At 47.1% G+C, this 545,961-nt stretch overlaps 5 protein-coding genes across 5 annotated transcripts; 4 read left to right on the top strand and 1 right to left on the bottom strand.

Annotated features, from left to right (window-relative positions):
- Positions 1-137,145: 137,145 nt before the first annotated feature.
- Positions 137,146-267,735, bottom strand: PLEKHO2 (pleckstrin homology domain containing O2). The gene is made up of 8 exons (XM_060260373.1): positions 267,230-267,735; positions 178,293-178,643; positions 176,738-176,789; positions 164,396-164,548; positions 157,432-157,548; positions 148,083-148,187; positions 141,961-142,059; positions 137,146-138,336 (listed from the first exon to the last, which is right to left on the bottom strand). The coding sequence occupies exons 1-8, from the start codon at positions 267,733-267,735 to the stop codon at positions 137,146-137,148; spliced, it is 2,574 nt and encodes an 857-aa protein (XP_060116356.1).
- PCSK6 (proprotein convertase subtilisin/kexin type 6) lies at positions 267,722-450,731 on the top strand. The gene is made up of 21 exons (XM_060259949.1): positions 267,722-267,898; positions 314,883-314,987; positions 339,946-340,056; positions 341,201-341,344; positions 345,953-346,029; positions 347,027-347,115; positions 362,917-363,089; positions 364,020-364,232; positions 366,338-366,438; positions 372,483-372,586; positions 378,859-378,976; positions 392,421-392,609; positions 399,276-399,412; positions 406,832-407,011; positions 410,856-410,958; positions 412,206-412,402; positions 413,783-413,870; positions 433,632-433,735; positions 445,060-445,189; positions 447,223-447,335; positions 448,901-450,731. The coding sequence occupies exons 1-21, from the start codon at positions 267,734-267,736 to the stop codon at positions 448,996-448,998; spliced, it is 2,739 nt and encodes a 912-aa protein (XP_060115932.1). The 5' UTR covers positions 267,722-267,733; the 3' UTR covers positions 448,999-450,731.
- A 19,822-nt stretch (positions 450,732-470,553) lies between these two features.
- LOC132587566 (zinc finger protein OZF-like) lies at positions 470,554-484,485 on the top strand. Its single transcript, XM_060259858.1, has 4 exons — positions 470,554-470,773; positions 475,766-475,880; positions 481,845-481,973; positions 482,605-484,485. The coding sequence occupies exons 2-4, from the start codon at positions 475,766-475,768 to the stop codon at positions 483,909-483,911; spliced, it is 1,551 nt and encodes a 516-aa protein (XP_060115841.1). The 5' UTR covers positions 470,554-470,773; the 3' UTR covers positions 483,912-484,485.
- A 3,633-nt stretch (positions 484,486-488,118) lies between these two features.
- On the top strand, positions 488,119-505,243 carry SNRPA1 (small nuclear ribonucleoprotein polypeptide A'). Its single transcript, XM_060259861.1, has 9 exons — positions 488,119-488,390; positions 490,468-490,615; positions 491,378-491,456; positions 498,573-498,619; positions 500,840-500,942; positions 502,447-502,526; positions 503,014-503,089; positions 503,782-503,875; positions 504,979-505,243. Exons 1-9 carry the CDS (start codon positions 488,309-488,311, stop codon positions 505,035-505,037), a joined length of 768 nt encoding a protein of 255 aa, XP_060115844.1. The 5' UTR covers positions 488,119-488,308; the 3' UTR covers positions 505,038-505,243.
- A 7,316-nt stretch (positions 505,244-512,559) lies between these two features.
- On the top strand, positions 512,560-525,497 carry SELENOS (selenoprotein S). The gene is made up of 6 exons (XM_060260416.1): positions 512,560-512,725; positions 515,513-515,632; positions 519,454-519,560; positions 522,207-522,311; positions 522,409-522,487; positions 524,327-525,497. The coding sequence occupies exons 1-6, from the start codon at positions 512,671-512,673 to the stop codon at positions 524,404-524,406; spliced, it is 546 nt and encodes a 181-aa protein (XP_060116399.1). The 5' UTR covers positions 512,560-512,670; the 3' UTR covers positions 524,407-525,497.
- The last annotated feature ends 20,464 nt before the right edge of the window (positions 525,498-545,961 follow it).

The following is a 545,961-nucleotide window of genomic DNA, read 5'->3' as shown; positions in this document are numbered from 1 at the left end:
TAACCACTACACCAAACTGGTGGGGAGAAACAGGGTGTTAACTAAATACAAACAAAATCAGGAGTTTGGGATGTTTGGAATCATGGATAACCAGTGGTCACTTTGTAGAAAAATAGGTGGTGGAGCTCATCCAGGGATTGTTATGCAGCAGCACATACTATTCAATGGATGAGGTGGAACTCTCAGAAGGAGAAGGTGGAACTCTCAGAAAGGTTCAGGAGCTGTGCTCCTGTGAGCTTCCACTGAATCCGAGGCCTGTGGATAACCATTCTCTGTGATGCTTAACCAAGAGCAACTGGGGTGAGGGAAAAAATCCATCAGCAGTTCTTTTAAAATCTCCCCAAAAGGAAGCAAGTTCCCACTGCAGACAAAATTATTCCAAGAGACCTGCAGCTACATACGTGGAGCTTCACATATACACACAAACACCACCTTGTAACTTTGTCCCCTGGTGACCCAAAATCTGCACCAAAACCACCCCCACATTGTCATATTAAGCATACTTGCAGAATTTATTCTACAGTTTCGACTGCTTTGCATCACTGGCATGCCTTCTGGTAGACATGGGCATGTTTTAAGGAGTTAACGGCATAGCACCAAAACCTCACCCCCAGCCTATAGGCCGGAAGGCCCTCCTCATATCCTTACACACCCATAAGGGGTCTTGAACCTTGCATTTTTAAAAATGCAAGCTAACCTTCCTAGGAAGCTGCATTCTACACCTAACACCACACACATAATCAATCCTGCAGTGAGGTTAACAGGTTATTCTTCTACAAGAACCAAAATTCTACACAAAAGCAGCATCTACCTTTAGAAAGGCCAATCACTCCACATCCCACCCTGCAAGCAGCAGTTCGGCATTTAAATCTCCTAATGATTATTTATAAAGACAGTTAAGAAATCACTCCACACTTCAGAAAGCAAAGCAAAAACTGCAACTGGGGTTTACAGGTTAGGGCAATCTGACTCTCTAGAGGGAGCAGAATTAAGTCCCTAAAGGTGCCCTTTACTTCCTCACCAAAAGTAAAAGGCTCCTGTTCTTTTCTACAAGGATGTAGAGCTCAAGGTTAAAGCTCACCTGCTGTGTCAAGGTGAACCCTATATCCTCCAGTCCTATCTCTGGAATGCCAAGTCCTCCCAGAATCCAACACATTGCCCAGGTGGGTCTATTGGGGAGGCCTTTGTTCCTATATACCATCATAGTAGGGATTGAGCTATGTTCAGATAAAGACCAATAGAACACCTCTTACCACTGGGGAGAAAGAGAAACACATGGCGTGCATCTCATTTTGCTCCCCGTCTCTCCGCTGAAACAAAATGTTGCAGCCTGTATTCCAAAAGGGCAGAGCCGGCTGGATGCCCTTTTTCCAATGTCTCCTACACATTAAAATTGTAGCACCTGTGCCACCCAGTACATGCATTCCCATCTTTCTCCCTTCTGTATGTAGAGGCACTTTAGATGGTTTAAAAGTCAAGCTTTAAGAAAAGGCCCACCCTGCAAGCAGCAGTTTTTAAAGACAGTTGAGAAATAAAATTTTAAAATTATGAGTTTTTTTCTTCCATTGTTTGCTCTTGGTGGCATTTAAAGCTCCCAATGATATTTTTTTAATACAGTCAAGAAACAAATATTTTAAAATATGAGCATTATTTCCATTGTTTGCTCCCGGTGACACTTAAAGCTCCCAATGTTTTTTTTTTTTAAATATAGCTAAGAAATAAATCTAAACAATTATGAGCATTTTCTTCCATCGTTTGCTGTTGGAAAGGGAAGGAGCGCTGACTTACCCAACAGAAAGGGACAAGAGACCAGAATACTTTCTCCCTGTTAGTCCAGAAACAGGTAGATGAACACACACACACACACACACACACAAAGCCAGCAGCAATGGCAAACTACCACGTGAGCCATTCCCCCCTCCCATTTTATGGGTCCCTGCTACCTAAGTAACCGATCTCTTGGGAAGTTCAGATGGAGAACAAGCAGCGGGAGCAGATTAAATCCTAAGCAACAAGGATCCTGTTTTCATGTAAATGTCCTGCACAATTAGGAGAAAGTCGTGAAAAAAGCACATGGCACAAAGGAACAGCGGAGCGGAGCGAAGGCAAGACTTCTGTTGAAGGGTAAAAAGAAAAGGAGCTTTAAAAAGCATCATTTCAACTAACAGATTTTCGAGGCCAGGAGAAACAAATATGGTCACCGCTCTTCCCCCTCGCTGTTTAGACTTTTAACATCCATCATTAAAACACAATTTTGCAGCACCCGCAAAATGCCACCCGAAGGCTCTTAGGATTTCCACCAAGATCAAGGAGTAGAAACTGACTTTTAATTCCCCTGAAGAAAGAGAAGGGGAGAAACTGAGGCCATTAGATCACCAGAATGAAAAACAAACATGACTGAATGGGATGAAAAGCTTCTATTCCCAACAATCGTCATTCAGGTGGGTGGCCATCTTGGTCTGAAGCAGCAGAACAAAATTTGAGTCCAATGCAGGGCTGCAACTAGGTGGGGGGAGTAGCAGCATGCCCTCCCAAATCTGCCAGACACACCCTCTGCAGCTCCCCCAACCTCCCTCTCCTCTTCTTTATGCTTCATTAACTAAATTAGTGGCACCCCCTCCAGAAAGAAATCCTGGATATGGGCCCAGTGCCTTTAAGGCCAACGAAGTTTTATTCAAGGTATAAGCTTTGTATATGAAAGTTTATACTTTGAGAAAACATTGTTGGTCTTAAAGGTGCCACTGGACTCAAACGTTATTCTGCAATAGATCCAGGTGGGCAGCCATGTTGGTCTGAAGCAGTAGAACAAAGCAGGAGTCAAGTATCACCTTTAAGACCAACAAGCTTTTATTCAGAATGTAAGCTTTCGTGTGCATGCACACTTCTTCAGACGAGGAATGAGGTACAGTAAGGAGAACTACACATAGTTGGTGGGGTTTGGGATGCAAAGTGGTACAAAGTTAAAATCCCATAGCAGAATAGTAAAATTAACAAATTCAGAAAACCTTTGATCTGGGTTACATTAGTGTGGGAAACCAATAAAACAGTAACATGTCAGAATGTGAGAATGTCTGTTAACTATTATATTGCTAATAAGCCTGGGTCAAATTGAGGGCATTTCTTTCCCAGAAGTCTTTCATGTCCAATTAATTTATCTTTTAACATGTAACATAAATATATACATCATTCTAGTTTGCCATTAGAAAAAAATACATTAAAATACAGTGGAAGATGGGTTTAATATATGTAATGAGATAAACAGCCAAAATCCCTTGTCTGAGTATGTCAGTACAAAAACATTATTCTGATACACTATCCTAAAAGAGAAATACATTGGAATACTGTGGCTATACAGCTATACTTGGTGAAAGTGGGTTTAGCATATGTAATGAGATTTAAAAAAAAAAAAACAATATCCCTGTTCAGTCCTGGGGAGGTGTTTGTTCCAAGTTTCCCAATAATTTGTAATTCAGCAATTTCCCTCTCCATTCTGTTCTTGAAGTTCCTTTGCAGTAAAACAGCAACTTTGAGGTCACCCAATGAATGTTCTGGAAGGTTGAAGTGTTCCCCCACAGGTTTCTCAGTTTTGTGGTTCCTGATGTCAGATTTGTGTCCATTTATCCTTTGGCATAGGGTTTGTCCTGTTTGCCCTATGTAGAGAACCGAAGGGCATAGTTGGCATTTAATGGCATATATAATGTTGGAAGATGAACAAGTGAATGAGCCTGAGATGGTGTAATTAATGTTGTTAGGTACCGTGATAGTGTTGTCTGGTTGTATGTGTATTCCTTTTTTTAGCTGAATAAAAGTTTGTCAGTCTTAAAAGGCACTATTTGACTCCTGCTTTGTTCTATTATTCTGCAATGATGCGGTGCCGCCTTCCTCCCCATCCCCTTCCTTTCCAGAATGAAACTGCTCAGGAAACTCACCTGAAAGTTAGCAAGGCCAAACCAGGCTTGCAAAGAACCATACATAGCTAGCTAATGTTGAAACATTCCCTGCAAACAGGGCACAGCTGACACACTGAATGCAGCAGCAACGTTGCTGAAGATAATACCCTGGAGAACAGCTGCCAGTGAGAGCAGATCAGAGTTCCCCGCGGGCACCATGGTGACCCCCAATAATTTTCTTGGTGCCTGCCAAGTTTTTCAGAAAGTGGGATGAGCCATTCGTAAGACAAGGCTTGTTACTGGCTGCCCTCCTTCCAATGAAAGAATTCTCCACCGGAGCATGAGGACGACTGGTAAGCATCTGGGCTTTCTTTAGTCTGTGTGCTATTTCCTTTCCTTTCAAGATTTGCTTATTCCCAGGAGACAGCAATGTTCCCTCTAAGCTGCAGAGTCTTGTGAGAAAAAATTCTACTTCATGAACTACTGGCATTAAAGTTGTGAGCTACTGCATAAATCAGTGTGCTCTGGGGTCATCCTTCCTGAGCTAAGACAGAAATGTGTGAGTTGGAGGCTAAAAATCTGTGAGCTAGCTCACACTAATTCAGGTTAGAGGGAACACTGGTAAGGAGGGAGGAATTCCATCTGGTTCTGACTCCTGGGGTAGTCATTGGGTGGGGGCACCCTCTCAAAATTCCAAAAAGTGCCCACAGGCTCAGAAAGGTTGAGTACTCCTGGATTAGACAATTACTGACCTTGAGGGACCAAGGGTTCAACTCAGTAGACAGCAGCTTCGTGTGTTCAATCACATGCCAGGACTGGTGAACAGTATGAGCAGGGCTTTTTTGGGTAGAAAAAGCCCAGCACAGACTCATTTGCATATCAGGCCACACCCCCTGATGTCACCATTGTTTTGCACAGGAACTCTCTATATTAGGCCACACCCCCTGACACCAAGCCAGCCGGAACTGCGTTCCTGTTCATTCCTGCTCCGAAAAAGCCCTGAGCATGAAGCTCTGGTCAGTTGCCTATGTTTCTAGCATTTATTTCTGGAGACCTCACACAACCTAGCAGGCCACCATTCCCCATGTGAGCCTATACACCAACTAAGGCTATCGGGTTCTTCACTTTCAGGAGATTCACTCATCAATAGCCTGTGCACACTTTGTTTCCAATGGCTACGCTACGCCGATTCTTTGAAACGGTCTGCCAGATATAGTACAGAAAGCTTCAGGGGCGTAGCTAGGATTTTTGAGGTCGGGGGGGCATTTTTTAAAGCTGGGGGGCACTCCTACTATGACCACCTCTCACCTTCTCAGTTGAGCGGGAGGAAGAGAGACAGGGTCTCCCCGGGCCAGGTGCTTGTGCTGCAAGAGAATGAAGACTCACCATGGCTGCCACCTCTCACCCTCCCCTCCTGCTTGGAGGAGGGCACAAATGGCAGCTTTCCTGGGCTGGGTCTTCCTGCTTTTCCAGCCAGCTTTGAAGTCAGCTACAAGAAGCACAATGACCTGCCACCTCTCGCCCACCTATCCTACTCAGCTGAGCAGGAGAGCAGAAAGAGGTGAGGCTGGCAAGCCAGGCCAGTCAGCTTTCAAAGCCATGGCCGCCTCTTGCCCTCTCTTCCTTCTCTGCTGGGTCATGAGGGCCTCCTCAGGAAGTCAGGGGAAGGGCTCCCAGAGGCTCCCCACTCTCGGCTAAGGGTCTGGGAAGCTCCCACTCTCTTTCCCTTGCATGAAAGGTGAAAAGCAAATTTATTTCAATGCACACTTGACAGAACTAATCAGTGACTCTGATTGGCAGCTGGTGGTGATATTTGTTGCCAAAGTTGCAGTTTTAATTTCACATACATTTACTGGTTTGGGGTTCATTCTTACACACAGACACAGAGAGAGAGACAGACAGACAGAGACAGAGAATAATGCATTTCCAATCCACTTCTATGCACTTTGCAACTGGATTTTACAATGCGAAACTGCAAAATCCACTTGTAAATGATAGCTAAAGTGCATTGAAAGTGGACTGAAAGTGTATTACTCAGTGTATGTGAGAAAGTATACATTTACATTTTGTAAACCAGCTTAGGGCATTGTGGAAAGGAGGGAAAGAATACATAATGAAGATCCTGTGAATTTAGGGGGAGGTATTTGTGAGTTTCCTGCTTTGTGCAGGGGGTTGGACTAGATGACCCTGGAGGTCCCTTCCAACTCTATGATTTTATGACTCTCTCTATATATGTCAATCACAGAAGGCAATGTTGCATCCTTCTATGCATTTCCATGACCGTCAAATTTCAACTCTTGCCCAGTTTTTATATTTACCAAGTCAGAAATTCTCATTATATGACTAAGGAGCTTGCAAAGACGCTTCCCAGAACTGATAAAACGCAAGTGGCCCCAACCAACACCAAAACCAATGGACATTTTGCAGCAAGCAAGAGATTCGAGTCCAGCCCAAAGAATGCCCATGATGGTTCTACAAAATGCTCCAAGAACACAGACACACCCCGTAACAGAATCCACCATCTCAGTCAAAGTAACTCTCCTCTTGATCCAGGCAAGTCGCTTAGTTATTCTGAAGTCAATGCATCATTCGATGTGCGGGACACAGACCTGCCCTAAACCAGTTAGCAGACGACTTGCAAACAAAACTCCCTTAGACAGCGGGCACATTTCTATTGGGAACAACAACACGTCTTCAAAACGACCACTTGCTCCTCAAACTACGGAAATGAAACACTAAACACTTTAAAACAAATTGAGTCAGGCCTTAAGATAACAACAAGCAGGAAATCACAGCTCAGATCTGCCTTGTCACATTTTCTTTTCCTTTCCATTCAAAATATCCTTTGAAAACCCCAAGAATACTATAGCCAGAGAGAATGGGGTGAGCCTGAGTTTTGGAGTGGGAGTTCCGCCCTCGGTGGCTTTAAGCCAGCCACGCACAACATTGCCTCTGTCCCCAGCCAGTGTAGCATAGCAACAACACAGTACTGCCTTACAGGGCTGTTGTCATTATTATTAAAATAGCATAGGAAAAGAATTTTGAACACTCAAAAATGCATGAGAGTGCACCAGTGGGCCAGACTCCCAGTGGGACCTGGAGATCCCCTGGAATTACAGTTCATCTCCAGGCTGCAGAGATCAGTTCCCCTGGAGAAAATGAATGCTTTGGAGGGTGGACTCTAGGGCATTGTGCCCCACTGAGGTTCCTGTCCTCCTCAGGCTCCACCCCCAAATCTCCAGGAGTTTCCTAATCTAGAGCCAGTTTGGTGTAGTGGTTAAGTGCATGGACTCTTATCTAGGAGAACCAGGTTTAATTCCCCACTCTTCCACTTGTACCTGCTGGAATGGCCTTGGGTCAGTCATAGCTCTCATAGGAGTTGTTCTTGAAAGGGCAACTTGTGGGAGAGCTCTCTTAGCCCCCCCCTATCTCACAGAGTGTTTGTTGTGGGGGAGGAACAATAGAATCATAGAGTTGGAAGGGACCTCCAGGGTCATCTAGTCCACCCCCCTGCACAATGCAGGAAACTCACAAACACTTCCCCCTAAATTCACAGGATCTTCATTGCTGTCAGATGGCCATCTAGCCTGTTTAAAAAACTCCAAGGAAGGAGAGCCCACCACCTCCAAATGAGGAAGCCTGTTCCACTGAAGACTCGCTCTAACGATCAGGAAGTTCTTCCTGATGTTGAGTCGGAAACTCTTTTGATTTAATTTCAACCCATCGGTTCTGGTCCTACCTTCCGGCACCACAGAAAACAATTCCACACCATCCTCTCTATGGCAGCCCTTCAAGTACTTGAAGATGGTGATCGTATCACCTCTCAGCCACCTCCTCTCCAGGCTAAACATCCCCAGCTCCTTCAACCTTTCCTCATAGGCCTTGGTCTCCAGACCCCTCACCAAATTAAGAGGAAGATTAAGGAGATTGTGAGCAGCTCTGAGACTCTGAGTGGAGGGCGGAATACAAATCCAATGTCTTCTTCTAGATCTGGTAACCCTACCCCCTCATCTCCTGCCAATGGCCAGGTGGGACCTAGCAGCCCTATGGTGCAGTGATTCTAAGTGTCAGACTAAAATCTAGGTGTCCAATATTCGAATCCCCATTTTGCCATGGAAGCTTGATGGGTGATTTTGGGCTAGCCTCACAGTCTCAACTTAACCTACCTTCCAACTCTATGGGTGATGACAGATGGGCAGTTTGGTGCAGTTGGGAGGCATCCCGAATTGGGCCAGCTCAAAAAGAGCCATCCCCAAGCCTCCACACGCTCCCCAGCGAAGCGCCTGCATCCCATCTGCCAGACACAGAGGCGCCGCAGAAGCCGGACCGCTTCCCCCAACAAGTTAAGCGCTCAAGCGCTCCCAACGGTTTTTAAGGGGGGGGGAGGCAGAAGTGGCTTGGGGCAGCTTGGCACTTTCACACGGTCAAGCCTCGCATCTGCCCTGCTGCTTCCAGAAGCCAACAGGGTGACTAGCTGTCAGCTCAGAAATCTGCTACCACTTCGGAAGTGGTAGCTTTTCGAGCCGGCCTGCGGAGGCCAGAGGACGGGGTAAGTGCAAGACAGGGTCGAGCAGCAGATGTTTGTGTGTGGAAGGATTTTTTTGGTCAATTTCAGAGCTATCTCTGAGTTGCCCCAAAGTGCCGGCTCTGTAATCACTCTATGATTCTATGATTCCATACCACACAGGAGGAAAGAACAGAGGGGAGAAGTGGGGTTGCCAGCCCCCAGGTCTCAGTGGGGGTTCCCCTGCTTTTGGGGACACTGGCCCACAACCAGCCAGCTGGCCGATGGGAAAACCTCACCCTCAAACAGCGACATCGTCATGGAACATCCACAACCTGATGACATCACTTCCAATGCTAGCAACATCACACGGTGACACTCTGGTTTTTGGGCAAACTCTATGGTTCTGAAGCTAAAAAAAAAAAAGCATAGCTCCAAAACTGCCAGAGTGCTGCCTCTGATGTCACTGACACAATGACTTCACTTCTGGGTGGTGTCGTTGTGTCAAGGATGTCATGCATGGAAACACCCCCCACATCTCTCCACCCTGATGAAGAGGGGACCTGGCAACCCTAGGGAGAAAAATGGCATACACCATTTTTGGTCTTCATTAAGGAGAAAAGGTGGAGTATAAATGAGTAAAGAAGTTATAAGAACCATTATTTGCTGAGCCAAGTAAAGTTGCAACCATACTGCAACAATTTTTGGCCCTCCTCCCATTGTCACTGTTAATCCAACACTGTCCCCTCCACATTGTAGACAGCAAGGAGGAAGGTTAGGGAGGAGAAGAGGCAGCTTTGAGATACTGACCAAAACTGCCTAACATTTTATAAAAGATTAATTAGGTGGGGGGAAATTAATAAATCACAACCTACAGGTCTAAGATCTTACTTATCAGTGGGTTTAGACTGGAGTACTCTGCATAGGATTGGCATTTTTTCTAAGACTCCTTCCTCTGTAGATTTATCAAGGTCAATTTTCTGGCAGTGGAAAGGAAAGGGGAATATTTTCTTCCCACTTACCAAGAAAATGTGGGAAAGGGAAAAGGCTGCACTACTATGGCACATCTACATGCTCACATTTCACCTTGGGAATTGTAGGCAAAAAAACATCTGGAGCCACCCTTGGCCACCCCTGCTATAGGGTATAAATGGAGAATTGATCTGCGGATATCTGGGGCTCGGGGGGTGCGCTGTTTTTTGAGGTAGAGGCACCAAATTTGCAGCATAGGATCCAGAGTGTCGCCCCAAAATACCTTCCAAGCTTCAAAAAGATTGGAACAGTAGGTCCAATTCTATGAGCCCCAAAAGAAAGTGTCCCTATCCATTATTTTCAATGGAGGGAAGGCACTTTAAAGGTGTGCGGTCCCTTTAAACATGATGGCCTTTGGAGTTCAATGATGTTTGTCACAACCTTGCTCCTGACTCCACCCCAAGGTCTCCTGACTCCACCCCCAAAGTCCCCAGATCTTTCTTGAACTAGACCTGGCAACCCTAGAATTAAGGTACAACTGAAGTTTAAAAAAAATAGTTAACAAAGTAAACTATTATTAAGTAGGTTGTTTCATTCACGCACACTGAATGGGAGGAAATCATGGTGCTCCCAACTCTGGCCAGCTCAAAGTCCCAGCCCTCCGGCTCAGTCCTATTCCCGGTCCTCTCCAGCCAGACTCCCATAGCAACGGCACAAGCAACCGATTAGAACAGAACATTACTATTTGTTCAGTGGCTTATAAAGTGCCGGTCCGAGGCCTGGTCATAAAAGCAGACATTCTTCGGCATGAAATATTTTTAAAGTGCAACCAAAGGTTGGAGTGGGTTTTTTAAAAAAGAAAGAAAATGTTATTAGTATTTTTTTTCTTTCCATCTTTTAACTCTCTTTAGTATTTCAAACAAACCCTTCTGGAGATAAAACAGAACATCAACAATAAACCTGTTGGGAAGAGTATCACGACACACACATACACACACCCCTTAGATTCCCACTGGAACCAAAGCGGCAGGCCTCTAGTATCATCCCATTCCTCAAAAATACAGAAATACCTGCTGAGCTGATGCTGGATTTAGTCATGCACTTTCAGGGAAAAACATTTTTGCTTATCTCTGCTGTGGTATTACCTGAAAGCTAAGGCTGAAGTATGTCAAAGAGCAAGAGAACACTGAGTTATTGTAGACAATTAATCACATTTTAAATCTCTGCTTTCCTCCTAGAAGTTCAGGGCAGACCCGTTATCTCCCACAGTCTTCACAACCACCCTGTAAGGTTAATTCAAGGCTGTTATCTCATTATCGGAGCTGTAATGAAGAAACACCTTGTGACAGAGAGAGTGCACTAAATGGGCACCGCAGACAGCTGCCAAACAAAGCTGCACTCAGATTCCGCCAATAGGAGCCGAACTGGGAAAAGTTAATGCTTCAGGTTGAGCCAACATTCAGGTTGGACAGTTAGCCTAACAGGAGCCCAAAGACCTGTGAGGATATCAGAGTTGTGGTTAAGTTTCCTTGAAGATGGAATTAAGTGTACTGAAGCGTCGCAGAAGTTTCACATGATTTTGCTGGGCCTAGGTCCTCACTAGACTAGACCAGCATCCCTGAGTTTGCTGGGGGGGGGGGCACCATTTTAAAAAGTGAATCCCTGCCAGCAGACTCCTCTAAATTATGCCATGGGGACATGATTCTGATAGGGACCTCTGGTGGGGAGAAGGGTGAAAGGCTTTCCTTCCAGCACCATTTTCAATTTAAAAGGGTCCCTTAGAGCTACCATCGGCACCCATAGAAATTATGTGTACTGGTTTCACATCCCCAAAAGACAGCTTCCCAGGAACCTATCAGATTGAAGGGGAAAACAGAACCCTGCATCATTTCCCATGCCATTTTTTCCGACCCAAACATCACCAGCAAGGCATTATTTGCCCATACGGCCTCCTGGAACCATTTCAGATTGGAAAAATGGGGGGGGGTAGAGTTCCATCCTCCTCCTACGCCACAGTAATAACAACTGAAATGGAGCCCTTAAAGAGCAGTTCAAAGGGTTCCCATGTTGGGTCTCTCTCTTTAAATGGAGGCATGTTCCCAGAGCACTATCTAGTTTGGCCCTTAGTGGCAGCAGAGTGCTGAAATGATCTACACCTACCTGAGAGAGTGTTTCCCTGAGGCATTTACAAAGTAAAACCTAACAACACATATCTCCTGCTTCAGTGTTAGCGTTCACCTCAGTCTGTGTGTGTGTTTTAAAAAACAAACATTATTCTTCCCACTTTACACAAGCCATCTTGGGGCTATCAATTTTACCTCAGCAATTGTTTCAGACTTCAGTGGGTTCAGGCCCAGATCCTAACTCTCAAAGCCAGTTTGTAGGCTTTTTAAATTCCTGTCAGGAATTCCAGTACAGTATGTTAGCCAAGAAAATGAAATTGTGATAAGTCCGGAAACATTCCCCAACATGTCCATCACATTCCCCCTTATAACTACTGGGGTGGGTCTGTTTTTAACTACAGCCATGTTGTTGATGACTAAGCAGACAGGCTGCATTCCATGCCCCTTCATTTCACAAAGTCAATCTCAAAGGATTCCCACACGGGTCTAAGTTAGACACGAGTTTGATGCCAAGAGCTCCCAGGTTGAAGTCAAAACCAGGTGCACAAGACCTTGATTTGGATTGGAAATGCAGGACAAGGGTGAAAGGATTTCCTTCCTGCACCATTTTCCATCTAAAAGAGTCCATAGAAATTATGTGTACTGGTTTCATATCCCCAAAAGACAGCATCCCAGGGACACATCAGACTGAGAAAATTGCACTGAGGGGATTTAACTTCCCATCTCCTCCTGCTGTAGTCCCACTCAAAAATGTGGGCCTCACCCACCTGTTTAGCTGCTTTAAAATTGCTGGGCGCTCCTGATAAAGAACGCCTAGTGTATTCTCTGGTTATACCCTCAGAGAAGTGCTTCCTTCTAGGAATAAGAGTAGGCCAAAAAAAACCCACCATGTACAAACAGCAGCACACCAGACCTTTTGCCTTGACATCCATAAAAAGTCAGTACTCAGATCAAACTGCAAGCAATAAACCTCTCATGCAAGCCTCAACAACTAAGCACAACATGACAGTTGTTGTTATCACGTGAGTCACATTCTCTGCTGCAATGGCAGGTGCCCACCAAAGCACAACAAAAATACTATCAAATGCCATCTCCCCATTGCCCAGTCCTGCAGAACAACCATTTCAAGAAGAAGAAGAAGAAGAAGAAGATATTGGATTTATATCCCACCCTCCACTCCGAAGAGTCTCAGAGCGGCTCACAATCTCCTTTACCTTCCTCCCCCACAACAGTCACCCTGTGAGGTGGGTGGGGCTGGAGAGGGCTCTCACAGCAGCTGCCCTTTCAAGGACAACCTCTGCCAGAGCTATGGCTGACCCAAGGCCATGCTAGCAGGTGCAAGTGGAGGAGTGGGGAATCAAACCCGGTTCTCCCAGATAAGAGTCTGCACACTTAACCACTACACCAAACCGGCTCTCAAGAGTTTATTCAGTAATGTATTTCTCTCTGCAGGTTGCACATGCATTGATTGAGGGGGAAAGACACTGATTGTGCATTCTGCCGAACAATTGATCAAACAAAGGGTCAGGGAGTCACAAGGGTCAGGTCTGATTCACATATGAAGTTGGCTGCCGGGCAATACCCCTTGGCCAAAGCTTTGCTGGGTGCCAGCCATCTGTGCTACCAAGTCCCCACCTTCAACCTCCAAAGCCAGTTCTTAACAACCCAAGGAAACCCCACAAGCAGCAAGCAGTGAGTATGAACCAACGCCAGAACCTTATCCTTTGCAAAAAGATTAAAAGGCCACAGTGCTCGTGGCCCCTCAGAACGATCAATCCATGCTGCCTTCAAGAGCCAGCATGGATCGGCTGCTAGACGAGAGCGTGGGAGCAGTCGGGACGATAGCCTAAACAAGAGTGTCGGAGCTCTCCTTTTTATCCCCGTGATCAAGCCTATTCCCACGCTATATCATGTTGTCTTCTACAAAGGCATCCAGTGGTCCAGAGCCAAGCAAGGAAAGGGGGAGAGTGAGAGATAAATTATTGAAGCAATGACTGCAAACCATTTGAGGAGGGGGGGGGGATCGCAAGGATAGAGAGGTGAATGAAAGCCAAGGGAAAAGGGGCAGAAGATCTTTGCAGAGCCAGCAACAAACTTTCTATCCTAGCTGCAAAGCACAAGCAAAGAATCTACCCTGGGAAGAGGAGAGAAGGAAAAATCAAAAGAAACAAAAAATATAAATGAAATGCTACTTCTCCATTTTCTTCTACCAAGGTGGGGGGCAGGGGATCCTCCGGTTTGGAAACCCTCCGCCCGCTTCAGGCTAAAGAAATGTCTTCTGGGCACTCCATTATTCCCTATGGAGACCGATTCCCATAGGGTGTAATGGATAATTGATCTGCAGGTATCTGGGGCTCTGGGAGGACTATTTGTTGAAGTAGAGGAACCACATTTTCAGCATAGCATCCAGCGCCTCGCCTCAAAACACCCCCCAGGTTTCAAAAGGATTGGACCAGGGGATCCAATTCTATGAGCCTCAAAAGAAGGTGCCCCTATCCTTCATTATTTCCAATGGAGGGAAGGCATTAAAATGTGATGGCCAGAACTCTCTTCAGAGTTCAGTTATGCTTGCCACAACCTTGCTCCTGGCTCCACCCTCAAAGTCCCCAGATATTTCTTGAATTGGACCTGGCAACCCTACACCAAAGGGAAGCACTAAGTACAAATATGGTAGAAAATTTTGCAATAAAAGTGTTCCACTCACAAACTGTTATTTTTGTGCCAAGGGCCCATCTAGCTCATGATTCTCTTTCCTACAATGGCCAACCCATTACCTCTGGGTAGTGCCAAACTCAGGCATGAAGGCAAGAAGCCTTTTGCGGTTGACCTTCCCAGCAACTGGCATGCAGAGATATACTGAACACACAGGTAGCTGCCTTAGACTCAGTCAGACCCTCAGTCCTTGTAGTTCAGCACAGTCTACTTTAACTGGCAAGAGGCTCTTCAGGGTCTCCAGTGCCTCCATCACAACATGTTTCAGCTGGAGATGCCAGGATCTGATGCCTGCCAAGCAGATGCTCAGCTACTGAAATATAAGGCTAACAGCCATCCCTCTATAAATATGAGTCCTTTAATAAGAACATACCACATTCTGTCAAAATGGGATGGGCTTTGGCTCAGTAGAAGAGCCTCTTCTTTGCATGCAGAAAGTTCCTGGTTCAATCCCTGATATCTCTGGTTTAAAAGGACCATGTACAGGGTAATATGAAAGCCCTCTGCCTGAGACCCTGGAGAGCTGCTGCCAGTATGAGCAGACAGTACTAACCTTGATGGGCAGACTGATGATCTAATTCAATATAAGGCAGTTCCATGTGTGCACAGATCTTCTCTACTTTCTCTTCCACCTTGCCATCCTCTCCAGCCCCTGGAAAGTCTGTCTATGAGGTTGTGGACCTATTGTGGTTAATGAGATTGTGGACCTCCTCACGGCAGCCACAGGTGTAATTCCTCCTTACAAGGCCCACAAATAAACTCTTCAGGAGTCAGAAATGACTGCTGGTGGAGGGAGGGAAGTTTGGAAGATTCATCATGCGTGCCCCGGATTCAGCCCACAGTATTTATTTATTTATTTATTTATCTGGGATTTATATCCCGCCCTTCCCACCGAGTGGCTCAGGGCGGCTTACAACATCTCTACAACATCTCTACAACATCTCTACATCTACAACATCTCTACAACAGTAGAGATCTACATCTACAACATCTACTACATCTACAACATCTCTACAACAGTAGAGATCTAGCCTGTAATGCGAAGAAGAAGAAGAAGAAGAAGAAGAAGAAGAAGAAGAAGAAGAAGAAGAAGAAGAAGAAGAAGATGATGATGATGATGATGATGATGATATTGGATTTATATCCCGCCCTCCACTCCGAAGAGTCTCAGAGCGGCTCACAATCTCCTTTACCTTCCTCCCCCACAACAGACACCCTGTGAGGTGGGTGGAGCTGGAGAGGGCTCTCACAGCAGCCGCTCTTTCAAGGGCAACCTCTGCCAGAGCTATGGCTGACCCAAGGCCATGCTAGCAGGTGCAAGTGGAGGAGTGGGGAATCAAACCTGGTTCTCCCAGATAAGAGTCCGCACACTTAACCACTACACCAAACTGGCTCTATGAAGTCACTGCTGCAAGCACTACCCTACACATAGACAGCAACTGCCTTGAAACAGAAAGGCAGACAGGCATCATCCCAATGTACTGACCCAGCACTGCCAGAAATGAGAATTACTCTTTACACACCCGCCAAATAGCGAGGCCTCATGCAAGCTACAAAATGGATAGTCCAGTATTTCAGAAGACCACACCAGTTGCTGGCTGTAACAAAACAATTCAGAAAGATGCTGGGATAAAGAGTTTGGGTGTACAGTTTGTACTGTCTGTTGTTGTAAGTTGGCTCCTCTCATGTAAATTTTATATTGCTCGACACATCACATTAATACTTATAGATCAAGATGGGTAGCCATTTTAGTCTGTCTGTAGCAGTAGAAAAGAGCAAGAGCCCAGTAGCACCTGAAAGACTAACAAAAATTAGTGGTGGGGGAGAAGCTTTCGTGAGTCACTGCTCGCTTCTTCAGAGAGAACTAGAAGGTAAGTCCATCTGTGTTTATAACTGGAGCCTACTTAGAGTGTTTTCAGATGCCAAATAACAATAGGAGATGAATGAAAATAGCATGCATGGTTGGATTAGGTAAGATATGCAGACGGTTAAGCAGGCGTGGCACTGGTAATGATGAGACAGGAAACCAAAGTCTCAGTTCAGTCCAGGAGGATACACTGTCTTGAACTTCATTATCAGATGCAATTCAGCAGCCTCTCTTTCTAATCTCCCTTTGAAATTCCTTTGTAAGACAACTGTTTATTCTTAGATCAGCAGCTGCATGTCTTGGAAGGTTAACATGTCCCCCCACTGGTTTTTCAATGGCGTGGTTTCTAATGTCAGACTTATGTCCATTTATTCTTTGTTGTAGGGACTGGCCTGTTTGTCCAGTGTAGAAGATGGAAGGCAGTGCTGACACATGACGGCATAAATCGCATTAGAGGATGAGCAGGAGTATGAACCTGAGATGGTACAGCTGATGTTGCTGGGCCCAGTGATGGTGTTGCTAGGATCTAGATGGGAAAAAAAGCTGACATCTTGGTTTGTCGCAGACCTGGGTACCAGAGTCCTGCTAGTTTATCTTTACAGGTGAGAAGTTGTTTTAGGTTAGTGGGCTGTCTATGTCCCCCAGTGCCTGGATGAGAGAAATATAACTATCCAGCATGGGCCGTGGTCGGTAATAATATGTTGTACTGGGTTGAGCTGTAGGTTGTATGTGACCCCCAGTGGTGATTTCTTGTCATTTTCTTTGGGCTTGTCTTGTAGCAAGCTGTCCCTGGATATAATTCTGGACTTTCCCATCATCTTTCTCACCATATCAGGAGGATATTGTAGTTGCAAGAATGCCTGCTGCAAATCCTTCAAGTGAGTATCTTTGAGGGGATAGAGCAGATGCAACTATAATGTAGGGCTTGGATAGAAACAATGGATTGTTTGATGTGGTTGGGGTGGTAGCTGGAGGCAAGTAGACATGTTTGCCAATTTCTCGGTTTCCGGTATAATGTGGTACTTATGTGTCCCTTATATATCCATACTATGGTTTTCAGGAAGTTTCTTTCTTCTGTAGAGTAATTCATGGTTAGATTGATTGGGAAGGGGGAGTTGTGGAAAGCCTGCTGAAATCTTTGGAGGGCTTTTTTGCCACGGTCCAGACCAGGGGTGGCAAAACTTGCTTAACGTAGGAGCCACGTAGAATAAACATCAGACGTTTGAGAGCCACAAGGCATGAACATCAAATGACTGAGAGCCAGAAGGAAGGCAGAAAGGAAGGCAAATAGCTGGAAGGGGGAGGGGGAAAGAAAGTAACTTGTGTTGAAAACCAGTAGGCCATTCTGGTCAACACTGGCATTTCTCTAAAGTGGAACTTGAGGCCTAATCCAGATGTGGCATTTGGTGTCCAAAGCAGCCTTTAGACTAGGAGTCCTCAACCTTTTTGAGCGTGCAGGTCCCTTTGGATTTCTGACATAGTGTGGTCCATGCAGACCCAAAATGGCTACTGCCAGAGACGGAGTCACAACTTACCTTCAGTTGCACACTGAAGATCCTTGGACTGTGGTGACAGTTGCTGGCAAAGCAACATTTTTTTGAAAAAAAAAAATCTGTACAGCCTGTCAGGTCTGTGATGACCAATCAGAGAGTGCTGAGGTCAGCTGGAAAGAACCAGTTGAATATCCCTGGGCCAAAGGAGGCCAGATTGAAGACCACCCGGGAACAGGCCTTCTCTGTCACAGCTCCACTACTGTGGAACCAACTCCCGGAGGAAGCCCGGGCCCTGCGATGCTTGGACCAGTTCCGCAGGGCCTGCAAGACCATTCTATTTAAATTGGCCTTCACTAATGCTGAGATAAGATAGATACGCTGAAGATGTTATTAGCCACTGAATTTCATAAGATCTATGTTATAGCACCTTAATGTCAATTTAATATAAGCTGTTTTAAATGATGGTTTTATCTAAAGCCAGTTTGGTGTAGTGGTTAAGTCTGCGGACTCTTATCTGGGAGAACCGGGTTTGATTCCCCACTCCTCCACTTGCACCTGCTAGCATGGCCTTGGGTCAGCCATAGCTCTGGCAGAGGTTGTCCTTGAAAGGGCAGCTGCTATGAGAGCCCTCTCCAGCCCCACCCACCTCAGAGGGTGTCTGTTGTGGGGGAGGAAGGGAAAGGAGATTGTGAGCCGCTCTGAGACTCTTCGGAGTGGAGGGCGGGATATAAATCCAATATCTTCTTCTTCTTCTAAATGTAGTATTATGTATTATGGTTTTATTGTACATTGCATTTATGTGTTGTAAGCCGCCCTGAGCCTGCTATGCGGGGAGGGCGGGATATAAATAAAAAGTTATTATTATTATTATTATTAACTTTAACTTTAAATCCATTTTCCAAGCTGCTGGCTGGCATGGCTTGGAGAAGTGATTTAAAGAGGGAAATGCCTTCTCCAAACTAACTGATGGGGCGGTGGGGGCTCCGAGAGCCACACAATATGTGAGAAAGAGACACATGCGGCTCCTGAACCACAGTGTGGCCACCCCTGGTCCAGATAATGAAAATGTCATCAATGAATCTCAAGTGATGGAGAAGCGTCAATGAGCAGCAGTTCAGAAAACGCTCTTCTATGCCATGAAAACTGTGGTATACTGTGGAGTCCTAGCCCTACAGGTGTCCATGGCTGTACCACTGATTTGAAGATATGAGTCCTCACCAAACCTGAAGTGGTTATGGGTCAGAACAAACATACAGAGTTCATTGGCAAGATCTGTGCTGGTGTTGTCAGGGATGATGTTTCTAACGACTTGCAGTCCCTCTTTACGAGGGATGTTGGTGTACAGAGACTCAGCATCCAAGGATTTTAAAATCTTAATGTGGATTTTAGTCTACTACATACGGCAATCATAAATTACAAGAGGAGAACATCTAGAAGACAGCACCTGTAAATGTTAGTTTTTAACTTTTGATGGTTTTAATTACAATGGTTTCAAATAGCAACTACTATGAATTATATATTGTATTGATATAATGTTTATAGTGTAACTATGTATCTATTATATGTCGTGAGCCGCCCTGAGCCTGCTGCGGCGGGGAGGGCGGGATATAAATAAAATATTATTATTATTATTCATGCTGTTTGCTGGGAGATGGTTGACGGAGTGCAGTTTCCTCAAGAAGTCTGTGGTATTATGGAAATAGCTGGGGGTATTAATAACATATGATCTCAGGATGGAGTCAATGGGACATCCAGGGTTTCCAGATTGATGTAACTTTGGCAGGAGGTAGAAAGTGTTAAGTTGAGGTTCTCAGGGTGCATCTATATAAATTTGTTCCCATATGTGTGTTGGGAATTTCTTCATGATTTTGTGGAGTTCTGGCTAGTATTTCAGCAGATTGTAGAAACATGTTTGAGAGTTGCCACTCAGTTTCTTGTGTATAGTTTATTGACACTTATGGTTTGCTTCCATTCTGCTTATATTTCTGATTGGTTCCAGGCAGGGGTGGAATTCTAGCAGGAGCTCCTTTGCATATTAGGCCACACACCCCTGATGTAGCCAATCCTCCAAGAGCTTACAAAAAAGAGCCTTGTAAGCTCTTGGAGGATTGGGTACTTCAGGGGGTGTGGCCTAATATGCAAAGGAGCTCCTGCTAGAATTCCACCCCTGGTTCCATGTCTCATCCTGTCTTGATTGTACTGACTCTATGCAACCATTTTTGAGTCCCAGTGAGAAAGGCAGACTACAAATAATGCAAATAAATTATAAGAATAAACAAAGGCATGAAGAAAGGGGGACTTGTAGTGTGGCCTAACTTGAAAGCCCATGTTCTCACTTTAAAATAAATAAATAAGGCATGAACTGCAAAGAACATAAGAACATAAGAACATAAGAGAAGCCATGTTAGATCAGGCCAATGGCCCATCCAGTCCAACATTCTGTGTCACACAGCGGCCAAATATATATATATATATATATATATATACACACACACACACACACACTGTGGCTAATAGCCACTGATGGACCTCTGCTCCATATTTTTATCTAACCCCTTCTTGAAGGTGGCTATGCTTGTGGACGCCACCACCTCCTGTGGCAGTGAATTCCACATGTTAATCACCCTTTGGGTGAAGAAGTACTTCCTTTTATCCGTTTTAACCTGTCTGCTCAGCAATTTCATCGAATGCCCACGAGTTCTTGTATTGTGAGAAAGGGAGAAAAGTACTTCTTTCTCTACTTTCTCCATCCCATGCATTATCTTGTAAACTTCTATCATGTCACCCCTCAGTCGACGTTTCTCCAAGCTAAAGAGCCCTAAGCGTTTCAACCTTTCTTCATAGGGAAGGTGTTCCAGCCCTTTAATCATTTTAGTTGCCCTTTTCTGAACTTTCTCCAATGCTATAATATCCTTTTTGAGGTGCGGCGACCAGAACTGCACACAGTACTCCAAATGAGACCGCACCATTGATTTATACAGAGGCATTATGATACTGGCTGATTTGTTTTCAATTCCCTTCCTAATAATTCCCAGCATGGCGTTGGCCTTTTTTATTGCAAACGCACACTGTCTTGACATTTTCAGTGAATTATCTACCATGACCCCAAGATCTCTCTCTTGGGGTCATGGTAGATAATTCACTGAAAATTATAAAGATAGGTCCTCCTCCTCTTTGGGGTGCTTTGATCAGAACAACACTAGCTAGTGGAAAGGTGTTCCACTCTCCTGGTCCCAGTAGGGTTGCCAAGTCCAATTCAAGAAATATCTGGGGACTTTGGGGGGTGGAGCCAGGAGACATTAGGGGTGGAGCCAAGATCAAGGCTGTGACAAGCATAATTGAACTCCAAAGGGAGTTCTGGACATCACATTTAAAGGGATGGAACGCCTTTTCAATTCCTTCCTTCCATAGGAAATAATGGATAGGGGCACCTTCTTTGGGGGCTCATAGAATTGGACCCCCTGGTCCAATCTTTTTGAAACTTGGGGGGTATTTTGGGGAGAGGCATTAGATGCTATACTGAAAATTTGGTGCCTCTACCCCAAAAAACAGCCCTCCCAGAGCCCCAGATACCCATGGATCAATTCTCCATGCTTTTCTATGGGAATAAATCTCCATAGGGAATAACAGAGTTCCCAGCAGACATTTCCCTCCCCTCCCTGCGCTTTCTGACGACCTTGAAGCTGGGGAGGGCCTCCAAACCGGGGGATCCCCTGCCCCCACCTGGGGATTGGCAACCCTAGGTCCCAGCCAGTATTTGGAGAGAAAGACCACGCTTTGTGCTCAGCTAAATGGCACCCTCACTCCAGGAGTACCCCAAAGGCAAAGAGATGCTGATGGAAGGATGAGGCCCAGGAAAGGAGAGAGGCACATCAGCGATTCCTCCAAAGAACAAGAGAAACTAAGACAGACTTAACAGCTGTGAGTTCTGATTTTTTTTTTAAAAAAAATGTTTTAAAAGGGTGAAAAATAAGGGCTCAACAAACAGTTGCATAGGAAATCAGCAGTTGGATCTCCTGAGCATCCTTTTGAAGTTTCTTAATTATATATTAAAAAGATATAAACATTATTCAGATGCTGCAACACAAACATACAAAATGTCAATACTTGCACACATACCAAGTGAAATGTTCAAGGGTACTGAAATGCAAAAGATGTCATGCCAGATCAGTATTTCTACAAGTAAAAAAAAGAGAACGTCAACTCCATTCTGTTTTCCATTATTTGTTTTAGCTTCTTATATGGAGAAGATGTAGTGGAAATGACAAGAATGCTAGGAAAAGTTGAAGATGGCAGGAAAAGAGATGATTGGCTCCATCAAGGAAGTTCCAGCCCTCAATGTGGAAGACCACAGCAAGGCTGGTAGGACTGGGTTGCTATAAATCAGCAGTGATCTGATGGCACTTAATATCACCACCCTAACACACACACACCCTGCATTTCTCTGGATGGTCTTGAGCTAGACACTCTCCTTCAACCTATCCTATGCTGCGAAAAAAGGAAGAAGATTGTAGATTTATATCCTACCCTTTTCTCTGAATTAGAGACTCAATGGCTTACAATCTCGTATATTTTCTCCCCCCACAACAGACACCTTGTGAGGTGGGTAGGGCTGAGAGGGCTCTCACAGCAGCTGTCTTTTCAAGGATGACAACTGCAAGAGCTATGGCTGACCCAAGGCCATTCCAGCAGCTGAAAGCAGAGGAGTGGGGAATAAAAACATAAGACCATGTTGGATCAGGCCAATGGCCTATCCAGTCCAACGCTATGTCACACAGTGGCCAATAAACCCAAGTGCCATCAAGAGGTCCACCAGTGGGGCTAGAAGCCCTCCCACTGTGCCCCCCAAACACCAAGAATACAGAGCATCACTGCCCCAGACAGAGAGTTCCAACAATAAGCTGTGGCTAGTAGCCACTGATGGACCTCTGCTCCATATGCTTATCCATTCCCCTCTTGAAGCTGGCTATGCTTGTAGCCGCCGCCACCTCCTGTGGCAGTGAATTCCACACGTTAATCACCCTTTGGGTGAAGAAGGACTTCCTTTTATCCGTTCTAACCCAACTGCTCAGCAATTCCACTGAATGCCCACGAGTTCTTGTATTGTGAGAAAAGAAGAAAAGTAGGTACTTCTTTCTCTACCTTCTCTATCCTGTGCATCATCTTGTAAACCTCTATCATGTCAAACCCGGTTCTCCCAGATAAGAGTCTGCACACTTAACTCAATACACCGAACTGGCTCTCAAACTGGAACAGAGAAGAGCAACGTTGCAAGCCACTTGTGGGTCTCCCGTGGGGGAGAAAAGCAAGGCATGTGCATATGTGTGGATTCCAATGCACTTAGAACAACGTGTCTAGAAAGAGTTAAAGAAGGAAGCCCAATAAATGCAACAGAGGACGGAGCACTAGTTAAGAAAGCGAGAAGTAAAAAATCTGCACCTGTTAACTTTGGAACACACAAGTAGAAACAACACAGGACCTGAACTTACGCAACCCAGCCAGGTCAGAACAAAACGCTCGCCAGGTTAAAACCACACAACAGGTGCACATGCCAGGCTGGGAAAAACGGGCAAAACCTTCTGGGAGAGATCACGGCCTCTCTTCCCCACGGCACAGAGCTGCTCTGCCTTGCCTGAAGCTCACAAGAGAACAGAAATGGAAATGAGATTCGGAAAGGTCATGTCAAGGCAAGCCCAGAGAGTGTTTGCCTTATAACTGCAGGGCCAAGCAAGAGATTCACCACGGAAGCCCTCAACTGCTTCCCGTAACACCTGCATGCACATGGAAAAACAGCAAGTGAGGAGGCGGTATGAGACACATCTCTAAAACTATGCATGGTATAGCAAAAGCAGGCAGAAGCTTTTCTCCCTCTCCCATAAGGGGAGGCAACCAGAAAGCAGAGTGGCTAGAGAGTCCCGGTTTCAAATCCCCATCCTACCACAGAAGTTTGTTGGGTGACCATGGGCCTGTCTCAGCCAGGGCTTTTTCTATAGCAGGAACTTCTTTGCATATTAGGCTACAGCCCCCTGATGTAGTCAATCCTCCAAGAGCTTACAGGGCTCTTAGTACAGGGCCTACTGTAAGCTCCAGGAGGATTGGCTGCATCAGGGGTGTGTGGCCTAATAGACAAAGGAGGTCCTGCTAGAATTCCTTACAGGGCTCTTTGTACAGGGCCTACTGTAAGCTCCAGGAGGACTGGCTACATCAGGGGGTGTGGCCTAATATGCAAAGGAGGTCCTGCTAGAATTCCTTACAGGGCTCTTTGTACAGGGCCTACTGTAAGCTCCAGGAGGATTGGCTGCATCAGGGGTGTGTGGCCTAATATGCAAAGGAGGTCCTGCTAGAATTCCTTACAGGGCTCTTTGTACAGGGCCTACTGTAAGCTCCAGGAGGATCGGCTACATCAGGGGTGTGTGGCCTAATATGCAAAGGAGGTCCTGCTAGAATTCCTTACAGGGCTCTTCGTACAGGGCCTACTGTAAGCTCCAGGAGGATTGGCTACATCAGGGGTGTGTGGCCTAATATGCAAAGGAATTCCTGCTACAATCCCTCCCCGCCCCCGTCTCAGCCTAGGAAGGTGGTGAGCTCTCCTTCATTGGCAGTCTTCAAAACGTGGCTGGATGATTCTTTGTCGGAGATGCTTTAGGCTGATTCTGCATGGAGCAGGGAGTTAAGACTAGATGGTCTGTAGGGCCCCTTCCAACTCTATGAATCTAACCTACCTCACATGGTTGTTGTGAAAACAGGATTGGAGGAAGAGAGAATACTGTGTTAATGATGAAGCCCTCATTGGGGGAAATGATTATGTATAAATAATGTAAATAAATGGATGTATTTTTCAGCAACAGCCTCCCATTTCTCACAACAGAGAATTTTACTAAGAAATTCACAAGTTATTCTGGCTCAGCACTTGGATCTCACTCTGCCTACCGGATGGCTAGCAAAGGATTGGAAAACCACCCTCCTCAAGTCTGAGCAAGGTGTTCTGAATGAGCTCTGTGTGTCTGTTCCTTTACTTTGGGAAAACAAAACTACACATGCCTAGACACACACACACACACACATGCACACACACACAAAGAGAGAGCCAAGGCTACAGACTTATGCCAAGATGCTCAACAGCTTTTAGAAAGATTATCTCTGAAAGCTGAAAACGATCAGGAACTACAGGGACGGAAGAAAACCCAGCCTGACTAACCGCAAGTTCAGCAACAGCCTTTGGATGCCAAATCCTCTTTCTGAAGAAGCCCGTCACAGGGCGATAACCACCTTTGTGTCAGGACTGTTAGCACTGCATTCCTCAGTGCGCACGGCTCGTTCTACCAAAATGCCAGCTGACCCAACACAATTCTAGCAAGCAAGCGCTGAGCGTAAGCAAAAGGCATCAGGAAAGGAGAGTTGGCTGGGAGACTTCACAGGAATCCGAGGAAAAGCACGCACGCACGCACGCACACTCACACACAACGGCAGCTTGCTACAGCCTCCGTTCTAAACTCACCAGAGCCTGAGTTTTCTGCAGAGTCCCAGAAGCGCACCTTCTCGCAATACACTCTGCCAAATCTGCAAGCCTGCTTTAAAAGGGTATATTTATATTACGATCATTGCACTTTTGTGAGACATCGACCGAAGCCATCAGCATATCTGGAAACGATGAGAAACCATGAAGAACGATGGGGCCCCATCTATCCATTTATTTTATACATTACGTATCAGCAGATATAACACCAAAGAAGATAATTTTATATAATATGGTTTTAACAATTGCTTAATGTTTTATATTAACACTGTTTTATAATGGATTGTTGTATTTTATGAAGTTAATATGCTAGCCACCCTGAGCCTGTTCGCAGGGAGGGCGGGATACAAATAGAAATAAATAAAATAAAAGACTATGAACATATGAAGCTGCCTTATACTGAATCAGACCCTTGGTCCATCATGTCCGTATTGTCTTCTCAGACTGGCAGCGGCTCTCCAGGGTCTCAAGCTGAGGTTTTTCACACCTATTTGCCTGGACCCTTTTTTGGAGATGCCGGGGATTGAACCTGGGACCTTCTGCTTCCCAAGCAGATGCTCTACCACTGAGCCACCGTCCCTCCCAAGAAACCAACATTCATCTGGCCGCCTGGGGCAAGGTCAGAATCATCCTGAGATGACTGTACAAGTGAGCGGCAATCGCCAATGCCCCCCAGCCCTCCACGGTCTTGAAGCTGATAATTCACTCTGCAATTGTTTCAAGTTGTTCCTGGGTTGCTAATGATCCATGAAGGGGTTCTGCTGAAGTGAGCTCTGACCCTAGAGGGTCACACTTGTCTACTCTGACTGGCAGCAGCACTCCCAGGGTTTTCACATCACCTCCTTTGAACTGGAGATGCAGTTCACATCACCTCCTTTGAACTGAAGATTGAACCTGAGACCTTCTGCATGCCAAGCAGATGTTCTGAGCCGCAGTCCTTTCCCAGAACCATACATATGAAGCTGCCATACACTGAATTAGTGGTAAACAATGGAAAACTGTGTAGCACAATAATACTATGTCAGTAAGGAACAATTATGACGACAATTTCTGTATCCAACCTCTAACATATTATAGTAAAGAATATAAATGTAGCTGTACAAATAGGCACTGTCCATAAGATTAAACAAATAATATCCATAAACAATATCAGTGCACAGTGACCAGTCCAAGTATTATCCAAAATTGCCCTGAAGTGGATCACAAATTTGAAGGATAACAAAGGAATGGACGCTGCAGCCAAATCAAGAAGTTCAGGACCGGTTTTCGGTGAAGACGCCTTCCTTCAACTTTTAGGCTCCACCTGCAGCCATTACAATCATGAATACGTGTTGGCTATGGAATCTCCAGCCTGTATTCATTCAAGTAAACATATGCACTAAGTAGACTTAGTGCAAACGCTTTGTAGCTGGAATTGCTTCTCCCACTGAAGAAGCTACTGAATTAGGCCATTGGCCCATCTAGGATTGAAGAGCCCCCCGTGGTGCAGAGTGGTAAAGCTGCAGTACTGCGGTCTGAACTCTCTGCTCACGACCTGAGTTCGATTCCGGTTTTTCAGGTAGCCGGCTCGAGCTTGACTTAGCCTTCCATCCTTCCGAGGTTGGTAAAATGAGTACCCATTTTGCTGGGGGGAAAGTGTAGATGACTGGGGAAGGCAATGGCAAACCACCTCATAAAAGTCTGCCGTTGAAACGTCGTGATGCCGTTGAAAACGACTGGTGCTTGCGCAGGGGACCTTTCCTTTCTTTTCCATCTAGGTTACTCTTGTCTATACTCAGCTCTCCAGGGTCTCAGGCAGGGGTCTCTCTCATCACCTACTACGCAGCCATCTTAACTGGAGATGCTGGGGATTGAACCTGGGACCTTCTGCTTACCAAGCAGGTCCTCTACCACTGTGCCATAGCCTCTCCCCAAACACTGAATACACTTGAAGCTGCCTTTTATTGGGTTACATCATGTACTACTGCTTGGAGATGCCAGGGATTGAACCAGGGAGTGACTTCTGCATGCCAAGCTGGGGACCACCTCTGAGTCATGCTCCACCCGCAACTCTTCCAGACCTGGATGCACTTTTTCCCTCATGGGGTAACGAGGGATTCTCTGAACAGCAAAGGTACATGATGCGAAAGGAAAAGTGGGAGGCCAGAGCTACAAAGTCACCAGTGATGAGGCCAAGACCGAGAGCGGCGAATCAAGAGACCCAACAACCGGGATCAGAATGCTGAGTGGCTCTTTCAGCTCATAGGCAGGGCATGTGGCACTCACAAGGTCTTTCCAATAAGCCAGTTTGGTGTAGTGGTTTAGTGCGCGGCATAGTGGTTGAGTGCGCGGACTCTTATCTGGGAGAACCGGGTTTGATTCCCCACTCCTCCACTTGCACCCTCTGGAATGGCCTCGGGTCAGCCATAGCTCTGGCAGAGGTTGTCCTTGAAAGGGCAGCTGCTGTGAGAGCCCTCTCCAGCCCCACCCACCTCACAGGGTGTCTGTTGTGGGGGGGGGGAGGAAATGGAGATTGTGACTGCTCTGAGATTCAGAGTATAGGGCGGGATATAAATCCAATAAGCAGCAGCTTTTCACTCCCCCCCAAAAAAGTGTTCAGTAGGAGCTTCAACCCAACAGATGGAGCTCCATGATCCCCCTGGGGGTCCCAAGACCCAACCAGTGGGGTCAAAGACCACCAATGTAAGTTCTCTGGAGGCAGATGACTACGGAACATTTCTGGGCTTATTTAAGATTCCACTGAATGCATCCCTTTTGCTACAACCAATGGATGCAGTTCTTCTTCTGGACTGAATTGTAAAGGCTGGCATGTATCAAACCATACATCTCCTCCAATGGTGTGGTATTTCCATCTCCCACTGCAGACCTCTACTTTGCCCCCCCCCCATGCTGTTCTTAAGGGTCTGCTGAGCCCAGGAAAAGTTTCAGAGCAATTAGGGATCTGCAGCAGGAGAAGACAGCAGGTGAAAGCCACTCCATGAAATCCACAGAGAGCTAGGACACACGGTTCTCTACAAAGAGGCCTTGGCAGTGAGCATATCAGTGGCCCACACAACCCTCAACCACGTCTAAAAGGCTTTGTGGCATCCAAGACCAACATGCCTTCAGGTAGGTGCTACAAATGCAACTGGGTCCACTTTAAAAAGGGTTAACAACCACAGGGTGGAATGATTCACACTTAGGAGAAGGACAGCAAAAGCCTGAAGTTCATTCTTACCCTCCATATCAAGCGCACAGATCAGAACTATGTGGAAACCAGCCTCAAGGGACACAGATACTATGACCTCACCACTATTACACCCGAACACCAGTCTTGAACAACCTGGCCCAATCACCAGCTTCATCTTGTCAGATATCGAAAGATAAGCAGGGTCTGCCCTGGTTAGTGCTTGGATGGGAGACCACCAAGGAATACCAGGATTGTGATGCAGAAGCAGGCAACAGCAGGTCACCTCTGTTCACCTCTCGCCTTGAAAACCCTACGGCAGGGGTGTCAAACATGTGACCCGGGGGCCGCATCAGGCTTGTCATCCGCTTCCTTCTCCCTCTCCTGCTTCCTTCTGCATAACAGCTTGCTTTTCAAGGCTTGCTCAATCACACAAGAGCTACAAAAAATAGCCTCTATTTTCTCCCTTGGTTGAGAATCCTCCCTTGGGAAGGAAGGGAGTGGAGGCAGAGCTTGCTTTACCAGCCTGTCTCAATTGCACAGCAGAGCTACTGAGCCAAGCCTCTCTTCCTTCTATTGGCTGAGGCTCCTCTCCCTTGTGGTCCCCTGGGGAAGAAAAGAAAGAGCCAGAGCTTCCCTTGCCCAGTTCCATGGGAGAAATACAAAGAAAGCACCTTTAAGACCAACAAGTTCTAATGTTTCAAGCATATTTTTAAGTTTTTGGGTTTTTTTTTTTTTAATCTTTAATTGTGTCTGAGTCCTTTATAAAGTTTATATCTCTGTTACCTAATCTTAAATAGGTACACACATGGCCTGGACTGACGTGGTGCAGACTGGCCCAACAAGATCTCATTTATGTCAGATCCGGCCCTCATAGCAAATGAGTTCAACACCTCTGCCATAAAGGATCTCCATAAACTGCCTTGACTGCACTTTCCACCAACAACAACCGCAAGGTAATGCCGTACCCTTCAAAATGTGTTTCATCAAACCAGCACACTGTCAAGGAAGACAAGCAGAGGCTGTGACCCCAAACAGATCCTCTTTGTCCCTCAACAAGCTCAGACTCTGGGCCAAGCAGTAACCCAGCTCCATATCCCCTTTCAGTTAGTTCAAAGCCCAGCTGACATAAGCAGCCCGATCAAATTCCTCATGTTATCCATGCCTGAACGAAAGGCTCAGCAGAGAACCAGTGAAATTATATGATCCTTTGACCTGCTTTATGTGGAAAAGGATAGACTGATCAAAGGCTGGGCTCAACTAAGAGTTAAAGTCTCCCAATAGCAAAAAGCACCTGCAGTCGAAATTTTTTCCAGCCTGGAAGAAAGTAGTTCTGGCGTGCCCTGTTACACCAGAGAATCTTTGTAACAGAGGACACTGTTGAATCCACCTCTGCTGACTAGGTATGTGTCATGATTCAAAAATCTTTCCCTATATTAGACAGAAAAGAGAAAGCCAGGAAACACTGGAAATCAGCCCCCAACATTATCTGTTTGCCAGCAAAAGAATATTTTGTCTTCTAATAGCCAAAGAGGTTCCGTGTTTCAAGTTTTTTCAGTCCCTGTTCACCAGCATCTTATACAGGCTGTTATGAAACTTGTAAAGAAGTGTCTTTGAATCACAATTACTTTATGCTTCCAGGTGGGAAATTATGCAGTGTTTGAGTCTCTGCTACCAAAATACAGGTTTCCTAGCAAAATAAGGAAGGAAAGCCAACTCTATCATGTACAGCAGATGTGGAATGCCTGTGCGTGTTCCATGGATATCTCTGAACTCCCCTCTTTATAGAAGAAGAAGAAGACGACAACGAAGAAGACGAAGAAGGAGATGATATTGGATTTATATTCCGCCCTCCACTCAAGAGTCTCAGAGCAGCTCACAATCTCCTTTATCTTCCTCCCCCACAACAGACACCCTGTGAGGTGAGAGGGGCTGAGAGGGCTCTCACAGCAGCTGCCCTTTCAAGGATAACCTCTGCCAGAGCTATGGCTGGCTGACCCAAGGCCATTCCAGCAGGTGCAAGTGGAGGAGTGTGTAATCAAACCCGGTTCTCCCAGATAACAGTCCGCACACTTAACCACTACACCAAACTGGCTCTCTTTTATATCATAAAAGGGAAGAAAAAGCAACTCTCTGAAGACATTAACATTAAATATGGAATCCCACCTCAGTTTTATAGACCCATCTCTACAGAGTTAAAATTTGCAATCCCAAAACATAAACTGCATGCATAATTAGTGTGTTTTCTTTTTTAAAAAAGTTTTTAAAAGTTTTTTTTAATTAAATAAAGGTTTTACAAGGGAATTGAAAGGGCACTATGGAATATAAGAAGCTGGGAATACAATGCTGCTAATGCTTCAGGCTTTTTTTAAAAAAACTTCCTTCTCTGCAGAGCATTAGGTTAGAACAAAAATTCCTTTTTAAAAAAGTCAATGTATTTATTTTCCACATTTCCCAATAAGCAGCTTACAATATTAATGAACACAATGAAAACACAACATATAAGCAATACACAATTTAAATGAAACAAAGTAACCAAGTAGAGCCAGTCATACTCTCAAGATAATTAGTAAGGCAAAACTGTAAATGTAACTTCTTTGGAAAGCCAAACTTGCAAATAGCCACTAGCATGTTCACTGCTGGTTAGAGTTGCCAGGGTCAATTCAAGAAAAATCTGGGGACTTTGCGGGTGGAGCCAGCAGACTTTGGGGGTGGAGCCAATACCAAGGTTATGACAAGCATACTCTAAAGGGAGTTCCAGCCATCACATTCAAAGGGACCGCACACTGTTTAAATGCCTTCCCTCCATTGGAAATAATGAAGGATAGGGGCACCTTCTTTTGGGGCTCATAGAATTAGACCCCCTGGTCCAATCTTTTTGAAATTTGGAGGTTGTTTTGAGGAGAGACATCGAATGCTATACTGCAAATTCGGTGCCTCTACCTCAAAAAACAACCCCCCCCCCAGAGCCCCAGATACCCACAGATCAATTCTCCATTATACCCTATGGGAATTGGTCTCCACAGGGAATAATGGAGTGCCCACCAGACAGTTCCCTTCCTCCCCACCCACCCATTCACCCGCTTTCTGATTAACCTAAGAACATAAGAGAACCCATGTTGGATCAGGTCAATGGCCCATCCAGTCCAACGCACACACACACACTGTGGCTAATAGCCACTGACGGACCTCTGCTCCATATTTTTATTCAATCCCCTCTTGAAGCTGGCTATGCTTGTAGCCGCCGCCACCTCCTGTAGCAGTGAATTCCACATGTTAATCACCCGTTGGGTGAAGTGGGGGCAGGGCCCCTAAACCAGGGGATCCCCTGCCCTCACCTGTGGATTGGCAACCCTACTGCTGGTACGAAAGATACTACTGTCAGGTGATCAGAAAGAATGAATGGGACAGCAAGACTGATTCCCCCCCCCCCCACACACACACACAACTCCCCTTGTGTCTCAAAATAATTCATAGGTAGTTGCAGACAGGCAAACTTGTAAAAAGTTCTGCACCGCTAAGTTCCATAAGGCTTTTCCCATCAAGCAGCTAGAGAGCTCTGGATTCTTTCAAGTTCTTTTGCCAAGTGGGTCAGACAGAGGAAACGTCTCAGCACTCTTGTGTGCCAGAACAGATGGGGAACCGAATGAATGAACACTCGGGAAGCAACTGAAAGGGAAGACGGCCTCTCTCCAGCCCTGCTTGCTTTGAAAGCAGTTCAGCTTTCCATATCCTGTTACCAGTCAAGAAAGGGGAAGGTTCAGGCCATGGCACAAACTTAAAGCAAAGCTCGGGTAGATAAAAAGAAAGGGCGGGGGGGGGGGGGGGGGATGGCTAATTTTTACACCGAATTTTCACATCAACTCATGTTATTTTGTACATGCTTTAGTTGTAGCCTCCGCTCAAATCCTAAGCAGAGTTACACTCTTCTAAGCCCACTGAAGTCAACAGAATTGGAAGAGTGTAACGTTGCTTAGAGGTGCACTGTAAATATGAACACATTTGAAAGTCCACCTTTACTTCATGGGCTTCTCACAAACCTATATCGTTAAAAGCTGACTCTTTTAATGAGACAAAATCCAGAAGATGCCATTCCTAGGCCTACCTTAGTGATCTTACATGCTTGCTTTATGCCTTCTCGGGGGTGGGGGAGTTGCTTGTAGAAAAAGCCCAGCAGGAACTCGTTTGCATAGTAGGTCACACCTCCTGACATTGCAATTGTTTCTCACAGAGCTTTTAAATAGAAAGAGTCCAGCCAGAACTTATCTGCATATTAGGCCACACCCCCTGACACCAAGCAAGCCGGAACTGCGTTCCTGGTTAAAAAAAAAAAAAAAGCCCTGTGCCTTCTAAATAGCAGAGTTCTTCAGTGTGCATTCCCAAATGACAAATGTAATCACCACCACAGCTTGCACTTATGTGACACTTCTGCTGTCCAAAGCACAGCAGCTCTGTAAGGTTGGCTAGCTGTATCACCCCATATAACAGGAGAGGGGTTACACACTTGTTCAAGGAAACCAACTTTAATAAAGGCTTTCAGATCTTCAGAACAGTCCAGCTGTTCTCATACCTTCTAGAACACAGAACCACAACTAGAAATGATATAAAACTGACCCAAACACTTTGATGTGAAATAGTAGCCACTGGTAGCCATTAGATACCCTTTCCAGATCAGGGGGGGCGGGGGGGGAGACAGCTTTCTTGCCTTTGTGGCCCCAGAATTCTCCACCAGCAATAACTCTGTAGTACTCAAGTCTCAAGTCTGGCCCTGCTGGTAGACCTCCTGATGGCCTCTGGTTTTTTGCCACTGTGTGACAGAGTGTTGGACTGGGTGGGCCATTGGCCTGATCCAACATGACTTCTCTTATGTTCTTATGTGACACAGAGTGTTGGACTGGATGGGCCACTGGACTGATCCAGCATGACTTCTCTTATGTTCTTATGTGACACAGAGTGTTGGACTGGGTGGGCCATTGGCCTGATCCAACATGGCTTCTCTTATGTTCTTCTGTGACACAGAGTGTTGGACTGGAGGGGCCATTGTCCTGATCCAACATGACTTCTCTTATGTTCTTATGTGACACAGAGTGTTGGACTGGATGGGCCATTGGCCTGATCCAACATGGCTTCTCTTATGTTCTTCTGTGACACAGAGTGTTGGACTGGAGGGGCCATTGTCCTGATCCAACATGACTTCTCTTATGTTCTTATGTGACACAGAGTGTTGGACTGGGTGGGCCATTGGCCTGATCCAACATGGCTTCTCTTATGTTCTTCTGTGACACAGAGTGTTGGACTGGAGGGGCCATTGTCCTGATCCAACATGACTTCTCTTATGTTCTTATGTGACACAGAGTGTTGGACTGGATGGGCCATTGGCCTGATCCAACATGGCTTCTCTTATGTTCTTCTGTGACACAGAGTGTTGGACTGGAGGGGCCATTGTCCTGATCCAACATGACTTCTCTTATGTTCTTATGTGACACAGAGTGTTGGACTGGGTGGGCCATTGGCCTGATCCAACATGACTTCTCTTATGTTCTTAAACCTTGGTTTAAAAAGTGGTCACTCCCCCCCCCCCCCCACAGCTAGATGACCAGAGAATTACCACAAAGCAAAGCCATAGATGTGGCCTTTTTTGACACCTTCCTACAGTTCAACTGAAAGTCTCTGTCTTTTAAAACTGTTTTTATGGTCTACTTCTTACCTGAGGGCTGTTTTAACAGATATCATTTTGTCTGGTGATTATTATTTTATGCCCCTGGCTTGTTTATTAGTGATCAGACTGTTTTATGTCTTTGTTTCATTTTTATTTCACAAACCGCCTCAAGCAGATCCTAGATAAATGTACTATGTATGAATATGTGGAATTTAGCTTCCTTCCTTGGAAATATTAAGGAACAAGCTTGAACAATCTATTCAACTGTAAGTCTTTCATGAGACTTAATAAGGCCTACTTGCAAGAAAGTGCCCTTAGGGTCAAAGCTAGGGTTCCCAACATTGCACTGGCAAATGCCAGGAGATTTGGAGGGTAGGCCCCAGGGAGGGAGAAGTTTCAGCAGGAAGTGATGCCACTTCCAGGTGACACTCTAGGAACTTCCGTGAATCCCTTTGATAAAGACCTTAGAGACTAGGGGAAGTTCTAGAGAGTCATCATTGATGTGCCCATTTTTTTCTACCACTCCTCAAATTAGGATGAGGTTCTGAGAACCACCAGTGGGAAAAATGCATAACTGCAGCTTAACACTATCCTCCTAATCAGAGTTACAGCCATCTGAGTTCATTCTGCTAAGGCTAGCTCTGTTGAAAACTTATTTTCAAGAGAAGAAGATATTGGAAGAAGATATTGGATTTATATCCCACCCTATACTCTGAATCTCAGTAGCTCACAATCTCCTTTACCTTCCTCCCCCACAACAGACACCCTGTGTGGTAGATGGGGCTGAGATAACTCTTACAGCAGCTGCCCTTTCAAGGACAACTCCTACAAGAGCTATGGCTGACCCAAGGCCATTCCAGCAGGTGCAAGTGGAGGAGCGGGGAATCAAACCCGGTTCTCCCCGATAAAAGTCTGTGCACTTAAACCACTACATCCAACTGGCTCCAAAAAGAGTTATGTTGGTCCAGCAGAAAAAAAAATCCAAACAGAACACATACATTAGTGTAATGCTTTTATTATTATCAGGAACAGCTAAATTTCTGCAATAATACAGATATGAACTCCATCATGTTGGGACGTTCAGAACAATCACCTACAGAGCTGATGGCAGAAAGTGCCATCTAGTTGCAGCTGACTTTTCAAGACGAGATAAACAGAGGTGGGTTGCCATTGCCTGTCGCTGCATAGCAGCCCCGTGGACTTCCTTGGTGGTCTCCCATCCAAGTACTAACCAGGGCTGATCCTGCTTAGCGTCATAGATCTTATGAGAATGGGCTAGCCTGGGTCATCCAGGTCAAAGCCCAACCCATTTATCTCAATAGGCTTAGACCAGAGTAATTCTGCAGAGGACTGCACCACAAGCAACATTTCCGAATGCCTGCAAGTTACATGAGTCCCATACCATGAGTTTATCTTGAGAAACCAGCTCAAAAATCTTTGTATCAAGAAGGAAGAGAAGACTAATCAGGGGTGTTGAACTCATTGCTATGAGGGCCAGATCTGATATAAATGTGGCCTTACTGGGCTGGGCCATGTGTGTCATAAAATGCAATGCCAGGGAGGGGAGATATAAACTTTATAAAGGACACAGACACACACACTCAGCCTAATCCATCTCACTGGCTCGTTGAGCTTCAGCCAACAGAAGGAAGAGAGGCATGGCTTAGTAGCTCTGATGTGCAACTGAGAGAGCCTGGCAAAGCAAGCTCTCCCTCCCCCACTTCCTCCCCAGGGAGAAACTTTGCTCTCTTGCTCCTGTGCAATTGAGCAAGCCTGGCAAAACAAGCTGTGATGCAGAGGAAGCAAGAGACAGAGAAGGAAGCAGACGACACTGAGTTGCTCGCTGGCCTGAAAGGAGCCCTCCGAGGGCCTGATTTGGCCCCCAGGCCACATGTTTGACACCTCTGCTCTAAAATATTCACCCTGCGCAGGAAGGAGAGATCGTGGCACACACATTCTGCAGAGAGAACCCAGAACACTGCTGAGGCCCAAAGAGAGCGCAACAAGTGAAGGAAAATTCCAGTCTTCCAAAGGGGGAAAAAACCACTCCAGAGAAAGCAGAAGCCTTCAGAGAGCTTTCTTATGAAAGCATGCATGGTGCTATTGCTGTTGTCCTTTCTAAAATATATATATATTGTTGTTGTTGCTATTGTTATTATTAATTGCATTTCTAAACTGCCCTCCCTTGAAGGGCTAAGAGAGGTGTACATCATATATAACAAGCAATTTAGTTTAAAAATATCACAGTAAATAAGTTTACTTGTATAAAAACCAATCAATCAATCACCATTCCAAATGTGGGTGCCCTGCAAAGTCTTCTTGCTAACTTAATAATAATAATAATAATAATAATAAATTTTATTTGTACCCCGCCCTCCCCCGCCAAAGCAGGCTCAGGGCGGCTAACAATACGGTGACCAATGGTGCACCAACAATAAAACAGTTACACTAGAAACATTAAATTAACATTAAACTAACCTTAAACGCCTGAATTAAAACAATTAACTAAAACATTTTATGACGCTATCCTTGACACTCTTCTAGTTGATGCTGATGGCGGATTTTCAGTTATTCATAAGCTAATTTAAAAAGGGTGGTCTTGCAGGCCCTGCGGAACTGATCAAGGTTCCGCAGGGCCCGCACCTCCTCTGGGAGTTGTTTCCAGAGATGTGGGGCTGCGGCCGAAAAGGCCCGAGAGCGAGTATTCTGTAGTTTAATTTGTCTTGGCCCAGGGGTAGTCAGTCTGTTCTTTCCTACTGACCTCAGTGCTCTCTGGGGTTCATACGGGGAGAGACGGTCCTTCAGGTAGGCTGGTCCTCGGCCATATAGGGCTTTAAAGGTGATAACCAGCACTTTGTACTGGACCCGGTATACAATCGGTAACCAGTGCAGTTCGCGTAGCCCCGGCCGTACATGTTCCCATCTTGGGAGACCAAGTAACAGCCTGGCCGCCGCGTTCTGCACTAGCTGTAACTTCCGGGTCCGGCACAGAGGCAGCCCCATGTAGAGGGCGTTACAGTAGTCCAATCGTGAGGTGGCCGTCGCATGGATCACCGTTGCTAGGTCCCGACGCTCCAGGAAAGGGGCCAACTGCTTTGCCCGCCTCAGATGGAAGAAAGCTGACTTGGCAGTGGCTGTTATCTGGGCCTCCATTGATAATGAAGGCTCCAGTAAAACACCCAGACTCTTCACCTGCTGCGCCGCCTTTAGCTGCACACCATCGAAGGTCGGGAGGGATATTTCCCTCCCTGGAGCGCCGCGACCCACACAGAGAACCTCTGTCTTTGCCGGATTCAGTTTCAGCCCACTCAGTCTAAGCCACGTTGCGATAGCCTGTAACGCCCGATCCAGGTCTTCCGGGGGGGGAGGCGGGCCGGCCGTCCATTAGCAGATAGAGCTGGGTGTCATCCGCATATTGGTGGCAGCCCAGCCCAAACCTCCTGGCAATCTGGGCAAGGGGGCGCATATAGATGTTAAATAACATTGGGGAGAGGACTGCTCCCTGAGGCACCCCACAATCTAGTGTGCGCCTCTGGGATCGTTCACCCCCGATCGCCACCCTTTGTCCCCGACCCATGAGGAAAGAGGAGAGCCATTGTAAAGCAGACCCCTTAACCCCAATGTCGGCGAGGCGGTGGATCAGTAGCCGATGGTCGACCGTATCAAATGCAGCCGACAGATCTAATAACATCAGCACTGCTACACCGCCTCGATCCAGTTGCCGTTGGAGGTCATCTGCCAAGGCGACCAAGACCGTCTCCGTCCCGTGGCCCGGTCGGAAGCCAGACTGGCACGGGTCTAGGACAGAAGCGTCATCTAGAAATCTCTGTAGCTGCAACGCCACTGCCCTCTCGATGATTTTACCTAAAAATGGTAAGTTAGACACCGGTCGATAGTTCGCCAATTCGGCCGGGTCTGCTGTTGATTTTTTCAAGAGGGGGCGGACCAAGGCCTCTTTCAGAGGCGTTGGAAAACGCCCCTCTAAGAGGGATCTATTTATGATGTCCCGTAGAGGACATCTAAGCTCCCTCTGGCAAGATTTAATCAGCCAGGAGGGGCAAGGGTCCAGATCACATGTTGTTGGGCGAGCAGCGGAGAGAATTCCATCAACTTCTTCCAGGCTGAGTGGGTCGAAGTGGTCCAGCAGTAAATCCGAAGACAGGCGCGGAGCCTCAGTCTGACTTACTGTATCTAATGTGATAGGTAGGTCTTGGCGGAGTGATGAGATTTTATCTGCAAAATATTTCGCAAATGCCTCACAGCCTATCTCCAATTCTCTAACGTTTGGTTTGCCTTGTGGCAGTGTTATAAGATCGCCAATTACCCTAAACAATTGTGCTGGGCGCGAATTTGCAGATGCAATCTTGGCTGCAAAGTATTGTTTCTTTGCAGCCTTGACTGCCATCTCATATGACTTCATAAACGTTCTATAGGATGTTCTCGTCACTTCGTCCCGAGTATGCCTCCACCGCCTCTCTAGTCGTCTGAGCCCTTGCTTCAGCTGGCGTAGCTCCAAGGTATACCATGGAGCCAGCTTCATACGAGGGCGCAGAGGGCGCCGGGGTGCGATTTCGTCGATGACCCTGGATAGCTGATCTTGCCAGACTTCCACCAGGTCATCGAGGGAATCGCCAGTGGGCCAAGGGTCCCTCAGGGCCGTTTGGAACCGTTCCGGGTCCATCAGGCCCCGAGGGCGAGCCAAAATAGGCTCTCCGCCCATACAGGGTTGGGGCGGCATCTCCATACGGGCCTTAAGGGCTAGGTGATCCGACCATGGGACCGCTTCATCTGCGATATCGTTCACCAAAATCCCAGACGCAAAGATCAAGTCTAGTGTGTGTCCGGCCTGATGCGTGGGTGTTGTAACAAATTGAGAGAGTCCTAGTGTCGCCATGGAAGACACTAGGTCCATCGCCTGAGTGGAGGCCGTGTCGTCGACATGGACATTGAAGTCACCCAGGACCATAAGTCCCGGGCTCTCCAATGCCCAGCCCGCCACTGCCTCCAATAGTGATGGTAAGGCGCTGGCTGGTGCGTTAGGCAGATGGTACACCAGCCAGATCGCCAACCCCTCCCCAACATCCCACCACAGACCGACACACTCGATGCCATCGATCTTTGGGGCCGGGAGAGCCCTAAAGGAGTAAGCCTCCCGTATGAGCAATGCCACCCCTCCCCCCCGCCCGTTACTCCGTGACTGGTGAAAGACCGAGTAACCTGGGGGGGTCATCTGGGAGAGAGCTACTGTCTCTCCTTCCCGCACCCAGGTCTCGGTCACGCAAGCCAGGTCCACGTCCTGCCTAAGCAGGAACTCCTTAAGGGTTGAGGTCTTGTTATTGATGGACCTGGCGTTGCATAACACCAGTGACGGAGACGAGCATTTCCTCTTAGGCCCACTACCTGCCACCGTTGGGATGGGCAATAGACTGGAAGGTGGCCGAGCACTGGTTTGTCTCTGTCTCCTTCCCTTATATAATTGTCTATTCCCACCGTCATATCTTCCCCTCCCCAGGAGCACTGGAATCCCCTGGGCCAACATCTACACTCACTTGGAGTGGGCTCGCAGTATACTCCTCACAGTTGTTCCCAATTATCCTCACCTGGCTTTCACTCTATCCTCCCCTGTCTGTTCTTCCAATACTTGCTGCCAGTTAACCAATTATCATAAGTAATTAATTTAGTAGTCCACTCAATTTCCCTTCCAATTAACTAGTATAATATTAAATTGATCAATTTCAGCACCATTAATAAACAGACCATCCCTCCCCCTTACCAATTGATGTGCTGAAATTATAAATATAATTACATATAAATTGATATATATAAAACACCAAGGGCATGGCTCAGTGGCAGAGCATTGACTTGGAATGCAAAAAGGGCCTAGGTTCAATCCCCAACATCTCCAGTTAAAGGATTTGGCAGTAGGTGATGGGAAAGACCTCTGCCTGAGGCCCTGGAGAGCCATTGGCAGCCTGAGTCGACAAGACTGACTTTGACAGCCCAGTTCAGTACAACGCAGCTTCATGTGTTCACTGCTTGGGCTGGGTCTCATCACACCTTCACTCTGGGGAACAAACTTTTGCGGAGACACAATTTCAGAAGATGATAGAATGAATATGAACTGGGATGCCCCCTCCCCCCAAAGTGTGGCAAGCAAGTCCCATGTCTCTACCCATACGTGCCATTTCCTTTCAGGTGGAAAACTCACATGGTATGGTATCCTTCAAGGGTCTAGATCCCACCTGAGGGCCATCAGTTGCTGATTATAGATGCTCTTCTTCTACTGCAGTGATCCTCAACCTTTTTGGCACCAGGGACCGGTTTTGTGGAAGACAATTTTTCCACGGACTGGGGGGGGGGGGGGGGGGATGGTTTTGAGATGATATAATTGTGCACTTTATTTTTATCGGTTTGGTGTGGTGGTTAAGTGTGTGGACTCTTATCTAGGAGAACTAGGTTTGACTTCCCACACCTCCACTTGCAGCTGCTGGAATGGTCTTGGGTCAGCCATAGCTCTTGCAGAGCTGTCCTTGAAAGGGCAGCTTCTGGGGAGAGCCCTCTCAGCCCCACCCACCTCACAGGGTGTCTGTTGTGGGAGAAGAAGGTAAAAGAGATTGTGAGCCACTCTGACTGAAATTCGGACTGGAGGGCAGGATATAAATCCAATGTATAATAATAATAATTACTATTACTACTACACTGTAGTATGTAATGAAATAATTATACAACTCACAGCCCGGTTGCTAACAGGCCACGGACCGGTACCAATCCACAGCCCAGGGGTTGGGAACCCCTGTTCTACTGAGTAGAGTGGGGCCCGACTCTCAAGAGTGGTTGCCATATCAGCAGCATGGCATAGTGGCTCAAACCCACACTCTGCCATGGCATCTCACTGGATGACCATGAGCCAATCCTTCTCTCGACCGAACCTATGACTTTCAGAGCTGTTGTAAAGATAAAATGCCAGGCAGATAATAATGTCACACACTGGCCCCCAAATGCTGAGAAGTGTGGGACATACTCAAACAAAAGCACAAGTAATGCCTACAGACAGATTTTCCCAAAGATCTTCAGAATTTTCAGCTCCTCTTCTAGAGTTGAGGTTTTTATTTGGTTCCTCAGTTGAACTCAGCAAAAACAGAAGTAACACAAAAATTCTAAAGACTGTTCCTTAGATATATTACATAATAGAAAATCCCAGGGGACACTCAGCATTAAGTCACAGTCAATCCCCATCCAATATGAACAAACATGTACTAAGAAACGTTTTTCAATCTACACCCCACCCAGTATATGTAATAGGCAAGGCAGGGCTGAACTGGAATCCTAGCCCACAATGATTTTTCTGCAAAGGGTAAGTTCAGGCAGTAACCTCCCTAACAAATGAAAGCCCCCTTGGACACAGGAAACCTTCATTTCTTTATGCCAGGATAGATGCAAATACTGCCTAACTTGCCAGGTGTAGACATCAACACCCAGATTATGCAGTGCTAAGAATGTCAAATTGGGAATCTGGGAAATTCAGACCTGAATCTGGGAAATTAAGGTTCTAATTCGCATTCTGCCACAGGTGACCTTGGGCTGGTCACATTCCCTCAGCCTAACCAACCTCACAGGGTTGTTGTGGGGATAAAATTGAGGAGAGGAGAACAAGGAACACTGCTTTGGGTCCTTTGGGCAGAAAGGTAGGGTATAAATGAAGTAAATCTAAAAAAAAAATGGCCATCTCTGTGTCCACAGAGAAATAAGGGGCTGAACAGGTAAATTCAGATACCACAATCAACTCAGTACAAAATGCGGGTTTTAAACCATGTGCTCTAGTCTCAAGCCCCAGTTTGCTGCCAACCCACCAACTCTGGTCTGTTGAACCATCTGAATTTGAGTGTCACAGCCATGCGAACGACACCATTTTTTCAGCAATGCCAATGCACATATTACCAAATGAGTAGAAGAAGTTGAAAGACAGTGGCTTGCCAGTTTAAAAATGTAAGTCGTGGCCAAGGTGTGATCGGAAATGAAGCAGGGAAAAGAACTTCCGCTCACATTTTTAACGACTGAACTACACCAGCTCAAAGCTGCAGAAAGATTGCTATCCAGGGGGGGGGGGGCAGAGAGAGAGAGAGAGAGAGAGAGAGAGAGAGAGAGAGCTCATAAAATCTGAAGGTTGCCAACCCCCAGGTGGGGCCTGGAGATCTTCCATAATTACAACTTATTTCCAGAGTACAGAGATCTGTTCTCCTGCAGAAAATGACTGCTTCAAAGGGAAGATGGTAAGGTATCTCATCCCTGATAAACTCATTCCCCTCCCTGAAACCCACCCCCAAATCTCCTGGTATGTCCTAACCTGGAGTTGGCAACCTGAGGCAATCTGAATATTTTTTTTTTTACAATTTGCATTATTTGTTTTTATACAGACTAAACAGGGGTGTCGAACATGCAGCCAAGGGGACAAATCAGGCCCCCAGAGGGCTCCTATCAGGCCCCCGAGCAACTGGCTGTTATCTGCTTCCTTCTTCCTCTTTCTTGCTTCCTTCTGCATCTCAACTTGCTTTGCAAGGCTTGCTCAAGATCACACAGGAGCCACAGACCACAAGCTCAATTTTCTCCATTGGTTGAGGCTTTTTCCCCTCCCGGTCCCCTGTGGAGGGAGGGAAAAAGCCAGCTTCCTTTGCCCAGTTCCCTGGATCCCATGGGAGAGATGCAAAGAAAGCACCTGTAAGACCAACAAGTGCTAATGTTTTAAGCATGTTTTATTTTAAGTTTTTTTTAAAAAAAAATTAGTCATGTTTGTCTGTGTCCTTTAAAAAGTTTATATTTCTGCTACCTAATCTTAAATAGGTACACATATGGCCCGGTCCAACACAGCCTGGACCAGCCCAACAAGGTCTCAATTCTGTCAGACCCGGCCCTCATAACAAATGAGTTTGACAGCCCTGGACTAATAAGTATCATGTCATATTATACGATCGTTTTCATGAAGGCCAAAACAAAGTAGAGCAGTAGTAATAATTATACTAAGGATAAAGGTCATCTACATAATCAACTATTGGGGTCTTTTTCTAGCAACTGATTCATAAAACCAAAGAACATCACACTAGAATGTTCACCCTGTTAGGCCTGAGCAGGAACTCACACAGACACACAACAGGCAGAGATGAATGTTTCTGCAGTTTCTCTACATAAAGGATAAGTAAATTATTCAAAATACACCCACTGCCAACTTAGCAGAGTTTCCCTACATTATGTGTGCGTGTGGGGGGGGGGGTTCAATCAAAGGCAAAGCTGAAGCACTGACTCATGCAGAGATGCAGCATTCAGTTTCTTTTGTGGATGAGTACATACAACCACCCTTTACTTGATTTCTTTTCTTACTGAACACTAAGCATTCTTTTCAAAACACAATGGTGCTGGATAAATTCTGGAAATGAGCTTATGTACTAATGGTCATGTACATGTGGGCACATCCAGAAGGCTATCCAGGTGTGTGCGATAGATTTATGCTCTTGGGAAACATTTAAGATTTAAGGAAGAAGAAGAAGACAACTGCAGATTTATACCCCACCCTTCTCTCTGAATCAGAGACTCAGAGCAGCTTACAATTTCCTATATCTTCTCCCCCCACAACAGACACCCTGGGAGGTGGGTGGGGCTGAGAGAGCTCTCACAGCAGCTGCCCTTTCAAGGACAACCCTGTGAGAGCTCTGGCTGACCCAAGGCCATTCCAGCAGCTGTAAGTGGAGGAGTGGGGAATCAAACCCGGTTCTCCCAGATAAGAGTCTGTACACTTAACCACTACACCAAATTGGCCACCTCACCCTCCAAATTAAGCAACGCTTTATTGGGACATTACATTGACTAATTATAAATCTGCTGGCAAAAAGGGAGCATTTTTTTTTCATCTGCAAGTATTAATGGATGGCTGCTCTGGTACATTTCACAGAGACAATTTTCGCCCCCTCCCTCCCCAGTGTTAAAACAGCCTGCCCCTCCCTCTGCTTTTTTCGTGCACAGACAGCCCATTATCAGAAGTTCCTGCTATTCAGGCTGCTTCCTCTTTGGCAGTGAAAGACCTTTTTGATATCGGACCCCCCCCCCCCCCCAAGGCTGTTAAGACCACGGGAAGGCTTTACGATAGAGCAGATAAAGAACTTAAGACTGATTCAGCAGGAAGGGATGGTTACGCTGAATAGTTGCAGCTAGAAAAATAAAGCCTCAGAGGAGGACGATAAGGAACTGAACGTTTTCTTATTTTGCCCCTGCATTTGTGCCAAGAGGGCTGGAATGAGAACGGCAGATGTGGTGTAACTGATCACAGTCATGTTCCTACAGATCTTTCCAGCTGCTGGCTAAAATCACAAGTTAAGCAGCATGTGAATCTGCTTCATAGGAGACCGTTTCGGCCACACTTGAGACCCACAAAGCTATCTTTCTCCAAATTAGAATCAAAAGCACATTTCTCTTGTTCCTAAAAAAAAAAGCCTTTTAGACTACCTGAGAACAGAACAGCTCTTCTCCTCTATCTCCATCATCGCCACTTGCTTCTGCAACAGGCACAGATTCCAAACATGCCTCTTGGTTAGAAAGCTGGTGTAAATAAAGTTCTATTATAATGAAATGAACAGCCTACAACAGTGGGCATACATTCATACAGTATAAATAGAAATAGAAAACAACAGTCTCAAAACAATATTCCAAGGAGGACCCCACACAGTCACAGAGTTTTCAAAATGAGTACAATGACTCAAAAATAAAGTTCCACAGGAGTCCCTCCGTTGTTTGTTGACTTCTGAAGGACAAATTCTAGCCTTCACGCAAACCCCGGATTTGATTGCGTTCCGCTGCTCCTGCAGCTTCCTCGTAAGTCAACTGTAAACAACAAAAGTGACCGATAAAAACCACCCTAAACCCAAGTGATTTTAACAAAAACATACAGATACAGTAGGTAAAACAACCTGAAAAATCCAGCCAAGTTCTTTCTCAAACGCCCATTTTGATATCTTAATTTGCAGCTTGGGCTGCCAGAGCCCACGGCTTTTTTTAAAGGGACGGACACAGCTGTTGTTGTTTAACCATTTAAAAGAGACCACACCACACTCTCCAACGTACCCAAGAAACACCAAACATTATATATAACAAGAGAAATCATTGTGTTGGTTAAGGCCAGAGGGTTCAATGGTGTTTAAACGATGTATCCACCGTGCCTCTTTTTGTAACATGGTCCTTTGTAAATCACCACCTCTACTGTCACCAATTTTCTGAATCACAAAGAATTTTAAGGCTTCTAAGTTATGATCAGTCTCAGTAAAATGTTGAAGGAGAGGAACACCAGGAACTTGATGGCGAACCCTTGAGATGTGTTCCAGAACACGTGTCTTAATAGCCCTACGGGAACATCCTATGTACATTTTAGAGCAATCTCCACAGACCAGGGCATAGATGACCCCTTTAGAGTCACAATTAGTGAAACCTGTCAATTTAATGGTTGTTTGGGATCTAGGATCCACATACTCTTTTATTTGTAGAGAGTACTTGCACGCTTTGCAACTGAGACTGATCATACAAAGGACCATGTTACAAAAAGAGGCACGGTGGATACATCGTTTAAACACCATTGAACCCTCTGGCCTTAACCAACACAATGATTTCTCTTGTTATATATAATATATATGATTTCTCTTGTTATATATAATGTTTGGTGTTTCTTGGGTACGTTGGAGAGTGTGGTGTGGTCTCTTTTAAATGGTTAAACAACAACAGCTGTGTCCGTCCCTTTAAAAAAAGCCGTGGGCTCTGGCAGCCCAAGCTGCAAATTAAGATATCAAAATGGGCGTTTGAGAAAGAACTTGGCTGGATTTTTCAGGTTGTTTTACCTACTGTATCTGTATGTTTTTGTTAAAATCACTTGGGTTTAGGGTGGTTTTTATCGGTCACTTTTGTTGTTTACAGTTGACTTACGAGGAAGCTGCAGGAGCAGCGGAACGCAATCAAATCCGGGGTTTGCGTGAAGGCTAGAATTTGTCCTTCAGAAGTCAACAAACAACGGAGGGACTCCTGTGGAACTTTATTTTTGAGTCATTGTACTCATTTTGAAAACTCTGTGACTGTGTGGGGTCCTCCTTGGAATATTGTTTTGAGACTGTTGTTTTCTATTTCTATTTATACTGTATGAATGTATGCCCACTGTTGTAGGCTGTTCATTTCATTATAATAGAACTTTATTTACACCAGTTAAGAGTATTTGTGCACAATATTTTGTATTTTTGTATTTTTGTATTTCATATATTGTGCTGCCACTGTTCTTTTGCATCTTGGTTAGAAAGCGGCAGGCCACACAGATTAGAGCTCACAGAGAGATCCAACGGGAAGCCTCCTCTGAAGACGGCTACTTCTGCTTTAACTTTGTGAAGGAACCAAACACATCCAGTGCATAACAGAAGTGTTTATCCCCAGGCAGAAAAAGAAACCAGGACAGAGCAGTGTATCACGCAGAGGCACAGCAGAAAACCTCTGAGGGCATCACACTGTTGAGGAATTTTTTGCTGAAAGAGTGTAAGAAGCTGCCTTATTGTAGTCAAGAGCAACATTCTGTTTACTGTGTTGGGCAGCTGCACAATCCGGCCTGAAAAACAGCTCTTCCCTAAACCAAAGACCACTGGGACCTACATGCTGCAACAAATAGTTACAGCTACAAAGTAGCTACACTGAGTAGACAATACTGACTTTGATGGACCGAGGGTCTGATTCAGTATAAGGCAGCTTCATATATGATCAATAGGTCTCCAATTTACCCACTCAGGGTGGGGAAAGAAAGAGTAAAAGGGGAAAAAAAATGACACCCACATAGTTAAGCTGTAGGAATTTCCCCTAGTCTCTATGGTAAAGGCTATAGAGACTAGAGAAGACAGCCTAAATCATCTACCACTGGAAGTGACATCACACAAGAAGTAGTGTGTTCAGTTTTAGGCACCGCACTTTAAGAAGGATATAGACAAGCTAGAACGAGTCCAGAGGAGGGCAACAAAGATGGTGAGGGGTCTGGAGACCAAGTCCTATGAGGAAAGGTTGAAGGAGCTGGGGATGTTTAGCCTGGAGAGGAGGCAGCTGACAGGTGATATGATCACCATCTTCAAGTAACTTGAAGGGCTGTCATATAGAGGATGGGGTGGAATTATTTTCTGTAGCCCCGGAAGGTAGGACCAGAACCAATGGGTTGAAATTAAATCAAAAGAGTTTCCGACTCAACATCAGGAAGAACTTCCTGACCGTTAGAGCGATTCTTCAGTGGAACAGGCTTCCTCGGGAGGTGGTGGGCTCTCCTTCCTTGGAGGTTTTTAAACAGAGGCTAGATGGCCATCTGACAGCAATGAAGATCCTGTGAATTTAGGGGGGAGGTGTTTGTGAGTTTCCTGCATTGTGCAGGGGGTTGGACTAGATGACTCTAGAGGTCCCTTCCAACTCTATGAATCTATGATCCTCACCAAACTTGACCCTTCTGGGCACTGCCCCTCAAATCTCCTGGAATTTGCAGAGACAGTGTTGGCAACCCTACATACAAAACGTGTTCTCTGCTACAGAATCCTACTAAGTTTCTCTACCAAGTAGAGAGCCAGTTTGGTGTAGTGGTTAAGTGTGTGGATTCTCATCTGGGGGAACATTCACAGCTTGTGGATCTCAAACATCTGATGTTTATTCTATGTGGTTCTTATGTTAAGTAAGTTTTATATCCTGTTCTTCACTATCCAAAGGAATTGCAGAGTGGCTCACAGTCACCTTCCCTTCCTCTCCCAACAACAGACACTTTGTGAGGTAGGTGGGGCTGACAGAGCTCTGAGAGAACTGTAACTGGACGAAGGTCACCCAGCGGGCTTCATGAGGAAGGATGGGGAATCAAACCCAGTTCTCCAAATTTGAGTCCGCCGCTCTTAACCACAACACCAAGCTGGCTATCGGGGACAATGGGTAGCTCTAGAAGGGACAACGGGTAGCTCTAGGAATTGCCAGAAACTCTGAGGTAACACCAGGAAGTGATGTGTCAGAACAAAGGACACTGGGTTCTCCCCCCACCCCAAGGCCTTGCAACCCTCGTGTGTGTGACTGGGGCTGAAGGGTGGTTTGGGGTGCTGTAGATTTCAAAGCAATCCAGACACCATCTTTGAACGGAGAAGCCCTCATGCCAGTTGCCTCATGGCCATTACTGTCCACATTCTCACAGGCTAACTGAGGCGATGGATCTTTACGGGAAACAGGGGCACAATCTACCACCACGTGCCTGGAAAAATACTTGTCAGCTTTGGAGGGACATAAAAAGCCTCCAGCCATCTGGAAACTCAATTTATAGAAGAAGAAAAAGGATTCTGAAAAGCTGTTCCTCTCCAATGGAGTACAACCAGATGGACTTGGGGGTGTTTTAGTGCACCGTTATTTTGTTGAGTTTTTTAAAATAAAATTTAAAACTAAAACACCCAAAGACCTCCATCTAAAACAGCTAGAGAGAGTGTAACAGGATGTTGAGACATAAAGGACTTTGGAGTTTTTGAATGGGGAAGGAGACCGGAGGGGGGTTGGAAGGGGAAGGAAGCAGGATTTCCTAATTACAGAAAAATCTGTAACACTAAGACACCAGACATTCCGCTCCAGTCATGATTTTGCCTCCACTCAATCCACGGACCCTGAATCTGTTCATTTGAAGAAGCCAGTTAAAGTGCAGAAGGCAGAAACTGCCCACGTGTGCCAATCCAAGATGACAATCGGGGCAGAATTCTAGCAGGAGCTCCTTTGCATATTAGGCCACACACCCCTGATGTAGCCAATCCTCCAAGAGCTTACAAAAAAGAGCCTTGTAAGCTCTTGGAGGATTGGCTACATCAGAGGGGTGTGGCCTAATATGCAAAGGAGCTCCTGTTAGAATTCCACCCCTGATGACAACCATTATAAATACCACAGCTTTAGTGCTGCAGATGAAGAGACAGCACTAACCTGGACTGCATGGGCGCACTTGTGGATAGGGACTCACAGGTACACATACAACGAGACCACAGGAAAGCCGCGTAATTTTGAGCCAGCTGCAAATTTCATCTGACTACTTTCATTTTTGAAAGTTCTAGGCCTCGTGGATTTATTCCGTGTCCAGAAACGACCTTGGAGTGCATCCTAAATGGAGCGGGAAGTATAAACATTTTAAATACATTTACTGTCATAAAAATAAGTTGTATTTCCGTATCATGTGCGGCAGGCTGATCAAGAATCACGTCATCAGAGCCGTCAAGCTTTTTCTAACACTATGTTAATAAATCCTGGCTAAATTCTGAACCAACGGATGGAGAGGCAAAGGTGAGATATTAAAATGTACTTATTTCATTTCTACACCAATCTTCTCCCCAGAAGGGACCGAAAGTGGCTCAGATGATTCTCCTCTCCTCCTTTCCATCCTCACAACCCTGCACGGTAGGAAAAGCTGAGAGCACGGGTGGTCAAACTTGCTTAACATAAGAGCCACATAGAATAAACATCAGTTGTTTGAGAGCCACAAGAGATGAATGTCAGAGGAAGGAAGGAAGGAAGGAAGGAAGGAAGGAAGGAAGGAAGGAAGGAAGGAAGGAAGGAAGGAAGGAAGGAAGGAAGGAAGGAAGGAAGGAAGGAAGGAAGGAAGGAAGGAAGGAAGGGAGGGAGGGAGGGAGGGAGGGAGGGAGGGAGGGAGGGAGGGAGGAAGGGAGGAAGGAAGGAAGGAAGGAAGGAAGGAAGGAAGGAAGGAAGGAAGGAAGGAAGGAAGGAAGGAAGGAAGGAAGGAAGGAAGGAAGGGAGGGAGGGAGGGAGGGAGGGAGGGAGAGGTAGAAAGAGCACAACTTTAAATGAATTATCCAAGCTGCTAGCTGGCTTGGAGAAATGATTTAAAGAAACAAATGCCTTCTCCAAGTCAGTCAAAGGGCAGTGGGAGCTTCAAGAGTCACACAATATGTGTGAAAGAGCCCCAGTTTGGCCACCCCTGGTTAAGAGCTTGTGACTGGCCCAAGGACATCTCTTGAGCTTCCATGGCAGAGTAGGGATTCAAACCTGGATTGTCCACAACCTCACCCAACCACCGCACCAGGCAGGCTCTTAATCAACCAGCCCCCAATTATACACCCACACATTAAGCAATTTCGTGATTTAGTTGGGCCCTGCTGATTATATAACGCATTATGTAATCACAGGCATGTAGGGGGCAAACTAAAGCTCACCCACTTGGGAGCCAAACTGGTTTTCAAGCATCTGCCAGCCCAACCTGTACGTGAAAGTCTAAATGAACTGCCCATGATCCTCACTACGGCATGATCCAAAAACACAATTTCCCATCCCTTAGGATAGGAAAGAAATCTTTCTCAGCATTTTCAGGGAATCATCACCATAACAGAAGCAACAGGGAAGACAGGGGTAAAACGAGTGTTTTTCCAAGGTGTGCGTTTTTTGGGGGGGGGAGGTCGAGCTGCAGTGCCAGTCAGCCTGCTCCCCCTCCCCCCGCCCTTCATGTGTTTGTGATACCATTTACAAGGAAGCTGACGCACAACATAGGTGTTCCTTCTCTCTGGGTGTGGGCATGGATATATTTTAGGTTCAATAGAAACAAAAGCACACCCCATTGGGTGTTGCCTAGATTTCCAAACGTTGCAACGTTTTTGCCGGACAGAGCCGGCTTAATCGGCACCTTTTGCAAGGCAGCTGGTTCTCCCAAACTCTGCCAGCCTGCCCTACCTCACAGGGTGGTTGTCATGAGGAGTCAATGGTGGAGAGACCTGTTTGGGTTGCCTAGAGGAGGAGGAGGAGGAGGAGGAGGAGGAGGAGGAGGAGAAGAAGAAGAAGAAGAAGAAGAAGAAGAAGAAGAAGAAGAAGAAGAAGAAGAAGAAGAAGAAGAAGAAGAAGAAGAAGAAGAAGAAGAAGAAGAAGAAGAAGAAGAAGAAGAAGAAGAAGAAGAAGAAGAAGAAGAAGATGATGATGATATTGGATTTTTATCCCGCCCTCCACTCCGAAGAGTCTCAGAGCGGCTCACAATCTCCTTTCCCTTCCTCCCCCACAACAGACACCCTGTGAGGTGGGTGGGGCTGAGAGGGCTCTCACAGCAGCTGCCCTTTCAAGGACAACTTCTGCCAGAGCTATGGCTGACCCAAGGCCATGCCAGCAGGTGCAAGTGGAGGAGTGGGGGATCAAACCCAGTTCTCCCAGATTAGAGTTCGCACACTTAACCACTACACCAAACTGGCTCCTAGTGGGCAGTAAAGAAGGGTAGAAGAAGAGATTGGACTTATACCCCGCCCTTCACTTGGGAGTCTCAGCACAGCTTACAATCTCCTTGCCTTCCCCTCCTCACAACAGATACACTGTGAGGTAGGTGGGGTTGAGAGAGCTCTTTTGAGAACTGTGACTGGCCCAAGGTCACTCAGCTGGCTGCATGTGGAGGAGGAATGAGGAATCAAACCAAGTCCTCCCAGATAAGACTCCACGCTCTTAACCACTAAACCAAACTGGTTCTCCTACGCCAAACTGATGCACAGATTAATGTTCACTAGGCAGTTCATGCCAACCTGTAGGTGGATTACAGCTCATTTTCAGGTTACAGAGATCTGTTCCCCTGAGGAAGTGGATGCTTTCAAGGGCGGAGTCTATGGCATTGTACCCCAATGAGGTCCCTGTCTTTCCCAGACTCCACCACTAAATGTCCAGCAGTTGTCCAATCTGGAGACAGTAACTCTAACCCACCACCAAATGGCTGGGGGGGGGGGGTAGTCTTTCTTTATAAGGCCTCTCTTTCAGCTGACTACCCATGTTTGGGTCTTGTGCAACTAGGAGCACTGTAGTTCCTATTTCCAGAAGAGATCCATGTGCCATAAATGATTAAAAGGTAAAGGTAGTCCCCTGTGCAAGCACCAATCGTTTCCAACTCTGGGGTGACGTTGCTTTCACAACGTTTTCACGGCAGACTTTTTACGGGGTGGTTTGCCATTGCCTTCCCCAGTCATCTACACTTTCCCCCCAGCAAGCTGGATACCCATTTGACTGACCTCGGAAGGATGGAAGGCTGAGTCAACCTTGAGCCGGCTACCTGATCCCAGCTTCCGCCGGGATCGAACTCAGGTCGTGAGCAGAGAGCTTGGACCCATAAATGATTAGTGTGTATCAAAAGGTCGGCTACAGGCTGAGGACAGGTAAACTGCATGGGCTCACCTGCCAAGCTGATGCACAAACTCTGATCCCATGAAAGTCAGAATGGTATTTCACCGTAGCATTGCCAAATTCATGGTGTTCAGAAAAATCCTTTCAGGAAGATATCTGATTCCATATGTGTCTTTCTAGGAGGCTCCTAACAAATTTGTGTCAGAATCAGAACTTAAATCTCAAGCTGCCTTAATTTTAACCATCTTCCATATACTTGTCAAAATAAGTAATATACTTCCGTATTACTTGTCAAAATAAGCCTACATGTAAAACACAGCAAGTGTTAATAATACAACTGATAAGAGCATTCCGTTTCCTGCCGGAGGAATACCAGCACTGACAAAACTTGAGCCATGCCGAAGTTCAGCTGAGGTTTGGGAAAAATAGAGTTCTCTCAGGGACTTAGTAACTGCATTAATTAAAAGCGGATCAAGCCAAGAACTGATAAGGTGGTGCCTCGGGGACACACACACACACACACACACACACACACACACACCATGATCCAGAGATGCACAAAACAAGGCATTGGCTTGCAAGCCCCTACATTGTGAGCTGATTTTTAATATTAACTTTTTAAATGGCCAAACTAGCCCAGCCTGCCTTTCCTTGGCAGCACCCAATCAGAAAACCAAAGGGCGGTATAACATTATTCATCACGTTTCCCTTTGTGTTTCAGCAGAAAACTGGCTCCCAAAACAGACTGTGAGACTCTAAAACATATGCGCACGCACAAAACAATGCTGAGATATAAATGTTAGAAGTGAAACAAAACAAGACAGCCAGAGAGGTATGGCAGTTAGAGTGCTGGTCTACAATCTGGGAGACCCAGGTTCGAAGTTCCACTGTCGTAGAAGCTGTGTGTTAACTCAAATGGTCAATACAGCAAGCTGAGTGCTGTATTAACCATTTGGGTTGATGTGCATTTTCTCCCATTGCGTTTCTAACCTCCAAGGACCTCATAGCATCTCCCCACCCATTTCATCCTCACAACAACCCTGCAAGGTAGGCTGAGAGACAGTGGGCTAGATCCTGTGGGCTTTCCTATGGGTGAAAAAGGGAGACAGGATGCCCTTCAATCACAGAAGACGCTCTGCTGGGAATCATAAAACCCACATGGGCAAAAAAGCCCAGTGGGGCAGGAATTGACCAACACTTAGCATAAAAACTGGTAGGATCTGTCCTAATGACGGGTCTAGAGCCATACTTCTGCCAATGTTGGGACCAGGGGGTTTTTTGAGCAGGAAAACACACGAAAGCAGTTCCGGATGGCTTGGTGTTAGTGAGTGTGGCCTGTTAGATGAGTTCCTGATGGGGACAAATCTACCACAAGCTTCTGCCCTGCCTTCCAACAATAAAGAGACGGCTGAATTTATAGGTACACAAAAGGGATTATCTGCCTCCCTGTACCTCAAGGTTAATCCACTTGTTATGATTACTATTCTTAATTAATTACGGTTGTTTCTTTTTATTGGGCAAGTTTTTGTCCTATGCCTTGTCTGGATCGTCCGTTTGAAAGTCAAATCCCCATGAAAGGTCACTGGTAGCCCTTGGGCCACTTGCCCCCTCTCAGCCTCTCCTACCTCACAGGGTTGTTGAGAGGATAAGAAGGAGGAGAGGAAGAAGATATTGGATTTATAAACCCCCCCTCCACTCCGAAGAGTCTCAGAGCGGCTCACAATCTCCTTTCCCTTCCTCCCCCACAACAGACACCCTGCGAGGTGGGTGGGGCTGGAGAGGGCTCTCCCAGCAGCTGCCCTTTCAAGGACAGAGTCTCAGAGCGGCTCCAAATCTCCTTTACCTTCCTTCCTCACAACAGACACCCTGTGAGGTAGATGAAGATATTGGATTTATATCCCGCCCTCCACTCCAAAGAGTCTCAGAGCAGCTCACAATCTCCTTTCCCTTCCTCCCCCACAACAGACACCTGTGAGGTGGGTGGGGCTGGAGAGGGCTCTCACAGCTGCTGCCCTTTCAAGGACAACCTCTGCCAGAGCTATGGCTGACCCAAGGACATTTCAGCAGGTACAAGTGGAGGAGTGGGGAATCAAACCCGGTTCTTCCAGATAACAGTCCTCACACTTAACCACTACACTTAACCACTACACCACTACACACTTAACCACTACACCAAACTGGTTCTCTAGGTCCCCACTGGGGAGGAAAGCAGAGTAGAAATGAAGGAAATAAATCAATACAATTCTAACACCGACACCACATATGCATAAATTGCAAAAAACAAGTCTAAAACACGCGACAGTGTATTTGAAATATGAGGCTATCCTGCAGACATGAATTCATTTCTATAACCAGTAACATCTCCCACACCCTCGAAAAGCGGACTCCTTGAAAAAAAGTACAAGTTCTTCAGAGATGAAAAAGGGAGCAGACAGAGAACAGACACGTTACCCTTTCCTGTTTGTTTCTCTCAACCTGCTCGCTCTGCTCCTGACAGACTTTCCACCACTTCCTTCCTTGTGATACACATTTCTACAAGGCAGTTTCTACTGGCAGAAGCCAAGCAGATCTGGCCGTGGAAATATCAGGAATGAGTGCCGCTCCCCAGAACACTGTTATGTCTTGAACACCATCCACACTTTCCAAAATGGTGCCTCAGCACTCAACCACCAAGCTGTTGGAAATGGGACAAGTGGTTGGCAGAACTAGACCCAAGAAGACGACAGCATTTTGGAGGCAAAAACATGCAGCTGTTTGATTGGGAGGAGGGGCTAAATTTGATTTTCATAATCTGATTTACATATCAAGTTCTGAGCCTTCCAGAGTGGGGAAACCAGGTATGCTGCTTCAGCGAAAGACCTTCCCCACCCTCTGTCCTTCACCTGGGTAGAGGAGGGGGAAAGTATCCAGGGACAATAATGCAGGGGTCAGCATTGCTTGACTTCCAGTACAACCCAGAAGTGATGTCATTGCATTGGCCAATGTTCTAGCACAGGGGTGTCAAACTCATTTGTTATGAGGGCCGGATCTGACATAAACGAGACTTTGTTGGGCCGGGCCATGTCAGGTTGGGCCGAGACATGTTAGGCTGGGCCATGCGTGTACTTATTTAAGATTAGGTAGCAGAGATGTAAATTTTATAAAGAACACAGACAAACGCAAATATATTTTTTTAAAAACTTAAAACATGCTTAAAATGTTTAGCACATTACTCTTAAAGGTGCTTTCTTTGTATTTCTCCCCGGGGATCCAGGGAACTGGGCAAAGCTCTGGCTCTTTCCTTCTTTCCCCAGGGGACTAGGAGGGGGAGGAGCCTCAGCCAATAGAAGGAAGAGAGGCTTGGCTCAATAGCTCTGCTATACAATTGAGAAAGTCTGGCAAAGCAAGCTGTTTCACAGAAGGAAACAAGATACAGGGAGAAGGAAGCAGATGACAGCCAGTTGCTCGGGGGCCTGATAGGAGCCCTCCGGGGGCCTGATTCGGCCCCTGAACTACATGTTTGACACTCATGTTCTAGCATTTGCCCCAAACTTTATGGTAAACAATAGAGTTTGGGGCTAATCAGACGTCATTTTGTAGAAAAATAGGTGGTGGAGCTCATCCAGGGATTGTTAGACACCTGCACCTACTATTCAATGGAACTCTCAGAAAGGTTCAGGAGCTGTGCTCCTGTGAGCTCCCACTGAATCTGAGGCCTGCAGCTAATACTAGAGTGTTGCTGGTGACATGATGTTGTTACTTGCATCATGACATGGGAGTGACATCACCACGTCATCGGTGAGACCCTGCCCCCAAAAACTCTCTCACCACTTGCCAGACGATGCTAGCAAGCTTCTCTTTCTGAATCTGATCATTTTGCTCAGTTAATAGACAATAACACATACACAGACTCCCCAGGATTGCTCTCAAATTGTAGGACTGCCTACGTCTGGAAATTCTGTCAAAGTCTGAGAACAAAATGCAAGAATCCTTCTAGGTTAGTAGAACAGATTACGGTAAAGGCATCTACAATCCCAATGTAGCATGAGCTAGATGACATTCCAAGAAGTCATCTCCAACCTCCACTACGTATCATTCATAAAACTTTTACTTCTACTAATGGCCAGATTGCATTTAAAAAAGAACCCTTGAGAACCTTGAGAGCCAGTTTGGTGTAGTGCTTAAGTGTGCGGACTCTTATCTGGGAGAACCGGGTTTGATTCCCCACTCCTCCACTTGCACCTGCTGGAATGGCCTTGGGTCAGACAGATCTGGCAGAGGTTGTCCTTGAAAGGGCAGCTGCTGTGAGAGTCCTCTCAGCCCCACCCACATCACAGGGTGTCTGTTGCAGGGGAGGAAGATAAAGGAGATTGTGAGCCCCTCTGAGACTCTGAGATTCAGAGTGGAGGGCGGGATGTAAATCCAATATCATCATCATCATCATCATCATCATCAACTAGGATTCCCGACCTCCAGGAGACCCCTGTGATCTCCTGCTATTACAGTCTCTCTCCAGACAATCAAGATCAGTTCCCCCAGATGAAATGGCTGCTCTGGAGGGTGGACTCTATGGCATTATCCCCTGCCAACGTCCCTCCCTTCTGCAAACCCCGCCCTCCTCAGACTCCACCCCCTAAATCGTCAGATATTTCCCAACCCAGAGCTGGCAACCCTAGTAGAGTCCTCCTAACTAGAGAGGGCAAGGTCCTCATTAGCTAGAATACAGCAGAGTCCACTGTCCAAAGCAGCCAGTCTGGTGTAGTGGTTAAGTGCGCAGAGTCTTATCTGAGAGAACTGGGTATGACTCCCCACTCCTCTACTTGTACCTGCTGGAATGGCCTTTGGTCAGCCATAGCTCTCGTAGGAATTGTTCTTGAAAAGGCAGCTGCTGTAAGAGTCTCTCAGCCCCACCCACCTCACAGGGTGTCTGTTGTGTGTGTGTGGGGGGAAGGTAAAGGAGATTGTGACTGTTCTGAGATTCAGAGTATAGGGCGGGACATAAATCCAATATCATCATCATCATCAGCCACTTTTCCCAAGGGAACTACAATTCCAGATCTCCACGCTCCATCGGAAGGTTACAACCACAGGACAAAGCGCAGTGTTTAGAGTACAACTGAACAAGAGAAAAGAAGATGATGATGATATTGGATTTATATCCCGTCCTCCACTCCGAAGAGTCTCAGAGCGGTTCACAATCTCCTTTCCCTTCCTCCCCCACAACAGACACCCTGTGAGGTAGATGAAGATATTGGATTTATATCCCGCCCTCCACTCCGAAGAGTCTCAGAGCGGCTCACAATCTCCTTTCCCTTCCTCCCCCACAACAGACACCCTGTGAGGTGGGTGGGGCTGGAGAGGGCTCTCACAGCAGCTGCCCTTTCAAGGACAACCTCTGCCAGAGCTATGGCTGACCCAAGGCCATCTCAGCAGGTGCAAGTGGAGGAGTGGGGAATCAAACCTGGTTCTCCCAGATAAGAGTCTGCATACTTAACCACTACTCCAAACTGGAAAGGAAAGGTCCCCTGTGCAAGCACCAGTTGTTTCCGACTCTGGGGTGACGTTGCTTTCACAACGTTTTCACGGCAGACTTTTCACAGGGTGGTTTGCCATTGCCTTCCCCAGTCTTTTACACTTCCCCCCCAGCAAGCTGGGTACTCATTTTACCGACCTCGGAAGGATGGAAGGCTGAGTCAACCTTGGGCCAGCTACCTGAATCCAGCTTTCGCCGCAATCGAACTCAGGTCGTGAGCAGAGAGTTCAGACCACAGTACTGCAGTACTGCTGCTTTACCAGTCTGCGCCACGGGGCCGCCGAACAAGAGAAAAACAACTGCATATATAAAAGCTCTTACATAAATGTTACACTTTCCCTTGAATCATAAAACCAATATACTTGAAAAGCACTATGTGTGGGCAATGCTTGCTGTTTCCGAAGTGCATGCAATATGCAATGCTTGTTAGCAGATGCAGCCGCCGGATGACTTCACAAGTTCAGAAATAACCATAACTACAAAATCATAAGTATTCATCCACAAAGTCCAAAAGTTCAATATCCAATAAGAACAAACTTGATCACCTGAAACGGCCGCTGTCCTTCCCTTTTCAATAAGGACCTTCCTCAGCTCTCACAACAAGTCGATGTACATATGAGTGCCTGCGTCGTCACAGACTACAATCAGCCATAACAAGCAGAGGTTTACGTTATGTATTTTTCAAGGGCAGGGCTTTTTTTGTAGCAGGAACTCCTTTGCATATTAGGCCACACAACCCTGATGTAGCCAATCTTCCAAGAGCTTACAGTAGGGCCTGTAAGAAGAGCCCTGTAAGCTCTTGGAGGATTGGCTACATAAGAGGGGTGTGGCCTAATATGCAAAGGAGTTCCTGCTACAAAAAGAGCCCTGTCAAGGTCAATTTGATCCAAACCTAACAAATGAAGAGACAAGACTTCAACGTTTGTTCTTTGCTGGCAAAGATTCTAACACAACCTACTTTACAGGGCTGCTGTGCGGAAGGAGAGAATGAGGAAAGTCACTTTCTCCCCAGCAGAGAGCCAAAAATGGGGTACAAATGAAGTCGGTTCGTTTTTACACCCTTGCCTAACCATCCAGTTGTTTCAAAATGAGGACATGTGCTTCAACTCTGCAGCAAGGACAATGATTTTCTAATTTAAAACACACCAGTTTTTTGTCTTTTAGACCTGCTGATTGTTCTCAACATCTGCAGGGGAACAGAAGGAGTCAGCAGCCCCTGACGCTTCGTAAGGCACCAAGAGTCCTTCCAAATCCTCTGCTGTTTGCAAAGACGCAACCACTCAACACAGCCAGGGAGGAGACAGACAGATGTTTCCGTTCAAGACAGCAGCCAGGCGGTCCTGAACACATAGCTCTCGGTTGCTGTCTCATTGTTGAGCTGCATTTCTCAATGTCCACTCACAGCCCTGCCAAAACCTGATCAAATCTGGGAGGGGAACTTTTTTCTTTAAGGAATAAAAATGGACTTCATTCCTTATTACCCCCTTCAAGCTCATGGTTGGCTCACAGTGTTGCCAACCTCTAGGTGGAGCCTGGAGATCTCCCAGCATTACAGCTGATCACCAGACTACACTTCATAGAATCACAGAGTTGGAAGGGACCTCCAGGGTCATCTAGTCCAACCCCCTGCATAATGCAGGAAACTCACAAACACCTCCCCCTAAATTCACAGGATCTTCATTGCTGTCAGATGGCCATCTAGCCTCTGTTTAAAAACCTCCAAAGAAGGAGAGCCCACCACCTCCTGAGGAAGCCTGTTCCATTGAGGAACCGCTCTAACAGTCAGGAAGTTCTTCCTAATGTTGAGTCGGAAACTCTTGATTTAATTTCAACCCACTGGTTCTGGTCCTGCCTTCTGGAGCCACAGAAAACAATTCCACCCCATCCTCTAGATGACAGCCCTTCAAGTACATGAAGATGGTGATCATATCACCTCTCAGCCGCCTCCTCTCCAGGCTAAACATGCCCAGCTCCTTCAACCTTTCCTCAGAGGACTTGGTCTCCAGACCCCTCACCATCTTCATCGCTCTCCTCTGGACCAGTTCCAGCTTGTCTATATCCTTCTTAAAATGTGGTGCCCAAAACTGAACACAATACTCCAGGTGAGTTCCTCTGGAGGAAAAGCCTGCTTTGGAGGGTGGGCTGTATGACATCATATCCTACTGAGGCCCCTCTCCCTAAGCCCCAAGGATTCCAAAACCCCGGGAATTTCCCAACTCTGAGCTGTGGATCTGTTGACATGATGGGTAGGCTGAGTCCCTGTTATAATCCTTCTGGGCATGTGCCATTTTTTATTCACACCTGTAGCTGGATGTCATGAGGCCCAGAAACTGGCTTCTGCCCATCCACACATTCTCTGGTCCACATTCACCTCTCCCATATGTTCCTGTTCTCTCCTCCTTTATTACTTCCCAACGTATTAGAGAGATGATGTCTCCAGGAACCTTGGAAGCTCTTTTTGCTTCTGTTAGTCTTGAGACCCCTCCAAGGCTAGGAACTGGGAGACCCTGGTTCAAATCTCCACTCTGCCAAGGAAGCTCACCGGATGGCCTTGCGGCAGTCATAACAATCTCCGCCTCATCTATCCTCACAAGGCTGTTGCCATGAGAATAAAATGAGGAGAAGAGAAAGACGTGAGCAGCTCTGGGTCCTCAAAGAGATAACAGGCACACCACAAATGAAGTACGTGAAATAAAGGAGAAAAATATGAGACATTCAAACAGTGATGCCATAAATACAAAAGTTACACAGAAAATGGAGACTAGATCCAACCCTGTTAAAAGAAGGGGGCAATTTTGCTGATCCTCCCTCCCAAAACACATTCTGCAACATCCTTCTTTACTTTCTTGAAAGTCTCCCGCCCCTTCCAAGAACAGCAAGTCAGGAAAATAAAATGTTCCGTTCTGCTCATGGAAGTACCTTTTTGTGTTTTATTATTGTGTCTTTTATGGTTATTTCATTGCTTCAAGTTTTTGTTTGAAAACACCAACTGATCTGCAACAACGAAAACAGCCAAGGAACAGGGACTATGTTGATACAGTGACAAAGAAGACAAAGAGATATTCAAAAGCATAAAGGAGTAAAATGGAATAACCACATAAAGAAGAACACAACTGAAAACCTGGGACGGTTTGCACCCAGATTGCACTCCCTCACACACATACATCTCTCTCGCACATACACATGAAACTGCTTCAATACTGAATCAGACAACTGGTCTATCAAAGCCACTACTGTCCGATCCACTTAACTGGAGATGCCAGGGATTGAACCTGGGACCTTCTGCATGCCAGGCTCTGCCACTAAGCCATAGCTCTCCCCCCATCTGGGAAAAAGAATTTTAGAAAAAGGCCTCATACCTTTGGTGGCTGGCCACATTACCTCAACAGATAAACGATAGGGGAAACTGTGAAATAGCACGCTCTACAGGGCCCAGATCTCCAGTGGGAGCTGGTTCCATCAGGTAGGGGCCAGGTGGGGCTGCCAAGTTCCTGGGGGTGGTTCTCCCATTTTGGGGGTCCTCAACCCGCCAGGGGGATCCCCGTGCGACGTCGCCAGCATGACATCACCCAGACATGATGTCATCACACCGGCGATGTCATGCACCGGCTGCTCTGGGCGCTTCCGGGAAAACTCTATGGTTTTCTCAGATGATCTAACAATTTGGGAGGAAAACTCTATGGTACCATAGAGTTTTCCTCCCAAATTGCTAGAGTGTTCAGGAAAACCATAGAGTTTTCTCGGAAACACCCAGAGTGGCTGGCGCGCAATGTCACCGGCATGATGATGTCACTTCCAGGTGACATCACAGCTCCACGCGCACATAGCACACGTGAAAAAAGTCCCCCACCAGAAGCCGTGGGGGACTTGGCAACCCTAGGGCCAGGATGGAGAAGGCCCTAGCTGAGGCTAAGCAGACATCCTTTGGGCCAGGGACAACCTGAAGATGTTGCTGAGCAAAGCACAGAGCAAAGAGCACAGAGCAAAGCACAGAGAGGCAGTCCCCTGAGGCCCCACACAGAATCACAACTCTCAGGGCTGCCCTGCTTTGGGATGAATTTCTTTCCCCTCCGCCCACTGGTCTCAAAAGCTGTATGCCCCACCCCGCCAACAAAAGTTGCTTCTTTCTGAAAACAGAAAATACAGAGCATGTTCTTCAACTCCTGCTCTGAACCACAGCTTTCTGCCACTAGCCTCCAAGCAGAAAAACATCCCGAGACGTTTATCTTTTAAGCATCAGGCAGTTTCACAAAGGCAATATTGAAAAGACAGAAGCCAAGGCATTTGCATAGGTGTGTCCTGCCCCCCACTATCGGCAGCCTGGACTATTTAGGCACTACATCGAAAGCTGCCGCATGTCCAAGTTGTTATTCATCAGCAGGAGGGTCCAGCTTCTTTATTCCAAGGAAGGAACTACAAAGCTGGAGCATCAAGGGAAAGAGCACCGCTTATTCATTTGGGAACAGTCAGGATGACTCAGGGAAGGCTGAGATGCCCCACAAGAGTCAGGCATGCCAAGCAGGAAGCAGTAAAACTCAAGGGCCATCCTTGGTGCTCGCAAGCGGTTCGTCATAACGAGAAACCAAGCTGCAGCCATTCAGAGTATCTGGAAGAAAATAAAAGGATGGCTCCACCCATCACAATCACCCCAATGAAGAGCTATTTTATTGTTAAAAAGTGTTTGCTCACAGCCCACTGCAGAAGAGATAATCTGAGAGACGCAGGTTCAAATACCCACTCTGCACGGGAAGCTGGCTGAGTGACCCTCGACTGATCTGACACTCTCAGCCTTACCTACCTCGCAAGGTTGTTGTGAGAACAAAATGTAACTCAATAGGAACTCAATACCACTGTTGGTGGCAGTGCCCAGTGGTCCAATCTTTTTGGAAATTAGTCCAAAGAACAATTTTTTCACATTTTACATATTTGTATTCCTTTCCAATTTGAGAATCTTGTCATGAACCTATGGACGAATCGAATTCCAAACTTTCACAATGATGAGCTACTAGAAAATTTCTGCACAGCCATGCACCTAGAAATAGCATCTAAGCGGAAATCCCTAAGACTTATCTATCTCAAACTGGCATATAAAACTACAAGAACTCTGCATGTTCGATAAAATCACAGATTCACTTAACAGAATTCAGATTTGTATGAATCAACTTTCTTTTTTTTTTTTGGCATAATAGTTTTTTATTTTCTTTGTATCAATATCAATAATACACCCACTTCCTCAACTTACAGTCACATAATATATACACGTTGTTAACATAAGTAAAGTTGATTAAGCTTCCTTGAGGAGGAAGTCAACGGCTTCTATCTTAACAAAAAATATTTAACTTTGAGTCATTACAAAACATTACAAATACATAACTTTTTATCTGCTCTCTAAAATTGAAAACAAATTATAGGTACAACAAATCATTTTTAGATAATTTTTAAATAATCATTATTTTTAAATTTTTTCAGTTTTTTCAGTTTTGCCAGTGATAGAAATACTTTCTTTTTTCTGATACCATTCATAAAACTTGCCCCAGTTTCTGACAGCGTCATCTTTAAACTCTCCTTTTAGCATATTTGAAAGTACATCCATCTCGGCGGCATCCAAGACTTTTTCGATAACTTCACTCAGGTTCGGACCCCTCTCCTGACGCCAATATTTAGCATACACTATCCTTGCCGCAGTTATAATATAAATCACCATATGTTCATCTTCTTGTGGAACTGTATTCTTAATAAATGATAATAACATCACTTCTGGTTCAAAAACAAAATCTCTAGTTAAAATTTCCTTTATCATACAGTGTATCTTTTTCCAGAAAGTTTTAGCCACTTTGCAGTTCCACCACATATGATAAAATGAACCAATATCTACTTTGCACTTCCAACATACAGGTGACATTGCGTTATTAAATTTAGCTATCTGTACCGGGGTGAGGTACCATCTGTGAAATAGTTTAAAAAAAATTTCCCTATAATTAATTGGCTTTATCACTTTATAGTTCTTTTTCCAAAAATTGGACCATTGTTCTAGACTAATATTACGTTGTAAATTTTGCGCCCATTTCACCATAGAGTTTTTAACCACTTCGTCTTCTAATTTGATTTGCAGAATATAATTATAAACTTTCTTAATTATTTTCTCCTCTTCTCTTAATAACAGTTTGTCAAAATCAAAATTTGCTTTTGTAAATCCTTTCGCCTTGTCTGAATTATATTTAGTTATTACTTGATTTCTGGTCCACCAATCCATGCTTATCCCCCTGGAATCTAGGTCTTCTTTTTCTCTTAAATTATCTTTATCATCCAAAATATCCTGATACCTAATTATCTTTTTGAAGTTATACAGTTGAGGCAGAATTGACGCCTCTTCAGGGGATATCCATCTTGGTGTCTTAGCATAGATCAATCTTCTAATTTTTAACCAAACTTCATAAATGGTTTTGCGAATCAAATGATTTTTAAAATATTTCTGCCCTTTTTGCACATACCATAGGTTAGCATGCCATCCCGCTTGTAAATCTGAGCCTTCTAAGGCTAGTATGCGCGTATTCTCCAACCGAATCCATTCTTTTAGCCAGAGTGTGACGCACGCAACATAGTATGTTTCCCAATCTGGGAGTCCCAATCCGCCCATATCTTTTTTGTCTTTTAAAATTTTCCATTTTATCCTAGGTCGGTTACCTTGCCAAATAAAGGCTCTTACTAATTGGTCTATTTTAGTAAAGAAGGGTTTCCTTATCCCAAAACTAATCATCTGAAACAGAAACATGACTTTAGGAAGAACCATCATCTTAATTAGCGCTATCCTTCCCATAAAAGATAATTTCATGTTCGCCCATTTTTTTAAAGAAAAATCAATTTCCTTTAACAGCGGTACATAATTGTTATCGTATAAATTGCTACACTTATTGGAGAAAGTTATCCCCAAATATTTTATTTTTGTTTCATTACTGAATCCGGTTAATCTTTCAAGCTCTCTCACCTCTTGAGGAGAGATATTTTTGTTAAGCATCTTAGATTTTTGTTTATTTATTCTTAGACCCGCAACTTGACCATAATCTTCTAATTCTTTTAAAATCTCAACCACGGACTCTCTGTTATTTTGTGATATCAATACCAAGTCATCGGCATATGCTAAGATCTTATACGACTCTTTCTTAATTTCCAGTCCTTTAATTTTGCTGTTAGCCCTGATTAAGTTATTTAAGATTTCCAATAGTAAAATAAAGAGCAGCGGAGAGAGTGGGCATCCTTGTCTTGTACCTTTATGTATCTTTACCTCTTCTGTTAAGTCTCCATTAATGATAAATCTAGCAACTTGTTCTGTATACAAGGCTTGTATGCTCTTAATAAAAATCTCACCAAAACTTATCTCCCCTAATGCTCTGATCATAAAATCCCAATTAACATTATCGAAAGCCTTCTCGGCATCGATAAACAAAAGAATCATTTGTTTTTCTCTATGTAAGTCGTAATATTCTAATATATTAGATATAATCCTGATGTTTGTTCGCATATATCTTTTCGGGAGGAATCCGGCCTGATCAGAATGAATTATATTTGCCAGAATTTTTTTAAGTCTGTTCGCTAAAATAGACGTATAAATCTTGTAGTCTATGTTTAATAGAGAGATCGGGCGGTAGTTCTTAATATCCTCTAGATCTTTTGATGTTTTGGGAATGAGTGATACATTTGCCCTTTTCCAAGACTCCGGAATTAGCTGGGTTTCCCAAATCTCCTCAATCAGATTTTTGTATTGGATTATAATATCTTCTTTAAAACATATGTAATATTCGGCTGGCAGCCCGTCCGGTCCCGCTGCCTTGTTCTTTTTTAATCTAGCCCATACTTCTTCAATTTCACCAATTGTAATTGGACTAGCTAAGCTAGTCCTTTGTTCTTCCGTTAATTTCTGTATCATTTTTTTCTCTTTGAAATAAGCTTCTATCTTGTCGGAATTTACCTCCTCTTTACTATATAATTGAGAATAGAAATCCCATATTATTTTTTTCTTATCTTCTGCTGCTGCTTTCTGACTACCATCTTTATCTTTCAAGACCCTTATTATTTTCTTTTCTTTTTCTTTTCTTATCTTGTATGACAGCCATTTACCTGGCTTATTTGCATTTTCAAAAAATTGAGATCTGGTATATTGAATCTTCTTTTTCATCTCATCCAAGAATATTAAATGTATCTTATGTTGCACTAACTTCATTTCAGCTTTAATTTGTTGAACCGAAGGTTTCTCTTTTAGGCAACTCTCTTTCTGCCTAAGCAATTCAGTTAAGTTTGTTAAAGTTTTATTCTCTTCTCGTTTTTTAAAAGTGTTAAAGCTTATTGCTAACCCTCTCATATACGCTTTACTAGTCTCCCACAGTAATCTGTGGGAAGTCTCTCTCTGCGAATTAATCTGAAAAAAAACCTTCATCTCCTCCTTAATAAATTTCACAAACTGTTTGTCATCTAAAAGCTTTATATTAAACCTCCATCCTGGTCTTTTCTTAACATCTTTTATAGATATCATAATCGGATTATGGTCCGCTATTGTGCATGGTAGTATTTCTGCATCTTCCAGTATCTTAATTATTCCAGCTGTCACCCAGATCATATCGATACGCGACCAGGAATTATGTCTGCCTGAAAAAAATGTAAAATCACTTTTGTTTGGATACATGACTCGCCAGGGGTCTACCAGGGTAAACTCATCTACCATCCTGAAAAAATTATCTGGTAGTGTATTACTACCTAGTTTTTTCCTACCTTTTTTATGATTTATAGAATTTCTATCTTGCATGGGACAAGTGACCGCATTAAAGTCTCCTAATAGACAAATCTCATCATAGTTGTATGCACTGATCTTTATATATAAATCTCTATAAAATTGGGTCTGTTTAACATTAGGTGCGTAAATATTAACTAACAAAAATTTTACTTTTTCCATAATTATCTCTATACCTTGCATCCTTGCATCCTCTGTTTGAAAAATCAATTTGGCTTGCAGTCGCTCATTAACATAGGTCACCAAACCCCTTTTTTTTTTCTCCAATTCTGAGGTCACAAACATATTACCTAGCTTCTTATTAAAAAGATATGCCTCATCCCGTTTTCTTAAGTGAGTCTCCTGCAAGCATATAATATCCAAATTTAATTTCTTTAATTGCTGAAAAACACGTTTCCTTTTTTGAGGCGAGTTCAGACCATTTACATTCTGAGACAAAATCTTTAAACTATTCATCATTTAGGAATCTAAACAATATCTTAATCTTCCTTAAAAATTCTTCTTTTTCTTTTGAGCTCTTGTCTCTCTCTGTCCTCGCTCTTGCGCTTGATCAGTTTCAGTTTCAGTCTTTTCTTCTTGTGAACGATAATCTGGAACCTCAACTGGGTCTGATTGCCTTCCTGGACTCCAATTTCCTTTAGAGATCCTTCTATCCGTTTTCTTCTCCCACGTTCTAGCCTGATTAAGTATAAAATCCTCTACCTTCTCTAGGGAGTCAATCTTGTATCTTACACCACCATATGTAAACAACACCCCTTCCGGGATCATCCATCTGTAAATTATCCCTCGGTCTTGCAGCATACCCACTAAATTAGTATAGTTTCTCCTCTTATGCCTTATTATCCACGGGATCTCTCTCATAGCTCTAATTTTTGTACCTTTAATCGTGAGAGATTGATCTCTTAACTCACGCCACACACGTTCTTTCATACACCTACGAACAAACTTTATGTGAACCTCTCTTGGTAAATCGTTCTTTTTCGCGTATTGGGTACCAACTCTATGTATAAAATCAATCTCTTTTATTATATCCTCCTTCTCTATTTTTATGACTTCAGTCAATGCCTCAGCTACTATATCCAAAAGATTCTCCAATTTCTCCTCTGGGATATTTAGTAACCTAATAATATAGTCCGCTTGGACCATCTCTAACTTAGCTAGCTTAATCTCATGTTCTTCCTGTTTTATCTCTAGTTCTTCTATTCTGTCCTCTGTTTTACTAAACTTCTCTTCTATTGACTTTGTAATATTTTTTATCTCATTAATGTCTTCCTTAGTATCTCTATAATTCGCCTCTAAAATCTCAAATTTTTTTGTTAGAGCTTCTGTCTGCTTGCTTAGTTCTATTTGAACTTGTTTCAAGGCCTCTAAGAAAGTCTGTTGGGTCTCTTTAATCTGTTGGATCTCTTTAAGAGAGTCTTGAGCTATGGAATCTGCCACCGTTTTGGGTTGACCCGGGGAACCTTTAAACTTAGCCTGTTGCGACATTTTATCTCAGCCAACCTCTGTTCTCCCACTAATAACCAGTAACTAACTAACAGTGGTGTACAGCTTAAAAAATTACCAATTAACAGATATCTTAAAGGTAATCAATAATTAGCACACAAGCAAAGTGATTCAAACAAAAGTCCACCTTTCTTCTTTTCTCCACCACTTCCAATTACACAGTCTTGGTCTCCTTTGACCTCCTTAAATCACCTCTTAAATAAAGTGTTCGGATAGTTCCGGGTTTGGCAGAGCGAGGCGGTCGCGTCTCGGAGGAGCTCCGAAGAGACGAGCCGAACTTGGCTTCGCAGAGGGACGTTCTGTCCGTACAGACCCCTGTTGGGGGGGCCAGTACACTGAGGGGGCTAGGGGAAGCGTCTGGAGGAGTTTTGTCTCGAAGACGTTTCTCTCCTCCCTGTCTTGAAGCCAAGCGCGCCTAATGGCGACTTAGCTCCGACCTCCGGAAAGAGGAGGAGAAGCCGCGGCAAGGCGATTTGCTGCACAATGAAATGCTGAAGGCTCAGCTGTATACTTTCAAACCAGGATAGTGGAGAAGTTGCTGTTTATTTGCGGTTCCTCAGACTTGGAAAGGGAAAAAAAAAAAGGAAGGCGGATACGTTTGTTTCTGTTCCCTTTGGAGGTGAGAACGCAGGACCGACCACTCCCAGGAGCGGTAGGACGGATAGAACAAAGAGGCTTAACAAAACTTTGTATATTCTTCTCTTCACGGACGGATAAGCGCTCTAGTGACAGTGTTGATGGTGATTTACTATCGTGCCTGGCGGTCGGGACTAACAAGGCTGACAAGATAAATCACGGAGAAGAAAAAGTGGAGGGTGACGCCCTGCTAATCAGCGGCTGTAGGAAACTTTGGATGAATCAACTTTCTTGAGTGTTTGGTTCCCTTACTTAGAATACCTTGCCTCAAATAAACAATATTCCTCTAAATTGGAAGTAATTAATGCAATCTACTAATAGTTATAGAGTGATTTGAACTCTTTACAGCACAGTCACTGGGAAAATATTTTTTTTTTACCTTTTCTCTTTCTTTTAACTGCATATATACTACTAGATACCATCCTATTCAGATTTAGTTTTTTCGATTTTTTTTGTCTACTATCTGTATTGATGAAGCTTTTATGTATTTTCATAAATATAAATAAAGGTTGTATTCTTGGTTAAAAAAAAGAAGAAGAAGAACAATTTGGAGGAGAATTATACAAGCCACTTTGGGAACCCGCTGGTGAGAAAGTCAAGGTATAAATAAAATTAGTAATATTGTTTTGAAATAGTGGAATGTGTGTGTTCCAAAACAAAGCTAGGGGCTGTCCCGACAGGTATCAGTTCATGCACGCACACAAAAGACCATGGTCTGGTGGCAGATCATCTTCCTGCTTGGCAAGCAGAAGGCCCCAGGTTCAATCCCCAGCATCTCCATTTAAAAGGCTCAGACGGTAGGTGATTTGAAAGACCTCTGCCTGAAACCCTCAAAGGCCGCTGCCAGTCTTAGGTGATGCTGACTTTAATGGTTTGATTCAGTGATTTCTCTCCGAAAGACACTGAAATAGTAGTCAAATTCATTTTTCTGGCCACCATGATATGCCAAAGGACTTTGTAACTATAGTTTTAACTGGTAATAATAATAATAATAATAATAATAATAATAATAATAATAATAATAATAATAAACTTTTATTTATATCCCGCCCTCCCCGCTGAGGCAGGCTCAGGGCGGCTCACAAGATGTTTCTAAATTTTAACTGTATCTTTTGTATTTTATGGGTAATTTTTATTCTGTATAATTTGGTAATCTTCTTACTCTGTATAACTCATTTCTTTTATGCCAATAAAGGATGCTGATGATGATTCAGTGGAAGGCAGCTAGATGTGCTCACACGCATAAGCCATGGGTGATAACACACCAGGCCCATTAGAAAAGGCACAAATTCATGAACAAAAATGGTGGACAATCTGAAGAGGGATCACTCACACCTTTCAGCCAAGGGCGCTTCACGGGCATGCCAAGCGTCAGAAAGAGGTGTCAGCCACAAAATACTTTTGCTCTTTTGCGTCAGAGGAACCCAGCCACAAAAGCATACTTCGAACCCATTCAGTTCTTGAGACCAGATAAGCCAGAGTCTGTGTGTTTGTTTTTCAATAGGAACTCCTTGACAACTAGGGTTTTTGCACTGCTCAACAGCCAGGTTGCAGATCCACTGGCTCAATTCAGGCTCTTCGGTTTACTTAGCAACCGCTGGATTTGCTTTCACGGAGGACTTTAATTATGCATCCTTCTCCCACCGTGCACTTCGGAGGGCTTTGTTTTGTTCTCGTTGTTTGCAACAACAAAAAGGTTCCAGCAGAAAGCTAACCTGCTACATAGGAGTTGATATGAGTGTAACCAACACTAACTGTGCCAGCAATTATAATAATTTAAAAAATACACACACACATATCTATACACACACATAAACTTACACAAACACACACCACTGCTGGTATTTGCATGGTGCTTCTGCATGCCTTTGCATCATTTTTGGAACCAGCACTCATGCTATAACACACAGTTCCAGAATTAAATGCACACTTGCTTTGCAAAATGAAACTTCTGGTGCTCAAAAGTATAAGTCGGGACTTCTGGTTGTGTGTCCCAGCTGCTTTCTGCTCCATACTCTCTCTTTTTGCTGACCCCCACCAAAACAGGTCACTCCCTTTCCTGAAAGAACAACCAGCAGGTTTGGAACGGAACAGTCCTGAACTAGGGGACCACCCCATAGTTAACAAACAGTCAATGAGAGACATAATTTGCATTCTTTATATTATACTTGCCCCACTTCTAGATGCGAAATCAGGCTGTAATTTCAGCTTTGCTCCTACACAGAGGCACACTAGAGCCTAGCCACTAGGCAACCAAGCGTTTGGGGGGCAGGGTGGAATCTGTAGGCTAGCTCCTTGCCTTTACATACAACACCTAATAAGAGCCAGGTACGTAGAGCCAATAGCCCCGTGGCGCAGAGTGGTAAAGCTGCAGTACCGCAGTCTCAGCTCGCTGCTCACAACCTGAGTTCGATCCTGGCGGAAGCTGGGTTCAGGTAGCCGCCTCAAGGTTGACTCAGCCTTCCATCCTTCCAAGGTCAGTCAAATGAGTATCCAGCTTGCTTTGGGGGAAGTGCAGATGACTGGGGAAGGCAATGGCAAACCACCCCATAAAAAGTCTGCTGTGAAAACATGAAAACAACGTGACCCCAGAGTCGGAAATGACTGATGCATGCACAGGGGACTACCTTTACCTTTTTAGGTAAAGCCATGTTGGTCTAAAACAACTGCCTATTTAGTTTGCCATTACCTAATTTTTGTTGTTGTTCAGTCACACAGTCGAGTCCGACTCTTTGCGACCCCATGGACCAAGTCACGCCAGGCCCTCCTGTCTTCCACCATCCTCCAAAGTCTGTTCAAATTTGTGTTTGTTAGATCAGTAACACTGTCCAGTCATCTCATCTTTTGCCATCCCCTTCTTCTTTTGCCTTCTGTCTTTCCTACCATCAGGATCTTCTCCAGCGAGTGCTCCCTTCTCATTCGGTGGCCAAAGTATTTGAGCTTCAGCTTCAACATCTGACCTTCCAGTGAACAGTCTGGGTTGATTTCCCTTAGAACTGACTGATTTGATCTTCTTGCAGTCCAAGAGACTCTCAAGAGTCTTCTCCAGCACCACATCTCAAAAGCATCTATTCTTCTGCACTCGGCCTTCCTTATGGTCCAGGTCTCACAGCCATACATTACTACTGGGAATACCATCGCTTTGACTATATGGACTTTTGTTGGCAGGGTGATGTCTCTACTTTTTATTATACTGCCCAGGTTCGCCATAGCTGTCCTCCCAAGGAGCAAACATCTTTTAATTTCATGGCTACAGTCACCATCTGCAGTGATCTTGGATCCCAGAAATGTGAAGTCTGTCACTAGTTCCATGTCTTCTCCTTCTATATGCCAAGGTGTGATGGGGCCAGATGCCATGATCTTAGTTTTTTTGATGTTGAGTTTCAAGCCTACTTTTGTGCTCTCCTCTTTCACCCTCAACAAGAGGTTCTTTAGGTCCTCCTCACTTTCTGCCATTAGAGTCGTGTCATCTGCATATCTGAGGTTGTTGATGTTTTTCCCGGCAATCTTAATTCCGGCTTGTGCTTCTTCCAGGCCAGCATTCCGCATGATGTACTATGCATATAAATTAAATTACCTAATTAGGTATTACCTAACCAGGAAATTATGCGACACAGGATTCCTAATAGTGGTTGCTTTCAGTTTGCAAAACAGCATTTGAAGGAAATACCCAAAATAAGTTTTAAGGTTGCCAAATCTGGGTTGGCAAGTCCCTGGAGATTTGTGGGTACAGTCTGGGGAGGGCGGGGTTTGGGGAGGGACCTCAGGGGGGCACAACACCATCGAATCCACCATCTGGAGCAGCCATTTTCTTCAGAGGAGCTGATTTCAGCTGTCTAGAGAGCAGTCAAAATTCTGGGAGAGCTCCAGGCCCCACCTGGAGGCTGGCAGCCCAACGTTTTCACAGAAGCAGCAAACAGCTGGTTTTTCAGAAAACCAGAAAATGGCAAGATTACGATGAGGGAACAGAAGCCCTTCCCCGCAAACCGCCTCATGAGGTTTACATGACTTCTGAAGCAAGCCAAACTGTCTACTAGAGGTCTAGAGATTCAATCTTATGTGAGATGTTCAGTGTGCAGAGTTCAAACTATCTGAACTGTAAGAGACAGTCTCTAAAACAACAGTATTTAAGGGGGAAATGCAAATGAAATGCTGTCTCAAGATTCAATCACATAACGATCTGATAAGGCAGGCCAGTGTTACCAAGAAGAAGACTGCAGATTTAGACCCCACTCTTCTCTCTGAATCAGAGACTCAGAGTGGCTTACAATCGCCTACATCTTCTCCCCCCACAACAGACACCCTGTGAGGTGGGTGGGGCTGAGAGGGCTCTCACAGCAGCTTCCCTTTCAAGCACAACTCCTGCGAGAGCTATGACTGATCCAAGGCCATTCCAGCAGCTGCAAGTGGAGGAGTGGGGAATCAAACCCAGTTCTCCAGATAAGAGTCCGCACACTTAACCACTACACCTAACTGGCTACCACCCCTGTAAGACACAGCGAAGAGTGGGTGGAGGCTGAACAAGAGAGATACTTGCCTTACGGAGCTTGTGCCAGAGCCAAGATGGGAATCAGCTCATTGTCTTCACTAGACAACATTATCTCTCGAAGAAGGCAGTTGTCAGAACAAGGATGCACTGGGACATTGAAGCACACTCTGGAGTAGGTGGAGCTAAGAAGACAGGGATTTGGGAGGGAGAGTCTCAACACCCCTTTTCCTCATGGTCAAAATCCAGCCCAAGCTCCCATCTGGACCCATGCCCCTCCTGGCTAATTCAAGCTTGCCAGAGGGAGCATAGATGTCTTATACAGGACACTGTGGTCCACCCTCTCCTGAAAAAAGCTACATCAGATACGGCCAAATTGGCACATTATCGGCCAGTCTTAAATTTATTCTTTTTGGGTAAAATTATTGTGAGGGCAGTAGCGTTACAGTTACAGAGTTTTCTGGATGATGCTTCCGTTTTAGATCCCCACCAGTCTGGTTTTCGTCCAGGTTATGGGACAGAGACAGTGCTGGTCGCCCTGGTAGATGACCTCCAACAGCGTCTGGATCGAGGTGGCTCAGCGGTGCTGATGATGTTAGACCTGTCGGCTGCATTCGATACGGTCGACCATCAGTTACTGACCCACCATCTCGCCGACACGGGGATTCAGGGGTTGGTTTTGCAATGGCTTTCCTCTTTCCTTGATGGTCGGGGACAAAGGGTGGCGATTGGGGGTGAACTGTCCCAGAGGCACCCACTTAATTGTGGGGTGCCACAGTGGGCGGTGCTCTCTCCAATATTATTCAACATCTACATGCGCCCCCTTGCCCAGATTGCCCAGAGGTATGGGTTGAGTTGTCACCAATATGCTGATGACACCCAACTCTATCTACTGATGGACAGCTGGCCTGACTGTGTCCCAGAAAATTTGGACCTGGCGTTGCAAGCTGTGGCAGCATGGCTCAGGCTGAGTAGGTTGAAGTTGAACCCAGCGAAGACAGAGGTCCTTTGCCTGAGTCGCGGAGGTCTGGGCAGGGAAATCCCCCTACCAGCATTTGACGGTGCGCCATTGAAAACGGCGCGCAAAGTCAAGAGCTTGGGGGTGCTACTGGAGCCTGCCCTGTCAATGGACGCCCAGATAGCAGCCACTGCTAAATCCACTTTTTTTCACCTTAGGCGGGTGAGGCAGCTGGTCCCCTTCCTAGAGCGCAGCGACCTGGCAACAGTGATCCACACAATGGTCACCTCGAGGCTGGACTACTGTAATGCCCTCTACATGGGGATGCCCCTGTGCCAAACCCGGAAACTACAGCTAGTGCAGAACGCAGCAGCCAGGCTGTTATTGGGGCTCCCTAGATGGGAGCACATACAGCCAGGGCTGCGGGAACTACACTGGCTGCCAATAGTGTACCGAATTCGTTACAAGGTGCTGGTTATCACCTTTAAAGCCCTATATGGCCAAGGACCTGCCTACCTTAGGGACCGTCTCTCCCCATATATTCCCCAGAGGGTACTGCGATCTGATGCTCAAAATCTATTGGTGATCCCCGGGCCGAGGGAGGCCAAACAAAGTCACCAGAGAAAGGGCCTTCTCAATTGTAGCCCCCCACTGGTGGAACCAATTGCCAGAGGAGGTGCAGGCCTTACGGAGCCTTGCCTAGTTCCCCAGGGCCTGCAAGACCACTCTTTTTCAGCTGACTTTTACTTAAGAAGGAATTTACTGTAGAAGGAATATCATCGCCACAGAAAAACTGTAAGCTGCGTAACATCAAGATTTTAGCACCAAATCAACTTAGATGGTTTTAACGTATGATTTATAATATTTGATTTATAATGTATGATTTATAATATGAAGGCATGATTTATAATATGTAGGCATGATTTATAATATGCATTGTTTTAATTGTTGAAGTTTTTATGTTGTGAGCCGCCCTGAGCCTGCTTCGGTGGGGAGGGCGTGATATAAATTTATTATTATTATTATGTCAAGCAGGCATTGTATCTGGCTGCTAGTAATATTCTTGGTCAATGATGATGTTATCGGATTTATATCCCACCCTACAGGGGTGGCCGACGGTAGCTCTCCAGATGTTTTTTGCCTACAACTCCCATCAGCCCCAGCCATTGGCCATACTGGCCGGGGCTGATGGGAGTTGTAGGCAAAAACATCTGGAGTGCTTCCGTTGGTCACCCCTGCCGCCCTATACTCTGAATCTCAGAGTGGTCACAATCTCCTCCACCTTCCCCCACCCACAACAGACACCCTGTGGGGTAGGTGGGGCTGCGAGGGCTCTCACAGCAGCTGCCCTTTCAAGGACAACTCCTGCGAGAGCTATGGCTGACCCAAGGCCATTCCACCAGGTGCAAGTGGAGGAGTGGGGAATCAAACCCGGTTCTCCCAGATAAGAGTCTACCCATTTAACCACTACACCAAACTGGCTCTTGCTACACCAATGGCCTGACAGGAACTCTCCCAGTAAGCTAAAGGTCCCCTACCTCACCACAGGTGGTATTATATGCAACCATACAGACCAATGAAAGTCAGTGGCTAAGAAACTTACCCACCAGTCCATACCTACCAGTTTTAGCCTTTTGACCAGCAGCACAAAAGAGTGAAGGGAGGACCCCTCCCCTGCAAATTGACAGAAATATCTATGCCTGGTCACCTGGATTTGATTCTCACTCACCACAGATGACCACAGACTTGGCTATTCATACAGCTCAATTATGAACTTGTGAGCTACACAGAAGAATTCCCACATCCACAGCATAAAGCAACAAAAAGAGCTGCTCAGCATGACAGAAAATCCACCAGCAAGCCAGCCCATCTTCAAAACCAGGTGCACGGCCTTTCCAAACACAACCTGGCACGACACAGCAGTATCTCTTACCTCCCAAGAGTTTTATTATGTCAGAACAGGAACCCTGGAAGGAAGAGAAACGGCACCTCCAACGCAGAAGCAGAGACAGCCGTTTGAGCTGAGATAGACACAGCCAAAAAGTACCCAGCAGGTGTGGAAAACGATTACAGACGCAGTGTTCGTGAGATGAGCCGGGAGCGAATTATGCTGGCGTGTGCAAAAAGCAGAGCTGGAAGAACTGAGAAATGCACTCAACCCACAGGGCAAACTCTGGGTCTCACCGCTATTGAGAAATGGCAAAATGGTCCCCCAAACAGTCCGCCTTGTTCCTGACCCACCCATGGGGCTGTGAGATATAAACTTTATAAAGGACACAAACACAATTAAAGTTTTTTTAAAAAACAAAAACTTAAAACATTAGCGCTCGTTGGCCTTAATGTTGCTTTCTTTTTATTTCTCCAGTGTGATCCAGGGAACTGGACAAAAGAAGCTCTGGTTCTTTCCTTCCCTCCCCAAGGGACTAGAAGGAGCCTCAGCTAACAGAAGGAAGAGAGGCTTGGCTCAGTAGCTGTGCTGTGCAATTGAGAGAACCTGGCAAAGCAAGCTCTCCCTTACAGGGTGTCTGTTGTGGGGAGGGGGGGAAGGTAAAGAAGATTGTGATCACTCTGAGATTCAGAGTATAGGGCGGGATATAAATCCAATATCTTCTTTGGATAGACACATAGTGTGTGTGTTTGGGGAGGATTAAAATGACTGAAACTGCAGTAGCTCATACTTTTGGTGGTGGCGGGGTGGTAACTGTGAGGGCTTCTACTGTCCTGGCCCCACTGATGGACCTCCTGGTGGCACCTGGGTTTTTTGGCCACTGTGTGTACAGAGTGTTGGACTGGATGGGCCATTGGCCTGATCCAACATGGCTTCTCTTATGTTCTTATGTTCCCCTCCTTCCTCCTCAAGGGAGGAATCTCAGCCAGTGGAGAAAATAGAGGCTTTGTTCTGTAGCTCCTGTGCGATTGAACAAACCTTGCAAAGCAAGCTGTTACACAGAAGCAAGCAAGAGAGAGGGAGAAGGAAGCAGATGACAGCCAGTCACTCGGGGGCCTGATAGGAACCCTCCGGGGCCCTATTCAGCCCCCAGGCTGCATATTTGACACCCCTGATCTATAACACGTAGTAACAACACTCATTTGACCATTATTCACATCCATACAATAATAAAACACAGTCCCATGAGAAATCCTCACTTCCTCTTCTTGAAAAGTCCCTTCTCTCTTAATTTTCCATGTTGGAGCTTTTAGCACCCACTTTCTTGCTCCCACAGTGAACTTTTTCAAGCCATCAAACAGCCCATAAGAACTGATAATATCCATTCAACAGGGAAGTCACTTCCACAAGACTGAAACCTACAGCAAAAAAAACAAACGGATACGCCTTCCAGTAACAGGTGGTTTCGGTACAACTTTCTCAACGTTTTATAATTACTTGAATCCTTATTCGGAGCCATAGGAGTAAATTTTACATGGATCTACGCTGTGTCTTGCTATCTGTTTCTTCTTTCCAGTCCTCATGGAACCGTGTTTTATTATTGGGTGGATATGTTAAAAAGATAAAGGTAGTCCCCTGTGCAAGCACCAGTCGTTTCCGACTCTGGGGTGACGTCGCATCACGACGTTTTCACGGCAGACTTTTTATGGGGTGGTTTGCCATTTCCTTCCCCAGTCATTTACACTTTCCCCCCAGCAAGCTCATTTGACCTCAGAAGGATGGAAGGCTGAGTCAACCTCGAGCTGGCTACCTGAACCCAGCTTCCACCAGGATCGAACTCAGGTCATGAGCAGACAGCTTGAACTGCAGCACTGTAGCTTTACCACCCTGCATCACAGGGCTCTTTTTATGGATATGTTTATCAGTCTCAATTGATGCTCAATAGATTACCTATTTTATACTGGTGGGGCATGGAGATCTCCCAGAATCATAACTATTCTCCACACTACAGATACCAGTTCCACTGGAAAAAATGGTTGTTTTGGAGGACAGACTCTACAATATGATACTCTGCTGAGGGCTCTCCCCTTCTCAAACCCCATCTTCCCTAGGTTCTACCCTCTCCCACCCACCCACCCCCAATACATATTTCCCAATCAAGATTTGGCAACCTCATCCTTTGAGAACATTTGAGAGAAAGGGAAAGGCCTCGTTTGTCAGCCCTCCGGGGCAACATATTTGCCCCTGGAAGAGACTGTGAGTGAGAATGGACTGTGGCTCAGTACCTCCTTGATATGCAGAAGGTCCCAGGTTCGATCCCCCGCATCTCCAGTGAAAAAGATCAGGTAGTGAGTGATGTTAAAAAAACCCTCAATCTGAGGCCTAGGAGAGCCGCCGCCAGTCTGAGTAGTCCAGGGGTATCAAACATGTGGCCCAGGGGCCGAATCAGGCCCTCAGAGAGCTCCTATCAGGCCTATAAGCAAGTCTGCTTCCTTCTCTCTCTTGCTTCCTTCAGTTATCAGAGACCGTTAAAATATTCCAAGAGTGCTAAATTTTAAGCATGTTTTATTTAAAGCTTCTTTTTTAAAAAACTTTAATAGTGTTTCTGTCTTTTATAAAGTTTTTGTCTCCATTACCTGGCCCTACATTTTATGACAAAGATGGCCTCATTTATGTCAGATCCAGCCCTCATAATAAATTGAGTTCGACACCCCTGGAGTAGACAATATTGACAGGGACAGACCAAGTGTCTTATTCAGGTTAAGACTAGATCAACCCCCAGCCTGACACGGCAGGGTTCTTCTTAACAAAGCAAAAAGCCGAGAATAAATTTCAATAGGTTTGGTTCTTTGACCTTGAGGAAACGACCTCTCCACATTCAAGCAGATTCCGCTTCAGCTGGAAAGCTCAAGTAAACATTAACCCAGGTAAGGACGGTTGCTAAGCGCTTGTTCTCAAAACCTTGGCAAAGGGCACCAAGGAGGGTGATGAATTAGTCACCTGGCGGCTTCCAACTGAAGAGAAGTATTTTGAGAACAAAAAGGAAGCCTGGAGTCACTTCTGGGGTGAGGGGACTTTATTAACCAAGGTCCCTACTGCCGTCAAAGAGGAAGAAGCAGATAGGCCTACATAACAGAAGGCAGAGGCTTCAAGATCCAGTCAAGTTCTTTCATTGGCTTCTGGGTGAACAGGATGCTGGAGCAAATGGACCGCTGGTCTGATCCGGCAAGGCTCTGCTAACATTTAACACCACCAATCAATACTGAAAGATGTCACTGCTCTGCAAAGGTGGAGAAACGTTGACTGAGGAGTGACATGATAGAGGCTTACAAGATTGTGCATGGGACAGAGAAGGTAGAGAAAGAAGTACTTTTTTCCCTTTCTCACAATACGAGAACTCGTGGACCTTCAATGAAATTGCTGAGTAGTCGGGTTAGAACAGATAAAATGAAGGACTTCTTCACCCAAAGGGTGATGAACACATGCAATTCACTGCCACAGGAGGTGGTGGCAGCTGCAAGCATAGACAGCTTCAAGAGAGCCAGTTTGGTGTAGTGGTTAAGTGTGCAGACTCTTATCTGGGAGAACCGGGTTTGATTCCCCACTCCTCCACTTGCAGCAGCTAGAATGGCCTTGGGTTAGCCATAGCTATCGTAGGACGTTTCCTTGAAAGGGCAGCTACTGTGAGAGCCCTCTCAGCCCCACCTACCTCACAGGGTGTCTGTTGTTTGGGGAGAAGACATAGGAGACTGTAAGCCACCCTGAGTTTCTGATTCAGGGAGAAGGGCAGGGCATCAATCTGCAATTCTTCTTCTTCTGAAGAGGGGATTGGATAAACATCTGGAGCAGAGGCCCATCAGTGACTATTAGCCACAGCGTATTCTTGGAACTCTCTGTCTGGGGCAGTGATGCTCTGTATTCTGGGTGCTGGGGGGTGGACAGTGGGAGGGCTTCTAGTGTTCTGGCCTCACTGATGGACCTCTTGATGGTACCTGGATTTTTTGGCCACACAGAGCATTGGACTTATGTTCTTAAAGATGCTGGCAAAAAATACACCTTGGGTGCAGAATCCAGTTTCCTGAACAAAATTTCACCTTTCACTACAATCAAGCAAATTTCGAGCTCTCGCGAAAGCAATGATATGCTTGCAAATACGCAGGTGCTGCCTGATAAATCTCATGAGCCAGAGGAGTTGCCAAATAAGCTTTCTCAGGGTTCATCGCCTTCCACAGCTCCTTGCCCTTCCCCGTAGCTCACAAAGACAATAAATAAAGATTGCAAAATGCTTTTATACAAGACAATCTAGCTTGCCTAACTGATCTTTAAATTGCATGATCAATCCAAGTCATGGAGTTCAGCTGCCTCCAATGCAGAAATTGGATTGCCAGCTCTCAGAATACTTATTTCTCAGCAAATAGGCTCAAGGCCCACTCCAACACAGATCACACCATATTGTTTCAAAAATATTTTTGAACAAAAATAAAGAGGGGAGGGAAAAGAAGATAAAACCATCAAATGAGGTCAGAAAGAAACAGATCAAGGGTTAATTTTAGCCACCTTTCTCCCCAATGCACACCCAAAAAGGTTTACACCGTTCTCCTGTCCTGTTTTACCTTCACTGTAAGGTAGTTTAGGGTGAGTATGTGTGACTGGCCCAAGGTCACCCAGCGAGTTTCCATGGCAATGTGAGGATTTGAATCCGAGGCTCCCAGTTCCTAGCCCAACACTCTAACCATGTGGGAGGGACCAAGGCAGTTGCTAGATTCAAAAGAGTTCGCTGCCACAGGCTACAAATAGCCCCAAACACATCTCATTTTCCTGAAAGGAAGTCCAGGGTTTTATCCCCTACATGTGCCAGTTTGGTGAAGTGGTTAAGTGTGTGGACTCTTATCCAGCAGAAACAGGTTTGATTCCCCACTCCTCCACTTGCAGCTGCTGGAATGGCCTTGGGTCAGCCATAGCTCTCGCAGAGATGTGCTTGAAAGGGCAGCTTCTGTGAGAGCTCTCTCAGCCCCACCTACCTCACAGGGTCTCTGTTGTGGGGGAAGAAGATAAAAGGAGACTGTCAGCTGCTCTGAGACTCTGATTCAGAGAGAAGGGCGGGGTATAAATCTACGGTCTTCTGCTGCTGACTGGGGTGACTTAAATCAGTGCACAATTTGTAGATATGTAAAACAATGTGGGGGAATCTTCCAAGAATAACCTTTTGTAGGGGATATGTCTCATATGTTCCTTGCACAGAAATATAGTACTTTAGCTGGAAGCTCTCGGCAAAAAGAACACAGTTTCTCATACAATTCCTACTCCTATTACCATTTCTCTGGCAAAGGGATGCGGTGCTTTAGCTTCACTCATTGCAAAGAAAGTGCTCAGAGGTTTGTGTTTTTAGCAGGGAGTTCTCTCCTCCGGGCAGCACTGGCGCTCCAGCACCAACTTCTTCCTTAACAAACTTGTTTGTACGGGAACTCAGCCAGAACTGTTCTTATCACTAACTAAAGGAACACTCGTGTGGTCTTTACAGCCTCCTAAAGCAACATAAAGGTTAACTGCAGGGGAGCAACACAGCTAAGGAAAAAAGGTATTAACTTTATTAACGTTGTCCTACTCAAAAGAGCAGGAGTTGAAGTTCAGGGAGGCTGTTAAGGAGACTTTTACCTGCTAAGTGCAGAAAGTTCCGATTAAAATTAAAGCAGTGGGCATAGCTTGACTTCTGTCCACCAGAGAAAACAAGAGTTGAGTGGGAAGTCCGATATCACCTGGGATTCTCTCAAAACTGGCATCCACACTGCTTAAGGCAGGGGTGCCAAACATGTGGCCCGGGGGGTGAATCAGGCCCTCGGAGGGCTCCTATCAGGCTCCTGAGAAACTGGCTGTCATCTGCTTCCTTCTCCCTCTCTCTTGCTTCCTTCTGCATAGCAGCTTGCTTTGCCAGGCTTGCTCAATTGCACAGGAGCTACAGAGCAAAACCTCTATTTTCTCCATTGGCTGAGGCTCCTTCCCCTCCTGGTCCCTGGAAGGAAAGAGCCAGAGCTTCCTTTTCAAGTTCTCTAGATCCCATGGGAGAGACACAAAAAAACACCTTTAAGACCAATAAATGCGAATGTTTTAAGCATGTTTTATTTTAAGGGTTATTTTTTAAAAAAATCTTTGTGTTTGTCTGTGTCCTTTATTAAGTTTATATCTCAGCTACCTAATCTTAAATAGGTTCACACACAGCCCAGCCCGACATGGCTCAGCCCAACAAGGTCTCATTTATATCAGATCCAGCCCTCATAACGAGTTCGACACCCCTGGCTTAAGGTTTCCAGCAGACCCTCATACTCCAGGTCAGGGGCCCACCATCTTGTTCATCCTGCAAGGCCTTCTGGGAATTTTAAAGGATAGGAGGTCGGCACCACGACAAAACAGCTGCCTAATGGTCTGGGCCAAAAACCAAAATGCAGAAAGGTGCCAAAAACCCAGTAGCGAAGGGCTGTGGTTCTGTAACAGAACATCTCCTTCCTTGGAGGTTTTGAAACAGAGGCTAGATGGCCATCTGACAGCAATGAGGATCTTGTGAATTTAGGAGGAGGTATTTGTGAATTTCCTGCATTGTGCAGGTGGTTGGACTAGATGACCCTGGAGGTCCCTTCCAACTCTATGATTCTATGACCTGCTCTGCTTGATGATGGTCCCAGGTTCAATCCCCAGCACCTCCAGTTACAAAGAACCAGGCAGTGGGTGATGTGAAAGACCTCTGATTATGACCCTGGAGACTAGTGGACCAAGTATATGATTTAGCATAAGGCAGCTTCATGTGTTGATTTGCATTCATCCTCCCTATGACACAGGCCCGCATTTCTGAACAGGAATTTTCTGCAGACCCAAAGAAGATGCTGTCCCAAAGGACCTCCACAGCTGAGGGGGAGGGAAAACCAGAACTATCTCTTTGCTTTGCGGAGGAAAGGAAGTCGCCAATGGAAGTTGGCAAAAGTAAAGCAAACTACCTTATTTCCTGCCCTTCCCACTTTATTATGCATTTTGGACATCGATCTATTCACTTTGTTCCATATCTGGGCTTTTATCATCCACTTACAACTGGGAATTTCAAGCTAGGTTACCAATTTTTCTGGTTATACAACACCTGTTACCTAAAGCATTACAGCTTGGTTTTCCTTTTTTCAAAAGGAAAAGGGAAGAGGGGACGGGAAAAACTAATTACAAAATTACACACCTCGAAGAATGTAATCTTTTGACCTATCTTATAAGGAATTCCATATTAAAGGAATAAAATGTGTTCTGGCTCAAAATTGAAAATTAGACTTTGCATCCCATGCCAGATTCTTTAAACACAATTCCAAATGTGTGCGGACTTTTATCTGGGAGAACCGGGTTTGATTCCCCACTCCTCCACTTGCTCTCACAGGAGTTGTCCTTGAAAGGGCAGCTGCTGTGAGAGCCCTCTCAGCCCCACCCACCTCACAGGGTGTCTGTTGTGGAGGGAGAAGATATAGGAGATTGTAAGCCGCTCTGAGTCTCTGAGATTCGGAGTGGAGGGTGGGGTATAAATCTGCAGTCGTCTTCTTCTAACCTAACTCTTGCTGAGACAACTCGAGATGGTTCTTACAACTTTATTTAGAAATTATCCTCTATTTCCCACACACACACAATGGAGTCTTGGACCGATTCCCCACTAACCTTATGCCGCTCTCACTCTCCTCTTCTCCACGGGGCTTCTGTCAGATTTCACACTATCTGCCCCAGGGCTGCCTCTTTTGCACAGCAAACAGGATCCTCTAAAAACCAGTTTCTGTTTGCCGCAGAAAAAGGGCAAAACTAGTTGCAGCCCCAGGGCAGATAGTGTGAAATCCGACGGAAGCCCCCCGTTGAGAAGAGGAGCGTGAGAGCGGCATAAAGTTAGTGGGAAATCGGTCCTGATGTCTTTTGCTCCTCCGTGTTATCTTAACAACAAACCACCTTGGGCCCCATTGTGTGGGGGGAAATGGGGTAGATTTCTAAAAAAAAAGTGGCACGCACCATCTCCCAATGTCCAGGGCAAGGCATCTTTAAAGAACCCTATTCTTTCCTTCTCGCCCACAAACCTTCTCCTTTTAGGCACCAAGCAATTGACACAGGTACATCTAAGCAGGCAGGCTAATAAAACACTTTGGTGGTGGAAAGTGCTGTCATATTGCAGCCAAGTTATCTAATAATTTCAGTGAACTTAGGCCTGGTTTAAACATGACTCCAGGTGTGTTAAAAATAAATTTACCTGCCTGAGGTTCCACCTATACAAACCAGATTGTTCCCACGCTAACCTTACAGGCCAAGAACTGACCCGCAGTGTATACCTGCTGCTGAGCAGGTCGAACCTTGCACAGATGGTTTATAAAACACACACACCCCAAATAAAGTTGCACTCACACACACAAAAAACTGCTGTACGCTGTCCCAGAGCTGGTGCCAAAATCAATTAAGCACCATTTTGGGCTTAGCTAGACAAAGACCCAGAAGTGCAGGAAGATACTTTTTAATCCCTCAAAATGCCGCTGGTTCTTCAAGGTTTTCTTGCAGCAGAAACTCTGCACGCTGAGTGACTTTTTTTCAATACTCCATGGCCAGCGAGCAACAGGAAGAGGTGTTTAAGAGATGGGACAGCTGTTGCCACCTGGTTCAGAGAAGCCCGCCTCCCCCAGCAGAATGTTGCTAAGCAACAGGGGAGGGAGGTCAGAGGAGGTCTGGGATGTGGAGCCGGGCAGAGGCGAAGGAGGGGAAATGCTGGGTCAGCTGACAGGTTCACGTCCCTTCAGTTTCGAGACAGGTTGCATCCGGGAGTGAATCACCCAGCGGTTCTCCTTCCCCAGACACAATAAAACTTGGCTGGGAACAGAGTATGGGAGTTGGTTGTGAGGCATGGCCAAGGGGAGCCAACTACCTAGAACCTGCAAGCACTGCGGAGATTTCGACAAAGGGTAGCTGGCGCTGCCACAAAACGGATGCCAAAGGGGCAGAGCTGATCACAAAAGCTCGAAGCAGTCCCCAAAACATTTGGAGGTTTTAAGTCAAACAGACTTCCTATAACAAAGTTAAAGTCCCATAGCACCTTTAAGACCAACAAAGTTTTATTCAAAGTAGGAGTCAAGTTGGCCTTTAAGGCCAACCAAGTTTTATCCAGAATGTAAGCTTTCGTGTGTGCATGCACACTTCTTCAAATGAGGGATCACATACAGTGAGCAGAGCCACATATGCAAAATGGTACCAATTTAATAATAATAAATAATAATAGTAATAAATTTATTTTTATATCCCGCCCTCCCCTGCCGGAGGCAGGCTCAGGGCGGCTCACAGGACATGGTGTATACCATGATTACAGTAAAATACAATCATTACTATAAAAACAGATTAAAATATAGTTGAATTACATTCATAAATTAAGTTAAAAGTTAGATAAAACAGTTAAACCATTGTAGATTATTCATTAAGGTGCTACAATTCAGAATATGTATAGGATGGCTAGATGTCAATTAACCGGATTCCATCTTAAAAGCGAGCTGAAAGAGGGCGGTTTTGCAAGCCCTGCGAAACTGATTCAGGTCTCGCAGGGCTCGCACCTCCTCTGGTAGTTGATTCTACCATTGGGGAGCCATTGTTGAGAAGGCTTGCTCCCTCGTTGTTTTCAGTCTAGCCTCCCTTGGCTCAGGGATTTTTAAAAGATTTTGGGAACTAGATCTCAGTGCTCTCTGAGGAATTTAAGGCTATAAGCTTTCCTGTGCATGTCTGACAAAGTGTGCATGCACGTGAAAGCTCAAAGCCTGGATAAAACTTTGTTGATCTTAAAGGTGCTAAAGGACTCTAACATCGTCACATCGCATCAGACCAACAGAGCTGTCCACTTGGACTTTCCTGTACATGTAACAAAGTGAGCTGCTTCTAAGTGGACACTACCTACAAAGGCCTCCAGAGGTCTTCTGAAGCAATTCTACTCCAAGAAGATGGAGTGAAAGTCTGGGTCTTTCATCAGGAAGCAGCTGTCCAGTTTCAGTTTCCAAAACCTGGGACATTTTACTCCCTCGGGGGGGGGGGGGGTCACAGGGAGTTGTTGCAGAGCCCCAGGACATAATGGAGTCCGTGAGTACAGCCAAGCTGAAGGGGCACGGCACCTATTCAGAAGACGCTCAGCCCTCTGCTAGTCAGTAAGCAGCATCCAAAAGCTCTCCATTTTTTTCTTGTTCCATTTAAGACTCTTAGGGTTTTGTCCCCAAGGCCCCTGGCAAGTTGGTGCCAGAAAATATAATGGCAGTGTGAACTTATTAAGCAAAGCAAGCAGGAATCTAGGGCTACAGCTGTAGGAGTCAAAAGTCCTCTCTGTGGCTTACCATCCTTGCTAAAATTAGCCGCTTTGGAGAATTCCAGAAGACTATAAGGGCGATAGGGAAAAGAAAGATACATCATAATCTTGTTGGTGGCTGAAAGAGCCTGCAAACTGCGTATGATTTATGATGACCCTGCAGGGTTTTCAAGACAAGAGATGAGCTTTCAACTTTCCAAAACATTCAACGGACCTGAAAGTAGCAGCTTTATTGCAAAGTTCAAGAACAGACCAGAAAGGGAAATTGCTGAGTTGCAAGTTATTTACAACACTCAGAACAATGTAATCCCCAGGACTTAACAGGGATATTGGTTTCCTATCTCACTACATACACTAACCTCATTCAGCCCTTACATCCATATTCTCACCAATCCCCCCAGAAAGGCCATTGTATTTTATCTCTTATTTGGAATAAGAATAGTAGATTGTAATATAACATAATGAATAGTAACAATTACAATGTATTCCTCTGGTCTGGGGATGGGGGAGATAAATCTGCATAGCCAATTGCCAAGCTTCAAATAAGATAATGAGGTAAAATTGCCTTCATGCTTGAGAAGGGATGGCAGGGTCTCCCTAAAGTACTCTCAGCATTCCACAATCAAGGATAAATCTTAGCCAGATCATGAGGAGGGCAGGAAGAGCTGCATCAGTGATTTGTTCTCATAGCCCTTCCTTACAGCCCAGGGACATGCTGATCACCACTTTGGGATCTGGAAGCAATTTTTCTCCAGGCTACTTTTGCCAGAGATCCTGGAGGGTTTTTTTGCTATCTTCTGGGCATGGAGCAGGGGGTCACTGTGGGGGGGTATTTGTGAATTTCCTGCATTTTGCAGAGGGTTGGACTAGATGACCCTGGAGGTCCCTTCCAACTATAGGATTCTATGAATCTCCTATTTTGATATTTCTTTCACTGGTTTTGCCCCAGAAATTAATCCAAACTATATAAACTAAGCCTTTTATTCCTGTTTGACCCCTGAATCTGTTACGCATCCTCATTATGCAATACAATCAGGGATTTTTTCTTTTTTGTAGCAGGAATTCCTTTGCATATTCGGCCACACACCCCTGATGTAGCCAATCCTCCAAGAGCTTACAGTAGACTCTGTACTAAGAGCCCTGTAAGCTCTTGGAGGACTGGCTAATTCAGGGGTGTGTGGCCTAATATTTAAAAGTGTTCCTGCTACAAAAAAAGCCCTGAGTATGATCATTTACTGCTCACCCCCAGCTATATGTATGGACTGGTGATTTTCCAATTTTGTTTCTGTCTCTGCCTTGACTCTAATTGGCCTTTCCCAGCAACTAACCCCCCCCCCCCTTTCTATATATGATGGCTGACAAAATTCTGTTTCACTGTATCCAAAGAAGAAGCACGCGAAAGCTTACACCCGGAATAAAACTTTGTTGGTCTTAAAGGTGCCCCAGACTCAAAATTTGTTTTGCTTTTTTATTTTTAAGTCTGGGAAAGTCTTCACATGGTCGAGGAGGGCAGAAGCAACGAAAATGATGCTGTTGCATGCAGGAGTTTTGACTGTAGTCTTTCCTGAAAGTTTGTACCAAACCATTTCTGGGAACATTGCTCTATGCATTTATATTCCACCTTACCTTAAGATAGCTTACAAGTAATAATGAAAACATTACAAATTAAAAACAAATCTTTTTTTAAACTAACTCCCTCAAACGTACACCCTAATTCCTGCTGTTCATCTCCCCTCCAAAGCCCTGGCAAAGGAAGCCCATGGCATGTCTGTAAGTTCTCTAAAGAGATGGTTTCCATCACCACTTCAGGGAGCCCATTCCACAGAGTGGAAGCCACAATGAAAAAGCCCCAGGTTCTGGTCTGCTCTTCCCCAATTTAGAGGCAAAAGATATATGAAAAATCTGGCAACAAGATCAGGAAACTTTCAGGACAGAGAGTTGAAGTGTGACCCACCCACTCCATTTACTCCCTTTTGGAAAAAATGGACTACCAAGAAAATTAGTTACTGACTGTGGACCTAAATTCATTTAAGCAACAACACAAATAAAACAAGTAAACCAGGCTATACAAAACAAATATTAAAAGCCCCAGGGAAGAGAACAGTTTCCATTTCAATAAAAAATTGTAAATAGAAACCATGCACTTATCATAGTGTTCTGGAAGCTATGAACACCTCTAAATCCAGCACATAAGACCATCAAGCAACTGAAGGAAAGAGTCTCTAAACACAGCTTATAAACCACAAGCTTCAAATACTTTCATTACTTAAGCCCAAACATATATTTTTTAAAATCTATGGTTGGAGAGCGGGTGGGATTGCAAGCAGACAATACATTTTTGCTTAGGATGGTTCGCACTGTAACGGCACAAACCTGTTTGGCAAGTCAACATCTGGGCATGTCTGAAATTATGCGATACAAAGATCCAGTGAAATTAATACAGTATTTGCAGACAACACAAGACCTGGCATGCAAGAGGTATTGTCTTGGAAGACTCCTAAATGGTGGGGATGGGAGAGATGTTGCCAGGGTCACCCAAATCCCTTTCTCCCAATCTTGGCTCTCTGGTAGAATCCTTCCGGGATAACAGGGCAGATCCACACCCCCTGACAGTTTTAGCGCAAAGAAACAGCAAGCCTTTGACCTGTCCAAAGGATTCTATAGACTTCCTTTCATTCAGCTCGAGAGACACTCAAAAGAATCAACTATAAAGGCGAAGAGACTAACCCAGACCACCCCCTTTACATACAGAATGCCCCCAGTAAAGTAGCTTTTTTATTCAGGGAGGGTAGCCGACCCGTGTGGATCTGAAGCAGCAGAACAAAGTTTGAGTCCAGTGGCACCTTTAAGACCAACAAAGTTCTATTCTGGAATAAGCTTTCGTGTTGGTTCTGTAGCTTTTTTATGCTGGCATAGTTAAACAACTGTCCTTGTGAAGAAGAATGTGCTGTTGAGTCACAAGCAGGAGCTCACAGGAGCGGAGCTCTGGAACCTCTGAATAGTCTTGAGCTCTTTCTATGCTTAAAAAGGTAAAGGTAGTCCCCTGTTTGGTGTAGTGGTTAAGTGTGCGGACTCTTATCTGGGAGAACCGAGTTTGATTCCCCACTCCTCCACTTGCACCTGCTAGCATGGCCTTGGGTCAGCCATAGCCCTGGCAGAGGTTGTCCTTGAAAGGGCAGCTGCTGTGAGAGCCCTCTCCAGCCCCACCCCACCTCACAGGGTGTCTGTTGTGGGGGAGGAAGGGAAAGGAGATTGTGAGCCGCTCTGAGACTCTTCGGAGTGAGGGCGGGATATAAATCCAATATCTTCTTCTTCTTCTTCTTCTTCTGTGCAAGCACCAGTCGTTTCCAACTCTGGGGTGACGTCGCATCACAACGTTTTCACGGCAGACTTTTTACAGGGTGGTTTGCCATTGCCTTCCCCAATCATCTACACTTCCCCCCCAGCAAGCTGGGGACTCATTTTACTGACCCCGGAAGGCTGGAAGGCTGAGTCAATCTCAAGCCAGCTACCTGAACCCAGCTTCCACCGGGATCGAACTCAGGTTGTGAGCAGAACTTTGGACTGCAGTACTGCAGTTTTACTGCTCTGCGCCACAGGGCTCTTCTTTCTTATCCCCCCCTCAAATACTTGCTTCTGGGCTCCATTGTTCAAACCCCCTGTGAGAATTTTGCTGACCTCTAAGATTTGGCGGACTTTCTAATATTGTTCCCCACAAAAAAATGGGGGAAATAACCAAAACATATAAAGCAGACCGATGGAAATCTTCATCATGCCGCTTTGGACACATAGGATAAAGTAATTTAAAAAGTATGATGGGAGTAAGGTTTTATTAGGGCAATTCTAATTCACGAAGCATTTGAAGGCAGATGCTGAGCTGATATAACTGAGTACACCTTCTGGTGATGTCAAGGGTGTGGGGCTTATGCAAATGAGTTGTGCAAATGAGCTCCAGCACCTCTTTTTCTACAAAATGACCCCTGGTCACAAGCAATTCATAATGAGCAATTCATGGAGCGTTCCAGGCAAGAGACAAGCAGCGGTGGACTGCGTTGCCTTCTTCCATGTAGCAACCGGAGTCTTCCTCAATGGTCTCCCATTCAGGTACTGGTCGTGGCTTGCCCTGCTTAGATTCCCAAGCTCTGGTGAGCCCCTTGAAGATTAACAAGACCCACTCCAGCACAAGCTTTTGAGAAGCTCACTGTCAAGAGGCACAGCAAGACGGAAATGTGTTCGCTATACTAACCTGCATAGATGCAGACACGTCTGCATGAATTTGCCATTCACACAGCACTATGTACAACAGGAAATGCAACCGCTTGCTAAACTTGCTTCATGCAAGAGCCACCAAGAATAAGCGTTGGATGTTTGAGAGTCACAAGACATGAGCGTCAGATGTTTGAGAGCCACGAGATAGGAAGGCAGGCAGGCAGGCAGGCAAATAGATGGGGGAGGGAGGAGGGAAGAAGGTGGAAAGAAAGCAACTTTAACTAAATGCATTCTCCAAGCCGTCAGCTGGCTTGGCTTGGAGAAGTTATTTAAAGAGAGAAATGCCTTCTCCAAGCCAGCTGACAGGGTGGTGGGGGCTTCAAGAGCCGTACAATATGTGCGAAAGAGCCACATGTGGCTCCCGAGCCACAGTTTGGCCATCCCGGCTATATACTATTATCCAAACTGTCATCGACCTGCAAAACTACTGAAACAAAGGAGGCTGTGCCAGTTTAGCATGTTTGTGAAGTTAACGGAAGTTTGCCTTTTTAAAAAATGCGATTAGCGCACTTTTTAAAAATTTAAATTCCTAAAAAACGTAAATCAGAGATACACTTGTGGCAAACCAACAGAAGAAAAAAGGAAGGAAGAAGAGAATTTCAGACAACTAGGGAGGCATCCCCCCCCTCCCTAAGGAAGAATAGAAGAAAACCCCGTCACCTCCGTGTTCTTGGTTATGCTTTGGATCACTGAGCTTACAGTTTGCTGAAAACCAAAACGACAAAACTTTCAAAAAGCCAATTCCAGGATTCTGTTGAGAGGCACAGTCACAACACTGGCAATTGTGCTGCCCCACCCCCAAGTTCCCCTGCGAAGACACACGCTTTCTGCTAGAAACATTTGCCCCATGAAAACCCAGCATTGTTCAGAGAAAGTTGTTGTTGAAAAACAAAACAAAACCCCTCTCCCTTCCAAAATACTAATTTAAGTTGCAATTTAAAAGATCTGTACCTTCTGTTAAAGAAATACATGAGAACCATCGACCAGACCAGAACCCTGGACAGAAATTGCAGGTTAAGGAAACATTCAGAACGCAGCTCTAAACAAAGCTGGGGGGGGCGGAGGTTTTTTTAAAAACCACTTTTCTGGCTCTATATGGCTCATGTTATGGGATGGGGGGGGGGGGCAGAAGAAGCTTCACCAGCATTCCCCTACCCCAACAAAGCACTAGATTTTTGAAAAGCTTCCTCCTCCCCCCCAATAATTCAAAAACCACTTGTGACGCTGCAGTCACAACGTTGCACGTTAAATTAAACCCTTAAGTGCCAGATGTTACAAAACAGGGCCGCTTGGATAAGGCATTCCAGCGACCAGATATTTGTAGGGGGAAGAACAGGGAAGGGAATACAAGATTTCTTCAGGACACGTCCCAGAGAAAGGAGAGCAAGAAAGGCTTTGGGGGGCATCTGGGTCCCAGAGAAATGAGACCCAAAAGGAGTTTTCTGGTCACCTGGAAGGAAGAGAATCTCCTTCTGGGAAGAGTTCACTGTCTCTGTAAAAGACACCACACTCCCTCCACGGGCATGGGGCGCTCTGCAGACCTATTTGGGCATGCGTGTTCCCCCCCCCAACCTCCCCCCCCCATTTAGGCATGCGTGTTCCCCCCACCCCATGAGTAACATCGAGATTGTAGCACCGAGTTAATTTGTTGGTTTTAAATTTGATGGTTTTAATGAGATGGTTTTAACGTAACGGTACACTTCACTGAGTAATATACAATTGCGATGCAACTAGTGTCTTTTTATTATTGCATTATTGCAATGTGATTTATTATTGTATTGCAATTTTATGCTATGCAAGCCGCCCTGAGCCTGCTTCGGTGGGGAGAGCAGGATATAAATTAAAAATTATTATCATTATTAAAGCAGCTCAAGAGAAAGAAAGTTTTTAAAAAGCAGCCAGGCCTTTTGGGTTCCGGGATCTGGGGACAGCTGGGCAGGGGAGAGGAAGGGAAGCCCCCCCCCCAAGTTGAGTCTCTGCCCACCCCTGGGAAAGAGGGGAGGGGTGCACTCAGGGTGGTCCGGCCCCTCCCCCACCACTCTGGAGGGGAGGGGCCCAGGATGGGGCTGGAGGGTGTAAGCCAGGCTGGAAGGGGAGCTGCTCGGCCAACGCTTGCCTGGCTCCCCTCTCCCCAGCTGGGTTCTTTCCCCTCCCTCCTTCCCTCCCCCAGGCAGCCTCGACCCCCCCCTTCTTTCTACAAAGTGTCACTCTTTTTAGAGGCTGCATTTCTCGCTCTGCACCCCCCCCCCCCACTGTAGGCAACAGGCTGCTGGCACACGTCTGGCTCCCCCCCCCTTCCATTGCAAAACACACACACAATGGAAGGACACGCTCCGGGAGGAGAGCTCCTGCGTCAAGTCACGCTGACTCAAGAGTAAGCTCGCCGCTCCAGTCCCCGATCCCCCCTTCCCCCGCACTAGGGCCCAGCTCAAGTTTCCGCCCGCTTACTCACGAACAGACCCCGCCCCGGCCAGGTTGCGGCGGCCCCGATCCCCCCCCCGCAAACGCACCCCCCCTTTCCAACTGGAGCCTGCCGCTCCCCCGGGCTTGCTTGCAGAAATCCCGCTGGTCTGCGCTTCCTCGCGAGCAGCCGCAACCCAGCTCTGGCCCCGACTCCCCCCGCACGTGCAAAACAAAAAGGGAGAAAAGTGCCTTCCCAACTTTTAAACTCCCCCCCCCCCCCCGTGCTGTGCTCCAGGAGGGAAAGCGCAGAATCGCAGCCTCCCCATAAGATTCCTCGGGAGTAGAACTCCTCCCCCCTTCCCAAAGTTTGCAAAAAGTTCGGGGCGGGCGATCCCCGGGGGCGCTTACCTCCGGCTTTGCACCGGGCGGATGGAGCGACTGGACCGCGGCGCGCTCGCAAGACCGTGGCTGGCTCGGTCCGGGACCCGACAGCGCTGCGCTCCCCGCCCGCCCGCCGCCTGCCAGCGCGCCTGCGTGGAGGAGGCAGACCCGGGACTGCGCGAGGGAGAAACTTCGACCAGCCTCCCCCGGCGGCGGCTGCTTGGGGGAGCCTCGGGAGCGGGAGGTCTTCCGTCGCCACCTGCTGGCCGCACGGCGTAACTGCACCTCCAGCTTCAAAAGTCCTTAAGACGCTTTTTGTTGTTCAGGCGCACAGTCGGAGTCCGACTCTTTGCGACCCCCTGGACCAAGTCACGCCAGGCCCTCCTATCTTCCGCCATCCTCCAACGTCTGCTCAAATGCATGTTAGTTACATTAGTAACACTGCCCAGCCGTCTCTTTTGCTGTCCCCTTCTTCTTTTGCCTTCTGTCTTTCCCAGCATCGGAGCACGCCCATAGTCAGAAAATTTGGGGTGGAGGGGCCCAGGTGGGAAAAAAATTGGTAGGGGGGGGGGGCACGGGGTTTGGCTGCTTCTTCCCGGTTCTGCTTTCAGCCTGCCCCTAGGCGAGGATCCTCACTTCCCCCTACGACTCAAGAGAAAGCCCATGCCTGCCTGAACAGCCTGCAGCAGGCCAGAGTCTGACCGAGGGGTTGGGGGGGGGACGGGGTGAGGGAATGCTAACAGGGAAGAAGACCCCCCCCCCCAACATTGTCACACCTAGTATGCGCATTTGCAGCGCTCCTACAAAACCAGTTACATTGAAGGATCACAAGTGACTAATTTTCAGTCTGCTGCGGCAGGCAGCTAAAATCCTTTAAATTTAAAAGTGTTATTAGTTTCAAGAAACTGGGGATAGGGAATAGGGAGGAATAGAAAATAAGAATACATATTAATCTTTTTTCTGCATAGAAAATACTTTCAAAGAATACAAGTCTGCATCTGCAATATTTTCTTAAAATACATAAATTGCCCGTTATTATTGTCTCTAAACTATACATCACCATTTATATTTATATTATATTATATTATCTTTTGGTTAAAATGTCCATTAGATTTGACAAATCCAATAAAGGCAATCTTATAATGCAGCGTACAGGAAAAAAAGAGATATAAGTTCACACCAGAGAACCTTAAGAGTCTTGAGTGTCTAACCAGGCATAAAATTTCATCCAATATTTTCTTGCTTCTTCCTTAGATTTCCCAGCCATCAGCTGGGATAGGAAGTCCAGCTCAGGCAACTAAAATCCTTGTGCTGCAAAATGATGCTTTCCCCCATGAATCGCTTGGCGGTCCGTGGAACAGTCAGCCGCTTGCAGAAGTGGGATGAACAAAGCAGGAGTCAAGTTGCATCTTTAAGACCAATTTTTATTTAGAACGTAAGCTTAAGTGGGATGGACCATCGATGAGCGGGGTTGAGGCTCCTAACGACCCTCTGGGTCTCCCCCTCTTCTCAGGCAGTAACATTTGTTACCCCTCTCAGCCCTCTAAGAAGGTCAGGTTGGGAACGTGCTATTATAGCAGGGAGGAGCAAGGTATCACAGTGTGCTTCGGTCCTCAGCAAAGTCACTGTCGTTTTAATTAAGCCGCCAGTGCGGAGTGACAGCCACCGAACGGTCATGCCGTGCTGAGCAGGCTTTCATTCGTTGCTGAGGGCTTCAGGAAGGACATAACTCTTCCCCCCCTTTAGGATGCAAGAGGCAGTTTGGGAAAGGGCCTGTGGTAGCATGGAGCCCCTGTTCACACGGACCCCAGGATGTCTGTGGCATTCACAGCCCCCAGGTGTTGTCGCTTTCTCTCTCACTCTCCCCCTCTCTCTCTCTCGCTGTCCGTCTTTCTCTCGCTTCCCCCTCCCCAGCGCTGTTGCTTTCCCTCTCTTTCTTGCTCACTCTCTCACTGTCCCCCCCCTTTTAACTCGGCTTCACCACCTCCCCTCAGCAGACCCTGCCAAGTGCGTCAGGTTCCTAGAGGGCAGCTCCACTGGAGGGACCCTATTGAGGGAAGGGGGGTTTAAACAAAGGGGCCGTGCCCCCCCCCCCGTGCCCCTAATCTAGCTACGGGCCTGCATCAAGAGTCTTCTCCAGGGAGTGCTCCCTTCTCATTGGGTGGCCAAAGTCTTCTCTTTTGCCATCCCCTTCTTCTTTTGCCTTCTGTCTTTCCCAGCATCAGGGTCTTATCCAGTGAGGGCTCCCTTCTCATTTGGTGGCCAAAGTATTTGAGCTTCAGCATCTGAACTTCCAGGGAACAGTCAGGGTTGATTTCCCTTAGGACTGACTGATTTGATCTTCTTGAAGTCCAAAGGACTCTCAAGAGTCGTCTCCAGCACCACAGCTCAAAAGCATCTATCCTTCTGCACTCGGCCTTCCTTATGGTCCAACTCTCACAGCCATACATTACTCCTGGGAATACCATCGCTTTGACTATACGGACTTTTGTTGGCAGAGTGATGTCTCTACTTTTTATTATACTGCCCAGGTTCACCATAGCTGTCCTCCCAAGGAGCAAACATCTTTTAATTTCATGGCTACAGTCACCGTCAACTGAGGCTTGGGAGCCACATGTGGCTCTTTCACACATAGTGTGTGGCTCCCAAAGCCCCCTTGTCCAGTCAGCTGACTAGGAGAAGGGATTTCTCTGTTTAAATCACTTTGCCAAGCCAGCCAGCTGCTTAGAGAATGCATTTAAAATTAAAGTTGCTTTATCTCCATCTTTCCCTCCGTCCCTCCACCTATTTGCCAGCCTGCCTGCCTGCCTTGTTTCTTGTCTTGTGGCTCTCGACATCTGTCGTTCATGTCTTGTGGCTCTTGAACAGCTGACATTTATTATGTTTGGCCACCCCTGCCCCAGTCCTCCCACCAGCAATCGCCGGAGGCGGCATAGAAGTTTTCCAGATGAATAGAACAATAGTTTCATGGGGAAATTTTAAGGTTGCCAAGTCCACCTCAAGAAATATCTGGGACTTTGGGAGTGGAACCAGGAGACTTTGGGGCTGGAGCCAGGAGCAAGGTTGTGACAAGCACAACTCCAAAGGGAGTTCTGGCCATCACACTTAAAGGGACCAAACTTCTTTTCAATGGCTTCCCTCCATGAGAAATAATGGAGAAGGGGGGCACCTTCTTCGGGGGCTCATAGAATTAGACTCCCTAATCTGATATTTTTTAAAGTTTGGGGGGGGGGGGGGTTTGAGGAGAGGCCCCAGATGCTATGCTGAAAATTTGGTGCATTTACCTAAAAAAACAGCCCCCCAGAGCCCCAGATACCCACAGGTCGATTCTTCGTTATATCCTATAAGGACTGGTATTCAGAGGGTATAATGGAGTGCCCAGCAGACATTCCCCCCTTGCTTTCTGATTGCCCTGAAGCGGGGTGGGGGGAAGGCTTCCAACCAGGGGATCCCCTGCCCCCAACTGGGGATTGGCAACCCTAGGAAATCTGCTGTATAGCATGGGTTGTTCCACCCCCACATCCCTCCTATGCGAAGTGTCTGCATAGTGCATGTTTGGACCAAGAAAGTTTAAATAATTTTGTTTGTTTCTCCTGAAACCTCCCCTCTGGGACCAGGGGATCCCCTGCCCCCAACTGGGGATTGGCAACCCTAGGAAATCTGCTGTATAGGATGGGTTGTTCCACCCCCACATCCCTCCTATGCGAAGTGTCTGCATAGTGCATGTTTGGACCAAGAAAGTTTAAATAATTTTGTTTGTTTCTCCTGAAACCTCCCCTCTGAATCTTGGGGGAGAGGACTGAGGAGAGGCACCAGATGCAATGCTGAAAAATTGGTGCTTCTGTCTCAAAAAGCCCCTCCAGAGCCCCAGATACCCACAGATTGATTGTTCATTATACTCTATGGAGATTGGTCTCCACAGGGAATAATGGAGTGCCTGGCAAACATTTCCCTCCCCTCTCCCTGCTTTCTGATAACCCTGAAGTAGGGGGGGCCCTCCATACTGGGGGACCCCCTGCCCCCAACTGGGGATTGAATACAAACCGAGAGAGGTCATTATAATGGATAACACAACAAAAAATGCAAACTAGTGACCAATTTACTAAGAAATATATAGAAACCAGTCCAAATGTCCAAAGCATTTGGTCCCAAAGTAGTGTGGTGACAAACCGATCGATTAAGTACTCGTTTCTTTCCAGTCTTCATCAGACCTGGGACCAATATTGATTCAATTGGTGCAACTAAGGTGCACAAGAAGCCTCATACTGAGCTGTAGCCAATGTAAAATCGCTGTTGGAGACGTTCTGCATTCCCTTTTTAAAAAAATTATATAAAGAATCTATATAATTGAATCAATATTGGTTCCAGGTCTGATGAAGACTGGAAAGAAACAAGTACTTAATCGATTGGCTTGTCACCACACTACTTTGGGACTTGAATGTACATGTTTTAGACATTTGGACCGATTTCTATATATTTCTTAGTAAATTGGTCACTAGCTTGCATTTTTTGTTGTGTTACCCAACTGGGGATTGGCTATCTGCCTCCAGGATCCCTGGCCAAACTGGTCTGGAGAAAAAATGATGGCTGACCTCAAAGTGGTGAAGAATATTTCCCTGAGCATGTAAGAAAAGGCCATGAGATCTAAGCACTGAGGCAACCAACCCTTCCGGACCTCCTTCTTATAATCTGCCCGAGTTCACATAATCAGCACTGCTGTCAGATGGCCATCTAGCCTCTGCTTAAAAAACTCCCAAGAAGGCAGCTTCAGCATTTCCTCATCCGTCTGTAATGCACGCATGTATAACAGGGTTTTTATAAAGTCTTTGCTCTCGATCTCGGTGGACGTGCACACGCTCAGGCACTGCATCATGGAACTGATGATACCACTCACGTAAGCCATTTATCTAGTTTTCTCTGCATTATCTTATCCATCGCCTGCCCCATCAGAGCACATCAGGTTCAGTTCCTCCCTCGCCCTGCCCCCAGATAGACACAGCCATACAGGACAGTTAAATTCTCTTCCCCTAAAGCAGAAAACATTCTACGGTGTTTTTTAAAAATCAGTTTCCAGACATTCACACTTATTTCTCTCACAGGAAGGCCAGCATTTCAAAAAGCACTAGGATCAATTTTCCCTTGGGTGTTGGTAGGGTTGCCAGTCCCCAGGTGGGGGCAGTTTGGAGGCCTCCCCCCCCCCGCTTCAGGGGTCATCAGAAAGCGGGGGCGGGGGGAGAAATGTCTGCTGGGCACTCTATTATTCTCTATGGAGACCGATGCCCTAGGGAATAATGGAGAATTGATCTGCGGTTATCTGGAGCTCTGGGAGGACTGTTTTTTTAGAGGCAGAGGCACCAAATTTGCAACATAGCATCTGATGCCTCTCTCCAAAATACCCTCCACGTTTCAAAAGGATTGGACCAGGGGGTCCAATTCTATGAGCCCCCAAAGAAGGTGCCCCATCCTTCATTATTTCCAACGGAAGGCAGGCATTTAAAAGGTCTGCGGTCCCTTTAAATGTGATGGCCAGAACTCCCTTTGGAGTTCAATTATGCTTGTCACACCCTTGATCTTGGCTCCACCCCAATGTCTCCTGGCTCCACCCCCAAAGTCCCCGGATATTTCTTGAATTGGACTTGGCAACCCTAGGCGTTGGTGAAGCAGGACAGGGGAACCTATAGCTGCCAAATCCTGACCCTGAAAAGAATCCTGGAGTTCTATCACTCAGTCATGGGTTGACAACTTCCAGGTGGGACCTGGAGATCTCTCAGAATTTCAACTTATCTCCAGAGTACAGGGTAGGGTTGCCAGGTCTTACCCGGCTGCCGGAGGGGGAATTCCTTTTGCGTGTGTGAAGCACCATAGAGGTTTTTACCCAAATGCAAGAGTGTCCCCCATGTGATGTGCCTGGCCCTATGACATCACTTCCAGGTGACATCATCATGCCACGCACATCAGGCATCAACTGAGCTCTTTGGGGGCAGGGCTCCCCCCACTGGCCAGTTGTGAGCTGGTACATGGGTTACTTTTACTTTTACTAGTTTTTCTAGGGGAAATCTCTGGTTTGGAGGGTTGAGTCTATACCAGGGGTGGCCAATGGTAGCTCTCCAGGGGTTTGCCTACAACTCCCATCAACCCCAGCCATTGGCCATGCTGGCTGGGGCTGTTGGGAGTTGTAGGCAAAACATCTGGATAGCTACTGTTGGCCACCCCTGGTCTATACTATAGCATTATACCCTGCTGAGCTCTTTCCATTCTCCAACTTCCTCCTTCTGCAGGGTCTCCAGGAATTTCCCAACCCAGAGCTGGAACAAGCTGGGCCAAGGGGCAGGAGGAAAAAAAAAGGTCCTGTCCTTTTAATAGTGGTTTAATGTGTGGAAATGGGCCATTGAAGCTTTGCATGGCATGAAAATAAACAATGCCACCAAGTATTAGTGCAGATTACAGTGCACATTAAAGGCACAGCTAGAGGGACCAGTTCTAAATCCGGCATCCTTCGAGGGTGTTGGGGTCTGCCCAGCTGAGACCTTCCACCAGGAGCTAGGGTTGCCAATCCCCAGGTGGGGGCAGGGGATCCCCCAGTTTGGAGGCCCTCCCCTTGCTTCAGGGTTATCAGAAAGTGGAGGGGGAGGGAAATGTCTGCTGGGAACTCTATTATTCCCTATGGAAACTGATTCGCATAGAAAATAATGGAGAATTGATCTGAGGGTATCTGGGGCTCTGGGGGGAGGGCGTTTTATGAGGTAAAGGCACCAAATTTGCAGCATAGCATCCAGTGCCTCTCCCCAAAATAACCCCCAAGTTTCAAAAAGGTTGGACCAGGGGGTCAAATGTTATGAGCCCCAAAGAAAGTGCCCCTATCCTTCATGATTTCCTATGGAGGGAAGGCATTTAAATGGTCTGCGGTCCCTTTAAATGTGATGGCCAGAACTCCCTTTGGAGTTCAATTATGCTTGTCACACCCTTGCTCATGGCTCCACCCCCAAAGTCCCCAGATATTTCTTGAATTGGACTTGGTAACCCTACCAGGAGCATTCCCAGTCAGTGAAAGGGCCAGTCCATCCTGATTTCTCCATTGTCTCCTATGGACAGCCATTGTCACTTTTACCTCCCTAAAAAGAAAGCAGGGAGCCAGGAAACCCCGCCTGCAGGCTAAAGAACTGCCTCTCTAGTAAGCACTTCCTGCTATGCTACTAACCGCTTCTGTTTTGCCAGCCCAACCCCGGCAATCTGTGCACCACCGGGGCCCTCTAGTGGTCCTCTCTGATCCTGGTATGCTTCTGTGCAGATGTTCTCAGGCCCACAGCTGGTGGAAATGTGGCTGGATAAAAAGTGAGCTACCAGAGTTATAAAAGGGGACATGCCAGTGCTCAGGAAAGGGGCTCTTGTTCAGTGGTTAGAGCCTTAGCAGCCCCACGTGACTCTTTGACGTGCACCAGTAGAGTTTCTTTAAGCAACGTTCCCCAGTGTGCCACCACCACTTGGTCCATGTTCGAGTGAAACAGGGAAGCTGCAGTCTTGCTTGAGCTGTTATGCCATGCTTCAGTGGCAGAGCATCTGCCTGGGATGGAGAAAGCCCCAGGTTCAGTCTTTAGCATCTCCGCTTTCAAAGATCTGGTAGTGTGCGATGTGAAAGACCCTGGGCTGTAGCCAGAATTTTACAAGTTGGGGTTTTTTTAAAGTCACAGGCAGGGCCGGCTCGCCCACTAAGCAAACTAGGTGGTGCCGGGAGGGTGGGGGTGCAAAATTGGGCTCCCCTCCTCCCGGTGCGCCTAGTTTGCCTGCCTCTGCTGGTCGCCGCCACCACTGAATACGTAAGTACATAATGTACTGTAGATCCCAGTAGGCAGCCGTGTTGGTCTGAAGCAATAGAACAAAGCAGTAGACAAGTGGTACCTTTAAGACCAACTCAGTTTTATTCAGAAGGTGAGCTTTCGTATGCTCTTAAGCAGACTTCATCAGACAAATGGGAATGGAAGCAGCAATTCGTAATAGAAGTGGGCGGTGTGGAATCATGGAAATGTTTTTAGCAGATTAAAAAGAATCACAAATAGGGATCTGTGTTGGTTAGTGTTAGGACAAAACAAAACACTAACCAACACAGATCCCTATTTGTGATACTTTTAATCTGCTAAAAAGTCTGTTTAAGAGCATATGAAAGCTGACATTCTAATAAAACTTGGTCTTAAAGGCGACGTCTACTGCTTTGTTATAATGTGCTATATTCAGCCTCGTTATATCTTGAGTTTCTCTCTCTTTTTTACATGTTTTGCTTTGTTATAATGTGTTATATTCAGCCTCGTTATATCTTGAGTTTCTCTCTCTTTTTTACATATGTTTTGCTTTTTTACATATGTTCTTGGAAAGCTCTTGAACCAAAGAGAACATAGAGAGCTCATGGTTTTGAATGGTGAAGTTGCTTGGGATTTGTATGAGAGCTTGGAAAAAATGGTCAGAGAAACTGGACCTTCATACCAATTTTGCCTGTGGCTGCCTTGGGATGAGAAATGGGTCTGTAATGTATCCAGCTCGCTGGGGGTAAAGTGTAGATGACTGGGGAAGGCAATGGCAAACCACAAGGCACAGAAGTAATCTTGAAGTATTCTTGCCATGTCTTGATTGGGAAAAATTCAGCTAGAGAAGAAGCAAGTACTATTCCGTCCACTAAATATCTCCTCTGCATAGCTGCGTGGATATTTTATGCTTCGGTGCATTTGGAAATTTCATTGGAAGATCATTTTCACTGTCACTGGACTGGAAATTTCTGGATTTACATCCTTCATTGGACTCTTATGGACTTTATGGACATGTGGTTCATCCCACTATGCAAAATTCCCTTCTTTGCTATAAATTTGATGTGGTTTAATTTGGGGCTTAATTTCCAAAGTTAACATGTGGCTTTGTTTTATATTATATGAGGCTTAATTTTCTACTTTATTATATATAAATTTTCTACAGTCATGTTTCTTTATTGAGGCTGGTTACACGGAACCTTTGGTTTTCCCTGCTCCACCTTTCCGTGTTTTCTCTTTGGTTGCTTAACCTCCAGGTGGGGCCTGGAGATCTCCTGGAATTGCAACTGAGATCCATTCCCCTGGAGAAAATGGCTGCTTTGCAGGGTGGACTCCCAAGGTATTAGACCCCCACTGAAGTCCCTCCTCTCCTCAAACCCCACCCTCCTCAGTCTCCACCCTAAAAATCTCCAGGTATTTCTCAGCCTAGGGTAGGCTTCTCAATCCCCAGGTCCCAGTGAGGGATCCCCCGGTTTTACAGGCTTCCCCCCACCCCCAGCCAGCTGGCCAGCCGGGGGAAGCCATACCCCACAGCCACCAGTACCTCTATATCTCCTGCAGGTTTAGAAACCTGCAAACAGGTCCTATTTTAAAATGCCTCTTTGTGTGTGCCCCTTTAAAGTTGAGCAGGAAGAAGGAAGTACTTCATGGGGAAGGGTCAGAAGCAGAGCCTCTGTTTGTTTTGCTTTTGTTTCACAGTAAGTAAGAGTGTGTGTGTGTGAGAGAGAGAGCAGCGTAGCCCCTGTAATTGTCAGAGGTCATTGAGGAGGAACCAGACCCAGTGAGAGAGAACTTTTCAGAAGTCTTTGTATGGGAGACAGTAATAGTGTATGTCTGTCTCTGTGCTTGTTTTGCATTGTTTTCAGAGTCTTTGTACAGGAGCCTGTTTATGAGATAGAAGAAAATTCCACCTCTCTTTCTTTTGTTTGCCTGTGTTTGAGACTGAAGAACCGCAGTTCCTGTGAGTAAAGCCTCAGTGAGATCACAAAAATGTGAGCTTGCAAACTCTGTGCATTTTGGCTGCTTTTTGTGTGTTTACACTTCCATTTACTAGAATTGCAGCTATTGGGGGATGAGGAAATAATAATAATAATAATAATAAATTTTATTTGTACCCCGCCCTCCCCCGCCGAAGCAGGCTCAGGGCGGCTAACAGCACAGTGACCAATGGTACATTAATAAATAAAACATTAATAAACAACATAGTAACCAATGGTGCATTAATTAAAACCATTACATTAAGAACATTAAATTAAGCATTAACTTAACCTTAAAAACCAGTAGAACATTAATTAAAACAAACTATAACATTATCACTGACGCTATTCTAGTTAGTGCTAATGGCGGATTTTCTTCGTTGTAGAATTGTACTTCAGCTGTTCATAAAAGCTAATTTAAAAAGAGTGGTCTTGCAGGCCCTGCGGAACTGATCAAGGTTCCGCAGGGCCCGCACCTCCTCTGGAAGTTGGTTCCAGAGATATGGGGCCGCAGCCGAGAAGGCCCGTGAGCGGGTGTTCTGTAGTTTAACTTCTCTTGGCCCAGGGGTAGTCAGTCTGTTTTTTCCTACTGACCTCAGTGCTCTCTGGGGCTCGTACGGGGAGAGGCGGTCCTTCAGGTAGGCCGGTCCTCGGCCATATAGGGCTTTAAAGGTAATAACCAGCACTTTGTACTGGACCCGGTATACAATCGGCAACCAGTGCAGCTCGCGTAGCCCCGGCCGCACATGTTCCCATCTTGGGAGACCAAGCAGCAGCCTGGCCGCCGCGTTCTGCACTAGTTGTAATTTACGGGTCCGGCACAGAGGCAGCCCCATGTAGAGGGCGTTACAGTAGTCCAGTCGTGAGGTGACCGTCGCATGGATCACCGTCGCTAGGTCCCGACGCTCCAGGAAAGGGGCCAACTGCTTCGCCCGCCTCAGATGGAAGAATGCTGACTTGGCAGTGGCTGTTATCTGGGCCTCCATTGATAATGAAGGCTCCAGCAGGACACCCAGACTCTTCACCCGCTGCGCCGCCTTTAGCTGCACACCGTCGAAGGTCGGGAGGGATATTTCCCTTCCTGGAGCGCCGCGACCCACACAGAGAACCTCTGTCTTTGCCGGATTTAACTTCAGCCCACTCAGTCTAAGCCACGTTGCGATAGCCCGTAACGCCCGATCCAAGTCTCCCGGGGCGGAGGCGGGCCGGCCGTCCATTAGCAGATAGAGCTGGGTGTCATCAGCATATTGATGGCAACCCAGCCCAAACCTCCTGGCAATCTGGGCAAGGGGGCGCATATAGATGTTAAATAACATCGGGGAGAGAACTGCTCCCTGAGGCACCCCACAATCTAGTGTGTGCCTCTGGGATCGTTCTCCCCCAATCGCCACCCTTTGTCCCCGACCCATGAGGAAGGAGGAGAGCCATTGTAAAGCAGACCCCTTAACCCCAGTGTCGGCGAGGCGGTGGATTAGTAGCTGTTGGCGACCGTATCAAATGCAGCCGACAGATCTAATAACATCAGCACCGCTACACCGCCTCGATCCAGTTGCCGTTGGAGGTCATCTGCCAAGGCGACCAAGACCGTCTCCGTCCCGTGACCCGGTCGGAAGCCAGACTGGCACGGGTCCAGGACAGAAGCGTCATCTAGAAATCTCTGTAGCTGCAACGCCACTGCCCTCTCGATAATTTTACCTAAAAATGGTAAATTAGACACCGGTCGGTGAATCCCCAATTCGGCCGGGTCTGCTGTAGATTTTTTCAGGAGGGGACGGACCAAGGCCTCTTTCAGAGGCGTTGGAAAACGCCCCTCTAAGAGGGATCTATTTATGATGTCCCGTAGAGGACATCTAAGCTCCCTCTGATGACTATTCAGGTGAACTGCACTGCTGCACCGTGTGGTTGTATATTTTCTACAGTGTATGAGTGACCTCTCTCCTTATTTACTTATCTGCTGTATTTTTATGCATTTATTTTGGAAATGGGAAAGTCTGGCTCCGCCTCAAAGTCTCCTGGCTCCACCCCCAAAGTCCCCAGGTATTTTCTGAGTTAGACTTGGCAACCCTAGCCTGGGGTTATGCAATTGGCCTCCTCCCACTGCAGGCCCAAAGAGTCAACACAGAGATAGATGCTGACCAAGAATACTGGTTTCTTTGCAGAGGGGACACTCCTTCCACAAGTGCTACATCTTTCTCGCTTTTAAAAATAACTCAGAGAAAAGAGGAAGCAGGTGGCAGATTCAGCTGTGTGTTTACCGCATATTTCAACAACCTGTTTGCATGAACATGTACATCTTGGTCTGACACAAACACACATCTGTCCCTTTATTTGGGTTACGCAGCAGTACATATACCACCCACCTTCCACCTCTACAAAAGAGTTATTTGACAGAGTCGCCCAAAGTGACAGAATCATATCCGTGCGCATTCAAGTTATTTTAATAACAACAGAGGAAGAAGTGGGGAAGGGGGAACTGGTATGTGTGATTCAAGACCCCCCACGGCTTTGGCTACCTGGTTTGTTTACATTGTTTGCAGAGAAAGAGATTCTTATCCAGATGCAAGAACTAGAGAGGAAGTTCTCAAAGGAAGTTAGGGAATCTTGAAGCTCGCTGTTTACAAAATGTGCTTTAAATACATTTTGCACCATCAGTTGTCACAACCTCTTGCAATTCATATCCAGAAGCTGACTTCAGGAGTTGAGGTGAGGGGTAGGGGCGTCAAAGACAAGAGTTTTTGCTTCCCATTGGAAAGCTGCCATTTTAGGACTGTGAGGCAGGTACACCTTCCTTTTAGATCAAAATATCTCATCCTTAACGTTGCCAGGTTTGTGGATACTTAAATCTGGAGACTGAAGCAGTGACAAGACGTGTCTTTTTACAAATTTGAGAAAAAGCTCCAGGTTTGCGGAAAAATCTGAAATCTGCGTTTTAAAAAAGCTGCATTTGTGGTTTTGCGCTCTGTTGACGTGACTAGGAAAACACAGCAGCGTTGCCTGTTGAAGCCACAAAGCTGGTGCCTCAAGGGAAATCATGTTGAACAGGTGAAATCTTTCAAATACTTTTCCCAATAGTCATAACTGGACAGTACAACGCAAGCAAGCGGTCATCTCAGCAAGGTGTAGCTTGTCTGCGGTGGTTAGCTTTTTTTACAAGGGCAACCAAGTTGTCCCAGCTGCCATTTGTGTTTTTAATGCTAAAACAGCTCCTCAGTTGTTATATGGAATCTCCATTTGGGTTTGCGCCCTCAATTCCCAACTTGAGCAGATTCAGGCAGCGTTTTTACGCCGTATTTGGGGAGTCCCCCACTGTGTTAGCTATGTGGCAATGTGTCTAGAGACTGAAACCCATTTGATTGAGACCAGGGCATGGCTACTAACCATAAAGTTTTGGCTACACCTATACTTTAGGGCAGACCCTGCTAGTTATATCCATAGGATGCTAGCAGATTCCTTTGTTTCCAATTGGTATAGTCGGATCCAGAAGAAAATATATCCCATAGGTGTCTCCCTGGGAAACCTCTTTATATTAAGTGAAATGCAGGCATTCAGAAGACTGAAACAGAGGATTTTAGATATTGAGAAACAGTCCCTTTTGTTCTTCTGAACATAAAACGTGTTCCCCTTTAGCATTTGGTATCTTCCCAGATTATGGGCTGCCTGCTGCCTACCTCTCCCAGATTACTTCACCTCAGTTACGTTACTCCTTTATGTTAGCAAGACTCAATGTTCTACCCTCAGCGGTACTGTCTGGGAGGTTTGCCAACATCTCTTATCAGGAAAGATTCTTCCCATGTAATGGAAGGGACCTCGAAATGGTCGGCCATATTTTACTTCATTGTGATTTTTATAAGGAAGTGCGGGACTGTATAATCAAACCTATTCTCTCTAACCTTTATGGATTATCTGAGGCAAAGTTAGTTTTCTTTCTACTATCTGACCGATATTCCCATATCACAAGCCTTGTTGCAAAGTACCTTTGGGCTGCCACAACAATCAGCGAGCAAAAGATTAGCTCCCCTTCTTGATGTCTGACTGGTTTTTATAACTGAAACTTTATGTAAATTTGCTATGCTGTACTTTTTTTTCTATGCCAATAAAGGTATTTGGAATAAGGGGGAAAGCCCGTTGAAGCCCTGGTTTCTGTCAGTAAAAGGTAGGGGAGAGCCTTCCTCAGGGCTGTTTTGGCTTTCGAGAAAGGACTCGCCAAGGCTAGGCCACGCAGCAACCACCAACTGAATTGCTACCACTCAGCTTGCATGACTTACCCCGACCAGGCTGCTCACTACTGTTAAACAGCAGCCACCCCCACGAAAGCCAGTGTGCCCGCTCAGACTGGGCTCTGAGAGGCCCAGATTCAAATCCCTACTCTACTCAATGTCTTTGGGTCAGTCGCATACTCTCAGCCTAACCTACCTCACTGGGTTGTTGTTACAGACCTAAAATAGAAGATAATGATGTTGGCAGCTTTAGATCCACATTGTGGGAAAAGACAGGGCATAACTGCTAAATAGGGTTGCCAAGTCCAATTCAAGAAATACCTGGGGACTTTGGGGGTGGAGCCAGGAGACTTTGGGGTGGAGCCAGAAGCAAGGATGTGACAAGCATAACTGAACTCAAAAGGGAGTTCTGGCCATCACATTTAAAGAGACCGCACACCTTTTAAATGCTTTTGCTCCACTGGAAATAATGGATGGGGCAACTTAGAATCATAGAGTTGGAAGGGATCTCCAGGGTCATCTAGTCCAACCCTCTGCACAATGCAGGAAACTCACAAACACCTCCCCCTAAATTCACCAAATCTTCATTGCTGTCAGATGGCCATCTAGCCTCTGTTTAAAAACCTCCAAGGAAGGAGAACTCACCACCTCCCAAGGAAGCCTGTTCCACTGAGGAATCACTCTGTCAGGAAGTTCTTCCAAATGTTGAGCCAGAAACTCTTTTGATTTACTTTCAATCCATTAGTTCTGGCCCTACCTTCTGGGGCCACAGAAAACAATTCCACACCATCCTCTAGATGACAGCCCTGCAAGAACATGGTGATCCTATCACCCCTCAGCCACCTCCTCTCCAGGCTAAACATGCCCAGCTCCTTCAACCTTTCCTCATAGGACTTGGTCTCCAGACCCCTCACCATCTTCATCGCTCTCCTCTGGACCCGTTCCAGCTTGTCTATATCCTTCTTAAAATGTGGTGCCCAAAACTGAACACAATACTCCAGGTGAGTTCCTCTGGAGGAAAAGATTGCTTTGGAGGGTGGGCTGTATGACATCATATCCTACTGAGACCCCTCTCCCCAAGCCCCAAAGACACTGTACCATGGCATGACCATAAAATTCTTCTGGCTTCTCTCTATTCTGTACCAGGATTAGACTTTCTACTTCTCTAGGGTCAGGTGGTCTGAATGAACCTATCAAGGGTCCTCCTTGATGAAATTTTCCAGAGGCTGTCAGCACCCTCCCCATGCCCCCGCATTCCTCCTGGTTATGCCACTGGATACAGGTTCTCAGGACTAACCAAATAGCACCATCTTGAGACCAGCCTTGAAAGGCAATGAGGATGCTAGCTGTAGGGAGAGTCAAATCATGAACACCTGCAAGTCAAACCAACCACTTAATAATCGTGTTAATCCTTGAGGGGAACTAGGGGACTTTGCCTCACAGATCTCTCCCCTTTATACTGGTTGGGACTGTGGGCTGTGATCCTAGCCATGGTTCCATCCTTCGAGAAGAATTTTTGCTCTTACATTTATTTCCTTCCCCATTGTCAGAACTTGTATCTTTACTGCTGGTCCCCTATAATGTGACCAATGCTGCAATGTATTTTTACTATGACTTAGAACTGCTTTGTTACTGAACCAAACTGACTCCATGTTGTAACCCTTGCTTGACCCAAGATGCTTGAATAGTAATTAACCTTGCCCCACTGGTATCCAAAATATTTGGGGTTGTAGAATGAGTTATGTTGTGTCTCTGCACATTCTCACACTGGGACCCTTTGAAGCCGAGCAGCATGGCCTTCGAAGTAGGGAGGCATCCTCTCTACTGATAGCGATGGTGAGAAGACAGATGTGCCTGTAACGGTGTGAATTGGGGCTTTGTGAGATGTTTGTTTTACGTGTATAAAATTGTGCTGGTGCTGGCTCTCGCCATCACTGTTATCTTGCCTCTTCCAGTGCTTAGTTCTCTTCAATAAAATCCTAGCTTTGTAACCAAGTATGGGATCCGTTTGAAGTTCTTAAGTTCTGACATTATAACAGTGAACCCATTGTTCGTGGCTTATCTGTACTGGAGGCTTGGCCCGATGGCGGCAAAAGTGCCAGACGACGGAGAGCCCACCACCCCAATAGAGGACCCGCCGCTCGACCCAAATGTGACGGGAGTCCGGCGCAAGATTAAGGTCCCAGCGCCTTTCTCGGTCGACGCCGCGTTCCCAGCCCCGCGAACCTGGAGCCCACGGAAGTCCACGGCAGCAATCGACGCCGCGGAGCAGCGGTACCGAAGCATGCTGGGCGAAGGGGGAGCCGGAGACGGCGGCGGCGACCAAGAGGAGGGTCCGGAGCCCCGAGGGGGAGACGACCAGATCCGGACCCTCCGCAACGACTTATTCGACTGGGTCCGGGAGATACACGACGACGTGCATCGATCCCGCGTGACGATGGCCGAGGAGTTGCAGCAGAACCTGGGCGCGATCTACGACCAGCTCCGCACCTTGCAAACTGCGGTCCTGGGAGTCCCGATAGGAGGGCTACCGCTGGGGCAACCGCCCGTAGCCCCGCCGGCCCCGCCGGTCCCAGCGCCGCAAGCTCCGGCCGCCCCGGCCCCACCAGCTCCGGCCGCCCCAGCGCCGCAAGCTCCGGCCGCCCCGGCGCCGCCGGCTCCACCTGCCCCGGCACCACCAGCCCCGCTGGCCCTGGCTGCCCCGGCGCTGCCGGCCCTGCCCGCTCCAGGGGCCCCGGCGCCACCCGCCCCGATCCTGCCGGTTCTACCGGGCCCCGCGCCGCCGCCGGGGGCGCCGCGAGCCCCGGGAGGGGCCGAGGGTCGAGGAAGAGAATTGAAGATTACTTTCGATGGGAATCCGGAGGACGTGGAGTATTTCACCATACAGTGCGACACGTTCTTCACCCACTGGGGTGCGGATTACCCGACCGAAGCCAGCCGAGTGTACCACATCGCGTCCCGACTGAGAGGCGCGGCCCGCAAGTGGTACGTCGGGCTTTTTATGGGAAGAAAGCCCGAACTAGCTACGGTGGCGGGGTTCCTGCACGCGATGTTCCGCCAGTATGGCGATCCCCTACGGGAGGAGAAGGCTGTCGCCGCCCTTCAGCGCATAGAGCAGGGCAACCGCTCCACCCGCGAGTATGCCACCGAGTTCCTGGGGTACTGCGCGGCGGCAAGGGGATGGAACGAGGTCATGAAATATACCGCGTTCATCAATGGTCTGAATCCGACAATCCTCGACCGCTGTTACAGTCAGGGGAGACCCGACACGTTGGTCGGATGGATCCAGCTGGCCGGAGAGGTGGAGACCAACCTCCAACATGTGGGGATGCGACGGCAGCAGCTGGCAAAGAAGGCGGCGAAACTCACCCCGACTAAATCCGAAGGGAGGAAGACACCGACGACCTCCACCCCGTCTCCTGCTCGCAAGTGCTTCAAATGCGGAGACCCAAATCATCTCGCTGCCAACTGCCCAGTGAAAGTGGGTGCCGCCCCACCCACGGTGAAGACAACTACCCCGGGGCCGAAGAAGAAGAAGAGCGGCCGCTCGAAGGAGCCCAGCCGGGGCTCTGTCGCCACTTCCCTGGCGACTGACGAGGATTTTACCACCGAATTGGCTACCGTGGAAGAATCGACCGAAGAATCGGACGACACCGAGTCGGCGGGAAACGACAGCGACCTGCTTTAATGGGTGCCGCAAAGCAGGTCCAGCAACAGCCGGCACTCCTCACGGTGAGAGCAACAGGGGGTTTACTTTTTATGGCCGTTACCCTCCTCAACCCTAACCTAAAGAGATTCATGCACGCCCGAGCACTGATCGACTCCGGGTGTAACAGGGAACTGATCACCCCCCGCCTAGTTGAGGCGTTGGGATTAGCCACTTCCCCCCTACCACAGCCGATGCAGTTCCAGCAGATGGACGGGGGGCCCATGAGAGGGGAGCCATGTGCGTTAGAGACTCAGGCAGTCCCGGTGGGAACCGAGGAGCATTGGGGGATTGAAACTTTTGTAATTGCCCCCTCTTGCTCTTTTGACGTGGTGATGGGCTCGTCTTGGCTCGCCCGCCACCAACCAGACATAAGGTGGGAGGAACAAATCGTCCGGTTCCCGGATTGGAGGTGTGAGCATCACCACTGGCGCCCCGAATGGGGGCCGCACGCTCCTCCCCAAAACATGCGGGCTTGCCTCACTCTCGAGGAAGTCGCCTCGATCCCCAAGGAATACCAAGATCTAAGATTAGCGTTTAGCGAGAAGGAAGCGGACGAGCTACCGCCCCACCGCCCCACGGACTGTGCCATCGAGCTGATCCCAGGGCAACAGCTTCCCAAGGCGAAACTGTACTCCATGGGTTGGGCGGAAAAAGCTGAACTCCGAAAGTTTTTGGACAAGAACCTTATGACCAGGTATTGATGATGGGCGATTTTAATGGGACAATACAAAATAACCTTGACAGATCAAGTTCAAAGAAGAATGATAAAGAAGGGAAGCTGCCCAATTCTTTCTTTGAGTTGATTAAACAGGAAAATCTAGAAGACATTTGGAGAAAGTTCAACCCTGAGGTAAGAGACTATACATTTTTCTCAGCAAGGCATAATTCTTTTTCCAGAATTGACATGTTGTGGGGTTCCCAAGGCTTGGGCCTCATAACAAAAAAAATTGAGATTCTTCCAAAGGTTTGGGCGGACCATAATCCAATATGCTGGTCAACTAAATTGCAAAGAAAATCAAGAAGATGGAGAATTAATGAGGATTTACTACAAAATAAAGACACTGTATCATTCTTAGAAAAGGAGACTGCAGCATTCTTCCAAATAAATGAAACGGATGATATGGAATATCCAACAGTATGGGACACTTATAAAGCAGTAATGAGGGGTATATTAATTACATTGAATAATAAAGACAAAAGAGCAAGAGAAGAAAGGCTGTCAGCACTGCAAAATGAAATAGATAAAAAAGAAAAGGACTTAAAAAAAAGACCAGGGAAGAAAAAATTAATAAAAGAAATTACGATATTACAATCCCAAGTTAAACATTTGCTGAATAAAGAATTAGAATGGAATTTAAAAAATTTGAAACAGAAATCGTTTGAAAGTGCAAACAAACCTGGAAAATACCTGGCCTGGCAATTAAAAAAAAGGAAAGAAAATAAGACTATAAATAAAATCATGGCAAATGGGAAAACAGTAGTGGATCAAGAAGGAATTAAAAGAGAATTCTTTAAATACTATGCAAATTTATTCAAGGGTGTGAATGTAAGTAAAGAAAAAGTGGAAGAGTATCTACGAAACATTCAGGTGGCACCTTTGACGGAACATATGAAAAAGATATTAAATGACCCAATAGAGAAAATTGAAATAGAAGCAGCAATAAAAGCAATGCAAGAGGGTAAAGCTCCAGGGCCAGATGGATTCACGTCAAAATTTTACAAATCTCTCAAGGATGAATTAACACCCAAACTGTTGAAGTTGTTAAACACGATAAGAGAAGAAGGGAAAATCCCAAAGACCTGGAGGGAAGCTGTAGTCTCTCTGATTCCTAAGGAAGATAAAGATAGCACAAACGTAAAAAATTATAGACCAATCTCATTGTTGAATAATGACTATAAGATCTATACAAGAATTTTAGCAGAGCGACTGAAACAATACCTGACTAACTTTATAAACAAAGACCAAGCGGGATTTCTTCCTAAAAGACAAATAAGGGACAATGTAAGAGCTGTTATTAATGTTGTGGAATACTATGAAAAGCACCCGGAAAAAGAAGTGGCCTTATTTTTTGTTGACGCAGAGAAAGCCTTCGACAACTTAAATTGGGACTTTATGTTTGCGGTAATGGAAAAAATTAATTTAGGGGAACAATTTATAAAAATGACAAGAGCAATATATACAGATCAGCATGCAAAATTGTGTATAAATGCAGACCTTACCAAAGAATTGAAAGTGAGTAAAGGAACAAGGCAAGGATGCCCGCTATCACCATTGTTGTTTATAATGACTCTTGAAATTTTGTTACAACAAATTCAAAAAGATGAAAAAATAGAAGGTCTAAAAATTAGAAGATTCTCTTATAAATATAAAGCTTTTGCAGATGATATAGTGTTTATAATGGAGAATCCGGTTCAAGTGTCACCACTGCTGTTAGCTAAGATAAAAGAATACGGAGAACTAGCAGGATTATACATAAATAAGGAGAAATCGAAATTCCTCTGTAAAAACATGCAACCAAATAAAACAAACGAACTACAAAAGGTGACAGGTTGTGAAGTCACAACCAAAGTTAGGTACCTTGGAATAGAGATAACAATGAAGAACATTGATTTATACAAAAACAATTATGAAAAACTGTGGTGTAAGATGGACAAAGATTTGATGAAATGGAATAAACTCAACTTGTCCTTACTGGGCAGGATAGCTGCAATCAAAATGAATATTTTGCCAAGGATAATGTATTTGTTTCAAACCATCCCGATTGTAAAAGAAGCAAAACAATTCAACAAATGGCAAAGGAAAATCTCTGATTTCATTTGGGCCGGAAAGAAACCAAGGATAAAGATGAAGATCTTAACGGATGCCAAAGAGAGAGGAGGTTTTCAACTTCCCGATCTAAGACTATACCACGATGCAGTTTGTTTGACATGGATAAAAGATTGGATAATGCTGTTAGATAAAAAACCTTTGTGGTTAGAAGCTCACGGAAATAGATTCGGCTGGCATGCATACATGTACTATGGGAAGAATAAAATGGATGGTTTTTTCTCTCACCACTATGTCAGAAATACATTACTAAATACTTGGATAAAATACAAGAAATACGGGGACGAGAGAAAACCATTATGGATAGTGCCAGCAGAAGTAATAAAAATAACAGCTGATTCTGAAGAAAAAAGAGAAATGTCATACAACCAACTGCTTAAGATTCAAGGAGACAAAATTGAATTAAAAACCTCAGAAGAGCTAAATAACAATTATGATTGGTTTCAAATGCAACAAATTAAAAGTTTGATGGAAAATGACATAAAATCAGAGGGGATTAGACGAGAACAAACAGAACTGGAAAGAGTCCTGTTAGGTGACAATGAAAAATTGATATCAAAAGTATATAAGTTATTATTGAAATGGTCTACAGAAGAAGAAGTAGTAAAGTCTCAAATGGTCAAATGGGCAATTAATGTGAATAGAGAAATACAAATGGAAACATGGGAGCACCTCTGGAAGAACTCAATGAAGATATCAACTTGTCAAAGCATTAAGGAGAACTGTTTTAAAATGATGTATAGGTGGTATATGACTCCGAAAAAATTGGCTAAGATAAGTAAGAAAATGTCGGATAGATGTTGGAAATGTAAAAAACATGAAGGTTCTTTCTTCCATATGTGGTGGACATGTGAAAGAGCGAAAGAATTCTGGAAGATGATACAACAAGAAATCACCAAAATTTTGGGCTATGATTTTAAGAAAATTGCAGAGACGTTTTTACTTGGATTACAATTAGAAAAATACCCAAAAGAAGACAGGACTTTAATTTGGTACCTGTTATCAGCTGCTAGGACTTTGTACGCGCAGCTTTGGAAGCAAGAAAAAATACCAGAGAAATGGGAATGGACCATGAAAGTTTTATCGTGGTGTGAAATGGACAAATTAACCAGAACACTAAGAGACTATGATTTAGAGATATTCAAAAGGGAGTGGAGAAAATTTAAAGGATATATGGAGAAAACTTGGAAAGTAAAGAAATATTGGACATTTTTTTAGTTGTAAGAATATATATACGGAACTTTGAGCAATCAGAAGTGCCTTTAGTATGGATTTGAACTTATAACCTCGGGGAAGTCAACATTGGAGGGAGGGGGGATGGAAATGTCATATGGGTTAATGTGAAAAAAAAGAAAAAAATTAAGAAATAGATAAGCTTTGTAACCATATGCTACCAATAAATTGTTTAAAACACAAAAGAACCTTAAGCGCGGCTTCATACGGCCGGCCACTGCCCCCCATGCCGCCCCCGTCCTCTTCCGAAAGAAAAAGGACGGGTCTCTTAGGCTTTGCACAGATTTTCGTGCTATAAACGGGATTTCCATGTCCAACGCCTACCCGATCCCGTTGATAAAGGATTTGTTGAACACTGTAGCAAAGGGCAAAGTATTTACAAAGCTTGATCTCCGAGACGCGTACTTCCGCGTCCGCATCAAAGAGGGGGACGAGTGGAAGACAGCATTCAACACCCCCTTGGGACAATTTGAGTACCTAGTCATGCCATTTGGACTGCAGGGAGCCCCTGGTGTTTTCATGAACTTTATCAATGAAGTGCTACGGGAATTCCTGTTTAAGGGGGTGGTGGTGTACCTTGATGACATCATTATCTATTCACAAGATCTAAAGTCTCATGTACCCCTGGTCCGAAAAGTGTTACGCACCCTTTGCAAACACAAACTGTACGCTAAGTTGTCAAAATGCGAGTTCCACAAGACCGAATTGGACTATTTGGGTTTCCGGGTGTCGGGGGAGGGATTGGCCATGGACCCCGCAAAGGTCCAAGCGGTACTAGACTGGGAACCCCCTCGAACCCGCAAGCAGTTACAAAGTTTTATCGGGTTCGCTAACTTTTACCGCGATTTCATTAAGGGGTTTGCCACCGTCATGCTCCCCCTCACAGAACTTCTCAAAACCAAAGGGAAGGGTGAAGAGGCGAAAAAACCGGGCGCACGCCTAACGTGGACGCCTGAATGCCAAAAAGCTTTCAATGAACTAAAACGCCTCTTCACCTCCGAACCCGTGTTGGCTCATCCTGACGAGCGGAAACCCTTCGTGGTCCAATGCGACGCCTCCGACGCCGCAGTGGGAGCCATACTAATGCAGAGGGGGGAAAATGGGGTGCTCCGTCCATGTGCCTATATCTCAAGGAAATTTTCCAACGAACAAAGAAATTGGTCAGTCTGGGACAAGGAGGCGTTTGCAGTCATGTTTGCCTTGAAAACTTGGCGCTCCTGGCTCGAAGGAGCGAGAGTGCCCTTTGAAATCTGGACCGATCATAAAAACCTTGAAGCCCTCACCGGGCGCCGCAAAATGACTGCAAAACAAATCCGGTGGGCAGGTTTCTTTGCTAAATTTGACTTTGTGCTAAAACACATCCCAGGCTCAAAGAACTTTTTAGCAGACGCCCTCTCTCGCATGCCACAACACGACAGTCTCCGGGAGGAGGTAGTGGACTCATTAATTTCCCCCTCAGCCATCTCGGGGGGGGGTCACTACCCGCTCAGGCAGGCAGACCAGCCCCCCGGATTCAGATCTGCTGCCTCGATTCCTCTCAGAATACAACAAGGAGACCGACCGCCCACCCAACTTGGTTAAAGCCGAAAACGGGCTCTGGCTGCACAATGAAAAAATCTATGTACCCGAACCCCTCAGAAAAGAGGTTTTGGAGCGCTGTCACTCAAGTCGCCTGGCCGGCCACTTTGGCTATGTCAAAACCCTCAACTTACTCACCCGCCAGTTCTGGTGGCCGAAAATTAAGAAAGATGTCTCTGAATTTGTTCTTTCATGCCCCACCTGCCTCATGGCAAAAAGAAGGGGGGGTAAACCCCCAGGCCACCTGGTTCCACTCCCTACCGCCACCAGACCATGGTCGGTAGTCTCCATGGATTTCATTGTCGAACTCCCACCCTCACAGGGCAAAACAGTCATCCTGGTCGTAGTCGACACATTTTCTAAGCAAGCCCATTTCATCCCATGCAAAAAACTTCCCACGGCCAAGAAACTCGCCCAGCTCTTTTTCACCCACATTGTACGCCTACACTCATTCCCAGACAAGGTCATTAGTGACCGCGGGACACAGTTCGTTGCCAACTTCTGGCGGGAGTTCTGCAAACTAGCTGGTATCGAGCAGGGGCTAAGCTCTGCCTACCACCCCCAGTCGGACGGACAGACGGAGAGGGTTAATGGTCTTCTGGAACAGTACCTCCGCTGCTTCATTAACTTCCAACAGTCCAACTGGGTGGACCTCCTCCCCTTTGCAGAATATGGCTACAACAACAGCCTCCATAGCGCAACCAAAACCTCCCCTTTTCAAATCATCAATGGTTACGAGGGCAAACCGTTTCCCACTCTCGCCCTCCCCGCCAGCCCGGCCGAACCCACTTCCTGTCAGCAATGGTGGGAGGGCCTCCGTGAAGGCTGGAAGGGTATTCAGGAAAACCTGGAGGAAGCGAAAAAGGCCTACAAAAAGCAGTTTGACAAAAAGCACTCCCAGGAGTGGGACTTGAAGGTGGGGGGTACAGGTTTTCTGTCCACAAAAAACCTTCCCCTTCCCCAGGCCTGTCGCAAACTCGCACTGAAGTTCCTGGGCCCATTTAAAATAAAAAGGGTAATAAACAAAGTGACCGTGGAACTCGAACTGCCCAAATCTCTAAGTAAGATCCATCCTGTTTTTCATTGCAGCTTGCTTCGGAAAGACCCTGGTGCTACGTCCTTCCATCCCAGGGCCCCACCGCCCCCTCCGACGACAGTGAGGGGTCAGAGTCACCATGAGGTCCAGGAGATCCTGGACTCCAGAGTCAAACGGGGGAAACTGTATTATTTGATCAGGTGGAAACACTTCCCCCCGAGCTGTGACGAGTGGGTCGAATCTCAGAATGTAGCCGCTCCGCAACTGCTGAAAAAGTTTCACCTACTGTACCCGCACAAGCCCAAGGCAGGCCCCGCGGGAGGGGGCGCTTAGGGGGGGCAGTATGTCAGAACTTGTATCTTTACTGCTGGTCCCCTATAATGTGACCAATGCTGCAATGTATTTTTACTATGACTTAGAACTGCTTTGTTACTGAACCAAACTGACTCCATGTTGTAACCCTTGCTTGACCCAAGATGCTTGAATAGTAATTAACCTTGCCCCACTGGTATCCAAAATATTTGGGGTTGTAGAATGAGTTATGTTGTGTCTCTGCACATTCTCACACTGGGACCCTTTGAAGCCGAGCAGCATGGCCTTCGAAGTAGGGAGGCATCCTCTCTACTGATAGCGATGGTGAGAAGACAGATGTGCCTGTAACGGTGTGAATTGGGGCTTTGTGAGATGTTTGTTTTACGTGTATAAAATTGTGCTGGTGCTGGCTCTCGCCATCACTGTTATCTTGCCTCTTCCAGTGCTTAGTTCTCTTCAATAAAATCCTAGCTTTGTAACCAAGTATGGGATCCGTTTGAAGTTCTTAAGTTCTGACACCCATATAAGAACAATCTTTCTCTCCCTCTCCCTCCCTGTGCAAATGAAGCCAGAAGTATAAGAGAGACTTTGGTGGAGAAAGACAGAAGAAAGGCTGGCAACTTTCTCAAGAGGATCTCAAGAGCATCTTTCCTTGCCAAAAGAGAAGCTTGCTTAGAGTAAGTATCCTTCTATGTCAACGGAAGAGGCTAGGAACAGCCGTGGGGGATTTTTGCTTGACTTCTCAGCAACATTTCATTTGGTGGGTAAGGAGAGAGGGAGGCCTTCTGGGGACTGAGGTTTGGAGGATCAAGAGGGCATTCTAAACAAGAGGTCCTCTGTAGCTCTTGTGGGGATGAGGCATCCTTAAATACTAGATATTCTGTGGAAAGATGGCTGGGTTAAGGTCAGGCAAGCTGAGTCTAAAGGGCCATCAGTCCATTCCTCCTGCAGCCATAGAGATGCATTTGGACCTTACCTGCCCTCCCAGGTGTCAATGGCCTCTCTCTCTTTCATCCAGCAGATGGTGATCAGAGGAAGAAAGAGGGTGAGGAACTTTATTAGCGATTGCCAGATGGAGTTAAAAATGACTTGAAAGAAACTGTAAGGAATTGAGACAGACCTAAGAGAAAGACAGGCAGCCATATTGTTCAGAAGAGAGATGCAGGACGGCGTCAGATACATTTTCTAAAGCAGAGGATAATGAAGGCAAGAACATCCATTGGCTATGGCAAGTACTTCAAAACTAGATTGCAGCTTCTTGTACACAAAAGAATACAAAGGCGGAAGAAACCGTTTGAATGCTCCGAGTGTGGAAAGAGATTCAGTCAGATGGTGATCTGCAAAGTCATCAGAGAACCCACACAGAGAAGAAACCTTTTGAATGCTCAGAATGTGGAAAGAGCTTTAGTCAAAGTGCCTATCTTCACAGGCATCAGAGAACCCACACAGTTTAAATATCGTGGTAAGCATAACCCATAACATTGTGATATGCTGTATGCTTCTGCATAAGGTATTGACCTATTGCCATGCTTAATTTTGTTTACTTTTTAACATGGTTTCTAATCATATTTGTTCAACAAGGAGAGAAAAAATAATATAGCAAACAAGTTATGAGGGTTGTCAGATCTGACTCAGGAACTATCTGGGGACTTTGGGGGTGGAGCCAGGAGACATTGGGGGTGGAGCCAGGAGCAACATTGTGACAAGCAGATTGAACTCCTAAGAGAGTTCTGGCCATCACATTTAAAATTAACTGCGCCTTTTAAATGCCACATAGAATAAATGTCAGATGTTTGAGAGCCTCAAAACAAGAACATCAGAAGTTTGAAAGCCACAAGATATGAACATCAGAGAGTGGGAAGGAAGGAAATAGATGGGTGAAAGGGGAGGGAGGGAAGGGTGGAAAGAAAGCAACTTTAAATTCCAATATACTAATTCTGCTAGAAATATGTGGTATTACAAATATACTAAATATTTTAAAGCTATTTTTTTTTTTGCAAAATTTGCAAATGAGCACAATCAGCACAAGATCAAGGAATTTTAAGTCCCAGTGATTTTAGCAAGCAAGTTAATCACTTGCTTATATCTGTCCCATTGAATTACAGTGATTTGGAATAGTTACTGTTGGTTGGGTTTTATCTTAAATGTTTTGTCCTGTGAAACTGCATTACTGTGTATTCTTTGCATGTGGACTCTGACGACTGATTTGGGATATCATTCACTAGACTTATTCTTTCACACAAGCCCCATTGAAATGGGAGTGGCTCGAGAACAATGCCATGTGTGGCTCCCATTCAGTTCAGTTGTGTTGCCAAAAGATGAACAAACTGGTTTTTTGTTTTAAATTAAAAAATTAAATGTAGGCCTGCTAGCACCATTGTTGACTCATGAATTCAGATTTTTGCTCTCAAGATGCCACACCCTGCAGTGGACATTCTGATAATGTTGGAGGCTCATCCAGGTGGTCACAACCACAGTTAAGCCCGCCCCCCCCCCCCACACACCGCTTAAAGTTAGGGTGCCAGATCAGAGTTGCCCAAAGTGGCAGAACTGGGAAATCCCTGGAGATTTTTTGGAGGGGTGGAGCCTCAGGAAAAGCAGAGCCTCAGTAAGATATAAGGTAGCTGTTTCCTCCAGGGGAACTGATCTCAGTCTGGAAATCAGTTGTCATTCCAGGAGATATCCAGGTCTTATCTGGAAATTCAAATATATATATAATGAGGATTACAGCATATAGACTAAAACACAGTGAATTTTGCTGTAAAAGCACCAACAATAGTTGCCAAATTATTCCCTATGAATGTACACTATACATACATATATATATATGTGTGTGTGTGTGTGTGTATGCAATATATATCATGCATTATACCACCTGACCCATACAATACAAAAAGCAAATACATCTGCACAATGCCATTCAATTCATTACATATGACTTCAATTTCTCAGTAGTACTCACACAATTATCCAGTAGCAAGGCTTTTTTTTTTGTAAGAAAAAGCCCAGCAGGAACTCATTTGCATATTAGGCCACACCCCTGACACCACCATTGTTTCACACAGGGCTTCCTTTGTAGAAAAAAAATCCCAGCAGGAGCTCATTTGCATATTAGGCCACACCCCCTAATGCCAAGCCTGCCAGAACTACATTCCTGCTCAAAAAAATCCCTGTCCAGTAGTATTCCCACAATTAAAAAGAATCCAAAGTCCACACAAGAATCCCGGGTATAAATCTCATTCCAGTTCCCTTCATCAGTGAACCCTCCAGGATATAGATGGCAATTAATGGCTAGCAAGACCATGGTGAGTTCTGTGTATTTATTCCACAGGATTTAACATTAATTCTGAACAGGCACCATCCCACATTTTCAACAAATGACCGAAGCACCAACTTCCATTGTGCTACAGCCTCGCCCTCCTACCCCTGATGATCATGTACACAGGGCTAGAACATAGGGACGGTGGCTCAGTGGTAGAGCATCTGCTTGGTAAGCAGAAGGTCCCAGGTTCAATCCCTGGCATCTCCAAAAAAGGGTCCAGGCAAATAGGTGTGAAAAACCTCAGCTTGAGACCCTGAAGAGCCGCGGCCAGTCTGAGTAGACAATACTGACTTTGATGGACCGAGGGTCTGATTCAGTAGAAGACAGTTCGGATGTTCATATGTCTGGGGGAGGGACGGTGGCTCAGTGGTAGAGCACCTGCTTGGTAAGCAGAAGGTTCCAGGTTCAATCTCCGGCATCTCCAACTAAAAAGGGTCCAGGCAAGTAGGCGTGAAAAACCTTCACTTGGAGAGCCGCTGCCAGTCTGAGTAGTCAATACTGACTTGGATGGACCAAGGGTCTGATTCAGTATAAGGCAGCTTCATATGTTTATATGACACTAGGCAAACCAGGTGATTGCCTAGGGCGCCAGCCCTTTTTGGGGTGCCTAATTGGGCGCCCTCCCATGTGACTCAGTGATGTTATCATTGCAAGGGAGAGGATGCCAGAAAGCCTTGCCTTGGGTGCCAGACAGTCTCTGGATGTACATTCATATAGAGAATAATTTGATAACTATGGTTGGTGCTATTGCAGCAAAATTCTCAATGTGTTTCAGCTTATCTGGAAGCCGGCAACCTTACTTAAAGCAGAACCATCCTGGCTTAAAAGGTGCCTTTTGAAGCAAACCGAAAGGCTGCAGTTTGGAAATGAATCGTGGTTGCTTCTGGCCCTGGCCTGGGCACTCCGCAAGGCACATGAGAACAGCTTCTGCCTTATAAGGAAAAACTCCCTGCTACTGGTTTGTAGCTTGACTACTGACTGCCTGGGGGATTTCACTATTTACCTAGAGCATGTGGTGGGGCAATCCTGCCTCCCTGGGTCAGGGAAAGCTTTGTCAAGCAGACCGCTGTGGTCTAGAAAGCCCAGGGGGGTGGTCTGGTGGAAGTGGGGAAGAGGGCCAGTTGGAAACACAGAGTGTGAAAGATCCAGTGCCGGATTAAACCCTGCGGAGGCCCCCTAGGCAGTCAAAATCTTGGGGCCTCCTTGCAAATTATCTCAGAGTCAGAGTGCCTGCCCTGCCACTCACTGCAGCCTGCAAGCGCCTTCTGAAAAGCCCCTTTTACTAAGCTGCAGGGGAGAGGCAGAGAGAGGCAAACTTGGTGATGATGCCAGCAGGAGCTGCACCAGGCAAGTCAGGCAAAGAGCGGCTCAGTCGCTGTCTGTGCATGCAGCTAGGGAAGGCTGCAGCAGGGGGGAAACGGAGGCAGAGCCGCCCTAAAGGGGTGGGGGCCCATAGGCCAGTGCCTACTTGACGTAATCATAGAATTGGAAGGGACCTCCAGGGTCATCTAGTCCAACCCCCTGCACAATGCAGTAATGGTTAATCCAGCCCTGGAAAGGTCCCGGCACAGAACCGTCAATAGCCTGAAAAGCTGGCTGCGCTCTCATTTCGAACCCAAAATGTGTGAGTTCATCTGAGTGTCTCTCTTCAGAGCTGATTTGCTGAGATTCGGTTTTGCAAAAACTGTTTGATGGGCATTCAAGGAGCCCGGTGTGGTGGCAAAGGCAGTTTGCTCACACCTGATGGTCCGGTGTCCCTTCCCTCCCTGACACATGGATGGATGGGTAATCCACACAGGGCTACAATCAAATGGGGTAAAGTCAACTGTCAAACACATCGGGTGCAACATTTCTGGCTTCCCTGATATACATCTAGATGAGAGAGTTGCACCCAGATAAGGTTGCCAATCCCCAGGTGGGGGCAGGGGATCCCCCGGTCTGGAGACCCTCCCCCCACTTCAGGGTCATCAGAAAGTGGAGGAGAAGGAAAATGTCTGCTGGGCACTCCATTATTCCCCATGATGAGCGATTCTCATACAGTATAATGAACTGATCTACAGATATCTGGTGCACTGGGGGAGGGGCTGTGTTTTGCGATAGAGGCACTAAATTTGCAGCATAGGATCCAGTGCCTCTCCCCAAAATATTCTCCAAGTTTCAAAAAGATTGGACCAGGGGATCCAATTCTATGAGCCCCAAAAGAAGGTGCCCCTATCCTGCATTATTTCCAATGGAGGGAAGGCATTTAAAAGGTGTGGCGGTCGTTTTAAATGTGATGGCCAGAACTTCTTTTGGAGTTCAGTTTTGCCTGTTGCAAACTTGCTCCTGGCTCCCCTCCCCCATGCCTCCTGGCTCCACCCCCAAAGTCCCCAGGTATTTCTTGAATTGGACTTGGCAACCCTACGCCCAGAGAACAGCACAAACCCCTTTTCCGTGGCTGCGCACAGCCTCTCTCCTTTGAGTTTGGCCTTCCCAAGACCCAGGATGGGGTCCAAAACCTTTTTGAGCCTGTGGGCACCTTTGGAAGTCTGACCTAGGGAGGGAAGGTTGCAACCATTAAATGGCTGCCACAGTGGGCGGAGCCAACCCCAAAATGACAGGGAGGGAGGCTGTGCATAGCTCTTGATAGTAATTCTTCCAGCATTTCAGACAGAAGCTCTGCTGAACAGGATGCCTTTTTAAATGAACAAATTGTTCAAAAACATTGTCCTGTCCACTACACAGTGAAGCTCCTTGTGCTGGGGTGGACAGCTGCTGCTGAAGCAGCTGTTTTCAAAACCTACGCAGTGAATCCGATCTCCAGTGGTCAGGCTTGAAGCCCTGCTGGGCAAAAGGCCTACCCAGCCCCACTCACTTACTGAAAACATTTGGTAGGCACCAGGAATCCCTGAATACCACACTGGGGACCCATGGCAGAGGACAACAGCAGGCCTTGAATTCAGCAGGAGCTCACTGGAGCACAGCACAGCTCCTGAATCTTTCTGAGGGTTCCCCCTCCTCCTCCCCACCTCCTTTGTCCATTGAATAGTAGGGGCAGCTGCATAACAATCCCTGGATTAGGGGAGCAGGTAGCCAGCTAGCCGCCAGGGGCTTTGCCACTAGCCCAGCAGCCCTCATTAACCCCTGCGGAAGCCCGCACCACCCTTTCTCCACTTATGTGATTTTGGGTGGTGGGTGGCTTGCTGGCCTTTTGACTGGGGGGGATGGCCAAGGAGAACTCCAGGTGAGTGAGGCCTGTTTGGGCTGGCTGGATCTCCAGCCAACCCAAGGAGGCCTCGCTCGCCCGGGGCTCTCCTTTCTTGCATCGGGTTGCTTTTGGCTGGTGAGGGGCAGCATATGCTAATGAGCTCCACCACGTATTTTTCTACCCAACAACTCCTGGACAAAAGTATCATCAGACAGTGACTGGAACAATTACTTCAGCCTGGAGAGGAGACAACTGAGAGGTGATATGATCACCATCTTCAAGTACTTGAAGGGCTGTCCTATACAGGATGGCGCAGAGCTGTTTTCTGTTACCCCAGAAGGCCAGACCACAACCAATGGGTTGAAATTAAATCAAGAGTTTCTGGCTCAACATTAGGAAGAAGTTCCTGACCGTTAGAGCGGTTCCTCAGTGGAACAGGCTTCCTTGGGAGGTGGTGGGCTCTCCTTCCTTGGAAGTTTTCAAACAGAGGCTGGATGGCCATCGGACAGCCATGCTGATTCAGTCAACTTAGGCAGATCATGAGGGAGGGCAGGAAGGGGTGCCTCAGTGCTTCGTTCTTGTGGCCCTTTCTTACACGGCCAAGGAAATGCTGTTCACCACTTTGGGGTCAGGCAGCCATTTCTCTCCAGGCCAGTTTGGCCAGGGATCCTGAAGATTTTTTGCCATCTTCTGAGCATGGAGCAGGGGTCACTGAGGGTGTGGAGGGAGGGAGGAGTTATTTCTGAATTTCCTCCATTGAGGAGGAGGAAGAGGAGGAGATGATTGGATTTATATCCCGCTCTATACTCTGAATCTCAGAGTTTCAGAGCAGTCACAATCTCCTTTGACCTTCCCCACAACAGACACCCAGCGAGGTGGGTGGGGCAGAGAGAGCTCTTCCAGCAGCTGCCATTTCAAGGACAACTCCTACAAGAACTCTGGCTGACCCAAGGCCATTCCAGCAGCTGCAAGTGGAGGAGTGAGGAATCAAACCCGGTTCTCCCAGATAAGAGTCCACGCACTTAACCACTATAAAAGTACACCAAGCAAAAGGAGGTTGGACTAGATGACCCTTTCAACACTACAATTCTATGAAATACAAACAGAACTTCTAACACCACACAAAAGAAGAAAGACACGGAGAAAAATTTGTTTAAAATAATTTTTAAAGTTTCTCAGATTTGAAGAGCCCAGACCACACATTTTCATCAGTTGTGCCAACAAGCTCAGAGGCATTACAAAGCTGTCTGAACCAACAATTTGGACAACCTGACTCTTTGGCACCCACCAGCTCTCACTGGAAAATACAAAGATTATGTTCTTCTTCTTTCACAACACATTGTAGAAAAGGTATTTAAGTTATTGGTATTCTAGGTTATATTATATATATATTTATAGCTCTAGTCTGAAAATCAACAATGAAAAATTCAACACCGACTGCCTTGCTAGGGCTCCTACAGAAAGTGATTGGCGCAAGAGGACAGACCATTCCTCCAGTGTAATAACATTAATTGATGCCGAGAGCAACGTGACCAGATATTTCCTCCTATGCTTCACAAAATAAGGTTCACACATTATGTGGCATGAGAAATCCTAAATTTGCAGTCAAGTACATGCAGCAGACAATCACAGTCAGTCCTGACTCCCTGACAAGTGAGCCTACATCAGTTGTGTTTACTCACACACACACCCCCCCCAAACTTGGCCTTCACCCACAGAGGTTTCCCCCCAGCCTTGGCTTCCAAACTGCAGCAGGATTTGCATGAAGCATTCACACTACATTGTCTCCTAATCTTCCACCTTCCCCGATTCCTCTGTCCTCAAGAGGGGACGTTTTGTAGAAAAACAGGTGGTGGAGCTTATTAGCATATGCCACACACACTCACCCCACACCAGCCAAAAGCAACCTGACACAAGAAAGGTGAGCCCCGGACAAGCGAGGCCTGCTTGGGCTGGCTAGAGATCCAGCCAGCCCAAGCAGGCCTCCCTCGCCTGGGGTTCTCCTTTCCCCTTCCCCCAGTCAAAAGGCCAGCAAGCCCCCCGCCATCCAAAATCACATAAGTGTAGAAAGGGTGGTGTCGGCTTCTCCAGGGGTTAATGAGGGCTGCTGAGGGTGTGGCAAAGCCCCTGGTGGCTGGCTGCCCGCTCTCCTAATCCAGAGATTGTTATGCAGCTGCACCTACTATTCAATGGACAAAGTAGGTAGGTCGGGAGGAGGAGGGGGAACCCTCAGAAAGGTTCAGGAGTTGTGCTCCTGTGAGCTCCTGAACCTGAGGCCTGGTCCTCCTCAGTATGTCCTCCCTCAAACCTGACTTGGTTTCTTTCCAGGAAAAAAAAATGGCAGTGCAAGTCAACAGGCCATTTGGACAGGTCCCACCCACCTTTGTGCCATTTTCCTTCTGTCCGCCCCTCACAATTGCTCCTGTCTCCAACATGCCGCTGGGTATCTCTGCAACAAAAAAGGCTAGAGACCAATACTCCCTTCTGAGCTGTGGAGTCTTGTGAGCAAAAATTCCATTTCATGAGCTACTGGAATTAAAGTTGTGAGCTAATGCAGTTTGCATCGTCTGGGGCCATTTTTCCTGAGCGAAGACAAAAATGCATGAACCACAGGCGGGGCCGGTTCGCCCACTAGGCAAACTAGGAAGTTGCCTAGGGTGCCGGGAGGGTGGGGGCACCAAATTGGGCTCCCCCCGGTGCCCCAAGCAAGTGCCTAGTTTGTCTGCCTCCTCCACCCACCACCACCCACCCTTCCTTTCCCTTCACCCCCCCCACCGGCACGATCAAAGTGTGCCGTTTCTGGGCCCTGCCAGTCACAAGGACGCGCTGGAAAAGGCTTGATTCCCTCTCCTTCTGGTTCCAGAAAGGAAGGAGAAGCCTGCAGCGCGTTCTTCTTAAGATAAGATACTTATGTCATGACTGGTATGGTCCAGGCACCACGCACACTGATTGCGCAGTGGGGAGACAATGGGAAGGGAAGGATGGGGGGCAGGCACTGTGCCTCAGCGCAACACCCTTGGGGGTGCAATGGAGCGTGGTGCTGCATTGCAGTGCTGCAGGGGGCAGCAGCTTGGGGCGCCACATGCCCTTGGGCCAGCGCTGGCCACAGGACAAAAAAAACCTGTGAGCTAGTTCACACTAACTCAGCTTAGGGGGAACACTGCTAGAGACTTGGGTTTTTTCCAGAAAAAAAGCTGGGAATTCAGAGAATTGGGAAACCGTAGAGCCACTGTGGTGCTGCAGTTACCATTTCAGAGTAGGGTCTGAGAGTTCCAGGTTCAAATCCCCACTCTGCCTTGGAAGCGCACTGTGTGACCTTGGGCCAGTCACACGCTCTCAGCCTAAACTACTTCACAGGGAGAGAGCTGTCAGTCACTTTGGGAGATAAATGAAGACAAATAAAATTTAAAATACGTCATTAGGTTACGGCGCTACATTGCAACAGCATTTTTAAAATCCAGGGGCATGATGGGGGAAAACGCAAGGAAAATGGTGGCTCATGGAATTGCACACAAAATTCACACATAATGGCTTCCTGTTTGCAATGAACACAGCAACAACGGAGAAGTGGTGTCTCCTCACTGCAGGGATGCAGTCTTGGATGTCTCTGTTCTTCAGGACTGGAAGCAGAATCGAACCCACTAATAAAACTTTGCCTTTCAGGGAAATTCTGCAGATCTGCGGGGGTCTGTGGCTATGGGCAAGTCCCCACTTGATTCTGTGGTCTTTAACGGGTGGATACTGGCTCACCTTTTTTGCTCACCAAGATTCCGTACATTCTCACTTTTGCATTTTTTGACGTATGCGCGAACCACCTTAGAGGTACATCTTAAAAAACGAATATTAAAAGCCGTCTATCGTCCTAGAGTTATGTAGCGAGGGCCAAACAGATCATGTACAAATGAGAAAAGAGCCTCGTTTTGACTCAACCGTTTTCTGAGTGTGGAGACTTGACAGCTGCCATATACTCCTTTGACAACGAGTCATGTGGCCAGAACACCTCAGCTGACGGTAATCCTACATGCTGCAAGGGGAAAAGATACGAACTCGAGCAGACAGGCAGGGGTTATTAAGTGTTTAGAAAAAGCTTTCCCCTTTTCTTTCAGGACAGTTCTTGTCCATTTAGAAGAGGGGCTAAGGAAGATACAGGCCACAGGCTTAAAATCGTGGCCCGCTGGAGTCGCCATGGAGCAAACATTCAGGGATGAGAAGAACCAGCAAGAACAGATTCTGTCTTAAGGAAAACCATTACTACTGTGTTTCCCTAGGTAAACAGGGAACAGACTGGAGAGACTGCGATCTCCCTGCAGTACATCCACCAAACTGTCCCATGGTGCTCTGTGCAATGTGCAACCTGAGCTAATTGAAAAACATAACCTTGAAAGGGATGTGCAAGCCTAGGAAAGCTCTAACTGGGAGTGTGTGTGTGTGTGGGGGGGGGTAATCTCTTTTGGCTTCTTTACATGTGCAAATGGGGTTGCCAGCCCTACCTGTGTCATGGAATTCTGGAAGTTCTGAAGGGCAAAGCCTGAGGTAGGACAGAGTGTGGGAGAAATGCGATACCACTTCCAGGTGGTGCTCTAGGAATTTCACCAGTCTTTATGCTCTTTACCATAGAGAGTGGAAAAATTCCTAGAGCAGCAGAGAGGACATGATATCACAGAGCTTCACTGTTATCACCATTCCACTCAATTTAATCTCCTACTCAAACCATTAAGGGTGGGGGAGAGTGGAGGGGGATGATAGCTGGCCATTGCCACCAGGCAAATGGTAAACCCAGGGCATTTTTTGTAGCAGGAACTCCTTTGCATATTAGGCCACACACCCCTGATGGAGCCAATCCTCCTGGAGCTTACAGAAGGCCCTGTAAGAAAAGCCCTGCAACCTCTTGGAGGATTGGCTACATCAGGGGTGTGGCCTAATATGCAAAGGAGTTCCTGCTACAAAAAAAGCCCTGGGTAAGCAATTCCTGTATTTCAATTGGTCTGTGTCTGTAAATAAAAAGTCTGTCTGTCTGTCTGTCCTGGGTAAGCCTATGTACAAATCACTCCTGGGTGGTCTTCAAGTGGAAAACAGGCATGTGCGAATCAGCCTGGAGGACATATTTGTTCACATAAATGGAGTGAGGCATAAGACACAGGCCGTACTAAGCCACAGGAAGGGAAAAGTTCAGCTCTCCCATAGGTAGCCCACGGTGATGCCACCACCCTCCCATGCCATTTCTCACATCTCTTCTTTATTTATCAAGCCTCAGTATGAATTCCTGGTTTTCTGGAAGTCTCATCTAAAAAAACCCATAGCTGGTATAAAATAAATCCATAAAGATTATGAATCCACAAAAAGATTTACTGGCTCACCTGCACACATATACACGTATTAGACATTTGTGACATGCTGACAACTTCAAAAGGGACCACGGGAGAAGGGAGAGAATCCACCTTTTCCCAATTCACAAAGCTTCCTTACCTGGTTACCTGCAAACAATTCTTACTTGCCGTAGGTGACCAGGAGAGGGGCTGTTTTCAAGCTTGTTTCAGGCAGTCATATTATTGTCAGAGCAGGTTACGCTAAAGGAACTCGACTAGTTGTGCAAAGCAGGGTCAGAGAGGAGCAGGCGAGACACAATCCCAAGGCACTTGGGCCAGAATCTTCAGAATTCCAGCTTTCATTTGAACGAAAGATCCTAGTCCTCAAGGGGCCAGAAATACCAGCATGTGCTACCATCAGCTCTTTTTCTGTGGGGATGGTTTAAATAACTTCTCCCATTTTTTTTCCCTTTTGTTCCTCATCAGGCAACTACCCCTGATGAACTTGGCAAGACTATATAAGGCAAAGTTATACAAATCAGAGTCTTGGGGACAAATTGGGGCCAGTAAGCATAGCATGCCACATGGCTGCTCCTTGATTTGCCAACACGAAGGGCCAAAAAAATATACTGAAACTAAAATCAGTGGCAACAAAACGGGGGGGGGAAGGTGAGGGTGTGTCTTAAGATTCAATGGCTTCGCTCCCATCTCCAAGAGGGTTTCCGAGAATACTGAATAAAACTTAGTTGGTCCTAAAGGTGCCACTGGACTCCTGCTTTGCTCTGTTGCTTCCGACCAACACGGCTGCACACCTGGATCTATCTGAGAACACCAGTTCCCCCACCAGAGAAGGTTAATGCCGGTCTTTCATATGCATTACGGATGTGCAAACATTTGCTCCTAATTGCCAGTTTAATAATGCAGTGCTCACTTTGTGTTCTGACAGCACCTGAATTATCTAAGGGGTTAATCATTGGCCTCCTAAATCTGCAAGACTGATTGGAGCCAAGCCATTTAAAAGAGCAAAAGCTGACACCCAGAATAAAACTCGGTTGGTCTTAAAGGTGCCCCTGGACTCAGACCTCGTTCTGCTGCTTCACGCTGACAGTGGCTACCTACCTGAACCAAAGCCTATTAAAATGCAATCTAATGGGAGGGAGAGAACTATTCAAGTGTTACGAAGTGGAGGCCATCTGTTTCATAGGTACAAAACTGCAGGGAAGGAGCCATGGCTCAATGGTGGAGCATCTGCTTGGCATGCAGAAGGCCACAGGTTCAATCCTCAGCATCTCCAATTGAAAGGAAGAAGACTGCAGATTTATACCCCGCTCTTCTCTCTGAATCAGAGTCTCAGAGCGGCTTACAATCTCCTTTATCTTCTTCCCCCACAGAAGACACCCTGTGAGGTGAGTGGGGCTGAGAGAGCTCTCACAGAAGCTGTCCTTTTAAGGACAGCTCTGCCAGAGCTATGGCTGACCCAAGGCCATTCCAGCAGCTGCAAGTGGAGGAGTGGGGAATCAAATCTGGTTGTCCCAGATAAGTGTCCGCACACTTAACCGCTACACCAAACAGGTAATGTGCAATGCTCCCTCTAAGCTGTGGAGTCTTGTGAGCAAAAATTCTACTGTGTGAGCTACTGGCATTAAAGTTGTGAGTTACTGTGTACATTAGTTTGCTCTGCAGACATTCTTCCTGAGTTAAGACAACAATGTGTGAACTAAAAAACGGTGAGCTAGCTCACACTAACTCAGCTTAGAGGGAACACTGGTCATGTGAAAGACCTCCACCTGAGACCCTGGAGAGCTGCTGCCAGTCTGGGTAGATAACTCTGATCTTGATGGACCAAGGGTGGGATTCAGGAAAACACATGAAGGAGGAAGTGCCAAGGTCCATGAATTTAGGAAGAGTTGTCTTCCCAATGAGAGCTGCAAGCCCAGCACTTAACCTCTATGCCTAACTGGCAATACACGTGGAGGAGGACAGTGTCTCTCACCCATGCTGCTTCTAAAGCTGATGCAGCAACAATGAAAAAACAGGGACGGGAAGAAAGACCGAACCAGAGAACACCAGATACCTCCCTTATATAATGAACGGGAAAGGAAAGGTCCCCTGTGCAAGCACCAGCCCTTTCCGACTCTGGGGTGACGTTGCTTTCACAATGTTTTCACGGCAGACTTTTTACAGGGTGGTTTGCCATTGCCTTTTCCAGTCCACACTTTCCCCCCAGCAAGCTGGATGCTCATTTTACCGACTTCAGAAGGATGGAAGGCTGAGTCAACCTTGAGCTGGCTACCTGAAAACCCAGCTTCCACCAGGGATCGAACTCAGGTCGTGAGCAGAGCTTAGGACTGCAGTACTGCAGCTTTAACACTCTGCGCCACAGAGCTCTTCATACAATGAAAACACTGTGCTTAATTACACAAACACATGAAAAATACACAAAACGCTAGTAATGCTTGTGGGGGAAAGTCAAAATGTTGTAATACACACACTGTTGCCAATAATTACATTAATCTGAACAACAAAAGCCAAACCACCAAGTTCCAATACAATTCCAGGCTTCCAAGGAGTATGTAAAGAATGTTCAATACTCAAGAGCTTGTTTGGAGGTTCTAGCAGGGGAGCGCAGCTATCGTATACCCTTGACCGAAGAACGGTACACTCCTTCTATCTGGGATGGTCGTCCTCTTCCACCGAGCGCGCAGCTTCGGGAGGGACGCACATGGAGCGGTGAGGGAGGTAGGGGACACCCACCTAGCCAGCCAGATCAGCCGAATCAACCCTGGCGATCAATGGGGTGACAGATGTCGCAGCCAGATCGCCCTCAAGAGTAGTATGAATGTAAATTCTCCAAACGTGCATGAAGTAGGTTCTCAACGGAATTTCGATCGTTATACTTCCCATTTCGATACATATCTATCAAGAGACGCGCTTATAAACAACCTAAGAATATAGAAATAAACGAACAACATAGGGAGAAGCATCACTATCCAGCTAAAAATACAACAACATTGCAATGGCTGCAAAAACCATACCTACTTAAGTTTGTGTAATTAAGTACAGTGTTTTCATTGCATAAGGGAGATATCTGGTGTTTTCTGGTTCTAAAGCTGATGCAGCATTCCACGTGCAACAGCCCAGAGCTCTGACGCTTTCAGAGCGCAATGGCTGCAGGAATTTTCAGAGCGCAATGGCCTATTAGGCACCACGGTGAGAGCACAGTTGCCTCAGATCTTGGAACCTAAGCAGGGCTGGCACTTGGAAAGGAAACCAGCAAGAAAGACTCTGCAGAGGAAAGCAATGGCCAACCATCTCTGCTTCTCACTGGCACTGAAAACCCCTTGCAACAGTTGCCAGGGCTTTTTTTTGGTAGCAGGAACTCCTCTGCATATTAGGCCACACCCACCTGCTGTAGATATTAAACATATTGGATACTGGATTTATAACCCGCCCTAGACTAGGGATGTGCATTCGGTTCGGCCGAGCCGTATTTACAGCCGAATCAGTGCTGATTCGGCTGCATACGGAATAGCCTGCAGCCGACTTCCATAAGCACCCATTATACGGCAGCCGAATAGGCTCGCTGTGTAGTTACAAATAGCTATTCGTAAGCACACAGCTGTCAATTCAAAAGGCAGCAATTAGCTTCTGGAGCTTCAAAGGAGCTGCTTTGGCGCCTTCACCTTAACCTCCCTGGGATCAGGGAGGGGGGGAGGGGGAAGAGGAGCCCCAGCAGCCAATCCAAAGCATGCATTTGCAAAATGCATTGCAAATGCATGCTTTGAAGGGCTTTCTAAGGAGTCTTCCCTTCCTGGCTGACTCCTCCATGCTGTGTGGCTGGCTGGCCCTTCGCTTAAGCTGCAGCTCTCTCACTCAGACTTCCCTGGACTACAGAAGACAAGGTAAGACACTCTTTAGGTTCTTGTTTTTATTTATTGTTGGTAAAAGGACTTTTTTTAAAGACTTAGAGTCCCTTTACTTATCCAGATTTGGGTGGTGGTGGGGTAGCTTATTTGGGGGTTTCTGCTTGGGGAGGGGGCCTGGGGTGGGGGGGTTTGCCAATTTGCCCATATCTTAATTTAGTGAGAGGACTTTTAAAAGTGCAGTGTCCTTTTACTTCTCCTGATTTGGGTGGCTTGGATTTCTTGGGGTTAGGGTGAAGGGGTTTTTTGGCGGGGAGGGGGTGGCAAAGTTCCTGTATTGTTAAAAGTTAATTTTTTACTGTTTTAAAAGTATTCAGTGTTTGATTTGTTGCTGCTGTGCTGTGTTGTGCTGCTGCTGGTACTCTTTTCTTTGGGTGCTGGGGGGGGGGTGCTGTTTGGCCTAATTTCCATTGTTTAAAAGGCCACTTTTGTCCCCCTTTTCTTGTTGGTGAAAAGGCCACTTTTTTAACACTTGGCCTTTTGTGATTCTGCTGGTTTTGTTTTGGTTTTTTAAATTGCCTCTGGTTGGTGTGGGGGTTGGTGAGGGTGTGAGCTGGCATCTGGGTTTGCTGCAGCCAGGTCTGCAGAGCAGACCTTGAGCAGATTGTGTTTTGTGTGGCAGTGTTGTTGGCAACTGGGTTTATATTGGTGCCAGGCCTGCAGGGTTCATAGATTAGATAGAGGGATGTAGTGCATTTGGGGCCTACAGAGATTCTCTGGTGTGAAGTTAGGTTTGACTTTGGGTGCCCCAGGAATTGGACCCCCTGGTCCAATTTTTTTTTGGCCTTGTGGGTTTTGTGTGGGACAGTGCCCTGAAGCTGCACAGCAGTTTGGGGGGCTCTCCTCAAAACCTCCTGCTCCCCAGAGCCACTTTTCCTATGACAATTGCAGTGAGGAAGTGGCTCTAATTGGTTTTTTCTCACCATTGGGAGCAGTGTTCCTTTTGGGGTGCCCACAGATGGGTGCTGTCTTTTGGGGCCAGGGGGGTTGCATGCTGGGGAGTCCCCTGAAGCTGCCCTGCAGTTTTGGGGCCTCTCCCTCAAACCCCCCTCTGGCCAGAGCCACTTTCCCCACAGCAATTGTAGTGGAGGAAGTGGCTAATTGGGCTTTCCCCATCATTGTTGGCAATGGGCCTTTTGGGGAGCCCAAAGACAGGGACCCCCTGGCCCAATCTTTTTGGGACTTGGGGGGGTTGGAGGGGAGAGTCCCCTGCAGGTCCCCTGCAAATTTGGGGGCTCTCCCTCAAACCCCATCCCCTCCAGGCGGCTTCAATTATACCCTATTTGCCATTGATTTCAATGGCCCATAGGGTATAATGATGGAATAGGGGCACCCTCTTTGGGTGCCCCTGGAATGGGATCCCCTGGCCCAATCTTTTTGGGACTTGGGGGGGTTGGAGGGGAGAGTCCCCTGCAGGTCCCCTGCAAATTTGGGGGCTCTCCCTCAAACCCCCTCCCCTCCAGGCGGCTTCAATTATACCCTATTTGCCATTGATTTCAATGGCCCATAGGGTATAATGATGGAATAGGGGCACCCTCTTTGGGTGCCCCTGGAATGGGATCCCCTGGCCCAATCTTTTTGGGACTTGGGGGGGTTGGAGGGGAGAGTCCCCTGCAGGTCCCCTGCAAATTTGGGGGCTCTCCCTCAAACCCCCCCCCTCCAGGCAGCTTCAAATATACCCTATTTGCCATTGATTTCAATGGCCCATAGGGTATAATAGGGCCGTATATTCGGTAATAGCCGTGCATCTACCGTATATGCGGCTATTCCGAATACGGTATTCAGTAGTGCATGGGGAATCCGAATTTTTTTTCCCCGTGTACTTCCGAATCCGTGTAATTCCGAATATATTTTTTTTTGCACATCCCTACCCTAGACTCTGAATCTCAGAGCAGTCACAATCTCCTTTACCTTCCCGCCCCCCCGCCCCACAGAGACCCTGTGAGGTAGGCAGGGGCTGAGAGAGCTCTTACAGCAGCTGCCATTTCAAGGACAACTCCTACGAGAGCTATGGCTGTAGCCAATCCTTCAAGAGTTTACAAGGCTCTTACTGCACGGCCTACTGTAAGCTCTTGGAGGATTGGCGACATCAGGGAGGTGTGGCCTAATATGCAAAGGAGTTCCTGCTGCAGAAAAACTCCTGACAGTCACCATAAATAGGCTGCAACTTGGGGGCACTTCACGCACACATTAGGTAGAATGCCCCACCTCATGGTTCTTTAGACCCTGGGAGAGTCCCAGAGGCCGAATGAGGAAACATACAAGTTGGGCTGTTCTCATTCTAGCAACGTGACTTCATGCCCCCCCTCCCCCCCAGCACATGCTTTTGTCCCTTCACTCAACGAGACCAACGTCAGTGGGTCTCGTTTCCCACTGACGCGAAGAGGCAACTGGGTGTCCGGATCTGGCAGTGGCCAGGAAGTGGCTGCATAACCAGAGTGCTTTCCCAGCATTTCGAACCCAGCGGGCTTTCTCCTTCTAAGCTTTGGCTACTTCCTGGGACTCCCCCAACCAACCCATCGGCTGGTTTGGCAAAGGCTCAGAGTTACCCAGAGCTTCCAGCAGCCTGTAAGTGGGGATAAATGGACAATAATACTTAGCGGAGGCATAACACTTTCAGTGGCTCAAAGCACTTCCCAGATACTGTTTAGCAATCCTCACAGCAACCTTGTGAGGCTGGCCGGCATTATTATCCCCACGTGAGGTGGAGAGAAAGGAAGGGGCTTTTCTAAGACCGCCTTGTGAACTCATAGCAGAAATCAGAATCCAACCAGAGACTGCTTGATAGGGAGCTTGTTGTCTTGGCTACTAACATATCCCAGCTCTCAGCATCCACGGTCAAGCTTCAGACATGTTCCTCCTGGCCTTGCATCCTCAACCATCTCTTTCCAAGAAGAAGAAGAAGATATTGGATTTATATCACACCCTATACTCTGGATCTCAGAGTGGCTTACAATCTCCTTTATCTTCTTCCCCCACAACAGACACCTTGCAAGGTGGGTGGGGCTAAGAGAACTCTCACAGCAGCTGCCCTTTCAAGGACAACTCCTATGAGAGCTCTGGCTGACCCAAGGCCATTCCAGCAGGTGCAAGCGGAGGAGTGGGGAATCAAACCCATTCTCCCAGATAAGAGTCCGCACGCTTCACCCCCACACCGAACTGGCTCTGCTGACTGCACCAGGGGCTCAATGGCTTCTTCCCGAGTTCATGCTCAAGACTCCTCAAGGAGTGGGAAGACACATCCGCCCGCCCACCCGCTCACGCTCGCCTTCAGGACTCAACAGATCTCTCTGCCTGAGCCCCTGCACTCCCCATCTCCCAGCAGGTGAGCCCGCCAGGGTTGCCTGGCCCACACCTGACGAGCCAAGCTCATATGGCAGACAACGCAACAATCAAGCGGTAACTTTCAGCTGGGCTCATACCTCGAAACGCCCCCTTCCCCACCCACCCCCTTTCGTGAAAACACTGGCCGAGTCGAACAGTCTGAGGTGGCGACGGCGCAGCTCCATCGGAAAGGAGAACCTCTTCCCGCTCAGGGTGCACTTCTTCTATAAAGAGTCGCAAGATCCTTCGGCACCCCTTTGACCTTCTCCCCGGGCTCCCTCTGCAGCTCTTCGGAGCCTTTGCTCTCTTGCAAGACCTGCGTGGCCTGCCGGAGCCGTTCCACCGCCTCGCTGAGCAGCGCCTCTCTGTCCGTCGGCGGCCCGTTCCCCGCAGGGGGCTGCTCGCTCAGCACCTGCTGCAGCAGCCGCTCTGTTATCTCCCGTTCGTAGGCCACCTTCCTTTCCATCTGGCAGAGGGGGAGGGCCGCTCCCTGCCGGAAACCCTGCCCCAGGCGGGGCTTCTCTCTCGGTTCCGTCAGCAGGTCCCCCACGGAGGATGACCGAGTCTTAGGAGGAGGAGAGTTTCCCACGGGCTCCAACAACAGCGCCTGATCCTTCGCCGGAAGGCTCGAGCTCTCCTTCTTAGCTTCTCGTGCCGAGGAATTTTCTCTCTGCTCCTGAAAAAAGAGCTCCTCTTCTGGGGGTTCAAAGTCCCGCTGCTCAGGAGGCGACCCTGTAACTCCTTCACCATTCGTTCCATTCACTGGGGAATTCCATTCATCAGGTCTCTGGTCATCTTCAGAAGTGTCGACCTCGGAGCTCCCCCGTTTGGAATTCATGCTGGCTCTCAACTTCTTTGACAGGATTTTAGGGGGAGGAGTTGGAGGTCTGCCCGCCTCCTTGGCATCTTCGCGGAGGTTCTCTTTGCTGCCGGCCGCAGGCAGGTTCCCGTTATTGACAACTGGCAACTCAGTAGCTGGATCATCCCACGATACCTTCATCTTATCAGATAATATCTTTGGGGGAGGCACGGGAGCTTGGGGAGTTTCTTCGCCGGCTTCCACCAAACGCTCCACCTGAGGGCCAACTTTGGTTTCTTCGGCATTTTCAACTGGAACGCCCCCGTCACCTTCCGCAACGCTCAAACTGTCAATGGGGGCTTCCGTTTCTTTAATGTTCTTAGCAGGAGGCATCGGAGGGTTCTTGGCTTCCAGATCCTTGGACGTTGGTTCTGGATTCAGCTTCTCGGTGGGTGGTTTAGCCGGAGGCATGGGCGGCTTGACGGGTTCCTTGGGAGCCACATTAGCGGTGTCGCTTGTTACCAAGGTGGCATTCGGAGGTCCGCTGTCTGGTACGTCCAAGTCTAGTCTCAGGATTCCATCAGACACAGTGTTGGCAACCTAGACCAGGAAGAGAGAGACCTTTGCATCAGTCCTACGAACCATTAAACCCCAAAATACAGTCTAGAAACAGATCAAGATGGATAGCCGTGTCAGTCCGTCTGTAGCAGCAGCAAAGAGCCAGAGCCCAGCAGCACTTGAAAGACTAAGAGAGCCAGTTTGGAGCCAGCACCAGAAAGACTGAAGAGCCAATTTGGAGCCAGCACCTGAAAGACTGGAGAGCCAGTTTGGAGCCAGCACCTGAAAGATTGGAGAGACAGTTTGGAGCCAGCACCTGAAAGACTGGAGAGCCAGTTTGGAGCCAGCACCTGAAAGACTGGAGAGCCAGTTTGGAGCCAGCACCTGAAAGACTGGAGAGCCAGTTTGGTGTACTGGTTAAGTGTGCAGACTCTTATCTGAGAGAACCAGGTTTGATTCCCCACTCCTCCACTTGCAGCTGCTGGAATGGCCTTGGGCAGCCATAGCTCTGGCAGAGATTTGAAAGGGCAGCTTCAGTGAGAGCTCTCTCAGCCCCACCCACCTCACAGGGTGTCTGTTGTGGTGGGAGAAGATATAGGAGATTGTAAGCCACTCTGAGATTCAGAGTATAGGGCGGGATATAAAACCAATATTTTCATCATCTTCTTCTTCTAACAAAATTTGCAGCAGGTCCCCCAGATATTCTGAAGAAGCAAGCAGTGTCTCACAGAAGCGCCTACCCTGCCACAAATTTTGTTAGTCTTTAAATTGCTATTGGACTCTTGCGCCTGTCTAGAAACATCTGAACCAGGGGTGGCCAAACTTGCTTAACATAAGAGCCACACAGAATAAACGTCAGATGCTTGAGAGCCACAAGCCATGAACGTCAGATGTCTGAGAGCTACAAGCAAGGAAGGAAAGAATGAGAGGTAGAAAGAAAGCAACTTTAAATGTATTCTCCAAGCCGCTGGCTGGCTTGGCTTGGAGAAGTGATTTAAAGAGACAAATGCCTTGGAGGAGGGACGGTGGCTCAGTGGTAGAGCATCTGCTTGGCAAGCAGAAGGTCCCAGGTTCAATCCCCGGCATCTCCAACTAAAAAGGGTCCAGGCAAATGGCCGTGAAAAACCTCAGCTTGAGACCCTGGAGAGCCGCTGCCAGTCTGAGTAGACAATACTGACTTTGATGGACCGAGGGTCTGACTCAGTAGAAGGAAGCTTCATGTGTTCATATATGCCGATGGGGCAGTGGGGGCTTTGAGAGCCACACGATATGTGTGAAAGAGCCACACGTGGCTCCTGGGCCGCAGTTTGGCCACCCCCGATCTGAACACTGATAAAGGCAGAACCAGCTCCTGAAACCAGCGAGCTACAGAACTAAAAGAAGGAATTCAGAACTTGACTGCGCAGCATAACAGGAACCGACTACCGCCAATTTAACTAAACTTCCTTAAATCATCTGGCTTTCCCACAGTCCTAGCAGATAGTGCAGAATGGCACAGGAGTGGGACCGGGCTAATACATGACAATAATAAGAATAATAAAGTGTATTGTTTTTAAGGTTAGTTTTTTAAAGGCATCTGTTTCCCACACTGGAGGCTCCTTATTGGGTGACATGGCAGGATGACAAGGTTTTGAACGAAGGCATTAAGCTGTCTCCTCTTAAGCCAGACCATCCGTCTATTGGGTCTAGTCAAATACATAGGCAGCATTTCACACGTTATGATTCGATGCCCCCTGAGAATGTCACATGACTATCACTAGTGGGAAGAATTGCCCCAGTTACCAAGAGCACAGAATGGTAAAGCTGCAGTCCTAAACTCTGCTCATGACCTGAGTTCGATCCCAGCGGAAGCTGAGTTCAGGTAGCCGGCTCGAGGTTGGCTCAGCCTTCCATCCTTCCGAGGTCGGTCAAAGGAGTCCCCAGCTTGCTGGGGGGAAAGTGTAATGACCGGGGAAGGCAAGGGCAAACCACCCTGTAAAAAGTCTGCCGTGAAAACGTTGTGAAAGCAACGTCACCCCAGAGTCGGAAACGACTGGTGCTTGCACGGGAGATTACCTTTACCTTTACTATACTACCAAAAATTCTTTTCTTCTTCCAGACTATTCCAATTATCAGAAGAAGACTTTCTTTCAGGAATGAAACAAAAGGGTGTCGAAATTTATTTGGCAAGGGGGAAAAAACCTGGGATTAAATTTAAAGCCTCGCAGGCTGTGAGAGAAAGAGCAAGTTTCTGCCTATCAGATTGGGAAACATATTGCAATGCCTGAGTGTTGGTCTGGATCAGAGAGTGGATGAAATTAGACAACACAAGATTTCTGAAGACAGAAGGTCATGATGACCTTAAACAGGGTTGGCATGCATTTCTTTGGTATAGGTTAACAGAAAGCCACAAGTACTTTAAGAATCACTATTTGAGAAGAGCACTGATATCCGTTTGGGAGAAGATAAGAGCTTGTGTATATAGTAAGATTCCAAGCTGGGTCTCCCCAATGCAGGCCTTTACTCAACCCAATTTGTTTCAAAGGAAGGAGATACCGGGAACTTCTTGAAAAGGATGGTACTTTGAAAGCCACTGGCACATTGAAAAAACACGAGATAGAGCTGAATTGGCAGACAAGAACACAGATTGAATCCAGATATGCTAAAGATAAAATACAAGGGTTTTATTCTGAGCAAACTGATTTTGATAAACTGTTACTTAATTTGGAAGAGAAATTAATTTCAAAAAAAAATCTGCAGTTATCTTTTACAGATTAGAATGGAGGATGAAAGAGTTAAAGAATGTATGATTAAGTGGGCACAAAATTTGGAGCAAAATATTGAGGAGAAGATTGGATTTATATCCCACCCTCCACTCCAAGTCTCAGAGTCTTAGAGAGGCCTACAATCTCCTTTACCTTCCTCCCCCACAACAGATACCCTGTGAGGTAAATGAAGATACTGGATTTATATCCGCCCTCCACTCCGAAGAGTCTCAGAGTGGCTCACAATCTCCTTTACCTTCCTCCCCCACAAAACACCCTGTGAGGTGCATGAGGCTGAGAGGGCTCTCACAGCAGCTGCCCTTTCAAGGACAACCTCTGCCAGAGCTATGGTGGACCCAAGGCCATGCCAGCAGGTGCAAGTGGAGGAGTGGGGAATCAAACCTGGTTCTCCCAGATAAGAGTCCGCAGACTTAACCGCTACACCAAACTGGCTCTCTACCTTATGAATTCAATAAAACTGGTTTCTAAAAAATTTTTTTAAAAGAGAATGTCACATGAGTTGGAAACTTACTTCTCTGCCGTGGCAAAGCACAAGGCTGTGGGTTGAGGGGGAATGGAGAGAGAAACTTTAATACCCTCCTCCCACCGACACACACACAAGGCACCCCAGTCCTGCCATCTCAGCAATAAGATGCAGTCAAAGCAAAGTATGTATATTTATTCTAGGAGAAGCATGGGCGGAATTCTAGCAGGAGTTCCTTTGCATATTAGGCCACGCACCCCTGATGTAGTCAATCTTCCAAGAGCTTACAAAAAAAGAGCCTTGGAGGATTGGCTACATTTGGGGTGTGTGGCCTAATATGCAAAGGAGCTCCTGCTAGAACCCCGCCCCTGAGGAGAAGCATCCAAATTACCATGGCACAAAAAAGGGTTTCCTCGTCTCCCTGGCCATAACCATTACCTCTTTTAGATGGCTTCTGGTTGGGGGACGGCGTCCTTGCCCCATTTTGGCTCTCCCTCGGGTCACATGCTCCAGACACAGGCTTTTGTCCACTTTCACCTTTAAGCAGTGGAGAAAAGAAGGAGAAAAAAAAATCACATTCTTTGCTCAGTGATGGCTGAAGATCAAAGAAGGTCCTGGTCTTTTCAACCTGCAAAGTTACACGGAGCGTTACTTCACATGGACCCTGACTTGGTTGGCCCAGGTGAGACCTATCTTGTCAGACCTGGGGAGCTAGGCCTGGCTGGCCCTGGCTAGTCTTTGGATGGGAGGCCACCAAGAAAGTCCAGGGTTGCTATGCAGAGGCAGACGATGGCAAACCATCCCTGTTCATCTATTGGCTTGAAAACCCCATGACAGGTTGTCCTAAATCACCTACATCTTGGTCAATATTCCCTCTGAGCTGAGTTAGCACGAGCTAACTCACAGTTTTTTAGGCTCCGGCTCACTTTTGCTTTTTTTTTTGTCTCAGCTCAGGGAAAATGGCCCCAGAGCAAACAAATTTATGCAGGAGCTCGCAGCTTTTAATGGCAGTAGCTCACACAGAAGAATTTTCGCTCGCAAGATGCCACAGCTTAGAGAAGGGGTGTCAAACATGTGGCCCGGGGGCCAAATTAGGCCCCTGGAGGGCTTCTATCAGCCCCCCCCCCGAGCAACCGGCTCTTTTCTGCTTCCTTCTCCCTCTCTCTTGCTTCCTTCTGCTAAGCAGCTTGCTTTACAAGGCTTGCTCAAACACTCAGAAGCTACAGAGCAAAACCTTGGTTTTCTCCATTGGTTGAGGCTCCTCCGCTTCCTGGTCCCCTGGGGAAGGAAGGAAAGAGCTGGAGCTTCCTTTGCCCAGTTCCCTGGATCCCAGGGGAGAGATACAAAGAAAGCACCTTTAAGACCAGCAAGTGCTAATGTTTTAAGCATGTTTTCAGGGTTTTTTTTTAATCTTTAGTCATGTTTTTCTGTGTCCTTTAAAAAGTTTAGATCTCTGCTTCCAAATCTTAAATAGGTACACACACGGCCCGTCTCAACACAGCCTGGCCTGACAAGGTCTCATTTATGTCAGATCCGGCCCTCATAACAAATGAGATCGACACCTCTGGCTTAGAGGGAGCACTAATCTTGCTGGCCCTTTCCCACTACTACACTCGTTCATTGGTGTGGGCTTTATCTCAGAGCCAAAAAATATCACTGATAAGCAATAAGGTAAGAGTGACGGCTGGCAAAGGCAAAGCCACATCCGGTCCCCAACTGGCCCTTTTGCATTGAGAGCAGATGTGGTGCCGTGGATAAGGTGCTGGGCTGGGGAGAAACAGGTTCGAATCCATGGGCAGGAATGGAGTTAGCTACTGCTTGCAATATTGCCTCCCTCGCTGTGTTGTTGTAAGGGTTAAATAGAGGAAAGGAGAACCTTGCATGTCAGCCCTGAAGTCCCCGGAGGAAGGGCGGGATCAAAATATGACTGAAAGGTTAGACTGAACCCTCCCCTCCCCAGACAACTGAAATCACCCTCCCCTATCATCCTCCCCAGTCTTTGGAGGAGGAGGAAGATGGGAACATCTCTTACTCATCTATTTCCTTTTAAAGAGCTAAAATTGCACAAAGATACAGTTGTCAGCTCTGGGCTGGAAAATTCCTGGAAATTTGGAAGTGGAAAAGGATTTGGAAAGAAGAGGGACTTCAGCATAGTATAATGCAAGGGTGTCAAACATGTGGCACAGGGGCCAAATCAGGCCCCCAGAGGGCTCCTATCAGGCTCCCGAGCAACTGGCTGTCATCTGCTTCCTTCTCTCTCTTGCTTCCTTCTGCATCACAGCTTGCTTTGCTAGGCTTGCTCAATCATACAGGAGCTACAGAACAAAACCTCTATTTTCTCTGTTGGCTGAGGCTCCTCCTTTGGGGAGGAAGGGGAGGAGGCAGAGCTTGCTTTGTTCTCTCAATCACACAACAGAGCTACTGAGCAAAGCCTCTCTTCTTTCTATTGGCTGAGGCTCCTTCCTCTTCTAGCCCCCTGGGGAAGGAAGGAAAGAGCCGGAGCTTCCTTTGCCCAGTTCCTCAGATTCCACGGGAGAAATACAAAGAAAACACCTTTAAGACCAACGAGTGCTAGTGTTTTAAACATGTTTTATTTTTTAAAAAAATGTTTGTGTTTGTCTGTGTCCTTTATAAAGTTTGTATCTCTGCTACCTACTCTTAGGTAGGAATACACATGGCCCGGCCTGACAAGGACTCATGAAGGCTCCTGGTATAATGCTTTATAACACCCTCCAAAGCATTCTCTCCAGAGGAACTAATATTTGTCATCTGGTGATTGGGAGCTCTCCAGGTCCCCACCTGGAGGTTGGCAAGCCAACCTATAGGCCCCAGTTTTCAATTCACAACTCATTTGTGGGTGGAAGGGTTCGTCTTCCCTTGGCCCTCATATGGTGTCTCATCCACTTTGAGACAGAACAACTCAAATGGTCACTTTGCACAAAGGGTGGATGGAGTGGCCACCAACATATGAGGCAACTTCCCGAACTGCCGCACCCATTGGCAAAGACAATGTTCAATAGCCAGTTTCAACGGTTACAAAATCCTCCTCCCATCAGAATTTAGTTGTGTGAAAAGCAGCTGGGATCTGAAACTGTCAGTCCAAGCAATCTCCTAGTGCAGCTGTGGCCAAACTGTGGCTTGGGAGCCACATGTGGCTCATTTACACACATTCTGTAGCTCTCAAAGACCCCGTCAGCCAGCCTGGAGAAGGCATTTCTCTCTTTAAATCATTTCGCCAAGCCAGCCGGCAGCTGGGAGAATGCATTTGAAGTTAAAGTTGCTTTCTTTCCCCTCCCCCATCTTCCCTTTCTTCCTTCCTTCCAGCTCTCAAACATCTGACATTTATTCTATGTGGCTCTTACATTAGGCAAGTTTGACCCCCCCCCACCGTCCTAGTTCAAATTAATGGCAACTTTTGGCTTGGCTTTCCAAGAATGGGAAGTCTACGGAGGGATGGTGGCTCAGTGGCAGAGCATCTGCTTGGTAAGCAGAAGGTCCCAGGTTCAATCCCCGGCATCTCCAACTAAAAAGAGTCCAGGCAAATAGGCGAGAAAAACCTCAGCTTGAGACCCAGGAGAGCAGGGGAGGGATGGTGGCTTAGTGGTAGAGCATCTGCTTGGGAAGCAGAAGGTCCCAGGTTCAATCCCCAGCATCTCCAACTAAAAAGGGTCCAGGCAAGTAGGCGTGAAAACCTCAGCTTGAGACCCCTGGAGAGCCGCTGCCAGTCTGAGTAGACAATACTGACTTTGATGGACCGAAGGTCTGATTCAGTAGAAGGCAGTTTCATATGTTCTGGCCTGTAGTTTTTTCCCTGTACTCTTTGGGGTTCCATTCCCTTATTATAAGATGTTTTTTTAAGGAACTGGCCCATTAAAAGTTTTGAGAGCCTTTTCACCCAGGTGGCAGCCCCTTCTGGATGCCGGTCAGGGAGGGGCAGATGGAGTTCATTACATTCGCTCGCACAGCCAGAGAAAAACAATATGTCCAGACTCCGCAACGTGCCAACTTTGAGCGCACACAGTCGCTCCTGGCACTGGCTCTGTAGTTACAGCAATGGCTGCCAGCATCGCCCAGAATGACATCACAGCTCCAGATTCCTCTGCCTGAGAAACAGAAGACGGGAATGGCTTGAACACAACCTTCCCCGCTCCCTCTTGCTTGGGACTTTCAAGGCAAATTAATTGGTCTGCTGTTCCCAGCTGCGCTCCGTTGCATAGTTGAGTTGCATGGGTTTAGTTGTGGGGGGGGGGGGGGGAGGAGAAAACTGCCCTAAATAACAATTTGATTTCTGTGTGTGTGTGTGTGTGTGTGCACGCGCACAAACCACACCTCTTCCTGTGTCTGCTGTTGGGAAAGACCCCCACCCGCTCAAGTTGCTTATGAAACTGTTTCCTTTCGCCGTGGCACATATTCCGGCCCCCTGCCGCTTCCCCAAATCTCTTTTTGGCTTCGGCATGAGAGAGGAAGAAGGGGGGGGGGGGAGAGGAAGCAGACTCAAGAAGTTCATTCAGAGTTTACATTCCACTTGTGGCTGCAGGCCCTACGGAGGGCCAGGAGAGCCATTCTTCCACTGCAGGCTCCGGCCAAAATACGTTCTTTCCTCTCTATGCTCTCGAGCCTACAGCTCTGCACCTAAACCGAACATGGGTATTTCCGCCTTGAGCAGAGCAGAGGCAGTGTAGGAAGATTCTAAGTGAAGAAATACCTTTGGAATTCATTGGGTCGTGCAAGAGCAGAGGATGGATTTGCAGGGAAAAGCTGGCAAATGAAACGAATGGGATGAGCCCGACTTGCCCAGTCTGGGAAGAATTCAACAGAGCTGTGGAGGCCCTGTCAGTTGCAGGTCTGGGTTTTGAGCAAACTCTATGGTTAAATTGGGCTTAAACTGTAGAGTTTTGCCCCAAAACCAGAGCATCTCTAATGTGATGACATCACTTCTGGATGACATCATCATCATCATGTTTGGGAGCTGGGCTTCCCTTTCTGGCCAGCTGGTCTGGGGCAGGGAGAAGACCCTAAAACCAGGGGATTCCCACCCCCCACTGGGACCTGGCAACTCTATGACCAGGCCCCACTTGGGAGTTAGAATCATAGAATTGGAAGGGATCTCCAGGGTCATCTAGTCCAACCCCCTGCACAATGCAGGAAACTCACAAACACCTCCCCCTAAATTCACAGGATCTTCACTGCTGTCAAATGGCCATCTAGCCTCTGTTCAAAAACCTCCAAGGAAGGAGAGCCCACCACCTCCCTGTTCCACTGAGGAATCGCTCTAACGGTCAGGAAGTTCTTCCTAATGTTGAGCCAGAAACTCTTTTGATTTAATTTCAACCCATTGGTTCTGATCCTACCTTCCGGGGTCACAGAAAACAATTCCACACCATCCTCTATAGGACAGCCCTTCAAGTCCTTGAAGATGGTGATCCTATCACCTCTCAGCCACCTTCTCTCCAGGCTAAACATCCCCAGCTCCTTCAACCTTTCCTCATAGGACTTGGTCTCCAGACCCCTCACCATCTTCGTCGCCCTCCTCCTCTGGCAACCCTGTTGGCAATCCTGTGCAGCAGGCCAGCTGAGGCCTTCAAGTGGAGTCACAAGTAACTCCTCCAGTCGGGTTGGAAAAGACCTGGAGACTTTGGGGGTGGATCCAGGAGAGGGCGGGGTTTGGGGAGGGGAGGGGCCTCAGCACAGCACAAAGCCACCCTCCAAAGCAGCCATTTCCTCCAGGGGGAGCTGACCTCCGTCAGCTGGAGATCAGGTGTAAAAGCAGGAGCTCTCCATGCCCCACCTGGAGGCTGGCAACCCCATTGCCACATTTCTAGAAGCATCCCTGCTTTAGCGAGGTGTCCCAGCATCCTTAGGAACGCCTTCTGCCTTGGAGTAGCTTCCTCCTCTGGCCGGGGCCAGCATTGGGGGTTTTGCCGCCCCAGGCAGGCTCTGCCCCCTGCCCTTCAGTGGGGGAGGGCCCCCAGTGCCAGCCCAAATCGAGCCCTCCATGCAAACACCCCCCTCAACCTTCCAGCAGCGCAGGGAGGTGGAGTGGGGCCAGATCGCCCCGCTTGAATTGCACAGAGGAGCCATCCATGCAAACGCCCCTGCGGCACAGGCGGGGCCAGATCACTCGGCCCTTCCCTTCCCTTCCGCAGTGCTCTCGGAGGACACTGGGGAAGGGAAACGCGGCTCTGAAGGATTGGAAGTGCTCCTCCGATCTCTCAGAGACGAAAGCACACTGGGCCCTACCCTTCCCCAGCACCCTCGGAGGATGCTGGGGAAGGAATACGCTGCTCTTTCTCGGCTCTGAGGGTTTGGGGGAGCTTCTCTGATCCCTCAGAGCTGAGAAACAGTGAGGCTCAGGGACAGTGCAAGGGGGAGGGGGCGCCCGCCTCTCACCCCTGCTGGGAGCTGGAGCCCTAGGCAATTGCCCAGTTTGCCGACTCCTATGCGCCAGGCTTGCCTCTGGCTCAGTCCTTATCTGAGAAGGCTCCCAGGTCCAATCTCTCACAGCAAGAGGAAAGTAAATCCTCAACTAATCTCCGGAGCTTCCCAGCTCCACACTTTACCTCATCAAAGATCCGGTTTTTGCCTCGGTTGATGCCTTCATTGAGGGCTTTCATCCACAACTCCTTTTCTTCCTTACGGCCGGCCTGAAATTTGATATCTTGCACCTGGGAGGAGAAAGAAAAGAATGGGGGTGGGGGTGGGAGGTACCGGGCTTTGTCCCAAGAAATACAATTCGGCTTCATGCAGCTGGCTTATTTTCTCTTTTATTTATAAAAAAAAACCCAATGCCTGATACTGCCCTGTGTTTTGAACCAGAAATCCTTTTTGCCACTCAGTAAATACTGCCCTGTTCAGCCTAAAAGAACACAGACGCTCTTCCGTGCCTGATCTTGAGGGCTAGGAACTTGCTTCGCTCTCACCTGCCAGAGGAAACTTGATGGCTCTAAACAGGGCTTTTTTTGCAGCAGGAACTCCTTTGCATATTGGGCCACACACCCCTGATGCAGCCAGTCCTCCTGGAGCTTAGAGTAGGCCCTGTGCTAAGAGCCCTGTAAGCTCTTGGAGGATTGGCTACATCAGGGGTGTGTGGCCTAATATGCAAAGGAGTTCCTGCTACAAAAAAAGCCCTGGCTCTACAGGCTCACACAAGTTCAGGGGTAGGGAACGTTGGCTCTCCAGATGTTTTTTTCCCCTACAACTCCCATCAGCCCCAGCCATTGGCCATGCTAGCTGGGGCTGATGGGAGTTGTAGGCAAAGAAACATCTGGAGAGCCAACGTTCCCTACCCCTGAGTTAGATCCATGGAGCTCAAAGCAGCATACGGGAGGTGTGTTTTCCCCTACTTTAACCTCACAACAATCCTGCAAAGTAGGCTAAAGCCCAGAAGCTGTAACTAGCGGAAAGGTCACCCCATGTGCTTTGTAGTCAAGGATGGAACTACTGTTATCAGAGGGGTGAGGTTGCCACTGAAAATATCAAGGCCTCATTATGCCTTCTCCCCGACATAACCGAGTGGCAGTGTTGCAGCACCCACCATTAGGGTAGGTCCAACTCCTGCCAGGGTCCCTGGGGGGCTGCCAGCTGATACCACAATTCCCACCATTTCTGGCAGGACTATCGGCCCAATGTGACAAAATCAGGATACTACTGATGTCAGCTCACGTGTGATGACTTCAATACGACATAATTGAGAAGAAAAACTGAGTGTGGCATTGAAAGCGAGTGACTTCTAGGGCTGCCAACTCCAAGTTGGGAAATACCCGGAGATTCCAAGAAGGGCGGGCTTTAGGATTAGGGAAGTGACCTCGATGGGGTATAATGGGCCAACTTCCAAAGTGGCTGTGCGGTCCAGGTAAGATGACTTCTGCTATCTGGAGACCAGCTGTAATCCCAGGAAATCTCCGAGAGCAACGGAAAGTTGGCAAACCCAGTGACATCTGTTCCCCCCCTCCCCACAGCCTCACTGAGTGCCATGGTTGCCAACTCTGCGTTAGGAAATTCCAGGAGATTTATGGCTGCAGACTGGAGTTGCCATCCCCCAGGTGGCAGCTGGAGATCTCGTGGAATTACAACCGATCTCTAGGAAACGGAGACCAGTTCCCCTGGAGAAAATGGCCGCTGTGGAAGGTGGACTCTTTGGCATTGTACCCCATCCCTCCTCTCCCCACACCCCACCCTCTTGTGGTTCCAGCCCCATATCTTCAAGTGTCTCCCAACTGAGCGATGGCATCTCTGCCTGGATAGAGCAGGATTTAGGGACGGGAAGGACTTCAGTGAGGTATAAAACCACAGAATACAACCCCCAAAGCAGCCATTTGTTCCCGAGGGGAACTGACCTGTGTAACCTGGAGACGATTTCTAATTCCAGGCGGTCTCCCGGTCCTACACGAAGATGGCAGCCCTATCAGTGACTGCAGGCAAGAGATCCCCTGTGGCGTTTCTCCCACTGGCAGTAGGGCTGCTGTAGTTGTCAACCTCCAGGTGGTGGCTGGAGATCTCCTGCTATTACAACTGGCCTCCAGGCAACAGAGATCAGTCCCCCTGGAGAAAATGGCGGCTCTGGAAGGGCATTCGGTCCCAATGAAGTCCCTCCCCTCCCCAAACCCTGCACTCGTCAGGCTCCACCCCAGCAAATTTCCGGGCATTTCCCAACTTAGGTGCAATGTCAACCCTCTTGTATAGAGGGGGATCTAAACACGGACGCTGCTTAGGTCCAACAGCAGCTCAGCATCTTTTTGCAAGTGTTTACTTCTGTCTGAAGAAGCTCTTTGAATCCAGTTCATTTCTGTTCCGGTCTCAGCTATGGCATCCCACCCGCCCCTCATCCACAGCTTTTTTTGTAGCGGGAACTCCTTTGCCTATTAGGCCACACATCCCTGATGCAGCCAGTCCTCCTGGAGCTGACAGTAGGCCCTGTACTTAGAACCCTGCAAGCTCTTGGAGGATTGGCTGCATCAGTGGGGGCGTGGCCTAATATGCAAAGGAGTTCCTGCTGCCAAAGAAGCCCTGCACTCATCTACATTTTTACAGGCAGCACAAGGCCTCCTTTCTGTCCCTTGCAAACAGGGCTGGAAGAGGCGAGAGAACAAACGGCCGTAACCTGAGTTCCTCTCCCACTGCAAGGTAAGAACTTTCGGCAGCCCAAGCAGAGAGCCCGGAGGGACACGGGCTGTTCTCCTCTCCGACAGCTGAGCCGGCTGATTCTGAGTCACCCTTATAAACAAAGTCCCGAGAGCGCCAGGAAAAAGCCGTCCTGGCAAAGCAAGGCACAATAAAGCCTGCTGAGTAATGCTTGCAACTTATGACCACAACCAGATCCTACAGGATTGGCTGCAAAATCCCAGCCTGAAGAAAGTGTGTGGGGGGGGTCCGGATGGGTCAGCAGGAGGTCATTTTGGACAACGAGGAGGGGTCTCTCTCGATTCCTTCCATTCAGGCAGGATTTTTCCATGAAGTCGCACCCGCACCCTCCCTCTCTGTAGCGAAGCATCAACGTGACCCAGTCGCCTGACGCCTATTCTCACCCCCCACCCCTGGCCTGTCCTTGCCAGCGACCCAGAAGGCTTTTGCCATTGATTCATTCGATTGTTGGAGCCCACGATTAGATTGTTTGCTCTCGGCTGCCTGGAACAAATGCGGTTACACAATCCGGGGCACGACCCCCCCCCCCCCCGCCCCTTGACGTCTGAACGGCGGAGAGGGTGAAAGCAGAACACCTCCTCGGATGATGAAATAAGATTGTCACGAAGGTGGGATTGGGATTTCGGCAGCTGTCAGGCACATTTCTGTCACGTTATTATTATCACAGAACTACTTCTCCAAGGCAGCGGCCCCCAACCTTTTTGGCACCAGGGACCGGTTTCATGGAAGACACTTTTTCCATGGACTGCGATGGGGGGGGGGGGGGTGGCCCGTCCCTGCCCCCCATGGGAGGTCTTTAAATGGGGGGGGGGAGACTGGAACTTTTTCTGCTACCTCCCCACTAGGTGGTCAGGAAGCAATTAACAATAATCTGCTTCCTCCTCCCATTTCAAGACCCACGCCAATCATCTGAGTGAGGCCGCGCTGCCTCTTTCGTCTCCCCGGGTCCTGAGCAGGTGGGGGTGGTGCAGCGCCTCCGCCTCGCTCTGCGGCCCGGTTGCTAGCAGGCCACGGACCGGTACTGGTCCACGGACCGGTTGTTGGGGACCCCTGCTCTAAGGGGCCGGGGCTGGAGTAAAATATGCTGAGCTCTTAACCGATGCTCCCTTTAAGCTGTGGAATCTTGTGAGCAAACGTTCTACTTTGTGAGCTTCTGGCATTAAAGTTGCGAGCAAGCAATTTGGCCACCGAAGAGAAAGACCCTAAATTTATACCCCGCCCTTCTCTCTGAATCAGAGTCTCAGAGCGGCTTACAATCTCCCTTATCTTCTTCCCGCACAACAGATACCCTGTGAGGTGGGTGGGGCTGGAGAGGGCTCTCACAGCAGCTGCCCTTTCAAGGACAAACTCTGCCAGAGCTATGGCTGATCCACGGCCATTCCAGCAGCTGCAAGTGGAGGAGTGGAGAATCAAACCCGGTTCTCCCTGATAGGAGTCTGCACACTGCATAAATCAGTTTGCTCTAGGGCAGGGGTTGCCAACGGTAGCTCTCCAGAAGTTTTTTTGCCTGCAACTCTCATCAGCCCCAGTCATTGGCCATGCTGGCTGGGGCTGATGGGAATTGTAGGCAAAAAAACATCTGGAGAGCTACCGTTGGCCACCCCTGCTCTCAGGCCATCCTTTCTGAGCTAAGACAAAAATGTGTGAGCCGGTGACTTAAAAACTGTGAGCTAGCTCACACTAACTGAGAGGGAGCACTGGCCCTAACTCAGGCACAGATGAGCCACTAAAGCCAATGGGAAGAGTCCCAATGTGCCAGCCCCTCTTTAACAGGAGGGGGATGGAGATCTCCAGGAATCACAATTGATCTCCAAACGACATATATCACTTATTTATTATTTATTTATAACATCTGCTCCACTTTTCCTGGATAAAATGGCTTCTTTGGAAGGTGGACTGAGGGGCATGATACCTGACCAAGGTCCCTCCCCATCCCTAAACGCCACTCTCCCAGGCTCCACCCTCACCTCTCCAGGTATTTCAAAACCCAGAGGGGGCAACCCTAACCCTGTGCAAGGTGAGTGGGAGCCCCCGCCAAGCCCGCTATTCCGCCTCCCCTCCTCTCTCTGTGTGCAGGGCCTTACACAGGGACATTTTGACTTCCCAGTCTACGCCTGCCCTAAACTAGGTCAAATTCAGGAGGCCCCATACCATTACCCTCCGCAAAAATAATTACCATTTTTTCCCTGTATTTAGAGGTCTCTCATAATGTGAGGCCCTAAACCACAGTTTACTTGGACAGCTGTGTTGGTCTGGAGCAGTAGAACAAAGTCAGAGTCCTTTAAGACCAACAAAAGTTGATTCAAGGTATGAGCTTTCTTATGGTATGTGCATGCACAGTTCTTCAGACACATAGAAATGGAACATAATAGTTCAGGGGTGGCCAACGGTAGCTCTCCAGATGTTTTCTACCTACAACTCCCATCAGCCCAGCCATTGGCCATGCCGGCTGGGGCTGATGGGAGTTGTAGGCAAAAAACATCTGGAGAGCTACCGTTGGCCACCCCTGCAATAGTTCATATGTGCTGGCACCTTTTTTCTCTCCACCCCCTCTTGGGGAGATCCCCCCACCCCTGATGTGATGTAAGGACTGAATAAGAGCACTTTAAAGACACCATCAGGGCTTGTAATCATCATCAAATGCAATTAATAATAATAACAATAATAACAAGAAGAAGAACAACAAGTGTGTGTTATGACCTATACATTTAGTTTGTTTTGCTATTTAATCTTTGCATATGTCAAAACATCTCCATTAAGTTGCATGCTAATTTGCTGTTTGCCTATGTAGAGGCATCTCTACAGACTCTTATCTGGGAGAACCGGGTTTGATTCCCCACTCCTTCACTTACAGCTACTGGAATGGCCTTGGGTCAGCCATAGCTCTCGCAGGAGTTGTCCTTGAAAGGGCAGCTGCTGTGAGAGCCCTCTCAGCCGCACTCACCTCACAGGGTGTCTGTTGTGAGGGAGGAAGGGAAAGGAGATTATAGGCCACTCTGAGACTCTGTCCTTGAAAGGGCAGCTGCTGTGAGAGCCCTCTCCAGCCCCACCCACCTCACAGGGTGTCTGTTGTGCGGGGAGAAGTTATAGGAGATTGTAAGCTGCTGAATCGCTAATTCAGAGAGAAGGGCGGGGTATAAATCTGCAGTATTCTTCTTCTTCTATATGAAATGTTAAATTCCATTTCTATGCATCTGAGGAAGTGTGCTTGCTTGCACACCAAAGTTCATACCTTGAATAAGCTTTTGTTGGTTTTAAAGGTGCCACTGGACTCAAAATCTCTTGTATAATTTACTTAGCTTTGTACATACATCTGCAAAGGCCCCAGAAGGGTCTAATGCCTTAGAATCCACCCTCCATAGCTGCTGTTTGCTGCCAGGGAACTGATCTCTGTGGTCTAGAGTCATCATTCCGGGAGATCTGCAGGCCCCCAACAGGAGGCTGGCAAGCAGCCATTGCAGTCTAGCTTCACAGAGATGTTGTGAAACTAAACTGGGAGGGAAGAACCGAGTGTCTTTGGTTCCTGAGCTTCATGGAAGAAGCAGTACAATACAACAGACAGATAAACAGTCTCATGGGTCTCCTGAGCCTTCCACACCCAATGAATTCCACACCCTCTGACGTAATCTTTAGTACACAAATGGTGTTTCATCCTACTGATGGTCAAGGAGAAAAGCAACTTGAATCCAATTGTGGGGGGGAAAGAAGGTATCTGAAGAGGCTGTGAGTGTCACAGGTCAGAAGGGGAATGATTTGCCAACATCGCCTACCACAACCGCAATTTTCAAACAGCCCCAAAAGGCCTGCGGTTGTGTACCTCGGCCAGCTCACAGAGGCTTGCTGGAACATCTGTAAACATCTGCTTTCCCACAGGATCACCAGATGCCCAGAGAAGAGGGATGGAAGAACTCAACGAACTTGAAACGTTGCAGCCAAAGGACTGTCCCTTCCTCACCCACACCTTGGTCCCTTCCGTTTTCACCTCCCTTTCTGTCCCTTAATGAGGTGGGAGGAGGAAACCAGAATTGCAACAGCCAAGAGACTTCTGCAAAGAAAACTCCCAAACTGCAGGGCCTGAAAAGGCAGAGCCAAACATTCTTACAAAATGCAACAACTGCTAAGACACAATTTGAGACGCCAAAAGGGAATCAACTGGGTGTGTGTGTGTGTGTGTGCACAGCACATTCAGCATGTCAATCAGCTATAAGGTTTCTAAATGGCACAAACCCACACTTAATGGTCATCACTGTATAATGTGTGCCTAGGTTGGGGCTAGGTGCTACCTCCTCGCAGCCAGACTCGGCACCCTTGAAACAAATTCACAGGCTCTCCAGCGACCTTCCTACATTTTAACACATTTTTCACTCCAGTGCTTTGATGCTCAACAAAAAGTTTCAACAGGATAAGCAAAGGAATGAGACAACTTGTTTCTCTGAAGAACTCTCTTCTCCAGCATCATAAGGACTAGAAACTTGGTTGTTGTTTTTAAATGAAATTTTAGATTCTCAGCACTTCCACTGGGCCTGCCTTGGAATATGAGAATTGCCTCTGCATCACACACCAGAAAAATCTCTAAATGCTTTAAGACAGGGGTGTCAAACATGTGGCCCGGGGGATGAATCAGGCCCCCGGAGGGCTCCTATCAGGCCCGCAAGCAACTGGCTGTCATCTGCTTCCTTCTCCCTCTCTTGCTTCCTTCTGCAGAACAGCTTGCTTTGCAAGGCTTGCTCAATTGCACAGGAGCTACAGAGCAAAATCTCTGTTTTCTCCATTGGCTGAGGCTCCTCCCTTGGGGAGGAAAGGAGGGAGGCAGAACTTGTTTTTCCAGGCTCCCCCAGTCACGCAGCAGAGCTACTGAGCCAAGCCTCTCTTCATTGCATTGGCTGAGGCTCCCCCCTCCATCCCGTGGGGAAGGAAAGAAAGAGCCAGAGTTCCCTGGATCCCATGTGAGAAATACAAAGAAAGCACCTTTAAGACCAAAGAATGCTAATGTTTTAAGTTTTTAAAAATATATATATTTAATTGTGTTTGTCTGTGTCCTTTATAAAGTTTTTATCTCTGCTACTTAATCTTAAATAGGTATAAACATGACCTGTCCTGACACGGCCCGGCCCAACCAGGTCTCATCTGTGTCAGCTCTGGCCCTCATAACAAATGAGTTTGACACCCCTGCTTTAAGCCATATTTTGAGTGTGCTGCAATGGCTAGAACAGGGGTCCCCAACATGGTGCCGACCAATATCTCTAACAATGCCCACCAAATGTTTTTAGAAAGTGGGAGAGACCAGATGTGACACTTACCCAGCACAGCTTCTGACTGGCTTCTGATGATCCAGTTGGCTGGGCAGATTAAAACAACACTGTTGCAGTGGCATCTGCCTCCAGCGTGTTCATTTTATTCTCTTTCACATCTCTTTCCCAGGGTATAGAATCATAGACTAGGAAGGGAACCCCAGGGTCATCTAGCCCAACCCCCTGCACAATGCAGGAAACTTACAAATACCTCCCCCCTAATTCACAGAATCCGCATTGATGTCAGACAGCCATCTAGTCTCTCCTTAAAAACCTCAGAGGAAGGAGAGCCCATCACCTCCTGAGGAAGCCTGTTCCACTGAGGAACCAATTTAACTGTCAGGAAGTTCTTCCTAATGTTGAGCTGGAAACACTTTTATTTATTTGTTTGTTTTGTTTTTTACTTAATTTCAACCCACTGGTTCTGGTCCTACCTTCTGGGGCCACAGAAAATAATTCCAAAACCATCCTCTATATTAGGGGTGGCCAATGGTAGCTCTCCAGATGTTTTTGCCTGTAAGACCGAATTATTCCGACAGGCCTTCGATATCTAACTGAGAGAGAGCTGCTACTGGACATCATATAGAGCACCATGTAGAGTACTGGTGGTCACCACTGAATTTTCAGAACCGCCTACATTGTATTGTATTAATACAGCACCATGAAATGAAATGAAATGGTTTTAAATAATTTAAATATGTAATTATGTTTTATATGTTTTATTGGTTTTAATGGTAGTAATGTAATGTTGTGAGCCGCCCTGAGTCCGCTTGCGGAGAGGGCGGGATATAAGCTTAATGTAATAAATAAATAAATAAACTCCCATCAGCCCCAGCCATTGGTCATTCTGGCTGGGGCTGATGGGAGTTGTAGGCAAAAAACATCTGGAGAACTACCGTTGACCACCCCTACTTTATATGGCAGCCCTTCAAGTACTTGAAGATGGTGATCACAGAATCATAGAGTTGGAAGGGACTTCCAGGGTCATCTAGTCCAATCCCCTGCACAATGCAGGAAATCATATCACCTCTCAGCCGCCTCCTCTCCAGGCTAAACATCACCAGCTCCTTCACCCTTTCTTCATAGGACTTGGTCTCCAGAGCCCTCACCATCTTCATCGCCCTCCTCTGGACCCGTTCCAGCTTGTCTATATCCTTCTTAAAATGGGGTGGGTGTTTTAAGAAATTATTCCTCTTCTCCCCTGCACTTCACTGGCCTCTTTGTGTGGTTCCACCTCTTGAGGCAGCCATTTTGTGGTGGCACTCACCACCCTGCGTCAGAATTCCAAAAAATGCTAAACATCCCACTCCAAGCCAAGCTATTCTTTAAAGATCTGGAAGGGGATCTGGAGCTTGCCAAATATGGAATAAATCCCTCCTCAACGAGGGCCAGCGGGGACTCAACGCTAAGAAATCTATTAACTTCCTGAGGGAAAAAAAATAAACGGATTTACCAAGAAAGAGAAAGGTCCTCTTACCTTGTAACCCGGAGAGCGAATTAAAATGAAGCGATGTTTCCTGTTCAAGAGAGCCCGCAAGTCTTGGCATTTCTCATAATTTTCCAGCTCCACGGTTTCCACGCACTTCTGCTCGTCCTACAGAAGCAGGGGAGAAAAACTCAAACCTGATTGTCTCTTACAAAATAGCATCACAATGTCTGTGGAAGTTTAGGGTTGCCAACGTCCCAGTGAGATCTGGAAATCTCCCAGAATTACAAGTAGTTGCCAGAATGAAGCGATCAATCCCCCTGGAGGAAATCACTGCTTTGGCGGCTGGACTCTATGGTATTCCCCAAACCCCACCCTCCCCAGACTCCATCACCAAATCTCCAGGAATTTCTCAATCTGGAGTTGGCAACCCTGCTTAGGGAGTTTTCATTGTGGGAAGGGCAGAGCACAGTTGGGACTTAAATCCACCCCCAAACCCTGCGTGACCTATTCGGTTTCCATGACATCACCAATTACAGTTGCCAACTTTCAGATGGTAGTTGAAAATCTCCCGGAATTACAACTGGTCTCCGTGACAACAGAGATCTGTTCCCAGGAGAAAACGGCTGCTTTGGAAGGTGGACTGTACGGCGCTATACATTGCTGGGGTCTCCCCCCTCCCCAAACCCTGCTATCTCCAGGCTCCACCCCCAAAATATCTAGGTGCTTCCCAAGCTAGACTTGGCAACCAGTGACTGCAGCCTTAAGGACTAGGAACATGTTCTTTTCTTTTTAAACAACGAGCACAACGATTTCAGGAACCTGAATACAGTGCCGAACTCTAGAACCTTTTGGCACCTCCTTGGAAATACAGCATACACAAAAATATGCTAGGAAGATAAAAATGGATTTCAGAGGACTTGGAAGCCCCTAACTTGATCACTGTGCTACAGATCCTGGGAAGAAAAGGTACCTGCTGATAAACTTCCCATGTTTAAAAAACTGTCTGTATGTTTCAACTCTCATTTTAGTGTGTTGGATTGGGGGTGGGGAGGAAGTGAATGGTTTTAAAGTGTGATTTTGTTATGTAAGTTTAATGGCTCACCACCTCGGGGGCCCTCACACAGAGAAAGAGAGGGCAGAAAATTTCATAAAATAAAATATAAATCAATATATGCATGTGTACAAAACAATCTAGTGAGCGTGCCATGCAACTGGCATAGCTCTGATCCCAGACCTGCTTCATCAGGCTCCCAAAAAAAGCTGCGAGAAGCCATTTGCTAGAAACAGAACAGAATGGAAGCGTTGCGCAAACCTGGGGCTCTTTGGGGTTTGAATTCATTAAGCAACCTCTGCTGTTCCAAACAGCACTTGTGTTCACCCAAAGATTGAGGGTACAGGGCTTGCTGGGGGCGGGGGCGGGTTATGACACCCCTCTCACACGCCTTTTGCAATGCAGACATACAATCCAGCCAATCAGGTTAAAACGGATAAAAGGAAGTACTTCTTCACTCAAAGGGTGATTAACATGTGGAATTCACTGCCACAGGAGGTGGTGGCGGCTACAAGCATAGACAGCTTCAAGAGCGGGTTAGATAAAAATATGGAGCAGAGGTCCATCAGTGGCTATTAGCCACAGTGTGTATATATATATATATATATATATATATATATATATATATATATATATATATATATATATATATATATATATATGTGTGTGTGTGTGTGTGTGTGTGTGTATAATTTTTTTTTTTGCCACTGTGTGACAGAGTGTTGGATTGGATGGGCCATTGGCCTGATCCAACATGGCTTCTCTTATGTTCTTATTCCCCACTCCTCCACATGCACCTGCTGGAATGGCCTTGGGTTAGCCATAGCTCTGGCAGAGGTTGTCCTTGAAAGGGCAGCTTCTGTCAGAGCTCTCTCAGCCCCACCCACATCACAGGGTGTCTGTTGTGGGGGGAGAAGATATAGGAGATTGTAAGCCGCTCTGAGACTCTGATTCAGAGAGAAGGGCAGGGTATAAATCTGCAATTCTTATTATTATTATTATTTGGGGGGCTGAGAGCGCTGTGACTGATTCAAGGTCACCCAGCTGGCTTTAAGCGGAGCAGTAGGGAATCAAACCCAGTCCTCCAGATTAGAGTCCTCTGCTCTTAACCACTATTACACCAAACTGAATCACAACTAAGAGTTAAAGCAGCAATCCCAAGTCTGGAGGGAAGGAAAACACATACTAAGGCTTGAATCAGAGAACATGACAGAAAAATCCAGAAACTGACCACCAGATTGGAGGAGGGGGTATTCTTAACACCTATGTGGTTTTCCAGTCAACCAGAACTCCCTCCCTATTGGATGTGACATTCATTCACCCCCATGGGGTCAAAAACAGTGTTGGACCAGGGTTCCCTCTAAGCTGAGTTAGCGTGAGCTAGCTCACAGATTTTTAGCCGGCTCACACATTTTGTCTTAGCTCCGGAAGGATGACCCCAGAGCACAATAACTTATGCAGTGGCTCATAACTTTAATGCCAGTAGCTCACAACTTCAAGGCCAGTAGCTCATAACTTTAATGCCAGTAGTTCACAAAGCAGAATTTTTGCTCACAAGACTCTGCATCTTAGAGGGAACATTGGCTGAGACCTATTGGGTTGGATTTATACTCCGCCCTTCGCTTGGAGTCTCAGAGCAGTTTACAATCTCCTTTCCCTTCCTCTTCCCACAACAGACACCCTGTGAAGTAGGTGGCGCTGAGAGAGCTCTGAGAGAACTGCTCTTGAGCGGAACAGCTCTGAGAGAACTGCAACTGCGTGTGGAGGAGGAGTGGGGAATCAAGCCCGGCTCTCCAGATTAGAGTCCGCTGCTCTTAACCACTACATCAAACCAGTGGGGAGAATGATCCAACCGGTCCGTGGGCATCCAAGCAGGCTTCCATTACAGAGGAGAAGTTCACATTTGGGTCTCCCAGATGCTAGCCTGACACTCTAATCACTATACCACGCTACCCCTGGAGGTGCCTTCAAAACTGAGGCTGGCAGACCATCGCATCCAGCAGACAGATGCACAAATGTGTTAATGCAGGAACGACACAAGCACATCCTAAAATGTCCTTTTGTGACCAACCTCTTCATTTGCTTCATACAAACACTCATTTATTAACAACTGTTTTCGTACTTTCAGATTGGGTTTCTTTTCCCCTTTTGGTACTACAGAGAGGAACAAAAAAAAAAAACCCAATGAAAGACGAAGGCTTCAGATCTGGCCCAGGCTCCTGCTTAGTACATCTGCTTCACCCATGGAAACAAGAGGGATTATGGTTGCATCGACTGTCCGCAGTCAAAGAGAAAGATGGGAGCACCCTCTCCATTTAAGGCAGACAAAAAAAATTTTTGTACCTAGGAACAGATAAAACAAGAGAAGAAAAAGCTGCACACCAGACCACAAGCACCAAAATAGTTGTGCAGGTGCTATGGCAGCCGGTAGAAGGCAGGAAGCTGGTGCAGAGATCCGTTGTACATAGAGGCAGTCGTGCTATCGTCACTGCATTTGTTTCTTCCTCAAATCGCGGCTGAAAAACTGATTTGTTTTATTTCTTCCCTTCACTTATACCCCTCCATTCCCCCTGGTGGAAACCCAAAGCAGCCTACACTGTTCTCCTTTCCTCCTTTTTAAACCTCACAATAACCCTGTGAGGTACGTTAGGCTGAGAGTGTAATGAGAGAGAGCGCTTCCATGGCCGAGTGGGATTTCAATACAGGGGCTCCCAGATCCTCAGCCAACACTCTAAACCAGGGGTGGTCAAACTGTGGTTCAAGAGCCACATGTGGCTCTTTCACAAATATCATGTGGCTCTCCAAGCCAAGCCAGTCAACAGCTTGGAGAATTCATTTGAAGTTAAAGTTGCTTTCTTTCCACGTCTCCCTCCCTCCCATTTATTTGCCTGCCTGCCTGTCCTGCAGCTCTCAAACATCTGACATCCATGTCTTGCGCATCTCAAACACTTCACGTTGATTCTATGTGGCTCTTACTTTAAGCAAGTTTGGCCACCCCTGCTCTAACCACTACACCACGCTAGTTCGGGACCGCTGTGACATAACTGCACGTGAGAGGAGCTCAGCAGTATCTAGGCACCTCCAGTCAAAGGGATCTCAGGGTTGGGAAAGGTGTCCGAAAGAGAGATGATCAAATTCAGCAAAAGACAACTTCACGTGTGATTGCAAAGGGTACCTCGTGTGGATTTTTGCATAGTGCCCATGTGGTGGAACGCCTCTGTTGAATGAAAGAAGTCCTAGGTTCAATCCCTGCCATCTTCTATGAGGCCAAAGTTGGTTCCCAGCTCCTTACTCACAGCTTCTGGATCCTTCTTTGCAAATCTCACTACAACTCCTGATGATACTTCAAAAGCCTTGCACCCTGAAAGCAGTTCTGCAGTACCCGAAATCATACAACCCCAGCCATGCCCCACTTTCTGTAATCTCCAAAGTGCTATTAAACCACACACTGCAGGTGAAGATGGTTTTATTCAGGACAGCCTCTGATTAATCCCCCACCACCACCCATTATGTATTTGCTGTGTTACATATTGCATCCCACTGGGTTATTGTTACCTGAGTTTGAGACAGGCACTCCTTGCAAACCAGGATCCTGAAGCCTGGAAGAACTGACTAATCAGGATGCTAGCCATGCAACAACTTGTAACAAAGAGATGCAAATAAAAGATTCTGGAGTGAGCCAATAGGAGTAACTGTTGCCTGACAGGGGGTATGATTAACCATGGCCAGAGTGTGCATAATGAGTGAAGTGTCTGTGCTTGTCTGTGACCGTTTCTTCTGGCAATAAAGTGTTCTTGGTTGATTCAGAGCTGGCTGAACTCACTTTCCAATACCGCCCGCCTATCAGCAGTTTTAAATTGTGGTTTTAATTCATGGCCTTTTATGTATTTTTATAGTTTTTGTTCTAGGCTCCACCCCAAAATTTCCAGGAATTTCCTAACCCGCAGTTGGCAACTGGAATCCCCACTCAGACAGCTGTGCCCTGTAGAGAATATGTATTTCACCCAGGTCCAAAGCCATTATTAGCATCAATGGCTCCAAAACGAGGAGCCCCAAGGATGAAATGCAAGTTAAGAAACTGGGGGCAGCTGTACCCCCAAAACACAATCTCTGGCTCACTCTTGAGAGCCAGTTTGGTGTAGTGGTGAAGTGTGCGGACTCTTATCTGGGAGAGCCGGGTTTGATTCCCCACTCCTCCACTTGCACCTGCTGGGATGGCCTTGGGTCAGCCATAGCTCTCACAGAGTTGTCCTTGAAAAGGCAGCTTCTGAGAGAGATCTCTCAGCCCCACCCACCTCACAGGGTGTCTGTTATGGGGAAGGAAGATAAAGGAGATTGTGAGCTGCTCTGAGACTCTGAGATTTGGAATGGAGGATGTGCTATAAATCCAATTTCTTCTTCTTCTTAATCCATCACTTCTTCCCCCAGACTCTGGGGACAGTGTCACACAGGGGGACATGGACCACTGCTCATAGATTTGTTTGAGCACTAATGTCTCCAAAACAGGGTGCTCCTAGGACAAAATGAAGCACTGACTATGGGTTGTTGCACCCCATAAAAGTCTGGGGTGCAAGATTTGGGGGTGACCCAAAGCTTTTTGTTGGCACGCAGGACGGATGCAGCTGCCCTGTCCTGGAAAGCCCAGGCTAGCCCGATCTTCTCAGATCTCGGAAGCTAAGCAGGTTTGGCCCCAAGTGGTATTTGGATGGGAGACCTCCAAGGAATACCAGGGGCGTGATACAAAGGCAGGAAATGGCAAACCACCTCTGAACGACTCTTGCCTTGAAAACACCACCCAGTCTCCATTAGTCAGCTGTGACTTGACGGCGTTTTTCACCACCACCAGGGAGGCAGCTGCCCTCATCCCTTATTCAGTGCAAAAACTATATGGCAGAAGGCAAATTTACCATAGAGTTTTTGCCCTGGCATCCTGTAAGTGAAGTATCACTTCCGGGTCACATGGCCAGTGGCATAGACACGCCATTGTAGGTTGGATAGGCCTCCCTGCTGCTCCTGATTAAGTCCCCTCCCCATCCCCTGACAGTTGCCAGGAGGTACCTGTGAATTTACTATATTTACCTAAAAAGGAGACTATGTCGCTTTTTCCCCTAGGTGTGTCATCAACAAAAAGTCAAGAGGGTCTTATTCACATATAAGTCACAAATTTGTACAAATAAAAAAACCTTCTGTGTATAAATTTATTTAAGGGTCCCACCCTATATTTTGGGTCATCCTACATTCAGGGGATATCTGTTAGAAGATCAGACTAGGATCTCAGAGACCCAGGTTCGAATCCCAACTCTGCCATGGGAAGCTCGCTGGCTGACCCTGAGCTAGTTATACTCTCTGCCTAACCTACCTCACAAGGCTGTTGTGGGGATAAAACAGAGGGGAGGAGAATGATGCAAGCCACTTTAGAACCAGCTCAGGAGAAAGGCAGGATATAAAGGAATCGAAGAAATAAATGAGTCTTTCTTTCAGGTAAAGAACAGTAAAAGGTAAAGCTAGTCCCCTGTGCAAGCACCAATAGTTTCCAACTCTGGGGTGATGTCACATCACGTTTTCACGGCAGACTTTTTTACAGGGTGGTTTGCCATTGACTTCCCCAGTCATCTACACTTTTCCCCCTAGCAAGCTGGGTACTCATTTTATCGACCTCGGAAGGATGGAAGGCTGAGTCAACCTTGAGCCAGCTACCTGAATCCACCTTCTGCCGGGATCGAACTCAAGTCGTGAGCAGAGTGTTTGGACTGCAGTACTGCAGCTTTACCACTCTGCGCCACAAGGCTGCTCAAAGAACAGTAGTGAAGGAAAATGGGAATTCTCCAGTTATCACTCCTGGAATTCATCTCACCAAAAGACCTGATTTCCAGGGAAAAAGGGGAACATCTAATTTATCTCAACATCACCCAGCCAGCATTTGACCCCTTTCCCTTGGGGGGGTCTCTTTACTAATCTTACCTCATCTTCATACATCAAGAGCTGACTTTTGCAGAGCAGGATGTACCGTTCTTTCCAGAGTCCCAAGATCCCTCCGCTATTCTTTTTTATCCAGCCCACCTTGTCTGCGGTAGATGCACATTTTGGTTTCTCGGGAAGCTCCTCCTTCACACCCTAGAGAGGAACCAAGAGGAAAGAAAGCAGGAAGTTAGCCTTTCAAAACTCCAGCCCCAGCCTCCTGGTCCATTCTACAAATTCTGCCTTATTTTGCCATGCACAAACACGAGAGAACCATGCACAAACACAATAACCACAGCTTTCTTGGAGCTACTCCAAAAAGGAGTATCAGAAAGTGGAGCTGCACAGCCTAGACCTCAGCCCAAGACCCTAGAGCAGGGGTGGCCAAACTGTGGCTCAGAAGCCACATGTGGCTCTTTCACACATATTGTGTGGCTCTTGAAGCCTCATTAGCTGGCTTTGAGAAGGGACTTCTCTCTTTAAATTACTTATCAAAGTTAAGCCAGCTGGTGGCTTGTATAGTGTATTTAAAGTTGCTTTCTTTCTACCTCTCCCTCCCTCCTCCATCTTCCTTCCTTCCTTCCTTGCGGCTCACAGACACCTGAAGTTCATGTCTAGAATTGGACCTCCTGGTCTGGTCTTTTTGAAACTTGTGGGGGGGGGGGGGGGTGTTCCAAGGCACAAGATGCTATGCCGAAAATCTGGTACCTCTACCCAAAAAAAAGTGACCCCAGAGTCCCAGATATCCACAGATCAAATCTCCATTATACCCTATGGAGACCAGTCTCCATAAGGTATAACAGAGAGCCCAGCAGACATTCAAACTCCACACCCCCCCCCCAACTTTCTGATAATCCTGAAGCGGGGGGAGAACTTCCAAACTAGGAGATCCCTGCCCCCAACTGGGGATTGGCAATGCATCTGAGATAAGGGGCATTAAAGGGGAATAATTTTGACTTATTCTTAAAAGATTCTTTTAAAAAAGATTTCTATGTGCCTATCGGGGATTTTATTTTCTTTCAAAAGGACCCTGATTAGGAATTACAACACTTGGATTGGAGTCCATGTTTAATGGCTGGAAGTAGATGGCTAAATATTTTAAAATACATTTATGGTCCCATATATTCCAGTTTGTGGTCTCTCTGTGTCCCCCCCCCCCCACCTCACTGGCTACCTTTCTTCACATTAACCCTCCACCCCACCCCTGCCTTCTAAACTTTTTATTATCATCACTGAGCAGTGAGTGGATTTTGTCCTGTCTGAAAGCAACATGTTATTTCCCTTGGAGAGATCGCCCTTTCCAGTTCTAACAGATAAAAAATAATAATGAAAAAAACCCTAACAGCACAGTTTGCAAATCTTTATTAGCGGAAGGAAGCAAGCTTCCAGTAGTACTGTAATGACTAACAAAATTTGTGGCAGAGCATGAGCTTTCATGAGTCACTGCTCCCTTCTTCAGATACAGCTAGAATGTGAGCCCATCTGCTTCAGCGGGGAGAGCAGGATATAAATCTATTAAACTAAACTTATCTGGGAAAGTGAATTGATTTCAGAAGCCAAATAACAATAGCAGCCATTGGTAAGGAGAGAAGAAACCTAGATCTCAGTTCAGCCCAGGAGGATGCAATTCAGCAATCCCTGATTCTAACATACCTGAAATTTCTTTGTAAAAGAACTAACTGCTACTCTTAGGTCAGCAACTGAATGTCCTGGAAGGTTAAAATGGTTCCCCGCTGGTTTTTCAATATTGTGGTTTTTTATAGCTGTAGAAACAGTAAAAGCCCAATAGCACCTTAAAGACTAACAAAGTTTGCGCAGGGGCTTTCATGACTCAATGCTCCCTTCTTCAGAGTTATGTCCATTTATTCTTTGTATCCTCCTCAACTGAATCCTCCTGGACCATATTGAGACCTAGGTCTCATTACCTATGATGATATCTCCATGCTTACTACCCCTCTGCATATCACACCTAATCCAACAAAGCCTATTGCCATTCAGCATCTGAAATAATCTTTACAAATTGATATCTTCGGTACCTCATGTTACATTTTATGGCACACATAGTCCGGTCCAACAAGGTGCCATTTATGTCAGATTCGGCCCTTATAACAAATGAGTTCGACACTTCTGGGTTATAGTTTCGGGCTACAGCGTGTTGGGCTAGGGACACCCAGGTTCAAATCCCCATTCTGCCATGGCAGCTGAATGGGAGATTTTGGGCCAGTCACACACTCTCAGCCTAGCCTACCTCACAGGGTTGTTGTGAGGATAAACAGAGGAGAAGATAATAATGTAAACCTGCTTGGGTCTCAATTGGAAAAAAGGGCAGGGTATTAATGAAGTAAACAAAATTAATGAATAACAATAAATCAAGGTCTTGTTCGACAACATGGAGATACAGAAAATGTGTTCTATCCTGATCGCAATGCTTTGGTTTTTCTATGTCACACCCAGACTTTTTTTTCTCCTCCATTTTTAATAAGATCTGCCTTCTGAAGGTTTTCACATCAGCCAGGTATGCTCCTAACAACTCTCATAAAAGCCCATAACCGGCAGGGCTGGCCAAGCTTCCCGAGCCCTTTAGGAGAAATACACCCTAAATGCAGAGGCTTTTCTCCTCATGAGAAAAGAAGCTTCTGTTTTCCAGAGCAAAGAGCGTCTTTCACAGTGGGGTTTTTTTTTAAATTTTTAACTGAAAGTCTTGCAATCCCTGGTTAGTGCCAAAAGGAGGAATGCCTGTAAACTTTACAGCTCTGACAGCTGACACATCTCCCTTTCATGCATCAGACTAACGAATGAAAACATTCTGGAGACAAGAGTTCAATTGGACTAAAACTGTCGAGAGGCGTCCTCACCACAGAAAGAAAGAAGAAAGTGACATGCTGAAATGGCCATTAGATGGGAATAATGAACATCTTTGGTCAGATTATCAGTAACATGAACTAAGGAGCTCCTAGAGTTGCTAACCTCCAGTTGCTAGCTGGAGATCTCGTGAGATTATATGATTTCCACACGACAGGTATCAGTTAATCTGGAGAAAATGGCCACTTTGGAAGGCAGACTCTGTGGCATTATATCCCACTGAAGTTCTTCCCCTCCCTAAACCCCACCCTCCTCAGACTCCACCCCCAAAATCTCCAGGTACTTCCTAACCCAGATCTGGCAACCTCTCCCCAGCCTCATACTTGTCGAATTTAGACATTCCATCTCATAGAAGCGCCTTTTCTATGGCCCACTGTAATATCTTTCCCTCAGAGATGGTAGTGGGCTGCTACAGAAAGACACCAACGGCTGAGCGGGCCTGCCAGTGCGGTACTGGAGAAGTGGATACAATCACACATATTCTATTTAGTTGTACTTATTACAACCAAATACGTGCTAGATTAATACAACCTGTCCAGGAAAGATTTTCAGGTTTCTCGAACACTGTAATAAGCAACATGCTTCTTTCAGGCTCTAATCTAGAGGCCATGTTGGCGTGTGCCAAATATCTAGCAGCAGCCTACAGAATTCGTAAACAGTGTGTAAAGGTGTGATATGGGTTCTAAGATATTTTATTTCATTATTTGTAAATGCTTCATTATTGTTCCATTTTTACACTGACTTCTAAACCTTACATTATTATGGTTATATATTGATACTGTTTTTTAGTATGTCTGGACTGTTTTGTGCTCGTTACGTACTGTAATAAAGCAATGATGAGATCTGGCAAACTTACTTTAAACTCCAGAAAGCTCAATTTCTTTTTACAAAACCCAAGAGATAACTATTCTGTTATCATTAAGTGTTGTCAAGTTACAACCAATTTATGGCAACTTCTCATAAGGTTTTCAAGGCATGAGACGAATGAGCTAAAGCCGTTTGCCATTACCTGTCTCTGTAAAGCAACTCTGGATTTTCTTAATGGTCTCCCCTCCAAGGACAAACCAGGATACAGCCAGCTTAGCTTCTGAGTTTTAAATGAGCTAAGGCTATTCAGGCACCTAAACAACTATTCTAATACATTAATGCAGAATTCCAAATCCATTCTCCATGGGACTTTCCAGAGGTGATCTGTCTTGACTTTAACCACATCTCAGTGGAGTTGAAAAAGTTCATGGTTTAGAACTTCCTTCAATTCAAATCGTTTCTGGTAAGGATGTGAGAGCAATTCTTTATCAGCTTAAAAATAAAATCTAAAGCAGGCTTCTGAAGATACCAGGAAGCGGAGCCTTGCTAAATTTGACACTTCCTGTAGATTTCAGCTCTTGAACGAATACAGGCAACCGTCAGATGCTGAAGCCTCCTCGGATGTGTCTTTCAGAAATCTAACTATGACCTCTTTCGCACAGGGATCAAATGCCACAGCCCCTGAGTTTTCAGGACATTGCTTGCTTCTTTGTAAAGCCCGGTTTCTGTGGGGCTCTTACAGCTCACAAACATGCCAGGGGGAAAGGACTCTAAATTTGAATGGGGCCTCACATGCGCTTACAAAGAAAAAAAATGCACTGGAGCTCCAAGCGTCCCCTCTAGCTTGACCTTCATTCAGTAAGAATTCCGAAAAGAATAGCTTTGCACGTTCATCTCCAATGATGCAACCCCTTTCTGAATTGCTATTTACAGAGGCCCGCAAAACCATCAAAAATAAAGTGCTTCTAGTCATAGAATCACAGAGTTGGAAGGGACCTTCAGGGTCATCTAGTCCAACCCCCTGCACAATGAAGAAGACTGCAGATTTATACCCTGCCTTTCTCTCTGAATCAGAGACTCAGAGTGGCTTACAGTCTCCTACATCTTCTCTCCCCACAACAGACACCCTGTGAGGTGGGTGGGGCTGAGAGGGCTCTCATAGCAGATGCCCTTTCAAGGACAGCTCTGCCAGAGCTATGGCTGACTCAAGGCCATTCCAGCAGCTGCAAGTGGAGGAGTGGGGAATCACTTAACCACTACACCAAACTGGCTCTCAATGCAGGAAACTCACAAATACCTCCCCCTAAATTCACAGGATCAGTATTGCTGTCAGATGGCCATCTAGCCTCTGTTTAAAGCCACTGAGATCAGCCATCTCTATTCACACTTGATCCTTTTTTTGGTAGTGGTCTACCACAGATTGAGGGACTGGGAGAAAGAGCGATATCTTTGAAAGCAGAGGTGCTGCCTTGAAACTGGTACTCTCTGACACAGATTAAATAAACGTCCTTTGTCAAGGCACTGCATGACCATGTAATCAGACCATCAGTCCTTCAAGGACAATATTGTCTACTTAGACTGGCAGCGGTTCGCCAGTGCCTCAGACAAAGGTCTTGCCTACTATCTGATTCTTTTAATTGGAGATGCTGAGGATTGAACCCGAGACCCCCTGCAAGCAAAGCAGATAATCTACCACTGAGCCATGGTCCCTCACACACACATCTGCATGGAAAATAAACTCTATCCTTTTCATCACCATGCTGGCTGGAGCACATCTGTATTAAGAAATGCAATCCTCTGACAATGGGAATTATGCACAGTGGGCTGACCCGCATTACACACCACACAGGATGAGGTGATAAAATTCCGGACAGGTCTCTGTCGGTTTGCACGTGGGAGAATTTCACTTCGGGATACTTTGCAGAAATCTGTAATCTCTCTGCATGCGGTCAAACTAGCACACCTGGGAGAAAGCTATGCTCACCTGGTTAAGCTAGATGATTACCTGAAAGGAACTTTACTGCACGAAGGGATTTTTTTTAAGGCAGACACTCTATGAGTTCTGTGGTGCTGCCCAAATGTTCACCACTGAAGTTATTATAATATCCCTAAGTACATTTCCCCCCACCTCAAATTTGTCTTGGTATGATCTTTCTGAAAAGAACACAGCCCAAGGAAGCTGCCTTTTCAAAGGTTCCACCCACATCAATGCCATCTTCCCTCCATATGCCTAGCATGGCTACCATTTTCCCCTCTGCAACACTCAAGGCTTTTTTCAATAGCTTTTTAAAATCAAAGGAGGAGGAAGAGACTGTATTTATACCCCAGCCTTCATTTGGAGTCTCAGAGCAGCTTACAATCCCCTTCCCTTCCTCTCCCCACAACAGACATCCTGTGAGGTAGATGGGGCTGAGAGAGCTCTCAGAGAACTGTGACTGACCCAAGATCACCCAGCTGGCTGTATACAGAAGAGTGGAGAATCAAACCTGGTTCTCCAGATTAGAGTCCACTGCTCTTAACCACTACACCAAACTGGCTTGATAATTGAGCTATAGCACAATAACATAATAACTGTCTCTTGCCGCAATCTACTAGGTCAGGGGTTTTGAACTCATTTGTTACGAGGGACAGATCTGACATAAATGAGACCTTGTTGGGCCAGGCCACGTGCGTCATAAAAATGTAATGCTAGGTAGTGGACGCAAACAATTAAAGATTTCTTTTTGAAAAACTTAAAAATAAAACATGCTTAAAACATTAGTACTCCTGCAATATTTTGTTTATTTGACAGTTTCTGATAACTGACACTTCTTGTTCTGAATTATTGCATCAAAAACTGGTGACAATGTCTGTGCTGTACCAGTCTTGAGAATGCTGTTCAGGTGTGTATCTGTAAGTTGCAAACCTACTTTTGATTTGCTCATGGGTCTGATAAGATCCCTCCAGAGGCCTGATTTGCCGCCCACGCCCCAGGCCGCATGTTTGATACCCCTGTACTAGGTCTTCTAAGTTCCCAGCAATACCAGTTACTGATTATAGGTGGCATGGTGGATGTACATATGCACACACAGGGAAAATGGTGACTGATGGAGGAAAGCGCACACAAAACTCCCATGTGGATATGCTACTGCCTGTGAGAACACAATCGCAGAGGCGATGATGGAAGCAACAGACAATCCTTGTGGCCACACAGCAACTCTGAGACCTGACACACACATACCACAAAATGTGTGGTAGCCAAACATTCAAATACAGGATGCCATTTTTGACTGCTCAAGAACTCCCTCCAAAACTAGCAAAACAGGAAAGCTTGCACTGGGCTTACTCCCTCATATGCAACTTTTCCTGCTTTCAGGGAGATTTGTTCACATAAGGAAGCATTTTATAAAAAGTGTGGGGTGTATTACAGTCCATTATCCCACCTCAAAATGTGTCTGCTTTTCTCAGTAATGCAACACAGACAATGGGGGAGGGGGAGAAGAAGGCGGAGGAGAAGACGATTGCAGATTTATACCCTGCCCTTCTCTCTGAATCAGAGACTCAGGCACCCTGTGAGGTGGGTGGGGCTGAGAGAGTTCTCTCAGAAGCTGCACTTTCAAGGACAGCTCTGCTCTATAGACGCCCCAAGGCCATTCCAGCAGCTGCAAGTGGAAAAGTAGGGTATCAAACCTGGTTCTCCCAGATAAGAGTCCACACACTTAACCACCACACCAAACTGGCTCTTTGCCTTTATACATTCCTATATTCTACTCTCAATCCTTTTCAAAAAAAAAAATTCCATGCAAGAGCTATATTTCAGATGTGCAACACAACTGTACCAGGTTATTAGAAAATGAGCATTTTTGACATTTACTGTGTTTTCCATCCGAGAAGCTGGAGGCTACTGAATCTGCACAATCTGCAACAAAATTTAGCACGAAACATCACCTGAGCTAAGGAAAGAGAGAGGAATGTGAGAAGGAAATAAGAAGCAGAGATGGCTGTTTGCTGAGGGGTCAGCCACAGTCAAGATTTCCTAATCTTTTTTTTCCTTTTTTTTTTTTGCAAAGGAGACCCTTATGATTGCTCTATCAAGGAAAGAAGGAAAACATTTAACCCTTTCCTCCCTTGCTGTTTTCCCACTGGGAAAAGCGCCTTCTAAATTGCGAGAGAGAGATAAATACAAGTGTACCTCTACATTTTTTACAAAAAAGTAAGTCACTTAGGAGTTGGCTTCTTCCAGTTAGAAAAAGGCAAGGGGAGAAAAGAGTTACGTTTTCCCTGTGCCATACTTTCCCTTGATACAGCAGTTCCCATTTGAAATATGTGTGTGTGTGCGTGTGCGTGTGTGTGTCTCTAAAATAAACACAGGTGAAACTGGTACAACTGAGCCCCGGGATGGTTTTTAAAGATGGCTATATATTTTATTTTTATTTTTAAGATGATGACATTGGATTTCTATTTCACCCTCCACTCAGAGTGGCTTGCTATCTCCTTTATCTCCCTCCCCCACAACAGACACCCTGTGGGGCTGAGAGAGCTTTCACAGCAGCTGCCGTTTCAAGGACAAGCTCTGTGAGAGGCTATGGCTGACCCAAGGCCATTCCAGCAGCTGCAAGTGGAGGAGTGGGGAATTAAACTCGGTTCTCCCAGATAAGAGTCCATGCACTTAACCACTACACCAAACTAGCTGCTTAAAGCAAGAACACTGGAGTTTTAATTGTTAACTTTTATGGTGTTTTTCTTAGGTTTATTTTGGATGCTGCTTAAATCCATGGCTATTACTAGCAACCTCCTCCCATATAGTCCAGCTCACTAATTAAGTCCTTGTCTGATCCCACTTAAAGAGGTGAGCAAGATGGCAACCAAAGGCAGGGCTTTTTTGGTGGTGGCTCCTTGCCTTTGGAATGCCTTCCCCCTTGAGGCTTGGTTGGTGCCTGTCCTGCTCTCTTTTTAGGTACCAGAACAAAATATTTCTTTTCCCCTAGGCTTTTAGTTAGTTGAACTCTTAACATCATATTTCATAGTCTGCTTTTGCTAAAAACTGTCAGGAGACTCTTTTAAAACTGCTCATTGATTTTACACCTTGGTGGTGGAAAGTGCCGTCAAGTCACAGAGGACTTATGGTGACCCTTGTAGGGTTTTCAAGACAAAGACGAACACAGCTGGTTTGCCATTGCCTGCCTCTGCACAGTAATCCTGGATATTCTTGGGGGTGTCCCATCCAAGTTTTAACCACGGTCAACACAACTCAGCTTCCAACATCTGGGTAGCCAGGACCGTTCAAGTCAGGGCTTCTTCAGCCCTGGCTGAGTTTTAATTGTTAACTTTTACGGTGTTTTTCTTAGGTTTTATTTTGAAGAAGATGACGACATTGGATTTCTATTCCACCCTCCACTCAAGAGTGGCTCGCTATCTCCTTTATCTCCCTCCCCCCACAACAGACACCCTGTGGGGCTGAGAGAGCTTTCACAGCAGCTGCCCTTTTAAGGACAAGCTCTGAGAGAGGCTATGGCTGACCCAAGGCCATTCCAGCAGCTGCAAGTGGAGGAGTGGGGAATTAAACTGGGTTCTCCCAGATAAGAGTCCGCACACTTAACCACTGTGCCAAACTGGCTGCTTAAAGCAAGAACACTGGAGTTTTAATTGTTAACTTTTATGGTGCTTTTCTTAGGTTTATTTTGGATGCTGCTTAAAGCAAGAACACTGGAGAGAGAGCACAATAAATGGAACCATCCTTATTCAGGAGTACATGATAGAGATTTACAAGATTATGCATGGGATGGAAAAGGTAGCAAAAGAAGTACTTTTTTCCCTTTCTCACAATACAAGAACTCGTGGGCATTCAATGAAATTGCTGAGCAGTCGGGTTAGAACGGATAAAAGAAGGTACTTCTTCACCCAAAGGGTGATTAACATGTGGAATTCACTGCCACAGGAGGTGGTGGTGGCTACAGGCATAGCCAGCTTCAAGAGAGGGTTAGATAAAAATATGGAGCAGAGGTCCATCAGTGGCTATTAGCCACAGTGTGTGTGTGTATATATATATATATATAAATTTTTGACCACTGTGTGACAGAGTGTTGGACTGGATGGGCCGTTGGCCTGATCCAACATGGCTTCTCTTATGTTCTTATATATCTCTGGATTTCAAATGACAGGAACCAACAACAGCCCGGGACTTTCACCTTCATGCTCCTCTGAAGAGCTTTCCAGAGGCATCTGTGCAGCCACGGATGAAAAAACTGAACTAGGCATCAAGGTGGCACTTGCATTCCTTGCTTTCTAAGGGACAGAAAGTCAACCCAGCCTGGGTATCAAGTGATCAGTTTGCACGCTGCATTAATTAATCCAGTATCATTCACCCCCTTCAACCGCACAATAACTCCCAACTTCATCCCTGAGCACACAGCCATATGGACCCCCCCAAAATTATTAGCATTAAGTGACAGAAGGGCATAGGCTAGCCTACAAACTTATATGGGCGAAACCAGTTTAACTGTCACGGCTTGCCTCAAAGAATCCTGGGAAGGGAACTGTTGCTTGCAGGGCAATTCTAGACAGACTCGCTCCCTTCAAAGTCCTTTAAAGTTAACAGACTGAGAAGCGTATGACTCTGCTCAGAACTGCACTGTTGGTTGAAGGTGTTGTGAATTCCTTTACAGATCCCTAAACTTCCTCACGGAACTGATTTTCCTAAAGTCCTTTGGGAAGAGAATCTATTTTAGCCAGCTTCATTCATCTTACTCTGTGAAATACACACTTCAGGCTGAGATATTCAAAGCCTGGATAGCTGAAGAGAGACCCCCATGAAATCCACTGTAAAACCCCCAATAACAGAGCTATGGGTAGGGTTGCCAACCCTGGGTTGAGGAATTCCTGGAGATTTGGGGGTGGAGCTTGGGTAAGGACTTTGGCAGAGTGCAGTGCCATAGAGACCACCCTCCAAAGCGGCTATTTTCTCCAGGGGAACTGATCCTTCTAGTTCGGAGATCGGTTGGACTCAGGCCTCTGCTGGAAGTTGGCAAGCCTATGGGTGGCAGGACAAAGAACGTTGACCGAACTGGCACAAGCAGAGTTTGTTGGCGGGAGGAAAAACAGGGGCCCTATTTGAAAAGACAGGATTTTGAAACAGAAATGCCAGGGCGGAGGGGAGTTAGAGACCAGTCTTGACAGATCTATTTAAAAATTCAGGGACAGGGTGAAAACCTGGTGGGCCGTGGAGGGAACGCTCTTGACGCTCTTCTGAAAAAAGAAAAGACGGCAATGCTAACAAGTTGCGACACACCGCATTGTTTCAAAGGAACACATTTTAACCCTTGTAAGGGAAAAAGAAGTGGCCTGCTATGGTCTTTTGCAGGCAGAGGGGGGGGGGTAGCCAGAAAAGCAGACCCCTCTTAGAAAACCTGGAGTCATCAGCATTATATTGCAAGACAGACAATCTGTTATGGCACAAAAGATGGGCCCGTCAACACCTACTAGCCATGGCGAGTAAAGGGAACCTCCACATTTAGAGGCAGTCAATCTCCGAATTCCAGCGCCAGGAGGCAACATTTGGGCAAGGTCTCAGCCTTTGTACTGTGTTTACTGGACTCCTTCAGAGTAAGTGGCTAGCCAGTATTTGAGACAGGATGCTGGACTAGATGGTTCTATCAGGCAGGACCCTTTGCTTCACAGGACCCTTTGAATTAATTCAGGAGGGGGGAACCCACTCACCTGCTCAACTCTGGCAAGTTAACAATTGTTTCCAGTCATGATAGAGTGACATGATAGATAGGGTGACATGATAGAGGTTTACAAGATTATGCATGGGATAGAGAAGGCAGAGAAAGAAGTACTTTTCTCCCTTTCTCACAATACGAGAACTCGTGGGTACTCCATGAAATTGCTGAGCAGTCAGGTTAGAACGGATAAAAGGAAGTCCTTCACCCAAAGGGTGATTAACATGTGGAATTCACTGCCACAGGAGGTGGTGGCAACTACAAGCGTAGACAGATTCAAGAGGGGATTGGATAAACATCTGGAGCAGAGGTCCATCAGTGGCTATTAGCCACAGTGTATGGTTGAAACTCTCTGTCTGGGGCAGTGATGCTCCGTATTCTTGGTGCTTGGTGGGGGGGGGAGAGCTTCTAGTGTCCTGGCCCCACTGGTGGACCTCCTGATGGCGCCTGGTTTTTTTGGGCACTGAGTGACACAGAGTGTTGGACTGGATGGGCCATTGGTCTGATCCAACATGGCTTCTCTTATGTTCTTAACCAAGCTGGGATATTTTTTTAAAGGTGGGTGGCTGTGTTGGTCTGAAGCAACAGAACAATGTGTGAATCCAGTGATCCAGTGAATCAGTTCTGGGTATGAGCTTTGGCATGCATAGATACAAAAGCTTAAACCCAGAATTAAACTTCGTTGGCCTTAAAAGTGCCACTGGACTCAAACTGTGTTCTAGTTTTTGGGTTTTTTTAAAAAAAAGTTAAATTGGATGTTTTGCTTTTGCCCACGAATGAACAACAGGCACACAAGTAGTTAGGTAGGGAAAATATACTTCTCAACATGCTGGTTCAAACGGGCCACACATTATGGGTGGAACTAGATTTGAATCCAGACCAAAAGGATTTCCAGAATGCAAGCTTTCAAGACTCAGCTTTGTCAAGTTCCACTGCACAGCTTATACTCTGGAAACCCTGTTGGTCTCTAAGGTACCGCTGGACTCGAATCTTGGTCTCGATGTTGGCAAACCAACACGGCTGCCCATCTGAAATGTTAAGCGTGGGTTATTATCAGGATCCAAAGGGCACCGATCTCCCTCTAAGCTGCAGAGGCTTGTGAGCAAAAATTCTACTTTATGATCTACTGGCATTCAAGTTGTGAGCTCCTGCATAAATTATTGTGCTCTGGGGTCATCCTTCCTGAGCTAAGACAAAAAGGTGTGAGCTGGAAGCTCAAAAATCTGGGAGTTAGCTCATGCTAACTCAGCTTAGGAGGAACACTGCTCCAGAGGTAGAAGATCTTGCACTGTTCTGACAGACATGTTAGTTCAACACCACATTTCCGGTTGGCAGCTGTTCTCCCTTGGTTCCCATTTCTGTCCATTTCAAATTAATCCTTCTTTATTTGCATCCTGAAAAAAGTGCCCCCAAAATTCAGGATAAAACCTAAAGCTGCCGGCAGCAATGTGGCTTTCCACTATCAATTCCTTCTCTGTGCTCATCCTGCAATGAATCCAGGAGGGCCTTTCGGGTCATTCCTCAACACTGCCAACTTTTAAAAAGAAAATTGTGTCCGATATGCTCCTCTGCTTTCCGGGTAGAAGTGAAGTTTTTCTCTCCCCCCTGAATTCCCCCAGCACTTCATCTCCAAGTCAGGAAACAGTTTTGCCTGCTGAAATATGTGCAGGGGAAAGGTACAAGAGAAAAGACCATGGTTTTTTGGTTTGTTTGTGGTTTTCTTGCGGGGGGGGGGGGAGGGGGCTTAAGTTGACAAAAGTATCAGCTTCTCCCAGCAAAAGTGGCTCTCTGGAGCAAATTCTCCACTTGGCCACGCTCAACTTCAGCAACAAAACAAGCCTATGCTCTCTCCCCCCACAACGCCATCCGCTGCCAAAAGAAAAGCAAATCTAAAAGTGAAGGTGGGGGGGTGGAGCTTCTCAGGCCGGGCCCTTCTGAGAGCTGTCTCCGGTTAATGTCAGCGGCGATCCTTTCGGGAACAGCTTGTGTGTTGTGGGAGGGGGGGAACTTCCAAAACTGCCACACATCCCGAGGTGGGGGGGGGGGGGAGAGGAGAAGTTAAAACCTTTCTTCTTTCTCTGCCGCGCGAAACGGAACAACGCCGCCCTGTCTCTGCAGAGCCCATTCTGGACACGCAGAAAGGAAAGCGCCCCCCCCCCCCCCGTCCAGTTTGCAAGCAAAGAAAGGGTTGCGGCCAGAGTTCCCTCGAGTGAGCGTCCGCTAGCTCAATGCGTTTTAGCCTCTGGCTCACACCGTTTTGCCTCCGCTCAGGCCGGAATAAAGGGCCCCAGAGCAAACGGATATCACGCAGCAACTCGCAACTTTAACGGCCGGGAGCTCGGGAAAACAGAATTTTTGCTCCCAAGACTGCACGGCTTGGAGGGAGCATTTGGGTTGCACGCGGAGGACTGGAAACTTAGGTTGCCCACCACCAGGGAAAGGGGACCCCCCCCCCCCATCTTTCACATTCCTCCCCCCCCCCAACTCTTGCAGCTTCTCCTCCAAGGCGCCCCCCCCCCCCCAATACTCACCTCTTCCATCGCTGGGCGGGGGGCCAGCTCCTCCGGCCGGCTTCCTTCCTCTGCCCCCTCCCCGAGCCGCGTCCGCTGCTGCCTCCGGCGCTGGAGTCTCCCCCGCCGCGCCTTCCTCCCCTCTCCACCCTCTCAAGCGCCTCCGGGCTGCCGCCGCCCGCGCTCCGCCTCCTCTCCCCTCCCGCCGGCTGGAGGTTCCTCCGACATGCCGCCTTGCTTTCGGGATGCTGCTGCTGCTGCGAACTTTTGGCCAGGCGCGCGAAGCAACGGAGGAGGCGAGCCCGGGCGGGCAGCAGGACGCGCGCGGAGCCTCCCCGGCGCTCCAAAACAACTTCGCGCCAAGCAGCCAGCCTGCCCAGCGGCGCAAAGAGGCGCTTGGAGTTTCCGGTCCGGGGGAGGAGGAGGAGGAGAAACGACTCAACCCCCCCCCCCCTTCCTTCTGCAGCAAGCCCGGGTGGGAGCAAGATCTGGGCTGCAGCAGCCCCGCATCACGAAAGGAAAGGTCCCCCGTGCAAGCACCAGTCGTTTCCGACTCTGGGGTGACGTTGCTTTCACTACGTTTTCACGGCCATTGCCTTCCCCAGTTTTTTACACTCCCCCCCCTCCCCCCAGCAAGCTGGGGACTCATTTGACTGACTTCGAAAGGATGGAAGCTGAGTCAACCTAAGGCCGGCTATCTGAATCCAGCTTCCGCCGGATTCGAACTCAGGCCCTGAGCAGAGAGTTCAGACCACAGTACTGCAGTACTGCTGCTTTACCGCTCTGCGCCACGGGGCCCACGTCACGAGGGAGCCCTAATTCCGCGCCTTTGGAGCAGCCTCGTCCAGCCAACTTTTGGCCCCGGCTGTGCGCCCTCGGCTGGCCCGGGGCTTGGCCGGGCCCTGGAAGGTGGTGCGCGTTTCCTCCAGAGTAAGCAGCAGGCAGCCCCTGTTAGGAAGCTAGACCCGGCCAGTCATCTCGCTCTCTGCTTCACCTAAGGCCCTGGGGTTGAGCTGGAGTGAGGGTTAAACCAAGGGGGGTGGGGGACAGCGTGAAAGTCTGAGGAGGGGCGCTTGCAGAGGAAAACTCTTACGCACCTTGAATAAAACCTGTTTGGTCTTAAACAGGGGCGGCCAAACTTGCTTCCTGTGAAAGTCAGGCAGAATAAACGTCAGATGTTTGAGAGCCAAGACATGAAAATCGAAGGGAGGGAGGAAATAGTTGATGGGGAGGGAAGGGGAGGTAGAAAGAAAGCAACTTGAAATACATTCCCCAAGCTGCTGGTTGGTTTGGCTTGGAGTAGTGATTTCAAGAGACAAATGCCTTCTTGACGCTGGTTGACAAGCGTGGGGACTTGGAGGCTTGGTGGGGACTTGGAGAGCCACATAGTATATGTGAAAACCACATGTGGCTCCCGAGCCCAGTTTGGCCACCCGGGTCTTAAAGGTGGCAATGGATTCAAATTTCCTTCGGCATGAGGGTCAAGGGCTCCTTGCTCTTTCTCTTGGTCTGATTTACCTTGTAGGGTTCTTGCAAGAATAACATGGACTCCTAAAGCTTGTTGGGTGATTTCTGGCATGTGCATCTCCCTGCAGCCTACCTTGCAAGATTGTTGTGAGAATTAAATGGAAAAGGGGAACAACAAAAAACTTGGGTGATCTCAACTCAGTCATTCCCTCTCTCTGTCTCTCTTGCGGCCTGATCTACCCCACAGGGTTGTGAAGATAAAGTGAAGCAGGGAAGAACTGTATACGCCCCCCCTCTCCAAGCTTTTGGAGCAGGCTAAAAATGCACTTGATCAAATAACATACTGGGTTGCAGGAATGAATTGCATGGCAGGCAAAGGTTCAACTGGTCATGCTTCCATTATGCAGGTATACATGGCTGCCAGTTCCAGAAGGGAATAAAGCACAGTGTAGTGATGAAAGTGTCAGACTAGGACTTAGCAGACGGAGGTTCGAATCCCCACCATGCCATGGAAGTTTCCTGGGTGACCTGGGGCTGACCCCACACGTTCAGCCTCACTTGGGAGAGATCCACACCTGTTGTGATATCCTAGTCCAGCACACTATACTAACCCGGCTCTACATGTTCCAAGTGACATGTACTCATTTCACGTACAACACAGTTCAGTGTGCAAATGAGGAAGGCAGACCAGCTGATTCAGAAGCTTGATACAGTAAGAGGATTTTGAGATGTTTGCTCGACTAAGGGAACGCACCCCAGTCCCATGATCAGGAGAGACCAAAATCACGGGGCTGGACCTTGCCTGGATTTTTTTGCTTTGGGAAAAAGAGCAACCGCAGGGTGGTGTGCTAAGAGGTTCTACGAAAAATGATGCACAGTGCAAGAGAAAGTGGATTGACCTAACCTTTCTCTCTCCCATCCTGCTAGAACTTGGAGTCACCCTGTGGGCAACAGATTCAAGATATTACTGCTTCACACAACCAAGTACCTAGCTTGTGGGACTTATGGCCCCGAGAAGCAGGGCCCATTGACTTGTGCGTATGTAAAGTGCTTTTGTGTGTATGTAAAAGTTCACAGAATCAGCGTTGTTTCCGATGGCCGTCTAGCCTTTGTCTGAAAACCTCCAAAGAAGGAGAGCCCACCGCCTCCTGAGGAAACCTGTTCCACAGAGGAGCTGCTCTGTCAGGAAGTTCTTCCTAATGTTTAGCCAAAAGTTCTTTTGATTTAATATCAACCTGTTGGTTCTGGCCTGACCTTCTAGGGCAAGAGGGAACAACTCTATGTCCACACCATCCTCTATATGACAGCCCTTCAAGTACTTGAAGATGGAGATCATATCACCTCTCAGTCATCTTCTCTTCAGGCTAAACAAGCCCAGCTCCTTCAACCTTCCATCATGGGACTTGGTTTCCAGACCTCCTCACCATCTTTGTTGTCCTCTCCTGGACATGTTCCAGCTTATGCATATCCTTCTTAAACCTGTTTTGTTCAACATCTTTATCAATGATTTGGATGATGGAATAGAGGGAATGCTTATTAAATTTGCAGATGATACTAAATTGGGAGGGGTTGCAAGCACAGAAGAAGACAGAAACAGGATACAGGATGACCTTGACAGGCTGGAAAACTGGGCTAAAATCTTTAAACTGAATTTTAACAGGGATAAATGTAAAGTTCTGCATTTAGGTAGGAAAAATCCAATGCATGGTTATAGGATGGGGGAGACTCGTCTTAACAGTAGTATGTGCAAAAAGGATCTAGGGGTCTTAGTGGATCATATGCTGAACATGAGTCAACAGTGTGATGCGGTGGCTAAAAAGGCAAATGCAATTTTGGGCTGTATCAACAAGTATAGTATCCAGATCACGTGATGTGATGGTATCGCTTTGCTCTGGTAAGACGTCACCTGGAATATTGTGTTCAGTTTTGGGCCCCACATTTTAAGAAGGATCTAGACAAGCTGGAACAGGTCCAGAGGAGGAGGACGAAGATGGTGAGGGGTCTGGAGACCAAGCCCTATGAGGAAAGGTTGAAGGAGCTGGAGATGTTTAGCCTGGAGAGGAGGAGACTGAGAGGTGATATGATCACCATCTTCAAGTACTTGAAGGGCTGTCCTAGAGAGGAGGGTGTGGAATTGTTTTCTGTGGCCCCAGAAGGTAGAACCAGAACCAGTGGGTTAAAATTAAATCAAAAGAGTTTCCGACTCAACATTAGGAAGAACTTCTTGACCGTTAGAGCGATTCCTCAATGTAACAGGCTTCCTCAGGAGGTGGTGAGCGCTCCTTCCTTGGAGGTTTTTAAACAGAGACTAGGTGGCCATCTGACAGCAATGAAGATCCTGTGAATTTAGGGGGAGGTATTTGTGAGTTTCCTGCATTGTGCAGGGGGTTGGACTAGATGACCCTGGAGGTCCCTTCCAACTCTATGATCCTAAAGTGCCATGCCCAAAACTGAACACAAGACCAAGAGTATGGGCTATCCTTGGACAACATGTTCCTAACAGGGTATAGCCAATTGGTGCTGCAGTTGGTTCCTTCTTGAAATATTTTTCCCACTGCTAAAGTTCCAAAAAGGCAACACAGCGTGGGGAGGGGTGGGTGGGAAGGGCACATGACAAGATCCCTGCTGGATCAGTCCAGTGAGGGTCCATCTAGTCCAGCATCCTATCTCTCACAGCAGCCAACCAATTGTTGCCTCCTAGTCCTGGTATTCACGAATTTACTGCCTCTGAATGTGGAAGTTCTCTTTACTCAACATGGCTAGAAGACATTGATGTACTTCCCCTCTGTGAATCTGCCTAATGCCCTTTTAAAAGCCATCCATTCTCATGGTCATCACTACCTCCGCTGAAGGTGCCTTCCATAATTTAATCACTCATCACATAAATAAGTATTTTCTTTTTGTCTGCCTTAAATCTACTACCCATTAGCTTGACTGGATGCCCTCGAGCGCTAGCACTGTGGCAGAGAGAGAGAAAAGTGGTACATTCCACAACCATCTATAGCCCACTCCAGAGTAGGGTTTCCGGGTCCAATTCAAGAAATATCTGGAGACTTTGGGGGTGCAGCCAGGAGACGTTGGGGGTGGAGCCAGGAGCAAGGGTGTGACAAGCATAATTGAATTCCAAAGGGAGTTCTGGCCATCACATTTCAAGGGACCACACACAACTGGAGAACCAGTTTGGTGTAGTGGTTAAGTGTGCAGACTCTTATCTGGGGGAACCGGGTTTGATTCCCCACTCCTCCACGTGCACCTGCTGGAATGGCCTTGGGTCAGCCATAGCCCTGGCAGAGGTTGTCTTTGAAAGGGCAGCTGCTGTGAGAGCCCTCCAGCCCCACACACCTCACAGGGTGTGTGTTGTGGGGGAGGAAGGTAAAGGAGATTTTGAGCTGCTCTGAGACTCTTTGCAGTGGAGGGTGGGATATAAATCCAATATCTTCTTCTTTTAAATGCCTTCCCTCCTTTGGAAATGATAGAGGCACCTTCTTTTGGGGCTTATAGTATTGGACCCCTGGTCCAATCTTTTTGAAACCAGGAAGGTGTTTATAGGAGAGGTGCCGGATGCTATGCTGAACATTGGATGCCTCTACCTCAAAACGCAGCCCCTCCCCCAAGCCCCAGATACCTGCAGATCAATTCTCCTACACCCTATGGGGATCAGTCTCCTTAGGGAATAATGGAGCACCCAGCAGACAATTCCCTCTCTCACTTTTGGATGACCCTGAAGTGGGGGAGAACCTCCAAACTGAAGGATCTCCTGCCCCCACCTGGGGATTGGCAGCCCTACTCCAGAGTCAACTCACAACTAGCTCATAGTAAATAAATGACACAAATGGAGGAGAATGGAATGACAGCTAGCTCCCGGCGGCCTCAGGGGGTTTCCAAGGCAAGAGAGGAGGAAAGGCAGCGTGCCATTGCCTTCCCCGATCTTCCTTGGTGGTCTCTCATCCCAAACCTAACAGAGGTCAATGCTGCTTCGCTTCCAAGCTCTAATGAGATTGGGCTAGCCTGAGCTATTTGCTTTTCCTCCTCCGCAGCCAGTCAAAACCCCGCACCAGGGATTTCAAAACACAGTCCGACAGTTTCAAAAGCCAGCACAGCTAGAGGAAATAACGGGAAGGTCTCACGAAAGGCAGGGTGTGGGCTGACAGAACTGTCTTTCCTGGAAAATATCCATCAGTTTAAAAAGCTGAGAATATTTTTAACCAACATGTTCAACAGGAGAGGGTAACACATTGCCCAGCATTCAGCTTGCAGCCTTCCTCTATTTGGTGTGAACGGAACTGAGAAACGTTACCAAAGATTCGGTCCCAAATAATCGCTCCTGTTAGGGTTGCCAAGTCCAATTCAATAAATATCTGGGGACTTTGGGAGTGGAGCCAGGAGCAAAGTTGTGACAAGCATAATTGAACTCCAAAGGGAGCGCTGGCCATCACATTTAAAGGGACCACACACCTTTTAAATGCCTTCCCTCCATTGGAAATAATGGATAGGAGCACTTTCTTTTGGGGCTCATAGAATTGGACCCCCTGGTCCAATCATTTTGAAACTTGGAGGGTGTTTTGAAGAGAGGCACTGGATGCTATGCTGCAAATTTGGTGCCTCTATCTCAAAAATCAGCCCCCGCCTCCAAGAGCCCCAGATACCTGCAGATCTCCATTCTACCCTATGGGAATCAGTCTCCATAGGGAATAATGGAGTGCCAAGCAGACATTTCCCTCCCCCCCACACACTTTCTGATGACCCTGAAGCAGGGGGAGGGCCACCAAACCAGGGGATCCCCTGCCCCCACCTGGGTTTTGGCAACCCTAGCTCCTGTTGGTGTTGGGCTATTCCACAGAACAACGAGTTGTTTCATCAGAACCTAGAAGGAGGCCTGCTGGATCCAACCCAGGCTCCCATATTTGCCAGCAGGGGGTAGCCAGAATTATTTATGTCAAAATAAAACACCTCTAAGACACCGACAAACACAGCAAGACTCCTCCGCTGTTATCTAGCACAGCTCTGAACATGGCGGTTTCCTTTGTCTAGCATAGCTAAAGATAAGAAAACCTACAGGGATTTTCCAAAACGTGAAATGAAATTGTCCCAGCTGCTATCTGAACTACAAGACACCACAAACAAGGAGGAGCTGAGGCATCGTGCCTGTGAGCACAGTGAGTCCAGACCCAAGTCCAAGAGGTACCAAGGCACCCACCAGTGTGCTTCCTGAAACAGTCTGTGGGAGGCGCTGTGGGTACTGTTGGAGAAACGCATCTGCATGGTGCAGGGAGTTGGACTAGTCTAGATTCATATTTCCAAATTAGGAAAGTGGGTTTGTGTGTGTGTGTATCTGTTTGTGTAAGTTTGTATATCTCATTCTTTGCAACAGCCATGTTCAAGAAGCTGGAAAGAGCATAGTGTGAATTTTAGAGTTAAAACTTCAGCTACATTCCCATCCCCTATGTGAGCTTCTAAATCAAGGCAGGAAGGAGTAAAACACCCAGCAAACAATTCTAATGACACTCCAAGGATAACATCGCTGTTAATGTTGTTCAGTCGCACAGTCGAGTCTGACTCTTTGCGACCCCATGGACCAAGTCACGCCAGGCCCTCCTGTCTTCCACCATCCTCCAAAGTCTGCTCAAATTCGTGTTTGTTACATCAGTAATGCTGTCCAGCCATCTCATCTTTTGCCGTCCCCTTCTTCTTTTGCCTTCTGTTTTTCCTAGCATCAGGATCTTCTCCAGGGAGTGCTCCCTTCTCATTCGGTGGCCAAAGTATTTGAGCTTCAGCTTCAGCATCTGACCTTCCAGGGAACAGTCTGGGTTGATTTCCCTTAGGACTGACTGATTTGCTCTTCTTGCAGTCCAAGGGACTCTCAGAGTCTTCTCCAGCACCACATCTCAAAAGCATCTATTCTTCTGCGCTCGGCCTTCCTTGTGGTCCAGCTCTCACAGCCATACATTACTACTGGGAATACCATCACTTTGACTATACGGACTTTTGTTGGCAGGGTGATGTCTCTACTTTTTATTATATTGCCCAGGTTTGCCATAGCTGTCCTCCCAAGGAGCAAGCGTCTTTTAATTTCATGGCTACAGTCACCATCAGCAGTGATCTTGGATCCTAGAAATGTGAAGTCTGTCACTACTTCCATGTCTTCTCCTTCTATTTGCCAAGGTGTGATGGGGTCAGATGCCATGATCTTAGTTTTTTTGATGTTGAGTTTCAAGCTTACTTTTGTGCTCTCCTCTTTCACCTTCAACAAGAGGTTCTTTAGATCCTCCTCACTTTCTGCTATTAGAGTAGTGTCATCTGCATATCTGAGGTTGTTGATGTTTTTCCCAGCAATCTTAATTCTGGCTTGTGCTTCATCCAGGTCAGCATTCCGCATGATGTACTCTGCATATAAATTAAATAAGCAGGGCGACAATATACATCCTTGTCGAACTCCTTTTCCTATTCTAAGCCATTCAGCTGTTCCATAGCCTGTTCTGACAATTGCTTCTTGACTCTTATATAGGTTTCTCAGGCAACATGTGAGGTGGTCTGGTATTCTCATCTCTTTAAGGACTTGCCACAGTTTGTTGTGATCCACATAATCAAAGGCTTTAGCATAATCAATGAAGCAGAAATAGACATTTTTCTGATACTCCCATGCTTTCTCCATAATCCAGCGAATGTTGGCAATTTGATCTCTAGTTCCTCTACCTCTCCGAAACCCAGCTTGAACTTCTGGCAGTTCCCGATCAACATACTACTGAAGCCTAGCTTGTAGGATCTTTAACATGACCTTGCTGGCATGTGAAATGAGTGCAATGGTGCGGGAGTTTGAACATTCCTTGGCATTACCCTTCTTTGGGATTGGAATATAAACTGATCTTTTCCAATCCTATGGCCACTGTTGTGTTTTCTAAATTTGTTGACATAATGTGTGCATCACTTTAACAGCATCATCTTTTAAGACTTTGAATAGCTCAACTGGGATATCATCATCTCTGCTCGCTATGTTGTTAGTAATGCTTTTTAAAGCCCATTTGACTTCACACTCCAGGATGTCTGTCTCAAGGTCATCGTTTTCACTGTCATGGTTGTCCAGGACATTGAGATCCTTCTTGTATAATTCTTCTGCGTATTCTTGCCACTTCTTCCTGATCTCTTCTGCTTCTGTTAGGTCCCTACCATTTTTGTCCTTTATCATGGCCATCTTTGCACGAAACGTTCCCTTGATTTCTCCAATTTTCTTGAAGAGATCTCTTGTCCTTCCCATTCTATTATTTTCCTCTATTGCTTTGCATTGTTCCTTCAGGAAGGCCTCCTTATCTCTCCTTGCTGTTCTCTGGAAATCAGCATTCAGTTGGGTGAATCTTTCCTTTTCACCTTTGCCTTTTGCTTTCCTTCTTTCCTCAGCTATTTGTAAAGCCTCTTCACACAGCCACTTTGCTTTCTTGCATTTCTTTTTCTTTGGGATGGTGCTGATTGCTGCCTTCTGTACAATGTTAATAATTTTGTTGGTTTGGGATTTTTGGCTTAAAGGAAAGGGGAGAGAATAACCTTTGGGAAATCAAGTTTTTCCCCTTTGGTTGTAATCGTGAAAAGACAATCATGTAGGAAAAGCAGAAACAGTAGAAAAAGAGAAACACCCAAGCTTGGATTGTCAGGTCTGTATTGGAAAATACCTGGAGATTTTGGGGGTGGATCTGAGAGAGGGTGGGATTTGGGGAGGGGAGGGGCCTCAGCAGGGTACAATGTCTTAGAATGAACCCTTCAAAGGAGCCATTTTCTCCAGGGGAGTTGATTTCGCCAGCTGGAGATCAGTGATAAAAGTGGAGATCTCCAGGCCCCACCTGGAGGCTGGCAACGCTAACCCAAATGAAGATGGATGGACTCCATCAAGGAAGCCACAGCCCTCAATTTGCAAGACCCCAGCAAAGCTACTCACAACAAGGTCATTCATTCACTCACAACAAGGCCCTAAACTGGAGGCAACATAACAGAATGTAACACAAACTTTGATTTCAGCATTGACCTCCACAAAACTCTTTTAAAATTGTTAGATTGTGCGTGCATGTGGCTGCATGCCTGGAAGTCATGGCTGACTTCTGGTGACCCCTAGTGGGGCTGGGAGGCAAGGACATTCAGAGAAGTGGGCTTGCTATTGCCTACCTCCCCTTCCCCCTCCTGGTATTCCAAGGAGGTCTCCCATCCAAATACTTGCCAGAGTTGGCCTATCTTCACTTCTGGGCTCTGAGAGGATCAGGCTAGCCTGGGCTATTGAGGTCAGGGTTCCTCTGCAAATCTCTAGGGTTGCCAGCCTCCAGGTAGGGCCTGGAGATCTCCAGGCATTATGATTGATCTCCAGGTAATAGAGATCAGTTCCTCTGAAGGAAAAGGCTGCTCTGGAAGGTGGATTCTATAGCATTGTATCCTGTACTCCCTTCCCCCAAGCTCTGTCCCCGCCCCTGCAGGCTCCACCTCGAAATCTTCAGGAATTTCTCAGCCCAGAGCTGGCAACCCGATGTGAAGATAAATGTTGGCTGTCACCCTGATCCAGCAACAAATGCTTGCCTGAAGAAACTGCCTTTCCCCTGGAGAGCTGACTTGCACGGATGCCCCCATCCACCGGCTGGATTCAGTTTTTGAAACGTTTAAGAGAACATAAGAACATAAAAGAAGCCATTTTGGATCAGGCCAATGGCTCATCCAGTCCAACACTCTGTATCACCCAATGGCCAAAAAAATGCAGGTGTCGTCGGGAGGTCCATCAGTGGGGCCAGGACACCAGAAACCCTCCCACTGTTGCCCCCCCCCCAGCACCAAGAATACACAGCATCACTGCCTCAGACAGAAAGTTCCATCTAAAGGAACATTTGCGGGGGGGGTGGGGAGAAAAGAGGGTATTAAAGTTAAGTCTGGCAAGTCATGTACACCTGGTAGCAACAGCAGGCCACAAAGTTCTTAACCAATCACATGTTAGCCCACCAAAAGTCTACTTTGGAGTTTGTAACAAAGTGCCTTTTCCCAGCTTCTATAAATGTAATGTGTAAACTCCAGCAAGGGTCCTTTGAAATAAGAACATAAGAGAAGCCATTTTGGATCAGGCCAATGGCCCATCCAGTCCAACACTCTGTGTCACACAGTGGCCAAAAAAATGCAGGTGTCATTGGGAGGTCCATCAGTGGGGCCGCCCCCCCAGCACCAAGAATACAGAGCATCACTGCCCCAGACAGAAAGTTCCATCACTAGATGGTCCTGGGGATCCCGTCCAACTCTATGATTCTATGATTCCAAGATCCTCATGGGCTTCCCTAAAGTGTGACATCCCAAGACTGTTTCAGGATAGTAAAATGTGCTGGGGGTAAGTAAGCCCTTTCTCCATGTGAGCCGTGGTGCACCACTCACACAGTAATGGAGGAGAACCACAAAACCACAGGTGATTGTGTTAGATCTCACACAGGGTGGGGAACCCCAGATCTCTACAGTATACTCTGCAGTATGTGAAAAGTCCACTTTCAAGGAACCTCAGTCCAGGTCACGTCAGTATAGTTTGTCACCCCAAGTAAGGCATAGCACTTCCTTTGTGGGTTTCTGGCCATCAGACTTGGCAACCAAAGTGGAAACCAGTGCTGGTGAGGTATTGTGATTCAACGGCCATCTTACAATCTCTGCTTGAAGACTCCCCCCCCCCTCAACTTTTACCTCACTTTCACCCCTTATATCCCCCCAGGCCTACCTTACCTCCATTTCTCCTGGCCTTCAACTCCCCCCTGTGAACGGAGAGCTCCTTTTTGGGGGTCGACAAACTGATTCCCAGTCAGCCTCAGGAGACAGGAGAGGCTTCTGACGCCAAGCCGAGTTGGTGGTATAGATACATATCCTGCTTATAGTTTTTCACAACTTTATTTACGGAAACTGAATCCAAATCGGTTTCCATTTGAGGAAGCGCTCCCTGGCTCATCCTCACATGACTTCCTTGATCTCTCTGGTGAAATAACAAATACGAAGATGATATTACTCAGCTGGATATTTAAGGCCTTTGGGGGGGGCACGGGAGGAAAATGCACAGACGAAACACAACCTCTCCCCTCTTTTTAAAAAAAAATGCTGACGGAAGTCTATTTTTGTTCAGAAAGCTGCGAATCTTATTTTCCTGTGGACTGGGCAGCCTTCTTTCTGCCCTGTACGGAAGCAGGTGCATTTATCTAAATCAGTGGTTTTCAGTGCTGAGTTATTTCCCAGGGTGCTCTGAAGTTTCTCAGTGAGGCAACACATTTGTGTAACTCATATCATGCTCCAAACCCATATTTTGTTAGTATGTATATAACCCTTTTCTGCATTAATGCTGTCAAATTCCCAGTTCTGAGTCTCTCCCCTTTTCACTCTGTGTGTCATGGGTACTGGGGACCCTGCAGAAGAAGCTGAGCCTGCAGAAGAAACGGTGCCCCTGCCACCTGCACCAGTGCCCCTGCCTCCTGCTGGAGAAGATCCAAGCCCCCCTGCCTCGCCCTCTCGGGTGGCTGGTGTGCGTGACCGCCTTCGTCAGGACCTCAGGGATCGGAGGAGGGCAGCACGCTCACAAGCAAGACGCTCCCTGAGCCCTGAGTTTTGAAAGGATTCTGGCCCTTCTAGGAGTGAGGATGCTTGAGTCTCAGCAAGATCCTGGCCGCCCTCTGAGCCAGCAATTAGCCCAAACGGGCAACAGACAGCAGAGGGCTATATAGCTGTGGGCTTTGGGAGGAGGCTTTGTGGAAGCAACTAGTCACTTACCTGACTGTCTAGCATTCACTTCGGCTTTTGACTTTGGCTTCTGGACCCCCTGACTTTGGCTTTGACTTCTGGACCCCCTGACTTTGGCTTCTGAACCTCTGACATGCGATACCTGGACTGTGATTCGGTTTTGGCGCCTTGGACCCTCTTTGCTCACCAGCTACAGACCTTGGACTGCCCCTGGACTTTGCCTGACCTGGCCCCAGCCCGTGACACTGTGTAGGTATCTAACTGTCATGCAACTAAGCAGCAAACCATATGCACAACAAAAATTGCAGTGCGTTGTACTGGCATGTGCTATACATACCTACTACCAGGGCTTTTTTTGAGCAGGAGCACGCAGGGATGCAGTTCCGGCTGGCTTGGTGTCAGGGTGTGTGGCCTAATATGCAAATAAATTCCTGCGAACCAATGGTGATGTCAGGGGTTTGGGCTAATATGCAAATGAGTATCTGCTGGGCTTCTTCTGCAAAAGAGCCCCCCCCCGCCTCCTACAATCACATACTACTGTGCAATGCCTAATTTTTTGTAAAGAAAAAAATTATGGACACCCCCCACACACACACACAGCTAGGATGTGTAGTAGTTGGAGTGTTGAATTAGAATCTGGGAGACCCAGGTTTGAATTCCTACTCTGCCATAGAAGTCTGCTGGGTGACCTTGGACCACTCACACAATCTCAGTGAGGAGAAAACAGACAAGAGGAGAACAATATAAGCTGTTTTGGGTCTTCACCTAGGAGAAAGGGTATAAATAAAGAAAAGAGGGAGGACCCTCGCTCAGTGGTGAAGCGTCTGCTTTGGCATGCAGGGAGGGACCGAAGTTCAATTCCTGATATCTCCAGTTACAAAGAACCTGGCAGTGTCTGACGTGAAAGACTTCAGCCTGAAACCCTGGAAAGCCCTACGAGTCTGAGTAGACAAGACTGACATTGATGGGCCAATGACCAGATTCACCTCAAGGCAGCTTGGTGTATTCCTGTGTTTAGAGTTTGAGAGCCAACAGAAAGGCTTCCCAACATGAGATTTTAGCTTGGTCTCGAAACCTTCCCTTTTGCTGACGCCTGGCTTTTCAGAACAGGGGAGTTTATTACATTACAGCAGAGATGACTATTCTGTTTCTCATCTTTGTCTCTGCTCTGGATGTAATTTTGTTCTTCATCTTGGAGAGGTGGAATATTGCTTCCACAGCCCTCCTTCAATGTGACTCCAGCCCTCTTGTGCATCCAAGGGATAAATGAACTCTCCATTAAACCAACAGAACTGCTCTCTGGAATCCGAGAAGCGGCTTTGTGTAACTATTTGGACTGGCCCTGCACAAAGATGAGAGACTCTTCACTCTAAGTAGGGTTGCCAATCCCCAGGTGGGGCAGGAGGTCCCCCGGTTGGGAGGCTCTCTCCCCGCTTCAGGGTCAGCAGGGGCGGGGAGGGAAATGTCTGCTGGGCACTCCATTATTCCCTATGGAGACTGATTCCCATAGGGTATAATGGAAAATTGAGCTGCTGGAATCTGGGGCTTGGGGGGGGCTGTTTTTTTAGGTAGAGGCACCAAATTTGCAGCATAGCATCTGGTGCCTCTCCCCAAAACACCCTCCAAGTTTCAAAAGGATTGGACCAAGGGGTCCAATTCTATGAGCCCCCAAAGAAGGTGCCCCCATCCTTCATTATTGACAATGGAGGGAAGGCGTTTAAAAGGTGTGCTGTCTCTTTAAATTTGATGGCCAGAACTCCCTTTGGAGTTCAATTGTGCTTGTTGCACCCATGCTCCTGGCTCAATCCCCAGTTTTTCCTGGCTCCACACCCAAAGTCCCCAGATATTTCTTGAATTGGACTTGGCAATCGTAACTCTAAGCTTTTTACTAACTAAAAGCTAAAATATTATTCTTTAATCAGCATTGCTTGATACCATTTCAGTTGTCCTTTGATAGGAACTGTTGCCCTCACCCCAGTCTATCGACAAGAGAAACAGGCTATTTTTATTTAATATATTTATACCAGATCTCTCTGCAAATTGGCACAAGTGGAAACTTCCAGCTCTCATTTAAATATATCATATGCTAAAAAATAATGCACATGTTGAAAAGCTTCATAAAAATGGGCAATAGCGTACAATTAAATTTTTTAAATCACATTAAGAACCCCTCATATTGGTAGTAATAAAACGATAATAACCAACACTAAAAGATAATCAGACCCCAATAAAACTCTCAACAGCAGTAATAATGCAATAAACTAGAGACAATAAAAGTATACAGTGGCACATATAAGACTGGGGATTGGAATCAATGCCACAGCAAACACTTCTGCCACAGAATCAATTTTTAGATAACTAAAAAAAACCCTACAGAAGGTATGAGTCCAGAGGCACCTTTAAGATTGACCAAGTTTAATTCTGGGTATAAGCTTTCATGCACACAAAAGCTTAGACGCAGAATAAACTTCGTTGATCTGAAAGGTGAAACTTTGCTCTATTGCTCCAGACTGGGCTTTTTTGGTAGAAAAAGCCCAGCAGGAACTCATTTGCATATTAGGCCACACCCCCTGACACCAAGCCATCCAGAACAAAAAAAGCCCTGGCTTCAGACCAACATGGCTGCCCATCTAGATCTAGGGAAGGTATTTCTTTATTTGTTATGGTCAGCTGCCAGTTTTAATTTGGTCAGCCAAGCATCGTCCTTTTTACAACAAGCAGGCAAGAAAGGGTCAAGAAAGGGCCCCTCGCCTAGTGTGACAGGACAGTCCTTAGCAGAGTTGCACCCTTCTTGGGACATTGATTTTGATGGGCCTTAAAGGGCTGAACTTCTTTAAGGAGTGCACTGCCAGCGGCTTTCTGCTTCATTGGCGCTCAGCTTTTTACAGTTGTGAACATGCAGATAGCAAAAGAATACTGCAGTCTTCTACTCTCCTCACTCCCCTTGTCTATTTTCCTTCTTTCCTTTCTTGAGACTCTCAAACATCTGATGTTTGTGTCTTGTGGCTCTCAAACATCTGATGTTTATACTTTGTGGCTCTTACATTAAGCAAGTTTGGCCACCCCTGTGTTTGACTCTTTAACCAGGAACTATTCTCAATAGTCGCTGACCCCCCCCCCCTTCAATTCAGCCTGAGATTCAGAGGGCTCCCTCTAGCCCTACACCCCATTACCCTGCCTGAACTGCCTCAGAAATTCTGGGCCCCTGTCCTTCAGTTTTTCCCGAGGCCTCAGAATCACTATGTCCTTTGAAAACCAGATCCATGCAAAGATTTTTTCAGCCTTACAGCAAAAGTAAGTGAAGGTCTATAAAGCACCTGGGCGGTTGCAATGGTCTCACACCGTCATCCATATTTGTGCTTCTCAAAGTTAATAATGGAAGCTATAAATGAAGTTAACAGAGCCCAACGAGGTTAAACCCTAAGAGTGTGTATAAATCACGACTCTGACTTTTTTTTTCGTCTCGAGCCAGCAGCGCCATCTCTGCATGGCCAATTTAAGAAGCACCAAAAAATGTCATAGCAAAACTGCAGTCTTAGTGACTCCCTGAATGGAAAATCCCCCCTCCCCTCCCACTCTGTCGTGACTTTGGGTGGAAGTCAGCCAGAAAGGCCCACCTGAACATATTCATGGAGGTGCCAGTATCTTGTATCAGGATGTATCCCTGAAAACAATAATTATACATCTCAACATACATCTCAACTCAACATACATCTAGCAATTTATACATGTTTGCACTATTTCAAGAACATTGTTTTAGTGGCCTGATGTTATCACACAACCCATCTTTTCTGTTTTCTGTGGGTGAGACACTACAGTGATTCCAGCTTAGCTCTTTTATTAGCGAAAACCCAACTGAAAACACATGCAACTAGCTGCAACTATATACACAGAAACTCCACCCAAAACACACCTCCAGCAATAAACAACCCAATAGAAAAGCAAGCGCTTGGAACCCTCATTTGCATGGGCTTCATTCAAATGGATATTACCTGATTGGCTGGCTCAGCAAGGGCGGGCACTCTGAGTGTAGCTGCAAGGAGCCTCTCCAACAATGGGCTTCATTCAAATGGATATTACCTGATTGGCTGGTTCAGCAAGGGCGGGCACTCTGAGTGTAGCTGCAAGGAGCCTCTCCAACAATGGGCTTCATTCAAATGGATATTACCTGATTGGCTGGCTCAGCAAGGGCGGGCACTCTGAGTGTAGCTGCAAGGAGCCTCTCCAACAATGGGCTTCATTCAAATGGATATTACCTGATTGGCTGGCTCAGCAAGGGTGGTGACTCTGAGTATAGCTGCAAGGAGCCACTCCAACAATGGGTTTCATTCAAATGGATATTACCTGATTGGCTGGCTCAGCAAGGGTGGACAATCTGGATGCAGCTTCACGGAGCCTCTCCAACAAAGGATCTTCATTTGAAGCTCCCAGCACACTACAAAGACATCTTCTCAGTGATTAGTTTTGACCTGTGGAACTCTCTGTCACCAGAAATTAAATAAGAACATCGAAAAGTAGCTCCAACAATCTCCAAAATGCATATACTAACATCAAATCGATTTTAGAGATCATTATGGGTAGTATGGAGCATAGTATGCCATATTATAGAATGTACTTCAGAAAGACAGCACGGTATAGTGGGTCAAGTGTGGACTATGATCAGGGGGACCCGGGTTTGAATCCCTACTCTGCTCACTTGGTGACCTTGGGCCAGTCAGATGCTGTCAGTCTAACCTACCTCACAGGACAAAGTCTGAGACCGATTTTCCACTAGCCTTATGCCACTCTCACTCTCCTCCGCAGAGCTTCTGTTGGATTTCACACTATCTGCCCTGGGCTGCAACTCACTTTGCCTCTTTCGCACAGCAAACAAGATTCTCTAAAAACCAGTTTCTGTTTGCCATGGGGAAAGGCAAGGCAAGTTGCAGCCCCAGGGCAGATAGTGTGAAATCCGACGGAAGCTCCGCGAAGGAGCATGAGAGCAGCATAAGGTGAGTGGGGAATCGGTCCGAGTAGCAGAACACCTTTAGTGGTCACATACAGCTTGCAATTCAAAACAGTTCAACGCATCATCACTTACAACCTCTACTGGATAATAAGAGTTCCTCCACAAGCACCGGGGAAGGCAAACCTTTTCTTGCACACAGACAGCTCCCCGATCTCAAACAACCCACCTACAATTTTACAAAATCTAATTTGTTTGAACATGGACTCTGGTACCAGAGCTTGCAATAAACCCAAATGCCACCTGTGCTGCCACATACGCCCAGATAACATGATCGCTGGACCTAACAACATCAACGACACCATCTCAAGGCTCATTCACTTGCTCGTCATCTAACACTGTTTATGCCATTAAGTGCCAACACGGCTCTTTAGTTCAAGTCAAATTCTACTTCAAAAGATAAATGGACACAAATCTGACATCAAGAATCACAAGACTGAGACCGATTCCCCACTAGCCTTATACTGCTCCCATGCTCCTCTTCTCTGTGGGGCTTCTGTCAGATTTCACGCAATCTGCCCCAGGGCTGCAACTGGCTTCACCTTTTTCGGGCAGCATACAGAAACGGGTTTTTAGAGGATTCTGTTTGCTGTGTGAAAGAGGCGGAGCGAACTGCAGCCCCGGGGCAGATAGTGTGAAATCCAACAGAAACCTCTCAGAGAAGAGGAGAGTGAAAGCGGCATAAGGCTAGTGGGGAATCAATCAGAGAAACCTGAAGGAGAACATTTCAGCCTCCCAGGGCACTCAGTGTGGGACCAAAACAAAGCTGTTTTATTGCAAAGGGATTTCAGAAGCAGACTGGAACTGGAGATTGCTGAATTACAAGTTACTACGGAACTAAGGACAATGGAACTCGCAGGGTTTAGCAGGGATATTGGGTTCTTACTTCACATGCTAAGTCACTCAGTTCTTACTTATACTCAGAAATAAATATTGTTGTCGAAGGTTTTCACGGCCGGAGTCTCTCTTTGACCAAGAGAGAACTCCAGTTTCCTGGGTTACACCTCTGAGGATACCAGTCACAGTTGTTGGCGAAACGTCAGGTCTCACAATGACATGACCACGGCCTCACATCTTGGAAAATCTACAACAACCACAAGAATTAAATAATGCTGGTCTTAAAGGTGCCACTGGACTCAGTTTTTACATCTTGTTGAACTCTTTTATTTGTATGCTATTTTTCTTCTATTCACTGGTCTTAATCAAATTTTAGCTATATTTATCACTCAGTTACTTATGCATCTCGACTCTAACTAGTCCTTCTTGACAACTAGCTCCCTGTCTCCTATACATAATGCTTGAGGTAATCTGTTTCAATGTATCTGAAGAAGTAAGAACATAAGAGAAGCCATGTTGGATCAGGCCAACGGCCCATCAAGTCCAACACTCTGTGTCACACAGTGGCAAAAAATGTTATATACACACATACACTGTGGCTAATAGCCACTGATGGACCTGTGCTCCATATTTTTATCTAAACCCCTCTTGAAGGTGGCTATACTTGTGGCCGCCACCACCTCCTGTGGCAGTGAATTCCACATGTTAATCACCCTTTGGGTGAAGAAGTACTTCCTTTTATCCGTCTTAACCTGTCTGCTCAACAATTTCATCGAATGCCCACGAGTTCTTGTATTGTGAGAAAGGGAGAAAAGTACTTCTTTCTCTACTTTCTCCATTCCATGCATTATCTTGTAAACCTCTATCATGTCACCCTGCAGTCGACGTTTCTCCAAGCTAAAGAGTCCCAAGCGTTTCAACCTTTCTTCATAGGGAAAGTGCTCCAGCCCTTTAATCATTCTAGTTGCCCTTCTCTGCACCTTCTCTAAAGCTATAATATCCTTTTTGAGGTGCGGCGACCAGAACTGCACACAGTACTCCAAATGAGACCGCACCATCGATTTATACAGGGGCATTATGATACTGGCTGATTTGTTTTCAATTCCCTTCCTAATAATTCCCAGCATGGCATTGGCCTTTTTTATTGCAAACGCACACTGTCTTGACACTTTCAGTGAGTTATCTATCATGACCCCAAGATCTCTCTCTTGATCAGTCTCTGCCAATTCACACCCCATCAACTTGTATTTGTAGCTGGGATTCTTAGCCCCAATGTGCATTACTTTGCACTTGGCCACATTGAACTGCATCTGCCACGTTGACGCCCACTCACCCAGCCTCAACAGATCCCTTTGGAGTTCCTCACAATCCTCTCTGGTTCTCACCACCCTGAACAATTTAGTGTCATCCGCAAACTTGGCCACTTCACTGCTCACTCCCAACTCTAAATCATTTATGAACAAGTTAAAGAGCATGGGACCCAGTACCGAGCCCTGTGGCACCCCACTGCTTACCGTCCTCCACTGCGAAGACTGCCCATTTATACTCACTCTCTGCTTCCTATTACTCAGCCAGTTTTTGATCCACAAGAGGACCTGTCCTTTTACTCCATGATTCTCAAGCTTTCTAAGGAGCCTTTGATGAGGAACTTTATCAAAAGCTTTCTGGAAGTCAAGGTAAACAACATCTATCGGGTCTCCTTTGTCCACATGTTTGTGCATGTACACAAAAAACTTATACCCAGAATAAAATGTTGTTGGTCTTAAAGATGCCAAAGGGCTCAAATTTTATTCTGTTGCTTCAGACCAACGTGGCTACCTACCTGAATCTACCTCATAGAGTTGTTGAAGGGGATGAACAATGTTGTAAGTCACCTTGGGCGTCCATCAGGAAGAAAAGGAAAGGAAAGGTCCCCTGTGCAAACATCAGTCATTTCTGACTCTGGGGTGACGTTGCTTTCATGTTTTCATGGCAGACTTTTTACAGGGTGGCTTGCCATTGCCTTCCCCAGTCATCTACACTTTCCTCCCAGCAAGCTGGGGACTCATTTGACCGACCTTGGAAGGATGGAAGGCTGAGTCATCCTGGAGCTGGCTACCTGAAAACCCAGCTACTGCCAGGGATCGAACTCGGGTCATGAGCAGAGCTTAGGAGCAGGGGTATAATTAAGGAATCAGACCCATTTTCCTCTTCTTGGAAACAGGATACTGGGGTGACCATGTGGTAAGTATGAATTGGGAGCATGGACAGATTCAGCTTTTCCCATGCATGCAGTATCTCATGAAATCCTTACTCGTACATTACTTATTATTATCCCCATACCACAGGTGAAAAAACTGAGGCTGAGAAAACAGGGCCACCTTGTAAATTTATGGTCAAGGGAAGGATTTCAGCTCGGCATGTCTCAGCCAATGCTCCCTCTAAGCTGTGGAGTTTTGTGAGCACAAATTCTACTTCGTGAGCTACAAATGTGTGAGCCGGAAGCGGAAAAAACTATGAATTAGCTCACACTAATTCGGCTTACAGGGAACAGAGGTCTCAGCTCTTCACCACTATACCTCAGTTTTTGAGAGGTTTGGATTTCCTTTCCTTAACTTGGAGTTTCAGGGTTTAAGGAAGTTTGGCACTTCTTGGGTGTCTTTCTGCCTAGCCACTCCTGAAGCCGCAAGTGGGAAAGGTGGTAACTGGTAGCTAACATTATTAGATCGACACCAAATTCACACTAGGCTTGTTCCGGGTTGAGAGCATTTTTGTGTCTGAAGCCCATATTTGGTACTTCTACTATGTTTCAGCACCAGTGTCTGTGACCCAAGCAGAGGAAGTGGGTCGCTCCTGCCTCTCCAAATGTACAGTCACATGCAACGCAATCACAACTTTCACATCTCAGCTTCAGCGGTTTTAAAAGGAGATGTGGAGAAGTTTCAAAATCAGTAGGCGAACATTTGGACTTGGACGTGTGTTAGTCTTTCTTAGCTGTAGAAAAGACTAAAGAGTCCAGTAGCACCTAAAAGACTAACACAATTTGTGGCAGGGTAAGAGCTTTTGTGACTCACTGCTCACTTCTTCGGATATAGCTAGAATATGAGTACATCTGTCCTATATATTGGAGTCATTTCAGATGCCAAATGACATTAGTAGGCAAATGACAATAGCAGGTGTGATTGTATTAGGTAGAGAGGTAGTAGCTTTCTGCAGAGAAAAATTAGCAGTCTGCTCTGTTGCAGCTGATAACGAAGTGCAAGATAATACATCCACCTGGACTGAATCAAGACCTAGGTTTCCTGTCTCATTACCAGTGCTGATTTCTCTAAATCTTCTGCCTAGAGGAAATGGGAGCCTCAGGGGGCATATGCTATCAGAGGGGTCCCCATAGCATATGCCTTCTGGCACCCACCAAGTGTTTTTAGAAAGTGGGTGTGGCCAAGTGGGGCTTTTGGCCAGCAAGGCTTTTAATTGGTCACTGGAGACTTAACTGGCTGTGCAGATTTTTTTTAAAGTTGCTTCAGCAACATCTGTGACCCCAGCACAAGGATCTCCACCGTCTTACTCAGGGTAAGCTGTGTGTACACAAGAAAATATTTTGAAACAATATGTTCACTTAGAAAGGAATCCCGTTAAACAGAGCTCCTGCCTAAAATGTCTGCATAACCTCACTTCCTGTCATTTTGCGGTTGGCCCCACTTCCTGCAGCAGCCATTTTGTGACCGCACCCGCCACCCCATGTCACAATTCCAGAAGTGCCCACAGGTTCAAAATGGTTGGGGACTCCTGTGCTGTGTGTGTGTCATCACATCCCTGTTGAATTTCCTCCTCAAGAATTGCCCCCAAATCTCCAGGAATCTTCCATGCCAGTGTTTTGAGACCTTTCTTCCAACCTACCCACTGGCCTTTCATGTAGACTTCCGTACGACTCTGAGCTCTCATTAAAAGACCAAGCTTTCTAGCCCTCATGGTGCCAAGAACAGAAACCTGCAGGCGTCAAAACCACTTTGAATGCAACATTTTGTGGCGGTGATGCTGGGGGTGGGGAGGGGCATTGCTTAATCAGCCTGAGGTATTTTCCCCCAGTCATCATTATTACTTTCCATATAAGGCTGCAATTTGTCCAAAAGCACAGACCACAATTCAGTCACCCGATTTGGGCTCCCGATCTAAAATTAGCAAACGCAATTTTGGGAGAGGGAGTTTAAAAGCACCAAAAAAGTAAGAGATGCTAGAGAAAATCCAGATAACTGGAGACAAATTGGTATATTCAGAAATTATAAAAGCCAGGCAGGTTGTTGGATGATCAGTTACATATGAGGGAAATTTGAGAATCCCTGCTTTAGTGCTTTATCATTCCCATTCTCTGGTTTCACTTATTGAGCAAAAAGAACCTCCAAGCCTTCCTGTAAGCTGGTTACGATACACCTTGGCCTGCTTAATAGCCCAGATTGTTTCCACGTGGCATTTCTTCTCCAAACAGAGAGCATCAGACCCTCTGAATTTCATGGGCACTTTGGTGTAGTGTTTAAGCGCTCTTGACTCTTAACTGGTAGAACCAGGTTTGATTCCCCACTTGCAGTTACAGGAATGGCCTTAGTCAGCCATAGCTCTAGCAGGGTTGTCCTTGAAAGGGCAGCTTGTGGGTGAGCTCTCTCAGCCCCACCCACCTCACAGGGTGTCCGTTGTGGGGGAAGATGGTAAAGGAGATTGTAAGCCGCTCTGAGATTTAGAGTGGAGGGTGGAATATAAATCAAAATCATCATCATCTTCTTCCGCATGATGTGGAACTCCTTGTGAGCAAGACTCATGAGCCTCCCAGGGCTTTTGCCTTTGAACCAGTTCACCTGACCGTTGACCCACTCAAACTGACAGCAATTCTTCAGGGTCTCAGGCTGAGTTCTTTCGCATTACTTACCACTTGGATCTGTTTAATTTGAGATTCCGGGTGCCTAAACCTAGGACTTTGGATGCGAAAAAGCAAGTGCTCTGCCACTGAGCCACAGCCCCTGAAGCTCCACGAATGGATCGTGGGGTGCCTGAGGGTGGAGAATCAATGAGGATGCTCTGCCTCCCACAAATCCGGGGGGGGGGCAGAGCTATTGCCTTCAAAACTAAGCTCTGCCCCCCCTCCCTTAAGGTTTATTTCTTCTTTTGCCAGGTGAGCCGCAGTGTAGATTTACAGAGAAAAAGGAAGAGTAGAGTGACAACAGCAGTGATGGGGAGTGGGATGGGTGGATGCCGCTACGGCTCCATCATACAGAAAGCCCGTTTGGTGCAGTGGTTAAGAGCAGCAGACTCTAATCTGGGAGAACCGGGTTTGATTCTCCACTCTTCCACCTGCGCCTGCTGAGCAATCCTGGGTCAGTCCCAGGTCTCTCAGAGCTGTTCTCTCAAGAAGAGTCCTCTCAGAGCTCTCTCAGCGCCACCTACCTACCTCACAGGGTGTCTGTTGGGGGCAGAGAGGGAAGGGGATTGTAAGGCGCTCTGAGACTCCGAGTGAAGGGCGGGGTCTAAATCTACCCATCCTCCTCCTCTTCTTAATCATCTTCTGCTTCTTCTCAACCTCCAGGTGGGGCTAGGAGGTCTCCTGGAATCCAGGCGACAGAGATGAGTACCCCTGGAGAAAATGGCCGCTTCAAAGGGTGGGCCACTGTGGTATTATACCTTGCTGAGCTCCCCCCCTCCCCAAACCCCACCTTCCCCAGGGTCTACCCTAAATCTCCAGGAATCTCCCAACCCAGAGCTGGCAACCCTGATTCTCTGTGGCAGTAGAGGCCTAGTCTCAGTTTTCCACCCCTGGGTGGAATTGGCCTTATTGTAGCATCAAACCTTGGAAGGTGAAGAAAGGCCCATGAGTCTGGGACTGTTCAGTCTGGGAAAAACATGGCCAACCAGCGGACATGAGAGAGGTTTATAACATTACGCATGGAGTGAAGAAAGTGGTTATATTGGTTCTTCTCTCTCTTCCATAACACTAGCACTCAGGGTCACCCAATGAAACTGATGGGAAATAGATTCCAGATGGGCAAAAGGTAAGGCTTCTTTATCCAACATGTAGTTAGCAGGCATAGCGATCACCATGAGCAAAGAATAGGGTTGCCAGCCTCCAGGCAGGGCCTGGAGATCTCCCACTTTTACAACTGATCAGCCGGCAGGGATCAGCTCCCCTGGAGAAAATGGCTGCTTGGAAGGGTGGACCCTATGGCACTGTACCTTGCTGAGGCCCCTCCCCTCCCCAAACCCCACCCTCTCCTGGCTCCACCCCCAAAGTCTCCAGGTACTTTCCAACACAGACCTGGCAACCCTATGGAGGAGAGGTCCATCCACTAGCCATGGTGACTGAAGACAACCTGCATATTCAGGGGCAGTTGACCTCTGAAACCAAGTGCTAGGAGAGACCCTGTCAGAGGAAGGCCCCTTTGCCCTGTTCGTTGGCCACACTGTGTGAAACAGGATGCTGGGCTTGGACTGCTGGATTGACCCAGCAGGGTTCTGAATAGGCTCTGAAGAGCCCGTCGGGTTCTGGGAAGCTGGGTTGTGATTCCTTCATCAAAAACCAGCTGTAGCTAGCTGAGCTTGCAAGCCCTGTCTTGCACTAAGTTTGCAGCCCAGTAGGAAGAGGGTGGGTGTGTGCTAAGTCATGCTCTCAGAGGAAGTGGTGTGTGACAGCGAGGGATTACTACCGTCCCGCATATAGTTATTTTAAGCACCTCACATTTTTGGTCTCCGCTCTGTCCCATGAAGTGTCCCCAGACAGCCTCCTCGTTGAGACAGAGTGGTCACCACCTGAGGTTTGGAACTGACCATCCACCACACAGCCTACATGAGAACAGTGCCAGCTTTCAGATTTTGCAAGCCCTGTAGAAAGCCACCTTCAGCGGCCCCTTAGATAGGGTTGCCAAGTCCAATTCAAGAAATATCTGGGGACTTTGGGGGTGGAGCCAGGAGACTTTGGAGGTGCAGCCAGGAGACATTGGGGGTGGAGCCAGGAGCAAGGGTGTGACAAGCATAATTGAACTCCAAAGGGAGTTCTGGCCATCACATTTCAAGGGACTGCACATCTCTTAAATGCCTTCCTTCCATAGGAAATAATGGATAGGGGCACCTTCTTTGGGGGCTCATAGAATTGGACCCCCTAGTCCAATCTTTTTGAAACTTAGGGAGTATTTTTGGGGGAGCCACTGGATACTATACGGAAAACTTGGTGCCTCTACTTCAAAAAACAGGGCTCCCAGAGCCTCAGATACCCATGGATAAGTTCTCCATTATTTTCTATGGGAATAAGTCTCCATAGCGAATCATGAGTACCCAGCAGACATTTTCCCCCCTCCCCCCCGCATTCTGATTACCCTGAAGCGAGGGGGGGGCCCCTCCAAACCGGAGGATCCCCTGCCTTCACCTGGGGATTGGCAACCCTCGGCCCCTAGGATTGCCAATCTCCTAGGTGTGGCCTGGACAGGTCTGTAGCCACAGCCCCCCCATAGGCTTCCCAATCCCCAGGTCCCAGCTGGGGATCCCCCATTTTGACAGGCTTCTCCCGCCCCCAGCCAGCTGGCCGGTGGGGGAAGCCCCGCCCCCACAGTCATCCTGTAGTTTTAGAGCTCCTGCAGGTTTAGAAACCTGCAAAGAGGTCCGTTTTTAAATGTGTGCCCTCAAAGCTGAGCAGGAAACAGGGAGGGCTTTGTGGGAAAGGATCAGTAACAGTTTTGTTGAAGAAACCTATCTTTTGCTTTCGTTTTCAGAGCAAGTAAAGTTCTGCAGGAACAAGACCCAGTAAGTATTTGTGTGTGAGAGAGAGGGAGGGGGCAGGGGATTCCCTGGTTTGGAGCCCCCCCCTCCACTTTAGAAAGTGTGAGGGGGGAGGGAAATGTCTACTGGGCACTCTATTATTCCCTATGGGGAACGATTCCCATAGGGAATAATGGGGAATTGATCCATGGGTATTGGGGGCTCTGGGGTGCTATTTTTTTAGGTAGATGCACCAAATTTTTAGTCCAGCATCTAGTGCCTCTCCCCAAAATATCCCCCAAGTTTCAAAACGATTGGACCAGGGGGTCCAATTCTATGAGCCCCAAAATATGGTGCCCCTATCCTTCATTATTTCCTATGGAAGAAAGGCATTTGAAAAGGTGTGCTGCCCCTTTAAATGTGATGGCCAGAACTCCCTTGGAGTTCAATTATGCTTGTCACACCCTTGTTCCTGGCTCCGCCTCCAAAGTCTCCTGGCTCCACCCCCAAAAGTCCCCAGATATTTCTTGAATTGGACTTGGCCACCCCTACCCCCCCCCCCCATCAAAATTTATCAACTGCCAAAAAAAAATTTTCTGGCTACCGGCCTGGGCCTGGAGATCTCTCAGAATCACAACTGATCTCCAGGCTACAGAGATTGGTTCCCTTGGAGAAAATGGCTGCTTCGGAGGGTGGACCCTATGCATGAATACTCTGCTGAGGTCTTTCCCCTGCCCAAACCTTGCCCTTCCCAGGTTGCGACTCCCAAATCTCCAGGAATTTTCCAACCCTGAGTTGGCAACCTTGGTGGACCCTCTTCGCCCAGAAGGGATTCTAGCTGATTCGGATGTCACAAAGCATTGGTTTGTTGAACAATGGTTCCAGCCAGGATTTGTTGGTCATTCAACACTTGGTTTTACTCCTCAAGGCCTAGTTTAATTGATCAGGAGGAGGAGGAAGAAGAAGAAGAAGAAGAAGAAGAAGAAGAAGAAGAAGAAGAAGAAGAAGAAGAAGAAGAAGAAGAAGAAGAAGAAGAAGAAGAAGAAGAAAAAGAAGAATTGCAGATTTATACCCCGCCCTTCTCTCTGAATCAGAGACTCAGAGCAGCTTATAATCTCCTATACCTTCTCCCCCCCACAACAGACACCCTGTGAGGTGGGTGGGAAGAGGCAGTGGAAATATAAGAGAGGTTTCCATACTGAGCTGTTTTGGCCAAGGGTCTCTGTAGCACAGACTGTGAACACACATGAACACCCCTGAAGCTGCCTCCTACTGAATCAGACCATCGGTCCTTCAACGTCAGTATTGTCTACTCAGACCGGCAGTGGCTCTCCAGGGTCTCTCAGGTGAAGGTCTTCCGTATAACGTGTGGCCTGGTCCTTTTAACTGGAGATGACGGGGATTGAACCTGGGACCTTCTGCATGCAAAGCAGAGGCTCTGCAACTGAGCCATCCCCCATGTTGAAGAACAGCTTCAGCCCACATTTAGACATCATGTAAAACCACAGCGATGAATAAGCAAAGGATTGTTTCAGATCCTGATTTGACAGTCCCTCACCAACCACATATTTGGGCAATCATATGAACAAAACTGTTAGCTTACTTAAATTGTGGTTTTGGTTTCATAGGATGCCTGTACAGAACCTCAGTTGCCAGCTAGCAACTCTTTCATTTTTGCCTCTGATTACTAGAATGGGGGCATTTCTGGGGGGAGGGGGGCCTTATGCTGATCAGGAAGCCCTGCATATCCGCCCCCTTGTTGCTCTGGGGAGCTGGCCACATCCCATAAGAACGTAAGAGAAGCCATGTTGAATCAGGCCAATGGCCCATCCAGTCCAACACTCTTTGTCACAGAATGGAGGCCTTGTTGGGTCTGGTTTAGGATGGCTGGACTGGTCAAGCAGCTGTCTTTACCTTCACTTAGCAGAGTGCTCCTTCTGAGCTTCAGCACAATAGTGTAGCCTAGTCAAATGATTACCACACTATCTCATAAACTGCACAGAGAGCCTTTGCTTTAAGTTAAGAAACCAATACTGCTGGATTTATTTAAAGAAACATAACATATAACTGCAGTGGCGAGAAAGAGTGTCTAAACTATTCTAGCTAACTGGATGGCTTTGGATTGTAGTAGGCCATCTGCTAAGTTCAGTTCAGGAGGAGAGGCAGACACCATGCTATTCCTCCTGATGCATGCAGGGAGAAGAAGAAGAGAAAGAGAACAGGAAGAAGGAAGAAGGAAGTTCCCTGACATTACATTCTATTGGTTAGTGAGGGTGAGTGAAAGCAGAGCAGCCACGAAGGAGACTGATACTGTCCTATCTAGCTTGCTCTCTGGTGTTTGTAGGACTGAGCAAGCGACATCACCAGTCTGTGCTTCTAACAGGGCTTTCACGCCAGACATTTGGGTTCCTCAACAGACAAACCCATGTGGAAAAGATTCCCTGCAAGTTTGCTAAACAGTCAGCTGTATGAAAACCCCACCATTTTGGAGTTTAAAATGAAGAAGGAAAGCAAAGGGTGGGATCCTGAGAAGCCCCCCTAATTCCAGAGAAGCCACAGTTGGATTTAACTTTAGAGGCTTCTCTGATCCAAAAGACAGCAAGGACCGCTTCTGCTTTCCAGCGTCTCTAGTTTAAATGGCCCTGTAATATCATCCCCAATTGGATCCATTAGGTTCTCATTTTCAGCATTTGATCTCCTGCCCCAGTCGATGAATGTCTGTTGGGTGGAAAACGTAGCCTCCATTGCGTGAGGCCAAAGCGCTGGTTTTGCCAAGAGAAAATAAATTTCTACATTAGCTACCAGGGAGATGTCCTTTCCTAGTCAGATTATTAAACTAATTTCATAACAGACATTTGCAATTCTACAAAATGGATTTTTTTTTTCATCTCTCCAATTGCCTGTACGTGTCTTTTTCATTTCCTCTCGGTACAAGCATCAATCCGGGATGTGTGTGTCCACAGAGCGCCTGGCTGTCCTTTTTGGCCCTGGCTCCAACCTGGTGGAGCTCTCTTCGGAGAGAGATCAAGGCCCTGTGGGACTTTCACAACAAATACAAGCCTTTATTGGCATATATCAGATTATGAATAAGGCAAAAAAGAGATACAGAAATAAACCAGTCATGTACAGCTATACATTAGACAATCGATCCTTGATTACCATACTCAAGAACAAAGCAACCTTTTCAGTTATTTCAGATGACAAATCCTTCAGAAGATGCGACTTGTTGCAGTTCTGTAGGGCCAGAGTTGTCCTTGAAAGAGCAGCTTCTGAGTGAGCTCTCTCAGCCCCACCTACCTCACAGGGTGTCTGTTGTTGGGGAGGAAGGTAAAGGTAAGCTGCTCTGAGACTCTGAGATTCAGAGTGAAGGGCAGGGTAAAAATCCAATATCATCATCATTTTCTTCTTCTCCTCCCCCTCCTCCTTTCGCCTCCCCTCTTCTTATCAGACAGTTACACATTACTCCCCCCTGAGAATTTATGCTAGGGGTGTCAAATTTATTTGTTATGAGGGCCAGATCTGATAAATGAGAACTTGTTGGGCTGGGCCATGTCAGGTTGGGCCGAGCTATTTAAGATTAAGCAGCAAAGATATAACTTTTATAAAGAACACAGACAAACACAAATATATATATTTTTAAAATATATATTTTTAAAAACTGAAAATATGCTGAAAACGTTAGCACTCACTGATTTTAAAGATGCTTTCTTTGTATTTCTCCCATGGGATCCAGGGAACTGGGCAAAGGAAGCTCTGGGTCTTTCCATCCTTCCCCAGGGGACTGGGGGGAGCCTCAGCCAATAGAAGGAAGAGAAGAAGACTGCAGATGAAGAAGACAGCAGATTTATACCCCGCCCTTCTTTCTGAATCAGAGACTCAGAGCAGCTTACAATCTCCTATATCTTATTTATTTATTTATTTATTTATATTAAGATTTATACCCCGCCCTTCTCACCTAAGTGTCTCAGGGCGGCTTACAACATATCTCAGGGCGGCTTACAACACAACAGACACCCTGTGAGGTGGGTGGGGCTGAGACAGCTCTCACAGCAGCTGCCCTTTCAAGGACAACTCTTGTGAAAGCTATGGTTGACCCAAGGCCATTCCAGCAGCTGCAAGTGGAGGAGTGGGGAATCGAACCCGGTTCTCCCAGATCAGAGTCTGCACACTTAACCATTACATCAAACTGGCTCTCCAAGATAGGCTTGGCTCAGCTCTGCTGTGAAATTGAGAAAGCCTGGCAAAGCAAGCAATTTCTCCCCACTTCTTCCCTAAGGGAGGAGCCTCAGCCAATGGAGAAAATAGAGTTTTTGCTCTGTAGCTCCTATGCAATTGAGGAAGCCTAGCAAAACAAGCTGTGATGCAGAAAGGAGCAAGAGAGAGGGAGAAGGAAGCAGATGACAGCCAGTTGCTCGGGGGCCTAATAGGAGCCCTCCGGGGGCCTGATTCGGCCCCCGAACTGCATGTTTGTCACCCCTGTTTTATGCTATCTTTTAGCTGTATAGTTGGTTATATTCATTATGTATTTTATTGTACTTATTCCAATTACGTATTCGAATTATAACATTTTAGATGGTTGAATGTTTTTTTTAATAAATGACGTTACCCGCTCTGAGCCTGGTTAATCAGGGAGAGCAGGTTACAAATCCAATAAATGGAATGAAATATTTAGCAAGGCTAATGGCTCCAGAGAGCAGATATCGAATTTTCTTCCTTTTTATCCACACAACAAGCCTTCAGGGTGGGTCAGGGAAAAGAGAAAGCGGCCGGCCCCCAGCATCACTAAGTGAGCTGTATGGCTGAGCAGGGCTTTTGTTATTTATTTACTCACTTCCTTGACAGCCTGTACTTCTGCCCCAAGGGGGGCCAAAGCAGCTTAGGCCGTGTGTCACTCCTCCATTTTATCCTCACAACAACTCTGTGAGGGAGATCAGAATGACAGTGTGTGGCTGGTCCAAGTGAGCTTCCATGGCAGAGTGGGGATTCGAACCTGAGTCTCCCACGTCCTAGTCCGAACTTATCCGCTATGAAGCCAGAGTGGTGTAGTGGTTAAGAGTAACGGACTTTAATCTGGAGAACTGTCATGGGTGCTGGGGACCCTTCAGAGGAAGTTGAGTCTCATGAGGAAACTGTGCCCCTGCCACCTGCACCAGTGCCCCTGCCTCCTGCTGGAGAAGATCCCAGCCCCCCTGCCTCGCCCTCTCGGGTGGCTCGTGTGCGTGACCGCCTCCGGCAGGACCTCAGGGATCGGAGGAGGGCGGCACGCTCACAAGCAAGACGCTCCCTGAGCCCTGAGTTCTGAGAGGATTCTGGCCCTTCTAAGAGCAAGGATGCTTGAGTGGTAACAGGATCCTGGCTGCCTCCCTGAGCCAGCAATTAGCCCAAACGGGCAACAGCCAGCAGAGGGCTATATAGCTGTGGGCTTTGGGAGGAAGCTTTGTGGAAGCAACTAGTCATCTCCCTGACATTCTAGCATCCACTCCGGCTTGACTTTGGTTCCTGACTCCCTGACTTTGGCTTTGGACTTCTGGACTCCCTGACCTCGGCTTCTGGACCTCAGACCTGCGATACTTCTACAGTGATTCGGATTTGGCGCCTCGGACCCTCCTGCTTACTGGCTACAGACCTCGGACTGCCTCTGGACTTTGCCTGACCCGGCCCCAGCCGTGACAGATTGCTTCCACCGACAAACACCCACTCCACAGGATGGATGCTGAAGCAAGTGAAACCACAGAACTACTGGCTGCGCTCCAAGCCCAGGTACAGCAGCTAACACAGGCAGTAGTGCACTTGCAGCAACAACCTGCGGCCAGTGCTCCAGCCAAGTGCCCAGTTCCCCCACCTGACAGATTTGGGGGTGCCGTGGAAGAATTTCCTGCCTTCCTAGCACAGTGTCGGCTGTACTTTGAACTGAGAGCACGGGACTTCCTCAATGACAAAACCAAGGTGTGTTTCGTCATCAGTCTGTTAAAGGGGCAGGCGGCCAAATGGGCCACACCCTTACTGGTCGCGTCCTCTCCCCTACTGACTGATTATCAGGGGTTTGAGGCCCACCTGTCTGCTGCTTTCTCAAACCCAGTCCAAGCAGCCACAGCCAACCGGAAGATCAGGGCACTGAAACAAGGCAACTCCTCGGTGGCTCAATATGCCACTGAATTCAAGCTCCTGACCCAGGACTTGGCGTGGAATGAGGCTGCCCAGATGGACCAGTTTACTGAGGGGTTGGCAGAGGAGGTCCTGGATGAACTGGCCAGGGTGGAGCAGCCACCCACGCTCCAAGAACTTATCACCCTCTGCCTCCGCATCGATGGCCGCCTGGAAAGTCGCCGCCAAGCCAAGACCAGAGGGCGCCAGCTCCCTGCGCCGTGCTACCTGGCTCCTCGCCCGTCCCCAGCTAGTACCAGCACCAAGGATGAGCCTATGCAGCTTGGAGCTGCTCGACCCCGCCTGACCCCAGAGGAAAAGACCAGACGCCGCACGCAGAATCTGTGCCTCTACTGCGGCACGGCAGGCCACTATGCCTCTGGCTGCCCTGCTAAGCATCGGATACCTGGACCTTCGCTGCCACCGCCGCCAAAAGGGCAGCCCCAGGCGTAAGTGGACCCCCCAGCCTGGGGCGACTAGCTGGGTCCTCCGAACAGCGGGCTGATACCCCAGGGCCATTCCTGCTACCAGTCAAACTCCGTCTGCCTGACGAACGCTGGCTGTTCGTGTATGCCATGCTGGACTCGGGAGCGGCCCACTGTTTTATAGATGCCGCCTTTGTGAAGCAGCACCAGATCCCTGTGCAGACAAAAGGGATTCCGTCGCTGGTGGAGGCTATTGACGGGCGCCTCCTCCGTTCTGGCCCCGTCACCCAGGAGACCTGTCCCATCACCTTCCACGTCCAGCAGCACCAAGAACAGCTGCGGTTTGATGTCGCCCGCATGCCTCGCTTCCCGCTGATTCTAGGCCTTTCCTGGCTGAAGCTGCACAACCCCATCGTGGACTGGGCCCAGCAGGAACTACGCTTCCGAGACCCATGCCCCATCTGACTCCTCCCACCACTCTAGCAGCTGGCATCCCGAGTGGTGGTCCTCAGCTCCCTCAGAAGTATGTGGACTTTGCTGATGTCTTCGAAGAGACAGGAGCTGATCAGCTTCCCCCTCACCGGCCCTACGACTGTGCCATTGATTTGGTACCTGGGGCACCACTCCCGGTGGGGCGTCTGTACCCAATGTCGGAGCCGGAGTTGGCAGCTCTGCGAGACTTCCTGGACAAGAACCTGAAACGCGGATTCATCCGACCCTCAACCTCTCCCCTATCTGCTCCAGTGCTCTTCGTGAAGAAGAAAAGTGGGGAGCTCCGGCTGTGCAATGACTACCGGGCCCTGAACAAGATCACCATCCGCGACCGGTACCCTCTACCACTGATCCCTGAACTCTTGGATCGCCTAAAGGGGGCCCAAATCTACACCAAGCTGGACCTCCGTGGAGCGTACAATTTGGTGCGCATACGGCCCGGAGACGAATGGAAGACCGCGTTTGGGACCCGATACGGGCAGTACGAGCACCTGGTAATGCCCTTCGGACTGACCAATGCCCCCGCTGTCTTCCAGAGGTTCATGAATGACATATTCCGGGACCTGCTCGACCGCTTTGCGATCATATACCTGGATGACATCCTAATTTACTCCCGCAATCCTGCCCAGCACGCCGAGCACGTCCGCCAGGTCCTGCAGCGCCTACGAGCCCATGGTCTCTACGCCAAGCTGGAGAAGTGCGACTTCGACCTGCGCTCCGTCGAGTTCCTTGGGCACATCGTGTCACCGCAGGGGATCCTCATGGACCCGAAAAAAGTAGAAGCGGTCCTGACCTGGCAGGCTCCTCAGAATCGCAAAGACCTGCAGCGGTTCCTCGGTTTTGCCAACTACTATCGGCAATTCATCCCGGCCTACGCATCCCTGACCACACCCCTGACTCAACTACTCCGCCCCAAAGAACCCTTCCACTGGTCCCCAGAGGCCGATAACGCCTTCTCCACCCTGAAGACTCGCTTTGCCACCGGGCCACTCCTGAGATACCCCGACCCCCAGCTTCCCTTTACGGTGGAAGCTGATGCCTCCAACGTGGCCCTGGGAGCAGTGCTGTCCCAGCGCGAGGAGCCGTCCCAGCCACTACAGCCCTGCGCCTATTACTCGCGGCAGCTCACTGCTGCAGAGAGGAACTATACCATCTGGGAGAGGGAGTTGCTCGCGATCAAGGCGGCGTTTGAGGTTTGGCGACATTACCTCGAAGGGGCTCGCCACCCTGTTCAAGTGCTCACCGATCACCGGAACTTGGAACACCTCCAGACCACCCGCCGTCTCAACCAGCGCCAGATCCGGTGGTCCCTATTCTTCTCTCGCTTTGACTTCCGGATCTCCTACATCCCCCATACCCAGAACCGGAAAGCAGACGCGCTCTCCCGGAAACCGGAATACGCCCCTGCCTCAACTGAGACCGCGCCCGCTGCTCCAATCCTGCCGCCCTCAGTATTTGCAGCCACCTCCACTTCACCAGCACTCGTGGAGGACATTCGGGCTAGCCAGGCCAATGATCCCTGGGTCCAGCAACACCTCCAGGCCCTCCAAGATGACCCAACAGGGGAGTTCACGACTCGAGGCGGCCTCTTGCTACACCGCGAACGCCTCTATGTGCCGCCTGGGCCCTTGCGGGCAGAAGTGCTACGCCTGACCCACGACTCGTTACCCGCCGGGCACTTTGGACAGCATAAGACCACCCACTTGCTGACAAGGGAATTCTGGTGGCCACGAGTTCGCGCTGATGTTGCCCGCTATGTCAGCTCCTGTGACATCTGCCGACGGGCCAAAGACATCCCAGCCAAACCCTCAGGGTTGCTGCAGCCCTTGCCCACATCTTCAGGACCCTGGGATACCATCTCGATGGACTTCATCACGGAACTTCCACGCTCCAAGGGTCAGACTTGTATCTGGGTGGTCGTCGACCTATTTACCAAGATGGCCCACTTTGTTCCGTGCCCGAAACTCCCCACAGCTCAGGAGACGGCCCAGCTTTACCTGCAACACATCTTTCATCTGCATGGACTCCCAGCCCATCTGATCTCCGATCGGGGCCCTCAGTTCTCCTCTCGGTTCTGGCAAGCCCTCCATTCCAGCCTGGGTACTCGAGTGCACCTGTCCTCGGCCTACCACCCACAGACAGATGGCCAGACAGAGCGCACCAATGCCACGCTAGAGCAATATCTCCGCTGTTACACCTGTTACCAGCAGGATGACTGGACCACTCTATTGCCCCTAGCGGAGTTTGCATACAACAACGCGGTCCATTCATCCACCCAAATGACCCCGTTTGCTGCAACCTACGGGTACCACCCTCGGTTCTTCCCAGCGATCCTACCACCCACGAATGTCCCCGCCGTCGATGCCTACCTGCAAGAACTCCGTGCCAGCCAAGACTTGCTCCGAGAGCAGCTACAGCAAGCCAAGGAGGCATATAAATGGGCTGCGGACCGAAAGAGGCAAGAAGGCCCTCCAGTGCAGCCGGGGGATCAGGTGTGGCTCTCAACTCGCTACCTGCGCCGGCCTGGTCGGTCTCACAAGCTGGATGCACGGTTCATTGGACCCTACCCCGTCGTTGAACAAATAAACCCCGTCGCCTTCAGGCTCCAGTTGCCACCCCACCTCCGCATTCACCCCGTGTTTCATCGCTCCCTCCTTGTTCCGGCTGCACCCCCTGACCCAGCTCGGACTCCTTCCCCACCGCCGCCACCACCAGTGTTGGTGGATGACGAGGAAGAATATGAGGTGCGCCAGATCCTGGACTCCCGGTACCATCGTGGAGGCCTCCAGTACCTGGTGGACTGGGAGGGATACGGCCCAGAAGACCGGTCTTGGGAGCCCGAGGACAATCTTCATGCCCCGGACTTGGTGCACCAGTTCCACAACGACCACCCCGACCTTCCAGGTCCCTCGACGGAGGGGGGCCCTGGGGGGGGGGATAGTGTCATGGGTGCTGGGGACCCTTCAGAGGAAGTTGAGTCTCATGAGGAAACTGTGCCCCTGCCACCTGCACCAGTGCCCCTGCCTCCTGCTGGAGAAGATCCCAGCCCCCCTGCCTCGCCCTCTCGGGTGGCTCGTGTGCGTGACCGCCTCCGGCAGGACCTCAGGGATCGGAGGAGGGCGGCACGCTCACAAGCAAGACGCTCCCTGAGCCCTGAGTTCTGAGAGGATTCTGGCCCTTCTAAGAGCAAGGATGCTTGAGTGGTAACAGGATCCTGGCTGCCTCCCTGAGCCAGCAATTAGCCCAAACGGGCAACAGCCAGCAGAGGGCTATATAGCTGTGGGCTTTGGGAGGAAGCTTTGTGGAAGCAACTAGTCATCTCCCTGACATTCTAGCATCCACTCCGGCTTGACTTTGGTTCCTGACTCCCTGACTTTGGCTTTGGACTTCTGGACTCCCTGACCTCGGCTTCTGGACCTCAGACCTGCGATACTTCTACAGTGATTCGGATTTGGCGCCTCGGACCCTCCTGCTTACTGGCTACAGACCTCGGACTGCCTCTGGACTTTGCCTGACCCGGCCCCAGCCGTGACAAGAACCAGGTTCAATTTCACAGTCCTCAATATGAAGTCAGCTGGGTGACTTTGGGTCAGTCACAGCTCTTTCAAAGCTCTCTCAGCCCAAAACCAAGTTGAGCTCGCCATCTAGTGGTGCATAATGCCAAAAGAGCTAGAACGTCAGACTGCCAAACAACCTTAGGATTTCCTGGCAATACCACATGCAATGCCATTGGATGATGATGATTACTGTATTATTATCATGTTTTGACTGCACTGGTTTCTAATGCGTGTGATATAGTTTTTGCATCGTTTGTGCTGCTTGATGCTGTGACGAACAGTAGCAGTATGCATGCTAAGGGCCATTGAGTGGCAGCTGACAGAACTCACTCTCATTGGTGGACTGCTTTGAACTGTCAAAGGAGAGTGGCAGTTAGGCAGTTGAAAAAGGCAGTTACCGAGTGAAAGGGAGTGGAAGAGTGACTGGAGAAGAGAGCAGTGGACTTTTGGAGATGCTCTCAAGACCAGGAGTGCCACCCTATGGGTCAGGAACCACTTGAGGCTCTTTCACACATATTGCATGGCTTTTGAAGCTCCCACCACCCTGATGGCCAGCTTGGAGAAGGCATTTCTCTCTTTAAATCGCTCCTCCGAGCCATGCCACCTGGCAGCTTGAAGAATGCATTTGAAGTTGTTTTCTTTCCACCTCTCCCTCACTCCTCCCTTTCCCCATACATTTTCCTTCCTTCCTGTCTTGTGGCTCTCAAACATCTGACGTTCATGTCTTGTGGCTCTCAAACATCTGATGTTATTCTATGTGGCTCTTATATGAAGCAAGTTTGGCCACCCCTGCTCTACAATGTGACAAAAGCCACAAAGCAGAACAATTCAGGGCCCATGTAGGGTGGTTTTGAATATTAGCAACTGGCAAGAGACTGCTCCTAGAAGTGACAAATACAGTCTCTGTGCATTGAAATACAGTGCATTGAAAGTGGATTGAAAGTACATTATTTAGTGTGTGTGATCACAGCCTAAGCTTCCTAAAGGAACTGCTTTCTTCCTCAAGATACGATTATTTGATTGACAAATCAAATCTGTATTTGTCAATCAAATAATCGTATCTTGAGGAGGAAAGCAGTTCCTTTAGGAAGCTTAGGCTGTGATCACACACACTAAATAATGCACTTTCAATCCACTTTCAATGCACTTTCCAACTGGATTTTGCAAGTTCGCACAATGAAATCCTGTTGGAAAGTGCATTGAGATTGGATCGAAAGTGCATTATTTAGCATGTGTGACCACAGCCTTAGTGTCCTTTGTATATATCAATCCCCTTCCCTGCCCGTTTGTTTTAATAAACCAACTTTTGTTTAATCCTTCCCTTTACCTACTTTGCCATTTTCTGAAGGGTAATTAAAAAAAAAAAAGAAGTAGTGGCAGGGTGAACTATTTTGGTGGAGTGCTGGTTAAATTGGTCATGCCTGTTGCATAGTTGGTGGCAGTGGTCAGGATTCAAAATCCACCCTTGTCAGATGCCACAATATAAGAGATGGCATACCAGAAATAGCACAAAACCTGTATTATAAAAATGGTATTATAAAAAATTGTTTTAAAAAAACCATCTCAATCCATTGGTTTCTGAAGTCGAGTCTTAATGCTTCTACCTCCTCCTGGGTTGTCCAGCCTGCCAGGAGAAGTTAAGACAACCTGGAAAGAGAGACGTGTTTCTCAGTCAAATTGCACCAGCGGGGGCGTCAAACTCATTTGTTATGAGGGCCGGATCTGACATAAAGGAGACCTTGTAGGGCCAGGCCATGTATGGGTACCTATTTAAGATTAGATAGCAGAGATATAAACTTTATAAAGGACATAGACAAAGGCAATTAAAGTTTTTTTTTAAACCGTTAAACAAAACATGCTTAAAACATTAGCACTTGTTGGTCTTAAAGGTGCTTTCTTTGTATTTCTCCCATGGGAGACAAGGAACTGGGCAAAGGAAGCTCTGGCTCTTTCCTTCCTTCCCCTGATTCAGCCCCCGGGCCACATGTTTGACACCCCTGATCTATATGCTTTTCTAGGGTTGCCAATCCCCAGGTGGGGGCAGGGGATCCCTCGGTTTGGAGGCCCTCCCCCCACTTCAGGGTCATCAGAAAGCGGGGGGAGGGGAGGGAAATGTCTGCTGGAAACTTCATTATTCCCTATGGAGATTTATTCCTATAGAAAATAATGGAGAATTGATCCGTGGGTATCTGGGGCTCTGGGAGGGCTGTTCTTTGAGGTAGTGGCACCAAATTTTCAGTATAACATCCATTGCCTTCTTCCAAAATACCCCCCAAGTTTCAAAAAGATTGGACCAAGGGGTCCAATTCTGTGAGCCCCCCAAAAAGGTGCCCTTATCCTTCATTATTTCCTATGGAAGGAAGGCATTGAAAAGGTATATGATCCCTTTAAATGTGATGACCAGAACTCCCTTCGGAGTTCAATTATGCTTGTCACACCCTTGCTCCTGGCTCTGCCCCCAAAGTCTCCTGGCTCCATCCCCAAAGTCCCCAGATATTTCTTGAATTGGACTTGGCAACCCTATGCTTTTCTCTTGAGGAGGTGTGGAGAGCTCTCCTTCACTGGCAGTCTTTAAGCAGTGGCTGGACGAACACGTCAGGGATGAACATGTATAGCACATTTTCATGTTTGTGCTGACCCTGCATTGAGCAGAAGGTTGGCCCCTTCCAACTCTGTGATTCTATGATTCAGTGAGCTTCCAGAGAACTATTTATTTACAAAACCCACCCCCCAAAACCCTGTTAACTACAGAAGCCTCATGGTTTTGCTGTGCTGTTCTCATAGGGTTCAAGTCCTGGGATTGCTACAGCTTTCCGAGCACATTAGAAATACTTCTTTTAAAAAAAATCTGTGGTCATTCATGATCCTGTTATTGTACTTATAATTGGCTCGCTGACCCGACAACAGGAGCTCAGAAGCAGTTCTCAAATACACAGGAGTTTTATAGATTTCTACTCGCCAGAGCTGGTCTTGGTCAGATTCAAGAAGTAGGTTAGGATAAAAGTAGATTACGTCTGGATTTGTGAGGCAGCAGCAAAACCCTTCCACGTGAAGGTTTCACCTTGCATGCCCTTCAGGTGTGCAGGAAAACCATCTGTAACACAGGGCACAGCATTCTCAAAAATGAATACAGTTGTGATATACATGTTTTCAATATATCTCCAGAGTCTTATCCTTCCTTTTATACACATGTAGAGTGGAACGCAGAGTGGTTTGTTATGTAGGATACAGATCTACCTCGTAGGATTGTGGTTGTGAGAAAATGAAGGAGGGGAGGAGAACAATGTTCTAGGTCACCTTGAGTCCTAGCTGGGATCAAAAGTGGGGTATAAATAACTAAAAGAGCCCTGTGGCGCAGAGTGGTAAAGCTGCAGTACTGCAGTCAGAGCCCTCTGTTCACAACCTGAGTTCGATCTCACTGGAAGCTGGTTCAGATAGCCAGCTCTAGGTTGACTCATCCTTCCATCCTTCCAAGGTCGATCAAATGAGTCCCCAGCTTGCTGGGGGGAAAGTGTAGATGACTGGGGAAGGCAATGGCAAACCACCCCATAAAAAGTCTGCCATGAAAACGTTGTGAAAGCAACGTCACCCCAGAGTTGGAAACGACTGGTGCTTGCACAGGGTACTACCTTTACCTTTATAAATAACTAAACACAGCGCAGTGCAGCCATGCAATTCTCTTAACGCTTTGATACCACCCTGATTCCTCTCACAACCTCCATGAGTGCTGTGGTTGGAAACAGCTCTTGGAGATATCCTAGAAAACAAATTTGGCATGGGAGTTGAGTCTGAGATGACGTCACCTGGAAGTGATGGTATCGTGCCAGGGGCGGCACGCTGGGGACATTCTAGGACTCGCACTAAAAACTCCATGGTACCATAGAGTTTTACTGAGAGTCCTAGAGCATTTCCGGTGTGACACTCTAGGACTCACGGTAAAACTGTATGGTACCATAGAGTTTTATCGCGAGTCCTAGAGTGTCCCTAGCGCGATGTCCCCAGCAGCAATGACATTGCTTCCGGGTGACGTCATTGTGCTGCACATGCAAAGCGCATGCGAGGAACCAGTCCCCACCCTCACCCCCGCTGCGGCAGAGTTACTTGGCAACCGTACCAGGGAAACTGATTGGGGTTGTCTAGAGATCAATTGTAATAATGGGAGATCACCAGGAGTTTGGCAACCCCACCTATAGTCTGGAAATAATTTGTAATACCTTCCTCCTGCCAGTCAGGAAAGAAAAACCACTGGGGAATAAAATCATCAGACAATTATTAAAATATTCAAAATGTTCATACAAGCATTCGTATACATATTTGTTGTATTATTCACAGTGCGGCAAGACCCAGGCACAACATATACTAAAGCACAATGGCTTATTTAAAGGTGCAGTACACAGGAATCCCAAGTTGCATAATTTTCAATAAGCAGTTCACAAAATAATTTTCCAGGTAAAACAAAGGCATCAAAATCCTTCTAGTCAAATTGTAGGTATTCCAGTTGCCAAGTACCCCTGGAAGAAATCTGCACAAATCTCAATAAGCCGTTCACAAAACAGTTTTCTGAGTAACCAAAGGCACCAAACTATACAAAAATCCTTTTAAAATCAGACTGTGGGTCCTTCTGGTTGCTGAGTGCCCCCAGGAAAGATGAGGAGCTGCGTGTCCGAATTCTAAACACGTTTCTTTTCTTTTACCGATCACCTCTTGTGATTGGAACTGCAAAACAGAACTACAAATAGTGTTGGCGAGTCCAATTCAAGAAAAATCTGGGGACTTTGGTGGGGGGAGCCGGGAGGCTTTGGGGGTGGAGCCAGGAGACCGGGGGGGGGGGGGGGACCAGGAGCAAGGTTGTGACAAACATAATTGAACTCCAAAGGGAGTTCTGGCCATCACCTTTAAAGGGACCACTCACCTTTCAAATGCCTTCCCTCCGTTGGAAATAATGAAGGATGGGGCACCTTCTTTTGGGGCTCATAGAATTGGCCCCACTGGTCCAATCTTTTGGAAACTTGGAGGGTGTTTTGAGGAGAGCCACCAGATGCTATGCTGCAAATTTGGTGCCTACAACTCAGAAAACAGCCCCCCCAGATGCACATTGATCGATCCTCCATCTATACCCTATGGGAATCAGTCTCCCTAGGGAATAATGAAGAGCCCAGCAGACATTTTCTTCCCTCCCCCCGCCCCCCACTTTCGGATGACTGGGGGTGGGGTGGGGATCCCCTTCCCCCACCTGGGGATTGGCAACCCAACCCTGCTGACATCCCTAACTGCTGTGAATTGTTATTAATATCAATCCAAACGTCAGTTTTCCTGACCTGCCTTGGCAGCCACCAGGTTTTGCCCCTTGGGCCAGCTACCTGCCACGGGATTCCCCCTGCATGATTACATTGTGCATCACAGGCGAGAGAACAGAGGCCAGTGCACACACTTTGCACAGCCCATCTCCCGCAAGGGGAAGGCCTCCTACTTGCAGGCCTCTTAGTCACCAACGCCTGTGGGTGGTGGAAGCCTGGCCTTTCACCGGATGCCTTTAATGAGTCCTCTGCTGGAGGTGACGGGCTCGTTTCCTGTTTCCTCTCCTGCCTGCCTGCTTACAGGCTTACAAATAAGGCCGAGTGAGAAGTCTGTGGCCCTCCCAAACACTTTGCTTCCTCTTCCTTGCGAGTCGAGAGTTTGGGAGGCCGAGAGACTCACAAAGAAATACCTGTGTGGGGGTAAATGAGGAACAGGGTTTTCTTTCGGCAAAGAGTGACCCAGTGTTACCAACTCTGGATTCCGAAATTCCTGGAGATTTTGGAGAGGGGGGCCTTGGGAAGAGAAGGAGGACACGGGCAGGGGCCTCGGTGGGGTACAGTGCCCTAGAGTCCGCCCTCCAAAGCAGCCATTTTCTCCAGGGGGAGTGAAAACCTTAGTCCGGAGGTCAGTTGTAAGTCCAGGAGATCTCCAGGCCGAACTCAATCTTAGCGCTGGCCACCTGCAGGGGGTGGTGAGGTAGGGTTGCCAAGTAGGCTTCCCAATCCCCAGGTCCCAGTGGGGGATCCCCTGGTTTTACAGGCTCCCCCCCCCCAACCAGCTGGCCGGCGGGGGAAGCCCCGTCCCCACAGCCACCATGCATGCAGCTCTAGATCTTGGGCAGATTTAGAAACCTGCCAACGGTTCCGTTTCAAAATGTGTGTGTGTGTGTGTGTGCCTTTAAAGAAGAGCTTCTTGGAGCGTGGTTCTCCATGGGAGACTACCTGACTGGAATATAAATTTCTGGAAGCATTGTTCTTCCAATAAGAATGCACCAGCTGAATTTCTACCTGCACCCAGCCAAGTGAAAGTTTTTGGATGTTGGTTTATCTTCGAGTGCCTTTGGGTGAGGGTATATGTTCTTTGTTGTTAAATGTATGAATAATGCTTTAATATAATTTTGAATGCTTTTTTTTGGAGCTCGTTTGAAACCTATTATCTGTGCATCATTGAAGAGGCTGGCTCTTGCAGAGGTTTCCAGCCTTGTTGTTTTTTTTGCCTCACCTGGGGACTGGCAACCCTTTGGTGAGTAAGTGTTCAATACTGAGTTCAGTGCATAGATGTTCAAACAGGAACATGCTTTATTGTTAACTCCGGTTATTCAGTGCATAGATGTTCAAACAGGAACATGCTTTATTGTTAACTCTGGGTGCAGGTTATTGTTATCCACTGAGTCAACCTGGAGCAGGCTACCTGAACCCAGCTTCTGCCGGGATCGAACTCAGGTTGTGAGCAGAATTTAGGACTGCAGTGCTGCAGCTTTACCACTCTGCGCCACGGAGCTCTCACCTTTACCATTACCCTACTGTAAAATTGTAGCCCTTTTATTTTTAAGGGGCAAGCGAATACCAGCAACCTTGATCCTCAATATGAAATAAATCAAGACACGTAAAATTAATTACAGAGACTCGGGGAAGGAAACAGCTCTCTTGGCAGATTAAGAAATGCAATTAGACCTAGTGACACAAGGCTGAACGTGTATTTATTATGGTCTTTCCCCCTCCAAAGCACCGCAGTGGGTTAGAGCTGTTGCAAAGTGGTTCTTAAGAAGGCAGCACCAGCAGCAGGTGGGTGGGTGTGTGTGTAAAAACCAACAAACGAGTTAACGTTGTAATTAATAATATGTATATAAGGTGCAAAATGCTCATATTAAAAAAGGATTGGTCGCCATGATTTATGCCCTTGACCTAGAATCAAAAAATGTGTGTACTTTGGAAAATGAGGGTGTAATATACTAATGAGATCATAAATGCAACCAGACTAGTTGAGATTATTTATTCATTTATTTTTATTTATTTCTTGGACAATGGTGTAATGTCTCTTCCAGGGAACAACCAGAAATGATGTTTTACCATAGAATTTCTGGTGATTCCTAGAACGGTGTGATGTCACTTCTAGGCTTTTCCTGGAAGTGATGTCACACTGTCACTTGCCAGTGCCACCCCATGTCTTGGCTCTGCCAGGCTGCGCTTGGCACCCCCACCATGGAATGCCCTCCCCTTGGAGGCTCACATGGCATCTACTCTACACACTTCTACTAGGGTTGCCAGGTCTGCGTTGGAAAATACCAGGAGACTTTGGGTGTGGATCCCGGAGAGGGAGGGGTTTGGAGAGGGGAGGGGCCTCAGCATGGCACAGTGCCATAGAATCCACCCTTCAAAGTAGCCGGTTCCTCCAGAGGAAATGATAGGGTTGCCAGGTCTGTGTTGGAAAATACCAGGAGACTTTGGGGGTGGAGCCAGGAGAGAGCAGGGTTTGGGGAGGGGAGGGGCCTCAGCATGGCACAGTGCCCCAGAGTCCACCCTTCAAAGCAGCCATCTTCTCCAGGGGAGCTGATCTCTGCCAGCTGGAGACCAGTCTGGGAGATTTCCAGACCTCACCTGGAGGCTGGCAACCCTATTTACTCACCAGGTCAAACCATGTCTTTTTACCAAGGCTTTTGATTAAACATTTATTTTTATATTGGCTTTGGAAGTCTTCTAGCCTGTCTTTACCTGGCTGTTTTGTGCTCTGGCTGGGCGTTAATGGCTGGTGTTTTAAAGCTGTAGTTTTTAATAGATTTAATTTTTAACTGCGTTTATACAGATTTATTATTTTTGTCACACTTTATTTTGCCAGCCACCAGCTTTTATGGAAAGGCAGCATAGAAATTTTCCAAATAAATAAATGTATTCAGAGATAACGTTGCATCCTTGGTAGGATTGCCAAGTCCAATTCAAGAAATATCTGGGGACTTTGGGGTGGAGCCAGGAGACTTTGGGGGTGGGGCCAAGATCAAGGCTGTGACAAGCATAATTGAACTCCAAGGGAGTTCTGGCCATCACTTTGAAAGGGACGGCACACCTTTTCAATGCTTTCCTTCCATAGGAAATAATGAAGGATAGGGCACCTTCTTTGGGGGCTCATAGAATTGGACCCCCTGGTCCAATCTTTTTGAAACTTGGGGGGGTATTTTGGGGAGAGGCACTAGATGCTGTACTGAAAATTTGGTGCCTCTTCCTCAAAAAACAGCCCCCCCCCAGAGACCCAGAGACCCACGGATCAATTCTCCATGATTTTCTAAGGGAATAAATCTCCCTAGGGAATAATAGAGTCCCCAGCAGACATTTACCTCCCCTCCCCCCGCTTTCTGACGACCCTGAAGCGGGGGGAGGGCCTCCAAACCGGGGGATCCCCTGCCCCCACCTGGGGATTGGCAACCCTAATCCTTGGTGGGCTGGAGTGCCTTGAAGAACGGTTACTTTTTAGACGACATTTTTGCCTTTGATTCTTATGTCAAGAATGAAATCATGTATTAAAACCTTTCAACCGCCAGAGGGCGCTACTAGCCCGTTTATCGTGTTAAATTTGAGTCTACGGTTGAGCCACTAAGATGGAAGGAGAAGTTAAGGTTCTTTTCCCAAAGTCAAAGAATATGTACTTTCAGGGCTTTTTTTGAGCAGGAACACAGTTCCAGCTGGCTTGGCATCAGGGGTGTGGCCTAATATGCAAATGAGTTCCTGCTGGGCTTTGTTGTGTGAAACAATGGTGACATCAGGAGGTATGACCTAATAAACAAATGAGTTCCTGCTGGGCTTTTTCTAAAGAAAAAAAGAAAAAAGCCCTGCATTTTGCCACTTTGATATAAATCAATGCAATATACCTTCCGTGAAGCAATTTCCCGAAGGGGAAGGGCCCATGTTGTGCTTGAACATAGTTTGTGTCTTTATATACACTGTTTTAAAACATTCTTTTTTATGTGTGGAATTGCAACTTAGTTTGCCTGCTAAATTTCAACATTTCAGGCTACTGCAAGAGTTAGCAAAGCCCTGTGGGAGGAAAGTAGTAACTTGAAATGAACAATTTTCTTCCAAAGTGAGCGTTGCCAACTTGCCGGGAGGGGTGGGGGGAAAAGCCCTGTCCTTTTAACAGAGACTCAATTATATTTTATTTACCAGGTGATGTTATTTACCTCCACACTATTAAAACTTTCTACTGTCCATTTCCATACATTAAACCTATATTAAAAGGATAGGACATTTTCTCCAGGCCTGTTGGCAACATAAGATTCTTAATTTTCTTTAGTCTTTAAGATGCCCCTGGAATCTTGTTTCATTTTGATTTGACAGACACTACCCATTTGAACTTTTCCCGGCACCTGAAAACAATACTCCAAGCTGTGGAGTCTTGTGAGCAAAAATTCTACTTCATGAGCTACTGGCATTAAAGTTGTGAGCTACTGCATAAATTAGTTTGCTCAGGGGCCATTTTCCCTGAGTTAAGACAAAAATGGGTGAGCCGAAGGCTAAAAAACTGTGAGCTACCTCACATTAACTCAGCTTAGAGGAAACATTGCCTTAAATCTTTTTTTTTTTAAATCAGGAGATGCCAACGACTGAATCAGCATGCTTCTTTGTTCAACAAATGTTCTGCACCACTGAGCCACGGCCCTGTCCCTCTGTCTGGGAGAACTGGGTTTGATTCCCCACTCCTCCACCTGCAGCTGCTGGAATGGCCTTGAGTCAGCCATAGCTCTGGCAGAGGTTGTCCTTGAAAGAGGAGCTGCTGTGAGAGCCCTCTCAGCCCCACCCACCTCACAGGGTGTCTGTTGTGGGGAAGGAGGATAAAGGAGATTGTGAGCCGCTCTGAGATTCGAGAGTGGAGGTCAGGATATAAATCCAATATCTTCTTCATCTTCTTCTATTTTAAAGAGGACATTCTCCATGTTTGCAGAATTTCCAAATCTGCTTTCAACAGGGGAGATAAACAGACCTCAAAGGAGAGCAAGGAAGGGTAACATGTCAGTTGGTGGCAGCAAAAATCAGTAGGACTACTCAAAATTTTATTCCCGCATCACTTTCATGGACGACAGTCGACGTTTTTCAGATGCTGTGCTTGGATCTTGTGCAGTCATTTTATGTAGGGAAAAGAAAAAACAAATAGGAAGGTCAAAGGGCCATGAAAAGCAGGAAGCAGAGACTGAAAGGGAATCACGTAAAATTCAAATCTAACCTAGAAAAATACAGAGAGCATTCATTAGAATTTGCTGCGCCCAGACGAACATGATCTCGGCCCCCATTCATCCTTGGATTAAAGATGACTGAGGAAACCGAGGAGAGGAGAGCCAGTTTGGTGTAGTGGTTAAGTGTGCGGACTCTTATCTGGGAGAACTGGGTTTGATTCCCCACTCCTTCACTTGCACCTGCTGGAATGGCCTTGGGTCAGCCATAGCTCTGGCAGAGGTTGTCCTTGAAAGGGCAGCTGCTGTGAGAGCCCTCTCAGCTCCACCCACCTCACAGGGTGTCTGTTGTGGGGGAGGAAGGAAAAGGAGATTGTGAGCCGCTCTGAGACTCTTCGGAGTGGAGGGCAGGATATAAATCCAATATCTTCATCTACCTCACAGGGTGTCTGTTGTGGGGGAGGAAGGTAAAGGAGATTGTGAGCCACTCTGAGATTCGGAGTGGAGGGTGGGATATACGGTAAATCCAATATCTTCATCTACCTCACAGGGTGTCTGTTGTGGGGGAGGAAGGGAAAGGAGCTTGTGAGCTGCTCTGAGACTCTTCGGAGTGGAGGGCAGGATATAAATCCAATATCTTCATCTACCTCACAGGGTGTCTGTTGTGGGGGAGGAAGGGAAAGGAGCTTGTGAGCTGCTCTGAGACTCTTCGGAGTGGAGGGCGGGATATAAATCCAATATCTTCATCTACCTCACAGCGTGTCTGTTGTGGGGGAGGAAGGTAAAGGAGATTGTGAGCCACTCTGAGACTCTTTGGAGTGGAGGGTGGGATATAAATCCAATATCATCTTCTATGCACTGTTTTTAGGCTGCTTCAGAAGAAGAAGAGTTTAATGGCTTGTGTTGAGTGTGATGTGTTTAGACCTGTAAATCATCTCAAGCAGGATTCTGAAAAGGCAGCCTGGGAATCTCCTACATCAGTTTCTTAACGGACATTGATCAGAGTATAGAACTAGTGAGCTGTCAAGATATTCAGATGCTCTGACAGAAATATCATACCAGTGAGCCTTCGTAGTGCCCACAATTTTTCCCCCTTGTACCCCTTTCTGAAAACACATCCTCTTGGCTTCTATCTCACTGGAGCAGGAGCTGTTTTCAAAGAGTCCATTATGTATCTCCAGGAAACATCCAAGTGGAAACAGCTGCCTGGGAGGGTTTTTTTTTGTAGCAGGAACTCCTTTGCATATTAGGCCACACACCCCTGATGTAGCCAATCCTCCAAGACCTTACAGGGCTTACTGTAAGCTCCAGGAGGATTGGCTACATCAGGGGGGAGTGGCCTAATATGCAAAGGAGTGCCTGCTACAAAAGAAGCCCTGGCTGCCTCCATCATAAAAAGACAATCGGCTTGGAATCCCTGGACACTTAATGTCCAGTCCCAGTTCCCATGGCAACCATAGAATTGGTTGGAGTAGATTGATTGGACTTTAGAGTCATCTAGTCCAAGCTCCTGTACAATGCAGGAAAATCACAAGTACCTCCCCCTGCGCTCCCTCTCATGTTCTGGCTAGGTTCACCATCTTGTGGTTGTCTTCCCTAAGGCAGCCATTTTGTGGCGGCTCCCACCACCTGTTCTCAAAATTCCCCCAGTCACCACAGGCTGTATGAACTTGGAGGCTCCATCATATCAGCAGGGAGGACTCTAAATATTCTGCCCTCTCTAAATATTACCCATTAATGTTTGCTGGAAGACGCTGGGTCTGGATAGAGAATAGCTGCTCAGCAGTCTTGGAAAAAAGACCTTGAGCTGCTTGTTTATCCTCAAGGTTCCCCTCCCCGGTTCAAACACGGTGGTTCCAAGCCAGATGACTCACACTTTCTCCCGACAACAACCTCCTCAAGCGTCTTCTCCAAGCTATTGTCCTGGAGAAGAACAGCAGCCAACTTGGCAACTGGATCCCACCGAGCAACATCCATGCGCTCCCCTTGGTCTGCGCGCCAACAGTGATGTTAGAAGTCCCAGTCAAGATGCCAAATTGGCATTCGCCAAGAAATTAGATATGATAATTCCTTTGGAATTCAGAAATGGTTTTAAATGTTATTCCCCGTTAGGCATCTAAAAGCCAGGGTGCTGAACAGCCTTCCTTGAATAAATGCTTCAATGTGTAACAATTTGTTAAAAACTGGGCTTTTCTGATAATGGGGAAACGTGAAGAATAAGTCAATGATGGCGCTGCGTTCAGGCTAGAAAAGATGGCCACGGTGGCTGAAATCAGTTCTCTTGTGCTTGGGTCCCATTTTTTTTGGCAAAACAGCCAACTAGCCGTAGCACATCTCCTACAGAAATGTCAGACCTGTAAATCACCTCAAGCAGGATTCTGAAAAGGCAGCCTGGGAATCTCCTACATCAGTTTCTAAACACACATTGATCAGAGTATAGAACTAGTGAGCTGTCAAGATATTCAGATGCTCTGACAGAAATATCATACCAGTGAGCCTGCGTAGTGCCCACAATTTTTTCCCCCTTGTACCCCTTTCTGAAAACACATCCTCTTGGCTTCTATCTCACTGGAGCAGGAGGTGTTTTCAAAAGAGTCCATTATGTATCTCCAGGAAACATCCAAGTGGAAACAGCTGCCTTCCAGGGCTGACCCAAGGCCTTGCTAGCAGGTGCAAGTGGAGGGGTGGGGAATCAAATGCGGTTCTCCCAGATAAGAGTCCGCACACTTCACTACACTAAACTGGCTCTCAGAAGAAGATATTGGATTTATATCCCACCTTCCACTCCGAATCTCAAAGTCTCAGAGCGACTTACAATCTCCTTTACTTTCCTCCCCCACAACAGTCACCCTGTGAGGTGGGTGGGGCTGAGAGGACTCTCACAGCAGCTGCCCTTTCAAGGACAACCTCTACCAGAGCTATGGCTGACCCAAGGTCATTCCAGCAGCTGCAAGTGGAGGAGTGAGGAATCAAACCCGGTTCTCCCAGATAAGAGTCCGCACACTTAGCTACTACACCAAACTGGCTCTCCTCTCCTCGGTTCTCCCAGGTAAGAGTCCGCACACTTAGCCACTACACCAAACTGGCTCTCCTCTCCTCGGTTCTCCCAGATAAGAGTCCGCACACTTAGCCACTACACCAAACTGGCTCTCCTCTCCTCGGTTCTCCCAGATAAGAGTCCGCACACTTAGCCACTACATCAAACTGGCTCTCCTCTCCTCGGTTCTCCCAGATAAAAATCCGCACACTTAACCACTACACCAAACTGGCTCTCTAAGGCGTGGAGCTGTGGAAACTCTAAATTTTATTGTGCTCTTTCTTTCTTAGCGCCCCCCCACCACCAATAATTGCTTCCAGGCTCCGCTGTTCAAACCCCCTGTGAAAATTTTGCTGAACTCTTAAGATCTGGCAAACTTTCTAATATTTCCCCCCACAAAAAAACGAGAAAATAACCAAAACATATGAAGCAGGCGAATGGAAATCTTCATCATGCTGCTGTGGTCACATAAGAGAAAATGATTTTTAAAGTATGATAGCAGTAAGGTTTTATGATGACAATTATAATTCCAGAAGCATTTTAAGGTAGATGCTGAGCAGATATAATTGAGTACACCTTCGGGGGATGCCAGGGGTGTGTCGCATATGGAAATGAATTGGGCTAATGAGCTCCAGCCCTTCTTGTTGTACAAAATAACCCCTGATGATGCCTCATTTCATCCCCTGCATATGTTTCCTCTTGACACAGCTGTTTGTGCAACCTGCATGGACCTCCTGAATACCTGGTCACAGATGGCTGATCCAAACTGGCTTCCCAGTTCCTGCAGGCCAGGCATTCCCTTGGGAGCCCCAGGGTCACCTCTGTTTGGCTTACCGCCCACAATCCAATGGTGAGATGGAATGAACAAGTACCATCTTGGAATGCTACTTCTGTCGTTATACCAATTATAAATAGGATGGGGTGGATTTGATGGCTCTCTTGCCAATAGCAGAATTCCCATACAACAATGTGGTCCACTCCTCAACCAAGCAGAATCCTTTCATGGCCAACTCTGGGGACCATCCTTGATTCTTCCCCCTGACATCACTAATCTCTGCAAGCTCAGTGGCCAATAGGATGCATCTGGAGTGACAAGCTGCACACCAAACAAAAAGAAGAAGAAGAAGAAGAAGAAGAAGAAGAAGAAGAAGAAGAAGAAGAAGAAGAAGAAGAAGAAGAAGAAGAAGAAAAAGAAGAAGAAGAATTGTTTTCTGTGGCCCCGGAAGGTAGGACCAGAACCAAAGGGTTGAAATTAAATAAAAAGAGTTTCCGGCTCAACAGTAGGAAGAACTTCCTGACCGTTAGAGCGATTCCTCAGTGGAATAGGGAGGTGGTGGGCTCTTCTTCCTTGGAGGTTTTTAAACAGAGGCTAGATGGCCATCTGACAGCAACAGAGATCCTGTGAATTTAGGGGGGAGGTGTTTGTGAGTTTCCTGCATTGTGCAAGGGGTTGGACTAGATGACCCTGGAGGTCCCTTCCAACTCTAGGATTCAAAGAAAGATGAAGAAGAAATGGATTTATACCTCACCCTTCACTTTGAATCTCAGACTGGCCTACAATCTCCTTCACCTTCCTTCCCCACAACAGACACCCTGTGAGGTAAGTAAGGCTGAGAGAGCTCACATAAGTTGCTCTTTCAAAGACAGCTCTGCGAGAGCTATGGCTGACCCAAGGCCATTCCAGCAGCTGCTGGTGGAAGAGTGGGGAGTCAAACCCGGTTCTCCCAGATAAGAGTCTGTGCACTTAACCACTACGCCAAACTGGCAATTGGACCAGGCCAAAGAAGCCTACAAGAAAGCTGCTGATAGAAAAAGACAACCAGCAGGGCTGCCGAAACAGCCCTGGTCTTCAGAGCCACCAGCGTGCCTGGAAGTGATATGCCCACTTTTTGGCCTCCTCTGGCGTCCTGTGCCCTTTCACCCCCAGCTTCCTCCCACATCTGCCATTCACTCAATGTTTCACTGGTCCCTTTCTGTCCCTGCTTCTCCTCTGCATAGCCTGCAGACCCAGGAGCTGGCATTGCTGTCTGTCCCTGTGGTGGTGAAGACTGAGACCGATTTCCCACTCACCTTGTTTCAGTCTTGTCGCTCCCTTTCCCTGTGGGGCTGCTGCTGGGTTTCGAGTTGCCCCGCACCTTTTGCAAGTTCCCTCAGTACAGACAGAAACCAGTTTTCAGAGGATCCTGCCTACTGCAAAGGGGACATGAAGGGGGGGGGGGCAACTCGCTGATCCGGGGCAGTTTGTGCGAAATCCAGCAGCAGCCCCGCGGAGAAGAGGAGAGTGAGAGCGGCGTAAGTCGAGTGGGAAATCGGACTCATTTCTCTGATGTTTTTATATTGCTACTTCCTTCAGTTCTTTGATGCCTCGGAGTAAGGTGAGTATATACTAAGTTTAAAGGAAGATACAGCTAACGAAAGCTGGACCACAGTTTCTCTTTCCGATTCAATAGAATTAGCTGGTAGAATTCTGACATGGTAGAACACACTGTTAAGATTTCCGCACAGTCTAAGATTTGACTAAAGAACCCCGTGGAGCAGAGTGGTAAAGCTGCAGTACTGCAGTCCGAGCTCTCTGCTCACGACCTGAGTTCGATTCTGGCGGAAGCTGGTTCAGGTAGCTGGCTCGAGGTTGACTCAGCCTTCCATCCGAGGTTGGTAAAATAAGTACCCAGCTTGCTGGGGCGGGGGGGGGGGAGTGTAGATGGCAAACCACCCCATAAAAAGTTTGCCATGAAAATGTTGTGATGCGACGTCACCCCAGAGTCAGAAACAACTGGTGCTTTACCTTTTTAAGATTTGACTGGTAGACGGTGTTCTGCAATTTGTAATTTAGTCAAGTTCTTGGGAGTTACAGAGGTATCCTCATAGGATTCTTGCTGTTCTAAGCAACACTGCCCCCTAGAGCTAAGCTGGTGTTATTTGCTCAATGACCAGAACGTCTGGATGTTTCTCAAGAGTTCTAGGCACTGCTCCAAAGACTCCAATGACAATCAGCACGACAGTCACCTTCTTCACCCAGAGGTGCTCTAACTCTATTCATAGGTCCTGGTATTTTGTGTTCTTATCCTGTTCTTTCTTTTCTATTCTGTTGTCTCCTGGGATTGTAATGTCAATGATCCAAACCCTATTTCTAATTTTTTCTACAACTGTGATATCAGGGGTGTTATGCTCCAGGTGTTTATCTGTTTGCAGTCAGAAGTCCCCCCCAGAAATCTGCGTTTCATCACTCTCCGTGATCTTCTGATCTCATGGATTTCTGGCTAATGTTAAAACTATACTTCTTGCAGAGATTCTAGTGCAACACAGCTGCAGTTGTGTTATGAGTGACATTCTTTACAGTCAGTTTGAGCAACAACAATCCTGGTTCAGTGATAGAGCATCTATTTTATATACAGATAGTCCCAAGTTCAATCCCCAGCATCTCCAGTTGAAAGGTGGATGCGAAAGACCTGAGACCCTGGAGACTCACAACCAATCAGATGAGAGAATACTGACTGTGATAGACCAAGGGTTTGACTCCGTATAAACTCCTCTTGTGGGTCTTTTAGGCTGCCCCAGGATTTGAATCTTGCTCTTGTGTGTTTAAGATTCACTTCTCATCTAAATTTATTCAAATGTTGCCAGTGTGATCTTCCCTTTCTCCGGTTTTGACAATGTAGAAGTGACCGTGTGGCCTAGATTCTCATAGGGTTGCCAAGTCCAATTCAAGAAACATCTGGGGACTTTGGGGGTGGAGCCAGGAGACATTGGGGGTGGAGCCAAAAGCAAGGTTGTGACAAGCACAATTGAACCCCAAAGGGAGTTCTGCCCATCACATTTAAAGGAACAGCACACCTATTAAATTCCTTTCCTCCATTGGAAATAATGGATAGGGGCACCTTCTTTGGGGGCTCATAGAATTGGACCCCTTGGTCTAACTCTTTTGAAACTTGGACAGTGTTTTGAGTAGAGACATCAGATGCTATGTTGAAAATTTGGTGCCTCTACCTCAAAAAAACAGGCCCCCAGAGCCCCAGATACTCATGGATCAATTCTCCATTATACCCTATGGGAATCAATCTCCATAGGGAATAATGGAGTGCCCAGCAGACATTTCCCTCCCCCCCTGCTTTCTGATGACCCTGAAGTGGGTAGAGGGCTTCCATATCAGGGGATCCCCTGCCCCCACCTGGGGATTGGTAACCCTAATTCTCAATGACTCTGACAGAGAATAAACAGGTTCTATCTTGTGTGTGCAGTAATGACTTCTTTACTTGGGGCAAGACCCGTGTGGTAAATGCCTTGGCTTAAAGAGGATCCGGTTCAGCGGGGAGATGGCCAGGCAGTCCCTCAATGGGGGAGCTGGGGTGGGGGGCAGATGGAGGAAGCACAGCCTTATCTCGGAGAGGTTCAGTTCCACTCAAGAATTTCCCAAGATTTACATTTCTTAAGTAGCACAATCTCATTAAAAGATGCAATTTCCGGCATTCTTGATGCAATCTCAAGGATTAGAAAAAGCCAGGAAGGAAAAGTTTGTTCTGGTCTCTTCAAACAGTTTGTGCCCTTGCTTATATTCCACCCCCAACCACCACCTTTAATTCATTGAAGACTGTTTCTACCACCATTTAGTTGTTTCCAAGTTACAAGTTTTTAACTATTTCTATCCCTGTATGTCTTCTCTTGTTATAATAGACTGCAATTTTATACCCCATCCTTCTCTCTGAATCAGACTCTGGGCGGCTCACAGTCTCCTATATCTTCTCCCCCCAAAACAGACACCCTGTGAGGTAGGTGGGGCTGAGAGGGCTCTCACAGCAGCTGCCCTTTCAAGGACCTCTGCCAGAGCTATGGCTGACCCAAGGCCATTCCAGCAGCTGCAAGTGGAGGAGTGGGGAATCAAACCAGGTTCTCCCAGATAAGAGTCCGCACACTTAACCACTGCACCAAACTGGCTCTCCTCTTGTTATAATCATTCTCTTGTTATAATCATTATAAATGGTAACAGGCAGAAGCTGGATTCACACATGACACTCTTATAAACCTGGATTTCATTGTGGAAAAGAAAATCTGGGAGTGAACAATTCTGATAGCAATGACGACCTGTGGATTCATCCAGAGCAGGGGTTCCCAACACGGTGGTACTCATGGCACCCATCAACATTTTTCTTGGCTCCCACCCAGGGCTCTTTTTTGTAGCAGGAACTTCTTTGCTTATAAGGTCACACCTCCCTGATGTAGCCAGTCCTCCTGGAGTTTACAGTAGGGCCTAGATTAAGAGCCTTGTCAGAGCCGGGGAAGGCAGGAAAGAGCCAGAGAGCCAGTTTGGTATAGTGGTTAAGTGTGCGGACTCTTCTCTGGGAGAACCGGGTTTGATTCCCCACTCCTCCACTTGCACCTGCTAGCATGGCCTTGGGTCAGCCATAGCTCTGGCAGAGGTTGTCCTTGAAAGGGCAGCTGCTGTGAGAGCCCTCTCAGCCCCACCCACCTCACAGGGTGTCTGTTGTGGGGGAGGAAGGGAAAGGAGATTGTGAGCCGCTCTGAGACTCTTCGGAGTGGAGGGCGGGATATAAATCCAATATCTTCTTCTTCTTCTCTTGGAGGACTGGATACATCAGGGGTGTGTGGCCTAATGTGCAAAGGAGGTCCTGCTACCAAAAAAAACCCCTGATCCCACCAAGTGTTTTTAGGAAGTGGGTGGGGTCAGGTGGGGCTTTTGCCCAGAAAGGCTTCTGATTGGCCACTGGAGATCTGATTTGCTGCACAAATTAAAGCAGTGTTTCAACGGCAGTTGCTGCTCCATCCTGATTTTATTCTCCCTCATTCCTCTTTTCAATTTTTTAAAATTGCTCCTTCTTCTTCTCTGCACTTGGACTTCCTCTGTGTGCGTGGCTTTGGCCCTGCCGCAGCCATTTTGTTTTGTGGTTGGCTTCACCTTCTGAGGCGGCCATTTTGTGAGGGCATCCGCTACCGTGTCAGAATTCCAAAGCTGCCCACTGGCTCAAAGAAGGTGGGGACCCCTGCTTCAGAAAGTCAGACCATCCTAGACTCCCAAGCATATTTTTTATTTAATTTATATCCCCAGCTTTCTTTCCAGTGGGGACCCAAAGTGACATACACGATTCCTCTCTCCTCTATTTTATCCTCACAACAACCCCCTGAAATAGGCTAGGCTGATGCTGCGATCACACACACTAAATAATGCACTTTCAATCCACTTTCCAACTGGATCTTGCCATTTCACACAGTAAAATCCAGTTGGAAAGTGCATTGGAAGTGGATTGAAAGTGTATTATTTAGTGTATGTGATCGCAGCTTGAGGGTGTGTTCCTGGCCATCAAGATCCCTCCCTCACCTAGAGTAGGGAGATTCCAGTTATGAGCACAATCTCTCTCTATCCAAGAACCAGAGAGTCATTGACTGCTCTGGACCAGTGGTCTGATTCAGTTTAAGACTGCTTCATATTTCAGGAATTTGTCTGTTTAAATTTTCTACCTAAACCAGGAGTGTCAAACATGTGGCCCAGGGGCTGAATCAGGTCCCCAGAGGGCTCCTATCAGGTCCCCGAGCAACTGGCTGTCGTCTGCTTCCTTCTCCCTCTCTTGTTTCTGCATCACAGCTTGCTTTCTTTGCCAGGCTTTCTCAATCGCACAGCAGAGCTACTGAGTCAAGCCTCTCTTCCTTCTATTGGCTTAGGCTCCTCCCCCTCCTGGTCCCCTGGGGAAGGCAGGTAAGAGCCAGAGCTTCCTTTGCCCAGTTCCCTGAATCCCATGGGAGAAATACAGAGTAAGCACTTTAAAATCAACGAGTGCTAATGTTTAAAGTATGTTTTATTTTAAGGGTTTAAAAAAACTTTAGTCGTGTTTTTAAAGTTTATATCTCTGCTACCTAATCTTAAATAGGTACACATATGGCCTAGTCTGGTCCGACAAGGTCTCATTTATGTCAGATCCGGCCCTCATAACAAATGTGTTCCACACCCCTGACCTAGACTAATCTGAGGTCCAGGCTGAGCACACATATCTACCCATTCCGATTTTGCAACTCCAAATGGGCCTCTTCTCCTCCATGTTGCATTTGCAAGGATCCGGCGCAGGAAATCAGCTTAAGTGTGGGACTGACTGGGCCACTGAACACTGTGGCTGACTGGGGATTTGACCTGGGGTCTCCACAGTCTCAAGCCAGTGCTCTAACCATTAGACACCCCAGCTGTGAGAACAACTCCAAGTGCATACACTGAATATGGGTGTTATGTATGTAGGCTCAAGGGAAGACTTTGGGTGTTCCTGCCTGGCTCATAGGAGCCGTACGGACTGAGCTTGGGGACTAGAGAACAAAGGGCTGCAGGATCCAAATCTCTGTAGCCCTAGACCAATCACATGCCCCCACCGGTTTGAATGACCCAATAACGTGCTTGCGCGGAAACCCAGAGATGTTTATAAGTTTGGCTCGTTGGCCCCAGCCCCAGTCTTGTAATGTAGCCTTATGCTATGTCACGTCTATTAAAGAGCTTGTTATTACTCAACTGGCGACTCCTCCATGCATAGAACCCACTATACAATACGGGGGGGAAAGCTGTGAAAAAGTTTTGTGAGTCTCATATCGTTGGGCCACTCATGGAGCCACAGGTTGTCATTTTTAAAAGCAGTGTAAAATCCTCACACCGGTTCCTGTCGCTGCATTCTCGGCATTTTGATTTTGATGGCTGTGTGTGTCTCCAGACGCCCTCTCCATCGCTGCCTCTTTAGCTCTCATCCGTTCTTCCCTTGCTGCCGGCCACTGTGATCAATTTTGGTGTGATGGATCTTGCCCCCCCCCCCTCAGCACTCCAGGTGCTCCTCCATCCATCTGACCGCCTGCCTGCTCCTTGATGGGCTGTCACGAACCTTCTCATCCCCGCCAACGGCTCTCCTAACAGAGCTGCCTGCCCTTTGCCCAAATGTTTCTGCTCCAGGAAGAGTTATTGTTGTGCAGACTGCAGCTGTACTGCCATCTGTGTGGTTACTTATTTCAGGCAATTCTACGACTTTCTAGCCAGGTCAGTCGGTTAAAAACCCTCAACAAGCAATGCACAGAAACTGTGGACCTGTCAAAGCCGTGGACCCTGTTTTAGGTTTTGCCATCAGCTTCTCTGTCTCCTTGACACTCTTTTGGCTAGGGTTGCCAACTGACCAGGGAGGAAAGCCAGGCTTAGTCCAGTGTCTTTAGCAGTTTCAGCTGCAGAAATCTGCAGGTGATGTCCCCACCCACCTCCGCAGCACAGACATTAACATCTCTTGCCAGCATCAGCATGCTGCAATTGCAATAAGAAGGCACAGGTACCGTGGCTAATAGAAAAGGTGGCAACTGTGCTTTCCCCCCTTAGCAACGTGTAATGGAGATGTGGCTTCAGAGACCACCTCGCTGTATGCACAGAAGTTATATTTCATGCACCATACAATCGTCTGGTGATGCTCCTAAATCTGGGGTAAGGGGTATCAGCATAGAGCAGAGGTGGCCAAACTTGCTTAACTTAAGAGCCACATAGAATAAACATCAAATGTTTGAGAGCCACAAGACATGAATGTCAGATGTTGAAGGAAGAAGATGATGATATTAGATTTATACCCTGCCCTCCACTCTGAATCTCAGAGCGACTCACAATCTCCTTTATCTTCCTCCCCCACAACAGACACCCTGTGAGGTGGGTGGGGCTGACAGAGTTCTCCCAGAAGCTGCCTTTTCAAGGACAATCTTTCAGAGCTATGGCTGACCCAAGGCCATGCTAGCAGGTGCAAGTGGAGGAGTGGGGAATCAAACCTGGTTCTCCCAGATAAGATCCACATACTTAATCACTACACCAAACTGGCTTCACTGCCAGTTGTTGTCACTGAAAAGAGACAAATGCCTTCTCCAAACCAGTTGATGGAGCAGTGGGGGCTTTGAGAGCCATGCAGTATGTGTGAAAGAGTCACATGTGGCTCCTGAGCTTCAGTTTGGCCACCCCTGGCATAGAGATTTCCATGTACCTTTAAATCCACTGCTAAATAAGGTTACCAACAATCTGGACTAAAAGGTCCTGTCCCTTTAACAGAGGCTTGATTGGATGTGGCTTACCTGATGAAGTTACTGACTTCTGTGCTTCGAACTGCCACTTTTGACACGTTTAGCCTCTTTAAACGGTCAAGATTCCCTGCCCCCTCACAGGTTGCTGCCAAATGCAAAGAAAAGATAACAAGCAGTGTCTTATGCACCCCTTTCATAGACCCCCCACATCTTCTCCGTGGGCACACCTGCCTCCTGCCAAAATAGGTAAAGGAGGAACTGCCAAAAAAAAATCACTAAATAGGAAAAGCTGTGACTATTCTTTCTCCCAATCTGACAGCCAATTTAAAGGGTACAGGAAGGCTCTCTTGGTATCTCTCCTCTGCAAGATTAGACCAGCAGAGTGCAACTTGATGATGCAACAAACACTTCCCATGGAAAAGACCCAGGGTTCAACCCTGGCATTAAATCAAAAGAGTTTCCGGCTCAACATTAGGAAGAACTTCCTGACCATTAGAGCGGTTCCTCAGTGGAACAGGCTTCCTTAGGAGGTGGTGGGCTCTCCTTCTTTGGAGGTTTTTAACAGAGGCCAGATGGCCATCTGACAGCAATGAAGATCCTGTGAACGTAGGGGGAGATATTTGTGAGTTTCCTGCATTGTGCAAGAAAACTCGACCCTGGAGGTCCCTTCAAACTCTATGATTCTGTGTCCTGTGGAAAGGATCTCAGGCTGCAGGGAGACCTGAAGAGCTACTGCCTGTCAGAGTAGACGTTTCTGGTTTACTGGCACATTTGGACTTGGGACATTCAAAAGATCTGTTTTGTTTCCAAGAGGAGCTCCAGCAACTGCCTTTGCAAGATGACCGAGCATCTCCTGATTTGTTTCTGGCTGACCCAATATATGGAGGTTCCATTGGGCTGTCAAGGCAGGGATCAGCAGCCTGGACTTTTTCTGTAGCAGGAACTCCTTTGCATATTAGGCCACACCCCCTGATGTAGCCAATCCTCCTGGAGCTTACAGTAGGCCCTGTATTAAGAGCCCCGTAAGCTCTTGGAGGATTGGCTACATCAGGGGGTGTGACCTGATATGCAAAGGAGTTCCTGCTACAGAAAAAAAAAACCCACTCCCCATTTTAAAGAGACATTTGTCTGTAAGAAGGTACTTTTGTAAGAGACACCGTTCCTACCAAGAGCTCCGTACGGTGTTCTGAGAGAACTACAAATTAGCTATCGAGAAATTGGTGACTTTTTAAAAAAGTAGGACTCTTTTCTGCTACCTGGAGGATAACCAGGTGTGCAAACCAGCCCTTCCATCTGCTTATTCAAGTGGTTCTTTCCTCCATAGCAGCTGAGCTGGCTCCCCAAGGGATTTCCAAACGGTGTCTAATGCCAGCATCGCTTGGAACAGGTGCCGGCGGGCACTGCGGCCCGTCTTGGCATCTGCTTTCTAGTGTCCTTAAAACTCCCAATTGAAGCAAGGCCTATTCTTTCCTTTGGATATGCAATGCAGGTTTTTAAAAAAGAAGCTGGAAAATGCCATCTGGCCAGGTGCTCCTTGGGGCAGAAATGCTTCCCTCTGTGCAACTCCTGGGTACATATAGCTTGTTGGTGTCTTTGTGATGAAACCCAAACTGGGTGGGTTTATAGATCCAAGTGGGCAGCCGTGTTTTTCCTGAAGCGGGAGAACAAAGTAGGAGTCAAGTTTCCCCTTTAAGACCAACAAAGTTTTATTCAGAATGTAAGGTTTCGTGTGTTCTAAGCACACTTCTTCAGGCGAGGAATCAGGTACAGTGAGCAGAGCTACATATAGCTGGTAGGCAGTGGTTTAGAAGGCAAAATTGTATTAATTTAAAATCCAATGACAGAATAGCAAAATTAACAAATTGAGCAAACCTTTGATCTGGGTAGCAGGAGCGTGAGAATCCAATAAAACAGTAACATGTCAAAATGTGAGCATGTCTGCTAATCACTCTATTGTTATAGAAAAAGGAAAGGTCCCCTGTGCAAGCACCAGTCGTTTCCGACTCTGGGGTGACGTTCCTTTCACGTTTTCACGGCAGACTTTTTACAGTTTGCCATTGCCTTCCCCAGTCATCTACACTTTCCCCCCAGCAAGCTGGGTACTCATTTTACTAACTTTGGAAGGATGGAAGGCTGAGTCAACCTCGAGCCGGCTACCTGAAAACCCAGCTTCCTCCGAGGATTGAACTCGGGTCGTGAGCAGAACTTAGGACTGCAGTACTGCAGCTTTAACACTCTGCTCCACAGGGCTCTTTCTATTGTTTTAAAGCCTGGGCCAAAATGAGGGTCTTTCTTTCTCAGTTTTTCCCATCCAACTAATTTACCTTTTAACATGTAACATACATATAGTTTGCCATTAGAAGAAAAATACATTAAAACATAGTGGAAGACGGGTTTAGTATATGTAATGAGATACACATTATGATACACAGTTTACTCTCCCCTTGCTGACATTTCTTTCCTACTAGCCCAAACTATCCTGCAGCTTAGGATCTGTGACAGAGGCCAACAACCCAAAGCGCCAGGGCCAAATGGAACTAAACAGGGCTTTAAAAAGGGAAAAGGAAGTCTTTAAGTAAACTGGCTGCGTAGATGGGATGCCAGAATCACCAGTGTGTGAAGAAAAGGGCAGGCAGAGATGTTGATAGGACCAAAGGGCCTTTTAGAGATGCTTTACAGAAAGGGAAAGGATAGAAGGGAACAGTTGCCAGAGACCCAGGTGCAAACTATGCACTGATTTGTGCCAGCGCACTAAAACAATTGCACAGGGTGCTTCAAAGGATAGTGATGGCCAGGGGTTTTTTTGTAGCAGGAACTTCTTTGCATATTAGGCCACACCCCGCTGATGTAGCCAATAGTCCTGGAGCTTACAGCAGGCCCTGTACTAAGAGCCCTGTAAGCTCCTGGAGGTTTGGCTACATCAGGGGTGTGTGGCCTAATATGCAAAGGAGTTCCTGCTACAAAAAAAAAGCTCTGGTTATAGCTTATTGAGAGACCTTGCATGTGCTGCTTCCTAATAAAGAACTCACGACAGCCAGACCGATTTCCCACTTCAGCTTGTGGTAAACAGAAACCGCTAAAAACTAGTTTCTTGTTGTTATGCAAAAATGCCGACACAAGCTGAAGCCCCGGGGGCAGATGGTGGGAAGGACACCGCGCTGAAAAAGAGGAATGTCAGCGCAGCGTAGGGTGAGTGGGAAATCTGTCACAGTGATCAGGATGCAGCAACAGTAAGGGTTACTAACCCACATGCCAGTCCTGCCAGGTTCTTCATCCCCTCCACTGAAGACCCCCCTGAGACTCTGCATGATTTCTGAAGCATGAGACATTGGGATGTTCTCAAATAAGTCTGCAGTACATACCTCTAAGGAAGCATGTACGGAATTCATAAGTGATACATCAAGGTAGGCAGCCGTGTTCATCTGAAGCAGACGGAGTCCAGTAGCATCTTTAAGACCAACAACGTTTTATTCAAAATGTAAACTTTTGTATGCATGCACGCTTCATCAGACAGTGGAATGGGGTACAATGAGCAGAGAAACATGTCCTTAGTTTAACCCAGACTTCCTAGCAATACAGGAATTAATAGACAACATTTATTGCCTCATTCTGACATGTTACTGCTGCCTCATTGCCGCATGCTGACATGTTACTGTTTTATTGGTTTCCCACATAAATGCTATCCAGACGAAACGTTCTTTCAGTTTGTTAATTTTGCTATTTTGCCTTTGGATTCTAAATTTCTACCACTTTGCATTCTTAATCACCGCTCACCAGCTATAAGTAGCTCTGCTCACTGTACCCAGTTCTATTGTCTGATGAAGTGTGCATGTATACAAAAGCTTCCATTCTGAATAAAACTACTGGACTCCTACTTTGTAATTTAGAAGTGAGACAGTCATAAGAAAGTTATTTCCATTCAAGTCATGCTATTTTGTAAAAGACGTAGCCAATTTAAAGGGGTGGGGGTGGCTGCAAATTAGGAAGCCTCCATTGGCCGAAGTGTCTGTTTTAGTGGTGAGAGCCAGCATGTGGAGTGGTTAAAGTGTTGGACTAGGAAGACCTGGGAAACCCAGGTTTGAATCCCTCCTGAAACCAGGTTTGAAACCAGTTTGGTGTAGCGGTTAAGTGTGCCGAATCTTATCTGGCAGAACCAGGTTTGATGCCCCACTCCTCCACTTGCACTTGCTGGCATAGCCTTGGGTCAGCCATAGCTCTCATAGGAGTTGTCCTTGAAAGGGCAGCTGCTGTGAGAGCCCTCTCAGCCCCACCCACCTCGCAGAGTGTCTGTTATGGGGGTGGGGGAAGCAAAGGAGATTGTGACCGCTTTGAGACTCTGAAATTCAGAGTATAGGGCAGGATATAAATCCAATATCTTCTTCTTCCTTCGCAGTGGAAGCTTGCTGTGTGACCTTGGGCTAGTCAACACACTTTCGGCCTCGCCTGTCTACAGGTTGTTGCGAGGATAAAATGGAGGAGAGGTGAACAACATAAGCTGCTTTGGATCACCGCTGGGGAGAAAGGCAAGATGTAAACAAAGTAAATAAATGATTTTTAAAAATTATTATTAATGTATTGATTAATTTACTGTATTTATAAATCGCACACTCGCTGCTGCAAGGCTCTGGGTGACGTATAATATATTAAAAAATCACAGTGAAATAAAACCAATTAAAAGCAAGTTACAGAACATTATAGCAATCCGGTGGCAAATAATAAATAACCCCAGTACTGACTGCCAGCTACATTCATGGGCAGGGGTGGGGGGAGAGGGCAAAAAGGAGGAAATAACAAAGAATGGTGTTAACAGAGCAAAGTCTCTGTTTTCTCCATTGGCTGAGGCTCCTCCCTTGGAGAGGAAGGGGGCAGGGAGACCTTGCGTTGCCAGGCTCTGTCAAGCACGCAGTGGAGCTACTGCCTTCCTTCTGTTGGCTGAGGCTCCTCCCGCTTCTGGCCCCCTGGGGAAGGAAGGAAAGAGTCAGAACTTCCTTTGCCCAGTTCCCTGGATCCCACAGGAGAAACACAAAGAAAGCACCTTTAAGACCAAGAAGTGCTAAGATTTTAAGCATATTGTATTTTAATGTTTTTTTTTAAATTGTGTTTGTCTGTGTCCTTTATAAAGTTTATATCTCTGCTACCTAATCTTAAATAGGTACACACACGACATGGCTCGGCCCAGCAAGGTCTCATTTATGTTAGATCCAGCCTTCCTAACAAATGTGTTCGACACCCCTGAAGGGAACTGAAACTGGACAAGAAGACAAGCAAAGCTTTCCCCACCAGCTTTACTTGACAGAAAACCAAACCTTCCCCTACTACACTTCTGTAGCTCACGACTTTAATGCCAGTAGCTCACAAAGTAGAATTTCTGCTCACAAGACTCCACAACTTAGAGGGAACATTTCACGGCTGACTTTTTCTCCCGGTCAGTACATAGGATTGAGCCACTCACTAATAGAGTCTTGTGCTTCCTAGAGCTGTTCTGTTCTGCTGATAACAGTGCCTCTTTTCAGCCAGAAAATGAAGGTGTCCGTTTCACTTAGTTCAATTAATCAGTTTTCCTTTCTAATGGCTTCCTAAAAGCGTACGAATCCAGCACAGAGCAAAAATACAGAAATGAAAAACAGTCACCTAAAACGTGAATCATGATTAGCATTCTGGGGCTTCATTTCTCCAGAAGGTTAAAATGTATTAACTGTGCATTTAATTTTTTTTTCTTCCAAACAGAATTCTTCTGTACGCCTCATTTTGATGCAGGGCGTAATTACGGCTAACAAGGACTAATAAGTCCTTTTCAAAACGGGGACACATTAACTTCCCCCATCTCCTGCCGTCTCTGAAGGAGAAATGGATGTTTAATTTATCAAGGGCTTAATTTATTGAGTCCACTGTGCACCCAGTTATAGACCATGAATTCTGTTAAACACTTCAATCTGGGTTTAGCCACAATAACTGCCAGGTCCAATATTGCTGTCACGCTGAAGACTAAATTTTAGTTTCCTCTCTGTTTGCTATAATTTGCTCCTATTTTATTCCATATTTGCTGAGGAGAAAAATTAACCATCTCCTTGCTCTTTGTCTCAAAAGAGATTTAAGCACCTTGAATAGCGATTTGTAACGTGTGAAGAAAACGCGGGGGGGGGGGGGGGAGAGGAAAAGTCACTTTGCACTTACGGTGACCCTTATGAATTATTGACCTAGCCCCATGGCTCAGAGTGGTAAAGCTGCAGTACTGCAGTCCAAGCTCTGCTTACGACCTGAGTTCGATCCCGACAGAAGCTGGGTTCAGGTAGCTAGCTCAAGGTTGACTCAGCCTTCCATCCTTCTAAGGTCGGTAAAATGAGTACCCAGCTTGCTGGGGGGAAGGCACAGCTGACTGGGGACGGCAGTGGCAAACCACCCCATAAAAAGTCTGCCAAGAAAATGTCGTGATGTGACGTCACCCCATGAGTCGGTAACAACTCGTGCTTGCACAGGGAACCACCTTTACCTTTTCTGAATTAATTACCTCCAAAAGGCCTTGCTATTGACATCCTCGGTCTGGTCTTGCAAACTTAGTGCCCTTGTGGCTTCCTTTATATAACATAGCGGGTTCAATGAATGAAGGAGACATGGTTGCAGTCATCATAGCTCTCTTTATTAGTTACAGCATAGTAACGTGTAAACTAGAAGACTGAAGACTAAACTAGAAGACTGAAGACTTGGGCCGACTGGGCCAACTGTATACAGATCAAGGTTCCTGTGCTAGAACACCATTGGGTCATTTGAACCAGCGGGAGGCTTCTGATTGGGCCAGGGTAGCAGGGATTTGGATCCTACTGCCCAGTATTCCAGAGACCCCAAACTCAGTCCTAAAGGCTCTAATGAGCCCAGCAGGAATGGTAATACAGTAACATATTATGAGTGCACATGCACGACATTTTACTTACTCCTTAGAGCCAGTTTGTAGTGGTTAAGTGTGCGGGCTCTTATCTGGGAGAACCGGGTTTGATTCCCCACTCCTCCGCTTGCAGCTGCTGGAATGGCCTTGGGTTTAGCCATAGCTCTCGTAGGAGTTGTCCTTGACAGGGTAGCTTCTGGGAGAGCCCTCTCAGCCCCACCCACCTCACAGGGTGTCTGTTGTGGGGGGAGAAGCCGCTCTGAGTCTCTGATGTCTTCTCCTGATGTAGCCAGAGTACATAGATCCTTTACATGCCTGTAAATGGAGCTGCCAACTTCTTTTCCAGGCAGGGCTCAAGCATGCAAACACAGACAAACACAATTAAAATATGCCACTTACCTGGTTGGCTTTTATGTACTAGGTAGTTTCCCCCCAGGCTTTGGGAAGATGTGACTTCTGGGTTGTTGCTTTTTTGGGGAGAGGGGGCGGAATCCGTCAACTACAGGTAGGGGAAGTTCCAGGAGATTTGAGAGGGAAGCCTAGGGAAGATGGAGTTTGAAATTGGGAGGGACATCAGTGTCATACAATCTCCTATATCTTCTCCTCCCACAACAGACACCCTGTGAGGTGGGTGGGGCTGAGAGAGCTCTCCCAGAAGCTGCCCTTTCAAGGACAACTCCTACAAGAACTATGGCTATACAAAGCCATACAAAGGAGCTGGCCTTCGCAGCCTGGAGATCAGCTGTAATTCCAGAGGATCTCTTGGAAGTTGGCAACCCTAACAGAAATAGTCATGTTGTAGTTATAGTTTTTAACTTTGACTGCAAACCACTTCGGAGTGAGGACAGAAGCCACTTTGGAGTAAGGACAGGGAGGGGGAGAATAATCCTGCAGTGGAAGTGTTTAAAGGCTTGGACTAAATCATATAACCTGATCATTGCTTACAGGTCAAGCTGATAAGGAAGGGAAGGCTAGAAGGACTCTTAAAAGCTGCCAGCTGTACGTGGGAGACTTGGAATAGATGTAGGAATAGGGGACATATTTTTGAGTAAATAAAATACATTGTATTGGAGACTTCTGAGTAATTTCAACTTTTCTTGGTTGTAGGGAATCGAGAAGGAGGAGTTGGTTTCCCTCATACTGTTTTGGGAAAGGAACTATTTTGTCTTCTGAAGGAAAGAGGTTTGCTCGTCCGGCAAACGCTGATGTCCAGTTGGAACTTCTGAGCCAGGAACGGAAACCACACTGCAGATGTCAGGACGGAGCCTGTGTCCAGTATAGCATACAAAAAGCAGACTGACTCTGGCTAGCAAAAGAAATTGAATTATTTCCCTCAGTTAGCTGGCAAGAAAGTAAATGGCAGCTGCTGTTGTGTTTTTTTTGGGGGTGGGGGGGTGGCTGCTGGTGCTTGAAGGCTTTTGTTCTTTCCTGCTCAGTTTGTGTGTGCGCATGGCGCAAATCTCGGCCTCCCTCCGTGTTTCTTCTGTTGCCCTCTAGCAGCACGGTGGGTTTGCAAGCTGCTGCTGTGCGTGTTGCATTTCATGTCATGATCTCAGGCTTCCTCAGCTGTGTCAGGCGATCCGATTTTGTTGAGCCCATTGTGTGGAACTGATTGCAGTTCACTACTCATTATTGGTATTGCTACATTCTCTGTCTTATATACGCCTTTATTTGTTTCACTTCTACCCTGCCCTTCTCCCCGCTAAGGTTACCAGGTCCAATTCAAGAAATATCTGGGGACTTTGGGGGTGGAGCCAGGAGACATTGGGGGTGGAGCCAGGACCAAGGGTGTGACAAGCATAATTGAACTTCAAAGGGAGTTCCGGCCATCACATTTAAAGGGACCGCACATCTTTTAAATGCCTTCCCTTCATTGGAAATAATGAAGGATAGGGGCACCTTCTTTGGGGGCTCATAGAATTGGACTCACTAATGCAATTTTTTTGAAACTTAAAGGGTGTTTTAAGCAGGGATACTGTGCTGCAAATTTGGTGCCTCTTCCTCAAAAAACAGCCCCCCCCGAGCCCCGGATACCCGCAGATCCATTCACCATTATACCCTCCTATGGGAATCGGTCTCCATAGGGAATAATGGAGGGCCCAGCAGACATTTCCCTCCCCCTGCCCACTTTCTAATGACCCTGAAGTGGGGGGAGGGCCTCCAAAACAGGGGATCCCCTGCCCCCACCTGGAGACTGGTAACCCTACTCCCCACTGGGACCCAAAACAACTTGTAATCATTTTCCTTTCACATTGATCCTGTGAGGTAGGCCAGGCTATGGATGCCACTCTCTGGATAGGACCTGAGGACCCCTTTGAATTACAGCACATTCCTTGACACTCATGATCAATCCCCCTGGAGAAAATGGATGCTTTGGGGGTGGACTCCATGGCACTGTTCTCAATGAGGCCTCTGTCTTCCCCAGGCTCCATCCTCAAATCTCCAGGAGTTCCCCCAAATTGGTCTGGCAACCTTATCTCCCCCCCCCCCGGGGTGACCTGGCAACCCTGGGCGAGGCTGAGAGCATGTGACTGTCCCAAGGTCATCCAGCAAACTTAAATTCAGAGCAGGATTTCAAACTTTGACCTCCCAGGTCCTCATTCACACTAAACTCTGCACTGCACTGGTGTTAGTTTGTTTTGCTTTTAAAGCAAAGCTTTTTTTGAGCAGGAGTGCACAGGAACAGAGTTCCAGCTGGCTTGATGTCAGGAGGTGTGGTCTAATATGCAAATAGGTTCCTCCTGCGCTTTTCCTACCAAAAAAGCCCTGGAAACAATGGTGATGTCAGGAGGTGTGGCCTAATACATAAATGAGTTCCTACATGGCTTTTTTGACAAAAAATGCCCTGTGAGAAACAATGGTGATGTCAGGGGTGTGTGGCCTTATATGCAAATTAGTTCCCGCTGGGCTTTCCCTAATTTTGCTGTTGCAAACCACCCTGGATATCCCATGATGGTAGAATAGGAGTTGGCTAAACAAATGGTAGTGCAACCACAAAATGGAAACTAGGATGAAGTTACCCAAATAGTAGACACTAAGAAATACCCCTATGTTACAGGCAACCCTGGGTTTCACTAGTTTTCATTGCTCTTTCTTATATCACTTTATATTCTAATAGTCACAATAGACTTTGGGGATGGAGGCAGGATGCTTTGGAGATGGAGGCAGGAGCAAGGTTGTGACAAAAAAGATTGAACTTTGGAGTTCTGGCCATCACATTCCTTTTAAATGGCCTCCTTCCATTGGAGATAATGGATAGGGGCACTTCTTTTGGCACTCATAGAATTGGACCCCCTGGTCCAATCTTCTTGAGAATTGAAGTGGCACCAGATGCTATGCTGAAAACTTGGTGCCTCTGTCTCAAAAAAACAATGCCCCCCCCCGAACCCCCGATACCCACAGATCAATTCTCCATAAGACCTTATGAGAAACCAGTCTCCATAGGGTATAATGGAGTACTCAGCGGACCCCCCCCACACACACTTTCTGATAACTCTGAATTGGGAGAGGGCCTCCAAACCAGGGAATCCTCTGCCTTCAACTGAGCATTGCGCAACAATAAACAATCCAAAAGGTTATAGTGACCAGAAATTAGTAAAGTGTAAATGTACTACAATTCACAACATTTATTGGTGAAACATAGTTTTTTTAACACTTAAATTTTTATTAATTTTTCTAAACAAAATATTCATAGACTTTAAACATAATAAACAATAATACAAATAAATACATAAAAACAATATTATGAGTACTCTTACAGTCTTCTATTAATTCATAGCTAAGCATTTACCATCCATATTTTAAATATATTATCTTTCATTGTACCATCTTATATTTTTAAATTAAGAAAAACTTCAGTAGTATGAGAACTTTATGTACTTTTTTGGAATGCACTTTTCAAATTCATCATCTAAACTAATATAGTTTTAAAAAGGCAACCATTTTTCAATAAAGTTATTGTCATTCTGTGGTAATTCATTCACCCTTATCTGTATAGCTAGTTTATCTAATGCTGCTATTTCCCATACTTTGGACATCCATTGATGTTTATTAGGAGATACATCACTCTTCCAATGTTGCGCTATCAGAAGCTTAGCCGCCATGAGTAGTAAAGCTGCCAACTCTTTTTTTACTGAAGAAAGTTTTAAATTTGGCCAGTAGTTCAGAAGGATTGATTCCGGGGTATAAAGGAATATTACCCTCAACAATATTGTCTGCTATTTTTTTAATCTCCTTCCAAAAATTATTAATTTCCGGGCCCAGCCACCAGCAGTGTAGAAAAGACCCTTCCTGTCTACATTGTTTCCAGAATTCAGGGGTAGGTTTTATATGGGACAGAAATAACGTTTTGGGCGTTAGGTACCACCTTGAGAAGAGTTTATAATTCTGAAGTTTTAATTTTAAGGAGTAGGTACTATAAAGGGGGGGAATTCCCATACAGTCTGCCATTGTTCTAAAGTAAATGATATACCACAATCCTTTTCCCAAGCTTTTTGTTGACTAGTAATTTCCGACCAACTTTTAAAATGAAGAAGATTATAAATAGTTGAAGTTAAAGTTCTAGCTTGTTTGGGACTTCTTTTTAACAGGTTTTCATAAGGTGTTAATGGCCTATCATATCTATAATTATAGGATTATGTAGGACATAATCCTACATAATTGAAACCGTGGTATAGTTATGTTATATTGGGTTTCTAGTTGCGCTTTAGTCAACATTTGTTTGTTTTTAATAATGTCTTGAAATTGATATATACCAGCCTCTCTCCAGACTTTAAAATCATTTGTAGCACGACCTGGTTTAAACCAGGATTGTCCTAGAAAGCTTGCCATAGGTGAAGTAGATGGTATTAAATTTTTTTTGTATTTGTCCCAGATCTTTAATGTTAGGGATAAATAAGGATTGTCTTTGGAAATGAAATGCCTATCATTTGGAGTATTCCAGATGGCTTCCCATAGTTGGTCCCCTAATAAATAGGATGCTTCAATGTTTACCCAAGCTTTATCACAGCCTTTCATTGCATACCATAATATATTTTTTAAATTAGCAGCCAAATAGTAGGCAAGCCTAACCCACCCTGTTTTGTTGGGCGAGTCATTAACTTAAATTGAAATCTAGCCTTTTTATATGACCATATAAATTTAGAAAAAAGTTTTTTTTAATCGAATTCTTTAGAGGGAATATAACACGGTAGGTTATAGAATAGAAATAAATATATAGGAAGTACAAAGGTTTTAATCATATCTATTTTTTCCAGCAAGGTTAGATTAAGCTTACCCCATCGGTGAAACATAGTTCATAAATACATATACAATCAGGAACAATCTCAATACAAGTAAAGCCCCACAAGGAATTTTCCAGTATGAAGAAAAGTTCCAACATACAGGAGGTCAACTCCATATCCTGCTTCGAAGGTTCTTCCAGCAAAGGTATGCTCTACGATCTTCTCTTTAATGAAGACAACTTCAGTGATTTTAAGAACACTCCAAATGGAAGGCAACTCCCAAGTTCTTTCTCCTCCAAATATTGTTAATACACGTCTCCCACAGTACATTCACAATCGGACACAAAGTCTCAATTCACTATTTTCAAAAAGGCAACAGCTCAAAGAATGGCTCAACTGAGGATCGGCAACCCACCCCTCAAAATGTTGCGCCTCAGACGACCACCTAGGTTTGTCTAGTGCTGGGGCCAGTTCTGCAAAAGGCAGGTGAGGCAGTGAAGTGACTTCTTGGCCTTCCATTTCCCTTGAGAGACACATTCTCTCCACTTTGAAAACTGCCTTGACTAGAGAAGATCCTCCATCTATAAATACTCGCCTTTCTGGGCAGGTGGGCTGGAGCAAGAGAAAATTTTAAACAGTGACTGCATTGTGGAGGCAAAAAAAGAAAATGTTTCTAAAGATGTTCTCTCGTCCCCATCCAGGAAATTCCACCCTTCCCTCCTCCTGCTCGCTGTACTGAACATTCGATTCATTCAAGGCCATTCAGTCCAATTCTTTTGGCATTTAATAATAATAATTCTTACCCAGATTGCCTTTTGTCTTTCCCCTTTCAACTCCTACTTTTGGCATATGCTTTCTTTGACGCACAAACACCGGTCACTTAATTTGGGAGGAAATACCACTTTATTCTTGCCCAAACTGCCCAGCCAACAAAACTCAGAGGAAGAGGAACTGAGATTAGATTTATTAGTTTTTAATCCTGTCCTTCCGCCAAGGACTTCAGGGGCAACATCTAGAGCAGGGGTCCTCAAACTTTTTAAATAGGGGGCCAGTTCACTGCCCCTCAGACTGTTGGAGGGCCAGACTGTTGTGGTGGCTGCCATTACTGTACAAGGCCGCGGGCCATCAGTTCTCCATCTTCTGCATCTCTCTCCCTTCCCCACACCACACACCCCGGCCTGGGAACTCACCTCACCTCGGTATCGCCTCACACTCTGTCTCCGCTGCCTCAGCCCAGTGCCTGAAGTGTGCGTTGCTAATGCGAGTTTAGGTCGAACGTCACTTCTGGTCTGATTTTGCCATAACCCGGCGGGCTGCATAAACGTCCTCAGTGGGCCGCATCTGGCCCGCGGGCCGTAGTTTGAGGACCCCTGATCTAGAGCTTCCCACTCATACCCTTTTATCTTCACACCAGCCTTCCTGACAGTGAGGGGGATTCGAACTCTCATCTCTTAGGGCTTAGTCTACCACTGGGACCACATCTTTGTTTCAAAACGCAAACAGTGTTCCTTGAAAAAGCCAGTAGACTTCTTGATTCGTTCCCAAATTAATTAATGTCTATTATTGTTTTTTTTTGTTATTAATTGCATTAATATACAGCCTTCCCTGAAGGGCTCAGGGCAATGCACATAATATATAACATATGATTTTTCTCCCTCTGCACAGCTGAGTCATGGTGAGAGGGGCTGGCAGGTGGTGCATAGTTTTTGGTTGCCAACTCTAGTTGGGAAATTCCTGGAGATGCAGGGGTGGCGCCTGGGGAGGGGAGGATTTGGGGATGGGAGAGACCTCAGAGAGAGAAAGCCATTGGGGCTGCCAATTCCCTGGTGAGGGCAGGGGATCCCTTGGTTTGGAGGCCCTCCCCTCACTTCAGGTGCCTCTCCTCAAAAAGAAGAAGAATTGCAGATTTATACCCCACCCTTCTCCCTGAATCAGAGACCCAGAGCGGCTTACAACCGCCTATGTTTTCTCCCCCCACAACAGACACCCTGTGAGGTGGGTGGGGCTGAGAGGGCTCTCACAGCAGCTGCCCTTTCAAGGACAACCTCTGCCAGAGCTATGGCTGACCCAAGGCCATGCCAGCAAGTGCAAGTGGGGGAGTGGGGAATCAAACCCGGTTCTCCCAGATAAGAGTCCACGCACTTAACCACTACGCCAAACTGGCTCTCACACCAAACTGGCTCTGTGAGGACCTGAAGTAGCATCACATGCTATGGCTGACCCAAGGCCATTCCAGCAGGTGCAAGTGGAGGAGTGGGGAATCAAACCCGGTTCTCCCAGATAAGAGTCCGCACACTTAACCACTACACCAAACTGGCTCTCCCAAAAAAAAACCAAGTTTCAAAAAGACTGGACCAAGGGGTCCAATTCTATGAGCCCCAGAAGAAGGTGCCCCTATCCTTCATTATCCCAAATGAAGGGAAGGCATTTAAAAGGTGTGCGATCCCGTTAAATGTGATGGCCAGAACTCCCTATGGAGTTCAGTTATGCTTGTCACACCCTTGCTCCTGACTCCACCCCCAAAGTCCCCAGATAGTTCTTGAGTCAGACTTGGCAACAGTAAATGCCATAGAGCCGGTCTCCGTGGAATATCTGTTTTAATTCCAGGAGATCTCTATTCTCCACCTGGAGGCTGAGAACCCTGTTTGGTGAGAGACTATACAGGACTGCAAGAAAGAGGGTCATACCAATGCAACATCAAAGAACAGAAGGAAATGAAAACCATGGTGCAGAGGGAAAAGAAATTTCATTATGTTTCACTCGAAGAGGCCTTATGCTTTTCACATGCTGCTTCATCAGGGGATCTATAGTAATAATTGCTCAGAAAAGCCTCTCCTGTTATATTTCTTCTGCTCAGACTCTTGTTGGAAAGCCCAGGAATTTGCCATCTCTGCAGTTACAGAGCCAGTGTGGGCTCTTTTTCTAGCAGGAACTCTTCTGCATATTAGGCCATGCCCCCCTGATATAGCCAATCCTCCAAGAGCTTAGACGGCTCTTAGTACAGGGCTTACTTTAAGTTCCAGTAGGATTGGCTAAATCAGGGGGGAGTGGCCTAATATGCAGAGGAGCTCCTGCTAGAAAAAGAGCCCTTACCGGGTTGGTTTAGGATTAGATAGATTCAAAGAGGGTGCCTATCCAGTAGCTACAAGCCATAGTGACTGAGGGGAACTTAATGCTCTGAATCCCAAAGCCAAAAGGCAACATATGGGGAAGGCCCTGTTGCTGGCCGTCTGGGTAGGGTTGCCAATCCCCAGGCGGGGGCAGGGGATCTCCCGGTTTGGAGGCCCTCCTCCACTTCATAAGAACATAAGAGAAGCCATGTTAGATCAGGCCAATGGCCCATCCAGTCCAACACTCTGTGTCACACAGCGGCCAAATATATATACATACACACACACACACACACTGTGGCTAATAGCCACTGATGGACCTCTGCTCCATATTTTTATCTAACCCCCTCTTGAAGGTGGCCATGCTTGTGGCCGCCACCACCTCCTGTGGCAGTGAATTCCACATGTTAATCACCCTTTGGGTGAAGAAGTACTTCCTTTTATCCATTTTAACCTGGCTGCTCAGCAATTTCATCGAATGCCCACGAGTTCTTGTATTGTAAGAAAGGGAGAAAAGGACTTCTTTCTCTACTTTCTCCATCCCATGCATTATCTTATAAACCTCTATCATGTCACCCCTCAGTCGACGTTTCTCCAAGCTAAAGAGCCCTAAGCGTTTCAACCTTTCTTCATAGGGAAGGTGTTCCAGCCCTTTAATCATTCTAGTTGCCCTTTTCTGAACTTTCTCCAACGTTATAATATCCTTTTTGAGGTGCGGCGACCAGAACTGCACACAGTACTCCAAATGAGACCGCACCATCGATTTATACAGGGGCATTATGATACTGGCTGATTTGTTTTCAATTCCCTTCCTAATAATTCCCAGCATGGCGTTGGCCTTTGTTATTGCAAACGCACACTGTCTTGACATTTTCAGTGAATTATCTACCACGACCCCAAGATCTCTCTCATGGTCAGTCTCTGCCAGTTCACACCCTATCGACTTGTATTTGTAGCTGGGATTCTTGGCCCCAATGTGCATTACTTTGTACTTGGCCATATTGAACCGCATCTGCCACGTTGACGCCCACTCACCCAGCCTCAACAGATCCCTTTGGAGTTCCTCACAATCCTCTCTGGTTCTCACCACCCTGAACAATTTAGTGTCATCCGCAAATTTGGCCACTTCACTGCTCACTCCCAACTCTAAATCATTTATGAACAAGTTAAAGAGCATGGGACCCAGTACCGAGCCCTGCGGCACCCCACTGCTTACCGTCCTCCACTGCGAAGACTGCCCATTTATACTCACTCTCTGCTTCCTATTACTCAGCCAGTTTTTGATCCACAAGAGGACCTGTCCTTTTACTCCATGACTCTCAAGCTTTCTAAGGAGCCTTTGATGAGGAACTTTATCAAAAGCTTTCTGGAAGTCAAGGTAAACAACATCTATCGGGTCTCCTTTGTCCACATGTTTGTTCACCCCCTCAAAGAAATGTAACAGGTTAGTGAGGCAAGATCTTCCCCTACAGAACCCATGCTGAGTCTTCCTCAATAACCCGTGTTCATCAATGTGCCTACTCATTCTGTCCTTGATAATGGTTTCTACCAACTTTCCCGGTATTGAAGTCAGACTGACTGGCCTGTAATTTCCCGGATCTCCTCTGGAACCCTTTTTAAAGATGGGGGTGACATTTGCTACCTTCCAGTCCTCAGGAACAGAGGCAGATTTCAATGAAAGATTACAGATTTTTGTTAGAAGATCCACAAGTTCAACTTTGAGTTCTTTCAAAACTCTCGGATGTATGCCATCCGGACCCGGTGACTTATTAGTTTTTAATTTGTCTATTAGTTGTAGGACCTCCTCTTTTGTCACCTCAATCTGACTCAGGTCTTTCAACACCCCTTCCAATATTAGTGGTTCTGGGGCAGGCAAATACTTCTCAACTGCCACGGTGAAGACAGAGGCAAAAAATGCATTCAGCTTCTCAGCCATTTCCCCATCCTCCTTCAGTAATCCTTTTACCCCATGGTCATCCAAGGGCCCCACTGCTTCCCTGGCTGGTTTCCTACTTCTAATATATTTGAAGAAATTTTTATTGTTGGTCTTTATGTCTTTTGCAATATGCTCCTCATAGTCCCTTTTTGCCTGCCTGATCACAGTCTTGCATTTGATTTGCCACTGCCTGTGTTCCCTTTTATTAATCTCACTTGGACTGGTTTTCCACCGCTTAAAGGAGTCCTTCTTACCTTTTACAGCTTCCATTACTTTGTTTGTTAACCATGCTGGCCTCTTCTTATACCTGTTTGTGCCTTTCCTAACTTGTGGTATGTATTTTATCTGAGCTTCTAACTTCAGGGTTAGCAGAAAGCGGGGGTGGGTGGGAAATGTCATGGAGTGGGGTGACATGATAGAGGTTTACAAGATAATGCATGGGATGGAGAAAGTAGAGAAAGAAGTACTTTTCTCCCTTTCTCACAATACAAGAACTCATGGGCATTCGATGAAATTGCTGAGCAGACAGGTTAAAATGGATAAAAGGAAGTACTTCTTCACCCAAAGGGTGATTAACATGTGGAATTCACTGCCACAGGAGGTGGTGGCAGCCACAAGCATAGCCACCTTCAAGAGGGGGTTAGATAAAAATATGGAGCAGAGGTCCATCAGTGGTTATTAGCCACAGTGTGTATATGTGTGTGTGTGTGTATATATAATTTTTTTTTGGCCACTGTGTGACACAGAGTGTTGGACTGGATGGGCCATTGGCCTGATCTAACATGGCTTCTCTTATGTCCTTATTTCTGCTGGGCACTCCATTATACCCTATAGAGACGAGTTCCCATAGAGTGGAGAATCAATCAGTGGGTATCTGGGGCTTGGGGGCAATGTTCACTCTAAGCTGCAGAGTCTTATGAGCAAAAATTCTACTTTTGTGAGCTACTGGTATTAACGTTGTGAGCTACTGGCCTTAAAGTCGCAAGCTCCTGCATAAATTAGTGTGCTCTGGGGCCATTTTCCCTGAGCTAAGACAAAAATGTGTGAGCTGGAGGCTAAAAATCTGTGAGCTAGCTCACAGCAACTCAACTTAGAAGGAACACTGCGTATGGGGGCTGTTTTTTGAGGTAGAAGCACCAATTTTTCAGCATAGCATCTGCTGCCTCTCCTCAAAACATTCCCCAAGTTTCAAAAAGATTGGATCAAGAGGTCTTTCAAAAAGACCCCCAAAGAAGGTGCGCCTATCCTTAATTATTTCTAAATGGTGGGAAGGCATTTAAAAGGCATGTGGTCCCTTTTAAATATAATGGCCAAAACTCCCTTTGGAGTCCAGTCATGCTTGTCACACCCTTGCTCCTGGCTCCACCCCCAAAGCATCGTGGCTCCACCCCCAAAGTCCCCAGATATTTCTTGAGTTGAACTTGGCAACCCTGCCTCCAGAGGAACTGGCTGGCCACTGTGTGAGAAAAGATACTGGACTTTTTGGATCATTGATCTGATGCAGCAGGGCTCTTTTATGTTCTTATGGTCTGGGAGGCTCAGGTTCGAATCCCCAGTCTTTCACGGGAGTGAGTCACACACACTCTCCGCCTAATCTACCCTACAAGATGGTTGTGAGACAAAAGCAAAAGGAGGGAGAGCAATATGGTAAACTGCTCTGGGCCCATTGGGGAGAAAAGCAAAGCGACGTACACATTTCGAAGCAGTTAAAAAGCAGCACAGAGGATTGCAGTCCCCGTTCAGGAAGAGAGGGTGCCCTTTGTATGCTTGGTGGTTTTCCACTGAATTCTTTTTTTTTTTTAACCTATTTCCAGGCTGGTTTATAGAAGGTGGTTTTTGTAGGGGTGGGGGGGAGGTAGACACAAAAAGACTTTGCAGCTTTTAATATAAATATAAAAACATTGCCTCTTGGCACCAGCGTTGTAGACAGAGACACTGTGCATTTGTATGAAAACAAAATCCAATATTACCCCCCCCCTCTCCATTTGCTGAAGGGAACCCGGCGCAGGGCTCCTGTGTATTTACGAAGGGCTGGTTTTATTTATTTAACTTATTGAACTGGAGTTAGCAAAGTTGCAGCAGCCAACAGGCTCTGTCTGTCTCAGTTGCTTTTTTTTTTTTTTTCAAATACATATTAAAGGGAATCTAGGAATTAGTTGTGGGGGGCAGGGCAGGGTGGGCTGCTGGTTTTTAATGAGCCCAGGATGTCTAGGAGGGCTTCCCCTTTAGTACCACTCCCAGTCACAGCCCCTCCACCCTCCAATTGTGCCTTTGTCCCCCCCCCCTCCACCGCTTTCTGGAGAGCGCTTTTTCATGCTTCCTCCATTTTCAAGCTGGGAAAGAGAGAAGGCAAAAGAAGAAGGGGACGGCAAAAGATGAGATGGCTGGACAGCGTTACTGATGTAACTAACACGAATTTGAGCAGACTTCGGAGGATGGTGGAAGACAGGAGGGCCTGGTGTGACTTGGTCCATGGGGTCGCAAAGAGTCGGACTCGACTGTGTGACTGAACAACAACAAACCATGCCAGCAGCTCTCAAAGGAGCAAGGAAAAATCACTGCCAGACTGACACCTTGGAGGTGGTTTTCTTGGGTATAGTGCAGGGGTGGCCAAACTGTGGCTCAAGAGCCATGTGTGGCTCTTTCACACATATTGTGTGGCTCTAGAAGCCCCCAGCCCCTATGAAAGTATTTGTCTCTTTAAATCACTTCTCCAAGCCAAACTAGCTGGCAGCTTGGAGAATGCATTTTAAATTAAAGTTGCTTTCTTTCCACCTCTTCTCCACCATCTATTTGCCTTCCTTCCTCCCTCCCTCCGTCCTTCTTTCTTTGCGGCTCTCAGTCAAACATCTGACATTCATGTCTTGCAGCTCTTAAACATTTTATGTTTGTTCTATGTGGCTTTTACATTAAGCAAGTTTGGCTAGAATCTGGGAGTGCTGGGTTCAAATCCCGCACTCTATGGAAGCTTGCTGAGCAATGAAGGTCTTCAAGTGAACTTCCTGCTTAATTACACGTTACATTTCCTTCAGCTCCCAGCAATCAGACACGTGTGGCCCATTCCATGTACAGAACTCAATTCCCAGGCACAAAGGGGGGGGGGGCAATTTGGATTGAGACCATGAGAGAGGGAACATTACCTCCTGCAGTATCATTGTTCCATCCTGAAGGGGGGGTGTGTGGAGGGACATGCTAGGCACATAAATTCCTCCAATGGAGCAAATAGTACCCACCCATCAAGGTCATTTCAGGTCAGACAAATGGCTTAGCAGAGGGAAGTTTAAGCTTCCCACGTCACAATCTCGATCCAAAACGGGAGCCCGTGTGTTTGAGTTCTGAGCACGCCACTTAAAATTGAAGAAAGGAATTCAGTTAGGTTTTTTTTCTATTTGATATTCTGGAGGTTTGTAAGAATCATGGTGAAGAGAGGGAGTTTGGGTGCCTCAGTTTTTTCCTTCCAGGATTCTCTAAGCTCTCAGATGCTTCCAATTTCTCCTGCACATGTGCCCCCCCCGCCCTTATTACTAACAGCTAGCCCCATGGCGCAGAGTGGTAAAGCTGCAGTTCTGCGGTCCTAAGCTCTGCTCACGACCTGAGTTCGATCCCAGCAGAAGCTGGGTTCAGGTAGCCAGCTCCAGGTTGATTCAGCCTTCCATCCTTCTGAGGTCGGTAAAAGGAGTACCCAGCTTGCTGGGGGAAGAGTGTAGAAGACTGGGGAAGGCAATGGCAAACCACTCCGTAAAAAAGACTGCCATGAAAATGTCGTGATGCGACGTCACCCTAGAGTCAAAAACAACTGGTGCTTGCACAGGGGACTACCTTTACCTTTACTTTTAGCTGTTCTCAGCATTCAGCCCCTGCCAGCAGATGTTTTGTCTTCATTGGGATTTTTTTTTTAAAAAAAATTGTATTCTTTGATTAATCTACAAAGTTGTACTTTTCAGTATAACTGAAGAATTCTTTTAAGTATGTTGAGGCCCAGGCTTTGCATGTAAGTGACTTGGTCACTCATATAAGGACCAACCCGTTTACTATTAAATAATAGTAAAACAGAAGTCACATTTGAAGATGTACAAAATCTATTACACTATAAATTTCCATGAGTTCACGAGAATAAACAGTGGCCTTTAAGGCTGCACTTTAAGGTTGGATTTCTGTTTTATTTTATAGCAACAGATTAATGTGTTCAAGAGGGAATTCCAGCTTCAAGAGAAGATTGGATAAACGTATGGAACAGAGGTCCATCAGTGGCTATTAGCCACCGCGTATTGTTGGAACTGTCTGGGGCAAGTCATGCTCTGTATTCTTGGTGCTTGGCGGGGGGGAGAGCTTCTAGTGTCCTGGCCCCACTGATGGACCTCCTGATGGCACCTGGTTTTTCTGGCCACTGTGTGACACAGAGAGTTGGACTGGATGGGCCATTGGCCTGTGTGACGGAACCGGCCCGATTCTGCCTTCAGACCTGGTCCCGTCAACTCCCTATTGAGTCGCCAACTCCTGGAGGGAGCTATTTCTCCTCCTGCCACTTGGGCTCGCTGCCACCACCTGCTCAGTCTAGGGGTTCAGATTGAGAGGAACAGGACTCCCAATCCCCCTCTCCAGCTATGAGGCCAGGCCTCAAGGCCCTCTGCCACCCAGTACTTGGGTATCACAGAGACCACAGCACTTCTTCGGGGAACCCCTGGAGGATTGGCACCTTATCCAACTGCATGCCTTCCCCCTTCCCCGGGGCCCCCTTCTTAAAGCAGCGTGGTCTAAGGCGGTTGGGGATCTATGCTTTGAAGAAGAAGATGATATTGGATTTATATCCCACCCTATAGTCTGAATCTCAGAGTGGTCACAATCTCCTTTATCTCCATCCCCCACAACAAGCACCCTGTGAGGTGGGTGGGGCTGAGAGAGCTCCGACAGAAACTGCCCTTTCAAGGACAACTCCTAGGAGAGCTATGGCTGACCCAAGGCCATTCCAGCAGGTGCAAGTGGAAGAGTGGGGAATCAAACCCGGTTCTCCCAGATAAGAGTCCGCACATTTAACCACTACACCAAACTGGCTTTGGAGGGTGGATTCTGTGGCATTGTGCCCCGCTGAAATCCCTGTCCTCCTCAGCCTCCATCCTCAAATCTCCTGGAGTTTCTCAACCTGGATCTAACATATCTATGCCTGTGGCTATCACTCCAGCAAATTCCACATTTTAATCACTCTCTGTGTAAAGGAGTATTTCCTTTTGTCCATCCTGCGCCTACCACCCCTCAGCTTCTCTGGATGCCCTCAAGTCCTAGTATGTTGGGGAGGGGGGAAAAGTTCTCAACATTCTCCTTGCATAATTTTATAAGCCTCTATCTTGTCCCTCCATAGTTGCCTCTTTTCTAAACTGAAAAGTCCCAGACTCTTCAGCCTTTCCTCAATAGGAATGGTGCTCCAACCCCCTAATCACGTTGGTGTCAATGCTGTTAGCTAGCAGCATTGGAATACAGAAAGGCTTTACCCAGAAGGCTCTTTGCTTGAACCAAAGTACAGTACAGATTTGACCAAGGTTTTACAGAGACTTGACAGTTGGTGGCCCTCTTCTGTACTTCTTAAGAGTTCTGTGATATCCTTTTTGAGAAAGTGAGGAGAAATGCACACGGTATTTCAAATCTCACACCTCAGATCTGTCCAGAGACACTGTAAGATTGAGTGTCTTATTTTCAGTTCCTTTCCTCATAATCCCCAACACAGTACTTGGATGGGAGACCTCTAAGGAAGTCCCAGGTTACCACATAGATGCTGGCAATGGCAAACCACCTCTGTTCGGCTCCGAGTCATCTAATTTCCAGATCTGTCTGAATCTCTTGATTTGATTTGGAATTGTTTGTTTTGAAAATGGGAGCTGGGTTCCCTGCTCCTAGATCGTTTCCTTTTTCCAGGCTCGATTTCAACTTCTTTTGGCAAAGTCTGGAAGCTTGAGGAAAATATAAGAATATATTATTATGATCTAAAGACATCATAGGATTTGGGAGCACTGATTGGCTGAGTTCCATGGCTTGCCATTGAAACTGGCTGAATTAGTCGACAACTCTGGGTTGAGAAATTTCTGGAGCTTTGGGGGTGGAGACTTGAGGAGGATGGGGTTTAGGTGGCGGCGGACCTCCATGGGCTGGGTGTAATGCCATAAAGCAGGGGTGGCCAAACTTGCTTAACACAAGAGCCACAAAGAATATATGTCGGATGTTTGAGAGCTGCAAGGGAGGGAGGGAGGGAGGAAAATAGATGGAAGAGAGTGCAGAGGGAGGTAGAAAGAAAGCAACTTTAAATGCATTCTCCAAGCTGCCTGATAGGGTGGTGGGGGCTTGAAGAGCCACACAATATGTGTGGAAGAGCCACATGTGGCTTCTGAGTCACAGTTTGGCCAACCCTGCCCTCCAAGCAGCCACCTTCTATGGGGGAACTGATCTCTGCAGTCTGGAGATCATTTGTAATTCCAGAGACCTCCCGGTCCCACCCCAAGGATGGCCACTCTAGCTGCTGAATTACGTTGTGCCAATGGATCTTGCTTTACCATTGGCTGGCCTGCTCTGATCCTACAGAGGCACAGCACGGGCGGAAGAGCCTAACGTCGGAGAAGGCCACACGAGAAGACTTTGACAGGGGAAGGGAAACGGGGAAAAAAAGAGAATGTTGCGAAGTGCCAAGAATTGCAGACAGTAAGGAAGGCCAGGCATTTAAGGGAACTTGAACTCACTCGGGTGTTTCCTTTCTCCAGGGAAGCATTTGAAGTGGTTTCTTCTCACTCTTAAACTGTGTGGTTCGCAAGTTTCCTTGAGCTGCTTGCGTCACACGGTGTACCTTCTCAGCTTTGAATCGAAACATTCATGAGGGAGAAAATGACCGTAATAAATGTGTGTTTCAAGATAGTGTTCAGGGCTGGGCGGAGGGGGAAAACCATTCAGGAATATTTGAAACAGGCCTCAGCAAAAAAGAAAAAAGTATACTGTTGCATTAACACCGTCTCTGTGTTAATGCCATTCAAGAAATCAGAACAAATGAACAACCTAAAAAAGTTTTGAGTCCAGCGGCACTTTGAAGACCAACAAAGTTTAATTGTGGGTAGAAGCTTTTGTGGACATGCACATTTCTGTGAGTGTCTTCCTATCCTACAACAAATCACATGTTATGTCCTGCCCTTACTGCAAAATGCTCAGAGCACAATATACAAGCAGTCGCATTTGTCCTTCGCAACAACCCTGTGAGGCTGGTTAGGCTGACAGAAAAAGAACTGGGTGACTGATATGAAGACTGTCTCAGGACAGACAAAAGGAAATGAGTGATTAAAACAGGATTTAGAGATAGCAATAGGGACAAATGGCTTTTAAAATGGGAGAGATCCATGGAGAACAGGTCAATCTAATAGTGGCTACTAGTCAAGATGACTAAAGGAAAGCTCTACATTCCAAGGCAGTAAGTTTTTGAATCCCAGAGCCAGGAGGCAACATTAGGGGAAGGCCTGGGCTGGCTTCCATGCCCTGCTGTTGGCCCTCCAAGGTTAATTGGCCGGCTGCTGTGTGAGACAGGATGCTGGGCTAGATGGACCCTCACTGGTCTGTTCTAAGCAGGGTTCTTTTTGAGTCCTTATAGTCTTATGTTTTCTCTTCTGCTTTTACAGTTTTGTTTTCTACCTTTATAACCCACGTTCAGCCTTGTCTGTGGTCTGTCATTCAGTATACTATGTCATGTTTGCATTGTTTTCTAATTTTGTCACCCTATTGCCTCTTCGTCAGGCATCTTATGCTGCCTGAATGCACCATTTTGTATATTTTGTGATCTGCCTTCCATCTCAGTGGCTTTAGCACCAAAAATGTCTTTTTCTATATAATTTAATCACAACGGAGGAGAGAATCTTTCTGTAAATATTTTGCAGAGGGAACGACTCCCTGACAAGGAGAAGGAGCAGACTGTGAAGGTGTATGGCAAAACTATCTCTTCTGAAAGGCCCAATCCACTCAAGTGAGAGATAAACCCCAGCACCTAATTCAGCCCCACAGTCTATACATTTACTTATTTATTCAGCTTATATTCTGCCCTCCCCGCTGAAGCAGGACTCAGGGTGGTTTACGCTCCATAAAAGTCATACAACACTCCAGTATTGATATAAACCACAAACATAAAAAGATATAAAAATGCAGAATATATAAAAACCTAAAACAATATCAGGTGCTATTTTGATCTTAGAATAGTAATATGTTAACACGATGATAACAGCAGATAGCTGCCAGTTCACTCCATGTCGAATTTTGTTGTTTGGCTATTACTACTGGATGTTCTATCAGGAGAAGGTCCTAACGTCGCAGTTGTGCGTTTGAGGTGGGCCAAACAGTTCCATGTCTGTTGTTATGGGCCAGATGGCTCAATGTCTGTTGTTGTCAACTGATCTTTGCCTGGTGGAAAAGCACTGTTTTGCAGGCCCTGCAGAATACATAACCCCATCCGTCAGGTTCCAGACAAGTCGTATATTTTTAGCAGAACTTCCTTTTCCAAGGAAAAGGTTGTCTCCTGAGTCCCAACAAGGCTCCCTACAACCCCCCCCCTCCCAAGTCCATTTACAACCAGCTCTGGGTCAAGAGAGGGTGAACGTGCCTTCCCCCCTATGGCCCCTGGGTTCTTGGAAATCCATCCCCTCTGGCCAGAGAAACATTTCCCCTGCCTTTTCTCCATCCCTGGACATTTGCTGCTGACCTTTGTTTAGGTCTGAGGCCAGTCGCATTTCTATCAGGAGAGCAGTCTCATGCAAAATGCCACTTTTAATGAACGTAGAGTTGGAACAGAAGAGCTCCCAGATGGAGAAAATAGCTGTAATCATCTCCAATTAGCAGTCTGAGGAATAACGCTGAATTCGACCTGGGCAGTGTTGAAGGGTAACCCTCTGACACTGTCAATGCTGAGTGCAAGACAGCCCATGGCCAGTCTTTACCCGTGTGTATGTGCTCCCTGTTATGACAAATACTTTAGGAAAAGTGGAAGGGGGGGGGTTGCTGGGGAAAAGGGTTAACTCTTGTCCCTTGCTGAAGGCCTCCAGTCCAATCCATCCATCTCCCCTATAGCTGTCGATAGAAAAGAGATGTTTGAGAATCTTCCATACATCACGTCTCCTCTTCATAACCACATGCTTAGACAGAACTTAATTGTTCAGCAATACCCCATGGGCTGTATCAGTTCAATCAACGGATGGAATGCAAAAATATACCCCTACAATTAGAAATCTAGCATGTCAGAGGGAAAGCTATGATCTCCTTGACAAGCTAGTCTTCTGCAAAAAGGGAGTGCTTTTGTACACAGGCAGCAGGCCTTTCAAGCAGCAGTCAGAAGAGAAGATGATACTGGATTTATTTAAAAAAAAAAAAAGGTAGTCCCCAGTCTAAGCACCAGTCATTTCAGACTCTGGGGTGACGTTGCTTTCACAACGTTTTCACAACAGACTTTTTATGGGGTGGTTTGCCATTGCCTTCCCCAGTCATCTACACTTTCCCCCTAGCAAGCTGGGGACTCATTTTACCAACTTCGGAAGGATGGAAGGCTGAGTCAACCTGGAGCCGGCTACCTGAACCCAGCTTCCGCTGGGATGGAACTCAGGTCGTGAGCAGAGCTTAGGACTGCAGTACTGCAGCTTTACCACTCTGCGCCACGAGACCCTATACTCTAATCTCAGAGTCTCAGAGCAGCTTGCAATCTCCTTTACCTCCCCGCCTCCCCACACAACAGACACCCTATGAGGTGGGTGGGACTGAGAGAGCTCTCCCAGAAGCTGCCCTTTCAAGGACAACTCTGCGAGAGCTATGGCTGACCCAAGGCCATTCCAGCAGCTGCAAGTGGAGGAGTGGGGAATCAAACCGGTTCTCCCAGATAAGAGTCTGCGTACTTAACCGCTACACCAAATCACCCAGCCGCATTTTTAGCACCTCACTGAGAAGCAGACTGTTGCATATGCCTTACAAAACTTCTGTTCTTGTGCTAGCTGCATTGCTTAATTTGATTCTGCAGTGTGTTCCACGGAGATCTTGTTTCAGATTTGACCTGGATTTACCTCAAAATGACTACGCCACGCAAAGAAAAGCACATTGTATGTATCTTTGCACCAACTACGTGCCTAAAATAGAAGGGCAGCACTTATTTACTGATTTTACTTCCTTTATATCTTTCTTCCCAATGGGTACCCAAAGCGGTTTTTCCCTAGCTGTCCTCTCCTCCATTTTATCTTCACAACTCTGTGAGGTTGATTAGACTGAGACAGCTTATGAATGGCTCAAGGTCACCCAACAAATTTCTGTGGCACAGCAGCGATATGAAATGGGATTTTCAGGCCCTAGTCCAGGGATGGCCAAACTGGCTTAAGAGCCACATAGAATAAACGTCAGATGTTTGAGAGCCACAAGACAGGAAGGAACTTTAACTTTAAATGCATTCTCCAAGCTGCCATCTGACTTGGCTTGGTGACTAGATTTAAAGAGAGAAATGCCTTCTCAAAGTCAGCTGATGGGGTGGTGGGGGCTTTGAGAGCCACACAATAAGTGTGCATTTTGGCCGCCCTTGCCCTACTCCAACACTCTAGCCACAGCGCAGAGCAGAGCAGCAGCAGAAGAACTCGGGCAAGGGAGAGCCCAACCACCCAGCCAGCTCTTGGCAGCAGAGTTCTGTATGTCTCCTGGCAGTGACACCTGGTGTAACGAGACCTCCTCCTCTCTACTATTCACTTGTTTCTGTCCTCTCTCTGTCATCCCTCTAAAAGAAACTGTGGATTCCTAAGATTATACTCTTAATTACATCCCATTTCCTACTATTTATTGACTTTTTAAGCAGTTGCCATCAGGGCCAGTAAGGTTGAAATCCCAGGTTGTGTTTCCTCAGAACCAGGGCTTTTTCTGTAGCAGGAATCCCTTTGCATATTAGGCCCCAGATGTAACCAATCCTCCTTGAATTTACTGAGCTCTTAGTACAGGGCCTACTGTAAGCTCTTGGAGGACTGGCTACATCAGGGGTGCGGGGCCTAATATGCAAAGGGATTCCTGCTACAAAAGAAGCCCTGCTCAGAAGAATAAGTAGGCCTAACTTCTGAGAACACGCAAACCAAATTGTACTGCAGAAGGGCTGAAGGAACAAGGATGCTGTCATGGTACAGTGCAGGGGTGGCCAAATGTTTGAGAGCCACAAGACGTGAACATCAGATGGTTGTGAGCAGGAAGGAAGGAAGGAAGGAAGGAAGGAAGGAAGGAAGGAAGGAAGGAGAACAAATAGATCGGGAGAGGGAGGGAGATATGGAAATAAAGTAACTTTAAATGCATTCTTCAAACCATCAGCTGACTTGGTTTGGAGAAGTGATTTAAAGAGACAAATGTCTTCTCCAAGCCGGCCAACAGTATAGTGGGGGCTTTGAGAGCCACACAATATGTGTGAAAGAGCCACAGTTTGATCACCCCTGCTATAGTGGCAAGTGTGGCTGTGATGTTTGGCTTCTCTTACGTTCTTATGTCTGGGGCAGTGATGCTCTGTATTCTTGGTGCTTGGGGCGGGACACAGTGGGAGGGCTTCTAGTGTCCTGGCCCCACTGGTGGACCTCCTGATGGCATTTGGTTTTTTTGGCCACTGTGTGACATGGAGTGTTGGACTGGATGGGCCACTGGCCTGATCCAACATGGCTTCTCTTATGTTCTTAAGTGATACAGAGTGTTGGACTGGATGGGCCACTGGCCTGATCCAACAGGGCTTCTCTTATGTTCTTCTGTGACACAGAGTGTTGGACTGGATGGGCCACTGGCCTGATCCAACAGGGCTTCTCTTATGTTCTTCTGTGACAAAGAGTGTTGGACTGGATGGGCCACTGGCCTGATCCAACATGGCTTCTCTTATGTTCTTCTGTGACACAGAGTGTTGGACTGGATGGGCCATTGGCCTGATCCAACATGGCCTCTCTTATGTTCTTCTGTGACACAGAGTGTTGGACTGGATGGGCCACTGGCCTGATCCAACATGGCTTCTCTGATGTTCTTCTGTGACACAGAGTGTTGGACTGGATGGGCCACTGGCCTGATCCAACATGGCCTCTCTTATGTTCTTCTGTGACACAGAGTGTTGGACTGGATGGGCCACTGGCCTGATCCAACATGGCTTCTCTTATGTTCTTCTGTGACACAGAGTGTTGGACGGGATGGGCCATTGGCCTGATCCAACATAGCTTCTCTTATGTTCTTATGTGACACAGAGTGTTGGACTGGATGGGCCATTGGCCTGATCCAACATGGCTTCTCGTATATTCTTATGTGACACAGAGTGTTGGACTGGATGGGCCACTGGCCTGATCCAACATGGCTTCTCTGATGTTCTTATGTTAAGCCATTCATTCTCTCCCCTTCAAGTCATTCTACTCTACAGGGCTGTTGAGAGGATAAAACTGGGGGGGGGGGAGAGACTCTACCTCACAGAATTGTTGTGCAGGGAAAACGGAAGAGCAAAGATCAATGAAGCTCACCTGGATAACATCAGGTCACACTCTAGAGCAGCCTAAAAGGTAAAGGTACCTACCTCAATTACAGCAGAGGTAGGTACAGCGGTAAAACCTAATAAAAGCAATCGCTGTGATTTGTAGTTCATTCAAAATGCAAATTATCCTTACCTAACACGTGGATAACAGAAAAATCTAACCACTGACAATACTGCTACAGGATCACATCATCAGTTGTGAGATTCTTCTGTCACTCACATGTCTGGCGAGGGCTATTTGCATTTTTATGAACTTTAGAAAACACAGCAGCCACAAATCCCGGCGATCGCTTGCGATTAAGCGCAGCCTACCCGGTAGGGTTGTCGTGAGAACCAAACGCTTCTGTCCTCCTGAGCGAGCTGGAAGCAAAAACAGGATATATATATATAATTTCCATATATATATATATATATATATATATAATTTCCAACCCCGCACACTGATAGGACTCTTGCAAGCCGCGGCCCGAAGCACGCGAGCCTCTTTCCCGCCGGGCTGGGCTTGCTTCCTCGCCCGGGCTTTGCTCTCGAGGTCGGCTGGCAGTTGCAGGGCACGTCGGGCTGGGGCTGGAGCAGGGCGGTGGCAGGGGGGCCAGTTTGGCTTGGGGAGCGCGGGAGGCCACGCGGGGCCCCAGCTTTGGCGCAGCCAGGCAAGGGCGGCCGAGGGAGGGAAGGCAGGCAGGCAGGCAAGAGGGAGGTCGGGCCCTCGCCTCCCGCCCCGCCTCCGAGGCGGCCTTAAAAGGCGCGGCTCCCCCCACCGGCCGGCAAAGGCAGGCGGGCGCCTGGCTGCGAGTGGTTGCCGGCGGCCGGAGGGAGTGCGCGCTTTTGCTGCTGCTGTTGCCGCCGCCGGGGGCTCCTGCGCGCCGCCTTCCTTCCTTCCTTCCCACCCTCTTTCTTTCCCTCCCTTCGGTGCGCCCAGCCCAGGCGCCCCCGGCCATGCGCGCCTTCGGGGCCGGCCTGAGCCTGCTGGCGGCGCTGGCGGCTTGCCTGGCCGTTCGCCCGCGGGCCGTCTACACCAACCACTGGGCCGTGCGGGTGCAGGGGGGGCCCGGCGAGGCGGACCGGCTGGCCGCCACCTACGGCTACCTGAACCTGGGACAGGTGAGAGCGAGGCGGGGGGGGGGGCTTCTTATCCCACCTGGGGAAAGACTTTGGCGGGAGGGGGGCGGAGGCGGGTCGTCCCCCCTTTCCAGCGTCGCGGAGGCATGCCCCCGAAGAGGAACTTTCTGGCACGCTTTGGCACAAAGTTCTCTGCGCGCTCCCCCGCGAGATGTAATTGGGGCCGATCCGGATTAAAGATCGGGGTGGGGGGAGAGATCCTTGTGGACAAATTGCGGGTGATTATGGGTTTTTTTTTTGGAGGGGTGGGGTGGGGATAGGCTGCTGCAAGACCGGCGGGGGGGGGGTGTCTCCGAGCGTGGCGAGGAACCGCGGGAACTCAGCGCTGAGCGCGCCCTCCTTGCGCAGGCTTCGAGCCGTCGGGGTCCGTGGGTTCCTCGAGGGCTTGAGACCCGAGCAGCTCGCTCCGCATGGGACTGCGGCGCGGCGGACGAGCGATCCGGCGCTCCAGGGCAAGGTGGCATGCCGGGCGGCTGGCGCTTGGAGGTGGCCGTCGAATCCAATTCGGCGCGCCAATCCTTGCCCCGCGAGAAGGAATCCAGCCGGAGCGAAGCAGATCCAGCGGGGGAAATGTTCAGCGCGTGCCTATCTCCGCGTACCTGGGGCTGGATCAGTGCCCTGAGCGCTGAATGGTGGCGGGAATCGTGCGAAGCGGGCCTGCAGTTCCGCAAGGCGGCTGTAAATAGAGTTTCTTAGATTTAGAAGAGAGTAATGGTGCTTAGGGCTGCTTCCCGGATTTCTCAAAGGGATCTGAAGGCATCTTAACCAAGCAGTTTGCTTCAGACTCAGCGTGCTAGAGTGCAGGATTCTACACGATGCTCCTGTTAATTTTGCCATTTTTGAAATATCTCCGAGGGAGCTGAATGTGAATGCTGTGAATTTTTCCTAAAATAATACAAAGAAGATGATATTGGATTTATATCCTGCCCTCCACTCCGAAGAGTTTCAGAGCGGCTCACAATCTCCTATGTCTTCCTCCCCCACAACAGACGCCCTGTGAGGTGGGTGGGGCTGAGAGAGCTCTCACAGCAGCTGCCCTTTCAAGGACAACCTCTGCAAGAGCTATGGCTGACCCAAGGCCATCCCCAGCAGGTGCAAGTGGAGGAGTGGAGAATCAAACCCGGTTCTCCCAGATAAGAGTCCGCACACTTCACACTACATCAAACTGGCTCTCAAAGGAAGATGGTTGTCTGAGTCTTTGCAGGAATACTATTTATTTTTCATCTATGCCCTGCCTTTCTTCCCAACCGGAACACAAAGCGGCTCCCACCATTCTCTCCCGCGTTGTATCTTCTCAAGAACCCTTTGAAGTAGGTCAGGCTGAGACCAGAGTGACTGGCCCAAGATCTCCATGGTAGAGCGGGGATTTGAACCTGGGGCTCCTGCTCTGACTGCTATACCATGCTGGTGCTTGAAGTTTGTATGTCAGATCTTCAGCGGTGCAGGTGGCAAAAGAAGGCGGGGATGAGCAGCTAGATGTGAGCTTTTGACATGATCGGTCTGTCTACAGCAGTACTTTCTAGCTGGGAAGTAGCCCCTCCCCATTTCCAGCCTTTTGAAAATGGCTTGGAAAGCCTTTTCAGAAGTTGGAGGTCCCTGGGAAGGAGTTTGGCACCTTGTGCCTGCATATTCCTCCAGCAATCCTGGAGGGCGCAAAGTTCTTTTGGAGCAGGAAGTTTAGAACTGTGGCCCGGGTCTCTTTGCTTGGTGAAAAAAAACCCTTATCTCTTTGGTCTGCGTTCTGTTATTCCTCCAATGATCCCCTCCCCACCCCAAAAATCTGTAATTAAATCTGTGACTCTCTTGGCTCTGCTTTTTGTGGGTTTACAGCCTCTCTTAAATCTCATACATGCCCTGCTGCTCCAATTAACTTTCAGCACCTCTTCAACTTTTGCGTTAATGGTCTCATCCAAACGGTTGTAGCTGAGACCAGAAAGAAGTGGATGGGCCCGAAAGATAATAATTAGTTAGCTAAATCAAGACAGAAAATATCTGCGGAGGACTTCAAGGGGAACCGCCGAATGGAAATTAATCAATATTTAATTTTTTTTTTTTTACTCAGTAAACCACCCTTAACAATTTAATACCATTTATTAAGCTGTTTATATAGTTTATCCCTGACAGCTCTATATACAAGATGGATTGAGTTTTATGTGGGTGGTTTTTAAGGAGGGGGGAGACGGGGAAAAGACCTCCAGTGCAATCCTAAACTGAGTTTTACCCTTCAGTGGACTTCAAAGTGAGTAACTCCACTTAGGTTTGCAATGTTAAAAGATCACAGTTCTGGGGGAAAACCTGGATATCTGCGCTGAGACTCTGCTTCACTCAAACTTTTGGTTGTCGCTTGCTTTGAGTATCTTCAGATTTGGCTAATGACTGTGTCGGATGCTTTGGGGATTAATTAAAAGCAAGCTCCGAGGATTGTTTTGCGTGGGTAGCAGCAGGAAGAGAACGATGATAGTTTTGGTATAAGAACAAGTCTAGCAGAGAGCATCCCATGGATTGCCAAGAGGGAGCAGAATATTGACTCTGGCTGCAGGAAAGAGCTGATGAGCGGTTGATGGGGAGAAATAACCAGGGAAGGACAGTGGTCAACAGCTACATATTTTGGAAAGCCGCTTTGAAAATACTTGTTGGCGGAGCTTTTTTGTAGCAGGAACTCCTTTGCATATTAGGCCACACTCCTCTTGTGTAGCCAATCCTCCAAGAGCTTACAGGGGTCTTGTTGCAGGATCTTCTGTAAGTTCTTGGAGGATTGGCTACATCAGGGGTGTGTGGCCTAATATGCAAAGGAGTTCCTGCTACAAAAAAAGCCCTTGGAAAGATGGGCCCAGGTTTCATTGCTTTCAGCTATCTTGCCAGCAGATCCCATAGGCTGCTTCTCCCAGCTCTCTGTGTGTAGAGGGGTCAGATTTGCAAGCTACCTGTTGCTGAGCGCCTGTGAAAGAAAGACTGGATGTGCCCACACAGGGCAGGGGCCTTGGGGCTTTGGCCAGCATGAGGAGCAGGGAACCCTGCTGGGGCTAACAGGACAAGACATCCTGAATGAACATGTCTGATCCAACATGCACTTGGTAGGTTGAAGCTGGATACTGCTCTCAGTGGCCCTAGTTGGAAGTCAAGCTCCTAAGGATGAGGAGGCCAAAGTAGGCCTGGAAAGCTCAGGAACGAGGCTCTCAGGGTGGGCCCAGATGCTGAGGTGGGCATGAGTTAAAGCAGGGGTGCCAAACATGTGGCCCAGGGGCTGAATCAGGCCCCCAGAGGGCTCCTGTCAGGCCCCCAAGCAACTGGCTGTCATCCGCTTCCTTCTGCGTCACAGCTTGCTTTGCCAGGCCTGCTCAGTCGCACAGGAGCTACAGAGCAAAACTGCTGTTTTCTCCATTAGCTGAGGCTTCTCCCTTGGGAGAAAGGGGAGGAGGCGGAGCTTGCTTTGCTAGGCTCTCTCAATTGCACAGCAGAGCTGCTAAGTCAAGCTTCTCTTCCTTCTACTGGCTGAGGCTCCTCCCCCTCCTGGTCCCCTGGGGAAGGAAGGAAAGAGCCAGAGCTTCCTTTGCCCAGTTCCCTGGGATCCCTTGGGAGAAATTTTAAAAAAAGCACCTTTAAGACCAATAAGTGCCAATGTTTTAAGCATATTTTATGTTAGATCCAGCCCGCATCACAAATGAGTTTGACACCCCTGAGTTAAAGACTGTGGTATGGCACTCCCGGAGTGGGGAGGGACACAGAATTTTCCATTCTGTAGGGGAGGCTGGGAAGGGAAGGGAAGGTGGCGTAGTATAGCCCAGTCTCCTCAGGTCTCAAAGCAGGGTCAGTGCGTGGAAGGGAGACCTCCAAGGAAGACTCTGCAGAGGAAGGCAGAAGCAAACCCCCTCTGCATCTTTCTTGCCTTGGCACCCCCTTGCTGGGGTTGCCATACATTGGTTGCTACTTCACAGCCCTTTACAAACTCATCTCTTCTTCTACTTTGGTGTAGTGCTAAATGTATGGACTCTAATCTTGGAGAACTGGGATCGATTCCCCACTCCTTCACACGCTGCTGGGTGCTCTTGGGCCAGAAACAGTTCTCTCAGAGGTGTTGTCTCAAGAGCAGTTTTTGAAAGAGTTCTCTCAGCCCCACCTACCTCACAGGGTGTCTGTTCTGGGGAGGGGAAGGGACAGGAGATTGTAAGCTGCTCTGAGACTCCAAGTGAAGGGTGGGAAGGGATATAAATCCAATCTCCTCCTCTTTTCCTTCTTCTTTTCTTCTTCTCTTCCTCCTCTCTCCCTTTTCCCCAGAAGCCGATGGTGCTATACACAGAGGCCTCCATTTTACACTCAGAACACTTCTGTAAGGAAAGGGAGTCACTGGCCCAGCCTCACCCAGTGAGTTTCCATGGCAGCGAGGGTTTGAACCTCCCAGAGCCTAGACCAGCCTTCTAACCCAGGGGTGTTGAACTTATTTGCTATGAGGGCCAGATCTGACATAAATGAGACCTTGTTGGGCCAGTCCATGGGCATATCTATTTAAGATTAGGTAGCAGAGATATTAACTTTATAAAGGACACAGACAAACACAATTAAAAACTTAAAACATTAGCACTCATTGGTGCTTTGTATTTCTCCCGCGGAATCCAGGGAACTTGGCAAAGGAAGCTGTGGCTCTTTCCTTCCTTCCCCAGGGGACGGGGGGTGGGGAGCCTCAGCCAATAGAAGAAAGAGGAACTGGGCTCAGTAGCTCTGCTGTGCAATTGAGACAGCTTGAAAAAACAAGCTCTGCCTTCTCCCCCCCTCCTCAAGGGAGAAGCCTCAGCCAATGGAGAAAATAGAGGTTTTCCTCTGTAGCTCAGTGTGATCGAGCAAGCCTGGCAAAGCAAGTTGTGGTGCAGAAGGAAGCAAGAGAGAGGGAGAAGGAAGCAGATGACAACCAGTTGCTCGGGGGCCTGATAGGAGACCTCCAGCTCCCAAGCGACTGCATGATTCAGCCCCCAGGCTACGTGTTTGAAGCCCCTGCTCTAACTACTACACCACACTGCTTATTTATTTATTTATTTTTATTTATTTATTTAGGATTTATATCCCGCCCTTCCCACGAATGGCTCAGGGCGGCTTCCAACAATTAATCAACTTAAAATTAAACAATTTCAAATATAAAACAGTTAAATAGTTAAACAGTTAAAACATTAAAACAGAGTAATTCAGTTTCCTGTAAAAAGATAGCTGGCCAGTTTCCTCAAGTTGTTATACTAGCTAAATGTAGGCTAGGTATAGGCTAGCCGGAAGAGGGTCGTCTTACAGGCCCTGCGGAACTGCGCCAAGTCCCGCAGGGCCCTCACCTCTTCCGGCAGCTGATTCCACCATACGGGGGCCATAACGGAGAAAGCCCTTTCCCTGGTGGCTTTCAGACGGGCTTCTTTTGGCCCGGGGATAGTGAGGAGATTTTGTGTGCCTTGGTTTGGCGTAGTATGGCCTGGTCTCCCCATACTAATCTGAAACTGGTTCTCTTGGTTTCTATGGACCAAGTGGGGTCCAGGGCCAGAGTCCCTAATTTTTTCAAGCCTATAGGCACCTTTGAAATTCTGGTGAGGGGGGAGGGCAACCACAAAATGGCTGCCCCAGGAGGCAGAACCAACCCCAGAATATCAGGGAGTGAGTTTGTTCGTAATAGTAACTCTTCAGCATTTAAGACAGAAGCTCTGTTTGAGATGGATGCCTTTCAAAATGTTGCTTAAGAATATTTTTTGTGTGTACCTGTACGTGTAACATAGTGAAGGTCACTGGCTGCTGCAGCTGAAGCAACCTTTTTCCAAAATCTGCACAGCCAATCAAAAACTCTGCTGGGCAAAAGCCCCACAAGGCCTTGTCCACTTTCTAAAAACCATTTGATGGGCTCCAGGAAAGGTGTGGGTGGGCACCTTTCTGAAATGAATGGTTGTAATTATGAGTTGAAAGTTATCACTTCAAAGTGGTCTGTTCTATTGATGGCGTAAGTTAGTGATGATGAGCTTTTAATGTGTAACTGCCACCCCAAATAGAGAGAGAGCGCGCGCGCATTGGGGCAACGCAAAATGCAGATGTGAGTGATCTGAAAGGGCTGAAGAGAAGTATTTTTGTTGCAATGCAAATCATTGTGCTGTACAATATGTGTTTCTCGCAGGTAGTGTTTTTATCCTTCTCCACGGCAGAAACCAGTTAAGTGGTTTGCTCTGCATCGGAATAAGGGACAATAGGGATGTATGCCTGTGCGTGTGTGACTGTGCACGTGTGCTAAAGTCTGTTCTGCACCAATTTAATCCTTTGCTCTGTGTGTTTGGCATTTAACTCTCCAAGTGGCGGTCTTTATCGCACATAGGCGTCAGGGCACAGTCCCTTCTTGGCTTTAAGACCCTCTGCAAAGCTTCTTGGAGTTTTTATGTCAGTTTTTATGTCATTACCGAATTTGGCTTCTCTCAGGTCTTTCTAAGTCTTTTCCTTCTCTCATTTTTTCAGTTGCAAATTTTTTTGGGGGGGGGGTTAGCCTGGGTTAGCTTTAAGTTTGTCTTACTGTTAAAAGAATCTGCTATGAATTCTGGCTTGATTTTTTTGAATGTCAGCCTTCTTTCCCCCTCCCACTATAATTGAACTGGCAGAGTAGTGTTGGGATACTGATGCAACGAACCAAAGAATGGCAAATTGGGTGTTTTCTGTTGCAGCTTCTGCTTAGAGCTGTTTTTTTCCCTCAGTGACCCATTACAGATTGTGAGGCAGTGTGGACCCAGATTAAATTGACCTTGTTGTCAAGCATGAAGTCGCTTGCAGTTTATGCTCTCTTTGCAAATGTGCAGTTGGATGTGTTCCTCTGTATAATTTGCACGGCCTGTTTTTTTTTTTTTTGTCGCTGTGTGATCAGCTGCTCTGGTGATCATAAGAAATAATCGCAACGCTTGCCAGGTTCACAGACAGGCAAGCCCAAAGGCATACAGAAACATCTAAGTAGTAAGCTTCATTTCAAAAATCAAAAAACAGATTTCTTACCCATCCCCCTTTTATTTACTTCGGTTTCCATAATTGGAAGTGGTAGATGGGTGGGGTTGGCAGCGGTAGAATACAGTCTGCTCTCAAAACCAAACATGACTGCATTTGTTCAGATGTATCCAAACAGTTCAGCAAATGATCATCATCCAGATCTTGAGCTGGATGCGAACCAAACCAAGCAGGGATACAGGCTGTAGCTTCCTCCTTAGTGATTGAACATATAGGGTCACTATTCAGTGGGAAGGCAATGGCAAACCCCCTCTGCTCATAGCTTGCCTTGAAAACACCGAGAGGTAGAATTTCATGGGGTTGCCATGAGTTGGTAGCGACTGCACTGCACACTTGACCTTATTGGCCTGACCTGGATGGTCCGGGCTAGCCCACTCATGGAATCTAAGCAGGGTTGGATCTGGATAGTGCTTGGATGGGAGACCACCAAGGAAGTCCCGGGTTGCTATTCAGACACAGGCAAAGGCAAACCACCTCTGTTTGGCTCTTGCCTTGAAAACCCTATTTGCTGACACACAGTGGTTGAATGGCCTAAACCGGGGGTGGCCAAATTGTGGCTCAGGAGCCACATGTGGCTCTTTCACACATATTGTGGCTCTTGAAGCCCCACCACCACCCCATCAGCCGGCTTAGATTTCTCTCTTTAAATCCTTTCTCCAAACAAACCGGTGGTTTGGAGAATGCATTTAAAGTTAAAGTTGCTTTCTTTCCGCCTCTCCCTCCTACCCCCATCTATTTTCCTTCCTTCCCTAAACATCCGATGTTTATTCTATGTGGTTAACTGTTAAGCAAGTTTGGCCACCCCTGGCCTTAACCATTTGCATTTCCCTGAGGAAATATAGAAAGGAGGATTAGTAACAGGTTTCTAAGATGGTCGTTTGGCCTTGGATCTGGCTGGCATGGGTCACCTGTAGAACATTTGTGAGAAGGACCAATGTCACAAGGCCATTGCTTCCTTAATGATTTACGGTCTTTCATTTGTAAATGAATATAAGAAGTGAATGCAAGAAATTGTTGAGGGGCTAGACTGGGACCAGCAGCCTTTCCCTGATATTGGTGTCATTTGTCTCCCGGCAAGATTGTGCATGCTGGCTTTAGGGGTACTTTCAGTCCTCATATTTTGTGCTTGCTTTTGTCTCAAAAAAAGATACTGTAGGGGCTTGGAGGGGGGGGGGGATGCAGAAGAGAGCAAACATTGATTGGCGTTGTTACGGAAGAGAGGCTAAAGAATCGTCTAGAGAAAAGAAAATGGGGGAGATGACAAAGGGCTATGAAATTACCCAACATATTATAACTTGGTAAGAGGTACCCGCTAAAGTGGACAAGCTCAAGGTCCTCATGATGTCAAACATTGACTGTTTAAACAATTAAAAGATTTGCTTACTGCTTCTGTATTGCGGCAAAAGTCAAAATGTTTTCCAAGGTTAGGACGGCTGAATAAGGGTTCCCTGTGCATTCCAGAATTCTTTTGACTATTTTTTATCATTGTAAGCATTTAAACTGTTCCCTGGGCTTGGGAAGCTGGTAAGGGTTGCCTTTAACACGCTAGTTTTTCTTATCAAAGAACCAGTAGCAGAACTGATAATACGTAAGAAAATGTGCATGGGCTTTGCTAGGGGCTGAGTTTGTTCATGCAGAAGCAACACATATTTTGATATCTTAAACGGTCTGTAACTTAGGCAGTAGCAAAATAATTTTTAGCCATAAATAAGTGGAAATTTTTAACAGTAGAGATGGTTAATAATGCCATTTTTAAGGTTTAACTTTGGTGGAATTTGAACATGAGAATGCTTTTATGTAGTCAGAAATTGTGGTCTTTGACTATGGGACTTTGTATATTGTTATTGCTGGTCGATTGACTGTAATAAATTGGAAACTGGGTATCTTAAATGGCTGTTTTATTAAATGAAATTTAGACCCCTAGGAGATTTGGAGCCTTGACTTGGATTGCCCAGGCTGTCATCAGATCTCGGAAGCCAAGGGAGGCCGGCCCTGGTTAGCACCTGGATGGGAGACCATCAAGGAAGTCAAGGGTCGCTATGCAGGAACTGAGAACTACTTTTTTGTAGTGGTTAAGAGTGCAGACTCTAAGCTGGGGCAACTGTCTTTGATTCCTGACTCCTGACTCCTCACTCCTCCGCATGCACCTGCTGGTGTGTGACCTTGGATCAGTCAAAAGCTCTCTCAGAGCTGTTCTCTCAAGAGCAGTTTTTGAAAGAGTTCTCTCAGCATAAGGGTGTCCATTGTGGGGAGAGGAAGGGACAAGAGATTGTAAGCCGCTCTGGGACTCCAAGAGGAGGGTGGGGTATAAATCTAGTCTCTTCTCTCTTTTCTCTGTTTGGCTCTTGCCTTGAAAACCCTACAGGGGTTTGCCATGCAATAAATAAATAACTTCATGGGATTGTCATAAGTCAGCTGTGATCTGACAGTGCCTTTCTACGCAGGGCAGACGAAAGCCAGGACTTCCAGTTTGGTGTAGTGGTTAAGTGTGCAGACTCTTTATCTGGGAGAACTGGGTTTGATTCCCCACTTCTCCACTTACAGCTGCTGGAATGGCCTTGGGTTAGCCATAGCTATCGCAGGAGTTGTCCTTAAAAGGGCAGCTGCTGTGAGAGCCCTCTCAGCCCCACCCATCTCACAGGGGGTCTGTTGTGGGGGAAGAAGATATAGGAGATTGTAAGCCACTCTGAGTCTCTGATTCAAAGAGAAGGACAGGGTATAAATCTGCAGTCTTCTTCCACATGACACATCCCTGCTATATAGAACTTGTCGCTGTGGGAGATGGTCATGTAGTTTAGAAAGTTTTTAAAAGGCAACAGGACCAGTTTTTGAAGATGAGATCCTTGAGTAATGATTAGCCATGATGGCTAAATAAAGTCTGTTCCAGGGGCAGCGTGCTTTTATTTTTTTTGGGGGGGGGGACATCTGGGAGAGGCCTTTGCCTTTGGGTCTTGCATGTGAGCTTCCCTGGAAATACCTGCTTAGCTGTGGAGCAGGCAAGATGCAAGCCTGAAGGGACCTATGGTCTGAGCTAGCAGGCCTTTTCTGCTCTTGTGGGCAGTCGTTGCTGCAGGGGAGAGCGGCCCAGAGGTTAAGTGGTGCAATCTTTGTTAGGATTGCCAGAGAGAGATGATGGGATTGCCAGAGAGAGATGATGGGCCTGGCTATGAGTCAGAGGTGAAGCCAACCGAAGACAACCCGAGGAAGCGGCCTGAGCAATTTCCTCAGCTGCTCAGCGTGGCAAACAGGCCTGACTCATCAACAGCCTTGATGGTGGAGGTCAGCGGGGGTCAGCGTCTAGCCTCTGCTGGCCTCTGAAGAGATTTGCTGGCTCCTCGTAGTGGCTTTCTAAGGTTGACAACTGACTGGGTAAGAAGTGGTCTGCTCTGCTCTCGTGCCTTTAACGCCGACTTATATTATTTATTTATTTATTTGTTTGTTTAGAACCTGGAAATCTTAACAGACGTGTTCTGAAGTTGTTCTCCTGTGAATGTATTGTGAAGATTGGGTTCCAGTGATAAATATGCCTCCAAACTGAGGAAAGACGGATGAAACGTCTTGATATCTAGAACAGACGTCTTTGGAAGGGCTTCTTTTAGTTCCACAAACTAAATACTGGAGTATTGTTGCTCCTTGGAAAGACTGTTTTTGAACTGTCTTCTGTGAATGTCTTTTTGCTACATTCTCTTGTCTATTTGAAGCTCTACGTGCAAGCTTTGTCAGAACACCACTGACCTCTACATTACACTGTTTTGTTGCTTGAAATTTATGGTGTCTCTTAGCGTCTTTTTTATTTACCCAACTGGGGATTGGCAACCCTTGGAGTAACTTGGCATGGCACTGCACAGTGAATCTTCATAACAGGAAATAGCTCTGGTGCTTCCTGTCTCTTCTGTTATCATTGTTGGGATGAAGCCCCCCAGGTGGCTGTCCATACCTTGCCATAATGACCCATGTTTTTAATTTTTGTTTGTTTTAGTTAGCATAACGTCCTTTGTCCAGTTTCACTAAATGGCAATGAATGGTTTTTTCAGCTCCCCGCAGTTAACACTTTGTCGGATGGGCCCATTTCCATGGAAACGGAGCTATCCGTACCCTTAGTGTACTACTAATGGTAACACTGAGAGGCGAAGGACACTTTCTCATTGTTTGGGACTTGCTGGCTGAGGACATCAACAGGCTGAGCAGAGTTGCGCCGATCTAGGCCTTTGTTGACATCAAAACACGAGCATGCAAATGAAGCATAACAGTGGAAACACGAGACTCTGTGGAAAGTGCCAAGCTGGATTGGCTCAAAATAAGCTTGATTGCTATTTGGACTTTTTTTTACTGCCTAGAGTTGCTTTTGCGGTGCATGTAAATATATATATACATATATCTCAGCATGCCTGGTTGGTTATGTTGCCTGCATAGTCTGTTCCTTCTTAGAAATAGGGTGTTGGCAGAAGCTGGTACGGAATTCAGCATGGAACACTTTTCCACCACTGCCTGTTTCCAGAACATGCTTTGGCACCAGGTTCCAGAGAATCAGCGGTTAGTGATGGTGCTGATGGTGGTGGGGACGTTAGTTTCATCGGCAAACTCCCTAAGGTATTTTGAGAAAGAGAAAAGGTAAACAAGCAAGGCGGTTTGTGTTGTCTGATTCAGGTGTCTAGGGAGGGAGCTCTCTTGGTCCTGATGCTGTCTGGTGTAGAGGAATGGGCCACACGTCTCAGCATGAAGGAAGACGAGTGGGAAGCACGCTGGTTATCTGTCCTTGGAAGCAGGATGGGATTATCTCTCGGATGCAGCCTCCTTTGATGGCCTCTTTGGGGACCGGTGCTAAAAATAAACAAAATAAGGTGATGTCTTCTCATTTTTGTTGCCCATGTGCATACCTTCACTTTTATTGCCAGTAACCCAGTCACACTGACATGGTAGTTCTCCGGAGCTGCTGATCTCTACAGTGGTGGTGAAGCCCATTGGGCCTAGCAATGCAATTGTATGCACGCTTACCAGGCCCATAGCCATGGGGGGCCTGTGGGGGCACTGCCCCCTCCAACTCCCGGGGGGGGGGCTCTTGGGCACAGTCTGCTTTTGTTCTTTTAATAATAATATTTAATTTGTATCCCGCCCTCCCCGCCAAAGTAGGCTCAGGACAGCTCACATAGCATAAGATAAAATACAAACATTACAATAATAAAAGCACACTGGTTACACAACATATTGCATATTACAATTCTCTTATATATTATTATGTTGTTGTTGTTCAGTACACAGTCGAGTACACCTCTTTGCGACCCCATGGACAAAGTCACTCCAGGCCCTCCTGTCTTCCACCATCCTCCGAAGTCTGCTCAAATTCGTGTTTGTAACATCAGTAACGCCGTCCAGCCATCTCATCTTTTGCCATCTCCTTCTTCTTTAGCCTTCTGTCTTTCCCAGCATCAGGATCTTCTCCAGTGAGTGCTCCCTTCTCATTTGGTGGCCAAAGTATTGGAGCTTCAGCTTCAGCATCTGACCTTCCAGGGAACAGTCAGGGTTGATTTCCCTTAGGACTGACTGATTTGATCTTCTTGCAGTCCAAGGGACTCTCAAGAGTCTTCTCCAGCACCACAGCTCAAAAGCATCTATTCTTCTGCGCTCGGCTTTCCTTATGGTCCAGCTCTCCCAGCCATACATTACATTGAAACCATCAAATTCAGTTCCAGCAAATTAGTTTGGTGCTACAGTCTCGATGTTACTCATCTTACAATTTTACGTGACAACAGTACAATAGGTTTCACATTAAGAAAAAGCCAGCTGAAAGAGGGTAGTCTTGCAGGCCCTGCGGAACTGGGTAAGGCTCCGCAAGGCCCGCACCTCTTCTGGTAATTGGTTCCACCAGTGGGGAGCTGTGATCGAAAAGGCCCTTTCTCTTGTAGCTTTCAGTTTTGCCATGGCTGAGTTGGTGAAGCGTCATCAGCCGCCAGAGCTGGGAGGGCTGAGCAGGGCACAGTGCACTGCAGCAGCAGAAGCAGCAGGCGGAGAGGAAGGAGGCAGAGGAAGCTGCGTGGACTGGACCAGGGAGGTGGGATGGATGGAGCTGCTGGCTGCAAAATGCTGGGGGTAGGGGAGAGGGAGGTGGAAGGAAACCCCCCTGCTGGCACACAAGGTGCAGTCCTTTCTTGACTCCAAAGTTTTGAGCTGCCTTGACTTGGCCACTTTCAGAGCCTCCAACTTTTGCCCCTACCCCAGAAAGCTTCTGAGAATCAGCAAGCCCTGCCAGTGGTTGGGAAAGGGTGCCCCTTGACTTTAAAAAGCCCCCTGACCTTTAAAATCCTGGCTACGCTTTTGATGCTTACTCACACCTGAGTTCCATTGGGTTCAGTGAAGAATACTCTTAGGCAGGGGTAGTTTTGTAGAAAAATAGGTGGTGGAGCTCATCCAGGGATTGTTATGCAGTTGCACCTACTATTCAATGGACAAGGCAGGTGGGAAGGAGGAGGGGGAACCCTCAGAAAGGTTCAGGAGCTGCGCTTCTGTGAGCTCCCGCTGAATTCAAGGCCTGCTCTTAGGTAAGAACATAAGAGAAGCCATGTTGGATCAGGCCAGTGGCCCATCCAGTCCAACACTCTGTGTCACATACGAACATAAGAGAAGCCCTGTTGGATCAGGCCAGTGGCCCATCCAGTCCAACACTCTGTGTCACATACGAACATAAGAGAAGCCCTGTTGGATCAGGCCAGTGGCCCATCCAGTCCAACACTCTGTGTCACATATGAACATAAGAGAAGCCATGTTGGATCAGGCCAGTGGCCCATCCAGTCCAACACTCTGTGTCACATACGAACATAAGAGAAGCCCTGTTGGATCAGGCCAGTGGCCCATCCAGTCCAACACTCTGTGTCACATACGAACATAAGAGAAGCCCTGTTGGATCAGGCCAGTGGCCCATCCAGTCCAACACTCTGTGTCACATACGAACATAAGAGAAGCCATGTTGGATCAGGCCAGTGGCCCATGCAGTCCAACACTCTGTGTCACATACGAACATAAGAGAAGCCCTGTTGGATCAGGCCAGTGGCCCATCCAGTCCAACACTCTGTGTCACATACGAACATAAGAGAAGCCATGTTGGATCAGGCCAGTGGCCCATGCAGTCCAACACTCTGTGTCTCATAACAACAAAAGGGAGCCAAGTTGGATCAGGCCAATGGCCCATCCAGTCCAACACTCTGTGTCACACAGTGGCCAAAAATCCTGGTGCCACCAGGAGGTCCATCAGTGGGGCAAGACACTAGAAGCCCCCTACTGTTGCATAGGAATTCAGCTTTAAGGGAGGAAGTATTAGGAGAAGATTCTTACCCCACAGTTAGCAGGTCATTTATGGAATATACGGCACCAGCATGAATGAAAGAAATTGCCTTATACTGAAATCAGTCTATTGATCCATCAGGCCCAGTATTGCTTACTCAGACTGGAAATGGCTCTCCATGATCTCAGGCTGAGGTCTTTCACATCACCCGGTACTCAGTCCTGTTGACTGGGGATGGCAGGGATTGAACCTGGGACCTTCTGCATGCCAAGCGGATGCTCTACCACAGAGCCAGGGTCTCAGATCATGGTCTTTCCCATCACCTACTACTGGGTCCTTTTAAATGGGGATGGCAGGGATTGAACCTGTGACCTTCTGAATACCAGGCAGATGCTCTACCACTGAGCCACTGCAGATCACATGACAGAACCTGTGTTCCCTCTAAGCTGAGTAAGTGTGAACTAGCTCACAATTTTTTTAGCCTCTAGCGTGCAGTTTTTTGTCTTCACTCAGGAAAAATAGCCCCAGAGCAAATTAATTTAATGCCAGCAGCTCACAACTTTAATGTCAGTAACTTGCAAAGTAGAATTTTTGCTCACAAGTCTCCACAGCTTAGAGGGAGCATTGGGCAGGACTGTTACTCTTCATGCTGCAGAAGAGTTCTCATGTGTTCAGGGCTGGCCCTGCCGCTAGGCAAACTAGGCAATTGCGTAGGGCGCTGGACTTCTGGGGGCGTCAGATTGGGGGGGCATGTGACTCGGTGATGTTATCAGTGCGGGCGGGGGCTTGCCTAGGGTGCCAGACAGTCTAGGGCAGGGGTGACCAAACTCTGGCTTAGGAGCCACATGTGGGCCTTTCACACGTATTATGTGGCTCTTGAAGCCCCCACCAGCTCATCGGCTGGCTTGGAGAAGGCATTACTCTTTTTAAATCACTTTTCCAAGCCAAGCCAGCCAGTGGCTTGGAGAATGCATTGAAAGTTAAAGTTGCTTTCTTTCTACCTCTCTCTCATCCATCTATTTGCCTGCCTGCCTTCCCCTCCCTCCCTTCCTTCCTTTCCTTCCTTCTGTCTTGTGGCTCTCAAACATCCGATGATCATATCTTGTGGCTCTCAAACATCTGACATTTACTCTATGTGGCTCTTAAGTTGAGCAAGTTTGGCCACCACTGTAAAGATCAGCAGCTCTGGAGAACTACCATGTCAGTGTGACTGGGTTACTGACACAAAAAGTGTAGGTATGCACAGAGGCTCCCCTACTTTAAAAACAAAAGCTGGGAACCTGAACTCTGGTCTAGAACTCTGCTTCCAGATCTTTGCTCTTTGGTAGCATTAACAAGGAAACCCTGGTAAAAATGAAATGTTCATTGGTTCTCCACCCCTGTGGTGTATTGCATGCCAGTACAGGATATTCAAGAGTCCACAAACCTTGTCACTGGTGCTGGCAGCCCTTCCTCCTTTGACAAATATGTACAAACATGTTTTCCCTTCCTCTAAGTTCCATAAGCATGACAGACAGCTGGGGGAGAGAAGGGATCTTTCATTGTGCCAGATACGTGGAACATAAGAGAAGCCATGTTGGATCAGGCCAGTGGCTCATCCAGTCCAACACTCTGTGTCACACAGTGGCCAAAAAAACACCGGTCTATCAGTGGGGCCAGGACACTAGAAGCCCTCCCACTGTGGCCTCCTCCAAGCACCAAGAATACCGAGCATCACTGCCCCAGACACAGAGTTCCGTCTATACCTTGTGGCTAATAGCCATTGATGGACCTCTGCTCCATATGTTTATCCAATCCCCTCGTGAAGCTGTCTATGCTTGTAGCCGCCACCACCTCCTGCGGCAGTGAATTCCATGCGTGAATCACCCTTTGGGTGAAGAAGAACTTCCTTTTATCCATTCTAACCTGACTGCTCAGCAAGTCTTTCCCCTTGATTTTCGGGCACCTAGGGAAGGGAAGGGCTAGTGGTAGTGGTAGTTGCTCTGGTATTCCTGCTCCCTGCCTCAACGTAAGGGATAACTATTTTCACTCATCCAATTAATGGACTGGCCTTGAGGAGAGAGAAACAAGGTCTGAAGGATAAACAAAGCTGAGGAACACACCCCATGACACAAACAAAGGGGCTTGTATAGTAGTGGCCCTGAGTATATAGATGGCTTTAGAAGGGGTTAGAATACATTCATAGAGGAGAGGTCCATCAATGGCTACTAGCCTTGGTTGACTAAAGGAAACCTTTGAAGCTAATGGCCCTCAGTGTATCAGTTCTAGAAGCAAATTTAGGGAAGGGCCTTGGCTCCTGTGCCCAGTTTTTGGCCCTCCATACGGGTAGCAGCTGTGTGAAAGAAGAGCTTGGATTTATACCTCCCACCTTTTACTATCCAAAGGCGTCTCAGAGCAGTTTACGATCTCCTTTCCCTTCCTCTCCCCACAACAGACACCCTGTGAGGCAGGTGTGGCTGAGAGAGCTCTGATAGAAACCGCTCTTTGAGAGGAACAGCTCTGCAAGAACTTGTGACTGACTCAAGGTCACATCAGCAGGTAGATGTGGAAGAGTGGGAAATCAGACCCGGTTCTCCCAGATAAGAGTCTGTGCTCTTAACCACTACCCCAAACTGGGCGCTGGACCACTGGTCTGTTCCCTCAGGGTGCTTTTCAGGTTCTTACAGGTTTGCAGCACATCCACTATGTATCCTAACAGTGAACATGATTGCTAGCGTCTCTGGTTAGAAAAAAGGCCTTCAGTATTCATGAGGGCAAAGACTGAGACCTTGGAGAGAGATCTGCTGCTAGGCATGCCGGCTTCCAGGTGGGACCTGGGGATCCCCTGCAATTACAGCTCTTCTCCAGACAACAGATATCAGTTTCCCTGGAGAAAAGGGATACGTTGGGGGGGTGGACTCTGCGGCATTGCACCCTAACTCCACTGAGGTTCCTCCCCTCCCCAGGCTCCACCCCCAAACCTCCAGGAGTTTCCCAGCCAGGTTCTGGCAACCCCACCCCCTATTCCCTGCCGATGATTGGGGAGCACCTGGTAATGCCGTCTGCTGCCAGCTAGAGCAGAGAAGAGTTTGTCAACTAGAATTCTGTAGACCAGGGGTGAGTGGCTAAACTTGCTTAACATAAGAGCCACATAGAATAAACATCAGATGTTTGAAAGCTGCAAGACATTAATGTCAGATGTTGAGAGCAGGAAGGAAGGAAAATAGATGGGGAGGGAGGGAGGGAGATGGAAAGAAAGCAACTTTAACTTCCAAGAAGCAGTTTGGTGTAGTGGTCAAGTGCGCGGACTCTTATCTGGGAGAACCGGGTTTGATTCCCCACTCCTCCATTTACACCTGCCGGAATGGCTTTGGGTCAGCCATAGCTCTAGTAGGAGTTGTCCTTGAAAGGGCAGCTGCTGTAAGAGCTCTCTTAGCCCCAACTACCTCACAGGGTGTCTGTTGTGGGGGGTGGGGGATGTAGAGGAGATTGTGACTGCTCTGAGACTCCGAGATTCAGAGTATCGGTTGGGATATAAATCCAATATCATCATCTTTTTTAAATGTATTCTCCAAGCCACCAACTGTAAAGAGACAAATGTCGGCCAGCGGGACAGTGGGGGGCTTCAAGAGCCACATAATATGTGTGAAAGAGCCATGACGGTGTATAGCAATCCCGCCCTGTGCTTCACTTTCCTCTGTTATGCCACAGAAATCCACGCTTCCAAGGATGGGAACATCCATGACCTGGTATTTCATGGTTTAGTCTTTTGATGCATCTCGCAACTTTCTGTGCTGAATGCTCAAAATGTGACAAAGCATGCAGGCTTTTTGGTGAGCCAGTTTGGTGTCGTGGTTAAGAGCAGCAGACTCTAATCTGGTGAACCAGGTTTGATTCCCCACTCCTCTATATGCAGGCAGCTGGGTGACCTTGGATCAGTCACAGTAACCCTAGAGCTGTTCTCTTAAGAGCAGTTCCCTCAGAGCCCTCCCAGCCCCACCTTCTTCACAGGGTGTCTGTTGTGAGGTGATTGTAAGCCACTCTGAGTGAAGAGCGAGGTATAAATCTAATCTCCTCCTACTTCAACTAGGCAAGGTAGCAATATTGCAGGTGGGTTTGAGCAAGTTATGTTTTTGATCACCTGCCAGTTCAGCAAATGTCCTTCTTACTGAGTCACTGTCATTTGCCAAGCTGTTAGAATGCATTCATTCCTGCAGCTGTACTACTCTTTCACAGCTCCGCCCATTGCTTCTGTGTGCCACTGTCTCCCATTTTTAAAAGACAAGTAGCTTGAAATTTTTGAGTTGACTTACTGCTTTGGTATCTCGCTGTGCCTTCTGTGCCTGCCCATGAGCCTAGATAATGTTGCAGTCAGTTCTTGCAGTGACTTCGTAAATAGATGCTGCTGACTGCGCTAGCAACAGATGGGGTATTCAAGGCTAGTGGTTTAATGAGTGCATCAACTGTGCAGATGCGGAGAAGGGACTGACTCCGAAGTAATTCCTTGCTTTACAAGTAGATCATTTTAATGATTTGCCCATGACCCTGGAGAACATGAACCTTTGATCCAATAATGTTTATTATTTATTTAATTCATTTATAGCCCACCTTTCTCCCCGGGGGGGGGGCACAGAGTGGCTCACATCATTCTCCTCTCCTCAGTTCTTTCCTCACAACTCTGTAAGGCAGATTAGGTGAGAGTGTGTGTGTGACTGGCCCAAGATCACCCAGCCAAGCTTCCATGGCACGAGTGTGGATTCAAACTGGGCCTCCCAGATACTAGTCCAGAGGCTAGATGGTCATCTAGAGAGCCCCGTGGCACAGAGTGTTAAAGCCGCGGTACTGCGGCCTTAAGCTCTGCTCACGACCTGAGTTCGATCCCTGGTGGAAGCTGGGTTTTCAGGTAGTCGGCTTGAGGTTGACTCAGCCTTCCATCCTTCTGAGGTTGGTAAAATGAGTACCCAGCTTGCTAGGGAAAGTGTAGAGCACGGATGGCCAACTGTAGCTCTCCAGATGTTTTTTGCCTACAACTCCCGTCAGCCCCAGCCATTAGCCATGCTGGCTGGGGCTGATGGGAGTTGTAGGCAAAAAACATCTGGAGAGCTGCCGTTGGCCACCCCTGGTGTAGAGGACTGGGGAAGGCAATGGCAAACCACCCCGTAAAAAGTCTGCCGTGAAAACCTAGTGAAAGCAACGTCACCCCAGAGTCGGAAATGACTGGTGCTTGCACAGGGGACCTTTCCTTTCCTCAGATGGCCATCTAGGCAGCCCCGTGGCGCAGAGTGGTAAAGCTGTAGTACTGCAGTCCAAGTTCTCTGCTCAGAGCCTGAGTTCGATCCTGGCGGAAGCTGGTTCAGGTAGCCGGCTCAAGGTTGACTCAGCCTTTCATCCTTCCAAGGTCGGTAAAATGAGTACCCGGCTTGCTGGGGGGGAAAGTGTAGACGACTGGGAAAGGCAATGGCAAACCACCCCGTCAAAAGTCTGCTGTGAAAATGTCTTGATGCGACGTCACCCCAGAGTCAGAAATGACTGGTGCTTGCATAGCAGTGTTGATTTTGTGAACTTAGACCATGGGAAGGAGGGCAGGAAGGGTTGCATCAGTGCTTGGTTCTCCTGGCCCTTCCTTACACTCCCAGGGTAATGCTGATCACCACTTTGGGGTCAGGAGCAATTTTTCTGCAGGCCAGATTGGCAAGAGATCCTGGAGGTTTTTCAGCCATCTTTTGGGCATGGAACAGGGGATGTATTGGGTGGGGGGGGAGGTATTTGTGAAGTTCCTGCATTGTGCAGGGGGTTGGACTAGATCAGAGGTCCCCAACCCTCGATCCGTGGACCAGTACTGGTCCATGGCCTGTTAGCAACCGGGCCGTGAGTTGTATAATTATTTCATTATATATTACAATGCAGTAGTAATAAGAAGATATTGGATTTATATCCTGCCCTCCACTCTGAGTCTCAGAGCAGCTCACAATCTCCTTTCCCTTCCTCCCCCACAACAGACACCCTGTGAGGTGGGAAGAAGATGATATTGGATTTATATCCTGCCCTCCACTCCGAATCTCAGAGCAGCTTACAATCTCCTTTACCTTCCTTACAACAGACACTCTGTGAGGTGGGAAGAAGAGGAAGATATTGGATTTATATCTTGCCCTCCACTCCGAGTCTCAGGGTCTCAGAGCAGCTCACAATCTCCTTTACCTTCCTCCCCCACAACAGACTCCCTGTGAGGTGGGTGGGGCTGAGAGAGCTCTCTCAGAAGCTGCCCTTTCAAGGACAACTCTGTGAGAAGCTATGGCTGACCCAAGGCCATTCCAGTAGCTGCAAGTTGAGGAGTGGGGAATCAAACCCAGTTCTTCCAGATAAGAGTCCGCACACTTAACCACCACATCAAACACTTTAGAAATAAAGTGCGCAATTGTCTCATCCTGAAATCATTGGGCCCCCCCCCCATCCCGGTCTATGTAAAAATTGTCTTTCACCGAACCGGTCCCCGGTGCCAAAAAGGTTGGGGAGGGGACTGCTGGACTAGATGACCCTGGAAGTCCCTTCCAGCTCTATGATTCTATTCTTAACTCCAACACCACACTGGCTTTCACTGAGATTATTCAGTGCACAGACTGGGCTAAAGCAGCCACACGCTGCAACCAAGGTGTCGCCCCTGCACAGGTGCAAAGCTGCCCAGCGTGGTCTGCTGAGCTCGAATTTTGATAGAAAACTTCAAGTCTATCAGTAGCTTTCCTTGCATATAATCAAAAGGCTTTAATCAATGTAACTTCTCCTGGCCATTGTGCTCCTATCAAAGTTCCAGTTGTCTGGAATGCAAGGGTTTGTCTTAATGTGCAAGCCTGGGAACAGGGGAACCAGTTTTTACCTGTGTGAGTGTGTGTGGGGGTGTGATACAGAGACGCTTTGCAGGGCACCATAACCTGTGATGGGTTCCTGAGCCAAAACAAAAGGTTGGAAATCATCACGTTCAACAGCATCGGGCTAGTCTTCTGACTGCAGATAAAGCAGCTTTGTATACGTGGTTGACGTGAAGTCTGGTAAGTCAGATTCTGTGAAGTCTGTGATATTTGGGGTCCCAGGGGGCTCAGTTCTCTTAGCGCCAGGCCTTTGGGGCCAGAAGAGAAAGTTAAGACTCCGCAGCGTTTAATGTGCAACGTCATGTGTACATAAAGGGATGCAAACAGCCAGCCTAGAGTCAACAACGGATGGAGCTAAAACCAACAAAACTTTGGTTTTGCGTGTCTGGAAGACACGTGCACAAACAAGGCTAGAATGCGGTGACCTCTGAGGAGGCTCCTTGCCAAGGGGGTTGCGTTGTGTGGTCTTTAAATGCACCCTGCTGCCTGTGGCTGCCGTGGCTGGTGGCTGTCACCCAGAACCCCAGACTGTCCTTATATGAATTAGCGTAAAGGAGAAATTGTTGAGGTGTCAAGGGACAGATGAAACATTAACAGATGGCAAGGCAATATTGCTCTGTTGGAACAATGTGCGGGCCATCTTTAGCAACAGATGATTGATTTGCTTTTTTTACTGACTTAATTTATACCCTGTTTTTCTCCCTAGTGGGGCCACAAAGTGGCTTTTCCTCCATTTTATCCTGACTGCAAAGCCCTGTGGAGCAGACCTTTCCTTGCTGCAGTACTGCAGTCCAGAGCTCTGCTCACAAGCTGAGTTCGATCCTGGCGGAAGCTGGGTTCAGGTAACCGGCTTAAGGTTGACTCAGCTTTCCATCCTTCCGAGGTCAGTAAGAAGCTTGTTGGGGGTAAAGTGTAGATGACAGTTCAGTTCAGTTCATTATTACAGTCATTGACCAGAACATTTTAGCCATCTAAAACAACCTTAAAAGTACCTTATAAGAAGTTCCACAAAGAATCTGCATATTAAAATTGGATGATTTGAGTGTTATAACAGTAAAAAAAAAAGAATTTAAAAGATTATTATTTAATCCTTTAAACCATTTTAAAAAGTCACTTTAAAATTTGTTGAAAAGTTTTTCAGTTTGGCCTATTTGTCTCCCTTTTTGCATTCTTTAAAAACCTGGGAACAGAACCTAGCCACCTGTCTTGTTATTTGGTGATGTAGATGACTGGGGAAGGCAACGGCAAACCACCCTGTAAAAAGTCTGCCAAGAAAACATCACGATGTGGTCACCCCATTGGTCGGTAGTGACTCCATGCTTGCACCTTTACCTTTTTTCCTGGCTGCAACAACACTCTGAACTGTGTTAGGCTGAGAGCATGTGGCTGGTCCAAGCTCACCCATGGCAGAGGGGGGATCCCAGTTTGGGACTCAACATTATCAGTATTGCACCACACTGTCTCTGGCCCAAGGATAAAGGTAAAGGTAGTCCCCTGTGCAAGCAGCAGTCATTTCTGACTCTGGAATGATGTTACATCATGTTGTTTTCATGGCAGACTTTTTACAGAGTAGTGTGCCCTTCCCTTCCCCAGTCATCTACACTTCCCCCCCAGGAAGCTGAGTACTGTTTTTACCGACCTCGGAAGGATGGAAGGTTGAGTCAACTTCGAACCGGTTACCTGAACCCAGCTTCCGCCGAGATCTAACTCAGGTTGTGACCAGAGAGCTTGGATTGCAGTACTGCAGCTTTACCACTCTACGCCACGGAAATAAGGACTCACTATTAGCAGGGCCGGAGTGCAGAGGGCCCAGAGTGGGAAAACAATTCCAACGGCAAAGGTGAGAGGAGTCAAAAGGTGGGGATAGCCGCTAAATCCTGTATCTGGCACATCTGAGACAAAACCTTGTTTTGAAATTATATGTTTATAGCCCACTTTTCTCTTGAATCGGGACCCAAAGCAGCTTGCAGCCCAGTTGCTCCCCTCCTCTGTTTTATCCTCCCTGCAGCCATGTGTTGGGTTAGGTTAGGCCCAGGGACTGGCTTCAGGTCGCCCAGCAAGTTTTGTGGCAGAACAGGGATTTGAATCTGGATCTCCCTGATCCAAACTGCTACAGCACACTGGCTTTCGCGGGAGAGGCACTGCCGGGTGGTTTAAGGAGGGAAAACAGGAAACTCTTAGAATCATAGAATCATAGAGTTGGAAGGGACTTCCAGGGTCTAGTCCAACCCCCTGCACAATGCAGGAAACACACAAACACCTCCCCCTAAATTCACAGAATCTTCATCACTGTCAGATGGCCATCTAGCCTCTGTTTAAAAACCTCCAAGGAAGGAGAGCCCACCACCTCCCGAGGAAGCCTGTTTCAGTGAGGAATCTCTCTAACCGTCAGGAAGTTGAGTCGGAAACTCTTTTGATTTAATTTCAGCCCATTGGTTCTGGTCCTACCTTCTGGGGCCACAGAAAACAATTCCACACCATCCTCTCTAGGACAGCCCTTCACGTACTTGAAGATGGTGATCATATCACCTCTCAGCCGCCTCCTTTCCAGGCTAAACATCCCCAGCTCCTTCAACCTTTCCTCATAGGACTTGGTCTCCGCACCCAGATTAAGAGGAAGATTAAGGAGATTGTGAGCCGCTCTGAGACTCTGAGTGGTGGGCGGAATACAAATCCAATGTCGTCTTTTTCTTCTAGATCTGGTAACCTTACCCCCTCAACTCCTACCAATGGCTAGGGGGGACCTAGAATCATAGAGTTGGAAGGGACCTCCAAGGTCATCTAGTCCAACCCCCTGCACAATGCAGGAAACTCACAAACCCCTCCCCCTAAAGTCACAGAATCTTCATAGCTGTCAGATGGCCATCTAGCCTCTGTTTAAAAACCTCCAAGGAAGGAGAACCCACCACAACATGAAGCTCTTCTGTGGGAAGAAAAAGCTGCTCTGGATTGGTAGAGTCACCTGTTTGGCCCATTTACCAGGAAATGGGCTTTTCCAGATGTTTGGCTTTGGCATTCTAACTGCGTGTAATAGTGAACACCATGTACAAGCCTCCCAGCACGCTTGGCCTCCGTTTTGTGTGTACACACATTTCTGTGCACATGCAGGTTTACACAAGCAAACACCCACCCACAAAGAAATCCAGAATTCCCATGTTCTCCAAGGTGCCCAAAATGGCAACTGTGCATATTGGGAAGATTCTGCTCTCATGATGCAAGGTTGGAGGACCGAAAGTGAATGTCAAAAAAAGGACTTATGTTTGGTTAATATAGTTTCTTGGGATGTGGGGTTTGTCAACAGGGGCATCATGGAACTGGGATTGCCTCCAGGGCCTTTTTTGTAGCAGGAACTCCTTTGCCTATTAGGCCACACACCCCTGATGTAGCCAATCCTCCCGGAGCTCACAGTAGGCCCTGCACTAACAGCCCTGTAAGCTCCAGGAGGATTGGCTGCATCAGAGGTGTGTGGCCTCATATGCAAAGGAGTTCCTGCTACAAAGAAAGCCCCGATTGCCTCCATGATTCCTCTACAACAAATGACTTGAGCACTGATGAAACGGAATTCTCGAGTCTTTCACGGTAGCTTCCAGAAGCTGGGCAGAGTTCAGCTGCAGGCCATGAACGATTCCCACACTTAACAATATGCATCTGAACGCTTCTGGAATTCTACGGCCAGCTAAATTGATCTAAATGTCTGTGGGGCTAATCTTTGCCCATTGACCTGGTACGTTGCAACACTCAATAGCAATTTTCAGTTTAGCCATTCAGTTTTGTGAGCTGCTGGAGCGTGGAGCTGCCGTCTGGAAGTGCCCTGCTTCAGATCGGAGCTCGGCCTCTTGTCTGGGCCAGCTGGGATGGAGTCTCGATTAGACCCGCTTCCCTGGGCAGGGAGTTGGAAGGAGCAGAGCCGTCAGGAAGGCCAGAGGCAGAAGGCGGAGTGGGGGGGGGGGGGAGGAGAAACAGCAGCGGGCTGTGGAGCTGGAGGTGGATGGAAGATCCAGCCCGATAGGCAGTGCAGAGGAAGGGCCTTTCACCTTGAGCAGGTTGCTAGGAATGAGAGGCCGAGGCAGAGGTTGTTTATTGTACAAAGTTTCTACCCCGCCTTTCTGCCCTCATTAGGGCCACCAAAGGGGCTGACAATAAAAGCATGCATAATAAAAACTTGTTGGGACATCGTGCTTTACAGACTATGGTACTATCTTATTTATTATCACTATCATTTGTTTTGGACCGAAAACTGCTGTATCCTGTGAAATGTCCCCTTCCAGCCTGTTGATACACCTATTTGTTTTATTGCTCTATTGTCTGGTTTACTTAATTGTCTTGTTTTAAATTTAAATGGTAGGTTTTTATTGTTGTTCAGTTTATGTTGTGATCCACCCTGAGCCCGTTATGGGAAAGGGTGGAATATAAGCCTACTAAATTAATTAATTAATTGTCTTAAAAACCATTAAAGCCAAACAATAATGCATCACTAAAGCCAACCTAAAATGCACATAAAGGTAAAGGTAGTCCCCTGTGCAAGCACCAGTCGTTTCCGACTCTGGGGTGATGTCACATCACCACGCTTTCATGGCAGACTTTTTACGGGGTGGTTTGCCATTGCCTTCTCCAGTCATCTACACTTCCTCCCCCCGGCAAGCTGGGTACTCATTTTACTGACCTCAGAAGGATGGAAGGCTAAGTTAACCTTGAGCCGGGGACCTGAACCAAGCTTCTGTCAGGATCGAACTTAGGTCATGAGCAGACCTTGAACTACAGTACTGCAGCATACCATTCTGCACCACAGGGCACATACAAAAACATAAAAACAATTAAAACGTAAGGTAGGAAGGAGGGGTTGCCAAGGGAAACAACCAAACAAAAAGACTGCCGGCTGGTGGAAGATGGCAAGAGAAGGGACAGGTGAGTCTCTCTGGGGAGAAAGTCCCAGGGTTTGGTGCCATAACAGAGAAGGCCCTTTCTTGCCTGGGTTGCTACTCAGGGCCTCAGACGATGTCCAGAGTAGTTTGGTACGTTTGTAAAGGAGTAGGCAGTCATTTGTGTATGATGGCCCTAGTGACCCTCTCCAGTCAATCTTCTGGCTGCAGCATTCTGCCCCAACTGAAGTTTTGAAATACTTCTCAAAGGGAGCCCCAGGTAGAGCACAATGCAGCAATCTAATCCAGATGTAAGCAGGGCCTGCACCATAGTGGCCCCAGATCTTTTCTGCCCAGGAAAGGCTGCAGCTGGCTAGTCAGTCAAAGCTGGTAAAAGATACTCCTGGCCACAGCTGCTAGCTCATTCAGCAAGTCCAAGAGCACCCACAGACTACAAACCTGTTCCTTCAAGGGGAGTGGGAGCACAACCCCAACCGGAACGGGACATCTGAAGACCCAAGTCAGGACTTCTGCTCCCCTCTGTCACTTCCACCTTTTTGGGATTTGGCTCCCTCAGTCGCCTGCCTCAGCTGGGCAGGCCTAGGCTGTTGTTCCCAGAGTGGCCACTCGTGGAATTGTGTCATGACCCCCTTCAAGCTCAGGCTGGCCTGTGGCAGTGGAAGGTGGAAGGTACTGGACTCCAGAATCCTGGTTTGGAGACCTCTGGCACCACACAGACTCCGTAGTTGGCAGGCAGTAGTTTGCCTTCAGTGTGTAGATAATGCTACTGGCCTACTTCAGAGAGCTGTTGTGAAGACCACAGGACATTAAACGCTATGCACATAGGGTTGTCAATGCCCAGCTGGGAGCAGGGGATCCCCTGGTTTACAAGCATAGTTGGCTTTAAGAGGGGATTGGATAAACGTCTAGAGCAGAGATCCATCAATGGCTATTAGCAACCGGGTATAGATGGAACTCTCTGTCTGTGGCAGTGATGCTCTGTATTCTTGGTGCTTGGGGGGCAACAGTGGGAGGGCTTCTAGTGTCCTGGCCCCACTCATGGATCTCCCGATGGCACCTATTTTTTCGGCCACTGAGTGATCGAGTGTTGTACGGGCCGGTTATTGGCCAGATCCAACATGGCTTCTCTTATGTTTCTATAAGGCCCTCTGCTTCAGAAAGTGTGTGGAGGGGAGTTATGTCCACTGGGCACTCCATTATATACTGATGGGCATAAGGTATAATGGAGAATTGATCCATGGGTATCTGGGGCTTGGGGGGGGGGGTGCTGTTTCTTGAGGTAGAGGCACCAAACTTTCAGAATAGCATCTGGTGCCTCTCCTCAAAAAAACCCCCAAGTTTCAAAAAGATTGGACTAGGGGGTCAAATTCTATAAGCGCCCAAAGAAGTTGCCTCCATTATTTCCAGTGAAGAAGGCATTTAAAAGAAATGTGGCGCATGCAGGCATTTTAGGAAGGGTGCCAGCACACGAAAGGTTATACCCCAGATTAAACTTTCTTGGTCTTAAAGGTGCCATTGGACTCAAATCTTTGTTCTGGACTTCTGTAATATTAGACTATATTAAGTATAAACATTTCAACTTGAAATATAACAGATCTGACAAAATCTGTTGTTTTTCTAAAACAAAAACTGTGTTCCAGAAGGTCCTGAGATTCCTCAAATAGTTGTTGTCTGTGTTGTGGATGAGAGAAGAGATTCACCAGGATATCTTTGGACATTTTTAATTTTCAGCTGGGTACTGACTGGGAGAGGGAATGTGTATCGGATCAGGGATGCTGTGCTAGGGTCCCCCTCAACACTCCCTGACACTTTCTCTGATCAAATATATTATTATTTGAGAGCTTCTAGTTCCTCAAAGAATTAAGTACAGCCAATAACAGCTTTTTTTTGGGGGGGGGGAATGATTTGGTGAGGGAAGGGTTAAACCCCCCTCTCCTAGTGCTGTGGCCCTGATCCAATTTGCCTCCTTTTCCCATGCCTGCTTATGAATTGAACCAAAGAGGTTGTGATCGCCTCAGGACCCCTGCTTTTCATTCTCAAAGCGCAGTCTGTGTCGGGGCCACTGAAGTCCAAGTTGATGTCTGAGTGGGCACCCCGAAATAATCCTCAGGAACATTGGTAGTGTACAGTAATTTGTTAACAAAGGAGTCTGTGTGGAATGTAAAAGGTGTAGTAGGGGGGGAACATTGATGTATAGGAAGAGACAAGCCAAATTCCTTGGTAACAATGCAGCTAAGATGGAACATAAGAACATGAGAAGCCATGTTGGATCAGGCCAATGGCCCATCCAATCCAACACTCTGTGTCACACAGTGGCCAATATATATATGTGTGTGTGTGTGTGTGTGTATGCCCTTCCTAATAATTCCCAGCATGGCGTTGGCCTTTTTTATTACAATTGCACACTGTCTTGACATTTTCAGTGAGTTATCTACCATGACCCCAAGATCTCTCTCTTGGTCAGTCTCTGCCAGTTCACACCCCATCAACTTGTATTTGTAGCTGGGATTCTTGGCCCCAATGTGCATTACTTTGCACTTGGCCGCATTGAACTGCATCTGCCACGTTGACGCCCACTCACCCAGCCTCAACAGATCCCTTTGGAGTGCCTCACAATCCTCTGTGGTTCTCACCACCTTGAACAATTTAGTGTCATCTGCAAACTTGGCCACTTCACTGCTTACTCCCAACTCCAGATCATTAATGAACAAGTTAAAGAGCATGGGACCCAGTACTGAGCCCTGAGGCACCCCACTGTTTACCGTCCTCCACTGTGAAGATTGCCCATTTATATTCACTCTCTGCTTCCTATTAATTAGCCAGTTTTTGATCCACAAGAGGACCCGTCCTTTTACGCCATGACTCTCAAGCTTACTAAGGAGCCTTTGATGAGGATCTTTATCAAAAGCTTTCTGGAAGTCAAGGTAAACAACATCTATTGGGTCCCCTTTGTCCACAGAATAAGACCATAAGAGAAGAGGCCATGTTGGATCAGGCCAATGGCTCATCCAATCCAACACTGTCACACAGTGGCGGAAGAAACCTGGTGCCATCAGGAGGTCTGCTAGTGGGACCAGGACATAAGTCCTCCCACTGCTGCCCACCCCCCCAACACCAGACCTCTGAACAGACTTTAGATGCAGTTCTTACAGTTGAAATTGGATGCTTTTCTTGGTTGGATGGGAAATCTTCCTTGGAATGTTTCTCCTTCGCATTAAAAAACCAGGAGCTTGTCAAACACCCGGGTTTGAAACAAGCTGTTTCCGGAGTTAATTTATTTATTTTGCCTGGACTCCTGCCCCCACCCCCAGCTGCATATTTTCCTCTGCTGTTTTACAGGCGACACACTGAAGATCTTGCATTTAGATTTTTGCATACGATAAAAACGGGACTGCGCGTCACTCTTCGCAGGGGGTGGAGGATGTGAGCGCTTCCTTTGCCGTCCTTGTTTATGAATCTAATTTATACTCAACACGAAGACTCCTGGGATTACAGATTAGAGCTAGATTTAGAGTTTAGAACTAAATGAACATAATAAAACAGAGAATGTAAACTCCCAATGGGGGCGGGAGATGTATTACTGCAGGCATAAATCACAAGCCGACTGAAGATGGGGCCGCCAGTGACTGAAAAGGGGAGGGGGATGCGAGTTTGAATTGCAGGCTTCTGGCCCTTATGTTTGATGTTGTGTGTGTGTGCATAGCAGCCTGAATTGCCCAAACCAGCCCAGACTTGTCAGAATTTGGAAGCTAAACGGGGGTTGGCCATAGTCAGCACTTGGGTGGGAGACCTCCCAGGAAATCCAAGGTTGCTAAGCAGAGGAAGGCAATGGCAAGCCACCTCTTTTCAGTTTCAGTTTATTTCAGTTTATATCCCGCCCTTCCCACCGAAGTGGCTCAGGGCGGCTTACAACATATAAAATCTAACATAAAGTTTGGTTTTAAAATACATCAGTTTACAACAATTTAAAACAATAAAATAGTAAAACATATAGAACAAACGATCTGCCAAAGTGCTACACTACAACCTTCCATAAAGTTTCCAATGTCAGTTAGTTATAGGCCAGCCGGAAGAGGGCTGTCTTACAGGCCCTGCGGAACTGCCCAAGGTCCCGCAGGGCCCTCACCTCTTCCGGCAGCTTGTTCCACCAGCAAGGAGCCGTTACCGAAAAGGCCTGTCCCTGGTGGATTTCCGACGGGCCTCCTTTGGCCCGGGGATTACAAGCAGATTTTGAGAGCTCGATCTCAGTACTCTCTGGGGAACATGTGGGGAGAGACAGTCCCTAAGGTAGGCAGGTCCTAGGCCATATAGGGCTTTAAAGGTAATAACCAGCACCTTGTACCGGACTCAGTATATTATTGGCAGCCAGTGCAGCTCCTGGAGCCCCGGCCGAATGTGCTCCCATCTTGGGAGCCCTAATAACAGCTGGGCGGCGGCATTCTGTACTACCTGCAACTTCCGGGTTTGGCACAGGGGCAGCCCCATGTAGAGAGCATTACAGTAGTCCAACCTCAAGGTGACCGTGGCATGAATCACCGTTGCTAGATCGTCGTGCTCCAGGAAAGGGGCCAGCTGCCTCGCCCGCCTAAGATGAAAAAATGCGGACTTGGCAGTGGCTGCTATCTGAGCCTCCATTGTTAGGGAGGCTAACTATGCACTATGTCTCTTGGAGAGCCAGTTTGGTGTAGCATTTAAGTGTGCGGACTCTTATCTGGGAGAACCGGGTTTGATTCCCCACTCCTCCACTTGCACCTGCTGGAATGGCCTTGAGTCAGCCATAGCTCTGGCAGAGGTTGTCCTTGAAAGGGCAGCTGCAGTGAGAGCCCTCTCTAGCCCCACCCACCTCACACGGTGTCTGTTGTGGGGGGGAGAAGATATAGGAGACTGTAAGCCGCTATGAATCTGATTCAGAGAGAAGGGGGGGTATAAATCTGCAGTCGTCTTCTTGCTTTGAAAACCCCTGAAAAGTTGCTGCAAGTCAAATTCAACTTGGCAGCACTCTGGTGTTATACATGCGCACATGAATATCCATACGAAATATCTTCTGTCTCTCTCATATGATTGAAAAGTGAATGCTAAAAGCACACTACTGAGGTTAGGCAAGACAGTCATAAATAGATGCTGGATGAAAACAACGCTAATTGAGACGCATGGATATTTTATAACATCGTAAAGCTCCTGATCGGCTCTGGGTAGAAAGAAGCTGGCCCTGTTGGAGCTGCCACTGAGTGGAATTATTCTCAATCAAAATTGACAGCGAGGTTGGTTTCTCCAGCATTTATTTTGCAACTCTGCCCTTTAGAGCTGCAGAACCCTGTCGGGGAAGGTGATGGGTGTTAAGAGCCAGTGATGGAAGAAAGCATCGTGTTGCCACATACTAAACAGAGGAAATGTTGAAGGCTTTTGTGAGTGCATGGGGTGGGCTTTTCTTGCAGGGAATGCTATGTTGTGGCCTGTGTCTTCTGGCTTGATGTGGAAAGTTGGCAAAGGGGTTGTTTTTACCTGGATCCAGTGCTCCCTCTAAGCTGTGGAGTCTTGTGAGTCAAAATTCTACTTTGTGAGCTACGGGCATTAAAGTTGTGAGACACTGCATAAATCAGTGTGCTCTGGGGTCATTTTTCCTGAGCTAAGACAAAAATGTGTGAGCTGGAAACTAAAAAATGGTGAGCTAGCTCACACTAACTCAGCTTAGAGGGAACACTGGCTGGATCTGCAATTTCCCCCCTTTCCTGGTCACCTATGGCTGGTACTTGCATGGGAGACCACTAGGGAAGGCTAGGGTTGCTATGCAGAAGAAGGAAATGACAAGCTGCCTCTGAACATCTCTTGCCTTAAAAAACCCATGGTCCTGAGGTCGCCATAAGTCAGCTGTGACTTGATAGCACACTTTTTTGTTGTTGTTTATAGCTATTTCCAAAAGTATTTGCATATTTGTTTTGCCCTAACCAAAGGTGGTGCATCTGTTTAACCAGTGTGGTCCAGAAAAGAGTATGGACACACATGAAGCTGCCATTGACTGAAGCAGAACCAGGTTCTCAAGTTGAGACCCTACATCTGTCACGGCCAGCATTCTCTATTCTGGATGGCAGAGACTCTCCAGCGTCTCAAGCTGGGCTCTTTCACATCTCCTACTGCCAGATCTTTTAAGTGGAGATGCTAGGGGTTCAACCTGGAACCTTCTGCGTAAGAGTAGATGCTCTGCCAGTAAGCCATTGGTCCCTTGTGGGTGACTGCAGTTAGTCTTATAGACACACGTTTGTTTGGGGGTGTTGCATCCCCCTTTAAAGATCCTTATGTCCTGTTCTGACAAGAGCCCCGTGGCGCAGAGTGGTAAAGCTGCAGTATTGCAGTCCTAAGCTCTGTTCACGGCCTGAGTTTGATTCCGGCAGAAGCTGGGTTCAGGTAGCCGGCTCCAAGTTGACTCAGCCTTCCATCCTTCCAAGGTTGGTGAAATGAGTACCCAGCTTGCTGGGGGGGGGGGGGGGGGGAAGTGTAGATGACCGGGGAAGGCAAACCACCCCATGAAAAAGTCTGCCGTGAAAATATTGTGAAAGCAACGTTACCCCAGAGTCGGAAACAATTGGTGCTTGCACAGGAGACTACCTTTACCTTTTTACTTTATGTCCTGTTATGGCTGAGTTGCTGAGGAAACCAGCTTAGAGCAGAAGGTAGCCAGATGGACAGATACAAGAGAGTTCCAGTTAGAGGCAATGGGTTTGACTTGGGAGCTGCAGGATGTGGAAAGTGGATCCAAGTGGATCTTCTTCGTGGTCTCTGTGCATTCACACATATGGGTATTCCGCAGGATAGGCCCTGACCTCGGAGAGTTCAAAAGCAATCTTGATCGTAGATCTGGCGCGCCTCCCACTCGTCCTGGGGAGGAGGCAGCTACTGCGCATGCCTGGACGAGGGGGAGGTGCTTAGCCACTCAGTTTCTTCCTTACCGCCGACCGGATCGCACCTCCCTCGTTGATCTCCAACTTCTTCACTGCAATCTTCACTACAATCTTCACAATCCAGCCTCCTCTTCACTTCATTCTCGTCTTCCACTTCTCCTGGTATCGTATAAAAAAAAAAAAAAAACCCTCTTTTTACTACTTTTCCGGACTTTCTCCCTCCCCCCCCCCCCGGGCGGATGGAAGGAAGGGACAAAATAACTTTCAAACGTTGCACCCGCTGCTCCTCTAAAATCCCCTCGTCCGACGGCCACTCTCTCTGTCTATTTTGTCTCGGGGAGGCCCATCGTACAGACTCCTGCGTGCACTGCAGCCAATTTGGCAAACAGGCCCGTAAAAACCGCGCCGCGAGGCTCAGGAGCCATCTTATGGAAACCTCCCTCCGACCGACCATGCCGCATGGCGGACAACAACAACTCGCGTCATCTTCCCCACTTCTCGCGGGAGAGACGCAGTCGGCAGCTTCCGTGGCTCAAGGTCCCTGCAAGCCTAAGTCCGGCAAACACACCAAGAAGTCGGATGACTCGAAAAAGCGCCACCGATCAGATTCCGCCCACGCGGACCCGACGGGCACGGCCAGCTCAAAGAAGCCTAAGACCGGGCACTCGAGTTCGAACCCGACCACGGGCTCGACCACAACCAAGCCGAAGGCATCGAACCCGACCGCAAGCGGCTCGGGCTCGATCCCCAAAACTCCGGCATCGAAGTCGACCACAACACCGCCGATTACTCCACTAGAAATCGTGCGCATCTCATCCAGGTCCCCGTCGATCCCGAACTCTCCACCGGACCAGATACTGGAGACCCACTCTCCTATCTCCACTAAGAGCCGCCCTCTCGACCCTCGCCAATTCGTGGATCTCTCGCAACCGCTGGATGCCCACTCGCTAACCAGAGAACCCTCGACTCCGAGAGTTCTCCCAACCAGACCAAGGTCCCGCAGTCGCCGACGGTCCCACAGCCGACGCAGAGGGAGATACTATTACTACTCCCCATCGAGGTCCAGGTCCCCGTCCCCACGGGACCGAAGAAGGTACCGACGATCGCCCTCCCCCGGCGCTTACTACGCGGACCCGAGGGACCGCCACTATCGCAGCTACCACGAATCTCCTCGATACCGAGATCGCACCGACAGACATGACCACAGTCGATACCGTGACATCTCTCCGCGCAGACACCACCCTGATCTAGAGAGACCTCTCCGGCTCCGTGACGACCCAGTGCGCCCCACTACCGAACCGGAACCTCCTTCACCATTCGAACCCGGGCAAGCTGCTCCCAACAAACAACCAGCACCTCAAACCCAACCGGAATCGCACCAAGGAACCGATGTCGACTCCGAGGCGGAACTCTCCGACTCCGACCACTCTTCGGGTTCGGACCTACAATCACCAGACTCCGATATAGCCAAACCAGCAGACCTATCACCGTCAGAGGGTCCAAAGTCCTACCTCGACCTCGTCTCGAATATGGCGAACTCTCTGAACCTCAAACTCAACACAGATGCACCCAGAGTCTCGGACGTTGTATTCGACCTAGTGCATGCAGACCTTCCATCCAGTTCCTCTCTTCCCATGCTCCCTGTCCTCCTCGAAACGCTTAAAGAAGCATGGGACAAGCCAGCATCGGTACCACCAACATCCAAGAGGGTCGAAGCACTGTACAAAATACACGCACCAGACTCCAAGTTCCTATTTACCCACCCGGCTCCGAACTCGATCATCGTCCACTCCTCCTCGAAGTCGAAGCAAACGAGACACCCAGTACCTCCAGAACGAGAGGGCAAGAAGCTCGACACTATCGGGAGGAAGATATACTCCCTCACCACGGCCACGACTAAAATACACAATTACATGGCATGCTTCTCGGCATACGCCTACAACCTGGCTACCTCCCTCAACACATTAATCCCTTCGCTGCCTGAGACATCCCAGAAGACAGCGACCACTGCCCTACAGGAGTTGGCCAGAGTGAGCAAGCAGCAGATCAATACAGCTCGTCACGCTGCACAGTGCTCCTCCAAAATCCTGGCCTCAGCCATAGCCCTACGGAGGCACGCGTGGCTTAGATCCTCATCCCTCCAACCGGACATCAAATACAAGGTTGAGGACCTACCCTTCGACGGCCTTGGGTTATTTAACACAACCACAGATGACATCCTCACATCAGTAGACGATGGGAGAAAAAGGGCAAAACGACTGGGAGTCTCGCAACACCAAGGTCAATTCAATCGACAAAGGAGTTGGAGACCCAGCCACTACAAAGGAACCAGGTCTCCAAGACAACAGGAACCATGGAGACGTAAACCACAGTCCAAACCTTCCTTCCAACAAAGGTCACGCCCTCAAACGACCAAGAAAACCGCAGCCACCTCCAAGCCGTCTCTTTGACCATCCTGCCCCGAGTCGTCCAGTTCCCCCCCATCAGCCAAACCATCACACACCCACTCGACTGCAACCATTCTACCCTGCCTGGAGGTCCATAACATCGGACTCCTGGGTCCTCGCCGTCATACAAAGGGGCTACCTCATAGAGTTTACATCCTCTCCAAAACACCACAGATTCCTCACCACACCTCCGTCCACACCCCTGCAGACGGAAATCGCATCCCTGCTAGACAAGGGCGCGATAGAACCAGTTCCACCTCAATACCATCGCACCGGGTTTTACTCCCGCTACTTCCTGGTACCAAAAAAGGACGGAGGACTCCGCCCCATCCTCGACCTTCGCAAACTCAACCTGCACATAACCTACAAGAGATTCCGTATGGTCACGCTCCAGGCAATCCTTCCGCTCATCCCAGAACAATCATGGATGGCGTCCATAGACCTTCAGGATGCCTACTTCCACATTACAATCAATCACCACCACAGAAGGTTCCTCAGATTCGCCATCGGGGAGCAGCACTTCCAGTTCCGCTCTCTCCCATTCGGCCTCTCCACAGCCCCAAGGGTCTTCACCAAATGTATGGCAGTGGTAGCCGCCACACTACGACAACAACACATATCAATTTACCCGTACATAGACGACTGGCTGATCGTCGCCCATTCAAAAGAACAATTACAACTGGACGTCTCCACTACCCTCGCTCTCCTGGCCACCCTGGGCCTCCAAGTCAACCTATCAAAGTCCAAACTGGTTCCCACCCAGAGAATCCAGTTCATAGGAGCAGACATCTCCACGGTCTCTCAAACAGCTTCACTACCTCAGGACAGAGTACGCAGCATACAGTCTCTGGCCAACGCCATCATCGCCCAGCGCTCCCAAACAGCTCTCACATTTCAGAGAATGCTAGGCCTCATGGCAGCAACCACCGCAGTCCTACCTTTCGCAAAGCTGCACATGCGACCCCTGCAAATGTGGTTCGTCAGGACCTTCCGTCCTCACGCACAGCACCAGTCCACGCTACTCACCCTTCCACTACACATAGTGACATCCCTCAGATGGTGGACAAGGGAACATCACCTTCTCAGGGGCATGCCGTTCAAACAGCTACCCCCGTCGGTAATTGTCACCACAGATGCTTCCAAGTGGGGATGGGGAGCCCACTTGGGTACCCTCACGGTGCAGGGCCAATGGTCAGACTACGAACGCTCTCTCCACATAAACTGCCTAGAGCTCCTCGCAGTACACAAGGCTCTACGCTCCTTCCTCCCATCGCTGAGGCACCAACACGTTCAGGTCACCTCCGACAACATCGCCACGGTCTTCTACATCAACAGGCAGGGAGGCACCGCCTCCATCAGACTCTGCAAGAAGGTGCTGGCGTTGTGGCACTGGAGCATAAGCCAGGGCATCTTCCTCACGGCTGTTCACCTACCAGGAGCCGAGAACACCCAGGCAGACGCTCTGAGTCGCCACTCGACCAACAACCACGAGTGGTCCATCAACAGCCGCTACATCCGACAGATCTTCAACTTCTTCGGAACCCCGAAAATAGATGTATTTGCTTCACCATCAAATGCCCAATGCACCCACTTCTACATGAGAGGTCCTCCATCCCAACGATCCAAGGGGGACGCTTTTCTCCAAACCTGGAACGGGGCACTCCACTACCTCTTCCCCCCCATTCCACTCATCACCAGAGTCCTGCAGAAGATTCAGCTGGACCGCACGGATTGCATCCTAATAACTCCGTGGTGGCTGCGCCAACCATGGTTTACAACCTTACTGCTCCTGTCGAACAATACATTCCTCCAACTTCCTCAATCACAGGACCTCCTCTCCCAACAGAACGGCAGGGTCCTTCATCACAACCCAGCATCATTCAGACTGACAGCCTGGAGGATCAGTTCCTAGAGTTTTCCCCGGATGTCCGCCAGGTCTTAATAAACTCCAGAAAACCATCTACTAGAAAATCCTATCTCCTTAAGTGGAAACGCTTCTCTCACTATGCCTCCCAACACAACTTCGACCCTGGCTGCGCCACCATACCCCAGGTGCTAACTTACACCCTAACACTCTCTAGGGCGGGACTTTCATATTCTTCGCTAAAGGTGCACCTGGCAGCCATCTCTGCCTTCCACCCCCGTATTGGGGGCACGACAGTTTTTTCTCACCATGCTACAAGAGCCTTCCTAAAGGGCATCATCCGCCTACACCCACCAATCAAACAAATCCTTCCTACTTGGAGCCTCTCTCTCGTCCTTAGTCAGCTCATGAAGCCACCCTTTGAGCCCATGGCTTCCATTCCACTACACCTGCTATCATGGAAAACAGCGCTGCTCACAGCCCTCACCACAGGTAAGAGGGCCAGCGACATCTGCGCACTCAGGGCGGACCCACCATACACGGTCTTTCATAACAGCACGGTGGTACTCCGACCCGACCCGACCTTCCTGCCAAAGGTCGTATCTCCCTTCCACCTGGGAAAACAGTCAACCATACCAGCCTTCTTCCAGCACCCCGCGGATGCAGGGCAGAGGGCACTCCACAACCTGGACGCACGTAGGGCCTTAGCCTTCTACATAGACAGGACTCAACAGTTCCGTAAGGACCCTAGACTCTTTGTCACCTACGCCGCCCACAATAAGGGCAGCAAAATATCTACTCAGAGACTTTCCAAATGGCTCGTTGCCGCCATAGAACTCTGCTACCAACTGGCAAAACAGCCAGTCCCCCAGCACATACGAGCTCACTCGACCAGAGCCGTCGCTACCTCATCGGCCTTCATGAAAGGCGTCCCTATAGAGGACATCTGCGCTGCCGCCGTCTGGTCCTCTACATCTACCTTCGCCTCGCACTACGCTCTTGACGTCCGTGCCCGGCGTGATGCCTCCTTCGGACAAGCAGTGCTGCGCTCCATCTTCGATTAACCACTGTGAGTACTATACTCATTACGTTTTTTTGCTCTAACCATGCATATTCTTACAGATCCAGCACCCACCTCCGAAAGAATAGCTCGCTAATCACCCATATGTGTGAATGCACAGAGACCACGAAGAAGATGGACAGGTTTCTTACCTGTAACTGGTGATCTTCGAGTGGTCATCTGTGCAATCACACAGACCCACCCAGCCTTCCCCGCTGCTGGACGCTCATCTAGCTCAATTGTTTCCACCTGTCCGGCGGCGGGAAGAAACTGAGTGGCTAAGCACCTCCCCCTCGTCCAGGCATGCGCAGTAGCTGCCTCCTCCCCAGGACGAGTGGGAGGCGCGCCAGATCTACGATCAAGATTGCTTTTGAACTCTCCGAGGTCAGGGCCTATCCTGCGGAATACCCATATGTGTGATTGCACAGATGACCACTCGAAGATCACCAGTTACAGGTAAGAAACCTGTCCATCCTTGTATCCTTGAGCAGAGCTTGCTGTCTGCTGCACCCACCACTCCTCAAGGCATTTAAAGAACTGGTGCTGAAAATGCCACTGTTGCTCACAACTTTAATATCAGTAGCTCATGAAGTAGAATTTTTGCTCACAAGACTTCACAGCTTAGAGGGAACATTGGTGCTGACTGTGATAGTGCTTAGTTCTTTGCACACCAAGAGAAATGCTGATGACCACTTTGGGGTCAGGCAGCAATTTTTCTCTAGGCCAATTTGGCCAGGGATCCTGGAGGCTTCCCCCCCACACACACACATTTTCTGGGCTTGGTGCAAGGGCACTGGATATGGTGGGGGGGGGGGAGGTACTTGTGAGTTTCCTGCATTGTGCAGGGGATTGACTAGATGACCCTGGAGGGCCCCTTCCAACCCTGTGATTCTATGAAATCTCAAAAATGTCTCTTCACTAAGGAAAGCCTTGAGAAGAACGTTGGATTGGTGGTGGATAGTTTCAGACATCTCTTCTAAAAGGTTTCACTATCGCCAGGGTGGAGTCTGGTCATGTTTTCTCAGAGACCATTACAGAACGTTCCCTCTCTGATGCTAGGTCAAGGTGTTCTGAGAGCTTTAAGGCAATCTGGGTGGATGATCCTGTCCCACAATCCTTGTCTCAGAGGTCTGAAGTTCTGAGGATTCTGCTGTTACGGTTATACCCTTGACTGAAGAATGGTACACTCCGTCTGGGATGGTTGTCCTCTTTCAACAAGTGCGCATCTTCAGGAGGGATGCACGTGAGGTGGTGAGGGAGTTAGGAGACACCCGCCTAGCCAGCCAGATCAGCCGAATCAACCCTGGCAATCAGTGGGGTGACAGATGTCGCAGCCAGATCACCCTCACATCCCTGTTAAGGTTAGAACATCTCTTTGAGGAGGAGCCTTTGCTCAGTAGTGGGACATCTGTTTGTACATAGAAGATCCCCATTTGGTCCCCAGCACCTCCAGTTAAAGGACCAGGTAGTAGGCGATTGGAATTACCTTGACCGGAGACTCTGGAGAGCTGCTGCCAATCAGAGAATCTAGTGCTGATTTAGTGCCTCAGAGTTTGTGTGAGCTAGCCTCAGTGTGCCTCAGAGTTAGTGTGAGCTAGCGCACAGGTTTTTTTTAGCCTCCAGCTCACACAGTTTTGTCTTAGCTCAGGAGGGATGGCCCCAGAGCAAACTAATTTTTGCAGTAGCCAAATCGCTTGCCCACAACTTTAATATCAGTAGCTCATGAAGTAGAATTTCTGCTCACAAGACTTCACAGCTTAGAGGGAACATTGGTGCTGACTGTGATAGACCAACGGCCTGACTCAGTACAAGGCAGCTTCATGTATTTGTACATGTGATATATAAACTTGGAAAACAGGAGAGCTGCAGGGCTATATCAGGGGTGGCCAAACTTGCTTAACATAAAAGCTATGAATAAATATTAGATGTTTGAGAGCTGGAAGGAAGGAAAATAGATGGGGAGGTGGAAAGAAAGCAACTTTAAATTCATTCTCCCAGGTGCCTGCTGACTTGTCTTGGAGAAGTGATTTATAGAGAGAAATGCCTTCTGCAAGCCAGCCAACAGGACAGTGGGGATTTGAAGAGCCTCACAATATGTGTGAAAGTGCCACATGTGACTCCCGAGCCACAGTTTGGCCACCCTTGGGCTATATCTTTGTACCAAGGATCTGTTCATACATGCTGTCCGCACTCTGTTGGTCTTAGGATAGTTTTTAAGATCTGTGTAAACTTTCAAAATGATTTTTTTAAGTATGAAAGTTGGGAAATACCTAAAATTCTTACAATTGGAGCTCCCAACAATCTAGAGTGTCACCAAAGGGTTTTCTACTTGTGTTACTTGTAGTTGCCTAATTGAACATTTAAAAAATCCTTCTGGTATGGGTCTGTTGATTGATTGCAGTAACGTTTCTCATGCCACATGCATGGGCTTGTCGTCTGTTCTCTGTCTCAAGGTGGGACATGCAGGAGCCTGTGTGTATGTTCTCTGGTAGTGCAGCTCAGTGACGGAGCATCTGTTTTGCTTGCAGAATATCCCAGGTTAAATTCTTGGCATTACCAGTGAGAAAGATTCCAGCAGAAGAGGAAAGAGACATTTTAAAGTGCTGCTGCCAGGCAAAGAAGAAGAAACTGGTATTTTCCACCTGTGGACTGGCTTGGGCACTTTTCCTGCTGCAGTTGCCAATATCACACACTGGCAGTGGAGCAATGGGGCTTCGACATGGCAGGTTTCTCACATTTACCTTGTACCTTACCACTGGCTGTCCCTGGCACCAGAGCCAGTTTGTTATAGTGGTTAAGTGTGCTGACTGTTATCTGAGAGAACCAGGTTTGATTCCCCGCTTCTCCACTTGCAGCTGCTGGAATGCCTTGAGTCAGCCATAGCTCTCGCAGAGATGTGCTTGAAAGGGCAGCTTCTGTCAGAGCTCTCTCAGCCCCACCTACCTCACAGGTTGTCTGTTGTGGGGGAAGAAGATAAAGCAGATTGTAAACTGCTCTGATTCAGAGAGAAGGGCGGGATATAAATCTACGGTGGTCTTTTCAGGGTTTTTTAAAAATAGCAACTGAATATCATTATAATGTTATACCATTCTGTTTGCCAGCGTTTCTGAACTCTTAGATTTCATTTTGGAAAAAGTTAGTCTCCATCCCTTTTCATTACAGAAAGGTGCCTTTCCCCTTATATCTCTCCAACGAAAGCAGCTAGAGAATTTTTTAAAAAAATGGAAGCTGAGAATTCAGAGAACCCAGAATGCTGATTGCCATAACAATATTCAATTTCCAGGGTTTTTTTTTTAAAGCTTCCTTTGTAATGGGGGGCAGGGCATGGCCACTGTATGGGCAGGAAAAATGACTTGTCATCGGGGTAATTCAAGGAAAATCTGAGGTTTCCCGAAACTTGGCAGCAAAGCAGGGTTGAGAAACCTGGAAGGATTTCAGTAGGGGGAAGCAGGAAGAAAGCCAGTTTGGTGTAGTGGTTAAGTGAGTGGACTCTTATCTGGGAGAACAGGGTTTGATTCCCCACTCCTCCACTTGCAACTGCTAGCATGGCCTTGGGTCAGCCATAGCTCTGGCAGAGGTTGTCCTTGAAAGGGCAGCTGTTGTGAGACTCCTCTCCAGCCCCACCCACCTCACAGGGTGTCTGTTGTGGGGGAGGAAGGGAAAGGAGATTGTGAGCCGCTCTGAGACTCTTTGGAGTGGAGGGCAGGGTATAAATCCAATATCTTCTTCCCAAAAACATTGACCCTGGGGCAAATCACCCCTGCTAGATGGGCCCTTGGTTTGGCTCAGGCAGCTACACATGATTATGTGGAATTGCTGGCTTCTTCCATTCCCCCCACCCCCACCCCTTTCACTCATTTTTTGGGACACAGGGTTTTTACTTCTCTGTATCCCGTCGACTAAATATAGTTGTTGCTCAGCTTATTTATAGCTGTCATTTCCCAGCAAAGAGAAGCCCCAAGTCTAAGCAAGAACCAAACTCTCTTCTTGCACTAGCTGCTGTTCTTGGCAGAGAGAAACTGTGTTCTGTCTGTGGCAATTACTTGCAGAGTTTATCTAGCTTTTTTAATATAAAGAAACCAAAACTTTCTATGGCTGTTGTGATCCCAGGATGTTCGAAATCAGCAAAACCTGGAGGATGGATAACTTTGGTACAAACCTTCTTTGTAAGGAAACATGACACATCTGTTTGGGCTGATTTTGCTTCACTGCAGAACGATGGAGACAGTTCATGGTGCACAATTTGATTGTTTAAAACAAAGAAGCGGCTTCATTTTGCCTTGATTCTAACTTGACCAAAAATACACCCTCCCCCACCACACACACTGAGTTAATTCCTGATGAGTTCTTTTAAACAGAGAATTGGAATTCTGTCTTCTGAGCCTGCCCTTATCTGAAGACCTTGAACATGAGATTTGCAAGCAGCATCCATTGTTTCCGTCTCAGATTATTTGTAGCAAATGCGGCAGGGCCCTTGTTGTGGTTTTATGTGTGCGCACCTGTGAGGGGCAGCTGGTTTCCCCTGGAGCTGCTTCCAAGCGCTCCCCTCTCAGAGAGCTCTGGGGGCATTTTGGATCAGGCGTATTCTGTTGTGGTCCAAAAAAACCCAGCTTTGCCATTTGCATTTCTGAAGCGTAGTTTGGTTTGACTGACTCATAAGTTAGGCAAATGCTAGAAGATTTGGGGGATGGTGCCTGGGGAGAGTTTGGGGAGGATGCAATGTCATGCCCAGGGGATGCTCTAGGAATGCCCCCTAATCTCTGTGGAAAAGAACTCAGACGTGGGGTGATTCCTCTATGGAGCCCATTTTCTGTCTATTTTCTTCCATGTCGCAATTTCTTGAGGACTGGGAATTGGGGCTGAAGGTAGGAAATGTATCAGGAGACATGAAATCACTGGTTCATCATATAAATATGGCAGAGCACAGAAGAACAGCATATTGGGACATCTCTGTGTTTTATCTCTGATAGTTTCTAAAACCTGCTAGAGCCAGTTTGGTGTAGTAGTTAAGACAGTCAACTCTTATCTGGGAGAACTGGGTTTGATTCCCCACTCCTCTGCTTGCAGCTGCTGGAATGACTTTGGGTCAGCCATTTCTCTAGTAGGAGTTGTCCTTGAAAGGGTAGCTTCTGTGAGAGAACTCTCAGCCCCACCTACCACACAGGGTGTCTGTTGTGGGGGAGGAAGGGAAAGGAGATTGTGAGCCGCTCTGAGACTCCGAGGGGCTGTTCAGACGCACAGTATAATCAGTTGTTGCTGCTGTTTCATACCGGATTAAAAGTGGCTGATCAGACAGCAACATCTGCCTCCCGGTATTAACTCATAGTAGCCCCCCAATCCTTCTCGGAACCAGAGTATTTTGTTACCTGCTCCTTTGCTGTGTTTTTTGAGTTCTCCGTTTTCACCTCGTAGTTTCCCCGTCTGGATAGTTCTCAACCAGCTTCCGGATGTCTGAAGGCTGTCCTGAAGCAAAAGGAGCCTCAGACATCCGGTTTACAGTCACCATTTTTTTTTACTACTTAGCAATATGCGCATAACCGCATAACGTTTTAACCTGTGCGCATGATGCGCATAAAAGTGGAGAAAAAAAGAACTGCATGGTGCTGTCGTGTGGACGGCAGAAGACGGTTTCACCACGGAGTGATTCGACTTGCAGTATGGCAGTCTGATCGATAATATTTGGAACAAAGATATTCGGAACAGAACCAGGTCAATTTAACATGGACTCAATGTGCTGTGTGAACAGGGCCCGAGATTCATAGTGGAGGGTAAAATATAAATCCAATGTCATCATCGTCTTTCTTCTTCTTCTTCTTCTTCTTCTTCTTCTTCTTCTTCTTCTTCTTCTTCTTCTTCTTCTTCTTCTTCTTCTTCTTCTTCTTCTTCTTCTTCTTCTTCCTCTTCTTCCTCTTCTTCCTCCTCCTCTTCCTCTTCTTCCTCTTCTTCTTCCTCTTCTTCTTCCTCCTCCTCTTCTTCTTCTTCCTCTTCTTCTTCCTCTTCTTCCTCTTCTTCTTCTTCTTCTTCCTCTTCTTCTTCTTCTTCTGCCCTTGGGCAGCATGTTGCCAACTGATGTTGTTCCTGGTGCTCACTTCCATTACTTACCAAAGTAAAGAGCCAGTTGTGACATTCTTCCACTTCACTGGAAAAAGCAGAGCTTCAGAAGAGCCCAGAAGGCATGGTTTTTGGGTCTTTAGGGAGTGCCCCAGGCAAGCCCGCCGCCCCCACCACCCTCTTCTGCAGCAGCATCCTGCAGCACTGCATCCTGCCACCCACAGCTTTCCTCCCCCCTAGGGGGACATGTGGGGATGGGAAGGGCGCCTGGGCAGTTCCTGACTTTTGTTCTACAGCGCTAGCTGCAGAGAAATTGTGCGCTGGCCTGCTGGCTTTGCTTCGCCTCCCTTCTGGTTCAGGGAAGTAGAGTTAAGCCAGCAGGCTGGCACACAACTTCTCTCAGCGAGGGCTGCAGAACAGAGGCTGGGACACTCCTGGGCGTGCTCCCTCCCCTACTTCACTGCACACTCCCTGGGAGAGGGCGGAAGAGTATGGGCAGTGGGAGGTGGTGCTGAGGGGGGGGGGGCAGCGGGGCGGCTGGGGCATTTGCCTAGAGCGCCAGGAGGGGGAAGGGCCCAGTTTGTTCCCCCCCCCCCCCCCGGCCTAGTGCCGTAGGCAAATGCCTAATTTGCCTAGTGGCAGGGCTGCCTCTGGCCCGCTGGGAAACAGCTTCCCTGTCATAGGATGGTGCTTGGCTTGGGCCTTGCCAATCTGTCCCAGTCTTCCCCACGGCAGTCAGTGTGTGACTGGCCTGCTTTCCATGGCAGCCATTTTGTGGTGAAAATGTTCTCAACCTCAGGACTGTTGGGAAGTCATTAACACTAGAATATGGAGTCATTAGATGAAAACTGATTGACAGGCAGGTTTGGAATTAGAAGATGATGTTCTTCTAACACGTATGCATGGTTTATTGACCATTCAAAACATTACTGAAATCACAAAAGAACGCTTAGGTAAAGGAAAGATGGATTTCTGGGAGATTGGTTCATCAATGTTAGCTGAGGTGATTGATGGGAACTTCCACATCCAGAGAAAGTCAGCTTTGAATACCAGGGCTATGAGGCAACTTCAGAGAACATCTTAACCTCTGTGCCTTGTTGACTGTCCAGGCCGACTGATTAACTACTTACTGAAATAGGATGTTGAACCAGAGGGATTGCTGGTCTGATTCATGTCCACATATGTTCTTATGAAAGGAAATGAGAACACAATTTGCAAAGCCTCTGTATGCCAGATGAAAACCTAATGAGAAAAAAAAATAACAGGAACACCATCTGAGTATCTACATCACTGGAAAAGAAGGGTTTTAAAAGGTGATTCTTAATATATGGAGTTCATTACCACAAGAAGTAGAGACAGCCTCCAACTTGGACAAATTAAATGAATATATGGTTATTGTATTATAGGGATTGCAGATACCATCTGTGATCTCTGTGCTTAACCAAGAGCTAAAATTGCAAATTCTGCAACCAAATAACCAAGCATTTATCTTATTTCTTCTTGGTCTTTGCACCTGACTTAACTCCAGAGTCCTTTGGTTGAAAGCAAACCAAGCTGTTGTCTGAATGAAGAGTGTCCCTTGCTGAAAAATGACTGTAAAGCATTCTGTTGACCAAAGCAGTGAGACCTGACGAGATTCATCACTGACTATCAGCCATGACAGCTAAATGGATCCTTTTGTGCTCTGAGACAGTATAGCTCTGAATGCCAGATGCTGGGAGCAAGCCTTAGGGGGGTGGTAACTTCTTTCATCTTGGCAGTTTTTAATTTCTTTTTACAGTGTGATGGAATGATTAAGAGTGGGGGCCTCTAATCTGGGAACGGGGTTTGATTCCTTGCTCCTCCTCCACATAAATCCAGCTGGGTGACTTTAGGTCAGTCACAGTTCTCTCAGAGATCTCTCAACCCCACTGATCTCACAAGGTACCTGTTGTGGGGAAAAGAAGGGAAGGAGATTGTAAGCTGCTCTGAGACTCTTTAAGGTAGAGAAAAGCAGGGTTAAAAAAAAACAATTCTTCTTCTCATTGCTGGAAGTTCCATAGACTAGTTTGGTGTAGTGGTTAAGTGTGCGGACTCTTATCTGGGAAAACCGGGTTTGATTCCCCACTCCTCCACTTGCAGCTGCTGGAATGGCCTTGGGTCAGTCATAGCTCTGGCAGAGGTTGTCCTTGAAAGGGCAGTTGCTGTGAGTGCTCTCTCAGCCCCACCAACCTTACTGTTGTGGGGGAGGAAGATATAGGAGATTGTGAGCCACTCTGAGATTCGGAGTGGAGGGTGGGATATAAATCCAATATCATCATCTTTGAATTGTTTTAGGAAAATTCACAGCATTCGCATTCAGCTCCCTCGGAGATGTTTCAAAAATGGCAAACCTCTGGCTGAGGTTGTCCTTGAAAGGGCAGCTGCTGTGAGAGCCCTCTCAGCCCCACCCACCTCACAGGGTGTCTGTTGTGGGGGGAGAAGATACAGGCAATTGTGAGCCGCTCTGAGTCTCTGATTCAGAAAGAAGGGTGGGGTATAAATCTGCACAAATTTACTTGTGTTTCATCAAAAGAACGCGTGGCCATTCAGTACCACTCTCCCTCTTTCCTAGTCTAGCCTCGTGATGAGCGATTGCTGTCCTGACTCTTTCCCACATGTTGTTATTGCAGATTGGAAGCTTGGAAGACTATTACCACTTTCATCACAGCAGGACAATTAAGAGGTCAACCTTCAGCAGCCGAGGCCCCCACAACTTCCTTAGGATGGATCCAAAGGTATGCAAGTGTTTCTGACAGGGCTGTAACAACCTCGCGAGCAGGGCCAGTTCCAGTTTTTGGAGGGCCCTGGGCAGGGATTGCCCACCAAGCCATTGGCCTGTGCATCCTTCTCCCACCTGCTGACATGACCTCTCTCTGCCCATGTTCACAGATGTTCACTCTGCCACGGAGCCCTTTTCCTGATTATGCTGGGCAGTGTGTATGACTAGGACCGTGAACGGAAGGGTTCTTGAAAGCAAGCAGGTGAAGGAAGAGCAGGAACGTCAGAAACAGAGGGCCCCCCCCAGAAGCTCTGAGCCCCTGCCTCACCTCACCTCAGAACAGGCCTTTTTTGTAGCAGGAACTTCTTTGCATATTAGGCCGCACATTCCAGATGTATAGGGTTGCCAAGTCCAATTCAAGAAATATCTGGGGACTTTGGGGGTGGAGCCAGTAGACATTGGGGCGGAGTCAAGAGCAAGGGTGTGACAAGCAGAATTGAACTCCAAGGGAGTTCCGGCCATCACATTTAAAGGGACAGCACGCCTTTTTAAATGCCTTCCTTCCATAGGAAATAATGAAGGATAGGGGCACCTTCTTTTGGGGCTCATAGAATTGGACCCCCTGGTCCAATCGTTTTGAAACTTGGGGGTACTTTGTGAAGAGGCACTAGATACTATACTGAAAATTTGGTGCCTCTACCTCAAAAAACAGCTCCCCCAGAGCCCCCGAAACCTCCAGATCACTTCCCCATTATACCCTATGAGAATCGATCTCCACATAGGGAATAATGAAGTGCTCAGCAGACGTTTCCCTTCCCCCCCCCCCGTTTCTAGTGACTCTGAAGCGAGGGATTGGCCTCTCTACTCACAAGTTGCTGCAAACTTCTTCAAAGTAACACAGACATACCATCCCAAGAGGAAGCCTTTCAGTCGGAGATTGAAGCCTCCAGAGGTGGAAAGGCACATGGTTCTGTGGGAGCGGGGCTCCCCCCCACCGGCCAGCTGACTGGGGGTGGGAAGGAGCTTGGGAAAGCAGAAGAACCCCCTCTGGGACCTGGGGATTGGCAAGCCTACAGATGTAGCCAATCCTCCAAGAGCTTATAGGGCTCTTAGTACAGGGCCTACTGTACGCTCTAGGATTGGCCACATCAGGGGTGTGTGACCTAATATTCAAAGAAGTTTCTGCTACAAAAAAAAGCCCTGCCTCAGGGTATGCTGGCGCCCCCCCACCGCCCCCGCCCTGCTTGTGAGCTGAGTCTCTAAAATGCACTACCTTTTCTTTCTTGAGGGAGGTTTGACCAAAAAGGCTGAACTTGGGTCTGTGCGTGTTAAGGGCTGTCAAGTTGTTTCCAACTTGTAGCCATCTTATTTTATTTATTTAGATTTTTATTTTTTTACACGGGGCTCAGGGCGGTTTACAGCAATTAGCTTTGATTCAATATAAAACAAGCTGAAACTGTAAAAACAAAATTTGAAATCTTCAGAGCATTGAACACTTTAAAACAAGATGGCAGCTCTAGAATTCAAGCTGAATGAAAGTAAACTGTTGATCACAAAGCCCTAACAAAGTACAGTAGCTTTTACTAGTAATTAACAGTCAAAGCAGTCATGTTGAATAATCTCACAAATATATGACAAAGTTGCAATAATAAAGTCCATACGAAGTTTCAGCAACATAGAGACAATGCAGCCGGATGAGAAATCTACCAAATAGGTACACGTATTCTGGATATAGGATATAAGCCATGTTTTGGAATAAGACTTTTCCTTTCTCAGAGGTGATTCCCCTTGAGACTCCACACTTCAAAATTCATGTAAAATAAGCTTAGCTGGAATTCCACTTGGTCCCTGTATTTCACCCAATGCCATGAAAACTTCCTGGTGAGGCTTCATTTCACAATACAGCAGGCAACAGCTCAACAATACCCATTGACTGAATTTACCAGAAGGTTCTTATCAGCAGATCTTAATGCCCTCTGGGGGACATACTGGGAGAGACAGTCCTGAAGGTATGTGGGTCCCTGATCATCAGGGGCTTTAAAACAATGAATTAACATTCTCCAAATCTCCTGTCTTTAACACCCTGGCAGGGCCAGATTAACAATTTGCCTATGGGCCCCCATGACTTTAAGGGCCCGGGGCTGGCTTTTCCCCCCAATTTCCCCCCCCTGCTTGTAGCCCTCTCAGCCTGCACCTGACCCACTCTTTGCCCAACTTGCCTGGTGTGGCTGCCGCCGCCGTTGTCCCCAAGTTTGCCTCTCTTTCCCTCTCCCCTGAGGCTTTGTCAAAGGGGCTTTTGAGAAGGTGCCTGCAGGCTGCAACGGGGGCCATGGGCTGCAGGGTGGGCATTTGGACTCTAAGATAATTTGCAAGGGGCCCCCTGAGATTCTGACTGCCTAGGGGCCTCCACAGGGTTTAATCCAGCACTGCACCCTTGCTCAGGTCTTGCAGATGGAGGGCCGTGGCTTCCTTTATTGTGTTGATCTATCCCACATTGGGTCTTCCTCTTTTCCAGCTGCTTTTAACTTTTCGTAGCATTATTGTTTTTTTTCCCCACTGACTCTTGTCTCCTCGTAATGTGAACAAAGTACGATAGCCTCAGTTTAGTCATTTAGCTTCTGGGGAGAATCCAGCCTTGATTCTGTCTAGAACCCACTTATTTGTCTTTGTGGCAATCTACACAGTAGCCATGAAACTCTTGTTCAATGCCACATTCTTCGTTGTCCAGTTTTCACACCATATACATAGTAATGGCATGAATTATCTTGATCTTGGTCGTCAGCAGCGCATCCTTACACTTAAGCAGGGCTTGGTAGAGAAAATCCAGGAGGAAATCATTTGCATATGGGCCACACACCCTGATGTGTGCCCAATGTGTGCCAGTTTGGTGTAGTGGTTAAGTGTGCAGACTCTTGGACTTCCGGAAAGATGGCGTGGTGAGACACAGGGCATTGCTGAGCTCCGGCGTGCACTGTGATTTGGAGCGCTCCAGAGAGGTCCCTCTTCGCAGGGGGTCTCTTAAGAAGCGTCTGAAAGACGCATCGAAGCTTGGGGGAGCTGGTTGGGGGCTTAGGAGGAACGCGGAGGCGTCCCTTTTACCCCAGCCTGTCCCTCGCCTGGAGCTCTCTAACGCGTTGCGCAACAACCAGGCCTCCGGAACAGGAGCGGAGGGGGCGACCGAACTCAGACGAACTGCCCTAAGCTAAGACTAAATTGGAAAACTGCTAATTATTAACACAAACGAAACATCAAAAGAGAGTCTACTGAAGAATATAAAAAGTACCGTCCGGCGGAGAAGTGGGGAAGCGAAAGGCGGATCGGAAGCGGCTGGCGGCGCGGTGCGGCAACGGAGAGACGGAAGGGGCCGTACGAGAGGTCTGACCGGGCGAGAGCGGCGGTGGCGGTGGCGGCTGAATAGCTCTGGCTGAGCGGATCAGACATTTACTAGAGTCCGAGGCATCGGCGGCCTGACGCAGGCGGAGACGGCGGAGCAGAGTTTGGAGAAGGTGCCGGGGCGTCGGGGCGAGTGGACGGGAGGAGATACGAAAGCGGGCGGCGAAATGATGAAGCGGTGAAGCGGAGGAACAGCAACGGGTTTGTTGAACAGATGTGGTGAACGGAGAGTCGGGGAGTAACAGCCTGGTGTATGGTGTGGAGCGAGGCGGTATGGTGGAAGATGGCGCAGAGTGGTGAGTGAAAGAGAGAGCGGTGGCGGAGAGCGGGCTAAGAGTTAAAGACTAGTGATGAGAATATAGAAGGTGTCTGGAAAGTGAAGAACGGCTAATAAGACCGAAAGAGAAAGAGAAGGAGAGAAAGAGAGAAAGAGAAGGAGAGATAGAATCAAGGACTAATCAAGTGAGGGAGAGACAGTTTTTAGCAGGGAACTCTGCGGCTGTCCCTCCCTTGAAGAAAGGGTGAGAAATAAAAGGATATAAGAACCGGAGAAACTGAGACAGAGACTAAGACTAAGACTATATATAATAACTCTCCTGAAGTAGACTGTAAGCGGTTGAATAAAAGGGGAGAAAGAAGACAGAAGAAAGGAAGAGGAAGATAAGAAGACAATAAGAAGAAAGAAGAAAGAAAATAAAGTAAAACTAATAAGACTGGACCTTAAATTAACAGTGGTTCTTAGCTGTAATGTTCATACTGCTTAGCTGCTGAATTGTGAGTTGTGTTTGATGAATTTTGAATATTATACTAATGCCAAATAATGAATTGTTAAAGTGAAGAAAGGCTGGGGGAAGAGATACTGATTTACAATTTATTACTTGTTTAGGTATTGATGAAGGGTGGAATTGATTTACCAATGAAATTGATTTATTGATTTTGGGGGAGACACAACAAAATGAAATGGTGGGGGTTTGATTTAAGTAATTATTAGTAGCAGTCAAAACGGCACATAATTTCTGAATGGCCAATATATGCTAATATCCTGAAGTAATTGCTTTGGGCTGTGATCAATAATTGTAACAGAAGACTGGTGCTTTGTGCGGTGAATAATAACAATTGAACAGAAGCAATATAAAGACAGGAGAAAGTTACTCTACGTTGTTTAAGTGACCAGAAAGACTAAGGATATGGGAGATAAAGAAAAAAAAGAAAGACAGATGGAGGCCAAAATTAAAAAAGTGGGCCAGGGTACCTCACCAGGAGGTCAAAGAACTTTACCATCAACAGATAATCAGGAAGCTATAGAGAAGCTGCAAGCAATAATGGTGGCAAGCTTTAAGCAAAGCCATGAAGCTCTGGAAGCGATGAAAATGGATCTGATGGGGGAGATCAAAAAAACAAATGATAAAATGGATGATTTTCAAAAACAGCTATTAGCTAACACACAGCAAGTGCATAGCTTGGTTGCTAAAGTGGAAAGACTGGAAGATCAAAATAAAGCCACCACAGTGACGGTGCGAGAGAATCAAAATGAATTAGTAGAGTTGGAAGACAAAGTAGCGAAATTAGAAATGGAGAAGGCGGCATATGTACTAAGATTCCAGAATATCCCAGAAGCTAGGGGAGAGAACTTGGAGGACAAAATTCTGGAGATACTAAATACAGAGGAAGAGAAATTATTGGAGGGAGGAAAGAGTGAGATTGACTGGGTAAGGAGAATATCTTCCTCCTATTCCAGAAGACATAACTTACCAAGAGAAGTTTTAGTAAGGTTTGTTCGAAGAGCGACTTGTGAAAAGATCCAAAAAAAGGCAAGAGACGAAGGCTTATCCTGGCAAAATATTAATATCAAAGCTTTGAAAGATGTTCCATGGACAATTCGCCAAAGAAGACAAGGATATAAGAAGTTGACCAGCTGGCTATTGAAGCAGGCAATTCAATTTAGATGGCTGGTACCAGAAGGAATCTTTTTTACGTACCAGGCCAAGAGACATAACATTACTACTCTGGAAAAAATGGAAGACTTCTGGAGCAGTTTTGTAGCTTCAAGTAATCAGAGTTCTGATATAGGGGAAGATCAAGAAGATGAAACAGATCTGTGTGGAAAGGAAGCAGAAGATAGCTGCAAGTTTAGAAGAGAAGGAGTCAGAACAAGACAATTTACTAAAAGAGACCAAAGAGCAACAGAAGGAAGTAAAACGATATTAGGATGAATAAAAAGGCGGGACTACAGATCGTATCGGTAAATGTGAACGGCTTAAATGAACCAAAGAAGAGAAGGAAAACCTTTTTACAACTTCAGAAAACCAAAGCCCAAATAATTTGCCTTCAGGAAACGCATATAAAAGAAAGTGATAAGAAGTTTCTACAAAATAAAAGATTGGGACAGTTATATTATTCGTGTGATGAAGGAAAGAGGAGAGGAGTAGCCATATATGTTCATCAAAATATAGATTCCAAACTGATTTATAAAGATGAAATGGGAAGGATCCTGATAATAGAAACAACAATTAACAAAAAAAAGATATTGCTTGTAAACATATATGCACCGAACGACAAGCAAGAAAATTTCTATAAAAAAGTGCATGAGAAACTAGTGGAATTACAAACGGAAGCCTGTTGTATTATAGGAGATTTTAATGCTGTATTTGACGCTCATAAAGATAAAAAATTTGAAAAGTTAAAGAAAAATCCATTACGTAGTGTCTTGCCAAAGGCTTTTCTCAAGATGGTTGAGGAGCTAAGTCTTATTGATATCTGGAGGGTTAAGAACCCACAAGCAGAAGATTTTACACACTTTTCACAAGCTCACAGGTGCTGGTCCAGAATCGACATGTGCTGGATGATGATAGGCCTGATTCCGCAAGTCACGCAAGCCAATATTCTCCCGAAAACATTTGCCGACCATAATCCATTGCAAGTGATGATACATTGCCCATCAAGGAATAGTCGCTGGACTTTGAACACCCAAATTTTAAAAGAGACAACTTTCTTGGAAGAGGCGAAAAAAGAAATAAAAGAATTTTTTCAGCGTAATGTGGAAGAAGATACCAGCATCCAAAATATTTGGGATACTTTCAAGGCCTTTTTTAGGGGGATGGCTATTAGCTTCACGGCAAAAAGAAATCGGGAACGGATGAAATTATTTAATGAGTTAGTGAAAGACTTAAAAGAGCAAGAGAGACAACAGAAAATTAAGAATACGAAAGAGATAAAAGCAAAAATACAAGCTACGCAACACAGAATTAATTTATGGCTAACAGAAGAACTGGAAAGGAAAATGAAATGGACCAAGCAAAACCTTTTTGAAAATGCAAATAAAACAAGCAGATGGCTAGCTTACAAACTCAAAAAGGAAAAGGAAAAAAAAATTATAAGATCACTTATAAATCAAGAAGGTGAAGAAACTACAAAGGAAGATCAAATGGAACAAATAGTCAAAAGTTTTTACCAAAATCTATACAAAAAACAGGAAATTGAAGAACAACGGCAAGATGAATATATTCAAAGTATTAATGTGAAACAAATTACGAAAGAACAACAGAATGCATTGGATAGTTCTATCACAGTCCACGAGATAATTGAAGCAATTAAGCAGCAGAAATCCAATAAAACGCCCGGTCTGGATGGTCTTCCGGTGGAAGTATACAAAACCTTTGAAGATATACTCTTAATTCCCTACAAAAAATTGCTGGAGAAAATACAGGAGTCAGCAATAATTCCAACATCCTGGAGAGAGGCGTTGATTACATTAATTCATAAAGAAGGAACAGAGTCTAAGGAAATCAAGAATTATAGGCCAATTTCTCTCCTAAATGCAGACTATAAAATTTTCGCTACGATATTGACAAATAGATTCAAGAAAGCAGTAACCAACATAGTGCAAGAAGATCAAACGGGTTTCATACCCGGAAGAATGATGCGGCAGAACTTAAGATATTTTTTGAACATCTTAGAATACTATAAAGATCATCCGGACAAACAATTTGCAGGAATTTCATTGGATGCCGAAAAAGCGTTCGATAACGTGAACTGGAATTTCATGAGCAAAGTATTGGAAGCTGTTGGTTGTGGCAAAAATTTTAAGAAGCTGATTGAGGCCATATACACTAAGCAAAATGCAAGAATTAACATAAACGGAAACAACTCTGGATTTGTGGAAATAGAACAGGGGACCAGACAAGGGTGTCCTCTCTCCCCTCTCCTTTTTGTAACTACAATAGAATTTTTGATTCAAAAAATAAGAGAGGATACTGAAATTAGAGGCCTGAAAGTAAAGAACGAAGAATTTAAGATTCAAGCATTTGCAGACGACCTGCTGTTTTTTCTGGAGGACCCTATCTCTTCGATTGATAAACTAAAAATGAATTTGCAACACTTTGGAGAAGTTTCTGGATTCAAGGTGAATACACAGAAAACCAAATTTCTAACTAAAAATATGACTAAAGAACAAATTAAACAATTAGAAGATAAATCGGGCTTTAAAAAAGAGAAGAAAATTAGATATTTGGGAATTTATTTAACAAATGATGTGAAATCTCTCTATTGTGACAATTACGAAAAGATTTTAAAGGAAATTGAAACAGATCTGGAGAAATGGCGAGACTTGCAAATTTCCCTTTTGGGAAGAATAGCCACAATAAAAATGAACATTCTGCCCAGAATCCTATTCCTATTCCAGATGATCCCTGTCCAACTACCCAACTCGTTCTTTCAAAAACTCAATAAAATGATTTTGACTTTTATATGGCAAAACAAGAAGCCAAGGATTAAGTTAAAAATTCTCCAAGAGAGCAAATTAAGAGGGGGCATGGCCTTACCAAACTGGTGTTTATATTATAAAGCCTCTTGTTTAGCCTGGGTCAGAGATTGGTGTCTGTTAGAAAACAAAAGGTTACTAGTTTTAGAGGGAGCAGGCTTAACTAAAGGCTGGCATGCATACATTTGGTATCAGACCTCCCCAAAAAACACCAATTTCCAGGCACATGAAGTTCGAAAAGCACTTTACAAGACTTGGTTTGAGATTAAAAAGAAAATTTATACATATACTCCATTGTGGGTCTCACCAGTGGAAGCAACTACCCACCCTAATTTATATGACTGGGAAAATTCTCAAAACTATTCAATCCTATTAGACAGTAAAAACAATTTAAATCTGGAAACAAACATAATCCCGGACTGGTGGGTCAGATGCCAAATTACGTCAAGATATCAATCTGACAAAAGCGTGGGCTTTCCTAAAGATGCCAAAGTAAACGAATTTGACACAATGATACATGAACCCAAAAATCTTATTTCAAAAATCTATAGTTGGTTATTGGAGATGGAAATGCAGTCGGAAACGGTTAAAGAGAGCTGGATAAAGTGGTTACAGGACTTTGGCTATTCGATCGAATTAGAAGAATGGGAAAAGATTTGGAAATATAATATTAAATTGACCAAATCAGTAGTTTTCAAAGAAAACCTATATAAAATGATGTATAGGTGGTACCTGACTCCAGCGAGATTAGCCAGAATGAACCCAACCTATAACGACAAATGTTGGAAATGTAAAAAAGCTAGAGGGACACTTTACCACATTTGGTGGAACTGTGAGATTGCTAGAAAATTTTGGATACAAATAAGTATATGGATCCAAAAGATTTTAAAGAAAAGGTTGAAACACTCACCCGAACTGTATTTGTTAAGTGTATGTAGAGAAAACTTAACACAGGGTGAGAAAAAACTGGTAATATATATGATTACAACAGCCAGAATCCTCTTTGCAAAATATTGGAAATCCCCCCAAACCCCGGGTAAAGAAGAATTTTTGTTTAAATTACTGGAGTCTGCCGAAATGGATGTTTTAACTATAAGGTTGAGAGATGGAAACTGGCAAGAATGTATAAAAACTTGGGAACCAGTGTATATATGGGCGAAAAGTATGGGATATGATATGAGACAGTAGACTTAATATCCTTATATGCTCCTAAAGCTCCTTTCACAGGTGGTGGTGGAAGATGGGTGGGTATGGGATATATGTTCTTCTGTTTTCCTTTCTTGTATTTTTTGTTGGTGTTTTTTTTTGGTTTTCTTGTTTGTTTGTATTGTTGTTGTTTTTTTTGAACCTCAATAAATGATAAATTTTCAGAAAAAAAAAAAAAAAGTGTGCAGACTCTTATTTGGGAGAACCGGGTTTGATTCCCCACTCCTCCACTTGCATCTGCTGGCATGGCCTTGGGTCAGCCATAGCTCTAAGTGTGCAGACTCTTATTTGGGAGAACCGGGTTTGATTCCCCACTCCTCCACTTGCATCTGCTGGCATGGCCTTGGGTCAGCCATAGCTCTAAGTGTGCAGACTCTTATTTGGGAGAACCAGGTTTGATTCCCCACTCCTTCACTTGCATCTGCTGGAATGGCCTTGGGTCAGCCATAGCTCTAAGTGTGCACTCTTATTTGGGAGAACCGGGTTTGATTCCCCACTCCTCCACTTGCACCTGCTGGCATGGCCTTGGGTCAGCCATAGCTCTCGTAGGAGTTGTCCTTGAAAGAGCATCTGCTGTGAGAGCCCTCTCAGCCCCACCCACCTCACAGGTTGTCTGTTCTGGGGGAGGAAGGTAAAGGAGATTGTGAGCCGCTCTGAGACTCTTCGGAGTGGAGGGCGGGATATAAATCCAATATCATCTTCTTCTTCTTCTTCTGATGTCACCATTGTTGCACACAGGGCTTTTGTAGAAAAAGCTCAGCAAGAACTCATTTGCATATTAGGCACCCCTGACACCAAGCCAACTGGAACTGCATTTGTGTGCGTTCCTAATCAAAAAAAGCCCTGCATTTAAGAATCTTTTTTAGCTTTTTTATGGTTGCTCTTCCCAGTCTCCTTTGATCTCTTGGCTGTGACAAAGGTAGAGTCCAATAGCAACTTTAAGACCAACAGTTTTATTCAGACTGTGAGCTTTCCATGTGCAATGCACCCTGTGTCAAACAGGATGGAATCAGACTTGCCCATCCATCTGTATGTGTGTGTACACACACACACACACACACACACATATAAAGACAAGTCTTCTGACCTACAAATCAAGCCCTAGCCCAAATTCCTGGACCTAGAAACTTGAAATTTGGGGAGAACATTCCTTTTATGATGTAGACAGCCATAAGAAAGGATTGTAAGGAATTCATCACCTAAGGGGGTAAAAAGGAGTAAAACCTGTTTCCCCATAAGGATACACTGTGGCTTTTACATAAAAACCAATATGGAAACTGAGCTTTCAAATGATCCGGGGAAACAGGTGCACGACCTTTTGAGGGCCTGTTTGGTAGTGAACCTCTCACATCAGCATGCCAAAGTGTCCACCACACCCACTTCTCCCTCAGGCCGTCTCCCCCTATCACCTCTTACTACCCTCAAGAAAACTCTTAGCAGATGTGGTGTAAGAGACTCCAACACTACAAGGAGGAAGCAACTTAGAAATAAAGCAAAGAAATTCGCCAATTGAACTTACATACTATAGTGAAGCACGGGTATCAAGCTAGTCTCTAATAAAATAGTCTGCATATCCATCTGTCTGCCCACTTTTGGCAGGCATAACTTCTCAGAAAATAAAACTAGGAATCTCAAAACTGGCCACCCGCTCCAGGAGTTTGAGGACCAAAGATGAAGGGAATTGGGATAACCTGGTCCAAGTTATCTGTAGACCCACCCTCCGAAACATCCATTTTCTCCACAGGAACTGATCTCTGTAGTCTGGAGATGAGCTGTAATTCCAGGGGAATTCCATCCTCTCCGGGCCTCGTTTAACCTTTTACTTGTGTAAGGCTAACAGAAATATTTAGATAATTATATTAAATCTTTCGATTAAAATACAATTTTAAATTGTATATATAATCCACCTTACGTCTCAGTGAGAAAAAGGTGGCTATAAATAAGTCAAATAAATAAAACGAAAACAATGTACCCTACTGAAGTCCCTGTCCTCCCCAGGCTCCATTCCCAAATCTCCAGCAGTTCGTCAACCTGGACTGGCAACCCTATCCTCTCTACTGTACTGTTCTGTGACTCTCCCAGTTCTCAGTATTTTGTCACAGATAGGCCTGGTTTTCACACATAGCCCATGACGGGAGACTCCAACTTGACCCTTTGTCTCCGTAGCACTGTTTTTTATGGATACGGTTGCCAGCTCTGGGTTGGGAAATACCTGGAGAACTTGGGGGTTGGAACCTGGGGCAGACGGGGTTTGGGGAGGGGAGGGGCCTCAGCATGGTATAAAGCCCTAAAGTCCACCTTCCAAAGCAGCCATTTTTTCCAGGTGACTGATCAAAGCCACCAAGTAATACACCGTCTTTCAGTTTGCAAAAAATATATACATTACAGGAATTGTGTATAACGCATAATAACAATGCAATAATGATAAAGGTTGGCGGTGCTAGGGCCTTTTAAAGTAACAGAAACCCCAAAGGGGACAGAAACCCCCACCCCCAAATGAATAGGTATAAGTCCAAACTTGGAAATAGTCCAACTGAAATTCTCAAGGTGGGTGCTCCTGAGAAATGTAACGTCAATGCAGCCACTTTCTTAAAAAGTCTCTCTAGATTCAGAAGATGTTTCAATTCCTTCTTCAGTTTAACAGCTCAATTATTTCGGAACCCCATTCTCCATTCTCTAATCACAGCATTAAGCTTCTAATTTCAGTGTGAACATCAGGCTAGCACCGCCGACCTTTATCGTTATTGCATTGTCATTATGCGTTATACACAATTCTTGTAATATATATATTTTTTTGCAAACTGAAAGACAGTGTATTACTTGATGGCTTTGGTCAGTGTACTAATTACACCAGGTGCCCTTCAAACAGCAGCATTTTTTTCCAGGTGAACTGATGTTGGTTGTCTGGAGAGCAGTTGTAAATGCAGGCGATCTCCAGGCCCCACCTGGAGGCTGGCAACATTATGTAGTGGTTGTGCTACAGTGTGTTGGAAGAGGGTCAACCCTCCCTCCCTCCTAGGGTTGCCAGTTCCAGTTTGAGAAAATCCTAGAGATTTTGGAGCGTGGAGCCTTGGAAGGGCAGGGTTTGGGGAGGGACCTCCGCACCGTATAATACCACAGAGTTCGTCCACCAAAGCAGCCTATTTCTCCAGGAGAACTTATTTTTGTCATCTCAAAATAATTTGTAATTCTGGGAGATCTTCAGATCCCATCTGGAGGTTGGCAACCCTACTCCCACCCCCACCTTTGAGGGGTGTAGCGTGTCTTTGTGTGCAAACGACACACAGATCAATGGCGTTCGTAGGAGCTTTTCCTATGCATGTATTTAATCTAACAGAATGGCAAGCATTTTACTAAGAATTGGCACAACACCATCCGGAATTGGGTTTTCACAATATGTCCTCAGATTCTGCAGCCGCTGGCGTCAGCAAGGCGATTCCTGCTTTTATAATTTGTCCCATCTTGTGTTTACTTGACTATGTTGCTGCATGATAAAAGTGACCTTGTCGTGAAGTTCTTTTTCTGTAAAAGAGCTTTCTGGGGGCAGCAGAATGCAAAATTCCCCTCTGGACTGTGTGTTGCCTTGAGGAGCCTGTTTGGAAAACAAAAAATTGCCACAGACGATTAGAGTGTGTTGTACATATGGCAGGTTTACCTTGAAACTTGGTCCCAAGATGCTTGATTGTTGGCTTATAAAATTCTACCAGCACTTGGCTTGATGTAATGTCGAGCTGGAGGAACAAGAAAGGAAAGCATTAGGAAATAATTCATTACGGAATCTTGACTGTGTAGCTTCACGGCTATTAAACAGTTGCCATAACACTTAATTCCGGTTTTTTCCCTCCCTGGCCTCTGCAGTCGCTGTACGTGAAATCCTTTTGGCGTTCTCTGCAGTTGCACATTCCTTTCCTTCTCCCCCCTCCAAGTGTGAATTCCCTCCTTCCATCTGCTACTGAATTTAACAGTGGTGAAAGGTTTGAGCACCCTTGACTTTAATTGTTGTTACACGTGATCCAGGGTTCACTCTTAAACAGGGTGTTTAGCCACTTTCACGCTCTGTTTAAGAGCAAACCCAGGTTGGCATTAAACTTGGCTGTTGTCCATGTAATTCTTAACTATGGTTAAGGTCGACAAAGCTGGTTACGCTCAACAGAAGGCAAAATGGGAGGATATCTCATAGCCCTGTTCCGGATGATCTTTCACCCAGGACATTTACAGCTTGTATATGACAGAAGCCAAACTTAATTTCCTTTATTATTCTGAGAGCCAGTTTGGTGCAGTGGTGAAGTGTGCAGACTCTTATCTGGGAGAACTGGGTTTGATTCTCCACTTCTCCATTTGCAGCTGCTGGAATGGCCTGGGGTCAGCCATAGCTCTCGCAGAATAGTCCTTGAAAGGGCAGCTTCTGGGAAAGCTCTCTCAGCCCCATCTACCTCACAGGGTGTCTGTTGTGGGCGAGGGGGGGAAGATATAGGAGATTGTAAGCCACTCTTAAGACTCTGATTCAGAGAGAAGTGCGGAGTATAAATCTACGGTATTATTATCATCATCATCATCATCATCATTATTATTATTATTATTATTATTATTATTATTATTATTATTATTATTATGCTGTTTTTCTACTCTTGCTGAACAACAGGGATCTCAAAGAGTCTTGTAGCCAGAATCTGACCAGACTGAAATCTGTTTAGCTTTACTGGTACAACAGTACAATTGACCCTTGTACCATTCATCTTGACATGCTGGCTTTCTACATGCTTGGAGGGTATTCCCCCCACCCCCAAGAAGTGATACAGTCTACCAAAACCAGTACCATTTGGTTCTGATGAAAGCATAAACTGGCCCAGGCAATGTTCCCTTTAAGCTGCAGAACCTTGTGAACAAAAATTCTGCTTTGTGAGCTACTGCATAGATTAGTGTTCTCTGGAGTCATCCTTCCTAAGTCAAAAATGTGTGAGTGGGTGGCTAAAAATTTGTGAACTAGATCATGCTAACTCAATTTAGAGGGAACACTAGACCCAGGTTGATTCAAGAATTCAGGTTCAGTCTGTTCCTCATTTCTTCTATATACTGTGATGCCCCCGACCCTTGCAGAGCTCTGAAGCTTGAATGTGCTCTCCCAAATATTTGAATATGTTTGCTTGACTTTCAATAAACTGTTGATAGCACATTGGTATGCATGCCCATTGGCTGTTGTGTCAACATGGTAGATAGCAAGAGGAGGGAGGGGACAGAACACAAATAAACAAACAGCAAACATCTGAACATTCCACCATTTTCTAGGAAAATGGTGTGATTGGCTGGTCAGGCTTCCATGTTCTAATTAATTTTCTAAACCCTAGGGGAACTGAATAAACATGGTGAGGGGGAAGGAATGATGAAACTATAGCTACAGTGGAAAGGCAGGTGTTTTGAATTAGTATACTTAGATCCGAACAAAATAAACATTAATGGGAAAATAGTTTCCGTCACTTATTTTCTTTGTGTGTACCTAGCCGTGTTGATTAAAAGTTGGCAGAATTAGCCATGCTGCACTCAGGTGTTATCTTGCCTTTGCAACGTGTTTGTACCTGTTCCCTTTTTTGTTTATTTTAATATTCATTGAGGTAATTTGTTAACCCCACTTGTAGGGACTCAGAGTGGCTTACAAAGTTCCAAATAAGCGTTTAAATGCAAAGAGAACAAAATACCATATTCTGGGTGTGTTATGAATCCAGTGGTTCACTCAGTTGCCACAGGCTAGGAGCTGAGGACCCAGAGTCCTTGGACTCCTCCTTTGTGTAAGCGGATAATTCCAACAGCTAAGAAATCTCCAAAATGACATTTTAATAAGTATGTATGAAAGTGCAGGAAGGTTAGCGTGGCTGAATGGTGAGCCCTTTAGTTACATGAGCTCAGGGCCCTTTTTGTAGTTAAAAAGCCCAGCAGGAACTCATTTGCATATTAGGCCACACCCCCTGATGTCACCATTGTTTCACGCAGAGCTTTTTTGTAGGAAAAAAGCCCAGCAGGAATTCATTTGCACATTAGGCCACACCCCCCGTCACCACCATTGTTTCACAAAGGGCTTTTTTGTAGAAAAAGAAGACTGCAGACTTATACCCCGCTCTTCTCTCTGAATCAGAGACACAGTGGCTTACAATCTCCTATATCTTCTCCCCCCACAACAGACACCTTGTGAGGTGGGTGGGGCTGAGAGGGCTCTCACAGCAGCTGCCCTTTCAAGGACAACCTCTGCCAGAGCTATGGCTAACCCAAGGCCATTCCAGCAGATGCAAGTGGAGGAGTGGGGAATGAAACCTGGTTCTTCCAGATAAGAGTCCGCACACTTAACCACTACACCTAACACACCCAGAATATGGTTTTTTGTTCTCTTTCCATTTAAACAGTTGCTTATTTGGAACTTTGTAAGCCACTCTAGGTCCAAACAAGTGGGGTTAACAAATTGCCTAAATGAATATTAAAATTAAAAGGGGGACAGCTACAAACATGTTGCAAAGCCCAGCAGGAATTCATTTGCATATTAGGCCACACCCCCTGACGCCAAGCCAGCTGGAACTGTGTTCTTGTGCATTCTTGCTCAAAACAAACCCTGCATGAGCTAACTTATGCCTTGAACAGAAATGGTGAACAGCAAAACTTAGTTCATGAGATTACTTTATTTTCATTTACTTCATTATTTCCATTTGCTTAATTTATGTCCCACCTTTTCCCCTAAGAGCTCCAAGTGGCTTACATCATTCTCCTCCCCTCTGTTTTATCCTCACAACAACCCTGGGAGATAGGTTAGGCTGAGATCACGTGACTGGCCTAAGGTCACCCAGCAAGTTTCCATGGCAGAGTAGGGATTTGAATCTTGGTGTCCCACATCCCAGTACGGCACTCTAACCACTACACCACATTAGAAGTTCCTTGTCCTTTTGTTGTTTTAAAAAGTAAAACCTCCATCCAACCGAGTGACTTGATGCTGATACAGCGAAGATTCTCAATAGACTGCTGTTTGCAGACATTGGCATCCCATTCCAGAGATTCCTGGAATCTAAATGAGCCTCTGCCAACAAAACCAGTAGATCAAGTGTGCTCCCCCCCCCAATAATTATCCTTTTCAATTCAACTATACTTCCTTGATGAGCAGGGATCATATTGCGCTGGAAACTTGTGAAACGTTTGGACTCAAGAATGTTGGAAGAACGTAAACTTCTATTAGTAATTCTGACTGGTTATTCCAGTTCAGTTGGATTGTGTAAATTAGATTGCAATGGGGTGTCTTAATCAGGCAACTTTAATGTCATCAAAAGTTGAGATTTAACCAAAGTTATTACAATAAATGCATATTCAGGTTTTGTTTAAACCCCCACTGTCAGACACTTATACCAGATCACCAGTAAAGCATACATTTGCAGTGTTCCCTCTAAGCTGAGTTAGTGTGAGCTAGCTCACAGTTTTCTAGCCTCTGGCTCACACATTTTTGTCTTAGCTCATGAAAAATGGTACCCTAAGCAAACTAATTTATGCAGTAACTTACAACTTTAATGCTAGCATTTCACAACTTTAATGCTATTAGCTCACAGCGTAGACTTTCAGCTCACAAGACTCCACAGTTCAGAGGGAACATTGATCCTGGGTCCATCTCAGCAGATCAGTCTGTTCCATTTCTGAGGTTGTTATTTATTGGCGACTCAAAACAGCTTACAGCATTCCCCTTTCCGCCATTTTATTCTCTCCACAACAACCCTGTGAGGTAGGTTACACTGAGAGTAAGTAATTGGCCTAAGGTCACCCAGCAATTTTCCATGGTGGAGTGAGCGTATGAACCTGGTTCACCTGGAGCCTAGTCTGATGCTCTTAACTACGGTACTGCACTGGGTCTCAATTGAGATTGTTGGAGGGAGGACCTTTCTGAGGGAATCTTCCCACTTCACAAATACAGTTGAGGTGGAACCCTAAACTGGAAATCTCTGTCCTTCAGCAGAAAACATGAGCACATTCTTTAGAGGCCTCCCAGTGCCATCCAACAATAATAATAATAATAATAAGAAGAAGATATTGGATTTATATCCCGCCCTCCACTCCAAAGAGTCTCAGAGCGGCTCACAATCTCCTTTACCTTCCTCCCCCACAACAGACACCCTGTGAGGTAGATGAAGATATTGGATTTACGTATATCCCACCCTCCACTCCGAATCCCAGAGTCTCAGAGCGGCTCACAATCTCCTTTACCTTCCTCCCCCACAACAGACACCCTGTGAGGTAGGTGGAGCTGAGAGAGCTTTCACAGCAGCTGCCCTTTCGAGGACAACCTCTGCCAGAGCTATGGCTGACCCAAGGCCATGCCAGCAGGTGCAAGTGGAGGAGTGGGGAATCAAACCCGTTTCTCCCGGATAAGAGTCCGCACACTTAACCACTACACCAAACTGGCTCAAAATGTATTTATTCCAGAAAACCTTTGAGGAAATTAAATTGTTTTTCCTCAGCGTTACGAAATTGCTTTGAATAAGTTCTAATTCGTTTGATTTCTAACGCATTGCTTGTTTTCTGCCTTCACTTGTATAAGCCCTCTCCAAAGCAGAGCAGTGGCCTAGAAATTCTCTTAGCCAAACAAATACATTCCGTCTGATCTACGTGCTGGTTTCGCAAGCCTTCCCTGTAGGGAAGCCATGGCATGTGAAGTCTCCCGAAGGACATTTCTCATTAGAATTACAGCATGAATGAGGACATCTCCATTTAAATGGCTAGACAACTTGGATGCTGCAGCTTAAAGTTCCGGGATGACTTGTCTTGGCGTATCGGCTTGTCTTTTCCCCAAGTGAAGGGAATCATTCTGCCTGCTGTACGTGTCTCTACCTGCTCGCTACAGAGTTTCAGCAGTGCTGGAAATCGCCCAATAATCAGCAAGTTAAATAGCGGCATGCAATTAAATACCCAGGCTTCCTCTCTCTTCCTGGCAGGCATGACTGCTTCAGAGAAGAGTCCGCAGAGGAGCTTGACGGATCACTGGGATGGAGAAGAACAACTTCCTTGTGGCTGATTCTGTCCGTTTGAGGAAGCCCACGCCAGACCAAATGCACGTGGCTGATAGCTCCTTTCCCTCACCTTAATTCTGCATAACTTGGGGTGGGGGGCGCCTCATACAAAAACAAATATTGCTTGTACTGATATTCCAAACAAGGCCATCCTTCCTCTTCCGTGCATTAAAAAAAATCCAAAATAATCATTTTGCATTGCTTCTTTGGCAGAAGCGCCCTGACTAAAGCACAGAACAGACCCCACCCCACTGCTGTGCCAGCAGGAAGGACCTCCAGGGAGATCAGGAATGAGGTCTCTTTAACAGCTGGTGGGGGATGGGGGCAGTGCGTGTAGGGTTGCCAATCCCCAGGTGGGGGAGGGGGTCCCCCAGTTTGGAGGCCATCCCCCCCGCTTCAGGGACATCAGAAAGCTGGGAAGTGGAAGGGAAATGTCTTCTGGGCACTCCATTATTCCCTGTGGAGACTGGTATAATGGCGAATTGATCTGTGGGTATCTGGGGCTCTGGGTGGCTGTTTTTTGAGGTAGAGGCACCAAATTTGCAGCATAGCATCTGGTACCTCTCTTCAAAATATCCTCCCAAATTTCAAAAAGACTGGACCAGGGGGGTCCAATTCTATGAGCCCCCAAAGAAGGTACCCCTATTATTCATTGTTTCCAATGGAGCGAAGGCATTTAAAAGGTGTGCGGTCCCTTAAATTTGATGGCCAAAATTCCCTTTGGAGTTCAGTTATGCTTGTCACAACCTTGGTCCTGGCTCTACCCCCAAAGTCCCCAGATATTTCTTGAATTGGACCTGGCAACCCTAAGTGTGTATGAAGGACTCCTTGGCACTCCTAAAAGCTTTTGGAAGAGCATACACATTCAGAAGAGCATACACATTTTTATTTATATAATCAATTTATGAATCACCTATTCTCCACAATGTGGGGCTCTAGGCGATTTACAACAGATAAAAACAGGTTAAAAACAAAGACCAAAAGAACAGTGATGTTTTTTCAGATGTTGTCTGATATTTTTCTACCCCACTCTGGACTGTGATGTAAACTCACAGGCAGGTGAAGGAGTGGGGCAAAACAAAGATGGAGGAGAAAAGAAGAGGACGGCACCTGTTGATGCTCCCTCTAAGCTGTTGAGTCTTGTGAGCAAAAATTCTACTTTGTGAGCTACTGGCATTAAAGTTGTGAGCTGCTGCATAAATTAGTTTGCTCTCAGCCATTTTTTCCTGAGGTAAATAAAAAATGGGCAAGCTGGAGGCTAAAAAACTGCGAGCCAATTCACACCAACTAAGCTTAGAGGGAACACTGGTGCTGGTAATGATGGAACCATCGTTGTCCTCAACTAAAGGCTTGGTGGAACATCTCTGCCTTACAAGCCCTGCAGAATTGCATCAAGTCTCGCAAGGCCCTGGTGGTATTTGGCAGAGAGTTCCACCAGGTTGGAGTCAGGGCCACAAAAGTCCTGGCTCTAGTTGAGGGCAGCTGGATATCTGTAGGTCCAGGGACCACCAGTAGATGGTTCTCAGCAGAGTGTAGCGCTCCTCTGCGGACATATTGGAGGAGGCTGTCCCGAAGATACACAGGTCCCAGAATGCTCAAGGCCTTAAAAGTCAAAACCAAAACCTTGAATCTGTATTTCCATAGAGGAAATCGCATCCACTGGTGTGTTGGAGGGTGGGCCTCTTTGACCACAATATTCAGCCTGTCAGTTACAAGATCTGTTTTTGGCACCCCTTTTTGCAGAGGTGTGGCAGGTGGTGACCAAAGATGGGGCTTTCTCTGTGGTGGCACCTCACTTCTGGATTTCTCTTCCTGTTGAGGATGACCTGGCGACTGCCTTAGTCTCTTATAGCTGCTGGGCCAAAAAGATTTTTTTACTCAGGCTTTTAACTAGGAATCTCAATTTCTCTCCCCCCCCCCCCCATCTGTTTCTATCATCTGCTTTCATTTTGAGGAGATTGTTTCATTAATACTGACTTGACTTTTTTTTTTAATGACTGGCTTTATGATTTGTTTTCATGACTGATTAGGCTTTCATGTTTTAACAATTTATTGATAACATATGGTTACAAAACTCAATTATAAAATTTTCTGTACTAATCCATATGGTAATTCAATCCCCCCTCCCTCCAATGTTGACTTCCCCGAAGTTATAGATTTAAATTCAATACTAAAGGTACTACTAACCGATCAAAGTTCAATATTTTTTTCCCCCATTAATACTAAAAAATTGTCCAATGTCTTTTTACATTCCACTCTTTCTCCATATATCCTTTAAGAAGAAGAAGAAGATATTGGATTTATATCCCGCCCTCCACTCCGAAGAGTCTCAGAGCGGCTCACAATCTCCTTTACCTTCCTCCCCCACAACAGACACCCTGTGAGGTGGGTGGGGCTGGAGAGGGCTCTCACAGCAGCTGCCCTTTCAAGAACAACCTCTGCCAGAGCTATGGCTGACCCAAGGCCATGCTAGCAGGTGCAAGTGGAGGAGTGGGGAATCAAACCCGGTTCTCCCAGATAAGAGTCCGTGCACTTAACCACTACACCAAACTGGCTTTAAATTTCTCCCACTCCTTTTTGAATATGTCTAAATCACAGTCTCTTAAAGTTCTAGTTATTTTGTCCATCTCACTCCACGATAAAACTTTCATAATCCAATCCAATTTCTCTGGTATTTTTTCTTGTTTCCACAGCTGCGCATACAATGTCCTAGCAGCTGAGAGCAAATACCAAATTAAAGTCCAGTCTTCCTTTGGAAATTTTTCCAATTGTAATCCAAGCAGAAAAGTCTCTGCAATTTTCTTGAAGTCGTAACCCAAAATTTTGGAGATTTCTTGTTGTATCATCTTCCAGTACTCTTTCGCTTTTTCACATGTCCACCACATATGAAAGAAAGAACCTTCATGTTTTTTACATTTCCAACATCTATCCGACACATGACTGATTAGGCTTGATCTGGTTTTATGTTACTTTAGTGATGCATTCTTTTATTTTCTGACTTGCTTCAAGCAGGTATCTGGAGAGGAAGTACGTAAGTCTTTTAAATAATTTATTTCACTTCACTTATAGCCAGTGTTCCTGTGTTAGTGTGATCTAGCTTACAGTTTTTCAGCCTCCGGTTCACACATTTTGTCTTAGCTTAGGAAAAATGGCCCCAGAACAAACTAATCTATGCAGTCGCTCACAACTTCAATGACCGTAGCTCAGGAAGTAGAAGTTTCACTCACAAGACACCACAGCTTAGAGGGAGTATTGCTTATAATCCCTGCCCTTCCTCCCAATGTGGCTTATAACATTCTCCCCTCTTCTCCATTTTACCACAACCACCCTGTGAGGTAGGTGAGGCTGAGAGACTGCATGCAGCAAGGTTCTGTGGAAGAGAAAGGATTTGAATTGGGGTTTCCCAGATCCTAAGCTAACATTCTTAACTGCTACACCACATTGGCTCTCTCTCCATCCCACCATCCGCAGTGATCCAGATGTGCGTCCTGGTTCATGTTCTTCCACAGAGAGTCAGTTTGGTGTAGTGGTTAAAGTGCGTGGATTCTTATTTGAGAGATCCAGGTTTGATTCCCCACTCCTCCACTTGCACCTGCTGATGTGACCTTGGGTCAGCCACAAGTTCTCTCAAGGCTGTTCTGTTCAAGAGCAGTTCTGGGAGAGCTCTCTCAGCCCCACCTACCTCACAAAGTGTCTGTTGTGAGGAGGGGAAGGGAAAGGAGATTTGTAAGTTGTTCTGAGACTCCTTTGGCTAGCAAAGGGTGGGGTATAAATCTAATCTCTTCTCTTCTTCTTCTCACACAATCAGAACCCCACTTTTCTTGCACCTTTCACGATACTGTGGAAAACAGGAACCTCGCACACCTCATGGCGTATGTTCGCTCATATGTGTCCGGGGCAGGTCCTGTGGGTGTGATTCTGTTCCCTTTTATGTGAGTACACGGTACACCCTTCTGGATGCCTGACTAGGGCTTGGGTGAGGCTTGTTTATTGTCTGAGTAACTAGGACACTCATCTCACTGCTCCTTTGGATGGCTACACGTTGCTTCTTCTCCACCTTGCCCAGCTCCACCCCCCCCCCCCCCCCCCCAGTTTGACAGGCAAGCTGCTTTGACAGAAAAATGTGCCCTTGTGAAAATCTCAGCTCTATTCCAGGTTGCTGACTGCAACCGTAACACAAAAAGAAAGGAGGGGGGAGATGCCCCGCACACGCACACACATAAATCCCCCCTTGAGATTCTTATATTTTTAAACTACCGAGGCTTGAGGTAAAATGTGCTGCGCTCTTTCAGACAGCTTTCCACAAATTGGTGGAGCGCATTAAACGTCTGGCGCGACTTGTTCCTGGGTAATCTCCAAACACACAACGTTTGAAAAGGTCGGAACCAGCATTCCTCATCCAGGGATTCCCATGTGTTATTACGAAAATGTTCCACTAATCCTTGCACAGGAAAAGTTCTCCCTTGCTGAGGTTTGGCTTCTGATCCACAGGTGCCCTCAGGGACCCTTCCGACTGTGGAAACTAATCCCAGATTTTACAGTTGCTTTTCCCCCGCAAAAAATTGTCCTCAGAGAGGCCAGGATTGTGGGGGAGATAACATTTAACTCCCTCTTCCATGAATTTTTGTAGCGAGCTTTGCTTCCGTTCAGTGGAGTCGTATTAGAATCCTGTTTGGCTTTTAATGAATGAACGATTTTCCCCTCTGCTGCTTTCTGTGTGCTTATAGTGTAACTTATCTTGTTAATGTGTTGTGGGGGATCTCTGCAGCTGTACAACATCTGCTTTAATGTTATCTGACTGCAAGGAAAATACTCAAGAATTTTTACCTTGGTCCTTGCTAACCAATGCACGGAAGCATTTTGTATCCAAAGTTTGGGTTTATGTTGCAGCTGGTACTTGAAATGGAGTTTTAGCATCCATCGTACAATTGTAATAATAATTATATTGCCATTCTTTACACCACAGTTTGCTGTAAAAGAAGAGCCAGAAAAAAATGGGTGGTGGTGGTGGTGGTGGTAATTATTTATAGAAATGGTATCCTCAGAGTTAAATGGCAAGTGATGTTCAAATTCTTTGATAGGAGCTGCTTATATTTTGTTGTTGCTTTTTTAAAAAACGATAAACCAAGGATGTCAAACATGCAGCCCGGGCCGGATCAGGCCCCCCTGGAGGGCTCCTATCAGGCCCCCTAGCAAGTCTACTTCTTTCTCCCACCTTGCTTCTTTTTGTGCCACAGCTTGCTTTGCTAGGATTTCTCAGTTGCACAGAAGCTACAGCACAAAGCCTCTATTTTCCCCATTGGCTGAGGCTCCTCGCTTGAGGAGGAGGGGGTGGGGGGAGAGCTTGCTTTGATACTGACCACAATATTGCAAGAGTGCTAATATTTTAAAGCCAGTTTGGTGTAGTAGTTAAGTGCGTGGACTCTTATCAGGGAGAACCGGGTTTGATTCCCCACTCCTCCACTTGCACCTGCTGGCATGGCCTTGGGTTAGCCATAACTCTCATAGGAATTGTCCTCGAAAGGGCAGCTGCTGTGAGAGCCCTCTCAGCCCCACCCACCTCACAGGGTGTCTGTTGTGGGGGGAGAAGATATGGGAGATTGTAAGCCGCTCTGAGTCTCTGATTCAGAGTGAAGGGCGGGATATAAATCTGCAATTCTTCTTCTTCTTTTAATGTTTTTTTTTTAAAAAAGAATCTTTAATTGTGTTTGTGTCCTTTATAAAGTTTATATCTCTGCTACCTGGCATTACAAGGTCTCATTTATGTCAGATCCGGCCCTCATAACAAATGAGTTAGACGCCCCTGCTATAAACAGTTCTTTCTGTCTATCTTTTTTTCATGCCGCTTTCCTCAGCTGAAAATACATGCGCACGGATCGTTTTTAAGCTCAGAAGGGTGGAGAATACAAGCACCACATTGTCCTTTTTGCCTGACCTCTCTACTAGGGCAAAAAGCAACTTGGGAGGTTTGATCACTGCAGGAAGCAGCTAAACCTGCCCTCGTGACAATTGCAGCCTTGATCCTTAACTCTCCTTCCTTGCTGACTGATTGGTGAAGCCGGTGATATAGTTCTTAAAACATTTATATGACAGTTTTTCTCTTGGCTCAAGGCAGTTTAAAAGTATCCATGAAAACATTACCGATTAAAAACAAATGTTAAAACCCCAAATACCTTCCCTTCCCCTATAATTAAACGCCTGAATTCTGACATTGCATGTAGTTTGATCCTCAAACAAAGATATTTTCCCTGTTATATGTAGAGTGCTTTTAATTGAGCGAGTTGCCTTCCCCCTCCCTTTTCTTTTGGAGGGGGGGAAGAGTCTTATGGCATCTTCTTTGGCTGAAATGAAGACCTTCTCTGTGGTAGCGTCTTCACCGTGGATTGGGAGGCCTGTCAGGAAGTGAATGTAGCACTGCTCAGGTTGTGAGGTTGACACTGGAGGCAAAAAAGGTGGTTCTTTTTGTTGGTCTTGTATTTACTGTGAGCTGCTTGTAGAGTACTGAAACCTAGAAGTAACCTCCTCCCCCAGGTGTTGTGGTGAAAAACATTTTAATCCCTTAAAAATGCTATTTTATTATCCCCTTCCAGGTAAAATGGCTGCAGCAACAAGAAGTGAAACGAAGAGTCAAAAGACACGTTCGAAGCGACCACCATTTTGTTTCCTTCAGTGACCCACTCTGGCCTGAAATGTGGTACATGGTAACTATACACTTGGCTGTGTGTGCTTAAGTGTGTGTGTTGTGTGTGTGCCATGATGGTTGGCACAGCAGACCAGCAGGATTATGAACTCTTATGCCAAACATGAAACAAATTCCTTTTAAATGTCTAAATTGATGTGGGAGAAAAGTTCCTTCCACCCATTCCCTCTGTGGCTGTGTCACACCAGGCAACCTGCTTATTATTAGTGTAGTGACTAGTTTATTGGACCAAGATCTGAGAGACCCAGGTTCGAATCCCAATGCTGGCATGGAAGTCCACTGGGTGAGGTTGGACCAGTAACTCTGTCAGCCTAATTTATCTCACAGAGTTGTTGCGAGGGTAAAATGGAGAATGTACCCCTTGGGGAGAAAGGCAGGGTATAAATGAAATAAATAAATAATTGCCACTGATGAGAACGGAACAGGACCATGTCAGGAAAGGTGGACAGAGGTGCCCCTTCCTATTTCTCCTGGCACAACTGGAACTAAGAGAACTTTTTCTACAAGAAATTGTAAAGGGAGCTTGTTGACCACATTTGGGGAGGATACACTTCTGAAGAGTTTAAAATGTGGAATTCACTGCCAAAGGATGTAGCGATGGCCACATGAATAAACAGCTTTAAAAGGGGGTTAGATAGATGAATGGTCTATCAATGGCTACTAGAGGTCTATCAATGGCTACTAGTCATGGGAATTGATGGGAACCTCCACATTCAGACCCACTAATCATCTAAATCCCAGAGCTAGAAGGCATCATCAATGGAAGGTCTTGGCCTCTGCCCTTTTGTTGGCCCTTCAGGGTTAATTGGTTGGTCATTGTGTAAGACAAGATAATGGACTAGATGGACCACTGTTGTGATCCAGCAGGGCTCTTCTTGTGTTCTTTTTCTTGTAGCTTTAAAAGACAGTGTCTGAGGTAAAAAACCCACAAAGTCAGCTTTAGCAACCAGGCTTTAATAGCCTGTCTTAAGAAAGAGTACATTGGATGGCTGAATGAAATTAGTTTGGAAGGGGTTTTTGGCAGCTCTCTCCCACCCACTTCCAATCACGTTTGGCTTGGTGGTGTCACTTGTTAGTCTGTGATGCAGAAAACATGGCATAGTTCACAGCTAAATCTCCATGCCGCCTTGTGTTTTGGTCCACAGCACTGTGAAGACAACGACAGCGATTGCCGGTCAGAAATGAATGTTCTGGCTGCCTGGCGGAGAGGCTACACGGGTAGAGATGTCGTGATAACCATTCTGGATGATGGCATTGAGAAGCAGCACCCCGATCTTATACAAAACTATGTGAGTAAAATCATGGCACCCCTCGAAGCATCCTTTAGTAATTCTGAAGGCGTCTTGTTGTGACATGTTACAACGTCCTTGTGTGTGTGTTTTGTGAACAGCATAAGGCCTTTGTATCAGGGTGTGCAGTGGGACTTAGTTGCTTCCCAGTTGCCCACTGGTTCTTTGGGGCACACGTAGGGAAGGAAGACGCATCTTCAGCCTTCTTTCTCACAATTGCTCATGCTCTTGAAGAATCGTTGTTGGCTCAGTTCTGCATAGCCATGTGATTTCCCTCCCCCCCCCCCCAGTGGAGCAAATCTGAGGATGTGAAAATGGCATGGGGAAGTAGTGTTGCCAACCTCCAGGTAGGGCTTGGAAGATATCTGGGAATTACAACTGATCTCTAGACTCTCGAGGAGGAAATGGGAACTTCTCTGGAGAGCCGGTTTGGTGTGGAGAGCCGGTTTGGTGTAGTGGTTAAGTGTGCGGACTCTTATCTGGGAGAACTGGGTTTGATTCCCCACTCCTCCACTTGCACCTGCTGGAATGGCCTTGGGTCAGCCATAGCCCTGGCAGAGGTTGTCCTTGAAAGGGCAGCTGCTGTGAGAGCCCTCTCCAGCTCCATCCACCTCACAGGGTGTCTGTTGTGGGGGAGGAAGGGAAAGGAGATTGTGAGCTGCTCTGAGACTCTTCGGAGTGGAGGGCGGGATACAAATCCAATATCTTCTTCTTCTTCTTCTTCTGGTGTCATTTCCCAGCTGAACTTCCTCCCCAAACCCTGCCCTCTTCTGACTGCACCCCAGATCGCCATGAATTTCCGGAATGGAGTTAGCAACCTTAGGGGGAGAGGAGAAGCTGCTTCTCCCCTCACACAGTGGTCCCAAGCAGAAAAAGGCCAGCATGTATCTGGGAGGCACAAAACTCTCTTTGCAGAGCTGATACGATGTCCTTGTTTTGTTCACTGAAAGCCCTGTGGGGACCAAAACTTTCTTTGTTTTATCTGGATAACAATCCTGTAAGGTGGGTTAGGCCGAGACCGTGTAACTGACTCAAGCTCACCCAGCAAACTTCCATGGCAGAGTCGGGATCTGAACCTGGGCAGAGCTTTTTTATTTTTTTTTCAGGAAAAGCCCAGCAGGAACTCTTTTGCATATTAGGCCACACACCCCAGATGACACCATTGTTTTGCACATGGCTTTTTTGTAGAAAAAGCCCAGCAGGAACTCATTTGCATATCAGGGCACACCCCCTAACACCAAGCCAGCCAAAACTGCGTTCCTGCTCAAACTCCCCCCACCCCACTGAATCTGAGTATTCCAGAACCTAATCTGATACTCTAACACTACACACCACTGGATGTTATTGAAGGGTACTCACAGTTTCTAGGGCACAGACCAGCACTTGTAGCTTGCTGGTGCCCAAGACTGATATTAGCAATATCAGGTGGTCAAGGATGCTGGTAAGTTACTAGCAGAATAGGGCATTTGCGCAATCAAGAATTCTCTTGTACTGTTCATAATCTCCTTGGGGACTCCACGTCTGGTGAGATAGCGGCATAGGAACAGTAGAGAGCTGCTTTAGAGCAGCCCTGTTCCCGTGTTACAGTGAATGTGTGTGCATTCTGTATGCTTGCATCTGTTTGCAAGAAAGAGCCAGTGTGTGCATGCTTTGAAAATAAAACCAACGACCAATATCTGGATAAATGTGCACCTTCCACTATACATGTATTGAATGTAATATAAGAATTATTCAATGCATGTATGAATTATTCAATGCACATATCCAGTGCACAAGTCGAGAAAGAACCTTCTCCATCACTGCTCCCCATGGGTGGAACCAACTCCCTGAGAAGGTCAGAGCCTTGTGTGACCTTGCCCAGTTCTGCAAGGCTTGCAAGACAATATTATTTTTACTATTAGCTTTTAACTGAATATTAGATCCATTTGGATGTCCACTGTACATCAAATGCCATCCTAAATCATATGGCATTAGCACCAAATTGTTTAAACTGTTTTAAATTGTTTATTTTAATGTTTAATTGTTTTTATTGTTATTCTATTGTTTTTATTGTTATTCTATTATGTTCGTGAGCCGCCCTGCGTCTGCTTCGGTGGGGAGGGCGGGATATAAATCAACTAAACTAATATGAAGAAAAAGCAAACCTGAGAGGGAAAATAATGATGTTATAATAACATATCAAAATATGATCAACACACAAGGGAAAATTAGATCTTGGCAAGCTAATGAAGGAAAATGAAGAAGGAAAAAAGATGCAATGGTTAACGTATCTTCAGCTTTCATTGAGTCTTAAAGAAGTTATGCACATAAGAAGGAGAACAGACTAAAAAACCTGACTGAATTTGAAAAGATAATATTGAATAAAAATATAAATCTTTTAGGACATATTTACAAACTTTCATTCCAGTATGACAGAAACAGAACTAGTTAAGACATGCATGATGAAATGGTTGCAAAATTTCAGGAAGGAGATACCATTTTAGCAATGGGAAAAATCTATGGAAGAAAGACATAAAATTCACAGCAAGTCAAGCACTTAAAGAAAATTGGTAGAAAATGTTTTATTGCTGGTATACTACCCCAAAAGACCCCAAGAAGATGGATAAAAAGGATTGTGTTGGAAATGTAAAGAGATAGATGGTACCTTTTACCATATGTGGTGGTCTTGTTAAAAAAAAGTAGCAAATAATGGAAAGAAATACACAGTGGACTTTTAAAAAAAAAATTGAATATAAAATTTGCTATGTTACCAGAGACTATGTTATTAGGAATTCTACCAGTGAACACAGAAAGAACAATACATGAATTGATTAGATACATGTTAACTGCAGCCAGAGTAGTATTTGCAGCAAAGCAGAAAATTGAGAGTTGTCTAACTCTTGAGAATTGGATAGACAAAATGCAAGAATATGCAGTTACGGCAAAACTGACAAATTACATTAATTGAACCAAAAGATGAATTCAGGAACAATTGGCCAGCTTTTTATGTTTGCTATAATTAATTTTTCTAGCTACATATTTGAATGTTTTATTTTATAAATGACAATTGTTATATGAAATATTAAGGATGTTATTTTTGTATAGTTTTTGCTACAACAGTATGTTACAATTATATATAAAATTAATGAGGTTACCTATGTTTTATTTTTATTATATCATTGATAAGATAGGACAGAATTAAAATATATTATGCAGAAATGGTAGAATATTTTGAGTGGGTCATTATTGTGGTTTCCTAACGTACCATGTCATTTCTTTTCTTTATACTTTCTAATCAAGGATTGTCCTTAATATCTGTAAAATTACCCTTTGCATTGTGTCCTTATAATTTTATTGTTCTTTTCCCCCTACCCCCTTTTTTATTCTAGATCCCTCTAAAAGGTTTTTAAAAATTATTTTTAAAAAGAAAAAGCAAGGGCATGCTGCACACAAATTATGCTTGTGTTCACTGTAATGACAGTGCATGCCTCTTGAGTTGGATATTGACCTATCCTAGGCTTTAGGCAGAACAACCACATAAACCCGAGATCTCCTTTCTTCTTCTTCACTGATCTCAGAGCCCATGTGGTATACTGGTTAGCAGGGCTTTTTTGTAGCAGGAACTCCTATGCATATTAGGCCACACACCCTGATGTAGCCAATCCCCCAAGAGCTTATAGGGCTCTTCTTACAGGGCCTACTGTAAGCTCTTGGAGGATTGGCTACATCAGGAGTGTGTGGCCTAATATGCAAAGGAGTTCCTGCTACAAAAAAAGCCCAGCTGATTAGGGTGTCAGACCAGTATCTGGGTTCTGAGCCCTACTCTTCTGTGAAGGTTGTTGGGTGACTGTTGGCCAGTCACACACTCTCCCTCTGACCTCTCTCACAGGGCTGTTGTGACGGTAAAGTAAAATGAAGATGGGAAGAATATTGTGAGGTACCTTGGATCCCACTGGGGAGAAAAGTGGGTATAAATGAAGTAAATAAAATTTCACCCCATCCTTCCTCCAAGGAGCTGCTGGCTGCATATGTTGTTTTCCTGACCACCTTTTACCCTCACAACAACCCTGGAGCTTAGGCTGAGAAAGAGCGAATAGATTGATGGAATTGTGAACCAGATCTGTTCCAGCACTCTAAACCTTGGATGAAATTGGCTCATGTATTTATTTGTTTAGTTACTTACATCCTAGATACCCTGCTTTTCGCCTCAGTGGGGACACAAAACAGCTTACACCGTTCGCCTCTCCTCATAACACCCCCATGAGGTAGGTGAAGCTGAGAGTGTGACTGACCCAAGATCACCCAGTGAGCTTCCATGACTGCAGAGATTTGAACATGAGTCTATTAGTCCCACACTCTTAACCACTACACGGCACCAGCTGTCTACAGAGAGTGGATTAGATGCTACTTTTCTTTGGGCCTGACGGCTGGTTGTTGGTCCCTCTGAGGCTTGTGACTTCCTGGCAGTAATTACCAGTGTCATGCTGAGGAAGCCAGACTCTCTGTTTTGAGACTGGTTTGGTGACAATAACCTCCTCCTGTTTTTTCCTACTGGTTTCCCCCTCCCATTCCATCCTTTTTTAGTTTTTCTAATTAATGTGGGCTATCTACCCCCTCCCCTGGTTTCAGGACCCTCGTGCAAGCTACGATGTCAATGGAGGCGACGATGATCCATCCCCACGCTATGACAACAGCAATGAGAATAAGTAAGTCTAGTTGATTGTTTTAACATTCAAATAGCGGGTTGTCTGCGGACTCTTACCTGGGAGAACCGGGTTTGATTCCCCACTTCTCCAGTTCTCACAGAGTTGTCCTTAAAAGGGCAGCTTCTGTGAGAGCTCTCTCAGCCCCACCAGCATGATTTTTAGCATGTACGCTTTTTGGGAGTGTGGTTCGTGTTAACTTACCTCTAAGCATAGTTTCTTATTTGACTTTGCTGGGCTACCATTCGGTAGTTTTGATTTTTGTGCCTAAGCTTTCTGAATCTCAGTTTAGTGCAATGTCTGAGTTGAGCCATTACGATCATTGCATATGGCACGGAGCTGCATTGTTTGTGCAGATTTGATGGGGGGAGGTTAGTCAGTGTAATTCTCAGACCCCAAAAGCAGTATTTGTTGTGGCAAAATCTGCAGATGGCAGGCCGCGAGGCAAAATATGTTCTCCAGACTTCCTGGATGAAGCGAGAGGCTTTTATTATTTTTTAAAAGGGGGACCTTCTGTGAATTCCCTCCCTTAGTGACATTAATCTTTTAAATGTTTCACTAATTGAGTGGATTAGTGGTAAAAAATTTTTTGGCACGCTTTAGAAACTTCTGAAAGCAGGCGTGTCCATACTGAGGCCCCGTTGCACACAGAAAACCAGGGGGTGTAAGAGATGCCCATTTATTCCCTGGCTGGAACTGCACATTGAGCGTACTTAGTACATGCTTGTAAAAGGCTTCCTCCCCCTCCCCATCCTCCCATGCTGTGGGTAAAAGCAGTTCAGAGGTAGCAATTTTAAGCAAGGGAAACCGGATGAAAGGAGAGGGTCAAAAAGCCCCTAGTCTCCCCTCCCCCTCTGTCCCTCTTGACAAAATAGTAGTTTTCAACAGGAAAGGAAGGATAGGTTATTAATAAAGACAGAACTGTCTACATCAAGTTGGCCCGCTGTTTTGAATAAAAGGAGCGTTTCCCACGTAACCTCGCTGTGGATTCATTTCCTAGGCATGGCACTCGTTGTGCTGGAGAAGTAGCAGCGGCAGCAAATAACTCAAATTGTGTGGTGGGCATCGCATACAATGCAAGAATTGGAGGTAAGGACATTTCCTCCTGGCGTCTTGTACTCCCCGACCCTTGATAAATCATCTCCCTTGTTCCCCCAGTGACTCCTTGCCTTCCTTGACAACTGAGACAGCGGCTGGGAGCCTCCTCAGCTGTAATGGGGCACCATCACCACAGAGATAAGCCGAGAGATAAAGCTGCCTCACCCTGGGCCTACAGAGAATTGTGGCAAATGGCAGGCATCGGCTTTGACCTGATTTTCAGCTTGTGCATCCCGTCAATCTGTGTCATTCTCTGTGGGAGGAACCAGGGCCAGATTAACAATTAGGCCAAATAGGCACAACTTTAGGGACCCCGGGCTGCCCCCCCGCCCCCGTTCCCCCCCCCTGCTTGCAGCCTTCCCAGCCTGCATGCGCAACCAGCAATTGAGCCGCTCTTTGCCCAACTTGCCTGGTGCAGCTGCTGCAGGCGTCGTTGCCAAGTTTGCCTCTCTCCGCCTCTTCCCCACAGCTTTGTCAAAGGGGCTTTTGGGAAAGTGCCTGCAGGCTGCAGTAGAGGCTGCAGGTGGCAGGGTGGGAGCTCCGACTCTGAGCTAATTTGCAAGGGGCCTCTGAGATTTTGACTGCCTAGGGGCCTCCACAGGGTTTAATCCGGCGCTGGGAAGAACCATGCCTGTGTTGTGTGGAAGGAGAGGCCATGTACCCCTTTTTCCTCTCTGTTGCTGATGCCCAATCCAGGAGGCCCCTGGTCCAAGTCCCTATGAATGCAGTCATGTTGCTACGCTGAGAGGCTTGTGGCATAGCAATAAAGTGACGCCTTTGAGCCTTCTGCCTTTTTTCTGGAATAGTCTTGCAAGCGCCTGCTTGTTTATCTATGGCCTTTTATGCACAGGTGTTTTCCCTTGCTTTCACCGTGCAGGTCCATCAGGTTTTGTTGTTCTGCATTGATTTTCCTCCTTTCAGTGCCCAGTTTGCTTTATGGTTGCTGTTTCTCTGGGTTTTCTGAGAGTGGTTTTTTGCCAGCTTTCCCCCTTGTTGCATTTTCAAGCCGATGGTGATTCAAAAGCATACAGATTTCCTTGGATTCCCCCACCCTGCCCTTTTGCCACTCCTCGAAGGTCACTCCCCTGCCCACATCAAGGTCATTAAGCCCACTCTGCACCTTCCACCATCCTCTCTCCTTCATCAGTGTACGAGCTCCGTTTTCCCCTCATTTAATTCTTTTTTTTACAAGAAGCATGAGTCTAGTGATATGAGACTATTGCTAGTCTTAGATTCCTAAATTAAAAAATGGTGCGAGGGGGGGGGGAGAGTTTAAAAGGAGCTGCCCAAAGTATAGTTCCCTGCTGTTATTGACTTGAAAGCAGGATTGGAAAGGAGGCAAATGACAGCTTCTCCAGCGCAAAAAAAAAATGGATTTCAGAGCTGCGTGTAAACAAAATAAAGGGGGGATTGTCAGATCATAATCATAGAATCATAACATCATAGAGTTGGAAGGGAACTCCAGGGTCATCTGCCCAACTCCTTCAACCTTTCTAAATAGGATTTGGTCTCCAGACCCCTCACCATCTTTGCCACCCTCCTCTGGACCCGTTCCAGCTTGTCTATAGAGAGCCAGTTCGGTGTAGTGGTTAAGTGCACAGACTCTTATCTGAGAGAACTGGGTTTGATTCCCCACTCCTCCACTTGCACCTGCTGGAATGGCCTTGGGTCAGCCATAGCTCTCGTAGGAGTTGTCCTTGAAAGGGCAGCTGCTGTGAGAGCTCTCTCAGCCCCACCAACCTTGCAGGGTATCTGTTGTGGGGGGAGAAGATATAGGAGATTGTAAGCCACTCTGAGTCTCTGATTCAAAGAGAAGGGTGAGGTATAAATCTGCAGTCTTCTTCTTCTTCTTCTATATCCTTCTTAAAATATGATGCCAAAACTAATGAAATGTACATGAGATAAAGAGAGAGAGAGAGACACTGGGATTGGAAACCTGAAGCTTTGAAAAAACTTTGTTCACTAAAGTATTAAAGGAAAAAATATTTTGAAGGGGTTTTTTTGAAGGGGGGGAACCATTTTTACAGTCTCCGGAAGCCTAACATTAAATGCCAGAAAAACCCCAGATATAAACTAAGACATATGCATACGAGGTTCATAAATAATTCAAAACGGCATTCCATGCAAAATTCAAATGTCCCATAGAGTAAGAACTCATCCAGTCCAGTAGAGTGCTTGTGTGGAATCCTCTCTCATGTAATAATTGTGGAAAATCTGGAATCTTGGACTCCCCAAAAAAGCCTCTGCTGTACTCACTAGTCGATCAGATGTTTCAGTCACCCTTCTTCAGGAAGGTATTGGTAAATAGTCCGCAAATTCAACAGGTTCCAAACCACTTCAATAGGTTCACATACATGCCAAGCACAATCCTTCTAAAATAGAGAAAAGCTCTCCACACTGTTTTTCTTCCATTGTTTTTCATTTTACTTCTCTATGGAATGGCTTTTTGAATTGTTTATGAACCTTGTCACAACCGCTTTGTAAACATTGATCTTTGTGCCTTTTTTCAGATGCTTGTTGCTCCACACTCTTTTGTGCAGTCGGCCAAATGCACGGCTTGCCTTTGCCAGCCTGTTGTCGATCTCCTTGTCAATCTTGGCATCTGAGGAGATGATGCACCCCAGGTAGCTGAACTGCTGGACTGTCTTCAGTACTGATTCACCCACAGTGATGTAGGGAGGGTGATAATCTTCCTGGGGTGCAGGCTGGTGGAGAACTTCTGTCTTCTTCAGACTAACTTCTAGGCCGAATAGCTTGGCAGCCTCTGCAAAGCAGGACGTCATATGCTGCAGAGCTGATACCGAGTGGGAGACGAGTGCAGCATCATCAGCAAATAGTAGCTCTCGGATGAGTTTTTCCATTGTCTTGGAGTGAGCCTTTAGTCGCCTCAGGTTGAACAGGCTGCCATCGGTGCGATAGCGGATGTAGACACCATCGTCATCATCTAGATCTACTGCGGCTTTTGAAGCATCATGCTAAAGAAGATAGTAAAGAGAGTTGGCGTGAGAACGCAGCCTTGCTTTACACCTGTGCCTATTGGGAAGGGCTCCAAGAGGTCGTTGCAGTGTCTGACTTGGCCTCGCTGGTCTTCATGTAGCTGGATGATCATGCTGAGGAACCTCGGGGGACATCCTAAACGTTCCAAGATTTGCCACAGGCCTTTCCTGCTAACGGTATCGAAAGCTTTGGTAAGGTCGACAAAAGTCACATATAGACCCTTGTTCTGTTCCCTGCATTTCTCTTGGAGCTGCCTGAGAACAAATACCATGTCGGTGGTGCTCCTGTTAGCTCTGAAGCCGCACTGACTCTCTGGGAGGAGTTCTTCTGCAATGGTGGGCACCAGTCTGTTCAGGAGTATTCTGGCAAGGATTTTGCCTGCGATGGAGAGCAGAGTTATCCCCCGGTAGTTGGAGCAGTCTGACTTTTCTCCTTTGTTCTTGTATAGAGTGATGATGATTGCATCGCGAAAGTCCTGTGGTAGTTTGCCTTGTTCCCAGCAGGTGACAAGTACTTTGTGAAGCGCGCTATGTAGTACTGTGCCCCCATGCTTCCAGATCTCTGGTGGGATTCCATCAACTCCCGCTGCCTTGCCACTTTTCAGTTGCTTGATGGCTTTAACAGTCTCTTCTAGGGTGGGGATCTCATCCAACTCTGTTTTCACTGGTTGAAGTGGGGTGAGGTGGATTGCTGAATCTTGAACTACGCGGTTGGCACTGAAGAGAGCCTGAAAATACTCCGACCACCGGTTCAGTATGGATGCCTTGTCTGTGAGGAGCACTTGGCCGTCTGCACTACGCAAGGGACTCTGAGCCTGATATGATGGGCCATATACTGCCTTCAGGGCTTCGTAGAACCCTCTTAAATCACCAGTGTCTGCACACAGCTGGGTTCTCTCTGCAAGCTTGGTCCACCACTCGTTCTGAATGTCTTGAAGCTTGCGCTGGAGGTTGCTACATGCAGCGCGAAAGGTTGCTTTTTTCCCAGGACAGGATGGCTGAGCAAGATGTGCTTGGTAGGCAGATCTCTTTTTTGCCAGTAATTCTTGGATCTCTTGATTGTTCTCGTCAAACCAGTCCTTGTTTTTCCTTGTGGAGAACCCGAGGACTTCTTCAGAGGTCAACAGGATGGTAGTTTTTAGGTGTTCCCAGAGTGCTTCTGGAGAAGGGTCTGTGGGGCAACTGGGGTCCTCAATTTTTGACTGGAGTTTTGCCTGGAAGGCAGCTTTAACTTCAGCTGACTGAAGGCTGCCAACCTGAAGCTTCCTTCGAGGGATACCTCCTCTCCTGGGTGTGGGTTTAAAGTGAAGACAGAGATTGCAGCGTACAAGACAATGATCCGTATGACATTCCGCACTGGGCATTACTCGGGTGTGTAAGACATCTCGAAGGTCTCTCTGGCGCACCAGAATGTAGTCGATAAGGTGCCAGTGCTTGGACCGTGGGTGCATCCAGGTTGTCTTCAGGCTGTTCTTCTGCTGAAAGATAGTGTTGGTGATGGTGAGCTGGTGCTCCGTGCAAAATTCTAGCAGGAGGCGCCTGTTATCATTGCAGTTGCCAATGCCGTGTTTGCCAAGTACTCCTTTCCAGGCTTCCGAGTCTTTACCTACTCTGGCATTGAAGTCGCCAAGGATGATCACCTTGTCCTCTGTAGGGGTCTTCTGTACAAGGTTGCGTAGATCAGCATAGAACTTGTTCTTTTCTGCAGGATCTGCTTGAAGAGTTAGGGCATACACACTGAAGAGTGTTGCATGCTGCTTGTTTTGAAGTGGGAGGCGCATGGACATGATGCGATCTGAGTGACCTGTTGGCAGGTTTTTGAGTTTGGAGGCAATGGAGTTCCTGACCATGAAGCCAACGCCAGAAAGGCGGCTCTCAGCCTTTGACTTACCCGACCAGTAGAGGGTATAGCCAGCACCATGTTCTTGAAGACTACCTTCCTCAGGGAAATGGACCTCGCTGAGAGCTGCTATGTCAATATTCAACCGGAGAAGTTCGTGGGCAACTAGAGCAGAGTGTCGTTCAGGGCGACCACTGTCTACTGCGTCAAGCATGGTTCTGATGTTCCAACATGCAAGCTTAAGTCTTTGCACACTTTGTGAGGCAGGTGCATGCCTTTTCTTTGTTGTTATTTTTTGACCGCAGGTAAGGATGACAACCCTCATCTACGGCTCCGAATCGTGGGTTTTATACCGTCATCACCTGCGACTCCTTGAGCGCTTTCATCAGCGCTGCCTTCGCACCATCCTCAACATCCACTGGAGTGACTTTGTGACCAACACTGAAGTCCTCAAGAGAGCGAAGGTTACAAGCATCGAAGCACTGCTGTTGAAGACGCAGCTGCGCTGGGCAGGGCATATTTCTAGGATGGAAAACCACCGCCTTCCCAAGATTGCTCTGTATGGCGAACTTTCCACCGGCCATCGAAATAGAGGGGCATCAAAGAAGAGGTACAAGGACTCCTTGAAGAAATCCCTTGGCACCTGTCGCATCAACCATCACCATCTGACCTAGCCTCAGATCGCAAAGCATGGAGGCACACCATCCACCAGGCTGTCTCTTCCTTTGAGAACGCACGCATAGCTGGTCTTGAGGACAAAAGGAGATTGAGGAAGAATCGCACTGCTACAGCACCAACCCCAAATCAGACTTTTCCCTGCAGCCGCTGTGGCCGGATCTGCCTGTCCCGCATTGGTCTTGTCAGCCACCAGTGAGCCTGCAGCAGACGTGGACTATTGCACCCTTCTTAAATCTTCGTTCGCGAAGTCAAGCCGAGAGAGCGAGAGATGAACCTTGTATGTTATGAAATCTTTAGTAATCTAGCCACAGTTTGTATCTGTTTTTTGGCATTACAGTTCTGTGGTTCTCTCCTTTTGATCAATCACTAACATTAAAATTGCGGCTGAGACACACGGACCTTCTGCAAACCGCTGAACTTGAGAATCGCTTGGGATCGATCCATTTAGGGGACAGTTCAGTCCACATGGAATAGGCTCTTAAAAACTGCCAAAATCATGACCAGTCTGCAGGATCAAGTTAGAAAATCACAAAAAGAAAAAACCCATGCAAATTTGCAAGGAAGGGCAGAAAATTAGCGTTACTATGGAGCTGAGCTACGACATAGGGGAAAATACCCCCCTTTTGACAGCCAGTTTTGGTATAGCACGGATTCTTATTTGAGAGAACCGGGTTTGATTCCCCACTCCTCCACTTGCACCTGCTGGAATGGCCTTGGGTCAGCCATAGCTCTCGAATTGTTCTTGAAAGGGCAGCTGCTATAATAAAAAGAATTTCTGGCTCAACATTAGGAAGAACTTCCTGACCGTTAGAGCGATTCCTCAGCGGAACAGGCTTTTTTGGAAGGTGGTGAGCTCTCCTTCCTTGGAGGTTTTTAAACAGAGGCTAGATGGCCATCTGACAGCGCTGAAGATCCTGTGAATTTGGGGTAGGTATTTGTGGGTTTCCTGCATTGTGCAGGGGGTTGGACTAGATGACCCTGGAGGTCCCTTCCAACTCTATAATTCTATGCTGTAAGAGCTCTCTCAGCCTCACCCACCTCACAGGGTGACTGTTGTGTGTGTGTGTGGGGGGGGAAGGTAAAGGAGATTGTGACTGTTCTGAGACTCTGAGATTCAGAGTATAGGGCAGGATATAAATCTGATATCTTCTTCCTTTTAAAAAAAATTAGTGACACAAGACTAAAAAAATTCTCCAGAGCTTCTGGCAGAAGACTCTTTCCCCCATACAAATTGTATCCTTGTGCAAACTCTGGTGGGATTGCAGCTGACTTTGCACAGGTGCATGCGCACAGACACATACACGTTGCCAATGATCAGAGTTTGCAGTGCCAGTATCAGTGGGTTCTGTTGTGCATTCTGTACATGCATCATGTTCCCCCATGTTATGAGTCCGTGTGACTCTCCCATTTTTCACCGTGGCTGCTAGCACAGCAGAGAATCCCCTTATGCTCAGCAATATGGAAAACAAGGCTTTGCAGCTGCTTGTCATCAAGTTTCCCCCCCTTTGCCTGCTTTTCTTTCTCTTCCCTTTCATTCAATGAACTGTCGCTAAAATGCATGCGGCAAAAACTGAACTACAAGGATTTAAGTTGAAGGTACTTGACGCTACTATGCAGCTGTAATAGGGCAATTGCTTAATTTAAAAAAAACAACACGTTTGGATGCCACCTCCTCCCCCCGCGCGTCACAAGTGACATTCCACCCCGATTTAGAAAAGTGCTTTTTAAAAAATTGTAGCTGCAGCATAAATACACTGGAGGAAAAAGAATGGTGTGTAAGGCAGACAGAGAACCCTATGTAAAGATTAAAGACTTACTGCTCCGAAAATCTGCAGTATGATGTGCATGTTTAGTGTAAGCATGTTCTCTCGTAAGCTGTGGAGCAAAAATTCTACTTTGTGAGCTAACTGCATAAAGGGGCCATCCTTCCTGAACAGGCTGAGCTAAGACAGTTTGGTGCAGTGGTTAAGTGTGCGGACTCTTATCTGGGAGAACCGGGTTTGATTCCACATGCACCTGCTGGAATGGCCTTGGGTCAGCCGTAGCTCTCATAGGAGTTGTCCTCGAAAGGGCAGCTGCTGTAAGAGCTCTCTCAGCCCCACCCACCTCACAGGGTGTCTGTTGTGGAGTGGGGGAAGGTAAAGGGGATTGTGATTGCTCTGAGAGTGGGGTGTTGTGGGGAAGGAAGATAAAGGAGATTGTGAGCCACTCTGAGATTCAGAGTGGAGAGTGTGATATAAATACAATATAAAAAAAATAAAAAATAACTGATAATGTGCCTCTGTCCAAGGATTTGTCTTGAGGATTTCAGGCAGCCTTTAAGAAAAGTATTGTTAAGTGACAGAGAGTTTACTTATATATGTCCAGAAGCAGTCAGCGAGTGACAGAGAACTGACTGGTGTAGTGGTTAGATCAGGGGTCTTCTAACTTTTTCAGACAGTGGGCACCTTTAGAATTCTGACACAGAATGGTGGGCACAGCTACAAAATGGCTGCCACAGGAGGTGGGGCCAACTACAAAATATCAGGGAGGTTAGTCATGAATAACTCCAAGGGTGATTAACATGTGGAATTCATTGCCACAGGAGGTGGTGGCAGCTACAGGCATAGTCAGCTTTAAGAGGGGATTGGATAAAAATATGAAGCAGAGGTCCATCATTGGCTATTAGCCACAGTGTGTATATATATATATATGTGTGTGTGTGTGTTTGTGCGTATGTATGTATATGTGTGTGTGTGTATATATACATACACACACATATATTGGCCACTGTGTGACACGGAGTGTTGGACTGGATGGGCCATTGGCCTGATCCAACATGGCTTCTCTTATGTTAATAGTAACTCTTCAACTTGCCCTTCTTGCCCAGAAAATCTGGATCGGGCATTACAAGCTGCTGTGAAATGGCTCAGACAAAGTCGACTGAAATTGAATCCAGCAAAGACGGAGGTTCTCTACCTAAGCCAAGGCGGCCTGGGAAGAGAGATCCCTTTACCAGCCTTCGATTTGGTGCCTTTAGAGCCAGCTTCGAGGGTCAAGAGTTTAGGGGTTCTCCTGGAGCCTTCATTCTATGGAGGCCCAGGTGGCAGCCACTGCCAGATCTGCATTCTATCATCTTAGGCAGATAGGACAGTTGGCTCCATACCTGGAACGCAGCGACTTGGCTACAGTAATTCATGCAACAGTCACCTCGAGAATAGACTACTGTAACGTCCTCTACATGGGGCTGCCCTTGACTCAAACCCGGAAGCTGCAACTGGTGCAGAATGCTGCTTCCAGGTTGGTATTGGAGCTGCCTTTACGGGTGCACATCCAGCCTGCATGGGAGACGCTGCACTGGTTGCCTGTTGTGTTCCGAGCCCGGTTCAAAGTGCTGGTTATGACCTTTAAAGCCCTATATGGCTTGGGACCTGTCTACCTCCGGGACCGCCTTTCCCCACATGAGCCTGAGAGAGCACTATGATCAAGCTCGTTAAATCTGTTAAAGATCCCCAGGCTAAAGGATACCCGTCTGACCACTACAAGGGCAAGAGCCTTCTCCGTGGCTGCACCTGTCCTCTGGCATGCCCTCCCTAAGGAGACCAGGGCCCTGCGGGATTTGTCACAATTCCGCAGGGCCTGTAAGACATACCTGTTCAGGCAGGCTTTTAATAACTAAACGGGGGTTCTTTTAACATCTACGGAGGTGTGTACAATCTACCCCACAATATCATCGCAAACTAATTCAAAGCAGACCGAATGCCATCTGAACTGTATTTAAATTGTTTTAATATTCTAATGTTTTAGTAATGTTTTACTGTTATGATGTGAATCTGTCATCGAATTGTGACTGTTGTTAGCTGCCCTGAGCCCATTTTGGGGGGGGGGGGCGGGATACAAGAGCAATAAATAAATAAATGAACATTTCAGGGAAAGTTTAGCAGGGTGCCTTTTAAAATTTACTTACCTATGCTTGCCATTACCAAAAGCAAGGTTTTTAAAATCTGCACAGCCAATGATATCTCTGATGGCCACGTTACCTCTAAGCTGAGTTCATGTGAGCTAGCTCACAGTTTTTTAGCCTCCGGCTCACACATTTTTGTCTTAGCTCAGCCTGCTCAAGAAGCATGGCTCCTTTATGCAGTAGCTTACAATTGATTTATGCAGTCGCTTACACCTTTAATGCCAGTAGCTCACAAAGTAGAATTGTTGCTCACAAGACTCTGCAGCTTAGAGAGAACATTCCAGTCAGGAGGCTTCACCCATTTTCTAAAAACACTTAGTAGGTTCCAGGAGATATGTTAGTGGGCACTAAGGCACCCATGGCCAGCACCTTGGGGACTCCTGGGTGTTTAACTAGGATCTGGGAGACCCAGGTTCCAAACGCCACTCTGCCATGGAAGCTCACTGAGTGAGTGACCTTGGGTTGGCCACACGCTCTCGGCCTCACCTACCTCACAGGGTTCTTGTAGAAGAGAAGAGAAGCTTTTTATACCTCTCTTTTCTCTACCTTAAGGAATCTCAGTGTGGCTTATGATCTTCCCTTCCCCTCCCTACCTTGTGAGCAATACTCCTAAGCTGTGGAGTCTTGTGAGCAAAACTTCTGCTTCATGAGCTACTGGCCTTAAAGTTGTGAGTTACTACATAAATTAGTTTGCTCTGGGGCCATTTTTCCTGAGCTAACACAAAAACGTGTGAGCTAAAGGCTAAAAAGCTATGAGCCAGCTCACACTAACTCAGCTTAGAGGGAACACTGCTTGTGAGGCAAGTGGAGCTGAGAGAGTTCTGAGAGCACTGGGACTGGCCCAAGGTCACCCAGCTGGCTGCATGTGGAGGAGTAGGCAATCGAACCCAGTTCTCCAGATTAGAGTCCGCCACTCTTAACCACTACACCACGGCTGGCTGGTTGTTGTGAGGGTAAAAATGGTAAAACGGAGGAAAACATAAGCTGCTTTGGATCCCCATTGCGGAGAAAGGTACCTATTTAAATGAATAAAATAATTTGTACGTTTATCAGGAGTCAGTGGAAATGGCTAAAAAACCAAAGTGGGAAGGAGCGATCTCAGCTTGGTGGGGAGCCCCGTCTATCACTCTCTGAAAACTACATCTAATTTTTCCCCTCGCAGTTCTTTCATTGTTCTTCCATTTCCTTCCCTTCTTTGCTGAGGGCAAAATACATTTACTGCTCAATAAACAAAAAGAGGAATGCGAGCCCATCTTTCTCCTTTTCCACTGGCTCTTTAAAGTCATCTACCAACTGAAGCTTTTATTGCTTACACTGTGGGAAACGGCTGATTTATTCCTTCTCCTTCCCATCTCCTCTCTTTAACCTCTACTTCTGTCTGACAGACCGAAGATTCCCTTGCAATTGTGCTTACGCCAGGCTTTGATGGCTGGCTGGGCTAACAACATCAGATGTTATGTGGTTAGGAGTTAAGGGGATGTGTTTTTCTGTGTCTTATATGCATGGCCTGTTTGCTTTATTAAGGCTGCTCAGGAAGACATTGAAGGAGCAGTTCAGACTGTAAGGGTTTGCTGAGAATCTATCACAAGACTTCTTGAGTAAATACAAAAGGAGCTTTAAATGAAGATACATTTAGTAAACACTTGTAGCATATGTATGCAAGGCTCCTGCCTAGCCAGACTAATATAAAACAAAACTTACAAGCTAAATCTGGTTAATGGCCTATCACTCCTCCCACCTCAGATCTCCTGCTCAAAAGTCTTTGAATTATTTCTCGGGCCACAGTGTTACAAGGTTGCACTGCAGTTCACAGACATCCTCAGTTGGTACCTGTCTTCTGTTACTGGGGAGACAAGATTAGGCCACTATGGCTTTCCTTCTCACCAGTGTTCTTATACGTAAAATATTACAAGATAGATAGACAGGCAGACGGACAGATGTTAGTAATTAATTGTATAAATACGTGTGTTAGCGCAGATAACAGTTTATAATGTGCCTCTGTCCAAGGATTTGTCTTGAGGATGCCAAGAAGAAGAAGTCTGCAGATTTATACCCCACCCTTCTCTCTGAATCAGAAACTCAGAATGGCTTACAGTCTCCTATATCTTCTCCCCTCTGCAACAGACACCCTGTGAGGTGGGTGGGGCCGAGAGGGCTCTCACAGCAGCTGCCCTTTCATGACAATGCTGTTATGAATATATGAGTGTAAATAGGAATACGTCTTGGAAAACTTGAAACAGATCCTTATCATGGACTTATACCTGACACAGACAAAAGTGAAATGTATGTTAAGAGAGAAATGGTTGGGAGCCACAAACCAGTCTCAAAACTGGAATACTGGGACTGAAGCCACCATTAACAACGTAATTTTCCATTTTCTTCCAGTGTGGAGTTGTGTTTAATAGTGTCACTGGGGTCTAGGAGACACAGGTTTGAATCCTCACTCTGCCAAACAAATTTCCTCAAAGGCTTTCTGGAATAAATGTTTATAGATTGTGCTGGAAGGCCTGGGGGGGTGGGAACAGCTAAGTCCCTCATGGGGTTCTACACCAGTTATAATCCCTCAGCAAGACCCTCCTTCCTACAATCTCAGATGAGTGAGAGTGTCGGACTACAATCTGGGAGACCCAGGTACAAATCCTCACTCTGGCATGAAAGCTTGCCAGGTGACTTTGAGCCAGTCACTCTGTCTCAGTCTAACTTACCTCATGGGGTTGTTGTGAAGAGAAAATGGTGTAGGGGAGAACAGTGTCATAAGCTGTTTTTTTGGTCTCTGTTGGGGAGAAAAGCAGGCTATAAATATCTCAAATAATTATATCACATACAGAGCTCTTCCTGCGAACATGAAAACAGACAACTGTAGAATTATGCAGAGGGGTAGCCATGTTCGCTTGTTTGTAGGCAAATTAAATTAAATTCCAATGGCACCTGAAAGACTAACAAAATTTGTTCCAGAACTTTTCATGAATCAGAGCTCCCTTCAAAAACGAGTCCCATGAGAAAGCATGCTTGCCAAGTTTTGCGGCTTTGGGTGCCAGGGCTGGTCACACTCCGCAGCGTGCAAGAAATATCCATGGATTGAGTTAAATTATCCAGGAAGCAATGTGGGAAACGACCCACCTGTTCGGATGGCTGTATTTATTGTAGTATGTCACTTTGTAATACATTCCTTAGCACCTCACTGTTTAGCCATAAACCAGTCAAATTGCGGTTAGCCCTCCTTGTTACGATTGAAGAGTTTTCAAAGTGAGGAGAACGCTTTGCCGAAGAGAGGGCAGGCGTTCAGCAGCTGTTGCATTAAAAGCAGCAGGCAGACAATCTAAGGCCTAGTGCATTCACAGTCATTCTGAACTCCATATGTTCAGTACTAGGCCTTCCTGGTTGGCTCCTGCAGCAGCTACTAATGTTCTTTCTGTTCCTTCCATAAGTTGACAGGTCTTTTGGGGGGGGATGGGGTGTTTTCAAATTCACTTTGACTGGCAGCTCCTTGCTCACTTTGTCTGTTGCTCCTATTTGACTGTAGCAAAGAGTCACTGGGGTACTTTGACAGTAAGTCTCTACTTACTAACCCTTTCCTGAGGGTAGCTTTCCTTCTTTTTTCTTTTGCCATCAGGTCACAGTCAACTTATGGCGGCCTAACAGGATTTTCAAGCCAAAAGATGTTCAAAGGTGGTTTGCCATTTCTTGCCTCGGTGTAGCTGATTTATGGCAACTCTGTAGAGCAAGGGTGTCGGACATGTGACCCCGGGGGCCAAATCAGGCCCCTGGAGGGCTCCTATCAGGCCCCTGAGCAACTGACTGTCATCTGCTTCCTTCTCCCTCTCTCTTGCTTCCTTCTGCATCACAGCTTGCTTTGCAAGGCTTGCTCAATTGCATAGGAGCTACAGAGCAAAGGCTCTATTTTCTCCATTGGCTGAGGCTCCTCCCTTGGGGGGGAGGGAAAGCTTGCTTTGTCAGGCTCTCCCAGTCACGCAGCAAAGCTACTGAGCCAAGCCTCTCTTCCTTCTGTTGGCTGAGGCTCCTCCCCCTCCCGGTCCCCTGGGGAAGGATGGAAAGAGCCAGAGCTTCCTTTGCCCAGTTCCCTGGATCCCATGGGAGAGATGCAAAGAAAGCACCTGTAAGATCAACGTGCTAATGTTTTAAGCATGTTTTATTTTTAAGTTTTTAAAAAATCTTTAATTGTGTTTTGTCTGTGTCCTTTATAAAGTTTATATCTCGGCTACCTGGCATTACATTTTATGACACGTATGGCCCGGCCCAACGTCTCATTTATGTCTGATCTGGCCCTCATAATAAATGACTTCGACACCCCTGCATAGACTTTTCAAGGCCAGAGACATTCAGAGGTGATTTTCGATTGCCCGTTTCTGTGTAACAACCCTGGACTTCCTTGGCAGTCACCAAATACTTCAGCAGAACTGACCCTGCTTAGCTTCTGAGCTTTGAGAAGATCAGGCTAACCTGGACCGTCATTAAATCTCTCAGCTTTTGTTGTTGTTTTGTAGTTTTTTTTCTAAAGAAAAAATATATGCAAGAAAATATGCTGGCTTTTTATTTTTAATAAAGAGAGGCTGCCGCGCCTGGCTGTGTTAGGAACTAAAATTACAGTCTCATGCCCTTCCTCTCTGAAATGCTCCACCACCCACAGCAATACTTTGAACTGTGATAAATAATAAACTTGGTCTCTTTGCCGAGGGATGAGTCAGGCCTCCAGAAATGTTTGAGATTGGATCTCATGTTTATGGGAGTTTATAGATTATTTTCGAAGTTGGGCTCTTTTTTTCCGAATTTTCAGTCTCGCCTTCCCTGTTTGCTCTGCGTTTGCTCTGTATTTTTTCCCCCCTAAATGCTCAACTGCAAGGAAGATTTTGGGCACAATCAAAGAACAGCTGTTGAATGAATTCTGTTCATTTTGATCAGTCTCCGGCATCTTGTGCAATAGACTTCCCAGTGAAGCTGGCTGCTTTTCTCATCTCCTTCTGAACACAGCTGGTTATTGCTTTATGTTTTCAAAAATTGACCTAGGCCATTTAGATGCCCTAGATAATCGAAACACTAAGTGCTTCACCCCTCTGTAGGGAAAAAAAATCAGAATGGCTTTGATATCTTAACATTTCAATGAATGTTTTACTTCTTAAAAAAATCTCAAGGTTTTCCCTCATGAATTTATTTATTTATTTATTTCATTTATATCCCGCCCTCCCCCACCTCGGCAGGCTCAGGGCGGCTAACAACATTCCATAAAAACATACAGTAGTAAATAAAACCCTAGATTTACAATATAGAACAATAAGACATTAAAACATTAAGTTAAAACCAATCCAGTAAATACAGTTGTACTGCGGTATAGATCTTTAGACCGCATTGGCGGATCCTTGATTACCGTTTTTCTTAGCAGTCCGAATATGCTAATTTAAAAAGAGTGGTCTTGCAGGCCCTGCGGAACTGTTCAAGGTCACAATTATTTGGAAAACAAACCTATTATGTTGGTTGGGAGTCCGTTTTTCCTGAAGATTTGGCCAAATCAGTATTTTTGTCTTGGTGGTTCATGCTCTGGTAACTTCTGTATTGGGCTACTACAGTGCTCTTTATCTAGGGCACTCATTTGAAGACTGTTCAGATAGGATAGCAGGCTCAGAATTATGAGGTTCATCTTTTGATTAAGGCGAGCCAAAGACTACCTATTACAACAGTTGGCACTGGTTTTCACCTGATGGACCAGCTCTTGCTCTAGCCTGGCCCTTTTATTTGACCAACATTGTTCCAGAACAGGCTGAGCTCTCAAGTTGTCCGCGTTCACCTACCTGTTGGACCGTCTCCTTCCTGCTCACCTCCAGACTGCCAGAGTTGGCGCTTGAGAGGGCTGAGGCAGTCCTAAGTTTGGACATAAGGAGACCCAAAGATTTCAGAATAAGGCTTGAAGAAAAACTCAGAGCTTCCTGTTGTTTCTTCAACAGGACCAAGAAAACCATTTGCAACTGAATTATGGGAAGGGAAGGATGGCCTAAATCAGGGCTTTTTTTGTAGGAAAAAGCCCAGCAGGAACTCATTTGCATATTAGACCACACTGCTGATGCCAAGCCAGCCGGAGCCATGCTCCCAAGTGTTCCTGTTCAAAAAAAGCCCTGGCCTAAACAAGTTGGCAGTCCTCAAGTTTTCCAAGTGCATTGAGGCCAGCTTCTCTTTGTGTACAGCTATTGGTGATGTGTTTGGTCTTTTATTCCTCACGTGTGCTTCGAAACAAAAGCCGTTGACTGCTTTCCTTCCCAACAAAGCCCCTGGAAACTTACTCTCTGGATTTTTGTTTTCCTTCTTGGGGATGTGTGTGCTTTTAGGTATTCGCATGTTAGACGGCGACGTCACAGACATCGTCGAAGCAAGAGCGATTGGCGTCCGCCCAGAGTACATTCACATCTATAGCGCCAGCTGGGGGCCGGATGATGATGGCCGGACAGTGGATGGGCCCGGCCCTTTGGCCAAGCAGGCATTTGAGGAGGGAATTAAGAAGGTATGAGAAATCTAATAAGGCTCAAACACCTTCTTATCTTGCAGTTTTGCATATGGGACTTTGGGCTCAACTCCACAGGCAAGGTGCAACCTTCTCCTGGGCCCACACAGCTGCTGGGGCTTTGGTTCTACCCAGCTGGCAGTGGTTTGAGCCCCAGAGGCGATACCTGAGGTAAATATTGCAGGTCCTGTGGAAAACCGGCTTCAGGAGTGGGTGACTTGGAATGGGGAAGTGGGGAGTGAAAAAGAGGACTTACCCTTTTCCTTCTCTCTCTAGCTGCCTTTTTCACCCTTTCTCTATGAGGAATACCTTCTAATATCTGTTTCCCCTTCACCTTGAGGATAGAAAATGGATACCAACAAACAGGATGCCATTAACTCATAGTCTGGGGGTTGAAGACTTTGCCATTGGGGATGATAAGACCATTTGGGTTAAATGTTGGGTTAAATCCTGGCTCTGCTGGCCACAGGTGCAGAAGCAACATACCCTTGACCCTCTGAAAATTGCCCTCAGAATTATATCAATGTCCGGCCAATCCAGGGGCTCCACAGTCCCTGCCAATCACATAGGGTTCTATGTGGCACATCACTTAACCAGGAAGGATTTTGAGGTAAAGTCTGGGTAAACACGGTCCAAAATCTCAGCCGAAGGTTTTCGGTTTTGCTTTTAATTTTAACTTAAGACATATCTAGGCACTGAGTCAGGCAGAACCTCTCTTTATTTGTTTGTTTATGGAAAACATTTATATCCTGCTTTGAAGCCTTGCATCTGTTTGCCAGATCTCCCTAGCTACCGTTTTGCTTTTCCAAAACTTCATGAAAATATGAGAAATGGGAGGGGAAGAAGGGGCAAGTCTGACAGGTCAGCCTTGCCCCAAAATTAATTCCCTCATGTATCCCCACTTTTTTTTTTTTTTGCATAATCACTTAGGGACGTAAAGGGCGGGGTTCTATTTTTGTCTGGGCCTCTGGAAACGGCGGCAGAGAAGGCGACCACTGCTCCTGCGATGGATACACCAACAGCATCTACACCGTCTCTGTCAGCAGTACCACAGAGAACGGTAACAAACCGTGGTACTTGGAGGAATGCGCGTCCACCCTTGCGACGACCTACAGCAGTGGAGCTTTCTACGAGCGTCAGATTGTAAGTCAACGCCTTGGGCTGTTCAGCTTGTCTGCTTGTTGGGGCTGGAACAGAGTTGTGCCCAAATCCGGATTTAGGATGTGGATTCTCCAGTTTGAGCCTCCCCCTCCCCCACTTCCCCCAGTGCCTGGAGCCATAGCGAGGACTTTGACTGGAAGTGAAGCAGTTTGAACATCCGTTTCTGTAGTCCAGGCCACAGTTTCACTATTTATATCAGGCTTGGGCAATTCAAAGATTTCCTGCTCCCTTCTCATTGCAAGGGCATTTGTTGCCAATCACTTATTCTGCAGGGACTCTCACATGTTCTAAACTCCCTGTCGCTCAGCCCCTGAGGATCCTTTTTTAATTATTAGTTTGTTTTTAATTTAAGGGATTTCTAAGCAAGGCTGTGTCAGGCAGCACTTTTTAATGCGAATTGTTATTAGCCCACTTTCTTTTTATGACTAGACAGCATAGAGTGTGAACAGTAAAATGTCAACATAATAACCTTTAAAAGACCCATTCATCCAACAGCGGAACAGCTGCACAAAACATTCCCAATCAAAAGAGAGGGTGAGTTTATCAGAATCCTAAAATGAGCATTAAAAAAAAAAGGAGCCTGTATAAACTGCATCTAAAATCTGCACCCAAACAGAATGGGCTAGGGGAAACCAGCTGCAGGGGATCTAAAAAGCTTTTTAGAATAATTTTTTTTTAAAAAAGGGATGTCAGATGAGTTAGAGTATTACGGAGCGTAGGTGCCACCCCTGCGAAGGCCCTGTTTTTGATGCATAACTACCTAACTTCAGAACATGGGGACAACATACAGCATAGCCTTCAAGAAAAACCTCAGCTAGGTGATCTGGTGCATATAGGAGACGGCCATCCTCCTTTTGGGTAGCTTTTGACCCTTCTTCAGTGGTTCCAGTTTTGACCTCTAACCCTACAGCTATTTATTCCCCCAACGTCCTCTTCTTTTGCCAGTTCTCATTCGGAAAAAATATTTTTCAGAAAACATTTTCTTAAATGTTAAAGCAAATCTGAATGAGCTCTGCAACCTAAGGGGACAGGGGCAACTTCTGATTCATGTTTATTTTTGGCCATCATCTGGGCATGGGGCAGGGCAGGTGTAACTGCAGGTGTGGGGGGAAGGCATTTGTGAATCTCCTGCACTGTGCAGAGGGTTGGACTAGATGACCCTGGTAGGTGCCTTCCAATTCTGCAGTTCTGTGAATAATGATATTCTGGCAGCACGGTTAGGTTGGGAGAGAAGGTGACATGGTGCAGCCCAGGCTTGTCAGATCTCAGAAATTAAGCAGGGTCGGTGCTTGGATGGGAAACCACCACGGAAGACTCTGCAGAGGAGGGCAGTGGCCAACCCCTTCTGTGTCTCACTTGCTTTGAAAGCCCTTTGCTGGGATTGCCATAAGTCGGTTGTGACCTGACTGCACTTAACAGTCATAACATGTTTAGGTTCCTTTCAGGAATGGTCAGTATGAGCAGGGCTTTTTTTTTTTGGTAGGAAAAGCAGGAACTCGTTGGCCTGTTAGGCCACACCCCCTGACATTGCCGTCATTTCACAAAGGGCTTTTTTGTAGGAAATAGCCCAGCAGGAGCTCATTTGCATATTAGGCCACACCCCTGACACCAAGCCAGCCGGAGCTGTGTCCCTGTGCGTTCCTGCTCAGAAAAAGCCCTGAGTATGAGGTGTTCTTCCTTCTTCCCACAAACCCCAAATATTGTGTTACCCTGACCCTTTAATGTTTGCGGGGCCTTTACCTACCGCCTTTCAGTCCCTCAGCACGTTACCATCTATGTGCCTCAGTTGTGCCAAGTATTTGAATTACAGTTCTAAGTGATGTTAATTATTTGAAGTTGTGCCTAAGCCATGCCAATTAGCTGAAATTGTACCAACTGTCTGAATTGTGGTTTCAGGCTGGGCCAGTTGTCTGAACTGTGGTCCTTTGTTTTAATCTGTATGTTTATGAGAGAGTTTAACTTTGTTGATATGTTTATTTATTATTGCAACGTTTTCAATGTTGTAAGCTGCCCTGAGGCCACTTTGCAGGTTAGGGCGGGATATTAATCTCTAAATTAAATTAAATCAAATCCACATTTGTCATTAGGTTACCACGGATCTGAGGAAGCGCTGCACAGACGGCCACACGGGGACCTCCGTGTCTGCCCCCATGGTGGCAGGAATCATTGCTTTGGCGCTGGAGGCCAAGTAAGGGAGTTTTTCTAGCAAGGCTTCTTCATAAATGGGTTTCTGGGGACAATTCTAGAGGGGTAGCTGTGTTTCTTTGCAGCAGAACATGAAGATTCAGGCCCTGAAGATCAGCTAGGTTTCCAGGGCATAAGCTTTCAAGAGTTATAGCTCCTTTCATGAGGTACAAGTAGCACAAAGGGAACTTTGATTTTCAGAAGCTTGTACCCTGGAAATCTTCTTGGTTTTTAAGGTGCTGATGGACTTGAATCTTGGTTTCTTGGTGAAACAGAAACAAAGAAAAAGGAAGGACTGGAGTTCTGTGGTTTTCCAGCCTCTTTCCCGCCTGCTGTGGAATTCCTGCGCATTTGTTGTAAATTGGAAGGGGGGGTGGAATTCTGTGTTGTGCATCCAGTTGGCATTGCAGGTACCTGGTAAGACTGTTGTCTCCAAGCGATGCTCCAGATTACCCTGCAGCTCTTTAATCTACCTATCAACCCTATCTCATGTATTCTCCAAGGAGCCCAGGGTTTAAGAGGTTTTTATTGTACTGTGGACAGGTTTAAGCGTAAACTGGAAGCAGCCTTGAGCCACAAAGTAAAGGTGGGATATAAATGTTGTAATAAATAAGCATCAGGCTGTGCCCTGATTGGATGGCCCAGAGTAGCTCGATCTCGTCAGATCTCAGAAGCTAAGCAGGGTTGACTCTGGTTAGCATTTGAATGGGAGACCCCCAAGGAAATCCAGGGTTGCTTTGCGGGGGAAGACCGTGGCCATCTTTGAACATCTCTTGCCTTAAACAAGGCAAGGGGGTCACCATTAATTGGTGATGACTTGACAGTTCAAGGAAATCTGAATGAGTTCTGCAACCTAAGAGGACAGGGGCAACTTCTGGTTGGTTTTTTTTTTGGCCATCATTTGGACATGGAGATGAGCAGGTGTGACTGCGGGTGTGGGGGGAAGGCACTTTACACGCACAATTACATTGCTGCAGCTCAAATGTTTTCAGCAACATTTGCCATGGAGTAGAAGAGATGTTGGTTGCAACAACCACAGGTTCTGGGCTGGTTCCTGTTCCTTTGCTCTGGAAAAGAGATGCATCATACTTCGTGCCTCATCCCGCCAAATACGAACATTTTAGGAAAGATTTCTGCAAGAGTGGAGAATCCCAAGGCTTGCTTAGTTGTTTAAAATATTTTATACCCTGGTTTTCTCCTGGACATGGATTTAAAACTCCTTTGGGGCTGTATTGGCTCATAAGGATGCACTTATTTATCTAAAAATACTATGTGCTACTTTTCCACTCAAATAGGGTCCACAAGGACTGAATGCAGCAAAACCTCTGCAGATCAATCCTGTACAGCATCCCATGATCAAAAGAAGAAGAAGATAATATTGGATTTATACCCTGCTCTTCACTCCGAATCTCATAGTGGCTCACAATCTCCTTTACCTTCCTCCCTCACGACAAACAGCCTGTGAGTTGGGTGGGACTGAGAGAGCTCTCACAGAAGCTGCCCTTTCAAGGACAGCTCTGTGAGAGCTATGGCTTACGTAAGGCCATTCCAGCAGGTGCAAGTGGAGGAGTGGGGAATCAAACCTGGTTCTCCCAGATGAGTCCAAGCACTTAACCACTACACCTGCTCTCAGTATGTCTCTAGAAATCCTGCAGAGAAGAGAGGCCAATGCTAACCTATGTTATTTCACCCCCAGATATTTAGAAATATGCTGCCTCTGAACAGGGAGGTTTTCTATTTGTTAACTCATAGAAACAGGTGTCCATAGAAACAGGGACCTATAGAAACAGGTGTCCATTTTGCTATTACAGGCAGGGGTGGAATTCTAGCAGGAGCTCCTGTGCATATTAGGCCACACAACCCTGATGTAACCAATCCTCCAAGAGCTTACAAGGCTCTTTTTTGTAAGCTCTTAGAGGATTGGCTACATCAGAGGTGTGTGGCCTAATATGCAAAGGAGCTCCTGCTAGAATTCCACCTCTGATTACAGGTAATAGCTGCTGAAAGACCCACTCTCTCTGAATCCCCTTTATCTAAACTCTTGTCTTCCATTGAGGAGATGGTAAATTTACAGACTTGCCACCAAACGTTCTCAATTTGTTTTTTTTCCTTCCTAAATGTTGCAGACTTATTCCACTTTTTACAGCAGGGAAGAAGCAGAAGAAAACGAACTCCAAGCTCAAACGTCAGACTTCCTTTAGTACGCCCATGCTGTGACGGCTGCCTCAGTCGCTAATGTATTGCCGGCTGCTGTGAATTCACAGTGGCAGGGTTTGTTTCATTAGTTTGTTTCATTAATGTGACTGAGGCTGGGAAAACGTCGCATCAAGGCAGCTTGGGTCTCTCTCTCCCCCACCCTTCCCCCACATCACATTTTAAATTAACTCTGTTTTGAAACTCTTGTGTTGTGTGAACACAGCTGGAAGAGGAGCATTTGTTACAAATAAATTAGGGAGAGTTAAGTCTGTAAATTTGGGAATCGTTTAGTTCTCAGTACAAAACATACCATTAAGTACGTGGGATCAAGCACATTAAAATGGTGTTGAGTGGTCCCCAGCTTTATTTTGTGGCTAGAGAGGAAATGAATTCAAATTTTAGATCCTTCAGTATAATTACAAATTGGTGCTCGAGAGGCGTTAAGAGACACTTATGGAGAGAAAAAACTTAGCAAGATAATGCAAAGGCTTGGAATTGCAATCCTGCTAAGTATTCTGACCTTACAAAAACATATTTGGAGGTTAATACGTTGGCTCTGTTGACTCTGGAGCAGCCAGAAATCTTAAAATCTAACATTGGGGTGTATGTGGAAATCTTATTCATACACCTGAGAGCCGTTGTAGTGGTTAAAGGTAAAAGTAGTCCCCTGCGCAAGCACCAGTCGTTTCCGACTCTGGGGTGATGTTGCTTTCACAACATTTTCACGGCAGCCTTTTTACGGGGTGGTTTGCCATTGCCTTCGCAGTCATTTACACTTTACTCCCAGCAAGCTGAGTACTCATTTTACTGACCTCAGAAGGATGGAAGACTGAGTCAACCTGGAGCCAGCTACCTGAACCCAGCTTCTGCCGGGATTGAACTCAGGTTGTGAGCAGAGCTTAGAGCTGCAGTACTGCAGCTTACCGCTCTGCACCATGGGGCTCTTAATGTAGTGGTTAGAGTGTTGGATTAGGATCTGGGAGTCCTGGGTTCAAATCCCCCCTCTTCTAGGGAAGTTTGGTGGGCATCCTTGGCAAGGCTCCTTCTCAGCTGCGGAGTCTTGTGAGCAAAAATTCTACTTTGTGAGTTACTAGCATTGTGAGCAAGTGATTTCGGCTACTGCATAAATTAGTTGCTCTGGGGCCATCCTTCCTGAGCTAAGTCAAAAATGTGTGAGCCAAAGGCTGAAAATCTGTGAGCTAGCTCACACTAGCTCAGCTCAGAGGGAACACTGGTCCTTGGGCCAGTCACACTTCCTGCATAACCTACCTTGCAGGGTGGTTGTTGTTGGGGTGGAATGATGGAGTGGAGAACTATGTCAAAAGCCATTTTGAGCCCCCATTACAGAGTACAACAAGAGCATAAATATAGAAATCAAATCTTTTTTTTCTCCCCACGCTATTCCTTTCTCTGAAACTATACCCACCAACAACTAACAACAATTACCTCACCCAGACCTGGATAGCCCAGGCAAGCCTAATCTCATCAGATCTCGTAAGCTGAGCAGGGCCAATGCTACCAACTACTCGGAAGGGAGACCCCCTTGGAATACCAGAGCCGGAAGCAGGGGCAGGCTTTATTCAGCCACCTCTCTGAATATCCCCCATGCACCAGTAGGAGTCGCTAGAGGTCACCATGACTTCCACACCCAAACACAAAAATACCCCCACCAAAAAAAGAAACTGTTTTCTTCAAACTGCACCCATTTTATGTGGCCCCTTGAGGTCCTGGTCTTCATATTTATTTTATTTGTACATTTGTACATTTATAGCCCGCCCTTTCCCATAAAGGGCTCAGGGCGGATTCCATTTAGCTCAAACATTAAAAACAATAACAACAATAATGTTGTTGCTGTTGTTCATATGTGGCAGAATGTGGTTAATCTTGAGGTGTAAAGAATGGGTTGTGTCATTTCAGGCTGCATTTGGGGGATGGCATTGTTTTAACACTCCCCTACATTTAAAAAAAACAAACGTAGAAATCCAGCAGAGCAGGGTATATTGATGTATTCGCTTTTACACGGAGGAACATAAGAAAGCGGCATCTGCCTCTGGGCTTATCGCCTTGTTTTGCCTCATATGTGTTTACAGAACCAGTCTGGTGTAGTGGCTAAGTGTGCAGACTCTTATTTGGGAGAATCGGGTTTGATTCCCCACTCCTCCACTTGCACCTGCTGGAAAGGCCTTGGGTCAGCCATAGCTCTAAGTGTGCAGACTCTTATTTGGGAGAACCGGGTTTGATTCCCCACTCCTCCACTTGCACCTGCTGGAATGGCCTTGGGTCAGCCATAGTTCTAAGTGTGCGGACTCTTATATGGGAGAACCGGGTTTGATTCCCCACTCCTCCACTTGCACCTGCTGGAATGGCCTTGGGTCAGCCATAGCTCTAAGTGTGCGGACTCTTATTTGGGAGAACCGGGTTTGATTCCCCACTCCTCCACTTGCACCTGCTGGAATGGCCTTGGATCAGCCATAGCTCTAAGTGTGCGGACTCTTATTTGGGAGAACCGGGTTTGATTCCCCACTCCTCCACTTGCATCTGCTGGAATGGCCTTGGGTCAGCCATAGCTTTAAGTGTGCAGACTCTTATTTGGGAGAACCGGGTTTGATTCCCCACTCCTCCACTTGCATTTGCTGGAATGGCCTTGGGTCAGCCATAGCTCTAAGTCTGCAGACTCTTATCTGGGGGAATCGGGTTTGATTCCCCACTCCTCCACTTGCAGCTGCTAGAATGGCCTTGGGTCAGCCATAGCTCTAAGTGTGCGGACTCTTATTTGGAAGAACCAGGTTTGATTCCCTACTCCTCCAGTCGCAGCTGCTGGAATGGCCTTGGGTCAGCCATAGCTTTAAGTGTGCAGACTCTTATCTGGGGGAATTGGGTTTGACTCCCCACTCCTCCACTTGCAGCTGCTAGAATGGCCTTGGGTCAGCCATAGCTCTAAGTGTGCGGACTCTTATTTGGAAGAACCAGGTTTGATTCCCTACTCCTCCAGTCGCAGCTGCTGGAATGGCCTTGGGTCAGCCATAGCTTTAAGTGTGCAGACTCTTTTCTGGGGGAATTGGGTTTGACTCCCCACTCCTCCACTTGCAGCTGCTAGAATGGCCTTGGGTCAGCCATAGCTCTAAGTGTGCGGACTCTTATCTGGGGGAACCGGGTTTGATTCCCCACTCCTCCACTTGCATCTGCTGGAATGGCCTTGGGTCAGCCATAGCTCTCGTAGACGTTGTCCTTGGAAGGGCAGCTTCTGGAAGAGCTCTCTTAGCCCCATCCACCTTACCGGGTGTCTGTTGTGGAGGGGGGGGGGAGGTAAAGGGGATTGTGACTGCTCTGAGATAGGGCAGGATATAAATCCAATATCTTCTTTTGTGTTAAAAAGCCTTTAATGCACCTTGCTGCAATCCTTACAGTAGCCTAGTTAGTTAGACGAGTATTATTGTTTCCATATTGGGTGGGGAGGGGCTGAGACTTAGGGCAAGAAGCTTTCATGAAGCTACCAAGTCAGTTTATGGCAGAGGTGTAATTTGAACTGGGGATCTTCCAGCTCGAAGTGTATTTCCAAAGCAGATATGACCTTCTAAGTCCGGTGGTCGTGGGAAGGTATAACTCTGCTTAGGAGTGCTTTGTGAGTCACTTAACCAATGAAGAGGCAGGTCACTCTAGTTCCTAACTTGAAAAGTTTTTCATGAAGCTGCTATCATAAGCAAAACCCCAAACTGATGACCATGTTTAAGGGTTTTTCTGCTGGGAATTGCTCCTTTTGGGGGGCTGTTTCGAAATCCCATCATTGGCATAGCCACGTTTTGCTGTCAAATGTTTATTGTAACCTGCCTCCCTTTCTCCCTTTGTGCTTAGCCCCTTGCTAACCTGGCGAGACGTTCAGCACTTGCTTGTTAAAACATCTAGACCAGTACATCTCTTAGCCCCAGACTGGAAAACGAATGGTGCCGGACGGAAAGGTAAGGCCAATGTGCAGACGCATTCGGCAAGGGTTAGTTGCCTAGAAATGGTCATGGATTGGTTAAAATGGAAAGCTGCATGTAGCAAAGAGGGAAGGCAGTGGAGGTTATTAGAGGGTGTTCTTAACAGAAAAGTTGATGAGTCTCATTCACTTTGAAAGTTTGCATTTCTTTTAGGGTTTCACCACACTCAGGGTGAAACTGCAGTGGTCTTTTTTCCCCCCTTGACCATATTTAACAGAATTCAATAGCATTATAAAATAGCAGTTTAAAACTGACACTTTTCCGGACCTCAGTGGCGTATTAAATGGCGAGAAAACAGCACAGAACCGGAAAGCAACGTAAAAGGAACAAAAGGGAAATTTGGTGAAGAAAATAAGAGGAATGAAAATGGTCTTCCTGCTGTGCATGGAAATTAAGACACTAATACATACTGGTATATTGCAAAAAATGCTTTTAATAGGAATCCATGGAGACGTTCGCTGTCCACTTGCTGTCTTAAAACTTCAACACTTCGGAGTACTAAAAAAGAAATTAATAAAGGACTTTAGAGCTCTTATCATACCCATTTTAATGTCAATTGTAAGGTCAACCCATACTTAAAAACAGCCTGTAAGGTCAGTTTTCAGGCTCGGGCAGACTGGAGATCATTACGTCCCTGCCCATTCACAAGATGCCATTTTTATGCTTGGCAAACCTCTGTTTGCCTCAGAGACATGGAAGGAAGGGAGGACTTGACTTTCAGACACTGAACATGTATCGTGTTGTATGGAGCACTAGGTTGGTTCGTTGTCTGACTCCTGACAATTTGTCTCTGGTGATTGTCCAGTTGTTGGAGGTGTAGGAAGAAAAAGATATTGGATTTATATCCCGCCCTTCACTCTGAATCTCAGAGTGGCTTACAATCTCCTTTTTACCTTTCTCCCCCCTCAACAGACACCCGGTGAGGTAGGTGGGAGTGAGAGGGTTCTCACAGCAGCTGCCCTTTCAAGGACAGCCCTTCCTACGAGAGCTATGGCTGACCCAAGGCCATTCCAGCAGCTGCAAGTGGAGGAGCGGGGAATCAAACCCGGTTCTCCCAGATAAGAGTCCACACACTTAACCACTGCACTGAACTGGCTCTGAGAAACATATAAAGCTGCCTTATGCAGAGTTGGAATGTTGGTCCCTTAGTTCAGCATTCTGCTGGGCATCAGCTCTTTGGAGTCTCAAAGCGAGGAAGGTCTTTCCAGACACCTGCTACCCCACACAGAGACGGTGCCAGGAACTGAAACTGGGACATGTGTTTTTTCACTGAGCCACAGCCCCTCCCCAAAGTAGTGGCTCAGTTGAATGCCATTAGCCCCCCATCTGGGTCATATTATTTTGCTTGTAGACAAGGGAGTTAGGTAATCCCCCTTTGCTGCCTGCAGTTTTTTCTTCTTTGTTGCATTTCTGTTGCTCTTGCCTTTCAAGCAGGCAAGCAAAACTTTTTTTCTTTGCAGCTTTGGGCTCTGTTTTTTTTCCAGTGACTCCTGGGTACTGCAGGAAGGGAACAGAATCTGCTTGAAAGAGTGCCTGGTCAGCCTTTATGATCTATCTAGCGTGTTTTTCAGTCCGGTTCATTCTTTTGTTGAATTTGCCGCTTGCCTCAACAGGTCACTTTTTGATTTTAACGGAAAACTCACCAGTTTGGTGTGGTGGTTAAGAGCAAGAACTCTAATCTGGGGGGAAATGGTTTTGATTCCTCACTCCTTCACATGCAACTGCTTGGGATGACCTTGAGTCAGTCACGGTTCTTGAAAGAGCTGCTTTCTCAAGAGCAGTTCTCGAAAGAGCTCTCGGCCCCACCTACCTCAGGGTGACTGTTGTGAGGAGGAGAAGGGAAAGGAGATTGTAAGCTGCTCTGAGACTCCTTCGGGTAGTGAAGGGGGGTGGGGGTTAAATCCAATCTCCTCCTCCTCCTCTGTTTCTTATCTGTTTCTAGAGCCAGTTTGGTGCAGTGGTTAAGTGTGCGGACTCTTATCTGAGAGAACCGGGTTTGACTCCCCACTCTTCCACTTGCAGCTGCTGGGATGGCCTGGGGTCAGCCACTGCTCTGGCAGAGAATGTCCTTTAAAGGGCAGCTGCTGTGAGAAGGTAAAGGAGATTGTAAGCTGCTCTGAGGCTCTGATTCAGAGAGAAGGGCGGGGTATAAATTGATGGTCGTCTTCTTCTTCTTCTTCTTCTTCTTCTTCTTCTTCTTCTTCTTCTTCTTCTTCTTCTTCTTCTTCTTCTTCTTCTTCTTCTTCTTCTTCTTCTTCTTCTTCTTCTTCTTCTTCTTCTTCTTCTTCTTCTTCTTCCCATTGTGAAAGTGATACTTCTTCCCTTCCTTGCAGCCTCTCACTAGTCTGACCTCTATGGGAGAGCCAGTTTGGTGTAGTGGTTAAGTGCGCGGGCTCTTATCTGGGAGAACCGGGTTTGATTCCCCCACTCCTCCACTTGCAGCTGTTGGAATGGCCTTGGGTCAGCCATAGCTCTGGCAGAGAATGTCCTTGAAAGGGCAGCTGCTGTGAGAGCCCTCTCCAGCCCCACCCACCTCACAGGGTGTCTGTTGTGGGGGAGGAAGGTAAAGGAGATTGTAAGCTGCTCTGAGATTCGGAGTGGAGGATGGGATATAAATCCAATATCTTCTTCTTCGTCTTCTTCTTCTTATTATTATTATTAAGTTGGAGGAGAGTGGGAAACAATGGGATGGGAGGGCAGATGGGGAGTCTCCCCTTCCAAGATGCTAGAATTTCTTAGGGGCTTGTGTGGCCTTCAACTTTCCATACTTTTGAGCAGGGCTTTTTTTGTAGCATTCAAACTCCTTTGAATATTTTTTTTATTTAGATTTGTATCCTGCCCGCCCCTTCCAGGCTCAGGGCGGCTAACAACATTTTAAAAATCAATGAATCAGCTTAAAAACTACATAATAAAACAACAATATACAGAGCTACAGAACTATTTGGCCACACACCCCTGATGTAGCCAATCCTCCAAGAACTCCTTGGAGCTTTTATTACAGGACCTGCTGTAAGCTCTTGGAGGATTGGCTACATCAGGGGTGTGTGGCCTAATATGCAAAGGAGTTCCTGATTAAAAAAAAAAAAGCTCTTGTTTTGAGGCATTTCATACAGAATTTACAAAACTGATCTTAAAAACCAAAGCAAGTTACAGCCATGCTATATGTCTAAAAAGTTTCCTCCACTATCTTAAGATCAAATAAAGAAAACCGCATCGCTTTGGAGCAGACAACTTGAGCTGGAAAACCCCTTGACTAGCTAAGGAGACCTGGTTCTACAGGTCAAAGGGCCTGGACAAGAAAATGCTACTCTGAGAACTCATGTATATACAGGACGAAGGGGATCTTTTCATTTTAACTGGCATTCTGCTGCCCTCAACATTCTGCATCCCTTGGAGGGCAGTGCGCTTAGTCAGTCCTCATCAGTATAATTCACAGGGGGGGAGCAAGGTGTCTTTAATTTAGAAAGTTAATAAGTCCCCCAAATATGTAGCAACCTTTGTGGGTGATCTGCTTTTCCCTCCAGCTTTCATAGTGGGCACTAGCAACTAACTTTTCTATTAGTTGTAGTAATTTATCTCTTCTTCCCCCCCACTCCTCCCCCACACCCTCTGCGCTCGCAGGATTAAGGTATAAATCCAAATCAATATCCTCCCAAGTTTTCTGAGCCTGGAGTGCTCCCATATCCATTTCAAAAAGCTTTCTCTTACCAGCCCTGAAGACCTGCCAAGCCATAGTTATTGGCTGTTCTGAGATTTGATAATCCCCTTTGAATCCTTTTTTATCAATGGGTATTTGCGAGCTCTTGTCTGTTTCAGCAGGCGAGATCTGAGCACCAGCGAAAGATGCCAAGGAAAGGAGTTTGGGAGGAAGGCTGTGCATTAGAAGGCAGCGAGATCTGAGAAATTCCTGCTTTAATATTGGCTGCGCTAGAGGTGACAAAACATTGTCAAGGTTTAGAACAAGCCCTCTTCAGAATTAAATTTTGTCTCTCACATTAGCTTTCGGAGACCTGACTGTAATCCTCTTTTGTAACAACTAATGCTTTTGAAAAAGAAGCCTCTGTAGATTCTGGATTGCCATCCTCCTAGAAAGAGAGGCATTGGGGGGGGGGGGGAATTGGGGGGGGGGGTGGCAGCGTGCTAAAAGAGGAACCATATGCGAATCTAGGGTTGCACACATTGTAATTTGTTTTTCTGTTTATTAATTTGCCTTGTTTGTGGCCCACCTTTCTCACATGAGATTCAAAGGAGATAACAAAAAATAATGCGATCAGATAGCATATGAGAGCCAGCATTTTCCAACATGGGGTGGCCAAACTTGCTTAATGTAGGAGCCACATAGAATAAACATCAGATGTTTGAGAGCTGCAAGACGGTTGGAAGGAAGGAAGGAAAAACTGAAAGCGGTGGAAAGAAGGCAAATAGGCAGGGAGGAAGAGGTGGAAAGAAAGCAGCTTGAAATGCATTCTCCAAACCGCTGGCTGGCTTGGCTTGTAGACATGATTTAGAGTCAAATGCCTTCTCCAAGCTGGCCAACGGGGTGGTAGGGGCTTTGAAAGCCACACAATATGTGTGAAAGAACCACGTGTGGCTCCCGAGTCACAGTTCGGCCACGCCTGGTCTAGTAGTTAGAGTGTCAAGCTGGGATCTGGGAGACCCAGGTTCAAATCCCTACTCTGCCATTCAAACTCGCTTGGTGTTCTTTGGCCAGTCACACACTTTCAACCTAGCACAAGTGTTTGTATAATTGTGGAAGAGTGATCCACCCCTACTCAGTTTGCGCTTGAATTTAGAATTCCCTCTGTGGTGTCGTAAAGAGAGTTACACCCTCTAAGCCTAGTGACTTCAGTAGACTTCTGTAACTCTGTTTGGGATGGCACTGTGGGCTTAAGACATGCATGAAACAATTGTTTGCTTAACCCTTCTGCTACATGACTTCAGAAGATCCAGTTCTTCAGAAGTTTCTTTAATTTTGAGTATTAAAATAATGCTCAACGATTCGCATAGAGTTTTTAGCATTCAGAGCACTTCACATACATTATCTTGCAATCCTTTTAACAGCCCTGTAAGGTAGGGTGTAGGTAGGATCCCCGTGGTGCAGAGTGGTAAAGCTGCAGTACTACAATCCGAGTTCTCTGCTCATGACCTGAGTTCGATCCCGGCAAAAGCTGGCTTCAGTTAGCCAGCTCAAATTTCACTCAGCCTTCCATCCTTTCAAGGTTGGTAAAATGAGTACCCAGCTTGCTGTGGGTGGAAAGTGTAGATGACTGGGAAAGGCAATAGCAAACGACCCCATAAAAAGTCTGCCGTGAAAAAGTCGTGATGCGACCCAGAGTCGGAAACGACTGGTGCTTGCACAAGGGACTACCTTTACCTTTTTAAAGTAGGCTAGTATCATTGTACGGACCCCGTGGTAAAGCTGCAGTACTGCAGTCGGAGCCCTCTGCTCATGAGTCATGACCTGAGTTTGATCCCAGTGGAAGCTGGTTCAGATAGCTGGCTCCAGGTTGACTCAGCCTTCCATCCTTCCAAGGCCAGTAAAATGAATCCCCAGCTTGCTGGGGGGAAAGTGTAGATGACTGGGGAAGGCAATGGCAAACCACCCCATGAAAAAGTCTGCCGTGAAAATGTTCTGAAAGCAACGTCACCCCAGAGTTGAAAATGACTGGTGCTTGCACAGGGGACTACCTTTACCTTTAGTATCATTGTGCCCATATTTCAGATGAAGGTGTGAGGCTAAGAGAAGATTCTGACCCTAAGGCCATTTAGCAAGTTCATGTCAGAAGTAAAATTTGCATCGGGTTCCTTCGATTGTTTAGCCACTGTGATATACTGCCTGTTGGAAAGCCATGCATGTCTTGAAATAAAAAATGATGACAGTTCAAAAGCCTGTGCAGCCAGACTAAAATCAGCAAGCGTGTGAATGGAGTTCCATGAATATGCCTCCACAATCCATTATCTGTGAAGTTCTCTGTTGAGTGTGTTTAGTTCTGATGCTTAATGGTATTTTCTCAAGAGAGAAAGAGAGCAATTTTTAAAAGGTTTCCTGAAGTGTACTGGTTGCAACACAGAGCAATACAGATTGTTCCACTAGGAACAACAGTTTCTTTTGTTTTATGCCTCTTGAAAACTATAATGCAAAGCACCATAAATATGTAAATAACCTTCTGAGCGGTGGGGATCGTTTCTTCTTTAATAAACAAATGGATCTTTGAGTCAATGGTGTGGTGTTTTGTTTTGTTTTCCAGTTAGCCATCTGTATGGTTTTGGCCTGGTGGATGCTGAAGCGCTTGTTGTGGAAGCCAAAAAGTGGAAGACCGTCCCCACTCAACACGTTTGTGTTGGAGCATCCAATAAGCGACCTTGGTGAGTGTTCATGGGCTTGAGACCTTTTTGTTGGTTCCCTCGTATCTATACAACTTTGTTTGGGACGACTAAAAGTTCATTACTAATTCCCCCTCCCTCCCCAAGCATTCTGGATATTTTTCTTCATTTAAATAGATTACATTTATTCATATATGAAAATTCTGCATTTTGCAGTCTACATTCAAATATCATAAAGTAACCGAGCAACAATCTTATTGCAGGTAAATACCGCTAACATAATATTTCAGATAAAACTATGTAATATTTTAAAAGGTTCATGACTGCAGTTACACTTTCAACTATAATCTACTTTCATATAATTTAAAAATAGATCGGAGTAATATGGATTGATCGGCAGTATATCATGTTCAACAAGGTGTGTGACTATTGGGAGATCTGCACAAATGCATCGCAGTGCTTCCCGGGATCAGTTGAGAAATATTGATTTATCATCTTACCTAATATAAAGTGGTCCCATAAGCATTCTGGATATTTGGTGATATGGACTTCAAGTGCTTAATGTGTTGCCCAGTTAGACATATACGAGACCCAAGAGCTAGTGTGACATGGTCGTTAGAGAGGCAATTCCCTGCTATGGTGCCCCAACACAGCCTTAGTGTCTCTCTGACCAATTTTGTCAGATCTCAAAAGCTAAGCAGGGCCGACTCTGGAAAGTACTTGGATGGGAGACCTCCAGAGAATACCAGAGTTGGGAGGCAGGGGCAGGCTGTATCAAGCCACTTTTCTGAATGATCTCCATGCCCCAAAAGGAGTCGCAAGAGATTGCCGTGACTTCCAGGCCCAGGTACACATGCGCACACAAAATGAAAAAAAAAAAAACCAAAATAATAACAACAACCAGGGGTGGAATTCTAGCAGGAGCAACTTTGCATATTAGGCCATACACCCCTGATGTATCCAATCCTCTAAGACGGGGTGGCCAACGGTAGCTCTCCAGATGTTTTTTTGCCTACAACTCTCATCAGCCCCAACCAGCATGGCCAATGGCTGGGGCTGATGGGAGTTATAGGCAAAAAACATTGGAGAGCTACCATTGGCCACCCCTGCTCTAAGAACTTACAAAAAAGAGCCTTGTAAGCTCTTGGAGGATTGGCTACATCAGGGGCTACATCAGCTTACAAGGCTCTTTTTTGTTAGCTCTTAGAGGATTGACTACTTCAGGGGTGTGTGGCCTAATATGCAAAGGAGCTCCTGCTAGAATGCCACTCTTGACAACAACAGCAACAATAATAGAGGGCCTTAGTGCCTGCCCATGCATTTTCTTGTGCCCACTAGCTTCTCTCCAACACCCGGAACAGTTCTGCTGGCCTCCACTGTACAGACACAATGGTGGCTGAAAAGTGTTATTTCTTTGGCACTATTGCTGCCCCCAAAGCAGGCCTCAGATTCAGTGGGAGCTCACAGGAGCACAGCTCCTGAACCTTTCTGAGAGTTCCACCTACTCTTTCTGAGAGTTCCACCTCCTTGTCCATTGAATAGTATTGTAGCTGCATAACAATCCTTGGATGAGCTCCACCACCTATTTTTCTACGAAACGACCTCTGCCCCAAAGTATGCTTTAAAATGAGCTTTCCCCGGTGTCTCGTCAGATTTGTCCCAAGTCTTCTTCCACTGTGACTCTAGCTGGCTCCTTTATCTTTTCATCTCCTCCAGCCTCTCAGTAAGCCAAGGGGCTACTTGGGCTCTAACAGCTGAGAGGGTGCCTTGTTGGTCTTCCAGGGAAACTGGTTGACCACTTTTTGGAACAGGATACTGGACTAGATAGACCACTGGTCTGATCTAGCAGACCTATTCTGTAGGACTGGATTCAATCAGTGCCTGCTTTGCTGGGTTTCCATGGGTTTCTTTGGAAGAAGCGCTAAATCGTCCAGTCAAGAAGTTGTTGTGTAATTGCTTTGGTTCGGTTACATCTGCGGGCTTGTTCCTTGTGGGTCTAAACATATTCTGAAATCTTTTCCAGCCTTAAAAAAAGCTTTGGGGGGGGCAGGCATAAGTCCAATTTGTGCTGGTGTGAGTTGGCCTGGCTTTCATGTTGACAAGTGGTTTGAATTACCAAACTGCATAAACTTTTCCTGAACTCGGAGGATGGCTGGAAGTCTGTTTAGCCATGCCTTGATGTGTGTTCCCCTGCTTGGCAAACAACCTCCCTCCATGCTTTCTCTCATCTGGGACTGGGTACAACAGAAAAATATGTGCTGTTTAGATAAAGCCAAAGGGGACACCAGTTTCTTTGAGTGGTGCTTTTTTGTGGCTGTGACCTAAGTGAACCCGACAGGTTGGAGCGGAACAAACAGGTGCAGGGTGTCCCATCGACATTGAACCTGTTTGCACCTGCGGAATTTTGAGAACCACTGGTGGGTTCTACCACAAAATGGCTGTCTTATAAATTGGAAGAAGAAAACATTGGATTTTGATTCCGCCCTCCACTCAGAGTCTCAGAGTGGCTTACAATCTCCTTTATCTTCTCCCCCCACAACAGGCACCCTGTGAGGTGGGTGGGGCTGAGAAGGCTCTCACAGCAGCTGCCCTTTCAAGGACAACTCCTACAAGAGCTATGGCTGACCCAAGGCCATTCCAGCAGCTGCAAGTGGAGGAGTGGGGAATCAAACCCGGTTCTCCCAGATAAGAGTCTATGCACTTAACCACAACATCAAACTGTCTCTCATGTGCAACCAACCACAAAATGGCTGCCATGGGCTGCTTGGGGCCAGTCATTTGGGAGGTTATGGCTTTAAAGGGGTGTTGTCTACAAATGCTTCCTGGGTTCTGTTGCACCTCCTGCTCTAATGGTGTAAAGCAAAACCAACAATGAAAACTCCCAAGGTTCATGTAAAGTGTTGCCTTCTCTGTGACTGGCTCTTTGCTTTGGGGAAGAGGGAAGCGGACACCAGGAAGCACATTTGCGAGCAACACAGTACACGTGGGCACAGCATCGAATATGATGGAATTACAACCACCCTACATTCATAGACCTTAACATTTATATAATGCCACTCAGGGCTGGCGCTGGGGGTTTTGCCGTCCCAGGCAAGGTCCTGCCCCCGCCTTCCAGTGGGGGAGGGCCCCCAGCACTGGCCCAAATTGGAGGAGCCCTCCGTGCAAATGCTGCCCTCCCCTCAACCTTCCCGGAGCCCTCTGTGCAAACGCCCCCCTCCTCTCAACCTTCCCAGAGCCCTCTGTGAAAACGCCCCCCTCCCCTCAACCTTCCCGGAGCCCTCCATGCAAACGCTCCCCTCCCCTCGACCTTTCCAGAGTCCTCCGTGCAAACGCTCCCCTTCCCCCAACCTTCCCGGAGCCCTTCGTGAAAACGCCCCCCTCCCCTCAACCTTCTCGGGGCCCTCCGTGCAAACGTTCCCCTCCCCTCAACCTTTCCAGAGTCCTCCGTGCAAACGCTCCCCTCCCCCCAACCTTCCCAGAGCCCTCCGTGCAAATGCTCTCCTCCCCTCAAACTTCACGTAGGCCCCCTCCCCATAACCTTCCCGGAGCCCTCCGTGCAAACGCCCCCCTCCCCGACCTTCCTTCGGGACAGGAAAGCTGAGCAGGGCCAGATCACTCGACCCTTTGCTTCCCCAGTGCCCTCTGAGGACGCTGGGGAAGGGAAATGCCACGCTTTCTTGGCTCTGAGGGATCAGTGGAGATCCCTCAGAGCTGAAAAAAAAATGAGACAGAGGCTCAGGGATGGTGTGAGCGGGGAGGGGGCTCCCACTACCACCCCTGCTGGGAGCTGGAGCTTAGGCAATCGCCTAGTTCACCGACTCCCATGCGCTGGCCCTGATGCCACTGGGTGTCCAGTGTATCACACGTCTTTTCTCATATCTTTTACCTTGTAAAAGAGTCAGTTTGGTGTAGTGGTTAAGTGCATAGACTCTTATCTGGGAGAACCGGGTTTGATTCCCCACTCCTCCACTTGCACCTGCTGGAATGACCTTGGGTCAGCCATAGCTCTTGCAGAGCCGTCCTTGAAAGGGTGGCTTCTATGAGAGCTCTCTCAGCCTCACCCACCTCACAGTGTGTCTGTTGTGGGGGAGGAAGATAAAGGAGATTGTGAGCCGCTCTGAGACTCTTGAGATTCAGAGTGGAGGGCGGGATATAAATCTAATATCTTCTTCTTGTAATCAGGAACATTATTCTCCTATTGCAGATGAGGGAATGAAGTTGAGAGAGGACCACTCGGTAAATTCATGTGAGATTTATACTAGGGGAAACGCACTCCTTCAGCCATTATTCTCACCTGTGTCCTTCCAGGGGGGTCTCCAGTAAGAATCTGTAGGATTCAGGTGCTTTAGTCCTCCAGGGGGTAGTATTGTAGCTCTCTGCTCTGCAGGGCTCAGGTGACCCAAGAGTCCCCTCCATCCCATCAAGCGAATGATTTTGCCCTGGCTGCTGTTCCATCCCAGTACTTTCTGGCGCCCAAGGCAAGCTAGGCTGTTATCTACAGAATGTTTTGGAGGTCATGAATGCATAGGGTCACCATAAATCAGAAGTGGCTTGATGGCACAGCACACACACACACACAGGCCAGGTATGGCTGGGGCTGATGGGAGTTGTAGGCAAAAAACATCTGGAGAGGTATCGTTGGCTACTCCTGCCCTACCGTTGGCCACCCCTGCCCTACAGAGAAAAGTGAAATGAACATTCTGTTTAACTTGGCATTCAAAATAAAAAATGTAAATATAAAAGCTGATAAGATGGCGATACTGGATTTATATCCTGCCCTCCACTCCGAATCGCAGTGTCTCAGAGCGGCTCACAATCTCCTTTAACTTCCTCCCCCACAACAGACACCCTGTGAGGTGGGTGGGGCTGAGAGAGTTCTCATAGAAGCCACCCTTTCAAGGACGGCTCTGCAAGAGCTATGGCTGACCCAAGGCCACTCCAGCAGGTGCAAGTGGAGGAGTGGGGAATCAAGCCCGGTTCTCCCAGATAAGAGTCCATGCGCTTAACCACTACCCCAAACTGGCCCCAAAGACCTTGTAAGGCCTTTGAAACCCCTTCGTGTTCCATCATGGCAGCTGTAGATGCTGCTAACACCAAGCTCTAGCCAGTAGAGGAAGCCCTTCTTGGTTTTTTGGTGCCTCACAAAATCTGGTCCCCACATTTGCCTAGTGGTTGGGCCAGTTCTTCCTGGCTGCCTGGACATTGCCGCTCAGGCAGAGAGCAAAGCTCTCAGCCTGCTTCTTTGCACATACTTTTTGGGATGGAGGGAAACACTTGCCTACTCGCTGCTTGACTCACCAGCATCCCGCCAGTTGTGGCGCGCCTTAGGTCTCAAAACGTTTCCCCTTCCTGCCATTCTGGGCATCTCCTTCGCTTATTTTCCTTGGACAGTTGGGGCATCAGCAACATGCTTGCAGCCGTGCCGTGTTTGCGCACTGAAGCCATCTGGGAATTGGAATGTTTTGAAAATGGTGTGTTCCACAGCTGGTCAAGGAGGATAACATCAGGGATTCAGATCCTCCTTCCCCGCCGCATGTTTGCTGTTTTTCCCCAGTGGACTGGGTGGCCGAGAACTCGTGTCCAAGGCTGAGTTTCAGCTGGGGCTACTTGGTAGAGCTCACAGTCCATGCTCCAGGCAGCCCTGCTGTGTCTGCTTTTGATCTCAGGCCTCATCTTGAGGCTTCCAGACCAGGGGTTGCCAAAGTTGATCCAAATAAGAGCTACGTAGAAGAAACGTAAGATGTTTGAGAGCTGCAAGATGTGAGTGGGAGGAAGGGTGGGAGGGAGGAAGGAAGAAGTCAAGATTCCTTAAAAAGAAAAAAAGCACACAACAACTGTTTCAACTGAATGCAAAGCTCTGCTCTGGAAGGAAGGAAGGAAGGAAGGAAGGAAGGAAGGAAGGAAGGAAGGAAAATGGATGGGGAGGGAGAGGTGGAAAGAAAGCAACTTTAATTTTAAATGCATTCTCCAAACCTCTGTCTGGCTTGTCTTGGAGAAGTGACTTAAAGAGAGAAATGCCCTCTCCATGCTGGCGAGTGGGACAGTGGGGGCTTCAAGAGCCACACAATATGTGTGAAAGAGCCACATGTGGCTCCCGAGCCGCAGTTTGGCCACTTCTGTTCCAGACCACACTGATGACCAAGGCCCTGTTCCTTGTATTCGATGCTGTACTGGAGCAGCACAGGGAAGAACGGAGCCCAAAATTGTTTCTGAGTCCCTAAGAACATACGTTTCCTGTCGGATGGGCTGAGACCTGCCAGGGTCCAAGAGAATGGATTGTGCTTCTACTTAGTTATACTTTGTGTGGTCTTGGCTGTCGCCTGAGCCCTGAGCTGCAGACAGATGGAATCGTACTCTTTGGCCACCTACAGCAGTGGCACTAAAGGACATAAGTTAATTTTTATTACTTAGCGTTAAGTTTTTACCTTGCCCTTTCTCCCGGAGCTCAGGCTGTACGGAAGGTGCTCCTGCCCTGCTTGATTATCTTTTTCTGGGCCTTTTCCCAGTTGACAGTAATCTCTTTTCAAGGTGGAGGATTGGGGACTGGGCACAAGATTCCAAATGCGAGTGCCATGTAGATCTATACAAGGGTGTTATCACAGCAGTCACTTCATTTTCAGCCCTACCTACCTCACAGGTAGGGGAGGAAGGTAAAAGGACATTGTAAGCCACTCAGATTCCAAGTGAAGGGCGAGTATATAAATCTTCTTCTTCTTCTTCTTCTTCTTCTTCTTCTTCTTCTTCTTCTTCTTCTTCTTCTTCTTCTTCTTCTTCTTCTTCTTCTTCTTCTTCTTCTTCTTCTTTCTTCTTCTTCTTCTTCTTCTTCTTCTTCTTCTTCTTCTTCTTCTTCTTCTCCTCCTCCTCCTCCTCCTCCTCCTCCTCCTCCTCCTCCTCCTCCTCCTCCTCCTCCTCCTCCTCCTCCTCCTCCTCCTTCTTCTTCTTCTTCTTCTTCTTCTTCTTCTTCTTCTTCTTCTTCTTCTTCTTCTTCTTCTTCTTCTTCTTCTTCTTCTTCTTCTTCCCTAATCATTCTTAGTCATTTCCAGTAGCTGCCAGGATCATAGAATGAAGATATGAAAATTCTGGAGGTGAGGGCTGCGAAGAGTTTCCTTTCGTTACGGGCATGATAGGGATCACCTGTAGCAGCCCTATTAACCCAGACTAGCCACATTTCATCAGAGCTTGGAAGCTAACTGGGGTTGGCCATGGTCAGTACTCAGAAGTCCAAATCAAAGAAGCCCAGGGTTGCTACACAAGAGGCAGGCAATGACAAGTTATCTCAGGTAGCCTCTTGCCTTGAAGACCTCATAAGGTGGAACTTTGTGGGTTCTCCATGAGTTGGAAGCTAACTGGGGTTGGCCATGGTCAGTACTTGGAAGTCCAGATCAAGGAAGCCTTGGGTTGCTACACAGAGGCAGGCAGTGGCCAGTCATCTCAGGTAGCCTCATGCCTTGAAGACCCCATAAGGTGGAACTTTGTGGGTTCTCCATGAGTTGGAAGCTAACTGGGGTTGGCCATGGTCAGTACTTGGAAGTCCAGATCAAGGAAGCCTTGGGTTGCTACACAGAGGCAGGCAGTGGCCAGTCATCTCAGGTAGCCTCATGCCTTGAAGACCCCATAAGGTGGAACTTTGTGGGTTCTCCATGAGTTGGAAGCTAACTGGGGTTGGCCATGGTCAGTACTTGGAAGTCCAGATCAAGGAAGCCTTGGGTTGCTACACAGAGGCAGGCAGTGGCCAGTCATCTCAGGTAGCCTCATGCCTTGAAGACCCCATAAGGTGGAACTTTGTGGGTTCTCCATGAGTTGGAAGCTAACTGGGGTTGACCATGGTCAGTACTTGGAAGTCCAGATCAAGGAAGCCTTGGGTTGCTACACAGAGGCAGGCAATGGCCAGTCATCTCAGGTAGCCTCATGCCTTGAAGACCCCATAAGGTGGAACTTTGTGGGTTCTCCATGAGTTGGAAGCTAACTGGGGTTGACCATGGTCAGTACTTGGAAGTCCAGATCAAGGAAGCCTTGGGTTGCTACCCAGAGGCAGGCAGTGGCCAGTCATCTCAGGTAGCCTCATGCCTTGAAGACCCCATAAGGTGGAACTTTGTGGGTTCTCCATGAGTTGGAAGCTAACTGGGGTTGGCCATGGTCAGTACTTGGAAGTCCAGATCAAGGAAGCCTTGGGTTGCTACACAGAGGCAGGCAGTGGCCAGTCATCTCAGGTAGCCTCATGCCTTGAAGACCCCATAAGGTGGAACTTTGTGGGTTCTCCATGAGTTGGAAGCTAACTGGGGTTGGCCATGGTCTGTACTTGGAAGTCCAGATCAAGGAAGCCTTGGGTTGCTACACAGAGGCAGGCAATGGCCAGTCATCTCAGGTAGCCTCATGCCTTGAAGACCCCATAAGGTAGAACTTTGTGGGTTCTCCATGAGTTGTCCATGACTGGACAGCGCTCCTTAACTAAGGGATCACTTGCCACGGGGACACCATTGCTTGTAGCGTCCCCATGGCAGCGATTGCGTACATGATTTGGTCCTTAAATGATCTAAGGAGAAACACCATACCATTCACGGGGCATTGAAGATACTGGAGCAGCTGAGCAGAAGGGATGAGCAGGAGCTTTGTGGTACCCAGAAACACAAATAGGTTTTAATTTTAGCAGTAGTTTTTGTAGCTTAGCTTCCTACTGAAAAAAGACAGGCTTTGAACATAGTCACTTCATTCCATGATTCAGAACAGGGGTGTCAAATATGGGGCACAGGGGCCGAATCAGGCCCTTGGAAGGCTCCTATCAGGCCCTCAAGCAATGGCTCTTGTCTGCTTCCTTCTCCCTCTCTCTTGCTTCCTTCTGCATCACAGCTTGCTTTGCAAGGCTTGCTCAATTGGGCAGGAGATACAGAACAAAACCTGTTTTTTCTCCATTGGCTGAGGCTTCTCCCTTGGGGAGGAAGGGAGGAGGCAGAGCTTGCTTTTCCGGGCTCTCTAAATCGTACAGCAGAGCTACTGAGCCAAGCCTCTCTTACTTCTATTGGCTGAGGCTCCTCCCACACCAGTCCCCTTGGGAAGGAAGGAAAAAGCCAGAGCTTCCTTTGCCCAGTTTCATGGATCCCATGGGAGAAATACAAAGAAAGCACCTTTAAAAACAAGTGCTAACATTTTAAGCATGTTTTAATTTTTTTTAAAAAAAATATTTAATTATAGGTGGTGGCGGCCACAAGCATGGCCACCTTCAAGAGGGGTTTAGATAAAAATATGGAGCAGAGGTCCATCAGTGGCTATTAGCCACAGTGTGTGTGTGTGTAAATTTTGGACACTGTGTGACACAGAGTGTTGGACTGGATGGGCCATTGGCCTGATCCAACATGGCTTCTCTTATGTTCTTCTGTGACACAGAGTGTTGGACTGGATGGGCCACTGGCCTGATCCAACATGGTTTCTCTTATGTTCTTCTGTGACACAGAGTGTTGGACTGGATGGGCCACTGGCCTGATCCAACATGGCTTCTCTTATGTTCTTCTGTGACACAGTGTTGGACTGGATGGGCCACTGGCCTGATCCAACATGGCTTCTCTTATGTTCTTCTGTGACACAGAGTGTTGGACTGGATGGGCCACTGGCCTGATCCAACATGGCTTCTCTTATATTCTTCTGTGACACAGAGTGTTGGACTGGATGGGCCATTGGCCTGATCCAACATGGCTTCTCTTATGTTCTTATAATAATAATAATACTTTTTATGTATATCCTGCCCTCCCCGCCGAAGCAGTCTCAGGGCGGCTCACAACATATTAGTTCAATACAACTTGTGGGCTGTCTGGGTTTTTTATAAAGTTTATATCTCTGCTACCTAATCTTAAGTAGGTACATGCATGGCCCAGCCCAACCCGACAAGCCCGGCCCAACAAGGCCTCATTGATGTCAGATCCAGCCCTCGTAACATACGAGTTTGACACCCCTGATCCAGAGGTTTGTTGTGGGCAGTGAGAGCTCTGAAGGTCACACAGAGAGGGATCTCCCGTTCAAGGGATCCCTCTTGTTTGTTTCAAGAGGGGGCAGCTGAGCAGTAGCCCCTCCTGCTGTTGTAGCAACCAGGAAGCCCCACACATTCGGGCATTCTGCGGCACAGGACGCTGGCGGGGCCCTCGCAGGGAAGCCCCATTGACTTTTCTCTCCGGTTTCTACACAAGGCATTTACGATTGGAGCGCAGCAATGCTTTCTGGGCTTGATTTGGCATGTCCACAATTGAGATCAGGCTCCCAGGGGCCGGCGAGTGCTGCTTCGACTGAAGCCAGTCGAGAATGTTGGTACAAATCCGCCTCTTGAAATTGGTTCCTGCTGCATGCAAATAATGTTTTGATGTCTCCTTGCAAAAAAAATAAAATCCTTCCCTCTCCCTGGGAAATGACATCACTGTTTATAGCAGGGTTTCCCACCCCCCATTCTGTCTTTATGAGCGAGGCCAAATAAAAGACAGACGATGTCATCCCCGCTGAGAATGTTCCAGCATATGCTTCGAAGCCCCCCCGGAGTAATCCCGGGAACTGACAGGCGGCTCCCTCCCAGCGAATTAGACATCAACAACACGCTCCAAGTTCTGCGCGGGGAGCTGGCCTGTTGCTGGTGGGTGGGTGGGAGTCTCGGGAAGCGGGAAATCCTCCACCGAAGGAGATCCAGGAACTCTGCTGAGATCGGCTTCTGTGTATCAAGAGATGTTGCAAAACATCGCTTTTTCTTGTGAACTGGATGAGCAGTCCTGAGGACGATCCACCTCCTAACTCAAGGAGAACGTTTTTTTATATGCAGCATAGCTTGAGAATGGTGCAATTGATTGGAAACTGCTGGGGAGGGGGGTGAGGGTGGAAGTAGCAAGGCTTCGGCTTCTGCTCCTCTGCTGTGGGCTTCCCGGTGTGACCCCTGTAGGGATGCAAGAGCAGTCCTGATGAATTGGACCAGTGATCCCCTGGGTGGATTATTTTCCATAGCACCACCTTGTTTCACACAGTGGCCTGTCAGATGTCCCTGCATGGGGAAACAGGATGGTGGTTTAGATCAGGGGTGGCCAAACTTGCTTAACATAAGAGCCACATAAACACCAGATGTTTGAGGGAGGGAGGGACCTCCGGGGTCATCTAGGGCAGGAGGTTGGACTAGGTGACCCTGGAGGTCCCTGATTCAAGGAAGGAAGGAAGGCAAATGGATGGGGCAGGAGGGAGAGAGAGGTGGAAAGAAAGCAACTTTAAATGCATTCTCTAAGCAGCTGGCTGGCTTGGTTTGGAGAAGTGATGTGAAGAAGAAGAAGAAGAAGAATTGCAGATTTTTACCCCGCCCTTCTCTCTGAGTCAGTTTGGTGTAGTGGTTAAGTGCGTGGACTCTTATCTGGGAGAACCGGGTTTGATTCCTCACTCCTCCACTTGCAGCTGCTAGCATGGCCTTGGGTCAGCCATAGCTCTGGCAGAGGTTGTCCTTGAAAGGGCAGCTGCTGTGAGAGCCCTCTCCAGCCCCACCCACCTCCCAGGGTGTCTGTTGTTGGGGAGGAAGGTAAAGGAGATTGTGAGCCGCTCTGAGACTCTTCGGAGTGGAGGGCAGGATATAAATCCAATATCTTCATCTACCTCACAGGGTGTCTGTTGTGGGGAGGAAGGTAAAGGAGATTGTGAGCCGCTCTGAGACTCTTTGGAGTGGAGGGCGGGATATAAATCCAATATCTTCATCTACCTCACAGGGTGTCTGTTGTGGGGAGGAAGGTAAAGGAGATTGTGAGCCGCTCTGAGACTCTTCGGAGTGGAGAGCGGGATATAAATCCAATATCTTCATCTACCTCACAGGGTGTCTGTTGTGGGGGAGGAAGGTAAAGGAGATTGTGAGCCGCTCTGAGACTCTTCGGAGTGGAGGGCGGGATATAAATCCAATATCGTCATCTACCTCACAGGGTGTCTGTTGTGGGGGAGGAAGGTAAAGGAGATTGTGAGCTGCTCTGAGACTCTTTGGAGTGGAGGGCGGGATATAAATCCAATATCTTCATCTACCTCACAGGGTGTCTGTTGTGGGGGAGGAAGGTAAAGGAGATTGTGAGCCGCTCTGAGACTCTTTGGAGTGGAGGGCGGGAGAGCCACGCATGGCTCTTGAGCCACAGTTTGACCACCCCTGGTCTAGATGGACCATTAGTCTGATCGATCAGAATTCTTCTTAAGGACTTGCGCTTTTGGAACTGTGCATGGTGAGGTTTGGCCAACTGCCAGAATGGCTGGTTCGCATTAATATGACTTTGCACGTGCATTGCGTGTTTGTTTTGTGCTGCCTTGTTGCCTTTACAAGGGCCACCAAGGCAACTAGCAATTTAAAACAGAGACGATCACATTTAAGAACCATTAAAACCAATGTTCCCAGCACGCATCATTAAAACAATTAAGACATAAAAACCGCAACCAAAACAGTGGTTAGGCGGGACGTATCTTTGAGGGTAGTGTAGTGGTTAAGAGTGGCAGACTGTAATCTGGGAGAACCGGGTTTGATTCCCCATTCCTCCTACACATGCAGCTGATGGGTGACCTGGGGCCAGTTGCTGTTCTCTCACAAGCCGTTTTCTCAGAGCTCTCTCAGCCCCAGCTACCTCACAGGGCGTCTGTTGTGAGGACAGGGAGAGAAGGAGATTGTAAGCCTCTCTGAGACTACAAGTGAATAGTGAGGCATAAGTTCAATTTCTTCATCTGGCGGAAGCCGGCAACAGAAGGAGACAGATGAATCTCCCTGGGAGAACTCCAGAGCTTGGGGGCCATGACGGGAAGGCCCTTTCCTTGGTTGCCACCTGCCTAATCTCAGAAGGTGGGGGAACCTGCTTCAGGGCCTCCAATGATGACCGTAGTGGTTGGGAAGGCTCTTAAGGGAGTATGAAGCAGCCTTGCGTTAAATCAGACAAATAATAGATCGGGATTCAGAGTTGTTAATTCTGTCCAGGGGCTCAGGCTGATGTCTTTTACATCTCTTAATGCCTGATCCTTGTAACTGGAGGTGTCGGGAACTGAACTGCGGGACTTCTGCTTGCAAAGCCAATGCTGTACTGCTGAGTCATAGAGAAGTCGTAGGGCAGAGCTGGCCAAACCTGCTTAATATAGAGCCACATAGAATAAACGTCAGATATTTGAGAGTCGCAAGACATGAATGTTGGCTGTTTGAGACCTGCAAGACAGGAAGGAAGGAAGGGAAATAGTTGGGGTAGGGAGAAGGGAGGGAGAGGTGGAAAGAAAGCAACTTTAACTTTAAATGCATTCTCCAAGCCGCTGGCTGGCTGGCTTGGAGAAGTGATTTAAAGAGACAAATACCATCTCCAAACTGGCTGATGGGGCAGCAAGAGCCGCACAATATGTGTGAGAGAGCCACATGTGGCTCCCGAGCCACAGTTTGGCCACCCCAGTCATAGCGTATGCCCTAATGTTTCTCAGACCAACCCATCTTGGCCTCCTAGAAACTGCAACCTTTCCTTCCTTTCCAACCATTTAGGTTCATCCCTACCAACAAGACGGTGAGAACGACAACGGTCACCAGTGCCTGCGCTGACCACCGTGACCATCACGTGGTCTACCTGGAGCATGTCGTTGTGCGGATTACTGTCGTGCACCCTCGGCGGGGAGACCTACAGATCAACCTGACGTCTCCTTCTGGAACGAAGTCTCAGCTTCTAGCAAGGAGGTGAGCTGAACTGAACCTCGCTCGCAGCACCGCCACACAGCATTTATGGCCAGGGTTTGTTAGGCTTCTCCTGCACAACTGCTGAGGGGAGAACATTGCTGGGCGAAGGAAGGAGAGAGTCGGACTCTGAATCTTGCAGAGGGGCTGGCTCCGCAGGGCTTGTAAGATGGTGCTGAGCTTCTATTCCAGCCTCTGTGCCACAAAGTGGGATCATCGTTAACCCGCTGAAACCCCAACAGTGCTTCACAAATGTGTGTAGTTGTTCGTCCGCCGGGGTCGGTCCAGGTCACTGGGGGAGGGAGGCCGGTCCAGGGCAGAGAATGGCCTTCAGGTGGGGAGGCAGTCTGCTCAGATCATGGCGGGAACAGGGGGGGGGGGTTACAGACGACTCTGGCTTCCTCTCCCGCCACAGCAGGCCAGAGGCCCTTTTCTTGCCCATTCCCTCTCTCTGTTTGCTGCTCAGTGCCCGGTCATCACCTATCCCCACTCCCCGTCGATCCGTCTCACAGTTGGGTGTGATCCCTCATTGGGACAATCCAGCCAGTGGGGTAGCCTCTGCCCACCTGCCTTTCCTCCTTTGCCTGCAGCTCAGCAATTGGAACAGGACTAAGAGTCATTCTGCAAGTGAGGGACAGAGTAAGGAACAGATGGGTTGCCATTCTCCTGGCTGGCAGGGGAATCCAAAGCACAAGGCTTCCCTGAAAACCAGCCTCAAAACAAACAAGAAATCAGGAAATGTATAACAAACAATAAATATATATTACAAATTTCAAGGCAGTTAATTCAATCAGTCCCTTATAGAATTCCTGGTATTTACCAGGAAACCAGTTCCATTTTTTCAGCAACTCAATGCCAACTCATATCAGGAAAGTCCAAGTGAAGTTCATTGATGTTAAATCTGTCCAATATTTCTTAATACATGCAACCAGCAGTCCAGAAAAGCGACAAGGTCATACTGGTGCCCTTGTTTCACATTATCTTGGCTTCGGCTTCCAGCTTGGGTTATAATTACTCCACAAAGTCTTCTGACTGGGGCAGGGGTTCCCCTGATTTTGGGGGCTCCAATCTGCCACCAGCCAGCTGGCCCGTGAGAGAAGCTCCACCCCTGAACAGTCCCCTCCCAAGTCAACATCATCAGCACAATAATATCTCCCTGAAGTGACATCATCACACTGGGCACATTGCACGCCAACACTCCAGCATTTTGGCCACAGAGACTCTATGGTTACCATAGAGCTTTTAAACAAAATGTTAGCATATCAGTGTGTGCCCATGCCTGGCATGATGATGTCACTTCTGGGTGACGTCCTAGAAGGGATCCGGGAGCCCCCTGCTGGAAGCCAAGTAAGACCTGGCAATCCTAAAAGCTAAGCAACAAGGGTCATATTAGGGTGAGTTCCTGGAGGGAAGGTGGCATGGAATAGCCCCATCTCGTCAGATTTTGGAAGCTGTGCTGGGTTGCCATCAATTGGTTGCAGCTAGGTGGCACTTACATACATATTGGGAGTTCCAACCAATCAGAACTCCCATCCAGATGTGCATTAGGTTGAACTTTGTTAGGACTGGTGAACGCCACATTCATAGCTCTCTTTTGCTAGCTGTTCTCTTGTCCTCATTAAAAAGAGAGCCTGTGGCAGTGTTCCCTCTAAGCAGAGTTAATGTGAGCTAGCTCCAGGCCTCGGATTCAGCGGGAGCTCACAGGAGCGCAGCTCCTGAACCTTTCTGAGAGTTCCACCTCCTTCTTCCCACCTTGTCCATTGAACAGTAGGTGCGGCTGCATAAGAATCCCTGGATGAGCTCCAGCACCTGTTTTTCTACAAAACAACTCCTGGCTAGCTCCATTTCTTAGCCTTCAGCTCACATATTTTTGTCTTAACTCAGGAAAAATGGCCCCAGAGCAACCAGATTTATGCAGTAGCTCACAACTTTAATGCCAGTAGCTCACAAAATGGAATTTTTGCTCACAAGACTCCACAGTTTAGAGGGAGTATTGCCTGTGAGTACAGTAGCTCGCTTGCTTCAAGGTCTGTAATATGGACTCTTTTCCTTGCAGAGGTGCTAGTGCCAGGGAGGCAGAAATCTCCGTGTGTCCCTCTCTCATTGCTTTTGCATGTTGCTTAACTGAAGTGAGATGCCCTTTGTCTTTCCAGATTTTTAGCTCTTTTTATTTTTGGTCCCCACTTGTTCCTGATAATCAGCGCACAGCAAATCTGGGGGCTGTTTCTGCCAAAGTAGGTGTGAAAACAGATGGTCTCAGTCCTCGCTAGATGGTATGTCAGGTCTGAAACCCTGTCCTGACATGCTGACCCACTCACAGGCGCTGATCTTCTCAGGCAGACGGCAACTGCTGATTCTCCAGCACTCCGGGGCCTGATTCCAGTTGGAACTCTGGCAACGAAATGGCCTTAGGCAGTGTTCAAATGCTGAAGAACAGCACTGTGTAGTAACCAGGCCTCGGATTCAGTGGGAGCTGTTAGGATTTTAGAAGTCTGTAACCACCAGAAAGAACTAAAGCATAGCAGAAGTATTAACATGACACATTAAGCCATACATAAATTCCAGACTTCTAAAATCCTAATACATTGGTTATTGAATGTCTTATTTTGGCAACTGAACTGACTCACTCTGTGTAGCCCACCTTGAGTCCCTGTGAGAAAGGCAGACTATACATAATGTCAATAAATAAAGGTAAATAAACCACTACACAGTGCTGTTCTTCAGCGTTTGAACACTGCCTAAGGCCATTTCGTTGCCAGAGTTCCAACTGGAATCAGGCCCCGGAGTGCTGGAGAATCAGCAGTTGCCATCTGCCTGAGAAGATCAGCGTCTGTGAGTGGTGATGATTGTGCTGATGATGTTGACTCTGAACGTGGCAGCCCCGTTGCTGCCAGGGAGCGTGAGGGTCGAGAGGGAACAGGGCACCGGGCTGAGGATAAGGGGAATGCGCCCTCAGAAGGGACCTCTTCTTCAGTTGGTGAGCGGGAATCCTTTCGCGCCAAGGAACCATCCCTGGGCAGGGAGGGGGGCGGGGTCTTGGTAGTTGGTGATTCAATCCTTAGGCAAGTAGACAGTGTACTGACAAAATCGCGTACTGACCGTATGGTGACTTGCCTGCCTGGTGCGAAGGTAGCGGACATTACATTACGCGTGTAGTAGATAGGCTAATAGACAGTGCTGGGGAGGAGCCGGTGGTCGTGGTGCATGTTGGCACCAACGATGTGGGGAAATGCAGTCATGAGGCCCTGGAGGAAAAATTTAGGCTGCTAGGTGGGAGACTTAAGGCCAGGACCTCCAAGGTAGCCTTCTCAGAAGTGCTACCTGTTCCACGTGCAGGGCTGGAGAGACAGGCACAAATTAGAAGTCTCAATGTGTGGATGAGACGATGGTGTAAGGAGGAAGGGTTTAAGTTTGTTAGGCACTGGGATGCTTTCTGGAACAAGCGGGAGCTGTACAAAAAAGACAGTCTCCACTTGTCCCCAGATGGAACCAGGCTGCTGGCGCTTAAAATCAAAAAGGTGGCAGAGCAATTTTTAAACTAAATCTTGGGGGAAAGCCGACAGGAGATGAAATGTCTCTGGTTCGGGAGGACTCATCTCAAAGAGATGAAGGGTTAGCTGTTACTTTTCTACCGGGTAATGGATCAGAGTTGTCCACTGAGATGGTGACAAACAGAATGGACTGCCTGCCAGAGTCTCGAGGCAGCAGGAGGAAGGTGGCGGGCCTAGCTTGCCTGGGAAATTATAGATGTTTGTCCACAAATGCTAGAAGTGTTCAAAGTAAAATTGGTGAGTTGGAATGTTTAGTGTTGGGAGAAAACATAGACATTGTGGGAATTTCAGAAACTTGGTAGAATGAGGAGAATCAGTGGGACACGGTGATTCCTGGATATAAGTTATATCGGAAGGATAGAGAGGGAAGGGCTGGAGGTGGGGTGGCTCTGTATGTCAGAGGGCATACGGTCCAGTAAGACTTAGGTCAGAGAATTAGATTCCCTTCTAGATATGCTTTGGGTTGAAATAGAGGGCCCAAATCAAAAGATAGAGGACGACTATAATATGATGGAAGGCTTAAAAGATAGTGGCTAGACGTAAAAACTGTGTCGTCATAGGTGATTTTAACTACCCGCGGATTGACTGGGTCAATATGTGTTCTGGTCGAAAGAGATTGAGTTTCTAGATGCTCTCAATGACTGTGCTATGGAGCAGATGGTCTCTGAACCTACCGGGGGGTGGGGGCGATCTTGGATTTGGTCCTAAGTAATGCCCAAGACTTGGTGAGAGATGTAAAAGTGATCGTACTGCTTAGGAGCAGTAACGATAACGTTATTGATTTCACCGTTTGTATAAATAGGGAGTTGCCCAAAAAGACCGCCACAACCACATTTAACTTTAAAAGGAGTAAATTCTCTGAGATGAGGAGGCATGTGAAGAGGAAACTGAAAGGAAAGGTAAATACAGTCAAAACCCTTGGGGAAGCTTGGAGGCTATTTAAGACTACAATCCTAGAAGCTCAGATAAAATATATACCACAAGTTAGGAAAGGCACAAACAGGTATAAGAGAAGGCCTGCATGGTTAACAAACAAAGTAATGGAAGCTGTAAAAGGTAAGAAGGACTCCTTAAGCGGTGGAAAGCTAGTCCAAGTGAGATTAATAAAAGGGAACACAGGCTGTGGCAAATCAAATGCAAGACTGTGATCAGGCAGGCAAAAAGGGACTATGAAGAGCATATTGCAAAAAACATAAAGACCAACAATAAATTTTTTTTCAAATATGTTAGAAGCAGGAAGCCAGCCAGGGAGGCAGTGGGGCCCTTGGATGACCAGGGGGTCAAAGGATTACTGAAGGAGGATAGGGAAATGGCTGAGAAGCTGAATGCATTTTTTGCCTCCGTCTTCACTGGAAGATGAGAAGTATTTGCCTGCTCCAGAACCACTTATATTGGAAGGGGTATTGAAAGACCTGAGTCAGATTGAGGTGACAAGAGAGGAGGTCCTACAACTAATAGTTTGCATATGACACTAAATTGTTCAGAGTGGTGAGAACCAGAGAGGATTGTGAGGAACTCCAAAGGGATCTGTTGAGGCTGGGTGAGTGGGCGTCAACGTGGCAGATGAGGTTCAATGTGGCCAAGTGCAAAGTAATGCATATTGGGGCCAAGGATCCCAGCTACAAATACAAGTTGATGGGGTGTGAACTGGCAGAGAATGACCAAGAGAGAGATCTTGGGGTCGTGGTAGATAACTCACTGAAAATGTCAAGGCAGTGTGCGTTTGCAATAAAAAAGGCCAACACCATGCTGGGAATTATTAGGAAGGGAATTGAAAACAAATCAGCAAGTATCATAATGCGCCTGTATAAATCGATGGTGCGGTCTCATTTGGAATACTGTGTGCAATTCTGGCCAACCGCACCTCAAAAAGGATATAGCATTGGAAAAAGTGCAGAAAAGGGCAACTAGAATGATTAAAGGTTTGGAATACTTTTCCTATGAAGAAAGGTTAAAACGCTTGGGGCTCTTTAGCTTGGAGAAACGTCGACTGCAGGGTGACATGATAGAGGTTTACAAGATTATGCATGGGATAGAGAGGGTAGAGAAAGAGGTACTTTTCTCCCTTTCTCACAATACAAGAACTCGTGGGCATTCGATGAAATTTCTGAGCAGTCGGATTAGAACGGATAAAGGAGGTACTTCTTCACCCAAAGGGTGATTAACATGTGGAATTCACTGCCACAGGAGGTGGTGGCAGCTACAAGCATAGCCAGCTTCAAGAGGGGGTTAGATAAAAATATGGAGCAGAGGTCCATCAGTGGCTATTAGCCACAGTGTGTGTGTGTGTGTGTGTATAAAAAAAAATTTGGCCAGTGTGTGACACAGAGTGTTGGACTGGATGGGCCATTGGCCTGATCCAACATGGCTTCTCTTATGTTCTTATAATACGATCTTATCTACAGTAAGCTATACGCCAGGGGTGTCAGATATGCAGCCTGAGGAGAAAGTGTTTATCCCACATCAGACAAACTTGCCCTTGATCCTCTTAGAAGGAGAGCCGGTTTGGTGTAGTAGTTAAGTGTGCGGACTCTTATCTGGGAGAACCGGGTTTGATTCCCCACTCCTCCACTTGCACCTGCTAGCATGGCCTTGGGTGAGCCAGAGCTCTGGCAGAGGTTGTCCTTGAAAGGGCAGCTGCTGTGAGAGCCCTCTCCAGCCCCACCCACCTCACAGGGTGTCTGTTGTGGGGGAGGAAGGTAAAGGAGATGGTGAGCCACTCTGAGACTCTTCGGAGTGGAGGGCGGGATATAAATCCAGTATCTTCATCTACCTCGCAGGGTGCCTGTTGTGGGGGGGAGGAAGGGAAAGGAGATTGTGAGCCGGTCTGAGACTCTTTGGAGTGGATGGCGGGATATAAATCCAATATCTTCATCTACCTCACAGGGTGTCTGTTGTGGGGGAGGGGAAGGTAAAGGAGATTGTGAGCCGCTCTGAGACTCTTCGGAGTGGAGGGCGGGATATAAATCCAATATCTCTTCTTCTTAGAAGGTATTTCTGTCTACTCCCAAAGATGGTGCCTGAAAGTGCTCCATTTAAGAGTTTTTCTGGACGCATCATAGTGTTGCCTTTTCAGTTCCCTTGGTGTGACTTCATTGGTTGTTCCTCCTGTTCACAGGCAACACGACAGTTCCATCGATGGCTTTAAGCACTGGGAATTCATGACCGTCCATTGCTGGGGAGAGAAGGCGGCCGGAGAATGGACCCTGGAAATCCAGGATAAGCCGTATCGTGTTCGAAACCCAGAAATGCTAGGTGAGTGTCTTGCGGCTGGTCTTCTTCTACGCAGGACCCTTTTTGTAGAAAAAGCCCAGCAGGAACTTATTTGCATATTAGGCCATACACCCCTGGCACCAAGACAGCATGAACTGCATCCCTGTTAAAAAAAACCAACAGCCTGCTTCTATGGTGGGTGGACTGTTGCAGATGCATAAGTTGTAGATTTGCTGGGTTGTATGACCGTGGTCTTGGCATTATGAGACCCGACGTTTCGCCAGCAACTGTGACTGGCATCCTCAGAGGCAGGAGTCGGATTTATTTATTTATTTATTCACGTTATTTTTATATCCCACCCATTCTATGCAGACTCAAGGCAGCTAACAACATAAAATATACAATAAACGCTAAGCGATATTAAAACAATAAAACAATCAAATAACATTGCAGCGGTGCTACTTCATCTGTTCAGGTGGATCATGTAATATTTTCCTTTCTCAACGCGTACAGATCCCAGGCAGTTAGTACTGAAATGCGATAGATCCAGATGCGGTGGCAGCCCTCTCCCGTTAGATGTTATATGCCATCCGAAACAGTTCAGTTCAGGAGCTCCTTTGCATATTAGGCCACACAGCCCTGATGTAACCAATCCTCCAAGAGCTTACGGGGCTCTTTTTTGTAAGCTCTTGGAGGATTGGCTGCATCAGGGGTGCGTGGCCTAATATGCAAAAGAGCTCCTGTTAGAATCCCACCCCTGCTCAGCGGTATAACCCGGAAAACTGGAGTTCTCTCGGTTGCAGATTCCTTTTCGTGATGGTACTCCACATATCAGCTGATGTTTCCCAAGTGCAGAGCAACTTTGAGCGCATTTTTGAACGTCATTACAACATTTTCTGATAACATTTATCACAATGGTTAGCACATGACTGCGTCCCAGGAGAGCCAGTTTGGTGTAGTGGTTAAGTGTGTGGACTCTTATCTGGGAGAACCGGGTTTGATTCCCCACTCTTCCACTTGTACCTGCTGGAATGGCCTTGGGTCAGCCATAGCTCTGGCAGAGGTTGTCCTTGAAAGGGCAGCTGCTGTGAGAGCTCTCTCAGCCCCACCCACCTCACAGGGTGTCTGTTGTGGGGGAGGAAGGGAAAGGAGATTGTGAGCCGCTCTGAGACTCTTCGGAGTGGAGGGCGGGATATAAATCCAATATCATCTTCTTCTTCTTCTTCTTCACATGGTGAAGACTTGCCATGTTGCTTCCATTGCAGCTGTGGCTGGTTCTGCATTCCCAGTGGCAGTGGACTATCCATGGGGAGCCAAGCTCCCCAGGTCCCCACAGCTGCCACCACCACCCCTGTGCCATCAAAAGGCTAAAGCAGGGGTGACTAAACTGTGGCTCGGGAGCCACGTGTGACTCTTTCACAAATATTGTGTAGCTCTCAAAGCCCCCAGTGCCTCCTTGGCCACCTTGGAGAGGGCATTTGTCTCTTTAAATCACTTTTTCAAGCCAAGTCAGCTGGCAGCTTAGAACAGGGGTGGCCAACGGTAGCTCTTCAGATGTTTTTTGACTACAACTCCGATACTGGCTGGGGCTGATGGGAGTTGTAGGCAAAAAAACATCTGGAGAGCTACCGTTGGCCACCCTTGGCTTAGAGATTGTGTTTGAAGTTAAAATTGCTTTCTTCACACCTCTCCCTCCCCCATCTATTTGCCTTCCTTCTTTCCCTGCGACTCTCAAAACCTCTGACGTTCATGTCTTGCGGCTCTCAAATATCTGACGTTTATTCTGTGTGGCTCTTACTTTCAAGCAAGTTTGGCCACCCCTGGACTAAAGCTAGTCAGTTAGTCATTTTAACCTTTCACAGTATGTTGGGAACAGGAGTGGTTGGGCAAGGGCCGATCTGGGCAGGAATTGCTGAAATGCACACCTCTTTCCTTGTCCACACAACACTCGGATTGTGATATTTCCCAGAAGAGCCGTACTGAGCCAAAGCTGGGAAAAGTGGGGTGGGGAGAGCACAGAACACAAACAATTAGAGAAGGGTGTTGTGTGGATGCACATAAAAAGCCTGCTCTAGTCTAGCAGTGGGGCCAAAGTGAAACCTCTTTGTGAACCTGCCATCTGTAAAATGGAAGGGGGTTGTTGTTTTAATTTCACCGTACACAGTATAGAATTTCCTTTTCCTCTCTGAAGCTTTCACACCTACGGAGGGTTGACACTAACAGTTAATGGTATGTTGTGCTTGAGAAGCCACGTTCGAGTTCTTCAGGAGTTCTCCCCTCTCCTAGTTTTCTGGCCCCTCATCTCCTTGCCAGTGAGAACCTGAACTGCATTCAGAAATGGGTTCTCCTCCCCCTCCCCCCACCTGTTAGAGTACAAGAGGCAACAGTGTTCTTAACCAAGCTGTATTTGGCCACAGTTTGGACAGGAAGCAAAAGCAGCATTAAAATAATTCTGATATGAATCTAGTCAAAAGAATCTCAGAATCTCTCAGAATACTGCAAACTCTGTGCTGTCCTGACAGGAGGGGAAAGGCTTGGTTTATTGAGGCCGTCAGGCTCAAAAAACCCAGGCTGTTGGAATGAATGGGCATGAATGCCCTGCCTTGCAAACTCTGCTGTCGTTTCCAAGAAGTCCATCTTGGTTACCCATCTAGTTGGAACTTAGCTTTGAAGAAGATATTGGATTTATATCGCACCCTCCATGCTGGATCTCAGAGCAGCTCACAATCTCCTTTACCTTCCCCCACAACAGAGACCCTGTGAGATAGGATGGGCTGAGAGAGCGCTCACAGAAGCCACCCTTTCAAGTACAGCTCTGCAAGAGCTATGGCTGACCCAAGGCCATTCCAGCAGCTGCAAGTGGAAGAGTGGGGAATCAAACCCGGTTCTCGCAGATAGGAGCCCGCACACTTAATCACTACACCAAACTGGCTATTGCCGGTGAGCCAGGTTCCTTGAGATCACTGGATGTACAGATTGGTGGTGAAGGTACAGATGTTCATGTGGGGGATATGAGAGGAGACTTGCCAGATACCTTTTAATGAGATATGCCAGGGATTGACCGTGGGGTTTCCACAGGGCTGGAATTCTAGCAGGAGCTCCTTTGCATATTAGGCCACAGATCCCTGATGAAGCCAATCCTCCAAGAGTTTACAAAAAAGAGCCCTGTAAGCTCCAGGAGGATTGGCTACAACAGGAGTGTGCGGCCTAATATGCAAAGGAGCTCCTGCTAGAATTTCACCCCTGGGTTTCTAGCATTTGGTGCTTTGCCACGGAAGCATGGGGTCTGTAGCCATAGCCCTGATGAACCCAGGAAGCTGTTTGAGGTCATCAGGCTACCAAGTTCTGTATTATCTACTTTGTGGTTCTCCAGAGTCTTTTTAACATCTTCTCCCTCTGAAGTCACATGAACGTGTGCAGCTGCCTACCACTGAGTCCCACCCCTGATCTATCAAGGCCAGTATTATCTATGCCAGGGGTAGCCAAACTGCAACTCTTGAGCCACATGTGGCTCTTTCACACATATTGGTTCTCGAAGCCTTCACCACCCCGTCAGCCGGCTTGGAGAAGTCATTTGTCTCTTTAAATCACTTCTCCAAGTCAAGCCAGCTGGCGACTTGGAGTTCCTTCCTTCCTTCCTTCCTTCCTTCCTTCCTTCCTTCCTTCCTTCCTTCCTTCCTTCCTTCCTTCCTTCCTTCCTTCCTTCCTTCCTTCCTTCCTTCCTTCCTTCCTTCCTTCCTTCCTTCCTTCCTCCCTTCCTCCCTTCCTCCCTTCCTCCCTTCCTCCCTTCCTCCCTTCCTCCCTTCCTCCCTTCCTTCCTTCCTTCCTTCCTTCCTTCCTTCCTTCCTTCCTTCCTTCCTTCCTTCCTTCCTTCCTTCCTTCCTCTGACATTCATGTCTTGCAACTCTCAAAGATCTAACATTCGTGGGAGGGGCGGGGTATAAATCAACAGGTACAAATATCTTGCAGCTCTCAAAATCTGATGTTTATTCTGTGTGGCTCTTACATTAAGCAAGTGTGGCCACTTCTGGTCTACACAGACTGGCAGTGACTCTTCAGCCAAAAAGGCAAACTTTTAAAATGAGTGTATCCCTGTACGGGGGTGTACATATGAACATATGAAGCTGCCTTATACTGAATCAGACCCTTGGTCCATCAAAGTCAGTATTGTCTTCTCAGACTGGCAGCGGCTCTCCAGGGTCTCAAGCTGAGGTTTTTCACACCTATTTGCCTGGACCCTTTTTTGGAGATGCCAGGGATTGAACCTGGGACCTTCTGCTTCCCAAGCAGATGCTCTGCCACTGAGCCACCGTCCCTCCCCTTAGCATTGGTACAGCTATAGCCCTGTTGATGCCATCTTTCACATGATCTACTACCTGACCCTTTTAATGGGAAATGCTGGGGATGTTAACCTGGGACTATCTGCATGCCAAGTAGGTATTCTGCCACTTGATCCTTTAACTTGAAGACAGTGGGGATTGAATTTGGGACCTTCTGCATGCAAATTTGAACAGATAGAGATCTGGACAAAGAAACAGAACCACGCAAGTACTGGATTGCTGATTGGGTAACAGCAGGCTGGTGACATCGGCAGGGGCTCCTAGCTGGTTAGCAGGCCTGCATTTGGGTGGCACGAATAAAGCAGCCCTCTGCCTCCATCACCACCTACTGATGGCTACCATGTTGGATAGCGTTCCCCTCCATTATTGCCAGCAATCCGCTTTGCCGGCATCCACTGGGTATGTCTGTATGTGTGTGTGTTCTGACAACCTTCCAACCATATGTTCAGCACCGAAAGCTGTCCTAAGTCTCTGCAAACAGGTTCCTTCCTCTTGCCCTTTCTGGAACTTTTCAGGGGGGAAATTGTTCAGTGCCTGGGTGAATTATTGTGAAAACTTCTTGATATTTAAAAAGAATACTGGAGCAACCAACTAACTCTGAGCTTATTAGTAAGGGCACCCATGGAATGCATAATGCGTGCGGGTACATTTTGACACGTTTCCAAGGAATCAGGAGATTTAGTGCTTCTGCTTCCAGCCAGACATATTGGACATTGGACCCAACCTGCCCTTTTGGGCAGTGGCCCTCAACCTTTTTGGTACCAGGAACCGATCTTGTGGAAGACAATTTTTCTATGGACTGGTGAGGTTGGGGGGCTGGGGGTTTTGCTGCCTCAGGTGTCATGGGTGCTGGGGACCCTGCAGAAGAAGCTGAGCCTGCAGAAGAAACTGTGCCCCTGCCACCTGCACCAGTGCCCCTGCCTCCTGCTGGAGAAGATCCAAGCCCCCCTGCCTCGCCCTCTCGGGTGGCTCGTGTGCATGACCGCCTTCGTCAGGACCTCAGGGATCGGAGGATGGCGGCACGCTCACGAGCAAGACGCTCCCTGAGCCCTGAGTTTTGAAAGGATTCTGGCCCTTCTGGAGTGAGGATGCTTGAGTCTCAGCAGGATCCTGGCTGCCTCTCTGAGCCAGCAATTAGCCCAAATGGGCAACAGCCAGCAGAGGGCTATATAGCTGTGGGCTTTGGGAGGAGGCTTTGTGGAAACAACTAGTCACTTACCTGACGTTCTAGTATCCACTTCGGCTTTTGACTTTGGCTTCTGGACTCCCTGACTTTGGCTTTGACTTCTGGACCCCCTCACTTCGGCTTCTGAACCTCTGACCTGCGATACCTGGACTATGATTCGGTTTTGGCGCCTTGGACCCTCTTTGCTCACCAGCTACAGACCTTGGACTGCCCCTGGACTTTGCCTGACCCGGCCTCAGCCCATGACATCAGGCTCCCCCCCAGGCCTACACCCCATCCCAGCCCACCATGGGAGGGTTTTTAAATGAGGGATAGGCAAAGGTCACTGCCAAGCTGCCTCTTCTGCCTGCCCGGGACCCGGGCGAATGAAAGAGGTAGTGCTTCGGACTGAGGCTGCGCTGCCTCTTTCATCCACCTGGTGTTAGGGATTTCTGTTTGAAATTCTGTTTCTTTATCTCAAACAGTGTGATGGACCACTGGATCAAATAATCATGGAGAGGCATTTAACATGAAAAAACAAAAACATATTTATTTCTACAGGGAAAGGGTACTGGGAGGTGAAAATAACAAACACTATAGAACGACATCCTCACACTAAAAGATCATGTGCTTAATGGGAGACCACTTCCTCCTCCTCCTTGAACTCTCTGCCTGAACAGAGGAAGTCACCTGACTAACTGACCAAACAGACAAAACAGGTTTTCCCGCTTCTTGACCTTGATTGACAGCAGTCAGTATCTTCTTCCTAGGGATTCAGGCACAGTGTTAACCCTATAATGACTAGAACTTTAGAACATTGCAAAGGACATACAAAACAGATACATATTTCCAACACCTGGGACCCGGGAGGGCGAAAGGGGCAGCACAGTGCCTCTGCCTCACTCCGCGGCCTGGTTGCTAACAGGCCATGGACCGGTACCGGTCCACAGCCTGGGGGTTGGGGCCCCCTGCTTTTGAGTGCCATTGAATGAAAAAAATGTGGTTAGTCCCGTGAGATTTTTCATAGCCAAGGGACTGGCTAGCAGAGATGATGGAATGGGGAGGAGGGAACAGCCAAGATTGGTGTTTTTTAAGCTGCATTCCTCTAGACCACGGAAAATTCCTCGGTTAGAATAAACTTCCCTGGAAATGGCGTCCTCTCGTTCCCTTGCAACGAACAGCCGTGGGCAGAGCTGGATTGACAATTAGGCCAAGTAGGCACTGGCCTGTAGGCCCCCACACCTTTAGGGGCCCAGGGCCAGCTCCCCCCGCCCCATTCCCCCCCCCTTGCAGCCCTCCCAGCCTGCACCTGCAGCCCACAACTGAGCCACTCTTTGTCCAAGTTCCTTGGTGCGGCTGCTGCTGCTGGGATCGTCGCCAAGTTTGTTTCTCTCTGCCTCTGCCCCGCAGTTTAGTAAAAAACATGTTTAAAACATTAGCACTTGTTGGTCTTAAAGGTGCTCTCTTTGTATCTCTACCCTGTTGATCCAGGGAACTGGACAAATGAAGCTCTGACTGTTTCCTTCCTTCCCCAGGGGGCCAGAATTGGGGGGAGGAGCCTCAACCAATAGAAGGAAGAGAGACTTGGCTTAGTAGCTCTACTGTGCAATTGAGAGAGCCTGACAAAGCAAGCTCTCCCTGCCCAAGAGAGGAGCCTCAGCCAATGGAGAAAATAGAGGCTTTGCTCTGTAGCTCCTGTGCGATTGAGCAAGCCCTGCAAAGCAAGCAGTGATGCAGAAGGAAGCAAGAGAGAGGGAGAAGAAAGCAGACCACAGCCAGTTGCTCAGGGCTCTGATAGGAGCCCTCCAAGGGCCTAATTTGGCCCCACGGGCTGCATGTTTTACACCCCTGCTATAGAAGGTCTAGCATTCCTACAGCTACAGCCCTGTTGAAGCATAGAAAATTATTTAGTCAGTTGACAAATACATGTATTTATGGAAGCTTGTTCTTTTGCAGGGAAGTTAAAGGAATGGAGTCTTATTCTGTATGGAACAGCTGAGCATCCCTTCTCCAACGTCAGCACCCATCACTCCGCCTCAAGGATGCTGGAGGTTCCATCGTCAGACATGGAGTCTTCCAAAACCACTTTCTTCCAAGCTCAGCTGGAGGTGCCGGAGGAGGAGGAGGAGTACACAGGTAAAGTGCCCACTAGAGAACCCATCGGTGAAGTGCCCACTGGAGAGCCAGTTTGGTGTAGTGGTGAAGTGTGCGGACTCTTATCTGGGAGAACCGGGTTTGATTCCCCACTCCTTCACTTGCAGCTGCTGGAATGGCCTTGGGTCAGCCATAGCTCTGGCAGAAGTTGTCCTTGAAAGGGCAGCAGCTGTGAGAGCCCTCTCCAGCCCCACTCACCTCACAGGGTGTCTGTTGTGGGGGAGGAAGGTAAAGGAGATTGTGAGACGCTCTGAGACTCTTTGGAGTGGAGGGTGGGATATAAATCCAATATCTTCTTTTTCTTTAGTCTTCTCCTGAACTCTGCTTCTAAGTGCAAACAGCCACTCTGTGTGTGTGTTGTTCCCCTCCCTAAAAAACAAGAAACAGTCTCAGATGCGGGGCTTTTTTTCTAGCAGGAGCTCCTTTGCATATTAGGCCACGCCCCCTGATGTAGCCAATCCTCAAAGAGCTTACAGGGCTCTCAGCCCAGGGCCTATTGGAAGCTCCTGGAGGATTGTCTACATCAGGGGGCCATGGCCTAATAGGCAAAGGAGTTTCTGCTACCAAAAAAGTCCTGCTCAAACGCATTGCATCCTAGCCATCCATTGTCAGGTTCTTGGCACATCCTGGAAAATGCCACTCTGTTGGTCTTCTAAGAAACTGGCCCCCAGGTGTTTTTTAAAGTATGGAGTTTTTGTTTGCTAAGAATTCATAGTAAGAGTCCACTAGGTCTCACTCTCCGTGATACAGAGTGGTAAAGTTGCAGTACTGCAGTCTGAGCTCTCTGCTCACAATCTGAGTTTGATCCCAGCGGAAGCTGGGTTCAGGTAGCTGGCTCCAGGTTGACTCAGCCTTCCATCCTTCCGAGGTCATTAAAATGAGTACGCAGCTTGCTGGGGGGAAAGTGTAGATGACTGGGGAAGGCAATGGCAAACCACCCCGTAAAAAGTCTGCCGTGAAAAGGATGTGAAAGCAACGTCACCCCAGAGTCAAAAAGGACTTGTGCTTCCACAGGGGACTGACTACCTTTAGCTTTAAGTCTCTCTCCATCACTGTATGAGGCCAGCTCCTTACAACACCATATCAAATTAGTCAATGGAAAATATAATTGCTTATCTGGACTTGGAAAGATGTGAAGCAAGAAATGTGGCTCAGTAAATGTTCGAGGGGGTTGGGGCTGCAGGAGAAAATTGCTTGGGGAGACAGAAGAGTGTGACTTTTGGGGGGCTCGTTGGATTCATGCAAACAGGTCTTAAAGGAATGTGGAAAACACACACCATGTGCTCACACATAAAATGAGAGCACATTTAAAGCCTCATGCCTACAAAACCCAAGAAGGTGTTTTGAAGAAGACGACGAGAGATTTATACCCCGCCCTTCTCTCTGAGTCAGGGACTTCCCTGGAAATGGCGTGCTCTCTATTTCTGAGTCAGGGACTCAGAGAGTGGCTTACAATCTCCTTTATCTTCCTCCCCCACAACAGACACCCTGTGAGGTAGGTGGAGCTGAGAGAGCTCTTACAGCAGCTGCCCTTTCAAGGACAACTCCTACGAGAGCTACGGCTGCCCCAAGGCCATTCCAGCAGCTGCAAGTGGAGGAGTGGGGAATCAAACCCGGTTCTCCCAGATAAGAGTCCGAACACTTAACTACTATACCAAACTGGTGCTGCCTTTGGCTTGGCAAATATGTGGACTTTGAGCTTTGAGATACAAGTTGGACTGTCTTTCTGATATGCACAGCTCCTCCTTAGACAATGGCTTTCTGTGAGCCAGCAGTGTCAAGGATTTTGGAGTCGGTGAGTGACTTTTTGGATGGAGTTCATGCCTCCCTCAACTGCTAAAAACTAAATCATAGATGCTGCATCGATATCTCTCTCCCCCATTTCCCCCTTGGATGCTTTAAATTATATACACAGAAATTCATTGCAGCCTTGGGCTGTTATGGTGGTGGCGGTGGTGGTTTTTCTTCCAGGTGGTCTCATAAATGTTGGAGAAGCCCTGCAGTTCAGTTTATGCATAGTGTAGCTTAGCTCTGAAAACAATCCCCCAGATGGAGAGATTGCATGTCCTGCAATTTGCTATTTGGGGAGTGGAATCTGAGAACGGCTGCAAAATTTGGCAGGAGAACCTTGGCTTCTTTTTTCTCTCCATCTCTGAAACTTTCTCGTCCTCATGCCTGCCAGGAAATTCTTCGAGAATCAGGCAAGCGTTATCTAGAAAAGGCTTGAAAACTGGAAGAGACCTTGGAGAGAGGAGGCTCCCACTCAAGCCCCAGAGACCTGGCTTTGGGCATCCTGGCAGTGCAATCCTGAGCGCTTTAGCCTGCTGAACTCATTCTGCCGGCTGGTTACTGGCCAAAATATCACCACTTATATACACACACACATATTGGCCACTGTGTGTCACAGAGTTTTGGAGTGGATGGGCCATTGGCCTGATCCAACATGGCTTCTCTTACGTTCGCTTGCTTTAGGGCTCTTTCTAGATCAGAAGTGACCAAACTGTGGCTCGGGAGCCACGAGACACTCCCACACATATTGTGTGGCTCTTGAAGCCCACCAAACCACCCCGTCAGCTACCTTGAAGAAGGGTTTTGTCGCTTTAAATCCCTTCTCCAGGCAAAGCCAGCCAGCAGCTTGGGGAATGCATTTAAAGTTAAACTTTCTTTCTTTCTTTCTTTCTTTCTTTCTTTCTTTCTTTCTTTCTTTCTTTCTTTCTTTCTTTCTTTCTTTCTTTCTTTCTTTCTTTCTTTCTCTCTTTCTCTCTTTCTCTCTTTCTCTCTTTCTCTCTTTCTCTCTTTCTCTCTCTCCCTCTCTCTCTCCCTCTCTCTCTCTCTTTCTCTCTCTCTTTCTCTCTCTCTTTCTCTCTCTCTCTCTCTTCCTCTCTCTCTTTCTCTCTCTCTCCCTCTCTCTCTCCCCCTCTCTCTCTCCCTCTCTCTCTCCCTCTCTCTCTCTCTTTCTCTCTCTCTTTCTCTCTCTCTCTTTCTCTCTCTCTCCCTCTCTCTCTCCCTCTCTCTCTCTCTTTCTCTCTCTCTTTCTCTCTCTCTCTCTTCCTCTCTCTCTTTCTCTCTCTCTCTCTTTCTCTCTCTCTTCCTCCCTTCCCACCTCTCTCTCTCTCTTTCTCATTTGTTTCCAGTGGAGGGAGCTACAGAATTCTTGCCAAAATGTATCACTTTCAAGAAACATCCCAGTAGGCAGCCCTGTTGGTTTGAACAATAGAACAAAGCAGTAGACAAGTGCACCTTTAAAGACCAACGAGGTTTTATTCAGAATGTAAGCTTTCGTATGCTCTTAAACAGCTTACATTCTGAATAAAACTTAGTTGGTCTTAAAGGTGCACTTGTCTACTGCTTTGTTCTATTTCAAGAAACAATTCTAGTTATGTGTTAGTTCAGTTTATTACCTTCAAAGAACTATTAAAAATTGAAATAAGTAAAATGTTGTGCCAGTAGCTCAGAGCTGCTTTTATTCTTGCCTGATGCTGTCTCTCTCTCTCTTTCTCTCTCTCTCTGTATTTGTAATAATAAATAATTTCACAGTTAATTTAATCGGACAGGGGTGTGGTCAGCATCTCAGGAGCTTACAGGCCAAGGCAAGTCTTGTGGCTCTCAAACATCTGACATTTATTCTATATGGCTCTTATGTCAAGCAAGTTTGGCCACCCCGATCTAGATGGTGGTTGTTATGCTTTAAAGAAATCAGAGGGAAATAGTTCCAGTTTTATTTTCATGCCAGCATGTAGTTGTTCTCACCCCAACAAGAAGTATGTGAGCACTGGATCTGGTTTTGTAGGCTGAACTAGGAAGCAGAACTGTCTGTCTCTCTAAGGTCCGTGTCACACGGAATGTGGCGACCAAGGATGCGACGGCCCTAATCCCGATCAGTGCCTGAACTGTTTCCATTATAGTCTTGGAAGCATTAAAACTGGCAGGTAAGGTTGCGCTTGTTTCTCCACTGCTTACGGGATGGCAAAAGGGAAAAATAAGAGGGTACCTGCTCCCACCACTTCCCTTTTAACCTTAAAAACCCATTGGAAAGGATGTCCCAAATCCTCTGTTCAGACCAGAACCAGTGGGTTGAAATTAAATCAAAAGAGTTTCCGGCTCAACATTAGGAAGAACTTCCTGACCGTTAGAGCGATTCCTCAGTGGAACAGGCTTCCTCGGGAGGTGGTGGGCTCTCCTTCCTTGGAGGTTTTTGAACAGAGGCTAGATGGCCATCTGACAGCAATGAAGATCCTGTGGAATTTAGAGGGAGGTGCTTGTGAGTTTCCTGCATTGTGCAGGGGGTTGGACTAGACGACCCTGGAGGTCCCTTTCAACTCTAGGATTCTATGAACTTCCTAACTGTTAGAGCGATTCCTCAGTGGAACAGGCTTCCTCAGGAGGTGGTGGGCTCTCCTTCCTTGGAGGTTTTTCAACAGAGGCTAGATGGCCATCTGACAGCAATGAAGATCCTGTGAATTTAGGGGGAGGTGTTTGTAGGTTTCCTGCATTGTTCAGGGGGTTGGACTAGATGACCCTGGAGGTTCCTTCCAACTCTATGATTCCAAATGAACAGTGTAGCTTTTCCCCCCCTTTTTGATATTTTTGTATTTTTAATATGTGTGACCACTTGTGTGCGTGTGCGCCTGGAAGTCATGGCGACGCCTGCTGACTTTCCCTACTGGGGCCCTAGAGGACATTCAGAGAGGTGGCTGAATAAAGCCTGCCCCTTCCTCCCGACTGCTGGTATTCCAAGGACAGTCTCCCATCGAAGTACTTGCCAGAGTCGGCCCTGCTTAGCTTCCAAGATCGGGCTGGCCTGGGCTATCCAGGTCAGGGCATGAGCAGTGCAGCTTTGAGGAGGCTTCACCTATCTAGATGAACAAGGTGGAAGATGTGAATTGGTAGAACATCCAGATTCCAACCAAAGATGGCAGAGTCCTGCTTTGGAAGTCCCACGTAGTCAGTATTCATGCATAGGTGGGGTTAGCGTACTTGTGCGCATTCTTTCTCTCTATGCATTCCGCCAATGAGGGGTTGTATATACCGGTCTTACATGCTCCCATAATGCACTGTCACACTTAGGCCTGGAGAGGAGCACTAATTGGGACAGCGCCCCCTGTCTTTGCTTTCAGATTTCCAGAATGGGTCTTCTGAACTAAACTGGGGCATTGTGGACATTTTTCCCCCCCAGGAAGTGTGTGAATACCTGTCCCCCCGGGTACTTCGGGGACAGCACACAACGGAAATGCCGCAGGTGCCACAGAGGCTGTGAGTCGTGCCTCGGCAGGAGCCTGAATATGTGCACAGCTTGTAAGCGTGGCTTCTATCTTCACCAGGAAACGAACACATGTGTGACGCTGTGCCCAGCTGGATTTTACTCGGATGATGGTAAGGAAGCAAAAGGGAGGTTGGAGGCAATCCACTGTTGGACCTGGTGGGGAAGTGCACTCCGTTGCACTCCTCTTGCTTGGTTTGTCTTTCCTTTGCTCGGCTGTTTTGGTCTGGTGCCCATAGTCCAGGCTTCCACACCAGTTTGGTAATAATCCTGGCTTCCTCTCTTCTAACTGCATGAACTAATGTCATGTGACTTCCTGTTACGTGCTTGCAGCCCAGTGGGTACCATGGTCATTGGGTCCTGAGTATATTAATTTGGGGGAGGGGGAATGCATATATCTGCCTTTTGCTGAGTCCTGAGTTTGAAAGCCACCGGTTTAAAAACCAGTTTGGTGTAGCGGTTTAGTGTATGGATTCTTATCTAGGAGAACCAGGTTTGATCCCCCACTCCTCCACTTGCACCTGCTGGCATGGCCTTGGGTCAGCCATAGCTCTGGCAGAGGTTGTCCTTGAAAGGGCAGCTGCTGTGAGAGCCCTCTCAGCCCCACTGCCTCACAGGTTGTCTGTTGTGTGGGAGGAAGGGAAAGGAGATTGTAGGCCGCTCTGAGCCTCTGTCCTTGAAAGGGAAGCTGCTGTGGGAGCCTTCTCAGCCCCACCCACCTCACAGGGTTTCTGTTGTGGGAGAGGAAGATAAAGGAGATTGTGAGCAGCTCTGAGACCCTGAGATTCGGAGTGGAGGGCGGGATATAAATCCAATATCTTCTTCTTCTAAAAGATCACGAGATTTTTGGATCAAAAAGTGAACACTTGAAGCTGCCTTATACTGAATCATCTAAGTCAGTATTGTCTACTCAGACTGGCAGCGGCTCTCCAGGGTCTCAAGCTGAGGTTTTTCACGCCTATTTGCCTGGACCTTTTTTAGTGGGAGATGCCAGGAATTGAACCTGGGACCTTCTGGTTAGTAAGTAGATTCTGTACCACTGAGCCACTGTCCTTTCCCTAGCCTACTTTTTCATTATAATTTTAACTTCTCCTTTGTGAACATTAGGACATGTATGAATCTTTATTTATTCATTTACGTTACAACCTTTCTGCCCTCACAAGGGCCACCAAGACAGTTAACAAACTGAAACGTGCATGATAAAACCACATTTTAAAACCATTAATACCAACCAGTTGATTTCATATTTTTAATGCCGATAAAGGTATTGACTGATTTCATACTTGACAGCCGTTTCAGCAAAAACAGAAAAGCCTAGAAACTTTGTATGAAATTGAGAATTTGATGTGTTTTTGTTTTGTGCTTAAAAGCTACCCTCAAATGCCTTTACCAGAAAGTTTGAGTGCTTGTTGTACTGGATTGCAACTCACAAGTTCTGCAATCATTCAGGTTTGGGTTTTTTTTTCACTCTGGCATCCTTTGTTTTCTGAAAGGTCAGAAACGTTGTCAGAAGTGCCACCAAAACTGTAAGAAATGCGAAGGAGAAATGGACAGATGCACTGTTTGCAAAGAAGGATTCAGGTAAAGTACAAATAGAAATGTGATGGTTAGATTTTCAACTTCTATGGTAGACATTTTCTGCAAAAAGCTGTTTATTCATTTATATGCCACCTTTCTCCCCAATGTGGACTCAGAGTGGCTTACAACATCAGAAGTTCGAGAGCTGCAAGACAGGAAGGAGGGAAGGGTGGTAAGAAAGGTGGAAAGAAAGCAAATAGATGTGGAGGAGGGAGGTGGAAAGAAATCAACTTTAACTTTAAATGCACTCTCCAAGCCACCGGATGGCTTGGCTTGGAGAAGTGATTTCAAGAGACAAATGCCTTTTCAAAGCCAGCCTATGGGGGGGGGGCTTCGAGAGCCACACAGTATGTGTGAAAGAGCCACATGCGGCTCATGGGCCGCAGCTTGACCACCCCTGCTATAGCAGTTCCTGTACAGCCAGTTTGGTGTAGTGGTTAAATATATGGACTCTAATCTGGGAGACCAGGGTTTGATTCCCCACTCTTCCACATGCAAATGCTGGAGTGACCTTGGGTCAGTCATAACTCTGTCAGAGCTGTTCTGCTCAAGAGCAACTTCTGTCAGAACTCTCTCAGCCCCTACCTACCTTGCAGGGTGTGTCTGTTGTGGGGAGGGGAAGAGAAAGGAGATTGTAAGCCACTCTGAGTGAAGGGCGAGATATAAATCCAATCTCTTCTCTTCTTCGATATCCTCATCTTACCTTTCTGTCCTTCGCACCCACCCACCAATCTGCCTTTTAGCTGCCCACCATCTTAATTAGTTACTTAATCCATTCATTTACATCATTCCTGTCTTTCTCCACAATGGGGACCCAGAGCAGCTGACATCATTTCCTGTCCTCCATTTTATCCCCACAACCAGGGTTGGCTCCCCCACTAGGCAAACTAGGTGGTTGTCTAGAGTGCCAGCAGGGTGGGGGCGGCAAATTCGGCCTTCCCCTCTTCTCCGTAGGCAAACGCCTAGTTTGCCCCCCCCCCCCCGTGCGCACCTCTTCCTCCCTCCCTTCCCCACCCCATGTCAGTTTCAATGCCGGAACCGGCTCTAGTGCCGCGTTCCAGCTATCTAAAGTCCGCCCCCCTGCCGCCGATCGCTCCATTGACAGGTAAAACCGGGCCGCGGGGCCACGCTCACAGTTTGTCAGGACCAGCATCCTGAAAGGGTGGCCTCACTGTCACTGACTCCTCCCTTCCCCACTTCCTGGATGGGAGAGGAGGCAGCAGCAGCGGGACTTCCCTTTCAGGACGCTGATCCTAACAAACTGTGAGTGGGGCCCCGCAGCTCGGTTTTACCCGTGGGAGGTAGGTGGGCTTTAGATTGCCAGCATGCGGCGCTAGAGCCAGTTCCGGCATTGAAACTGACATGGGGGGGAGGCGCAGGGGGGCACTGTGGAGAGGCGCCAGGCAGCGAGTCTGCCTAGGGCGCCATGGGGCATCGGGGCGCCCCTGCCCACAAGAACCATGTGAGGTACGTTAGGCTGAGAATGTGTAACTGTCCCAGGGCCACCCTGTGAATTTCCACAGCAGAATGGGGATTTGAGGTTCCAGTCTACATGCATTGCCTTTCATAAGGTTGCTGCTGTTGAACAGTAGCAAGCAGCCAAGCAGTTCAGGTGGCATCAAGTTGCTTGTCGGTTGCTGCCAGTCCAGGCTTCTGTGGGTCCGGCCTGAACAGACAAAACAGCCCCAGAAAGGGCCCTGCTGCCTCCCCTTGCCTGTTACTGACAGAAGCCAAGCCTGGAATTCTGGCCAAACTGTTGTAGTTGCCTAGGAACAGCCACTGAGGGGATCTGTTTCTTAAAGCTACAGAAACACCTTTTAACATTATGGTTGTGTGTGGTTTTGTCAAAAGATTTATATTGTCTGTTCACCACTTCGGTCTCTGGATTTAAGTGTCCTCGGAGGGGGCCACACTTTGCTATTAGAATATACAAACGGGCTCCTCACAGGAGGGAAATCCCCTCCCTGCTATTTCTGAGCCTCTTGTGGCTCCAGGCTCTACTACCCACCCTTGATCCCAGCCAACAAGGCCTTTTTTTGGGGTGGGGGGGTGGGGAGCAGGAACGCACAGGAACGCAGTTCTGGCTGGCTTGGCATCAAGGGTGTAGACTAATAGGCAAATAAGTTCTTGCTAGGCTTTTTTTTAAAACAAAAAAAATGTCCTGTGCAAAACAATGGAACAATGGTGACATCAAGGGGTGTGGCCTAATATGCAAATAAGTTCATGCTGAGCTTTTTCCTACAAAAAAGGCCCTGCCAGCCACAGCAGAGGCAATGTCTGGAAGCTGCTCCAAGCCCCAAGGGGCTCCCAGTGTCCTCTGCCCCCTGGCCTAGAGGGGGCTCCAGGCATCTGCTGCCACTGGCTCTGGAGCAACCTTGGGAGGCTGCAGTTATGCAGAATCCAGGCAAGTGCATTGCTTGTGCATGTGCAAAAAACACTTTGTATTTTTTTAACATTTCAGAAAATCTGTTTAGTGTCAGTGTGTAGCTGATCCAAGGATTTAGATATCCAGAGATGGGGGCCACACGTTGCTATTAGATATATAGATGATATATGCGTGAGAAGTCCCTAGAACAGGTGGACAAACTTGCTTAAACTTAAGAGCCACTTAGAATAAATGTCAGCTGTTTGCGAGCTGCAAGACATGAATGCCAGATGTGGGAGGGAGGAATGGAAATAGATGGGGGGAGAGGAGGAGGGAGGGAGAGGTAGAAAGAAGAAGATGATGAAGATATTGGATTTATATTCCACCCTATACTCTGAATCTCAGAGTGGTCACAGTCTCCTTTACCTTCCACCCCCCCCCCCGGCCCCCACAACAGACACCCTATGAGCAATCTTCCCTCTAAGCTGCAGAGTCTTGTGAACAAAAATTCTACTTTGTGAGCTACTGTTATTAAAGTTGTGAGCTATTACAAAAATTATTCTGCTTTGGGGTCAATTTTCCAAAGCTAAGACAAAAATGTGTGAGCTGGAGGCTAAAAATCTGTGAGCTAGCTCACACTAACTCAGCTTAGAGGGAGCACTGCCTGTGAGGTAGGTGGGCCTAAGAGAGCTCTCCCAGAAGCTGTCCTTTCAAGGACAACTCCTACGAGAGCTCTGGCTGACCCAAGGCCATTCCAGCAGGTGCAAGTGGAGGAGTGCGGAATCAAACCCAGTTCTCCCAGATAAGAGTCCGTGCACTTACCACTACACCAAACTGGCCCTTCCGTTTAGCTTTAAATGCATTCTCCAAGCCACTGGTTTGCTTGTCTTGGAGAAGTGATATAAAGAGACAGCCAATGGTATGGTGGGGACTTTGAGAGCCGCTCCATGTGTGTGAAAGAGCCACATGTATTTCCCGAGCTGCAGTTTGGCCACCCCTGCCCTAGAAAATATGCTTGTTACTTACCATGCCAAGTAATTTAATAAGATGACTGCTATGTATAGTATGGTGTGGTGGATGCAGTCTTCGAGTCGGATTCTGCGAGACTTGGGTTTGAACCCTCACTTTTACCGCAGCAGCTCACCTTAGGCCCATTGCAAACTCTCAGCCCACCACCAAGTGGTTAATGGAGGAGGAGAGAACCAGTGGTGTACGCGGCCTATTTGGTGCATTGGAGCCGATAATTTTTTAACACCCCCACCTCTATTTTTTTAACGTCAAGTCACAGCTGACTGAATGATGACCCTGTAGGTTAAAAACATAAAACGATTTAAAAACATAAAACAACTAAAACAGTGCAGGAAAGAGGGAACACCGGGGGAAGGAGTGTGGAGTTTTCAAAATACAAAGTTTTTGGAAATATAAACCTATTATGTACCAATCCCCAACCAACCTCAGTTCAGAGTGGAGAAATCTGAGTTTTTTCTGGCTGGGGAGCTGTTCTCTTCATCCCCCCAGCCAGCCCCCCTGATAAGCCTCCGCAAAAAGAATTTCTGTCTCTTAAACTGCTCAATGCTTCTTTTGATTCAGATCTCTTGCACTTGGTCTATTTGGAAAGGAGATGGTGAAAGTCGCTAATGGGTTTGGGGGGGGGGGGGGGGGCAGCAAATAAATATGTTTACATTGAGTCTTACAAAACGCACCTTTTCTGGCCAACCTCAGATGCTTCCCCGGGCAAACTGTGCGTGGTGTACTGTGCAGGTTATTATTCCAAACAAACTGTGTTTACTTCTCAAGAGAGGTAGGATCTGCACACCCTTGATCAGGGCATATCTAAGGACAGATCGTTTGCAAGCATAGATTCCGACCCGGGTTTTATCTATTGTCTCTCTTGGCCTGAGTGCTCTGTGTGTGTGTGTGTTTAAAAAACCCTAAAGCAATGCTGCTCTGAAATGTTTTCAGAACCCTTCTGGGATTGTTCCCAGCTCATTAGTCAACCAGCAAATCTTAACTGCATCGCAGTGCTTTGCGGAACATAAAACAACCTTCTAGAACAGTTTGCACAGCGTGAAGCAGGATGTGAGGGCGTCTGACATGCGGCCTTGGCTTAAACCCTGATCACCCTTTCAGCCTTCCCCCTGCTGTCACTGGACACAAGTGGGAAACAGGAGGTTTCAAATGTTTTTCTGCTGGGTTTTCAAGTCACTGTTTTGGCCATATGGGAAAGCTGATTTACAAGTTGCATACTAGCAGTTTTGTTTTTGAACTGGCCGCGGCCTTGATTTTAATGGTTTTTATCTGCCGAGGCAACTCGTATGCAATTGTATTTTCATCCACAGCCACTGTTTGGAGGTTAGTGATTCACTACGCCCTAGCCAGAGTCGTATCTGATTGCATCAGTTCTTTATTGGTTGCCAATGTTCCCTCTAAGCTGCAGTCTTGTGAGCAAAAATTCTATTTTGGGAGCTGCTGGCGTTACAGTCGTGAGCTCCTGCATCAATTAGTGTGCTCTGGGGTCATCCTTCCTGAGCGAAGACAAAAATGTGTGAGCTGGAGGCTAAAAATGTGGCGCTAGATGTGGAGCTTAGAGGAAACACTGTTGGTTGCTTGAATTTCAGAGTTCGGTCTTGATTGCTTTTTGCGTGCTTTAATTGTTCTTAACAATTCCGATTTGCTTCTGTGACAGCGCTTGTGTATGGGTCTGTTGCTTCAAGAGCTGTGAGGTGGTGTCGGAATGATTTTATATAATACCTCAAGCCTGGCTGTGCTTCATTGCGTGTTCAATATCACTGCAAAACCATGCAGATAATATTTATACAGTGTCAACAACACATAACAAATCAGTAACAAGTATCAAAAGTCCAAAAGGTTCAGTTCAATGTCCTTGAAATGTGGCAGAAAATCTTCTTCCAGGTATTTTGCTGGTAATATTCTCAAATAGGTATAATCTGATGTATAGAAGCCTCGGGAGATATACAAGGCGATTTCCGGATGTCCTGGCACGTCTCAGAGGGTAGCCCTTCGTCAGGCAGTCTTATTCCACTTAAGGATAATTCTATTGGTCTAATTATTCACAACCGTACAAGAAAATTTTCCTTTTTGGGGTCCCGATTAATATATACTCACAGCCGTGCAGCTTCACAAAATTCAAGCTCGGGTAGCTTCCCTCTTGAATGAACTTGAATTTTGTGAAGCTGCTTTTTTTGTAGCAGGAACTCCTTTGCATATTAGGCCACACACCCCTGATGGAGCCAATCCTCCACGAACTTACAGCAGGGGTGTCAAACATGTGGCCTGGGGGCCGAATCAGACCCCCAGAGGGCTCCTGTCAGGCTCCTGAGTAACTGGCTGTCATCGGCTTCCTTCTCCTCTCTTGCTTCCTTCTGCAGCACAACTTGTTTTGCACCAATCACACAGAAGCTTCGGAGCCAAGCCTCTATTTTCTCCATTGGCTGAGGTGCCTCCCTTGGGGAGGAGTGGGGGGAGGGATAGCTTGCTTTGCCAGGCTCTCTCAATCACACAGCAGAGTTACTGAGCCAAGCCTCTCTTCCTTCTGTTGGTTGAGGTTCCTCCCCCTCCTGGTCCTTTGGTGAAGGAGGAAAAGAGCCAGAGCTTCCTTTGCCCAGTTTCCTGGATCCCATGGGAGAAACACAAAGAAAGTACCTTGAAAGCCAACAAGTGTTTTATTCTTTAATTGTGTTTGTCTGTGTCCTTAATAATGTTTATATCTCTGCTGCCTAATTAAATAGGTACACATGTGGCCCGGCTCAACAAGATCTCATTTATGTCAGATCCGGCCCTCATAGCAAATGAGTTCGACACCCTGGCTTACAGGGCTCTTAGTACAGGGCATCCTGTAAGCTCCAGGAGGATTGGCTACATCGGGGAGGTGTGGCCAAATATGCAAAGGAGCTCCTGCTACAAAAAAAAAGATCTGAGCGGAGGAATTGCCACCCTCCCCAGGTGGTGCCACCTACCTTCAGTTGCTAAAAGTGAGTGTATAAAAGAAACACCTGTGCAACCGGACATTATTTTTCTTAGCAGGAAGACGGGATAGCCCTGTAGTCAGAGTAGTGCTGTCCCAGCAGCGCTTTCTGATTCCCTTTAGTTGCCCTTGCCTCCTTCCCCATATACCTCCGGCGGTTGGCTTGCCTTCCTACGAAGGATGATGCATCGCATTCCGTGATGCAGAGGAAGACGGCTGTTGCTGATAACCGCTTTCCCCAGGACAGAAGCAAAACTAAAGATGTCAAAACACCGGCAGCTTTATCTGAACTATTCGTTTGGCAGGAGCCCCAAGGCCGCCTCCGTGACAGCCCCGCTTCATCGCTAGCCCCCCCCCCCCAGCCTCCTTGGGTGATTCATTTATGGGGCGGTAATTGGTCTGAAGAGAGGGCTTCCATAACGACACCTTTGCCAAAGCAGAAAATTGTAGGGTTCCAAAAAGATTATCTGCTTCCCAGCAACGGCGAAAACAGCTTCTGTTGTCAGGCTCAATCTATACAAAGTTTATTGTTCCTTGGCCTTTTAAGTTTGGCCTCCTAATCGCTCTTGTCACCTTGAAGAGCTTTTTTGCTAGCAACTTTCCAGTCTCTGCTTATTTCAAAAATGGAAAAACCGCCTCCTCCCCCTCCCCTCGCTGTCCCCAGGAGGATTTAGGAGTTGTTTTGCTGTGTGATTCAGCTGTCCGTCATTCTCACCTGGAGAATACAGATGCTTGTAGAATTTGTCTTTGCTTGTATTTGAAGGAGCAGTTCTCCTGGTCTGGACCAGAACGTTTTGAGTTTGGGGTCTTCTGCCAGTGTGGTAGATACTGTGCTAGAGCAAGACCAGGGGTGGCCAAACTGTGGCTCTTTCACACATATTGTGTGGCTTTCGAAGCCCCCACTGCCCTGTCGGCCAGCTTGGAGAAGACAGTTCTCTCTTTATAGCACTTCTCCAAACCAAGCCAACTGGTGGCTTGGAGAATGCATTTAAAATTAAAGTTGCTTTCTTTCCACCTCTCCCTCCCTCCCTCCTCCCTCTCCCTATTTGTTTTCCTTCCTTCCTTCCTTCCTTCCTTCCTTCCTTCCTTCCTTCCTTCCTTCCTTCCTTCCTTCCTTCCTTCCTTCCTTCCTTCCTTCCTTCCTTCCTTCCTTCCTTCCTTCCTTCCTTCCTTCTTCTTGCAGCTCTCAAACATCTGACATCCATTTTCTTGCGGCTCTCAAACATCGGATGTTTATTCTATGTGGTTCTTGTGTTAAGCAAGTTTGGCCACTCCTGAGCTAGATGGCAGAGACGTGAGCTTGACATTCAGTTGCTGAGTTTTGTACATTAATGCTTAGACTGTGGGAACTGCATTTTAAAAGTTCTTAAACATAGAGCTCTATTTTTGTATGCTATGTCTGTTTTTACTTTTTCATATTATGTTTACACTGTTTTCTGGTCCTGAGACCGTAATAAACTATGATATGAGCTCACATTCTTACATGGCCATAAAATCACTGCATGACTCTGGGTGTTTCCACACCAGACATTTATTTTATATTTTCTCTGTTGCTGGCATACTTCCAGCTGAAGCGTCTGTTTCCTGGTGAGTTACTTTCCTCTGCCTTTTCTCCCTTCTTCTGAATTGGGGACTTGGCTTTTCACATAGGGTTGCCAACTCTGGTTGGGAAATCCCTGGATATTTGGGGAGGGGCCTCAGTGGGCATAATGCCATAGAGTCCACCCTACAAAGCAGCCATTTCTCCAGATCTCTATCGTCTGGTGACCAATTGTAATTCCAGACCTCCAGGCCCTACCTGGAGGCCGGCAACCCTACTTGCACGTGATTATGTGAAGATGTTAGTTCCCCCAGCGCTTTTGTCATTATCTCACCTTCTGAGCCCTTAATCCCTGGCTATGGCAAACCCCTGCCCTCAGCACCTTGGATGGAAATTTAGTGTTTCATTAGCTGCTGCAACTACTAGGGACTACTAGGAGAGCCAGTTTGGTGTAGTGGTTAAGTGTGCGGACTCTCATCTGGGAGAACCGGGTTTGATTCCCCACTCCTCCACTTGCATCTGCCGGCATGGCCTTGGGTCAGTCATAGCTCTGGCAGAGGTTGTCCTTGAAAGGGCAGCTGCTGTGAGAGCCCTCTCCAGCCCCACCCACCTCACAGGGTGTCTGTTGTGGGGGAGGAAGGTAAAGGAGATTGTGAGCCGCTCTGAGACTCTTCGGAGTGGAGGGCGGGATATAAATCCAATATCTTCTTCTTATCTTCTTTTGTCCCCTCCTCATTTCTAGCTCCTCTGGGTGGGGGTTCTTCTTCACCCAGGGAACTGTGTTCGTGGGTGAGTGAAAGAGAGAGAGAGGTGTGGAGTTGGGTGCTTCTTGCCGCCTCCTGCTTGTTAAATCACAAATCCCCCTTTTCCTGGCACTGTCCATTGGCACTGTCGGCCTATTAAATGAGGGAAAGGAACATTAATAGCTAAGCATACCATCCTGTCATAAGACAAGACACCCTCCCTCCCCTCCGTAAAACACTCTGTTTATGGTTGTCCACTACAGCAGTATATTGACACAACTGCAAGGTTTTTTTCTTTCAAAAAAATGGCAGGCATTGCCAGGGAAAATGACAGCAGCTCAGGAAAAAAGGTGGCTAGGAAATGGGCCATGGAGGTGGTTGGATGTGGGTAGGACTTTTAAAAGTTCAGCAAACTGTACAGATGACACACAAAAATTGCTCCAGGTATGTTCTTTCTACATGCATCAGCACTAAGGTAGTCTGAAAAAAAGAGGAAAAATGGCGGGAAATCAATGTACTATGTTTACATTGGGAGGGAAACCAATGTAGTTACGAAGCCCAGCTAAAGCGAAAACGTTGTGCAAAGGTGATCTTTCTCTCAGCTTTAGTCAACTCACAGTGTAGTTATCTGGATAAAATGGAGAGAGGACACCCTATATTTTGCTCTGAGATCTTGGGAAGGAGGATAAGATGAAACTGAACAGATTTGGTGCTCAAGAAGAGAGCCCCTTTTCAACATTTGGTTCAGATCATAACCAAGGCTTTTTTATATAGCTTAAAATAATAATTTTTAAAAAGCCCTGATCATAACAACTGGCAGGACTGTGGGGGGGCAGGGCCAGTGGTGCAAGCACTGTGACGTCACTTCCAGGCACAACCTGGAAGTGATTAGTGGAAGCTCTAGGAATGGCCGGAAACTTTATAGTGAAACAGTAGTTCTCCACAATTCCTAGTGCTGCCCATTGTCACTTCTGGGTTCTACTGGGCGGTGGTGTCACTGCACTGCGCCAATTGTGAGGTTTTTTAAATGTTTAATTTTAATGTTTCATTCTGCCCTCACCACTCCCAGGCACCAGGAAAGTGGGGTGAGGGATTCTCTTCCCAGGCTGGGGTCTTGGCAGCTGTGGTAGCAATATGTTAGTTCAAGGTGAGGCCAGGATTGCAGAAAGCACTGTGGCTTCTGGGTGCTCAGGATTCAAGGACTGGGGTGGTAGGGGCAAGTTTTCGCTTTCACAGACAGGTAATTTCTGTGATTCCATCCCATCCATCCAGTCTGTGATTTTATTATTATTACCAGAGCTTCTGAGAGCTCTTCACAATGGAGTCCTTGCGGGGGGCTTGTGGTTGGCTGCCTATCTATGTGCTTAAGAAAAATGTTTCCCATTTCCTCTAAGTCTGGAAGTTTGATTTTAAAAAATAGACCAGGCTGTTGCTCCTTTGGTCCCCAAAAGGACTTTAATTTTCGTCAGCTGGATTGAAAACACCACTGCCCCTAACGATGCCGTCAACACCACTCTTCAGAACGGACAGCCAGCAATCTTTTCCTTTTCCTTTCCCCTCTGTGCACTTTTTAACAATGTTCATTATTGCTTTGGGTTGGTTAGGTTGTGGGGGAGGGGGGCGGTGCCGCAGATGAAAGAGAGAGAAAGAGATTGCAATAGCAGCTCGAGAGAAGCCCAGAGACCAGGCTCATAAAAGGATAGATATTGTACACGCGCCAGAAGGAGGCAAGTCTTACAGAAAAGAACATGTTGCCCAAACAGGTAAAATGTGCCGCATTTGTGTAACTGCTAAGCAACTTGTTCAGCCTTCAAACGATCAGCCAGTGGCGGGTCTTCATAGTACAATCAGTAGCAAAACTGGGCTCCTGTGTTAAAATGACATACACAGCTATACAAAACACAGGGAAAATATACTCCTCATTCAAAGAAATGTCTTTCTGATATCACTAGTAAGAACATAAGAGAAGCCATGTTGGATCAGGCCAGTGGCTCATCCAGTCCAACACTCTGTGTCACACAGTTGCCAATATATGTATGTGTGTGTATACAGACACACACACACACACACATATATACATACATACATATACACACATACATGCACACACACACACATATACACTGTGGCTACTAGCCACTGATGGACCTCTGCTCCATATTTTTATCTAACCCCCTCTTGAAGGTGGCCATGCACCCTTTGGGGTGAAGAAGTACTTCCTTTTATCTGTTTTAACCTGTCTGCTCAGCAATTTCATCGAATGCCCACGAGTTCTTGTATTGTGAGAAAGGGAGAAAAGTACTTCTTTCTCTACTTTCTCCATCCCATGCATTATCTTGTAAACCTCTATCATGTCACCCCTCAGTTGACGTTTCTCCAAATACAAGCTGGCTATGCTTGCAGCCGCCACCACCTCCTGTGGCAGTGAAATAATACAAATAGGTTTGTATTACATTGCATATTATATATATATATATATATATATATATATATATATATATATATATATATGCACATATATATATAATATGCAATGTAATACAAACCTATTTGAAATATCCCATTCATATATCTCCAATAGTAACAAAGTACTGGTAAGTTTTTCAATCCGCATCTAAAGTCCACTCTAGAAACAAAGTCCTTCAAACAGAGTGTTCAGAAAGTCCTTTAACACAATAGCCCCCAACCTTTTTGGCACCAGGGCTCACCCGTCCACCACAGCCCCAGGGCTAGCATGGTGGGGGCACCGAATTCCGCCCCCTGCCGTGCCTCCTCCTCCCTCTGTTTTCATCATTTTAAGGCCCGGGTAGGGATGGTGAAGTCCCTCCTGGGCTCTTTAAAAGCTGACCCTCCCCACCCCCGCCAATCAGCTGATCGGCAGGGGAAACCGCAGCAGCAGTGGCTAGTGACCCACTGAAAAAGTGGCGCTGCCCTTGCCTCCTCCCCACTTCCTTCCTGGGCATGGGGAAGGAAGTGGGGAGGAGGCAAGGGCAGCACTTCTTTTTCAGCGGGTTGCTTGCCACTTCTTGATGCGGTTTTCCCCCCCGCTGATGAGCTGATTGGCGGGGGGGGGGGGGTGCATTGGCCTTTAAAGGGCCCAGGAGGGACTTCCCTGCCCCTTTCTGGGTCTTAAAATGGTGAAAACGGAGGGGGGAGGAGGCGCCGCAGGGTAGGCAGGGCGGTGAGGCTGCGTGGCCCAGTTGCTAACAGGCCACGCGCCCCGGTACCGGTCCAGGGGTTGAGGACCCCTCCTCTAACAAGACAAAAGACTCTGGAAGACAATGAAACTCTTAGAAAAACGAGAGAGACTTCAGCACTTTTTAAAGAGTTCCATTGTCTTCCAGAGATGTAGACTGAGAAATTTACCAATACTTGGTTGCTGTTGGAGAAATATGATTTGAGTACTTTGTTATTGGTGGAGATGTATGTGGAGATATAGGAATGGAATATTTCAAACAGTTCTGCATTCAATTGCACATAAGGTCTTCATAGCAAACAGAGCAATTTTTTTTCCTGAGCCCCTAAGCTGGCAAAGCTTGCCGAACAACCAGCTGACGGTGGGAAGAGGGCAGTGAGGAAGGCATTGGTGGGGCTGAAAGGTGGAAGGAGGTAGCGTGGATCTTGACCCCAAAGGATGACAGCAGATATTTTTGGAGAAAGAGCCAAGACAGGATCCCACCCATAGGGCAGAGGATGAGTCGGAACATCTAGGCTGCGCTCATGTTTCTGCTGTGGCACCCTGGTCTCTGCTCATGGCATCTGCAGGCATTTCTGTGTCCATTTATAGAAGCGGGCATGTTTCTAGCCCTCATGGTCGCCTGGGGAAGACGCAGCCCCTGTGGCACGTATTGGTTTCTTTTAAAATATCAGCAGAGAGGAGATTTCAGCACCACAGGGATCTATGTTAGTTTGACTCTTTATGATGTTGGGGGGTTCTTAATCCTTGTTGTAATAAGGTTCTCCACTATCAGCAAATTTTAGGAATATTTCCCTCTTGGGTACTTGACAGAAAAGTTCAGGATACGTTTGGATGTCTGTTCAGCAAGCGGCTCCCTGCAGATCTGCTTTGTTTCAGTCAGCCCCTTATGATTCCCTGGCCTCAGTTAAGGATTGGGGGAGCAGCTGATAGGGCAGCATTGCTGAATCTAAGAAGATGTGGGGTCTAATCCCAAGCAAGAATGCAACATCGCTGGAAATCCCAAGCAGTGTTCCCTCTAAGCTGAGTTAGCGTGAGCTAGCTCACTGTGTTTTATCCTCCAGCTCACACATTTTTGTCTTAGCTCAGGAAAAACGGCCCCAGAGCAAACTGATTTATGCAGGAGCTCACAGCTTTCATACCAGTAGCTCACAAAGTAGAATTTTTGCTCACAAGACACAGCTTAGAGGGAGTATTGGTCCCAAGCTAGAACAGGATATGTGTGCGTTTGTGTGTGTGTATAGCAATAGACTAAGAGCCCCGTGGCGCAGAGTGTTAAAGTACTGCAGTCCTAAACTCTGCTCACGACCTGAGTTCAATCCCCGGCAGAAGCTGGGTTTTCAGGTAGCCAGCTCGAGGTTGACTCAGCCTTCCATCCTTCTGAAGTCGGTAAAATGAGCATCCAGCTTGCTGGGGGGAAAGTGTGGACTGGAAAAGGCAATGGCAAACCACCCCGTAAAAAGTCTGCCATGAAAACGTGAAAGCAACGTCACCCCAGAGTTGGAAACGACTGGTGCTTGCACAGGGGACCTGTCCTTTCCCACAGCAATTGAGGTTTCTTGAGAACAGGCTAAAAATAAGGTTCTGGACTGCTAATTGCTTTGTCCTTTAAGATACTTACTCATCCTAGGGCAAGAAGGAAGGAGCAGCCGCATCCCTCCCCAGGGCTGAATGTGAGCATCCTTTAAAAAAAAAAAAGAATTAACTGTCTAGTCATCATGGTTAGGAAACAAACCTTGAAGACGGATGGTTAGTGTCTGAAGACAGAGAAACCAGGTAGGGCTGAGAGAGTCTTCCAGTGACTGGGGTTGCATTCACGTGTGCCTCTTAAAGCACTTTCCATCCTTAAGAACATAAGAGAAGCCATGTTGGATCAGGCCAACGGCCCATCCAGTCCAACACTCTGTGTCACAGAAGAACATAAGAGAAGCCATGTTGGATCAGGCCAATGGCCCATCCAGTCCAACACTCTGTGTCACATAAGAACATAAGAGAAGCCATGTTGGATCAGGACAATGGCCCCTCCAGTCCAACACTCTGTGTCACATAAGAACATAAGAGAAGCCATGTTGGATCAGGCCAATGGCCCATCCAGTCCAACACTCTGTGTCACATAAGAACATAAGAGAAGCCATGTTGGATCAGGCCAATGGCCCCTCCAGTCCAACACTCTGTGTCACATAAGAACATAAGAGAAGCCATGTTGGATCAGGCCAATGGCCCCTCCAGTCCAACACTCTGTGCCACATAAGAATATAAGAGAAGCCCTGTTGGATCAGGCCAGTGGCCCATCCAGTCCAACACTCTGTGTCACATAAGAACATAAGAGAAGCCATGTTGGATCAGGCCAATGGCCCCTCCAGTCCAACACTCTGTGTCACATAAGAACATAAGAGAAGCCATGTTGGATCAGGCCAATGGCCCCTCCAGTCCAACACTCTGTGCCACATAAGAACATAAGAGAAGCCCTGTTGGATCAGGCCAGTGGCCCCTCCAGTCCAACACTCTGTGTCACATAAGAACATAAGAGAAGCCATGTTGGATCAGGCCAATGGCCCATCCAGTCCAACACTCTGTGTCACAGAAGAACATAAGAGAAGCCATGTTGGATCAGGCCAGTGGCCCATCCAGCCCAACACTCTGTGTCACATAAGAACATAAAAGAAGCCATGTTGGATCAGGCCAATGGCCCCTCCAGTCCAACACTCTGTGTCACACAGTGGCAAAAATTTTATATACACACATACACTGTGGCTAATAGCCACTGATGGACCTGTGCGCCATATTTTTATCTAAACCCTTCTTGAAGGTGGCTATGCTTGTGGCCGCTGCCACCTCCTGTGGCAGTGAATTCCACATGTTAATCACCCTTTGGGTGAAGAAGTACTTCCTTTTATCCGTTTTAACCTGTCTGCTCAGCAATTTAATCGAATGCCCACGAGTTCTTGTATTGTGAGAAAGGGAGAAAAGGACTTCTTTCTCTACTTTCTCCATCCCATGCATTATCTTGTAAACCTCTATCATGTCACCCCGCAGTCGACGTTTCTCCAAGCTAAAGAGTCCCAAGCGTTTCAACCTTTCTTCATATGTTTCAACGTTTCATCCTTCTCGTGCTGTTGTTATGTTTGGTTTGGAAAATAAAAGAGAAAGGCAATTTTAATGCGGGACCAGGCTTCTAAAGCAACAGATGCCCGTAACGGAAAGCTAACCATTTGTGAGTCTTTTTCTTTCAGGGCACTTCCTGCCCCAAATATCACAGGCATTGAATGTGCCGGTCTGGTTTGGGAAGCCAAGGAGAGTTTGGCTATCTGGGTAGTGTACCGGGTGCCCAATGCACCCTCAGAGAGCCTGCCTGCCCTGCTGGATGCGGTATAGACCTGGGCACTGGACTTCCCCAGGCTATTAATCCTGGGGGATTTCAATGTCCATGTTGACGATGCAGCATCCTTGCAGGCCCAGGACCTGGTGTCATCCATGGAGACACTGAGACTCAGCCAATTTGTTTCGGTTCCCACTCACCAGGCTGGCCATACGCTCGGCTTGGTCTTTGGGGCTGGGATAACACCGGATCTGGTAGCTGTGGATACAGTTCCATGGTCAGATCACTGTGCCTTGAAAGTCCGTCTGGACTTGCAGCCCTCCTCATGCTTGGGTGAGGAGCAGATTTATGCTCTCGGGAGGCTCCGCGGGGTCCAGTGCCCCCAGGCGGTTCGTTAGATGTTAGTTGGAAGACTGGTATTCCCTGCTCTCTACGGCCATCGATGATATTGCACCCCGGCGCCCTCTTTGCCGCCACACCAAAGCAGCCCCTCGGTGTACCTTGGAGCTGCAGAGGATGAAACAGCAGCTTGGGCGGCTAGATCGAGCGTGGCGGAGATCTTAGGACGAGGAGTCTAGAACTTCCTATAGAACTTTTATGAAGGTCTATGAGAAGGCAGTGAAGTCCGCTAAGAGAGATTTCTATGCGGCCTCCATTGCATCTGCGAAATCACGCCCAGCTCAGTTATTTAGAATGATTCGATCACTGACTACGGTGCCAGCAGGCAATCAAAAACTCAGAGAATTGGATATCGGCTGTGAGGCCTTTGCGACCTATTTCACAGATAAGGTCTCGACTCTCCGCCATAACCTTCCAGCCACAATTGATACAGTATGTGAACTGGAAGCCTGTTGTCCGTCTTCGGGTCCCATGTTGGACCGTTTCAGCAGTCTCTCCCAGGAGGATGTTGACAGGATCTTGGCTGCAGTGAAGCCCACAACCTGTCCCCTGGATCCGTGCCCATCCTGGCTTGTTAAGGCAGGTGGGGATGACATTCAGGGGCCCTTGGTGGAGATGGTTAACCTATCCCTGTCATCAGGGGTATTCCCAGCCAAGTTAAAAGAAGCAGTGGTGCGCCCGCTTTTGAAGAAGTCTTCTCTGGACCCTTCAGTCCTGGCCAATTATCACCCAGTCTTGAATCTTATCGTTTCTGGGTAAGATAATTGAGAAGGTGGTGGCAGAGCAGTTTCAAGCTTTCCTGGAGGACAATCTGTCCTTGATCCCTTCCAGTCTGGCTTCCGCCCTGGTCATGGGACGGAGACTGTTCTGGTCACCCTCACAGATGACCTTAGAAGGCACCTGGATCAAGGCAGGTCAGCGCTGTTATTACTTTTAGATCTCTCAGCAGCGTTTGTCACAGTCGACTATGATCTAATGACCCACTGGCTTGCCAACATTGGAGTTCAGGGGGTGGCCTTACAGTGGTTTTCCTCCTTTCTCCATGGTCCGGGACAAAGGGTGGCAATTGGCGAGCAGTCCTCCCTGTGTCACCCCCTAGAGTGTGGTGTACCACAGGGAGCTATGCTCTCACCAATGATGTTTAACATCTATATGTGCCCCCTTGCCCAGATTGCCAGAGGTTTTGGGCTGGGGTGTCACCAATATGCAGATGACACCCAGCTCTTTCTGTTGATGGACAGCCATTCAGACTCCACCCTAGACCATCTGACCAGAGCGCTGGAAGCAGTGGCTGGTTGGTTGAAGTTGATCCAGCTGAAACTTAATCCAACTAAGACGGAGGTCCTGTATCTGAGTCACGGGGGACTGGGACCAAGCATCTGGATCCCCACCCTGGATGGCCAGCTCAGATGGTGAGGAGCCTGGGTGTGACACTGGATGCCACCCTTTCTATGGTGGCCCAGGTGAAAGCTGTTACACGGTCTGCCTTTTTCTTTCTCCAGCAGACCAGGCAACTAGCGCCTTTCCTAGTTCCTCGGGACTTAGCAACAGTGCTCCATGCAACGGTCACTTCCAGGTTGGATTACTGTAACTCGCTCTACGCAGGCTTGCCCTTGAGGCTAACCTGGAAACTCCAGCTGGTGCAGAATGCGGCAGCATGATTGCTGACTGAATCGCCTGTACGAGTGAGCAGTTGGCCGATGCTACACAGTCTGCACTGGCTACTAATTGAGTACCGGATCTGCTTCAAGGTGTTGGTACTGACGTTTAAAGCCTTGCGCAGCCTGGGACCGGCATACCTGAGGGACCGCCTCTCCCAGTGTGGTGTAATGGTTAAGTGTGCGGACTCTTATCTGGGAGAACGGGGTTTGATTCCCCACTCCTCCACTTGCACCTGCTGGAATGGCCTTGGGTCAGCCATAGCTCTGGCAGAGGTTGTCCTTGAAAGGGCAGCTGCTGTGAGAGCCCTCTCCAGCCCCACCCACCTCACAGGGGGTCTGTTGTGGGGGAGGAAGGGAAAGGAGATTGTGAGCCGCTCTTCGGAGTGGAGGGCGGGATATAAATCCAATATCATCTTCTTCTTCCCCATATGAACCCTGGAGGTCATTGCGTTCGGCCTCTCAACATCTTTTGACCACCCTTGGCCCAAAGGACATCCGCCTTGCTTCAACCAGGACCAGGGCTTTTTCGGCCTTGGCCCCAACCTGGTGGAATCGACTCCCTGTGGAGATTCAGGCCCTCCCGGATTTGTTACCATTCCGGAGGGCCTGTAAGACAGGAGCCGTTCTGCCAGGCCTTTGGCTGAGGCGGGCTGTCCTTAATTAGTCACACCATCTAACTGGCCTCCCTACACTGATACTGACTACCATCTGAACAGGGACTGCCATCTGGACTGGAGGAGATCAGGCTGGCGTAACTGGCATTTTTGGACACCTAAGTTTGGCCTTTTCCACGCTGCCTTGATTTGCGCTTAAATTGAGCTATTGGCTCAGCTGTCTTAAATTTTAATTTTTAAAATGTCTTAAATTGTTTTATTAGTCTGTGGATGTATTGTTGGTTTTAATCGTGTGATATGTTGGAATCCGACCTGAGCCCTTATGGAAAAGGGTGGAATAGAAGTCCACCGAAATAAATAAATGAATAAATAGCATATTAGGGTTTGTAGAATCTTTCGGGCTCAAGTGCCGTGTTCTACTGGAGAAAGTTTTTCTTCCAGACGTTTCGTTCTCAGCTGCGGAGAACATCCTCAGTGGCGTTGCAGCCGGAGCAGGTGCTCAGACCTTCTTGGCTGCTGTGCATTGAGTGAGGCCAGGGCTGCTGGAGAGCTGCTATTTCTAGGCTGGAGGGGGTGTGTTGAGAGGGCAATTGGTTTGTGGATGTGCCCATTGTTTGGTGGGGCTTCCTGGAAGGGAAGTGATAAGGAAACTGGCTGTTGAATGTGACTATTGTTCTGTGTTAACTGCTGTGAGGGTTGGAAGGGGTGTGAAGATAAGGAAGATGGTTGTTGACTGTGCTGATTGTTCTGTGAAATTTGCTGGTTGTTCTGTGACCTTCTGCAATTTATAGTCTGTAGGGCGTTTTGCAGAGCTGGGTACCAAGATTGGTGGATGGAAATGCCTTCTTCCTTTCTGTTAAAGTTGTGCTGGTGTTTGTAAATCTCAATAGCATATTCTTGAATTTGATAATGCCGATATGATGGGATGAAACTGTGCAGGGCTCCCTCCTTTTTAAAAAAGCATTACATGAAGCTGCCTTATGCTGGATCACATCATTGGTCTATCAAGGTCAATATTGTCTGCTCTCACTGGCAGCCACTCCAGCGGAGGTCTTTCACGTTGCCTGCTTTCCTTCCAGGTGGGCAGCCGTGTTGATCTGCAGTAGAAGAGCAAGGTTTGAGTCCAGGAGCACCTGGACCAGCCAGATTTGGGGGGGGGGGGGAGGTGATCTTTTGAGAATCAAGGCTTTTGTCAGGCAATGCTTTGGCTCTCGGAAGTTTATACCCTGGAACTCTTGTTGGCCTTTAAGTTACAACTGGACCTTTTGAACTGGAGATGCCAGGGATTGAACTTGGAACCTTCTGCATGCCAAGGAGGCCTGCTTGTCACTAAGCTGCAGTTCTACCCTGCCTTCTCAAGTTAGCGTTCCTGGTTTTGGCCACGTGTATCTTGGAACCCTTCATCTTCTTCGTCTCTATCGGTTGCATTTTCTGAAAAACCCTTTTTGTCATCCTGGCATCTCAGAAGACAACTGAGCTCTGCCCACCCTGTTTTGCTTCTCTGTCTTTATTTTGCTGAGAGGCTTTCGGTTGTCTGGAGCAGAACCTTCAGGGCCAGTTTGGTGTAGTGGTTAAGTGTGTGGACTCTTATCTGGGAGAACTGGGTTTGATTCCCCACTCCTCCAGAAGCACCTGCTGATGTGACCTTGGGTCAGTCATAACTCTCACAGAGTTGTCCTTGAAAGGGCAGCTTCTGTGAGAGCTCTCTCAGCCCTACCCACCTCACAGGGTGTCTGTTGTAGGGGAGGAAGATAAAGGAGCAACTCTAAGATTCAGAGCGGAAAGCAGGATATAAATCCAGGTTCTTCTTCCTCCTCCTCCTCCTTCCTTTGACTGAGAAATTGCCTGGCCATTTTATACTTTTCCCTTAGCTCTAACATGGCAGAGATTGTGGGCATGTTTCTAGGGTGTGATGCCCAACGTTCTCTGTTTTCCTCCACAGCCTCGTAGACAACAACTGCGTCACAGGATGCAAGCCGGGCATGAACCTGATCAAGGAACCGATACGATGCGAGGGCTGCCACTCCAACTGCCGGACATGTTCAGGTACATGAACAATCTCTCCCAGACATCTGAAGTGACATGGGAGAACAGAAGGGCAAAGGAGAAGCATGTTAATCTGCATCAGCCCTTTTGAGCTGGAAAACCTTTCACCGTGGAGAGAAAACTATGCCAGTTTGGCTATTCTGAACAAACAGGATGCTTACAGAAAGCCATAAAAAGAGTTCTCGCTCATTCCTTGACGTGCTAGTTTTCCATATGAAATGTATGGAAGTCATGTAAGACATCAGCAGCCTGAAAGTAGGAGGGGCTGGATAGGACTTTGGGGCAGATGTGGCTGGGAGAGGGAGCAGGAGGACAACAAAACATAAGACAGATTGTGATTCTGTAGCCCCAGTGTCCATTCCTTATTACCAGGGCTTTTTTGTAGCAGGAACTCCTTTGCATACTATCCCACACCCCCTGATGTAGCCAGTCCTCCTGGAACTTACGGTAGGCCCTGTACTAAGAGCCCCGTAAGCTCTTGAAGGAGTGGCTACATCAGGGATGTATGGCCTAATATGCAAAGGAGTTCCTGCTACAAAGAAAGCCCTGCTTATTACTATTGTCTTTCTGACCCACTGCCTCTTCCAAGGGTCCCATTCCCAGTTCCCTTCCCCTAAGACCTTTGTAGGCAGAGTGGGGAGGAATGACTGTCATGGGGGGCTGGAGCAAAGAAAACGGCACCAGTGCAGACAGGACCTGAAAACAGCCAAACCATCCAGGCTATGCAAGTGAAAACACACTTAGATTGCTATCTTTGGAAAGAAGACTTGTTCCCAAGCAGGTTTTAGAAAGATGTTAGTATAGCAGAGTTGGAAGAAGCCAGAAAGCACATGATTATTCCACGTAGATGCTGGGAAACAGACACAGAGAGAACATTTCCTCCCTTTCTCATAATACTGGACCTCGGGGGCATCCATCTAACTAAGTTAAAGGGCAGTAGGACACAGAGAGAAGAAAATAGTTTCTTACTCTATGAGTAATTAAATGGTGGAATTCACTGCTAGTAGTGATGGCCAGAAGCACAGATGGTTTCAAGAAGGAATTAGATTCATGAAGGAGAAGTCCATCCGTGGCTGCTACCCGTGGTGAGTAAAGGGAACTGACAGAGGCAAATACTAGTACCAGGAGGCAGGATTTCTGGGGACGCCTTGGCCTTCCGGGGCAGCTGATTGGCCACTGTGTGGAACAGGATGCTGGACCAGATGGCCAGCTGGTCTCACCCAGCAGGGCTCTTCTTACAACTCCTGTTTGAAAGCAACAGTAGAAAAAAATGACCAAGTCACAAATCTCTTCTACAGTCTTCCTTTTGCACCATCATATATTCTGTGTACGTTACAAAAAAAGCAAACTTCTTCCTTTTTAATAAAACCGGAATGCTTTTGTTAAGATGCTTTCTGCTTTAAAAAGAAATTCCGTCTTTCATGGGCTCAAAGGCAACCGTACAAAAACCCCACAAGAAGAATAGCGTGAGTCATCTTTGGAGAACATGAAAGTCTCCACACTTCAGAAATGGGAGGAGGGGGGAGGAGTGTCTGCAGCACTGAAAATTTAGTTCTCTCCCATAGCGATAATAATTTGAAAACAAATTCCCTCTTCCCCACCAAGAAATTTGCATTAAAAAAAGCAGATTGGAAACAGAACTGATGCTCAAACTGTTCCAAGGTGGGCTTTTCCTCTCCCCGGAGATACGGATCAAGGGCCAGAAAGTTGTGGGCAGACAGAGATCCTTTTACATTTGTTTTCTTACACACCATATCATAAAGCTGCTTTTGAAATCTCTTTGAGTCATAACTAGGATTTGCAATTCAAAATAAGGATGGCTGGGTGTAGCAGAGCTCAGACCAGGAGTCCCGTCGGGCTGCAGTTTCTATTTTTCTGTATTTATTTATGTATACCCCACTTCTGCCCTCCGTGGGGACCCGAAGAGGTGTACGGCATTCTCCTTTCTCCATTTTATCCTCACAACAAAGCAGTGAAGTGAGGTAGGCAGAGAGCAGGGCTTTTTTTGTAGCAGGAACTGCTTTGCCTATTAGGCCACACACACCCTGATGTAGCCAATCCTCCTGGAGCTTACAGGAGGCCCTGTACTAAGAGCCCTGTAAGGAATTCTAGCAGGACCTCCTTTGCCTATTAGGCCACACCCCCTGATGTAGCCAATCCTCCAAGAGCTTACAGTAGGCTCTGTACGAAGAGCCCTGTAAGGAATTCTAGCAGGACCTCCTTTGCATATTAGGCCACACACCCCTGATGTAGCCAATCCTCCTGGAGCTTCCAGTAGGCCCTGTACTAAGAGCCCTGTAAGGAATTCTAGCAGGACCTCCTTTGCCTATTAGGCCACACCCCCTGATGTAGCCAATCCTCCAAGAGCTTACAGTAGGCCCTGTACGAAGAGCCCTGTAAGGAATTCTAGCAGGACCTCCTTTGCATATTAGGCCACACACCCCTGATGCAGCCAATCCTCCTGGAGCTTCCAGTAGGCCCTGTACAAAGAGCCCTGTAAAGAATTCTAGCAGGACCTCCTTTGCATATTAGGCCACACCCCCTGATGTAGCCAATCCTCCAAGAGCTTACAGTAGGCCCTGGAATAAGAGCCCTGTAAGCCAAGGGTGTTGAACTCATTTATTGTGAGGGCCAGATCTGACATAAATGAGACCTTGTTGGGCCGGGCCACGTGTGTACCTATTTAAGATTAGGTAGCAGAGTGGTAAAGCTGGAGTACTGCAATCCAAACTCTCTGCTTGACAACCTGAGTTCAATCCCAGCAGAAGCTGGTTCAGGTAGCCGGCTCCAGGTTGACTCAGCCTTCCATCCTTCTGAGGTCAGTAAAAGGAGTCCCCAGCTTGCTGGGGGGAAAGTGGAGATGACTGGGGAAGGCAATGGCAAACCACCCCGTAAAAAAAAGTCTGCCGTGAAAACATCGTGATGCAAATTCTTGGAGGATTGGCTACACAAGAGGGGTGTGGCCTAATAGGCAAAGAAGTTCCTGTTACAAAAAAAGCTCTGGCAGAGAGCGTGGAGTCTGCTGGCCCAGGGTCACTCAGCCAAGCTTCCATGGCAGAGTGGGGGTTCGAACCTGGGTCTCCGAGATCCTAGTTGGACAGTCTAACCACCAATTCATTCAGTTGTGTAAGAGATTTCTAGAGGCCTCACCAGAGTCCTGAGTCCTCTACCTCACCTGAGTCATCACACCATGCTGGCTCCTATCTACACCTTTGTACACCTTTTCTGCATGATTTGGCTGAGGCAAAGTGGCACTGGTACATGTGGATACAAAACGTAGCTGTGCAGAAATAGCCAAGGGACTCCTTTCCATCTTTTCCATGAAACGACAACACTGGAAATACTTCGAAGGGAGCTTAACTCTGGAAAACTTACACCCTGGGAAATTTAGTTCGTCTTCAGGGTGCTACTGGGTTCACATCTCTCTGTTCTTCTGCAGACCGGCATCGATACCCACCTGAATACTGGCCAGACATTTTAAGCTGGTTCCACCCATGCCTTTACATGCCCAGTAGCTAGACAAGGTTACTGTAGGCAGTTGAAGCTAACCCATTTGATCTGGAGTCTCCTGGGAATCTGGTCCTAGAAAGCCAATCCCATCTCATCATCCAAAGTAAAACTCAAAAGATCTGCAATCTGGCCCAGGCGTGGCCAAACTGCGGCTCAAGAGCCACATGTGGCTCTTTCACACATACCGTGTGGCTCTTGAAGCTCCCACCGCCCTGTCAGCCAGCTTGGAGAAGGTATTTCTCTCCTTAAATCACTTCTGTAAGCCAAGCCAGCCGACAGCTTGGAGAATACATTTAAAGTTAAAGTTACTTCTTTCTACCTTCCCTCCCTCCCTTCTTTCCTTCCTTCCACCTCTCAAACACCTGACGTTCACGTCTTGGGGCTCTCTGACATTTTATCTGAGATTTATTCTGTGTAGCTCTTACATTAAGCAAGTTTGGCCACCCCTGATCTGGCCAATTCTTTTCCAGCAGAAACGGCTGCATTTCATGCTCAGCATGTCCTTTGAAAGCCAGGGTGTGAATCTTCAGATTGCAACCTGGCTGCCAAACTGAAAGGTGTTTTTTTAGGAGGCAGAATGCAGGACTGAACTTCGGTTCCTGTGCTCTTTATAGCAAACAACCTAAGCAGGTTTCACTACCTGAGTTTTGCAGTGTCCCATAAGCAATTAGTTCCTCGTCGGAAATGTTCATCACACATCTGCCCTTGATTGTTTGGCCTGTGGCCGAATGACAGCCAGGGGACTAAAATCTCTTGCACGAAAAGGGCTTGGAATGAGCCTCTGGAATATCAGCCTTGAACATCACATGGAGGTTGGAAGCTGCCTTTTAGCCGCCCTGAGCCTGCTTCGGCGGGGAGGGCGGGATACAAATAAAAATTGATGATGATGATTTTACACTGACTCGAACCCAGGCCTAGCACTAGGGGTTCTGCCGCTACCAGCAGCGCACAGCGCCCCCCAAGCCCCTTTTTGGTGTTTTCCCCCCGCGTGTGAGTAGTGCGTCTTGTGCGCCACCCATCGCTTTCTCCCGCACGTCGCCCTGCATGATGTCATCGTGCAGGGCAACGTGGGGGAGAGAGCGATGGGCGGGGCACAAGAGCACTGCCGTTTTCTCCCTGCTGCGGCGCCTGACCACTTTCAAGCTGAAAGCGGCCGCCACGCTCTTTGGAGGCTTTCTCGGACGCCTCCGAAGAGTGCGGCAGCCGCTTTCATCTTGAAAGCGCCCAAGCAGCGCTGAAGCACCGTGCTCTTCAGAGGCTTCTAAGGAAGGGGCAAGGAGAGTAAAGGGCCGCCTGGTGAAGCCCCCAGGCGGGGTGGCGCCCTAGCCAGCCACCTATCCCGCCTACTCCCATGCACCAGCCCTGCTCGAAGTCATGATCGGCTACTCTGGCCAGCAGTGGCTGTGCAGGGTCTCAGGCAGAGGTCTTTCACGTCACCTCTTACCTGGTCCTTTCAATGGGAGATGCCGGGGACTGGACATGGGACCTTCAGCATGCAAAGCCGATGCTTTGCCACTGAGAATGACCCGTATTCCATGTGTGGCTACAACGGCTAGTGGCTAAATAGTCTTATTTGGGAAGGGGCTGTAGCTGAGTGGCAGAGCATCTGCCTTGGTTGCAGAAGACCTGAGGTTCAATCCCCTGCTTCTGCTGGTCAGAGTACACAGTTCTGGCCCTAATGGACAAATGGTCTGATTCATGCAGCTTCATGTAGAGCTATGCAGCAAAAATAATAATAATCAATAAATAGAAATTGGTGCTTTTCAGATCCAGTATATTAGGACCATAAATAAATTTAAAAAAACAGTATGCCCAGTTTCCAAGCACTGGAATGGCCTTGGGTCAGCCATAACTCTTGCAGAGTTGTCCTTGAAAGGGCAGCTTCTGGGAGAGCTCTCTCAGCCCCACCCACTTTACAGGGTGTTTGCTGTGGGGGGAGAAGATAAAGGGGACTGTAAGCCATTCCGGCAGCTGCAAGTGGAGGAGTGGGGAATCAAACCTTGGTTCTCCCAGATAAGAGTCTGCACACTTAACTGCTACACCAATCTGTCTCTCTACAGTTTGGTATACCGTTGCCAGTAAGATATTGAGAGTCTTCTGCTCAGAGAAACATTTTTTTTTTAAATCAGCAAGCGCAGATTTCAAAAATCTATAATGGAAAAACATGTGAACCAATGTTTCAATCAGGCTAGCAGAGCAAGGACAAAATCTACTATCAGATGGAATGTTTCTATAGCTTCCTTTTAGGAGTGCTTATGGTGGCATGGCAAACCTAGCCGGTGTGAACCCATGGCAGTATTGCAGTTAATATTGTGTTTATAACAATTTTATTATCCTGTAATATTTTGCAATAATACTCATCATCTATTATTAAAAGTTCATACAAAAACATTACATTTTTCTCCTCCCTCCCCCCCTTTTCTTGACCTCCAACGGTGTATTTTAAGTAAATTGCTAAAACTAAAAGGTAATTTTTTCAAATAAAGAATCTTCATAAAAAAAATCTTACGGCAAGAAGATAAAAAGGAAAGAAAAAACCATATATAATAATTATAATTCATCTTCATTATAATCCTTTAGTCCTTATCAAAAGAAAATTAAAAAGAAAGTATATTCCCGCTTTTTGACTATAGTCCATGTATACTTCCTCCAAAGTTCAACTATTGTAAAAAATCGACAAGTATCCTTTAACCTTCCATTGTTTTTCAACACATATTTGAAATTTTCCCCAATCATTTTTAAACTTCTCTAAAGCATTCTCTTTTAAGATTCTTGTAAGCTTGTCCATTTCACTCCAATGCATGACTTTTAAAGTCCAGTCCCACTTTTCTGGTAGTTTATCCTGCTTCCACATCTGCACATATAATGTCCTTGCAGCTGAAAGCATGTACCAAATTATCGTTCTATCTTGTTTCGGAAATTTTTCAATTTGTAATCCCAACAAAAAGGTGTCTGGTGCCTTCTTAATATTATAACCCAACATTTTTGAGATCTCTTGCTGAATCATTTGCCAAAATTGTTTTGCCTTTTCACCACATATGGTAGAAAGATCCTTAATGTTTTTTACATTTCCAACATCTGTCCGACACCTGATTATTCATTTTTGCCAGTTTCTTAGGTATCATATACCACTTATATAACATTTTAAAACAGTTTTCTTTAATGTTATAACATGTCGATATCTTCACAGAGTTCTTCCATAAGTATTCCCATGACTCCATCTGTATTTCCTTATTTATATTTATCGCCCATTTTATCATTTGAAATTTGACTACTTCATCTTCCGTAGACCATTTCAACAATAGTTTATAAATTCTTGAAATCAATCACCAAACAGCATTCTCTCCAGCTCTGTTTGTTCTTGCCTTATTACATCATTTTTAATGTCCTGTTCAAGCAAACTTTTAATCTGTTGCAATTGAAACCAGTTATATTTATATTGTAATTCTTCAGCCGATTTTAATTCCACCTTCCCTCCATGTATTTTTAACAATTTTTGTATGATAGCCATTTTTCTTCATTGATATCCGAATATAATTTTATTACTTCTGTTGGCACAATCCAAAGCGGTTTCCTTTCATCTCCATATCTTCTATATTTTAACCATGTATTTAACAAATTGCTTCTTATATAGTGATATGTGAAAAAACCATCCATCTTACTTTTCACATAACACATATATGCATGCCAACCAAAAACATTTCCATGACCTTCTAGTACTGGTCGTTTTCTATTTAATAACGTCATCCATTCCTTAATCCACACCAGGCATACTGCATCATGGTACAGTTTTAAATCAGGCAGTTGGAAACCTCCCCTTTCTTTTGCATCAATCAAAATTTTCATTTTAATTCTTGGTTTTTTCCCCGGCCCATACAAATTCTGAAATTTTCCTTTGCCATTTACTAAATTGTTTGTTATCTTTCACTATTGGAATTGTTTGAAACAGGAACATAATTCTTGGTAAGACATTCATTTTAATTGCGGAAATTCTGCCCAGTAAAGACAAATTCAACTTGTTCCATTTTATCAAATCTCCATCAATCTTACGCCAAAGCTTCTCATAATTATTTTTGAACAAATCAATATTTTTGTTGTGATTTCCACACCTAAATATTTTACTTTGGAGGTAACTTCACATTCTGTTAAATTTTGTAGTTCTTTCTGCTTACTCTTTGACATATTTTTGCACAATATTTTCGATTTTTCTTTACTTATGTAAAAACCTGCCAGTTCTCCATACTCTTGTATCTTACGAAGCAACAATGGTGTTACATGAATGGGATTTTCATTTATAAACATTACATCATCTGCAAACGCTCTGTATTTGTAAGAAAAACCACTCAGTTTCAAACCCTCTATCTCCTTATCTTGAATTTGCATAAGCAAAACCTCTAAAGTCATTATAAATATCAGTGGAGATAGAGGGCAACCTTGTCTTGTTCCTTTACTAATTGTCATCTTTTCCGTCAAATGTGCATTTATACAGAGTCTTGCTTGTTGTTCAGTATATATAGCCTTCACCATTCTTATAAAATCTTCTCCCAATCTCAGCTTCTCCATCACTGCAAACATAAAATCCCATTGCACATTGTCAAATGCTTCCTCTGCATCAGCAAAAATAATGCTACTTCTTTTTCCGGATTTTTCTCATAATATTTGATAATATCTACAACTGTTCTAATATTATCTTTAATTTGCATCCTGGGAAGAAATCCTGCCTGCTGTACTTTTAATGACATTGTTCAAATGCTCTTTAAAATCCTAGCATATATTTTATAGTCATTGTTAAGTAGTGAAATTGTTTATTACGTTCGTGGCGTCTCTGTCTTCTTTCGGTATCAACGAGATAACTGCTTCTTTCCATGTATTAGGTATTTTCCCATCTGTTCTTATAATATTCATCAATTTCTGAAGTTTTGGTGATAGCACTTCCGCAAGCACTTTATAAAATGAACAGAATTCCACACCCAGTTGTTTAGTCCATAAAAATTTATAATCATTTTTTTAACGTGTACTTCTTGTGGGCAAATTGTATTACATTTTTGTTTGCCAATCCAATGAAATGTTGCTTTTCTTTTTTGTGGTGAATTAAGTCCATTTACATTCCAAGATATTAATTTGCAATCCATCATGATTTTCTATTTTTAGTCTGTACCCCCAGACATCCAAGAATGTCGCCATTTCCTGGGTGCTTGTAATTGTAAATCTCTTCCCTTTATGTTCAAAACTTAAACCCTCTGCATCTCATTTCATTTTCTCTCAGCTTTTCAGTCAATTTTTTTTATAATCTTCTGTTATTTATAACTTACCTTGGCAATTCTTTCATGATTCTTACACTACTACCATCTACCTCCAATGCATTTTCAAATTGTTTACTTAGAATCTTTCCCACCATGTCTCTTGTCACAAATCTTACAACCACATCTCTTGGTAGTTTGTTTTTTCTGGCATACTCTGAATTAACCCTATAAATATAGTCATAAAAATAACTAGTTTCATCAGGGTCATCCCTCAAAAACTCAGCAATGATTTTTATTATGTATGTCCTTAAAACAGTCTCAATAGATTCAGGCACCCCTCTCAGACGAATCTGATTTTCCATTAGTTTACAGTCTTGTAGCACTGCTTTCTCCTGCATTTTTTTTAATAGAGGAATCCACTGTGTCAATTCTTTAGTCTTGGTCTTTCACCTTCTCTTCAACCTCCTGCACTTTCTTTGACGCTGCTTGGGAGTCTTTTCTGAGATCTTCAATTTCTTTTTTAAATTCTTTTTTAATCACCTCTGCACTGGATTCAATATCTTTTTTTAATTCTTTCTTACTCTCTGTTATTGAGTCCTTTAGTACTTTTACCAGCCTTTCCTCCATGGCCTCTATTGCCTCCTGCCATTTAGACATTTTTGCTTCTTCAAGTGTCCTAGCCCTTGTACGAAACTGCTTTGCTCCTGCTTTATTCACAGACATCACTGTCTGCCCATTGCTGAAATAGGTTCAAAAGTTGACCTCATCAAATTAATTTTTAATATCACAGTCTTATAGATTAAGGCATGCCCTTTTAGATGAGCCTAAAATTGCCGTTCTCAGAGGCAGTTGAGATATTAAAGTTTTATTTTCTTCAAAATGGCGTCCATGGCTTTTCTTTTCCCTTTTTAAAAAGTTTTCCTTTTTCTCCTTAAGTACTCCAAAATTGAATCAAAACATATAGTCCAATAGATCTCACCTTTTAATGATGATATCTGCCGGCTCCACTATTTTTTAAAGTCCCATTTACTTTTTTTAAAAATTTTAAACTTTGACCTTCTTTTAATGGCTGCCAGTACTTCTCTATGATTTATAGTCCCAAAAAGGGCTAGGAGGCTTGCAGTTTTCCCTTCTCTTAATGGCCCCTTCCTTTCTTTCTTGCCACGAAATCTCGTTTTCGATTGTTGAGAAGTCTCGCATTAGTTCTGTAACGTCATTTCCTGTGACATCCCACAAGTCAGCAGATCTGTTTTCGGAGGGGGTTGTCGAGCCCAACCACAGGTATGCCAAACAACAGTTGTTTTCCTTCTTTTAACCTTATTTCTCCAAGTTCATTAGTCCCAAATTTATCCCCTCCTTTATCTTCCTTACTTTAACATAACATAGTTGGATCCAGACCTTTATCTTTATTTCAAATAAGTCTTATTTTAGTCCCGGAGTGATAGATAAAGATCTTTTACCTTTAAAATTGCAATTCTTTTAAACACCGTTCTCTTCAAAAGTAGACCTTATTCAGTTCCAAAGAAGCTTTGAATCCTGGTGAATTTAAGTCAATTTAATGACCTCAGAAGTCCTCTGTAGATGTTGGAATGCAATCTTTCTCCGGGGACCCTTCAAAGCCAAAAAGGAACCCCACTGGAATTCCTTGTCAGCCAAAGTAAATCCCCTCAGAATTTAACATGCATGTCTTGGGCTTCTCCCTGCCTGGGAGAAGAAGGCAGCAGGTGTTAGGATCGCCTTCTCTGCCCAGAACAGAGGTTCTGGACTGCTCCTCTAGTGAGAAGCACCTCAATCCTCCATGACTCAAAACCGGAAGTCCGTATTGCGGTTAATATTGATAAGTAACATTCATACTGATGTGGGATCGTTGGAACTAAATTGAATAGTTACTGGAAAATGTACACTGTAGGCTTTAGCCAATGTTTCTTGAAAGCAAATCTTTTATATTGTCATTGATCACTAAACATCAGTTTGGTGTGGAGAGCCAGTTTGGTGTGGTGGTTAAGTGTGCGGACTCTTATCTGGGAGAACTGGGTTTGATTCCCCACTCCTCCACTTGCACCTGCTAGCATGGCCTTGGGTCAGCCATAGCTCTGGCAGAGGTTGTCCTTGAAAGGGCAGCTGCTGTGAGAGCCCTCTCCAGCCCCACCCACCTCACAGGGTGTCTGTTGTGGGGGAGGAAGGGAAAGGAGATCGTGAGCCGCTCTGAGACTCTTCGGAGTGGAGGGCGGGATATAAATCCAATATCTTCTTAAACTAGCTTTAGTTAGCCCTGTGGGTTTTTAAAAGGAAGGGGAAGACCAGAAAGCATGTGGCTACAGAGTTGTGTTAATTCGCCCCAAAGGTATAACCATGCCGTTGCAGTAGGAGTTAAATAAATTGTTTTAAGTAGGAAAAATGGGCAAAATGCTGAAACACAACTTGGAGGGAGGATGTCATCTGGATTCTGAAGAACTGCAGGAGTGAGCAAACACTGCCCCCGAGGGGGGAAAGGCTATTGCAGAGGGCCCTTGTGTCGTGCTTCCTCAGTTGTCTTTGTGATGGCAGCCATGTTTTCCCTGCATTCCTTAGGGCCAAGCCGAGAGGAGTGTATGCAGTGTGCCCGGAATTTCCATGCGTATGACTGGAGATGTGTCCCAGAGTGCGGCGAGGGCTTTTATGCTGAAGAGGTATATGGTCTCCTGTACAGAGTTTGCAGAAGGTACGATCTGTATTTGTCACCCAGTCCTGAAGCTGTATAGAATTAGCACGGGAAGTGGCTAAGCTGTGGGGAGTTCTTCTTTGGCGCTAGCAGAAGCAAGCGCTAACCCTTTTTGCTTTGAAGTTTGCAAGGCATTCATTTATCTATTTCCTTACATTGTTGAATATCCCAACTTTCTCCACAGTGTGAACCCAGAGCCCCTTGCCCACTTTCTCCTCATAACAACCTTGCAAGGTGGGTTAGGCTGAGAGTATGTGACTGGCCTAAGGTCACCAAGATAATGCACTCTTGGCATCTATTCACACTACACTAAATGCATTTTGCAACTGGCTTTTTACTGTGTAAGAGTAGCAGAAATCCAGTTGCAAAATGCATTATTTAGTGTAAAAGGTAAAAGTAGTCCCCTGTGCAAGCACCAGTCATTTCCGACTCTGGGGTGACGTTGCTTTCACAACGTTTTCACGGCAGACTTTTTACAGGGTGGTTTGCCATTGCCTTCCCCAGTCATCTACACTTTCCCCCCAGCAAGCTGGGTACTCATTTGACCGACCTCAGAAGGATGGAAGGCTGAGTCAACCTGGAGCCGGCTTCCTGAAAACCCAGCTTCCACTGGGGATCGAACTCGGGTCATGAGCAGAGCTTAGGACTGCAGTACTGCAGCTTTACCACTCTGTGCCACGGGGCTCTATTATTTAGTGTAGTGGGAACCAGTACTCCCTAAGTTGTGGAGTCTTGTGAACAAAAACACTGTTTCATGAGCTAACTGGCATTAAAGATGTGAGTGAGTGATTTGGCTGCTGCGTAAATTAGTGTGCTCTGGGGCCATCCTTCCTGAGCTAAGAAAAAAAGGTGTGAGGCACAGGATAAAAAAAAACCTGTGTGCTAGCTCACACTAACTCAGCTTAGAGGGAACACTGGTATGAACGCACCCTCAGTCTAACCTCCCTCACAGAGTTGTTGTGAGGGAAGAAATGGGGAAGGGAAGAACGCTGCTGGGGAGAAAAGTGGGCTATAATAAGGTAAATAATAGCTTCAGGTGGGGCAGCCATGTTGGTCTGGAGCAACAGAACCAAGTCTGAGCCCAGGGGCACCTTTAAGTCCAACAAAAGTTGTATTTACGGTATGAGCTTTTAGTGTGCACTGTCAGATACAGTGAAATAGTTTCCTCCAGCTGTACTTGCAGGGAGTGGGATGGGGGGTTGCTGTTGGGAAGGGCCGCTTCGAATCAAGGTAAAGTTCAGTTCTGGGACAATTCAGCTCTCGCTTGTACCCAGAATGGAATTTTATTTGACTTGAAGAAGAAGACTGCAGCTTTATACCCTGCCCTTCTCTCTGGATCAGAGACTCAGAGAGGCTTACAATCTCCTATATCTTCTCCCCCCACAACAGACACCCTGTGAGGCGGGTGGGGCTGAGAGGGCTCTCCCAGAAGCTGCCCTTTCAAGGACAACCTCTGCCAGAGCTATGGCTGACCCAAGGCCATTCCAGCAGCTGCAAGTGGACGAGTGGGGGAATCAAACCCGGTTCTCCCGGATGAGAGTCTGCACAATTAACCACTACACCAAACTGGCTCCCACTTGCAGGTGCCACTGGACTCAAATTTTGTTCCCACACCTGTTTGTTAATTCTTGTGTTTGTAAGCAGATTTATTGCCATTCATGGATCTTTCTTGCATCCAATCTCAGCTCTAATCACCCAGCATACATGCACCTTGATTCTGCCTGACAGAAACTCCCCCACCCTTAGGTAAGGTTTGAGGAAGCTTGTTTCTATGTATCTGACAAAGTGTGCTTGCACAAGAAAGCTTATACCATGAATAAAACTTCGTTGGTCTTAAAAGTGCCCCTGGAATGAAAAAAAGTAAACAATATTGAGTGGTGGAGAGAAACTCTCCCAGTTACATTTATATGTGCAGGAGCAAGAGCTGACAGCCTTGCGAAAAACAGCTTGATGCACTAGACATGTCCCACCACCTGGGCTCCGTCTGTGCCTCTGGGGCTATTGCTCTGCATTGACGTTTCTCTCTCACTCAGATGTGAAGACAATTGCGCAACTTGTGAATTCTCTGGGAGAAGATGCCTCAGGTGTAAAGAAGGCTTCAGCTTGCTGAGTGGCTCATGCGTCGCCAGCGACAGATGCCACAATGGTATGCATTTGCATGGAATGATGTTTTGGGGCTCTCTCTTGCATGCATAACTGTGTTCATGCTTAGCTTGTTCATAGTCCACTTTGGCCACTTGTGTCCACGCAATGACTGAAGTAAGAACTAGTGGGGAGGTGCAATTAGGGTTGCCAACAGGCCTTCAGTTGGGAAAAGAGAAGTGTGTCAGTTGGGGAGGGCGCTAAGAATGCTGTAGGCGAGGCTTTCTTTGTATCAGGAACTCCTTTGCATATTAGGCCACATCTTCCTGATGTAGCCAATCCTCCAAGAGCGCACAGGGCTCTTCTTACAGGGCCTACTATAAGCTCCAGGAGGACTGGCTACATCAGGGAGGTTTGGCCTAATATGCAAAGGAGTTCCTGATACAAAAAAAAGCCCTAGCTTTAGGGGTCCCTAACTTTGTTGACCCTGTTGGCATTTTAGGGATTTTGAAAACAAGTAATGGACGCCACAACAAGATGACTGGGAGGTACAAGAAGAATGTTAAGAGGTTCTCAACAAAGCGCCCAGGGGAAAAGCAGGCAAACGTCAGGAAACACACTAGTTCAGGGGTCACCAAGCTCCTTGAGCCTGTGGACACCTTTGGAATTCTGACCCAGAGTGGTAGGCAAAGCTTTTTTTTTTTTGTAGCAGGAACTCCTTTGCATATTAGGCCACACACCCCTGATGTAGCCAATCCTCCTGGAACTTCCAGTAGGCCCTGTACTAAGAGTCCGGTAAGCTCTTGGAGGATTGGCTACATCAGGGGCATGTGGCCTAATATTCAAAGGAGTTCCTGCTACAAAAATAGCCCGGGTGGAGGCACAACCACAAAATGGCTGTCTCAGGAAGTGGAACCACAAACCCAGAGAAGCCCAGGTGCAGAGGAGAAGGGGGTGATTTAAAAGATGCCCCTAGGAAAGAGGAGTGAGAGAGAATGAAACCACCGGTGTGGCGGCAGCTGCCACTGAAACAATATTATTTTAATCTGCCTGGCCAATCAGAAGCCCTACTGGGCAAGCGTACCACTTTTTAAAAACTCTTGGTGGGCACCACATTGGGGTATCTCTGCACTAGCGAGGCACCCATGTAAGGGTGCCCTTCCCACACAGCTGCTTTTAAAGAAAATCCAAGAAGCTGGGTGGGCCCATCTCAGATCTCCCAACTCTAATGTAGCTTGGGTGCAAGACCCAGATATTCTGGGCAGGAGGGGGAGAGAGAACTCTTCCCTTCTCGGGCTGCAACAGCAGCTCTGCAAGAGAGGGGAAGAGAAAGCAGCCTGCTTTTAGCTAGTGGCCTGTGAACAGCTGCCTCGACTCGTTTTCATTTGCAAACAAAAGTGGGGAATGAAATATAGTTCTTAATCCCTGTGTCAGAGGGCACGTCAGCAGCTTGCAAAAAACCCTTCCCCATCATCAGCTGTCTGACAGAGGGGCAAGCTGTTGTTTTTGGTTCTCTTTCCTTTGGTACTGAATAGCTTTTGTGGGGCCTGGTCTGTTTGGCTGAAAAGCCTGATCGTGTTTCTTATTCTTTCTCTCCCACCCCCCTTTGCAAAATGTGCACTCTTCCAGCCGACGACACTTTCTGCGAGATGGTGAAATCCAACAAACTGTGCGAACGCAAACCGTTTATACAGTTTTGCTGTCGGACATGTCTCTTGGCTGGCTGAGCCGCGCCTTTAGTATCTGCCGTCTGGAGGCCTTGTCGTGCCAAATCCCTCGGACAAAGTTTTCCCTTTTCCCCCTCAGCCTCGGGGAGCTTCGCCCGATGCTGGCTTGAAGCTTCAAGCTTGCGACTCAGATGGCTTCAGTCTCTCCTGTCTGTTGGTTCCTCCAGTGTCGCATCTGATACCCCCAACTCTAGATAGCTTGATTGCCTATTTATTGGGTCTTTTTAAAAATTGCAAATGCCAACACGAGTCCTTCACAGATGTGCCCTGCTTATGGAGAACGACACACGGCCTGTACTCACAGCGTTGTTTGTGAAAGCGACCATTGCAAATTATACTTTCAAGCAGCCACATGGGAAAACCCCTGCAGAGTTAAGTTCTTTTTTTTTTTTCATCTTGGAGAAGAAACGGGCATCTCTGCTCCCCTGGCTCCCACCAATCAAATATTGCAACCTTTTAGGCAAGCACAGGATCGCAGCATCCTACTCCAGTGCAATACAGGGACTGCAACACAGCACATCTCTGCAAAAGAAACACATTCCAGGCTGCCTGTCAGTAGCAAGCTGGCCAGGGGAAGTTCGGAGTTTGCCAACAACCAAAGAGGCAATCTAGAGCTGGCAGCTCTGAGTCTTCCTGCTCCCTGCAGGCCATCCTGAACAACCAGGCCCCTGAATGGTCAATCCAGAGCAGGTTTGCCAGTGTGGACCCTGAAGGATTGAAGCCTTCCCTGTAAAACGGCTCGCGATGGGCTCAGCTCCCGACAGCAAAATTAAGCTAGAAGATTTCCTTCCCTGCCACAAAAGGTGGCCTTCCGCAAAGATTTGCACCACGTCGCTTCCACCACCACCACCCCTGCCAGCTTCGATTGATGTCTTCATTGGGTCCGGCCAGTGGTAACTTGCTGACAACCGCCCCTTCCTGTCCAGTGATGACTCAGTGACCTCCTACGCAAATCCTTTCCAAGAGAGATTCCGTTCAGCCAACCAGGAGGCAAAGAAATCCACCAGTTCTCCGGAAGAGTCGCGTACAACACATCCGAATGTATTCACTATAATATATACAGTATATAGTATATTATATGTGTGTGTGTATGTATGTGTATATATACACACACTGTGTACTATATGTAGTATGTCCTGTGCTGTTTATGTAATTGTGTCGAAATAGATTTGGCTTACTGATTTTTTAAAAGAAAGATAACTTATACAGTTCCTTGCCTTCCTTCACAGAATTTTTTAAAATAATTTTTATGGGGTGATTCTTTAAGAATCACTTTGTTTTCTAATGACATCCTTGTAATGTCAACGACAACGTTCCTTCGCTACCCCTCCTCAGACAAAGACAGCGATGTGTCTTCCCCCCCCCCCCTCCTTGTAGCTTCAGCTCTAATTCACATTGTCGGCCGTTTTAATAAGTTAAACCTTCAGCCCATGAAATTGGCAGTAAAAAATGTTAATTAGCTCTTTTACAAAGTGCATTTTCTAAATCTATTCCCTCCTTTCTCCTGCTACTGCCACCCCGGCTGAAAGTAACCGACATGTTTGTACTGCTTTCGACCCAGACTTGGCCAGATGAATAGTGAAAGGAGTCTTTTTGATGTGAAACGGATCAATGGCCAAAAAAAGAGTTGATAGAGTGACCCAACATGAATAAAATGTTTATAGGCCCAATGGATTACTCTGTATGTTTTTTTAAAGCTGCCAAAGTAAATGGCTTTATTTTATTACGAGGAATATTATATTTCTGTGCAGTTTTTTTTTTAAATTACATTATGGCGGGAGTATAAAGTGTGTACTTTATGTAATCCATTTTCCATCCTGGGGATTGATCGAATCTGCACCCTATAGCTACGGTGAATCTAAAGCACTGTGTGCCTCGGGCCGTTCACTTGGGACCGCACAATACAGTTTACACGGCTTGTAAACTGCCTGAACGGGAGAACTTCTAGGGACCAGATGGAAACCATTCTGTGCTCTTTGAAGGACAAACAAAGCAGAATTGCGGTAAATAAGCGATAGCAAATTCTGCCAAAGGAACTCCCTGCATCTGGCCCGAAGCACGCCAAGAAAAACACGAGCCACGTGCAGCTGCTTGCGAGGCATGCGATCAACATTTTGGCCCTGCTGCCAGCATGGCAGGACTCAGAAGAGGGCCGGATCCCAAGAGAACCTGGCTTTGCAGCATGTGTCAAGGCAAATGGAGAATGCATCCAAATAATGACTTGGTTCAGTCGGTGGGTTGCTGTCTCTTCAAATTTGGGCAGGATCATCGGGGAGGAGGGCAACAGAGCTATTATTTTTGCCTCAGTCCTTAGCTTGAATAATTGTTGCATGCCAGGGAATACTCTAGTTCCTGCATGTCTCTAGTATGCTTTCTCAGGCCAGTGTGGTGTAGTGGTTAAGTGTGCGGATTCTTATCTGGGAGAACCGGGTTTGATTCTCCACTCCTCCACTTGTACCCGCTGGAATGGCCTTGGGTCAGCCATAGCTCTGGCAGAGGTTGTCCTTGAAAGGGTAGCTGCTGTGAGAGCCCTCTCAGCTCCACCCACCTCACAGGGTGTCTGTTGTGAGGGGAGAAGATATGGGAGATTGTGAGCCCTTCTGAGTCTCTGATTCAGAGAGAAGGGCGGGGTATAAATCTACAATTCTTCTTCTTCTTGGTGAAGATGGAGCAACAGCATCACCGGCTTTGTTCCCTACATGCGGTACCTGCCCAGTGCTGCATGCAACATAACAGAACACCACCTCTTGGTGGATTTTTTTTCAAATGAATCATAGATCCAGGGGAGTTAGCCCTGCAAAATAGTAAAGAGTCCAGTAGCACCTTTTAAGACTAACAAATTTTATTGTAGCATAAGCTTTCGAGAAACACAGCTTTCCTCATCTGACGAAGAGAGCTGTGTTTCTCAAAAGCTTATGCTGGAATAAAATTTGCGACTCTTAAGGTGCCACTGGACTCTACTATTTTTCAAATGAATGTAAAGAAGGCAAGAGCTTGATTTGCTGGGTTTGAGAAATGACTCACTAGGCTGAGAGCAACCTTGGAAGGGCTCAAGCAGGCCATAAAGATGAAGGCTCTTCGGGAACAGCATTTGTTATGCAGAAATATGCACACCCTCATGCCTTGGTTTTTGGGCTTTTTTAATCTGCTCCACTCCACCTGCCCCTGCTAGTCATACAGGCAGTGCGCTTTTTTTCCCCAGCAGGAACGCAGTTCCGACTGGCTTGGCATAAGGGGTGTGGCCTAATATGCAAATAAGTCCCTTCTGGGCTTTTTCTACAAAAACCCCTGTGTGAAACAGTGGTAATGTCAGGGGGTGGGGCCTAGTATGAAAATGAGTCCCTTCTGGGCTTTTTCTACAAAAACAGCCCTGTGTGAAACAGTGGTGACGTCAGGGGGTGGGGCCTAGTATGAAAATGAGTCGTTTCTGGGCTTTTTCTACAAAAACAGCCCTGTGTGAAACAGTGGTGACGTCAGGGGGTGTGGCCTAATATGAAAATGAGTCGTTTCTGGGCTTTTTCTACAAAAACAGCCCTGTGTGAAACAGTGGTGACGTCAGGGGGTGTGGCCTAATATGAAAATGAGTCGTTTCTGGGCTTTTTCTACAAAAACAGCCCTGTGTGAAACAGTGGTGACGTCAGGGGGTGGGGCCTAGTATAAAAATAAGTCCCTTCTGGGCTTTTTCTACAAAAACAGCCCTGTGTGAAACAATGGTGACGTCAGGGGGTGTGGCCTAATATGAAAATGAGTCGTTTCTGGGCTTTTTCTACAAAAACCCCTGTGTGAAACAGTGGTAATGTCAGGGGGTGGGGCCTAGTATGAAAATGAGTCCCTTCTGGGCTTTTTCTACAAAAACAGCCCTGTGTGAAACAGTGGTGACTTCAGGGGGTGTGGCCTAATATGAAAATGAGTCGTTTCTGGGCTTTTTCTACAAAAACAGCCCTGTGTGAAACAGTGGTGACGTAAGGGGGTGGGGCCTAGTATGAAAATAAGTCCCTTCTGGGCTTTTTCTACAAAAACAGCCCTGTGTGAAACAGTGGTGACGTCAGGGGGTGTGGCCTAATATGAAAATGAGTCGTTTCTGGGCTTTTTCTACAAAAACAGCCCTGTGTGAAACAGTGGTAATGTCAGGGGGTGTGGCCTAATATGAAAATGAGTCCCTTCTGGGCTTTTTCTACCAAAACAGCCCTGTGTGAAACAGTGGTGATGTTAGGGGGTGTGGCCTAATATGAAAATTAGTCCCTTCTGGGCTTTTTCTACAAAAACAGCCCTGTGTGAAACAGTGGTGACATCAGGGGGTGTGGCCTAATATGAAAATGAGTCCCTTCTGGGCTTTTTCTACAAAAACAGCCCTGTGTGAAACAGTGGTGATGTTAGGGGGTGTGGCCTAATATGAAAATTAGTCCCTTCTGGGCTTTTTCTACAAGAACAGCTCTGCATACAGGTATTTTCTGTAAATGGTAAAATAATCCCACTTAACCAGCCACAGGAAATGTGATGGAGAAGGGAGCTCTGGATCAGATTAGGAAACGGCCAGAATTCGTGTCATTCTGTTTAATCCATCAGATGTGTGTATGGGGTAGAGTTGCCAACCTCCAGGTGGTGGCTGGAAATTGCTATTGCGACTGGTTTCCAGGTGACAGGGATCAATTCTCCTGGAGAAAATGGCCACTTTTGAAGGCGGACTCTCCGGCATTCTGCCTCACTGAAGTCTCCCCATTCCCCAAATCCCGCCCTTTTCAGGCTGTGCCCCCCCCCCCCCCAAAAAAATCTCCAGGTGTTTCCCAATCCTGGGGAGAGTGTCCTTTGCAAAGCAGCACTCTGAGGTCTTTGGTGATCACAAAGAAACAATGATCCACGTTCAGGGTTTATTTTTCATTGAGCCACAAAACCACAGCAAAAAGGAACGGACATCGAGAGTCTGCAATTTTTAGATGTCAATTTCCTCCCTACCCCAGAACTATAATTATCAGATGGCAAAGTTGGGTCACCGACATATCCAAGATCTTCCCTCTCCGAAATTTCTGTAAATAGGAGTGGTGGTAGAAATACCAGCTTGCCCTAAGCAAATACCGCATGGGCAGAGGTGTTAACGGACACGGGGGTGAACCCACAGGCAGCTTCTGGAGCTCCTGCTAGAACGGTGCCAAAGCATTCCTAGCGGAGAGAGAGGAATGTTGCTTTGGTTCAGAGTGACATGAATTCTTTGGAGGGTACACTGACAGCAATGCGGATTCTGTGAATTTAGGGGGAGGTATTTGTGAGTTTCCTGCATTGTGCAGGGGGTTAGACTAGATGACCCTGGAGTTCCCTTCCAACTCCGTGATTCTATGACTAAAAGTCAAGTAATCATTTGACTGTCAAGCTTGGGAGATTCCAAATGAATCTGTTACCATAACCAAGAGTCTGTGGCTGCAGTTGGAAGCAGCATGGCAAATGGGCACATATAGGATACCAGTGTGATGCTAAGCAATGGTCAGGACCAGATCTACATGTTTTATGAGGGGGTGCAAAATTTAAAAAACAAGAACAAAGAGCCCCGTGGCGCACAATGGTAAAGTTGCAGTACTGCAGTCCTAAGATCTTCTTCGTGGTCTCTGTGCATTCACACATATGGGTAATCCGCAGGATTGGCCCCGACCTCGGAGAGTTCAAAGCAATCTTGATCGTAGATCTGGCGCGCCTCCCGCTTGTCCTGGGAGGAGTCAGCTACTGCGCATGCCTGGAGAAGGGGGAGGTGCTTAGCCACTCAGTTTCTTCCTTACCGCCGACCGGATCGCACCTTCCTCGTTGATCTCCAACCTCTTCATTGCAATCTCTACAACTACCTTCTCTTCAACCTCAACTCTTCATCTTCTACTTCTACCTGGTATCGTATAAAAAAAAAAAAAAAAAAAAAGGGCCTTTTTCTTACTATCTCTTCGGGACTTTTCCCCTCCCCCCCCCCCCCTCCCCGGGCGGATGGAAGGAAGGGACAAGATAATCTTTAAACGCTGCACCAGCTGCTCATCCAAAATCCCCTCATCCGACGGTCACTCTCTGTGCTTGTTCTGCCTTGGAGAGGCCCACCGTCCAGACTCCTGCGTGCACTGCAGCCAATTTGGCAAACAGGCCCGCAAGAACCGCGCAGCGAGACTCAGGAGCCACCTCATGGAAACCACACTCCGACCGGCCATGCCGCATGGCGGACAAAAACAACCCGCGCCATCTTCCCCACACCTCGTGGGAGAGACGCAGTCGGCAGCTTCCGTGGCACAGGGTCCCAGTAAGCCTAAGACCGGCAAGCACTCCAAGAAGTCGGACGACCCCAAGAAGCGCCGCCGTTCCGATTCCGCCCACTCGGACCCGACGGGTAGCGTGAGCTCCAAGAAGCACAAGACCCGACCTCTCGACTCGGTCTCGAACCCGACCACCAAGCCGAAGACCCCGAACCCGAGCGCCACTGCCTCCGGATCGCTGCCGAAGACTCCGACATCGAAGTCGACAGCAACACCATCAATCACTCCATTGGAAATCATCCGCATTTCATCCAAGTCACCGTCCATTCCGAATTCCCCACCAGACCAACTGCTGGATACGCACTCTACCGCATCCGTTGGGATCCTCGACCCATCTAAATTCATAGATCTCTCGCACCCTGTAGACGCCCACGCGCTCACCAGAGAACCCTCGACCCCGAGAGTCCTCCCGACCAGACCGCGGTCTCGCAGTCGCAGACGCACCAGATCCCGCAGTCGCCGGCACACCAGGTCGCGCAGTCGCCGTCACACCAGGTCTCGCAGCCGCCGCCGCACCAGGTCCCGCAGTCGCCGCCGCACCAGGTCCCGCAGCCGCCGTCGCTCCCGCAGCCACCGCAGGGGGAGACACTACTACTACTCTCCATCGAGATCCAGGTCTCCATCCCCACGGAACCGAAGACGGCACCGACGATCACCATCCTACGATCGACATTACCACAGCTACCAAGAGTCTCCTCGCGACCGAGATCGCTCACACAGACTCCATTCCGCATCGGTCGAACCGCTTCACCATGACGACCTTACGAATCTCGGCGCCGAACCGAAACTCCCGCCGCCACTCGAGTCCTTACACACGGCTCCCAAGACAACGCCCCAGCCCGACCTGCACCAGGGAACCGACGACGGATCCGAGGAGGAACTCTCCGACTCCGACCACTCTTCGGGTTCGGACCTACAATCCCCAGAATCCGACATAGCCAAGCCAGCAGACCTATCGCCGTCCGAGGGCCCGAAATCCTACCTCGACCTCGTGGCAAACATGGCAAGCTCGCTGAACCTGAAGCTCAATACGGACGCCCCCAGAGTCTCGGACGTCGTATTCGATCTGGTGCATGCGGATCTTCCATCCAGCTCATCTCTTCCCATGCTCCCCGTCCTCCTAGAAACACTCAGAGAAGCATGGGACAAACCGGCATCAGTACCGCCGACATCCAAGAAGGTCGAAGCCCTCTACAAGATACATGCACCTGAATCCAAGTTCCTATTCACTCACCCGGCTCCGAACTCGATCATCGTGCATTCGTCTTCGAAATCGAAGCAGACTAGGCACCCGGTACCACCAGAACGAGAGGGCAAGAAACTCGACACGATCGGGAGAAAGATCTACGCCCTCACTACAGCCACAACCAAAATCCTCAACTACATGGCATGCTTTTCCGCATACACCCACAACCTGACCACTTCCCTCGGCGCACTGGTACCATCCCTACCCGAGGCGTCCCAGAAGTCAGCCGCCACTACCCTGCAAGAGATCGCCAGAGTGAGCAAACAGCAAATCAACACTGCACGGCACGCTGCACAGTGTTCTTCCAAAACCTTGGCCTCAGCCATAGCACTCCGTAGACACGCGTGGCTCAGATCCTCCTCCCTCCAACCAGACATCAAATACAAGGTGGAAGACCTGCCCTTTGATGGCCTCGGCCTGTTCAGCTCATCTACAGATGACATCCTCACGTCAGTAGACGATGGCAGGAAGAGGGCGAAACGTCTGGGAGTTTCCCAACCTCTGACACAATCCAACCGACAAAGGAACTGGAGGTCCAGCCAATACAAAGGGGCCAGATCCCCACGACAACAGGATTCATGGAAGCGCAAACCACCACAGTCCAAGCCTTCCTTTCAGCACAGACGCCAAACAACCAAGAAACCTCCAACCACATCCAAACCATCTCTCTGACCTCCCTGCCCCGAGCCGTCCAGTCCCCCTTCATCAGCCAAACCCATCAACACGACTACAACCGTTCTACACTGCCTGGAGGACCATAACATCAGACGCCTGGGTCCTCACCATCATTCAAAGAGGCTACCTGATAGAGTTTACATCCACTCCAAGGCACCACCGATTCCTCACCACACCCCCGTCCGCACCCCTGCAGACAGAAATTGCGTCTCTGCTGGACAAGGGCGCGATAGAACCAGTCCCACCCCAATACCATCGCACCGGCTTCTACTCCCGGTACTTCCTGGTACCAAAAAGGGACGGAGGACTCCGACCCATCCTCGACCTCCGCAAACTCAACCTACACATAATCTACAAGAAATTCCGTATGGTCACGCTTCAGGCAATCCTTCCGCTCATCCCAGAACGAGCATGGATGGCGTCCATAGACCTCCAGGATGCCTACTTCCACATAACAATCAATCATCATCACAGAAGATTCCTAAGGTTCGCCGTAGGGAGGCAGCACTTCCAGTTCTGCTCCCTCCCCTTCGGCCTCTCCACAGCACCAAGGGTCTTCACCAAGTGCATGGCAGTAGTAGCAGCCACATTACGCCAGCAACAGATATCAATCTTCCCGTACATAGACGACTGGCTGATCGTCGCCCATTCCAGGGAGCAACTACAACTGGACGTCTCGACCACCCTCTCCACCCTGGCCACCCTAGGCCTCCGAGTCAACCTCTCAAAATCCAAACTAATCCCTACCCAGAGGATTCAGTTCATAGGGGCGGACATCTCCACGCTCTCGCAAACGGCTTCCCTACCTCAGGACAGAGCACTCGCCATACTGTCAATGGCCAACACTATCATCGCCCAGCGCCCCCAAACAGCGCTCACCTTCCAAAGAATGCTAGGCCTCATGGCAGCAACCACAGCAGTTCTGCGGTTTGCGAAGCTGCACATGCGCCCCCTTCAAATGTGGTTCGTAAGGACTTTTCGCCCCCACACACAACATCAATCCACACTACTCACCCTCCCACCACACATTGTGCCATCCCTCAAATGGTGGACCAAGCAACATCACCTCTTCAAGGGCATGCCATTCAAACAGACACCGCCCTCGGTGATCGTAACCACAGATGCATCCAAGTGGGGATGGGGAGCCCACTTAGAGGACCTCACGGTGCAGGGCCAATGGACAGACTACGAACGCTCTCTCCACATAAATTGCCTGGAGCTCATCGCAGTGCACAAGGCCCTGCGGTCTTTCCTCCCGTCGATAAAGAACCGGCACGTCCAAGTCACCTCCGACAACATCGCCACAGTCTTTTACATCAACAGGCAGGGCGGCACCGCCTCCGTCAGACTCTGCAGGAGAGCCCTCGCACTGTGGCATTGGAGCATAAGCCAGGGCATCTTCCTCACGGCCGTGCACCTACCAGGGACCGACAACACCCAGGCAGACGCCCTGAGTCGCCACTCGACCAACAACCACGAGTGGTCCATCAACAGTCGATACATCCGACAGATCTTCAACGTCTTCGGACAACCGAAGATAGATGTATTTGCTTCACCATCAAATGCCCAATGCACCCGCTTCTACATGAGAGGTCCCCCATCCCACCTCTCCAGGGGGGATGCCTTCCTACAAACTTGGAACGGAACACTGCACTACCTCTTTCCCCCCATCCCACTTATCACCAGAGTTCTACAGAAGATTCAGGTAGACCACACAAACTGCATCCTCATAACTCCATGGTGGCCGCGCCAACCCTGGTTTACGACCGTGCTGCTCCTGTCCAACAATACCTTCGCCCAGCTCCCTCAAACACGGGGTCTCCTCTCCCAACAGGACGGCAGGGTCCTTCACCACAACCCGGCGTCACTCAAGCTAACAGCCTGGAGAATCAATTTCTAGATTTCCCCCCAGAGGTCCGTCACGTCCTAGTGAATTCCAGAAAACCATCTACTAGGAAATCCTATCTACTTAAGTGGAAACGCTTCTCACACTATGCCTCACAACACAACTTCGACCCCAACTATGCCACCATACCTCAGGTACTAACTTACACCTTAACGCTCTCTAGAGCGGGTCTGTCGTATTCCTCCCTGAAGGTACATCTGGCAGCCATCTCTGCTTTCCACCCCCGCATCGATGGCACAACGGTTTTTTCTCACCATGCGACTAGAGCCTTCCTCAAGGGCATCATTCGCCTTCACCCACCAATCAAACAAGTTCTACCCACCTGGAGCCTATCTCTGGTCCTGAGCCAACTCATGAAACCGCCCTTCGAACCCATGGCTTCCATTCCACTGCACCTGCTGTCATGGAAGACGGCATTACTTACGGCCCTCACCACAGGTAAGAGGGCCAGTGACATCTGCGCATTCAGAGCAGACCCACCGTATACGACATTTCATAACAGTACGGTGGTCCTCCGACCTGACCCGACCTTTCTTCCCAAGGTCGTCTCTCCCTTCCATCTGGGAAGACAGTCCATTATACCAGCCTTCTTCCAGCACCCCGCGGACGCGGGACAAAGGGCACTCCACAACTTGGATGCACGGAGAGCCCTAGCCTTCTACATAGATAGAACCCGCCAAATCCGTAAAGACCCCAGACTCTTTATCACTTACGCTACCCATAATCAGGGCAGCAGAATATCCACCCAGAGACTCTCCAAATGGATTGTTGCTGCCATCGAACTCTGCTACCAGCTGGCAAAACAACCAATCCCTCAACATATACGAGCCCACTCAACCAGAGCCGTGGCCACCTCGTCCGCCTTCATGAAAGGCATACCTATAGAGGACATCTGCGCCGCAGCCGTCTGGTCCTCTACATCTACCTTCGCCTCGCACTACGCCCTCGACGTTCGTGCCCGGCGAGACGCCTCCTTCGGACAAGCGGTGCTACGATCGATCTTCGACTAACCACCGTGAGTAACACTATCATTATGTTACACTCTAATCCTACCTTTTCTTACAGATCCAGCACCCACCTCCGAAGAAATGGCTCGCTAATCACCCATATGTGTGAATGCACAGAGACCACGAAGAAGATGGACAGGTTTCTTACCTGTAACTGGTGATCTTCGAGTGGTCATCTGTGCAATCACACAGACCCACCCAGCCTTCCCCGCTGCTGGAAGTTAGTTAGCACAGTTATTTCCACCTACCCGGCGGCGGGAAGAAACTGAGTGGCTAAGCACCTCCCCCTTCTCCAGGCATGCGCAGTAGCTGACTCCTCCCAGGACAAGCGGGAGGCGCGCCAGATCTACGATCAAGATTGCTTTGAACTCTCCGAGGTCGGGGCCAATCCTGCGGATTACCCATATGTGTGATTGCACAGATGACCACTCGAAGATCACCAGTTACAGGTAAGAAACCTGTCCTTCTGCTCGCAACCTGAGTTCGATCCCAGCAGAAGCTTGGATCAGGTAGCCGGCTCAAGGTTGACTCAGCCTTCCATCCTTCTGAGGTCAGTCAAATGAGTACCCGGCTTGCTGGGGGGAAAGTGTAGATGACTGGGGAAGGAGGGGGTGCAATTTTTTTTTTTTTAAAGAGCCCGTGGCGCAGAGTGGTAAAGCTGCAGTACTGCAGTCCTAAGCTCTACTCGCAACCTGAGTTCGATCCCAGCAGAAGCTTGGATCAGGTAGCCGGCTTAAGATTGACTCAGCCTTCCATCCTTCCAAGGTCGGTCAAATGAGTACCCAGCTTGCTGGGGGGAAAGTGTAGATGACTGGGGAAAGGCAATGCCAAATTACCCCGTAAAAAGTCTGCCATGAAAATGTGAAAGCAATGTCACCCAGGTTGGAAACAACTGGTGCTTGCACAGGGGACTACCTTTACCTTAAAAAAAAATTAAAAACCAAAGCTTCCCTGTGGGCCCATTCTATCTTATGGGCCCATAGAATAGAATGGACTCTAAACCCAATTTGGCACACACCCCCTTCCAGCGGCACCGAGGGCAAACACCCCCTCTGCTCACCTCTAGATAGGACAACAGAAAATGCAAGCTAGTGACCAATTTACTAAGAAATATATAGAAGAAACCAGTCCAAATGTACAAAACATGTACATTCAAGTCCCAAAGTAGTGGGGTTTTTTGTTGTGTTATCCATTATAGTGACCTCTCTCGGATTGTATTCTATCCCCCCTTGGCAGGCTATTTGGAGTTTGGGGCTTCTGTTGCTGAAACGGCAGAGGCAGTGGTAGATTTCTATATGAGGGTCTCCGAAAGGCACAGAAGCCCTTGAACTCCTAAAGAGTCGATGGGGTTTGCTCTGTGGGGAAAGAAAGGTGCTCTGTCCATGTTCAGCAGCGCATATTTCATAACATTTTAAAAGTCAAGGGTGTGCCCAAAAGGCAGGCTGGTGTTGATAAATGGGTTGAGTTAAATGGGGCTTAAAACACCCAACGGTACATGCAGATAATTTTCTCCCGCTGCCACCGTTGATGGTAATAGTCTGAACATCAAGCTTGGGAGATTCCAAATAAATAGAACGAAAGGGATGTGATCTGCCATCTACATAACCAGAAGAACGCCTGAAGTTGTACTTCACAAATCTGCTTAACTATAATTTACATTTTGGGTAGTTTGTCAGAAGACTTCAGCCTAAGGTTGCCGACCTCTAGGTGGGACTTACAGTATGTGTTTTTCATTACCTGGAGGCCTCATTTGGGGCATGAGCTCACAAGAGCAGAGCTCGGGGACCTCTAAATTTTATTGTGCCTTTCTCCCCCCCCCAAAAAAAAAAACCTTGGATCTGGGCTCCATTGTTCAAACCCCCTATGAGAATTTTGCTCAACTTTTAAAGATTTGACGCTTTCTAATATTGCCCCCCACAAAAAATGGGGAAATAACCAAAATATATAAAGCAGACAGATGGAAATCTTTTATCATGCCACTGTGGCCACACAGGAGAAAGTAATATAAAAAGTATGATGGGAATAAGGAATTATTATGACAATTATAATTCAAGAAGCCTTTTAAGGTACATACTGAGCTGATATAATTGAGTACACCTTTGGATGATGTCAGGGGTGTGTGGCAGATGCAAAACAATCTCTGACAGGTTACTTGCTCTTCCCTTTCTTTTGCTTTGGGCCTCCCACCCCTCTACAGCTTGTGCAAACTTGTTATCAATTTTTTTAAAAGCTTTTCTGGTTGAGGCGGTAGCTTGTAATGGAAAAACAGAGCTGATGGGGAAATGTTTGAGGCTGGTGTGCCACCGTGTGGTTCTCAGCGAAAGAAAAATAATTATTTGGATTGAGGCAAGGGGCCCTGCGGAATTGAAGTTTGCTGAGTAATTCGCATGTGGCAGTGAATACACGTTATGTCTGCATGCCTCGTTTAAACCCCACATTTATCCAGTTGCTGGTCCCTGGTTTCATTTGTAAAGGAATAAGCATTGGGTCTTTCTCATGCACACACAGGCCCTTTCTCCATTCAGCTTTGCTCCAGATCTACTGAGCTCTGAATCTGCCTGCTACAAACTCGTATCATTCAAAATGCTTCTACGTTTAAAAATTTGCTCCTCGCCTTTTGTGGAGTTTTACGTCTCTATTTGCAAAAGAAGGAAGCCCCAGGCAAGGACTCCTGTCCTCCACACGGCGGTGCACACATTGCTGCTCTATGCTGCCTCTTTCGCCTGCCCAGGATCCAGCAAATGAAGGGGATGGCGGGGCACCTCTCTGCCACTTGGAGCGGTGCGCACATCACTGCCACCTCTTTCACCTGTCCGGGACCTGGGCAGGGCACGTTCTCCTACAAGCCAGGCTTTCCTTGAGAGAGAAGCCCTGCTCAGAGGAGAGCACATGCCAACGCACCTCTGAGCGGCGCACCTGGCAACTTCCTGAATCAGGGCTCTCACAAGCGAACGATGGACAGGGCTTTGGGGAGGAGTGATGTAAGCTGTTATACCCTAAATTAAACTTTCCTGGTCATAAACATGCCACTGGACTCAAACTTTGTTCTGGAATTAAACAGAGGCTAGATGGCCATCTGACAGCAATAAAGATCCTGTGAATTTAGGGGGTGGTATTTGTGGGTTTCCTGCATTGTACAGGGGGTTGGACTAGATGACCCTGGAGGTCCCTTCCAACTCTATGATTCTATGAAAACTGTGTTAGTCTTTAAAATATCTCAAAATTCCTTTTTTTGGGAGGGTGGGTTTCTGATGCAACAGACTAACATGACTACACCTCCACATTACATGTTAGTGTTTTGTTATTCAGAATATCCTGGCATGTTTAATAACATCAAAAGTACGGATTTCAGGTTTCAGTCAGGAGTGCTAGAAAGGCTGACACATCAGGGTGATCGTATTTGCCTTCGCAGAGAGCTGGGGGAAAGTTATATAATTTGATTCTAGGGTTGCTAGGTCTTACCCGGCTGCTGGTGGTTGGAGGAGAGGGCTTCCCTCACACACGTGACACGATGACATTTCCCAGAAATGATGTGATTGCAGCAGGTGTGTTGTGTGGGGAAGTTCTAGCATTTTGGTTTAAACTCTTTGGTTCCATAGTTTTTAACCAAAATGCTAAGAGTTTCCCCACAACGCATACGGCATCATTGGGTGATGTCATCATGTCGGGGGCCAGTGGAGTTCTTTGTGTTTTAACAATTTATTAATAACATATGGTTACAATATTTAATTGTCTCTTTTCTATACTAACCCATATGATATTTCAACCCCCCCTCCCTCCAATATTTGACTTCCCTGAAGTTATAAATTTAAATTCAATTATAAGGTACCACTAACCAATCAAAGTTCAATACTTTTCTTTTCTCATTAATACTAAAAAATTGTCCAATGTCTTTTTACATTCCACTCTTTCTCCATATATCCTTTAAATTTCTTCCGCTCCTTTTTGAATATATCTAAATCATAGTCTCTTAAAGTTTTAGTTAATTTGTCCATCTCACTCCACGATAAGACTTTCACAATCCAATCCCATTTCTCGGGGCCAGTGGAGTTCTTCAGGAGGAGGGCTCCCCTGCCAGCTAATCCTGTGCCAGTGGGCTGGAGGCCCTGAAATTGGGGGGGGAACCTGTCCTCAACAGGGAACCCCATTTGATTCACGACATTGTCACCTCAGAGGCCATTTCCCCCACACACAGTGAATGGTCCCTCAGCCAGGCTTTTCTCAGCTGCAAAGCTTAAATGGGAGGTGGTTTACCTCACAGAATTACTACGGAGATCAAAATAAGATAAGGCCACATAGGATACCTCTGAGAGGTATCCCCCAGCCTTTCTCCTTCTCAGAAGAAATTGAAGTGCCACATGCTGGAAATGAGGAATCACAGCCCAGAAAGCCAACATAAGGAGAAACAAGAAACTGAAAAAAGGGCACAAACCCCCTCACAAATAAACAATATGTTATGAAACTCTCTTAAGTTATTATTTCTTATTTTCAAATAGTCAAATTATATCCAAACAAATTAAATAAATCATAAGTCTATATTAAAGGTCCACAAAAATGCATTTGTGAAATCGCAGCCCAGGGCACAGTGTCCAGATTCCACTCGGCAGCGTTTCAGAGCAGGGGAATTCTTTGTCAGTGGGAGCTGTGGAAATATTCCCAAAGCCCAGTGACAGTCTGTATCTATGAGAAATATACAAGAAAAGGAAATCCTTAGATACTAAGAACTATTTCTCATTTATGGTGAGTGTCACTACATTTATGCATTGCAGTTTTAGATTATATGCCTGCAGGGTTGGTTCTTAACTTTTATGGATAAGGGTCTCATTTGATCCCATAAAAAGCGGCAATGTCAGCGTATCAAAAATGTACTGAAGGCAGAGGAACAGACCAGGCTGTTTGTTTCTCTGACCCATAGGCAATCTTAGGCAAGGGGAAAGGGCTGCGTCATGTATTCCCTTTCTATTGCAAAGTGAGTTCAGTCCACTCTTAACTAAACAGCAACACTTTATTCAAGAAAAAACAGTCACAACAACACAGGTAGCTTCACTCAATATATACACTGTGGCTGAGTTACACACGCCCTCTTTAGTTGGCGGCAATCCCTCTTATTGGTCTCTCCAGGACCCTTCATTTGCATTTCCTGGAAGAAATGCCTCACATCCTGATTGGCTGGTTCTAAGAGAACAGCCAATTGGAATGCAGGCAACACGATCCTGGAGAGTAATGCTTCAAGCTCAGGCCTACTTAACAGTGAACATATAGGGTTGCCAGCAATATTCCTCTAAGCTGCAAAGTCTTGTGAGGAAAAATTCTACTTTGTGAGCTACTGGCGTTAAAGTTACTGCATAAATTATTGTGCTCTGTGGTCATCCTTCCTGTGAGCTGGAGGCTAAAAAATCTGTGAGCTAGCTCACGCTAACTCAGCCAGGTCCAATTAGGCTTGTGTCAGGCGACGGAGACTCAAGGCTGTATTCATGGAGACAATGTAATACTTTATTGGAAACTCATAGCTGGAAACAAAAGTTGAGACTAATACCTGGGAATGGGTGACTCTTGGTCTTATGGAATCTACAGCAAAGCGATATCTAAACAAAGACACTATTCTCAAAACAACAGGGAGTGAAGGTGCAAACTTTCACACGAGAGCTTCTGCTTATCTCGTTGCCTCTGGGAAGATGCTGGCCAGCGGTGGTATCTATTAACGGTCACATTCCGTTGCTCCCTTTACAACCTAAACAAAGTTAGCACTTCAAACGTCCCCCCCTTTGATATGCATGCTAGATACAATATAACAGTATAACAAAAGGCTGTGGGTTAGTATGGAGAGTCCATTTGGTTAGTATTCTATAATTTCAGTATGATAAAGTTACAGAGCCTGACAGCTTCCAAACCCCAGGTCCCAGTGGGGGTTCTTCCGCTTTCCCAGACTCCTTCTCACCCCCAGTCAGCTGTCCGGCGGGGGGAAGCCCCGCCCCCAGAGGATCATGTGCCTTTCCACCTCGGGAGGCTTGAAAGGCTTCCTCTTGGGATGGTGTGTCTGTGTTGCTGTGAAGAAGTTGGCAGCAACTCGTGAGCAGAGAGGCAAATCCCCCTTCAGAGTCGCCAGAAACGGGGGGGGGGGGAGGGAAAGGGGAGGGAAACGTCTGCTGAGCACTTCATTCCCTATGTGGAGATCGATTCTCATAGGGTATAATGGGGAATCGATCTGGAGGTTTTGGGGGCTCTGGGGGAGCTGCTTTTTGAGGTAGAGGCACCAAATTTTCAGTATAGTATTTAGTGCCTCTCCCCAAAGTACTCCCCAAGTTTCAAAACGATTGGACTAGGGGGTCCAATTCTATGAGCCCCAAAAGAAGGTGCCCCTATCCTTCATTATTTCCTATGGAAGGAAGACATTTTAAAAGGTGTGCTGTACCTTTAAATGTGATGGCCAGAACTCTCTTGGAGTTCAATTATGCTTGTCACACCCTTGTTCCTGGCTCCGCCCCAATGTCTCCTGGCTCCACCCCCAAAGTCCCCAGATGTTTCTTGAATTGGACTTGGCAACCCTAGGTCCAATTCAAGAAATATCTGGGGACTTTGGGGGTGGAGCCAGTAGCAACTTTGTGACAAGCATAATTGAACCAAAGGAGTTCTGGCCATCACATTTCAAGGGACCACACACGTTTTAAATGTCTTCCCTCCATTTGGAAATAATGGATAGGGGCACCTTCTTTGGGGGCTCATAGAATTGGACCCCCCGGTCCAATCCTTTTGAAATTTGGGGGGTGTTTTGAAGAAAGACACCAGATGCTATGCTGCAAATTTGGTGCCTCTACCTCAAAAAATAGCCCCTCTGGAGCCCCAGATACCCTATTTCTCAATTCTCCATTATACCCTATAGGAATTTGTCTCCATAGGGAATAATGGAGAGTCCAACAGACATTCCTCCCCCCCCTGAAGATGGGGGAGGGCTTCTGGGCTCCACAGTTCAAACCCCCTGTGAGAATTTTGCTAAACTCTTTAAGATTTGACAAACTTTCTAATATCCCATCGTTCCCCCCCCCCCCCCCAAAAAAAAGGAAAATAACAAACATATAAAGTAGACAGAGGGAAATCTTCATCCTGCCACTGTGACCACACAGGAGAAAGTAATTTTAAAAAGTATGATGGGAGTAAGGTTTTATTCTAATTCAAGAAGCATAAGGTAGATACTGAGCTGATGTAATTGAATACACCTTCCGGTGATGTCAGGGGTGGGTGGCATATGCAAATGAGTTATGCTAATGAACTCAGTACCTTTTTTCCTATTAAATGACCCCTGAGTATTACTCCCAGGCATAGCTCCCTTTTAGGTATGTTGCTGTGTAATTACCCACAGATTTACACCCCCACACTAGGGTTGCCAAGTCCAATTTAAGAAATATCTGGGGACTTTGGAGGTGGAGCCAGGAGACTTTGGGGGTGGAGCCAGAAGCAAGGTTGTGACAAGCATAATTGAACTCCAAAGGGAGTTCTGCCCATCACATTTCAAAACACAGCACACATTTTAAATGTCTTCCCTTCTTTGGGGGCTCATATAATTGAACCCTACGGTCCAATCTTTTTGAAACTTGGAGAGTGTTTTGAGGAGGGGCACCGGATGCTATGCTGAAAATTTGGTGTCCCTACCTCAAAAAACATCCCCCAGAGCCCTATATACCCATGGATCAATTTTCCATTATCCCCTACGGGAATCGGTCTGCATAGGGAATAATGGGGTTCCCAGCAGATATTTCCTGATGACCCTGAAGCAGGGGGAGGGCCTCCAAACCAGGGAATCCCCTGCCCCCACCTGAGGATTGTTGCAACACAAAAGGAAACTGCAGCTGATGGATTAAAACACACTCATAAGCAACTGCACAAACTACTTATACACTCACTTTTGCTTGACTCTTTTTTAGTAATTGACAATAGCAAGCACAAAACTTACAACACCATAATACTTACAACATTTACAATACATTCAACGAATAATAAAGATTTCCATTTCTAAGAATGTCACTATGCATCAGATCCAGGTGCAACTTAAAGGAACAGTCCTGTTAATGTCCACAAAGTGCATTGTTTGTATGAGTCCACCAAAGCTTGGAAATTGAAATAAGAACATAAGAGGAGCCACGTTGGATCAGGCCAATGGCCCATCCAGTCCAACACTCTGTCACACAGTGGCCAAAACCCAGGCACCATCAGGAGGTCCACCAGTGGGGCCAGGACACTAGAAGCCCTCTCACTGTGCCCCCCCCTCCACAAGCACCCAGAATACATAGCATCACTGCCCCAGACAGAGAGTTCCAACAATACACTGTGGCTAATAGCCACTGATGGGCCTCTGCTCCATATGCTTATCCGATCTCCTCTTGAAGCTGCCTATGCTTGTAGCCACCACAGCTTTATTATTCGTTGAATGTATGCAACATGGTGTTGTAAGTATAAAAGGTAAAGGTAGTCCCCCGTGCTAGCACCAGTCGTTTCTGACTCTGGAGTGACGTTGCTTTCACAACATTTTCACGGCAGACTTTTTACGGGGTGGTTTGCCATTGCCTTCCCCAGTCATCTACACTTTCCCCACAGCAAGCTGGATGCTCATTTTACTGACCTCAGATGGATGGAAGGCTGAGTCAACCTTGAGCTGGCTACCTGAACCCAGCTTCCGCCAGGATTGAACTCAGGTCGTGAGCAGAGCTTAGGACTGCAATACTGCAGCTTTACCACTCTGCGCCACGGGGCACTTACTGTTGTAAGTATAGTGCTCGCTATTGTCTGTATTGTGGTGCTGGAGAAGACTCTTGAGAGTCCCTTGGATTGCAAGAAGATCCAATCAGTCAGTCCTAAGGGAATCAACCCAGACTGTTCCCTAGAAGGTCAGATGCTGAAGCTGAAGCTCAAATACTTTGGCCACCCAATGAGAAGGGAGTATTCCCTGGAGAAGATCCTGATGCTAGGAAAGACAGAAGGCAAAAGAAGAAGGGGATGGCAAAAGATGAGATGGCTGGACAGTGTTACTGATGTAACAAACACAAATTTCATAGAATCATAGAGTTGGAAGGGTCATCTAGTCCAACCCCTGCACAATGCAGGAAACTCACAAACACCTCCCCCTAAAATAACAGGATCTTCATTGCTGTCAGATGGCCATCTAGCCTCTGTTTAAAAACCTCAAAGGAAGGAGAGCCAACCACCTCCTGAGGAAGCCTGTTGCACTGAGGAATCGCTCTAACGGTCAAGAAGTTATTTCTAATGTTGAGCCGGAAACTCTTGATTTAATTTCAAGCCATTGGTTCTGGTCCTACCTTCCGAGGCCACAGAAAACAATTCCACACCATCCTCTCTAGGACAGCCCTTCAAGCACTTGAAGATGGCAATCCTATCACCCCTCAGCCGCCTCCTCTCCAGGCTAAACATTCCCAGCTCCTTCGACCTTTCCTCATAGGACTTGGTCTCCAGACCCCTCACCATCTTCGTCGCCTTCCTCTGGACTTGTTCCAGCTTGTCTAGATCCTTCTTAAAATGTGGTGCCCAAAACTGAACACAAGACTCCAGGTGAGGTCTTACCAGAGCAAAGCGATACCATCACATCACGTGATCTAGACACTTTACTTGTTGATACAGCCCCAAATTGCATTTGCCTTTTTAGCAGCCTTTGGAGGAGCGGAAGACAGGAGGGCCTGGCATGACTTGGTCCAGGGGTGTCGCAAAGAGTCAGACTCGACTGCAACTGAACAACGACATTGACTATTGCTTTTAAAAAAAGAGCCAAGCGAAAGTGAGTGTCAAGCATCGATATTGCTCAACAATCAGTCTTTTATTGTAAAATCAAAAGTTGCTTTATTGTAGAAACTCTGAAGCTTTACCAAGGACAGAATCCTTGGAAGTCATGGCATATATATGATGATACTGTTACTATATAGGATTAGTTCAAAGGATAACATACAGATGCGTTTTGCATCACGGGTTCAAAGGTTAGTACATAGTACCTAGTTTACTACTAAAGAATGCAGATTATCAAAAACATCTCCTTTCTCAGACTTCTTCCAGACCTGATAAGAACTGTCTGTGTGAATGTGGAGGAGAGGCACCTCACAGCCAGGCTGCAGCGTAAACATCCTTGGGCAAGATGGATTTACTATTTGCCCAACCTTTGGGAAAAAGGGAGGGAGGCGGTGGATACTAACGGCCTCCTTTCTGTCTAAGAACCCACCATTGTGCTTAGAAATATGCATGCTTGACAGCGAGTGTGTAAGTAGTTTTGTAGCTGCTTATGAGTGTGTTTTACCCCACCTGGGGCTTGGCAATCCTACCCCACAGGGCTTTGCAGCCTAGGTGCAGCGGGGACACTTCTCAGCCAGCAGCAGCCGCCCCTCCCCTGCCCCTGCTCGCCTGTGCCCGCCGGCTGCTGCGAAAGAGGAGCTGGCCTTTCTTTCCCTTGCTCCTCCCCCGCGAGAGACGGAAGGGAAGCTGGACTAAGAGGCCGCTCCCACGGAAGCAGGAAGGAGCTGCTCTCTCTCTGTGTGTGTGCGTTTAGTGTGTGTGTAAGTCATCAAGGCCGGTGCGGTTTTCCAAAAAGTGTGCAAGGGGAAGGGAGGCTGCTTCTGCTCGCTTGCCGGGAAGCCAGCCTCTTGGCTCTCTGCTCTGGATCTTCTCCCAAGTAAGTCACATCTCTTGGGGGCGGGTGCAAGGAAATCGCTTTCCTGAGTTTCTCGTCCTTGGCGAAATCTGAGCAAAAGACCCAACCCTGAGAGAGTCTCCTGTCTGGCAGGCCCCGTTTTCCCTTTGCAGAGGAGAGAGCTCTCCTGCAATCTCCTCCTTTTCTCTTGAGAAATCGTTCTCCTTTCTCTTGTAAAGCTTTGGCAGTGTGCTGAAAGTTGAGAAGGAAATTGGGAGTTGTTTGGAGGGGGGGGGCAGCTTGGGGGACCTGAGAACCGCTCAGTCCTCCCGCCGCCCACCCAATCTGAAATAATCTGCCTGGCCTGGTAGAAATGGCATTGTTGGAAGAACTCGGTGTCTGTTCCAGGAAGGTAGAACTGGGCCAGTGGCAATGTTCCCTTTAAACTGTGGAGTCTTGTGAGCAGAAATTCTACTTCGTGAGCTGCCTTCCGCTACCATTAAAGTTATAAACTACAAGCATTAAAGCTGTGAGCTGCTGCATAAATTAGTTTGCTCTGGGGCCATTTTTCATGAGCTAAGACAAAACTGTGTGAGCCGGAAGCTAAAAAACTGTGAGCTAGCTCAGCTTAGAGGGAACACTGGCCGGTGGATCTGTTTTTGAGTCTACAAACCAATAAAACAACCTTTGCTGAAGGAAGCTACAGCATTGACTATCTGTATTTTTGTAAATTTAGCAGACAATTGTCTTAAGTCTGATTTTCATAAATGCATATCCTACTTCTAAACTTCTGGAGCCAGGCTTTTATCTCTGCAAGGATAAGTGTGTGCATTGCCTTGTCAGCTTGCTAAATCACTTTGAATAATAAAGTGTTTAGGAACTTCCATGGTCATCTAGTCCAACCCTCTGCACAATGCAGGAAATTCACAAATTTACCTCCCCCCCCATATCCAGTGACCCCTGCTTCAAGCCCAGAAGATGGCGAAAGGAAGGAAGGAAGAAAACCCAACCCTCCAGGATCCCTTGGAGAAAAATTGCTGTGATCAGCAATTGTGGTGATCAGAATTTCCCTGCGAGTGCAAGAACCATGAGATATAAACCATGAAATATGACCATGAGATATAAACACTGATGCAACCCTTCCTGCCCTCCCTCTCATAATCTGGCTAAATTCACAAAACCAGCATTGCTGTCCGATGGGCCATCTAGCCTCTGTTTCAAAACCTCCAAGGAAGGAGAGCCCACCAGCTTCGGAGGAAGCCTGTTCCATTGAGGAACTGTTCTTAACTGTCAGGAAGTTCTTCCTAATGTTGAGCCAGAAACTCTTTTGTTTTAATTTCAATCTGATGGTTCTGGCCTGACCATCTGGGACCAGAGAAAGCAACTCTGCATCATCTTCTATATGACAGCCCTTCAAGGACTTGAAGATATTGATCACATCACCTCTCAGTCATCTCTTCTCCAGGCTGAACCTATACAGCTCCTTCAACCTTTTTTCATAGGACTTGGTCTCCAGACGCCTCACCATCTTCGCCACCCTCCTCTGTACATGTTCCAGCTTAAATCCTTCTTAAATTGTGGCACCCAAAACTCTATTAATCTTATACAGCTCCCCATCTTGATCTGTTTACAATTACGTTTAAATCATTCCTAAACTATAGTTAGATTTAAGTAATACAAATATAAGTAAATATAAATACATAAGTAAATATAAATACATAAGTAAATATAAATACATAGTTTGTAATATATATATATATTAGTAATAGTTTATATTTTATGTTGTATGTTTTGTATGTTTGTAAATTAAAATGTAAAATATAAAATATTTAAAAAAATGTAGACCCACTCATTTTTAAAGTTAGCACCATTCTTGACTCACAAAGGAAAATGTAGGCTCACAACACTTCACACCTTAGAGCGAACATTGTTCCCTTCATTGGTGGTGTCTGGGCTCAATTTCAGGTATTTGCTGTCACTGCAAAACCCTTCATGGGCTGGGTCCCTCCTATTTATGGGACCGCCTCTCCCTACAGGCCTGGGAAAGACTTTCTTTGTGTCTCAACATGCACATATAAAGGAGGATCACTCTAACCGAGGTACCAGTCAAAGCAGGCACGCCTTGCTGAGCTGAGAATATTTCTAAGCAGTTTGACTTCCAAGGGTTCCATGAAATTGCTGAGCAGTCAGGTTAGAACAGATAAAAGGAAGTACTTCTTCATTCAAAGGGTGATTAACATATGGCAGGGGTGGCCAACGGTAGCTCTCCAGATGTTTTTTGCCTACGACTCCCATCAGCCCCAGCCATCAGCCATTGGCCACCCCTGATATATGGAATTCACTGCCACAGGAGGTGATGGCAGCTACAAGCATAGATGGCTTCAAGAGGAGATTGGATAAACATCTGGAGCAGAGGTCCATCCATGGCTATTAGCCACAAGATATAGATGGAACTCTCTGTCTGGGGCAGTGATGCTCTGTATTCTTGGTGTTTGGGGGGGGGGGGCAACAGTGGGAGGGTTTCTAGTGTCCTGGCCCCACTGGTGGACCTCCTATTGGCACCTGGTTTTTTTAGCCATTGTGTGACACAGAGTGTTGGACTGGACTGGATGGGCCATTGGCCTGATCCAGCATGGCTTCTCTCATGATCTTATGCCTCTTTTGGCAATTTGGGAAAGGTGAGTGGTTTTTAATTTGGAGAAAAGTATCTTAAAAGCCTGCACTAACGCCTCTGGAGGGGATACACCTCTCACTCTTGGTCTGGCGGACAGCGGTGATAGCAGAGGTTCAGGCCCAGGTGTGCCAGGGATGGCTGGAATCAAACTGAAAGCAGTGTGATCAATACAACCTGCAACAATTGCATGTCCCAGTGGTACGAAACAGGGAGATGCAGGGCCTGTCTTCAAACATTTCCAAGATCTGTAACAGACATCCCCAGATCACATTGCTAACATTCACACTCTACTACTTAAATTCACCAGGGTTGTTCCGTTGGTCTGGAGCAGTGTTGGTATCTGAAGAACTGAGCATCAAGTCAGAAGCGACTTGAGGGCACTTAACACATCAAGTGGATAAGAAAGGCAAATGACGCTTGTGTGAATGTTTCTTCATGAAATCATAGAGTTGGAAGGGACCTCCAGGGTCATCTAGTCCAACACCTTCCACAATGCAGGAAATTCACAAACACCTCCCCCTAAATTCACAGGATCCGCATTGCTGTCAGATGGCCATCTAGCCTCTGTTTAAAAACCTCCAAGGAAGGAGAGCCCACCACCTCCCAAGGAAGCCTGTTCCACAGAGGAACCGCTCTGCCGGAAGTTCTTCCTAATGTTGAGCCAGAAACTCTTTGTTATGTTCTGTGTGAGGTTTAGTTTAAGCATGCTTATATTCTTTCTCTGGATTCTGATACCTACAGGCCGAGTGGCCAACCAGAATGGAGGGCTATCCTATTGGCTATGCTAATGAAGGATCCGAGGGGAACCAATGGTTTTGTTTGGCACCTAAAAAGGGGCGTGTTATGGGTTACTGAAGAGTATATATGAAGCAGTAGCTATTTGAAACAAAGAGTTGTTGATCACTCTGGTTGTTGAACTCACTATTCTTCACTCTTCTGATTTAATTTCAACCCATTGGTTCTGGTTCTACCTTCTGGGGTCACAGAAAACAATTCCGTACCATCCTCGTATGACAGCCCTTCAAGTACGTGAAGATGGTGATTGTCTTCCTTCTCCAGCATAAGTGTCTTTTGAGACCAAGAAGCTTATGCTGGTTATGTAAGCAGAACCAGCTAGCATGAAAAGTTAATTTTTTAAAATTATTATTATTGTTATTTATTTTTTCTTTACTATTTGCTCTATTTAGCCTAGAGTGGAGTCAACCCAATATGCATCCTGAACATCTTATGAATATCATTCTTTGCTTATTGTTTTGTGGGGCCATAATCTCCGACACTGAGCTCTGTTGAAAATGATTATTTTTGTGTAAATGATATTTGTAAATTCAAAAGTAGTTTTATTTTTAAAAAAAGTATGGTAGCCTGTATAAATCAGTTATGTTTTCTGTTTCTACTGTGATCCCATTGTTATTGTTTTTTAATCCCCAGGTGGGGGCAGGTTTATCAGAAAGTGGGGGTGGGAGAGGGAAATGTACGCTGGGCACTCCATTATACCCTATGGAGACTGGTCCCCGTAGGGTATAATGAAGGATTGAACTGTGGGTATCTGGGGAGGGGCTGTTTTTTGAGATAGAGGCACCAAATTTTCAGCGTAGCATCCCGTGTCTATCTCCAGAATACCTTCCAAGTTTCAAAGGGATTGGACCAGGGGGTCCAATTCTATAAGCCCCAAAAGAAGGTGCCCCCCATCCTCTATTATTTCCAAAGGAAAGAAGACATTTAAAAGGATTTCCTGAGTTGGACCTGGCAACCCTCAGTCTGGATGTCAGCACGGTGGGGATTCGGGTAGCCAGACCACCCATCAAGGTCAGGGGCCATCTTATGGGCTAGGCTGAGATGGGAGAAAGCATTATTTGGAGAAGTGTTAACTTGCTTTCCTGCAGTACTGTTGGATCTGGTATGAGTTATTTTTTTCCAGATAACTCACCACATTTGAAGAAGAAGAAGATGATATTGGATTTATATCCCGCCCTCCACTCCGAAGAGTCTCAGAGCAGCTCACAATCTCCTTTATCTTCCTCCCCCACAACAGACGCCCTGTGAGGTGGGTGGGGCTGGAGAGGGCTCTCACAGCAGCTGCCCTTTCAAGGACAACTCTGTGAGAGCTATGGCTGACCCAAGGCCATGCCAGCAGGTGCAAGTGGAGGAGTGGGGAATCAAACCCGGTTCTCCCAGATAAGAGTCCGCACACTTAACCACTACACCAAACTGGCTCTCCTGATAGAAGGGTACAGAATTTGCTCCTGATAGAAGGGTACAGAATTTGCTGATAGAAGGGTACAGAATCTGTGAGTGGGGCAGGATCCTTCCCTTGGGCTCTTCCATTCCATCTTGACCTCTCTCTCTCACTGCTCTTTCAGATGTGGGGCCTCTCCCTGAAGAGAGACGCTGCATTCCCTGAGGTGGAAGGAGCTTCCTTGGCGCAGAGGCAGAGGGTACAGGCCCAAGTGGGTGCCCAAGCTGCCCTCTCCCGTGGTAAGGACTCATTTTGCCTGTATCCGATTGGGGCACCCCAGGAACGTGATGAGGAGAGAGTTCAGGTCAGGAAAAGAATGACATACTTTTACATAATGCACGGCACTCAACACCCGCTCACTGTAATTCATCTCAAAGGGGATGAGACAAATTCCTGGAGGGCAAAAACCCACCCCCAGTTAATTAAAACATTTTCATACAGCACCTTCCTTCCAGAAGAGGAACTCACGGTCACTAAAAAGAGGAAAGGATGACAAACCTGGGCAGAGCTATTCGACTTGGTGAATTTAAGAAGCCTTGGCCTGCTGAAAACCAGTTCCTCGGGGGCCAATAACCACGGCAAAAATTGGCTTCTGTGTCCTTGCTTCTAGGGGCATCTGGCGGGCCACTGTGGGAAATAGGATGCTGTGGTAGGGACTTGGGGAATGTAATCTCTCTGGGTAAGGATCCCTCACCAGTGCCCAAGGTGTGACTGGTTATCCATGGGATGATGCATGAATCAAACTATTGAACAGCAATGCATCACTCTACAGCCTTTCTGGCTACTTCCCCATGGGCAACTGAGCACAGCGTTGTGGCCATCACTTAAGCCAGAGAAGGTGTCCTGGCTGGACGTAACAGTGAATGATGAGAGACCCTTAGAAAGACTCTGGAAGGGGGCAGACCCACATTTCTCTGTTGCTAACGTTTGGTAAAGCTGCAGTACGGCAGTCCGAGCACTCTGCTCACGACCTGAATTCGATCCCGGTGGTAGCCGGCTGAAGGTTGACTCAGCCTTCCATCCTTCCAAGGTCGGTCAAATGAGTACCCAGCTTGCCGGGGGGAAGCATAGATGACTGGGGAAGGCAGTGGCAAACCACCCCGTAAAAAGTCTGCCGTGAAAATGTTGTGATGTGACATCACCCCAGAGTTAGAAATGACTGGGGCTTGCACAGGGGACTTACCTTGACCTTTTTATCGTTTACAACACACCCTTCTTCCGGATGGGATTACAAACGTCCACTTTATCTGGGATCTGGAAATGATCCTGTCAAGAAAACCAAGCTTGGGTCCCCCGGAGTCACTAGTCCTTGTACTTGAGCAGCATCCACTTCAGTGGGCTCACGAGGAGAGTGCACACAAGTAAAGCAGACCTTTTAATAATATAAAGATTTATGAAGGACATCACTAAATAGGGCAGTTTCTACAGCAACAGAAAAAAACAAGACAAGGTAACTGTCCTGTTTAATACATGAAATACCTGGTATTAGATGTTGTTGCAGCGTAAGTATTCCAGCTGTCGCTTAAGTTGCTCTATGCAAAACTATTCACCACGATGAAGCAAGAACATATCAACGCACGCTAGCATGGCGTGAGCTAAAGTTTGCATGGCTTCCCTCTGGTCTATACTGGTATTATACTTTCTACTTCTCTAGGGTCAGGGGGTCCAAATAACCCAATCAAAAGTCTTCCCTGCTGAAATTTTCTGGAGGCTGTTAGCAGCTTCCCAATCCCCCCTCCCTCCAGTTTGGTGTAGTGGTTAAGTGTGTGGACTCTTATCTGGGAGAACTGGGTTTGATTCCCCACTCCTCCACTTACAGCTGCTAGAATGGCTTTGGGTGAGCCATAGCTCTCGCAGGAGTTGTCCTTGAAAGGGCAGCTGCTGTGAGAGCCCTCTCAGCCCCACCCACCTCACAGGGTGTCTGTTGTGGGGGGGGAAGATATAGGACAGTGATGGCAAACCTTTTAGAGACCGAGTGCCCAAACTGCAACCCAAAACCCACTTATTTATTGCAAAGTTCCAACACGTCAATTTAACCTGGTTTTAGTTTAGAAAAAACAACTCATAGTGAAATTAACAAACTGAAAGAACATTTGGTCTGGATAGCATTTGCTTTGGAAACCAACAAAATAGTAACATGTCGAAATGGGAGAATGATGGTGAGAGTGTCATAATGCAATAAATGGAGGCTGTTCATTGCTCTGTTGCTTGCAGGTCTGGGTTAAACTGAGAGCATGCCTTTCCCAGAGGTGTTCCTGTCCACTTAATTTACTTTTGAACATGTAACATACATTCTAAACATCATCATTCTAGTTTGCCATTAGGAAAAAAGAATGCATTAAAATATAGTGTGTTTAGTAGGAGCTGGTGGTTAGGGTGCCCAAATCAGATCGGGGAGGTCCTGATTCATATGCCCACTCTGCTCTGGCAGCTTGCTGGGAATCCTTGGACCAGCAATATACTCTGAGTTAACCTGCCTCATAGGTTTGTTGTGAGGATAAAAGAGCAGGGGGAGTGTGTCAAACCACTTCATTGTCCTTTTGGGGAAGGAAGGCAGGCTATACAAGAATCCCAGCTACAAATACAAGTTGATGGGGTGTGAACTGGCAGAGACTGACCAAGAGAGAGATCTTGGGGTCGTGGTAGATAATTCACTGAAAATGTCAAGACAGTGTGCGGTTGCAATAAAAAAGGCCAACGCCATGCTGGGAATTATTAGGAAGGGAATTGAAAACAAATCAGCCAGTATCATAATGCCCCTGTATAAATCGATGGTGCAGTCTCATTTGGAGTACTGTGTGCAGTTCTGGTCGCCGCACCTCAAAAATGATATTATAGCATTGGAGAAAGTCCAGAGAAGGGCAACTAGAATGATTAAAGGGCTGGAGCACTTTCCCTATGAAGAAAGGTTGAAACGCTTGGGACTCTTTAGCTTGGAGAAACATCGACTGCGGGGTGACATGATAGAGGTTTACAAGATAATGCATGGGATGGAGAAAGTAGAGAAAGAAGTCCTTTTCTCCCTTTCTCACAATACAAGAACTCGTGGGCATTCGATGAAATTGCTGAGCAGACAGGTTAAAACGGATAAAAGGAAGTACTTCTTCACCCAAAGGGTGATTAACATGTGGAATTCACTGCCACAGGAGGTGGTGGCGGCCACAAGTATAGCCACCTTCAAGAAAGGTTTAGATAAAAATATGGAGCACAGGTCCATCAGTGGCTATTAGCCACAGTGTATGTGTGTATATAAAATTTTTTGCCACTGTGTGACACAGAGTGTTGGACTGGATGGGCCGTTGGCCTGATCCAACATGGCTTCTCTTATGTTCTTATACATGATGTTAGTTAATAAATTAAGTTGATTAAAGGAGTCCACTGATTTATATGGCTAAATCTGAGTCCAGCAGCACCTTAGAGAACAAGATTTTTGAGAGTCAAAGCTCCTTTTATCTAATCGAGGGAGCTCTAATGCTGGAAAGCTTGTGCCCCCTCCACCCAAATCTTGTTGGTCTCTAAGGTGCTCCTGGGCTCGAATCTAGTTGTTCTAATATGGACCAGCACGGCTACCTTTGGAAACTTCAGGGGTAGTCTGAATTGCATTAACTAGAAAGTCCGATGTCAGAAAGCAGGGCCAGTTTGGTGTAGAGGTTAAGTGTGTGGACTCTTATCTGGGAGAACCGGGTTTGATTCCCCACTCCTCCACTTGCAGCTGCTGGAATGGCTTTGGGTCAGCCATAGCTATCGCAGGAATTGTCCTTGAAAGGGCAGCTTCTGGGAGAGCTTCTCTCAGCCCCACCTACCTCACAGGATGTCTGTTGTTGGGGAGGAAGATAAAGGAGATTGTGAGCTGCTCTGAGACCCTGAGATTCAGAGTGAAGGGCAGGATTTAAATCAAATATCTCCTTCTTTCTTTAAACTAAAACTGCAGTCCTGTGCATGTGTAGAGTGTAAGTGCCGCAGTGCTCACTGTAGATTACTTCCGAGTAACCATGAAGAGCAAGCCCAATGATGAAAGGCTAAGGGATTTGGGGATATTCATTCTGGAGAAGAGAAGGTTGAGGGGGGAGACATGATTGCTCTTTTGAAGTATTAGAAGGGTTGCCACTTAGAGGAGGGCAGGGAGCTGTTTCTGCTGGAAGCAGAGGAGAGTACTGGCATAGGAAAAACTTTTTAACAGTAAAAGTTGTTCAACAGTGCAATCAACCCCCTCACTGGCAGTCTTTAAGCAGCGGTTGGTCAAACGCTTGTCAGGGATGCTCTGGAAAACCAGAACAGCAGTGCAACAGTTCAAAAACAGCTTATCAACGATTTGCTTGATGGTCCCTGTAGCTTGAAAGAGCTCTGCTCAGATACTGCTATCAGAAGCATCGTATTTGAAAACAAGGAAGCCTGCAGTTACTTCCTTTCCACTCCTAAACCAGAGTTGATCCCAGCCGCTGTTTCTGCCAGATTAGTGGAATCCAGCATTTCCTGTAATAAACCCACATCCCTTCAAAAATGTGCTTGATTCAAAGTCCTGATCTCTCCTCCCCCCCATCCCCACACCCCCATGCTCTCTTCTTCCCTTCGCCTTGGACCATGCCACAACTGTTTTGAAATATGAAACACAGCCAGGTCTTGGCCACATGAAAATGTGAACCTGCCTTATACCCATCTCTTTAGTGCAGGGGTGGCCAAACTGTGGCTTGGGAGCCACGTGTGGCTCTTTCACACACATCGTGTGGCTCTTGAAGCCCCCAACAGCGAAGGCATTTGTCTCTTTAAACTACTTCTTCAAGCCAAGCCAGCCAGTGGCTTGGAGAATGCATTTAAAGTTCAAGTTGCTTTCTTTCCACCTCTCTCCCTCCCCACCTATTTTCCTTCCTTCCTTCTCTCAGACATCTGACATTTGTGTCTGGTGGCTCTCACACATCTGACATTTATTCTGTGTGGCTCTTATGTTAAGCAAGTTTGGCCACCCCTGCCCTAGTGAGTCCCATCTAACCCCCTTCCTAAAACTGCAGGAACACGTGCAGGGAATTTTCCTCTGTGTGTTGTGCTTGGGGGCTGCATTGTGGTTGCACACCCCCCCCCCCACGTCAGAATTCCAAAGGTGCCCACGAGCTCAAAAAGGTTGGAGTGCCCTGTTGTCTCTCTGAAGGAAGCCCAGTTAGGGTTGCCAGGTTTGGGTTTGGAACTACTTGGAGATTTGGGTGAAGGAACCTGAGTTTGGGAAGAGGAGGAGCTTCAATGAGATATGACTCAGTGAGATATGTGGGGCGGGGAGTGCACGTGCCCACAGAGAGGGCTCCCAGTGCCGCCTCTGGCAACCGTGCCATAGGTTCGCCACCACTGATATAAGAGATTGTAAGCCGCTCTGAGTCTCTGATTCAGAGAGAAGGGCAGGGTATAAATCTGCAGTCGTCTTCTTCTGGTTGCGCAGCTGGATACAGGTTCTCACGACTCACCAGTTACCACAATCTTGGGTCCAGCCTTGAAAAAGATCAGACTGTTAGCTGCAAGGGGAGTCAAATCCTGAACACCTGGTAGTCAGATCAGGCCCCTTAATAATCACGTTTCACCCTGGTGTCAAGGGCCCCTGCCATTTTTGTATCCATGTACGCTGGCTTGTTATAAGTTGTAACTTTTCAATGGGAATCGGGGCCTGGGTGGGGGGAAGTGTGTTTGTACCTGCTTTGCTATTTCGGTGTAACGTTCATAAGTATCCGATTCTACCCTGTGAAGGAGATTGGAGCTGGTATCTCAAGGCCACCTTATCACCTTCCAGAGCCAGCTTGAATTGCTCATTGTCTGGTGTTGGAGGCGGGTGGTGTGAACTAATCTGTATTGCTTTGCTCGGACTCTTTTTACGATTACATTTGGTGGGCTTACTAATGGCCCTAAGAAGAGTATAAAGATCTGATCTCCACCAGGTGAGCCAGATCTGACATAGAGGTGTCATGTGACTGCTTCCTGTCTATCGATAAAGTCAACCTTTCCTGAAACCCGGAGGTGTGCTTATATTGAAGATATATTGAAGAGCTGACACATAGAGAGGAACTAGGGTGCTTTGCCTCACAGATCTGTCTCCCTTATATGTTGTTTGGGATTGTGGGCTATGATCTTGACCATGGTTCCGTCCTACCAGAAGAATTTGTACTCTTAAATTTCCTTCCTTCCCCAGATAAGAATGTTGACTTTTCCCCCCCTCTCTCTCTCAGCGAAAAAAGCCAGAAGTATAAGAGACACGTTGGCAGACAAAGACAACAGCCTTGCATCCGAAGAAAGGCTGGAGAGCTTCTCAAGAGGATCTCAAGAACGTATTTCCTTCCCAAATGAACCAGCTGAGAGTGAGTATCCTTCGCGATTATGTCAAGAGAACAAGGAAGGAGCAGCCATGGGTGATTTCTGATTCACTCCTGAGCAACATTTGGTTTGGTACAATTACAGAACCCGTTGGGAAAGAAAAGAGGGAGGCCTTTGGGATTATGAGGGTCTGGGCTCCTTCTGAAGAAGAACACTGTAGATTTATGCCCCACCCTTCTTTCTGAATCAGAGACGCTTACAGACTCCTATATCTTCTCCCCACACCCTGTGAGGTGGGTGGGGCTGAGAGGGCTCTCACAGCAGCTGCCCTTTCCAGGACAACTCCTGCAAGAGCTTTGGCTGACCCAAGGCCATTCCAGCAGCTACAAGTGAAGGAGGGGGGAATCAAACCCAGTTCTCCCAGATAAGAGCCCACACATTAACCACTACACCAAACTGGCTCTCAGTTTTGAGCAGGAGCTGAGGTGTGACTCTTCAGGGGGTGAAGTATCCCTAAATACGAGATATTCTGGGGAAAGGTGGGTGGTGGTGGTTAAGATCAGGGAAGTGGAGGAGGCCCAAGGGCTATCAGTCCCTCCCTCCTGCAGTCACATGGATGCCTGTGGACCTTACCTGCCCTCCCAGGTGTTAATGGGGTCTCTCTCTTTATTCCAGCAGAGGATGACCAGAGAAGTGAGGAGGGTGAGGAACCAGATCAGGTTACAAATGATGACTTAAGAGAAAACATCAGGAATCAAGGCAGGCCTAAGAGAAAGAAAGGCAGCCGTTTGGTTGAGAAGAGAAATGGAAGACTGCAGAATGCACCTTTTCCAAAGCAGAGCATAATGAAGGCAAGGATATCCCTTCAGTGTGGGAAGTACTGCAAAAACAGATCACAGCTCCTTGTGTGCCAGAGACTACATAGAGGCGAGAAATCGTTTGAATGCTCGGTGTGTGGAAAGAGATTCAGTTGGGGTGGCACTCTTCAGCTTCACCAAGAAACCCACAGAGGGGAGAGAACTGTTGAATGCTCAGACAGCGGAAAGAGATTCAATTGGCGCAGCCATCTTGAACTGCATCAGGGAACCCATGCAGGGGAGAAACCTTTTGAAAGTATAGAGTGTGGAAAAAGATTAAGCCAGAGTGGCCATCTTGAAGAACATCAAAGAACTCACACAGGGGAGAAACCATTTGAATGTTCAGAGTGTGGAAAGGGATTCAGTTTGAGTGGCGATCTTCAGAAACATCAGCGAATCCATACAGGGGAGAAACCTTTTGAATGTTTTGAATGTGGAAAGAGATTTAGTAGGAGTAGCCATTTTCAAGTGCATCAGAGAACCCACACAGGGGAGAAACCTTTTGAATGCCTAATGTGTGGAAAGAAATTCAGTTCAAATGGCGATCTTCAAAGGCATCAGAGAACCCACACAGGGGAGAAACCTTTTGAATGTTTGGAATGTGGGAAAAGATTCAGTAGGACTAGCCATCTTCAACTGCACCAGAGAACCCATACAGGGGAGAAACCTTTTGAATGCCTAGATTGTGGAAAGAGATTCAGTTCCAGTGGCGATCTTCAACTGCATCAGAGAACCCACACAGGGGAGAAGCCTTTCGAATGTTTTGAATGTGGAAAGAGATTCAGTAGGAGTAGCCATCGTCTGCTGCATCAGAGAACCCACACAGGGGAGAAACCTTTTGAATGCTCAGACTGTGGAAAGCGATTCAGTCAGAGCAGCCATCTTCAACTGCATCACAGAACCCACACAGGGGAGAAACCATTTGAATGCCCTGAGTGTGGAAAGAAATTCAGTTGCAATGGCGATCTTCAAAGGCATCAGAGAACTCACACAGCAGAAAAACCTTTTGAATGCTCAGAGTGTGGGAAAAGATTCAGGTTGAATTGCTATCTTCAAAAGCACCAGAGAACCCACACGGGGAGAAACCTTTTGAATATTCAGAGTGTGGAAATAGATTCAAGTTGAGCGGCCATCTTCAGTGGCATCAGACAATCCACACAGGGGATAAGTACCTTTTTGAATGCTCAGTGTGAGAAAGAGATTCAGTCAGCACGGCCATCTTCAACTGCACACACACACAGAAGGGAAAAAAAAACTACAAGGAGAAGTAATGTAACTGTTTAGCCTGATCAAAGAGCTTTTCTCTTATTTCCCATCTGAACCCACCACAGACCAAATAAAGCACTGGCACTATATAAACTTTTGTAGAAAGCATGAATCCACATAGAAATCTTACTGTAACCAGGAAGAAATGTTAAAAATGTTCAGACTATGGAAGGAGCTTTAGCCATGTTTGAAGCCCTCAAATTCACGCCACCATCCCCCATGGCATTAAAAGGACATCATGCTTTTTTCCTGCCAGGCAGACGGCAACCCTAGATTACATATTTCTTTATGAATCAGAGAAAAAACTCAGTTAAAGAACGGTCATAGCTCATTAAAGGGATTATTATTAGTCTTGGGTAAATCAAACTTTGTGTTTTCAGTGCTTTGTGGAGGTATTTTTTGAGTTGGACTTCATTAAATGTGTCAAAAGATAGTGCGGCATGTCGTTTTTCAGTTGTGTATGAATTTTTTTTAAAAAAAATTCTCTTGCAGATGCTTGAGACATGCCCTTGGGCCACGACTGATCTTCATGAATGAAACTAACCCAGTGTCAGAACTTGGATGAACTTCAAAAGAGTCCAATACTTGTTGCAAGTTAGGATCTTTATTAGAAGAACTACAGTACTATAGTAACGAAATAACAGTAATGGTGATTCTGGGCAGTTGGTTACATTTTATGCCCACAGCAAAGCATAATAAAACAATAATTCACACGGTCTCAAACGGTTGTCTCTTCTTCCCAGCCTTCGTTATCAGCAAAGGAGGATGCCCCCCTATTGCGAAGGCCAAACGGCCTGGCTTCAAAGGGCACCTGTGGATGTTAAGCAGAGACTCTCTGCCGCCTGCCTTACTGCCCTAAATATTTGGCATAGCAGGGAGGCCCGGGTCAATGACCGCTGTCAAGCTTTCTAAGTTACAACATGGAGTCAGTTTGGCTAAAGCAAAGAAATCAAAGTTACAAGTTCTGACACCCAGTTTGCCCCCATTCAAAATGTAGGTCAGTTAAATTCAAGAGGCCAAGTATTGGGATATGATGACCTTGTGGATCTAGGTTCAAACCCACCTTTGGCTTGGAAGTTCTTTGGAATGCCCTTTAGCCAGTCACATTTTCAGGCTAACAGACCTTACTTGCTTTCCTCTTCAGAGGTCATATGATCAGGTGATCTTGAGCAATGACTGAAATAATAATAATGATGACTGAAATAATACACTATTTACTTCAGGAAAATATGAAGATGGGGAGCCGTGTTTGTCTGTCTGTAGCAGTAGAAAAGAGTCCAGTAGCACCTTAAAGATTACTTTTTTTAAGGGTATGAATTTTTGTGAGTCACTGCTCAGTTCTTCGGATACCTTACCTGAACTCTTACTCTTTTCTAAAGGAAAATATGTCAGCAATTTGGCTACCAGTTAGGTTGTGTTCTAGTTTCTGGTGTGAGCTAACAGATGCTCATTTTTTTTTTTTATCCTTTACCCCTTTAGGCTCTTGGGGGGGGGGGGAGGTGTTATATTTTCTGTCTTCGCTTTGTTTCTCCGCTGTTCCCTGTTTTATCTTAGTCGATGTGAGCTAGCTCAGTTTTTTAGCCTCCAGCTCACGCATTTTTGTCTTAGCCTAGGGAAAATGGCCCCAGTAGCTCACAAAATAGAATTTTAGCTCACAGGGGTCCACAGCTTAGAGGAAATATTGCTCCTATCTCTTCTTCTTTTTGTGGGGAGAGGGTGATTTACTAGGAAGGGAGGTTTGCTTGCCCCCTGCTTTGTTTTTGGCTTGGTTCCTGGTTTGTGCAGGTCTCCCAGAATTAGAACTGACTCCTCCCCCAGGTGACACAAAATGGCTGCTTTGCAGGAGTTGACTGCAGTATATCTGTTAGAGGCCCCACTCCTCCCAAGCCCTCCATCTCTACTCTACACCCCTAAAATCTTCAGGTATTTCCCACCTGGGAGCTGGCAATCCTAGGTGGCTGGCCTGCTTCAGCAGGGAGGGTGGGATATAAAACAAACAAATAAAAAATAAAAAAAATAGATCTTACAAGCAAGAGGCTGTTTGTGGGTTTTGGGTGTTTTTTTAAAAAAGAAAATGCATTGGTGGGGTGAGGGGGGCCTTGTGGCTTGGGAGGCTCCTGGGATAAGGCTGGGCCTACTTCCCAAGAAGAAGAAGACTACATTGGATTTATATTCCGCCCTCCACTCAAGAGTCTCAGAGCAGCTTACAATCTCCTTTATCTTCCTCCCCCACAACAAACACCCTGTGAGGTGGTGGGGCTGAGAGAGCTCTCCCAGAAGCTACCCTTTCAAGGACAACTCCTGTGATAGCTCTGGCTGACCCAAGGCCATTTCAGCAGCTGCAAGAGGAGGAGTGGGGAATCAAACCTGGTTCTCCCAGATATGAGTCCGCACACTTAGCCACTACACCGAACTGGCTCTCAATGAGGCCACCTGCTAGAAGGAAGTACCTATTGGTAAATCCTCAGAGTGGGACAGGCTGATCCTAAACTGGATCCTTAGAGCTGCCAATCCCCAGGTGGGGGCAGGGTGTCCCCCAGTTTAGAGGCCCTCTCCCTGCTTCAGGGTCATCAGAAAGCGGGGTGGGGGGGAGGAAAGTCTGCTGGGAACTCTATTATTCTCATAGGAAATAATGGAGAATTGATCTGCAGGTATCTGGGGCTCTGGAGGGGCTGTTTTTTGAGGTAGAGGCACCACATTTTTAGTATAACATCCAGTGCCTCTCCCCAAAATATCCCCCAAGTTTCAAAGAGATTTGACCAGGGGATCCAATTCTATGAGCCCCAAAATTCTATGAGCCCTTCATTATTTCCTATGGAAGGAAGGCATTTAAAATGGTGTGTGGTCCCTTTAAACGTGACGGCCAGAACTCCCTTTGGAGTTCAGTTATGCTTGTCACACCTTTGCTCCTGGCTCCACCCCCAGTGTCTCCTGGTTTCACCCCCAAAGTCCCCAGATATTTCTTGGATTGGACTTGGTAACCCTAGCCTACTTCCCAAGCTGAGGGCCCTCTGCTAGAAGGAAGTATCCACTGCTAAATCCTCCAAGTGGGACAGGCTGGTCCTAAACTGGATTCTGCAAGCACTTGTTTCTCCATCTCTATAACTTCATACGAACATCTTTATACTAATATTCCCTGAAATGAAACATCAAAATGTTCAATGCAAAGCAATTGATAATTTGGCCTAGAAACAATAAAGACTGACCACAGGTCTGTGGAAACTTACAACAATCACAAATACAACTGAACTGTCAATAGACTCTTAATAATTGAATCTGACCAAAGTACTGAACATATTCATCAAACTGTATATGGAAGATGATCAAATTCAAGAACAGTAGCCTCAGACACTGCGGAGCCGCTAACGATTCCCATTTCTGTCCACCTCTCTCAGATCTTAAGGCATCACAACTTCTATATTATTGAAGTAATGAAAACTTATTAGCAGGGCCACTTATGGCTCCAACAACAATCCATAAGAACATGGTCCATCCAGTCCAATACTCTGTGTCACACAGTGGCCAATATATATGTGTGTGTGTGTACACACACACACACACACACATATATATACACACACACATACATACTGTGGCTAATAGCCACTGATGGACCTCTGCTCCATATTTTTATCCAATCTCCTCTTGAAGCTGGCTATGCTTGTAGCCGCCACCACCTCCTGTGGCAGTGAATTCCACATGTTGATCACCCTTTGGGTGAAGAAGGACTTCCTTTTATCCGTTTTAACCCGACTGCTCAGCAATTTCATTGAATGCCCACGAGTTCCTGTATTGTGAGAAAGGGAGAAAAGTACTTCTTTCTCTACTTTCTCCATCCTAACCATCTCTAGAGGGAATTGCCCGAAGAAATGTTTCTAATTTTATTGTACCAACTTTGGAGGGTGGGGTATGTGTGTTTTTTTCCATTTTTTGGCTATCAAAGTTTTTGCAATTGAAAACCATGTGTGGTGTTCTGAAGAAGTGTGCGTGCACACGAAATCTTAAACCCAGTATTAAACTTGGTTTGTTTGAAAAGTGCCCCCGGATTAAGCCACTAGGCCTCCAACTCTCAGCATCACCACGGCGACAGGGTAGCCTCCCCGCCTTCAAAGACAGCCGCTCCACGCCTCGGCGCTCTATTTGCTTTCATCCATCTCTCGGTGCTCGGCTTCCCAGATTGCGCAGCGGCCGAAAGGAGAGGGCGCGCATGCGTGGTTTCTGACGTCGTCCCTGGCGGAGCAGAGTGCTGTGGAAAGATGGTGAAGCTGACGGCGGAGCTGATCGAGCAGGCGGCGCAGTACACCAACGCCGTGCGGGACCGCGAGCTTGACCTACGCGGTGAGGAGGACGAGGAGAGCGTGTTGGTGCCAGGCCTCAGTAGGCCCGAGGCGGTGTTAATCAAGCCGTCGTTTTGTGGCGACGGTGGCGCGCGAGGGTCATGTGGCGCCTGGCGTTTTGTGTCCCCCGAGCGTGTTCGGGTGCTTCAGCGGCGGGCCGGGGTTGAGCAGCCCGACTGCGTATCGGGCGGCAGGGAAAGGGCAGGGGCTTCGCCCCCTAACTCGTGGCGTGGGAGCCTAGAGGGGTAACATTCCAGGGAGTTTTGAAGCTATAGAAGGAAATGGGGTTTTCTCCCAAAATGGAGATTGGGTGGCGGGGAGGGGAGGGGGCGCTAAAAGATATTTATTTTATTGATTGATAAATCCCGCCCTTCCTGCCGAAGCGGGCTCAATTGTCTAAAACTTTTCCATAAGATAAACCTAAACGTCTTTTAAAATACCCGCTGTATAATTAAGCTAGCATCCATATAGAGTTGCCAAGTCCAATTCAAGAACTATCTGGGGACTTGGGGGGGCGAAGCCAGGAGCAAGGGTGTGACAAGCGTGACTGAACTCCAAAGGGAGTTCTGGCCATCACATTTAAAGGGAACGCACACCTTTTTAATGACTTCCCTCCATTGGAAATAGTGAAGGATACGGGCACCTCCTTTGGGGGCTCATAGAACTGGACCTCCTGGTCCAATCATTTTGAAACTCGGAGGGTGTTTTGAAGAGAGGTTCTGGATGATATGCTGCAAATTTGGCGCCTCTATGTCGAAAGCAGTCTCCCCAGAGCCCCAGACACTCGCAGATCAATTCTCCATTATTTCCTATAGAAATTGGTCTCCATAGAGAATAATGGAGTATCCAGCAGATATTTCCCTCCCCCCCCCCCCACTACCCCCACTTTCTGATGACTTTGAAGCAGGGGGAGGGCCTCTAAATTTGAGTTTTTGTGTGTTTTATTGGAGTTTTTGTGTGTTCATGGAATTCAGACGTTTAAGTACCTTATTTTTCTGTGAGAAAAGCTGCAAGTAGAGTCAGTGCCTGAGAAAACATGCAGGCTTCTGCACCCCAATGATACTGTAGCTTTTGTATTAACTTTTTTTCTCCTGTACCTTTTGAAATGACTGAAATGCTTTGTAAGAGAAAGCTTTTCTCTTAGAACACAAGAGTAGTTGGTAGAAGATCTTTTCAGTGTTCCTCAAATTTGTCAGTTTATCTGCTGGAGAAAAAATACCCCAGTCTTTTAAAATGGTATTGAGAGTCAAAAACCTTGTCCTGAAAAGCTTTTTAAAGAGCCCTGTGGCGCAGAGTGGTAAGCCCTCGGCTCACGACCTGAGTTTGATCCCAGCGGAAGCTGGTTCAGGTAGCCGGCTCCAGGTTGACTCAGCCTTCCATCCTTCTGAGGTCGGTAAAATGAGTACCCAGCTTGCTGGGGGGAAAGTGTACATGACTGGGAAGGCAATGGCAAACCACCCTGTAAAAAGTCTACTGTGAAAATGTGAAAGCAACGTCACCCCAGAGTCGAAAACGACTGGTGCTTGCACAGGGGGCTATCGTTACCTTTTTAAAAAGCCTTTTACTCTTTCTGAAAGATAAAACACTTAAAAGTAATTTTTTCCCAGAGCTTTCCATTGGAAAAATTGAAAAAAGAGCCCAGGGGAATGCATACTAAATTTCCTTCTATTTTTCCTTCCTTCCTTTTTCCAGACTTTTGCATCTCAGTTTACCACCTTCCTTAGGAAAGCTATTCCTGAATATTCTCTTCTCTCCAACCACTGAAGTGTTGCTTCCATTGTCATGCTTTGGTGTGTCTGAGGAAGTGAGTTCAGGCCATTTATTTAAATATAACTTGCTTGTCTCCTTAGTGGGGAACCAGAGCAGTTCAGAGCATCATTCTCTCTTTCATTTTACCCTCACAGCAGTCCTGTGTTTGACTAACCTGAAGTCACCCAGCAAGCCCCCATGGCAGAGTGGGGATTTGAACCTTGATCTCCCAGATTCTAGTCCACTGCTAACAGACACAAAATGCTGGCTTTCCCTTTCCCTTTGTTGGCTGCAGCTAACTCCCTGCTTCTTTCTCCCTTACCCCCCAGGGTATAAGATTCCAGTGATTGAGAACCTGGGTGCCACTCTGGACCAGTTTGATGCCATTGACTTCTCTGACAATGAGATTCGGAAGCTGGATGGGTTTCCCCTGCTGAGAAGGCTGAAAACATTGCTGATGAATAACAACAGATTAAGGTAAGTCAGTGGTGTCAAGCATGTGGCTCAGGGGCTGAATCAGGCCTCCAGAGGGCTCTTATCAGGCCCCTGAGCAACTGGCTGATATCTGCTTCCTTCTCCCTCTCTCTTGCTTCCTTCTACATAACAGCTTGCTTTGCAAAGCAGGAGCTACAGAGCAAAGCCTCTATTTTCTCCATAGTCTGAGACTCCTCCCTTGGGGAGGAAGGGGGGAGGAATAGCTTGCTTTGCCAGGCTCTCTCAGTTGCACAGCAGAGCTACTGAGCCAAGCCTCTTCATTCCATTGGCTGAGGCTCCTCTCCCTCCTGGTTCCATGGGGAAGGAAGGAAAGAGCCAGAACTTGCTTTGCCCAATTCCCTAGATCCCATGGAAGAGATGCAAAGAAAGCATCTTTAAGACCAACAAGCACTAATATTTTAAGCATGTTTTATTTTAAGCTTTTAAAAAAAATTGTGTTTGTCTGTGTCTTTTAAAAAGTTTGTATCTCTGCTACCTAATCTTAAATAGGTTCACACATAGCCTGGCCCAACATGGCCCAGCCTGACAAGGTCTCATATATGTCAGATCCAGCCATCATATGAGTTTGACACCTCTATCAAAGAGCCCTTCTGAGGCTTGTGCCTTTTAAAATACTATTGATTGTCGATCAGATCTCTTAACATGATTGTCAGCTGAGCAAAAACTGCTGAGTTTGGAACAAGATAATATGCCTCGTCTTTTAATTCTATGTTTTTCTTTTCTTTCCCCCTCTTATTATTCCAGCCGAATAGGTGAGGGACTTGAACAGTCTTTACTAAATCTGAAGGAACTCATTCTTACCAACAATAACATCATGGAACTGGTAAGTCGAGGCAAGGATGGATTGAGTCAAAAGAGTGTTAAGCCAGTTGCCTAAATCTCTAGGAAGATGTTGGTTCAAAATTTGGACGAGAATTCCTTGGGCTTTGTTCTGCCATGTTTTTCTGCCATGTACTGATTCCTTAGCAGGGATTTTTGACATACTTGAAGAAGAATAAGAAAACTGCAGATTTATACCCCGCCCTTCTCTCTGAATCAGACTCAGAGTGGCTTACAATCTATATCTTTCTCCCCCACAACAGACACCCTGTGAGGTGGGTGGAGCTGAGAGAGTTCTCACAGAAGCTGCCTTTTCAAGGACAGCTCTGCGAGAGTCATGGCTGACCCAAGGCCATTCCAGCAGCTGCAAGTGGAGGAGCGGGAAATCAAACCTGGTTCTCCCAGATAAGAGTCTGCACATTTAACCACTACACCAAACTGGCTCTCAGTGTCCGTATTAGAAGGCAGTTTGCCAGAGGACTGTTAAAACTGCTGTTGGTAGTGTACACACTTGATTTCATTTAAAATGAGATGCAGCATATTAGAAAATGGTGTTCTTTTACAGAGCTTTAGTTGGTAGAAAAGTTAAAAGGCCCCCTCCCTTCCCCCCAGTTTTATGCAGCTGCTATTCTGTAAATGGCTTTGTTTGGAACAATGAAAGAGAAGAGGCCATAGGTACAATAATGGGAGCAGCTTCTGATGGCAATAGGCATGCACAGAGGTGTTGATATTACCGCTTGGGAGGACTGGAAATAAATGAACTGCTGCAGCTGCGTATCTGGTTTCTCTCATTTGGCTCATTCATATGGACTAGCAGTGAAAGCAAATGCCTGAATGGTGGGTCTTTAAAAAACTGCTGTTTGAAAGTACAGGGTTGAAATGGCGGTTGCACCATTCCTGTGTTGTGGCCCACTTCTGATGGACAGCAGCCACACAGTGTGTTACAGCAGAGTGCTGATATCTGAAAGCTTTGACAAGCAGACCTCAAAGCCACAGCTGCTTCTGTGCATAGCACACAACTTCCAGTTCTGTCAAGAGAGAGAGAGAGAAAATTCAGAGATTCCAAAACCTTTAATGGCATAAAATAATGAAACAGAAACATAGACATGATCCAGAATGGCAAAACTGCATAAAAATTGACCTCTGGCAGCCAAAACCCTCCCACCATATTCCTCCAGCAGTCTTTGCAGCCCTACCTTTCCCTCCTTTCCATCATTTTGCTCCCCCTTCCCCATTGCTTCCCCTGGAGGTCTCTGGCCTTTCCTCCCTCAATGGTACACTCTCTTCTTTACCAGGCTCTATTTGCCCTTTCTGTTTGTCCTCCTCCAGTTTCACCCTTTCTATCCCACCCCATTATATATACCTTTTCTGATACCTTGGCTGATGTAGCTCAGCATTGGCTAACTGTTACTGGCAGCACCCCTCCTAGGAGAAGCCTTTCTCCAGCCTCTTTCAGCTGATAACTCTGAGGGAGCTTCTCCATTTTGGTAACATTAAAGAGAAGCCAGATCTTTCAACAAAGAGCATAACCCTAATTGAGTATCCTGGCCAACCAGTTACTCTGAAGGGCCAGTAAACGGGGCATTGATGCCAATGCCTTCTCCTGATGCTATCTCTGTATATAAAGAAGATATTGAAGAAGATGATGAAGATATTGGATTTATATCCCGCCCTCCACTCCGAAGAGTCTTAGAGCGGCTCACAATCTCCTTTACCTTCCTCCCCCACAACAGACACCCTGTGAGGTGGGTGGGGCTGGAGAGGGCTCTCACAGCAGCTGCCCTTTCAAGGACAACCTCTGCCAGAGCTATGGCTGACCCAAGGCTATGCTAGCAGGTGCAAGTGGAGGAGTGAGGAATCAAACCCGGTTCTCCCAGAAAAGAGTCCGCACACTTAACCACTACACCAAACCGGCTCTCCGGCAAAATAAAGGTTCCCTTTACTCGCTCTGGCTAGTAGCCATTGATGAAGCCATTAATCCATCTAATCTTTTTAAGGTTTATACTCATGGCCATCACTTTGTCCACTGATTGCATCTCATAGATAATCACGCATTGAGTAAAGTAGTATTTCCTTTCGTCTGTCTTGAACCTGCCGCTCATCGTTTGGCGCCTCCTAATTCTAGTATTATGGGGGAGAAAAAGCTCTCTCTTCACTCACTTTTCCATACCATGCATAATTTTAGAAACTTTTTTCCCCAATTCATACCTTTATTGGCATAAAAGCACTGGTAATTTACCATCAGGAATCAATACAGAGGCCTGAGAAATGATCAAAATAGGAACGTGAAACATTCAATTAAAATAATAGCCAGTAATACAAGTCTAGGATACATAGGCATCGAACAGTTAGGATACAGTGGTGTGCTTAGAGTTAGTTTTATAAGCTGCTGCTAAAAATTTTGCAACACATGCTGTAGCTTGAGGGTTGACATCTTCTAAAAGGTAAATTAATTTTTTCCCCCTTGGCGAAAACACTGTGCTGAAGGTATTTAGACAAGAATTGTTTACGTTGTAAGGCAAGGAGAAGGCACTCTCAAATAATATGAGATAGCGACTAAAGGGTTTCTGATTCACATGGGCATAGCCTACTTTGAAAAGGTATTTGCCTAAATCTGCCCAGAAGGACTATCGCTGGGAAGGCATTTAGACGAGCCAGGGTAAAGGCTAGGTGCTGGAATGGGGAGTCCATTACCAGAAAAGTAATGGGGTATCATTCCATGCCTTTTGATATATACCTAAACTGGCTGCAGAATGACACAGGGGTGCTATAAAGTTGTCTGTTTTCCTTAGACTCAGCTGTCTGAGTCTAGCTGTCTGTTTTCTCCTTAGCTGTCTGTTTTCTTAGACTCAGGCCCCAGACTTTCCAGCCGTTCCTCATAGGAAAGGTGCCTCAGCCCCTTAATCCTCTTCTGTACTTTCCCCAACTCTGTAATATCCTTTAAAAGATATAATGTATTGCACGAGGGCTGCTGTTACTTGCCTTCCCAGGAAAGGTATGCTGTTAGCAGATCTGAAGCCCTGACATGTCCCTGTGCAAGTCAGGAGAATTGGAGGTGCCTTTTTGTGTGTGGATGGTAGTGTGGATTTTTTTGTGTGTGGATTTCCTTGCAGTCTCTGGATGGTAGTGAATGTTCGTTTTAGGTTTCTGCAGTTGAAATGCGCTAGAAAAACCACAGACTCCTGAGCACCAGAAGCAAAATCCATATTAAATGGGAAATACCCTTGATTACTAACATCTTTTACTCTGCTTGCTAGGATTCCTACGCATAGAGCTATAAACAGGAAGGTAAATTGTCTACCAGTAGCCAAATTTTGCTAAGCACCAAATGCCAAATATCCATATGGCTGAGATCATTATTTGCAGTTTCACAGCCTCTTCTATCGCTGGTCTCCTTCCTGAGTTAACAATCCTTCTTCCCCCATAAATGTTTTGGCAACACAGCTGCTCCTTCCCTCAGTTAAGGGTCCCGGGTAGCACTGTATCTGGAGCATCACAGATTGCATGTCCGCAGCCGCTACTGGTTCCTTTGCGTGTCTGAGCGAGGAAATGGATTTGCTGGAAAGGAGGGCGGTTGTGTGTTTATGTTAAGTATAGCAGTCTTAATCTTTCCAAAATCAGAATGTAATATAAAATGACTCCCATAAATTTTATTAAGCGTCAGTTAACATAAACCTCTTCCCACACTCCAGCCATGTTCAGTAACGAGAATGTACCCAAAAGGCAAATCATTAAGCAGTCAAAGAACTGAGAGTGTATCATTGTGAAAGATTATAAATCTGGCTGGTTTCCGAAGGGGGAAAAAATTCTTGATAAGGCCCCCTATTTGATGTGTACAAAATAAATAACTTCTGAGTTTTATGGCCACATTCTGTTCTGTGAAAAATTGTTTGGGTGGCGGGGGGGAGCCGAAGTCTTCTGCCAAACCGCCTGTCATTTTGACTGGTGGGTTTCCTTTTCTTGCATCATTGCTGGCACATTTGAGACTTTTAATTGTATATTGGTTTACACAGAAGAGAGCCACAGAGAACTGCAGTTTAGTCTCCCCTGGGATTCTGTTTATACTTTTCAAGAAAGGAATAAAAGTAAGGATGGGTTGTCTTTGCGTGTTGTGTTTGTAAAGAGTGACTGGCTCTCTGCCTTCAGTTGCAGCTGGGAAACCTTGCACTTGTTTATCCTGCCAGAATCTCAGTAGTCTCAGCATGATATTATTAACTCGGCATGCGAAACAAAGATGTTTCTGGAGTTTCAGGGCTAGCTCGCACAGTTGCTTGAACTGTTAATCTCTATAGGGAAGTATCGCTTATCTTGGTTGTGGGCAGAGTCAGTATGCCACTCAGTTGGCTGCCCCAATGTTGTCAGTTGGGTCAGATGCGCCATGAAGTTGTTGTGGTTCTGCCTTCTTCTCGAATCCATGTTTCATTTTCTAACTCTCAATAGACCCCATATTTCCAACCCAAGAAGAGAAGAAATGTGAATGAGTCACTTTTGAAGAAAGCTTACCTAACATGGTTAAAAATGCTTCTTTATAACTTTTTTTTTAAAAAAGTGTATTTGTTTTGGAATAAATTAACCATTTGTTTTGTAATTAGGAGAAGGCTCGAATGTAGTAACGATTACAGGGGCCAACTTCTTTCTTATAGAGCTAATGTAACTTGTAGAGTCTATTAAAGTAAAAAGAGCAGTTAGTGGAGAAACCTACCAATCCAGATGGTCGTTAAACAGTTCTGGTGGAAGACCATCCGGACCAGAGGCCTAATCGGCTTTTAGGGTTTTTTTTAATTAGGCATTTAATTTCAGTTGGATTAATTTAGGGCCATTTGGGCAAAGCAAAAGGTAATAATTCCTTGTCGCTCAAGTGAGGCAATGGTGGGATTGAAGAAGATATTTTGGAAACGGTCTCCACAAGTCTGGGTAGATATTGACAACTGGGAGATGTGCAGTGGCCCATAAATGTCTCAGCAGTGAAAGCCCAGAATTGTTTGCTGTTCTTAGATAAAGATGCCTTAATAAGTCCCAGCTCCTAGTGTGTTGCAGTCTTTTAAGTAGTGACAGCTTGGGGTTGTTTCTTTAATATGAATTACCTGTGGGGTGTAATAGCATCTTTACTGTTTTGATAGGCATGGTAGGCGGCACAAAGCTATTCTCTTTTGCAGTAGTTCCCAACCTTTTTGGCACCAGGGACCGGTTTTGCGGAAGACAGTTTTTCCACAGCTGGGGGCGGGGCAGGCAATAGTTTTCGGATGATACAATTGTGCACTTTATTTTGGTGTGGTGGTTAAGTGTGCAGACTCTTCTCTGGGGGAACCAGGTTTGATTCCCCATTTCTCCACTTGCAGCTACTGGAATGGCCTTGGGTCAGCCATGGCTCTTGCAGAGCTGTCCTTGAAAGGGCAGCTGCTGGGAGAGCTCTCTCAGCCCCACCCACCTCACAGGGTGTCTGTTGTGGGGGAGGAAGATAAAAGGAGATTGTGAGCCACTTTGAGATTCCGAGTGGAGGGCGGGATATAAATCCAATGTCGTCTTATTATAATTACTACATTGTAATATATAATGAAATAATTATACAACTCACAGTCTGGTTGCTAACAGGCCACGGACCAGTACCAGTCAACGGACTGGGGGTTGGGGACCCCTGCTCTATTGCACCACGTCTGTCTGTGTTAACTCCGGAGCAACTATGGGCAATCAACGGTATCCACCAGACTATCATATGCAAACAAAAAAAGGCAAGGGGATTTTCAATGTTAACTTATGCAATAGCTCCTAGGCCCTATCAGAGTGTAATAGCTGGCTAATATCCACTTTTATTCGTATGGCCCATCTGACTCTCAGGCAGGCAGATTTTCACATGGAGAAATGAGCAGGGAGGGAAGATATGACAAATTCTGACAATGCAAGACAGTGATCGATGGAAAGTGATCGCTATCGTCATGTATACCCACAATAAAATCTAAAATCCACCTATTCAAGCTTGGGAAAATAGTAATGTAGTCTGTTACACTACAACTGTGACTAGAGCAAAAAGTATATTCGCCAGACATAATATGAGGGTGCATTTGTAGAAACCCAGAGTGACATACAACTCCCCCTTCCTTCCATTTAATCATCCCAACAACAAGAAGAGACAAAGATATTGGATTTATACCTCGCCCTTCACTTGGAGTCTCAGAGCAGCTCACAATCTCCTTCCCTTCCTGTCCCCACAACAGACACCCTGTGGGGGTGGGTGGGGCTGGGAGAGTTCTGACAGAAACAGCTCTTGAGCAGAACATCTCTGAAAGTTATAACTGACCCAAAGTCACTCCAGTAGCTGCATGTGGAGGAGTGAGAAATCAAACCTGGTTCTCCCAGGTAAGAGTCCGCACACTTCACCACTACACCAAACTGACTCTCAGCCACTATGAGGTAGGTCTGGCTGAGTCTGTGTGCCTGAGGTTACCCAGCAAGTTTCCATGGCAGTGAGGATTTGAACTTGCATCTTCCACATCCTAGTTTGACTCTCTACCCAGGACACTGGCTCTAGTGTGATGAATGCTTTTCTCATGATTGCATGTATGAGTGGAGGTGGGAACAACAGAGGGAAAAGTCATGTGTGGTGTGGCCCTTGATCTCATTCCTCTGGAAGATCTGCATACCCCCAGGTGGAAGCCCTGAGGCCACAGAGAAGTTTTCTTCTTGTGTAGTTGGGTACGTTTTGGATTAGTTGCCTGACCTTTACAAATATGAAACAGTGCAGCTGAGACACCAGTATATTTCACATGAGATGTGTTAAGCGTAGACATTCTTAAAACATTCTTAAAATGAACTCAGTCCTTGTATGTTTGTGCAACTGACTGATCTTGAAGGAGTTAGTTTTGTTTGATAGCAGCTTTCTTGTCTGCCTGTGAACTATAAGCTGTGGAGCCTTGTGAGCAAACAATTCTACTCTGTGAGCTATTGGCATTAAAGTTGTGAGCTCCTGCATCGATTAGTCTGCTCCGGGGCCAGCCTTCCTGAGCCGAGACAAAAGTATGTGAGCCGGAGACTAGAAAACTGAGCTGGCTCACACTCAGCTTAGAGGGAACGCTGTCCATAACGTACATGTTTTGAAGTTCTCCTGTTTTCTGTTCTTATTTAGGGCGACCTAGATCCCTTGGCGACGATTAAATCGCTGACTTACTTGAGGTATGATGCACCTTCATTTTTGTGAGCTAATTTAGTCTGTCTGCCTTTGTCACTGGAGCTTGTCAACATTCAGCCCTCAAAAGTGTTTTTCTGGCTTCTGAGAGCATCTGCTTTATTTTCCTAGAGGTTTTTTTAGTGGATTTTTAAGTGGAAAGCTGAACACATGCAGGCTGCTTTAAAAACATACGTATGCCATATATAGGCAGGGCTGGCCCTAGACTGCCTGGCATCCTAGGCAAGGCTAACTTCTGACGCCCCCCCCCCCCCCGATAATGTCACTGAGTCACATGGGTGGGTGACCAGTTCGGTGTCCCCAGAAAAACAGCGCCCTAGACAGTCGCCTAGTTTGCCTAGTGGCAGGGCCAGCCCTGTGTATAGGTATATTGCTCAGCCCCTCCCAACGACGCCCCCCCCCTTCGAAAGTAGGCTAGCTTGAGAGAGAATGACAGGTCCAAGGTCAGCCTGCAAGACACCCAGATGGAGGGCAGCTAGGTAAGGACCTGCAAAAAGATGTCATCCTGCAGAGAGACTGAAGTGACCACCATGCATAGCAGGCTTTCTTCTGTCACTCCCATTGGAGCACTTCTCCTTTGATTGTCCTTAACAAGCATTCCACTGGGGAGTGAAAATTTCCCTCCGTTGTCAAAGCAGAACTTGTGAATGGAGCAATTTTGGAGCCGTCGTGTTCTGATTTAAACTGAAGTTATCTTTTAGCCTAAACGCTGTTTATCCCCCCCCCCCCCCAAAAAAAAAAAATCCTCCTTAAGGGTCAGGGCAAATGAACTACGCTACTATATAAGGCCCTGCTCTGTGAGGCTGTTTTTATTTATTTATTTTTATTTTATTTATATTAAGATTTATACCCCGCCCTTCTCACCTAAGTGTCTCAGGGCGGCTTACAACATGATAATTCAACAACTTCAGCTTAAAATATTTGTAAAACAACAGCTTAAAACTTGGACTTGCTTTAAAGGTTTGTTGGTTTTCTGTATCAGTGATTCGGTGTTTTCAGTTGTAAGCTGCTTTGAGCAAGGCTTCCTTCTTCCTCTTCTGCTCATCACTTGCCTCAGTGGAAGAGAGAGAAGGCAGCTTTACCTGCTGCTTCCTCGTGGTTGTCGTTCCATATGCGTTTTTGTTTGCGTGGCCCTGTGGACTTTCAGAAGATTTTTTTTTTTACGACAAACAGCTGGCCACTTTGGAAAGTGGAAGGTGGGGAAACAGCCCCTCTGCCAGTGTCTTCCAGGATCTTTTCTTCTGGATCCAGCCCAGTGGCTGTAAGTCATTGGCAATGGGTGTAAAGCAAGCAGCACCTCCACTTGACCATTTTGATAGAAGAAGCCTGCTGATTTATACCCCACCCTTCTCTCTCAAGCAGTCTCAGAGCAGCTTACAATCTCCCATACCTTCTTCCCCCACAACAAACAGACACCCTGTGAGGTGGTTGGGGCTGAGAGAGCTCTTACAGCAACTGCCCTTTCAGGGACAACTCTGTGAGAGCTATGGCTAACTCAAGGCCATTCCAGCAGGTGCAAGTGGAAGAGTGGGGAATCAAGCCTGGTTCTCTTGGATAAGAGTCCGCACACTTAACTACTACACCAAACTGATAGGGGTTGTTTTTAGTTACATACGTTCCTCATCGCTGCTGTTTTGGTAGATGGCGCTACAAAAGGGCTTCTAAGATGTTGTTAGCTACCCTGAGCCCATCAGGGGAGAACAGGATAGAAATCTGATAAAATAAAAAATAATATAAACATAAAGTAATCTGCATCTGAAATGTTCCTTCTCATCATCCTCTTCCTGTTATCCTTAATTCAGTGATCCTTCCTTCCTTGCCAGTACTTTAATTGTCCGTTTTAATGAGTTTGGATGTATGTTATCTCTGGTTTTAATTGTTCTATTGATGCATTTTTTGTTTGTTTTAATGACTTTTCAGGTGTGATTTTATATATGTTAAATACTAGCTGCTTTGGTGGCCCTCATGAGGGCAGGATGTAAATTTTGTAAAATGAATAAATGTAAGCTTTGCATGGTGTTTGAATTTCAGAAGTATTAAAATCCCGAATTAACTTTAACTATAATAGTGGATGCTGCCCTCTTTGAAAGAAAAGCTACATTTGAGAAAATTAGCGTAACTCTTAACTGTAAAAGCTCTTCAACAGTGCATGCTTTTAAATTGTGTAAATACCTTTTTCTCCTTTCGTCTCCTGCCGTTTCCTTTAGTGTTTTGAGAAACCCTGTAACGAATAAGAAGCATTATAGGCTGTATGTCATCTTTAAAGTCCCACAAGTCAGAGTGCTGGATTTCCAGAAAGTGAAATTGAAAGTAAGCACATTGGCACTTAATAAACCATTTGTCTGAGAAACTTGATATTATTTGTTTTATCTGACTGTGGCTTTTATTTCAATTCCTGACTGCAGTGTTACATAAAGGGCAGGTTGCAGGTGTCATGTTGAGTTATTGTGGATGGAGGGTTTCATTGGTATTCTGGTGCTTAAAAAGTGTGTGGAGGGGGTGGGACTTGACATCTGACGTCTGCAGCCAGCCCAGGGCAGCCCAGATGACTGTTAGACTCCTTTTGGAAGATGCTGAGGTCTTGGGTATTCTTGTATTTTGCGAACCAGCAGCAGTAGGAATGCTTAAATCCATGTGGCTTGGATCCATCAGTCATTTTTTGCTAACAGAAAATGGGGAATAGCAGTTCTCCTGATTCCTTCAACTGCAGATCGCCATTCTCACTCATGCCACTGTTCCAGAGGCTCTTCTATCTTCCAAGAGCAGTATTTCAGGGAGTTTGGGGGGCCGAGAGAGGAAACTTCCCCTCGGCTGGGAGAGACGCTTTATTCTATCAGAAGGTGACCTTTGGATCCAACCCTTATATTTGCCGGGCTGTGGCAATGCAAGCTGGCCATGGCAAGGAGGGTTAGATGTAGTTTCTCATAACTCATGTTCATCGCAGGCTGCTGTGCTCGGCCTCGGGGGCGTCCTAGGTAGAGATGCCTGCGGTCTAAAGGCAAAAATTCAGCAGAGTTAGTTTCAGGCAGGTAGCAGAGTAGAAGAGCAAGAGTGGAGTCCAGTAGCACCAGAAGATGTTTGGGGGATATATGCTTTTGGGAGTCCCAAGCGCGGAGCTGTGACTCTCAAAGCTCATACCCTGGAAATCTTGTTGGGTTTCATTTATTGGTTTGTTTTATTGCATTTCTATCCTGCCCTCCCCTAACGGGCTCAGGGCGGCAAACAACAGTTAAAAATAACAAAGTAGTACGGTTCCAGGTTCACTCGCCAGGATCCAGATGGCGGGTTTTTATTCTTATTGAGCGCCCGCACGTAATGATATTATAAGATGTTATTTGGCACTCTGGATTTGTACTGGGATGGTTCAGGTGTCAGTGCTGTGGAATGGTGGTCGCCTTCCCCTTTTTTGTTAAACGCTAGTTTAAATGCTTCCGTCTTACAGGCCCTGCAGAATTGTGGTAAGTCCTGCAGGGCCCTCATGCTTTCAGGGAGGGCATTCCACGTAGCAGGGGCTGACACTGAAAAAACTCTTGCTCTGGTGCTACTGGACTTGAATCTCCGCCAGGCAAGTAATACTCAGCACTAGAGGGAAAAGACTCTTATGAACTTCCTCTCCACCTGATGAGAAGCAGAAAACAGAAGTCTGCTAGGAAAGGTTCTAGGTTCAGCTCACCCAGCCTTAAATTTAACATTGGCATCTTTTTTAACATTCTGTCCATAATTGCCTCCTTGTTATGCTTGGGGTGGGGTGGGGTGCTGTGCACAGCGTTTTTTTTTGTGTTGCATTAACTTTGTGTGTGTGGTATCGCTGTAGGAACGTCAGGAGGCAGAGAAAATGTTCAAGGGCAAGCGGGGTGCACAGCTTGCAAAGGATATTGCCAGGAGAACCAAAACGTAAGACACGAGTAACCGCTTTGAAAACAGGCAGCCGCCTTCAGAAACACCACCTCTGTCCGCTGTTGTGCTCGCACCCCAAGGCAGTCAAAAAAGCCAGCAGCTGCCCCCCCTCCCCCAGCCAGCCCCAGGTTGCCTTGATTTGAATGACAGACAAGTAACCATTTTCCAGAAGTAGTTTGTTGTTCCCCAGTATGCCATAAAATGCCAACTATCCATCAGCATCAAAAGGAGGGGGTTAAATCCCATCCACAATTTACAGGTTAAATCCCATCCATCTGAGAAAATGTAGAGGGATGGGGGGTCAATGAAGGCCCCCCCTTGCTGGTGTTTCTGAAGGAGACTTCCTTCTCTGTATCAGTTTGTTAACAAAGATAAGATACTACACTTGATTGAAATTGGTGCTTCCGAAGAGCTTCTCTTTGGAAGCTTGGAGAAGCAGAGGAGAATCCTTTTGAGTTCTAATTATGCACTTTTCCCTCTGAAGTTTCAACCCAGGTGCCGGTTTGCCAACAGACAAAAAGAAAGCCGGACCGTCTCCAGGAGATGTTGAGGCAATCAAGGTAATGGCTTTAGCCAGGAAAGCCAGCTTTTTGGACAGATGTGAAATTGCAAGGCTGAATGGGATGTGAAAACTTGGCTATTGAATTGGCATTAAATTAAAAGGATTCCCTGATTTAGAAGGCCCAGGCCTACCCCATTCTTGTAAGATCTTGGAAGCTAAGCTGGGTTGGCCCTGGTTAATACTTGGAAGGGAGACCACCAGGGAAGTCCCGAATCCCTGTGCAGACCGTGGCAAACCACCTCTGCTTGTCTTTTCCCTTGAAAAACCCACAAAGGGGTTGCCGCAAGTAAACTGCAACTTTACAGCACTTTCCACCAAGTTAAATGATCCTTCCGTGTGCCAGCACATTGGCAGAAAGTTGTGCGTCTCAGCTACTGAGTGCATGTCTTTTCTTGTCAAAAGACTAAGCTTAGATGCTTCAGAGCTTTTTAAACTCTGTTTCTGAAGGGGGTGGGGTGGGAAATAGGGTAGCGGTGGGTGAATATGGAGTTAATATGAAAGCATTATGGATGCAAACGCTGTTTCCTGTTTCTGGCATCAAATTAACATGAATCTTGGCACTCCTTTGAACTTCTGTTCAGCGCGCAGATGAACCTGTTGCAAATGTACTTGGTTGCTGTGAAATAGTGTTTTCTCATGTGTTAAGCAGTCTACTGTAAATGTTGGCTAAGTGACATTTTTTTCTTTAAGAATGCCATCGCTAACGCCACAACACTGGCTGAAGTAGAGCGGCTCAAGGGGTTGCTGCAAGCTGGGCAGATACCTGGCAGAGACCGAAAAGCAGGTAAGCAGCGGTATCCTGCTTTTCATGTTGGCAGCTGAGCACCTCTTCAAGTTGGTGTTTGAGCCCCCAGGATTTTCGCCTGACATCTACCAGGTCAAGAGCCTTCTTTGTGGTGGCCCTGTCCTGGTGGAACCAGCTGTCAGACAGTGTGTAGGCCCTGTGGGACTTATCTGAGTTCCACAGGACCTGCAAAGCTCTTCCATTTAGCTCTTTATTAGTTGGGTCTGTTTATGTGGGCTGCCTTTTATTTATATTTTGTTTCTAATTGATGTCAATATTTTCATTGTTAGCTGCCTCGAGACCACTTGGCGGCAAGAGACAGCATATAAATGTAATAATAACAAGTAGTTGCTTGAGGCTGGGCAGTTTATGTTGCAGGTGGCTCTGTTTTTAATGTAGCTTAGCCTGTGTTCACAATAGGAATAAACAACAGAGGTAAAATATACATGATGGACGGATCGCACCCAAAGAGTGCTTGTGAATGGTTCCTCATCCTCTTGGAGAGGAGTGACAAGTGGAGTACCTCAAGGATCTGTCCTGGGACCTGTTTTGTTCAACACCTTTATAAATGATTTGGATGAAGGTATAGAGGGGATCTGGGCTTTTTTAATTTATTTAGTAGAAAAAGCCCAGCAAGGCCTTTTTTGCATATTAGGCTACACACCCTGACATCACCATTGTTTCACACAGGGCTTTTTTTGTAGAAAAAGCCCAGCAGGAACCCGTTTCGCAAATACAGTAGAAGACAGAAACAGGATACAGAGCTCCTAAGGGAGTTTCATGACATCTCGAAGAATGCTAGTTGCGTTGAAGGATGAGCTTTTGTGGATTAGAGCCCGCTTCACCAGATGGTCAAGTGAACAAAACCCTGACTGCTTGTTGCTCTCTAGCAACATTCCTGCAAAAAGATGCAGCTGAAGAGTTTGGAAATGCACCTGGCACTGTTAGTCAGGTGTGCTGATTTTGGTATGAGGACATCAGACCTTACAAATGGCTTCCTTAGAATATGTCCTTTTATTCCGGAAAGCACTGATCTTTGGGCTGGGGTGGGCTTCATCAACCGGCTGGCAGACTTGAGTTATTAACAACTCTGTATTGCGTAGGGCCTTCAGATGAAACCGAAGAGGAGATGGAAGAAGATGCAATGGCCAATGGATCATGAGACATTTTCTACCTCCGGAGGATCTGCAGAATTCGATTGTATAATTGTTGGTCGACACGTTCGGGTGTGCTTAAGAGCCAAAATAGTAGTGTTTTTCTTAGTTTTTTTTTTCCAGAGGCTGTCTTGGTTTATTTATACTGAATCACAGCTTGTAAATTTTATACTGTACATTTGAAGTATAAATAAATGTGTCTTTCTTCGTGCAAGTGTGGTGCTGCGATCAGTGCTAATGTTTGGTTCCTCCCCATGTGCGTATATAGCTGCCTTCTACTGAATGAGACAGTTGGCTTGTCTCAGGGCTGTCGACTTTGGCTGGCGGCAACTTTTACAGGCTTTCCCAGCACTAGTTGCTTGAAGTCCTTTAAACTGGGCCTTCTGTTGCCAGTCAGTTCTGTCCTGCGGAGGGGCAGTTCGGTGGCCAGTTATTTATTATCTATTACTTTAGTTTTCTATCCTGCCCTCTTCGCAAGCGGACTTACGGCAGCTAACAGCCAGTTCAAAAACAATTTATGATTATAATTTAAAACAATAAAATAACAATTTAAAATACATTTCATGATGCTGCTCTAAACTTCGGTACAGGTGGGATCATAGCTTTCTCCTGACAGCGATCCTGTAATGATCGGAATTCCTCCAGGAGTGATTTCGCTCAGCGGTGTAGGGTGACATTTAAGTGTTAAAGGCCTGACGAAATAGTTCCGTTTTACAGGCCCTGCAGAATTGGGAAAGGTCCCGCAGGGCCCTTATGGCCTCCGGGAGGGCGTTGCACATTTCTGGTGCTGCCACTGAGAAGGCTCTAGCCCATGTAGAACACAGTTTGGCCTCCCTTGGTCTGAGGGGTGACATGATAGAGGTTTACAAGATAATGCATGGGATGGAGGAAGTAGAAAAAGAAGTCCTTTTCTCCCTTTTTCACAATACAAGAACTCGTGGGCATTCGATGAAATTGCTGAGCAGACAGGTTAAAACGGATAAAAGGAAGTACTTCTTCACCCAAAGGGTGATTAACATGTGGAATTCACTGCCACAGGAGGTGGTGGCGGCCACAAGCATGGCCACCTTCAAGAGGGGGTTAGATAAAAATATGGAGCAGAGGTCCGTCAGTGGCTATTAGCCACAGTGTGTGTGTGTGTGTGTGTGTATATATACATTTGGCCGCTGTGTGACACAGAATGTTGGACTGGATGGGCCATTGGCCTGATATAACATGGCTTCTCTTATGTTCTTATGAGATAGATGGTAGGTTTTGTGTCCCTGAATGCAAAGCTCTCTGGGGAACATGGAGAAAGGTGGTCCCGTAGATAGGCAGACCCTTGACCATATAGGGCTTTAAAGGTCAATGCCAACACCTTGAAGCAGACTCAGAACACAATAGGTAGCCAGTGCAGCTCTTTCAGTACAGATGCAGACACCCTTCATGTTTAATATCACCCCGGATATTAATTCACATAAAGGCACTGCCTGAAAGGTGACCCCAACAATGCCTGCCAGGAAATAAGCCTGAGGAACGCATTTGGAAGTGATTGAAAAAGACTGACATGCAAACAAGTTTCTCCCACCTAAAAAGGAACAACAATGGGTTCTCAGGAAAACTGAAACACTGGGAACACACCAAGTCATTTTGTTCCTAGACATTCTTTCCCCTATAAATCCAAGCTCACATCTTTAGTGGTTTGCTTTTTGCTTGCTTGTTCTTCCATCTCTCTTCTGCTATACTGAACACCTCTACTCATGTGTAGACTCCTTGAAGTGCAGGTTGCTTCTCTCTTCTCCACAGATCTGACTCTTCGAGGACAGGTAAATATAGTCACTTCCCTAATCTATTACACTCCACTATTGTGAATTTATTTTTAAGGATTTTCCAATGAAAACACTATTAATCGAACATCAGCCTGATTTATTTAGGAGTTCTCTAAGAAAATCCTGGTTTACAAAGGTGAAAAGATCTCAGGTACCCTCCCCCTTGTTTAGCTAAAATTCCCCAATCAATCAATTACTAGTTCTGCGCACAATACAGGCAGGCAGTCACTGAGCCACAATGCAGAGAGAACTACCTGAAATGTCTGAAATCGGCTACTGATTTATTTGCATTGTTTACACTATGCCTTTCTCACCAGTGGGGATACAAAGCAACTTACATCATTCTCATCTCCTCCATTTTATCCTCACAACAGCCCTGTGAGGTAGGCTAGGGTGAGTGTATGTGACTGGCCCATGATCACCCACCAGGCTTCCACGGCAGAGTGTGGATGCAAACATAAGAGAAGTCATGTTGGATCAAGCCAATGGCCCATCCAGTCCAACAGTGTCTCACAGTGGCCAATATATGTGTGTGTGTATATACACACACACATATACATACATACATATACACACACCCCTATATATACTGTGGCTAATAGCCACTGATGGACCTCTGCTCCATATTTTTATCCAATCCCCTCTTAAAGCTGGCTATGCTTGTACATATGAACATACGAAGCTGCCTTATACTGAATCAGACTTTTGGTCCATCAAAGTCAGTATTGTCTGCTCAGACTGGCAGCGGCTCTCCAGGGTCTCAAGCTGAGGTTTTTCACACCTATTTGCCTGGACCCTTTTTTGGAGATGCCGGGGATTGAACCTGGGACCTTCTGCTTCCCAAGCAGATGCTCTACCACTGAGCCACCGTCCCTCTACCTCCCTCCCACCGTCCCCTCCCTTGTAGCCGCCACCACCTCCTGTGGCAGTGAATTCCACAGGTTAATCACCTTTTGGGTGGAGAAGTACTTCCTTTTATCCGTTTTAACCTGACTGCTCAGCAATTTCATCGAATGCCCATGAGTTCTTGTATTGTGAGAAAGGGAGAAAAGTACTTTCTCTACTTTCTCCATCCCATGCATAATCTTGTAAACCTCTATCATGTCACCCCGCAGTCGACGTTTCTCCAAGCTAAAGAGCCCCAAGCGTTTTAACCTTTCTTCATAGGGAAAGTGTTCCAAACCTGTAATCATTCTAGTTGCCCTTTTCTGCACTTTTTCCAGTGCTATAATATCCTTTTTGAGGTGCGCTGACCAGAATTGTACGCCTGGGCCTCCCAGATCCTTGTCACACACCTTAACCACTGCTAAGGGTGGAATTCTAGCAGGAGCTCCTTTGCATATTAGACCACACACTCCTGATGTAGCCAATCCTCCAAGAGCTTATAAAAAAGAGCCTTGTAAGCTCCTGGAGGATTGGCTACATCAGGGGTATATGCAAAGGGGCTCCTGCTAGAATTCCACCCCTGACCATTACACAGAAGGGCACATTAGACCCTTTCCATTCAGAATTGCCATTGGAGACCAGTTACCAGTGTGGGGCCTATCTTGTGGGAGGCCCACAGGACGCAGTCCTCTCCTCTCTTCAATCTTTATGGAGAGCCTTTAGGCCAAGTCATTTGTAATTTTGGGACTGGCTGCTGTCAAGATGCAGATGATACGCATATCCAGCTCTCCAAATGATGGGGTAGAGATCCTGAATCACTGCGTGGCTGTTGTGGTTAAATGGCTAAGAGTGAACAAATTTAAACTATAACTTGGAAAAGCACTTGCTGGTTGGAAAGGCAGAGGTCTTGAAGAATGTTACACTCTTCATTTGATGGGGCTCATCTGACTCTTGCTGACTCAGTTAAGAGCCAGAGGGGGGGTGGGGTAGGTCACATTAGATCCAGCATTATTTTGCTAGAGATGCAAATTAATGCAGCTGCAAAAAAAAAAAAGCTTTCTTCCAGCTCAGCCCAGCTTGAAAAATGGCCCCTTAACCTCTGTCTAGTGTCAAATTCTGTGCAGCTATTATTTAAGTGCACCTCTTTGATGTAACTCAGATTAGGTTTTATTTAAATGAACAGCATGTCAACAGCAAAGACGAGTCTTGCTAAAACTGACCTGTGGTGAACAGGTCACATTTTATAGATTGCAAAAGACCATTAATTCCGTAGGCCTTAAGACGCCTAAATTCTGGAAGACTTAATATTCAAAGACAGACACTATTGGTCTCCCCACACACACACTTTGCACAGCTTTTTAAAAGGAAAAGTTAAGATTCTCTAAAGGCAAAGGTAGTCCCCTGTGCAAGCACCAGACATTTCCGACTCTGGGGTGATATCGCATCATGACATTTTCCCAGCAGGCTTTTTACAGGGTGGCTTGCCATTGCCTTCCCCAGTCCTCTACACTTTCCCCCCAGCAAGCTGGTTACTCATTTTACTGACCTCAGAAAGATGGAAGGCTGAGTCAACCTTGAGCCAGCTACCTGAACCCAGCTTCCACTAGGATCAAACTCAGGTCGTGAGCAAAGCTTGAACTGCAGTACTGCAGCTTACTACTCTGTACCACAGGGCTCTTCATTGTTTCACTAGCTGCGTAGATAACTGCTGACCTTCACCACTTCAGGAAGGAATGTGTATAACCGGCTAACAAAGTTACAAAGAATGCAGACAGAATCAAAGCAAAGCATAAAAATACTCCAGACATAACATGGCAGAATCAGAGTAGAATGCTATTAATTCCATAAGGAATGCAATCATGGCAAGATGCAATTCTTGACATATAGCTGATCTGGCTGTAGTGTCATTGAGCGTCATTGACACTAGACTACTGCAGTACACATTGGTCTCCCTTCAAAATCCATTTGGAAACTCTGGTGCAAAATGCCACAGCCGGGCTAATATCGGGAGCTTAGACAGGCATGCATATTATTTCCATTCTGCAGTCACTCCACTAGCTGCCCAATCCATTACTGCAGTGGTCCCCCAACCTTTTTGGCACCAGGGACCAGTTTTGTGGAAGACAATTTTTCCACGGATCAGCGGGGGGTGGGGCAGTGGTTTTGGGATGACACAATTGTGCGCTTTATTTTGGTGTGGTGGTTAGAAGAACACAAGGTGACCTTGGGCTCCTCACACACTCACTTTGGTGCAGCGGTTAAGTGCGTGGACTCTTAGCTGGGAGAACTGGGTTTTATTCCCCACTCCTCCACTTGCAGCTGCTGGAATGGCCCTGGGTCAGCCATAGCTCTTGCAGAGTTGTCCTTGAAAGGGCAGCTTCTGGGAGAGCCCTCTCAACCCCACCCACCTCACAGGGTGTCTATTGTGGGGGAGGAAGATAAAGGAGATTGTAAACTACTCTGAGATTTGAAGTGGAGGGCAGGATATAAATCCAATGTCGTCTTCTGCTTCTGCTGCTTCTTCTGCTACTGCTTCTGCTACTATTATTACATTGTAATATATAATGAAATAACTATACAACTCACGGCCCAGTTGCTAACAGGCCATGGACCGGTACCGGGAGTTGAGGACCCCTGTGTTACTGGGCTCAGTTTAAGGTTCTGGCTATAACCTACAAAGCCCTTCATGGCTTTGGACTCTCAAATCTGCAAGACTTGTCTCTCCACTTATGCTCGGCCGCAGCACTTTGCTCATCTAAGCAGGGCCTCCTGCAGGTGCCAATCTACAAATGGGCAAAATCAACAATTGCTTGTACGTGTGCCTTCTCCATTGCAGCCCAACCTGGTGGAATGGTCTTCCAGAGGCAGTGCTGGATTTGACCCTGTGGAGGCCCCCAGGCAGCTGAAATCTTGGGGGGCCCCTTGCAAATTATCTCAGAGCCAGAATGCCCGCCCACCACCCATGACCCCCGCTACAGCCTGCAGGCACCTTCTTAAAAGCCCCTTTTACTAAGCTGTGGGGGAGAGGCAAACTTGGTGACGCCAACAACAGCTGCACCAGGCGAGTTGGGCAAAGAGGGGCTCAGTTACTGACTGCGCGTGCAGGCTGGGAGGGCTGCAAGCAGGGGGGGAAACGGGGGGGAAGCTGGCCTGGGGCTCCTAAAGGCATGGGGGCCCATAGGCCAGTGCCTACTTGGCCTAATTGTTAATCTGGCCCTGGTCAGAGGAAGCCAGGGAGGCTCATACTCTCCTGGCTTTCTGCTATGCAACACTGAACTATGGAGGGCTTTTGGATAGCGCTATATGAAATGATTTCTAAAGTTACTTGGACAAATTATTAGGAACTGTAGTCTATTCTATTGTAAAGGTGGTCCGCTGTGGAAGTACACAGTCATTACTGACTCAAGGGAGTGACCTCACATCCCAACATTTTCTTGGCAGACTTTTTACGGGGTGGTTTGCCATTGCCTTCCCCAGTCATCTACACTCCCCCCTCTGCCCCAGAAAGCTGGGTACTCATTTCACCAACCTCAGAAGGATGGAAGGCTGAGTCAACCTGGAACCCAACCACCCAAGAACAGAACAAGGTTTGAGTCCTGAGGCACTTTTTAAGACCAACGAAGTTTAATTCTGGTTATAACCTTGCTTTGTTGATCCTAAAGGTGCACTGGATTAAAACTTTGTTTGTGTGACACAGAGTGTTGGACTGGATGGGCCATTGGCCTGATCCAACATGGCTTCTCTTATGTTCTTGTTCCCTCTTTGAGCAAGTCCCTGCCCCTTACAGCGTACTTATATTCTACCGAACCATTGCATTGGTGTTTCTAGCTAGCCTGCAAGATGCAACACACATACCTGCTACTCTGTTTCAGGTACTGCCATCTTACTTTCAAGGATGACAGGTATGGTTGCCAGTCAACAGGTGGTAGCTGGAGATCTCCCAGAATTACAGCCGGTCTCCAAGTCTAGGGGTGCCAACCTCCAGCCAGGACCTGTGGATCCCCCGGAATTACAGCTCATCTCCAGACTACAGAGATCAGTTCCCCTGGAGAAAATGGACCCACCTGGATCTACCCTAGGGTTGCCAATCTCCAGGTGGGGGCAGGGGATCCCCAGTTTGGAGGCTCTCCCCCCCCCTTCAGGGTCATCAGAAAGCGGGGGGGGGGGGAGATGTCTGCTGGGCACTCTATTATTCCCTACGGAGACCGATTCCCATAGGAAATAATGGAGAATTGATCAGCGGGTATTTGGGGCTCTGGGGGGCCTGTTTTTTGAGGTAGAGGCACCAAATTGGCAGCATAGCATCCAGTGCCTCTCCCCAAAATACCTTCCCAAGTTTCAAAAATATTGGACCAAGGGGTCCAATTCTAGGAGCCCCCAAAGGAGGTGCCCCTATCCTGCATTATTTCCAATGGAGGGAAGACATTTAAAAGAGGTACAGTCCCTTCAGATGTGATTGGCAGATCTCCCTCTGGAGTTCAATTCTGCTTGTCACAACCTTGCTCCTAGCTCCATCCCCAATGTCTCCAGATATTTCTTGAATTAGACTTGGCAACCTTAATCTACCCAGGAACAGATACTGAGTTTTCAATTGTCCTCTGAGCGGGCTGCGAACTAACCTGGGTGCAAAATCAAAAAAGGGGGGGGTACAAAAGCCACCCCTGCAGACACCCAGTTCAATCTAACCCACACTTCCCCTCTTACCCCGCCCCTGTCTCTTGATTGGCTACCCTACCGTTCCAAACATCCTGGAGCCACGCCCCTTCCCCGGTTCCTTCTCCCTATTGGCCAACCTCGATCTGCGCCCTTATTGGTTTTCGGAAGAGCCGCGAACTATGAGGTGGGGCTTCGTCATTGGCTGGCGGTGTCACGGGGTGAGAGGCCCCGGATGTAGCTGACGCGTAGTTCCGCCTGGGTTCTGTTTTGAGGGGTGTCAGCGGCCACGAAGATGGCCGATCCTCCCTTCCAGAAACCCGTGGTGGAGAACGCCGCCGTCGCCGCAGGTCAGGAAACGCGGCTTTGGGGCTGGGTCAGACGAGGGTGGTGGGGAAGCCGGCCGTGGAGCCTCCATGGTTAGGGGCAGCCTGCCTTATATTGGCAGCTAGGGTTACCAATCCCCAGGTGAGGGCAGGGGGTCTCCCGGTTTTGAGGCCTTCCGCCCCCTTCAGGGTCATCGAAAAGCGGGAGGAGGAGGGAAATGTCTTCTGGGCACTCCATTATTCCCTAGGGATTCCCATAGGGTATAATGGAGAATTGATCAGCGGGTATTTGGGGCTCTGGGGGGCCTGTTTTTTGAGGTAGAGGCACCAAATTGGCAGCATAGCATCCAGTGCCTCTCCCCAAAATACCCTCCAAGTTTCAAAAGGATTGGACCAGGGGGTCCAATTCTATGAATCCCCAAAGAAGGTGCCCCTATGCTTCATTATTTCTAAATGGAGAGAAGGCATTTAAAAGGTGGTAGGTCCCTTTAAATGTAAAGGCCAGAACTCCCTTTGGAGTTCAATTATGCTTGTCACACCCTTGCTTCTGGCTCCATTCCTAATGCCCCCTGGCTCCACCCCCAAAGCCCCCTGGCTCCACCCCCAAAGTCCTCAGATATTTCTGGAATAGAACTTGGCAACCCTATCCAGGCAGTGGCTGTGCAGCGGTGGTCCTGGTGCCCTTATTCGTTTGCTTTCCCTGTTGCTCATCTTTCTCCCTGCAGGAACCCAAAGTGGCTTATGTGGTTCTCCTCCTAATTTTATCCTCACAACAACCCTGTGAGGTAGGTGAGGCTGGGAGCGAATCACTGGCCCGAGTGACAGAATGGAGATTTGAACCCAGGTCTTCAACATCTCAGTCAGGCACTCAAACCACTATTTCACATTGGCCTTTGTGGTACTGTGACTGTATTGGAACAAAGTGTGAGTTTCAGGGGCATTTTTATGACCAGCAAAGTTTTAGTTAAGGTATGAACTTTCATGTGTATGCACACTTTCTCGGATATCTAGAAATGCAAGGTAACAGTTCAAACTTATAGACAGAGGCTGAACAGCAAATTAGTATGTAACATGGTGAAAACATTTTAAGATACGCAGAGACAAAACAGGAATCACAAGTATATAGTGTCAACAGTTGTTTGGATTTAAATTGGAGATAAATGTGTAAGAGTTTCCTTCCTAATTGTGTACTTATTGGAGTTATATGTATATTTGAAAATGTGAACTTTATGTCCTTGTCAAAAGAGCTCTTGAAGGGGCCTGAGAACCCTGCTTGCCCTGCCTCTTATTGAAGCCAGTCATGCTGTTTCAGCTTAACCTTCTTTGTACTGTACTTGTAAATGGCGGAGAAATCGGAAACCATGCAAGTTGTCTGGGTGACCTTGGACAAATTGAAGAGCCAGTTTGGTGTAGTGGTTAAGTGTGTGGACTCCTATCTGGGAGAACCAGGTTTGATTCCCCATTCCTCCGCTTGCAGCTGCTGGAATGGCCTTGGGTCAGCCCTAGCTCTCATAGGAGTAGTCATTGAAAGGGCAGCTTCTGTTAGAGCTCTCTCAGCCCCATCTACCTCACAGGGTGTGTGTTGTGGGGGAAGAAGATATACGAGATTGTAAGCCGCTCTGAGTCTCTGATTCAGAGAGAAGGGAGGGGTATAAATCTGCAGTCGTCTTCTAATCCAGAGGTGGCCAAACTTGCCTAATGTAAGAGTCACATAGAATAAATGTTGGCTGTTTGAGAGTCACAAGACATGAACATCAGATGTTTGAGAGCCACAAGACAGGAAGGCAGGCAGGCAAATAGATAGGGGGCGGTGGAAAGCAACTTTAACTTTAAATGCATTCTCCAAGTTTCCATCTGATTTGGCTTGGAGAAGTGATTTAAAGAGAGAAATGCCTTTTCCAAGTCAGCTGACAGGGCAGTGGGGGCTTCAAGAGCCGCACAATATGTGTGAAACAGCCGCATGTAGCTCCTGAGCTACAGTTTGGCCACCCTTGGACTAATAATTTCTGTGTTTCTCTCAGCATAACCTACCTCATAAGGTTGTTGTTAGAATACAATGGAGTAGAGGAGAGCTCAGTTTGCTGCCTAGAGCTCCTTGGAAGAAGGGTGGGATTAAGAAGAGCCCTTCTGGAGCAAACCAGTGGTCCATCTAGCCCTGCATCCCATCTCACACAAGATTAAAAATGTACTAAATGCAGTCATAAAATAGAAACGCATGTGATGGAAACAGTAGGCGTGATAAAGCATGTCTGGCAATAATATAACTTGCCCTGTACTCTCAGGTTGTTGTAAGGGTAAAATGAAGGAGGGGGGAACAATGTGGGACAAAAGGTGAAGTTTGTTTATTTATTTACTTACTTTAGATTTATATGCCGCCCACTCCGCAAGCGGACTCTGGGTGCTAGCAGTCATAATAAAACAATGTAAATACAATTATAAAAGAATAAAACACATGTAAACAATTTAAAACTACATTATTAGGCGCTATAAAAAGGCGGCTTCTCCGTATCTCAGTTCTCTGTTCCTTGTATTACTCTGTTAGTGCTCTTGCAGATGATATTGTTCAGCGACATAACAGTGGCAGCCTCCTCCCACGTTAGTTGTTGTAGGCCTGACAGGAAAGTGCAGTTTTACAAGCCCTGCAGAATTGGGAGAGGTTCCAATTCTCATGGCCTCTCATTCCATAACATCGGTGCTGCCACTGAGAAGGTCCTGGCTCATGTAGAGTTTAGTCTGGCCTCCCTTGACCCGGGGATGGATAAGTATATAAATCCTCAAGTTTTCTCATAACTGTTTTCTTTCTTTTCCCAGTGTGGTCAGTATTTGCAGACTATGGCTGGTTCATCCTCGTTGGCCTTATTTTGCTATACATACTTGCACAAAACCTCCCCAGAAAGATCCGTGAACACCGCTCAGATCCACCTGCTTACGGTTGGTATGGACTTGGGAAATTTTGCTGTAACCTTCTTGGGGCAGGGACCTGTCCTCCTTGTTTCTTGTGAAGCCTCCTGCATGCTGACCCTATAGAAACAGTGTGTTGAGAGAAGTCATACCCAATAGGGAAACACAACAAAATCTTGAAAAAAAATTTTTTGTGTGGAGTGCTGTTAACGCCATTCTGTTCGGTGATGTTCCTTGCACTGTACGAAACGTGTCTTCTAGAGAAACAAAACCAGCCTAAAAAAATTAGAAGCGTGAAGCACGACCTGCTTTCAGGCAGAGCTAGACAGCTTGTCCTTGACAGCATCCTTGGCCCTGATTGTATTTGGTTTATAAGGAAAAAAGCACAGCTCAGAAGATGGAAAACGTAACTAGGATCTGCCAGTCAGTCAGTTGTTCTTTATTACAGTCATTTGATCCAATCATAGAACACATTTACATGTAAAAACCTCAAGGCATAAATAAGCCAGATAAAGCAATTTAAAATTAAGATCTGACTACAGTACAATTTCTGAGACCAAAAAAAATCTCCAAACGGAACCTAGCTAGTTGTAGGTTTTCCGGGCTGTGTGGCTGTGGTCTTGCCATTGGGAGACCCTTGCCAGCAACTCTGACTGGCATCCTTAGAGGTATAACCCAGAAAAGAGAGAACTCCAGATTTTCTGGGTTATACCTCTGAGGATATTAGAGCCACCTTCAAGAGGGGTTTAGATAAAAATATGGAGCAGAGGTCCATCAGTGGCTATTAGCCACAGTGTGTGTGTATGTATAAAATTTTTTGCCACTGTGTGACACAGAGTGTTGGACTGGATGGGCCATTGGCCTGATCCAACATGGCTTCTCTTATGTTCTTATGTGACACAGAGTGTTGGACTGGATGGGCCACTGGCCTGATCCAACATGGCTTCTCTTATGTTCTTCTGTGACACAGAGTGTTGGACTGGATGGGCCATTGGCCTGATCCAACATGGCTTCTCGTATATTCTTATGTGGTACACAGAGTGTTGGACTGGATGGGCCACTGGCCTGATCCAACATGGCTTCTCTTATGTTCTTATGATACCAGTGACAGTTGCTGGTGAAATGTCAGGTTTCACAAGGCCATGGCCACACAGCCTGGAAAATCTACAACAACTAATGAACTCCAGCCATGAAAGCCTTCCGCAGCATATAGAATCTAGCTAATCGATTCTTATCAGAAAGATAAATCTAACTTTTTCAGTGAGACCAGAGATTTTGTCAAATAGAGTAATAATCTTGTCACGTGCTTCCTTATAAAATGGGCAGCTAAAAAACACGTGCTCTGTGGTTTCAGCTTCTCTTAGTGAACAGGAGCAGAGCCTCTCCAGGTAGAGAGTTTTGTGATATCTGCCTTTCAGTACTGCAGAAGGGAGGACCAGGCTCCTTGCCAGGGTAAACACTCTTATAAAGATACTGACTGACTGAACTAGGAAATGCTCTCAGGTGGAATGAAGTTACAGTTTAAAGGGAAAGCTGGATTGCCTTTACCCTATATAGGAAATGTTTGATAGTTCCTCCTGAAACAGGACATGTGATACTTTTAGTGGTCCAGCCTCTTATTGGCCCATGGGTTTACTCCAGAAAGAAACTGTGGGCTTCCCAATTTCACGGTGTTCTCCAGCAAAGCTGGGAAGTTCTGCATGGCTGTTCTTAGTTATATCATCACTAGCTTACTCTCAGACTATTTGATAGGACTTCTGAACTAGTGGATCATTGCTTCCTATGATACAATTATACTGTTAGGTTAGATCGCTTAAGAACGTAAGAACCACCGTGCTGCATCAGGCCAGTGGTCTGTCTAGCCCAGCATCCTGCCTTGCCCAGCAGCCAACCATTTACTCTGGAGGGCCAGCAACAGGGCATAGAGGCCTTCCTTAAGTGTTACCTTCTGACACAGTTATTCAGAGGTTTACTGCCTCTGAATGTGGAAGTTTAGCAGTCTGATCAGGCAGAAGGCTTCTGGATAGGCTCCGTGAAACAAAGGCGATGTTGGGTGCTTCTAAGAAGAAGATGATGATGATATTGGATTTATATCCCGCCCTCCACTCCGAAGAGTCTCAGAGCGGCTCACAATCTCCTTTCCCTTCCTCCCCCCAACAGACACCCTGTGAGGCAGATGAAGATATTGGATTTATATCCCGCCCTCCACTCCGAAGAGTCTCAGAGCGGCTCACAATCTCCTTTCCCTTCCTCCCCCCAACAGACACCCTGTGAGGCAGATGAAGATATTGGATTTATATCCCGCCCTCCACTCCGAAGAGTCTCAGAGCGGCTCACAATCTCCATTCCCTTCCTCCCCCACAACAGACACCCTGTGAGGTAGATGAAGCTATTGGATTTATATCCCGCCCTCCACTCCGAAGAGTCTCAGAGCGGCTCACAATCTCCTTTACCTTCCTCCCCCACAACAGACACCCTGTGAGGCAGATGAAGATATTGGATTTATATCCCGCCCTCCATTCCGAAGAGTCTCAAAGCGGCTCACAATCTCCTTTACCTTCCTCCCCCACAACAGACACCCTGTGAGGCAGATGAAGATATTGGATTTATATCCCGCCCTCCATTCCGAAGAGTCTCAGAGCGGCTCACAATCTCTTTACCTTCCTCCCCCACAACAGACACCCTGTGAGGTAGATGAAGATATTGGATTTATATCCCGTCCTCCCCTCCAAAAAGTCTCAGAGCGGCTCACAATCTCCTTTCCCTTCCTCCCCCACAACAGACACCCTGTGAGGTAGATGAAGCTATTGGATTTATATCCCGCCCTCCACTCCGAAGAGTCTCAGAGCGGCTCACAATCTCCTTTACCTTCCTCCCCCACAACAGACACCCTGTGAGGCAGATGAAGATATTGGATTTATATCCCGCCCTCCATTCCGAAGAGTCTCAAAGCGGCTCACAATCTCCTTTACCTTCCTCCCCCACAACAGACACCCTGTGAGGCAGATGAAGATATTGGATTTATATCCCACCCTCCATTCCGAAGAGTCTCAAAGCGGCTCACAATCTCCTTTACCTTCCTCCCCCACAACAGACACCCTGTGAGGCAGATGAAGATATTGGATTTATATCCCGCCCTCCATTCCGAAGAGTCTCAGAGCGGCTCACAATCTCTTTACCTTCCTCCCCCACAACAGACACCCTGTGAGGTAGATGAAGATATTGGATTTATATCCCGTCCTCCCCTCCAAAAAGTCTCAGAGCGGCTCACAATCTCCTTTCCCTTCCTCCCCCACAACAGACACCCTGTGAGGTAGATGAAGCTATTGGATTTATATCCCGCCCTCCACTCCGAAGAGTCTCAGAGCGGCTCACAATCTCCTTTACCTTCCTCCCCCACAACAGACACCCTGTGAGGCAGATGAAGATATTGGATTTATATCCCGCCCTCCATTCCGAAGAGTCTCAAAGCGGCTCACAATCTCCTTTACCTTCCTCCCCCACAACAGACACCCTGTGAGGCAGATGAAGATATTGGATTTATATCCCACCCTCCATTCCGAAGAGTCTCAAAGCGGCTCACAATCTCCTTTACCTTCCTCCCCCACAACAGACACCCTGTGATGTGGGTGGAGCTGAGAGGGCTCTCACAGCAGCTGCCCTTTCGAGGACAACCTCTGCCAGAGCTATGGCTGACCCAAGGCCATCCCAGCAGGTGCAAGTGGAGGAGTGGGGAATCAAACCCGGTTCTCCCAGATAAGAGTCTGCACACTTAACCACTACGCCAAACTGGCTCTCTCTCTTCTCAGAGGTGGAAGATTATGATAACTGTTGTTGCTTTTTTGGGTTAGAAGCTGAAGCTATCGTTAGGCGAGAGGAAGCCATGATGGCGGCCCGACGGAGGATGCAGGAAGAGATTGATGCAAAGGCAGCAGCTTTCAGGGAAAAGCAGACAGAGGTAATCCTCCCCGCTAGACCACTGTCCATCTGCTACTTAAACAAACGTTTTCTGAAACGGGACGTTTTTCTTACATGTTTTCAATGTGCTGTTTTGTAATCTTTTTTTTTTCATCCCATACCTGTTTTAATTTGTTGTAACTGTCATGCCCAGCATGTGTCAAGTGCCTTGCCGTGATTTATGCTTCAGCACCGATGGTTAATTGTGCTATGCCCTGCCTGCTGATTTGCTCCTTGATCTTTGTAACAAGTCGCAAGATTCCTTTCCTCCGGCCGGAGACAGAACGTCAAGGCCAGGCCGCTGATAGCGCAGCACCTGTTTGGGGAGATGGGACTGTACAGCCGGGGAGGGGTGATGCTTGCCCACGCTTTGCTTCCCGCCTTGCTTTGAAAGTGTAACCGTTATGTTAAAAGTATATATAAGGGGGCCGTTGCCCTGGCTCGCCAGTCTTAGCAAAACCTGTTTTGCATCCAGTAGCATCGGTGACTGGATAAAACTGTCATTCAACAAAGTGTTTACGTTGCTTGAGTTACTGGGGTCTTGACAGCATGGGCTTCATTTGCTGCTTAAGCTTCAGGGAGAGTCGGCGTCTTTGGATGGATTTTATTTATTCAATTTATATCCCGCCCTCCCTGCGAAAGCAGGCTCAGGGCGGCTTACACGGTCATGTAAATACATGGAGCACAAAATCACATTAAGATATAAAAAAACATAAAAATCAAACCATTTCAAGTGCTATAACAATCTTTGAATTTTCCTATTCTGAGGTTCCAGCTTGGTGTTCTTTAGAAAGACCGATCGTAGGTTCATGTTCGAGGTGCTCCAGTTGTTTCAGAGTCTGGTGGAAGAGCACCCTCTTACAGGCCCTGTGGAACTGCGCGAGCTCTTGCAGGGCCCTAGCCTCCTCAGGGAGTTCGTTCCACCAGCTTGGGGCTACAACAGAAAAGGCCCTGCTTTCTAGTTGTCATGAGCCTGGCCTCTTTAAGGCGAGGGATTGAGATCTTCTCTGTGTAGGAAGAAAATTGTGAAAATAGGACTGGGGCCCTGGCTCTGTGACATCTCCAGGTTAAAAAAAAAAATCTGGTTGTAGGAGTTGTGAAGAGCCACTGCTAATCAGAGTAGGCAAGACTGACCTGGATAGATCAAGGTCAGTCTTTCGTACTCTTACTGCTGTGTGGCTCCGCGGTAGAGCAACTGGTATGCATATGCCTCTCCCCATATATCCCTCCCCGCCGAAGAACTCTGCGCTCTGCTGATCAACATCTTCTGGTTGCCCTAATGGATGTCCACTTAGCCTCAGCCAGGGCCTTTTCTGTCCTGGCCCCTGCCTGGTGGAACAAGCTCTCATTAGAGAGCTGGGCCCTGCAGAGCCTGCTGCAATTGTGCAGAACCCATAAAACAGAGCTGTTCCGCCAGGCCTTGAGCTGAGGTGGTGGGCATTACTGAACGTTAACGCTTCCTCCCTGTCACATGCTGACCTCCTTTGAGGTAGTGACTGGTTACGATTACTGGCATTTGTTGTTATTGTTCAGCTAGGGACCGAGTTCTTGGAATGGTCACCGTCTCAAATCTTAGTCAATTTTATGTTTTAGCTAGTTGTTTTAGAAACTATGTAATGTGTTTCGTTTTTGATGTAACCCACCCTGAATCCATCTGGGAAGGGCGGGATAGAAATGTGAAGTAATAAATAAATGCGAAGTAACACATATGTGAAGAGGCATCTTCAGTTAAAAGGTAATGACAGCAGGCGATGCGAAAGACCTCTGCCTGAAACCCTGGAGAGCCCCTGCCGGTCTGAGTAGACAGTACTGACCTTGACAGACCAAGGGCCTACCAAGTTACCTTTGTGTGTTTTTGTGAATGGCTTGATCTAGCGCATGAACATGTTATCGTCTTAGCCAACCAAGCTTGTCCTTCCAAAGAAAGGGGGCTCTGGGCCAGAAGAAGATAACAGCGGCATGGCGGGGCTGGGAAGCTTTTAGAAATGTTTTGGACACTCAGACTTAATGCCATGTTACTTTCCCCAAGCTGCTCACTACCTGAGTTTGATCCCAGCGGAAGCTGGGTTCAGGTAGCCGGCTCTAGGCTGACTCAGCCTTCCATCCTTCCGAGGTCGGTAAAACGAGGACCCAGCTTGCTGAGGGGGAAGTGTAGATGACTGGGGAAGGCGATGGCAAACCACCCCGTAAAAAGTCTGCTGTGAAAACGTTGTGATGCGACATCAACCCAGAGTCGGAAACGACTGGTGCTTGCACCTTTACCTTTCCCAAAAGGAAACTACTGCCCAATCCACTGGTGCCCACCCAGGCTTTTCAGCAGGGCTTTTTTGTAGCAGGAACTCCTTTGTGTATTAGGCCACACACCCCTGATATAGCCAGTCCTCCAAGAGCTTACAGGGCTCTTGGAGGACTCCAGGAAGCTCCAGGAAGATTGGCTATATCAGAGGTGTGTGGCCTAATATGCAAAGGAGTTCCTGCTACAAAAAAGCCCTGATTTTCAGCCTGTTTCCTCTTCTTCTCTCCCCCTCCCCCAGGATGTATTATCAAGCTGGCAGAAGACTCGTGGGGGAGGGGAGGCTTGCAGGGTGGAGGGATCTAAGCAAGCTGGGCCTAACCTATATAGCTGAAATTTGCCTTTGTGTCTTAGCGTGAAGAGGAAAAAAGAAGGCAAAAGATAGCCAAGTGGGAGAGCATGAAAGAGGGCAAAAGTTACAAGACGACTCTCGGACAGACGCTTGGACAGAGCCCGGCGGTAAGTTCTGACTTTGGAGTGGAGTGGAGGGCGGGTCAAGATATCTAAAATCAGAGGCCTTGCAACTTAGGAACTGTCTGACATCTTCTCTGAACAGGAGGAACCTGACTCGGGACCTTCGACATCAGCTGCTGCCGCGAAACCAAAAGCAGATAAAAAACCCTTACGAAGTGGTGGTAAGCAAGAAACCTGGGGAGGCTGCTTCTGGCTGTCTGAAAGACACGTGCACGAATGCATGCACATGTGCACACATGCACAAACATGCACGCTCACACAGAAACGCACGCACATAAACACACAAGCAAGCGCACACAGAAACACACACACTCTGTGTCTTTTATTTACTTAATTTATACTCTGCCTTACTTGCCCCGCCCCCTCCATTTTCTACCCACAACAACCCTGTGAGGTAGATTAAGGTGTGTGTCTGGCCCAAGGTCACCCAGTAAGCTTCCATGGTAGAGTAGAAATTCGAACCCAGTTTTCCCAGATCCTGGTCCATAACCCTGACTCCCATTACGGCACACTTCTGTGTGGTGCTCCCTGTGCCTGCAATGGCAAGCTTCTGTGAAGGAAGGAGAGATCTCGGCATCCAGGGTGTGGGGAAGGCTGGGTCCAGTTGCTGGTTATCTTGGGATAAGGCGGAAAATGATGCTTTCTGGTGTCCTGACTGAGCCACACAGATAAGACCACCCCAGAACATGGGAAGGTGCTCTTTGGTCCCACCAGGTTCATTCCCCAGAGACAGGATACAGGGTGATGTTGAGAAGCTGGAAAACTGGGCTAAGATAAATGAACTGTTTGTTTGTTTGTTTATTTGTTTGATTAATTAATTAATTATTTAATTCTATTATTCATTCTATTATTCATTCATTCATTTATTCATTCATTTCAGTTGGCTTTCATTCCACCCTTTCGCGCAAGCAGGCTTAGGGTGGAGAACAACATAGACTGATAACAATTAAAACTTACGAATGAAAACCATATAACAATATATGGGCACATTCTGCACATCGATATAACTGTAGGCCCAAGGAATGCAGTGATAAGATGATGATGATAATAAGGTAGCGTCACAGCAAGGGAGGCCGAGCAGATGGAATAAGGACGCCCGCTGCCTCAACCAAAAGCCCAGTGGAATAGCTCCATCTTACAAGCCCTGCAAAACGGTCAGAGAGGGGCTAGATCTCCATGGGGACCTGATTCCGTTAAAATGAATTTTAATGGAGATAAATGTAAATCATTTAGGTAGGAAAAATCCAATGCATATTTATAGGATGGGGGAAATTTGTCTTGGCAAAAGTATGTGCGAAAAGCATCTGGGGCCTTAGTGGACCATACACTGAATGCGAGTCAGCAGTGTGATGCTGTGGCTAAAAAGGCAAATGCGATTTTGGGCTGTATCAACAGAAGTATAGTGTCCGGATCACGCAAAGTGATGGTATCACTTTACTCTGCTCTGGTTAGACCTCACCTGGAGTATTGTGTTCAGTTTTGGGAACCACAAAGGATATAGACAAGCTGGATTGCGTCCAGAGGAGATCAATGAAGATGGTGAGAGGTCTGGAGACCAAATCCTATGAGGAAAGGTTGAAGGAGCTGGGCATGTTTAGCCTGGAGAGGAGGCGGCTGAGAGGTGATATGATCACCATCTTCAGGTATTTGAAGGGCTGTCATATAGAGGATGGTGCGGAATTGTTTTCTGTGGCCCCAGAAGGTTGGACCAGAATCAGTGGGCTGAAATTAAATCAGAAGTTTCCAGGTCAACATTAGGAAGAACTTCATGGCAGTTAGAGCAGCTCCTCAGTGGAACGGTGAGTGTGTCATGCAAAATGGCTCACGGGGCAAAGGCAGAGTTGGTGGAAGGTAGTCAGGTGGTATACATGATGCAAATAAATACTGCCCGTTTGATTGCCTTGTCCTGCACCTGACTCCTGCGCTTGACTGCAGCTTCCCTGTTTCCCAGGACTGGTCACGTGACAGAGTCTCTCTCTCTCCCCCCTCTCTTGCCCCAGGTTACAACCCCCTCTCCGGCGAAGGTGGCGGGTCTTGTGTGTGGCGGCCGGGACGCAGAGGCCCTTCATCAGGCGGATGACGCTAACCCGGCTGGTGGTTCCCATCGACACCAGCAGGGAGTGACTGCGCACCCCTTCGATTGTTGCTGTCTGCAAGTTGCTCGGGGAGAGGCTCGGGAGAGAGGGCAGCCGCTGTGCCGTGACAGCCTCAAAAGCGTTGAAATGAGAGATTTTAATGCCGTTAGCCGTGACTCAAAGTGCATGAAGAATGTGGTGGATTGTGAACAGGAAGCATCTCAAGCTACTACCGGTCCCCGTCCCCCCCATTTTGGGCAATAGCTGAGCACCTCAGTCAAGCCAGTAGCCTGACCTTATTTTGCTTCTGAGTTAAGCTTTTGTGCAGAGATTCCTGCTCTGTGCAACAGGGCTGTTCCCTTGCCTTAAGGGCTGGAGGGTAGAGATGCTGCTAAAGTTGTCTGCAGGGGGAAAGGTGAGGGATTTTTCTCTTCCATTTGTTGCTCCAGGCCAGCATTAGCTTTGGGACATTACAGATACCACAACCAAAGCATGTACTCCTCCTGGCACTCTGGGAATTAAGAGAACTCTGAGAAAGCGCAGTAGCCCACTGTCGAGCCGACACAGTCCGCTTCCAGGTGTGCGTCATAGCACTCCTCAGGAATGCTGCTTGTCAGGCACTCCAAAGCCCTTCGGGGCTTCCTTAAAAGTTCTCTGCGGGAGCAAAGAAAAACTCCTTTTAAAAAATTAGTTTCTTTAAAATTAGTGCTTCTAAATCCAGTGTCCGGGACTTTGCTTTTCAGACCCGCAGGAGTCTGAAATCCTCAAAAGGCTACTGGTTGCACCTGCACGTAGCTCTGCCGCACGTTCGTGCACTTTGAGGTTGCTTGACACGGTTCTTGGGCGCGGCTGTGATGGGTGCGAGCGAGCCTCGTTGACTCCGTAGCAAGCAGCTGGAAATGACGTCGTCCTTACAAATGGCCAACAGGCCACCGGGGACCACTGAAGCTCAGTCAGCAAGGAAGGGGGAGCAGTTTGCCGCGTCACCTTTTTCTACGTTCGTTGCTTTGTATGAAGAAAACTATTATAACGTTTGCGGTCTAGATGTTTCTGTGGCATTTTTTCCCCTTACGATAAATGTGTCCGATGCAAGCTTTGTAAGTCTTCCTGCGTGGCTTACTCTGGGAAAAGCGAGTTCTCTGGTCTTCTTGTGGCAGTAGTCTGAGACACAGCTCTACAGATTGTGAGTTTAGAGCCGTTTGTTGGCATGGCACTTGATAGACCAGTGTAACTCAAAAGAACCTCTCCTCCCACAAACGGGCTACAATGGAAGTGTTGCTGGTGCAAAAGAGGATTTGGGGGTGGGTTCATACAGAAGGGAGGGGCAAAGGAAACAAGGCTTAATTTGGGGGGAAGGTGGGGTGGGATCCAAGGGATTGAACCAAAAGCTTTACCCGATATGAAGGGCTTGAGGAGAGATCTGGAAAATGGCAGAAGGTGTAAGGCTCACAGGAATATGGTTAGGATTTATTAAAGTCAGATACAAAAGATAGCCTTCTGCTAGAAAGCCATTGCAAGGAAGAAGAAGATGGTAGATTTATATCCTGCCCTTCTCTCTGAGTCTCAGAGTGGTTTATAATCTTTTTTATCTTCCTCCCCCACAACAGACACCCTGTGAGGTAGGTGGGGCTGAGAGAGCTCTCCCAGAAGCTGCCCTTTCAAGGACAACTCTTGCGGGAGCTATGGCTGACCCAAAGCCATTCCAGCAGCTGCAAATGGAGAAGCGGGGAAATCAAACTCGGTTTCTCCAGATAAGAGTTCAGGTACTTAACCACTACACCAAACTGGTTCTCGTGACCTGACAAAGGGGTTACAATTATACACATCAAAAAACGTAGGCTAACAGTATCCTCGCCCCCTGGGTCCGATGATACTGCAAGGTGCGAGGCGTCTCCTGTAGCTTCTCATCTCCAAGATCGTAGTTCCTAGGCCAAATTGGCCCACTACTATAACAACTAGATAACCAAGCTCATTACAACAGTGATATATATATAACAAAGTCTCTGTCCTCCATCTCCCTCCTATATCCAGTTCAGATGATGATGATATTGGATTTATACCCCTGTGAGGTGGGTGGGACTGAGAGAGGTCTCCCAGAAGCTGCCCTTTCAAGGGCAACCTCTGCCAGAGCTATGGCTGACCCAAGGCCATTCCAGCAGCTGCAAGTGGGGAATCAAACCCGCTTCTCCCAGATAACAGTCCCGCGCACTTAAGCACTACGCCAAAGAAAACATGGCAGGCTCAACCTGACATTAGGGTGAGAGCAGCAAGAGAGAGGAAGCAATGTCCAATCCTTCAGTAATTGTTTAAATCTATTTTCTGAGAAAGGGCTGCGTTCATCAAGGGGGATTTCGTGCAACAAGACTGTTGTTTGCCAAAGGTACCCAGCAGTTGCAGCTCTTTGGCACCATCGGGTGTGAAGCAGAGAGACATGCTTGTCTATCTTGAGCAGACATTTTGCTGAATAGACCCATGGTCAGTTGAAGATGTTCTGACACACATTCATTCCAAATCCCCACCCCCACCCCTTTATGCTCTCTGGTCTGCTGCTTGACATCATGTTGAGTTTCATTTTCCTATTTGCAGGCCAGACACCAGAGGAAGAACAGGCCTCAAAGACCCCATAACTCCTGAACTTGCTCCCAGTTTAGATGCTGTGGGGGGCTGGGATGGAGGTGCAAACGGAGCTCTTGACCATCTCCGAGGGGTAACACTTTTCGCAGACTTCAGGGCTTGCATGGTCAGATGCTCTGTGGGCAGGGAAACTAGCCTATTATGGGGAAAGGTGTGCTCAACCCCTCTCTTGGCATTCTAGCTGTGTGTACTCAGAAGGACTTTGCAGGAGTGTTCAAGCGTACATGCAGAAAGACACCTTGAGGCTGCAGTTTGCTTCTCGGAAACTTCTGTCTAGAGAGAAATAGTGACACAAAATACATGAGAGAGCTGCCTTCTGTGCGGTTGGACTGCCAATCTAGCAAGTTGCTCTGATTAGCCGTGACTGTCCAAGGTCTCCAGGTAAGAGGCCTTTTCCTGTCTATAGTACCTGCTTTGCTTTAAACCAGAGCTGCTAGGAATTGGTCCTGGGATTTTTGCATACGAAACGCTTGCTCTGCTATTGAGCTTAAACAGGTCCATCAGTGGCTATTAGCCACAGCTTATCATTGGAACTCTCTGGGGCAGTGATGCTCTGTTTTCTGGTACTTGTGGGGGGGGGCACAGGGGAAGGGCTTCTAGCCCCACTGGTGGACCTCTTGATGGCACTTGGGTTTGGGTTTTTTTGGCCACTGTGTGACACACAGTGTTGGACTGGATGAGCCACTGGCCTGATCCAACATGGCTTCTCTTTTGTTCTTCTGTGACACAGAGTGTTGGACTGGATGGGCCATTGGCCTGATCCAACATGGCTTCTCTTATGTTCTTATGTGACACAGAGTGTTGGACTGGATGGGCCACTGGCCTGATCCAACAGGGCTTCTCTTATGTTCTTATGTGACACAGAGTGTTGGACTGAATGGGCCACTGGCCTGATCCAACAGGGCTTCTCTTATGTTCTTATGTGACACAGAGTGTTGGACTGGATGGGCCACTGGCCTGATCCAACATGGCTTCTCTTATGTTCTTATGTGACACAGAGTGTTGGACTGGATGGGCCACTGGCCTGATCCAACAGGGCTTCTCTTATGTTCTTATGTGACACAGAGTGTTGGACTGGATGGGCCACTGGCCTGATCCAACATGGCTTCTCTTCTTATGTGACACGGAGTGTTGGACTGGATGAGCCACTGGCCTGATCCAACATGGCTTCTCTTCTGTTCTTCTGTGACACAGAGTGTTGGACTGGAGGGGCCATTGGCCTGATCCAACATGGCTTCTCTTATGTTCTTCTGTGACACAGAGTGTTGGACTGGAGGGGCCACTGGCCTGATCCAACAACAACAACAAAATTTTATTTGTATCCCGCCCTCCCCGCCGGAGCAGGCTCAGGGCGGCTGACAGCATCAATTCAAATTTCAATTATACAACGAAAAACAAAGAAAACAAAATTACATTTAAACATTGAACATTAAAATTCTGGTTAAGTTTAAAAATTAATTAAATTAAATTGATAAAAGTGCTAATGCTATTTGTTCTTTTATGATGGCGGTTATCATTAGCAATTTCTTTCTTCATCAGCAAAAGCCAGTTGGAAGAGGAAGGTCTTGCAGGCCCTGCGGAATTGTTCAAGATCCCTCAGGGCCCGCATTTCCTCTGGAAGTTGGTTCCATAGGCTCGGGGCTACAGAGGAGAAGGCCCGGTTACGGGTGCTTTGCAGCTTCACCTCTCTCGGTCCGGGAGTAGTCAACAAGTTTTTCCCGGCTGACGTCAGTGCTCTCTGGGGTTCGTATGGGGAGAGACGGTCCCTAAGGTAGACGGGTCCTCGACCATATAGGGCTTTAAAGGTAATGACCAGCACTTTGTAACGAACCTGGTATATAACTGGCAGCCAGTGCAGCTCGCGCAGTCCAGGCTGTATGTGCTCCCATGGCTTCCAACATGGCTTCTCTTATGTTCTTCTGTGACAGAGTGTTGGACTGGATGGGCCACTGGCCTGATCCAACATGGCTTCTCTTATGTTCTTCTGTGACACAGAGTGTTGGACTGAATGGGCCACTGGCCTGATCCAACATGGCTTCTCTTATGTTCTTTTGTGACACAGAGTGTTGGACTGGATGGGCCACTGGCCTGATCCAACAGGGCTTCTCTTATGTTCTTATGTGACACAGAGTGTTGGACTGGAGGGGCCATTGGCCTGATCCAACAGGGCTTCTCTTATGTTCTTATGGTACACAGAGTGTTGGACTGGATGGGCCATTGGCCTGATCCAACATGGCTTCTCTTATGTTCTTATGTGACACAGAGTGTTGGACTGGATGGGCCACTGGCCTGATCCAACATGGCTTCTCTTATGTTCTTATGTGACACAGAGTGTTGGACTGGATGGGCCACTGGCCTGATCCAACATGGCTTCTCTTATGTTCTTATGTGACACAGAGTGTTGGACTGGAGGGGCCACTGGCCTGATCCAACATGGCTTCTCTTATGTTCTTCTGTGACACAGAGTGTTGGACTGGATGGGCCACCTGCCTGATCCAACATGGCTTCTCTTATGTTCTTATGTGACACAGAGTGTTGGACTGGATGGGCCACTGGCCTGATCCAACAGGGCTTCTCTTATGTTCTTCTGTGACACAGAGTGTTGGACTGGATGGGCCACTGGCCTGATCCAACAGGGCTTCTCTTATGTTCTTATGTGACACAGAGTGTTGGACTGGAGGGGCCATTGGCCTGATCCAACAGGGCTTCTCTTATGTTCTTCTGTGACAGAGTGTTGGACTGGAGGGGCCATTGGCCTGATCCAACAGGGCTTCTCTTATGTTCTTATGAGACACAGAGTGTTGGACTGGATGGGCCACTGGCCTGATCCAACAGGGTTTCTCTTATGTTCTTCTGTGGCACAGGGTGTTGGACTGGAGGGGCCATTGGCCTGATCCAACAGGGCTTCTCTTATGTTCTTCTGTGACACAGAGTGTTGGACTGGAGGGGCCATTGGCCTGATCCAACAGGGCTTCTCTTATGTTCTTATGTGACACAGAGTGTTGGACTGGAGGGGCCACTGGCCTGATCCAACATGGCTTCTCTTATGTTCTTATGTGACAGAGTGTTGGACTGGAGGGGCCACTGGCCTGATCCAACATGGCTTCTCTTATGTTCTTCTGTGACACAGAGTGTTGGACTGGAGGGGCCACTGGCCTGATCCAACATGGCTTCTCTTATGTTCTTCTGTGACAGAGTGTTGGACTGGAGGGGCCACTGGCCTGATCCAACATGGCTTCTCTTATGTTCTTCTGTGACACAGAGTGTTGGACTGGATGGGCCACTGGCCTGATCCAACATGGCTTCTCTTATGTTCTTATGTGACACAGAGTGTTGGACTGGATGGGCCACTAGCCTGATCCAACAGGGCTTCTCTTATGTTCTTCTGTGACACAGAGTGTTGGACTGGAGGGGCCATTGGCCTGATCCAACAGGGCTTCTCTTATGTTCTTATGGTACACAGAGTGTTGGACTGGATGAGCCACTGGCCTGATCCAACATGGCTTCTCTTATGTTCTTATGTGACACAGAGTGTTGGACTGGATGGGCCATTGGCCTGATCCAACATGGCTTCTCTTATGTTCTTATAAGTGCCCCCCTGAAGGGGGGGGGCAGGGTGGATTCATCTGTGTTGGAGGGAGAAAGATTTCCTCCCATGCAGTCGCTGTGGATCCCAGTTGGAGTGAACCTGGTCCTCCAGGGGTTGGTATCGACGGCTGGCAGCATGAGTTCCTTGCATAAAAGTTGGGAGTGGTGCCCTTGGGTTCTGAAGAGTGTAGGGACCATTTGTTATTTACTTTGTGCGTGTGAGAGTGTGTGAAAGAGAGAGCATGTGTGAGTGGGAGAGTGTGTGTGTGTGTGTGTGTATATACTGCCTTTATCCTCCCAATAACCCTGTGAGGTAGATTAGGTTGTGGGTGACCAGCCCAAGATCACCTAGCAGGCTTCCAAGACGGAGTGGGGATTTCAACCTGGGTCTCCAAGATCCTAGCCACCGCACTGCACTAGCCACGCAGATGAGCTCCATGCAGTTAAGAGGGAGGGGCTGTGTTTCAGAGGTGGGGCATCTCAATCCCCAGCATTTCCGGTTTAAAAAGGATCTCGGGTACCAGCTGTGAGGATGGTGTCTCTGACCTTGGAGAACAACCATTCGTCAGAATAGTCGGCGCTGAGCTGGTGGTTCAGTGTTCTCATTCGCTGTAATGCGCTTCATATTTTAAATGGTTAAATGTAGTTTGTTTAGATCGCAGTTTGCAAGACTGCCCGGTACTCCGAAGGGCTCAGGGAGGGCCTCTGTGTCTACAAACCTTCTGGATCTAATGTGATAAAAAATTACAAGGAAGATTGAAATGTGATAATGTGAAACCACAGAAGATTGAAACAGACCATCCTCTCTGAAGATGTGGGCCAGTCTGAAAACAGCAGGACTTCTTGATTCTCAATAAAATGGCAACCTGGGGTACTGGAGGCTTTGCCATCGCTTTCCAGATATTTGGGGGCATCAGCTGGTGCTCCTTGAGGAAGAAGAGCCCATGGGGGGGAGGGGTTGTCAACTTTAGATCAGAATGCTTTATTTTCACGCAACCCTGATGTGTGTTATAGAATTATGATTTGGAAGGGACCTCCAGGGTCATCTAGTCCAACCCCCTGCACAGTGCAGGACATTCACAAATACCTCCCCCTAAATTCACAGGATCCACATTGCTGTCAGATGGCCATCCAGCGTCTGTTTAAAAACCTCCAAGGAAGGAGAGCCCACCACCTCCCGAGGAAGCCTGTTCCAATAAGAAACCACTCTGTCAGGAAGTTCTTCCTAATGTTTAGCTGGAAAATCTTCTGATTTAATTTCAATCCATTGGTTCTGGTCCTACCTTCCGGGGCCACAGAAAACAATTCCATGCCATCTTCTATATGACAGCCCTTCGAGTGCTTGAAGATGGTGATCATATCACCTCTCAGCCACCTCCTTTCCAGGCTAAACAGGCCCAGCTCCTTCAACCTTTCTTCATAGGACGGTCTCCAGACCCCTCACCATCTTCGTCCAAATGTGTTTGTCCATCTGCTGCTCAAAACTATTGGAACTATGAGAATTAATTATGTTCCATGACTGGTGACTAGGGAACGGCACGCAGAGCTGATTTCAAGGCTTTATCCTTTTGTTTTGTTTTCTAAAGTCTGGATTTAGTGAAATACGCTAATCCTCCAAGGTGTGTAAAACATGCCAAATTTTGAACAGATGGTGGGTTATTTTTCCCTCCTGTCTTTCAGACTTTTAGGGAAAAGCAAATGTCTACATTTGGCGTGAAAATGGAAAATCTTAGCTAGCCCTAGAGAAAAGTCTAGAAGCTACATCTAGAAGCTATATCATTGGTAAGAGAAAATATGGATGGTCTGCTGGGCAGGCAGAAAGCTTGTGTTTAGCTGCGCTCTCACACTTTTCAATTTTTATTTTTTTTTTACAATTGATGTTTTAACAAATGCAACAATACATGATCAGAACCAGCATACAGAGCAAATAGTCTGGGTCGCAAGTTAAAAACAAATGAAGGAAGAAAGTGTACACAGTTACAGTTGTCCCTTTCCTAAATTTTTAATACATAGCCAATTAGATTAAACTGAGAATATCTGTCTTAGGTACCCTTCATCGCCTTCTAATTTGCAAGCCGCTGCATGTTTTCCGTTTGGAGTTACTCCCATTTCATACCTTTTTCTTAAAGTGACAGACTTTTAAAATTGACATTGTACACATGCCACAGAATCAAATGTGCTTCACTGTGGGTGACTGATTTGACAGTGTGATTTCCTGGGGTTCAGGGTGATCCCCCAGAATGTGTTTGTGGCTTGTTCCGTAGTCTTTCCCAGAGAGCAATATAAAATCGGGAGGTCCTGTTGGAACAAGTCCTGGGTCTAAACTTAACACACCAGTAAGGGACTTGTGTTTGGGGTCAGTGATCCCTCTAAGCTGAGATAGTGTGAGCTAGCTCACAATTTTTTAGCCTCCAGCTCACACATTTTTGTCTCAGCTCAGGAAGGATGACCCCAGAAGCAGTCGCTCACAACTTTAATGCCAGTAGCTCACAAAGAATTTTTGCTCACAAGACTTCAGAGCTTAGAGGAATCATTGTTTGGATTATCACAGATCTGAGGGCTGTAGAATGCAGGAGATGAGAAAAGTACCTGTAATGATCTCCCAGTAAAGTTCAACTGGAATTTCACCAATAGCTGGACCCTGGCAAAAGAGGGTGGAATTTACGGTTGTCAAGTTTGACTCAAATATCTGGCGACTTCGGGGGTGCAGCCAGGAGCAAAGTTGTGACAAGCACAACTGACCTCCCAAGGCAGTTCTGGCCATCACATTTAAAAGAACTCTGTGCCTTTTAAGTGCCTTCCCTCCATTTGGAAATAATGGAGGCTAGGGGAACCTTTTGGGGCTCATAGAATTGGACCCCTGGTCCAATCTTTTTGAAACTTGGGGTGGGGGATGTTTTGAGGAGAAGCACCAGATGCTCTGCTGAAAATTTGGTGCCCCTACCTCAAAAAACATCCCCCCCAGCCCCCCAATACCCACAGATCACTTCTCCATTATACCCTATGGGAATTGGTTTCTCTAGGATATACCAGAGTGTCCAGCAGACATCCTCCCCTCACCAGCTTTCTGATGACCTTGAAATGGGAGGAGGGCCTCCAAACCTGGGGATTCTATGTCCCCAATTGTGGACTGGCAACCCAAGGGAATGTTAGAAGGCGATATGCATAGACAGACCTTTCTGGAGTCAATAGAGGTGGAGATTGTGATCCTGTCTGCATTTGAAAGCGCAGGGAGGTGGTAACGTGGTTGTAAATCGGCTTTCTTGCCTGGCACACTTACAGAGGAGAGGAGGAGCTGAAAAGCACTTCCCGCAATATCAGAGGAACCCTTCCCAGCTCTGCATGTACAAAGTCCTTTAGGCCAGCTTCAATAAAAGAGCCCCGCGGTACAGAGTGGTAAAGCTGCAGTACTGCAGTCCTAAGCTCTGCTCACAACCTGAGGTCGGTCAAACGAGTCCCCAGATTGCTGGGGGGAAAGCGTAGAGGACTGGGGAAGGCAATGGCAAACCACCCCGTCAAAAGTGCTGTGAAAACATTGTGAAAGCAACGTCACCCCAGAGTTGGAAATGACTGGTGCTTGCACAGAAGACTACCTTTTTTTTTTACCAGCTTCAATGGAAAAAGCAGCAGCAGCTTTGCGGTCCGGATCTCAGTAAAGCAACTGGCTTGTTTCAAGAGAGAGGAACAAACGTGCAGTTTGCCGGCCAGCGTTTGCCAGGCCTTTTGTCATTCCCATCTGCTATGCCCTCAGGAGGGCAGCATCAGTCCAGATTTCCAAAGAGCAATGGGATGCTCTCATGCCGTCTCCATCGTAACTCCAAGCATACAGGCAGCCTTCTTGGAGTTTGCCTGCCGGGGGCTGCCAAGGAGGAAGGCAGCTTCTGAGGCCGTCTGAAACAGCTGGTCCAGCCACAGGCCAAGCAGAGCGGCTTTGGGTGCCGGAAATCTGGAGGAAGCTGTGAATCGTCTGCGTCATCCTGGAAAAAAGGGGAGGGTGGCTGGAAATAATTGTGACACAGACGACGGTGCTCACTTGCACAGCGTGATCTTTTTTTCCACTGTTCCTTTGAATGTGCAAAAAAGTGTGTGTGTGTGTGCTTTTTTTCCACCGTCTACAAGGTTGGTTTCAGAACCGGCTTGCCTTGAAATGGCAAGGATAATTTTATTTCTCTCGCTCTCTTCGTTCATATTCGACCTTTCTTCCCAAGGGGGGCCCAAAGTAGCTGACTTGGGTGTCCCATCTTCAAGTTTGGTGTAGTGGTTAAGTGCACAGACTCTTATGTGGGAGAACCGGGTTTGATTCCCCACTGCTCCACTTGCACCTGCTGGAATAGCCATGGGTCAGCCATAGCTCTCATAGGAGTTGTCCTTGAAAGGGCATCTTCTGGGAGAGCTCTCTCAGCCCCACCCACCTCACAGGGTGTCTGTTGTAGAGGAAGAAGAGAAAGGAGATTGTAAGCTGCTCTGAGCCTCTTCGGAGAGAAGGATTAACAATTAGGCCAAGTAGGCACTGGCCTGTGGGCCCCCATGCCTTTAGGGGACCCGGGCCGGCTTCTCCCCATGGTTTCCCCCCTGCTTACAGCCCTCCCAGCCTGCACGTGCAGCCAGCAACTGAGCTGCTCTTTCCCCGACTTGCCTGGTGAGGCTGCTGCTGGCTTCTTTGCCAAGTTTGCTTCTCTCTGCCTCTCCCCTGCAGCTTTGTCAGAGGGAGGGGCTTTTGAGAAGGTGCCTGCAGGCTGCAGAGGGGGCCATGGGCAGTGGGACGGGTGCTCAGATTCTGAGATAATTTTTGTGGGGTCGCCCAAGATTTTAATTGCCTAGGGGCCTCCACAGGGTTTAATCTGCCACTGAGGGCAGGCTATAATGGTCTAATCCCCCCCTTTTAAAGCCATCTAAACTGGGGGCATCTTTACGTCTTACAGAAGTGAGTCAGGGCTGAATTGAAACCATTCCGCTATAGATTCTCTCTAGCTTTGGTCATCTACTAAAAACCAAATTTTTCCTACCCCGACAAAGAATTAATAGATTTTTTTTGACCACACAGAGAACAGAAAGCAAACCAGGAAACACGATGGCAGGCTTACCTCTCAGCAGATGTTCGGTTCTCTTATGTAAGAAAGTTGGTTTGCCGTGTGCTTTGCATCACCTCCGGTACATCTCCCAGGGAGGGACTCTGGGCAGGAACTTGGAAGTGGAGCAAGGAACCCCAATTAGCAAAGTTTTAGATTGCTTCTAAAGGAAGTTCTGGACCAAGATTACAAAGCTACAGCGGAATGAGACTCCAGGGATAGAATGTCAGGGCCATTTTGTGGGTTGGTAACGAGTGAAGCCCAAACTCTTCTTGGAATGGGGAGAACTTGAATGAAACTGATAAGCAGTTAAGTTTTGCCAAGGAAGGAAATACCCAGGGCTTTTTTTGTAGAAAAAGCCTAGCAGGCACTCATTTGCATATTAGGCCACACCCCTGACACTGCCATTGTTTCACGCAGGCCTTTTCTGTAGGGAAAGCCCAGCAGGAACTCATTTGCATATTAGGCCACACCCCCTGATGCCAAGCCAGCTGGAACTGGGTTCCTGCTCCCAAAAAAAGAGAAAGCCCTGGAAATATCTCCTCAGACAGCAAGACATATTTCATTTATGGAATTCACTACCACCAGATAAACATCTAGATTAAACAGCTTAAAAAAACCCAGTTAGACAAATTATTGGTCATTGGTCATCGAAGTCTATTTATCATGGTACAGAAATGGAAACTCCATGTGTGGGAGCAGTCTGTCTCTAAATACCACAACATTTGAGCCACTGAGTTTGCAGCTGTTGGCCCTTGGGCTGGGACAGACCTTCGCCTTATCATGAATATGTCTAGTTCCTCCCTTAAAGCCGTCTAAACTGGGGGCGCCTCACTGTAACTTACAGCAGTGTGTCAGGGCTGTATTGAAACGATTCCAGCCAGTAGGGGTTAGGTGTGAGGGCTCTTATTTGGGAGAACTGGGTTTGATTCCCCACTCCTCCGCATACACCTGCTGATGTGACCCTGGGTCAGTCATAACTCTGTCAGAGCTGTTCCACTCAAGAACAGTTTCTGTCAGAGTTTTCTCAGCGCTACCTCCCTCACAGGGTGTATGTTGTGGGGAGGGGAAGGGAAAGGAGAGTGTAAGCCACTCTGAGACTGAAGGGTGGGGTTTACGTCTAATCGCCTCCTCCTGAGAGCCAGTTTCGTGTAGTTAAGTGTATGGACTCTTATCTGGGAGAACCGGGTTTGATTCCCCACTCTTCCACTTGCACCTGCTGGAATGGCCTTGGGTTAGCCATAGCTCTGGCAGAGGTTGTCCTTAAAAGGGCAGCTGCTGGGAGAACCCTCTCAGCCCCACCCACCTCACAGGGTGTCTGTTGTGGGGGAGGAAGACATAGATTGTAAACCGCTCTGAGTCTTTGATTCAGAGAGAAGGGCGGGGTGTAAATCTGCAGTTCTTCTTCTTCCTCCTCCTTTGCAACCTGACTGAGGTAAGACAAACAAGCTAAAACCAACTGACCACCGTCCTTTCTCCACGAGACAGCAACTTCAGCTGTTTCATTTAGGTAGAAGTAGCCTGAAGGGCAAGGGTGGAATTCTAGCAGGAGCTCCTTTGCATATTAGGCCACACCCGCCCTCATGTAGCCAATCCTCCAAGAGTTTACAAGGCTCTTTTTTTGTAAGCTCTTGGAGGATTGGCTACATCAGGGGTGCGTGGCCTAATATGCAAAGGAGCTCCTGCTAGAATTCCACCCCTGCTGAAGGGTGGGTTGGGCTAAGAGAGAGGGCGACTAGTCCAGCTTCCGTGACAGAGTGAGGATTTAAACCTGCGTGTCCCGGATCCTGCTCTGGCACTAACCCTTGTACCACGCTGGCACCAGTTTTGCAACAAACGCCAAAGCCCCAGCATGAGACGCTGATGTAATTTTCCATCCCTACCTGTCATTCCTCCCTCCAGGTTTCCGCCCGTTTCATAATGAGGGATGTTGTTGGCAAGGGAAAGCAGGGCTCTGGCACATCTTCATAATCGATTATATTCCCGCATTTCCTTTTACAAGTGAAGCGCCCTGAGCCAAGACTGCATTTGGAGCTACCTGCAGGGAACGGTGTGGCTCTTGGCTGGAGCTTCACTCTGGTATAGGGAAAAAACATAACAAAGCGCCAGCCGGTGTCAGTTGATCCACAGGCTGAGAGGAAGCGGGGCTTGGCACCCCAGGGGTTTCTGGAGGCCCCGGGCCATTTTGCAGTTTTCTACATTTTGCCTTCCCCAGTCCTCTGCACTTTCCCCCCAGCAAGCTGGGGACTCATTTGACCGACCTCGGAAGGATGGAAGGCGGAGTCAACCTTGAGCAGGCTACCTGAACACAGCTTCCGCCGGGATCGAATTCAGGTCGTGAGCAGAGAGCTTGGACTGCAGTACTGCAGTTTTACCACTCTGCGCCATGGGGCTGCTTTTTCTTAGCAGGGGTCATTTTGTAGAAAAAGAGGTGCCAGAGCTCATTAGCACAGCTAATTTGCATATGCCCCACACCCCTGACGTCACCAAAAGATGTACTAAATCATATCAGCTCAGCATCCACCTTAAAATGCTTCTTGGATTATAATCATCATAATAAAACCTTCCTCCCATCAGAATTTTTGAATTACTTTCACCTATGTGGCCACAGTGGCCTGAGGAAGATTTGAACAATGGAGCCCAGAAGCAAGTATTTGGGGGGGGGGGGAGGAGTAAGAAAGAAAGAGCACAATAAAATTTAGAGGTTCTGCAGCTCTGCTCCTGTGAGCTCCTGCCCACAGTGAGGCCTGATTCTTAATATATTGTTATATTAAGAATATATCTTCTTCCTTCCCCTTCCTCCAAGGAGGCAATGGTGGCATGTTCTGGTCTCTCCTCCATTTTAGGCTGGTGGGGGGGGGGGCGTGATTGAACTGGGGTCTCCTGGTGAGCTCTGTTGCATTAGCATTGTGCCTTGGCATCCTGACTCGAACGTGACCCTTCTTAGCACCCCTCCCACTGTCTGAACTAGATGTAAGGGCTGATGGATCTTCAGTCTATTTGTATCTGATGAAGTGAGCTCCAACTAATGAAAGGTTCTATCCTGGGGCAGGGGGTGGAAATGGGGTCTTCGGTACTACTGGATTCAAATGTTGTTCTGGTGAGCACCACGGCACTCTTGGGATGTGAATGTTTGTGACGGGAACCTTGACTCGCCAGTTGAATCCCCACCATCTTTGGTTAAAGGCTTGGAAGGTGATGTGAAAGATTTCTGCGTGAGACTTCGAGGAGTCCCGGCCAATCTGAGCGGACGGTACTGACCTAGATGGACCAGAGGTCTGATGCAGTACAAGGTAGAATCATAGAATCGCAGAGCTAGAAGGGGTCATACAGCCCTTCTAGAAAACCCCTGCTGCTCAATGCAGGATCAGCCTAGAGCAACGGTGCCCAAGCTGTGGCTCGGGAGCCACATGTGGCTCTTTCACACATACTGTGTGGCTCTTGAAGCCCCCACCACCTACCTGGGAAAAGGCATTTTTCTCTCTAAACCACTTCTCCAAGTCAGCTGGCAGTTTGCATAAGGCATTTAAAGTTGCTTTCTTTCCACCTCTCCCCAGCATCCTCCCTCCCTCCATCTTGCAGTGCTCAAATATCTGACATTCAGGTCTTGTGGCTCTCGAACATCTGATGTTTATTCTGTGTGGCTCTTATACAAAGCACGTTTGGCCAGCCCTGGCCTACAGCATCCCCGGCATGTGTTTGTCCAGCCGCTGCTTAGAGACTGCCAATCAGGGAGCTCACCAACTCCCTGGGTACCTGAGTCCACCGCTGAACAACCAGGGCCAGGGCGTGTCAGTCAGCTATGTAGGCGGCTGCCTAGGGCACGCCAGTGCAACAGGGGCGGGTGATAGGCTCCCCCTCCCCTCCCCATCCCCACTGCTGCTGCACTCACCTTTGCCACTCCTCCCCAGGAGTGCTGTGGCCCATGGGTAGCGGCAGAGAGGCGGCACGGGGGGCAGTGTGTGCACTTTTCAGTTTGCCTTGCAGGCAGGCTCCAAGGAGCACACATGCTGCCAACCCACTGCTCTGGAGAGCCAGTTTGGTGTAGTGGTTAAGTGTGCGGACTCTTATCTGGGAGAACCAGGTTTGATTCCCCACTCCTCCACTTGCACCTGCTGGAATGGCCTTGGGTCAGCCATTAGCTTTGGCAGAGGCTGTCCTTGAAAGGGCAGCTGCTGTGAGAGCCCTCTCCAGCCCCACCCACCTCACAGGGGGTCTGTTGTGGAGGGAGAAGATATAGGAGATTACGAGCCGCTCTGAGTCTCTGATTCAGAGAGACGGGCGGGGTATAAATCTGCAGTCGTCATCTTCTTGCTTGAAGCACAGGTCCAAGAAGGGGAGAGCAGCAGGGGGGTGCGGGCCGGAGTGCACACGCTACCACCGCACCGCTCTTGCCTTCTCAGACATGGGTGGCAGGGGAGGAAGTCAGAGGTGGGGGGGGGGGGCCTTGCATAAGCCCTGTGAACAGCTCTTACTGTAAAAGTTTTTCCTAATATCCAGCCAGCACCTTCCTGCCCTTAATTTAAACCCATTCTTGTGAGTCCTCTTCTCTGCTGCCAACGGGAACAGCTCCCTGCCCTCCTCCTCTAAGAGACAGTCCTTCAAATAATCAGAGAGCAATCATGTCTCCCCCCAGGGGTGTGTAATTTAGGATCTCCCAGTCCAAGGCCTTAACCACTATTCCAAGCTTGCTCTGGTTAGTGCAGATTACATTGCAAGCCTCACGCTTATCTCCAACCCGGTGTGCCAGCAGAGAAGAAAGGGGCTATCAGTAGTCCTGATAGTTGCAATCCAAAGATTTAATTTGATCTCCAGGCTCCAGTCTGCTGACCCGGACAGTTCCCAAATACTTTTTATCCTTAGGACACTTGCAAATAACTTGTGGAACAAAATAAAGAGTCCTCGGTCATTTAGCTGCCTATCAAAGGGTTGGATTTAGGCCAGCTTACCGAGCGCTGGTTAGAAGAATGAAACCGATTGTGCGTCACGTGGGACCCATGAAGCCTTCCGCTTGTGACTTTGTCCCGAGTTGTGATATTAAAATAAGAACCTGCACGTACCAGAGGAGGCCATGTGAGCTCACGCGTAAAAAAAGATCGACGCATTTAATGTTCAGTTTTGGCACGAACTTCTCAATCTGGTTTCAACAGTTTTGGTTTCAGGCTTGTCTGTTGTTTGACACTATCCATCTTGTGTTGGTTTTATGGTTTGTTAGGACGAGTTAGAGCCGGATTCCTGTTTGTGGACATTGAACCGGTGTCTGGCATGGTTTTGCACGTGGCCCATTTATGCACTGGGAGCCCCAAAACAATCACCGCCTGCTCCAAGGCCTATTTACTTGGAAACAAATTCAAAGACGTAGTGCAACGGGACTCCTTGCTGGTAAGTGTCTCTTGGCTAGCAGGTCTACGTCAATGTCACAATGCTCTGATCTAGATGGACCAGATCAGCCTGATCTTGGCAGATCTCAGAACCTAAGCAGGGGTGGCTCTGGATAGTACTACGACGGGAGATCACCAAGGAATGCCAGGCTGTCTAACCAGGGGTATCCAACATGCAGTTTGGGGGCTGAATCAGGCCCCCAGAGGGCTCCTATCAGGCCCCCGAGCAACTGACTGTCTTCTGCTTCCTTCTCCGTCTCTCTTGCTCCCTTCTGCATCACAGCTTGCTCTGCAAGGTTTGCTCAATTGCACAGGAGCTACAGAGCAAAATCTCTATTTTTTTCTATTGGCTGAGGCTCCTCCCTTGGGGAGGAAGGGGGGCGAGGAGAAGGAAAAGCTTGCTTTTTCCAGACTCTCTCAATCACACAGCAGAGCTATTGCAAGGCTCTCTTCCTTCTATTGGTTGAGGCTCTTCTCCCCCCCCCCACCAAGTCCTCTGGAAAAGGAAGAAAAGAGCCAGAGCTTCCTTTGCCCAGTTCCCTGGGTCCTGTGGAAGAAATACAAAGAAAGCACCTTTAGGACCAATGAGTGCTAACATTCTAAGCATATTTTAAGTTTTTTAAATATATATATTTAAACACCAGTTTGATGTAGTGGTCAAATGTGCGGACTCTTAATCTGGGAGAAGCGGGTTTGATTCCCCACTCCTCCACTTGCACCTGCTGGCATGGCCTTGGGTCAGCCATAGCTCTGGCAGAGGTTGTCCTTGAAAGGGCAGCTGCTGGGAGAGCCCTCGCAGCTCTACCTATCTCTCAGGGTGTCTGTTGTGGGGGCAGGGAGAAGATACAGGAGATTGTGACGGCTCTGAGTCTTTGATTCAGAGAGAAGGGTGGGGGTATAAATCTGCAGTCTTCTATATTTAATTGTGTTTCTCCTTTATAAGATTTATATCTTTGCTATCTAATCTTAAAAAGGTACACACATGGGCCGGCCCAACCAGGTCTCATTCATGTCAGATCTGGCCCTCATAACGAATGAGTTTGACACCCCTGGTCTAAGCAGAGGCAGGCAATTGCAAACCACCTCTGGACATCTCTTGCCTTGAAGACCCTGCCAGGGTCACCATAAGTCAGTTGTGAATGCTGTGACTGGACAGTGGCTGCCACTGCCTCTATTACCGTATCGAGGATTCAGATCAGATTATTTATTATTACGGTACATAACCAATCAAAACAATTTAAGAAGCCAATCCATTCAAACCAGATGTACAAAGTACTCAAACTTTTAGGCATGGCTGTTACAGTAGAATAAAAGCATTTGGAAAAAGGGAGCTTTGCGAAAATTTTAAGATGTCCAAAAAGGATAAACTCTGTCAACTTCAAAGTGCCTCCTTTTCAAAACCATCACGAGTTCTCCTGGCAGCTGCCAGAAATGTGGCGCAATCATACGTAAATCGGGGGGTAGAGTCTGCTAACAATATATTTCTAGGGGTTTTTTTCCCCTGGAAGTGACATTGGGGCTCTGGGGGAACACATGAAGCTGCCTTATACTGAATCAGGCCGTCGGTCCATCAAAGTCAGTATTGTCTTCTCAGACTGGCAGCGGCTCTCCAGGGTCTCAAGCTGAGGTTTTCCACGCTTACTTGCCTGGACCCTTTTTAGTTGGAGATGCTGGGGATTGAACCTGGGACCTTCTGCTTCCCAAACAGATGCTCTGCCACTGAGCCACCGTCCCTCCCCTAAAGTGGCACTAGGGCACCGGGAAGTGGCACTGGGGGACACTAATTTAATTAGCAAAGGATAAGCAATAGCAGAGGGGACCAGGGGAGGGTTTTTCTGGCAGGTTTGGGAGGGGGCGTCCCCCCCCCAGTCCCCACCATTACGGCCCTGCCATTTTGGTTGCAGTGGCTAAGTGCGTGGACTCTAATCTGGAGAACCAGGTTTGATTCCCCCCTCCTTCACATGCATGTGCTGGTTCTCTCAAGAGCAGTTTCTGTCAGAGTTCTCTCAGCCCCACTTACCTCACAGGGTGTCTGTTGTGGGGAGGAAAAGGGTAAGAAGATTGTAAACTGCTTTGAGACTCTGAGTGAAGGGTGGAGTATAAATTCAATCTCTTCTTCCTCTTCCTCCTCCTTCCTTCTGAGATGGGACTGGCTCCAAAATGGCAGTCTGTGGTCAGTTACAAGCCAAGAATCCTATGATGGAGGCTGCAGTTTCTGAATGGGTATTTCCTGCAGATCAAAAGACAGTACCACTTGCTGGACTTTTCAGCTGATAATAATAATAATTGTATGGCATTGTGTGTAGTCCTAAGCAATGTTCCCTCTAAGCTGTGGAGTCTTGTGAGCAAAAATTCTACTTTATGAGCTGCTGGCATTAAAGTTGTGAGCTCCTGCACACATTAGTGTGTTCTAGGGCGATTTTTATTGAGCTGAGACAAAAATGTGTGAGCTGGAGGCTAAAAAAATTTGAGCTAGCTCACACTAACTCAGTTTAGAGGAAACACTGGTCCTAAGATTGTCTGCAGCTGGAAGTTCTAGCTCATGGTGGAGAGCTGGGCTTGTTTTTTCGGCAAGAGCAGGGCATTTTTTTGAGCAGGAATGCACTGGAACGCAGTTCTGGCTGGCTTGGTGTCAGGGGTGTGGCCTAATATGCAAATTAATTCCTGCTGCGCTTTCGCTACAAAAAGAGCCCTGTGCAAAACCATGGTGATGTCAGTAGGTGTGGCCTACTATAATGAGTTCTTGCTGCACTTTTTTTCCAAAAAAGCCCTGGGCAAGAGACATTCAGATGTGGTTTGCAATTGCCTGCCTCCGCCTCACCTCCCTGGTATTCCTTCCGGGTTGTCCTTCCTAGCCATGGCTGACCCTGCTTTGCTTCCAGGATCTAAGGAGATGAGGCTAGCCTGGGCTCTCCAAGTCAGTGCACCTTCCGCTGCCCCAGTTAGATGAAGGTTGCCTGCTCTGCGTAGGGCGATTCCTGGAGATTTGGGGGTGGGAAAAGCAAGGTTCGAGGAGGAGTTTGATGGGCTCTAGTCCATCTCCACAAGGCAGGCGTCTTCTCCTTGGGGTCTTGATCTCTGTAGTATGATCCAAAGGGTTGCCTGTTCTGGGTTTGGATATTCTGGAAGATTTGGGGGGTGGAGCCCGGGAAGCAGCCCTGTAGCTAGAGGCCACAGGGGGCAGGGCTGGTGCATGGGAGTAGGCCAAGTAGGCGGCTGCCTAGGGCGCTCCTGGCTAAGGGTAACACAAGGCCCCCCCCCTCTCCCCATGCCAGCTGCCATCCTAACTTCAGCAAGGCTTCCTGAGGCTCAGGAGGCCTCGGTGAAGTCGAGGTGGGCATGGCAGCGGGCATGCTCAGAACCTGGCTCTGAGTATGCCCACTGCCTTCCGGACTTCACCAAGGCCTCCCGAGCCTCAGGGAAGTTGGGAGCGTGACAGTGACATCATTAGTGATATCATCAGGGCATGCACGCTTTGTGTGCATGAATATACCACGGGGGGCGGAGCAGGGTTCTGCCTGGGGCACAGGGCCTGGCAGGGCGAGAGGGCTGTTAGGGGAGGGGGCCCTTCAGATTGTGCAGGAGGCTAGTGACTGCTCCTGTTGCCCCTCCAGCCTGATTTAGAGCCTACCAATCAGCTGATTTGTGGGCCCTTTAAATGGCCTGGGAGGGGCAGTGGCTGCTCCAGGCTGGGTGCTCCTCCTGCGCAATTGAAATCACACCGCGGGGCGGGGGGGGGGGGGAGAGGCAGTCCTGGGATGGGGGGGTGGGTGAGGGGCCCTCCCAAACTGTCAGAGGGCCAGGCTCCGTGGCCAACCCTGGTTAGCTACAGGCCTGATGAGAAGGCAACGTTGGGGGGAAGGGGAGGGAGTGCAGTGGGGTATAAATGCCTCGGGGTCCTTCCAAAGCAACCTCAGTTTTTCTCCAGGAGAGCATCCGGGAGATCTCCAGGCCCCAAACTGGCGGCGGGCGACTCGGAAGCGCAGCGTCCTGCTTGCCCTCTGCTTTGGGAAAGGGACGCCACGTGGCACCCTCGGGCGGGCGTGGGGGGGGGGGCGCTCGGGCCCGGCGGGCTCGTCCTCTCGGTCCCTTCCCTGGGCGAGTGGCGCAGGGCGGGCGCTCTCCTTCCCTGGGGGCTGAGATGCCCCGAAGCGGGGCGGCCTTAAAGGAGAGCCCTTCCCCCTTGCAGAAGCGCTTTTAGGGCGAGAGGCCCGTCTTTGCCTGCCGCGGGCGTCCCCTTCCCCTTGCCAGCCGCCGGAGGAGAGCGGAGCCGAGCGGTGCGCCCGTCTGCCGGCCTCCCTCCTTCCCTTGTGGGCGGCTGGCTTCGGGGGCGGGGAGGCCAAAGGCGGCCGGGGGGGAAGGAGGGAGGGAGGCGCCGGGCCGGGCCTTCCTCCGCCTCCTCCCGCAGCCGCTCCGCCCTCTTCCTTCTCCCCCGGCGCGCCATGGCGAAGTGAGCCGCTGGGGGATGCGCGGGCAGCAGCGGCAGCGTCCTCCTTCCCCTTCTCCTCCTCCTCCGCGGGCCGGGCAGGAGCAGCGGGGCCAGGCGGCGGCGGCAGGATCGGGGCCCGGGCGGCGGGCAGGCGAGCCACGGCAGCGCTAGGGGCCGCGGGGGAGGCGGAGGCGCCCGAACAAAGCGCGCTTTTCCTTCTCCTGCTCCGGCCCGGCGGCGGCGGCTGCAGCAGCAGCGAGGGGGTCCCCCATGGCCGCGGGGAGGCGGCGCGGCTGTGCCCCGCCGGGGGAGCCCCGGCGGGCGGGCTAGCCGGGGGAAGGCGGCGGAGGAGAGGCGGGAGGGCGGCGGCGGCGCTGCTGCAGGCCAGGCCGGGCGAGGGGGGCTGAGAGCGGCGAGGGGGGCGCGCCCGGAGCGCAGAGCCGGCGGGGCTAGTGGGGG

Source organism: Heteronotia binoei, chromosome 19, assembly GCF_032191835.1.
Source record: "Heteronotia binoei isolate CCM8104 ecotype False Entrance Well chromosome 19, APGP_CSIRO_Hbin_v1, whole genome shotgun sequence".
NCBI classification, from domain to species: domain Eukaryota; kingdom Metazoa; phylum Chordata; class Lepidosauria; order Squamata; family Gekkonidae; genus Heteronotia; species Heteronotia binoei.
This window is presented reverse-complemented; position numbering and strand designations above follow the sequence as displayed.

Excerpts from the sequence above, each read along its gene's own strand:
- PLEKHO2 (XM_060260373.1), bottom strand. The coding sequence starts at position 267,735 with ATGGCCGGGGGCGCCTGGGCTGGGCGCACCGAAGGGAGGGAAAGAAAG. Across the intron at positions 178,644-267,229 it reads GAGTCCTATCAGTGTGCGGG|GCTGGCTGCTTGGCGCGAAG; the intron begins GTTGGAAATTAT and ends GCCGCTGGGCAG. Across the intron at positions 176,790-178,292 it reads CCCGCCCAGCGATGGAAGAG|ATGGGCAGCCGTGTTGGTTT; the intron begins GTGAGTATTGGG and ends TTAACATTTCAG.
- SNRPA1 (XM_060259861.1), top strand. The coding sequence starts at position 488,309 with ATGGTGAAGCTGACGGCGGAGCTGATCGAGCAGGCGGCGCAGTACACC. Across the intron at positions 498,620-500,839 it reads AAATCGCTGACTTACTTGAG|TGTTTTGAGAAACCCTGTAA; the intron begins GTATGATGCACC and ends CGTTTCCTTTAG. Across the intron at positions 503,876-504,978 it reads TGGCAGAGACCGAAAAGCAG|GGCCTTCAGATGAAACCGAA; the intron begins GTAAGCAGCGGT and ends TGTATTGCGTAG.
- PCSK6 (XM_060259949.1), top strand. The coding sequence starts at position 267,734 with ATGCGCGCCTTCGGGGCCGGCCTGAGCCTGCTGGCGGCGCTGGCGGCT. Across the intron at positions 314,988-339,945 it reads TCCTTAGGATGGATCCAAAG|GTAAAATGGCTGCAGCAACA; the intron begins GTATGCAAGTGT and ends ATCCCCTTCCAG. Across the intron at positions 445,190-447,222 it reads CTGTACAGAGTTTGCAGAAG|ATGTGAAGACAATTGCGCAA; the intron begins GTACGATCTGTA and ends TCTCTCACTCAG.
- SELENOS (XM_060260416.1), top strand. The coding sequence starts at position 512,671 with ATGGCCGATCCTCCCTTCCAGAAACCCGTGGTGGAGAACGCCGCCGTC. Across the intron at positions 512,726-515,512 it reads GAACGCCGCCGTCGCCGCAG|TGTGGTCAGTATTTGCAGAC; the intron begins GTCAGGAAACGC and ends TTCTTTTCCCAG. Across the intron at positions 515,633-519,453 it reads CTCAGATCCACCTGCTTACG|AAGCTGAAGCTATCGTTAGG; the intron begins GTTGGTATGGAC and ends TTTTTGGGTTAG.
- LOC132587566 (XM_060259858.1), top strand. The coding sequence starts at position 475,766 with ATGTGGGGCCTCTCCCTGAAGAGAGACGCTGCATTCCCTGAGGTGGAA. Across the intron at positions 475,881-481,844 it reads CCAAGCTGCCCTCTCCCGTG|CGAAAAAAGCCAGAAGTATA; the intron begins GTAAGGACTCAT and ends TCTCTCTCTCAG. Across the intron at positions 481,974-482,604 it reads CCCAAATGAACCAGCTGAGA|CAGAGGATGACCAGAGAAGT; the intron begins GTGAGTATCCTT and ends TCTTTATTCCAG.